The sequence below is a fragment of the Triturus cristatus genome, chromosome 5_2, assembly GCF_964204655.1.
Source record: "Triturus cristatus chromosome 5_2, aTriCri1.1, whole genome shotgun sequence".
Classification (NCBI taxonomy): domain Eukaryota; kingdom Metazoa; phylum Chordata; class Amphibia; order Caudata; family Salamandridae; genus Triturus; species Triturus cristatus.
In genome coordinates, this window is record NC_140588.1 from 1,059,114,920 (window position 1) to 1,059,691,635 (window position 576,716).

The 576,716-nt window shown below is 48.1% G+C and overlaps 1 protein-coding gene across 3 annotated transcripts; it reads right to left on the reverse strand.

The window, feature by feature from the left end:
- Positions 1-35,490: 35,490 nt before the first annotated feature.
- On the reverse strand, positions 35,491-405,558 carry EFNB1 (ephrin B1). Of its 3 annotated transcripts, XM_085608336.1 has the most exons (9): positions 405,431-405,545; positions 395,377-395,467; positions 265,384-265,735; positions 163,834-164,032; positions 161,690-161,747; positions 84,481-84,758; positions 50,649-50,741; positions 44,069-44,194; positions 35,491-40,912 (listed from the first exon to the last, which is right to left on the reverse strand). In XM_085608336.1, exons 3-9 carry the CDS (start codon positions 265,453-265,455, stop codon positions 40,521-40,523), a joined length of 1,218 nt encoding a protein of 405 aa, XP_085464462.1. In that variant the 5' UTR covers positions 265,456-265,735; positions 395,377-395,467; positions 405,431-405,545; the 3' UTR covers positions 35,491-40,520. The 3 variants fall into 3 exon arrangements, with proteins under 3 accessions (XP_085464462.1, XP_085464461.1, XP_085464464.1); XM_085608335.1 differs by lacking the exon at positions 395,377-395,467 and having other exon boundaries at positions 405,431-405,558; XM_085608338.1 differs by lacking the exons at positions 161,690-161,747; positions 163,834-164,032; positions 265,384-265,735; positions 395,377-395,467; positions 405,431-405,545 and adding an exon at positions 145,773-146,747.
- Positions 405,559-576,716: the final 171,158 nt, after the last annotated feature.

The window sequence follows — 576,716 nt, forward strand, 5'->3', positions numbered from 1 at the left end:
CGGCAATTTATGCGTAGTTATTCATTTGCCACATAATCAACTGATGCATAATCTGCCAATGATAACAAAAAAAATTGTTTCTAGCTCAAACCGATCACAAGTTATTAAAAACGCACCAACGAGTTGCTTACCAGAGTAAGGCCCTTCACAAAGGTTGCCCAGCGGCCTTTCTGTTGCTTTCTGATGTTTTACTAGGATTGAGGAGGGGAAACATTTGGCCCAACAGTGTTGACGTGTGTAAAAATGACAAAATAACGAAGTAATACGAATGCAAAAAGTGTTGAATTACGCAACACAATTAGCGACCAGACGCATAACTTACAATCGGTGAATAAACAAAATGTGGAAATGCAAAAGCAGGAAGTGTCTAGGACTTGTCTGGGCCGAAGCAAGAACCTCTTCCCCCAAGACATGGTCTGAATAGAAGCTGTCATTGGTGGAGGCCTCTCTTGCACGTAGCATTGTGTATCCTCACGGCACAAGAAAGCATGTGTAGTTTTTCTGCAGCAAGACCAAAATGTTGTCATTCTCTGAAAAATGACAAAACAATGAAGTAATACTATTACAAAAAGGGTTGCATTACACAGCATAATTAGTCTTTGGTTGGTGCATAATTTAGTCCACCCTGCCACATAATTTGGTCTTCCTCTGCCACATAATTCCAGTAGCCCCGAGTATATTACTGACTATCATCTCTTCAGAATGTTTGTAAAACACCCCAACAACCACCCCCACATCGATTTATAGATTGATCAGTGACAAATAGCAGTGTGACATTCACAATCCACTTCCGGACAGTATGTTAAAAAAAACATGACACCGAAAAATGAACTTCGATCCTCTTACATTCAGCGAGAACAGCACACGAACCCACGTGGGGTGGGGGCTGGGGGTGAGGGTAATATACAATTCACCACGCAATCCAGCGAAATAACACCCCCTTTAGTACACACATTAAACAGGGCGGATTGCTCTGCGTCAACCTGAACCACAGCACATGCAAAACTGCAATTATTTTGTAGAAAAACATTCCGTTTTTCTGTGCTTTCCGGGTGGAGAGGGCGGGGACACATTCGCAGTTGTGCGCATAATTAACGCGTTAACGTGCTCTCTATAAAAACACTACTCCTTGCACGCTTCCCACGCAGGTGCCAGGTGCCGCCCTGGCTGAACCCTCACAGGAGAGAAAGGAAGCTCGCAATACAGGTCTCGCGAGAAGGGAGCAGCTTCCGGGTATGTAATCAGGCCATTGACTGCACATAAGCGCCCAGAGACCCTACCATCTGTCCAGCCCCTTCTGATGTGGGCAAGGGGTGAACTTTTGCCACTTTTTTTGCACCCATGAATAATTACCGACAGATATTCATTCAAGCATGTAACACATCACCTTTCCTGCTCTTCCAAGCGAGACACCGAAAGTGCAACGGGTATCCAAGCCCTGGATCCTGGGCTGACTGTCCCACTCAAGAGGCACCTACCAGTAACGCCCACATAGGCCAAACCAGTCTCTTGTTAAGGGACGTCCCATTTGGAGGTGCCCCTGACTGGCATTTGGGGGGTACTCTTCCTACTGGAGCTGGACCAAGATGGAATTGGCTGCCCTCTGACGGACAGGAACACATCTGGCTCAGACTAACTCGAGCATTCCTCACTTTTCTTTGTCTATGGACGATGCCTTAATCCGAAGGTGCACAAGACATGCATCCCCTGCTGACTGGGCCAAAACACTTCACCTCCCTGACCAGGCCCAAAAGGCAGAAACAGGGCTAGCTTATCTTGTGGCCCCCCCTGTAAGGAACCTGGTCTGGCAGCTTGGATTCAATCAACCAATCAATCAGGGTTTGTATAGTGCGGCTACTCACCCGTGAGGGTCTCAAGGCACTGGGCTGGGGGGGGGGCTTTGCTGATCTGCCAGAGTGCTGGGGTGCAGTCAAAGTGCCTGGTCTTGAGATCCTTCCTGAATTGGGTCAGCGACGGAGCTTGTCTGATGTGGAGAGGTAGGGTGGTCCAGGTAGCGAGGTGGGAGAAGGATCGTCCTCTGGTCCTAGTCTTGTGGATCCGAGGGACAGGGGCTAGGGCAAGTTGGGTGAAGTAAAGGTGTCTGGTAGGTACGTGGAATGAGAGGTGGTGGTTCAGGTACGCTGGTCCTGCATCACAGAGGGCTTTGTAGGGGTGCTTGACTGGACCCTTCTTGTAAGAGAATGGCCAAGATTGATTTGAATATGGTGGGTCTCTGAAGTGGCGTTTTGTTTTTTCGAAGCATGGGTGGGTAACTACACTCCGCCAGCGGAGTTTACGTAGTTTTGCCTACTCCGCTTTCTGTTGTGAACACGGAGTTGAGGAAAAACTACGACTCCGTGGCCGAGCACAGATAGCCAGCCCCTCCACCCTCCCAAAGTAATTAAAAAGGCACTTACCTGCCCTGTGGCTGCTTCCTCCTCGCCATGGCCGCTGTCCTGACTCCCCCTCACCGTCCTTCACCAATAACCCATACGTTGTACGTTTTGTGAGTGCACATGCGCAATACGTACAACATAGGGGTTACTAGTGAAGGACGGTGAGGAGGAGGCAGGTGAGCGGCCATGGCGAGGAGGAGGCAGCCACAGGGCAGGTAAGTGCCTTTTTAATTACTTTTAATTACTTTGGGAGGGGGAGGGCGCGGAGCGAAGTTCCACTGAGTTGCTTTCCAACTCTGTGGAACTTCGTGTAGAGGCACTACGCCTGCCTTGCCCAGGGTTAGTGTTTTTCCTACTGCGTTTTGGATGACTGGTCCCTCATTGGGGTCCACCTACTGAAACATAAAACATGATTATGTGATTGCTCGTGGCACGTTCCTCATATTTACACAGACCCTTATCTGATTTGTACTTAGGGCTCCCGGTTTTATGGCATTTATTTTTTTGCCATTTCCGTCTGTATTTATCCATAATTATTTTTTGGGCATTTTTTCTGTATTTATCTATATTTATTTTTGCCACAAGCAAAAGGCGACGCTACAGCTAGTATTTTTCCACATTTATTTAAATTGACAAGGCACACCTGCGCCCGGTTGTTATTGGTCAACACAATACATTCACCTGAAAACTTTGCCATTTTAGTACAAGCACATGTGCATTTCAAGAGACTTTGAGGACATTGAGGCTCTTTCTGGTTTGTTAATGAAGTGAAAACCACTGAAAACCCGTTCAATATTTGCTGATGATACCGGAATGGCCAAAAGATTCAAACGAAGATTACACAGTGTTGGCTATGCTTGCTTCTGAGGACGCCAGTCGGTCATTGCACTGAAGTCTTTTTGTGGGAAAGGGTGCATTACATATTTCTTGAATTCTTCTTCTACAACATTCATTACATCATCAGAAGCTCCAACCAACATGAATAAATCTTTGTAGCCCTTGAAATCCTGACTAAACTGAACTTTCTTGAATGGGTCCAGGATTGTAACCCGTTTTCCAAAAAGAGCTGCAACTCATTTGCCCAGTTATGTTACGAGCTAGGACAGCATCCCACTTGTTTTTCAGTGCATCTTTAAAAGTAATCATCTCTTTTGTTAGGGCATTTGCTTTTTTGGGTGGTAACATTTGCAATAGACTGGCGATCATTGGGTCTTGCATATAGTCTTGCTCCAATGCCACAGCCATGTCACCCTCTATGGCTGAATATATTTGGTGGGCATGTGTTTCTTCTGACTCGAGCTTCTTCTGAATGTTGATGATACCAGTGAGAGTTTTAACAATGAAATACATCTTCACATAGAAAGATTGGTGGTTTGCCCTGTTGGGGCCCAAGTAGTTCACGTAGGTGATCGATTTTGGATCCAGTGGCTGCTTCATTGTTTACAAAAGCTAGGAAGTAGTGCCATATTTCCAAAAGTCTTACTGCTCCCTCATACCAGCTGAACCATCGGATCACAACAACCGCCCTTGGATATCTCATTCTCCCGTCTACATTTCCTTGAGAATAAATGCGTTTTAAGTTTCGCGCATACTTAAATACTGCTTCAGCCTTTATAACAAAATCATACAGGTCCCGGTTCTCAGGCTGAGACAGAGCATAGGAAACAGCAGCATGTATAAGGTGACATGGACCTTTTACATGGATGGTATTAATCCTCTGAGCAGCGCGCAAATCAGTTACTGCCTTTGTCATATAGGATGCAGAATCAGAACATATTGCAACAAGATCATGGCATGATTTATCCAACTTTTGAAGCACGCTGTATACAATTAAGGCAATTTTAGCAGAATTACACTCATCAGATACAGTGATGTCAACTAAGGCTGAGCGGCGACCCTTTTCTTCATCATCACAGTAATATGTGACCAACGTTCCAATGGCTGGGTCACCATGCACCTCTGTGGTTTCATCAATTGTTAAATAGATAGGGACATTTGCTACAGCTTGACGTGTGTTTCCAAGCCGTGCTTCAAACACTTCGGGGAGATATTTTTCGTACATTTGGCTGGATTTGCATATTGTCCTTGCTGCAGGGCACAGCTGCCTAATCAGCTCTCTGATTGGACCATCAGTCTGGTGAAGTGGAACACCACCTTCACACAGCGCTTTCACAAACTTGTGCGGGATATCCGCAGCCTCTTCCATATTTTGGCGTGCACGAGTTGTGCATTGCTCCATGGTCATTTGCTCCATGCGGGCCTTCTGTACGACCGGAGAAGAAAGTCTCTCGCGGGTTTTGCTGCTCAGATGGGCTTTGATATTATCCGCCGCCCTGTTTTCAATGTCGACAGTTGTTCGGCATGACTTGCAGGTGAATGTTTTCATTCCTTTAAGGGATACGGCTTCAAAATCAGCATACTCCTGTACGTAATCATACATGTCCTTGCGTTTGCGGCCCGTCTCTATAAATGTAAGGATTCAACAATTAAGCAGCCATTGGTTTGAGGTTTGAAATACTGTATGTGACCATGACAAAACACTCAGCCATGATCTGCACTGCGGAATTGGATATGTAGGAATTTTACCCCAAAGACATACAAATCCATCAATGTTTCACGTTGATCTTAGCTTGTACATTTTTAGTTGCAATTAGTTTCTTCTTTGTGCAAATGTGTTCACATATACCAATTGTTTCTTCATTGATATATTCACACACTCACTCAATTAGGTGATTCATAGAGCTCAGCGAATCACCCGAGAGGGTGTGCAGGCACTTCCAGGGTCCGAGAGACTCATTTGAATAGGCAGGTCTTAAGATCATTTTGAAATCCCAGAATAGATGGGGCAGTCTGGAGCTGGAGGGAGAGGTTGGTCCAGGTCTTCGCTGTGAGATAGGAGAAGAAGTATCCTCCGCTCATGCGTCTGCTGATGCAGGAGTGTGGGAGAGCGAGATGGAGGCGATGGGGACGTGTATTCTGACCTCTGCAATCTTTTTTGCTATTGGTAATCTGTCATATCACAAAAAGTAAATGATGCAAAAGGACATCATGGACAAACTATGAAAAAGAATAACTTTCGAAATGGGCACCTTAGGGCAGAAAGACCCACAACAGTGGTTGCCTTATTGTTCCGGATTTCCTCAAAGGTAAAAAAAAGCTTTATTTAAGGTTTCAAAATTGTTTTTCCAGTGGGGAGACAGAGGTAGACAGATGGTGTTTTTGTTGTTGTTTTATGATGTGCCTTTTCTCTGAACAGTTACCCTCACCGTAGGCATACACTATACTGACATAAAACTCTGTGTTGTATCGACCTGATAAGGATGAAAGACCGAGTAGGCCCACCAATTTCAAATTGACAACCTCTTTTAAACGGTGTGATACTAATTACATCGAAGTGCAGAGGTAAATGGGGCACCTCAAGGAAGTATTGAACCCTAAACTTAGCAGGCTTACCTTAATAAGTGTTAAGCAGGAAGTGATGTCAGGACCTTGCAGCAGCAGGCGAGTCAGGAGAGTACAACACACTGAAAGCAAGAAACACAAAGTGAACACAGACCCCTCACATATAGTGCAGAATTACCTCCTACAAACACCATACGTCACATGTTACACCAGTATAAGTTGCAGCATAGTGCTCTGTCCTCCACACACACTACTTTGATAAATGCAAACTTTTCAACACAATGACATAGCACTAACATTTTATATTGGCATGCTTCTTTTTGCTCAGAAGTCCTAAGGCCACCTTCAAAATTCGCTGCTGCTCAAACCAGGGATGGGGTAGAGAAAGTCGTACGAGTTATATAAACTGGCACACATAGATAACAAGCAAACATGAGCCATGAAGATTGCAGCACGATCGCACCCCAGTACAAAAGGAGTATTTTGCTTGTAAAAGAACGCCAATATAGTCAAACAGAGGGAACAACAAATGAAACATGGCAACAAAACACACTGATTTTAATGGTAGCTTTACAAAGTGGCAGCACTGGGGGAAAGAAGGGTGGGCAGAAAGAGAGGAAAACAGGGATAGAAAAAGAAAGGAAGGATGAACAAGAACCTGACAGCGTGAAATACAGAGAGTATCAGGTGTTAAAAGGAAGAAACCAAGATGAGGCACATTTGCTGTTCAGCAACCCCAGAAAATAGAAGCGACTCTAACATAGCACTGGGCTGCTGTTCACTTCACAGAGCATAATATTCGGAAAGTTGTTAAACAGGCAAGCATGTTTTACACATTAACTTAAAGCAAGGGTAGCAAAGCTGTCCTGTACCACTTTTCTTTAGGAACACGTTCATTTTGAAAGACATTGTGCAACAAAAATGTAAAATATGATGATAGATTATTCAAAATGTTTCAAATATATATTTCAGGAACTTTCAGAAGTATTTCACCTTAGTACACAAGATTATATCACTGTATTCAGAAGTATGAATTAGTAGTGATTGTTTTCAAACACGAACTTAGAAACAGTCATGCCTCCTCTGTTCCCTGTCAACAAGACCTTTAGAGAGGCAAGCAGCAAATAATTTCTTATGTGTACCCTGTGGATGGCCTTATATTTATAATTGGAACAATGCAGTTTAGTAAATCAAACCCAAAGAAGGTTGTGTGCAGCACACATCCAGAACGTGCATTTCAAGGTGTTCTTGTATGTGATAAAGAAAGCAAAGGGAAATTTAAAATTGCCGAGGATCACACAATTTGGTCGAGTGTGGAAGCCAGGGTTGATTCCAGGTTTTCTGGTTTCAATTCTGTCACTAGATCGATATCTCTTTCCCTCGCACTTTTTACACCAAACTGTAACGCTTAGCCGTTAATTCTTGGAGGATGAGGTTACTGCATGGGTGACACACAAAAGCGACATGAAGGGCCAGTGTGTTTTGGGTTTGAGTATCCACACGAACCTCAAGCTGAGCCAGAACCAGGCTCCTGACTCACGTCGTGCACCTCTATCACTGAATGGCATTGGCAATTAAGGAGACAAAGCCATAGGAAGGATTTGATTTGCTCCTCAAAATCATACATGCCAACATTTCAGAAGAGCCCTGTCAGCTGAAACCCCCGAGGAATCGGGTTTTTGCTTGCAGGAATCAGGAGGCGGGAGACTGGCCTTGAAATCGGTAGTCTCCCGCCTGAATCGGGAGGGTTGGCATGTCTGCTCAAAATATTGATGATATTTTACCCATTTCTAATAAAACCTGGAAACACAAGAGCTGGTGGTACTTGCAGGGGGGAGAGGGGGCATCACATTGCTGACCCAGACTGGATCACATTGGGACGTTGCGCCTGGGTGTAATAGCCGGTTCTGGGTGAGTTTTACGCCTGATAGTGACTGGGGTTGTCTTGTGTGCCGATCCCGCCGATGGGTAGATCTATCGTTACAGCTTGAATACAGGGAGCCACAGCTGAATACATCTTACATTTGCAGGCCGGTAACCTTTATTAAATGTATATCAGAGCGCCATCTGGGTGAAGATGAGGGAACATCTTGCTGAAAGGCCGAGCGCATGGAAAGGCCATGCTTCTCTCTCATTGTAAGGATGGTGATAATTCCTTGAAATGAGTCCTCAGTGCACGTTTCAAACGGGTTTTATACTCAACCACTTTCTTTTTCACCACAAAAGAAAACAGGCGAGTGGGTGAGACTGACTCTGTGCCCAGCTCTAGCTCTAGCTCTAGGTCCAAATCCTGAATAGGGGAAGACATTTTGCAGGGGCAATGTACGGAAAGCACTTTAAACACGGCACCCAAGCACTGTTTAGCTCGCTACCTCACTGGATTTCACATGAGGCACTCCACAAGTCAAGGCCCACAGCTAGCACTGCCTGGGGCGACATGTGAGATAGGGGGTCAGTGTATTGTCACCTTCAACACAAACAATAATGCACCCCTGACTTTCAGTGTACTCCCACGTCTAACGTTGGGCTCCTAGAGGCCTTCGGCGTCCATGGAAGCACATGTGCCCACCCCCACTGTGATATGCACTCCAGGGTATTTTCTGCAATGTCTACTTTAGGGTGTCTTTGCAAAGTAATATTATGCTCCCCAGTTGTACACTTTAGCCACCAGTTTGCCAGAGATGCACCTCCATTCAGTGACCAAAGTAGCCACGTTTTTTGTACGCATCATTGCACCCCAACACTGTAACAGATTACAAGGGAGAGCACAGCTGAGAACCCTGTGAGAACATGGTCCCTCTGCACTGTAAGGGGCTGTAAAACAGCACTGTATGCAGCCCCCCCCCCACCCCGGTGAGTGGCACTCACCGCCTATTCCTGGAAGAATTAGCACATTACACAATACCAAGCCCTGTCAGCTGAAACCCTGAGGAATCGGTTTTTGCTTGCAGGAATCGGGAGGCGGGAGACTAGCCTTGAAATCGGTAGTCTCCCGCCAGAATCGGAAGGGTTGGCATGTCTGCTCAAAATAACACCACAACTCACTGTCCTCACTTCGCCTCCTCTATGCTCACCTTACCCCTACACGGCATCACCCCCCCAGCACACACACACAACCCCCGGAGTGCACAGGGGGAGAGTGCGCACGGGGCCACATCTAAAATCGATCGCCAAGCAGAGATTACCGAGTGGAATCAGCAGTCTAACAAACTTCATTACCCACAAAAAAACAATCCCGTCGTTGTAATACACTTACCTGGCGAGTGGGAATGGCGGCGGGCTGGCGCAGAGCAAATGCTGATGGTGGCAACAGGAAGGCGCCTGGTGGTCCATAGTGCAGGCAAACAGGATAAATACGCAGGTGAGCCCCCAAATAAAGGATAAAAGTTATGAGGGAGGGGCTGGAAGTGTTGGCACGCCCACACAGTGATGCTTAGATCAGACCAGGATTGGCTGAAGAGCACGGTCGTCACTGCAAGATCCTGAGCCCATAGGCCCACACGAGTGCACCAAAAGACCCTGATTGGAAGATCGGAAGGGATTGGAAGGCATTTCCTGGAAGCAGGGGGCGTGGCAAAGAAACTGCACGGCAGCGTGGCAACATTTACTCGTATTTTGCCATTTATAAATATAAATACAGACAAAGGAAATATCGATTTCCGTCTGTATTTATATGTATAAATCCATAAATACAGAAAACCGGGAGCCCTATTTGTACTCCACCGACCAGGACTACAAACCACGCCCAGTCTCTGGCCTGTCCCGCTCCTCCTTGCTGCAAGCCCTCACAGTTTGGCTAGCACAGCTATGTTATCTGATTACAGCTCCCATTTCTGACTGAATGCTATGCAGGTGTTAGGTTGTGCTGGTCTGGCAGTGACAGTGGGGAGCACTTGTGGGGAAGATGGGGAGGGGGGCAGATGTGCAAGTGACCTGGTTTCTGAATTCAGAGGTCTAAAAAGAGAGTTGCCCAAAACCACAAATTGAGGGGGCAGAGGCAAACTGGCCTGTACAAAAATGAATACCCCCCCCCTCTCATTTTCCTGTAGACAGGGAGGTAGCTCAGCGGGCTGAGAGCAGACTCCAGAGGTTGGTGTACAGTTTGCAACACACATGCATGAGGCCTAGAATTGCACATCAGGCTTTCATCCTTGCATAATTTGTGACATCAAGTCGCAGGTCAAGAACGTCTATCATTTTAACAGACCAGAAGAGATGTAATTTGCACTGTGTGCTGTAAATGGATCTTATTATGACCCCTTTTGACTGCTGAGAGTGTTGGATTGTGCAAACGTGCATGCCGGCTAAACGAAGGCAAAGTTGGTTGCAAAACAGTTTGGGGCTACTAGAATTATTTTTTTTAGGATTTGGGTTAAGACACGGAAATAAACCGGTTTAACGTTTCAGAAAAAAAAAAAAATATATATATATATATATATATATATATATTACAGAAAAACCATAGGTTTCAGGCACGTTATAGTTAGAAATTAGCATTTAAAAAACCTTAGAAATTCACAGAAAAAAACATAGGTTTCAGGGATTTATAGAAAAGCATAGAAATTCCAATGTTCTAGTTAGTTGAGCTAACTATAACTCGTGCCCCCGCAATGCACTGTTGATGACGTCACATATTACATCATTCATGACATGGTCAGTGACATCACTGATGATATCACTGATGACATCTCAAATGACATCACGGATGACATCATCCAGTGAATGTGTGTTTCTATAAAATGTAAATATGTTTTATATATATATATGCCAAGGTGTATTGTAGAATGAATGGGTGTATAAAAGTCAGGATGGATGATTAAGTAGGTGTGTGACTGACTGTATAAGTGAGTGATTAATTGTGTCTTGCTTAATTCATGTGTTAGTGACTGATACAGACATTCACACAGTTTAGGTTGTCAGTTGGTGTGTAAGCAGTTCCATGGTTTGGTTAGCAACTAAATGAGGATCTACATGAGCTATTGATTGCTTGTCTGAGTACCTGTATGGGTGCCTGAGTGTCTGTGTAGGTGGGTGGGGGTGTGCATAGATGTGTGAGTGGATAATTCACTGGGTATATGTGTTCAAGTCTGTATCTGTGAAGGGCTGTATGGCTTGGTGAGTGTGTGTATGAGTGTCTTGGTGAGTGAATGGATGCCTCAGTGGTACATGTGTAAGTAACTCCATATGTGAAAGGCAGTATATATGAGTGTTGGACTGTATAAATGACTATATGTGAGTGAGTGATTGTGAGAGTGTCTGTATGGATCATTGTGTGCTTGTATTAGTTATTGCATTAGAGTGTAAGTATGTGTTAGTACATGTTTAAATAAGTGACGTGGTAGGTGTATAACTGTACAGGTGAGTAAATGAAAGTGTGATTGATTATTTCCATTACTGACTAGGTGTGTGAATAACTATGAATGAGAGGCGGTGTGAGTGTCTGTATAGATATGGGACTGGATATGATAATGCTGTATTGATGGCTGACTGTATGTATGAGTGACTGTATGAGTGAATGAATGGATGTGTGTGTAGACCTAGAAATTACTGAGTGGATATGTACTAACTGGTATTAGTGTGTTCATGGATTCGAATATTATAGTCTGTATTTTAGAGTGGGTGTATCAAGTGTTATATTAGAGTCTGATAAGGCGCATCAGATTTTGACTTGGATGATGTCATCAGTGATGTCATTTGAGATGTCATCAGTGATGTCATCAGTGATGTCACTGACCATGTCACGAATGATGTAATATGTGACGTCATCAGCAGTGCATTGCGGGGGCGCGAGTTATAGTTAGCTCAACTAACTATAACATGGGAATTTCTATGGTTTCCTATGAGTGAAATGTCCAACTAACTAGAACATCCCTGAAACCTATGGCTTTTTCAGTGAATTTCAAAGGTTTTTTAAATGCTAATTTCTAATTATAATGTTCATTAAACCAATCTTTTTTTCTGGTTTTAATTATCAACCCATTCTCAACTTGGTGAAAACTGCAAATCTCACCACTCTTCCATCGATACCTTACGCCAACAAAATCGCCACAAACAAGAGCCACAACTAACGCTAATGAAATGCAAAGTAGGCGTTCCTGTGCAAAAAAAACACACAAAAACACCACTTCCCCATATTTTCAACGACCAGCCAAATTTGAAATGCGATCCAAAATGCAGGCGATAAGCCGAGTTAGCAGTAACAAATTAACATTAACCTTTAACTGGTGTAAGGAGGTCGACTATCTACTCCTTGAATTGGACCCAACTCACAGCCACATCTAAAGACCAACACATGATAGAGCTACTGATCATGCAGCTCCGACACCCAACAAGGCCACAACACCCAGCGCCACCACCACCAGAACCTCCCCCCCGCACCACCCCCCCTACTACCACCAAGGCAGCTCAAAACAGGACAACGGACCTTCCCAAAACACCATGCCCCTCAGCCACACAATAGCTCAATGTTGGGAGATGTGGCAACCAACTATATATGAAGGAGGCAAGTCACCCTTCAACAATAAAGCACACAATGCCAAGTTTAACGCTGATGCGCTGCACAGACCTCACTATGCAAAGCACAGACCTCTCCATGTGGAGATATACTGTTGATACTTGTAGTGTAGTGCACAGTGGACGCAACCATGTTACCTCAGGCAGTGGGGAAGATCTCGGTCATGTAGCTGTGTTGTCCCCCCCCCCCCTAGAACCGGAGTGGGCTGCTCCAACGTACGCCACTCCAGCCTAGCAGTATGAATAAATAGGCCAGGCCCTAGGCGTGGTTCACTTGAGGGAAGACCAATGAGTGTCACAGCGGCAGCCCTCACCCTGGCACATGGCTGCCGCCATAACCGCGGGCCTCCTCGACACAGGTTCCCTGTGAACCCAGCGGCACAGCACAGCAGACTTATGTCTGTACCGACTACTGCCTTCGATCTACACTGCAGACAGCAGTGCTCACAATTCAGATGCAGTGGCGATTGCAGATGTCGCAGTCCAGTTCACAAGACACTTTGCATCCAGTGCAGCCCGCCCAGACCATGCATCATCGCACGGTGTGCTCACGCGGTGTGCTTTAGGTGCTACTAACTCACTGCACCATAAATCATCGCCACGTAGCTGTGCGCCCATCCTGACCACTGCCTCCGCCCTACACTGGGGTTACATGGTTCACAGTTCAAGATTAGTAGCGACGCAAATTGTGTAAGAGACTATAATGGGCTAAGAAGACCACATGCTCCCAATCTGTGCAGCTCAAGTCAACGTCACCTGCCTGTGGGCCTTTGCTGACTGCTGCCCCCGGCCTACACTGTGGAAGACCGAAGACACGTGGCGCCAACTAACCCTGTTCAACACAAGCCGATCCCACATGTGTAACTGTGTCCAGAGTCCTCAATGGCAGCGACCACAGCACCAGACTCCCTTCGATCACCGAGGGGTAATTCCACATGGAAGACCAGCGACACGTGGTGCCACTGAACCTGTACTACACAAGGTTTGTTTGGGTCACCCACGTATGCACGTGGCTGTGGACCCTAGCTCACCGCTACCTCTGCCCTACACTGTGGGCGACCGGCGACAAATGGTACCACTAACAGTCTTCAAAACAAGCCGATCCCACATGTGGAACTGTGTCCTAAGTCCTGAATGGTAGTGACCCTAACTCCATGAGACAACCACAGCACCAGTGAGGCATATTTCCATATGCAACGGCGGCGACACGTGGTGCCAATAACTCTGTTCAACACAAGCCGAACAATCCCACATGTGGATCTGTGTCCTGAGTCCTGAATGGCTGTGACCCCAAGTCCATGGCAGCGACCACAGCACCGGACTCCCTCTCATCAGTGAGGCATACTTCCACATGTAAGTACAACAGCACGTGGTGCCACTAACCCTGTTCAACACAAACCGATCCCACATGTGTTACTGTGTCCTGAGTCCTGAACGTCAGTGACCCGAACTTCGTAACAGCAACCACAGCACCATACTCCCTTTGATTAGTGAGGGGTATTTGCATATGGAAGGCCGGCGACACGTGGTGCCACTGAACCTCCACTACACAGGCCGGTGGGGCCACCAACTTATGCATGTGGCTGTGGGCCCTTGCTCATTGCTACCTCTGGCCTACACTATGGTCAGCACGCCTCAATTCATAGTCCTGATTCCACATGACACAGTCCAGTAGCCAAGACACATTGCTCCCAGTGCGGCCCCGTCCACACCAAGCATCATCACAGGCGCATACAGTCTCAATTCTTCTGGTGCCACTAACCCTCTTTACCACAAGCCGATCCCACATGTGCAACTGCGTCCTGAGTCCTGAATGGCAGTGCCCCCAAGTCCGTGGCACCGACCACAGCACCACACTCCCTTCGATAAATGACACATATTTCGATATGCAAGGCCGGCGACACGTAGCCCCACTAACCCTCTTTAACACAAGCCGATCCCACATGTGTAACTGTGTCCTGAGTCCTGAATGGCAGTGACCCCAAATTGGTGGCAGCGACCACAGCACCAGACTCCCTTCAGTCTTATTTGTTGTTCTTTTCTTTTAATACATTATTTTATATGTAAATCTATACATGACTAAGATTCTTCTTGGTTCAACCGCACAGGGACACTTCCAGGCCCAACAAGGTTGTTGGGGGTATGATGGTAATGTGAGAAGAGGGTACGTTACCTGCTGATGTGGGGAGAGGCAGCGTCAAAGGGGTATCTATCACAGAAAGAACTCCCATATGTTCTCACAAATGCCCCGGACAAATGCCAGCTATACATATATAATATATATATATATATATATATATATAGTTATATTTTAACACAAATGATTTCCTGTTTCTAAAGGCTCTCATTCTCTACATCTGTAGTACCCAGCTACGTTACAGGTGTTTTGCCCAGGGGGACACAGTTAAGCAGGGCAGCCAGGATTAGAAGTTTGAAACGCTCACCTTACCTTGAGCACGTGAATTCGGTTTCACTCTGTTGTTCAGACCAAGTTAATTCAATTGCTTTCCAAAAGTAAAACTTGATTATTAATTTGAGCGTTCTGACAAACCTGATTTTTAGGTGGGCCCAGTCCTCTACAGTACAAACCTGTTGCATGCCAACTTCGATTGTGACACACTGTTATTGCCTTCCCGTAGGCATGGAGTGCCTTGAAGGCAGGTACAAAGACCCTTGCAAAGCATTCTAAACCGCACTTCCACAGCACTGGGTGTTCGTGGGTGCACCGAGATGAGTCCGCGGGCCTGCTTAACATGCTAGGAACAGGCGTGCGCCCAGACGCATAACTTACAATCAGTGTATAAACTCAAATGTGGAAATGCAAAAGCACGAAGTGTCTAGGACTTGACTCTGGCCCGAAGCAAGAACCTCTTCCCCCAAGACATGTTCTGAATAGAAGCCGGTCATTGGTGGAGGCGTCCCTTGCACGTAGCATTGTGTATCCTTCCGGCACAAGAAAGCATGTGCAGATTTTCTGAAGCGAGACCTAAAATGTTGTCATTCACTGAATACGAATGAAGGGAGAGCTGTCATCTGCCTGACTGAGGCCTCCATTTCTGCATTCACAGCCATTCACGGGAGTGGCAAAAGCAATGTGTGGCGGCTGATCCACATTAGATCTTCGCAACGACCTGAGACTATTAATGCACTAAGCATTTCTGCAGCAAGCGCATGCATAACCGTGGGCGGGGAACTATGGCGATGGAGGAGGCCATCATGCCGAGTAGATGCACGTCCAGACTGTTACCGGCTGACCTTGCTGAAAAAGAGGGAGCAACGCATGGAAGGCCTGGACTCTTTCAGGACTGGGATAGGTCCTGCCAATCTCTGCATGGAGGATGGCCCTAAAAAGGGTCGGGGTTGGAGGTGGGACCCGGTTCACAAAGCAGGTTTATAGTCACTTGGGTGTGTACGCAACACTGTTGCTGGATTGCGCTATCAGCCAATTGTCCAGGTATGAGAATACGTGGATGCTTGGTCTTCGCAGGTGCGCACCCACTACTGCACGGCATTTTGCGAAAACTCAAGGGGCGATGGTGACCCCGAAAGACAGCACTTTGAACGGATAGTGTTTTTCATGTACCACAAAATGGAAGTAGCGCAGATGTGCTGGATTAAATCAGGATGTGGGAGTAGGCGTCTTTGAAGTCTAGTGCAGCCATAAGATGCCTTGCTGTAGCAGTGGACTGACATCCCGGATAATGACCATGTGGACGTGTTCCGACAGGATGTACTGGTTGAGGTGACCGAGGTCTAGAATGGGCCTGTCCTTCTTGTGACTGAGGAAGTAGAGGGAATACACCCCTGTGCCCTCTTGGTTTTGTAGCACGGGCTCCATGGCCCTGATGAGGGAGCGCTTGAACCTCTTCCCAGAGTTCATGTTGGTGTCCTGGGGATAGGACTGGTCTACTTGGTGGTATGATGGGCGGGGTGGAAGTGAACTCCAGATAGAAACAGTGCTGAATGAGGTAGAATACCCACTGGTCTTAGGTAACGTGCTGCTAGGTGGGGAAAACATCTGAAGTGTCCCCGATAAGTGTTAAGTGTTTCGGGGGAGGGGAGGAGTGACAAGTCATTGCTTGGCTCAGGCTGCTCCTTTGTGGGAGCCACTTTTGCCTCTACCTTTGGCTTGGTTACCACGGTTGTGGATGTTTGCTGGGCTGGCTGAGAATGAAAGGATGTGGAGGCTTCAGGGGAGGTGGTTTGGAGCCTCCACGATAAGCTGAGTGGTGAAAGGACCCACGAGGGGCAGGCGTTTGAAAGACACCCATGGCCTTCACCCTGTCTATCCTCTCCAACATTTCACCAACCTGGGGCCCAAACAGATGTTCCCCGTCAAAGGGCAGGTTGAGGTGGTATTGTTGTAAGTCTGGATTGAAGCCGGTGACATGGAGCCAGGTGCGTCTCCGGAGGAGCACATTGGAGTTGATGCCCCAAGCGCCAGTGTCGGCGGCATTTAAAGACTGCGAATAGTGATGTTTTAGATGAGCTTGTCCTCCAAGCCCAGCTTCTGCCCTCTCTTACGCTGCTACCCTGGGAAATATTGGAGGAGCCCGTCTTTTTCGTTCCGGTGCACTTGGCTGTATCTGGAAAGCAGTCGATGGAGTTGGTGATGCAACAATGGCTGGCAGACTGCGCTGCGATGTGCTTGCCAGCAGCATCTATGCGCTTGCTTTCTGTATCCGGAAGAGGATCGTCACTGGTATCTTATGTGCCGGCCCTTTTGCGGGCGGTATGCACTACTAGGCAACTGGGAGGGACTCGGCCCCTACTGTAGAAAGGATCTGAACATGAAGCCTGGCACTTTTTATCAACCCGGGGAGTGATTACGCTAGCCTTAACCAGCTCCTTGAAAATGTCAGGAGTGCGTGTGAGCGTTCCCTTCAGCTTGCGCAGGTACTGCAGGGAATGGTGGGCAGAGGAGTTTCGAAGAGGAAGTCGTCTTCAACGGGTTCCTTGTGCATGTCCGCCCTGTGGCGTGATACAGCCCTACCTAGGACCTTGTGGTAAGAGGTTGTGTCGTCAGAAGGGACAGGCAGGGTAGAGGTCAGAATCCGTACCCCCTTGAGGGATGCACATTTTAAGAATACCATGGCTCTCCTTTTGGGGGCATGGCATATGGCTCCCCCCCACACCATGCTCGCCCAAGTTGGAATGGGGTGACCCGAACATGTTCCTTCGACAGCTTTGTTCTGCTGCAGATATTACAATGGGAAGGTATTTACCTGTAACAGATGGTTTGCAGCCTGTAGATTCACATGCCGTGTACACTCCTGACATCTAGTGTTGGCTCAGGTGCTGTGAGTTCCTTTTCAAAGCAGAGGATTTGAGGTGGCTCGTGATGCCTTCCTTGAAATGCAGAATGCACCAGAGCACAGAATCCACATCAGATTTGTTTTTTCCATCAGTGGGTTTGGGCATGTTCGAACATATTTCTGGTACACGTGCAAATAACCCACTAAGCTGGCTACCTTTGGTTACAGGAGTCAAAGACGAAGGCTCCACCCACTTCTGGAATATGCAAGCCATTCACAGATTTGCCTTTCAGTGCAAACTTCATGGATATTCGGCTCAACCTCATAGCCATCCTCATTTATTCCACCATTGTCATGTGTATATGGCCCCGGGCCCGGTGGCGAGAGGAAGCCGCGTCGGTAGTGCCTGTGCAATACGGTTTAGCAGCCCTGTCTTGCAAGGGAATCTGATCCTGTGTTAGTGGACATGGGTCATGGCTTTGCACCCGCTGACTGCCTTGTCCCATGTCAAGCTCAGTGGCCCGGCTTATCATACCACCAATCTAGGAAAATTGATACACAGTGCACAAATGTAAAGTTACAATGGTGCAAGCACGTTTCACAGCTTTCGGTCCACAACAATGCCTGGAGACCCCGATGCAGGTCTCACTTCCATCTCCGCGACTGCAGTCGTTGTCCAGAACTGATGTCTAAGGATTGTCCCTGTTTTTGGCTTAGAAAATCTGGTCGCTTTTGGACAGCAGCCCAAGTGGTCTTTGTTCTAACTACTGGGCAAGCGGGGGGGCGGTGGGAAGAGTCCACGAAGAGCTACTTCTCCATGTCAAGAAGTGTCTGCTTCTGCCCAGGTGTCCTCAGACGAGAAGTCTGGCCCTGTTCAACCATCCAGCTAGCCTCTGCCCCTTTATGGGTTGTTTTGCAAAACTCAGGCAGGGGTTGTCGCTCCCTGTAGGATCCCTTGGTGACTCCTGTGTTTGTTGCAAATCTAAAGGCAATTGTTTGACCTGAGCTGGTCATTGATGTTAATTCATCTGTGTGCAGTCCTGAACAGCCAGCGCATGCAGTTTGGTTCCTGAGTTTGGGGGTCAGTGGAAGCCATTCAAGGACCCGTGAGGGGCGAGGTCATGGACAGCACATTGCTATTGGCTGAGACACAAAAATATTCAAGGAAGAATATTAAAAGGACAGGATCTGGGGTGATGATTACAAAAGAAGCACATTGGCTGCCCTGTGTGTCACGTGGAGAAGTCGGAATCCACTTCTGAACAAAGCGAGATTGCTCGTGGTTCTTAGGACCTGGTCACAGAAGCGCTCATTACCAAGCAGGCACTCACAGTATGCCGGGCATTGTGAGAGCTGCCGGCTGACGAGTGGTTCTGTTTGGTAACAGGGGACTTGGAGCACGTGTCTAAAAGAGTATCAGGGTTTTAGGACTCGAGATCTTGCAACCTCTTCAAGAGGGTTACTGAAAACCAACAGCATTCCGCCAAATCCCTTGTCAAAATAGGTCTTTTGAAGGGAAACTCAGCACCTCAGCACTTCTTTTTAGAGGATGGTTACGAGAAAACGAAAGGGAATAATGGACACCATTTGTGCCAACATTTTTGCGTTCCCTCGAAGAAAAATGCACGTTTTTAATGAAACTTAAAATTGTCACACCACACGTTAACAAGTAAACTTAGCTATTGTGAAAGCACAATCCATGGGGAAATTGGACCCTAGCAGACCAATCGGGCTGCCCATAGACCCCAGTAATGAAGGACTGGGTACCACGCTCATGCAACTGGTAGATGGAAATAAGCAAATTACTGCTTTCACTTCCGGTGCCTTGAAGGGACCTGGAAATCGATAGTAGAGGAGGAGGCCCCAAGGCATTGTTAGTGGGCAATCCGGTATTTCAAGTTTTTTCTTTAGTGAATGATTAGGACTAACCACAAGCCCTTATCATTGGCCTTCATTTCTAAATTGTCTGAATATACAACACTGAGGATCTTTGGTTAGGTTAGGTTTCTGGAAATGGTTACTTACCAGTAAGTATAGTTTTGCAGCTTGAAGAGTTTTCTGGATTCACACATTGTGCATTATTCTGCCATCTAGTGGTTGGGTATGGAATTGTCTTTTTTTTTCTTCTCTTGTTTGGGTCGTTGTCAACCCCCATTTGGTGCTTTGGCCATCCCTTGTGTGAAGGCAGATGGCACCCCAGAAGTTCCTGTGCATGGTAGCCATCTTCAGATTCTATTTTCCCTCCTTCTCTAGGGTATGTCTTAAATCCTGTTGTCTTTAGAAGCTAGTTATTTGGTTTCTGTGATCTTTTTCCCCACCTGTAAGCATTCTACCTGTGAGGGGTGGTGGGTGGGTCACATGTGAATCCAGAAAATTCTTCATGCTGCATAAAACTACTCCTACTGGTAATTAAAAATTTTGTTTTGCAGCATGAATCCTTTTCTGGGTTCACATGCTCTGCATTAGATTATGTAGCGGTTTCTCCCTTCTTGGGTTGGTTGTGGTAAGATCAGGAAGACCTTGCAAACTAGTGCTAAAGTACCTTTTGTCCCACTTGAGCTTCCTTAGTCATCTGTATATCTATGCAGTAATGTTTGATTAATGTGTGTGGGGAGCCCATGTTGCCCCTGCACATATGGTGTCTATTGGCACATTGGCCATTAAATCCAAGGTTTCCCCTTTTTTCCTTCTGGAGTGGACTTTTGGCGGTGTGTTTAGAGTTTTGTCACAGTGCTCCTTTGGTGGACTTGGAGTGAGCGACGAACAATTGTTTCCCTTTACGGAATGGTTTTGTCTCCTGTAGATAGTATAGTAAAGCCCTTCTTACGTCCCGGGTATGAAGGCTTCTTTCTAGTTGTGTTTGTGGGCTTTTGAAGAAGACTGCTAGCTGTATGCTTAGGTTCATGTGGAACTTGCTTACTACTTTAGGTGGGAATTGAGGATTTGTCCTTAGGATGACCTTGTCCTGGTGGATTAGCATATATGGTTCCTCAATAATTAATGCCTGTAGTTCACTTGCTCTCCGTAGAGATGTTATAGCTATTAAGAAGGCAGTCTTTATAGTGATGTATCTTAGTTCTGCTTTGTGCATGGGATCAAATGGTTCTCCAATTAGTTGTGTTAGGACTGTGTTTAAGCTCCACATTGAGGCTGGAGCCTTCCTTGGGGTGCAATCCTCTTGGACCCTTCCAGGAATCAATTGATGGCTGGTGCCGTGAAGAAACTTTTACATGACTCTCCCCTGGTGTAGGCTACAATTGCTGCCAGATACACTTTGAGGCTTGAGTAGTTGATGTTACGGTCAAGCAAGTGTGTAAGATATATGGGCATGGTTTCCTGTGTGGAAATCGAATTTAGGGTATTGTTTTCCATACACCCTATGGTGTACCGTTTCCACTTGGCTGCGTTGCATTGTCTTGTGGTGTGTTACATTTCTCTTTGCGGTTCAAATTTCCAAACTCTATGTATGCAGACACAAGGCTGCATGTTGCTGGTTCTGGGGGCAAAAAAAATGTGACCCCTTTGCATTGTGAGAAGGTCCTCGTCTGCGTTGACTTTGATCATCTGTCCCCTGGACAGTTTGAGTAGGCTCGAGTACCAAGTTTTCCTTGACCATTGGAGGGCTATGAGGATTAGGTTTGTTCCTGATGTCTGGCTTTCTCCAGAACCCTTTTTAGTAGAAGAATTGGGGGGAGGGGGGTGGGGGGGGTGCAAATGTCCCATACCAGTTTAGTGACCTGACATTCCCTCTTGATAGGTGGTGTTGGAACCTGGAGGCGAAATATTGGAATTTTTTTATTTTCCATTGTTGCATATAGGTTTATTTTGGAGTTCCCCAGAGGTTGAAGACCTGTTGCAGGCTTCTTTGTTTTATCTCCCACGCGTGGGCGCTGCTGTTCCGTCTGCTGAGTTGATCTGCTTTGGTGTTGTCCTTTCCTGGCAGGTGAATGGTCTGTAGCCTGTTTTTCCTTGATTTGGCCCATTTCCCTATTTCCGGAGGTAGTTTGCTTAGGAGGATGATTTCGTTCCTCCTGGTTTGTCACGGTAAAACGTTGTGGTATTGTCTGTCTGGATCTTCCCTCCTATGTGGGCTTGGAATGCTTTTAGTGCCAGGAACACCGTCTTTGTATCTAGGAAGTTGATGTGCTTTATGGAGTCTGCGTTATTCCACTGACCCCATATACTCAGGATTCCTGAATGTTCTCCCCAACCCTTTTGGGACGCATCTGTTTTAATGCCCACCATTGTATTTCCGTCTGAACCCTTTCTGTTACAACCACTAGATCCTCTCAACTCCCTGTGGTTTGTGACCAACTGCTGCAAAGCCACTCCTGCACAGGGCGCATGTGGAGGCGTGCATGGGTGATGAGGGGAATGCATGATGCTATCCAGCCCATGAGTTTCATGGCAGTCATCACAGTCAGACTGACCCTTCTGGTAAAGGCAAGTTTCTTGTGTGATAACTTGTACACTCCTCTGGGTCGGGTAGGCCTATGCAACCTTGGAAGGTCTTGTCTTGTTCTGGCTTTGTTCACGACTTTGTGTTTTTTTAAATATAATTAAAAAAAAATAATAATAATAATTTCAGTGTCGTGATCACCTGATGAACGTGTGTGTAACATCTTTGATTTGAGTTTGCCTTCACCACCAGTCAACTTGGTCGGCCTAGATGTGGATTCCTCTCCTCGGGATGCAGCAACCACTGCTAGGCACTTCGTGAAGACTCTTGGTACCAATTCAATCCTGAAGGGCAGGACCTTGAATTGGTGGTGAGTGTTCTCAAGGAAGAATCTGAGGTATTTCTTGTGAGCTTGGTTCATGGGGATGTGCAGATGGGCGTCTTTTAGATCCATTGTTGCCATGAAATCACAGTTTTGTAGCTGTCTGATTACTTTCTGTACGGTTGACATTTCTAAATGCTGCGTGCGAATGAATTTTTTTTATGAATCGGAGGTCTAGGATGAGTCTTAGCTTGAGATCTTGCTTTGGAACCAACAAGTAATGTGAATAGTTCCCTTTGTATTGTTCCTTCCTTGGAACTGTCTCAATCGTTTATTTTTGTAGGAGTTCAATTATTTCCAGTCTTAATTGCAGGGGCGGCTCCTCCACTAGGGCAGAGGAGCATCGTCCCACTGCTTTCTCGCAGTCCGAGAAGCAAAAACATAAAATGGAAAACTAAAACGTTATATTTCTGCTTCTCACACTTGCAGAAGTGTTTGATTGGGGGTAGGCGGGGCTGCTCTAGGGCGGGGGAGGAGTGGCTTGCCCACTGCTGAGGGCATTGACTGTTTGGTCGATCCTCTGGGGCTGACCAAACCAGGAATGCGCACTCTTCCTTTTCTCCATGAAGACTGTATGCAGCCTACATGGAGAAAAGGGCCTCCCAATGGGCGCCTGGCTGGTCGGCGTCCCGACCAATCACAATGCTGCAATTGCAGCACTGTGATTGGGTTACAGGAGGGAGGCTGCCTGCTTTCTGTTCCTTCCAGAGGCAGGAGAGCAGCAGAGGAGCAGAGGAGCAGAGACAACGCGGGACCGGGCCAGCAAAGGCAAGTTAACATTTTAATTTTAAATGAACCCCCTACCCCTGGGCAACCCCGTCCCAACGCGAGCCCCCGCCTGCAAGTCATGCCAGCTGCTTAATTGTGAGAGTTCTGTTCTTTGTAACCTCTTTTTTGTTGGGGGTTAGTTCTATATAATAGCCATGGCGTACCACATTTTACAATCCGACTGTCTGTGGTGATGGTTTCCCTTTGAAGTAGGTGGTGTGCTGTGCTGCCTCCCACTGGTGTTGTGTGATGGTCTTCTGTTGTGGGCAAGTCACCGAGTTTGCTCCTACCCCTCTAGGGTTGTCCCTTGGCTCTTCCTCTGTCCGGAAAGGGCTGACTTGGTTGCTGGTGCCTGGCTTGGTATCGGGGCTGCTGGTTTGAATGCTGTCCGCCGCCCTGTGTTTGCTGTGGTTGACCTGTTGAGAAGACCCCCCCCCCCTTATGGGTTTTCTGAGGTTAAAACCTCGTCTATTGAAGGTGCCCCTCTGTCGCAGGACCCCCATAGCCCTGGCCGTCTCATTGTCCTTTATTTGTTAAAGGGATTCAACTAACTTACTTCAAACAGGGTCTGTCCCGTGAAGGGTTAGGTAATTGAGGTTTGAACCTCTTGAATGAAGCCTGAGATTCAGAGCCAGGCGTGCATTCTTAATGTGCCTGTGCATATTTGTCTCTTGGCTGCGTCTAGGGCGGATTTCAGGCAGGTTTTCACAATGTTTTTTCCCTCCTTTATGATGGATTTGGCTCTCTTCTTGTCCTTTACTGGGAGCTTGTTCATCAGTTCTTCAATGTTATTCCATTGTTGGTGGCCATATTGGTCGAGGGCATTGGAGTTTGAAATGCACCATTGCGTTGCTGCCTCCCTCTTTCTCCCCACCATGTCCAATCTTTTGCTTTCTCCCTCTGGAGGTAGGCCAGTGGAAGAATGAGTGTAGCTCCTTCTTGCCGTGGTGACAATGATTGAGTCTGGCACTGTGTTTCCCTGAATGTATTTAGGGTCCTTTGACAAAGGTTTGAATTTTTTCTAAACCTTGGGGTTGTCTTCTGCTGAGACAGGCTCGTTGAAAGCCTCCTTGCCCTGGTCCAGGATGCTTGGTAGCATTGGGAGGTATTATATCCTCTTGGTGGATGGTGTTAAAGTCTCTAGGAGGAAGCAGGAGACTCCTTTCTCCTCTTCAAAGGGGACCCGAGGGTTTCAGCTGCTCTCATGATGAGGCTGTTGTAGAAGGCTATTTCGTCTGGAGGCAAAGCCTTCGAGGGATAGCTACAGACCATTTCATCTGGGGGTTTCTGTGTCGAGGTGGTTCAATTTTTCCTCAAAAGTCCTGAGGCTTTTTCCTCTTCTGAAGCATTGAACTGCTCTTTAACATCCTCCTAATGAGGTTCGGGGGTTGCCAGAGCTTGAATGGCATCTTCCTCCTCTTCGGCGTTCCTTCAGCACCTAGTCAAAACTTTTTCTTTGAGCGAGTGCTGCCATTTCCGCTTTCAGTAGTCTTTTTTTCCTCCACCTCGAGGGCCCTTTCGGCGCCTGAAACCGGTGAGATCCTCTTCTTGGGTGTTGTGAATTCTGCCTCAGAGGGTGTAGTCTTACCATTCGCAGTCCCTTATTCGGTGCCTGCCTTCATCCCTTTTGACGATTTTCCCACGTTTATATCCCTGGGGTCGGATCCGTGGGTTCCTTTTGGTCACGGTTGACTGTCGGTTATCATTTTCTTCGACACCTGGGCTGACTTTTGTGCCTTCTTTTCGTGGCCCCTGGTTTCCAATGGGTGCAGGTTCCTTGTCTGTCATCTTCTCTGTGTCCTTGGTCGCCTTCTTCGCGGTACGCGTTGGTGTCCCCTTCGAGGATCTCGACATCTGACCCCAGGTGTCAATTCTGTGGCCAATCCCTGGTCATCCTCGTCGCTTTGGAGGCCCAAGTCACTCAACGATGGTTGTTTCTGGCTGTGGAGCAGGACTGTGTAATGGTCCTCCCTCTGCTTTTGACGTGCCTTCAGCGTCTTCAACACGAATAACAGACAGGCCTCGCATTCTTTATGCTTGTGATCCCTCGGCAGGCAGAGGTTACAAATGTCGTATGGATCACGTTGTGCAAACTTGTGGTGGCAATTTGGGCAAAATTTAAAACTGATATTTTCCATGACTCCTACCTTGCAGTCTTTTGATCCATCTGTGTTGTTGCTCAGTCGGAGTCTCCAGATGGGGAAAGGTGTCCAGAGGTTTCTCTCCTGCTCCGGTGTCTTCAGTCTATGACCGATGGTTTCCTCACTCAAATTCCTTGGTTCTTTCAGGGATTTCGTCCAAAACTTTGGAGTGTCTCCCTTTGCTTCCAGAACCAATGGCAGAATAAAGAATCTGGCTATCATGCACAGGAACTTCCGGGGCACTGTCTGACGTCACACAAGGGATGGAGCAAGCACCAAATGGTGGTCGTAGATGCCCCAAATAAGGGGGGGGGAAAAAGGAAAAAAGAAAAGGTTTCATACTACAAAACTTTAGGATAAAATATCCAACTGGTCTGAAAAATCTCCAGGCACACTGTCTGTTCCGTATGCCGAAGGGAAACGAATAGTCTTACCTGTCGGTGTAGTTTTGCAGCTTGAAGATCTTTCTGGATTCACTATGCTGTGCATTATTCCGCGATCTTGTGGTTGGGTCCGGATTCGTAGTCTTTTCTTTCGTTTTTTTTCGTAGCCCAGGTGGGCGTCGAGGTCTCACCATTTGGTGCACTTCTCGTGACGTCGTCGTGCTTCCTGCGGAAGTCCCACCTTTGGGGCGCCATCTTCGGGTTCTTTTTTACTCTTTTTTTTTTTAACCCTAGTCGAATGATTAATTTTTTATGTCCATTTTTCTGTAGTATTTCATTCCTTCTGTTCTTCTTTCTTTTACCTCCTCTTCCTCCAGCCTCATCTTCCTGGTGGAGGTGGGTGGGTTCGCTAGTGAATCCAGAAAGATCTTCAAGCTGCAAAACTACACAGACAGGTAAGATACTATTCGTTTTGCAGCGTGAATCTTTCTGGATTCACTATGCTGTGCATAGACTTTGTAGCGGTTTTGTTAACTTTGTGGCGGCTGGGTGGTAGATGAGCGTTGGTCGTTGAAAATGTGTTGAAGCACCTTCTGTCCTACTTGTGCTTCCTTGTTCATCTGTATGTCCACGCAGTAGTGTTTTGTGAACGTGTGCACTGATGCCCATGTTGCCGCCAGACATATGTCTTGAATGGGCGTGTTCGCCAGAAAGGCAACGGTTGCCCCCTTTTTCCTTGTGGAGTGAGCCTGAGGCCCCTCCGCTAGCTCCTGTCCAGCCTGTTTGTGGCAGAATTGAATAGTGAGAGCAATCCATCTAGCAATGGTGCCCTTAGTCACTGGTCTACCCTTGAAGCTTGTTGCAAAGGACACAAACAACTGCTTAGTTTTTCTGAGTTCCTTGGTCCTCTCAATGTAGTGCATCACCGCTCTTCTCGCGTCAAGAGTGTGCAGAGCCTTTTCTGCGTTTGAAGTCGGGTTTTGAAAGAAACTCGGTATCTGAATACTCTGGTTCATGTGGAACGCCGACACCACCTTGGGCATGAAGGGTGGGTCCGTTCTCAGGACAACCCTGTCCTTGTGAATTTGAATGTAGGGTTCCTGTAGCGTTAGTGCTTGAAGCTCGCTCACCCTGCGCAGCGAGGTTATGGCTACCAGAAAGGCCGTTTTCATAGTCAACATTTGCAGTGAGGCCTTGTGTATCGGTTCAAACGGTGCCTTCATGAGCTCCGTCAGGACCACGTTGAGATTCCATGCCGGCGGCGGCAACCTTTTAGGAGGTGTGATTCTCTTGGCTCCTTCCATGAATCTCTTTACAACCTGCGATGTAAAGAAACTTCCACCCTTCTCTCCTCTAGTGTAGGCTACGATCGCCGCTAGGTGAACCCTTAGGGAGGTCGAGCATAGGTTATTTTAGAAGGTGTGTGAGGTACCTCAGTACTGTTGAGTCCCTTGTCATTGTATTTTGCAGTCCATTCTTCCTGCACCAAATAGTAAATCTCTGCCATTTCGCACTGTAGCATTTGCGTGTAGTCTGTTTCCTTGCCTCCCGCAGCACCCGCATAGTGCTTGGAGGCAATCTTAGGTGAGCGAACTCTAGGTCTTCAGGAGCCAAGCTGCCAGGCTGAGGCTCTCTGGCTCTGGATGTAGGACCTCTCCGTTTTGCATGGAGAGCAGGTCTCTTCTTCTCGTGAACCTGTGGGGATTGCCTTGCGCCATTTCCTGAATTTGGGAGAACCATGTCTGCCTTGCCCACTGCGGTGCCACTAGGATCAGTGTCATGTTGCTGGTTCTGCATTTGTCGAGCACCCTGTGTAACAGTGGTATCGGCGGAAAGGCGTAGGCAAATGTCCTTGACCAGCTTATCCATAGGGCATTCCCCTGGGACTGCTGTTCTGGCCGCCTGGACGCGAAGCTTTGGCATTTTGCATTTTGGCGTGTTGCAAATAGGTCTATTGTGGGAGTTCACCATTTCTGGAAAAGCTTCTGCGTTTCGTGGCCATTGAGCTCCCACTCGTGTGAAGCCGAGGTCTGCCTGCTTAGCCAGTCTGCCTCCACATTGTCCTTCCCTGGAAGGTGAATTGCCAGCAGATCTATCCTGAGAGGTATGGCCCATCTCCAAATCTCATGTGCCAGAGAGGAAAGGGGGTACGACTGAGTCCCCCCCCCTGCTTGTTGATATAGAACATTGTCGTGGTGTTGTCTGTCTGAATCAACACTCTCTGGTTGTACAGGTGCCTCTGGAATGCCTTCAGGGCTAGCAGGACGGTTTTCAATTCGAGGTAATTGATATGGCGTACCGCATCTGATGGAGCCCACAGACCTCTCACTTTGAGTTTGTCCATGTGCGCTCCCCACCCCTTTTGCGATGCGTCCGTGGTAATGGTCATTGTTGGGTTTGGTGGTGTCAGGCTCTTCCCTGCTGTCATGTTGTCTCTGTTCCACCAAGTCATCTCTTCCTGCACTGCGTGCGTAACAACCACTAGATCCTTCCAACTCCCGTTTGCTTGTGACCATTGCTGTTGTAGCCATTCTTGGAATGGTCTCATGTTAAGTCGTACATTTGGGACCAGCTGGATACACGACGCCATCATCCCCATGATCTTGCTCACTGACCTCACTGTCAGAGCTCGCCCCTTCTGGTAGAGACGCGTCTCCTTCAGTAGGGCATCTGTTCTTCTGTCGCTGGGCACCACTGTGCTGTTTACGGTGTTGATTTTTGCTCCCAGGAAAATGTTCACCTGCTCTGGTTCCAGCGATGACTTCCCCCAGTGTATCGAGAACCCCAGGTTCATCAGAGTCTCTGTCACCCGTGCTGCATGTCTCTCGCACTTCTCGCGTGTGTCTGCTTTGACCAGCCAGTCGTCTAGGTAGGGGTAGACATGAATCCCCTCCCTTCGTAGATGGGCTGCGACTGCCGACAAGCATTTCGTAAAAACCCTTGGCGCTGATTTTAGCCCGAAGGCCAGGGTCGTGAATTGGTAATGATCCTGGTTGATGTTGAACCTTAGGAGACCTTTGTGTCTTCTGTTTATTGGAATGTGCAGGTAGGCGTCTTTGAGGTCCACGGTGGCCATGAAGTCCCCGTCCCTTATTTGGGGCAGCACCTCTTGCAGCGAAGTCATTTTGAACTTCTGCGTTCTGATGAATTTGTTTAGGTATCGCAGGTCCAGGATGGGTCTGAGGTTTCCGTCTACTTTCGGTACCACGAAGTAGTTTGAGTAGACCCCTTTGTTCCTTTCTTTGTACGGCACTGTCTCTATGGCTCTCTTTTCTAGTAGTTTCAGCGTTTCTTCTCTAAGCAGGGCAAGCTCTTGGCCCGTGCGCTGCCTTCTTTTTGGTTTTCTGTCTGGAGGCCTTTTCTCCAAATCCACGCAGTATCCGTATTGCATGACGTTCAGTATCCACTTGTCTGTGGTTATACGTTGCCACTCCTGAAGGTAGAGACTCAGTCTTCCGCCTACTGGTGTTGGATGTTCGTAGGCTCTTGAGTCTCTTCTCCCCCCCAATGTTACTGCATTGCGCCTCACCCCTGGGGGTATGTTGTGGGTGGGCGTCCCCCTGCGCGCCGAGTCACTTGGATGGGGGTTGGTCTCCCCCTCTTCTCCTCTGGCCACGTCCATTCCCTCTCCCGCGAAAGGACTGGCCCGAGGTTGGTACTGCCAGTTTTGCTTCTGCTGACCTTGTTGTCCGTGACTATCGCCCTGCTGACCTTGCTGGAAGGTCTGGTGCGACGCTCCCTGCTGGCTTCCTCCCCTACCGTAGGGTCTCCTAGAGGGAGTGCCTCTCCTCTTCCCCCTGAGCTGTAGGGCCCCCATGGACCTCGCCGTCTCGTTTTCCTTCTTCAGCTGGGTGAGTTTCTAGTCTACTGTTGCTCCGAACAGTGTTTCCCCGTTGAAGGGGGTGTTAAGAATGTTGTTCTGCACCTCCTGCTTGAATCCAGAGATTCTTAGCGATGCATGTCTTCGCTCGGTGATCCCTATGGCCATCAGTCTTCCCGAAGTCTCGGCCCCGTCCAACGCTGTCTTAATGTAAGAGTTGGCTATGTTTTTACCTTCTTCCACAAGGTGGGAGGCTCTTTGGTGGTACTCTTCGGGGAGGTGTTTCACTAGCTCCCCATCTCGTCCCAGTGCTGGTACTGGTGTCGATTGAGAAGCGCGTTAGAGTATGCCATGCGCCAGTGCATTGCGGCGTTCCGCTCGACCTTTCTTCCTGTGAGGTCCATCCTCCTGCTCTCTTTGTCAGGTGGTGGCCCCAAAGTCGCTGGCACGTTGGCCCTTCTCCTGGCCGTGGAAGCTATGATGGAGTCAGCCGTGATAGTTCCCTTGATGTAAGGGGGGTCCAGAGAAGAGTGCTTCTACTTCTTCTCCGTCCTGGGCGTGATGGACCGGCAAGTCGCTGGTTCCTTAAAGACCTCTAGTCCCTAATTCATCACACTCTGTAGCATGGTAAGGAATTGGCTCCTCGTCTGGATGGGGAGCAGGGTCTCGAGGAGGAAATCGGCTTTCGGCCTTTCCTCGTCCAGTTTCACGCCGAAGGCAGTTGCAGTGCTCCTGACCACCATATTGTACACCCCGATGTCGTCGGGCGGCGAAGGCCTCGAAGGGTACGTGTCCACGGGCTCTTCGGGGTTTTCTGTGTCGATATCCTGCCATTCCATCTCGTGGCTGGTTGATGGCGCTGAGCCGTAGAACGACTGCTGGTCGTCTTCCTCGACTTCGCCCTCATAATAGGTATCTTCTTCCGCTTCGAGATCTCTCGGCAGCCCCTCGGTGTCGATATCGTCCTGCTCCTCTATTTCGACGACGTCCGTTGACGGAGCCGTCGGAATTTTCTATAGCTTAATTTTGGCGTCGAACTCCTTCTTCCTCTGAAGGATGCTCCCCATTTCGGCCTCGAGCCGTCTCTTCTTTTTCTCCATCTCGGAGATGCTTTCGGCGTCGACCGCCGGCCTTTGACGGAGCTTGCGTCGACGCTGGCTTGTCTTTCTGCGTCAAGCGCCCCGTTTCGTGGGCTGTCTTCGACGAACTGAGCCTTTCAGTGTCTTTCAGCACCAGGGAGTCCTTTTCTAAGGATCCGCTCTGCCTTTTGTCCATGGATCCACCCTTGGTCGTCGAAATCTTCGGCGCCGGTGCTCCCTTTGTGGACTTTGACTCAGATTTCCTAGAGTCACCCTCGGGTTTGAGGCATTTTCAGGGATTTTGAACTCGACGACTTACCTCGTCTGGAGTTTTCTTGTCGGTCTCTACGACCGTGAAGATTTCGGGTCCCTCTGCGACGTTGTCCTCATCAGTGGAGAGGCCCAGATCGTAGAGCGACGGGGCCTTACCCCTGCCTTCCATGCTGACGTTGGCTCTTCTCTGACGTTCTCTCACCCGGAGCGTCTTCGGCGCGAAGGCTGAGCAGGCGTTGCAGTCCTTGCTTAGGTGGTCGATCGGTAGGCAGAGATTGCAGACCGGATGCTGGTCCTTCTGCGCGAACTTGTGGTGGCAGTTAGGGCAGAATTTGAATGGCGTCTTGTCCATTGCGCTCAGGGCCTCTGAGTGCGCATTCTCCAAGGGCGTCGAAGAAAAACAACGTGGAACTCTTCCTTCTTCACGTCCCGGATGCAAGATATTCCTCTCTTGTGATCTTTTTCGTAGTTCTTTATCGACGAAACTCGCTTTTTCTTCCTTCGATCGAAATCCTGGAGCTTCCCGATGACGATCCAGACCCAACGGCGGAAAAAAGAATCTGAAGATGGCGCCCCAAAGGTGACGATGTCACGAGAAGTGCACCAAAAGGTTGAGACGTCGACGCCCACCTGGGCTCCGAAAAAAAAAAAAAAAAAAAAAGCAAAGACTACCAATCCGGATGGCACCTGAAGGTCCTTTTTCTGGTCTATCCTGCAGATACCAATGTAAGTTCCTGAGAAATGAGGTGGTGGCAAAGGACTGCAGTCACTGCCCATTTGCTGACTTTCCCCCTCTGTAATAAGCCTCCATGCACACCCAGTATAAATGTTGAATTGCCATCTGTAAATTCCAACATGGGGTGGAAAGTCATTCTATGTAATGTCCGATCCCTCCCAAAGCATGCAACAGAGATTTGGGATCGGGTATCCTTGGACTCCCCTGAGGTAGGTTCCCTTACAGAAACATGGCTCAAGCCATGTGCCATATTGCTCTCCCAGAAGGCTATAGAATTATTAGACAGGACAGATCACCCAAAGTAGGGGTGGGCTAGCTATTATCTACAAGGAGGGAATTGAAGCCACTATTCTCGAACAACATTGTAAGGCGAATATAGAAATCTTAATCTTTCGCTTAGATTTACACCCTCGGCTGAGTTGGATAGGTGCCCTAGTTTACCGTCCTCCTGGTCCCATAGGGGACTTTTCAATCCAAGTTATGGAACTTATTGCACCCTATGTTATTTCAAACCATCATTTCCTACTGTTGGGGGACTTTAATGTCTATAATAAATGCTCTGCCAAAGAAGAAGTATCATCTTTCTTAGCGGACCTGGCGACATTAGACTTAGTCAAACGCAACAAAGACCCCTCACATATTGCTGGACATACGCTGGACATTATTTTCTCCAACTCCCATGGAATCAGTTGGGAACCACCTCGTCCTTTAACCTGGTCCGATCATTCCCTGATTGAATTTCACATACAAGGTGCAAGAGGGGCAGTCCCCACAATGTTCCCCAGCGGGTCTGTAGACAGTGGTATAAAATCACTCCCGACCCCTTTCAAACCGTCTTCTCAGCTCCCTGGGATGCTGAACCTACAAAGCTAGAGGAGGGGTTAGCCCTGTAAAACTGCGCGGTTAAACAAGCCATTAAATCAACTTGCCTCATTGAAATCCTTCCCCTCCTCAGTCAGGCGCGCACAGATGGCCTGGCACTCTTCTGAGCTGCGCGCCGAAAAAGGGAGATGTAAAAATGTAGAGAGACGCTGGCGTAGAAATCATGAAGATAGGGACAAGGAAAATTTCAAATTAGCTCTTACTCTCTACCATAAAAATATAAAAGTTGCCCAGAAACCTTTTTAGCCTCACAGCTAGCTCAGGCAGGAAATGTGTCCAAAACCTCGTTTCAGATCCTGAAAACCTTCACCAATCCCAAGGCATGCGATTCGGTAGAGGATCCGTCCCAAGCTTTATGCAATGACATTGACAAGTTTTTCACTCAGAAGATAGACTTGATTTCTGATAAATTTATCTCATCAGGGTGCACAACTGCCTCCCCAGCCCTCTTCTCAAGTGTGCCCAGTAGCAGGCAGCTGCTAGATAATTTTCTCCGATAACTCTTGAAGCAGTAGAAGCGGCTTTAGGATCGGCTGAATATGGATCCCCCCCATGACATCATTCCGGCTAAAACTGCTGCTTCATTATCCACTCATTTGGCTCCATATATCACTCCGCTTCTTAATCTCTTTGAAGGATGGTTGGCTCCCACCTGGATGGAAGGCGGATGAGATTATTCCGATTCGAAAAAATACTAAGGCCCCCCATGGAAGATCTCTCGAATCTTCGCCCCATCTTTCTCCCCCCGCTCCTGAGCAAGGTAGTGGAGAAACATATTAATAAGCAGCTGTCCGACTACGTGGAATCCACGGGTGGTCTGGATCCTTCACAATCTGGGTTTAGACCCAATTACAGCACGGAGGCCACCCTTCTAGCAGACACGGATAACATCAGAATGACCCTAGATAGCGGCCACTCCACGATTCTGGTGCTGTTGGACCTCACCGCCGCATTTGATACGGTCTCGCACCGGATCTTGCTGGGGAGACTGGAGGAGATAGGACTGAGAGGTGTAGCGTTGCAGTGGATGTCCAGCTTTCTTTCCTCTAGATCTCAGACCATCAATCTTGGCCCTTACTGTTCACAGGCTAGGAAGATAAAGAGGGGAGTCCCCCAGGGCTCATGTTTGAGCCCCACATTCAACATCTATGTGGCTCCCCTGGCTAATCTCCTGAGGATATCGGGCTTTGTCCCCATATCCTATGCTGATGACACACAACTGCTGTTCTCTTAATAAATTCACCCCCTAAATTCGAGACACCTTTTCTTCAGGGATGAACGCAATATCCATCTGGATGAAGGACAACTTCCTCCAGTTCAATACCGGTAAGACGGAGCTTATGCTCTTTGGTGATACACAGATGGGGTGGACATCCGAGTGGTGGCAAGAAGATGTCGGTGCTCCCCCCCCCCCCGCCCACCTAAGACTTGTGTAAAAAATGTAGCATCCGTCTTGATCAGGCTATGACCTTAAAGGAGCACGCGACTGCTACAGTCGGCTCTTGCTTCCATGTATTGGGATTACTACGGAGAGTCTTTCCACTGCTTCCTGACTCGTCACATAGAACTCTTATGCAGGCGATGGTTCTGAGTCGCCTCGATTATTGTAATGCTCTATTGATCTCGGCGAATGAGTCGTCTCTGCAGCGCTTGCAGGTGGTACAAAATACCGCTGCGCACCTTGTTTTGAACGCCCTCTCCCCCCCCCAGGACTCCATCCCTTCCACTTCTCCGCCAACTCCACTGGCTTCCAGTTCACCAGCAGGTGCGTTTCAAGATCTGTTGCACAGTGTATAAGACTCTTTATAATAAAGGCCCCTCTTACCTTGCCGAAAAACTCACCAGATACTCCCTTATTAGAACCCTCCGCTCTGGCACCAAATATCAAGGTTAGGAGGGAAAGCTTTTTCTCACCTTGCCCAGTCTTATTGGAATAAGCTTCCCATACAACTTCGACAATGCCCCGATTACCTTTGCTTTAGAAAGCGTCTTAAAACCTCTATTTTCTAGCGATTAGTCTTTCAGCCTAGCCTGCCGTGTCCTTTGCGCTGAGATACCCCTTCGGGGGTGATTCAAGCGCATTACAAAACCTACAAATAAATAAACTATCAGCTAAGACCCAGACAAGTGAGTTAGAAAGCCAACTCTTAGTTAGCTTAAGTCTCTTCATCTTGCACCAGGAAAGATGTTTGGAAATATTGTGGATTTGAAGGCAGCAGCTCATGTTTCTAACCCTTGCTTCCGCTGTTGCCCACATTTGTGACCCGAGGAAGATCCATCACCATTCCTCTGAATCATTTAGTGCATCTTTTATTTAAACATCTCCGTTATGTGGTATTAAAAATAAACCAGGTTCTTTTACCAGCTCACTCATGCTTTCCAGCAGATGCATGAATTCAGCATGCTGCAGCCCAAGACTCTTACGACTGGAACAAACAGTAAACACACACTTGAACCCGCTGCTCCAGAGAGCTGTGCACAAGCGAAGCCATTGTTAACAAATCTCAAGCACCTAAACAGTGAGGTATATACTTCGAGGCAGGAACTCGTGCGAATGCGTGAACATGTCAAAGGAATAGGGTAAAAGCACACACAATGGAAGCCAATCACCTCATTTTATCCTTCTTTGTCCGTCACCCTGCCCCATCTTGCTCAGTTTCTTATGCTGCCCCTTCCCCCCCATAAAACTGCATTCCCTGCACTGTTCAGCTTCTCTCAATTCTTCAAAAGTCATTAAGTTCTTTTTCAATCAGCCAGTTTCTTCCAATGTTAATTTTTCGGTGCACCCTTGAGGACTTTTACCTTCTAGTCATTTACTCCAATTCTCTGATATTTCCTACAAGTAGCCACACAATGAACTGTAGCGTCCACACTATTTGCTACCACTTCTTCAATATGTGTAGCACTTCTGCAAAATTGCTTTTCATTAACTAAATGAAATAAACTGCATCCTGTGTCTGTGAAAGTACAAACATTTAGCCTGTTACACAAAGTGTAGTGAGGGTGAAACCAGGGATAGAAGGCACGTGAGGTGAAGAACTATGAAAGCAAGACAGTCTGATTTCCATAGGAAAAAACTCTTTATTTAACAATATAACAGGTTTCCAACATGGGCCAGTGGAATTACAATCCAACTCCACTGGCTGGAGTACTTGTGATATGATGTTGGGGGACAAGTTGCAGCTTAACAGTACAAATAAAACAGGTCAGCCATTGAAATATCATGTGAAACAATGTAAAATAAAACAAAAGTGACCCTTCGCCTCTGCGTTCTTGAAATGTGATTATGTGCTATAAAATACTGAGAACTTTGGACCAAGGTGACAGATGAACAGCCCTGTTGAGGGTTCAGGCGGAGGGGGCTCCAAACCAGATAAACAGCCAGTTAAGGGTAGCGAGGAAGTGTCAATGTTTTAGTGAGTCAAGTGCACCATTCCTGATTTGTGCAAGTCTAGGAAAGCCCGCATGGGCTGCGCATGTGCAGAGATAAGGGGGTGCAGTGTCTAATTAGCTGAAATGTACACAATGAAATAACATTTTGAAGTGCCCATAGATGCTCTGGAACAAGTGCAGTGCAGGAAATATCCTGGGAAAAGTGGGTAGATTTGAAAGGCAATGGAGGATCAGGCATGCTGGGTTAAGTGCAGTATTGTGGGTGTCACAGAGGTGTTAGAAGGTAGTTTGAAGAGCACTAGCCCTAGCAGTGATAGGCAATGTGTGTGTGTGTGTGTGGGGGCGTATAGGAGGTGGGGATAGTGAAGAAGGGGCAGGGCTCTTTCCCTGTGACTTGTACTCCCATTTAGCAGACTTGCTTGCAACAGTGCTGTGAATACAACCCACCACCCAACTGGACTGTGACAAACTGAAGAAGTTGAAAGCATATGCTTCTTTCCAGGCAAAGAGGCTGTGGCATCATTAGTGTTTCAATATACACGTGTTGGCTCCTATGGAGCACAGCCACCTTCCTATGTAGTTGAGATAGCCTGGTCTTTAAAAGAGACCATAAAATGTCCCCACACCGCAGCAAAATGCTTCTTCCTTTTGCACACTACCAGAAACAAATACTGGAAACTTGGATGTAGTGTGCAGCTTCCTCGTGGGGGCAGAAAACTAAGCCTGTCTCTCCACTGACACTCTTGAAGATGTTTGGTAGTCTGATGGAGAGATCAGAAGAGTCCGATGCCTCAAGAGTGGAGGGCTTCTTTGGTGGCCCAAAATATCTCTGGACAATTAAAGTACTTTAGAATTAAACATGATGCGTTTATACAGCATGGAAAAGGTCATGTGTGATGGTGACCCAGCCAGGGCATAAACTACGGTTAAGGCATAGCCCGCCGGTGATTATTGCTATTTAAGTCAAAATGTATGAGGATGGTCCATCTATTCACCAAGGACACGGTAGGGGTCAACACCATTTCTCAGAGCACAGGCCTAGCTAACCAAGTCAGCTGCAGGCATCTTTGCAACCAATAGGTGATTAACAGAGTAAATTAGTTAATGGATAATTACGAGACGTGGTAGAGCTACGGATGAAAACATGAAATATGTAGCATAAGTTTGTCCCATGAGCATTTCTGTGCAACACCACAGCCAGGAGAACTTCTCTGGTAGGATTAGTGTTATGTTTGAGGTATGTCTGAATGGGAGGCGAAAAGGAGAGGAAACTATTACTGCAGGAAATTAGCAGAGTGTATTAACACCTTTTACAAAGATATGACTGAGCCCACACCTAACTTGTATGATGATTAGATGCAGAGACCATTGTAAAATGGCAAGGAGCTTGAAGCAATGCATCCTATGCAATGCCGGCCTTGTGCTGCCTCAAAGGAGGGGGTGGACACATGCTTAGCTTCTCCTTACAGCAGCAGTGTGCAGGGATAGAATATATATATATATATATATATATATATATATATATATATATATATACATACATACACATATCTACACGCACACACACTTTTAATGTGCAACGTTTCGTGGAAATGTTGATTTTAAGCACAGACCATGACTCATGGTATTTTTACTTACGAGAGGCGGGGAACAGATCTAGATTTAATGTATGGGGTATGCTCGTCTAATGAAACGGTATAGGAGTTATCAAACAATTTTCAAATATCCGGGTAGCTACAGGGCATTGAAATGCCCAGAATCCGATGACCCACATTTATTAGTGATGCAACTTTTTTTTGTTTGTCTTAATCTGGTGAGCTTGAACACATTCCAATAAATGGATAGTGAGGGGAGAGCCAGAATAAGTGCCCTTCCCATTTAAGGCAGCATCAAACACCACGATTGCCAATAAGCAGAAGGCACTTGGGCGGGGCTACGCAAGGGCCAATGACAGAACTAAATTAGGCAGGTCAGTGGAAAATAAAACAAGCGGAATGACGCACTCTCATGCAGGTGTGTAAACAGATCGAGAGATGTACAGATTTTTCTCTTTTAGAGTCTTTTCTAAGAAAAAATGCACCAGAAAATAATTTGGCGTCCATACAAAATAGCTTTTTACAATATTAAAAAAATTTCTAGATATTTACAAAGCACACAAATGTAAAATTAAAAGGAGGGTCAGTGGGTAGGGAGAGCAAAGTTGTTTGCTTTGCTTCAATATTTTAGAATGAGAATTGAAGGTATATTAAGTTAGATTTCACTGGTCTATATTTACAGAAGCTTACATTACCTGCGCACCCATAATGGAAATGCAAAGAAAAAAAAAAATTCTCGAATTTAATGGCGGTAAACTAGACAGAGGAAGTTAACTTGGGGGGGAACAGCCTTCATTAGAAATTGTTCGATACAACATGAGCCATGGACCAATAAGGTGGCTGTATTCCTGTATCAGCTGCAGATCCGTACTGGAAGGGCTCATCGACTGACCAAACGTCTTCAGACGGCGGGGAGCATCTATTTTTTGATTGGGGGTAACAGCTACATTTGATGTCTATCAGTTGTGCATAAAGTCACTCATTATTCCATCTTTTCCCTGCTGTGGAAACAGAGGCCATTTGCAAACACCCATGGGTACGGACGGTCATCCGAAGCACCAGTCCGTGCCCGCCCTCACAAATGTGGGCCCATCATGTTGCAGTGCCCTAGCACCTCACTGATGGAAAACAACAGTTCTAACGTTTGGGTTCCTGCAGCACTCGATTAGAAAGGCAACACTCCTACTGGTTCTAACTGAAGACCACTAGACATCGCTACCTGAAAACCAGATTGTCTGACATCTGTCTACCATTCAAAGAAAAAAAGAGGTTCTTCATTGTTTTGAACAATGGTCTGGTTCCTCCATCTAATAACTACACCTGTGTGGATATTTATGGACCCATTGTGCCAACCCTGAGCTGCTCCCACTCTTCTTGGACTGTCGCCTGGGTGCCTCAGCGCAGTGTGCATCAGTGACGCTGTAAGCTCTAGTGATACACCAGAGGCAGCAACACCTGCTTCACAATACAACCCCCGAGAGCCGCATATGTGCAGGTCTCTTCTTGTATAGTGGACATTGGTATTGGCTTTCGAGGGACAGTCTCTGGGGATATTTGGGGGAGAAGAACCCATGTTGAGATGTTTGCAGGAGAAGAAACACAAATGTTCTCCAGAGTGGAGAAATGTCACTGCACATGTAACACGGTCAGCTTCCGACAACTTTGATGGAATCAAAGGCAAGAGAAGGATGATCTAAGGTGGGTGCTCAGGTAGTAGGAGGCGTGGAGGTGATGAGGTGCTAGCTGTGAAGCCTGGAGGAGAGGAGGAGGCTTGTTGTGCAAAAAAGCGCACAGTAGAACATTACCTGTGCACAAGAGGGTGCCTGGGGCCCACCCTAAGGGAGCGGAACAACCCTCCACCCCCTTTCTGACAGACTGTAGGGGAGGAAGAGGAGAACCCTACCCTGGGCAGGAAACAGCACAACTCTGATGTAGTGTAAAAAAAGTTTCCCTTAAAGGCCTGGGCCCTACTTGCATCTGAAAGTGGAAGAACAGCAGCAGACTGTTAATGTACCCAGATTAAAAACAGGTAAGGTTTGTGGCGGGAGAAGGTTAAAGGTTCAATAAGCAGCCCCACGACTTTCAAACATTGATAGCCAGAGACTTGTCTCATCTTTAGTGCTTGAAATACTCAGATCCCTACGCTTCACAGACAACGTTCCATGTTAGTTCCAAGCTCTTTGGCCCCAGGCCCGGTTATGCTCTAGAGAAGGCTGCCACGGTCCAGCTACTGCAGATGGTAATCCAGATGCCCTTGCAAGCTGGGCACCGACGCTGCTGACAAAGGCCATGGTACCTGGTGCCCAACAGCCCCATTATGCCACCAATCAAGCAGATGCCCCGAATATGAGAGACGAGCTCCCTGGTGGAACCCTCCCGCCCCCAAGTCTTAGAGGATTTGGCAATCCACGAAGGGGGTCGGTTACTATTTAGCCCACGGCAAAGCTCAGAAGAACGCAAAAGGAAGTTCAATCAAATGAGAAAATAAGGTGGGTCGTCTGTGATTGGCTCATTGGCCTGGGCATGGGGTGCTGCCTCCGATCGAAGACTTTGCCCCTCGTTTGTCCAATCCTTTACCGCGTTTCCACAGGATGTACCGGCGGACAGCAGAGGATTTTGCGGCACTGGTTTTCTAGGAAGTCTCTTCAGTCTTCTTGAATCCCTGGCTTCGACCACTGTCGGTGAGCCTCAAGCAGGTGTTCTGCCCAGGTCTACGGTTTCTCGAGCCTGGTACAGTCTGCCAGCGCTCTAGTCCCAGCAGTAGTAGGCCAATGGCTGGAGAAGTGGTGAGGCATGGGTGGCCACCAGTGCCGGATTAATGAGGCTACACCTCCAGAACTAAAAACCTAAGTATAAAAGGAGTAGAGAAAGCGGGAGTGGTTGCCTCACTGCAGTCCGCAGCAGTCTGTTGCCCTCACAGCCTCCTTGTTCCCCTGCTTCCCCGTAGGGCGTGCTGCAGAGGAAGGTTAAAGTAGGGGCCAGCGGCTCTCCTTTCCAGGGCCCACCAATATCCCAGCCGCTTGCATGTTGCACTTGACCCTCCCTACCACCACTACGAGGCGGGAGGGTGTGCAGAAATTGGGCAGAAAGGGGGGAGGCGCCCTCAGACCTTGTAGTAGATGTTGGCCGGGCTCTGTGGTGGCATTTCTTGTACAATGTAGACTGGATGCCCGTAGTCGCCGCTCACTTTCTCGTAGTGCGGGCAGTAGTTGTTTTCACTAGTCCGTAGCGGGATGATGATGTCGCTAGGTTCTGAGCCGGCATTGCCACCGCTGCACTTTGGGCTGGCTAGCGTGCTGAGCGAGAGCGCCGTCGCCCGCTGCTGGGTGTGCTTCCGGTGCCGCTTGCGAATCTTCAGCAGAAGGACGATGAGGAATATGATGATGAGGAGGAAGATGATGCAGCCGGCCCCAATGGCCGCAAACACAGCCACCTTGGAACTGAAGAAGCCGTCACCCGCAGATGGAGTGTTCTTTTCTTCTTGGTTGACAGTATCTGGAAAGAAAAAAATAAAAACACTGTCAATGTCATTCTTTCTACCTCAACCAACATTAGAAACTCACATCACGCATCCTGGCTGACCATGTGAAGCTGTGTGCAATGCCATGTTATACCAGGCTTGTGCAACAATCGTAAGCGGGAATCCAGACATGGCACCAAGAATGCATTTGAACCTGGGCTTTCATGCACCAACAACGCGACCCGGTCCAGGGACCTCTGTACGGGCCATCGGACAAGGCTACTGCCTGTGGAAGAGGAAGCTGGCTCCAGGCATTGCATGCGGGCGGCTGGGAAAGAGTTTGTGGCTTTACTCCAGTTTTCATAAACCGCGCAACACTACTGGCTTAGCAATGGTAGGAGGGCCTGTAGGAGCACTGCTTGCTGCAGTAAGACTAAACTACTACTACTAGGCGTAGAAGCAGCAGTATTAATGCTAGAAGGAACCAACGGCACCAGTCAGCACTTAGTGGGAATTGTTTCAGGCTAGTAGTGTTAGAAATGTAGAGGTGTATGATCTAATGCACAGGAAAGAGGACACCCTTTTCGAGAAAGGAGAGGAGAAAAAAAAACTTTGGGGTCAAGAGGTCGACTTTTCATCTCATCGCCCAAAAAACGTGCATCTCGGAAAGCAATATAAACCCACTAACAGATGGTTAGCAGAACCTCTGGGTAACATGGCGACTTTAGAAGTGAGCGACGTCATTACAGCTCTCCATCAATAGCCTCATGCTGTCCTTGCCCCTCGTAGCGCCTAGATGTCAAGGCATTCATTCAGGCACCGTATTTAAATCTGAATCGAATCCACTGTGTTACGAAGTTTATTTTTAATACAAAAAGTGAATAGGACCGCAGGGTATCCAATTGATTCTGCTTGCGAGGGTAGCGCCTCCTGCTGGCTGTCGCTGTTGCCACATTCCTAGGTGTCTAGAGGGATCAGGCGGACCCGTGCTCGGTACAATGCAGCAAAGTGTGAGCCTGGGTGCCCATGGACAACATGGGGTCACTTTACAGCGCCTCCGGCAGGGGGAGCACAGAGCACCACACCGAACATGGGGGATGGGAAGAGCCCCTTAGCTGAGGGAGTGAGGGGGGCAGTTCAGTTGGGGTGGTTCTACAGTGCTCCAGTGGGCAGGGGGGGGGCAAGGATGCGGTGGGGAGAGGCAGGAGGGCGCAGTTACAGACTGCCCCGCCCCCTCCATCAGTGAAGTCTTCCTGACCTAAGACTCAAGCTTCAGCAGCGCACCAGGTGCAGGGAAGACCTTCAAGGCGCGAATGCGCCTCCTCCCCAACACAGCGGCAGAATGGCATTCCTGGGGTCTTTAAAGGCTCAGAATTTAACTTTCCAGGGACCCGGCCTCCCCCGGTAAAGCTCCCGGATTACCAGCTAAGTAGTGTCATTAGAATGTACCTGCAGGCTAAAAATAAGCGCGGGCTCCCGGGGACAAAGAGTGGGCGGGCGTGCGTGCGTGCGTAGGGGCGGGCGGGGACATCCAGCAGGACCAATGGATGCGGAGGGTCATGAGAGGTGAACTCGAGGGTGATGCAGACCCCTGCTCACACCCAAGCCATGGACACAGGTAGTAGTCCTTTCCATGAGCACAGCTCAGTCCTGACATGCACCATTGGCTGAATACGGACACTGCACCTCTATTGCTACCGTAGGACCGAAGCAATAAGGAACTTGGTGTTTTAGATGCCCCAAATTATGGACTACGGAAAATATACCAGTGCACAGCTCTGGCAAGGAACCCCAGTCTGCATCCTCCGCTCCCTACATACGCACTCAATGTGCACAAGGGCGCCCATGCCACACCAGAGGCGTGCCAGGGCGCCCATGCCACACCAGAGGCGTGCCAGGGCGCCCATGCCACACCAGAGGCGTGCAAGGGCACCCATGCCACACCCGAGGCGTGCAAGGGCACCCATGCCACACCCGAGGCGTGCAAGGGCACCCATGCCACACCCGAGGCGTGCAAGGGCACCCATGCCACACCCGAGGCGTGCGAGGGCACCCATGCCACACCCGAGGCGTGCGAGGGCACCCATGCCACACCCGAGGCGTGCGAGGGCACCCATGCCACACCCGAGGCGTGCGAGGGCACCCATGCCACACCCGAGGCGTGCGAGGGCACCCATGCCACACCAGAGGCGTGCGAGGGCACCCATGCCACACCAGAGGCGTGCGAGGGCACCCATGCCACACCAGAGGCGTGCGAGGGCACCCATGCCACACCAGAGGCGTGCGAGGGCACCCACACCAGAGGCGTGCGAGGGCACCCATGCCACACCAGAGGCATGCGAGGGCACCCATGCCACACCAGAGGCATGCGAGGGCACCCACGCCACACCAGAGGCGTGCGAGGGCACCCATGCCACACCAGAGGCGTGCGAGGGCACCCACGCCACACCCGAGGCGTGCGAGGGCGCACATGCCACACCCGAGGCGTGCGAGGGCGCACATGCCACACCCGAGGCGTGCGAGGGCGCACATGCCACACCCGAGGCGTGCGAGGGACACATGCTCTAATCGTCGCCTGTAGAGCTTTGGATAACAAGTGATCTCAGTATAATGAAATGCGGACTCTAGGCCTATCTAAGGAGTAGATACCTCAGGTCTCCTCACCAGAGGTTCCTGCGAATCCCCAGAGTCTACAGGGCTATGCGCGATGGGAGATCCTTTACCTTTGATGGGAAAACTCTGGAATTCGCTTCCCTCCATCCCCAGTTTTGCTCCCCCGGAAAGGATCTTTAGGAAAGGCTTGAAGACCCACCTGTTCAATGTTTAGGTCGGTTGTCTAGTACGCCAATCTGTTTTCTAGGGCGGTCCTGCTGTCAGCACAGGGACGCTCTCTGGAGTAGCCGTGCACTCTATAAATGCCATTGTATTTTATTTTAAATGCCACTCTTGAGGTGTGCAAGGTAGTCCATGTGCCGCTCTCGAGCCGTGCAAAGGTGAAAGTTTCGCCCTCGTTGAGCATTCGTGCAAGGACGCACATGGCGGACTTGAGATGTGCAAGGATGCACATGGCGGACTTGAGATGTACAAGGGCGCACATGGCGGACTTGAGATGTACAAGGACGCACATGGCCCTCTTCAGACAGCCAAGGATGCACACAGCAGAACAGGCGAGCGAGAGCTTTTCAACGTACCAGATTTTCCAGAGTCCTCCACTGGGCCCCGATTCCTGGGGCTCACTGTAGTGATCCTCCCTGGGATGTCCACCGCCTTGAGTGGCCGAAGGGTCGTCGTCTGCTCTGGGATATACGTGCTTGGATCTGTGGAAGACACAAACAAGAGATTGAGGACAGGGTATTAGTGCAGTGAAAGGAAGGAAGCATCATTGTGTATGGGGACAGAAGAGAAGTTTAGTTCACGTCAGTGGCTCAACTAATGGCCTGAAGTCCTTCACTGAACTTGGGGCAGGCTGCACCCACCATGCACCAGTCCCCACTGGAGAAGAATGGAGGAGGGAAGGAACAAAATCAACCTCAGACAAGTTTGGGCCTTCTTTGGCTTCATCGACAAGTTATGCTTGGAGTTCTGTGGCAGACAGCACAGCTTGCACTGCTGCAACCCCGCTGTACCTACTATGTGCATATACAGGCTACGCTTGAACGGTTGCTACCCCGCTGTACCTGCTATGTGCATATACAGGCTAAGCTTGCATGGTTGCTACCCTGCTGTACCTGCTATGCGCATAAACAGGCTAAGCTTGCATGGTTGCTACCCTGCTGTACCTGCTATGCGCATAAACAGGCCAAGCTTGCATGGTTGCTACCCTGCTGTACCTGCTATGCGCATATACAGGCCAAGCTTGCACTGTTGCTACCACGCTGTACCCGCTATGCGCATATACAGGCCAAGCTTGCACTGTTGCTACCCCGCTGTACCTGCTATGCGCATATACAGGCCAAGCTTGCACGGTTGCTACCCTGCTGTACCTGCTATGCGCACATACAGGCCAAGCTTGCACTGTTGCTACCCTGCTGTACCTGCTATGCGCACATACAGGCCAAGCTTGCACGGTTGCTACCCTGCTGTACCTGCTATGCGCATATACAGGCCAAGCTTGCACTGTTGCTACCACGCTGTACCCGCTATGCGCATATACAGGCCAAGCTTGCACTGTTGCTACCCCGCTGTACCTGCTATGCGCATATACAGGCCAAGCTTGCACGGTTGCTACCCTGCTGTACCTGCTATGCGCACATACAGGCCAAGCTTGCACTGTTGCTACCACGCTGTACCCGCTATGCGCATATACAGGCCAAGCTTGCACTGTTGCTACCCCGCTGTACCTGCTATGCGCACATACAGGCCAAGCTTGCACTGTTGCTACCCTGCTGTACCCGCTATGCGCATATACAGGCCAAGCTTGCACGGTTGCTACCCTGCTGTACCTGCTATGCGCACATACAGGCCAAGCTTGCACTGTTGCTACCCCGCTGTACCTGCTATGCGCATATACAGGCCAAGCTTGCACGTTTGCTACCCTGCTATGCGCACATACAGGCCAAGCTTGCACTGTTGCTACCCCGCTGTACCTGCTATGCGCATATACAGGCTAAGCTTCCATGGTTGCTACCCCGCTGTACCTGCATATGGAACTTAAAGCTAAGCTAAGGCTGCTATCCTGCTGTACATATTCAAGCTAAACTTGCACTGCTTCTACCCCACTGTATCTTCTATGCATATGTGATGTAACCTTACACTGCTGCATCATTGGTTTACCTACTATGTGCATATGTATTGAACCTGAGCAACGCTTACACTGCTGCTGCCCTGCTCATCCTGACGGTGCATCAGTGAAGCTTGCACTACTGCTGCTGGTCTGTTATTTAAGTGCACATCTAAGCAACTCTTGCACCGTCGCTGCACTATAGATTCATACACGCGAGTGAGGGCAGTTCAGCTACTGCCCTTCCTCATCCTGACGGTGCATCAGTGAAGCTTGCACTACTGCTGCTGGTCTGTTATTTAAGTGCACATCTAAGCAACTCTTGCACCGTCGCTGCACTATAGCTTCGTACACGTGAGTGAGTGCAGTTCAGCTACTGCCCTTCCTCATCCTGACGGTGCATCAGTGAAGCTTGCACTACTGCTGCTGGTCTGTTATTTATGTGCACAACTAAGCAACCCTTGCACTGTCGCTGCACTATAGCTTTGTACACGTGAATGAAGGCAGTTCAGCTACTTCCCTTCCTCATCCTGACGGTGCACCAGTGAAGCTTGCAGTACTGCTGCTGCTGGTCTGTTATTTATGTGCACATATAAGCAACTCTTGCACTGTCGCTGCACTATAGCTTCGTACACGTGAGTGAAGGTGGTTCTGCTGCTTTTCCTTCGCTCGTTGTGTGAGGGAATCGTGCACTGCTGCCGCCCTGCTGTATCACTTGTGCACAAGAGTGCATTTTCCCATATATAGAAAGCTGTACTGCGATTCCCTTTAGTAAAAGATCGTGCCACCTCCTACACAGTGCCTGCTTATAGCGCCAAGAGACTGCAATGTTGAAATCCATAATGGAAAAACAGCCGAAACGGTCAATTACCGTGGGCCGAAGCTATGTTCTTGGCCGACCCACTCAACCTGCATCGGAGACCTGAAGCGGCCTGAAGCCTCGAGTTTAGGTCGAGGACTAAATGAGAGCGCTGTAAAACACTAACAACGCCGTCCTCGCTGCAGGACTGGGGCAGCCTCGCGAGGGGTCCCCAGTGTCAGCGCTGTAAAACAACAACGCCGTCCTCGCTGCAGGACTGGGGCAGCCCCTCGCGAGGGGTCCCCAGTGTCAGCGCTGTAAAACAACAACGCCGTCCTCGCTTCAGGACTGGGGCAGCCTTGCGAGGGGTCCCCAGTGTCAGCGCTGTAAAACACCAACAACGCCGTCCTCGCTGCAGGACTGGGGCAGCCTCGCGAGCGGTCCCCAGTGTCAGCGCTGTAAAACAACAACGCCGTCCTGGCTTCAGGACTGGGGCAGCCTCGCGAGCGGTCCCCAGTGTCAGCGCTGTAAAACAACAACGCCGTCCTGGCTTCAGGACTGGGGCAGCCTCGCGAGGGGTCCCCAGTGTCAGCGCTGTAAAACAACGCCGTCCTCGCTGCAGGACTGGGGCAGCCTCGTGAGGGGTCCCCAGTGTCAGCGCTGTAAAACACCAACAACGCCGTCCTCGCTGCAGGACTGGGGCAGCCTCGCGAGCGGTCCCCAGTGTCAGCGCTGTAAAACAACAACGCCGTCCTGGCTTCAGGACTGGGGCAGCCTCGCGAGGGGTCCCCAGTGTCAGCGCTGTAAAACAACGCCGTCCTCGCTGCAGGACTGGGGCAGCCTCGTGAGGGGTCCCCAGTGTCAGCGCTGTAAAACACCAACAACGCCGTCCTCGCTGCAGGACTGGGGCAGCCTCGCGAGGGGTCCCCAGTGTCAGCGCTGTAAAACACCAACAACGCCGTCCTCGCTGTAGGACTGGGGCAGCCTCGCGAGCGGTCCCCAGTGTCATCGTGCACCACCAGTGGAAACCCCGGAGGGGGGGGGGGGGGGAGGAGGGGGGGGGTTGAATATGTGGCAAATTGTGGCAGTACTTCACGATCTTGCCACTTTGAGGAAAGGTGAACTATTAATCTTTGCAACGGGTTTCCCACTGTGCGACGCCACACGTGGCAGGTTTTTAAGGTAATGTCGAAACTACGAACAACATTTTTGGTAATGGCGCGGACGGTGGATTATGTGGCAATCACTGTAATTGCACAACTATGAAAAAAACACTGCAGCAAAGCACAACTCCAGTGACCGCGAGGACATCCACAGAACAGGGTTTACAAAGATGCACCAGTGCAAAGTGACCAGTGCACGAGGGCTCCCGCTGCGGTTACAATCTTTTGCGAAAGAACACGCCCACACACCCTAATGCCACATAGAATGTCCGACAGGGGTCTCGGACAGTTGTACAGCAGCAGTTTCCACTACGGCTCGATCCATTCTGCTCACTACACTCACCATGGGTCTCCGCAAACCGAATCAGACGCCGGTGAGGACATAGAGGTCACCGCGGAACTCCTGAAAGCGCTGCGATGACCCACTTGAAAGAGTGCGCTATGCAGCTGGGAAGAGCAAGACGCCGGTCTCCAGTGACGCCACAGGGGGCATCGCACCAGCCCAGCTGCTCCGGGGTGAGCTCCCGTCAATCACGGCGGGCGAGGCCCCTAATCATTAATGGGGCTTAAACAGAAATCAATTGACTCATGTCTGGGTCGATGGAAGCCAGGCAACCACTTTACAAGTTGTGAGACAAATCAAAGCCTGGGAGATAATTAAACGGACCTTGAGGTCCTTGACCCCTCGCCACGGCACTCCCAGGGCCGCTCAGGGGGCTGGAGAGTCTCCAGCCAGCACCGTCGCCTGCCAAGCGCCCATACCGGAAGGAAGGCCTCCAGGGGGAGCTCGTGGGCTGCCAAAGCGGACATACCGGAAGTCCTCCAGGGGGAGCTCGTGGGCTGCCCAAGCGGACATACCGGAAGTAATGGCCCCAGCACACTCCCCAGGTCTGCCAAAGCGGCCATAACGGAAGTAACACCTCCAGCGAGCACCCAAACTCACCGCCAAGAAACAATACCGGAAGTAACTCCCCGACGGGCACCCCTGCCTCAGCCAAACAGCCATACCAGAAGTAATGCCTCCCGCGAGCACCACCAGGTCAGCCCAAGCAGCCATACTGGTAGCAATGGCCCCAGGGTGAACTCGTGGGCTTCCCAACCAGCCATACCAGAAGTAATGCCCCCCACGAGCACCCCCAAGCCAGCCCAAGCAGCCATACTGGTAGCAATGCCCCCAGGGTGAACTCGTGGGCTTCCCAACCAGCCATACCAGAAGTAATGCCCCCCACGAGCACCCCCAAGCTAACCCAAGCAGCCATACTGGTAGCAATGCCTCGAGGGTCTCATGGTCTGTCCAAGTGGCTATACAGGAAGTACCTCCTCTAGGGAGCACCCTGTGACATGTCAAAGGGGTTATGCCACAAGTAATGCCTCCAGCGGGCACTGATGGTCTGGCTCGAAGCTACACCACAAGTAACTCCTCAAGCGAGCACCTCGGTCTGCCCAAGCTGCCCTTCTGGAAGCAACACGTGCTGCAGCTGCAAGAGACCTCGCTAACATTTTACCAGGGGTTGAGAGCGGACCTGGGGGAAGCAAAGCGTGTACATGGAGTTAACAGCGAGTCACGGAGTGCAGGGTATCATCGCAAACTGTCCTCTACATGAAGTCTCCAGGAGGCTCTGCTTTCACAACACAGCTATGCTAAATTCCTCAACCACACCTTGGAGTAACGCTCCTCTGCTTGCTATCGCTACCTTGGGAGAGTCGAGAGCAGGGCCGACCTTAGCTCTGGTGGCGCCCTGTGCGACAATGCTTGTTTGGCGCCCCCCCAATGACCATCTTCACTACGGATTCCTTCACTACCACCCTGTAACCGTGCCCCTCATGTCTCCATAAACACTCACTCGCTGAGATGCATTTAATTAGGTTTATAGTTCCAGTCATACCAGTGTAGGGTGTCAGAGCACTTTAAAACACACACATACAGAGAGATAATCAATAACATGTGTGTAAATCAGTGTATAGGAATGTTACATAACACAGAGGACTACAAGGTGTAGGAGTCGCATGTCATCCCTACTGGTAGACAATAGTCTAAGAGTGCTGGGTCTGGAGAAGCGCAGACTCAGAATTTAAAACATAACACCTTAGTTGGTGGTTACATTTAATAATTTTTGTCTTTCATTCTACAGAAATAAACCTATTTTGCAACGTTAGAATAAAGAAAGGCTGGGGTGGGGGGGGGTGTGGGGGGGGAAGCATAACTAATATATACCTTGCAGTTGCATACAGCGCTTTGATGACAGTTTTATTAGTTCTCTGTTCTATATTAGGATTTTAACTTGTACACTGCAAGGAACAAAAGGATCTCTCTGACAAAAGCACCGACCTCTTTAGATTATATGCACTTTGTGATCTGCACGGTACACGCACTTTGCATCAGGCATATATATATGGACCCTCTGCGCTACTTTTGGTTGAGTCGCAACTTCTACTAAACAAAACTCCGCTCTCACTCCAGGAAGAACGTTCATCACCGGAGTTTTCTAGACATTTTTATTGTATGAAAACTGCTGAACGCCTAGAGGAGGCAGCAGGTTCTTTTAAAACTATAACCTAATTGTTATAATATGTTCTGTTATAATGGATTTATACCGCGCTCAAATACTCAAGAGTGTCCTGGCGCGCACAGTTACCAAGGCCTAGTGGAACGAAGAGTTTAAGTCGGCTTGTAAACGCGGCGCCCCCAGAAGTCAGCATCAGGTGCAATGGCACCGGTCGCACCGCCCTAGAGCCGGCCACGGTCAAGAGTACAAAAGTAGTAACTTGGTTATTTAATTGGAATGAAATCGAATTGCATGCACAATGTTAAACCAGGAAACCTGAGATCAACCCTGGCTTCCCCAATTTGCCAAATTGTGTGATCCTAGGCAATTGTTTTATTTCACTTTGCCTCCTTTTTCTTCATTATCACACAAGTTAAGTGCAGGAGGTCAAGATGATGACTGCACCCAAAACGTTTTAAATACTTCTCAATGCATTGATATACCAAGGTGAAACACTTCTGCATCTTGACGAAATACTTTGAGCTTTGAAGAGACTTGAATACTATTTTAAACATTTATTGCAAAAGGTCTTTAAAAATGTACCTTGACCAACTTTCATTACGATCTTCATAGACCGCGACTGGCAGACGCCCCCTTCTCGGTTCTCGAGTCCTTCGAAGGTGCCATTGGACGTTGCTGCAAAAGAAGCAAAACACAAAAAGCATAGGTTATTGTATAGAAAAATATAGCATCGCTGGCGCGAGAGAAAAAAGGTACAAAGGCGGAGCCTACGATAAGCCCAACCACACTGCAACGTGTCATCAGCACTGTCAGCCACACGTAACTTGCGGTACATAGCTCACGTGCTCCAATGATTTAGACATCGCCAGAGTAGCGAAGCAACAATAGCTACTGAGCTTCCATTCCAGGATAATTTATTTATTTAAAACAATTTGATAGTCTCGTCAATCTTGGTTAAAAGAGGAAGACATTCCTTTCTTCACCAAAATATCACTATAAAACAGTCATAATATTGCCAGAAAAAAAAATGAAAAACGTTACTTTCCTATTTTTGATAGATCTACATGTTTATTTAAGTCCAGCCATGGAGTAAAAAAAAAAATCAGTTCTTAAACGTTGTCTAGGATTTGAGTAGGACTTAAATTTCCACTACTTCTCGTTATGGGGGAAGAGTGAGGAGAAATAAAAAATGTTTCACTTTATTTACAATTTTCGGAATAGTTATGACTGAGAACGTGTCTGCCTCCGCCCATGGGGTGCAAGTCCCAGACTCCACTAAAACATGCCAACCACCACGTCACAAAAACCAAACAAACATAAATAACGTTTTGATTAACCCTCGCAAACAAAAGGTTATTCGCTGAAGTTGTAAAAGACAAACTTTGACCCACACTCCTGTGGGGTGCTCAGGTTAGCCCGGTCTAAAAGACAATCGGCTCAGGGCCTGAACCCGAAATCTTTTTAAGGTACACACCTGTAACCTGGCTGAGTTGCACCAAACTACAGCACACCCCACAGAGAGGCTTGAAGCGCCTACCTGCCCATGAGGGAAGGACCAGCAGAGAGCGCTTTATCTCCCTGAAAATGGCCCCCTAAAAAGCACCCAAGGTGCTAACGCCAGTGGGTTTAGTCAACAGTGGTCTATTAAGCCAACGCGTGTCCGAGGATAAAAATATCAGGACAGAAACTAAGCCATGGTTAGAGCCCCCATAAAACTCAGAACTAGTCACCCACAAAACGCTACGAAGACGCCTACGCAAACCTGTGGCTCGCTTCGTGCTCCGAGCCGCCCTGGGGGTGACTTTGGAGCCTGCTGGAGTCCTATATCTTATTCTTTAAGTTAGTTAAAACCATAAAGGCTGCATTAGAGTACGTTGGTCAAAAGCAGATATTTCAGAGTTTGGGTTAAAGTTCTACAGTGCTCTTAAGAGCATAGACTGAGCCGGACAAGTGTTCGGATCTAGTTCATTTCTCGTAGAAAAGCAAGAGTTACGTCATTTTACAGTTGAGCGGAGGGTCCACTGGATAAAGGCACTTTATTACAGCTGCTCTACAAGTTCAAATACCCCTAATATTGAAAGGTTTTTTTAACAATAAAATCCAATTTGATTTTCAAATTGAGCAAATCTAGATTAAATGTATAAAACCCTTCTTTGCCGCCCCACACACTACATGAGATTTGTCCGCTATATTTCCAGGTTGGTAAATCGGCCAGAGATGGAAACGTCCCGAAGGAGTAGCTAAGCGCTGCCTTTTTAGGCGTGGAGCGTATGTTGTGCTCAAATTTGCAGCAGAGTTAAGTACGGGATGAGATTGCAACAGCATCCATGCAGGAGCAGGTTTAATGTGCAACAGCATCCATGCAGGAGCAGGTTTAATGTGCAACAGCATCCATGCAGGAGCAGGTTTAATGTGCAACAGCGTCCATGCAGGAGCAAGCTTAATGTGTAACACCGTCCATGCAGGAGCAGGTTTAATGTGCAACACCGTCCATGCAGGAGCAGGTTTAATGTGCAACACCGTCCATGCAGGAGCAGGTTTAATGTGCAACACCGTCCATGCAGGAGCAGGCTTAATGTGCAACAGCGTCCATGCAGGAGCAGGTTTAATGTGCAACAGCGTCCATGCAGGAGCAGGTTTAATGTGCAACACCGTCCATGCAGGAGCAGGTTCAATGTGCAACACCGTCCATGCAGGAGCAGGTTCAATGTGCAACACCGTCCATGCAGGAGCAGGTTCAATGTGCAACACCGTCCATGCAGGAGCAGGTTTAATGTGCAACACCGTCCATGCAGGAGCATGTTTAATGTGCAACACCGTCCATGCAGGAGCACGTTTAATGTGCAACACCGTCCATGCAGGAGCAAGTTTAATGTGCAACACCATCCATGCAGGAGCAAGTTTAATGTGCAACACCATCCATGCAGGAGCAGGTTTAATGTGCAATACCAATCATGTAGGAGCAGGTTTAATGTGCAACACCCTCCATGCAGGAGCAGGTTTAATGTGCAACACCATCCATGCAGGAGCAGGTTTAATGTGCAATACCAATCATGTAGGAGCAGGTTTAATGTGCAACACCCTCCATGCAGGAGCAGGTTTAATGTGCAACACCATCCATGCAGGAGCAGGTTTAATGTGCAACACCGTCCATGCAGAAGCAGGTTTAATGTGCAACACCATCCATGCAGGAGCAGGTTTAATGTGCAACACCATCCATGCAGGAGCAGGTTTAAAGCGCTTTTGTCTTCGGTTAACAAGTGCACTTTTGCGACTGGCTCGAGTCAGATTCCGCAGTTGCTGGGGGCTTCCTCAGCTCAAAGAAGCCCTGATCCCACCAGCGCCGCACTAGGGGGCTACATGGTCTCCATCTTCACCGCTGCTGACTCGGCACTACTGTCCCACATGCCTTTTCTATTCACTCCAAATCAACTGAATGCTCCTGTTCACAAGAGCCGGTCCATGGAGTGCTTGATTGAAAAGTTCGCCCCTTTCACACCGATTGTAATGGAATCCATGATGCACGTTTGTATGTGTGACCCACTCCCTCATGGGAGGTTAGGTTAAAAAAAAAAATAAGAATAAAAATGGAAACAAAAACAAACACCCCCCCCCCCCCTCCCCCCCAGGCTGCATGAAATCATCTGGACCAGCCTGGCAGACTTCTGCCCACCTGCACCAGCCTGGGAGGCCACCGCCCCCCTGCACCAGCTTCGGAGGCCACCGCCACCCCCTGCACCAGCCTGGGAGGCCGCCACCACCACCCCCTGCACCAGCCTGGGAGGCCACCGCCCCCCCGCACCAGCCTGGGAGGCCACCGCCCCCCCCCGCACCAGCCTGGGAGGCCACCGGCCCCCCCGCACCAGCCTGGGAGGCCACCGCCCCCACCAGCACCAGCCTGGGAGGCCACCGCCCCCACCAGCACCAGCCTGGGAGGCCACCGCCCCCACCAGCACCAGCCTGGGAGGCCACCGCCCCCACCAGCACCAGCCTGGGAGGCCACCGCCCCCACCAGCACCAGCCTGGGAGGCCACCGCCCCCACCAGCACCAGCCTGGGAGGCCACCGCCCCCACCAGCACCAGCCTGGGAGGCCACCGCCCCCACCAGCACCAGCCTGGGAGGCCACCGCCCCCACCAGCACCAGCCTGGGAGGCCACCGCCCCCACCAGCACCAGCCTGGGAGGCCACCGCCCCCACCAGCACCAGCCTGGGAGGCCACCGCCCCCACCAGCACCAGCCTGGGAGGCCACCGCCCCCACCAGCACCAGCCTGAGAGGCCTCTACCCCCATCTGTACCAGCCCAGGAGCAGTCCTCTCCTCACCCGCTCTCCCAGACTGATCTTCAATAACAATCTTCATCCTTCCAAAGATGTGGTCTTCAGAACCGGACAGAAATGTACAACTGAACACAGCGGATCCGGCCACTGATTGTCATGGTACTCTGTGGGACCGCCACCCCCTTCCCCTACTCCCCCCCCCCCACACACACACATGGGTGATGCTCCCAGAAGTAAATCACACACGGCCTCCTGGCCCACATATGGCATCGGTGAGATCCTATGGGCAACATAGTTCTACTCCTAGTGCAGCCTCCTGGGCTGGACACCAACCTTCGAATGGAAACAGAAGCAAGCCGCAGTGCAAACACACCACTCCCATGAACCCTCTAAAGAGGACAGAATACACCAGATGCAGCCCCCTGAGGGACACCAATGCAAGGAGAGCTTCCTTCAGGGTGAAAACCAAGGCACACCACACAGAATGGCCCAGAATAGACATTTCCTGAAGTGTGATCTCGAAAACTGGACTACACTCCATGGACGGACGAGCCAAAGTTTGGTACAGCTCTAGTCCCTCCTCAGGTCTGGGGTTCTCACCTCAGGCACCCCAACATTCTTCACTGCGTGACGCCTAACAGGCATCTGGGGAGTCGGCCAGAGAGCCCCCAAGATGGCGCAGCCCATATCCACGCGTGATACGGGACCTTTCATGCCCAATCTCCCATCATGCACTACTCTTCAGAAGTGTCTGTACCTTTAAAAGCACGACTTTGAACTTGGTAACACTCAACCCAGCATAACTGAACACATTCCGGAAGTGTCCCCTGGGGAACGTACGGGAGCACTCTCTAAGCGTGCCCAGGGAGCAGAGGCACTTGGCCTCTGACCCCTGGGCTCGTGAAATCCTGTACTCCGCATGTCTCTGCCTGCTACAAAATGCGAGGAGGGGGCGGGTCAACGAAACTTTCAGAGGTTCCCAGTGTGTGCAAGCCCCCCAAAGATGGCAGCTTCGCCACAGACTCGATCCCGACTAGAAACACTGGTCCCAGAACAGCACGAGATTTCACACTTGACAAAATGCAAAGTATTTAAAAAGGCCACTTCCATTTTTGACTGAAATAAATACCTATAATATCAGGATTTAGGTGATAGCGAGAATCTCAAAAACGAAACCTATTTAAAAAAAAAAAATACCTACATTAAAAAAACTAAAAATTACAAATGTTTGCAACTAGGACTTGGTACAAAACCATAAAAAGCATGAACAGAAAACGTGGCGGTAGATAACTCCAGAATGGGGTTTTGATCACTTGAGATATTAGAAAGAATTTTCCATCGCAAAACAGAAGCCGAGCAATTGTGAGAGAATATATGGGGCGATTAGCAAGATATCACTTCTTAAATGAGGAGTCCCTCTCAACGACTCCATGCTTAAATCTACATTACTGTTAGACAATCTTGCATTTACTCCTTTTTATTCAACAGTCTTAATTTAATATTGTAATTTGCTTTTCTAATTAGAATATGTCGCATTAGTTTCCTGCTTATTTGCATTATGTTTTATCATTTGGGGGTTTGATTCATAACCGCACGCTTCACTGACTTCGAGGTATAGCTTACTTTTGTTACTGATTTTATTCGTCAAAGTTTACAATAAATGTATACAACAGAAAAACAAGAACCAGCATTCAAAAAAGCCGGTCACTATAATCTTTGAACTTCAGCTAATAAACTAAATAAAGCCAGGTCCAATGGTGACCCCAAAAGTCACCCCAGCCCTGTGCCGTGAAGACTAGTGTTAACCCCAAACTCAAAACGCAAGACCCACACGCACGCGGAGCTCACGCTGGGCTACGACGCTAGCCACCTCGCCAACTCTTCTGCAAATCTGAAAACCAAGACTAACCGTCCCATGCCTGCACCCCAAGTCAAACAACTTATTTTTCATGTCAATTAAAGAAATAAAAATAAAAAAAACTCAGCATATAAAATCCTTCAAATGTATTTAGTTAAATCTATAAGGGGCTCTTATGTGACCAGACAGATTTATTAGTAAGTTTCATAAAACTACTATTTATGTTGTGCATAAAAATGCTACAACTTTCCATTTTCGATAACTGTTCAAAGGTATGTCCAGGTGTCAATAGAAAGGTCCATATTTTGACTTTTAATTCGCCCCTGTGAATGATGGTAAATGTAGTGTGGAAGGTGTCTCCAGGCATCCCCAATCACTCCGACTATGACACTGCAGCCAGGAGGATGCTGAAACTGAAGTTTTGATCTTAGTTTGGCAGTGAAAGTGTTAAACTAATTTTATCAATAAGTACCCCAGGCAAAGCATTTATCTGAGAATATAAATGAATCTCTCAAGCTTCTCCGAGCTGAGGGTCACCCGAAAGAAGACTGCATGGGAGGAGCCCCCTCCAGGAGCCACCCACCGACAGGGCATTACCACCCAGACCCAAGAGGCAGATGGGAACTTAGTTATTTACCTGTAACAGTTGGGCCTGGCTTCACAATACATCTGCCTGCAAGACTTTGTGATCAGTTCTTTACAACATACATAGTGTAGCGCCACCTAGAGGAGTATTGCCATCCCACATCATGCAACTGGCTTTGTGGTGCATCAGACCTCCTACCAGGAAGTGCTTGGATTAGAATGCATGAGGGAGTACTGAAGATCTGAAAAGTTCAGTCATCATGCCTGCGCTTGCATTCTATTCCCCGCCTTCTAAACGCTTTCTTTACACAACAATTTGTTGCTGCTTTTCCTAAACATTGGCAAAGCCAAATGGGTCTGCTTCAAAGCTAACAGCACTTGTGAATGCCTGTGTTTACAAGACGTGTTACATTAAAGCCTGCACTATTGGATTGCAAATGCTTGTTTGGTTACATGGGGTCATCCTAGCTTCAAATGTGCATTATTCTGCCACCTAGTGGTTGGTTCAGAAACATTCTGGGAGGGGGGGTGGGAGGCAAATACTTTTTGGCATCTACAACAGGAGTCTCAGCAGGGCTTGTGACCCAGCGTATAGGGCCTGGTCGGAAACTGGTCTTGCATTATATAAACCCTTCCAAGCATAAGGTGATAATTTTTGGAGGACACACCGTTTAGATGGAAGGGTCTGAAAGGGGAGACGGTGTATTTGGATTTAAATATTACAGGATTGTAGGGTAATTGAGAATACAGAAACTTTCAAAGGGAAGGTGGCAGACAGCCCAGCGGTTCAGTGGACTAATGCATCCAAGGCAGTGATCTGCATTGGACCCCCGTAGTCACAGGTTCGCCTCATGAGAAGCCTATTCAGGCACTTATCCTTCAGAGGTCGATATAAGGTGCCCACAGGTCTATAACAAACAGCCATGTCTCATGGCATCAAGCAACTGCCTCTGTTAAAGCGCGCTGTACAAATACACCTTTAATGTCATGTTAGTGATGGGTGAAGGGACGCCTTGGGGGCCACGTAGGATCAATAGACAGCATATGGGTGACTATGGGTTACAAGTTAAGGGTACTTCAGGGTTTTGGGCTCAATGACCTCATTTCGTTGTACCTTAATGCAGAGAGCAGATTCATCTAATTTCTCAGGCATGGAACTGGCATAAAGCCAGGGATTTTGCATACATGCATCATGTGGTTTGGTCACAGTGGCATGCACATGGGTGGGGATAGGGCTGTGCTGGCCAGTAAAAGTAGCTTTGTAGAGCAATGCACCTGCTGTACTAATAAGTACACAACTGAACAGGCACAGGACAAACCCAATCCAAATAAATCAGCGGTCAACCACCAGTGGCGGATAAATGGAGTCAACCCAGACAACAGAAAGAGCCATTCCCAAACCTGAAGGCATTCAACATACTGGGCTTGGAAGAATAAAAGACGAGGTCATCTCTGATGGAACTCACAACTTTCAATGCAAAATGCACCCGCTGAACTATTTGCTGGATGCAAACTAGACCAGGGAACAATCGTCAAATTACAAACAAAAAACCCTCCAAACACGAACAGTTGGTAGGACGGGTAGTTTTTCCAAATGCCGGGAGCTGCAGCAAGAAACAGATTGAGGGCGACATCTTGGAATGAGGTCAATTTAAAAGTGCCCGTTTTTTGGACAGACAGCAGCCAGCTGCCCAAAGGCACTTTGTATTTCACGCTGGAAAATGCACACGCTTAAGGGGCAGAATCAATTCATGCACACCTCTGCCCCCCAACCCCAGGAACCTGCACCCTTCTTTCGTCTGCGCTCTTCCTAAAGTTCAGGAAATCATTGGAGACTCCTCTGTTCCAGCAGACAAGTGCTTTAAACTCTTTCTGATATCACAACGTCTTTTTACAGACCGACCCAACAGTTGGTTCACTTTCCTCCCTCATTTAAGCTACATAAGTGATGATACCGCACACTCAAACACAATATACATGATAAGGCACCCCCTACGGTACATTATAAGGATATTCCATGTCACTAAGGACTGGAAGTCATCGGTGACTTGCAATATCCTTATAATGTACAGCAGAGGGTCTTTTATTCTGTATCGTACATGGATACACATCAACTTTCGCACAAACCTCTTGTATCATTTGTGTCTTGCTCCATGAGCTTCAACGCATCCAAGAAATAAAAAAAAAAAAATCTGTAGTACGAAAATAAACTCAGAAAAACCAGCAATTTCGGGGGGAAATATATTTGAATCAGTTTAGTGCAAGTCAGGTGTTAAGAAATATGTTCTTCACAGTGTATAAGAAACAAAGTCTATACATTTCATCATCAAATTTCTTTATTCGGTTTAATATTCAAGAAAACCATAAAAGCACATTGTAAAAACCAAGGTAAAATAGCGTGCTACAATATATACAATCTCAAGGATAAACCTATACAAATTCATATGTCGTTTAATATAAACAACGTGCATCTAAAATACCAGACACCAATATTGTTCAAATAAAACTACTAAAAACAATGCATAAAAGTCAGTAGCCAGATCCACGCCCTATTGGCCATACAATTACAAGTGCGTAAGCCCAAAAGGTCAAGGTAGGGGGCGACCCAACTAATCGCAGGTAGCCATAAGTTTAATGGCGGATTTTAAAAAGCTTAAAACGTGAAATACGGTATTGCCCGTTAACATCTGTAGAAACACATATTTCCTGTAATGTCCTGTGTGAGGAAAAAAACCACGTCGCCATAAATGTGTCCTTTCTGCTGATAACTATTTATCGAAAGAGATCTCAAAGAAGGAAACGCCAGTTCTCATTTTGCTGTATAAACTGAAGGTGTAATTATGCTCCAGGGCATTCCTTTCAGGCCGGCAGCAGGCGTAATGACCTCACAGCTCATCTGTAATAACGTTTTACAGTTGAGCAGCTAGTCACTACTTTATTACAGGTGACTAGCGATGTCACAATTCGCCTGCGAGGCAGTGGGCGCCTCGCGGCCGTCACCATGGGGGTGCAGGGCCCCCCGCGGCCCGGCGGGTCCCCGACAGCTACTCTGAAGTCCCGGGCCAACTGGCCTCTTGTGCGCTCTTAGATCATGGCGCGCCGGGCACGGGTTTAAAGTGACAAGAGGCCCGGCCTTCAGAAGCGATCACTCCAAGCACCAGTGCGCGCATTCCTCGCCCCCCTAATCCCCTCGCGAAGCCCCCTCCCTCCCTCCCCGGCCATTCACTCATCAGCCCTCAGTGCATTATGCCCCGGCTTCAGCCGTTTGCTGGGCCGCTAATTAGATCTCGCATGGCCTGGGAGTCTGGGAGAGGGAGCGGAGAAGGGGTGAGGTGGGGCAGAAAGACGACGTCAGAAAAGAGGGGCGGGGCAGAAGAGAGATGGGTGGGACAGACGAGAGGGGCGGGGCAGAAAAGAAGGGTGGGGCAGACGAGAGAGCGGGCGGGGCAGGACAAAGCCTGGACTTTCCTGACTTCAGCAAGGGGAACCTACAAGTTGGTTAAAGTAGATGACACACAGTAGAGGCGAGAGGAGAGTCCAAGCCTCGACTTGTAGACTGGAGGGATGTTGGGGTACAGTATGGCAGGGGAGCCACCGGCAAGGGCCAGGATGCTGCTGCACGCACAGATACGATCCTGAACAGGAGTTTGTTTAAAGCGACTGAGCCTGTCAATGCCTCACATTTTAACAGCAAGGAGGCCTTGGACGGCGCGAGCAGCTGTGCCGCCTGTCTGGACTGGAACCTGCACCACGTACATCCATAAAGTTCCACACGCCCTTGGTGAGGCAGCGCGGCTGTCAGACCTCTGCGGGGTGGGGCGAGGGAGGCGTCCCAGTGGTAGATCTGAGGCAGCGGTGAGTGGATACGTTAAGTGCAGACAGGGCACAGAGACAAAAGGTGACCGAACAGAGATTGCGCTAATCTGTGAGCCGCCGGTTTTGAGGGTAAAGTTATTATTCCGATTCAAACGTCCACTCAGAAGTAAAGGAAGGGCTCTCGAATATCTGTGAACTTGTGAGGCCAAGATAGCGCTTCCGACACTTTTTAGACCCATAACCCAATGTTTCCAACTGACAAACTTGCCCTACCCACCTAGCTTTAATGGACACGAGGCGGGTGATTTTTTTAATTTAAATAAAGCGGTGTGTGGCAGCGGCCAGTAACCGCATATTTTCCACTAAAACGGCCACTAAATTTGCAGACACGTAGTTCTACTGATGAATCTATATTGCACACAAATTATGCATGGACTCCGGGTTTCAGTAAATATTTATTTGTGCATCAATGTTTTGGTTTGTTTTATCCTATAAAGAATTGTTTCCATCACACTTCATAATTACAAAAAAAAGTACTTAATGTTTCACTTTTCTTACTTCTTAATGTGTATAGATAATTTTTACATAATTAAATGCTGTTGTGGGTTACAAAAAAATGGCCTCCTACAGGGCTTTCTTTCCTTTCACACTCCCTGTACCCAGCAAGATTATCACATAATTCACTTGGTCTTTCTTTGACTGCAAAGTAAAAGGCGTTTGTAAACCCCGCCCCCCCCCACCCCCATCTCCATGTTGAAAAAGCAGGCAGCAACCTGTTGGAAGGCAGAGCCCGACTGGTTTGAGCCCCGTTTGCAGCCCAGCAAAGGTGACAAGATAAATACAGAATTGAATGGCGTCTTTATTGTTAGCAAAAGACACACAATTGATGGACGGAATGCATAACAAATCAAAACATTCACCCCCAGTCAAGAGATCTGGGTTAAATCCATCGTTCTTTTGCCCACTACACCACCCCAGTTTAGACCTGGCCATATGCAAATCAGTCTTGACCCTGTGCCTCATGGGAACAGTCCAGCCCAAACTGCCAAGCCAGGTGCTCCCTAGCATGCTAGGACCGGTTTCACCCCTCTTCAGCCAGGATAGCTTGATTCCTGTGGCAAAGTGAGCCCAGGATCCACGTCTAGGCATACCCGGCGCACTTAGGGCAAGAAAGCAAAAGACACACAATTGATAGACGGAATGCAGAACAAATCAAAAACATCCTCCCCCAACCCACAGATGAAGCATTCCACGCTAAGTAGGGTCGGATTTGTCATCCTAATTGAATTCATGCATTTCTTGTAATTTCAAAAGTGGTTTGGATGTTTATTCCAGGAGTTTTGCATTGGTCACTCAGAGTGGGACGGGTATGCCCAGACGTGGGTCCCGTGCTCTCCATGCCACTGGAATCATGCTATCCTGGCTGAAGAGGGGTGAAACCCCGAAACCGGTCCTAGGATGCTTGTTTCCAGTCCTGGGAGGACCTGGCTTGGCAGTTCGGGCTGGACTGTTCCCATGAGGCACAGGGTCAAGACAGATTTGCATATGGCTGGATCCAAACTGGAGGGGCATGGCGAGCAAAAAAACGATGGATTTAGGCCCAGATCTCTGTCCTGGGGTGAATGTATGACATTGTTCTGCATTCTGTCCATCAATTGTTGTTTTTGCATCTTTATTGCTAGGACATTCCTGGCCCACCAAAAACCGGCTTCACTGCTCACTGAGAGGATTGCAGATCACAACGGCGCGTGCAGTGACCTCAGATCCATCTGAAACTACTCCTAGCGTAATCGGGCCCTCCCGTTTTTTCACCATATGTCCTGACAAACGTCAGTAAATTCACTAATTCAGCAACATATGCCCAGTTTTTTTAGCTGCTCCTATCAATAAGCAGTGAAGATAATGCGGATGATCGTGTGTAAACGTTGCATTGTAACATCCTTTTTGACTCCTGTATCCGTTTTCTAAGTTGGTGAGTGATGTCAGCGCAGTCATTCTGTGGTCTGAGGAACACCCTGTTTTTCGGTTTACATATCTGGTCGCCCTGGACCGCTCAAAACGAGCGACGCACACTAAGCGCTTAGCCGTTAACTCTGACGCAGACATGTTGCGGGGCAGTGCACCTGATCTGAAATGTGTACCGTTGTGCCGGTAAGGCCTCTGCCACCCCAGTCTGTTTCCTCTCCCCTGACCGCCCCTCCCCCATTCACCCCCCACCCCACGCAAACCCTTGCATCTTTGTGCAAGTAACAATTTCTCATTCCTTGCAAAACCTCTAATTGCAAAAACAGAAGCTATTGAAGACTAAACATAAAAGGGTAGGATACCAGCCCCCTCCCTCGCTTCTCCCCGCCACACCCACACCAGCGAGGACACCACGAGCATCTGAAAGGCACCCCCATCTGGCATGTGTCACAGCGCCCCCTGCTCACGGCCCGGCAACAAAAGGCCTGAAATACCTTTAGTCACGGCAGCCCGGCCGTATGGAGTTAGTTTTGGGCACAATGCTCGCCTTTGACTTCAAGTGTATGCCTGGCGCAGCAGGGAGGGGAGCCGAGGTAGCCCCTGCAGAGGGGAAACATGCCCCTTTCTTCTGGAACTTTCTATGCAGCAGACAGGCTGCTCTGGGGCGGGTGGGTTGTTCGTACAAGAGGCGGGTGCATTGAAGTGGCATGGCCAGGCTGGCATAAAAGGGTGGGAAAGCGGGTGACGGTCAAGAGAACGTTCATAAAGCAGAGTTCGGTCAGTTTTATGAGAGGCGCTGTGGCGGCCCCTAGGGTCAGGCAGCAAGAGCCACATGCGGGATGCAATGTCCCCACAGCGGAGCCTGGAGCCGGGGTCACTCACGTGATGGAGGCAGGGCCCGCTCGAGCCGCTGCATCCGGCTCGTGGTCGGCGCCATGACGTCATCACGCCCAGCCACCCGCGCACGTGCTTCCGGGGCCTGCACCTTCCAGCGTTCTTTAAGTTTTTCGCCTTCCTCAGAGCTCCGGCTCCAGTAATAACTTGGTGCCCGAAACCCGGAACCGTGGGAGTCTTCAGACCCGCTTACAAGGAGAGGAGGAAGCGTGTGGTCCGAGGTCAGGAACGGATAGATACCCTTCTGGGTCATTGTGCGCTTTACAAATCCACATAACATGTCCAGACGAGAGTCTGGGCGGGTCTCAGATCCAAGCCAGTTATATGGGAGAAGGGGACAGGGAGCAGGCATGGTAATTTGGGGGAGGAGAAGGCATGGTAACAGGAGCAGGCACAGTGACTGGGAGGGGCGAGGGGCAAGGGGCAGGCACAGTAACGGGGTGGGGGCGCGCAAAGACCAGGCACAGTAAAGGGGGCGGGGGGGGGCTAGGAGCAGGCATAGTAACGGGTGGGCAAAGACCAGGCAAGGTAAGGAGGGGGGGAATGAGCAGGCACAGTAAGAGGGAGGGGGCATGGTGCAGGCTCAGTTAAAGGGAGGGGACAAGGAGCAGGCATGGTAACTGGGGGAAAGGACAGCTGGGTAGAAGCAAAGAGTGGCAATGGAACAGAGGGAAGGCAAAGGAGAGGAGAACAGGGAGGAAGGGCAGAGCCAGAGAGGGGAGGAAATGCCACCCTGCGCTCCAGCTAGGGGTGAAAAGTAGTTTTTCTAACCGAGGAACAGGTGGAAAGGCCGCAGGAGATGCAACACCGAAAAAAGTCTAAAGAGGAACAGTTGAAGGGGAAAAAAAAAAATGAACTGTGTCCAATTCCAGATTAACACTTGTTCACAGGTCCCAACTGTGCCATTCCGGGCTAGTGGCAACACGACCCCTGTGACCTTTACATCTGAGCTGCAAAGCAAACGGCCTGGAGAGGAAGGCAACAGAGGGAGCCCTGGTTCCCTAGAGAGGGCTGTATTTTAGGAGGAAAGGCAGGCTAAGGCTGCTTGGAGCAGGAAGGGCGCGGGTGCTCACACTGTGCAAGACTGTCCAGTCTGAGCTACAGGCAGCGTGCGGAGAAGCCCGGGCCAGAAGCACACAGACCTCTTTGGGTATGTTTAATGCCCTTACTCCATACCCCACCCCCTTAAGCTCGGCGCATGAAGCAAAGCCCTAGTGTCTGAACTAATGGACCTAGTACAGGAAGACAGAGGCTGCCTTACAGGAGCTACAGGAGGTTGCTTTGTGGAGCCTTGTGCTGTATGCAGTGCACAATGAGCACAGGGCAGAGCTCCAGAGTGCAGGACGGACCTTATGATGGCCGCCACCCATGGTACACGTAATGTACAGGGAGCCACATGGTATAGTCATTCAGCACTACAAAGGACATGTAGTCACTGAAGATAGTTTGAGACTTTTTAATTTGTGGAGCAGAGAGCTGCCCGCAGGATACTCTGCATGCACATAAAAACAAGCCTTGGCAGCGACAATTGTTTAGGCTTTTGCATTGTGAAGTGTTTTCACAAGCCATAGTAACTGTTATTAGCGCCTGGGTTTACATTCTACAAGAGGCCAAAGGAAGGCAGTCTGTGTGTGGGTGTGGACTTAAAAAAAAGCCCACACTTCCTGGGTAAAGGGTATGGTAAACAGAAGTTAAGTCACAGCCAAAACAGACCCTCGGCCCCTGTGACTCAGTGTTGGCAACAGACCTGTAGAGCATAGGTGCCTATCATCACAAAGCCGGGTGGGTTAGAGGGTCTGAGGGAGATTTACAGACCAGCGCAGACAAGTCCCCCTACTATATCCACACAGTGTCCGCAGGTCTCTTATAAAGAAAAGTAGAGTGAAAACTGACTAATACTCAACAGGACGTGAAACTAGAGGAGGGGTGGCATGCTTCATCATTTGGGATCTCCTCTTAACTGCAACCTAGTGTAGTTAAGGAGCTGCAACTCCTTGCTAGTGTCAAAGGAGGAGCTCGCAGATGTTTTAAGATGTACACAGAGGACTAGATCTCCTAAAGAGCGATGAAGCTACACATAGTGTGGTGAAAAGTATATGGTGCAGTGTCGGTGAAGTGTATGTTAAAATGGACTACCAGGATAAAAAATATGTTTATTGGATATCTCAAGGTGTCACGGTTAAAAAGCAGTAAAGGCGCGGTCGGAACAAATAAACGAACGCGCTGGTGAAAAAAAAAAATGGAGGTCTACATGTTTCAGCCAAACTAGATCAAGAATGTGATCATGGCTTTCTTCAGGACCATAGTGTGTTACTACTGCAACAATTATTGAATAAGTGAAGATTGTCACAATTGAAATATTATGGAGCGATACAACCAACCGTATACCAGAGTGCTTATTTGTAGGAAAAACTACAGGGATGTTCCAGCTGGAGCAACCAGGAAAGACGCCCGGGGTAACTACGTACAGAGCGTTGCCTCACACCCTAAGTTGTTACCAGGAGCGGTGGGTGGTATCCCCGATTTCATACGGGTCATTTCCAAGTATCCCTGTAGTTTTTCCTACAAATAAGCACACAGGTATATGGTTGGTTGTATCGTTCCATAATATTTCAATTGTGTGGGGGTGCCATAGCTCCAGCAACTTCCTGCCAGGCATCACATTCCCGCTTCTTCCATGCTATGATCACTGAAGCACTACTCAGCCTTGAAGAAGGCACTTGACGGAGGTGGTGTGTTGTATAATTCGGTATAGGCTTACAGAAACCAATGGGGTGTGGATATTAAGCTACATTGTTTATCAAAGGCCTTCTGGTATTTCCCTACCATGCTAAAGGAGCAATAAGAGTTTCCGAATAATTTTTGGGACAACGGATTCACCTTACACTCGGACTTCAATGTAATACTACTGCAAAGAAATACAGTAACCCTGATGAAGTCCTCTCAGAGGACGAAACGCGTTGGCCGGGCTGTTTCATTGATGTATTGAAGATTAACAAAGAGAACTGTTTTTGAGACTTCACACAATGGCTACCATGTCATTTCTGTATTAGAGAACAGTATATTGGGATTGACACCTTTTAACTATGTGCTTATCGTGAAATGAGGAAAGGGGAAAAAAAAAAAAAAGAGCTCAAGCTCTATAATACATTTGTCAGACTCTCGGGGAACTCCCTTTGTGTTTTTTTAAATTCTTTTTTACTGCTCAGCCTAGCTAGACTCCCGAAAGGATTGCCTCTTGTGGGATCTCCCACAGGGTGAAATGCCCATCCTCGATTATGGTGCCGGCTACATTCCCATAATGGCGTGCCTACAGCACTTTCTGCCATGACGCGCAGAAAGCGGACGTTCGTTTTTAATTGCGTGGCACTAGGATAGCAGTTGGAGACTTAGGCTCAACAAAGCAGGCAACATCATAAGTGGCTTTAATTAAGTAAATGTTTGTAATTAAAAGAGAATCACTTGTATCTCAAAGAATGTGACATTAAACTTATGTATTTACAGACATTCTATTGGGCGAGACAAAAAAAAGGATTAAATACGATTTACAATCAGAGAATGTGGATATACATCTTGATGGAGGCTTAAAATAAATTAAAAGAAAAAAAAAACATTGTATGCAAAAACCAATAAAAGAACAGGAGGTGGCTACACGAAGAGGAGAATGCGGGATTAAGACGCAAAAAGTGTAATGAACAAAAGGAACAGTGTCTCATGCTTTATGACTTATAAACCTCGCTTCTCCAGGAAAGGATGATTAGATGGGAATGTGTGCGAGTGCCTGCATAGTAATGTTTTAGGCTCTATAAATCAGTATTTCTAGAGATTCGTTTAGTATGTGTGTATTAATTTGGAAATTATATATTATGTTAAATAAGATGTTATGAGATTGTGATTTTGGAATATGAAATAATTGGTTGTAAAGATCAGCGACCCCTCTTCCGTCCCATGGGGGGTCTCGTGCTCCCCGTGCTCTTCCTGGGTTTACCTTCAGACCTTTCTTGCCTGCCCTACAGAGCGGCACTTCCTTGCCCGGTGCAGTGGTTGCATACCCAGCCTGCCCCGCGGTGCCGGCAGCACTTCCGGCTGCGTGAGCAGCTCCCACTGGCATTTGCTGCGGGACACCTGCAGCAGCAGCTGGCAAGGCCCGCGGAAGAACCGAGGGTGGCGTTTACGGCGTCACCTGGCACAAATGCCAGTCTGGGGGCTGCAGTGAAGGAATGACAACCCCCACCCCCCTCGAAAAGGAAGCAGGGTATACCCAGGAATGCCGGGAATTGGCATGGGAGCACGTCGTATGGTAGGGGGATACTCAAGGCGAGGGAGGGAGCACCAGGCAGGGTCTTGGAGGGGGGTGGGGGGTGGGGGGGGGGAGGCGTTAAGGCGAAGGAAAGACGGCAGCCAGAATGTGGCGTGGTTTATCTTGTGTACATGTACAGTGCGGTGGCAGCAGCTGCTGCCCCTGCACCCTCAAGAACCTCACCCCACCCCGGCAGCCAGGCCCAGCCTCTTCACATCACTACTAGGACTGGGTGAGGGACAGACATCAGGACGGGTCATCTGTGCTCATGTGAGGCCAGGAGACAGAGGACGGCAGTGACCGGGAGACACTGGAACAGGGGTCCTTGTACTGCACACCTTCACCTGCCCGGGAATGCAATACCAGCGGGGACAACTTCACGACTGTGTGCGGGTGCGTCTCGGAGGCCAGTGGTCAGCACAGCTCGCCAGGGTCTGCAGCCCCATAGGCGCACCAGGCCTAACACGGTGGGCTCCCCTGCCCCAGGCTCCACATCAGAACCTGCTCGGTGCGCCCAGCATAATTGGTGAAAAAATGCAGCCACTTCGAAGTAATTGTGGTAAATGCAGTGTAATCCGCAGAAACAAAAGAAAAAAAAAAATCAATTCTTATCTAAACCATGAATTTTATTATGACGAAGTCAGTGTTTTCAGGAAATTGGAACGACCTTTGTGACAGTGTTGTCTGTTTCTGTACATTTTATTTTACATCGTTGTAGTGGAGTAAAATGTCTGGAAATCTGATCTGGTATTTTTTCTTTTTATCCTAGGGAAGTGGTCATCAAAACTGAATATAGATGATGCACGTGCACCGGATGTGCGTGGCAGAATCAGAAGACCGTGAAGGTGCGCTCAACTGTAGAGCCAAGAAGCTTCAGGATGTCTGGTGGGCGCTGTGTCGATAACACCAACAAGCCACACATGCACCAAACCAGATGAACGATTACTGGACATGAAAGGACGAAAACATTTTTAACAAGTTAGAATGGGTTGGGTAGACGTCGCTGTCCTGCAAAGGGCATGGGGAGGGGGCTCTGACCAGCGGTGGACAGACCCTTGAAAGAAGAGAACCACGGCTCGGGCATATGGGGTCACTGGCGCTTTAAACCATAACCCCCCGACCCCGTATGAGCACAGGAGCGGCAGAAACATGCCCCCCAAATCCAGGAGTCTGCCCAGCAATTCACCCCAGTGGGGATGCTGCCAGGCGCCCACTGGTAGCTGCCAGGCACCCTATGGCCTTAAACTGTCACCATGGCGGACTCTGCCCTCCTGACAGTTTCATATGGCGCGAATTGAACCCGAAGGTATGAAGAGAGCTTTACATGAGCACGGGTACATTCGAGACCGACACATTCATTTTTCAGGCAAAGGGGAGATTACGTGATTTGCCCAGAATCACAGGATGTTTGAGGCTCCCGCCAAGACTCAAACCTGGTTCCCCAGCTTCAAGATGGGTCACTCTGGCCGGTACGTCACGTCCTCTCCCCAACAGCTGACCCAATGCGGTCTATTTTTCCAATCTAGAGAGGGCATTTTATAAATAACTGTTCTGAGCTTCTTTAGTCAAATCGGTTTGCCTTCAAGTAAATTAAAACTACCACTCCCAGAATGCAGTAGATTCTCAAGACAGTCCAGAGCTGTAAAGCCGCGTTCCTACGAGAGGAAGCGAGGAGTGCGGCGACAAGGACACTGCTCTGAGAGACTTGACGCCAAGCCTCTTAGTCAAAGCGCCCTCCTCGCCGGCTGCTGAGCCTGCTGGCAGCACCGAGGGGGCTTCCGTCCGCGAGCCGCGCGCCCACTCCGAGCTGGGCACCGTGCCCTCCCATCCAACAGCACAAGAGAAAGGCTCTCATTTTGTTTTGCGCCGGGGACAAGGAGCGGTGCAGGAAAAACAGATGTTTCTGGCAACTGAAACCCAGCCTCCTGGCCAACTCCCCCCCCCCCCCCCCCCCGCACTAATCCAGCCCCCACCCCGCACTAATCTGCCTCGTCCATGCCATCCACGGCCTCAGAGTTTAATGGATACCAAGAGCCGGGCACAAAGCGCGCAGCATCCGTGGGCGCATGGTGGGGGAGGAGGGGACGGGACTAGAAAGATGAGAGAAGAGGGAAGGGTGACCACAAAGAGGAGGAAAGTGACCCGACAAGAAAAGAGTCGAGGAAAGGAGTCGGCAAATATTAAACGCGAGAATAAGCACAGGAAAGCAGGAGGCGAAGTAAAAACATAAATAGAAACTTTTTTTTTAAAGTGCTTAGAGGAGACCATCGGTTGCCGTTATGAGCTATACAATGGGACATGAGGGAAACAAAGCAAGAGTAGGGGAAGAGTGAAATAAAAGTAGGGAGCCAGCATTGGAAGAGGAGAAACTGTATACTATCGAACCCCGGTGGCGCAGTCCCACAGAAGCAGGAACGCCCCACGTGCCGCCAATCACTACGCTCGTCTCCAGCCCAGTCTGGGCGCCAGGCCTTGAGCCCCTCCACGGGACCCTGGATTACCCAAGGCTGAACCTTCAAAGGCATAGCCGGCATTGTACCCTCACACCAGAGGCCGGTGCCAGGCCCAGAAGCCCCGTCCTTTCTAAGATGCCATCGGACTCGAGTCTGACCCCAGTCCACAGCCACACAGGGGCCAAAGGTCACTAGCTATAGTGCTGCGTGCGATGGGTCTAGAGACGAACTCCACGGGAGATTGGGCACAGGATACTCCCTCCCTCCCTCCACTGACCCCGGGGTCAAAGTTGAGTTGAGCTTAGATCTCAGGTTCAGGGACACAGTCAAGCCGATAACGGCAGGGGAGGGAGTCCCCCAGCAATAGGAACCACAAAGGGATGGGCAAAGGGCTACCTGGACCAGTGGGCGGCCATGTACACTGCTGCTTGCCCATGGAGGTGCCCAGAGCGGTCCACGGGGGTCCAAGCTGGCAAGAAGTTCTCCTGGACCCTTACAGCACCTGCTGCAAGTTGTTTACCACAGGACCGGAAGTGTCCGCCTGCGGACAGAGGGGGCTGGCCTCACCCCACGACCAACCCAGCGATCCGAGGCCGCAACAGCGTGCCATGACAGAACTGACACAGGTGCCTTGTGCTGCAGGTAGGCAGTGCCAGATAGGGACCTTGAGTGGCAGGCAGGTTTAACCCGCTGCATCCACCCCATGCCAGTCTAACAGCACACCCACCTCTACCCATCAATGATTCAGTATTTGTGAAAAGCGGATAATCACCTGTGAGGGTATCCAGGGGCTGGGATGGTGGGCTTAGTCGAAAAGCCAGATCTTGAGTCTCTTCCTGAAGTCCACCAGTGATCGTGATGTCCGGAGATGGAAGGGAAAGGCCGTTCCAGGACTGGACGGTGAGGAAGGAGAAGGGACGGCCTCCGCTCGGGCTGAGCCGGGTGCTCCGTGTCTGTGCAAGGGTGAGGGAGGAGGAGCGAAGGTCTCTGGATGTTTGATGGAAGTTTAGGCGGTGGTTCATGTATGATGGTCCCTGGTCATGGAGGGCCTTGTAGGCGTGTGTTGGCACCTTGAATTGGCATCTTTTCTGGATGGGGCGCCAGTGGAGGTTCCCGAGATGCGGGGCGATGTGGGTCCATCTGGGCAAGGTGAGGAGGAGTCTGGACACTCAGTTCTGTATTGTCCATGAGGCCTCAAGCTGTGTTCTCTTCCACACACAGACTGCAAAACCGTTTTGAGACTTACCCCCTCTACCTTATGTCCAGCAACCACATATAGATATTGAACAGCAGGTACCATGTGCTATCAAACCCGGGCACCCTGCACCCCTGGAGCCATGTTACCAAGCTGTGCGGGACTCGAATTGAGATGCAGAGCCCAGGCTTCTAACCCAAGCTGCGAGGAGCCTTGGGGCATGGTCACTGAAGAGAGGTGGATTTATGAGTTAATTGGAGTTGGGGATGCATGCCATTTTTAGTACCCAGTTGCCTGGTGGCTCAGTCATGAGTACCGAGGCATCAGAACACCAACTGCTGGGTCTGGTGGCTCAGTGGACCAATGCATCTACTGTAGGGGCCTGTGTCCGACCTCAGTCACAGGTTCAAATCCTGGTTGGTCTACTCAGCCCTTCATCTTTCGAAAGTCGATAAAATGAGTACCATTAAGAAAAGATCCAGTGTTTAGCTTATAAGAAGCGATTTTATCTTCCAGCTCACATGAGTAACACCCTTAGCGCATAGATTACTTTTCTGCCCAGCTTTCGCACGTGCCCGAACACTGAGACCCCTCTTCTTACAGCACGGAATCTGCTCAGCCAAGGAGGCGGTCTCCCTTCGATACTGCCTGGAAACAGACCGAAATGGCAACATTTGCGAACTTTATAATGCGGATCCATAATTTGTTAATTAATGTGAATAGCCAGCAGTCTCGGCAGCTAAAGTGACCGGCCATTAGGGCAGTACAGCCCGGAGTTAGAGATCCCGTTCACAAACTCACTGGCACTTTAAAAGCCATATACTGGGCGGGTCTCAGCAATGCGCTCAACTCGATGTATTGTAACTCGAACTTCTAGTCTGTGATCTATCCAGGCACTTTATAATAACGGCTTGTTAGCTTGCACATTAAAATCTATTATCTGCCTAAGAGTTAACCATGTCTAACCGGATCCTGCCCCGCCATTGATAGTGTTTACCCTCAATTCATTTTATGGAATAAATGTACATTTATGGGACGGTATCTGTCTACAATGGCATGAATCTGTTGCACTTAAGAACCCATTTTGTACTGTATGTTCAAAACATGTATATACATTGAATTGCACTTTACTGTTTTTATGGTTTTTAAAAAAAGGAGAGATTTGTCTTTTATAGTAAGATACCCCGTTTGATTCATGCACAATATTTTATATACTGCTAGTTGTATGCACTTTTGGAGAAGAACAGTCCTATTAAGGCTCCTTCTTCCCCCACTACGGTGCATTTATACTATTTCATATTATCGGTTTTATCTGTCTTGTAATGGTTTTAAGTAATCATACAATAAACTTTGAATTGAATACCATGGAGTTGGATAACAATAAACATCTGTTATTCAGCGCCAAGATGCCCCTCTGGGTGCGTGCGTGCTTTACAAATACACATGTTAACTGCAGGGCTAGAAACAGAGCCGCACCAGAGTCAGACCAGGCACGGAGAGCCATCGACCAGCAGCGTCACCCCCTAAAGAGCCACCAACAGGGTTTGGAGGAAGAGAAGCCCCAGAGGGAGAATACCGAAAAGGTCACCGGGGAGGAGGCTGGACGCATGCAGCACTAGGTTTTCTAGCGGGGAGTACGCCTTGAACTAATGTGGCCACAAGGATTTCCCCCCTACCCCTCCCATGGGGCAAATAGGTTTTTCCAATAGGGTCTCTCCAAACAGGTGGCAGCTGGCTATAGGCCTACGCCCCCAGTGGTAAGATTGGAGCCCAATATTTAAGGTCCTGACGAATGCCACGTACCCCAGTGGACAATACAGGCAGAAACATGTTGACCCCCTATTAACAATCACTGATTCACAGCGGCGACGGGATGATAAGGTCCCCACTCACCGCACTTATATATTTTAATCCCACATAGTAACCCCATAGAATAAAAATTGTTCAGGTATACTAGGATGGTTTTTAAATTCACTCACTCCTTTTTTTGTTTGGGCCTCCACTTAGTCTAGAAGTGCATCCCTGTCTTCAGGTGTATGCCCGCCCTCTATCAAACGCGGTTTTTAGGGGGCGAGGACTGGCAGATGATGAAGCATGACACCTGGTGGTGTGTGATGCCAGTCCGTCAATTTTTGTGATTTGCCCCCACTAAATTGGGCATCTCTTAAGACACAACTAGGGACGGTCCTTTCTGTGGTTCATAGCTTTGGTTGGAGGCTGACCGTTCTCTAGTGCCCCAACGCCTCAAGTTCCCTCCCCGGGCCAGACCCTGGGTGTAACTGTGGTTCTTTCCCTTTTTTTAGGATACAGAAAAGAACATGGGAGGGAGAGCAGAAGGGAAAGGAGGCAACCCAACCCTATAAATTGTGCAAAGACGGAACGGACTACTAGAAAGCACAGGACCACGCGGTCCCAGTGTCTCCTGACAAGAAACCACTGGTGGTGTAGTGTGTGATAACAAACTCGCTGTGTGTAACAAAATGTTTCCTACCTGCTACATAGAATCTGTTATTCAAGTAACAAAACTAACGAATAAGCTCTTAACAGTTTGTTTCAATACAACTTAAACTGTGTCAATAGTCTTGGGTCTGTGGATGAAGTTGTTTATAGTCCCGATTCCTCAGGCAGGTGGCTGCCTGAAACTCCTCTGACAAGTTATTTCCCCCAAAACTCCCACAGTAAGGGGTGATATTATAGACCATTCCCAAATAAAGCCAATGCCCCTTTCCCTGCCACATGCTCTTTTACTGTGACTACTTGATGTGCTGCATAGACTGAGTGAGATGGGGAGCAACACAGCAGCAGGGGGCGGGTATCTGAAGGTGGTGAGGGAGGAGCGCAGCACACAAGGGAGGGACCTATAATATACAAGCATTCCCATGGAGTGCTGTATGTAAAAGAAAAAAAGTAATGACCAAAATGTTAGCAGGGGAAGGATACAAGTCACCCGTTCAGATGGCTTGTAAAGATGCTATGGTCCAGGGATGGACAAAGACCAGAAGAAGAAGGTAAACCATTGCATAAGAGAGCAAACAAGTGCAGCAATAAAGCTAGCCAATGGGAAGAGGTGGGCGGGCATAAAGCTACACTAGCTTCACTATTGGCCTTTGGCAACAAGAAAGCTTGTGCTCTGATAGGCAGACCAGTGGTTAATTTGTAAAACAGTAAGTGCCAGGGCCCTACTCAGGAGGAAAAGGCAGCTTGCACCACACATTGCCCCTGCCAGCACTGCCAATGACCGTACCAACACCACTGCTAACCATCACACTGCTACAAGTCATACCATGTAAGGCCCCCCAAAGCTAGAAGAATGGCTCAGGCGGCACGAATGAGTGATTAGTAATGTAGAATAAATTAAGAAACAGCTGCTGTTTTGTGCTCAGACCCAAATTTGGCGGACAGCACCACCATGTGGCAGACTGTCACAAGTGCCATGCACTGGAAACGACTAGCTCAATTTAAGCACTGGAAAAGACTTAACAAAAAAAAAATATATATATATATATATATATATATATATATATATATATATATATATATATATATATATATATATATATATATATATATATATATATATATATATATATATATATATATATATATATATATATATATACACACTTTACCAGGCTGCCCCCCACTCTGCTCAGTAGATTGCGACAACCGTGCACAAGGTGGCTGTAGAGTTGATTTGTTGTAGGCTTCCCGTCACCCTGAGATTGTGGGAGCTCAGTTCCAGTTAGACAGTCTGGGCTCTTTTTAAACGTGCAGATATTTGGAATATTTAAAACATATGTGGTTGTGGCTCAGAGCTCCCTCCTCCTTGGAACATGCCCCAGGGCCAGGCTTGTAAGAAGAGTCAGTCCTGATGGGAAGCTGTGTGATCGAGAAGGGGCGAGAGGCCAAACCTGGTGGTGGTGGGAGGGGGGGGGGGGGGGGAGGGATGGTTAGGGGAGGGACTACAAACGAGCCATTCACTCAGCCTGAGCTTGTGCTGCTGTTCAAGGCTGTTGTGGAGAAGGTGAGTTGGAAGTCAGGATAGCTGGAGATGGGTAAGATGCTTAGAGCGACCACTTGACAGTCATGCACTGTTTCAAGTACTGGACTAGAGTGTGTAGCGCAATGCATTCTGGGTGAACCAATTACACTAACACACCGGAAATCAATGATTTGTAGGTGAAAAGTTCAGGACTGGAGACTGCGTCCATCCGTGCTGGCCTGGCGTGAGGCGGTCACCCACTTGACAAGCTTGGACGTCAAAGGCAAGTGTGAGAAAGAGGACATAGCTAAGGTCAAAGGGCACAGCCAGGAAGGGGGGGGGGATCAGCAGGACCACGAACCACTCTCTGGCCTGCGACATGTGCCAGGGTAAACGTGACAGTAAAGCAGAGGGTGGGGATTGAGGGGGGAAACAAACATGTGCTGCTATGTGCCAAACTAAAAGAGGCGTGGAGGTACCAGGGCACACGCGAGAAGGGGGTGGAGCCTACAACACACACACACACTGGCCTCGGACATCCTTTGTTGCTATGTGACCATGACAGGGACAAGGTGGGTGGGCCCGCATGCGTAGCAGCAGGAACCGCATCCCACTGCCTTGGAACTGCCATGTGCTGCTCGGCAGCAGGCATGGCTGCAGGTGGGGTAGCAGAGTAGATGTGGGAGAGGGGGCAGGAACCGCGCCACCTCGCAGTCATACAGCGGCCTTGAGCTAAAGCTAGGGCACTGGATTGGAAGCAGGAGAGTCGGGATTGGCAGCAAAAGAATGATGGATTTAACCCAGATCTCTTTGGGGGTGAATATTTTGAATATTTCTGCATTCAGTCCATCAATTGTGTGTCTTTTGCTTCCTCACCCTAAGTGCGCCGGGTATGCCCAGACATGGGTCCCGGGCTCACTGTGCCACTGGAATCAAGCTATCCTGGCTGATGAGGGGTGAAACCCCGAAACCAGTCCTAGGATGCTCGTTTCCGGTCCAGGGAGGACCTGGCATGGCAGTTCGGGCTGGACTGTTCCCATGAGGCACAGGGTCAAGACTGATTAGCATATGGCCATAGGGTGGCATGGTGGAAAAAAAATGCATTACAGCTGTCGGGGTGGAAGAAACCAGAGTGTGCCCTGGAAGGTAATCTGCCATTACTTCAAGTTACTTAACCGGGCATCTACACCTGTCATTAGCTGCCCTTCTCCTTTACTCCAACTTCGTTTTTTAGATGCACCACCACGCAAGAGACACCCCCACCACACACCACCACCAAGCACCAGACACCACCAAGCACCAGACACCACCACCAGGCCCCACTAAGCAGCAGCCACGACCCACCAGACGTTGGGGGGGGGGGGGGGGGAAGGGGTGTTAGGGGGATTCAATGCCTCAGGCAGGCAAGCGGGAGGATGAGTGTCACAGCGATGGAAAAGCAGGAATAGGGGAGGGGGTGAAGACCCCGCAGTTTATGGCCATTGACGCCACGTGAAAGAGGGGCCTAGTATATTGGCACCGGCCGAGAGGGAGTGAGGGGCGGGGCCTGTGCGCGGACCTGGAGACGAGGCGCGAGGAGGCGCCCCGAGTCTGGGAACAGAGAGGAGGCAGTCATGCGAGCGAGGGATGGGTTTGACGGGCCCGGCCTGCTCTCCCGACGTTGTGCGTTTGGGTTATTGTACTCGGTCCAAGTGAGGCGGAAATGAGAGCTCGGATCCTAGGAAGTGGGGGTGTGGGGGGGCAACGCACATGGCACAGAGGATAGGACAGCATAGAGGGAAAAACACAGCACTGATGAAAAGAACCAGAACTGAAACACGACTGAAGGAAGCATGACAGAGGAACAGACGCGGAGGACCCCCCAGAGGTCTGGGCGGATGGAACGCGCTTCTGCGGTAACACTTGTTTTGGCCATAAAAAAAATCCATCATCCAGGGGGAATCGAAGACCTCAGATGGGGTGCTCGCTGTGTTGGGCGATGCAGGGTTTTAAGTGGGCGGGGTCCTGCCAGGATGTCGCAGTCTCTTTATTTCAGAACTGAAGCATTTTCCATATTCTACATACAAGGAAGCCATAGTCCCGGCTCGTTGTATGTGGAATGTTACTGGTTCCATTATAATATCTGGATACAATGACAGAAACAGCAAAATACCAGCTCAGTACCACGCTAAGCACAGATTTAGCTTTTGTGTTTTTAAGCCATGCCCATAATTACATCTGCCACACCCCTGTGAGAGGGCCCCCTCTCCCCCACTTTTTTCATCCCACTTGAAATCCTGAGGGGACAAGTGGGGGCACAGAGAATGACCCCTTGAAAGGGCATGGTCTTTGGATGCAATGACGCAAAGTTTGATCTGTAGGGTCCAGCTCTGGTATGTGTGCGGAAACCATCATGGATCCCAAGACGGCTCCTGGACCCGCCGTAGATATGGGTGGAATGGAGCACAGGCGCAGCAAATGACGGTGCGAGCAGGAGGAGGCGTTGAAGAGGATCTGTGAGAGCGGATCCCTGGGAAATCCACAGCTGCTGTGGATTAGGGGTGGGCAGAATGTTCAATTCTGCCCAGGGAATTGGCAGAATTTTGCCCACTCCGTGCTACTCTTTAACGCAGAGTTCTACCCAAATTCCGTCAATAGCCACATGAAGGAATTTTTCTCCCGCAAGGCTCCAGAATATGCAAGTGAGATTTGGCTCTTCTAGCATGATTTTCCAACGTGTGGGTCGCGGTCAGAGGCCTGCGGTTCAAGTAGATTTACTTCCGCTCGAGTAGAGCCCCTACAGCGTGGATGTGAGAGGGGTGGAAGCAGCCTTACTGGCATAGAATAGCTGCCGAGGAGCGAGTTTGGCTGTTGAGCAGCAAGTGTTTACAGGCTCAGGAGCGACTGTGGCTGATGAGCGGTGACTTCGTATATCAGCTCAGGTATATTTGTGACTGCTAGGTAGGCCTCAGCAGTGGACTATGCTCCGTTTGCAGAGTTTTCCGCACTCCACAGAGCACACGGAGTTCCAAAACACTTAACTGCGCAGGGTGGAGTTTTTTTCCTCGCGCGCTAGGCCACCTCCCCAGCGAGATTTCTCAACACAGGCAGCCACAACGGCTTGCGTTGAGAAACTATCCACTTGCATTGAGGAAGCCACTGCTTGAGTACAAAATCTACTCGACCTGCAGAAAGCAGCAGCGCCCTCTTGCACTGCACATGGAGCCATTCACGCAGATTTTCCATTGCAGGACAATCACCCGGCGCTAAAAATCTGGGCGAACGGCACAACCTAACACACTCCACTCCACCACTTGCGGAACTCTGCGTAACGCTGCAGTTTTTTGGTCACTTCGTGGAGTTCCACTCCACCCAGGCCTACTGCTTAGCAAGGAGTGTATACCTGCTGAGGAGTGTGCATTTACCTACTTGGAGTAAGTGAGGCTGCCGAGGAGTGAGGGGGTAGATGCTTAAGAATTGTGCACCAGTTCCAAGTCACACCCTACACTGCAGACACACACCACAACCCATTTAGTGGAACTCCGTGACCATGGGAGACGGGCTCCAGAAAGGATGGGACCTATGACGCCATACGCCAAGCCTGCATGCCAGCTGCTGCATCAAGCTTGAGCCCATCACACGTAACCCACAGAATCCCTTTTTCATCAATGCCCAATCCGGATTAATTTGTGCCTCCTGAGAAAGCCCCGCTACCCAACACTTGTGTAACGGACGGACAGCTACATCAAGTCTGCGCTCATAATGTGACAAAAGAGATGGCTGCACTGTCTAATGTCCAAGCCTTGAGCATTTGTTGAACTGGGGGGATAGCTCTGCTATCTAATGTCCAAGCCTTTGGAACATGCGTGATGCCAGGGACAGGCCGGATGTCTAAAATAAAGCAAGACATGATACAGAACACACTTAAAACATCCCAGTCACGAAAACACATCCGCAGAGATTCCATAATGCATTAGGTTAACAACCATGAAACGCCCGGGGTGGTTTAGCTAGTGGGGTGGTAACGGCAGCATGGCGCACTTCTGAAACCAGTTCCCCGCACAAGACTTGAGCTCACAGGAACCAGCATATTGTGGTTCTTAAGAATTCGGCCTCAAGTACCCTCAGGGCCAAACCGGCCTCCACTTCACCCAATGAGAACTGAATCACCAGGAAATTAATTAGTGAAGAAGTTTAACAAGCCCCGTCTACGTTCACTGCCCCCGGCAAGTCAATGTTTTACCCGAGGTATGCCTCCTCCCCCGACACCTCCCAGTGGCTACAAGTAACAAGCGCGGTGTGGTCATTGTACGAAATGGAATAAATACGAACCAGTGCTTCTTTGTGCAGGAGGTTCTAAGTGGGAACCACCGGGACGCTCTCGATCACCTGGTCTACAACTAGGGGTGGGCGGAATTTGCGAAATCCACTTTCGCAAATTATCCCGAAAATGTTAAAAATTATCGCAAACACGCGGAAATATCGCGAAGATGCAGAAGTTTTTTTCCCGCATGTTCGCAAGATTTTCTGCATGGTTGCGGCTCGCCAACTTACCCATGTGGTTGCTCGCGGGCGCGGCCATCTTGTTTTCAGTTGTCTCGCGGTGCATGATCGCGAGAAGAAAGACGTGATCGCGCAACGTCACTGCGGGCTCGAACTGTCGCGAGACAGCGCAAATGGCTAAAAACAATACAACATCTCATGGAGAACGCGACCGGATCAAGAAAACTTGTCGGCGAACGCAGGGATTCAGGTAAGGCGATTGCGCGCGCGAGAATGTATTATTTTACAGCGCGAGCAAGAAACAAATTATCTCCAAGCTGCGGAATGCGGAAATTGACATTTTCGCAATTTCCACAAACGGAACGAAATTTTAGCCCAGGCCTATCTACAACAAGGTCAGCCACTGTCTTAATTCACCGAGCAGAAGGAGGCAGCAGTCCTTTGTCTCATTTCACAGTGGTCAATGGAAATAGGAGGACAGCCAATCCAGTTCATTTGCCTGTTGTAGTATTGGAACCCTTCTATTTCCATAACCATGATGAACATAAAGGAAGGACTGTGGCTCTTACTTGTTGACAGCATCCATGCAATTCTCCAAGCAGATCAAATGTAGGGATGGCGAATAGAGCCAGATAGGGCCTTCCTCCTTCGCCCAAAGCTTCTCCTTGCTCAGCTTAAGCCCTGATAAAACATTTTGAGGACCAGCCTTTATCCTATTACAGATTAAACGCTGTGTGGAGTGACCCAAGAGCTCAGGTTCTTCTGGTCAGCGCCTCCCACCTTCAATGGTGCACATTCTTAGGCCCTGAATCAGACATTTGGCCATGTAGAGCACAAACCCCCCTGTGGAATTAGTGTGCCGGGTATATAACTTTTGCAACTGAAGGGGGCATAAGAACCACTTATTTTCTCTTTTTTAAACACCATTTGTGTACTCTGCCCTACTGTCCGCTTTAAGCAGGTGGTAAATTAGATGGTAAAATCTGATTCAGACAGTGGTATCTGCTAGCAGTTCGCATATACATTTACCAATGCTTCTTGGTATTTAGGAGACTGTCACCAGCTCGGTCTTTGCACCTACTTTTCGGGAAACAAAGCATGAATTGCACATGAGGCATCCGCGTCTCAAGGAACCTATGGCTGTGTTCGACTGCGCACAAGGATGGAAGTTCAGTGTTGGAGGAAGGCCTGCCCGCCATGCACTCTTCTTGTGTGCAAGGTCCACTGTATGACTTTGGCCCGGTGGCCTGGCACCCCATAATACCTTCCTTCCAAAAGTGCTCCCCATAAGAGACAGGGGTACATGCCCACCCCTTAAACCTCCGTCAGGCTGTGAGGAGATGAAGCTCCTGGTAGCCTGGTCATGTCATCTTGAGTGCGGATGGTGGTGTGTTCGGGATAGGTGGTTCCCTGCCACCCTTGCTGCCTCCTAGCCAGGTCAGAGACTCCAGGAAGGGCACCCAGGCTGAAGACAAGCTCACCCACACTGCAAACATGGCCAAGTGTCTTCAACTACAAGTAGGAGGCGGCACCTGCCCCAGACAAACTAGGAAAAAAGCTACTGGGGCCACCAGGGCACAACATTTGGAGTCGTTTTGGTTTACTAGTGCCCGTGAGCATGTTAAAGGAGGCCTGCCACATACCAACCCCCGCAAGGTGCCCGCCTGCCCCAGTAACATCATGGCATCCCACACTCGATCTGAGAAATTCACAGAAACTGTTTAAACCAGTGCAGCCTTCCAAGACACTTTGTTTCCACCAGTGTTGCTTTTGAAACCACTCCTTTTTAAAGCACTTCAATAGCACGGATTTGCAACAATGTAGCTGTCTCTATGTGAACCCGCGCTTCTACGGGAGGCGAGCTCAGGGCTTTACTGCCCTTGGCTCACAGGACTAAACTCTGCCCTTTGGCCATCACTGTGCCACACACTTCAATAGGCAGGAGGGCTCCCCTGTGTAAGACCTATGTGGGGGATAACTCGTGTGCCAGCTGCAGACATCTGGGTTTAAGAGAATGGATTCGTCTGCGATATTCTGAAATAATAAAGGCACATGGTATTTATTAAAAAGCAGTCCAAGTACCGCCACAGTGGCCCTTATGTCCATGGCCAGTGTTACACTACCTGCCACGCTCCTTCACACCACCTCCCATGGGGCCTTGAGGGCTCGGTCACTGCTACCACTGGAGAGGTGGGAGGGCTACAAGTCCTGGCTACTCACTGCAGAGGCGAGAGGGCTTCAAGTCCTGGCTACTCACTGCAGAGGCGAGAGGGCTTCAAGTCCTGGCTACTCACTGCAGAGGCAAGAGGGCTACAAGTCCTGGCTACTCACTGCACAGGCGAGAGGGCTACAAGTCCTGGCTACTCACTGCACAGGCGAGAGGGCTACAAGTCCTGGCTACTCACTGCACAGGCGAGAGGGCTACAAGTCCTGGCTACTCACTGCACAGGCGAGGGGGCTACAAGTCCTGGCTACTCACTGCAGATGCGAGAGGGCTACAAGTCCTGGCTACTCACTGCACAGGCGAGAGGGCTACAAGTCCTGGCTACTCACTGCACAGGCGAGAGGGCTACAAGTCCTGGCTACTCACTGCACAGGCGAGAGGGCACAAGTCCTGGCTACTCACTGCACAGGCGAGAGGGCACAAGTCCTGGCTACTCACTGCACAGGCGAGAGGGCTACAAGTCCTGGCTACTCACTGCACAGGCGAGAGGGCTACAAGTCCTGGCTACTCACTGCACAGGCGAGAGGGCTCCAAGTCCTGGCTACTCACTGCACAGGCGAGAGGGCTCCAAGTCCTGGCTACTCACTGCACAGGCGAGAGGGCTACAAGTCCTGGCTACTCACTGCAGAGTAAGCCCCCCCAATCCTCGGGGGCACAGGCAGTGCCACACCCTCAGAGTAACATGTGGATGAATTGTGCTCTGTGGAAACAAAGCAAATCCGCCTAATTCTCGCTTCTTCCAAACATTTAAATATTGAAGGACTGTCTCCGTCTACCCCCTCACCATGTCCCATGCCAACCAGAAGCCACAGTACACATGAGCTCACTTCTTGAGTATACGAGCGTCATACAAAGCTGTGCCAAATCACCACAGACCTGAGCAAATAAAACGAGAGAGAAAACGAACCCGTATCGTCACTCTACACCGGAAGTGAACTTACCAAAGCAAAGAGAGTTACAGCGCCTGCAGCTGAGCAGGGTGTGCCCTGCAGGTCAAAGATCCCAAGTGGCCTCGTCGCTGTGCCATGTGACAACTTTAGCCGTCCCTGACCTTTAACCCGATTACTCACTTCAGTTTGGGGCTTTGGGTTTCGTTTTACTATAAACCTGGGCTCAGCAGCTCAGGTGCTACGTGGGGTTGGTTAAAGGGACAGGACGGGCTGTAGGTGTCACACACAACTTACTGCACCCTGGCAGCAATTAAAAGGATGGACTCTCGAATACTATGGACTCCACCTTTTATCATCCAAAGATGAGAAAATGTGTTGCACCGAATGACATCTACTTAAGTACAAAGAATCTAAGTACAGAGCGCACTGACAAGAGTGGACGATCGCAGCGGGTAACAAACAAGGCGCCAGTTCAAAAAATTACTTTAGAAGTCCATTTGTCAAACTTACTAACCCAATATTTAGGTTTGACTACTAAAACAATACACTTCTCCACCAAACAGTGGGCAGTTGCGAGCCAGTGTATGAATGAATTATGCAGACTGAGTTCCCCAAAGCTGCAGAAAAAGGGATTGCTGAACACCTTAAATAAACTGCGATTTAAATAAATTAAATTATTGATTTCTGGAAACATAGAAAGAGGTGATATAGTTCTTCTGAAAGCATACGAGACACTAGTTGTTATGTGATAAGAGCAGAAAGTGTTTTTTTTTACCATAGTACTTGTTGCAACACTCTTTCCACTTTGTAGGACTATTAATCCCTTTGAAACTTTCAGCCAATCGACTGGCCCTCATTGTAATGACTTTGGCATGCTAGACAAACCTATCACGTAACATACACTGCCCCAGTCCTAGAGGTCTCCAAAAATGGCTACCAATTTTGGGTACAGCTCTCAGTTTTCCCCTTTCCCCAACTGTTGACCACGATATAGCCAGGGCCACTGGCTACGGCGCCCCCCCCCCCCAAATTCTAGATTTTGCCGCATTTGCAACATCATCCATCATCATCTTCTGCAGATTAACAAAAATAATGTTCATGCTTAAATGGTTCACAAGTTACTAAAAACACAGGAACATGTGTTGCAGAGCGGTGGGAGGCCCTTTGCAAAGCTGGACTGGTCTCCTTTATATAGCTTATTGCTATGTTTGGGTGATAAACGGGTACTAAGGACGTACACCCTATGCCCAGACAGTATTAAACAAGTGTAAAAAGTACTAAATAATGAAGTAATACTGTCAAAAAAGTGCCACATATTTTGCTTTTTCTTGCCGCATAATTTAGCCCTCCCCTGCCGCATAATTCCAGTGGCCCTGGATATAGTGTAGAAAGTAGGAATTAGAGGGGCTCACAGAGTCCTCTAAAACAACCAAAAACATTTTGTAGGGTACTAAAGCTGGGAGCCCACGGGCTCTGGGGCGCTGCGACTTACATGTGATGAAGTAGTCTTGGAAACGCTTGAACTCCAGGCCCATGTAGTTGGGGCTGAACTCCTGGAACTTGATGGTGAAGCGGATCTCCTGCTCGGGGCGGTTGCAGGTGACCAGAACGTTGGGGTCCATGATGGTGCTACAAGAGTCGGCCTGCTCCCGCCGCACCAGGTACAACTTGTAGTACTCGTACGGTCGCGAGGAGTCTCCCTTCGGGCAGATGATGTCCAGTTTGTCCCCGATCTCCGGATAGATGACCAGCCCCTTGCCAGGGAGAAACCTAGAAGAAAGCAGAAGACCAGAGTTACGGAAAGAGGGGCAAACAGTTTGTGAAGCTGCAGGAAGCTGCCACAATCTCAGCACCGTACCTCAATCCTGCCCTGCAGCAGCACTGCCCATGTAGCTTAATTTAGACCCCTTGTCTCCCTCAGGTGTGAGTCAACACCGGTGCTTAATTTGAGCCAGTGGTTTCCGGTGCTCAAAACCAGCACATAATTGTCAACACTGGTGCTTACGACAGTCTGCCACATGGTGGCGCTGTCTAATTTAGAGATGAGCACAAAAACAATGGTTTATAAAATCAATATACATTAAAACTGTTGATTTTTTGCCACCCAAGCCATTCTTACTGCTTTAGAGGCATGGAATAGTTTGTCACATTTGTAGGAGTGTGATGGTTAGTAGTTGTGTTGGAGTTGGTACAGTTATTGGCATCGCTGGCAGGGGCCCTGGGTGGAGCAAGCTGCAGTGACCTGACTAGGACCCTGGCACTTATTTTGTTACAAATAAAGTACTGGCAAACGCAAGGACATTGCAACTCAATACTAACGCAACTTCCTGTGCCACACCCCACCCCCCAAGTCTCGGATAGCTCTGCCCATACACATTAATTTATTAGTCTACCCCAACCATGAATCAGTCCCAGTCCAATGCTATCACTCACACAGTTCTAGACATCATTTTAACCTCCATTTTAGTTCTACCTCTGACCCGATAGAGAGCAAACACCAGTGCATCGCAACCCTCACACAAAGCCCATGAGTGCAGCCAAGTCTGTGCCGATACAGAGGGAGCGCCAGCCCTGCGCAACCCTCACACAAAGCCCACGAGTGCAGACACAATATGCCGATACAGAGGGAGCGCCAGCCCTGCGCAACCCTCACACAAAGCCCATGAGTGCAGACACAATATGCCGATACAGAGGGAGCGCCAGCCCTGCGCAACCCTCACACAAAGCCCATGAGTGCAGCCAAGTCTGTGCCGATACAGAGGGAGCGCCAGCCCTGCGCAACCCTCACACAAAGCCCATGAGTGCAGCCAAGTCTGTGCCGATACAGAGGGAGCGCCAGCCCTGCGCAACCCTCACACAAAGCCCATGAGTGCAGACACAATATGCCGATACAGAGGGAGCGCCAGCCCTGCGCAACCCTCACACAAAGCCCATGAGTGCAGACACAATATGCCGATACAGAGGGAGCGCCAGCCCTGCGCAACCCTCACACAAAGCCCATGAGTGCAGCCAAGTCTGTGCCGATACAGAGGGAGCGCCAGCCCTGCGCAACCCTCACACAAAGCCCATGAGTGCAGACACAATATGCCGATACAGAGGGAGCGCCAGCCCTGCGCAACCCTCACACAAAGCCCATGAGTGCAGACACAATATGCCGATACAGAGGGAGCGCCAGCCCTGCGCAACCTTCACACAAAGCCCATGAGTGCAGCCAAGTCTGTGCCGATACAGAGGGAGCGCCAGCGCACTGCAGCCCTCACAAGGTCCATGAGTGCAGCGAAGTCTGTGCCGATACAGAGGGAGCGCCAGCCCTGCGCAACCCTCACACAAAGCCCATGAGTGCAGCAAAGTGTGTCCCGATACAGAGGGAGCGCCAGTGCACTGCAGCCCTCACAAGGCCCATGAGTGCAGCCAAGTCTGTGCCGATACACAGCAAGCATCAGCCCTGTGCGACCCTCACACAAGGCCTATGAGTGCAGCCAAGTGTACCGATACAGAGCGAGTGCCAGCCCCTCACGACCCTCACACAAGGCGCATGAGTGCAGCCATGTCCTGAACCCGCAGTAGTCTAGAGAGGATTGCTACATGCTGCTGCTAACATACCTCGGCCCTCACCACACACCTCAAAACCGTGTCCCATTTCTTAGACTTGTCTCAACCCTCATACCACTCCCCATACCCATTTAACCCACGCCCCAATCCTGCATGAATCCTCACACCCGCCTCAGCCCTCGCCCCATTCTCCACACTCGCCTCAACCCTCGCGCCCCACTCCCGCCTCAACCATCGCGCCCCACTCCCGCTTCAACCCTCGCACTCCCACCTCAACCCTCGCACTCCCACCTCAACCCTCGCCTCAACCCACTGCTACCTCAACTCACACCCATTTCAATAATTGACCCACTCCCGCCTCAACCATCGTGCCCCACTCCCGCCTCAACCATCGTGCCCCACTCCCGCCTCAACCATCGCGCCCCACTCCCGCCTCAACCATCGCGCCCCACTCCCGCCTCAATCCACTGCTACCTCAACTCTCACACACATTTCAATCATTGACCCACTCCCGCCTCAACCCAGGCCCCACTTCAAACCTAGTCTTATTCCCTATATGCCTCAACCCACACCCCACATGACCTGCCTAGCGCTGGGCAGTGTTGGGGGAGTGGCACTACCTGGAATTCCACGGAGTTGCTTAAAAACTCGTGAATTCTGCTCTGCTCAGCCCTGCCGCCACACCGACCTTACCTCTGCCGGCGGTCCTTCTGGACTCCGGCTGCCTGCTTGCCTCCTCGGTGCAGGAGGATGCTTCTGATCCTCCAGTGGGCTGTAAAATGGAAACCCCTTCCTGCAGGACTCGCTAGGACTGCGCATGGAGCATTCACAGTCCTCGCGAGTCCTGCAGGAAGGGGTTTCCATTTTACAGCCCACTGGAGGATAAGAAGAACCCTCCTGCGCCAAGGAGGCAGCCCGGGCATGGACAACGCCTCACACCGAGATCCAGGTAAGGGGAGGGCTCGGGCAGGGGCGGGTGGCAGGGAGGAAACCTCCCCACGTGGCGAAGTCAGAGTTTTTCTCGCCAACTTCGCACTTCTCGCGGAGTTGGCAGAACTCTGCTAACTCCGCCGTCAGAGCGGAGTTCCCCAACCAGGGTTAGACCTGCCCTCAACCCCCACCTCACTCCTGCCTCAAACCCGCCTCAGTCTGACACACTCCCCCACCCCCGGCTCAGCCCATGCCCCACTCCTGCACGCGCCTCGCCCGCTTCAACCCTGAGACAGCAGAGCAGTGTGCGGACCTCCAGTCTGCTGTCGCCAACATCAGTGCACTCAGAATTAAAGAGCACGAGACTGCTCCACCGGGGCCCTCAGCCATGACAGGGAGTCCATGTCCTGAGCCACGAGGAGGTGGACGTCACACACACCACACATACATGCCAACAACCCGGACACAAAAATGAAGATGGAGGGACACCGGCAGATCACTTGCAACAGAGACAGCTCGGGCTCTCGTAGACATACGAGACGTCTAGCAGAGGCATCCCACGCACCCGTGCAGACAGACGGCTGCCCTACAGAGACACCCAGACAGTGCCACAGCATACCACACTGCTGCGGACCCGGGAGACATTTATTGAAAGCTGCCCATGGGGGCCGGGCTGTCTCTGGAGGGCAGCGCCTGGCTAAAGGTTCAAAGAGGCTCCGTATAAAGCGCTGTCTCCGCAGACTGCCGTCTGTCTGGTGGAGATAGACAGACAGGCTGCCCTCTTACTGTGCAGCCTTACACAAGGACGAGCGTAAATGAACAGTCCCGGGACCGAGCACTGCACTCGTCTCACTGCGGACAGCCCGGAGCGGTGTCGGCACAGCTCCCGCCTCAGCCAGTCAAGCAGGGGAAGCGCCGTGACCCGGAACTAAAAGGAATTCCAGACAAATCAGTGATCTAAAGAGTGCAGCAAAGCAAGCTCTGCGACCACGAAGAGAGAGGGGGCGAGAGAGTGACTGCAGCAAAGCAAACGTTGCAACTTCAAAACACTCCAGCAAGGGCACTGAAGCAAACCTCGAACCACACCAGGTGAGGAGCAGAAAACCAAAACCTTTCAGCCTCAAAACACTCCAGCAAGGGCACTGAAGCAAACCCCGAACCACCCGGAGAGGAGCAAAAACCAAAACCTTTCAGCCTCAAAACACTCCAGCAAGGGCACTGAAGAGAACCCCGAACCACACCAGGAGAGGAGAGAGAAAAACAAAACCTTTCAGCCTCAAAACACTCCAGCAAGGGCACTGAAGCAAACCCCGAACCACCAGGAGAGGAGCGAAAAACAACCTTTCAACCTCAAAACACTCCAGCAAGGGCACTGAAGCAAACCCCGAACAACCAGGAGAGGAGCAGAAAAACAAAACCTTTCAACCTCGAAACACTCCAGCAAGGGCACTGAAGCAAACCCCGAACAACCAGGAGAGGAGCAGAAAAACAAAACCTTTCAACCTCAAAACACTCCAGCAAGTGCACTGAAGCAAACCCCGAACCACCAGGAGAGGAGCGAAAAACAAAACCTTTCAACCTCAAAACACTCCAGCAAGGGCACTGAAGCAAACCCCGAACCACCAGGAGAGGAGCAGAAAAACAAAACCTTTCAACCTCGAAACACTCCAGCAAGGGCACTGAAGCAAACCCCGAACAACCAGGAGAGGAGCAGAAAAACAACCTTTCAACCTCAAAACACTCCAGCAAGGGCACTGAAGCAAACCCCGAACCACCAGGAGAGGAGCAGAAAAACAACCTTTCAACCTCAAAACACTCCAGCAAGGGCACTGAAGCAAACCCCGAACCACCAGGAGAGGAGCAGAAAAACAAAACCTTTCAACCTCGAAACACTCCAGCAAGGGCACTGAAGCAAACCCCGAACAACCAGGAGAGGAGCAGAAAAACAACCTTTCAACCTCAAAACACTCCAGCAAGGGCACTGAAGCAAACCCCGAACCACCAGGAGAGGAGCAGAAAAACAACCTTTCAACCTCAAAACACTCCAGCAAGGGCACTGAAGCAAACCCCGAACCACCAGGAGAGGAGCAGAAAAACAACCTTTCAACCTCAAAACACTCCAGCAAGGGCACTGAAGCAAACCCCGAACCACCAGGAGAGGAGCAGAAAACAGAAAAACAAAGCAGCACACACTACAGCAGTTAGAAGGGTGAAATAGGTAGAACTTCAAAGCACAAAACACCACCAAAGAAAGTGCAACAGAGCAAACATTTAAAACAAACCCCCGAACCAAAGGGAGGAGTGTGGAGGCGCCCAAACGCCCAATAGAGCAAACATTTAAATCCCACAAACACCACCGGGAAAGGAACAAAGCAAACAGCAAAATAAACTACAATCACTTATACCAAGGGAGGAACATGAAGAGGCGGTCACTAATACAAACAGTTACAATCCAAGGTGCAATGGAAAAGCGCATCGAAGCAATTGTTTTAAGTATAAAAGCATTACAGGGGGGGGGAGGGGGGGAACTGGAAGGTGCACCAAAATGTAATCTACAGAAACACCACAGCAAAGGGTGAGGGGGGGGGGGGTGCATACTGCGCCAGAGCAAACGTTTCAACCATAGGGTGGGTACGGCACATCAAAAGTAGCACACGAAAGGAGGGGGGGGGGGCATTGTACGGAGACAAACACCGCAGTCACAAAGCACTACAAAAGGTGAGACAATCAGATGCACGTGCACATAGGACCCCGACCCCCCAGGTTGCTCCCGGCCACGCTCCCATCCATCCCACAAATTAGTGATTCGACAACCACTATTGTGGGTGAAAAAGGCCATGTTTATTACCATAAAACATCCAAATAAACACGACAATTCATAACTAGCAATTCTATCATTCGAAACTTATCAAACTTTATCAAAATGTCGTCATACATTAATATTTACATATCTGCTCAATCTAATATCAAACCATCAGCATGTTGTATAAAAGATGTTATCTATGGCTCCAGCACTAAGTGGCCTTCTGGCTTTCCCCCCCCCCTCCTCCCCCCACCCACAATTGAGAACCACGCAGGCGCAACCCACCTGCATCCTTAAAAAGTGGGCCCCTGCCGTTTGGTCCTTGTCCGCAACCCTAGGGACCCACCAGGCTGCTCAAGGGGGGTTTGTAGGGTATAACCAGGGGCCAGAAGCTCCATGCCCTAGTGTGGAAATTGGCACCCTTGCCCCCCAGCCGGTGTACCCATTCCCTCTGGGGTGAACTTACCATCTCTCCCCCTCAGTGCTGGCCTGGGGAGTATGCCGGAGGACTCCCCTTAACAATGCAAGGCACGCTATGTGGCCTCCGTACCGCCACCGCACCGAGCTAGACCTGCGCCTACCGAAACTATAGCTACGGGATGGGTGGGATTCTTTGTGAGGTCAGTAGACTCTGGGGCTGGAAGGAGGACGACGAGTGCCCGGGCAACTCGCCCTTAATGGGCCCCCCATCTACTCCTCCCCCTCCAGCACCGGTGCTGCCCGGAAGCGATGTCACGACCTGCCTCCTTGCCCCAGAAGCAATCCTCAACGGTCCCAGAGGCCAATCCAGCCAGGAGAAATTACCAGGGGGCGTGGCCGGGACCCCGTGCCCTAATGGCACGCTTCTGAAAGTACGCGCTTTTCCAAATGGAACTTTAGCGGCCATACTAGTAATGCACTCCGGTGGAAGAGGTGGGAAGCCGCAGCCAAGTCTCTGCTCCGTCCCCCATCCCACCACAAGCGACGGTTGAGATGGACAACGCGTGCACCAATATACACCTTCGCACCATGCAAGCACCAGCACCAAAGGTTTACAAAATGGACCACAGAGCAAGGAAGACAATTTAAAATATGCATGAAAGGAAAGTTAGTCAGATAAGTAAAAATGTCAGAAGCTGAAACAGGGCATTGAACCAAACTATCTGTGCACTGGCTGACCCGACACTTGCCTTTCACTCCCTCAGCGCTATGCTGACTTTTGGCTAGGTGGGCGCTATAGAAGGGTCATCCACATGCATACATAGAAAATACTATTTTACGAGGGAATAATGTACGTCCCATTTAAGAGGGACAATAAAGTAAAATAACAAAAAGGTGGAAACATTGTACCTTCACTTAACTGCCTGCTTACAGTTCACAATGGCCTGAACCTAAGATTGAATGGACGGCATGGAATAGAAGTGGAACGCTTTCTGTGCAGCACACAATGGGAGGGCTGCACCGAGGAGGCATCAGCCCAGGGAGGGCACGTGCCATGCACCCTAAAGCACAGCAACATGGCGCATGGACTATGTAATCGTGCATGTACGCGTGTAATTGCTCTTTGTACTGCACTTGAATAGCAGAGAACCAGTAGACGCCAACATGCAATCCCAAGTACTATTGGAATTAGATTTATATAGCGTGGCTTATCACCCGTGAGGGTATCCAGGCGCTATCCATGGGCACTATCCAGGCGCTATCCATTGGCACATGGGAGATTAGGTGATTTGGCCAGAACCACAAGACGTTGATCCGATGCGAACCAGGATCCCAAATCCTGAGTCTGCATCTCTGGCCACTGCACCACATCCTCTTCCCCCTATTAGCCCTTTATATGTCATGCGTCAAGGTGATGCTCGGCAGATGTAACAGGACGATTGCGCTTTATTATGAATGGACAGAACTGCTCCTTACTTGCCCCATGGCGCTTTACCGGCTCAGCTGCATTCTTTTCTTGTATTTTGATAGATGGTGTTTGTTTTTTGCACTGATTCGAACATTACTGCCTAAATCGACTCTCTTGCGTATCAGCACTATTTCAGATCTTGACACCCGATTATTGAGCACTGTATTCAGTATTGAGATTACAGATTTGAACTTAATAAGGGTCTGTATATTGTCTGCGACGGAGCTTTGTCCTCGATTTGTCACTTACAAAAACCCACAGGCATAACTATCAAAAGGTCTGTGTACGTTAATGTTGAATGGATTAAATAATGTATTGTATTATGGTATGAATATACATTTTTTTTTACAGTTTTAAATGATTTTCATGTGAACGCTTTTATTGTCGTTGCATTGAAAATGAATAGCTGTATTCTTTGTGAATATCGGTTGAGTTCCATTAAAATTAAGTAAAAATTGAAGTAGTACGGCTGATGTATAGATGCCTGGAGATGAGCCACTCCTTTAATCAGAGTTGATTTCTCCAATGTGGTCTGTTTGGTGCCTGAACTAGATTCCTTATTCTAGCCTCACATGCTGTGCGTGCTTCTGCCATCTAGTGGCAGAGCTCGGAACAGCACATTGAGTTCCTGCAAGAGCTACATACAAAACGCGTGCAGCCTAGGATGGTGAGCAAAAAAACGATGGATTTAGGCCCAGATCTCTGTACTGGGGTGAATGTATGACATTGTTCTGCATTCTGTCCATCAATTGTTGCTTTTGCATTTGTCACCCCGAGTGGGAAGGGTATGCTCAGACGTGAGTCCCTTCCTCTCCATGCCACTGGAATCAGGCTATCCTGGCTGACTAGGGCTGAAAGCCCGAAACCGGTCCTAGGATGCTTGTTTCCAGTCCAGGGAGGACCTGGCTTGGCAGTTCGGGCTGGACTGTTCCCATGGGGCACAGGGTCAAGACTGATTTGCATATGGCTGGGTTCAAACTGGAATGGCATGGTGAGCAAAAAAACGATGGATTTAGGCCCAGATCTCTGTACTGGGGTGAATGTATGACATTGTTCTGCATTCTGTCCATCAATTGTTGTTTTTGCATTTTCCAACGCCCTCACCCAGAAACCCATAATGTGCCACTCCAGATGGACTCACTGGGCACGGCAGGGGACCAGACCGGAACACTCTGTCCCAGAGAGTCCTGCAGCCTCAAACATGAGCTCTGCATAGGGACCGTAAAGGGCCAAGACCCCCAGCCTGGCTACGGTGAAAGCACGCGCACGTTTGAGGGGTTGTGGCTCATTGGTTAATGGCTCAGACATAGGAATCAATTAACCCAACCAATGTACCTCAGTCATCACCCACCTTAACTTCCTGGTATTTCTGCACAGAGCCCGTAACGAGAAGAGATGGGGTATGCACCCCAGTCCTGACCTATAGCAAACATATCTCTTGTGACGCAGCGCCGGTGTGACTGCACCCCAATCCTGGCCTTCAACAAACCGCATAAAACAGCAGAGCTCAGTCAATGCACCTCAACCCCAAACTATAGTGAGACATGGTGAGCAGCACTCTGGTTCTCAACAGCTCCAATAACACAGAATTAACCCTTGACCCGCTGTTTCCCTCTTGCCCCACAGGCCTGCTCCATGGCGCCATGCAGTTCGAGCAACCTCACAGCTTTGCCGATGCACCCCAACTCTGCCCTGCGGCACATGCTGCTACAGGGCGGAGGCACAGCGTACACAAGCAGTGTACCCCAATCTTCCCTGCAGCGCCCCCTTCTGCGGTAGCCACGCAGCGCTACCAGTACACCGGATATCACTGTGTAATATGCACGCATGCTGTGTGAAGACACCCAACGCCCCAGCCGAGACGGTACTCGTGAGCGACTGGCAGAGTCTGGGCGAGGCCATGTGGGACACTGGAAGCCTGGGGCCAGGAAGTGAGGCAGGAAGCCCCTACACTCACTCACTGCACTGGAAGAGCCGCTGGGCCCTACCCAAGTGAACCAGGCAGTAGGAAGAGGGCGTTGGCATCCGTGGCACTGCGCCACCTGCCCGTGACCAGCTCCCGACAAGCCTGGCCCGCTGCGTGCGAGAGGGGGCCACACCTCGGCGCTCTTGGAATCCGCCATGGGGGTAGCACAGGGCCCAGCCAGCAGCCTCTTCCAACAGGTAGCTCGTAGGGGCCGAGTGATGGAGCGGCGGACCGGGTACCAAATAGGCTGCCGACCCTTCCATCGGCCCACCTCTACATAGCCCGCAAACCGCCCCCTCACTGTGCAATCATGTCTGCCCGAGCACTTCCGGCTATTGTCCCGCCCCTTCCTGTCTCAGGCTACCACTGCTCCTCGGACAGGGCTGGAGGGTCAGAAGGGCCCCTTGCCGTTGTCACTCCATCGCTCTCCTGCTGCCCTAGCACCACCTGGCCCCAGACCCCCCTCCTCCCCCCTCAGCTCGTGCCCCCTGGGGTGCACTCATAGTTAACAGATTACATATAAACAGCGGTTTATCTATTTGCTTAGAGGGGTAATAAATAAAGTCTGTAATTCTTTCTTTGTTCTCGGACTGCTGAGCAAGGGCCGCCGGCAGACTGTTTACCCACAGGTGGGGGCCCTCAGTCTGACAAGGTAACGAGGAGGCCATGCCTCTTGGAGGGTGGGGGCTCCAAGGCCGAAGGCTGGCAGGTGTGTGGAAGGGGCGAGGGTCACTACAAAGCAAACAGAAAACCTGCAACTTCCAGGCACTAGCTGCGAACCTCTCCAGGCGTAAATATGTTAATTTAACATCAACGGATTCCACGCATACATTAAGTTGGACGGCGCGGACTGAGCCTCGGTGCGGGGGGCTCGGACTGGTCGTAGGTCCGGCGGAAATAAAGGATTCCGCTTCTCAAACCTTGTGGGGGGTCGCCCTGGAAGCGCCTTTTTATAGCCCTCGGCCCCGATCTATGCCCGCTGCAGTAAACTGAATAAATACAATTCTAGGCGCTAGCAGCCGCCGTACACCAACAGGGACGTTTTCTCGATCGCAGCTGGGCCTCCAGGGGTTGTACTGTTCAACCAACAGGCCTGGCTTGGAAACAGCGGCTGGTGTCAACCGGTCCATGGTACTTTCCGGATCGTCTTTGAGTGTGAGAAGGAGGAGGTAAAGTCCAACAGAGGCACAGGCGGTACAACAGGGGGGTGGTTAGAGGGCAGTCCAGGGTGAAAACCCCCTTCAAGGGTAAATCTAAGCCCGTCCCTCGAGAAGAGGGGAACCGGCTGGTATGCATCACAAACACAGCACCCTCTCCCGCTCTCCCTTAGCGCCCCCACCCCCACGCAGCCTTCAGCGCTTCCCCCCAGCACTAGATAAGCCCCACCCCACAAGCTCGGCCAGAGCCCCTCCCACAGCACGGGCTGTCTCATCACTCCTGTGACGCGACTCGTGAGCAGATAACATTCCTCTATCACTGCGTTGGAAGAGGAGCTCACGGAGGAAGGCGTGTTTTTTTTTTATTTGTTTAAATGTGAGTCGAATTGCTTTAGTGCAAAAAGCCACGAGAGTGTGCCCTCACCAGGGTCCTTGTGGCCGTCTCAGGGCACTGTCAGGTGACTGCACGTGTGACCTGCGGCACATCACGGTGTTCTGCTAGCTCGATGCAAGTTCATGTAAAATTCGTAAACAGCGATAAAACTATGGATTTACATTTTTCTATTTAGGTCGGCCACTCCCATCCTCGACCAGTTCACCTCTAGTGTATGGAAATGTGCACTATTGTTGTCGTGTCTTGTTACACACGACCTTACACTTCTGACGCTGCTCGGCAGCGATCACGGCTCCCTGCACACCACAGGCTCACGGCTGAACCCGCCACCCGGGCCTCCAGCCTGCAAAACCCGCCTGTCCAGTCACGCAGACCCTGCAGATTTCCATAACAGAGCAGTGTCCAACAGGCTCATGCATCTCATCTGCATACATTAGCATACGCGCCGCCCCAGAGGTCCTCCCCTTCAGAAGTGTCTGGATGGCGCCACACAGTGGGTTGTGGAAAAGGCTCCCGCTAGAAAAGCGTGTCCTTAACTCCGAACATCCTTTTCTGCTAATATCGGGTTTATTGCTATTACAGCTAGTGAGGTAGCTCAGGGAGTTCGTGCACATTCCTAATGCAGCAGGTGCATCAACCCACTGAGTTGTGCTGCTAGCACGGAGCTTGGGAGACTTGCTGGGTGGCTCAGTGTGTTGAACGCTCACTGCTGAACTATGCGGTAATCTGCAGGGCACTAGTTCGGAACAGACTCAATTAGTGTCAGCCTTTCATCCTTCAGAGGTCAGTCAACCGCATGATCATAAAACGAGCAATAATATCACCTGTTGATTGCAGCCACAGCGATGGCAAGTGTGTCCTATGAAATTCTTTAAATACAAAAAAAAAAAATCTTACCAGCCACAGATGCAAAGCACCCTGGCAGCGCGGTGGGTGAATGCACCTGCTCCATTACTGTGAAGGTCAAAATCCCAGCACTTAGGGCATGTGTCTACAAGCGAGGTACCTGTTGTACTTTGTTGCTTTTATAATATACATGTTTGTCCTCGTGTGTCAATATATTTATGTATATGCGTTTATTATTCCAGCCTTGAGAAAGTCTTGGGATAAGACGAAACACGTGTTGGCTATAGTGTGCTGGGAATATTTTATCAAAACAAAGGAATACTTTCATCGACAAGAATAAAGAAACACAGATTTGATCGTCTCGGATTAATGTTTTGGATCCATGTTATTGTGTCTTGTTCATTGTTAAAAGAAGAAAGAAAATCTTTTAGATTTTACTGTATTCACACACTTAATATTTACTGTATGTATATATATAGTAGATCTATAAAGGTGTGCCGTAGGAACCCTAATTCTGTCATAACCATTGTACAAGGTGATGGTGCAACAACCCTCCTCGCTCTCCTTTTCTTGGGGGGGGGGGGGGGGGGGGGGGGAAGAGAAATCTGAGCACACCAGAAGTATGCCAACAAGCAGAGTCAGCACAGGGGCTCATTAGTGCAACAGGATAATTGTACAGTCAAGACTGGACCGGCGGACTCCGGGAACCGCACCTCCCGCACAGTTCCAGTACTGGTGCGCTGCATACTAGGCGTCAGTCGCTGCTCGACCACTGCTGAGCAGAGATACATAAGCAGCAGGATGGCGCGCGCACACAAGAGAGTCCAAAGTGCCTTTTGTACGTTAGTTATTTTCTTTGAGAGTATTATCTTTTCTCAAAACACAGTCCAGGTTGGCCAACGCGTTTCGGTCAGTTAAACTGAACTTCATCAGAGCTTATTTGAGAGTTTATGACGTATAAATCTCTTTTCAGAAACATTTAACAGCAAATTCATTCTGATGTAGTCCACCTCAATAGTTTGTGGCATCATTTTAATCCAAATGGGCTTGGGTGAGACAATTATTTAAATTTTACAGAGCTTTACATAGCGCGAACTTGACCCGAATCGGGTACCAGAGCACTTTACATAGCACCAGCTGCATTACATGAGAAGACATTCATTTTGTTGTTAGGCGCAGGGAGATGAAGTGATTTGCCCAGAATCACAGGATGTTCAGCGTTATTGCCGAGACTCAAACACAGTTCCCCAGATTCAATGTCGACCGCCCTAGCTGTTAGGTCAACTCCTCTCCGCTCTTAACAATTGTTGCCCACTCACCACCTGAATCAGTAACTCCCTTTACAAAGTCTCATCCTCCCTCAAGGGAACAATTGTCTCACCCAAGCCCAAATGGATGAAAATGATGCATATGCTAGTGCCCATGACCCAGGCGGGCATCAGTCGCTCCTGGTGTCACCCTCTGACAGTCCGTTCTGCTGTAGTGCGTAGGCAAGTACAACGCTTCTTTCGCAGGGCATTTTCAGGGCAGAATCAAAAAGCCATCTAAACAATGGGGGCTACCATGTACGGAGGATGTGGGGGGGGGGTGACAAAAAATAAGTCAAATGAAATAAAACAGACTTGTCTCCCAGCGCAATGTCCTCCTTTGGGCTTCTGGTAGGCTCCAACACGGGACCCAGCAGCAAACTCCCTTAACCAATCCCGGCACTGCTCTCACCAGCATGAGAGCAGCGCCAGGATTGGAGGAGGCTGCCTCACTCAGCCCTCCTAAGAACACTGGAGCCTGTGCTTTCTCTAACCCAGCTCTACGTTAGAACAGTTAGAAATGTGCATGTCTGGCTGTCACAAGATGGCCGGCCAAACAGACATGCGCATCGTAAAGAGCACAGCTCCCTGCCACTCAAAAGGCCACACCCCCTCCTGTCATTCAGTTCTAGACAGGTCGCTTTCTGAAAATAAAACGCCAATAAATGAACTTTACTGCAGTTTTATTTTTCAGCTCTGTCCTGGGGGTCTCTTAGTGGGGCAACGCCCCTCCACTCAAACAGTCGCGGCCCTGCTCTGGGATTCCTCCTGTATCTAAAAGTGGGACATTCTCTACACCAGACTACACTTCCCAGATTGCATTATAAACATCGGGGATCCCACGCCAATACTATAGATTTAGACAACATAGACAGATGCACAGCGTGTAATATGCCATTTATTACCATTGTGGTTTTTGGGTGGCGAGGGCATAATTCACACCCTATGAAGCCTGCAGTGCGTGAGGGTGCCCTGAATAGCAGCTCAAAGGAGCTGCAGGCTGGTGTCACCCCAGGATGCTCTCGTGTGCAATAGTTTTATTGAGAATAGTTATAAAGTGCAACAAATGCCCACAGGCTTCTTGGCGCGGATGCCAAAAAGAAACTAATGCGATGGAATGAAATGGAAGGAACTCAGAGAGGGGAGGCAAAGAGACCGGATTTAATAGGTTCCCTAAAATGCTCAAATTCGGCGGATCTCTCAGATGCCAAGGCAGCCGATTCCAAAGTGGGCAAAAGGAATGAACACAACTCGCCCCCCCCCCCCAAAGAGACGCCGATGCACATTCATAGCCAGGGCACGAGGGGTTAAATCCCTGCAGAGACACAATACCCAGGCTGTGCGCGCGATGGCCCAGATATTCCCCTCCGTCAGCTGACTCCAGAGTGGAATCGGAGACAATCAGCATTGTTTTTTGTAAACTGGCCAGACTAACGTGCTGATATGGGGTCTGACCTTTGCACTCTGCCGAAATGGGTGAAAGTGCAACATTTGTTGAAAACAAAAGTGTTGTGGCCGCATAATTCTATACATTTCCCCCAGAAGAAGCGTCTGTCCGGAGAGTGTGCAGAATCTTTGAATAATCACCGACAAGGTTGGTTTAATTAGTGGGATGTGCTTGTGTACTGTGGCTCTCGGGGCTCTGTCAAGGATCGGCCATTCCTGGTGGTTGCAGACCCCGCATTAGGCAGGGATTCCACAGAACTATTCTCAGAGATCCCAACGGGAGTTTTAATATACGGAACCTGCTTTCCTCAGAAGGAATACGTTTCTTTATATGGCAAACTGACCAGCTTCATCTCTCTGCACTTCATAGGTACTCATTTTACCAACAGAAAGATGAAAGGTTGAGTCGGGATTACCCCGTTTCAAACCAAACACCTACAGGTGGGCACAGCTGGCTGCCCACCACGTGCTTGACTGTTCAATAAATGTAACACTTTTTTTTTTAATGCGGCGTACTCGGGCCAAATCTATCCCGCCCATTAAGGCTAATTTTTAAATTAGAGAGGCAAAAAAAAAAAAAAAAAAAATATATTCAAAACACGGAGTGGATTTCACCCTCAAATTCTTCTAGAACTCTGGAGCCTCCCAAATGTCACAGTACTAGTGCAAGGCGGGTGCCACGTTCAGCAGCGTCACCATGGAGGGAAATTTCAAAAGGGGAGGGAGGGGGCAAAGCATTTCCCAGAAGGAAACCTGGAATGCGGTGAAAAAACACACAAAGACAAAAGTGAAAAAGCCCTTGAAGGCCATGAGATCTTCACATGGCGCTCTAATCGAATCAAACGCCAACCCCGAGCCCCCTCAAACGCACGAATCGGATAATTAAATTATGTAAAATCTCACCAGGTGCGGGTGGGGGCCCCGTGAGGAGGGGGCAGGATGCCGAGGAAGAGGAGGGCCGGGGAACAAGCACCCCTGAATTGTGCAGGGTTAAAGGCCTCGTTGAATAAACTGCCCCAGATGAGGGGCGGCTCGAGGGCCCTTTGTGCGCGCCGGCCGAGCTCATTGAGCCCCCCACTCCCCCCTCGCCGGCCCGACCCGCTAGCCGGCCCCCCAGACACACTCTAAGCCCATTTTTTCACATTGCGGCCCTATTGAGGCCTGCTCCGGAGACAAGAGCCCTTTCTGTGGCTAAATAGACTTACAAGATGCGCCAGCCAGGCGGAAAAGGGGGTCTCCATAGAAACCCCCGCACCCCTCTGCTCACACCACACAACCTCGATTTACGTCGCCTCAGCGGGCCTGGGAGCGACCACACGGCCATGCCCGATCCCACTGCAGGCCCGGGGACGTTCCATGCACCCGAAGTCTCGCGAGAACGTGAGCCCAGCGCCATGTTAACTAAAATAAAACTAAAGGGGCAGTGGCACAGGGCGGCGGTGGGCTACAGACCACAGGCGCGAGGGTACAGATGCACGGGACAGGTAGGGATCTGGGGCAGGGTTCAAAGGCACAGGATATGAAGTGGGGCAGTTAAAGGTCGAGGGCAGGATCCCTAAAGGGGAGGGGGAGGGGGAGGGGGGGGGGAGGTTACGTGTCGACGCTATGTCAAACCAGCGCTCAAACAAGAAATACAACGAGGAAGGGACGGAGGACAGGATGTGGGCAGGGGCTGCTAGAGGAGGCAGTGGAGAGAAGGCAGAGGAGAGACAGTAGATCACGGCGAAGTAGTAAGTTGAAAAGAAAAACAGGAGCGACCGGACCCGCGCCTGCACTGGAATCCTCAACAAAAGCCACACTCGGGCCAGAGGACCCCCGAAGCCCACACTCGGGCCAGAGACCCCCTTCCAGCCTCTGCTCTGTCTGCCCTAGAACCCACATTAAGACGGCTGGGAAAGGGGCCCCTACAAGCCCTCGGCGTCCCCGGCCCTGCATGGGCCCTTCAAACCATTCCAGGCAGCAGGGGGCCCTATTGTTCCCGCCATCTCTCAGACCAGAGTGGTGACTACACTGATGAATGAAGGCTTCTCTGAGCACTGGGGCGTGAGAGGGTCAGTCTCGACAGCACGTGCACAAAAGAGAAGGTCGCCCCATCGCTTTAGCGGGGCCCCGGATCGGGGAGATGAAGCCAGGAAGGCTGAGTTGTGAGGGGGCAGACTCGGAGCGGGTTCACGTAGCTTCACATTGCGTGCACACAGTGGCGGTTCACCTGCCAAGGCGTAGGAGCATCGCCCCACTGCTGTGCAGCAGCAAAATAAAGGATACAATAAAATAACTGTTACTCTGACACAGGAGCAGGGGGGAGTGGTGAGCACACTTAGCTAGTGTGCATGAATGTTTAGCCTGCTGTGGGGGGAATAAAAACATTCATGCGCACCCAGTATGTTCTCCACCCAAGCTGCCTTACAGCCCGGGCTGAGAACATGCCCAGGCTCCCGTTCCCTGGCTGCAGCCTTGTGATTGGCCTATAAGAATAGCAGGAAATACTGGATTATACCTATTTGTAGGAATCTTGGGGCCTATAAGAATAGCAGGAAATACTGGATTATACCTATTTGTAGGAATCTTGGACTCATACACTGTAGGGAAGCTTACAGAGTCCTTAAGACTGATTTATCTAGACAAATAGTGTTTGCAGTATCCTCATTTCGTGCATCAATGGAGGATAAGAAGACTAAATGTGCCCGCTATTTGATCCTATTTTGCTGGTCCTATGTTTAATATAATCTATGTGCTATCAGATATCTCTCATCTCCCATTTATGCTTTGGTAATGAAATATCCTTTGCATATGTTTGCCTTTTCATTGTAATATTTTACAATTCGTCTTTTACTGTTTGTTACATGTATGTGCTTTTATGACTATTTTGTCGAAATAAAGCTGAAGATGATGATTGGCTGAAGGAGCCTGGGTGTGCTTCAAGTTCTGATCAGGAGGAGCTGTGGGATGAGGAGGAGAGATGGAGGAAACGCAGCGGTACGATAAGTTTTTAAAGAAAATATTTATTATTTTTATGCTCCCCACCCCGATCAGTGCCAGCCGGGACTGCAGGTCTACCTCTCACTTTACAGGCACCTCGGAGGCTTCGGAAGGCCCGGCTGGCTCTCAGCCGCTGACAGTGGCACTTGGCAGTCGTGTTTCCCAGGACACACCCGGAAACATTGCTTCACACTGGGGGATATAACATTTGGAAATTAGCTTCTAGTTGTAATGTAGAGCCGGCCCCACCCTACGTCAAGTCACCTGGCCTAGCCCCGCCCCAGTCCAGGTGTAATGCAGAGGTGTACAGGAACTGTGCCAGTCACCAGCCCGCCTGAGTCCAGGTGTAATGCAGAGGTGTACAGGAACTGTGCCAGTCACCAGCCTGCCTGAGTCCAGGTGTAATGCAGAGGTGTACAGAGACTGTGCCAGTCACTAGCCCACCCAAGTCCAGGTGTAATGCACACAGGGCTCTTTAACTTTCATGTCACACCTCCTGCAAGTTTGATTAGATCATTAGGGGCCACATGTACGACCATTTTATTTTGCGACTTAAAAACTGATATTTAGCAACTCGCAATTTGCGACTCAAAAAATGAAATGTATAACAGCGTCTCAGACACGGTTTGCGATTTCCGAATGGGTCGAAAGGGACCTGCCTAATTAATATTCATGAGGTGGGCCACAATTTGCGACCCACTGGGAATGGCCAGCACTCACAAGGATGGCAACCTGCTGAGGGCAGCACACCACCAGGTCTGTGATCGCTAATTTAAAGAAAGCAGTTTATTTTAAGCAGCCCGTTTTTCTTAAAGGAAAATGGGATGCATTTAAAAAGAAAAATGAAATTTGTTTCATTTTTTTTATTTTAAGGGTAGGCAGTGGTCTGGCGTTTTCGTTGCCAGTCACAAAGGTGGAAGGGGTGCCCTGGGGATCCGCATCCGTTTACAACTGGCTTACCATCACCATTGGTGGTAAACTGCGATTGTTTAGTGACTGCATTTGGATTGCAAAATAATTGTATATGGCCTTGTGTCTCGTTTTTAAGAAGGGAAGACCGTGGCACACTTCTTACTAATAGCGACACGCAAACCCTATTTAGCGAGTCAGTAAAAGGTTACTGACTCGCAAAATAGGGTCAATACATGCTACAACCCTTTTTAGTGGCAGCTAAAGGCTCAAATCTGCACCTGCTTACAGTGGTTGCACATGTGGCCCCTGGGTTTCTTCCTGGTGTCATATGCCGATGAGTCACAAATAATCATCTCCCGCTCCAGTGAGATGCTGGAAACCACAGCGAGATTTCACAAATGCGTGGAAAAGGAAGGAAGATGGATGAGAAAAGTGCCTGAAGCTAAATTAAGGCAGGACCGAGGTCCTCCTTTTTGGCAACAATCCCACTCTCTGGTCCCATCTTGTGGCCACAATCTGGGGACCCTCCAGACTGCTGTTAAGAAGGTCAGAACCCTGGGCGTCCTAATCGGCGATAAACTGACTTTCGGGGCACAGCTGAACGAATTCACTTCCTCCACATACAACATCCTAAGAACAACTAAAAAATAAATCTTATTTTTATTCCCCATGGACTTCAACTAACTGTGGCCATTGCCTTAGTCCCATCGAAAACCAATGACCGCAACGCCCTTTATCTCAACATGCAGTAAAGACTGCCAAGAACACAGATGCCCAGATGCCACTTGGGATTCCAAAGTTCCAGTCAGCCTCCCCAAACTTCCCTGGCTGCCCGCAAGCAAGCCCATCACCTTCAAGGCCCTATGTATCGCCCATAAAGTCCTACATGGCTCTGAACCAGAGTACTTTAAAAAGAACCTTCAAATGGTATATTCCGGCAGGAGCACTACAACTCATTCCCCCGTGCAAGCTTGCAAATTGTGGGGTGGCAGGAGTTTCACTAGCGGCACCCTCCATCTGGAACAGCCTCCCCCTGTACATAAAATCACAGCCCACCCTGCTCCGCTCAGGAAGGACCGAAAGACATGGCTCTTTAATAGCCATTCTCAGCCCAGATCTCCTTTCTTGTTCCCTATACAACTCCCTAAACTCCACGACTCCTAGCGCCAAGATGCCTTTGGGCGTTCCCGCGCTTTGCAAAACAATAAGAAAATAGATCTTCATCCACCCAACCCACGCATAATGCAGAGTTGTGCAGGGGTCTTGCAGACAAGTCCACTTCAGCCCATGAGTAATAGAGTTCTGACCGGCCAGGGCAACCCAGTGCATGTGTGTAGCAGTAGTGGACCGGCCTGGCACCCATCACCTGTACCAGCCTAGTCCATATGTAATCCACAGGTGGGTCAGCCCTGCACCCAGTTACCTGCACCTGCCAAGGCCATATGTAATGCAAAGATGGTGTGCAGGCGCCCCACATGTGGTAGGTACTTCTAGGCACCCACTGGTCCCCCATGCACCCAGCGTGTGGTAGGTACTTCTAGGCGCCCGCTGGTCCCCTCTGCCCCACATGTGGTAGGGACATAGGCACCCACTGGTCCCTCATGCATCCAGCATGTGGTAGGTACTTCTTAGCGCCGCCGGTACCCTCTGCACCTAGAGTGTGGTAGGTACTTCTAGGCGCCCACTGGTCCCCCATGCACCCAGCGTGTGGTAGGTACTTCTAGGCGCCCACTGGTCCCCTCTGCCCCACGTGTGGTAGGTACTTCTAGGCGCCCACTGGTCCCCTCTGCCCCACGTGTGGTAGGTACTTCTAGGTGCCCAATGGTCCCCCATGCACCCAGCGTGTAGTAGGTACTTCTAGGCGCCCACTGGTCCCCTCTGCCCCACCTGTGGTAGGTACTTCTAGGCGCCCAATGGTCCCCCATGCACCCAGCGTGTAGTAGGTACTTCTAGGCGCCCAAGGGTCCCCTCTGCCCCACGTGTGGTAGGTACTTCTAGGCGCCCAATGGTCCCCCATGCACCCAGCATGTAGTAGGTACTTCTAGGCGCCCACTGGTCCCCTCTGCGCCCAGTGTGTGGCAGGTACTTCTAGGCGCCCACTGGCCCCTCTGCTCCCAGCCCGTGTCACCCCGCTTTTCCCCTTCGGTTGCCAGGCTCCGCGGTTCTGTATTCAGCCCCGCTCCATTCAAGGGCTCGGCTGCTGTTTTTTTCCTCTTTCTTTCTACGCTCCTTTTTGTTTTTTCGCCCTTTTTTTAATGATCACTTTAGTACCGTCCCGGCGTCTATAATTTGCCCTCGCGGTCTCACGGACAGCTTAATCGGCGTTACAATGGCGGGGGCGGTGCCGGTGCTGCGGCTCCGGCGGGGGCGCAGCCTTCCCCGGGCTCCCAGAATCCCAGGATTGTAACGATGAGAATTTGATTAAAATAAAAGCTCTAAGCTCCTGAAAATGGTCGCGGGTTCGGAGCGGCGAACTCCTGAATTCCACCAGGGTTTCCCAGCGCATACAAATACTGGCCTGATGTAGCGAAATGTTTCTAGCGCCCAGAAGGCTGAGTGCAACGCAACAGTCACGCCCCTCAGCTGCTGTTGTCCTGGGGTTCCAACGTCAGGTTCATGCACCACTGTGGTCTGTGGGTGAAACTCTACCTTATGTAGCTCAATCTTTAACCTTTCCTGACAGTTTCCACTTCATGCAGAAAAACTAGATTTAATGGCCCAGATGTGATTGAAACTTCCTGAAATAGGACAGTGTCTCTTCATTGCAAAAAAACTGCACACACTTTGCCATGAGATGTCGAGAGGATCATCAAGAGATATTCGCACCATCACGGAAGATGAGCTACTACACCGCATTTTAATTTTTGGGCTCAAAAAAGTGATATTTTTGAATGGGAAATGAGGAATTCACAGGTTGCAAAACAGCAACGTAGAAAAACCCCAAAAATCAACGATATCGCAAAATACGAAAAACGACTTCATTCAACTGGTAACAAACATTCCACGTTAAGTCTTAATGGAACTTATGTTTTTATTCATCTTGAAGCACCTGGACACCCTTGGGTTAATGTTTTGCGCCCTATAAATCTCCTTTTCATTTGAAGTCATCCATTTGGCCGCAGCAAACAATGCCGAATGATGTGTGGGGGGTCCTCTCAGTACAACACCGAGCAGAGCTGCGTTCTCGCCACGGTCACTTATGGATGACGAAGAGTGACATCACCAAACTGTCAGCCCGCCACACTAGCACCCCGATAGCATTGTGGGCAACAACACGAATTAACTTCTGGGAGAGGGGTTCCACCAAGATCTCTCCCCCTTCCCACAATACTTTAAAAGGACCCAAACTATCCCAAAGCGGAGGGCCTGCATCGGCCTTGGAAGCCGCATGTGCCGCGCGGTACGGAAACAAAGCGGCACCCGAGTCCAGGCTCAGCTCATCCATGCGGCCCGGCCCAGACGCGAGGCATGCTGGGGGATGAGCTCGGGTGGGGCCGCCTCTGCCCCATCACATGCCTTAACAAGCAACAGGGAGCTTTCACTGCCAATCATACAGTGTGATGGGCGGGCCATCTGGAACCGCTCTTCATTGGTTGAAGATCAGAGCTGTTTAACCAGTAACAGACAGGCCTAAAATCGGTTCCATTATCTGCAGGACCCGTCCTTTTACCCCCAAGTGTCCGGGGATAACCCTCGTCGGGAGCCTCACTGAAGATGAAGGAGGGAGGATGACGCCGAGAACCTACTGAGAGAGCGTCAGGGCCCGAGGGTCACAGGAGCCTCGTGCAGACCCGCGGGACGGATGCATCCGGCCAGGAGGCCGCGGTACCCGGATCTGCTACTGTTTACGCACAAACAGGCTGAGCACAGACAGCGCCTGATGGCTTCATTATGGTCTGCGGATGGGGGAGTGTGCGCCCCGCCAGGCCCAGCCCCTGCTGAGACTCCCCCTTCACTCTCCCCTAATCCATGCAGATGAGGCCTGTCGGGGAAGAATGGGGCGCAGCGGGTCGACGTGCATTCATCACAGCTCAGGATGCTGAAGGCGCCTCTGCTGGTGTGGGGGCCGAGGTCTGCACTGCTGTGCACTAGAGCACAGGGGTTGGGCTGCGTGCAAGAGGCACCTGGTGCACAGTAATGTAGAGCCGCCCCCCCCCCCCCCACTCCCCCACTGTTTCACAGTATAGAACACCGAGCAATACTCTACAGTCCAGGAGAGGGGGGCCCCTGCTGAGCCAACCAGGAGAGGGGGGGCCCCTGCTGCACCAACCAGGAGAGGGGGGGGGGCCCCTGCCGCGCCAACCAGGAGAGGGGGGGGCCCTGCCGCGCCAACCAGGAGAGGGGGGGCCCCTGCTGCGCCAACCAGGAGAGGGGGGGGGCCCTGCTGCGCCAACCAGGAGAGGGGGGGGGGCCCTGCTGCGCCAACCAGGAGAGGGGGGGCCCCTGCTGCGCCAACCCGGAGAGGGGACCCTACTGCACAGTGCTGCACATGGAACCAAGCTCTGCGAGCAGGCGAGACCTTGTTGTACAGCACTCTGCATGAAGCCAGGAGTTGGGCCTTTGCTGAACAGCGCTGCACATGGAAGCAGGCTCTCCATACATGAGGCCTCAGTGCGCTATAATCAGGCCCACTGGAATGATGGGATTCTACGGCTGCAGCTCTTTCATATAAGGATTCACCCACTTGCCACACAATCCATCAAATGCTGCATAATTTGTAGATTTTTACAACAAAAAAGTTGTTTAACTCAAACTGTGGAAGTGCCCAGCTCACTGGGCTACCGAACACATGTCTCCCACAGCTGAAGGCGCCGGGCATCCCGCAACCAGGCTGGTACCAAGGTCAGCAAATACAACCCCATCACCTGGGTCTCCTCCATAAATGGCTCCCAAACATGGAAAGAGGCCTTTATAAAACTACCTGTGTATCCTATACGGCTTTACATCCGGCTAAATACCCTTCTTTCACCCGGACTGATCATCTCCCCCATGGTCAGTCTTAAACTATGGACTTCACAACCTACGAATGAACTTAAGCCACTGCGCTGCAGGCTCCTTCTCTGGACACCCGCCAAAGATAGGAATACTGCCTGTCGGACTGGCCACCCCCTTCACCTAGTGCCGGTGCTCCCTCAAGGCCCACCTGCTCCAGAAATTCCTGGATACTGCATATCCCCCTCGCTCTTCAGGTAGCCTTCTTTGGGCCCTCCAGCAGCTTTATCTAGGACAAGGGTTTTTATTTTTTATTTATTTTTTAAGGATACCCTATGATATTTTTGAGCAAATGTCTCGGGACTTGTCCCGGCTAACACCGCTGACACCGCTGCCCATATATTTCACCCTTCTTACAATAGACAATACTGTTATTTTGATATGTTGCATTACTTAATGCATCATAACCTGGATAGACGAGGTACTTCGACACCCCCGGGGCCTTCCTTGGGCTTACACAACATTTGGAAATATAAAATGTCCTCTGAACCAGTAATGCACAGCGGCTCAGGAGTGGACGAGGGACCGCCAGGCTGTGCTTGTGATGCTGTTCCCTTGAGGTCGAAGACACACCAGTACGGGGTTGCTATCATGCACTTCTCTTTATCCTGTTCCCAGCAGAACAGCACTTTCGGATTCTTCTATCCCTTAAGTGCCAGGGACTACTGGAACTCCAAGTGGGGCGCTGCAGACCTTTCCTTGTGGCCTGTAGCTCTTCCTTTTGGTGAAACGAAAGTTACTGCAGCGAAAGCTTTAAATTTCGTAATTTTTTATAGTATTAGATTATGTTGGCCAACAACATAGTTTTATAATTCTGGTCTTTGTTTCTATAGCCAGTTCAGCTGGTTTATGAGCTGCTCACAGAACAAGCTGAAATGACTGTAGAAAAAAGACGGAATGAAGAAAAAAAAAAAAACTGTTGCAAGGGCACCTGTGTTGTGCTATTCTCTACCTCTAACTGAATATAAAATAAGGTAGCAACACCTAATGAAAGATAAATGCAAGATAAACTCGAGTTGTGTTATTTTACAGCGCTCAAACGGCCAGTTGGTCAGTACATCACTAGAGAACTCAGCTGCCTATGTGTGTAAATGGAGGGTCACCGAGTTACATCCGGGTCAGTACACTGGGTGGATAGATGTGTATTTTTAGCGCTAAGAGTTTCCATCCTGTGACAGTAAGCACTGAATAGGCAAGTCATTGGTTTATAAATATGTCACAAGCATAAAAAAAAATGGGCTACACAATTAAAAAAAAATGCATAGGCTAAACAAATAAGATGGGCTGCTGCAAAATGTGCAAAAATATCTGAAGTTATTTTCTAGTCCTATTTTGAAACGGTGTTTTCCCTTCCTACCAAATCTCCTTGGGGATGCCACAGCACAAGTGGGGCCTTCGGGCACACTCCAGACTGTTTGCCCCTGAAAAAATGTTTGGGTGCACCCATGTTTTAGAGTGAGGGCCTCGCCGATTCCCCAACAATGTTTTGCTAAATCCATGGCAAAGCAAAACCAGCATTGTCAAAGTCCACTGTTGGAACAAAAGTACAAGCCTATTGGATTTGCCAATGCTCATTGATTTTCTGCTCTCAAAAAAGGGCCTGGAGCAATGAACGTCAAGGGAGAGTGGCGGAGTGCCTCAAGCTGGAGCCATGCCCTGACGCCCTGCCAGGCCGTACTCATCGCAAAGAGGGGGTGCCATGTGCCGTGGCTGGCTCTGTGCCCCCGGGTGCCTCGATCCAAACGCTGCCACCTTCACAGCATCCCTCGTCCCAAGACAGTAACCAAGGAGCCCCGCGCAGCGCCCAAGCAGCCGCCCCCAGCGCTTTACAAGCCGATAAAAAGTTACAAACTGCCCGGGGGACAAAGAGGCATCCGCCAAGGGCTGGCCTCGTGTATAAAACGAATTTAGTGCCGGCGGAAGGTGACAGCAAAGCCACCGACAGCAGAGATGGGCTCCGAGAGCAACAGTTCCACAGAACTGGCACGCGTACAGCGTGGATCACATGGGCGAAGCTTCAACTGCATACAGCATAGACAATACCAGCTCCCAGGGTGCGGGCACAGAGTCTGTATATACATACAGTGGGCTAGGAGGACACGGAACCCACCCGCTGCCAGGGTGTGGCCACAGAGTCTGTATATACATACAGTGGGTTACGAGGACACGGAGCCCACCCGCTGCCAGGGTGGGGGCACAGAGTCTGTATATACATACAGGAAGTGGGTTACGGGGACACGGAGCCCACCCGCTGCCAGGGTGGGGGCACAGAGTCTGTATATACATACAGGAAGTGGGCTAGGGGGGCATGGAGCCCACCTGCTGCCAGGGTGTGGGCACAGTCTGTTTATACATACAGGAAGTGGGTTAGGGGGACACGGAGCCCACCCGCTGCCAGGGTGGGGGCACAGAGTCTGTATATACATACAGTGGGCTAGGAGGACACGGAGCCCACCCGCTGCCAGGGTGGGGGCACAGAGTCTGTATATACATACAGGAAGTGGGTTAGGGGGACACAGAGCCCACCCACTGCCAGGGTGTGGGCAGAGAGTCTGTATATACATACAGTGGGCTAGGGGGACACTGAGCCCACCCGCTGCCAGGGTGGGGGCACAGAGTCTGTATATACATACAGTGGGCTACGAGGACACGGAGCCCATCCGCTGCCAGGGTGTGGGCACAGAGTCTGTATATACATACAGTGGGTTAGGGGGACACGGAGCCCACCCGCTGCCAGGGTGGGGGCACAGAGTCTGTATATACATACAGTGGGCTACGAGGACACGGAGCCCATCCGCTGCCAGGGTGTGGGCACAGAGTCTGTATATACATACAGTGGGTTAGGGGGACACGGACCCCACCCGCTGCCAGGGTGTGGGCAAAGAGATTCGGAATAGCATAGCCAAGAGGTGTGGGCTTCCTTCACTTGGGCCGGTACAAGGTGGGTACTGACAGGGCACGTTTAATGCAACCAGGGAAGACCCCGCATGGGCCGCAGAACAACCCTCACCCCCGCAGGAAAGGTGCAGCACGGACAAGAGTGGCAGGCCAAGCTTCACCCACGCAGGGCAGGGGCAGCACTGGTAAGGGTGGCAGGGCGAGCCTCACCCACGTAGGGCAGGCCCATCTTGGGTAGCAGAAGCCAGGCAAGTTTCCTAAGCCACCCCTCACCCCCCCTCCCCTACTTTACCCAGCCTCTCCCTAAATGCGTGGCCGAGCACTGCCTCTTCAGGGGGCCTGGAGCAGCCCCTCGCCGAGGCCGGCCGGCGGTTGTTTGTGCAGCCGAGGACAGTTTGCTTTTCCCAGGCCTCGGAAGCATCCTTTCGGCAGAAGGCAGCATGGCAGGGGCGCATGGCCGGCTGAAAGGCACTCACCGCCCCTGGACACGCCATAAATCTGGCAGGCCCGCTGTAGGGCAGCTGAGCAAACAGCGCTCTCGAGATAGCGCAGACTAGCGCGCCGTCGGCGACTTTCGGGCCTCAATGAGCTAACCCTCTGCCAACGCTAACAACGGCCATGTGCCTGCTGTGTAAGGAGCAGGCGTCACCAGCCCTTGCACACAACAAAGCCGTTCACGTTCAAACATTTATGTAAAGGATTTCTACAATAAAACACAGAACACCCACTACAGGTTCTGCGAGATGTACACAAGTTGCCCAGGGTGACACGTGGAATGCGAGGAGCAGCCGGGAGCCCTTTCGATGCAGTCGGTGCACACAGCGTTTGATTTCCTTTGCCGCAGCGCCTTCTCGCCCTACAGCCTTTCGGAAAATGCAGCCAGATGCTGCCCCTGCTGTGCCGCCTCCTTGTAGCCCCCAGAAACCCGCCATGCCAAGGATTGCCAGCCGGAGCCGGGCTCACTGAGCCATGAGCACCCCGCTCCCACACTGCCCCACGTCTATGGTCACTGCGAGCAGACTGCAATGCAGAACTAGTTACATAAAAACTGTCAACAGCGCCGAGGAGACACCGCGAGAATCACAGGAGACTGTCCTAGAAGTCAAAGTTTTAAAAAGAGGAAACTGCAACAAATAAACGAGTGGGCGAGACCGCGCAGGGAATAAACACTCGCTGCTGACATCCGAGGTGATCTGCAAGTCATGTGTGAACCCCAGAAAGGCCAACTAAGCTGCCATGCCTCCAAGGAGGCCAGAGCCGCCCTTTGTTAAGACAGCGCCCTGGGCGGAGATAAACGTGGCGCCCCTGCTAATGCTAGCCAATTGAATGAGGCACCAGGGGCTCCCTCGAGTTCCCTGGCGAGTCCCTGGCTGAGCAGGGGCTGCCCCTGAACACAAAGGTCTCCGGACCCCCTCCAGCTCCTGCACATGATGGCTTTGTTGATGTGCGTCAGCAGGGGAGAGACGCTGAAGGGACGGCAAGGAATGGGGCAACGGGGTGCTAAAAACACTGCCCACGGTATGATAATGAAGGATTAAAAGCACTTACTGGCAAATCCAAACGAAAGTAGCACTCCGGGAGAAAGACAAGACTGGAGCAAGACGACAAGGGCGCAGCTGCCGCCATACCCAAATATACACAGCTCCGTGCGCCCCTCTGCACGTGGGCGCCCTGGGCCCAGCTCGACCATGCTAAAGGCCGGCCCTAGTGAACGTGGTACCAGAAACGGGGAAGAGTCGTATCTGCTTCTAGTGCTTGGAGGCCGCAGAAGTGCAGTATGAAGCACTACCTAAAAGGATAGCTATATTGTGGCTCTGAGGAGAGGAGTGCGCGCAGGTAAAGCCCCCAGCAGCGGAGAGGAGCGGTGGGGAGACCTGAAGCACAGCTCGGGGTAGAGTCTTTAGCCCCCCCCATCACACGGGGGTGGGGGTGACCTTGATGAAGGGTGCTCTGTCAGTGGGTCTTGTTTTCGCCTGTCAGATTCCATCTGACAGCGGAGAGTTTTTGGATACGGAGGCGATAGCCTCATTACTCCACATTCATTTTTGAGTTTTTTAGTCGCTGTTTCGGTTGTCTTATTGATGTGACTCTCTGTAAGTAACGCAGAAGGCCTTGATGCCCTCTGGTCCCCCAAGACAGGTGTGGGCCGGTTCGTACTGGTGCAGGGCGGCACCATCTGTGGTGCGGTAGTTTTTAATTTTCGCGGGAAGGATGCCCGCAATAGGTGATTGGTCGGTAGGCCGGTGGGGGTCAGCCAGTTGAGGATAAAAGGGGAGGTGCATCCACACACAGTTACCTGTTTTTTTCCTCGCCTGGTACCTCGTTGCTGTGCCCACGCACTGGAACGCGGCAGTGAAGCTGCATTTTTTTAAGCACCAGAGTTCTTTTTGCGTGGCTCAATGCTGCATGTGCCAGTCTCACTGCCAGTTGGATTCCTCTATCGGCCTGCTGAAAAAAGCTTCTCTGGTGAGATCCGGCAGCGGCGACTGCCCAAAAAGAAAAACCTTTCACTCCCTCATCGTTTGGAGGCATCTCCGGTGCCGCTAGAGAACTAGTACAGAGGCTGCCGGCACAGGAACAGAGGCGAGGTGAGGAGTGTCTGGGCGGTGGGAGCTGGGCTCTACAGCGGAGTGTGGAATTCAAACTTTACCTCAACACTGATACACTGGTATTTGGGGGTTAACCTGGCCGGTCAGGGAACCACCCAGGCCTGTGGCCGGGAAGGAGTCTTGTTTGGTCACAAAACAGGTGGACAACCTTGGCATAAGTAATTAAAGTGCAGGCAAATTCTGAATTAGGAAGCCTTTGGCTTAAAACCGGGACTGGGGTTGCTGTGGAGGTGTAGGGAAGGGTTGGGACTCTTGCTACAGCGACTGACCCTAGTCTCTCACGGTACTCCATTACATGGCCCCGAAGGATGTCAGGGGAGGACGTCTGTGCCAGGGGTCCAAGGTATGGCCTGGTTGCCCAAGTCCATCCCATTGGGTGCCAGGGGGATCCCTTCTTGGTTTGGCTCTGGCTTGGTACGTTGGGGGTCCAGTTTTCATGCTAGCCCACGCTCCCTCTATTTTGAGGGGGCAAGGGAGTTCGCATTGCGATATGCAACTTGTGATATCGGGACCATGGTCCGGAATCATTTGGAATAGTCCATGCCCTGGTGCCTGCAGGGTGGCAGCCATGACTCCTTTAGAGGATCTGTTGCTAGGAGATGACATGTATTGGATCCTCTAGTCAAAGGATTCTTGATGTCAATATTGTAAATGTGATGAAAGTTTGAATAATTCGGTTCCCCATTTGGGGGAGGGAATGATTTGGGTAGGTCTCGGGCCGGTCCCCTACCTGTCCATACCCAGCCTCCCAGCGAGACCAACAGCTTCCGATGCGCAAACATCTCAAGGATGGAAAGAGGTTCGCGGGGAGGGGACCGGACAGCAAGCCTCGTCCTGCTAGACTCAATAAGCCCTGAAGACTCCCAGGGTCACCCGACACACAACATCCTTTGAGCATGGGTCACAGCGTTGGCCTCAGGGTGCCCATCCAGTGTTTTGTTCGTGGAAAGGTGACCAGATTTTGAAAACCAAAAACCAGGAATTTTCCCCAAAATAGAAGAACTACAACTTTACATCAACCGAAGGGCCGTGCACTCAAACATAAAAACACAAACCAGGCACTAAGGGAAGGCGCGAAATGCAATTCGTACAGCCAGCATCACAGCTGTTAATGAACTTGCTTTAGGTCATCAGGTTATAACCAGGCCCGCTTTGGAACACATTACACGTCCCATTACTTTCAGGTGGCCGCTCTGAAAACCGGGACATGCGCTGAATTGGCCATGATCTGCCGGGACAGCTGGTGACAATCTGGGACTGTCCCGGCAAATCCGGGACGCCTGGTCGCCCCAGTTCCTACACGCTCCGCATTTATCCGGTCCCAGCCCCTTCCCTCCCCAGAGGTTTGAATGATCCCTCCAGGGCAGTAACTGAAGTCGGACACAATATCTGATGCCGTGTGGATTCAACTCTGTCCATAGTCCTGAAGGGATCCGAGTGGACTCTACCCTGGGGCACTCAGGCAGCCCTAGAGGGGCACTAGAGCCGCAGCACAGGAGGCTCTAGGAGCCTAAGTGACCCCCCCCTCAGCCACCCCACCCCTTCAAAGTTCCTGACGACTCCAGCAGTCTGCACCCCACCTCACCCTCACACCCCATAACTTGCCCTCTCCTTCCCCAAGCATGTAAAGGGGCAGGCTCCCCACGCCCCCGGCATAGAGATGCTAATGGGGGGGCACCCCTGCCAGCACCCCGATTGTATGAGAGGAGGCTAGGGGCGGTACGCCTCCGGCCGACCCCACTGCCCCCGTCCTTTCACCCCAGCAGGGAGAGAAGTTTCTATCATTTTTGGTTTTGTGGAGAGAACATGCCGCCTCAATTTATGGAAGATTTTACACTGGGGTCTTTGTACACATTAATAAGGAAGATTTGCCCCCACACTAAGGGGCGACCAGCCCCGAGCACAAAGTGAATTGGTTCTCGGCGCTTAATTAATAATGATGCTTTGCAGGGGGGGGGGGGGGTGGGGGGGCGTTGGTGGTACCCTAACTGCTTTCTGGGGACCACAGCTTTGTTTATTCGTGTGACTTTGCCCAAGCAAAAAAAAAAAAAAAAAGGAAGAAGAGGGAGGAAAGAGGAGAAAGGTGTGGTGACTTGCAAAAATGGGAAAAACTAGAGTATAGGGTGGGAGGAGAAAGATCCTTGGTAATCATGCAATAAAGACACAGGAAGTGTAGGGTGGAGGAAGAAAGAGGCAGGAGGTGCAATCCAGTCTAGGCATCCAAGGGATTCTGCAGCGGCGGACCCTAAGAAAAGGTTGGGCCTCAAACTGGTTTATTTTTTTTACACACCTTACTTTGTCAAGGACTAGTGTGACCCATCTGATTGGCATCCTTTCACCAACCTCGAGAGAGAGCTGGTACTTCAAGGTTAGAACTCATCACCTACAGGTCAGTCAAACAGAACGTTTAATCCTAAATGAAAAGACGCAGAGGGCCACATTACAGGTCCGGGGACCCGGGTGAGAGGGCCACCTTACAAGCACTTCTGCGACATTCGTCTCCGGGAGATGCCATCAAGTACATTTCTCTCCAGTTCAGTCAGAACAATGTCATGGGTGCTGCTCGCCCATCCATCAGCACCTGGAGACAACCTGTAAACCTTAATCCAGTACAGTCAGGACAGCGTCATGGATGCTGCTCGCCTATCCATCAGCGGCGCCTGGAGACAGCCTGTAAACCTTAATCCAGTACAGTCAGGACAGCGTCATGGGTGCTGCTCGCCTATCCATCATCAGCACCTGGAGACAGCCTGTAAACCTTAATCCAGTACAGTCAGGACAGCGTCATGGATGCTGCTCGCCTATCCATCATCAGCACCTGGAGACAGCCTGTAAACCTTAATCCAGTACAGTCAGGACAGCGTCATGGATGCTGCTCGCCTATCCATCAGCGGCGCCTGGAGACAGCCTGTAAACCTTAATCCAGTACAGTCAGGACAGCGTCATGGGTGCTGCTCGCCTATCCATCATCAGCACCTGGAGACAGCCTGTAAACCTTAATCCAGTACAGTCAGGACAGCGTCATGGATGCTGCTCGCCTATCCATCATCAGCACCTGGAGACAGCCTGTAAACCTTAATCCAGTACAGTCAGGACAGCGTCATGGGTGCTTCTCGCCTATCCATCATCAGCACCTGGAGACAGCCTGTAAACCTTAATCCAGTACAGTCAGGACAGCGTCATGGGTGCTTCTCGCCTATCCATCATCAGCACCTGGAGACAGCCTGTAAACCTTAAACCAGTACAGTCAGGACAGCGTCATGGGTGCTGCTCGCCTATCCATCATCAGCACCTGGAGACAGCCTGTAAACCTTAATCCAGTACAGTCAGGTCAGCGTCATGGATGCTGCTCGCCTATCCATCATCAGCACCTGGAGACAGCCTGTAAACCTTAATCCAGTACAGTCAGGACAGCGTCATGGGTGCTGCTCGCCTATCCATCATCAGCACCTGGAGACAGCCTGTAAACCTTAATCCAGTACAGTCAGGACAGCATCGTGGGAGCTGCTCGCCCATCCATCATCAGCGCCTGGAGACAGCCTGTAAACCTTAATCCAGTACAATCAGGACTGAGTCATGGATGCTGCTCGCCTATCCATCATCAGCACCTGGAGACAGCCTGTAAACCTTAATCCAGTACAGTCAAGACAGCGTCATGGGTGCTGCTCGCCTATCCATCATCAGCACCTGGAGACAGCCTGTAAACCATAATCCTGTACAGTCAGGACAGCGTCATGGGTGCTGCTCGCCTATCCATCATCAGCACCTGGAGACAGCCTGTAAACCTTAATCCAGTACAGTCAGGTCAGCGTCATGGGTGCTGCTCGCCTATCCATCATCAGCACCTGGAGACAGCCTGTAAACCTTAATCCAGTACAGTCAGGTCAGCATCATGGATGCTGCTCACCCATCCATCATCAGCGCCTGGAGACAGCCTGTAAACCTTAATCCAGTACAGTCAGGACAGCGTCATGGGTGCTGCTCGCCCATCCATCATCAGTGCCTGGAGACAGCCTGTAAACCTTAATCCAGTACAGTCAGGACAGCATCGTGGGAGCTGCTCGCCCATCCATCATCAGCGCCTGGAGACAGCCTGTAAACCTTAATCCAGTACAGTCAGGACAGCGTCATGGGTGCTGCTCGCCTATCCATCTTCAGCGCCTGGAGACAGCCTGTAAACCTTAATCCAGTAAAGTCAGGACAGCGTCATGGGTGCTGCTCGCCTATCCATCATCAGCACCTGGAGACAGCCTGTAAACCTTAATCCAGTACAGTCAGGTCAGCATCATGGATGCTGCTCACCCATCCATCATCAGCGCCTGGAGACAGCCTGTAAACCTTAATCCAGTACAGTCAGGACAGCGTCATGGGTGCTGCTCGCCTATCCATCTTCAGCGCCTGGAGACAGCCTGTAAACCTTAATCCAGTAAAGTCAGGACAGCGTCATGGGTGCTGCTCGCCTATCCATCATCAGTGCCTGGAGACAGCCTGTAAAATTTAGATGTTCAGACAGCAGAGAATTACACGTCATCTGCTGCGCCATTATCATATAGGTGTGACTAGCTGCTATCAAGAATCCTTTTGTGGTCCAATCAGAAGAGCTGGACGGGGGCTCCTTGCCTCGGTCATCACGGAGTGGGGCTACACAGACCAGACATGAACACAAGCAGAGGCCAGAACAAGAAAGCAGGGCAGATGTGTATGATGTCACCTCTCGGAAGATGGGGACAGCTGGAGAAGGGCCCCCACTTGGAGGGACAAGAGAGCCAATGAGAGCCAAGGGGCCCCAGAACAAGTTGACCAGTGCATTTTAAGGAAACACAATCCAGTGCCCACTTGCATGAGAAGGGAGGGGGGCACGGACTTGAAATTGGGGGCGTTAATTGTGAAAAGCCTTAGCGGGACCAATCCCATTACTGTCCCCTATTGTCAGAGGAGGGGTCTCTGTAACGGGGGCACGGGTATTTCTAAAGCTGTGAGTGACAAGCACATTGCGGAGGGCAGTGGGGGAGGCCATATCAAATCCAATTTCAACATCTTTGTCCCAGATTCTGGGGAAACAGCGGGGTAGGGGGCCAGTGGGGCGGAGGAGGGCTCTTGAACCCAGAGAGGAACAGGTGGCCCACTCACCGTCCGGTCCTAAAACCTGAAAACAATGCCAAAGTCCAAGGTGGAGCCAGGGAGGCAGATTCTCTCTAGCACAAAAACTATTTAACTAGGCCTGGGTGAAATTTTAATAGCGCCAGAGAAATTCACACAATTTCTGCGTTTTGCTCTTTTACTTTGATGCTTGTTCGGGCACAAATTGTGTCAACGAGAGACATTTGCTGCTCGAACCAGTCTCCTGCCAGGATCTCACAAGGCTTCCCGCACAGAGCGCACTCAGGTGAAACGGCACCCAAGATGCCAGCGGACCACATTTTACTCTAAAAGCACATTTTCACAAAGTTTTTATGGTAATTTGCGAAACATGTGAAAAAATACACAATTTGGCACACGCACAAATGTATCTTGCAATCCATAGAGGCCTCATCTTAACTATTGGGAGCGGTTCCAGAGGCCAAATCTTAAATATGGAGGCCAGTTCTGAAGGGGACATCTCATACATGGTGTCCATTACTTCAAGCACATGTGACTTGTCTCCACCTCTGAAGGTCACATCTGGAGCACTGTGTCCTGTTCTGGAAGCCCCCTCTGTCGTATGGTGCCCGCTTCTTATGGGCACAACTTCAGTACTGTGGCCACCAGGGCTGTACACATCTAGGAATCCATCTTCCATCAGATGCCACGAGAAAGATTAAACCAGAACGGGCGCGGCTCCCAGGACTCAAACAGATACACAAATGTATGCGGCAAATTTTACTCTGAGGGGGTTTTGGAGAGGAAAATTCTAAGGAGGCCTCTTGCGCACACTCGAGAGGGAGGGGGGGGGGGGGGGGGAGACCTAAGACTGTCTTGTGCAGTTCATAAGGGCTCATAAACCCCACGGTGATGTACGGGCAATCCACGATTCATGGTCAGGTGGCCCAGTGGCCTGAAACATGCGCTACATGCATTAGTGTTTGACATCTTGTCCAGAGGTTTCAATCCTGGTTGGTCTGCTCAGCCGTTCATGCGTCCTAGGTCGATAAAATAGCCATCATTGAACTGGGTAACAATAAACAAGTTACGCGGTGCCAAGATGCCCCAAGGGCTGAATATGCATTTTTGTTAAATCGGACTAGAGTGAACTTATTTTCTTTGCAGGATTGGCAGTGCCTGCAAGAAGACCCCCAGACTAGGGGAAGGCACTGCAAAGGCTGGCACCACCAGGTCCCAGGATTAAAACAAGGTTCAGGTGAAATACAGGTTTGTGGGGAAGTTTGATCAATTGTTACATTAGAAAGCTGGTCGGATCTGCATGCCCCACTCCCCTTCACCCCCTCCTTCAATCTCTACACGCCTTAAATCCGCAGGGGGGGGGGGGGGAGCTTGGGCAGGTCTGATGCTGGTGGGAGACACGTGGGCCAGGTGTTGCATAAAGGAAGGCTGTGTGTCCAGAGACACCTAGTCTCAGTGCGGCTGTGGGGGGGTGGGGGGCGAGTAAGGAGGGGTGTAGGGCTTGGGCGGCAGATGGCAGCCCTCTAAATCTTCACGGAAAAGAGGGGCTAAAAGCAAAGTATTTTTTTGGTCTCAAGCACATTGCAACGTAGTCCATGGCACTGAAGGGAACTAATGTATGTATGGGCGCGCTCCTTGTCATAGGGTAGAATGCTATCACTCACATTGAAGTCACCCAATGGCTGGAGTGGGCTGTCCACGGCCCCCTGCTGTAGGCTATAATGGGTGAACACAAATAGGAAAGACACCAAGGGACTAAGTGGATATACAAGGACGGACTAAAAGCCCCTATAAGTATAGTATGCATATCATTTTAGAAATGAAAAAAGGTATTGGCCAATACCACGCCTAAATATTACGAAAAGAGGTATTGTACTCCAGCGGAAAGATACACAAGTACTACATAGAAAGCAGGTATTCCTTCCATAACGCGCTGGCTTGTGGCACGATGCCTCTTCGTGGCGCTTAGAAGCCAGCCGGTGCCCCTTCGATCAGAGGCTACCGAACTGGGGCGGCTGAAGCTCCCTTGGCCCTCCTGGGAGTCGGTCAGCTTTTGGCCCTCTTATGGTCGTGCTGGTTCCTGTCCCTTCTGGCGTGGGCTCGGGGTGGGGGAGGGAGGGAGACGCAGTGATTTAAGAAAGGGTCACAGGTGAGCAGTGGGCTGCCTGTCGTCTGACTGTTCAGGGGCATCTTACGTCGACTAGACTGCAGGCACGTTGGGGACTCTGTGCTCGAGGCTCGTGGAAATATTGCAAATTAAGTGGAAAAGAGTTAGAGAGATTCACATTAGCACAGTGCTTAGTTTGTAAAATATTAAGTGCCAGGGCTCTGACCAGGAGCCCACTGCAGCTTGCACCACCCATCGCCCCAGCATCGCTGCCAAAACTACTAACCATCTCTCTCGCATGTACATGCACCAGTTCAGATTATACCCGGTCCCCAAAGCTAAAGGAATGGCGGGGGAGGCAGGTGTTAGTTTTATTTTTTTTAATGTTTATTGTTTTCCTAACCAACTGTTATACTGCTCATCTCTAAATTACATGAGCAGCGCCACCTTGTGGCAGACTGCCCTAAGTGTTGCGTTGACAATTAGGTGCCGGTAACCAATGAAGTGCTGGTGCTCAGCACCTGAAAGCTCCGGCTCAAGTTAAGCACTGCCGGTTATCACCTTGAGCTACACGGCCCATCGACGTGATAACAGGCAGGAGTTAGCAGCCCACGACCAAAAGATCCAATCGGGTTCTTTACAGTCGTGATCGATCAGGACCAAAATGCAGAGACTTCGATAAGCCCACAGACTCTCAGGGCTGTCTCAGACCATCAGCCTACTGGGGACAATACAGGAGAGACATGGAGTTGGGCTTTTATCAGAAGCCACAATTTAAGAACTTGATTAATCTCAATCAATCAGGATTGATAAAGCACAACTAATCACCTGTGAGTCGCTAGCTGCTTCGTGGTGATCTGTTCAATTCAACAGCCAGGTCTGGAGTCCTTTACTGAATTTGTGGGGAGATGCGGTGTTCCTCAGGTGCAGAGTAAGGTCGACCCATGCTTTGGTCACCAGGTGAGAGAAGGAGCGTCCCCTGCTGTTGCTTTGCAGCTCAGAGGGGTGTCTGCGAAGAAGAGGGTGGGGCATCGGAGGTGTCTGGCCGTTTGGTGGAAGGTCATGCGTTTGTTGATGTATTCTGGTTGTTCGTTGTGCAGGGCCTTGTAGGTGCGGGTCGGCATCTTGAACCGGCATCTCAGGGTAGCTTCTTCAGGTGCAGGGTGATGCGAGTCCGTCTCGGAGGTTGAGGAAGAGTTATGCCGCAAAGTTTTGTATTTTCTGTAGTCTCTTCAGGAGAGGTCCATTCCTTCTTAGAAAGTAATCTATGTAAACATGAATTTGGACTGCAGAAAAAGTTGGTCTGCCCAAAAACAGCGAGTGATGCCGGCTGTGCAGGTCCACAGACGTAAAAGAAAATATTCTGTGAACTTTCCAGTCTTGTCGAAAAGGTCCCTAAACAGGTCTATTCAGAACCCCAAGAGAGGCATGGCGACACTGAACCACCCTCTGGAAGGGACCACAGCCTTCGAAGGCTACCAGCAGCAGGTTCTTGCCTGAATGTAACTTGTAGCAGCAGGTCCGATGCAAGACGGGGCCTACTGAGCCCTCATCCTTCAGGAGGCGACAAAACAAGGGCGCCAGAGTACAATGCGGCGCGTGGCCTGCAGTGTACATATGACCAACGTTAGACAAGGATCCTGACCTTCAAATTCTTCCATGATTCGGGCCCTGCTGAGACACCCATGTGTTCTTAGGAGAAGTTCCTGTAAAGTTGAAAGTTTGTAAACGGACGCCATCTTGCAAGGATGCCCTGAAGACTGAGGGCGGGGGCGAGTTCGAGGGTCGCCAGCCTTGCGCCGGGACCACCTCCCAACGGCCGTGGCACGGGAGACGAGGACGTGGCCGGGCCCCTCTGCAGCCACCGCGCTCCCAGAGAGCTCATTAACGCATACCACGCCAAGGCGGTAATGTTACCCCCGTCTCCAGGGCTGGCGGAATGTTTCCACTCGATAAAAGCGGGTGTCGGGGGCGTGAAATAGCTGCGGCCATCGCTCGACAGCACCCACCTGTGTCAGCTGTCAGCGGCTGGCGGGCCGGGAGCCGGGTCAGGTACCGTGGGACGGGCCATCAGACCGGTTCGGTTACACACGGAGGGCGCAGCTGCCACCGCGTCTGGCTCAGGGGGTCCCTTTGCCCCCTGACCTGCATCAGACAGTCAGGACCGCAGTCCACTGGCTGCCTGAGTGTCAGTGGGGAGGTCATAGGTCACTCTTGCACAGTGAGGTATGTATGGGTCAGGGGGGCTGTATGTACAGGAGACGTCTATGGGTCAGAGGGACGCACAGGCCTCTCTCGCACGGAGTCTCCATATGTGCAGGGCTACTGGAATTATGCGGTACTGCAAACCAATGTTTACGCACAACTATGGATTTGCCACCAAATCCATTATCTTCGGTATAATTTGCAGATTTGTAAAAAGCAGTTTTTAACTCATGGGATCAAAAGTTACTAAAAACGCTACTGCGCGAGCTGCTACGCAGTGGAAGGCATTCGTGGCGCAGAGACAGGCCCCCTTCAGTCCCTCATTGCTGTATTTAAGTGCTAAACTGCTGTGAGGCGAAACGTGTGCTTACTGTGTTAATGTGTCAAACCGTGCCATATTACGCGGCGTAACTTGCTTTGTCTTGCCGCAAAATGTAGCCGACCTTGCCACATGGCTTGGGATTCCCATGACGCAGCATTCGGGTGTCGCGGGTTTTGGGTCGGGGCCGGGCTGTTTATGCAGTGAGGGGGGAGGGTGCGGTAGAGCCCAATAGCTGCCAGGGTGTTGGCACCGAGCCTCTGTACATGCTGTGGGACAGACGCAGGGCTCGCTCACCCGCTGCCAGGGTGTGGGCCCTGGGCCTCTGTGGGTCAGAGCCCACAGGCTGCCAGGGTGTGGGCACAGGTTCTCTGTATATACAGTCAGTGGGTTAGGGGGACATTGAGCCCACCAACTGCTCGAGTGTGAACAAAGTCCCTGGGCATGCTTACAGTGGGGTGTGAACTGAGCTCACACACTCCCAGGTTGTTGTCAGTCTCTGCATAAAGTGGGTTGAGGGCACCGAGTCCGCCCGCGGCCAGGGTGCGGGCACAGAGTCGGTGTACAGACAGTGAGTGGGTCGTGGGTGACCAAGAGTCAATGCATGGTCTGCGAGGGAGGGTCTAGCCAGCAGATGCTCATGCAAGTGCCGGAGGTGGGAAGGGAGGGCACCCTTCGCCATACACCCCACCCAACCAGACCCCCTCTTACCACCCCCCACCCCCCTTCCCCAGATGCCCAACCTGACCGCCTATACCTGGCTTCACTCATTTCAGACCACTGAATCGGAATCAGGGATATGCTATTGGTACTGGTTCGTGTAGTGTGCCCCCCACCTGCCCCTGAATCTCGCACAGGCTCATGGGTAAGTAGCACACCGCTGTATGACGCACATGTCTCGTCCCTACTGTGGGCCCAGAAGCGGGCGCCCTGGAGGGCCAGTCCCCAGTCTGTGCCCACAGCGGGGGGGGGGGGGGGGGGGGGGGGGGGGAGGGCAGAAGAAGTTATGTTGCCTTTATAAGCCCCATCTTCACAGAGATCAAAGGGTGGCAGCGCTCCTTTCAGCCAGAGATGCCGCAACTGTTCCCCAGACGTCATTAAAGGGCCGGGAGAGCCGCGCGCATAGCTCAGCGGTCCCAGCTGTGATCTGGGGAGGGGCTGATGTGGTGGGGGCAGCTTCCACCAACCTCTGACCTGGTAAAATGATGCTGACAGGTTGTAGCTGCACCAATTATTTCAGCAATTAGTTCTGGTTAAGCAGGAGTGGGGGGCGCGGGGCCCCTTCCCACATTTGGCACCAAGAGGCAGCGGTGCGCACACAATATGGACGTGCTGGAGTGGGTGGGAACGCGGACCGACTCTTCAATACACCAGCCGGGGAGGGGGGGGGGGGGCTTCTGAAGCCCCGAAAGCACGGAAGGGGGAGTGTTCTTACAAGCCTCGGCGTATGGGACAGCCAGCGAGGGTACCCCAGAACCAGGGAGAGCCAGCGAGGGTACCCCAGAACCAGGCGAGGCCTGGTGTGCGGAAGAGCCAGCGAGGGTACCCCAGAACCAGGCGAGGCCTGGTGTGCGGGAGAGCCAGCGAGGGTACCCCAGAACCGGGTGAGGGCTGGGCATAAGGGAGAGCCAGTGACGGTACCCTAGAACCAGGCGAGGCCTGGTGTGCGGGAGAGCCAGCGAGGGTACCCCAGAACCAGGTGAGGCCTGGGCATAAGGGAGAGCCAGCGAGGGTACCCCAGAACCAGGTGAGACATCTTGTGCAGGAGAGCCAGAGAGCCGTGGAGAACGAGGCAGTCCGGTAATGCACCGGCGGTGTACTACAGGCAAACAAGCAATGGTGTACAACCGGGGTGCACTTCAGAGCCAGATAGAAGATCGTGTCCTGGCTGGAGAACCAGGCAAGCATGGCGTGCAGGAGACACAGGCAGATGACACTGCTGCAGAACTAGGCAGGCGGGTAATGTGCAGTGGGTGTGTTACAGAACCAGACAATCCATTGTGCGCTGCCTGCCTATGTGTTGTGCGGAACCAGAGAAGGAGATGGCAACAGCTTGACATACTGTACAAGCAGCCAGGAACCGTGCACATCTTTGTTGCAAAAACACACGAGAAGCTGTACACAGCCTGCCAGGCAGGTGGCACGGCCTGAGTGTACTGGAGGCCATGTCAACAGGTCAAGCTAAACATTCAATAGAGCAGACCTAAAGATTTGCTTTTCCAGGACACAAACTATGTAGAAGGAAGGACCCTTCACAACAATGAAACTAGTTAAGTGGGAGGAGAGAGCCTTGAGGGACACAGGACATCTCTGACAATCCCTCCGCTAGGAAAGCATGACCTGTGCGGATAGTCAGTTCACCCCCCTCCCCCCCCCCCCCACTCCCGGGTGGGGGCCCCCGCAGCCGCAGCTGTGGAGACAATGACTTTAGCAAGTGTTGGCGGGGAGACAACGAGTTCAGCAGGCCTCGGGAACAAGTCCAGAAGGAGTGTTTTGTCGTGATGGTGGGAGTGCTTACCTGGCTGTCTCGGAAACTGTGCACAACATTAGGTTACCTCTGAACCAATCAGAAGGCTCCTTTCCTGCGCTTCAGGACGTGGCCACCCAAAAAAAGATGCTGCGGTGGCCGCATTGCATGCGTGTGCACAGGGCCGAGGAGAGCTGGGGCTGTGCCCCCTCCGAGCACACGAAACATGTGCACACAGATGTGCGTGCATTCCACGTGCTTGGAGTGTGTACAGTCGCCGAGCCATGGATCCCCCCCCAGCACATCCCTCTGGCAAGGTCCATAGAACGGACTATACTGTGCCCAACCCACAGCATTGCCAGGCGCGCTCCATGCTGTGGTACACACACTGCCCCAGTAACCTTCCCCAGTCCAGGGTACAAGGCCTCCCTGCAGTGCCAGGGCCCTGCACACCAACGAGGGTAACGCTGGCCATGTCTGAACTGGGGTATGGTGAGCAAAATAACGATGGATTAAACCCAGATCTGTGACTGGAGGTGAATGTTTTGCCAATGTGCAACATTCCGATCATCTTGTGTGTTTTGCTGTTCGCCCTATGTGGGAAGGGTATGCCCAGACGTGGGTCCCGGGCTCACTGTGCCACCAGATTCAAGCTATCCTGGCTGAAGAGGGGTGAAACCACGAAACCGGTCCTAGGATGTTTGATTCCAGTCCAGGGAAGACATTGCTTGGCAGTTCGGGCTGGACTGTTCCCAGGAGGCACAGGGTCAAGACTGATTTGCATATAGCTGTGTCTGAACTGGTGGGGCTTGGTGAGCAAAATAACGATGGATTAAACCCAGATTTGTGACTGGGGGTGAATGTTTTGCCAATGTGCAACATTCCGTCCATCATCTTGTGTGTTTTGATAGTTTCCTATATACACACACATAGGGAAGGGTCATTTTCACAATCAAATGGTGCTGTCTTCAATAAAGACCTCCCCGAAGAAGCCCTATGCAGAATTTAGCAGATAAGCCGAAACACGGTTCCGTTTTTATTGCCCTCTGCTCCCACAGCTGTACTTTAGGGTATATTCCTAGTCGAAAAATGTACAAGTTTGTGATGGATTCTGCGGCGCAAAGGTGTGTGGTGCGGGAAAGGGGGTGAATGCCAGTTCTGCTTTACATGGTTGGTGTCCCCTTTAGGAGTTCAATAGCGACCCTACACCATCAACAATTACTTTTAACATATTCGATGACAGTTTATTTAGGATTTTTTTTTCTGAAGAGAATATGCCTACTGTGAAAAATGATTAATTAGTCTTTGCACCAATAAATATTAGACTGCCTTCTGTAAATTTCGGATATGTTCGAGATACGAATGCGAAGATTCGTCTTTCCCTCACAGCCACTTGTATGGCAGGGTCTGAAATTAGATTTGCAGGTTCCCGGGGAAACATTTATTTTGGAGTATAGTTGTTGAGGTTGCAAAAAAGAAAGTTCACACAAAGGTAGAACAGGGGGTGGGGCAGACGGCACCTCCGCCCCAGGGGGAACCACGGTTCAGGAAAGCAGCTAAAATATCGGCAACACAGCCAAAGTCAAATACGTATTTTAGGGACTATGACACGCAGATTATAACAGTTAACAATACAGACTGAGATGAAACAGTCCTTTCCAGATACTGGAATTATAGCAAGCCCTTTCCTACTGGCGCGCTTAAAACTAGAGTCTAATCTGAATTCTGAAGTCCTGCAAAACAGAAGTCTGGGCCCTGGAAACAAGAAGAGCAGAAGGGCAGCACCGCCAGATTTTAAGCTTGCATCTGGAGGGGACGGCTCAGCCCTTCATCCTTCCAAATGCATTTTCAATACGTTTATTTAGCTCACACTGATCTTGGGCAGGCACTGCTATTTGTCGCCTGCAGTGGGTATGAACCACCCCCTCACTGCAGGGCACCTTTGTTTCTCAGGTGGGGGTGGTTAATGAAGACCATTGCATTTGTGAAGCTAATCCCCCAATTATAAAACTAGAGGGTTGAAAGGGGTGGAGGTGTATATGATAATTCCTTTCTACAACATCCCAGAGCTCAGCCACAGACCCCTCCTCTCGTGACGTCAGCCAGGAGCTGGAACATGCGCGCCCTCACACACCTTTCCTTACACCCCCGTGCCCTATTGATACATCTTGCTGCTCCTGCGTCCAGGTGCGGATGGCACGAGGAAGTGGATGCCGGGTGACTTGGGCTGGCACTCACCCTGCAGGTGCCCACCGTCTCTCCACCAGCTCACCAGAGCTGCAATTACAATCCATGAATGGTTCAGTCCATAACAGACCACGTGGATAGCTGATGTGGCCACGCCCCCTCTGGCCCGGGCGTTCCGTCTCCTTTTCAGGCCACATGGACTAGAAATTCACACAAAATCTGCTGTACATCTTCAAAATCTGGATGAAACGTACACAACCGAAGGAACTGAACCACCAGTATTAGCTGCCGGCTGGTCTCCGGGAATCCCCAAGCAGCGCCTAGAGTCGGGAGAGGCTGGGCGCGTCGGTGCGCATGTGGCACGCACCTGCCCCCATGCCAGGCCAGACTCTGCAGGAATCCCCCACCCGAGCACCTGCGGCGGGGCAGCAAGGGCAGAAGAGAGGCCACGTTCTTCCACAGCAGCCTGGCTGCCCCTGGCACGCTGACATCACTGGCACTGAGCCCTGTCCAGGGAGGCAGAGCGGGGTGGCCACAGCGGCCCTTTTCGCCCTACGATGGCGATGGATAAGAACGTTAAAGAGGCGGGAACACCAACAGCTAGCCAATCAACACTGCGTCACGTGCCGCCATCTTCTGCAGCCTCTATAAAGAAGGAGCACCCACAGCGCCCCCTTCAGGACATTGTGCCAAAGTCTGCAGGAACGTTAATCGAACCGGAAGTAGCCAACACTCCCGGCAAGACCGCTGCAATGGGACATTTACACGAGGCATTCCACAGGCCAGTCTAACCTCAGAGTGAGGGCTCTCGCTGGACCCGAGGCCAAACAACTCACTCATGCCTATAGAATAACGCGCAGTGCTTTGGAGGTGCGACCTGCACTCATTTGAGCCGGTGTTTGGAGGTGGTGGACAACGGCACGGGAACTATCTTTCGTCGGCTGACTGACAGAGAAAAGTGACAGACGAAAAGAGAAAGAGGTACATGGGGGTAGGGAGTGAGTGACCAAGGGCGAAAAAAATGGCGAAGGGAAAAAGCAGGGGTGAAAAAACATGCAAGAACGAACTAAAGACGTGTGGTGATGGAAGGGAGAGACGTGATGTGGAGCCGAGCCCACGCAGTCTCGAGATTATGCAAACTCAGCATTTAAGTGCACAACCAATGGGCCCCTGAGTGGAGGGACACAAACCCCCACAGACTTTGGGCCCCTGCAGTTTTCTTCTCGCCAGTCCCCACAGCCAGACTGAAAACTCTGCTTCGCCTCCTCCTCTTCTGGGCGAGAATACTTCCGTCTGCATTAAGTCTGAGGTTTGTCTACAATGCTAATAATATTCCAAAGCTGGGCGACTGTTCGTCCGCCCGAGGCAGCGCCTTGTGGCAGAGGGAATCCGAGGCCTGTATCTAAACACCACAATTTACCAACAGAAAAAGGGATTTGCACAATCCTGTTGGTAAAAATCAAACATGAGAAAAAACAGATGGGAAATGGCCCTCCGCAAACACACCACGCTGTTAGCCAGCCCCATTAAGAAGGGAAAACTCCGAGTTCAGGGGTCAGAAGTGCTCAACAAACAAGGGGTTTACCCAGCAAATAGGAGGTGTCCTTTCATGCGCCGATATGGAACAGGAAACGGGCCCGGAGTTCTTGCTCCAGCGCCTGAATGTCAGCATGATTGCTAATGGCAGCAGAAATGTAGGGCACCGCGGCAGGAGGGCCCCGTGAGGATGCGGCCTACATCGGCGGCAGCGAGCCGCCGGGTCTTAAAGGGGCCGCGTACTGCCACACCAGCCGGCCCCTAGAAAACCTTGAACCCCATGACTGAGGCTCCATCACCAAGGCAGTCAGGCAGGACCACGAAGATTCTGGGGCTGCCTGAGCCCCACATCTAGAGAGAGCCCCCAATCAGAACAGACAAAAAGTTAAATAGACAGACACGCGTGAAAAAGCGGAGTCTGGAGATCGGGTACGCAACTGTTAAAGTGCGCTTTTGCAGGTGGTAGTGAGAGAATCCGATGAAGTGGTCATGGGTTGTGGGGGGTCACCCTTAGAAGTGACAAAGTTAATTCTGCGGCAGGAGTTTAAAACATAAAAAGGAAAACAAATCCAGGGAGATTTGTAAGTGTTTCTATTTTTGGTAAATAGAAACTCATCGGTCATAGGTCATGGCGTAAGAGGGAGCGCTGGAATTAGGGTCGGGTCTGCCAGGGATTAGAAAGATGGGGAGATGGGGGGGGGGGGGGGGGTATAGGTCAGTGTGAAAGATAGAACGGCTATCACAGAGCTGGGATTTGGGGCAGCGCTGAGACTAGAACCAGGACTATCACGCCAGTATGTGAGTGGCACAGCTGGGTTTAGGGGCGGGGCTAACATCGGCCATCGTTTGATTGGCAGGGCATTGAAGCGATTTGCAGAGATCAGTGTGTAAATGGAGGAGGCGCTATTGGGAGCGGGGTAGGCCTCCTTTGAATGGCAGGTCTGTTCCTCAGCAGCATGTCTGGGCATGCGCAAGGGGCTCGCACACGGCCTCCTGACCTCGGCTAGGGGCCTCCTGGTGACTCTTTCTAGGAAAGGCCCATCTTTAGGTCTGGTGACCCCCACAGCCGGTACTAAATTGCTCAGTAGACAGGCACCCTACATCTCGCCTGCCCTTACCGATCATCCCAAACCCAATACAAGATTGGAGGGCGGTCACGTGACTATGGGAGGGAGGTCACGCGACGACGCGAGGGATTTCTTGCATACCCAAACACTGAAATGAGAGTAAAACGGCCTGATTAAAAATGCCAGGAGGGATTAGGGAATACTTATCAGTAATTACGCAGGGTGGGGGGCTGGGGCTACTTTCTAAGGAATATTCCAAAGACTTTTTTTTCTTAAAAGTAAAGACAATCGAGGAATCTCTTTATCCCTTGGGTGCGGGCAGTAAAATCTGTCAGGGAGGCATTTGGCGCCGGGGGCAAAGGGAGAGCCGGGCAGAAGTCCTTCAAAGCGCTAATTCGTCTTTAATCTGAACTTTCACCACCTACTACGACAGCGTCAATGCACCTGCTGCTGAGGGCTCCGTGAAACCAGCAGACCACAGGTTGGTGGAATAGGCCACGCCTTTCATCTGTCTGGAGTGTTTTATTTCACAATGACATTCGCCGATGACGAATGTACATTCATGACAACGCTCTTGTGGGGAGCCCCCAATTAGCCCCATTACTCATTAGAACCTGGGCCGCTGGAATTATGCGGCAGGGAGACGGCCAAACTATGCGATAGAATAAATTATGCCGCAGTAAAAGTCAAATTCTGCAGCATAATGCGCACATTGGGATAGGAGTACTTCATTAATTTGTGATTTTCATACTTTTCAACATTGTCCAGGTTTTGGTTGCACCCCACTGGTACCAGTTGAGCACCCACATGTAATAATAAGCAAAAACAATTTTAGTCAACCTTTGCAAACAAAGCCTTCTGGTCGGCCATGCGTTTTGCTGCATCTTTAGTAACTTTTGAACAGTTATGTTATTTAATTGTGTACCGCGCACAGATACTCCGAGGAGAGTCCCAGCGTGAACCCAAAGAGAGAAAGAATAAACGCAGGGAAGTGGGGGCGAGTTAGTCAAAAAGGTGGGACTTCAGTTTTTTCTTGAATGGGCAGAAGTTCTGAATTCTGCAGAGAGCCAGAGGAAGCGAGTTTCAGGCCCTAGCTGCTCTGACCGCAAGTGAGCTGCCCCCACTTTTGATGCCGGAAGCGAGGGATATGGGCTAAGAGCTGAGAAGAAGATCGAAGGTGTCTGGCGGGGGTGTAAGACTAAAACCTCGTCTGGAGGTAGGAGGGGCCGAGGGCATGCAGAGCGCGCTGGACCAGTCAATGCTTGAAACTGGACTCGATTGGCCACCGGCAGCCAGTGGAGAAGACACAGATGCTGCAGAACACGGCTTCTCATCTGGATGTTGAACACAAGTCGTGCCGCAGCATTCTGGACAGGCTGCAGTTTCCGAAGAAGGTAGCCGGGCACACCGGTATACAGAGCATTAGCATAGTCGAGCCGAGAAAGTACCAGGGCCCGAATCACTGTTTCCTTAGCTGCTCTGGGGAAAAGCGGGAGAAATTTACTAAGAATTTTAAGTAGCCCAAAGCTGGCCCCCAAAGGTTTTTTGCAGGTTGCCCCAATGAGGCAGGCACGGGAAATTCCGCTGGTCAGAGAGATTCTCGAAATTGGGGGATGGGGGGGTCCCATAAAGGAGAATTTCCGACTTCTCATTGCATTGAAGCTGTGCTGAGGAAAGCCATTGAAAAACTGATTTTAGCCATGGAAGTGGAGCACTCAGATTTCCCCCAGGTAAACAGCAACTGGGTATCATCCGCAGAGGCTAGAATTTTGGCTGCAGTGAAAAGAAACCTGGTTGACAGTAAAGAGAGAAATGCCTTTCCGGGACTCTGGGTCTGATGCAGAACATTGGCTGCTGCTACCTACAGAAGTCCCCACAAGAGGGCGCCAGATTGCAGCTGCCTTCAAACAAGCCCTGCTGACAGAGATAGGGGTGCGCACACATAGCATTCGGCCCTGGCAACATAAAACTACTGGGTTGGCATTGGCAGGGCAGGGAGAAGGGTGAGCAGCACCACGTCTAGGTTTACATCTCCCATTTGCCCTTAATCTTTTCATCTTGGTTTCTAGCTTTTTCTTGCAATCTCCCCCGTGAGGGTTTTCTATGGACATTCCAATATTTAATCAGATCAATAAAGTAGGTGTACTACAGTTCAGAACACCTCCAAGGGTCTAACAGACAGTGTTTCTCGAGTAAGGGACAAGAAGAAAAAAAAACTAAACCGGTTTAAAAAAAAAAAAAAAAAAAAAAAAAAAAAAAAATCTGCCCATCAGCAACAGAAAACCCAGAGATGCTGCGAGATTAAGGTCCAGATAACTACAATGCACCACTACAACCACATCTATGCCAGAAATCAGAAACCAACCCACCAGTGCTCAATTTGAGCTGGTGGTTTCCGGTGCTGGGCACCGGCAATTAAATGTCAGCACTGGTTCTAGTGACAGTCCCCACACGGTGGCGCTGTCTGTCTAATTCGGATAGGAGCGTAACAATAAGTCAATATACAATAAAAAAAAAATACCTGCAAGTCAAATATTTATTATAGCTTTACGTGGCCTAGAACAGTGACTTGTCACACTCGAGCGGGATGGTTAGCAGTTGTGTTACCTTCATTTGCAGAGCCAACGGGGGCAATGGGTGGTGAAAGCTGGGAGGCCACCAGATGGGCACCCTGGCAATCACTCCCCCCCACTTACTTTTTTACGAATTAATCATTGCCACCCACCAACACACCGAACTTCACCCCCACCTGTGCAAGGCCTCCACAGAAACCTACGCACGAGTTTATGTGCAGCTTGTGGTAAAAAGGTGTGTGGCACAGAATGAAAAACACCCCCTTACAACAAATATTAATTGTGGGACACTCACCGAAACTAGAAACTATGATTCTGTAAACAGGCCGGCAGGGCAGGGAGTGACCCTTCTACACAGGACCCAACTTGGAAAGGCAGTCTGGGGGTACGGACAGGCAGTCTGGGGGTACGGACAGGCATAATTCACATACCTTACAAGGAAGGATTCCTTGTTTGGTGAGGGGCCGAGAGGAACTCTGAGGGAGTACACCCTCCTGTGGGTTAACACTGTCACTGTGAGTACTCCCTTGATTGACAAGTCTGCCATAAAAAGGTGTGGCTACCTAGAACAGTATGGTAGAACGATGGATGGTGTGCCCTATTTGAAGTATATAACACCACCCAAGTGTGGGGAAGGAGACACGTCCTTTTGTTATATTCCCTCACACACCCTAGTGGTGTCATGCTTCATCATCGGGACACCCCGACGCCTAGAAGTCAGGGTGGGCTCGACCATTATTTCTAGGACCCTATGGTCCTAGGACCATAGTATCCCTAGAAACCCCGAGTTCTTGTTTTTACTATCAGTGCCAGACCCAAGAATGAAGGGAAACTGGGGTCTGACATTGATTTTTAATCTTTAACCCCCTGGCCAAATATCATCTCAGTAAGCGCTCCCTGAAATAACGGTCGAGCCCACCCTGACTTCTAGGCGCCGGGGTGTCCCGATGCTGAAGCATGACACCACCAGGGTGTGTGAGGGGATATAATAACAAAAGGACGCGCCTCCTTCCCCCACACTTAGGTGGCGTTATATACTTCAAATAGGGCACACCATCGTTCCACCATCAACATACTTTTCTAGTTTGACCAATCTGCCATAAAAAGCTGTGGCTATCAAGGGAGTACTCAAAGTGATACTGTATGAAAAGGCAGCCCGGGGGTACGGACAGGCAGCCCCGGGGGTACGGACAGGCAGCCCCGGGGGTACGGACAGGCAGCCCCGGGGGTACGGACAGGCAGCCCCGGGGGTTTTCTGGAGACTGCTGCTCACGGGAGGCCGCTTCCCCCGCTCGCTCGTGCTTTAAATTCACAGATGGGCCTTGGAACCCGTCTTGACTTGAATCCATGCGCGGGCCTCTTTTGCCTGCGGCCTTCGTGCGCGGCTGCTTTCACGCTTGACTAATGCCGGTTAATTTTAGGGTATGTAAATTGATTAACAGTAATAGCTATCAATGGTCCCTAAGTGGGAATGACAAGATCAAACAGCATTTTATTCTCAGCTCGAGGGTCTTCGGCGTGTAAAGAGTGCGGGGGCGTTTATACCACAGAGGGAGCGGCCACGCGGTGGTTTCATCTGGGCCGCCATTGCTCTGCATTGCTCTTCTTATCGACACTTGAAGTGTGAACGTCGGAGACGCGTCCCTACCGGGTTCCACAATTGGAACATGCAGATGTACACGCATGACTGCGGTTTGCACCTACCTCGCGAGGATGAAAGGCTGGGTTGGGCCCAGAGCCCTGTAGGTCGCGCTACATCTGTGCGCAGCCCCCCGTGTTTCAGCCCTTGAGATTCACAAAGACTTCTCGTGTCTGGTCTGTGAGGTCTCGTTAGCTTTCCTCCGTGTTGAAGGGCCAGGCGTTCACTGGTATGTGAAGGGAGGCCTTTTGGTCCTGGCCGTAAAGCGTGCTGAAAAGAACGCAGATTCGTATAAACTTTATATTCTGTAGCACTAGAAGTCGGCAGGGTTATTTAAGCGCTAGGAAAGGAGTGGCTTCTTCTAGGCCCAAACATCTTTTTGCTACGTCTAGAGTCACAACTGCTGTGGCCAACAGGCGCACACAAATCTACCGCCAGCAGCAGGAGTGGATAATAGGCACACTGCAGAACTAGCCAACCCCCGGTGGAGTGGCCAACGCATGCGCACACAGGTCTACACTCACAAGATAGTCACCAACATGCATACAGGCCCCACAGCCACAAGTTACAGTGGCCAACAGGCACAACCATAGGCCCACAGTCAACAGGGACACTGAGTCACAAGCTAGAGAGACAGCAGGCATGCACACAGCCATGTGCTAGAGTGCCCACTGGCAGGCTCACAAGTCAATGCAGCCACAATGCATGTAAACAGTCACAGGATAGAGTGGTAGCAGGCTTGTTCACAGACGTACAGTCACACGCCTTCTGCTCCTGCCAGCAGACGCACAGGTGTCACAAGCCCACTACTCGGGCCAGTAGGTGCACACGTGCGTGCCTCACAAGCCTGCTGCTCGAGCCTACAGGTGGGCGCGTGCGTGTCACAAGCCTGCTGCTCGAGCTAATAGGTACACACGTATGTGTCACAAGCCGTAGATGTGTGCGTGTCAAGCCCGATGCTCGAGCCTGCTGGTGCACACGTGTGTGCGCGCGTGTGTGTGTGTGTGTGTCAGGCCGATGCTCGCGCCGGCAGGCACACAAGTCCCTTGTCGCCCTCACAGGAAAGCAGTAATTTTCTAACCTGCGGGTAATAAAAGTTCTCCGGCGGCCTGTGATGTTTATAGGGTATTAGCCACGGGGACTCCTGGTTTCAGTAAAAGGAAAGTGGCTTGCACTCGCACACCTGTCTAAAAAGAGTTCAAGCGAAAGAGGTGCTTCCCCACAGTTCCCTGCCCACTGAAGTGACCCTGCCCCACATCTGTAAGCTGCAGACGCCACAAATATTTTAAAAACGCAGGTTTAATCGAGCAGCGATCCTCAGTGGGGGTATAATAGGAGCACAACACAGGGCGGGGGTCCCGCCATCCATCAAGGCTGGGTAGGTTATGGACCCCAGAAGGATGGAGTGCGGGGAGGAGTCTATTAAACTGACCCTGGACCAAACCGACCCACTCTCCCCTGGACCAAACCACATTATTTACACAAATTAACTTCTCTCAGGACCCACAAATTACAAGTCAACATTGGGGTGCCTAAAGTGAACTAAATTTAAAAAAATATACGAATGACTAAACTTGCGCCCCCCTCCCATGACGACCTAGTGACATTAACGCCACATATCCAATCTACGTGACGCCCCTGGGTGGAGCTCCTGGTCGGTCAATACAGCAAGAGAGGGCCTCCTGCAGTCAGAGTAAGGACTCCTGGGGTACCAAGGGAGCCCAATAGGGAACGGAGCTGAGGAAGGGAGGGGGCGAGAGATTGGGGAATGGATGGAGAACAGTCATTGGATGGGGAAGGAATGAGGCACGGTAATGGGGAATGGATGGAGAACAGTCATTGGACGGGGAAGGAATGAGGCACGGTAAGGGGCAGAATTGCTGAGTGAAGGGGATGAGGTATCCTGATGTTTTGAGGCTATGCTAAGGTTGTTTGAGGTTGGTTTGTAAACTGGCATTTATGCTTCATGGTGGCATGGTGTGCAGTTATTACACAAGCGGGCGTGAGAGGGAGGGGACTGGCAGAGGTGCACTTTTCTGTTGAATGCAGATTTTCACTAAGTGAAAAGAAGGTCCAGTTTCCTATGGCGCCTGCTTTCTTGTGCCTCTTTTTAGGCGCTTGATTTGGAGGTCTTTGCACCGGCGCTTCCGGATTGTTGCCCTCGGTATGTTATGACTTTCTCTCCCACGAGCAGTAAAGTAAAACGCCGCTCTGTACAGGCAATAAATAAAACATTAAAAGCACGGCAGGACCACTTCCACGAGAGGGTGAAGTCTTTGGGTACAGGCCTCACGAGGGCACGAGAGAGAGCTACCACCAGGTACCCGCTCTCATGGCATAAAATCCAAGCGCATGTATTGTCAGAGGAGAGCACGGCGACGCTTCCTGCCCACATGTGGCACTACTGACACTTGTGACCATCACCGGCGCTCGTGATAAAAGTGCACGCTCACTTAGTGATCCTCGGCACTTGCTGGACAGGCCGATGAAAGGTGGGGGAGGAGTGCGCCCTGCACGGCTCTGCCCGACTGCAGCACTTTCACATGTGAAGTAAAATCGATAGTTCTTAACAAGAAGGTTTTTTAATCCGCGTGTGCCCACAAGGCCCTTATACTTCTATAGAGTATAAGAACCCCAGACATGGGATACATTTAAGAGTGACACACATCTCTATGCACCGCTCCACAATCTTTCCGGTGGAATGCCGTTTTAATATAAACCCTTCAACATGGGTTTATTTGGTGGAGAACTGGCGCTTCTTGCGCGGACGGCCACCCGGCGCACCTCCTTTTAACAGGACAGTCCGGCGCACCTCCTTTTAACAGGACAGTCCGGCCTCTCACCCACTGGAGCACGTGTAACCGGGCAGTACAGCCGGTCCCTGGACTACTGCCCCAGTAGGTGGTAGGAGCAACCGACCACTTGGACGTAGCTGCGGTTTCATGTTTGGACGAAACAGCCTCGTGCAGAGAGCATTTACACCCCTTTCAGAGTGAGGCCGCTCGCGCCCCTCGATTAGTAAAAATAACGTATGTGGAACTTTGGATAACTTCTAGAAGAGTTTTGCACCAACGCTGCCAGCAGGCAGCACGTATTTCAGTGAAAGTACATTATTTAGAATGTGTCCTGAATGTTGTGGAACGTCAACGTTTTGCCCAAGGCCCGTTTTGTTACTCAAAGCATCAAAATAACTAAACGTGAAATAAATGCAGGAGAGAAAACTTTCTTATCAAGACAAAACCTTCAGAGGGAACATTGGTTTCACCGTCCGAGTTGGCATCCCCAAGCGCAGAAGACAAAGGGGAGACTCAAGCACACGGTGTGCGCACAGACATGACCAGATCACCAAATGTGAGGTCTGTCCACTTACACTGTGACGGTGCCCACCCAGGGGCATCAGCCAGTGTGAGGACCGTCTACAGTGTGGGGTGGGGGGGGGGGGGGGGAAGAGAAGAGTGTGTCTTCCCCGTGGTATCGACCAATGTGAGGTCCGTCCACAGTGGGAAAAAGAGAGTGTCTACCCCGTGGTATCAACCAATGTGAGGTCTGTCTACTTACACTGTGGTGGTGCCCACCCTGGGGCATCTGCCAGTGTGAGAACCGTCCACAGTGTAAGTGTGAGTGTCTACCCCGTGGTATCTACCAATGTGAGGTCCGTCCATAGTGGGAGAGAGTGAGCAATGGTGCACCCCATGGCATCAACCGATGCGAGATGTCCATTAGTGAGAGTGGAAGTGAATGGCCCCCCCGTGGCATTAACCAATGTGAGGTCTGTCCACTCGTGTGTATTCCCACCTCGCAGCATCAACCACAGTGAGGTATGTCCACAACATTGTGTGTGCCCCCACCCTGCGGCACCAACAAATGGGAGTTCTGCTCACTACAGTGTGTGCGCCTACCCCACAGCATCAACCAGTGAGGTCTGTTCACTAGTGTGTGAAGCCACCCCGCGTCATCAACCAATGTGATGTCTGTCCACAAACGTGAAGTCTGTGCACCACACTGAATGTGACCCCACCTCGCGCCATGAACCAGTGTGAGGTTTGTCCACTACAGCGGGTTTGTGCCCACCTGTGATATCCCCAAATATCAAGTCTGCCCACTACACTCGGGGTACGTGAACCCCACTATGCCTCCAGACGGAGGACTACTGCCCGCAGCTATTAGGAAATATTGTTCTCCATTTCTGGGAGCAGCAGCACCGCGATTTTAGATGGACTATATCCAACTGGGGGGGGGGGGGGGGGGGGTGTCATGGTCCCTCCTCAAAGCGAAGCCTCTTTCTGAACAAGCCCAGAGCGAAGTCTTCCACCTCGTGCCACCCCCCACAGAACACTTCACCTGCACAAATTGGCTTCGCGTTAGGACGACAGGAGCCAGGGAAAGCCCCCTTCTCAAGTACAGGTCATCCTTAAGAATTCTGCCCCCCCCCCCTACATTAAGTACAAACTTGGAAAGAGATCCAGAATGACAGGCAAACGCACCGTCGGTCCCACGCAAGAAGGGAGGCCTCAGAGACGCTGAACTCGCACCCTCTGGGAAGCACGCTTACCCAGAATGCTTTTAAACTCACAAACAAACAAAGCTATGACCGTGGGCGCCAGACAAGGGACGCTCCCAAAGCGGAAACACCCGAGACTGTGCATCAACTACAAGTCCCAAACTCCACAGAGCTCTCTTCTTGGGTCCATCAAAGATTGCGTAAAATCCAGATTTTTAGCGCTAAGATTTGTCCTCTCATCCACGAAAGATGCGCTGGGCCCGTGGGCCCCAGAACAAAGCTCACCCCATGCACGCGGCGCCAGAAGAATCTATTTTGCTTATAGCCTTATACTGTGCAATGTCCCACTTTGCACCTGCACGCAGAAAGTTCTGTAAGTAAGAGTGGCGCTAACATGCATCACTGCGGAGAAGCCATTTAAAGTCTGTGCGCAACCTGCCCGAACCCCTACCTAAATGGCCCCCTCCTCCATTGCACTTTCTACCCACTGACACTTTTATTCTTGTATGTTTGACACCAATATGGATAATTACTATAGAGTTCTCCTGACTCTCGCGCGCTTTTGTATCTTAACTGTTTGAACACTTGGAACGGGTTATTTTATTCCCCCCCCCCCCCCCCCTCCATTTACACTTACTATGCACTGCCACTTTTATTCTTGCATTTTTCTCCGGAGTGCTTTTGTATCATTTGTTTTTAAATTTGCCACGTGTTCTTTTCATCAGTAAAGGTTTTAATTTACTGCATCGCGATTACTAAAGCTCCTGGGTGCGTGGAAGGCTTCCCACATTACAGATTTACTTCAATTTGGCAGCTCACTCCAGTGCCCCGTTGTAAGCGGAGAGAAAATTTAAGTCAAAGCTACCATTGAAATAAACGTTTTGCAACAAACCATTTGGAGCAGTGAGTGGGACATGGGTGGAATTCGTGCAAGCCCCCCTAATGACCCTGCACTGTAAGGAAGGTCCCCCACGCCTACCACCCCCCTTCACTACACATGAAGAAATATATATTTTTAAAAGACCCCCCTTTTCTCCTGCAATAAGTAGGCCACTGACGCGAGCGAGCGCCGGAAAAGGCACATTTGAATATAAAAAAGGAACTACTTATGCAGTTCAGAAATTCAACCACTAAGTGGATAGAGGGCCGGATTAGAGAGTCCGGGGGGATTCGGGGGAGCCCCCAGCCCACAAAGAGGAAATACAAGGAGGCATTTCATTTAACCTTGACAAGATAATCAGCCTGTCTTGCACGGAGCAGTCTGCTATCAGCGCCCACTTTTCCTCTCTCCGTACAAGGAAACTATTTTAAAGTGACTTCAGGGGCCAGGGGGCTCATGAGGGGCCACCCACCAATTACTGTGACATTAAAGCTAGAACAGCCACGCCCAGGAGCAAGGCTGGGATAGGATATTTGCTTATTCGGTTTGGCATTTTTCCCTGTATGACTTGACTATTTGTACAGCGCTGCGATACCCTGATGGGTCATGTTTGCGCTACAGAAAACTTTCAAATAAATCAAGGCATCTTGCCAACGAACATATCCGAATGTCTATAGGCAGCACAGAAGGCCAGTGTCCTCTCGACCTTTGCCCTCACCCCTATTTTTTAGGTCTGGCTTGACGAAGCAGTTGTCTGCAATACATAGTGTTACCAAATCTTTAATTTATATATAGAGAGGCCATTGGCTCCGCCAGGAGGTGTACTCTCTCTCTACACCCTATTGGCTGTTTAGTCTAGCCTTCCTTTTAAGGGGTGCTACCATTGCAATGCACGAAGAGCTACTCTACACCCCCAAACTACACAAAGTTATCACATGTGCATTCTATACTGAAAGGCCACTTGGTGTTCACTGCAGTGTGTTTTTCCTTTGTCCGAAAGTCAAAAGCATGGCCAGACCCACAGCCTGTCTGATGTCGGTTACTTATATTTAGGCCGCATCGTTTTACGTCATGAAGCCAGACTCACCCCGAACAAACATGGCTGCTAAAAGGAGAGGTTTATTAATTAAGAAAGGGTCGTGGTGGCGAAAGCTTTGGTTATTTACAGACCCACCCAAGGATAATACTTCATGTTTCAAACAATTGCAGAGGACAGAAGGTGGAATCCATTCATTAAAGTTACCAGGCGGCCACAAGCTGACTGGGGGGCTTGGGCAGGCACATCTCGTGAAGGGGGTACCTACATGGGGTACAGACACGCCGCCATCAGTGTGCCTTGAGGGGCCTTTCAGACATTATAAGGGTACGAAACCGCAGCGCTCACGGTGTGGGCGACAGAGAATCCACAGCTCGCTGGGGGGCACTGAACGGCGTGCATTACTGGGTGAAGGCGGTAGGGAGGGCCTTGGCACACATTACACCCATTAGATTCATTGATGGGGCATGACGTCTAGTAACTGTCACATTTCCCCGGAGTGTTGGTCGTAGAGCGGACCTCGCCTCATTGGCCAGAGAGCCCTCCCTCATGACCAGCCCAGTGCAACATTTACGCTCTACAGGGCTTGGGGGCGAAGCGGGACACATTCTGGGCAGTGCATCTTACACGGTTGCCCAAGATCAGACATTCTGAGGGCAAAGTTTGGGGAGTAGTTGCTGCCTTCAATGTGACCTCCGTTCCTCTGACATTTTAATACCCAGAGGCCTTTCTAAGTCTCAATTATCCATCTGTGCTGCGGACAACCTCTGTACTGATCTCTGTACTGGGGTGAATGTATGACATTGTTCTGCATTCTGTCCATCAATTGTTGTTTTGACAACCAGGTGGGCAGGACATATTCCGAGGGACACGAGATTCCATACAGAACACAGCAGATTAAAGTCTCACATAGAAGGCTAAAAAATGAGAAGGAGGGTATATAAAAAGGTGTCCTCCTGTTGGTCTGTAACATGCCAGGCTGGACCGAGGGAGTCCGTGGCGAGCCCACCGGTGCGCAGACGATGCTGGCCAGAAAAGGGGGTCAGGACCGGAATATTTGTATTTTTAGACCGGACTAGCAGAAGCCGAGCCTTTGTTTGCACGAACTCTGCACCAAGAGACGCGGGGGAAAAAGCTACAATTCCTGTTTCTCTTAACTGGTTACAAAAGAACGAAAGCGCAACGGAGACCTCTCTGAAGGGGACGTGGGAAGTCTGTCCTCTGAAAACGTGCGTTTCTGCTCGGGGAATACGGGCTCTTTTAGGAAGAGTGGAGCTTAGAACCCATCCGAGCGCCGCACGTGAGCAGTACATGTATCGATTGAATCTATACAGAGGAAGGCACAGCCAGATTATAAAACAACGGACGAACTTGAAGTACGGGGTGGCAAATGTGGCGGGTCCAAGGGGAGTCTCCCGAGATTGGCACACCTCACCCCCGCAGGGTTCCGGGTCAGACCCTCTAAGGCACGGGGCGGAAGGCTGGCACAGGGAGGGCCGCTTCTGATGGTATAGCTGCGTATGCATTCCGCCATCTCTGAAGGGTGCGCTCTGGTAGGTTCTTTCAATCGGCCACATCCTGCCTCCGGCTGGCATCAAAGTGCCCATGAGAAGTTCTTCTGCGGCCAGGGGGCAGGAGGTTTGCTGTGCCCTGCCCTGTCCAACAAGTTTTGTTTTTCTCCAGACCCCATAAGAGGCCTCACACCTTTGCGGCAGCGGAGTTTCTCTGTGTCTCGCACTGGTACAAGTTCCTCTTGCAGACAGTATCTTTGCTGTGTTATCCCTGGCATGTATGTCCCTCACGCCACAGGAGACCACAGGTCACCGACGCACGCAAGGCGACGAAGATTTGGGGAAGCCTGCTAACTCGCGCAAGACGCACGCAGAGCCGTGGTGTGACCCAGGCTCGGGTGCGGACCGCGGGGGCAACAGGGGGCCATCGCCCGGAGCGTGTCCCTCATGGGCAGTCCCCAAAAGCCAAACACGAGCTCCAGGCGACGGGAAACAGTTGCCAAAACTAATTTAATAAACTAGTTTACTGATATTTAAAAAAAAAAAAACGCTTCAGAGATGAAGACGGTACACTTCTCCTACGGTGCCCCGGCCTCCCTACAGATGGGACGGGGCCTACACCCGTCACCGGGGCATGGAGAAGGCAGCATCTCGACTTGAGAAAAGTACTCACTATAGTTACACACACCCCTTCTTCGGACAGATCTCTGCTGCGCCTTGAAGCAGGATACCCCGGCACTATACAAAGACACCCAATGATGAAACCGGGCGAGGCCGCAGAAATCCGCGGCCTTTCCGCTACATTCCGCTCAAACACAACCACGAGCTTTGCCCTGTGAACGCAGATGCGACCGGGCAGTTTAAACGATTATTGGGGCGGCCAGGAAGGAAAATGGAACCTCTAAAATTGAAAATAGATCCCCATAACGTTTCAAAGACCCCGCACTCTCGGTTCACGTGCTAGTATAACTACAGCGTAAAAGGTTTTGCAGCAGCATCGCAGCACAGCGCGTGAAAGCGCGAGGCGCTACAAAGGCCCGCCACTCACAGGTAACGGTGGAAGAGGTTCGGCCACGACAGCCCAGGTGGACGTGCAGGTGGATTCTAGCGCCCAGCCTCCACATAGCGCTTAGAAACTAAGTGGGCCAAACATCTAGCCCCCCCATTTATAGAGTTGTGTAGTTCTCCACAACTTCCCGAGGTGGCACCGGGGCTGAGGGCACAAAGCCGCACGGCCAAGACAGCCTACGATAATTGACAGCCCGGTATGAAAAACGCACCCAGTGGTAGATGAGATACATCCCTGCAGCCTGACCCGTGCCCAAGAACGGCCTGGAGGCGCCTGGCCCATGCGTGTCACTGACGTGTACCCGGCCCACCTAACAACCAGAGCTGCAGTCCCATCACACAAGCCTGCGGCCTGGAGGGCCGGTGCCATCTCCGGGAGTGCCGCTGCCGGCCCGGCACCTATACACCTATACACCGCCGCTCACCGAAGGCCTCTTTGCCGTGTTACCCTTTCTTGCCCACGCCAATACTCCTCCGCATAACTGCCCAAAGCGTGCCCTGGCATCAGCGCTTAGAAGCATCTCACCGAGGGTTGAGGTGAGAAACAGGGCACGGTACGCCTATGAAAGGGCGCAGCGACACCGATGAGGTAGACATGAGGGCAGAGAGTGGTTCGCCTCTTGGCGCTATCTGACCATCTTAAAGAAGTGGAGCTGCTGATGCAAAGAAGATTACCGTCCAATACTGGGACATTTACTCCCTTCGGACCAAACCCGCGGAAGAGGGCCTCGCTCTCCGCCACCTATTTGCCCCCTTCGCCCCGCGGGTGAGATGTACAAGATAACAGGGCTCGTTTCTAGCGTATGCCAGGAGGCGGTGCTCCAAGGAGCACACACAATGATCCGCATTTTGCTTTCGTGAATATAACAAAAAACTACAAAGGCACGGGAGCGTTTGCATCTCAGCCTGTGGAAACAAGGTGTGGTCCGCGTGACATTCACTAGCGCCTCGTGACTTGTACACGAACCTCGACCCGGTGGGTGACTGCGGGAAGAGCAGGATGGGACCCTGGAGAGGGTATGCAGAGCTCCTTTCTTAGAGAGAAGGTCTCCAGCCAGGCCCTCCATGCCCTAGAAGCGGACTCACAGAAAGAAGCCCCCGCGATGTCTCAGCGAGTTGACACCCGACCTCGGGTACAAAAGCTGCATTACACCCAATAATACAACTGGGACTAGAATGCAGGCCTCCGTCGGCCTTTACTCCGCCCAAACACAACAACGAACTCGCACTTATGGGAGTATAGCGCTGGAAGAGGCCGAACGGAATAGGGCCGCCGAGACAGCTCAGAGGGTGACATTCGACCAAGGGTACATAAGCTGCATTACGCCGGGGTTAGCGCGCTCCGGTTATCAGCTTTCTAAGGCGCATCATCCGGGCGTTACACAATACTGAGGGAGAGTCTGCGTTACGTGAAGGTGTTAAATGAAGGGCTTCGAAGCACTTCCTGGCGTAAGTTATTTTGTGGTAATAGTGGCAAACAGCAATGCTTACAAAGCGCACAACCTAAAGTAACCGATCTCCATGTCTGGACCCCGAGGGCCACCCCGCCGCCCCCACAAGTGTGTGCGCTACTCTATTGTGTGAAAGATGCCACGTTTCCCCCGACTATAAGTGAAGCTTCTGCGTCCCTAGCCTCGGTTCAAATAACCCCCCCTACACACACACACACACACACACCTGAGCTGCAAACACGGCATTGCTCAATTACTTTGCACTCCACCAGTAGGCGCTTTCATTAAGTGGTGAAGTAGGCGCTTTCCAACTAAGAGGTCGAGTGCGCTGAAAACCTTGAGAGGGGTGCACGGACAGACCCCAGAAGCCATGATCACTGTAGTGCCGGGAATATTAGTATGGACAGGGCCGCGGCAGCGCAGCGGACCCTGAGGTGAGGGACAACGTGAAATCTTACTTCTGGTTGCGAGAACTCCAAGACACCGCCTCCAGGTTCTTAGCCAAGGGAAGGGCCACCCTGCACAGCACCAGCACGACCCCAAAGAGATACCTCCAGAGGCAGCAGGACATCCTCCTGCCGGGCATGGTCCAGGCAGCCCCAAAACACAAGCGCACCAAGATCCCAACAATTCCACGGGCTCCTCCGGCGGCGCGGCGAATCCACCACCCGAAAACTTTACACCTGCATCCGGCAGCCAAAGCAAATCGTGGTCGGAGGCCAGCAGCGTCAAACCGCAGCAGACGATAAATGGATGCGAGCAGCGCCCACCTTCAGAATGCCCTGCCTCCGGGCGCTAGATGGGAGCGATGAGCAATGTTCTGGGATGGAGTGGAATGCGAGAGATGGAGACAATGAGTCTGTGGAGTGAGGCCGAATGAATCCGAGGTGTGCAGGGGTATTCCATGTAAATCCACTGCAGGGCGGACCCCCGAGGGTGCCGGGAGCGTCCCGCCTGCCCCACGCGCCTAGACAGATCCTTATTGTACCGCGGGTCTCCGATGCCCCCTCTCAGGGCGGATCCGAGGGGTGGGCGCCATGGGTCACCCCCGTGCCTGATGCACCCAACGTTGTTCGTGGAGATGTGATTGAGGGTGGGCAATCGGCTGCAAGAAACTCCCAATATTCTTCCTGGAGGCGAACTTTCCTTTAGGTCTCACTTTCCCTGGATCCCCTCTGGGCTGCGCAGCGCCTCCTGGAGCTGGCTCTCTGGCGTCGCCCAGCGCTTCCGAATCGTACCAACCCCAGTGATGTACGCGTGCTCCTCCAGAAGCTGCTTCCTTTCTCCCCGACACAGACTCCTCTTCCCCCGCCTGTGCCTGCTTCTTTAACCGTGCGTGATGTCCGCGTAAGCTCGCAGTGCCCTCCTTCCTGCGGCGTACCGTGGCTTTCTGCGGCAGGAGACGCGCTTCTTTCGGGCGCCCAGCTCAGACTGACGCGCCTCCCCCGGCCGCGCGCACACTACCGCCCTCCCCAGGCCACGCCTAACGAGCCTGACAAATCAGCGCGGCGCCTGCTGCCTAGCCGCACCCACCACTGGCCGGGACAGCGCTCGGCTCCGCTGAAACCACGCCCACTTCTTAAAGGGACCGCGTCCTTGTGTAAAAGCAGAGGCTTGGGAGAAGAGCGCGCAGAGTGTGAATGAGCTCCGTGCAGAGCGGGAGCTGAGGAGTTCAGGAGCCTCAAGGCATGGCACTGCTGACTGTAGGCACGGCAGGGCGCGCACTGCACAGTAGAGCCACCACTCACGGCACTCCTAACCTGCAGCTGCACCACAGCAGCAGGCCTCTCCCACTGCACAGTGGCATATCCAGTCCACCACACAAAGATAGGATGGCACTCTACCCCCACTGCACTCTGTCCGAAGGCCTACACCACAGCACGGACACTACACTGGAGCTATGGAAGGTCTCACCTACTCTACCTTGGAACTGGGGTGATCCTTACCTCTTGCACCATGGCAGGCATCACAAGCCTGCTGACACCATCACAGGCCTCACGTGCTGCACCCAGAGCTGCTGCACAGAAGGGTCCACTTATTACCAGTGGAAACCTGTGTGCCCACTGCACCCTGTGGAACTTTGGGAACCCTCACCAGCTGCACAAGCCAAGTCTCACTCATGAATCGTGACACCGTGGCAGGCCTCACCCACTGCACCACAACTATCTTCACTCACGGCACCCTGGGAGGCACCACCACCCGCTTCATCCACCGTGATAGGCCACGGCAGTCTCACCCAACAAGCCCTGGCACCAGGACAGCTCTTTCTAAAGTGCCCCACAGTAGCTTTCACCCATGGTCTACAAGGTAACACACACTGAGGGCACAGGGCAGTCATCACCCCCTCTCCTCATCACCACCCCCTGCCCGCCTGTTCACTGCACCTCTGCCCGTCTCTTCACTGCACTTCGCCTGCCTCTTCGCTTCACCTGTGTTGCTACTGCTTATTTTTCCCTCCAATCCCTCAGCGCTTAAACATTGAATGTATACATCTCTGGTGCTTAGCGGTCCCTGACAACCGGAGACGGCACCAAGCAACTTGTACCTGCAACAGCCACGGCAAACTCAAAAATACCAGATCATACAGTGCTCCGCTTGGTGTGACCTGCATGGAGCATTTGGCACAGAAACAGTTTTTCTATTTCCAATAAAACTTTACATGTGGAGCCCTCCTTCCACGCCCTTGGTGATTTAATCCTTTGTTTACTCTGTGTCATGTGATGCTTGTGTGTGGACAGGTGAGTGGCTCTTATCAGATTCCTTTTCCACCAGAAAAAAACAACACAACTGGATGCATGGAAGAGGTAAGAGAGGGTTGACCAGAAAGGAAACTGCTTATGAATGGACGAATAGATTTATTTTATTGCCATAACACTTACTGTGCAGTGTGACAGGCAGATTTTCCATGTTGTGACCCCGGTCTTACTTCTGCATGCATCCAGATTGTGCAACACACCTCACATTGGCCACTTCTATGCATCTACTGCAGCTCACAGCTTTGAAGGCTAGAAAGGGGGACTCGAGCTTTCATCATTCTGATGTTGATGCAATGAGCTATTTAACGATTTCCGGCACTAAGAGACAATTCAGTTGGTGGTAGACCCAACACAAGCTCCTTCGATTTTCTTTTTACCTCTTTCACCTTTATTTCAGCGAGGCCATCGAAGACTCTATATACCATAGCATATCTCATAGTGCCAAGATTAGCAACTCAGGTAGCAACACAGACAAGAACATAACAAGGAGACATTTTTAAAGAATAGTGTACTGCGTAGGCACCCGCTATCCATGTCTTTTTAGAGGTATATGTAAAACTAGGCGTGCATTGCTGTACATTGGCACACCACACTAACTGCCCTAGGAGGGACGTGCACATTTAATCTTTGCTTTAGAAGTTCTGTGTCTGCCCACATGAAATGTGTGTTCACACTCAAAAAGCAGGTTCAGGGCCCTTAAAAGCCAGAAAAGGTTGTGCTTTCTTAAGACGCTAGGCCGATCACTGGAAACACGAGCCTTGCGTTGACCGTATCCAGCCCACGTCTTCGTACGCCACACAAGATGGATGAAAAGCATCGCTTCTTTTACATCCCTATGTTTTTTTTCTGTACTCAGTTTAACATGCAAGGGTGTGACCAACGTCAACTAACCTAGTCTTCAATATCCGAGTTTACTCCTCTCTTGACATTCAAGGATAGTTGGTGATCGGACTGTGTTAACCACCTTATCTTCCATGCTGTATTTTTTTAATCCCTGGTTTTGCTTCCTTACTGCCTGCCTACTATGTAATGCAATTTCCGTCTGTTTTTCTTCACAGTATGTATGTAAAGCGCTCCGATACCTATGGGTCAAGGTAGCCCTATATAAAACTTTTAAAATTAAAATAAGTGACGGCATAGAGCCAGACACGAGTGACAGAACTCTACACACATCTATCGCCCTCTTAAATTTGTAAGACAAAAAAAGGTATGGTAATAAAATAGGTTTGTTAGGACCATTTTCTATAAAAACAAGCACACCCTTTACAAAATTCCTCTTTTTTCTCATGACCAATTCAAATGAATAAATATTTAAATTAGTCAGTGCTCTTAAAAGCTGTACCAGAGCAATTGTGACATCAAAAACATAACAGACCAAAGATCAGCGGCATCATGCCGTATATACATACACTCAATATTTGGAAAAACTTTTTAAAAATTTACTACGCAGATTTAAAAACTATTGACAAAAATAAATAAAATTCTTGCATTTTCGAAACAGTACACTTCTTTTTCTGCAAACTTTGCACGCTCCGTAGAAGTCATTATTTGTGCCAGTAAAGCTTTACCTCTCTACGAATACACCTTAACATTTAAATTTTGTATTTTGCGCAACAGGGGTTTGACGCGGACAAAGCTATTGTACATTTCCATATAGCTTTTATTTACACTCATTTGGCTCATATATAATGCACGTCAGCAGTAAGTTTAATATTGCGGCCCTTTCAGTAGTCAGGGGCTGACTATCCGAACAGCACTAGGTTCCCGTCACAGATTTTTGGAAATGTGCTGCCAGCAGGGCATTTATTTTCAAGGAGCGTTGACCCTTCCAGAAGGTTTAGTTTGAGGGAAGCTTTGTTAAAAAAAATAGCATCTTGCCTATTAACTAAAGGAGATTTGGCCCACCTGGATGAAATGACCGCTAGAATTGAAAGAGCACCTTATAAGAGATGGGGCATGGCTTGGTCAGTAAGATTGTGGAGCGTGGGGGTAAGTTTCAGGTTTTCCAACAGTCAGGCTGGCACATAATGTTAAAATACATTATAAGACAAGCAGGCTGCATGAGAGGGGCCCATGGGGCAGTGGAAGGGGAGAGGAATTCGGATTGGGAGGGGCACTAGGTGAGAGATAAACACAATATTTTGTAAAAAGCCAACATTTTTGAGGAATTTCAAAACAGAGAGGGAGAGTGTGTGTGTGTGTGAGCATTTGTGTCTGTGTATAGGTAAATATTCCTGGTGAAATCAGACAGACACCTCAACATACCCGGCTGAAAGAACTTGTACTCAACTATTTATTTAAAAATAGATTTATTAAGGGATGTACCACTCCAAACACCCCCTGAAACTACGCCCCTGTATAAGGGCAAACCACTTGTGGGCCGTAGGACACTTTGGAACTTCAGCTTTAGTTATCAAAATGTATCACAAAACTATACTGTACTTTTTATCCTGCCCACTTGAACACTTTGAGTGCATGGGGGGGGGGGGGGAGGGTGGAGAGCGTCATGAGGTCCCCCACCTCTAGATGACATCCATGGAACCCTCTGGTTTCCAGTCCCAGGCCTTTGTCTCAGAGCAGCTTTAGGACACGTGGGCCTAGGACCGAATTAACATGGGATATCTGAGGGGTCGACGGTTTTCAGGCTGGTTTTGAGAGGTTTGCGAACTTTTCCAGAGTTCTGACAACTTCCACGTCACAGGAAGGAGCAGACACAACCAAACTCTCCGTCACCACAAGGGTACCAGGAAATTGTATCCAGTGAAACCGGCAGAACAATAAAATAAATACTTTAAAAAAATGCAGATATACATCAGACTTAAAGTACACTTTGACCCCACCTTCTATCATCTGCCCTGCATCGCAGCCGATTACCCTTCTGCCTGCTTTTTAATACCCCTCTGAGCGCCTTCATGAGACCCCAGGGCTGCCCTGGTAAAACAAATTCAATTTATAAACTAAGCGCACAAATAAACCTCGTAACCAGTACTAGGATTTGTGAAAGGAAACGAGAGCAACTTGTTACCAGTAGAACAATCCTGCATGAAAATGGGACACCCCACACGTTTTCGGGGTGCTATGACAATGTGCTGCAGGTGAAGTGTTCTGAATGTGTCTCACCCGTAAACACAGCTGAGGGCACTGCAGGGGTCACACAGCACACGGGCCCTCCGAGGAAGGGAACGCCGCGCACTGCGCACCCTCAGATCTCTCTGGCAAAGAGTTCTCAGCTAATTGCAATTAAGACGTGTGGGCGGGAGGGCCAGAGCAGGCGCGTCTGCTGGAGGAGTTTCAGAGGGAGTTTCACAAGCAGAGGTGCGGCGGCTGTTCCTCGACGCTCCAGAAGCGCCTCGAAATAATGCTGTTCGAGAGGGGAAACAGCAGCCTTTCTTTTGCGGAGTCTGAGGGGGGGACACTTCCGGAATCATTACGGATACATGTGCGCAATCGTTTCTTTTCTCGATAAGCAGATTCCACACAACGAGGCCTGCTCTGCCAGGACTGCTCCCCCTCCATTTTGTGATTTTCTAAAGTAAAACCATCTGCTTTGCCGTCGGTGGACGTGGTGTGCTCGCCTTCTGTTTCTGATCTCCCCCGTGCAGATACAGTCGGTAATTCCTACCCGGCTTTGAGCCACTGCAAAGCGCAATTAATAAACAGCGTCTGGGTGGGGCCCGAACTCGGACTGCCGTAGAAACCGCCTCACCATCAGATTCGCCATTCGAAGCTTTCGAAACTTATTACATGTGAAAGAAAAACCCAACTGGCAACTTTACATCCGGACTATACACTTTCTCATCCTTGTACTGATATTACATATCAAAATACCTATATATAGGCCCAAGCAACACCTATAATACACCTACAATCCCATCCGTGCACTTTATTAACTCCCCTTAAACTTTGCCCTTCCCCACCCATCATCTTCAAATAGTTAGAAAAAATACTTGCCGACCTCTAAACATTTTGTGAGTTTTGTGAGAATCGGTTATGGCCCCTTAGCTGAAGGCCAGGATTTACGCAATAACCTTAAATTACAATATACATTCATCTATAGATCATATCTAGTTGATAAGTGTGAGACACAGCTAAGGAATTATCAAATCTTCCCAAAACTGCTCAGCACATTACAAACAACCCTGTTTGACTCGACGTTGTTTTTATTCACCACAAAGGGTTAAGGGGGTTCAGAATAAAGTTGCAAGGGTGGTGGATTTTGCTGAAATAGGCCATCGTTGAAATTTCCTCCAAAATTATTTTAGCAGAAACGTTCTCCCACTTACAGTTGGATTTAAAGGGATTGTTCTGCGAAGAAGAATTCACTTTTAAAACAACTTTCATACTTTTTTTTAACTTTAGAAAGTGGTTTTGCTCAACTTTTCACTACACTGAAAACCCACATACATATTACAAATATGTTGTGATTTAGTACCAAACTGTAATATCTTTGCATGCCCCTTTGAGTCCTGCACTGCACATTTTTTTTAAAATATATTTTCTTTTTCCCCACTCTCTTTTTACAGAACGCTGCTTTCCAGTGAAGGGTCTTTCTTCGCTTCAGCGAGGTTCCTATATTCCGTACCTCTGCAGCTGGCCTGGGACGGGTATCTTTTTGCATTTGAAAGTAAAGATTTTCTGCAGAATAGTGAGAGGGGGAGCCTGCCGATGGTGAAACGATGGGGGAGGGGTACGGGGGGCTGGAGCGGTGTTTAGGGAAGGATTGCGTGTCTTTCCTTTGCTTCTTAAAAGTCCCATGTTGCCAGCAACACCTCCGAAGGGGCCTCGGAGATCCTTATCAGCCGCCACGACAGACGCAGCGGCTTGAAGCATCAGATAAGCGCAGGCGGCGCTTCCTTCCACAAACAAAGATTGGATTCCCAGCTGGGAACTCCGAGGTCTGCATTACCAACCTCCCCCGGTAAGGAAGCGACGAAGCTTAGAGGATGACCAGCAATTAAGGGGGGAGGGGTGGGGGTAAATGAATTAGCAAGAAGTCCCACCAGCCTGCTAAAGTGCTCCTTCAAAGTGCTGTCACTTTTATCGCAGGGCCACCAAAAGTGCCCCAGGGCTGTGACTGAGGGGAAGCCAACACCTTCTCCCTTTAATTGGAGCTGCCGAACACAAAGGCAAGCGCTCCGCACACCAGTGGGCGCTATAATATCACACTCCCCTCACCAATGAGCGGGGGAGCCCACAGGAGGCCTCGTGAAAAGAAAAGGTAGTGGTGAGAGTTTGTACAGTACTTGTCGCCCAATAAAACAGGTTATTTGGAGAAAGTGTAGAAATAAACCAGCGTCCACACATTTATTATTACAGTTCAAAGGTCAAATTGCATGTTATTATTGGAGTAGAGCCGGGTTAACAAACCGCGCCTACCCTCACACATTCCTAGTTATTTACGGTACATTCTCTGCAGAAAGACGCACTTAAAGGCTCTTTATCTCAGCCCTCGGATTCGGCCCCTGCTCTCCGGTTTGACTTCAGCACCGGAATAAAAATCGAGGCCTAAACGAGAAATGGTGTTTATTACCATTGTTGAGGGAGTGGAGCGGCATCACCCGCACAAGACATGCTGTAGAGGTGTCCTTACGTTTAAAGTAAGTTTAAAACGAACATTTCACAGTGAATATTTTCATAGTTCATGGGGAAATACTAAGGGGCATATTATCAAGCACCGCGTTAAAATTATCCCCGCTTTAGCTTTTGACACCAGAACATGGGCTTCTATGGGAATTCTCCAGGGCATATTATCACGCCCATTATCGCCGCTTTAGCGACAGTTTTCTACCGCTAAAGCGGCAATAATTTCAACGTCGTTTCTTGATAATATGCCCCAATGTCACTGGGGCTATAAAGAGCGCAGAGTAAAACACTTTATAAAGATGTAGCTTCAAAACTTTTAAAATACTTAATTTAAAGAGATTTTGGGGAAAAAATACATCAAAACCATTCTTCGATAACAATACCCAGTCCACAAGACCACAGCACACAACAGATACAAAGATACACCTTTTGTGCGGTGCTGTGGAGTTAGGACACATTACTTGATGTGCTTCAGTACTTTTGAGATGTTTTTGTAAGTTTTAAATTCCGTATCACGACCACTCCTGGTTGTTTTTAATTATCAATGAAATAAAGAGCTGGTTTTAATGCCACATTCTCAAGTTGTGTGCCGGCATTTTTTTCCCTGTTGACAGGAGGCCGGGGCCTGGTATTTGTGCTTGGGACAGCCTGCCCTGGTCCAGTGCCGACAGCACTGGCATTACCAGGCACCAGTAGGAAAGACACGCACACGCGCTATATAATGGGTAACTGGGTAATATGGTCCAATATTGCCATCGAGGGTCCTGGTGAACCCACAGGACGCACGTGGACACGTTCCTCAAAGCAAGTGGAGGGCTGATGTATCCCCTCGAATGTGTATGTGACTACCACTTTCTGTTATAGATTGTCTTTTTTGAACTCCGTTTCTGTAGCATCCGTATGTAAATATAACAGGCAGGAGAGATTGCTTATGGATATGAATATATATATATATATATATATATATATATATATATATATATTCACTGAAAAAACCATAGGTTTCACACACGTTATAGTTACGAATTAGCATTTAAAAAACCTTGCAAATTCACTTAAAAAACCATAGGTTTCACACATGTTATAGTTAGCTGGACATTTCACTCGTGAAAAACCATTGAAATTCCCCCGTTATAGTTAGTGCAGGCAACTATAACTCACGCGACCGCAATCCTCTGCTGATGACGTCAGATATTACATCACTGTATTTAGACACTTATTTACCCATGTCTTCTTCCATTAATCTTTAGCTATACATGTATTACAAATATTTATTTTTCATAAAGACACATATGTCATCAGTGATGTAATATCTGACGTCATCAGCAGAGGATTGCGGTCGCGTGAGTTATAGTTGCCTGCACTAACTATAACGGGGGAATTTCATTGGTTTTTTACGAGTGAAATGTCCAGCTAACTATAACATGTGTGAAACCTATGGTTTTTTTAAGTGAATTTGCAAGGTTTTTTAAATGCTAATTCGTAACTATAACGTGTGTGAAACCTATGGTTTTTTCAGTGAATTTGTACGTTTTTTTAAATGCTAAGTTATGTATTTATTAAATTTTTTTTTTCAGGTTTTTCACAGAGCACGCACCGTGAATTTTTTTTTTTTTTTTTTTTAAACCGCGAGGTGCTAAAGCGGCGATAATGGGCTTGATAATATGCCCTGGAGAATTCCAAAAGAAGCCCATGTTGACACCAGAACACGGGCTTCTATGGGAATTCTCTGCGGCATATTATCACGCCCATTATCACCGCTTTAGCGGCAGTTTTCTGCCGCAAAACCAGCGATAATTGTAACGCTGTGCTTGATAATATGCCCCTTAGGACTCATATATAGGGACTAATAAATGTTTTCCCTTATATATAACTATTGGTGTGTCTGTTCCACTGCATCGCTGTTCCTCCCCAGAGGGTTGGGTGCAAGCATCATATATCTTATTATGTTACACTGGGAAACTCAATATTTTATTGAATCCGCCTGAAACTGGTGAAGGCAGGTGCTGTGGACAACAGCTTGTGACCGGCTGCTTGTATCTCCAAAGCAGGCCTCATCCATCTGAGGCCCGCCAAACGAGTACTGGTGAGTTGCAGTACTCATGCAACCCGCAAACTGCAGTGCCATGAAGCCGCAAGTCTGTAGCACCAATGGTGCACACACAAAACGTTGAGTCTGAAATAACTCGGTGAGAAGGCGACCCTCCAGGCCCGAGGGAGGAAACAACCGGGACCATTCGTAGAACCAAAGAATTGGATTTATAAATCTTTATTCAAAACCCCACATAATGACAAGTGTATTTTATTTGTAGTCAGACACAAGAGGGGGTTCGGAACCAACTGCTGAGCTGTTTGGGCTCCCTACATCTGACATGTCTGAATCCTAGCGGAGCGGATTTGGCCTTTAATAAATGAGTAGCGTGGGGTTGAATCTCATCTATTCTTTTTTAAGAGACACTTCAGTGTGCACAATTCACTGTAAAATTTGGGAAGGATGCATGTTTCTGTCTGAGCTCTTTCCTGCCAGTGGTCCTAATTTAATATTGTAATCTATGTATTTATTTGCCTTTCTGTAGAACTTACAAAGCTGGCTTTTGCTAAATTGATGTAGTATTTATTAAAGTTTACAAACTGTAGGAAATTGTATACATTTTAAATGATATTCAATAAAAACTAAAAATATAGTTTGATGAATGAAAAACGTGGAAGACAACTTTTTAGCAGGCAAAATTAAACGCTCTCATATAAATGTTATTTTTTCTTTTGCAGCTAAAATGTTATGAATGAGTTGAAAAAAATCACTGGCAATTATAATTTTGCCCAGTCCCGATTTGTACTTTTTTTCAAATAGCTTTTCACTGCACCAGAGAGTGAAAGGAGAAGGTGCACGAGAAGAGAGGTTGAGAAAAAGCCGAGTCTGGAGCTTGACTGACTGTTGTTGCGAGTAGATGAACAGGGCAGGACTGGCGATCGGGGACACTGGGGTAAACCCCGGCAGGCTGGGGGACAGGGCTGGATGGACACAAGCGCGAAAGTAGCCTTCCGGTGCAGCACAGAATGTTCTTCCAGGCACATACCTGCAACGCTTCTACAGAAATACAAAGTTGCTGGGAACTCTGCCAGGCTCTGAATGATTTCAATATTTCACAAGTTTAGCTTCAGAACCCTCTGTAAAATCAATGTGTTTTTTAGCCACATATTTGAAACATTGCACTGTAAAATGAATCCATGATTGGTGCTGGGTGGGGGAGGTGAGTGATGGCTCCTTGAAAGTTCCAGGGTTTTTTTGGTAGGAGGGGGGGTTGGTTTACTGCTTTTCTTACTTGCTCGATGCAATATGGGGCTTACACAGGGCCTCATTTAAGGAAAGATAATCTTACTCCATATTGATGTCACATGAGGTCTGTTCAACGTTGATTACTTAAAACCTGAGCTGAGGTGGTTAAGTACAGGCCGCGAGATGTGCGGTTAAAACGCCCCAGCCTGACAGTAGCACATTTATTTATTTTAGGGTTTTTATATAGGGTGTACCAGGCCCAAGAACACGAGTGGTTTACATAAAATCATGTAATAAAAAAAGGGCAAATACAGTTGGGAGAACAAAGGCTGGGGCATCCCTCTGCCAGGAGGGGGACCAGGGAACCAGGGCCGCTTTTAGAGCCCTGTGGGACCCCCTTAAAATGTATGAAAAGTCCAGGCAAAGGTATGAAAGTCTTGTAGTTGAAGGCTGACTCCAGTTTTTTCTTTGGGGTGAACATTACACAAAGCCCGATGCCAGCGGTTGGTAGCGCGGGTTGATGTAGAGAGTGTGGCGGTCTCGGCTCATATTGTAAATGACAGTTAAGGGGGCAGGAGTTGGTGTTGACGACATTGCCATGCCACAAAATGTGCAGTTTGGGGAAAAGAGTTATGCATCAGCTAGAATGGATGAATAAATGAATGCATGTGGGTGGCACCAAAGTGCAATAAACAGAGAGCAATATGTGACCTAGAAACGTGTGGGCCTTCTGTAAGGTAGTGACAACACAGGAGGGGGGGAAAATACCTTATTCAAAAATATGTATGTCTAATTGAGCTGTCAGAGTGCACAACACATGTCAGGGTAATTGCTGGTTGCAATGGCTTGTCATAGCAGCACCTGAGCATGCTGTAGGTACCTGCTTGTGAACACACAGGGGCTTGGGAGTGTTTCTTCAGGCCCCAGGCAGACTTTGATAGCTCTGGAGCCCGGATTAACCCTAATCCGCCATACATCATCGCGCCATTATCAGCTCGCTTTTAGGGAAACCCTCTGCAAACTCACATTCGAATGAACGGGGTCGCCTGACAAGTTAGACAAGTGTTTCTAAGGTGCGATATGACATTTGGGTTTTTATTAGACATTTATGCATTTTTACATTGCGGAGTTTCACACTGACATAATTCTCCCCTCTCTCTCCATATATATATATATATATATATATATATATATAATATATGAATACAATGTCGTCAAGCAGACACGATTGACGGTTGGCACCTACACTTCTGACACGATGAAACACATCTTGATGGTTTTTCTGCTGTCCCTCTAGGCTCTGAAAATATTGGAAATATGTTTCTTTCTACTCAGTTTGGGAAATATTTGACGTTTTCTTGCTCGACTCTCACATGAAAGGCTGCCACCGCTTCGCTCTAACTCGGGTTACCCTTTATTACTTTCCAACATGTCAAACAAGGTAGGTTTTCATAAATGTTGCCTTTATGCGAGGGGTCAGATTTCGGAGGGGGCGGTGAACAGCGTGACCCGGGCGACTAAAATGGTGGACACGTTTTGTGTTTTGTAAAGGTGGATTAGAACCTGTATTTTCGCTTGTAAAAACCAGCGTAAACACAGAGTGTTTCATGTGGGTCAGAAAATGACCGAAAACAAGAGTTTTCGGGGTCGACTCCACAGAACATACACGAAAAGGGGGGAGGGGCCCCGATGATAGAACATCGGATTGAGGCCGACTCCAGCCAGATGGACTCCAACGTCGCCATTTTAAAACATCTAGACTCTGGCACATCTCTAGTGCTATGGAGTAACACTGGTGCAGAACAGCGCTATATATAAACAAGTTCTTAAATAAATAAAACTGTCTGTCAAGTAATTATTTGTAGGTGGAAAGTCAGCTTCTCAATTCCCATAGACTTCGTCTCCCTTTTCTGTTAAGTCGTGATGTACTGTTTTTAGTTTTTTATAGCACAAACTCGACAGTTACAGATGGAACACATTCATTTTTGGTAGGCAAGGGTAAATTAAGTGATTTCTTTGCCCAGAATCACAGGATGTTGAGCGGACGCGAAGACTCGAACTTGGTTCCCCAGCGCCAAAGTCGGCACCTCTGGCCATTACGCCACAATTCGCGTGTCAAGACTGTCTGGTGTTGCGTTACATTGTTTTGTGTTAGGTTGTTTAGCATTGCACTGTACTGCGTTGTGTCGTGTAAAGCGTATTGTTGTAAGGTGCCAAACGTGGCACTAAATGATCTCCAGGCGCGCCGGTTTTCGAACACACGGAAAGAGCGAGTTTCTTTTCTTTGTTACGTGTCTGGTTGAGATTCCGTTTCTTTCCCTCCCCTCTGAGTCACTCCTACAGCCCGATACTCCGCTGTGTCCCAGCCACACACAGGCCTCATTTTCCAAGCTCGGTTTTCCTAGCAGTGTACTCATTAAGCCATGCGTGAAGGCAGCGCGCTCCCACGGTGGAGCTAGAGCTCCTCCTTGTGGCCGCTGGCGGAACAGCTTCACGACCACATAAAATTCTGAGCGTCGGGAAAAATGTATGACTCACCTGGCCGAGTCCATCTTGTGATGTGCAATTACTGGGCTGCACTGGAGAGCCCCCGCCGCCTCGCCCCCACCTACAGGCTAGAAAGCCAAAGAATGCGGCGAGCTGCCCAGCCCTGTTCGGTGTCGCTCCAGGAACTGCGCTATAAGGAACACGAGCCGTCAGCGGTTAAGCTCGGCCTCAGGACAGCATCACATAGCTGGCTTATGCAGCCGCCCCGCCTGTCCATCACAGATATTCATAAATCATTACATACCCCAGCGTTAATTCTTAACTTCCCTGTGTAAGTGATATTAATTAAAAACACCAGCAGGGTTGTAATGTTAACTCGTTAATTAAGGAATTCGAATATGTGCAGTTAAAGGAATGGCAAGTGAGTTGGCCAAGATAATACAAACTGAATGTGAAGAGCTGGGATTTTTAGCTAAGAAACATAGTTTACTAGCTTAATTAATGGCCTGTTACTTATTGGTACTCTTCAGTAATGCCTAGTGGTGTACGAAATTCATTTAATTAGCTTTCAGGTAATTACGCAAAATTACATAAAAATTACGCAAAATGCAAATCCACCATTTTGTACATATATTTTAGCACGCGATGCATCTTAAAGTTAATTTTTGACGCAAAGATAACGTTTAAAAAAAACAAAGCCACTCAAACAACAGCTGATCGTGTTCTATTGTTCCGCGGCATTCACAGTGAATTGAAGATTACCAGTAATTGGGCCATTACCGATCCATTCCATGTCCTGGTCTTTACGAATGAGGAATACCAAACCCCAAATGGACTTTGCCAATATTCAAAGTCATTCTAGGTTTCATTGCACATCCAGTTATTTATTGAATCCCATTAAAGTATGACATTACAGAACATCTTTTCCCTCTTCATTAGTCCCCTTTTCTGCCCGACTTCCTTTCCTGCCATTCTCCAAGTCTGTTAGTCTTGTAAGTCTGGTTGAATATTTTGTCGATGTATACCATGATCTGTGCAGGCCCAACAACGACAATACCAGTAAAAGCAATGTCAATGTAACCTATGCCAGCATAACAAAGTCAATACTCATAAATGCAATGCCAATGTATGCCATAACCTATGCCCCTGCAACAACATCGATAACAGTAGAAACAATGTTTATGTATGTCATAATCCATGCACGTAAGACAATGTCAATGTATGCCATGATCGAGACACGTAGAACAATGTTAATATCAGTAAAAACAAGATCAATATACGCTATGACAACTATACGCACACTATTGAGGATGTCGGTAAAAATGATAACAATGGCTGACACAATTGTGGGAGTTCTAACTCATATCATTGCTGGCGGATTCACCTACGATGACCTCCCCATCAACCCCAAGTCAGACATCCATGGTCAGACAGGCCCTGCGACTCCAACCCATGATTATCGAGTAACAGGTCCAGGTGGGTCTCGCTTAGCCATGGGATATAAATGCACCCAGGAAAAACCCAGATTCATCCCACAGATAGACAGTTGCACCACAAACAGGTCCGGGGAAATTGGCCCCAATAAAATACGTTTGCCCAGAGGCTCTTGTTCCCCAAAAATAACACAAAGCTAGATGCCATATGTAGATAGAAACATTCAACCAATCAGGATATGACATGCACACCTCACATATTGATCACACGGTCCCCATACTAGACATCTGGACACATACACACTAGCCAACACTAGCTCTTCCAGAGGTAGAGAGCCATCTGTGTCCCTTATCAGATGACCAATCTGGTTATTTATGACTAAGATGCTTATCCAAGAATGCAGAATTTGTTTTATTTACCTCACAGGATGTATATATGTGCGGCTTAAACTTCTGTACTTTGAGACCGTCTTCAGAGGTGCCTCTGTCGATACTCTTCCGGTCGCTGCGTTTAATTAAACTAACTTGTTTCTGTTTTGCCTGCCGCCTCTTGTCTTTTTATTTCTTTAAGCTAAATTCATATCGAGCAACAGTCTGCAAGACTGTACAAGTCTGTTGGTCTTCATTCTGCACAAGCCAGAGGCTTGTTGCCAGCACAAGCCCAATTACAACGGTTTTCAGCCTTTCCTGGACCTCCAATTGCCTATATCAGCCAGGAGGTTTTTTTATGCCCATAGATTTTTCCTCATAAATTGGATTCTTTTTGGGGACACTTTTCAGGTAGTGTTCACATACCTGTGAGGAACCACAGTGGACACCTCTCGGAAACCCCAACTTACCTGCTACTTCTCAACCATGGGGTCCATACGTCCTGGATTCCTGTGCCGACGACGAGCCCTGGAAGAGAATGTCAACATTAATGAAGGACTGTTGTTCTCCTCTACAGGGCGGAGAATCAGCAAGCCTGGGGCAGGGCCAACCCCTGGACAATCATGTGAGCTGCAAGAACCAATCCCTGACGAGAGAAGGAGGAGAAAAGGAGACAGAGAAGAGGGACAATGACAACAATCCGGAAGAGCCTCATGGAAAGAAGGAAGACTCGAGAAAGATTGCAGGGGATATATCGAATTCCTGAGGCTAGAAGGGAAGCAATAGACCAAGAAGTCCAGCATATGTTAGCTTTGGGGGTCATTGAACCCTCCAAAAGTGAATGGTGCTCCAAGATAGTGATGGTACCCAAGCCAGATGGGTCCATCAGATTCTGCATAGACTTTCGCAAAGTGAATAAAATCTCCCAGTTCGATGCATATCCCCTTCCTAGAGTAGATGAAATGATCGAAAGGCTAGGAAAGGCTCAATACGTCAGTATGCTGGATTTGTGTAAGGGCAACTGGGAAGTGTCATTACGAAAACAAGATAGGGAAAAAACAGCATTCTCCACCCCCAAAGGTCTATACCAGTTTAGGGTGTTACCCTTTGGATTACATGGCGCACCAGCCACGATCCAAAGGCTTATAAACATATTATTACAACTCTATACGGCTTTTGCAGCAGCCTACATAAGACGATATAATCATCTATAGTACGTCCTGGGAAGAACACTTACAACATCTGACCCAAGTCATCCAGACCCTGGGTAATAGTGGTTTAACCATCAATCCTGCCAAAAGCCGTTTGGCTGCCAAAACAGTCTAATACTTAGGGTACCTTCGGGGAGAGGGCTATATCAGACCACAGGAGGAAAAAGTCGCTGCCATCACTCAGATACCTTTTCCCCAGTCCAAAAAAGACCATAGAGCCTTCTTGGGATTAGTAGGATATTACAGACGCTTTATCCCATGTTTCTCACAAATTGCCTCTCCTCTAACCGACCTACTAAAAAAAGATGTCCACACTGTCAAACGCTTCCAAAATCCTTCCCAGGAAGAAAAACAGGCTTTCCAGTCCCTGAAACTAGCCATTACGTCAAAACCGATCGTTCTGAGCACTGATTACACCAAAACATTCCTATTACAAACTGATGCCTCAGAGAATGGTCTTAGGGCTCTACTGCCAAAGACCGATGATGAGAATTGCGAGCGGCCAATCATATACATCAGTCGCAAACTCTTTCCAAGGGAAACAAAGTATGCAGTGATAGAGAAAGAAGCCTTAGCGATCAAATGGGCTATTGAGACCCTTCGATATTACCTAGAGCAGGGGTACTCACAAACTTTCTCTTGGGGGCCAAATTTACAGTGTGGTTTGTGGCCGAGGGCCGCACCTTGGGGGCGGGGTAATTGGGGGAGGGGGCGGGGCTAGAGCAACAAAACAAAACTGTGACCATGAGGTGGAACACAGGTCCTGCAGCGGACGCCTTCGTCCACTGAGCCACCGGACCCGGTATACACATCTCCCTCTCTCTATCTTCCCTCCCTGTCTCCCTCCCTCCTCAGTCTCCCTCCGTCTCCCTCCTTCCCTCTCCCTCCGTCTCCCTCCTTCCCTCTCCATCCCTCTCCCTCCGTCTCCCTCCATCCCTCTCCCTCCGTCTCCCTCCGTCTCCCTCCGTCTCCCTCCGTCTCCCTGTCTCTCTCCCTCTGTCTCCCTCCCTCTGTCTCCCTCCCTCTCTGTCTCCCTCCCTCTCCCTCTGTCTCCCTCCCTCCTCCGTCTCCCTCCCTCTCCCTCCCTCCTCCGTCTCCCTCCCTCCTCCGTCTCCCTCCCTCCTCCGTCTCCCTCCCTCCTCTGTCTCCCTCCCTCCTCCGTCTCCCTCCCTCCTCCGTCTCCCTCCCTCCTCCGTCTCCCTCCCTCCTCCGTCTCCGAGAATCAGCAAGCCTGGGGCGGGACCAACCCCTGGACAAACACGTGAGCCGCAAGAACCAATCCCTGATGAGAGAAGGAGGAGAAAAGGAGACAGAGAAGAGGGACAATGACAACAATCCGGAAGAGGCTCTGGGAAAGAAGGAAGGCTCGAGAAAGATTGCAGGGAATAACGAGGAACAAAGACCGGTGACAAGAGGGAGTTGGTGAGAGCTGAGGCAGGACTTCGAGAAGACTGTCAGGGCGCTGCTGCCCAGGACGACGACGAGGAAAGAAAAGCCCCCGTCGTATGGTGGGAAGAGTGGTGGTCCCCGGAGGAAGTGAAGGAGCCACCGCAACTCGGCATAAGGCGCCTCCTGGGATCCCGTCTTCTGGAAACGGCACACCTGAGAAGAAACAGAGGAGAGAAAAAAGTGAAGAAACACCCTTTTCCTTATTGAAGCTGTTGGAAAACGAGGCAGCATCTGTGAGGCCTGCACAAATAACATTACTACATTTGTCCTTCACTGGGAACCAAACACCCAATTGTAGCGCCTGACTCTCAGAGGGTAGCGTTGCAGAGCAGTCTGAGGCTTAATCAAGGGAGGTGGTGTGGGCTAGTAATCGCCATTTGCAGGTGCGCAGAAATAACACTCAATAATTGATTGTCCAGTCTGTACTTTGCTTTATAAAAGTAAGAGTACATTTATTAAACACACACACTACTCAATACTATGCACCAATTTACAAATATACATAAGCTGTTGGAATTACTTTGTGACATTGCATAACATCTCCACCCCTCCCGCGGGGGGGTGGGGTCTAGTGCCACCACTCCCATGTATGCACATCATCTTGCCCCCAATGCAGTTAGTTGAACATAACCTGGAGCGAGGGCCCTGCGCACTGGCACCATCCCAGTGGCGACCCACCCCATTACCTCAACAAGTATTAAAAAGGGGTAAACCTGCCTTGGTGACACATGACCCTGACTAAGCATCTCCTACTGACCATAAAGTATGCACCTCTATATCTTAAGGGCTAGCAGTCTGGGGTCTTCACCTAAGCGCAGCAGCAAGAATCCATGTTTACGCACACTTCACTCACTCCACCTGTTGCCTGTCCCCCTTCAGTCACCGTTCATAACTTACAGTACTTGTCCAGCTCCTTCCTCTCTTTTCTCCCCATACTTCTGGCCTTCCTTGGATCCCCCTCCATCCCCCCCTTGTACAGCACCCTCTCCTCTCTTCTCCACGTACCTTTAGCATTCATCTAACCCCCTGTCCTCCCCTCCCTGTTCAGCCTCTTCTCTTCTCTCCTTACCTTTGGTCTTCATTTGACCCCCTTCCGACTCCTCAACCTTCTCCTTCTGTTTATCATCTCTACCCTTCCCCTCTGTTCTACACCAGTAAAAATATTTCCCTTCCCACCTCTGTTTTATCATCCTCTCCTATCGCCCACCATTTTTCCCCACCTTCTACCCTTGCTCCCCATGATGTTTTGGAAATGAGAAGGATTCTTGAGCAAGTCCGTTTCCTCGCCTTTGAGAAGGAACAGGAATGATTTCCTTTCTGCCTGAATTTTCTGGACTGTCTGAACAAACACTCTTCTCTTTTCTGGATGTCTTGGCTGTGAAGTCTCCTTGACTTCTGAATCCAGGGGAAGTAATTCAAAATCTATGCCACAAAATCTGTTCAGTATCCCTCAACGATTATCCAAATGACCAAAAAGTCTGGGGTGAATTTCTCCCAGGCTTCTTTGGAGAATTCTTTCCATGCTCCAACCAGCCACTCAAAGCCATTTCAGGAGGTGACGCCTTGTCACCTCTATGCTTCTTGTTTTGAAATTCTTTCCTTTTTGATTTGAAACAGGATTGCGGTTGCTGGTGTCTTAAAGGCTGACAAAAGTATTTACCTCTGCCTGAAGCGGAGGTAGAGCTCTGGCCCTCAAAGAGCATGAATGTTTCTTTTCCTTGAAAAACATGCTCATCTTGTCTTAAAGATCTTGACTAAATAGTCTTCAACACAAATATGTAAAACAGATAACCTTTGAGAAGAGTCTGGGAGCCAGTCTTCAAGGCACTGCGTGCATTTAGCCACCACAGACACACCTCCAGCTAAAGCAGATGCTCCAACAATGTCAAAGGAGATGTTGGAGAGATACTCAACCGGAGTCTTCATCTCCTCTCGGAGAGAAGAACATCCCGGTGTCTTCTCCATAGCTTTTAACAGGTTTTTGAAGTCCCGTATCAGAGACTGAGAAGTGTGGGCTGCATAAAATCCAGCTCTTAACAACAAAAGACAACCAGAGTAGACCTTTTCAGGGGAGGAAACTATCTTCTTAACCATTGCAACTTTCAAGCTCAAGGCCTCCATTACTGCAGTTCACCATACTAAACTTGAGCCCCTAAAATCTACTGGCACAGTGCCGGGAAGTTTAGGTTCCATTTCATTCAGAGGCACAATCCAGGTCTCGCTTAGCTCCGGGCCACCATGGGAAGGCCCAACTGAGGTGTGCGCACAGATTGCATCAGAGCAGTCTCTATAGAAGAATCCATTTCTTCGCGAGTTGGGAAAACCATACTCTCCATAACACGAGCAAGAATTCTAAGTAACAGCTGCCTCCCAACCTACTGACACCTCTGTTCTCCTTTGGTAATATCCACCTCCACGGCGTCAGAATCAGAAGCATCAGAATGGGAAGACACGGGAGCCACGTTACCCTGGTCCTCACCGGGATCATCTTCTCCGTTTCAGCGAGGATCTGTGGTATAGTGTACTCTGTCAGCTTTTTATATTATGGTTGTTTAGGTTTGAGTCACCGGCCAGTACCACGTGCCCGCTCTCCCGCTTGTCTTCACGTTCCATATTACTTAGGGCAACATTTAGATCTGGCGGACGGGTTACTCCGTCACAACGGTGACGGATATCCTATCCACCATTGGATATCATGGGATTTTTATTTCAGCAGACTGGGTATCCGTCACAATCTAAATCAGGCCGGTAGTTTTGTTTCCTACAATTTATCTTATCATATAAGCGCTCGTGCACCACAGCGCCCCATAATAAAATGATGTTAGCTCATGAGTTGCGTTTAGCCTTTCCAAAGAGGCACAACGGATCCGCTGCTGGGGCCCCTTCAGAATCAATGCTTCACTTTCTCCTGTGCTTTTCCACAGCATCACTCAATGCTTTCGGCTTGGCGCGCGGACAGTGTTGCAGAATGTATTTTAGCCTTTAGTTACATAATAATTAGTTGATGCCATGAACTTTACAACTCAAGGTCTTGTTTGGTTTGTTTTATGGGTGTAACCAATGTATGGATGATATGATACATATGTGCCGCTCTTTTTTATTTTTATACTTGCAATGGTTTTACTTAATTGTACAATTAAAGATTTGATTTCTGTAACACCGCACCGCTCACCGTAGTCTCCATAGTTATTTTATCCTGGGCACAGCTGAACCATTAGGATCCGGGCTTCGCTTCTTGGCGGGTAGAGAGGGAGGCCTGGAACCAGAAAGATTTAGCAAAAGGAGGGTGACACGTCCCCTCTTGAGGTCATGCTTTCCCATTACAAAAATAGTGAATGACTCCAAACAGCAGAAAACTTTCACCAAATCCCGGATTGAAACCCTTGCCTTCCTCTCAGTGGCACTTAGAAGCAATATGTCCTGTGAAGCTTTCTTCCCAGGAGTTGAAAGTTGCACCATGCGCATGTGCGGTGGTTTCATCCGATTGGTGCATGCAGAACTCAAGTGGTCCAATGTTCCTGCCTCGGTGCTTATTACAGCCACTGGTTGCAGGTGAGCCCCACCAGCGCTCATTTTTGGGGACCGACACACATTTTTCCTCATCAGACTTTAACCTAGATCAAAAAAGAGAAAACTCAAAAGGGGGAAAAAAGAAGGAAGAACAAGAAAGTGGAAAAGAAAGCAGGGCTGTACAAGTACTTGAAAAAGTGAGATAAAGGGGTCAGGAGCGTAAATGCTGTTGGATGAAAGAAGCATTATGTGGAATCAAGACTACAGGAAATCTGCTCCAATGGCTGTGGCTTCTCCTGGAGGGCGGGGAAGCGTCACCTCCCCGCTTGCTTCAAGACAAGGGGAATGCAATGACTTCATTGCCATTGTGACCAGGACCAAAAGGCATGTGGGGCGGGACCTCTGCTGCTGATTGGCAGCCTGTAGGACAGGAGCAGTGGTGAGCTGGATGCTTCAAATTGTGTATGTCAGTTTGGCTGACTGGCTTGCGGCAGTCAGCGTGATACGTACTTTGAAGATCTACATACCGAGCTGTCTAAGACAGCTGGGTGGAGAGCAAGCACAGACCTTCAGGGCCTGAAGAAGTGTCCGGCCAGTCTTATCTAACCAATGCTGGTGCTTTTCTCATGCTAGGTATTAGTATGAGAGCTTAGTCTGGATTGGTTAGGGGAGCTCCACAGCAGGCTGCAGGTTCAGAACACTGAGGAGGACGTGCTGCAGCGGGTAAGAACCCTTTCTTTTAATTTTATTTATTGTAAATGTTAGTATCGTTTTGGAGGGTGGAGGTTGTTTTATTCCGGGCTTTTGGAGGAAGGAGGTATTTTGTTTTGAGGTTTTGGAGGTGGGGGTGTTTTATTTTGTTTTTTGAGAAGCAGTGGGTCACTTCACTTGCCACACCACTTTCTAAAGTTACCAGCCGCCCCTGTGCGCCAATCACACTTATCTCCGTGTCTTAAAATATTTAATTGCCCTAACACACATTGTATATAGTGCACAGTTCTGCACTTTGAAAAGACACCTTCATGTGCAAATGCACTTTATTTTTCCTTTTTTCCTTCTTTCATGGAAAAGTCACCCCCCACCCCTATGAAAAATGCTGCAAGGCACACCCCAGCTGCGGTGTGCCACCCATTATGGAAGGCCACGATGGAACCAGGCTCCTGAACAAGATGGCAGGCACTGGATTTAGTGAAGCCACCCCTCTGTTGGTGTGGGGGGGGGGGTGTAATGGCCCGCCACATTGTTGGGACTTGCCCATGTGCCCAGCAGACCTTGCTGCAAGGAAAAAGGTGAGGCCGCAGTAGATGGCCTTCAAATAGCTGATGAGAGTGAGGCTTGGCCTTTTGCCCACTCACCTTGCCCGAGGTCTGCCCGTTACCGCGCCAAAATGGATGAGCTGCTGTGGCGGGGATCCAGAGTTTTTCACCCACTCACCCAGTCCCTCTTTGGTCGTCCTCTTTTCCTACTTGCTCTGTGTTGTTGCTTGTCTTGTCCTTGACTTTTTTGTGCTTTACAGGCTCTTTCAAGTGTCCCGTTACATTTTGTCGTATTGAGGTGAGCTCCTGGTTGGCAGGTTAGGTGACTCAATGTATAGCTGACTCTGCTAAAAACTGGGGGATCAGAATGTAAAACTCATGTCCATATTTCAGATTGAGTTTGAGTTTGTGTGTGATGATGCATGAAATTTGTTGTGTTTGGAGTTGTTGCAATTTAAATATGGCCGGAGATTGAAAATCTCTAGCCAAAACAAAGTGGTGCGGATTCAAGCTGTCTAAGTTGGGGGGGGGGGGGGGAATCATAGGGACATTGTGTTAGGATGATTGAAGGAGGGGGACAGTCAGGGTGCCTGTTATTGGTGTGGACTGGTGGCTGAGGGCCTCCACATGTCCCCACCCATAACCTGTTCTCCACAGCTCTGCATTATTTTAGTACTGTATGGGGTCATGCGTACAAATCCGCAGTAGTAAAACATTTATGCCTGACATCCCAGTGTGGAGAAGGGTCAGGCTCAAATCCAGCCATTTCTTTATAAACTTAGGATTCGCCTGCAAATGACTTTGTGTATCAGGCCCTGACTATCAACCAGAAACTCATAGTCCCAGCTTAAGTGGACATATGGAATGCCATCAACCTCTTCTTCTTGAAATCGACATAATCCGAATCAACATCATTACCACCTCAAGGACCTCTCACCAGCATCTCACCACCAAGTGGGCCTCCTTCAATCTAGTCTTTCACATGAATCTCACAAAAATCCTCCTCACTCCCAAAGCAAACTCCCATGAAGAGGACGCCCTTCCTTCTTCCATCATCAAACCTCTCAAAGAAGAGGTCTCCACTCCCAAGATACACATTGCCAGTGCCTCACTAGGCCAAGGCACATTCCCAGATGCCCTTAGGACTGGTCTGATCCTTCCACTCCTAAAGAAGCCATTGTTTTGCCCACTTTACCTCACCAACCCCCCACTCCCCTATGAAAATCATTGATGCCATGGCCCAATTGAAGTGAGCGTTGTGAGCTCTTGGGCTTTGGTGCAGCTGTTGGGCTCTCCATTCACTTCCTCGGGTTCAGAATGTGTGGCTGCCACCATTGGCGAGTTGGCTGCCCCCCCCCCCCCCCCCTGGGTTAGTGGGTTGGGGCTGAAGATCCGGCGACACAGCAAGAATGAAAATGGTGTTGACTGCACCTGATCTAATCAAGCCTGGAGTTTAATATAAAAGCCCTGGGGGGGCAGCATTGAAGGTGGGTGTGATCTTGAGGAGGAGAATGGCACACCTTGTTGGGGAATCCCAGCTCCTGGTGCCCTATGTAGGGGGCTGCCCTGCTCTAAGGGTCCGGTGCATTGTCCTCCCTCCCATGCCCTGAGGTGTCTCTGGACCATAGAGGCTGGGAACTCCTAAGCACCAGAGGCATGTGAGGCATTGCTCTACCATCTGTAAGAACGCTTAGAGTGGACTGTTATTCTGCCACCATGGCACACCGCATCTGCAGCAAACTTATTTAATCTGTGAGAAGCACCGCGGTGCAAAGACCTTCAAGTGTCTTCGCAACAGCCTGAGGAGGATACTCTGGACTTTTGAGACTAGAAGCATTATCCACAATGACCTCAGTGAGAAAGAAGAGGTCATCACTTCGGTTATGAATGTGTTGGAGACGAAATGACATGAGATGGACACATTTTAGAGCAGAATCAAGAGAAGATGGACATAACAATTGGCACTACGGGTTCGATATTTCGACTGTAGTAGTCTCATAAACCATGCCTTCCTGAGTACAGGCCCCGAGTTAGAGGTGCTGGAATATCTCTGGTAATGTATGGTGTTGCATATCTTGGGCATCTTTACCCATATGGTCGATATTTACTCTTACAACCTCTTTTCAGAGCCTATGGTGATGGGGCTCTGCGCCTGATATGAAAGTACTATACGATATAAAGAGGCACCCAAGGCCTGGAGAAGTAGCTGGACGCATTGTGATAGTGGTCTTTGGATCTGATGATCTCAAGGAAGTTTTCTGGGTGAGACAAGTAAGTTCACTGAGGTTCTACGTGCCGGGCATCATATCTTCCTATATTCATGAATGACCTTCAAGTGGATCCCCCCCAGACTGCAGAAGGACCGTCACCCATGCACTCATTACTAGCCGACTGGACTACGGCAATGCCCTCTACGCCGGAATCAACAAGACTCTCCTGCACAGGCTCCAGACCATCCAGAACGCCGCAGCCAGACTCCTCCTCGGGACACCGCGCCATGTGCACATGACCCAACACCTACGAGGCCTCCACTGGCTCCCCGTCGAGAAGAGGGTCACCTTCAAACTCACCCACGCCTACAAATCCCTCCACAACATTGGACCCAAATACCTCAATGAGAGAGTATCCTTCCACGTACCCAAGAGGAAGCTCCGCTCCGCCGACCTCCCCCTGGCAGAGGTCCCCTGCATCAGCAGAAACAGAACTGGCGGGAGAGCTTTCTACTACATCGCGGTCAGAGCCTGGACGAGCTCCCTGTGAACATCGGACGCTCCCCGACCCTGCAAAGGTTCAGGAAGGACCTCAAGACCTGGCTCTTCAACTGATCTGGAGCCGCCCCCCCCACCCCTGCACCTTGAGAACCTCACAGGTGAATAGCGCGCTCTACAAACCCCTGATTGATTGATTGAACCACAGCCAAACATGTTTCTTGTAATCAAAAGTACCTTCACCTTTTGGTTTGTGTCCTTACGAACCTAAAGCTACTATGGATATCAGATGTTTTTATTACCCAAGTTTAGTCTCATGGACTGCCTACCTATTGGCTTATCTGTAGCTTGTGGAGTTTACAGCTTTTTATCCACCTGCACACTAGTGAACATTTCTCTCACAAGTGTTTAGTGGTACACTAACTTGTGAGCAGTGTGTGGAAGTTCGTTCCTCGTTTAGCTTCTACGTCAAAGTGCTCTACAATCATGTCCCTCCTGTACCACACTAGCATTTTTCATGCACGTTTATTCGTTGCTTAGTTTTTTCCTGCGAGTACTCAAAAATTATGCAATGCCTGTAACGTGTGAGCATTTTGTATGTCAGTGCACACCTTGCTTAACTTATCCTCATTAGTGGCTTACCTGAAAGAGGCCTCTACCTGATCTTTGCCCTCAATCTGATCACCTCAAACTGACAAAATGTTTTAAAGACATCATTATGATGCCGGGCAAAAGCCTCTGCCTGACAGTCGGAGTTTCCTAGACCGTGTCAGAACACTTCTGACCGACTCGGTCGGTTTACAATTCGTCTGACCGATTACGATGTTCGCGGTCAGAAAGTAAACCATGCGGTTATTCCGAATTGGTCCCGGCTGGCTCTCGGGGTATCTGTGTCGGTCGGAACGCATCATGCACCTCGAAGAACAGTGTTTTTGACTGACCGATTACGATGTCGATTACAAACAGCCTTTCCGAGTCAGATTGTCCGGCACAGAAATGCTGTCAGAAAGTGACTTTGGGGGCCCCTAGCACATCCCCCTACAGCCTTCGGTTCAGGGCTGAAGGGGTACCTAAGTGACCCCCCTGTAAAGCCCTGCACCGTGTGGCTGGCACAATGGGGTGCCTGCGACAGGGCTCATGGTTTTACACACACACACCATTTCCCCTTAGGAGCCTGGGTTGTTTCGCAGAACACGGGCTCCCATAGGGAACAATGGGACTCCAACGGAACAGTGTTGGGTCACATCGTAATCGGGTCGGGCAGAACCACCGACCTCAAGTCGGTCGGTACCCGAATGCCAGACAGCGTCGGGTGGAAAGTTTCCACTCGACATCGTAATCAGGCCCATTGTTCTCTTCTTTCCCGTGCTGCCCTCATGTTTTGTCACCTTTCCCTTTTCCCATTGACCATAGCGCCAATAGACACCTCAAGAGTGAAGTTCAGCTTTATAAATATCAGAAAATAAATACGCAAGTTAAAAAATACTTGTTCATTTCTCAGTTCACATGGACGCACCACTCATGCTTTTTGTGAGAGTTACCCATACTTCAGGAGGAAGTTGACACACCCCTCCTAACTAGCTTGCTACCACTTTTAAATACAAACTCTTCAGATGCTCACATCAGAATACAGAGTCTGGTGGCTAATTGGACTAATGCGCCTACTGTAGGGGCCAGTGTTTGACATCATGGGCACAGGTTCAAATCCCGGCAGGTCCACTCAGCCGGTCATCATTCTGAGGTCGATAAAGTGAGTAGCATGGACTTGAGTAACATAAAACATCTGTTATTCAGCACCCAGAGGCCCTTCTGGATGAACACACACCTTACGAATACACGGTATGTTATACACCTTGACTCTACTTGATGCCCCCTCAGAAACGAGATGTGCTTTCTGTAACACTAGAATTGTCCCGGTCACATCTGACGGACTCAACAGTGTCGCGAATCAGCCAATTGGCCATTCCTCCCTTACCCGGCAATAATGCCGTAAAACGTCAGTGTCGATGAATTTTCTCATCTTTCCCGACAGAAGCACAACCACACCCACAACTTTGTTGCAGGGATTCTGCTTTTGCGGAACAGTGCCTTGGGAAACCAGAACGTCAGAATGGAGGGACTGAGTCACTCTGGTAAATCAGTATCTCCAAAGGCCTGGCTAGCTCACCGCGCCTTACTTTTGCTCCTAGACTCACAGCGCAACAGGTAATCGTGGCAACCCAAAAGCACAACACTCTAGTCCCCTCAGGGCACCGTGGTTACACAGATCACCACCTTTCGTTTGCCGACTCACTCTCACATGTCCATAGCAAAACAGTGAACAAGACACCAAGAAAGTTCACAATATATTTATTGCAACTAACATAGTCTTGCATGAAGTCAGCTTGCTGGGATTATTATACTGATCATAGAAAGCAACACAATTATTACGGAAGTGTACAATACAAATAATGCCACCATGATGTAAATCATGTCGGCTAAGCTATCTTTACACTGTCTGCGCAGGGAAACTATTGTTATTAAGGCTCCCTGCTTTCCGTTTTTACTGATTTTTACAGATACATACAGACAGAAAATCATTTGTTTTCCTGTCTGTATTTATTATTAAATGTGGATAAAAGGGAAATTGGGCTGTTTTTAAGTGATTCTAAATGCTGTCAATTCTGACGGCCAGGGCAAAATCTGTGCAGATTGTCAGGCAACGGGATTATAAAAATAAAGGAATTTTAGTAAAGAGCCTTAAAAGAGCAGTAGATTTGCACAACCTGAATACTAAAATGTGCATGTTTTCTTATAAGTGCCTATTTTATCATCCGAGTGTGTATATATCATGGAAACCTGTCAGTCGACTGGGCACGAGTTTACATTAACTGGTTAAATAAATGCAGAAATATACACATTTCAGCTAAATTTTTCAACAAAACCTACAATAAATATAAATAATTGCAGGTAAAATTAGCACAAAATAAATATGGATATATACAGACTGAAATGACAACAACAACAAAAACCCATAAAACCGGAAGCCCCAATTAATATCAGTGATCTCTGGGAGCAACGAACCCCAGCCCTGGTGGGCATAGTCAAGTGGTCTGCATCTGGAGGGTGTACACAGAGTGTACCCAGGCTGCATGCCCCTCGAGGACCTGGGAGCCCGGCTGGAAATCCCCTCTGAGTTGAACACTACAGGCTCTGGACTATAAAATGAACGTTGTACAGTGGGAAGCTACAAAGATGTGCTATCAGGTTGTGTCTAAGAAAGCCTGGGAGCTGATGCAGAACGAACAAAAATAATATGTGATGTTGTTGGCTAATCAGCCTTGGAGACTGTACAGAAAGAATCCCAGGCAGCAAAGAACAACAATCAACATTGCAATGTGATTTTAAAATAATGGCACAAAACCAAATGTGCAATGTACGACTGTGCAAAGAAGAGACACCCTAATTTCTACAGAGCTGTAAATGAGGGATAACAATAGTGTGTGCACTAAGGGACCTCACGACAACTTCAGACTTCAAACATTCCCTTGAAAAAATATCCTTCGTGTCCTTCATTTGGATAATTGTCCACTTGTGATAAACTTATTAAAAATGTAATTTGAATCCATTTGGGATAATGAACTAAAGCCAAAGCATTTCTCTTGAACAAGTAAATCATACCTGAGCCCTAGATGAGGAGAGAAGCAATTTGTGAGGCACCGATTTAAAGATTGTTTTTGTAAAAAAAAAAAAAAACAGCAAACAAACAAAGAACTAATGTAATTATAAATTGTTAATCCATTTTGCTTCACACGTGTGTTCAGATCCCCTCCCCTTGCAGTGGTAATCGCTTGAAAGTAATGATCCTAGATGGCATGAATGTATGATCCTTTATTTGAGACACAGAAACCGGCAACGAGTCTCTAGTCTGAGGAGTCTCAGCTAAAAAATATTGTTTGCTTATCGTATGTTTACAGTGATGTCTGTGAATTAATGGAAAAACAAAAGCTGAGAAACCACATTGGAGTAAACCAAATCATGAAAACAATATTTTAATGAAATATATTTTTTTTTATATGAAACAAATCATTTTAAAGAAAAGATTATTTTAAGGAATAATCCAAAATGCCATTCAAATTTGATATGGGGGTAGTGAAGGGTTTTTGGGTTCTGGGATGGGTGATGAGGGGTTTTAGGGGTGAGAGATACAAGATCACCCACCGCGACTGCATCAACAAGCTTGGCGGGGGGTCCACCACCATACCCAAGGATCCATCCAATACACCACCACAAATGACAATATCACCCCAGCCATGGAACACTGAAATGTAAACTTCAAACAGACAGCAAAACCACCATCAGGGGCATCCTTGCCTATCATCCTCCAGGACCACGTCCAACCTTCTGCCACTTCGTTGCCTCCCCTCACCATAGACTCCAACAACGACATTTTCCACTGTGACCTCTACTTCCATCTGAACGACCACAATGACATCGACACTCATCAACACTACCAACCTTCTCAACAGCAACAACAACATCGGACTCACCCAACTCATCCATGACCCCATGCACACTGCAGGCCACATGCTAGACCCCATCTTCATCTTCAGCAACCGCATCAGGTACAGCCACGCCACAGAACTCACTCATATATGTGGAGTACCCCAAGGATCCTCACTCAGCCCCACTCTCTTCAAAACTTATATGACAGTTCTGGCAGCATCGACAAAACCACTGGACTCAATATCATATCCTACACCAACGACACACAACTCATCCTTTATCCTCTCCGAAGACACCACCAAGACCAACTTCCACAACTGCATGACAGACATCACCAATTGGATGAAGGTCAACTGCCTGAAACTGAACAAGACAAGACAGAGGTACTGATTTTGGAAACAAAAGCTCCCAGGGGGCCCTCAGAACTCAGACCTACTTCTACCATGACTGACCACACTAGGAAACTAGGTATCATTCTGGAAATCCAGCTAACCATGAATAATTGGGTTAAATCCGTCTCCTTCTCCTACTTATTCATCCTCTGCAAGCTTTGTAAGATATTCAAATGGCTACCCCAAAGATCAAGACACCACATCACCCAGGCCCTCATCACCAGCTGACTGGATTATGGCAACACTCTCTAAGCAGGGATCGGAGCTCACCTTCTCCGATGAGTACCGACCATACAGAACGCCACAGCCAGACTTGTCCTGGATCTCTTTAGACAAACCCACATCACCCCCTAACTCGGGGAACTCCACTGGCTCCTGGTACAGAAAAGAGGCCAGTTCAAGCTCCTGACCAATGCTTACAAGGCCCTACACAACTGCGGACCCGCCTACTTAAACCAACACCTGAATCATCCCACCAGACACCTCTGCTCAGTGTACCTTTCTCTAACCCTCACCCCCGATCTGATATAGCAGACGCGGAGGTCGCTCCTTCTCCTACCTAGCAGCAAAGATATGGAACAAGCTACGCTTTTATCTACAGACCTCCCCATCTCTTCCAGAGTTCTGAAAGTCCCTGAATACCTGGGTATTTGGCTAATCCACTGAACCCTGCCAGCACCTGGATACCCTCAGGGGTGAAAAGTAGCACTCTACAAATCAACTGATTGATTAATTGATTGAACGTGAGCATACACCACCCAGATGGGGAAATACTACTTAAGGTTTGCTACTACTTGCTGACCTATCTCCTACTGCAGGATGAGTGCTAGTGGTCATTGTGGCACGCAGCAGGACCAATTATTGCCCACAGCCTTCATTATATACGTCTAGACGACCCCCGCAGTCTGACCATCTGACCGCATCCAGCACAATCTCGCTCTTTACCATAACCCAAGTGGCGGCTTAGTTCGGGTAAAAACTTTATTCAAAACGTCACACATTACCCCGCTGCTGAGAATTCCCATGCTGTAAGATTGCTGCCCTAAGCGCTTAAACTGCTTAGAAGCAGCCCGGTCTTCAGACAGTGGTGAAAAAGATCAAAGCCAGGCTGTCGGAGAAGAGAGCCGAGACACGTACTACGGTAGCAGATCAGCGCGTGTGTAACAGCTGATGTCCTTCTACACGGAGGGGGCCAACAGGAATAAAGTGTTCATGGAGGAATGGATCGGAGGTGAGGGGGTTCCCCTGAATTTAAAATAAACTGTGTGGGGAGGCGATCCGAAGGAGCCTTGCATGACCCTAAAATGGCAGCTATCTCTTCCTCATGAGGCCACATCATAGGGGTCTTCCCCTAACTACCCTGAAGAGACAGCAGCAGCTCCAGAGTGGTCCCAGGATCTGTCCCATTACAGAGACCATCATTTCATTCTGAGCCTATTTGTTTGAAATAGCAGCAACATTTTAGGCCTCAAAGGAAGTCCTTCTTAGTGTCACAAGCAATCTGAGTGGGATACTAGAGGTCCTCCGCCGGACCCTATTATGGCAGCCATCTCTCCCCATGGCAGCTACAATGCAGAAATACTCTCCTCCTCACAACAGCCCCCCCCCCCGAGCAAAAGTCTAAAATGGGTAGCGGCTGTTTCTAACTCCAAGGTCAGAAACCCTTACCTGACCCCAAGATGGCTGCCACAGTGTTCTCTTCCACGTCGTGCTACTCCTCTGAGAAAACCCCCCGACTTCGACCAGAACTCGAATACATCCCTCATCCGGCCTAAATGGCAGCCCCAGCTCCTTCTCTGGTTTATTTTTTACTCCCCCTCCCTTTCTTTTACCTCTATCCTCTAGTGGGGACATGCTCTTCCACTACTGGACTAGGCAACTGTAGCCTGTGTATCTATTCAAAACTGTTTTTCCTGAACGGTGAGACATGAGCAACATGACTGATGCCCGGTGGAGCTGCCAGACAGCTATAGAGGAGATTGGCCCTGGTTTCCCCCTTGACCGTCACCTACCCAACCGGATATTTGGCACAGTTCTTCCTCGTCTCCCTACTATGGCTCCTTCCTCCCCTCCTTTCCTACAAATTCTCTCAGCTTTGCTTTTTGTTTGCTGTACCTTACTAGGCTATTGTAACTGATGTAACTTGTAATGCAATGTTCCTCTGGTAAAGCACTCGGATACCTCCGGGTCTAGCCAGCGATATATAAACTTCTCAAATCAAAATCAACTCAAAGCTGGTTTTCCTGAACACTGAAACCTGAGCAACATGGCTGATGTCCGGTGGAGCTGCTAGACAGATATTGAGGGGATTGGCCCTGGTTTCCCTCTCAACCGTCACCTACCCAGCCGGAAATTGGGCACAGTTCCTCCTCGTCTCCCCGCTATGACTCCTTCCTCCCCTCCCTTATACAAATTCTCTCAACATTGTTTTTGTGTACTTTACCTTACTATGCTCCTGTAACTGTTGTAACTTTTAATGCAACAATCCTGAATGTAAAGCGCTCCGATACCCTCTTGGGTCAAGTTCGCACTATATAAAACTTTATAAATAAATAAAAATAAGGTTGTATGACCATATCGACCACCAAATTAATGATTTACAACAATATTGCCACAAAATATTGTTCACCAAAATATCGCCACCAAATACACAAGCAAGAAGTACACACATATTGCTAAAAAAAATATCACTGTTAAAAATAACTAACACCCCATTATCTCAAAAACAAGAGAACAAAATATTAACATTAAATATATACAAAATAGTAAAAGTATCGAATACAACTACAAAAAACATCACTTAGATGAATTAAAAAAATATTAAAATAATTGTAATCACAAATAAATGCCATAAATTAACCAAATACAAACATTTTAAAATATTACACATAAATGCTTAACATAAATTATAAATTACATTTAAAACCATATTTACGCACTAAACAGCTACTATAAATATACAATGCAATCTAATTTAACACGTACAAATAAAATAAAACTAATATAAAAACAAAAATAAAGTAAAAAATATAATATAAAATTATATGCACTAGAAATAATTAATATTGGTACATGTAAATATATGTTACAGTTCAACATAATGCTGAATTAGTGTTCACCAAATCAAATAAGGCACAGACTGCAACAAAAAAAAACAATTCCGACTGTACACAAAGTAGCCAATAAAATTAAACCCATTATTGAGAAACAAATAGAACTCAAAGTAATTAAGGTCGAGACGTACGACCATTCCGTTTTGCTGGTCACAAATTGTGATTTTTTGTGAGTAGCAAAATGGAATGCACTAATGTGTCTCAGACACATTTACCGATTCCCAGTGGGGTCGTAAATGACCTGCCTCAACAATATTCATGAGGCAGGTCACAATTTGCGACCCATTGGAAATGGGCTGCAATCACAGGGATGGTGGCCAGCAGACCACCATGTCTGTTTGCTTTTTAAATAAAGCAACGTGTTTTCCTTCAAATGAAGCTGATTTACCTTAAAGAAAAATCGGGATGCGCTAAAAAAAAAAACATTTTACTTTAATTTTTTAAGGGTAGGCAGTGGTCCGTGGGACCAATGGCTGCTCTTAATAAATATGTTTGCTGCCAATCACAATGGGGAAGGGGTCCCACAGGGACCCCTTCCTGTTTGCGATTGGTTAACCACCAATTTGAAATTGGTGGGAACTGTGATTGTTTTGTGGCCACAAATGTGGTCGTAAAACAATTGTACATCCCCCTGCGAATTGCTCTTAGGAAGGGACGCCCATGGCACGCCCCTTCCTAATACCGACTCGCGGACCCTATTATAATAGGTTACCGACTCGCAAAATAGGGTTTGTACATGCTACAACCCTTTTTAGCAGTTGCAACTAGCCCGATTTTCCATTTGCTACGGCTAAAAACGGTTGTACATCTCGCCCTAAATGAATACTATAAAAAGAGCACAACAATTCACCTAAATGTTGCAGCAAAAATGCTACATCCAGACAAGACTGACACTGCCTGATTTTACATTGAATTTCAAGGGACTGCTCTGCACAAAACTGACCATCTACTTCCAAAAGTAAGTAAATTAAACCCATTAACTAAAAATGCACCTTAACTAGTTGCTTAAAGCTTAACTTAAAAAAACTTCTGAAAGAAATCTCTATATCTCCAAAAGGAAGCTGCCATTTCAACATTACAAATAAAAAAGTGGTCCTGCTCAAGGAAAACACTAAGGGCCTCATTATTATGGCGGTCGTCCAGCTGCCATCCTGTCGTAACGGTACCGCCCGACTATCTGTCGGCAGTCCCGCCATCAGTATTGGGATGCGACTGCCTTCAAGGTAGTCGCAATGTGTATTTCTTGTATTGCGGCAGGTGTTGCGGGCTGCAGCACATGCCGCAGTATAAAAAAAACATATATGACATATCCCTGCACTATGCGGCTGGCACCATGCGGTGCCTGCCACATGGTGCAGGGATATGTAGGGGGTCACCATAGGAACCCCCCAGGGCCCATATCGGAGGTCCAGGGGAGAAGAGGGGCCCGCTACAGGCCCCCCAAGTCACTTTTCACCAGCCTTTTTATGGCAGGTTAACTGCCATGAAACAGCCTGTGGAAACTGAGATTGTAATCCCTACGGTGGCGCCACCATTGTAGAGATTACCATCCGTCCGAAGGTCCGATAGGCTCCTTGAGCCCGTCAGATTAGTGTTGGACGGTCTCTCGCCCGCCGACCATCCGCTCGCCATCCTAATGCGGTGGGCGGTATTGCATTGTCTGATGGCGGTGGGACCGCCACCGATGGCCTGACGGTGGCGGTCTCACCACCATCATAATGAGGCACCAACTTCCAAAATGTCTAACACATTGAACAATTAAGTAAATATCATTTTATGTTAATTAACTCTAAACCTCTTAACTTTAAAATAAAACTAATAACCAAACAGCACTAAAGCTAACTCAACTATCAGTGGCGACTGTTGATTATTGAAAGTGGTGAGCGTAATACCTCAAGGGACTTCACTCAGTTTGTTTCAAAATATGCCTCACTCATACTCACTCTCACATCTACTCTCTTCCCCCTCACTCACTGCAACTCACATTCTCTCACTAACTCATTCTCACTCATATTCACTCCCACTCAGTGTTACTCGCATACAAGCGTAGTCATTCTCACTGATGCTCATTCTCACTTACACTTCCTCTCACAATCTCAATCACTCACTCCTAACACACTCACACTCCTTCACTCACTCCTTCGTACTCACTTTCACTTATTTATATACACTCAAACTCAGATTCTCACTCACTTTCAGGCTTATTGACACTCACACACACTTTCACTCAATCTCATTCACTTTCAATTACTCACAACAGATACATACATGAACAGAGAAACAATTTTTATTTATTACCTTGTTTCCTTTGAGCAGAGCAGGAATCTCACGGTAGACATTGGAAAGACCCACATCAATCCCTCTCCCAGCTTCTTTATAGGACTAGAAGCCCCTCCGTATAAGAAGCTGGGACAGTTTTATAGTTTTATATAGCACTTACCTGACTCAAAGGTATTGAAGCCCTTTACATGAGCACCAGTTATGTTACTCAAGGACACATTCATTTATTGTAGGCGCAGGGAGATTAGGTGATTTGTCCAGAATCACAGGGTTTTGAGCCGATGCAGAGACTCAAACCTGGCCCCCCAGTTCTAAAGTTAGCAACTCTGGCTGTTACACCACATCTTTTCTAATGGCCCCAGGGATGCACTAACATGCACCCTGATAGCCACCTTTTAGTAGATACACTGTGCGTCAGGAGGCATGCACAGTATTTTTTTTTGCATCTTTTATATAGCGCAAACTCGACCCGAAGGTATTGGAGCGCTGTACGTGAGCACGGTATTTACATTACATATTCAGGCACGGGGAGATTAAGTGATTTGCCCAGAATCATAGGATGTGGACACGACCCCGAGGCTCGAACCCTGGTTTCCAGCACCAAAGACGGCAGTCTAGCCGACAGACCACATCCTCTCCCCAGTATGTCTTCTGATTAAATGGTTTGTGCCAGTATGAGGGGACCATCGTTGAACTACGCTCCTCTGACATGTGCAATCCAGACATCCACCTACAGACTGTTGTATTTTACCAGCACTCTGGGGCTAGATTATGCCCCAGCCCTCTCAGAGCCACCATCCTCCTGTTATCAGAAGCATGGAGACAAGGACTAGAGGACAGACCTGTGCACTAGTAGTATTCATCAAAAAACAAATGTCGTGTTTTCGTGACAACTGCTAAATTAAATAATGCACAGTGTCGGGATCGGAGAGGCAAAGTGCAGGTTGAGGGGCCTCACAGGATGCAGTGGGGCTGCACCCTGGAGCCCCTGACAAGGAGACCCCTCTGCCAACTATTGTTCAAACACAAAATTAAAACAAACCTCTGTCCAACAGTGAAAGAAGCACAACCTGACCCACATCTCAACAAAATGAACATAAGAAAATAAAATAGTATCTTAAAAGGTCAACAACTATGCAAGTATAAAATGTGATCAGTGAAAACGCAAATACAAATGTTTACTGTATTTAAATATTTTTTAATTGTAAATTAATAGCTATGTAGTTCTAACATTTTCAGATACGTATGTCAGAAACAGCCATGTACAGCATCTCCCGGAACTGAAAAAGATATTCTTGCGCATGGGATATTCATACAGCCAGAAGAGCACAATCACCACAAATATGCATTGGGAATGTACAAAGTATTACTCTGGTGCTTGTTAAGAGAAGGCTACAACAAGAAATAATGTTGTAATTAATCTTAGAGAACACAACCACACCCCCAAAAAAACAGAAATCGAAGTAACAGGTGTTGAAAGACCTGAGAGAAGGAAGCACAAGTTCCCAGCAACCCGCAGTAACAATCTTAAACTTACATCTAAAGTTCCAGAGCACATCACAGACCAAATGTTAGAAATTCCCAGTTTAAAAAGATGAATATCATGCACTAAAAAGCCACAGGAGGAACCCCTGCTGCCTCCAGAAGATACCAAGACAGTCATTCCTTAAACTCTAACCACTACACATACTGAACAACCCTTCCTGCTGTGCTACAATCCAAATAATGACAGCTGAATAATATATGCAACTGAAAATACCCTCCTCAGACTAAGCCAAACCCAAACGTAGATGATGGATGACACTTAAATCATGCCCATCATCATTCAGACAGATGTACACCAACCATGGTGAATATTATAACAGTAACGTACTTCGAATTTACACTTTGCTTCCCTACTTACTGCAAACTACTAAGCCGAATGAAAATAAAAATTTACTACTAGCTGCAAAAAAATCACAATAGACTAAAAAAACGACCCTCACTAAGCCATAAAAGGCTGCTATTACCATTTCAATCAAATCATTTTGCGACACCTCCAAAAATCTGCTTTAAGTGTAAAATTTGCACCAAACAGACAATTCACTTATGGAATTAAAAAAAGTCATTGCGCTACATATTCCAATCGAGAAACTTCCAAAATTGAAGAAGCCACTCACGGCGTGTCACCCATCATTTATTGGCAAGACAGCATTTCCAAAACAACTTCACGGACACAGTTCGGTCTGCCATATATCCTTACGCGTTTCGGGCGCTCTTCTGCCCTTGATCACAGGAAATGGTTCACGAGGAGTTACAGCGGCAGAAGTGTTTTGCACTCATGGTGATCAATAAATGAATGGGTGACACGCAGTGAGTGGCTTCTTCAATTTTGGAAATTTCTCGATTTGAATATATATCACAATATTCCAACTGAAAGTAACATCCAACAAAAACACTACAATAAATGTATAAATATTATGTACATTAGCTTGATCAGCCTCAATACAAACTTTAGATTAAACATTATCCAATAAAAGCAATACATGAAAATAATGTATTACAAAATAAATACATACATAAAATAAAACATAACACAAAATTTAAAACCAACAAACGTAATATAAAAAATACATATAATATACATTTAATGTAAAATAATTTAAAAATAAAAACATAGCAAACATTTCCCACCGAAAATAAAAGATTAAAATGAACTTATGGTTCTGTAGCTGATGTCCATGATACTTCACCAATCCACCAAAAAGCTAATCCACAGAATTAGAGAAAAAATAACCCCCATGCAAATATGAAATAAACAAAACGTAAATTCATAAAACAATTGCCAAAGTCCTAGGAAATCATTTAAAAAAGTTAAAATCACTTCTGGAACAACAAAAAATAAAAATAAAAGGAAATTAAAAAGCAACCTTGGTTAAAATTAGGGCTCCAGGTAATTTGGTATTTTATTTTTTACATTTGTCTGTATTTATCCATATTTATTTTGTGCTTAGTGTAAAAAAATGAAGTTGTAATGAGTATGTTTCCATATTTATTTAACCAATAGATCTTTACCCATGTTTTAATGTCCAATAGGTTCAGCTGAAACCATTAAAAGGCCATACTGCTGCAGTTATTTAAGCTTTATTAGGAAATATTTTTAATTTTTTTTAACTTCCTCCCCAGTCAATCTGCCAAGCTATTGACATAGCACTCATGATTTACCGTAGTGAAAATCGTCTAAAAGAAAAACAATTTTTCGTATTCATCGATATTTAACATTCTTAAAGAGTGGAAAATAGTTGGTTTTCTGGCGGTGTTTTGACTATGAATAAAAAACTGTAAAAGTTGTAAACTGTCTGCCTTAGTTAAAATACAACCATGACCGTTTCCTTTATATATAAACACATCCAAAAATAAAGAAAAGCTTTCACTCAGACCAAAAAAAATGTTTAAAAAAAAAAAAAAATCACATAACCACACTTGCACAACATGCACCTCAAAAATATAACGTACATTATAAAAAATATTTGAAACTCTTCTCACATCATAAACATAACTGATGAAAGTAATTGTGTTCCACATGCTATACTAAGGCCTACCTCACCTTACTATGCAACCACCAAACTGAATCTAAAATTAAACTACACTGCCACTACGAACCACTACACTATTCTACCCACACCTCCCACATCCCTCAAAACATGTAATTTAAAAAAATATATATATTAAATAATATAACTATTAGAACTAATTTTTGTGTATTATAATTATAAATGGGTATTGTAATGAAAATATTTAATCATTGTCTTTTTCAAACAACAATATATATTTTAAAGAAAAAAATATGAGGCCCTCCAATAATAGAACCTTCCCTGTAAAGTGCATGCTCCTGTGATTAGGACAGACGGACTTAGAATAACAAATATTCTGGCATCGCAAGCCCTAAACATAATATAGAGCCTCATTACGATGGCGGTCGGAGAAGCGTCTGACCGCCATCGCGGCGGGATTGAGACAGCCCGACAAGTAGTCGGCATCGCACCTGCCATATTTCGATAATACCACCTTGTAGGCAGTCGGAAACTGCATTTTTCTACTTCAGCTTGTACTGTGGCCCAGAAAAAGGCCACAGCACAAGACATATTAAAAAAGGCATGTTTTCAAACATCCATGCACTGTGTGCCAGGCACCACATGCCTGATGCACGGTGAATGGATGTTTGAGGGGCCACCACATGTGCCCCACGGTCACTTAGCAGTGGCCCCCATAGTCCTTTTCTGAAAGCTTTTTCATGGCGGTGGGACAGCCATGAAAAGGCTGCGGGAAATGGAAATTCGAATCCTACGGCGGTGTCTTGTGCGTCACCTAAATCACACATCCTTTGGATGAGAAGAGGGCCGCCTACACATTGTTTTTCTTTTCAAATGATGTTTTTCAGACTTTTTCAGCTGCTGGTAAATTGTTCTGGTAAATGCCTTTTTTCATGCTGGTTTCTTTTCCAAGGAGTTAAGGTTAGTACATTAGCAGTGTAGGGCGGCCATCTGCATTTGAAAAGCTATCTCTGTCCTTTCACTGGGCTGCTTAACTCTTGGTTGCCTACAAGAAAAAAGGCAGGAAGTCCAGAAGTAGATTTGATTTTGCATTTCACAGATCTGCCAAGTGGCACTCTGACATACGATACAATCAGCAAATCCTTGACTTTTCAGCCGAAAGCATGTTGTATTGTGGGAATTGTAGTTTTGTTTGGATGATGGGACTCAAAACACCAGCATGCAAATACAGTTGGCTAAATCATCAGTATTAGCAGAAGCTGTTGTGTTTGAGAAGGAGCCACTGGTCTGCTGGGATTCTTTCATACACAAAACGAAAAGTGTAGTCACACACATTTTGTGAGCGTTTACTTCGATTTGCATTGTGCCTTAAACAAGCATTTGCAATGCAAATTGTTTAATCTCTGGCACAGTTGAAGTTTAACCCTGAGCTTCACAACAAAGGGTCAACTTGACGGGCAGTGCAACTTTCCCTAACTGAAAGAATAAAGTAAAGGACAGGTGACAGCAGCAAGAGAAACGTCACACGGTTCTCTCAGACAGAGAGCAGGTACAATACAGGCAGCTAGCACACCGAAGAGGGTGTAAGGGAAACTAAAGGACTGTTTTACACTCTCTCTAAACAAATATAAAAATACTAGAAGTACAAAACTACTGGAATAAACATCCAAACCACTTTTGAAATTACAAAAAATGCATGAACTCAATTAGGATGACAAATCCTCCCCGACTTAGCGTGGAATGCTTCATGTGCGGGTTCCACATCTGGCACTGGGAAGCATCGGCGAGTACACCTCGTCACTGGTTGTGCAGTATCCTACTTATGGCTTCCCTCGTGGGGATGAGGCTATGTCCATTATATCAACAGTTATGTTCTCCCTTTGTTACACTGCCAGACTATAGTAAATTGGTGATTGAAAATGTTGAAGGCAGGAAAGTTGCTGCTCCTTTTTTCCTTTCACATGTTTCGGCACCAGAATATTGCCCACCTGGGGGCAGGAGTATTCTTCAGGACTGTAGGTCTTGGTATCCAACATCAAATACTGTGACAAAAGTGCCTGGTTCATGGGGCACGTTAGGCAAGTGCACTAAATATAACCTTCAATTCTGTTCTTAAAATGCGGCAACCGCAATGGAAACCCCCTTCTGCATGGAAACCGTACTTCTGGGACTGAAACAGTGCAAGCTTCCCTCCTTCAGAGGACAGGTGCAGCTAAGGCAGCAAAACACCTTTTCCAATCACAAAACACACACAAATCCTGCAGCAGCAGTGCAAGCTTTGCTTCTTCGCAGAACAGGTACAGCAGAACAGTAGCAAAGCAAGCTTCCCTCTCTCACAGAAGGCAACAAGTGCAATCCTCCATTCCTCAGGGAACAGGTTCAATGGGGCAGAGTAGACAAACTTTCATCACTCAAGCAAAATGTAGAGTTATTACATGAGTGACTCGTAGGTTACAGTCATATCGCTTGAGAGGGAGCTTAATTTACTGAGAGGAATGTGTAGGTGGATGAGTGAGGGAATATGCCAGCTCTGATACCACTCACTCAACATCCTGAAAGTCCTGCTGCTGTCACTCACAGACTTGCTATTTGTGTTGATTTTTGGTTTTCCACATATTCTGAAGTAGCTGATATTTAATATGTCACTGCAATTTACCAGACCCTAAGTAACTGAGCTCTAGACAGGAACTATTGTGCCAGCCCCTTGAAAAAGGTTTTGAATGAGCACGCACCAGGCGCTGTGCAGTCCCAGCCTCAGTGCTGCACCTGTTCAAAATCTTGAGGGTCACCACTGTAGGACACACATGCAGCATATTCCCTCTTAAAACTCCCAAGCTGACCCAGGTACCCACATCAAGGCATTTCATGGATACCACTGAGTGGCACACCCCATAATGCGATTCATTCATCCAGTGAGGTGCTGACAAGAAGTCCTGCCCAAGGGGCGCTCTGACCCATCTCACATACCTCAAGGATATATGGCATGCACAATGCTAGAGACAAGTTTGCCATGATATGCCTAGACCACATGTCTGGACATGATGCAACACACCTGGTGTGGACATAAATGGGTGAGATGTACCCCCTAGAACATCTGCATGACAGCGGCATACAAGGAATGCAATAGTTACCAGTTTTGCGAGTGAATACCAGGTCTGCTTTACCTGGTATTGGGCGACCCCATATAATGCAGGTTTGAGACAACGGGAGCGTTTTAGCAGAGCGCATAGTTACTCACAAAAGACAGGCGGCAGGGTAACTAGCCGTGCTCCTACCCAGACTCTGATTTCCGTGAAACTGGAATTCACTCTCAAAACTGGTAACTATTGCATTCCTTGTACTTTGAGCACCAGTATTGCGGCAGTGTAAGATTGTAGATAATTCCCTGAAAACAATGGTCCTGAATTCCCACAATACCCGTTAAGGGCTACCATAGGCCAGAAACATAATCGAGCTTAAACACCACATATGCCCTTTAGGATCATTGTATCCGGTTAGGGCGTCATTGTTTTTAGTTAGGTTAGTGAGCCCTAGGAATAAAATGTAGGCAATAGGGTCTCCCTAAAACTGTTTTAACACCACATTGCACCCACTACACTACTTATTCCACACACCCACAAGTACCAAATGGCTTCACCAAAAAAAAAAAAGATCTCTGCCAAAGAACCACCTTGCGGGTGCCCGTCGGACATTGTTGCACCAGCCCGACGAGGAGCAGGCCCATATGATGAAGCATGACATCCTGTAAAGGCATGAATGGAAAAGGCTTATGTATTTTAAATGTACTAAGAATTTATATATATATATATATATATATATATATATATATATATATATATATATATAATCTACTGGTGGTCGCCAGTAGAGTTATAGTTAGGACCGAGTTTCCATAGGAAATCTGAAAATTCAATTTTGAATAACTCTGGCGCCGGTTGACGAATCCTCGCGAAATATTCAAAACTAATGGGGCGCTCCGCTCCTACCCTGAAAGTCTCGGGGTGATTCGTCAAGCGGGGGCTGAGAAAAAAGGGGGGTCCCAAAACGCGTTTTCCCAATGCATTTTCCCATAGGACCTTTAGTCGAAGGTACAGCCCGAACGGCTGAACAGAATTACTTGAAATTTGGCAAAGAGGTAGTCCTCAGGTCAGGCATGTGCCTTTTGCATATATGGTGTCAATCTGTTCAGTAGTTCCTGAGAAAATTGCAGTTAAAAGCACATAAATATCTATAAGCGCGCAACGTGCACACACGGTGCGCGCACGGTGCCGTGCAATTCTGATTGGTGGATTCATGTCAGTCAACATTCGAATCGGTCGAAATCAGGAAGTGTCGGCCGCCATTTTGTGTGTTTTGTGTGTGACAGTGAAAAAGAAAGGTGGAGAACGTGAAAAGGGGGCAGGGTAGAGAGTTCCTGACCCCCTAGCCTTTGTCAGGGGGTCCCTGAAGGACCCTGACGGGTGAAAAAAACTTTTTATTTAAATCGCGGGGTGCGCGCACTGCGCACGCACGGCAGAAAAAAATCATTAAAAAAATAGAAATAAAAATCAAGTCTAAGTGTTTAGATGTTAGGTGGCTCTAAAAAGAGCCGTTGTGTTAATTGAGGAACAGAGGAACAAAAAAATGAAAAAATGAAAAAAATTAAGGGGTGGAGCATGTGTGCTGCTGTATCTTCGTCTCTATTAGGTTAATGCTGGTGTCACCATAAGAGAGAAGAGCATTGCACAGATTGCACCGTATATGAACCCTCTTGAACAGAGGGTGCATATCCAGAGGAAGAGAAGCAGGTGAAGCTGCGGCCGCAGATGAAGTGCTCGGCTGAGCTGCCGATTATGTGCTCGGCTGAGCTGCTGCGGATGTGCTCGGCTGAGCTGCTGGAGGGTTGTCTCTAGCAGCTCGAGCAGACTCCCGAGCAAAAGCCATAGGATGTACTCCTTTAACGTGCCTTATCATAGAGAAAATACTAAAAGAGTATTTTTTTTTAGGATCTCCTCTTGATAAGACCACTCCACAAACAGTGCAGGTGACTTTAGGAGCATTCACTTTCTTCTGGCTCTCTGGATAAGTAAAAAATTTCAAAATAAATGAGTCCTTCTGTTTCCTCTGCCTTGGTGGCACAAAGGTCTCCTCCTTACTCCCAGAAGATGAGTGCTGCTCTGCCATTTTCAACTACTGGAGTACTGGAAAAGCTGCTCAGCTCCTTCTCCCAGGAAATCAGAAGAAATAATGAGGGGAGTGGGTGTGGTGTTGGAAGATTCTGGAACTGAAACTACTATGAACCAATGAAAAGTGTAGTTTCGTAATCACATGACTTGCCGTGCGCGCACGGAGCATGCACGGAGCACGCGTGCATGCGCGCACGGAGCACGCGCGTACGGAGCACGCGCACATGCGTGCACGGAGCCCGCGCGCATGAGCGTATGGACACGTGCGCACGGAGCACGCACGCATGTGCATACGGAGCACGTACGCATGCGCACACGGAGCACGGAGCACGTCAGCAGTGGATTGCGGTCGCGCGAGTTATAGTTACCTGAACTAACTATAACGGGGGAATTTCAATGGTTTTTTACGAGTGAAATGTCCAGCTAACTATAAAATGTGTGAAACCTATGGTTTTTTCAGTGAATAAATATATATATATATATATATATATACACACACACACACACACACACACACACACACACACACACTGAATAGTTTTTTTTTTTTTTTTTTTAAAGGGTTTAGGGTGGGTATTTTTAGGATGGATACGGGTTGCGTTTTAAAAGGATGTTTCGAGATATATAGATAGATATATATCTATCTATATATATATATATATATATATATTCTCACTTAAAAAACCATAGGTTTCACACGTTATAGTTAGCTGGACATTTCACTCGTAAAAAACCATTGAAATTCCCCCGTTATAGTTAGTGCAGGCAACTATAACTCACGCGACCGCAATCCTCTGCTGAGGACGTCAGATATTACATCACTGTATTTAGACACTTATTTACCCATGTCTTCTTCCATTAATCTTTAGCTATACATATATTACAAATATCTATTTTTCATAAAGACACATATGTCATCATTGATGTTATATCTGACGTCATCAGCAGAGGATTGCGGTCGCGTGAGTTATAGTTGCCTGCACTAACTATAACGGGGGAATTTCATTGATTTTTTACGAGTGAAATGTCCAGCTAACTATAACATGTGTGAAACCTATGGTTTTTTCAGTGAATTTGTACGGTTTTTTAAATGCTAAGTTATGTATTTATTAATTTATTTTTTTTCCCGGTTTTTCACCCTGCGCGCACCGAGCACCCATGTTTCGCCGTGCGTGCCCTGTGCGCGCACCTCACGATTTTAAAAAAAAAACAAATTTGTTTTTTTCGCCCTTGGGGGTCCTTCTGTGACCCCCTGACCAAGGCTAGGGGGTCAGGAACTGTCCACTCTGCCCCCTTTTCACGTTCTCCACCTTTTTTTTCACCCCCTCAGACTGCGAGAGACAAAATGGCGGCCGACACTTCCTGATTTGGACCGATTCAAATGTTTAAGCAAAGGTTGGTCGCACACTGCTCGTCACACCAGCAAGTTGCCCCAATCCACGCGGCACCCCTCTACACTGACCTGCTCCCTGCTGACGAGAGGCAACTACCTCGAAACACGTGTCCAGGGATGGCTAATGCAACACATACTTTCCTACAAACATCGTTGCATAGGCGTACTCGCCGTCGCCACTATGTCTACCACAGTTCCTTGGAGCAACTTGCTGGTGTGACGAGCAGAGTGCGACCAACCTTTGAATCATTTATTACGGCTCCCTTGAGCCAACGGGCTGACGAGCCTTGGACCTGCACCTGCGCGCCATGAGAGGTACTTTACCTGTTTTAATTACATTTTGGCAGTCCACACGGCACCCCTCTACACGGACCTGCTCCCTGCTGACGAGAGGCAACTACCTCGAAACACGTGTCCAGGGATGGCTAATGCAACACATACTTTCCTACAAACATCGTGGCATAGGCGTACTCGCCGTCGCCACTACGTCTACCACAGTTCCTTGGGGTAACTTGCTGGTGTGACGAGCAGAGTGCGACCAACCTTTGAATCATCGATTCGAATGTTTACCGACATCTAACAACCAATCAGAATTGCGCTTGCGCACGGCAGGGTGCGCGCACCGTGCGCGCACTGTGAGCGCGTATAGATATTGATATGCTTTTATATGCTATTTTCTCACGAAATACTGAACAGATTTACACCAGACCTGCAAAAGGCACTTCCTTGACCTTATGGCTACCTCTCTGCCAAATTTCCCGTAATTCTGTTCAGCCGTTCGGGCAGTAGCTGCGACTAAAGGTCCTATGGAAAAATGCATGGGGAAAACGCGTTTTGGGACCCCCCCTTTTTCTCGGCCCCCGCTTGACGAATCACCCCGAAACTTTCAGGGTAGGAGCTGAACGGAGCGCCCCATTAGTTTTGAAAATTTCACGAAGATTCGTCAACCGGCGCCAAAGTTATTCAAAATAGAATTTTGAGATTTCCTATGGAAACTAGGTTGTAACTATAACTATCTACTGGCGACCGCCAGTAGAGAGATATATATATATATATATATACACACACACACACACACACACACACACACACACACACACATTTATTTTAGGGGAATGTTTATGGTGTAGGGTGGGTATGGGTTTTGGGGTGGTAAGAGTAATTTTAGGGTGGGCATAGGTTGACGGGTTTGAAGGATATATATATATATATATATATATATATATATATATATATATATATATATTCACTGAAAAACCATAGGTTTCAGGCACGTTATAGTTAGGAATTAGAATTTTAAATACCTCCGGCACGATGCCAGTCTTTTATTTATTTTAATTTTTTAAGAAGGGGGGCTGTGTGGTTCCCCTTCTTATTCTAATTTATTGGCCCTGATGACCCCATCCCCCAGGGCCTGTCTCCTAATTATATTTTTTTGACCCCAATCCCCAGGGCCGGCCACTGTTTTTTATTATTTTTAAAAAATATATATTTATAGACACACCTAGGACATGCTGGACAAACCGTACGTACCTATCACCATGACGATTTGCGTGATATTCATTAAAAGGCGACTATGCATGCAATGAATCCACGTGGAATGTATTTACACCACTAGTGAAGCTCTGACATGTCTGATGCCCTACCGTGCCTATTCCCGGTAGACACCCTTGTCGTTTATTTATACAAACATGGGTAGCTATTGACGGGCACATTTAATACACATGCACACCAAGCCATTCAAAGGGGATTCGACAAAAATTCGACCAAAACTATGCAAGAAACCCCCCTCACGGTTAATAAAACACACATCCACTGCCGGATGTGTAATACTTTTTATTTTACTCTCTGGAAAGGGGACGAACATCACTTGAGAGTCACAGCGCGCTCCTGACAGAGCCCAATGCTGTGTTACACCCACCATTGCCTTCCGAGTGCCACACACCTCTGTGTTGTATTCCACTAGCTAGTGCATATGCTATGACACTCTTTAGCCCATGTGCACTGTAACACCACCCAGTGAATATGTCATGCCACACTTGTCTTCGCACGGGTTATATTGCCCCATCTAACGTGCCTTCCTCGATACCTATGTTATAACGCACAGTGCTATGCCATACATATTACAATCTGGGATCCATATCTTTGTCACAGTGCATATGCAACGTTACACTCCCCAGCACATATTTTATATTACAACTTTAGAGACTAGTTAGGTTACACAACACTGCCCTGTGCATATTACACTCCAAGGCGCATATCGCATAGCACGCGCTAGTGCCTGTGCTATCTCGCGCTCTCCAATGAATCTGTCATTGCGCACAATGTATTGCATATTATATTTCACGCCCGGTTCATCTTATATCACGCTTTTTGGTGCATAGTTTATACCATACACTATATCTAGTTTTCATTTTCAATCGTGCTCTTAGGACTATGTTCTATATAACACTGTGTTCACCTACCCTTTTCACGGGCATTACATTTTGCGATACGGGGTGGAGGGTCAGGGGGTGTTTCTGCCAAGTGAGCCCGGAGTCACAGTCACAAACGTCCTCTTCTTCCTGAATAAAAGTGAGATTATGCTGCATACTTGTTCATATTTTAAGTAGTTCGCACAGACACAATGTTTTAAAAACAATAAAGTTCCTAATACCTGCCTTCTCTGAACAGTTAGCTTTCTGCCCCATCCCCCTCCTCCCTATCCTCTGTTGTGTGAATCCATGGACTAGCCTCCTCCCTCCTGCCATGCATGGTCTGATGTGCTGCCACTGCCCTCAATTTAGTATGATGTACCAGTCCACTCCTCCTGCCCTCCATTGCCCAATTCTATGCCCCATCATTGACCTCCTGCTTAAACTCAGTGCTTAGCTTGCTGCCCCTATTCTCCTTCCCCCTGCCCTCCGATGTCTTTGTGCATGCCCCTGCTCCATCCTTTTTGCCCACCATGTCCCATGGACCTGCCACTCCTATCTACTCTGAGTGTTCTGTTGAGCTGCCACTCCCCTCCCACCTGCCTAGCATTGTCAGATGACTGTAACCTGTCCCTGCCACCTCCACCCTGCCTGTCCACATGCCATGCCCCTATCCTCTTCCTCCTGTCCTACATGGTCCATTGTACTGCCACACCCTTCTGCCCTCCCTGGTCTGTTGTGCTGCAACTGCTCCTCCTGCCTGCCCCGTGTGGTCTGTTGTGAGGCCCCTTCCCCTGAACTTTCTTGTCTGTGCACAGGTCCTGACCCTCCCTTCTATCCTCCATCGTCCTTTGTGCATGCCCCTGCACCCTCCTTCTTGCCCATCATAGCCATTGTGCTGCCACTAACCCTCCCACTTGCCATGCATGGTCTTCTGTGCTGTCATGGCCCCTCCCACCTTCCCTGTGTGGTCAGTTAGCTGCCCCTGACCCCCTCCCACCTTCCCTCCATGGTCTGTGTGTATGCCATCACAGTCTCACTGTTGCTCTTCATGGTGAGTCTTGCTTCTAGTGCCCATCCTGCCTGACCTCCATGGCTATCTTGCTGCTCCTGCCCTGCCCCCTTGCCCCCAGCCCTCTGTTTACATGTGCAGACCCCTACTCCCTCCCTCCTGGCTTGTCTGTACCATTGTAATGCCCCGGATCCGTCCCTCCTGCCCTTTATGGTCTGTTATGCAGCAGCTTTCTCTCCTGTCTGTCCATTATGGTCAGCTAGCTACCATTGCCTCTTGCCCCTCTGTTCTCTGTTGTCCATGTGCATGGTCCTGTCCCCTCCCTCTTGCTTTCTATGGATTGTTGTGCTGCACTCCCGTCCTGCATGCCCTGTGTGGTGTATTGTGCTGCTGCAAACCCTGATGTCTGCCCTGCAGGGTCAGTTTGGTACACCTCTCCATGTCCCTCCTGTCCTCTGTTATCCAAGTCCATGTCCCTATCCCATTTCCTTCCATGATCTAATGTACCATACTTGCGAACATTTTGAACTTGGTAAGAGAGATTTTGAAAAAAAACTGGGGTATTGATTTTCCCCTTTGAGTTACATTGAAAAAGAGGAGATTGTAGACAGGAGACAGATCAAATAAAGCCCATTTGAGCTTAAAAACATTGGACGTTTCCTGGCTGAATCGGGTCTGTTGGCATGTATGGTTGTACTACTATTGCCTCTTCCTTCTGCCCACAATGGTCTATTACATTGCCACAGCCTCTCTTGCAAGTCCTGTATTGTTGGTTTGTTGCCCCTGCCCCCCTTTCCACTGCCCTCCATAGTCTGTTGTGCTTCCACGGCCCTTCCTGCCTGCTCAGTGTGGTTAAATTGTTGCCTTTGCACCCTCCTACCTGCCTTCAATTTTCAGAGTCCGTGCCCCTGGCCTCTGCCTCTCAACAGTATCCTAATGAACAACTAGATTGCTAACATTCTATATTTATTACAAAAGTGTGGAACGCCTGACATCATCTTGATGTAATCAAAACTGTAATACCTAGAGCATTTCCTTTAGAACTTACATATATGAGAGGGTCTTATTGGCATCAAAATTATGGTTAGTGCTCTAAAAGACTAAAATAAGGACATATTTTCTGAGTTTTCAAATAGCGACAAAGCACTGTTAAATTATTTGTTATCTTTATGTTTTTTTATCCAGTTGACCACTTGATTAAATGTTGCACTTAGGGGAGAGGATGTGGTGTTACTTCCAGAACTGCAGACTTTGCAACTGGGGAACCAGGTTGAAGTTTCTGCTTCAGCTCGACATTCTGTGATTCTGGTCAAATCACTTAGTCTCCCCATGTCTACAACCAAAATGAATTTGTTCTTGTGTGATGTAACCAATGCTCATGTAAAGCACTCCAATACCTGACAAGTCTGCACTATATAACACTGCAAAAACACAAAATAATAAGTGTTTTGCACACTTCTGTCATTGGGCTATATTTGGGCTACATCTGGGTGATTTTGGGCTACATTTGGGCTCTTTTGTCTCCGGTGGCCATCTTGGGAGATTTATTTGTTATGAAGTTTCCTAATTTCCTCATGTACTGCAGTCTCCTCAGTAGGAAATGCTTTCAGTTTTTTACTTTGATTCCCTCATGAAGGTATTCAGATATGTCACATATTTGCCATAAATTCTGAATGTTAGCACTCTAGTTGCTCATTAGATCACTGTAGTAAAACTACTGTTCCCCATGGAAGTCTGCTCCTGGTATTAAAAGTGCATGTTTCAGTTTGCATGTCAGAATATTTTAATGTAATAGAAGAGGATTTGAGAAGTCACTCAAAATGTGCCCTCATTTTCTTTCTTCAGCATTAATCATAATTTCTATGGCAAAATGAACCCCCTCATTGTGTTCCTTTTTAAATTAAATGTTTTAAGTGTTACCAGTTTATTCCAATCAAGATGGCTTCAGGTGTGCCATACTTTTGTCATACTGAAGACAGTAAGCTCTCTAGTTGTTTTTAAGAACATTCTGGGACATTCTGTCATTGGGCTATACTTGGGCTACACCTGGGTGATATTTGGGCTACATTTGGGCTCTTTTGTCTCTGGTGGCCATCTTGGGAGACTTATTTGTTATGAAGTTTCCTAATTTCCTCATTTACTGCAGTCTCCTCAGTAGGAAATACTTTCAGTTTTTGACTTTGATTCCATCAAGAAGGCATTCAGATGTGTCACATATTTGCCATAAATTCAGAATGTTAGCACTCTTTTTGCTCATTAGATCACTGTAGTAAAGCTACTGCTCACCAGGGAAAACTGCTGCTGGTATTGAAAGTGCATGTTTCAGTCTGCATTTCAGAATTTTTTAATGAAATAGAAGAGGATTTGAGAAGTCACTCAAAATGTGCCCTAATTTTTCTTTCTGCAGCACTAACCATACTTTTTATGGAAAAATGAACCCCCTCATTTTGTTCCTTTTTAAATTAAATGTTTTAAGAGTTACCACTTTAATCCAAGCAAGATGGCTTCAGGTGTGCCATACGTTTATCATAAGTAGGGCTGTTAGCGCTCTAGTAGTTCTTTGGAACACTCTGGGAAGCTGCAGTAGAACACAAAGGAATCAACTGACAGTCTCTGCCCTTGTTGGATGTACATGTTTTACTGAGAATGTCAGACTTCATTCTCACATGACTGAGAAAGATTATGTGAATTTACAGAAAATAAGCTCTCAGTTTAGCTTATAGATCACCTTCCAAACCTCTGTGGTAAAAGCATGAGAAAATATTTTTCTCTCAATCATGATATCCCAGCAGAAGGCTTTTTCACATGGTGAAATCACCTTAGAACATACCACAATTCCTAAAATGAGTATGGTACCATCAACAAATGATTTATAATGTAACTAAAGTCTTAAAACCTTCTATTAACTGCAATGCTTTTTAATGAGGTGCTATCATGTATATTGGTCCCAAGATGGCTGCCAACACTTCTTGGATGAAGTGCTGACAGCCAATCAGATCTCAGGATGAGATGTGTGGTTAGGCTCCGCCCACATATATATATGCTTTTAAATGCTATTTTCTCAGGAAATACTGAACAGATTTACACCAGACCTGCAAAAGGCACTTCCTTGACCTTATGGCTACCTCTCTGCCAAATTTCAAGTAATTCTGTTCAGCCGTTCGGGCTGTAGCTGTGTCTAAAGGTCCTATGGAAAAATGCATGGGAAAAACGCGTTTTGGGACCCCCCTTTTATCTCAGCCCCCGCTTGACGAATCCCCCCGAGACTTTCAGGGTAGGAGCGGAGCGTAGCGCCCCACCTATTTTGAAAAATTCGCGAGGATTCGTCGACCGGCGCCAAAGTTATTCAAAATAGAATGTTGCGGATTTCCTATGGAAACGTGGTCCTAACTATAACTACCTACTGGCGACCGCCAGTAGGTAATATATATATATATATATATATATATATATATATATATAAAAACATACATACATGCATACATACATACATATACACACACACACACACACCTACATACACACACACAAAATAAGTGTTTGTACCTACCAACACTTTTTTAGTAAGCGTATGCCTTTACCATGCATGACAAATTCATATGCGGTAAACGTTATGCGTGGTAATGGCATTCGCGTTGCACAGGCCGACAGAATGCTTGGCGCCGGCATACATCTAATATAAACACAGAAAGGGCGTCATGATTTGGCATCCATTTTGAACAAAATGACTTCGAGGCCTAATGGAGGCCTAGTTACCTAAGCCAGGAAGACTCCATTTAACTCATCATACGAGTTTATTTCAATTCCATCCGCTCAAAGTCAGTATACACGTCTGATGTGAATGGAAAATGTCTAATAACACATTTCAGTTCAAACGCACAGAGGCTCCCTCACAAAATATAACTACACACTCTCCCATGCAAACATACACGCCGCCTGTAAACGCTCCGGACATTTCTAGTGCTACGATGCCAGTTGAGTGCTAGACAAATGCTTAGATAACATAACACAACTTTCCACCGAGGCTGAGATTTTCGCGTGGGGACGTTAGGAGAAGTTCAGGAGGCGCTTCCTGCCACGTCACGTCATCCTTGCACGCGCTCTGGAGTAGCTTCAAGCCGCACGCGGCGCTCGAGCACACTAATGCATGAATGAATAAACATATGTCTCCCGCTTGAAAGGCTATCTGATCAGCCCCCCAGGAGCTCACAGAGCCCTCCCCGGACCAGGATTCTTTTCCAGGGGCAGGCCTCGAAGTGTCTCATTTCTGACATCTGCCTGGTACACGGATGAAGTGAGAAAGGGGACACTTAGCCCTTGTTCAGGGGGGCCGGGGAGCCCCCAGAGGGCCCTGTCTACGGCCTACTTAGCTGAATGATTAAGCAGATGGTACTTGAGAGCCGTGTGAGGGGTGTTGGGAGCAGAGGGCTCTGGCCCTTGTGACAAAATGCCACTTACACGCTATAATGTACTTCGTGTGAAGAGGACGGTGGCCTGCTGGGACCTCTGAACTCGAGCCTGCCTGCTACAGTCAGTCGGGGGTGTGAAGGGAATGTCGGGGGATGGGGCGGTAGAGGTGAGCGATAAGCCTGCTGCCTCGATTTACGTTTTTTAAAAAGGGAACATTTGGAAGTAAGGTCCCATTCGACTACCAGGCTGCATAACAGCACTTCAGAGAGAGAGAAAACACCTCTCCAGACTCCCCACAAATATGAATAAGAAACAGGCGAGGATTCACTGCCACGACATAGAAATTAACAATAAGGAATTCATGTTTAGTGCTTAAACTCTTCCAAGCGCTTTAGTAGCAAATGCCACTATTTCACAGCTGAGTGCATCTCGTATTATCGACCTCGGAGGGATGACGGCGTGAGTCAGCCCCTCCAGGGTTACACCTGTTAAGTATAACCATTCTGCAGGCGGCGTGCCCTCTGAGCTGGACAGAAAGAACACAGAGTGGGGAGAAGAAGGAAAGGAGGAAGAAAAGCAGGAGGGTGGGAGGAATCCAATAATCAGTCAGAGAGCCTGCCCCCCCCCCTGCTCGCCGTGCATTACCCGGCGCTCAGACCCTCAGTAATCGATGCCGGGCTCGGGCCGCTCCCCTCCCCGCGCCGGTCCCTCTGCTGAGCCCTGGTTACCGCGTGATCGATACTCAAGGCCCGGATCGTTACATGTAAGTAACTTAAGTAAAGGATTATCAAAGTGGACTTACATTACAAACACTCACTCCCGCCCGTGCGCCTTGTAGTGCTGCGAAGGGTCAATAAACAGCCAGAAGCGGTCGGGGCGAAGGAGGGGGGAGAAGGAGGGGGTCGGGGGGGAGCTCAAGACCAGGCTGTATAATAGTGATCTCACGCCAGCTTCTTCCAGGGATGCTGACGTACCTTTAATGGATCGATCTCTCGTGCGTGAGTCCTCTGGTTAGAATGACGCTGCCAGGAGCTCCCGGGGCGTTACAAGCATTGGCATCTTAAACTTTTCATGAAATGCGGACTTTGTTTTGTTTTCTTTCGTTGGAACTTTCTTTCACCACAATTTACACCTATTAGGATGAAAGAACAGATGACTGCCGCCCCCTCCCACCCCCCCTGTTTCTTTGCCGCTCCAGATCAGAACTAACCAGCAGGGCTCCATTTCAGCCCTCCCACCCGGCTTTGAAAGCGACCACGCATCCAAAGCTGTCCCTGAAACAAAGATGTCTGAAAATTGGAGAACATCGGAAGCGAAGCAGGAAAGCAGGCAGCGCCCCCCGCCCCCCAGGGCCCCAACTCAAGCACAGCCTAGAACACTGAAGACTACAGGACCCCCCCCCCCCCCCAGTAGACCCCAAGAGCTGCCATCCAGCAGGTTAACCCAGTTATTAACACTTATTTGTGGGGGTGGGTGGTGTCTTTTTAGGTCTTGCCCCCTAGGCAGTGCGCATGCGCTGCCCTAGGAGATGACCTTCAGAAATTGGTCAGCTCTTTAAGAACTCGTGCTTGTGCTGGCATCCACCTTGCGGGAGCGAGCAGCGGCGCGCGCTAATTGAAAACAGATGGTCTGCGCACGCTCCCGCAAGGTGGATGCCAGCACAAGCACGAGTGCTTGAAAAGCTGTAGATTGACTGCGCTTATTCCATTAGCCCACGGTCCTCGCGCTTCTTTATTTATTTACTTTAGAACGCGGTCCGCTAACTTTAGCGGCCGCACTAGGTTTATTTAATTAATTTGACGTGCGGGTATTCTCTGCCATGCAATGCCGACGATCTCTGCTTCTAACACGATCTGCATGACTTCTGGGTAGAAGTCTGATACCCTGCATTACTACTGAGGAGGAGTCCAATACCCTGCTTCACTTCTGAGAAGTATCCAGTGCTGTTGCAGAGGATCTCAACTCACACACTGCATTTCTGCTGTGGGGCTGCATCTGATAAGAACTGCATTTCTGCTGGGGAGGTGGTGTCAGCCAGCATGCATGACTGCTGAGAAGTACCAAATACTACTGGGGAGGAGCACCCAACACATTCTTCAGTACTGTTGAAAAGGATCACTGGAACTCTGAATGCCTGCTGGGGACATCAGGGTCACCTCAACGAGAGCCATTCTACACCAGCCTAGAGTGTGGCAGCATGCCCCGTTTACACACTCCCACTATGTAAATCATGTCCCAGCCCTTGCACTCTGAACAGTTTCACCCTCCATATAACCCAGTCCCTGGTACCGTGCTTGCGGGCCCTAAGTCCAGATAGTCTCCGTTTCTGCAACATCGCTCCTCGGCCGGTACTGTTACACTCCGAATTTTATCTTTCATGCATCTTGCTGTGGCGAATCACACTCTCCTGCCTACCGACCCTTCCCCTCTGTATCCTGTCATTCTCTGATCATCCCCTGACTGCACATCTCACGCCTGCAGGACTGTACTCTCTGGACCCCCTCTCTGCACCACCGACTCCACTTGTGCTCACAGCCCAAGCATCTCCCTCTCCGCGCACATCTCACCTCCTGTAAAATCTCAGCCTCTGCGCCTTCTAACTGACTGCATCTGAGAGCCACATCACCTCTCCCTCCTCAGTCTCTCTCCATCACCTTCACCTCTGCGTCTCCCCCAGTCTCCAGAACACTGAGGACACCCGCACAATCCACCCCTGCATATCCCCACCCCTCCGCCGCCTCACCATGAACCCCTGCATGGGCTCACAGTCCACCCTCACAGCCTCTGTCCCTGCAGCACATCTCGCCTCAGCCTAACCTGAGCCTTGGTGTGGTCTCTCTCCCTTTCTCACCTCACACGCAGGCATTCCTCCATCACCGCTCACCCTCACTGTCCCTCCCCTCCGTCACTGCGCACCCTCACAGTCCCTCCCCTCCATCATCTTGCACCCTCACCCCTCCATCACTTCCACCCCTTTGTCACCGTTCACCCTCACAGTCCCACCCCTCGCACCCTCACAGCCCCACCCCTCCCTGGCCACGCACCCTCACAGCCCCAACCCCTGCATTAAACTACTGCTTTCACTCTGTGGTGTCTCTTCCTATCCTTCTCTCACGCTCTCTTCCTCTCAGCCCCCCCTCACAGTGTCACCCCTGAATCACCACGAACCGTCTGCCCACCGACACTCTCTCCTTGCATTCCACCAGCCTCACAGCCTCACCGTGCGCAGCCTCTCCGCCCCTTCGACCTCACATCTCCCACTCCTCCGTCACTCACCCTCTGCCTCACCCTCTGCCTCACCCACCAGCCTTCTCACCTCACCCTGTCATACCTCCCAGCCTCGCATCACCCCCCTCTCACCTCACCCTCACAGTCTTATCTCTCACCTGTCACGCGCCTGCATGCTTTCACCCACCACTCTCCCCTCATAGTCTCGCTTCCATCCCATTGTATCTCTCACCCCTGCATCACCTTGCCCCCTGCCTCACCCTACCCTCATTTCACCACCCTCAGTGTTACTCTGCATCATCCCTGCCCATCCTATCTCCCCCTTTCTTCATCCCTCCCTGTGTCTCACCCCACCCTCACACCCTGAATCAGCCCCCAGCAGACTTCCAGCACCTGACCCCAATCATGCTGAAAGCTGGCAGTGTTTGCTGCATCTCGTGATTAACCCCTTCGAGCCCTCGTCCTGCCTGTCGGTGCTGCTGGGAGCCATGCCTGCCCTCCTCCGGAGCGGATTCCTCACTCCGCCTTAAACATCTGCCCCTGTACTCGGCACCACTGCTCTGCACCCACCCCCGGGGGTAGGGGTACCCCGACGTCAGAGGAGCCCTGCTCTGCACCTACCCCCGGGGGGGAGGGGGGGGCAGGGGCACCCCGACGTCAGAGGAGCCCTGCTTTTGGGACCTTATAAGTATTTAGCTATGCAGCACAATATCCTTGGTGCACCAACATTAACTGTTGCATGGTTAAACACTTATAAAGTCCCAAAGGCGAGACCTATTGGCTATGCCAATGCTTGTGCCCTTTCTAACTAGGTTAGGTGCGGTTCTCTTATCGCTGTCCTGCCGAACTCTTATAAAGGTTGTATGACAGAGGCACCGGTGGTTAAACCAAGTGTACCTCTACCACGTAGCCCAGACCATGAATGCATCTTAACCACACACTCCTTCACCATGCATGCCTTTACCACGCAATTTTGTTGTAAAGGCATGATTGTTATGGGGGTATGCGTGCCCGCGTTGTTCCGGCCATTTCCCCTTGCAGAACCTATGGAAGCAGCTGCATTAGATAAGGATAGAGCCACAATCTGTGTCCATGTCGTCTAGGTTACCAGAGGACCCCCCCCCATTCACCTTGAAGACCATGTCGAAATCCATGTTTTCCTTTCTATAAACCGCTACAATCTAGAAAGAAAACCCAATTAGATCATTTCAGGTAGACTAGGACTACAACTCCCAGACTGCACTGGCTTATGTCAAATAAAGCCTTGGACCAAACTTGGTGTCCCTGATGGCTTGGACTTCCCTGGTAAAATTAGTAAACAAACCGGGCTCCAGTCCTCAGAATATTCATTTACACTATTCCCTAATGACTGCACTGGTAGACAGCCTCCTAGTGTGGTGTTGCACTGGGGTTCACACAATACCCCTACCCGGATTCTTCTGGAGAGCACCCCGGTAGCCTGGACCAGTGATCCTCGGAGGTGAATGAGGAGTTGTACAGCTGCTACCAGTGGTGGTCCATGTGGGAAGCATCTACGAGATTAGAAACTCTCACCACTCTATAAAATACATGAAGTATTACTAAGCGCTGCGGCACCAGGGCAACCGGTGGAGTCAGTCATTTGGGTAACAGGGCAACTGGACAAACAGGGCAACCAATGGAGCCAGTCATGTGCGTAACAGGGCAACCGGTGGAGCCAGTCATGTGCGTAACAGGGCAACCGGTGGAGCCAGTCATTTGGGCAACAGGGCAACCAATGGAGATAGTAATTTGGGCAACAGGGCAAGCGATGGATTCATTCATATTGGTGACAGGGCAACTAGTGGAGAAAGCCATTGGGGTAACAGGGCAACCGGTGGAGCGAGTCTTTGGGTAACACAACAAGCGATGGAGCCAGTCATCTAGGTAACACGGCAACCAATGGAGCCAGTCATTTAGGTAACACGGCTAGCGATGGAGCCAGTCATATGGGTAACAGAGAAAGCCATGGCGCCAGTCATTTCGGTAAAAGGGTAAGCAATGGAGCCAGTCATTTGGGCACCAGGGCAACCAATGGAACCAGTTATTAGGGTAAGAGGACAAGAAATGGAGCCAGTTATTTGTGTAACAGGACAACCGATGGAACCAGTCATCTGAGTAACAGGGCAACCAATGGAACCAGTCATCTGAGTAACAGGACAACCAATGCATTTGGGTAACAGGGCAACCGGTGGAGCCAGTCATTTGGGTAACAGGGCAACCAGTGGAGCCAGTCATTGCAGCAACCGGACAACCGGTGGAGCCAGTCATTGCGGCAACTGTGCAACTAATGGAGCCAGTCACCTGGGTAACAGGGCAAAAGATGGAGCCAGTCATTGGGGTAACAGAGCAAGCCACGTAGCCAGTCATTTGGGCACCAGGCCTATCAGTTGAGCCCATCCTTGTGGCACCAGGACAACCAATGGAACCAGTCATTAGGGCAACAAAGCAACCAATGGAGCCAGTCACCTGGGTAACAGGGCAAGCAATCGAACCAGTCATTTGTGCACCAGGGCAACCGATGGAACCAGTCATTTGGGAACCAGGGCAATCAGTGGAGCCAGTCATTGTGGCACCATGGCAACCCATGGAACCAGTAATTAGGGCAACAGATCAACCGATTGAGCCAGTCATTTGGGTAACAGGGCAACTGGTGGAGCCAGTTATTTGGGTAACCGGGCAAGTGATGGAGCCAGTCATTTGGGTAACATGGCAACTGCTGGAGGCAGTCACTTGTGTAACAGGGCAAGCAATGGAGCCAGTTATTGGGGTAACCAGGCAAGCAATGGAGCCAGTCATTTGGGTAACAGGGCAGCCAATGGAGCCAGTCACCTGGGTAACTGAGCAACCGAAGGATCCAGTTATTTGGGTAACAGGGCAACCAGTGGAGCCAGTCATTTGGGTAACAAGGCAAGCGATGGAGCAAGTCATTTGGGTAAAATCCCTAACCTATGCACACAAGAAAAACAAGCACTGGCATAGCCAATAGGTCTCGCCTTTGGGACCTTATAAGTGTTTAGCTTTCAATAGTTGATGTTGCACCAAGGATATTGTGCTGCATATTAAATACTACAAAGGCGAGACCTATTGGCTATGCCAATGCTTGTTTAAACAGGCAAGCAGCAACAGAAGATGTAGGAAGTATATTTTGTCCTATTAAAAGGGAAGGTGTTTTTTACTGTTACCATTTCGTGTGCAAGGAATCAATAAAACAATGCAAACAGACAATTCAATTCATGTTGTCTTCCTGAAATAAACGTTCAAAAGTTAATAGTAGCTTTGATAGACTGGAAGCAAGAAGTCCTTAAAGGATTTTGCGATTACCGGTTATAATTTTATATTTTTTTAAAATTGTAGTTGGGCATCCCAAAGGCGGTGTTAAAATCTGGTTTGCGATGTCAACATAATCGGCGCCACCTTGTCCCCTCTCAGGCCCGTACGCTCACTTAAGCAGTAGCCATTTTGAAAGCGCCATGGCCCCTCGCCGATCACCAGCGCGTTCCCTTGGCGCTGCGAACACCCCCCGCTCTCTCGTGCATTGACCATACACCCCTCCCCAGCGCGACCCTACCTCGGAAGAGAAAAAAAAACCTCGGGGCCAGCACCTCCCCGTCCTTTGATGAACCCCCTTCCTCTGCCCTGCCCCGCTCCCAAGCCACCACCTGGTCCTGCAGCTGCCATTTATTGGCCCCCTTCCTGTAAGCAGTTGCCCCGATTCAAAGGATCTCCGACTAATCAAAGGCCTCCCACCCCGTGCGATCCGATCAGATACCCCGTTCCGGGAATCGACAGAGTATCCTGCTGTGGAATAGCCATCACTTACTGTAGATGTGTGTGGGAACGAGCTTGAAGTGGGGATTCCAAGGATGTCTTTCCGTACATCAAAGTCTCAACAAGAATGTGTCACGTGTAATAAAGCAATAAACCTGTGTATAAGAGGCCAGGCCTCAGAGATGTGGTTAGAGCACCTCCCGAAGACATTCTGTGTGCGTGTCCGAAAGGACAGGCTCTCCTCATGAGAAATAAACCCTGTTCTTGCGTTCCAGCTTCCAGCGCCTGTCTCTTTATTTGGTAACTATTTGCTATGGGAAATTAGAGGTGTCCTTGCGCCAACAGCCTGGGCGTTCGACAGTAACTGGCTGCTTTTCCACAATTGGCGTCCCAACGCGGGGCCCATCAGCGACATGTGGGTTCAGTAAGAGAGGTCCTGACGACGGGGTGAACGTCTAAACGATTGGAGTATACCTGCCTGGAGAGGACCCTCGTCTGGCTGCCGATCGAGTGAACTTCACCAATTCTGAACGGACCTCTCTCGAGTGACCCGCTGTCCTGACTGGGACCCCACAGGAGTGCTGTGGTAAAACTGGAGTAAGAGGACGATCGGGCGCTGGAAGGGGAAGGCGAAGAACTGTCCACGTGGTCCGGGTAAGGTTAAGTAGGACGTTTTATACGTCTGATTGGCAGAATGGTTTTATCCATCTGATTTGACTATTTGATTGATTGTTTGTATTGGAATTGTTTGGAAATACTAGTATTTTTCCTTGATTGGTCCATTTAGCTTTGGTTGCTACTTGATACATTGGTTCTCTTTGGAGATTCTCTGTCTGCAAACGGAGAAGAATACGAAGATTCTCTCTTCCTTTGCAGGTAGTGAGGGGTAGGTAACGCGGACTTTTGTCCCCCGTTGTAACCCGTCGTGCCTATCTCTTTCTCACCATTTGATTGTTTGATTGTTCGAACACTGGTTGTTCGATATTGGTTCTTTGGAGGTATTCTCTGCTTACAAATAACGTGGAATAGAGATATTCGGTCTAGTCTTTGCAAGCAGTGAAAAGATACGTAGTGCAGACTTTTGTCCCCGTTGTAACCCGTCATGCCTATCTTCTCCCCACTGATTGGTAATTGGTTCTTTGGTTCTACCCGGACCATTTATTAGAGGTAGCTCGTCCGGCCCCACCGGAGGGCACCCCTAATAAAGAGGACATACATATAAAATACGGATTAGCCGCTGTATGTTTCTATCAAACTATGGCATAAAAATCGCTATAGAAAAACAAAAGGAATCTAGCAAAACCAGTAGGCCACTGATGGGATCCTTTTGACCCTGCAAAAATAAGAAACACTAGGAAATAGCCCTTCGCGAAAAATATGAAACTAGGGGAAGGAGCCAAGCTCACGGTCGAGATGGCCACGAGGTAGCTTGGCTCCGTCGCTCTCGCTGCCTAAGCATGTCTGCCCTACCACCCACCCCGCCCAATAAAACGACAAAACTCTACACAAATGGAAGTCTGCTGATACCCACCATCGGCGTCGCCGAACTGGGCTAGATCACGCACAATTGGGCTATGTCTTTTTCTGGTTATGCAGTAACATCTTTGTGCTCGTTGCCAGATTACAAATATGTACAACACTCCAACAAAGTAGTATGATTAAAACGCTTTAAAAACTTGTAGGTATATGCAACACTCCAACAGGGTAAACACGTTAAAACACTCTTTTTAAACAACTATTTACATGGCAGCCTGCTGCAACATCCATCCAAAAGCATTCACCGTCCGCTTGACACAGTCCCTGTCCCTCCTTCCTCGGAGTAGCAACATTGGGCTGCTTTGGTCTGTCTTTTAGTCGGCTTTGGGCTATAAAAAAGCCTACAAAATCCATCGGCCTGTGAGGCGGCATCAGTGGTGGACTGTTGTGCGAATAGGCCGGAGGCAACACGGCGCGCCGAGATCCGGACGGCACCGAGGTAGTGTCCAGCAAGTTGTTGTGCTGGTCTGGCCATCATACAACGCTGCGCCGAAAGACGGCGTGGGGTGCCCTGGGGGGAGGCGATGCGAACGGGCCTCCCCCGCCTCCCCAGGTGGAGGCTCCTCAGTTGCAGTAGGGCACCCCTTAGCGTTTCACTCGCTGACCAGCTGAGAGAGCGCCCCCTAGCGTTTCACTCTCCGACCAGCTGAGAGAGCGCCCCTTATCGTTTCCATCGCCGGCCAGCTGCAGCAGGACAGCCATTAACGTTTCACCTGCCGGACGACCACCCAGGCGGAGGTTCCTTTCTGCACCAAGTTTCCATTAGCGTTCCACCCAAGAAGTGGGCCCCCGCAGTTGGTTGGTCGGGGGACCCACTCCGGTGGCTGTGGTGGAGAACTGCTGCTGCCACAGGACTCTCAAAATGGCGGCCGGCTCTTCGGATTCGGGCCTGGTCCACTAAGATGGCTCTGGGCTACCTTGGAACTCGGAAGCTTGCCTGTTCGGGCATGGGCCCCACCCTTGAAGACGTCCTCTCAGCTTTGCAGATTCTACGGGAGTCATTGGCCCTCGACTCCCGCGGACTTCCGGTGGGGGCAACCGCCACTATTGCTCGATCATTCCACATTAACTTGTCTTTGCCCCGGGCGGCAGCCACCTTGTCCCCATTTGGTGCCGTGAGAGAGACTGATTCAGGGCGTCGGCAGAGAGACACGCCTGCTGTCCCGCTCTCCGAAAGGACCACGGCGTTGCTGCGAGATGGTGGTGCCCTCATGCTGACGCCAGCTTCTGTTTGAATTACCAGGAGACACTGTAGACTACCAACTCGAATCAGTTCCGGTGGAACCTCAGCATGACCCGGTAGGAGAAAAAAACGTTGCTTTCCCCACCTTCGAGTCACGGTTCATGCTGTCTGTTCTTTCTGTTGGCGTTAATGACATTTTTTTGAACTGCCGAAAGGGATTCTGGTCCGGCCGCTAGTTAGTGGAAACATTTAGACTGTACCCTGGACCCACCCGACCTCGCCCCAAAATGGCGCCGATGTAGGAGGGACCTACAACTCCTTATGGCGTTCCGGTTACTTGGCATTGATGTTAAGGGATATGTATACGGTCTTTTTGCACATGGCGGGCGGGGGACGGGGAGGGTACTGACTGGGCATGCGAACAACCTTATTGATGCTGGTCTTCTCATTATTGATTATTTTTATTTTCGCGTTAAGGTAGTGTTGCTCATGATACTCGCCGCCTCTTGCACCGTGGCCGGCCTATACGGTTGTAGGCCCGTATTTGTATACTGACATTTTCACAATAAAGGGTTTTCGAAGGAATTATGGAATCAGCGTCATAACAATCGCCTAGGTTGGTAAGGTTTTGAATAATGGCTGTCATTCCCAAACAATAGAAGACAGATAATGCAGACCCTTTGCCTGAATTTTGGATTGATGAAAATTTGTATCCATCACACCTGTCTTTTTCCAGAGTTGTTAGAAAATGGTTGACTGTAGCTTAAGGTATCTGCCGAATGTAAGGTATGGTATTTTGTCCCATAATATACGACTAATTGAGAAACAAATGCACGAAGAGGGAACTCGAATTTAGGGACAAATAAAATGAAGCATTTTTAGTATAGTAGAAAGGAAGGATATAGTACACAGAAAAAAAAAAAATGCGAAAAGGATAGTCAAGATCTGTGGTATTATACGTTCCTGCAGCTAGTCTGGTACGTGGTAAGTAGAACTTTTTCGTGTTTATGCGTGCTGATGTGCTTTGAATGCTGCCCCCCCCCCTTCTTTTCTTCTCTGTAGGTTACATCGGAGTTCCGACTGAAGAATGGAGTGGACATAGACCGCACCGTGCTCCATGTAGGGAAAGACATAGACAAGCGCTGTGAGATGGTGCGTGGAGTGCAGACCATCACTGGGAACGTGAAAAACTGTATGGTATGACTGTGCGTACGTGCCCTGATTGTACGGTATGAATGTGTATGTATTGCGTATGCCTGGGTCGCTGGAGAGAACGTCTTTGTATGACTGAAATGCTTGTCTATCGATCAAGGGATGGGAAAATAAGCCAGAATATGGTAACTCCTCGTTTGAAGAAACGACTCTCCCTCTCCCGGAAGCTAGTAAATTGGAGGGTGACTTACACCAGAAACTTGAAGGGTCATTTCAGTACGACGAACCCGACTCCAACTGATAACCCAAATGTACCACCAGTGAGTCGATTCGTGTGCTGACTAAATAAGAGAAGTTAAGAATACCCCAGGTCGGGGTTCATCCAAAACCCCCCCTCAGCCCAGAAGTTAGGGATACTGGCATGTTTTAGATTCACCACTTCTTCTTCCATCCACTTAGAAAATAAGAGTTGTACCATTGAACGTCCAACCGATACCCCTCCTCTACCTCAGTTTGGATCACCGCCTGCCCAGGGGTTGGAAGGCTCCACCGTGAGTATAAACACGACTGGACTAATGTCCGAACGGAAAAAGAGGAGTAAGTATTTTTCAAAAATGAGGCCTCCAACAAAATTGCCGAGAAAGGGAGGGGAGTAAAAAGTCCGACCCCCCCCCCCCAAAATGAATTACGGAAAATACTGAAAATACGCAGCACGCATAGAAAAAGGACAGGTCCCCTTACCCAAAATAGCTCTGTGTCTTCGTCTTAGGTTTCTGTGCTTGATGTATGTACTGTTACACCCTATCCGGTATTTGTGTGTACGTGAACGTTGAATTTATGTTTTCCCCCAGCTTGTGTTTTTGTACGTAAAACTGACCCGTGCTGCTCTATGTCGTAAGTGTACCAAATAGCCTACTTGATGCGCATCTCCCTCTCTCCCTCTCTCCCTCAAGGCTCCCTTGCCCTCTTTTTGAATAGATGACGACACTGTACCTCCTCAGTATATGTATAATTGGCCTAAACACGACAGTGTTCGAACAAATTGACAGAAGCAAAACGACCGTATTTTGCCACACTACTACCTCTCCTTTCTGTAAAATGATGGAACTTAATTGGCTGAGAAAGAAAGGACAGGTAAGACGACTGATGTCTCCCAATCTGGCCCTTATAACGGGAACTATATGTCAGTGGTTTTGGTTGTTTTAGGGCTCTAACGACTCCACCTCCATCGCTCAGAATCGCCCCGCCCATTGCACAGAAATAGAGCGTCTAAGCACCCCGTCCTTCCAGAATAGTCCCAGTTCTGTACTAGCCGTCCCTGGATATTTTAAGCAATACAGCTGATGACCTTGTTTTTAAAGATACATCGCCTAAAACTGATAAAGGTTAACTATTGTCTCCAGCAAGAAAAATGTTTAGCTTGTGTTCCACCCCGAAACAGATATTTGTGAGCCCATGACAGTAGCACCTCGCACTTTTTCATAAACTTAGCAGTCCCTGGAGAAAAATATGAATCAACAGGGCTTGTGTTAGAAAGACGAGTCTCTACCGGAGAAGCCGGTTCGAATTTTGATAGACCAGGAAGTTGATAGATGTCAGACTTCTTGCCACGTTTATAAGGTACAGGAATCAACACCTAGCAGACCTGATGATGCAAATTTGCAGGAACACTCGCAAACCTGCACCACAGCAATGATTAATGAGTTAGTAGCATAAACCGACATAAGAGTTAATAGACATCCACCATAGAGTGACCGATAAATGTTTCCCCGACTACTTGGGGTTGGGAGAGAGAATGAAGTGTGTAAACGTCTTCCCTACCAGTTCTCTAAGATTTTGTTTCTTGTACTCATTCAAAGATAACATGCGGTCATCGGAGGAGAGGGGTCAGACGTGACGCACAGCCTGGCTGCGGATCATGGAACATCTATGGCCTCGACCAAGGGGGAGCCACGGAGCAAAAAGATGCGGGACGAGGCACCATTCTCAGCATGGAAAGCGATAGAAAGAAGGGCTATCCCGAAGCCCCCCTGCTCACTGATCAGCTCGTGCCTGAAGTCCCAGCCCGTCGAGCCCGATTGATGGGCTCAGTGCTGAAAGATTCTGCTCTCCTTGGTCCGCTTTTTGATCCGATCCCACTCCACCCCCTCTTCCCTCGGCCTCCCAAAGCACGCCCCTATCCCCCCCCCCCCTTTTTTTCATATGGGATTTTGAACTTGACTTGACAAAAGAAGAACGAAATGCGGGTACCCCGTCTCAAGGTACCTATGATAAGATCAGTTAGGGAACAGGACAAAACAGGACTGTGATCCGAGAGCAAAGAATGGTCCCACCCAGCAACGTGAAAACCTGGATTTGAGCTGGACCTTAGCTCCACCGCCGGTGCTCAACAGTGCCAACGAAAGAAGAAGAACAATGAGAGCTTACCAGTGATGGCTCGCTGTAATAGGACACTGGAAAGAAGAACTCCCTTTTGGACATTGCTTCCACCCCCCCCTCTGACTGTAACTCATGTTGAGTTGAATTCCTCTCCCAACCACTTTCGTATTGACTATCTTCCAATCGAGTTTAAGATATTACATCGGTCACTTCCAACTGTACACTGATAGTTAAGAAACATTAACTTTGTATAATGACAATTGTATAACATCAGCCGTGCACATGACTATGCTGTCTAGTTTGATCCACACGAAGTCTAGGCCTTAAGTAATGTACGTAATATTCCTTGTTTTGCCAGAACATTTTTTACGGTATCATGTTTGTGTTCAAGCGAGCTTCCCTCCTCCTATCTCCGGGTCTGACATATGACGCAGCTGATGTAATTTTGTATGCGCTACCTCCTCGCCTATCACATCAACTACATGTAATTATGTACAATTGTGTCAGATTATTCCTGTCTGTCCTAAGACTCTGTACTTTGAAAACAGGAACGCTAGCTATGTTGAAAAGGGAGGACTGTTAAAATCTGGTTTGCGATGTCAACATAATCGGCGCCACCTTGTTCCCTCTCAGGCCCGTACGCTCACTTAAGCAGTAGCCATTTTGAAAGCGCCATGGCCCCTCTGTCCCTCGCCGATCACCAGCGCGTTCCCTTGGCGCTGCGAACACCCCCCCGCTCTCTCGTGCATTGACCATACACCCCTCCCCAGCGTGACCCTAGCTCGGAAGCGAAAAAAAAACCCCGGGGCCAGCACCTCCCCGTCCTTTGATGAACCCCCTTCCTCTGCCCTGCCCCGCTCCCAAGCCACCACCTGGTCCTGCAGCTGCCATTTATTGGCCCCCCTTCCTGTAAGCAGTTGCCCCGATTAAAAGGATCTCCGACTAATCAAAGGCCTCCCACCCCGTGCGATCCGATCAGATACCCCGTTCCGGGAATCAACAGAGTATCCTGCTGTGGAATAGCCATCACTTACTGTAGATGTGTGTGGGAACGAGCTTGAAGTGGGGATTCCAAGGATGTCTTTCCGTACATCAAAGTCTCAACAAGAATGTGTCACGTGTAATAAAGCAATAAACCTGTGTATAAGAGGCCAGGCCTCAGAGGTGTGGTTAGAGCACCTCCCGAAGACATTCTGTGTGCGTGTCCGAAATGACAGGCTCTCCTCATGAGAAATAAACCCTGTTCTTGCGTTCCAGCTTCCAGCGCCTGTCTCTTTATTTGGTAACTATTTGCTATGGGAAATTAGAGGCGTCCTTGCGCCAACAGCCTGGGCGTTCAACAGTAACTGGCTGCTTTTCCACAGCTGCTAGAAACGTGTGAACACACTATGACATAGTGATCCGACCCTCACTCATATTTTCCTATTTAAAGAAGCATTGACAGCGCCAATAAGTCAGGCATCAATGTGCTAATGTGTGTAGCATAGACATGCATAGATTCCAATTGCATGCATTAGCAGAGGGATATCAAGTGCTAATACAGCAGTGGTTTTGGTGATTCTAGATTTTTAAGATAACTGCTGACTGTGCAAATAATTTCCATTTAGTTTATATAGTAGTTTATCTAATGTGAATATACAAAGCATCTAACCTGGACCTGTGTTGGCGCATTGGCTCTGCCTATGCTTGTTACATGAAAACACCCCCCACCATGCTCCAGAGGTAAGGTTGCCAATGCGTGATAACGAATAAACACAAGTTAAACCTGATTTTATAAACCAGTGTGAACACAGAAGCAAATGACGTTCACTAGAGGGCATACCACTTTGTGGACCTGCAGGGACAAGATCAAACTAGTCATCAACTAGGTATTAATCCTCATGCAAGAAATGCACATGAGTTCATTGACCAAACATAAGGGTGATGATAAAAAAGGCAACAGAGACAATGGGAATCAGAGGAACCCTTACTGAAATTGGACCTGGTGCTAATGCACATCCTGCACTAAAGCTACGTCCGGTTATCACTAGAACAACAATATCTTCCCAGAAATGATGCACAACTAATAATGCATAACTGGCACCCAAGCAGCCATTGTGCATTACCAGTGTGCAAACGAAATAAAAACATTAATAAAAAGCAGCCTTACTTGTCAGTGGCCTCGCAGGCTGGCAGTGTGGAAATTTAGTTTGTAACTGAACATTATCTGCGCCATCTTGTCTCTCCCCAAGCGCCACTCGGGGAAAATGCGCGACGGCCATTTTAGGCACCCTGACCTCGTTACCGATCACCAGCGCGTCCCTCTGGTGCTGCGAACATCCCCCGCGCGCCTAACCACCCCCGCTCTCTCATACATAGGCCATGAACCCTCTCCTTCTGCGCGACCCTGCCATGAAACCACATCCTGCACCTGGCCAACACCTCCTTTCATCCCTTACATGGTCATACATCCTTTCGGTAACCCCTTCCTCCACGCCTGATCGTCCGAACTGATCCCAGGCCATCACCTAACCCTACGGACACAGTTTTATTGCCCCTACTGTAAAGGAAGCACCTCACATCTAAGGGTTTGCAGTGGATCAAGGCCCCCAACCCCTGTGACCCGACCAGTCGCGCTCACCCCCCGGGGATTGGCGGAATGCCCAGCTGTGTGATAGCCATCTCCTGCTGTGGGTGGGGTGGGGACTTCCACTGTAGATATGTGTGGGAACGAGCTTGAAGTGGGGATTCTGAGGATGTTCTTTCATGTATCAAAGCGATCTCAAGAATGTGCCATGTATGATAAACCTGCAATAAAGTCATAAACCTGTGTATAAGAGGCCAGGCCTCAGAGATGTGGTTAGAGCACCTCGTGACAATACCTTGCTGTCTGATCTGATGTGTTCTCCTCCGGAGAGAATAAACCTTGGTTTCCTGCCTTCCAGTCTCCGGCGCCTGCCTCTTTGTTGGTTAATTATCGAATGGTATAAGAGGCGATTATCGCCGGGCAATACTCGAAAGGTTATCGACTGCAACTGCCGCTACCATTTTCCACAGCAGTATCCGATTTTGCAGCACTGTCGCTCTCTTTGTTTTACATATGTGCTGGAGGTGAAGGGGAGGGAATGGATGGGGGCAAGGGGAGAGGGCTGAAGTGAGGAGAGGCCCCCGAGAGGCCATTGTGGCGAGCCACGCATTTTGTAAACATTATGCCGACCCCCGTTAGTAAAACAAGCAGAAGGTCACCAAATCAGATTGCCTGAAATTAAATAAGCAGCAGGTCCTCATCTTAAACACCAGGAAGTGAGGTGCACTAGAATGCTGACCGCGTTTTGTGCTGCGCGATTGGGTGACATTAAATAAGCAGCAGGACAGCGTGTACAGTACTTCAGATGTTCCAATTAAATCGGTAGCATGGAGTCGGATAAAGTAAATACGTGTGACCGCATTTTGAGCTGCGCAGCCCGACACAACAATGAAGGGATTTTTTTTTTTTTTTTTAACATAAATTCAATGAAAATAAAAAGTGGAGGTGGGGTGGACAAGTTAGAGTCCAAGCACAGCTGGAGAGTGCGGAACAGCGTAAAACGAAGAGTGGATAGCGAGGCACAACGGGCACGTGCAAAAAGGAGATGGTGAAAAAAGGAGACGGAGAGCAAACAAGCATTGGCCGCGCGGCCATGAAAGTGACACGGCCGCGAATGTGATCGCAATCGCGATCAAGCGCGGCGAGCAAAGCGATCTGTGGTGGGGAAGGGTGAGAAGCGGGATTTGTGTGACGGAGGAAAGACAGATGGCGGCTGCGCGCGTGCACGCAAGCTTGAGGTCACCAAAAGCCTGTGGTGGCACTTTCAAAAGCCACTTACTAAATGTCTTGCAGAGCAGCGCATGCGCTGCCTCAGGCGAGACCTAAAAAGGAAGGCTGCAAGACGTGTCCAAAACTAGTCACAAAGTCCAAAAAACGACATGCTGTGGACTAGACTCAAATGGGAGGAGGTGAGGGGTGTGCCCCGCCTGCGTTACATGGCTAGCAGATGTCATCAGCCAAAGATACCTGGTATCATCCCACTAAGACAATGGGGTCAAAAGTGGAGTCTGATGAGAAGCATAGACTGCCCATCGCCTGCCCCACACGTGCCAGCCAGAGCAGTGCTATCTGGGGACAGAGCGCGGATCTATTCTGGAATCACTGATGGACCTTTCTTGAATCCATCCAAGTTTGGCTGGACAAGTTCCTCAGCCCATGTCTTAGACTGGTCTAACAAAATATCAGAAGCTTCAGGAACGATAAGTGGCAGATAAAGATTAAAGTATGCCTTCAATGCAACAGTATTTACACGTGGAGAGGACAGGAGGACCTCAGGCATTCAGATAAATACAAAGTCTAGAATATCTTTAGACCTGCCTCGATGAATGATTCAATGCTTTAGCAGGTCTTGTGGTGGTCTCTGCAGATGATCAGGTTTGTCTTCATTCCTCAGACGCAGACACATGTTGCAACCGAAGATCCATATTTTGTAGATAAACAAAGGCTTCTTTCATCTAAGTTGATGATCCTTAGTTGTACAAAACAAAAAGTCCTTCATAAACCCTAATGCACTAACATCCTGTACTATTGGTCGATATTAACCATGTGAAAAATGCGGTATCTTGGAATAGGAATTTAATCATCTAAATAATTAAATAAATTGTTGATTATTAAAAATGTAAATTTTGAAGAACAAAATGCATTGCAATATTTGATGACCATCTATATAGAGGATTTTGCATACTGTTTATGAACTAAGTCTTCCTACAGAACAGATAACTTGTCAATAGACTCGCAGCCATGATCAGGCTACTCTTAACTCATTCAACTGGACAAATATCCTGTACCGCCCATCCCCTGTATCACGGAGGTCTCGCAGCCAATCAGAGCTGGACAATTACAAAACATAAGTACTGAGGAGTTTGAAGGCAACTTCCCTGAGTGTTCGTTACCCACAAACGTTGATAGATTTTTATTTGCCTCTACATTTCACTGACCCCGCATACATCGGTCCCCCGATGAAGCAGAAAACTTAAGTCCGGAAACACCTCCACAAACAAATGTTTTAACAACAATAATACTTGGATTTGTATTGCATGGCTCATTGCCCTTGAGGGTCTCTAGGTGCTGTCCATAGGCACAGGAAGATTAAGTGATATGCTTAGTCCTCCCGCTATTATGCACTTGGCTGCTAGGAAAATCCGTGACGAACTCACCCCTCTAGTCAATCAAGTTTTGGAATCAGGTAGCTATCCAGTATGCTGGAAAAAAGCAACGATCAGGCCAATTCTGAAAAAGCCGACCCTAGACCCCTCGGAACCTAAGAACTATCGTCAGATTGCTGGCTTACCAATAACAGCTAAAATTTTGGAGAAGTCTGTGAACAAGGTGCTGACTGACTACCTAGACACCAATAACCTGCTGGATTCCACTCAGCTTGGTTTTCGGTCGTATCACTCTACTGAATCAGCCCCGATAGTTGCAGCGGAGGAGGTCCGTAGAATAGTAGACGGGGGTAGAGCAGTCCTTGTACTTTTAGACCTGCCAGCAGCGTTTGACACCGTGAACCACACGATGTTAGTGCAGCGGCTGAAGGAGGTGGGGGTTGAGGGTGCTGCCCTGATCCTCCTCTCATCGTTTTTGGAGGGGAGGGAGCAGAGTCTGTATTGGGAGGGTCTGCAATCAGACAGTTTCTCTCTTCCCTGTGGGGTCCCACAGGGATCGGCCTTATCCCCGACAATGTTCAACATCTATGTCACTCCCCTGGCCAGACTCCTCAGGAAGCACGGATTCGCACTGGTATCCTACGCTGATGATTCTCAGCTTGTAATCTTGATATCTAAGCAACCTGAGAAAAGGGAGAATGCTGGGATTTCAACAGGCAAACTTGCACTATGCAGATTTAAGCACACCTGTTCCTTTTGTGGCCTCTCCTGAAATCCTGAGTCTAAATGCTTTAAAAAGTCATGGGAAAAAGGGGGTAAGAAGCAAGAAAGAGAGCTAATTCCTCACAAAAGCTCCTTCCCCAGTAAGGACAACGGCATTGGTACCATGGCTAAATAGGTACAATTGCCTAAACAGCCCAAATTTTTTGGGAAGGTTTCAGAGAGGGTTTTAGGATTTCAGCACCTGGATATTTAGGGGTTTCACATTGCCACAATCAGCTATCTGTAAGATCCAACAAAGAGATAGCAGCTGCAAAAATTGCAAAGGGGCTGGGGAGGGTAGCTGGCCCATTTGATGCTGTACTGGTAGAAGGTTTTGTTTGGTCACAGCTGAGGGTGGTGCCCAAGAAAGACCCAGGAGAGTTTCACTTAATCCATAACTTGTCCGCTCCCAGGGGGCAATCATTGAACAATGCTATTGATGGGGCCTTAAGCCCCGTGAAATACTCATCTCTGGACCAGGCGATACAAACGCTACAGGGGCTAGGTCCAGGCGCATTGCTAGCAAAATCTAACATTGAATCAGCCTTCCGCTTACTGACGGTGCACCCACACGATTTCCATTTGTTGAGTTTTCAGCTAGAAGGGAAGTACTACATCGACAAGTGCATGCCCATGGGGTGTTCTGTCTCCAGCTCCTATTTCGAGAAATTCAACTCTTTCATAGAGTTGGATTCAGTGAAGGGGGTATCACGATTACCACGAGGTAAAGTGGTGGCTCTCACCTTAGCGTTACAGGAATGCCTTAGCAAAGAAAAAGTCACATTGCACCAGTTACAAAAAATGGTGGGGCAGCTTAACTTTGCGCTGAAAATCATCCCCATGGCCCGCCCATTCTCACGTTCCATTGCGCAGTCAAGGTCAGGCTTAAAGTAAAAGCACCACCAAACTCGGTTGTCCAGCGAGTTCCGGCAGGACATGCGTATTTGGATGGCATTCCTGCGGGTTTTCAACTGCACTGTAGTGTGGCCCAGTCCCCATAGATTCAGCCCGGAGCTGGGCCTAATGATGAGACACGGCAGGAAGTGAGGGGTTTGGTGCCATCCTGGGCCCAGCATGGTCCACGCAACATTGGCCAGTGTGGTGGGTGGTGTCCGGTCTAACAAGCAACATCGGGTTTTTAGAATTATTCCCCATTCTGGTGGCATTAACCATCTGGCCAGAACAGTTTTGCCATCTAGCTGTGGTTTTTTGTTCCAATAACATGTAGGTAATGGAGTGCATTAACCAACAAGCAGCTAATTGTAAGATGATGCTACGGCTGTTAAATGAAATAGTAATCCAATGCATGAGATTGAATGTGCTGTTTAGCACCAAACATGTCCCAGGAGTGTTGAATCATGCTGCCAATGCTTGGCCGCATTTTAAGATGCAGGTATTCGGGTCACACCACCCAGGAGCAGCGGAAAGCCCAACGCCCTTTCCAGACCAGATATGGCAACTTGGTGCCCCGACCTACCGGACCTCGTGGCAGCTAACCTAGCACCCAGGACCAGGCAGGCCTATGAGAGGGCTTTTAGCGCCAACTGCGTTTTCCTTGGGGATGGCTGGGATGAATCATCTGCTGGTGTGTCATTCCTGAGGGCATTGAAAGATTAGGGGCATTCTGCTGCATACCCAAGGCGCCATATGACGGTGGTCTCCTTTTTTGCAAAAATGCGGGGTCACCAGGACCCTACCAGCACTTTCATAGTGCAGAGGGCACTGAAAGAGTGGCAGCGTCTGCAAGGTCCTCAGCCAGATGCCAGGCGCTCAATTAGTATCGACACAGTCAGCGGTGCTGGAAGCACTGAGGAGGGTGTGTAGATCAACTGGGGAGGTTCATCTCTTCATGGCAGCCTTTACGCTGGCATTCTATGGTGCCTTCAGGGTGGGGTAACTTGTAGCGCGTAAAAAGCAGGAGTGGCATGGGGAGCTCCAATTTAGTCATGTCCAAATACAGGGGGGCTCACTGTCTAGATCAAAAACGGACCAAAATGTCAGGGGGAGGGGATCATGTTATATTGCAGAAATCACAAGGAAGCTCTTGCTGCCCGGTAGGCAACCTTGAGTCTTTTCTGGCCTACAGACCACGGGCGCAGGTGGCCCCAATTCATGCAGATGGGACCCCACTTACCAAATTTCAGTTTAGCAGGGTGCATGGCCTAGCGTTTGGGGCAGCAGGGTTGTATACAGCAAAGTTTGGTACCCATTCTTTCAAGATTGGGGCGAGCTGTCCAGTGGATTGGTCGTTAGTCGTCTGATTGTTATAAGCAATATGTGCGTTTACACATTCTTTGAGCTATGATAGATCTAATGCCTTTGGTTTCTCTCAGTTTTCATGTCCTGTGCTGCAGGAATGAAGCTCACCGTCGTGCTTCGGAACATCGCCCAGTCCAGGTCCTCAAGAAATCTGGATCCAGGTAAAGTGGAAGTTTGGATAGTCAGTCACTCGTACGTGACCAGGTTGAAGCACACTTTTTAGGTTGAGCATTCGAGACCTCTTGTATATACTTATATGTGTATGTACTCTGTGGGCCACTGGAGAACAGTCCTTGGACTGGTCTGCTTCCGCTCAGGTACTTTCTTTTCTGTTCAACTGCCTCTTTAAGTGTCTTGATATAAAACAACCAGTAGAGGTCAGTAAAATACCAGAATTGCTTTTTGCTGAGGCACTTTCTTTTTTTTCTGGCAACTGCCTCTATTTAACTTTCTTGATAGAAAACGACCAGCAGAGGTCAGTAAAATACCAGAATCACTTTAGCATTCTCTAGATTCTAGCCCACCGAAATGGTCTTCCACGAGCACCCGTAGACAAAAATATTTTTTTCAAATCTTGTATTTTTAGTGATATGACCACACAAGGCCCTATTAGAATAAAAACAGAGCTTTGGACTATACCATTTCCTGCTGAAAGGCAATATTTCTCTCCATCTGTTCCCATACCTGCCATGTCACGCAGTTTGGTGCTTACTTTCCCTCCATGTTCAAGAACAGTAGATGTTTCAGCGCCCAGGCTAATGTGCCACATGGCTAAATACATATAAGGTCCTAAAGGCGAGACCGATTGCATTGCAATGCTTGTTTCACAGATGGTTATGCTGAGAGGGCCTGTTCAGCAGGTTTCAATGAGTCCTTGCTTGGGCAAGGAGGTTTGCACCTGGGGCATTTGTTGAGTTTGTGGGATGTTTTGATAGCTAAGAATCATACGCCCCCGCAGTGGTAATTTTGCACTAGGGGGGGCAATGATTTGGTGCATTTGGGTAGGAATGGTGTTGTCAAGGCTTTGATCACAGAGATGGGTTGGTTGGCAAGGAAGTGCCCACAGCCAGTCTTGGCATGGTCACACATCATTCCCAGGTTCCAATGGCGGGGGGAGGAGGGGTGAGTCGGTCTGGGCCCTGAACCACTCGGTAAAGAGGATTAATAAACTGATTGACAAGTTGTTTAGGCCTTTTGAAACTGGGCAATGAACTTTTCCTAGAGATCTTGCTGGCATGGTTGGTAGGGACACGAGGCAGGGCATGACCTTAGGATGTCTCTGTGAAGGGAGGGCAGATGTTTATGTTTATCAGCTTATATAGCGCTTGAATCACCCCCTGAGGTGTATGTCGGCGCTTGCGGAGTTGCATAAGCAGTTGTGGCGGTGAACTGATCTAAAAAAGGGTGGTTTTCAGAGCCTTTCTAAATTTCAAGTGGTCGGGGCATTGTCTTAAGGCCAGTGGGAGTTGGTTCCATATAAGAGGAGCCTGGTATGAAAACGACTTTCCTCCTGTTCGTGTTTTTTTAATCCTGGGGATTTTGAGCAGGGATTTCTGCCGTGATTGCAAGTCCCTTTGGGGGATATAATGATGGAGCCGCTCCGATAAATAGGAGGGTCCTTTTCCCCATATTGCCTTGTGTGTCAGACAACAGATCTTAAACTTCACCCGTTTCCGTACAGGTAACCGGTGTAGTTGTTGTAGGAGAGTGAGCGAAGCTGATCTGTTAGGTACATTTGAAACTAAACGTGCTGCAGTGTTTTGTACCACCTGAATGCGATTTAGAGCGGACTCGTTAGCCGCGTTCAGCAGAGCATTGCAGTAATCTAGTTATTCAACACCAGAGTCTGAAGAAGAGTCTTTCGCAGAGGGTCAGGGAGATAGGAGAAAACTCTTCTCAGCAAGCCCAACGTATGAAAGCATGCACCAACAGTGTGGGCTACATGCTCTTTCATTGTTAAAGTCTGGTCAAGACGCACTCCTACAGTTTTTGCTGATATTATTGGGCTTGGAGCAGTTCCCAACTCTTTGGGCCACCAGCTTGGTGCCCATGTTAGCAGGGCCTCTCCAAAGAGCATAATTTCCGTCTTTCTGGCATTCAGCTGTAAAAAGCTATTTCTCATCCATTGTGAGACGGCCAGCATGCTGGAAGAGAAGGAGTCTTGAGCTGTCGGGGATGACTTGTTAAATGAGAAGGTAAGTTGGGTGGCGTCAGCATAGGATATCGGGACAAATCTGTAATTCCTTGGAAGTGCGTCCAAGGGGGCAATGTAGATGTTGAACAAAGATGGGTTTAAGCAGATAGTCAACTATGCTGGCCTGTACGGTCATGATTGGTGGGGCATTTTTTTTACAGTCCTTAGGGGGAACAGAGGACTCTCATGGAACTCCAGGGGGAATCTAAGGCTGGTAGGCTAGAGGGTGCGGGGTGGAGAAGTTCTGCTTCCAGTAGGCCTTTGGGCCAATCCCCGCTCAGACGCATGGGCGCCCAGTTGGCTTAACAGCACAGCCTCTTGGTGGACCTGACACGTAGTTGGACCAGTCATGACTTTGCCCGTATTTCAATTCGGGATACACAGAAAATAAAAGTGTACATAATTCTAATTTTATGTTAGGAATGGCTATGTATTAGACATGATGTTAAGGTTAGTCATCCATCAATAATTGTAAATAGAATGTTTAAGAAAATGGTTGATGTATGAATATTCTGGACTGTTGGATGAGTTTTCTGCGTATTGTAAATTTAAAAGAATTTTAATATGTTTTATCATTTTTAATCAAATATGGCCGGGGTTCTTACGAACCCTAGCCCAAGCCAAGTGTGTTTTGATGTGTATCTATGCCTCGGGGGAGAGTGGAGGAGATTGTGGTACCTAGTCGGGGGGCCATGGTCTTATTGAGGGATGTCAGTTTCGGGGCGGGGACTCTGCAATACCTGGCCATATGCCGTGAGGACTTCTGCCCATCAAGGTAGGCACCCTCAGCTGCTCTTCCTACCCCTTGAAGTGCCAATGTGTGCCTGCAGGGTACAGATCTGTGCCCAGGCCTGCTGCCTGTGCTTACAGGACGTTTCTGCTCCTTCATCGGATTATATTTATTATAACAATAGCTGTGCCAGACGGCAACACCCTGCCCTTTGCATGCCCATCAGCACCTGGTGCTGGCAGAGTTTGCTGGTTTAACTTTGCATGTGGTGAAAGGGTCTTCAGTTTGCAGCTTCCTTCTCTTCCTGGTAGGTACCTGGACTTCCCAGTAGGTTTTCTTCCGCGTGATATGCAACATAAGCAGAAGCTGCGATAAAACGTTCAGTGTAAGCACTATCAAAATGTTGCAATACTAATGCTTAATTTGAGCTGGTAGGGGCCACCTGCACTTATTTTTTGGGGACCACGCTTATTTTTCTGCATCCAACGTGTCCAGAGAGCAAGAGAGGAAAAACACACAAAGGGGAAAGAAGGAGGAAGAGAAAGATGGTAAAAACGCCTCAGAAGAGAAATCAGGAAGCTGTAGGAGTGAGATAAAGGTGGCGGGGGTTGGAGGTTGTCTGTGGTGCATTAATTAGGCCTGAGGTGGATTTAAGACCGCACGGCCTTCGTCGTCGGTATGCTGACATTTAATAGCGCCTGCTACGGGCTTCTGAGCACAGCTTTGGGCAACGACTCTAACTCTTTTTTAAAGTAAGCACTGTGCACTACCACGCATTACACTGTTACATGGAACTCCTAGATAAATACATAAAATACAAAATATGCCCCGCACTGGTTTTCTGCTAAACTCAATTAAATGCTCAATTTATTCCGGCTCAGTTCAGTGGCAAAAACTGAAGTAGCAGCTGCGCAATGAGAGTGCACGCTTATTTTATTATTTTTTTATTTTGCAGTTTTATATAGCGCCGACTCGACCCAAAGGTACTGGAGTGCTTTACATTAGCACCAGTTACATTACACAACGGCAGATTCTTGTTTAGTAGGCACAGGGATATTAAGTGATTTTCCCAGAAGCACAGGATGTTGCGCTGAGGCAGAGACTCAAGCCTCCCCACTTCCAAAGTCCGCAGCTCTGGTTGTTATGCCACATCTTCTCCCTATCTCTTATAGGGGTAATGCATCTGCTGCCGAATGATGGGGGTGTGTGTGTGTGTGTGTGTGTGTGTGTGAGTGCACACGTGTGTGTGCGCGTGTGTGTGCACATGCGTGTGTGTGTGTGTATGTGTGTCCGTCTGGAAGATTCAGAGGTGAATAGAAGTCTTTCAGTTCTATTACGGTTGACAATGCCGTGCCTAAGTCTTTTGCTTAATAAGCCTAAATATTCTAGGACAGTGATACTCAAAGTACGAGCTAGTCAACTTTCCTTAAGAACGTAAACGGACTTTCCACTCACTCACTTGTTAGGTGACTGAAGATCTGGCTCCAGTCCCCTGCAGCTCCACTGACGGCTTTTAGCAGTTGCCCAACTTAAATTACCCCCCAAAGCCCCAGAGATGAAAAATATGGCGATCCCGAGCATCAGAACTGGGGTGGGGCCGCTGATGAGTGATAGCAGCAGGGAGAAGGGTGGGCTGTCAAGGCACCGTTTGAAGTGCACATGTCTTTTTTGGCCGGCCGTCTTGAGACGGACAGCCACACATGCTTACTTTAAACATCTCTAACCCAGCTAGGTTAGAGAAAGCCAAAGCCTCCGCTGTGGAACACTGGGTGAGACCGCTCCCACCAATCCTAGCACAATTCTTGAACCGGTCCTAGGACACTTGTTTGTTCCAGTCCAGGGAGCACCTGGCCCGACATATTGGGCTGGACTGTTCCCATTGGGTGCAGGGTCAAGACTGATTTGCATATGGCTGGATTCAATCTTGAATGGCATGGGAAGCAAAAAAAAAACAACGGATTTAAGGCCAGATCTCTGTACTGGGGTGAATGTATGACACTGTTCTGCATTCTGTCCATCAGTTGTTTATTTTGCACTCATCACCCGGGTCCGGGTATGCCCAGACATGGGTCCCGTGCTCTCCATGCCACTGGAGTCAAGCTATCCTGGCTGATGAGGGGTGAAATCCTAAAATCGGTCCTAGGATCCTTGCTGCCAGTCCAGGGGGGACCTGGCCTGGCAGTTTGGGCTCGACTGTTCCCATTGGGTGTAGGGTCAAGATTGATTTGCATATGGCTGGGTTCAATCTGGAATGGAATGGTGAGCAAAAACACGATGGATTTAAGCCTAGATCTCTGTACTGGGGTGAATGTATGACATTGTTCTGCATTCTGTCCATCAATTGTTCTTTTTGCTCATGCTGGTGAGAGCAGCACTGATTGGTGAAGGGAGTTTCAGCATCCTGTTCCTGTGGGCGTCGGCCAAAGAAGAGCTCCAGAGCAGAGGACGTCATGTTTGTTAAGTCTTAATTTTTAATTTCATTTGGCACCACCCCTTGCCCCGTAGGTGCCAGCCGCCAATGTTCAGCAAACTAACTCTCCAGGGTAAACAAGACAAATCCGCAATAACTTACTTCCTGATGGCGTCGGTTCTCTCATACAATGACACTGCAAGGTATTTCATTTACCCACCACCCCCCATCCCCCGGTTTAATAGTAAAGAAAGTGCCACTAATTGGAGAGAAGATGGCCTGTCACAGCCAGGGCCACGGCGTCACTGCACCTGATGCACTTGATATTTAAGCTGCTGCTCTCATAATGAAGCCAATGTGGCTTAATAGAATATTATTAATTTTGCCTTCTTTTGAGATCCTGGCATTAGCTACTGGATGGTAATACACCAGATTAAAATCCACAAAAAGGTAAACATTCTTATGGCTGTTACTACCATCACACAACTCAGTGAAAACTAACCCTTTTCCCAGATAAGGTGGCAAATTACACCCAATACGAAGCAAAAAAGACCCAAGATCGCTGAAGCTCTCATGGAGGGATGCAAGCATCCACAGGAACTTGAAGCCCTTCCCAGACCATTCCATCCCACCCCATGGACCAGGTTAAAGAGTCCGCCCTAGGAGCGACACCCTCACTCCCTCACATGCAGCAATACTATCCTGCCAACACTCATCACGAAACCTGAAGTCAAAAGTGCTATGAAACAAAAACCCCAGATGCAACTTAACCCCTCACATCTGCCCGTCAGCGACCACCTAGAGAAAGGCCAGGAGTACCAGGAATAGTTGGAGACCTTTGCTCCAGCAGCAGATGTGCGCAGATGCTGGTGGGTCCGAGGATTCTCCGGCTCAGGATGTAATAACGTCAAAAAAGAGCCCACCCCCTGAAGAGAAAACTCATGGGTGATTCCAGTTACCACAGGTTTGTCCTGGTCCTGGACCATCAATGGGCAAACCCTACACCAAAGTTGGTTTCGCTATGGCCCTCCTTACGTCCCCACCAATACCAGCCCTAAAAGACTAGGGTCCCATCTGGAGCAAATGCTCAGTTCTTGTTTTCTTGATGTTGGGGTTGGAACAAATATAGGTTTAAAGATTTAGAACGCCACAGCTGCCCCTAAAGAGATCTCCAGTTTAAACTCTCCTGGATGCGCGTAAACCTTCACTTCACGCTAGATCCGTCCTAGTTTGTCTGCACTGCTCCAAGCTAAGAGCCTTGAGATCCACCCCCTAAGAGCTCTGAGGGCATGTACTGGTGCTCCGTCCTGGGTAGGGGGTGCAAAGACTTCATCACATCAATGGAGTTTTACAAAAGATGTAAAGAACAATGGGAGAGCTAGGGAAAACTAGGGGGGTTGTGTCCGTATCCCCTGGATTTAGATAAGCTTTGTCAAAGGTGGACAAACCCAATGTAGTGTGGTACGGTCAAAATGAAGCAATGTTTGGGAACCCACCAAGTGGGTTAAAAGGCCCCTCACACACCAACCTGGTTGGTGTCATGCTTCATCATTGGGGCCCCAACCGGGTGGCCGAATGCCCCCCGGTTGTGCTGCGACGCCTGACTACAGCGGAGCTGGTGTGGTGCAAAAATGTGATGTGGTGATGATTAAAAAATACCGCTGAGAATCCTTGCCATTAGAAGATTTATTATTGGCGGCTCAGGATATTGATTAAAAAGATATGTGATGCAACTAAATGGAGAAATAATTATCTGTTAGTTGGCTATGTGGTGGGTCTACATGTTTCAGCTCACGAATAAAAGTAGTAAGGAGCTTTCGTCAGGACCAGTGTGAAGTGAGTGGCAAAAGGTGATGTGCCACGTGGTGAAAAAAATTAAAAATATAAGTTACCTACACACTCGCTAAGGTGTGTGGACACAGTGTCAACACAATAGCGGACACTGCGGCGCAAACCTGTGGGAGAAAACAAGACAGCACACAAGACACATAAGAAATTAACATTGGTGCCCTGGATAGCAGGCAACATAAAAATAGATTTTAGGTGCTGTGAATAATCAAACCTGTCTTCAGAGAACGTACCGTAGGTGACACACATACATATGAGGTGTATCATGCTGCTATGCGAAAAGGCGGAGGCAAGACCATTAGAAATGCTAGGTAAGACGCAAAGCGCTATGTGAACTAAGGGTGCCAAGTGGTAAATATTACGGCGCTACAATGGACTAATGGTGAATTACACACGAATAGCGCCAGGTGATTATACTGGCAATGGTCGTGAAACCTCTGCATGAGGTGTGTATAAGGTGAGAGGCCCAATCTGCGCTAGTGGGAAGAGGCTGAATATAGCCTTCAAGCGCTAGAGGTAAGTGGTGGGCACAGGCTCAATGAAAGGAACACAATGCGCGGAACAGCAAGGGGAGGGAAAAGGGAAAAAAGGATAATTACACTATGGCTGAGTGAAGGCGCTATGCAGGAAGCGGGAGGGGGGCGCTTCTTACAACAATTCTGTAGGCAAAAGAAATAATAAGATTAGAATGCGAGGTGGGCAGGAAAGTGACGGTATCCAGCTAGAGCGAGTGGGAGACACCTTACTTGGTTGAGAAGCTACCATCGCCTTGCACCTACTGTGGCCTCCCGAAGTCCCGGATGCTGACGGACCCCGGGGAAGAGGAGAATAAATAGAAAGGAGCGCCATTGTGTACGTGCGTCAGTGCTGGCAAGCTTGGGCGTTGCCGAGTGGACCACGCATGCGTGTCAGTGTATCGCGAGGCTAGCGCACATGCGCGTTAGGTAACCAGCGGTTAGGGGCGCCTGCTCAGAGGAGCAATGGGAGTCCCGCGAGCATGCGTGAAAGAAGAAAACAAGTCGCGATGGGTGTAAATAGAGCCCAGGAATGCGCTGAGGCTAAAGATGCTGAAAACAGCTGATAGGGCGATAAAGTTAAGCAAAAACCATGTGCCCACACCGGAGTGAGAGCCTGGTTGGGATTGAGACAGGACAATTCTATATAATGCCCGAGAATGGTGTAGTGGGAGAGTCACGGGTGGGGACATGGGCATCTGAGGCCAGCTGTGTAGTAGGAGCCAGGGCCTGTGCTAACGTAGAAATGTCAGATGGCAGGATAAGCCGAAACTGGAACGAACGATGGGGGTGCCTATGATGTCAGTACGAGCTAATGATTAGGCGCAACCGAGTGGTATCAGGTTGTCAGGACTTTCTCAGGCAGTTCCAAGGGATATTATCGTTCAAACCAGTGATGTGGCTCGAAAGACGATATATCCATCTTTGTTCCTGTTCCAGGAGGCGAGTCTGGATGTTGGGAATGTTGTTGTCCAGGGCTTCGAGTATGACCCATCTCATATCGTTGGTCGTGTGGCCTTTTTCCAAGAAGTGATTTGTCATTTTTGTGGTGTTTTTCTTGCAGCGTATGGTGCTGCGATGCTCACAGATTCGGGTTTTGACTTTGCGGGTGGTCATACCAATGTAGGTCAGATTGCACGGACATATGATCCGGTATACAACATTCTCTGTGTTGCAATTGGTGTGTTTTCGTAACTCCCATGTCTTCCCAGGTTCCAAGTTCAGATATTTGGTTGTCTCTGTGATATGGCATACGCTGCAGTTACCGCAAGGGTAGTGCCCCTTGATATTGGGGAGGACCCAGGCGTTGAGCACCGTGTTGGAAGGTCTGACGGGGACCCCTGGTCTAGTAGATACTATGGTGTCCTTGATGGATCTAGCTCTTTTAGTTGAGAGAAGGGGAGGTTCCCATTTCAGGTGGCCTGTGTTGAGGATCTTCCAGTTCTTTTTAATGATCTGGGAAACTTTGTTGGTCACTGTGTTGTAAGTGGTGACACATGTGAGTGGAGGGGGGGTAGGTTCTTTGGGGTACGTTGTCAGTAGACCATCTCGGTTTTGATTTCTGGCCCTCTTACTTGCGGTCTTGGTTATGTGTTTCGGGTAGCCGCGTTGGTGCAGTTTATGGCAGAGGTCTTGGGCTTGTATTTTGTAGTCTTTGGGGTCACTGCAGTTTCTGCGAAGTCGCAAAAATTGGCCATACGGGAGGTTTTCACGGAGGGCCCGAGGGTGGAAGCTGGAAAAATGAAGGAGGGAGTTACGTGCAGTGGGTTTGAAATGTGTTTTGCTCATGAGTCCTCCTGCAACTGCATGGATGTCGAGATCTAGAAAGGTGGTCTGGTATCTGTCAGAACTGTGTGTGAAACGTAGGTTAGGGTCACATGTGTTTAGCCAGTCACAGAAGGCGGTGAGTGATTCGCTCGATCCTTCCCAGATGAGGAGGATATCATCAATGTAGCGCTTGTAGAACTTAGTTTGTGGGATACGTGGCTGGTTGTTGCTGAGCAGATGTTTGGTCTCGAAGTTGAAAACATACAGGCCCGCTATGCTGGGAGCGAAAACGCTCCCCATTGATGTACCATACTTCTGTAGGTAGAGCTTACCCTCATATTCGAAGTAATTCTCTTTGAGTGCGAGGGTGGCGCACTTCAGTACAAATGAGGGAGGCGTGTGGTATTGCCAATCAGTCTCATTGAGGGCCTCTTCTAGAACGCGTAGGGTGTCATCTTGGGGGAGGCTGGTGTACAGACTTTCCACATCCAGCGACACCAAAAAAGAGCTGTTAGGGTCATAGTGAATGTTAGCTAAGAGTCCTAGTAGATCTTTAGTATCTTTGAGATACGTGCTTGTGGACTGGACCAGGGGTTGTAAGAAGTGGTCACAGAAGCGTGAGAGGGGTTCCAAAAGGGACCCAATGCCTGAAACGATTGGGCGACCTGGGGGGGGGGATCCTGTTCTTATGGATTTTGGGAACAGTATAAAAGTATGGTATTTTCCCTTGGGTGGTGGTGAGGAATTTGGCCTCACTTTTTGAAATGTGCCCACTCTGTTCAGCTTCTCCTACTAGGGTTTGAATGTTCGCTTTGAGTGAGATGCTGGGATCATGAGTGAGCAGTTCGTAGTTCTTAGTGTCATTGAGTAGGCGCTGACATTCGTGGTGGTAGTCCTCTCTGTTGAGGATTACTGTGCCTCCCCCTTTGTCGGCGGGTTTGATGATTATATCAGGGTTGTTCTTCAATGATTGTAGGGCCAGCCGTTCTTGTTTACTAGTGTTTTGGAATGTGTGGGGTTCTTTGAGGGCTTCGATTTCCTTGAACACTGCTTGTTCATAGACCAAGATTTCTGGTGGGATAGAGCTGGGGGGGGGGGCATGAATGTAGATTTTACCCGGAGGGTGGTGTCCCCCTGGTCACTAGGGTCAGGGAGAATCGGAGTGTTCTCGAAGAATGCCTTAAGTTTTAGTTTGCGAAAGAATTCAGCTAGTTCGCAATGTAGTTTGAATTTGTCCAACTTGGTCGTGGGTGCATAGCCTAGGCCTTTTTCAAGGATGGCTTCCTCTGTGGGTGTTAGAATGTATTGGGAGAGGTTGGTGATGAGACTTAGCGTGTGCTCGGGCCTGGTTGTTGGTCTCTGGTTTGGCTCCTCGTCTGTGCTCCCTGTGGAGGGTCGTCTTGCCAGTGTACTGTGTTCCCTCTGCGTCTCCTTCCGCGACCTCTTCGGCCTCTTTCTAAAAAAGGCTGTGGTTGGTTTTGGTTCATGTATGGTGGTGGTGGACCAAATGGTGGGTTCCAGCCATATCCGAATTGTGGGTGTATTGGGGGATACATGGGTGGGTATAGTACGTTGGGTCCCCGGGGCCCCGGGGTCCATGGTAGTTGCCATCCTATGGAGCCCCCTCTGCTTTGCTGGCGTCGGCGATAGCTGCTATTGCTGGAGCTGCTGCTTCCGGATGAGTCTTCATCTGATGTTGTCCCTGACATGTCCGCCCGATTGGGTGGTTGGAAGTCCGCTGCGGCGTAGGGATAGGTCTTCGTATAGGAGAATCTTTTGAGATCCTTTTGAAATTTGGTAATTTTGCTTTGGGTGAGGCCTTCTTTGTATTCGTTTATTTCTTTGTTGGTTTCCTCTAGTTTTTTCTTGAAGGAGGAGAGAGTGGCTTTGAAATGCGATTCCGTGGTTTGTATTTCTATGAGGAATGCATCGGAGAGGTGTTTAGATGTTTGGATGATAAGAATCATCCAGTCACGGGTGCATCTCCACGCTATTTGGGCCCAATCCTTCCGAAAGATGGGATCCTCTAGAAAGATACGAGGGGCATTCGTGACTATCAGGCCTCTTGGCGCGGTGTTGTTCCTCAGATATTCAGTGAGAATTACCCCGTGGAGTATGGTTCTTATCCGGTTGCGCTTTTTCTCATTTAGGTTATCCCAATCAGCTGTTTGTGCGATCGAGGTTGCTAAGTTGAAGTCAGCCAGTAATGGGGGGTTGTCAAGAATATTGTTGACATCATCCAGGGTGAACCCTAAGCCAGGGTTCTCAGCCATAGTGAAAAAAAGGGGGGTTGGTGTTTGCGCAAGGTAAGGAAAAAACTGCTCTCACAGCTGTGCGCTGCGAATAACTGTAAAGAACAATGGGAGAGCTAGGGAAAACTAGGGGGGTTGTGTCCGTATCCCCTGGATTTAGATAAGCTTTGTCAAAGGTGGACAAACCCAATGTAGTGTGGTACGGTCAAAATGAAGCAATGTTTGGGAACCCACCAAGTGATCCCAAAAGATCCCAACTGTTGGTTTTTGCGTACTTTCAAAGCTCCCTTTTTTAGGTCTCGTCGGAGACCGCGAATGTCACTTACAAGCACATTTAGTTATTACCTACAAAGTGCTTGGAGCTAGCCACGCGCTAACCATTCATTGGCTTGATTGTCACACTTATCGCTAGCTCCCGGTTAATCAGCGCATAACCGTTTCACTTTGTCTTTGTTTCTCCCTCCCGTGAAGCATGGGCCAAGAAAGGATTGCTTCTCTTTGCTGAATGTCCTCCTGCTGTTCGCGTTGAGATTTAGGTACTTTTTCTCCTTTCTTCTTTTCCGATCATCCTTGTTGTTGCTTCTTCCCCCATCCCACTTCTCACATCAATATGTGTACCACCACTCTACCACCATCAGTCTAGCACAACCCTCCTACCACATCACCACCACCCTAACCCCCACCAGCACCACCCTGCTGCCCCACTACCCTCCCTACTACCCCCTGCCACCACCCTCACCACCACTATCCCCAACCTCTACCACCATCCTACTAGACACCACCACTATCCCCAACCTCTACCACCATCCTACTAGACACCACCACCACACCCTGACCTCCACCACTCTAAACACTGTTACCCTAATCACCACCACCCTAACCACCCTACTGTAACTCCCACCACCCTAAAAACCACCATCCTATTAACCACTACCCTACTAACCACCACCCGACTTATAATTACAACCATCTTGCCCACAGCCACCAGAATCTTACTTAACACCACCATCCCAACCACACCATCACCCTGACCAACACTAACACCTTCACCACTAATACCTTCACCACCACCTTCATACCCCCACCACCATCCTACTCTAAACACCACAGAAATGACCAAAACACCCAAACCACCATCACCACTACCCTAACCAGGACCACCTTAACCAACTCCATCAGCCTCCTAACCACTATCCTTCCCTAACCACCACCATGCCCTGATCACTGCCCTAAACACCAGCACCCTAATCATCACCCTAACCACCACCACCCTACTACCCCCTCCTACCAACCACCATCCTACCCTAGCCACCACTACCCCTTCACCCCCACATCCCTTACCTAATCACTGCAATTCCACCCTAACCACCACCCTATTCTTCACCACTTTACTCACCACCATGACAATATCATAAACACCACACTGATGCCCACCACCACCCTCACTACCACCACCATAGCCATCACCACCACCACCACCCTAACCAGCCTGTCCCCTACACACCATCACCATCCTACCCAAACATCCACCAACCCAACCACACCACAACCACCATCATACGACTAAACACCGCCCTAACCTAACGACCACATTAGTAACCACCTCCACCACTCTAATCATCACCACCCTAAACACAACTACCCTAAATACCACAGACCTATCAACCACCAACACCCAAACCACCACCCTCCCTAACACCACCCTATTAACCACCATAACCACAACCACCACCATCATCCCTAACCACCACCATTCTCACCCTAATGACCAACCTCACCCTAGTCACCAGCATCCTTCCATAACCACCACCTGACCCTAACTACAATCATCCTAATCACACCCTAACCACCATCTACACCACCCTAACCACCAAACCCACCATCACCACACCCTAACTACCATCACCACACCCTAACCACCACCACAACTACCATCACCACACCCTAACCACCACCAAAACTACCACCACCACCCTCACCAACACTATATTAACCACAAACACCACCACCACACTGCTCTAACCACTATCACCCTAACCCCCACCTTCACCTCTACTCTCACCCTACCCCCCTCCCCACCACCACCCCCCTCCCCACCACCACCCAACTCTAACCACCCAGGACTAAGCACTAACACCCTACCTTCACCCTACCTTCACCCTACCACCACCACCCACCATCAAACTAACTACCACTGCCCAAACCACAACCCTAACCACTGTCACCCTAACCAGCCTACCACCCCTATTACTACCACACCTGCCACCACCACAACCACTGCTACCACCACCCTAGCCTAACCAATACCAACACCCTACTAAACACCATCACCACCCTAACCACAACAACCACTTGACCATTACCACCACCCTAGCCATAACTGCCCTAATTATCACCCTAACCACTGCCACCTCCCTAATCACCACCATCCTAATCACCACTCGAATGCTGACCACCACCATACTCACCAACACCATCTCAACCACCACCCTAACCATTACCACCACCCCGCCCTTACCAACATGACCCTAAACACCTCCACTCTAAGCAGGACCACACTAACAGCCACCACCACTCATCACAACCTGACTACCCTAAGCATAGTCAACACTGAACCCCTCACCCTTACCACCACCATTACCACCCTATTTCCTCCCTCCCTCACCTACTCTACACTAACCACTGCATACTGACCATAACCAACACAACTACCACCACTCTAATCTCAACCCTAACCAACACCAAACTAACCACCACTAACTTAACCACCAGCACAACCACCACTCTAAAACCACCCTACCCTTAACACCCACCACCAAACCACAACCTCTGTACCCTAACCACCACCACCTCTAACACCCTCACCTCCCTACCCTAACCATCACCACCCTTTGACTCAACATAGCTCTCTTTCTGTAGAAGCTCTTCATGTTTTAACAACCATTTTCAACTCAATAATTGATTGTTGTTGCCATGGAAAGTTGTGCACAGTGTTTGCATTTGTTTAGTCTCGAGTAACTTGTTCTGGCCTAAAACCTTTCCTCTAGTAACGTTAATATCAAAGATTAAGAAACATTTACACATCATGTATAGAAACCTATTGACCTATAGAAGATCTATTGAAATCCATACGTGAACGTTGGGATGGAACTCTATGCTAGAATGTTGCTGTCAATCTGCATAAACTTCATATTTAATTGCCTTGTACATTTTAATTGTTGTGCAGGTTTGGGGGGAAAATAAGAAAACAGTGCTCATTCATTGCGTGCCCTGCTTTTAAAAAAGCAACCTATCCACGCAGTCAATCTTGCTTCAAAGACTGGTTGTGTGGACTTGACTTTCCCTTCTTACGTTTGTCCCTCACCTACGTTTGTGCCTCACCTGGCGCATATCCCAATTACTTGTGTTCTTACCAGGGCTTTAAGTGGAATGAAATAATGTGTGGGGGGGGTCCCCTAATAGGGGCGAGGCCTATGCAATTAAGGGTGTGGCCTAAACACGTAAATCACATTACTGTGATTCTCAGTACAATATATTGCTGCACAGCAGGAATCCAGTAGCTTGGGTCCATGCCGTACTTTGTTATTGCATCCAGATATATAGCACAACAACAGACATACACCTAGAACCAGCCAGAACTACTGGCTTTGCCAATGGTTCTTATCTGCTTAAGCTACATGAGTAACAACGATTTTGTTTTAAAAAACTCCTATTGGAAAGGTTTCAATTCTGAAAGGTGAGACTGAAGTAAATATTACTGAGCCTATGGAAGGGCTCTTGGTCCAGAGTGTCTCAATGACTCCTGATAGGTTCCCTCCAAGTTAGACACGCCCCCCCTTCCCCCCCTTCTCTGCACATCGCCTCCATCTGCATATCGCACACCTCATCCCTCCTCTTCAGCACCATCTTTTCACTGTCCCAGTAATGCTCTTCCTGGTGTCTCCTTCACTTTGCCACCCCCTCAAACGCTCAACAACCCCCTCACCTGTAGGCACTGCCTTCTCTTTTACTTTAGGCGTGTCAATAATGTCACAGTTGTGTACCTCCTTCACACACATCTGCATAGAATCACAATTACTAAAATGCGTGACCGTTGCTCGGAGGTGAAGGATTGGATGACCGTCTGTTCCGAACACCTTTCTGACCCCCCCCTCCCCCCCTCAGAAACTCGCGCAGTCTTGAGCCTCCCTCAACCCCAGAGCGCTCAGCTGTTGCGCTCTCTCGCCGGTGGGCTTCGGTTCCCCCACACTCCACACTGCTCTTTCACCCATTTGGTGCACCACTTCTGCCACCTCTGTATTGCTTCCAACCCCATTTTTAGACATACTTAGTCTCCACCCATACCCTCTGTGTTGCCCCCACCCTAGTTCTCCGTACTGTTTCTCGTACCTCCATTTTTTTCCCTTTCTTCAAAAAACGCTTTGGCGCTACCTTTTTTGATTTACCAATCCAACTTGAATGAGTAACTGAAATGAACCACCCCTGGTGCATTATGTAAGCGCATGGTGCACGCACCAACAAAAGGAGACGGCCACTGCGGCTGCATCATAGGATTTTTAGGTCTCGCCTGACCCAGCGCATGCGCTGGTCTGGCGAGACTTATTGAGAGGGCTCCAAAAAGTGCTACCAGGCCAGCCTAGAGCTACAGTGCATGTGCGCGGGCGCGCGCGCCGTGCTTTGCCGCGATTACTTTGACTTTCGGCCGCTTTGATGTTTGATCGCTTCGCGATCACTTTCCCGGCCTCGCGGCCGCTTGGCATACCCAATAGCTCTCGCGTTTGGGACTTTATAAGTATTTAGTTATGCAACTGTTGCATGGCTAAACACTTATAAGGTCCCAAAGGCGAGACCTATTGGCTATGCCAATGCTTGTTTTTTTCGTCTTTAGCCATGCTGCACAGCATCACTAAAAACATTTTCAAAGACCATAGTTCCCACTGGTGAGTCCTATTGACTTTGTCAATAGGACTCACAGTTGTGAAATTATTGACACACCTAAAGTAAAAGAGAAGGCAGTGCTTACAGGTGAGTGGATATCTTGTGCGTTTGATGGGGTGGCAAAGTAAAGAAGACACAATGAAGAACATTCATTTTTGCTTGTGCAAAAATGTTATGCACCCAGTGAGATGATGGTCACCCCATTGTGGAATACATGCAGACTTTCTCTGAAAGTTCACCTTTAGCAACAGGAACTGTTCACAAGTGCTGGTTTTCAAACTGAGCAGGTTCTCAAACTTGGAAGGTTTTGAACAGACCTTTGCAAAGATGCAAAAAACAAACATTCGAAAGTTCAGGAAGGAAAGAGGGGCACTGTGCTGTGGGGTAGCATTATTATAGCGCTATCCTACCACTTCAAGGACCCAGAATACAGAAGGTGCTGTAGGTATATATTTGGTATTTGTAAAGCGCAAACCTAGCCCGATGGCAGCGGAAACTGTCTAGGATGAAAGACGAGTGTAACGTCATTGTGGACGTGATGCAGTATTCTATGAAGAGTGCGTCATCAACTCTTTACTACATTGGAACAGTGTTCCTGTATGTATGTATGTATGTATATGACATTTCTATAGTGTGAACCTGGCGCAGAGGCAGCGGAGCGCCGTACAGGGTCATCGTCACCCATAGAGTCAACGGTGATCGGAGGGGCAGCTGGTTAGTGACCGTTACTGCGTCGGCATGTTATGTTCTTTGCAGAGGTGAGACTTGAACTCTTTCCTACATTGGACAGTACTGCCGCGGGCCTGTATGTATGTATGTATATGGTATTTCTATAGCATGAACCTGGCGCAGAGGCAGCGGAGCGCCGTACAGGGTCATCGTCACCATAGAGTCGACGAGTGATCGGAGGGGCAGCTGGCTAGTGACCGTTACTGCATCATCATGTACTGTCCTTCACAGAGGTGAGTCATGAACTCTCTCCCACATTGGAGCAGCGTTGGGGAGGTCCCGATGGATACAGGGGTGCGGTTCCTCATCCTGAGGCATAGACCGCGTCCTGCTCTTCCCGGTAAAGACTCTGCTCGTATCGACCATTCACCTGCGTTCTCCGCTCACGCCTGGCCGTGGGAGATGAGTGTAGGAAGCACCGAAGCTCAGACTTTGCCCCCTGAGAGCAGGGTTAGCAGACGCCTCCCGGGGTGCCCAGACAGCCCTGCGCCGCCTGTTTGCACATTGGCTTATGTCAAACACCTGCGGCAGGAAGGACACTGTGCCAGGTCATGCCCGCTGCTCAGCCGGGTGTGGCTGCCCATACTTTGCCCAGACTCGAAGCCCCAAACTTTGCATAGAGTGGTAGCGCTGCCTGACCTGCTACGGGGCAGTCTGTCGTTCATAATCGATAACTTCTTTATCAGATAACTGTCCTACAGGTTTCATCCTGCCCTCGTCGGTGAAGGCTGTGCGATCACAAACACGCACGCGCTCCCGGCTGAAGGAAAGAACTGTTACAGCACCAGTACTGAGCAAGCAGCGGCACCTTCTCACCGGTAGCTTGGTGGGTTTCACGCCTGCCGCTAAGGTCTGTAAGCAACCTGCAGGTCTTATGTTCTAAAGACAGCAGACCAATGCTTGGATGGCGATGAAGTGACCGACAATGAATTGGGCGACGGTGCAAGCTAGGGTACAGGCTCCCAGAGACCCTGCTTCTGTGCGCTTTCACAAATGGCTGCTATTATTACTACCGTGATATATTATGTGCTCCCCTCCATTTCCCAGATTCTGTTCATTGAACTTGAAGGTATTTTCGACCAATTGAACATTCACATTACTGGTTCAGTCTCTTAGCACCGGATAAGTTCTTAATTCTAAAAGCCCATGTATATATTTTTTGCACCCCTCCTCTTTCGACTCTACAGATCTGTTCTATGAGTGGTGCCCCCCAATAAGTGGGGTTATGAACCGCTACCAACCTGTCTTCTGCAGAGTCGCACCCTTGGGCTTTTAGTCAAGCTTGCCAGGAGAGTCCACTGTCCCTGTGGGGTTCGCTGGCATAGAAGAAGGTGATGTCTGGGTGGGTCTACAATGCCCAGACGCATGCCGACAACGCTGGTGACGCAGTCAGCCCATAGGTGGGCGGGCAGCGGAAAGAGGCTTCCCTGTGCCGGACACACCTGGAGAGTTGGGGTCACTGCCAAGCACTTAACTCACTGCGCTAAACCAACAACTCCATGGATTTTATGAACTATTCCAAGATGACGGTTACAAAGTTGTCACTGATGCAGGGATTGGCTAAAGCGGCTTCCTGAGATGCTCCAACATCAGACCATAGACAGGTTGGCCACACCCTTGAATGTGTGGCAAGCAAAAGGGGCCGGTGTTTGACACATGCTGGTTTCATTTATGCTCCTGACATCATCCCAATATTCCTCGTGGGAAAGACTGTCCCTGAAGGGAGCTTGGTGCCAGCTGCCCCTCTTTGTCAGCGATTGGCTGTGACCCTCGTACAGTCTTTCCATGGAGAGCAGATTCCTGGAATTGGATTCCTAGAAGGTGAGGCTGCTGCAGGTGATCTAATATCTGGTAGGGCCAAGGCCTACCCTTCTCCCCGATACCAGATGCCTGACCGGTCCCCTAGTTCCATCTTGCTGAAGTCTTCATCCTTTGCCCCTAAACCTTTCACCTCGTCCACTTGGTTGGACAGGAGCTGCTCTGCTCTTCCACCCTCCTCCAGCCAGCCGACCTTCTTACTGTGACTCGCCGAGGGTGCCAAGCCACGTTCAATCACTACCAGGGAAAGACCCCCCAGGTCACCACATTCATGAACATCTTTCATCCACCTGTGTAATCCTCCTGGAGACGTCCCCCAGGCGCCTTCCACTCACTGGTTCAGATCCCCAGTGAGAAGTGGGAACACTGTTCTCACTTATCGGAGGCATCGGATGGGTACTCCAAGCTCTGATAGTAATGCATTCATAGACTAAAAACACCTTGTTGTGCAGATCAGGATATAAAGGAAGTACACAACCGAGCACAACATTGTGTGAGGTGCTTACTACTCCAAGGTTGACGAGCCCTAACTTGGAGTTTGGAAGGCTTAAAGCTCCTGTTCAGCTATCAAGGCAGCTCAAGTGCCCGATGTCATGGCATCTTCACCAGTAAAGAAGCTGTGGATGCCGCTAGCTGACAATTTCACATCGGGTTGGTGGCTTTGACCATCCATGGGTTCTAGAGCCGGCTCAAAGTGCCAACCAGTGCAGTCACACCAGGCTTAATAATGGGTAAGCTTGAGCCAGGGCACACAGAAGGTCTCAACTTGGAGGTAGGCCGCCTCCAAGTTTTCAGGTAGGCCGCTCCCCACACCGCACAGCACCACCTGTGTGTCCATGCCCTCCAGCCTGCTGCTGCTGTAATTTCGCTGCCCCTCTTCTCTTAACTGCGTTTTGCCCCATTGTAACTTTGTGCGTTGTGCCTTATTGTTATTTTGTGCCTCTGCTCCTTTATTGTGTTCTTGCCTTAAGTCTGTTGTCTGCACCGCTTTATTGTTGTCCCCCTTTCTTTTGCCTCATGTATCCCTCACCCGCTTGTTTTCCTGCTGCTGCGTCCCCTGTGGCCCCACCCCCCTGCTCGCCCATTCACCACCCCGCTCCTGCCTCCAGCTGCTCCTCCCTCCCACCTCCCCTTATATGGCAGCCGCTGCGCGGCCACGTGCAGCGGGTGTGCCAAAGGCGTGCCTAAGGGAAGCCCGTCTGTGCCCGTCCATGCCTGGACCGGGCCCAGTGCCAGACCCCCTGGCCCCCGCGAACCCCACAACGACCGTCACTGCTACGATGCCAGCACCCTCAACGCACTTAACACCGGACGATCTCAGACCTGCTTCCCGGCCACCCCGAAACGCACCCAAGGACCCTACTCCTGCCTGAGTTGCAGCTTCACCAGCCTCCAAATCGCCAAACCACCCGCCGAGAAAGGACGCAACCACCTCAGATGCATCTTACTCAACACCCGCTCCGCCCACAAACACTCCATCGAACTCTGGGACCTACTCGACTCCACCTTTCTAGACGTCGCCTTCCTGATGGAGACCTGGATGAACCCCTCCTCGGCACCTGACATCGCTATAGCCATCCCTGACGGCTACAAGATCATCCGCAGGGACCGCACCAATGGACCTGGAGGAGGAATCGCCATCATCCACAGGAACACCCTCAGAGTCTCGACCAGCACCGACGACACCCTCAGCACCGCCGAACACCTGCACTTCCAGATCCATACCGATCCCAACACCACCCTCAGAGGAACCCTCGTCTACAGATCCCCCGGACCACGGCCATAGTTCAGCGACTCCATTGCCGACAGTCAGTATGCACGTGCTTGCCTCCACAGACTACATCCTCCTCGGGGACCTGAACTTCCACCTCGATAACAACAACACCAATTTCACCACCCTTATTGACAACCTCGCCATCCTCTGACTCAGACAGCTCGTCACAACAGCCACCCACTCCGCCTGCCACACGCTTGACCCCATCTTCTCCGCAAGCCCCCACATCTCCTTCAGCCACACCACCGAACTCCACTGGACCGACCATCGCTGCATCCACTTCACCTTCCGGAAACCCACTATGCACCACCGCACCCAACAGATCACCCGCCACTGCTGGAGCAAAGTCACCGAAGACCAGCTAAACACCACCCTTGACCAAAGCCCACCCGCCAACCCCACCGCAACCGCCGCCCGCAACCTCAGACAGTGAATCGACGACTGCACCAACACTCTCTCACCAATCAAGAAACCCTCAGACACACCAACAAGAAAGCCAGCTGGTTCACTGCAGACCTCCAGGCCTCCAAGCAAACCTGCCAAAAACTAGAGAAGAAATGGCACTGCAAACAGACACCGGACAGTCACGCAGCCCACAACACCGCCATCCGCAGACACCATCACTTCATCAGATCCGCCAAAAGGGCCTCCTTCAAAGACCGCCTAGACAACAACACGCTCAGCAGCAAAGAGCTCTTCAACATCGTGAAGGAACTCTCCAACCCCAGCTCCAACACCAACGACATCCCACCATCGCAAGACCTGTGTGACTCCCTTGCCACCTTCTTCCATCGCAAGATCGCAGACATCCACAACAGCTTCAGCAACCTGATGGCCCCGACAGCCACCGAGACCGCCGACCTCACGGCCACCACCCACATCGATCCCCTGCTCACCTGGACCAACAAACGACACCGACAACCATCAAGATCATGAACACCATCCACTCCGGCTCTCTGTCAGACCCATGCCCACACCCCAACCCCGCAAGGCCATCAACATCTCCTTCGAGACCACGACCTTCCCGGAGAGCTGGAAGCACGCCGAGATCAACGCCTTACTCAAAAAACCCAAGGCTGACCCAAAGGACCTCGAGAACTTTCAACCCATCGCCCTGCTCCCGTTTCCGGCGAAGGTCATCGAGAAAACCATCAGACAACTGACCCACTACCTCAAGGAGAACAGCATCCTTGACCCGTCCCAGTCCGGGTTCCACAGCAACCACAGTACCGAAACTGCCCTCATCGCCGCCACCGACAACATCAGTGCCCTGCTGGACAACGGCAAAACCGCGACCCTCATCCTTCTGGACCTATCAGCCACTTTTGACACGGTCTGCCACCGCACCCTATGCACACGCCTCCACGATACAGGGATCAGAGACAAGGCCCTGGAATGAACCACCTCCTTCCTCTCCGGCAGAACCCAGAGCGTCCGCCTCCCCCCTTTCCCATCCGAAGCCACCGAGATCATCTGCGGCGTACCCCAAGGATCATCCCTCGGACCGACATTGTTCAACGTCTACATGGCACCGCTCGCTCACGTCACCCGACTTCACAACCTCAACATCATCTCTTATGCCGATGACACCCAGCTGATCCTCTCCCTCACCAAGGACTCCCTCACCGCCAAAACCAACCTCCACGAAGGAATGAAAGCCGTCGCTGAATGGATGAAGAACAGCCGTCTGAAGCTGAACTCGGACAAGACGGAAGTCCTCATCCTCGGCTCTACCCCCTCGGCCTGGGACAACTCCTGGTGACCGACCGCACTGGGAGCATCACCGACACCCACCGACCACGCACGCAACCTGGGGTTCATCCTCGACTCACTCTGCATGACCAAGTAAGTCAACGCTGTCTCGTCCTCCTGCTTCAACACCCTCCGCATGCTCCTCAAGATCTACAAGTGGATCCCAACCGAAACCAGAAGAACGGTCACCCAGGCCCTCGTCAGCAGCAGGCTGGACTATGGAAACGCCCTCAAAGCAGGAGCCTCGGCCAAACTCCTGAAACGACTACAACGCATACAGAACGCCTCTGCACGCCTGATCCTCGACAGCCCTCGCCACAGCCACATCACACCCACCTGATAGACCTGCACTGGCTTCCCGTCAACAAGAGGATCACCTTCACGCTCCTCACCCACACACACAAGGCACTCCACAACACTGGACCAGCATACCTCAGACGACTCACCTTCTACACCCCGAACCGCCAGCTCCGCTCCACCAACCTCGCCCTCGCCCCCCGCATCCGAAGAATGACCACCGGCGGCAGATCGTTCGCCCACCTCCCTGCCAAAACCTGGAACACCCTCCCCATCCTCCTACGGCAGACCCAGAACCTACTATCCTTCAGAAGGCTACTCAAGACCTGGCTATTCGAGCAGTAGCAGCACCCCTTCCCCACCCCCGCGCCTTGAGACCCTCACGGGTGAGTGGTGCGCTTTACAAATGTTCTGATTGATTGATTGATTGCCTAGTTGGACAGAGCCCACTCCAGGAAGAGGGGATGAAGCTGCTCAGTACAAGCAAAAACCACCAAATATCTGAATTGAAAATCCACAAAACTCCAGAAGAATCGGAATACATTAACTCTAGGTGACCGCAGAGACACGTAGGGGTTGTACGGTGTCACCATATCATGCTAATAAGAAACCCTGCTAAGCTTCATGACCAGTGGAGTGAAGCGATGCTGTCGAACTCATGATTTACATTGAAAAAATCCTGTGACTGGCACAGAGTAGAGCAGGCGGTGCCATGTCCTAAGTGTGACATCATGTGTGTGGATCCGTTGGTCCATTAGTCAAACGATTCTCAGAGTACAGGTTGAGGGAAGGAAAAATGATCTTCTCTGCATTTCTGAGCAAGTCAAGGAGATGTAGGTAAGAGCTCCCCCGAGAATCACTCAATTCACCTGCTCTGGGCATTACCAGTCAAGGAGATCCTTCGGGACCTCAGCCAGTCTTCAGCATACCTACCAGTCCAGGAGATATGGGCAAAGAGCCCCTTCCATCACAATCCTTCGGGACCTCAGCCAGTCTTCAGCATACCTACCAGTCAAGGAGATGCGTCAAAGGTCCCCTCCACGCATCCCACAATCCACCAGGAGCTCACTCAGCCGGCGGTCTAGACCTTGATCGTCTTGAGTCAATGCTCTTCGCAGATAAGAAGAAAAACATCAACAGCAGAAGAAATCTCCGACCGCCACCACTCAGGGTTTCTTTCATTTATTTTATTTCGTTACGTGCTGTGGAATAAAACTGGCTGAAAAGCGCTCGAGAGAGCAGCATGTCAAACCTGAGGTGCTACAGGTAGAGTAGTGACTGTGAATGGGCTGAAGCAACTGGCGTGGGATGGTGGGGAAGTGGACACCACTCATTTACACATATTTGCACAACGCACATTTACACGTTGAGACACAAGAAGGTTTAGTGATTTTCCAAACATAACATTATTTATTTGACCAAAACGGTAAATATCACTTGGGAATTTGGCTTTCCAAGTTGGCAATTGAGCCCTTGGATCAGGTCTCCAATCTTCTGCCAAAGGCACACAGACACCAAGAGCGGGGACCACCAAACTGAGCCCGAGAGGCAGAGAAGCACCTGCTTGACGAAGAGGTCAGGCCACAGAGTCAGCCGGTGGACCAGCGCAGGGTCTGCCACACGTGCCTTATGTGGGCAGTACAGTAGCATGTGTTTCAACTCTGAAAATCAGAGACAAGTGAACAAAAGACCCAACATTTAGTCCTCTTTGCATCTGCAGGTAGACAACAATGTGTCCCACACCTGCAGTTGCAGTCCACACAAAGGAAGGAAGGCATCAAAAGTAAAGGCAGAGGCCCAGTCTCAGATACTGTGATGGTTAAGTAAAGGTAGTCAAGACTCAACCTATCGTAGGTCATAATGACCCATTTAAACAGCTGCGAGTGGGAGCCATTTTAAGTCCTTGAGTTTCGAGGAGATATGGTCACATGTTTTATTCCAGAAAGGATACTTGTGAGAAGTTGGCCTGGTATATGATGTCCACTAGTTAAAGTGGACACCTTGCACCAGTCCAAACGACCCTTGTTGATGATTAGGTTAAAGACAACCTTTATAGAAAGCTATCCTAGTGGTAGCTATGGAGAGCAGCCTTCAGGGTAAGTCTGGAAGGAATGTAAAACAGCTTGGTTTACCAGATTATAACCTCCTGAATGACCAAATGAAAGGAGAACCACACAAGGAATATATAAAATGTATGTATTTATTACTAAACACTCTCTACTAACCTCTTTATGAGATTAGAGAACAAAGCACACAATATTAAAGCACTAGAACAACAGTAAATAGCACAATACACAGCGGGCTCCAGGGGGAGACCAAGCCATATACTAAGAAAGTGGTATAACAACCACGACTTGACTAGACAGTGGCTAGAGCATGTAGAATCGCTGGGAACCCAAGGAACCACCCAAGGTAGAGACACAGGGGACCCACGGAGGACGGATGCAGTGTGTAAACACAGGCACGAGCTCCGTACAACTCCATGGGAAAGTCGCGGTTGTAATTATAGAGATTAAGGACACTTAGGAGATGACTGCAAGCAAACCCTTTGGAACATAGAAGGTTCCAATGCCAGCACCCTTGAGAGTACCGAGGTACCAGTGTTACCTATTCCAGAGGAGCCGGGTGCATAGGGGTCAAGTGGTGTCGGAAATGCTTGTTGATTTCAATGGCGTGATGCGAAGAAGTGCTGCTGCCGGGATGATGAAGTGTCCGGTGTGATTCAAGCCTGGATCGGAGCTGAGAAGAACCTGAAAGCAGAGGGGACAGAGTCTGGGTCACTTCACAGTGACCTGGGGCACGATAGACGAATGCCCACCGATGTCGGGTGCTTCAGGTGAGAAGAGGTAAAGCTTGACTCTGCAGTCACGGGGACCCAGAGATCTCGATGATGACCAAAGTCTGGAGGTGAGCTGTCCCACAAAGGATGTTGAGTGCTGGGGGGGGAACAGGGGGGGGGGGGGGAGGGGGAGGGAGGTCGGGGGGGGGGGGCAGTGTCTGGATTGAACACCAACAAACCTTGGCAACTGCAACCCACGCGAGCAGAGGAAAGATGCTTCAGTGAGGACCAGCAAGGTCCTAGGGACTCTCCAAGCTATGGAGAGTCAGGGCACATTTGGAGCAACCAGATAAGCCCAATTAAAGTTAGAGTTGCCTTCACAGGGACCCACAGGTCAATGGACCAGGGATCGCGAAGGGACCTCAAGCTGAATTACTAAATACCAGCCACTGAACACTTGTGGCGTGTATGCGGTAAATCTTCAGTGGAAATGCTGCTCGGGGTCAGGACTACAAGTAGCCCAAAGCATAGCCTCAGGGGTCGCCAAAAAGCATATGCTGCTGCAAATGTATGCGGTGCACAGGGGTTCAGGTTGCACGGTCCACACGAGGGATACGGGCTTCAGAATTGCTGAGAGCACAGATCAACCTCAGACATTGGGAACCCACCTCCTGTTTTGCAGAAATCTTCGGAGTCCTCAAGAGCTTCGGAAATGCAAACCAGTCAGATGCGTTTAGGTGCCTGCTTAGCAGGGAAGTAACTCCTTTACTCCAAGGGAGATTCTTCAGTCATCCAGCGTTGTGCAGATTGTCGAAGTACTTGGTTTCTGTAGCAGAGTTTAGTCCAGGTAAAATCTAAAGTCCTGTAGTCAGGGGTTCCTACTTTATACCCAAGGAAGGAGTGGGAAAAACTCTGGGGACCCACCTATGGGAGGGTCAGGACAGAGGGGTGGCTACACCCATGTCCTTTGTCCAGTTTTGGATTCAAGCAAGCCTGGCTGAAGACGGCTGAAATGCCAGAAACCGGTCCTAGGAAGCTTGTTTCCGGTCCAGGGAAGGCATGGCTTGGCAGTTCGGGCTGGACTGTTCCCATGAGGCACAGGGTCAGACTGATTTGCATATGGCCATGTCTGAACTGGGGTGGCAGAGTGGGCTAAAGAACGGTGATGGATCAAACCCAGATCTCTTGACTGGGTGTGAGTGTTTGATTGGTTCTGATGCCCTGTCCATCACCACCCCCTTTTGTACAGTTTTGCACCAGAGCAGGAGCAAATGACTCCTGCAACCGATTTGAGCTGGACTATGCACAGGGACACCAAATTTGCCCCCAGTGCAGACATCAAAGCACTCAGAGAAATATGACAGTTCTGGATGACCCAAAAGCAGTACAAATAGGACTTTGGACTCTGCAGAATACTTCTCTTCACCTCCAATACAATGGACTTTAGTGCGTGTCTGGAAACTGTAGGCCTTGTGGAAGTTAATCTAGCCATGGGCCCCACATTCCCTTAGTGTGTTTTACTGTGTTTTCACTTCATTATTCCCCTGACTTTCCCTGGCATGTTTCTTTCCAGCGTATAAAGCCTATTCCATGTCACCACCCAATACTGCATAAGTCCTGCCACACCATTCACTTTGTAGCTGCTCCTGGACTGCACACGCTAGAAATCTCCCCTGCGCAGCCCGTACACGTGTGCACACGCATGTACACGTGTCTGCATGTAACCAGCCCGGTGTCCCTTATTCCAGCTGCTGCACAGTGGCCTGGTCAAGCCAGGGGAACACCAGTAAAATCCCCATGCAGTCTCTTACATCCTGAGTTCACTGTGGGTGAGTCCCAACTTATTAGGCTTCCCCACAGTAAAAGCTCAACAATTAGGTGCTCAAAAAGCGAAAAATCCGGGCGGCCCATAGTGTCAGAACCACCTTCTAACAATGTATGACATTGTTCTGCATTCTGTCCATCAATTGTCCTTTTTACGTCTCGCCTAGCGAAAGCAGCGCATGCGCTGCCCTCGCTATTGCGAGTACCTTTTGGAATCGATTCTCCGAAAGCCTAACATGCACGTGCAGGGATGGCCAAAGATGGCTGCTCTCGCCATTTGCCCAGACCTAACAGCATGTGCGTTCATATAAGGACAGTGGACAGTCTGCCGCCATCTTGTTGAACACGCATGCTTTCACTTTAAACACAGATTAAAGTGAAAGCACGTCGTCATGTGTGCGCGCGTGCACTGCACACCGGCCCGGCCGGCCTCTCTTGTTCCTGGCATGCCAGCCGTACACAGACCGTTGCTAAACACAGACCGTTCCAAAACACTGGCTCACACCACGGGAAATGTCACCTTTCTTCTTTACGGGAAGGCCGCCATGGCTTTACTGGAAGGGAGCCGGGCCCCTTTGATCAAGGCGTGACAGGGCGGGCAGATTTCATAACGCCACTGTGTCACCCAGCTCGTCTTGCATCACGGGGCAGAGGGGACAGCGCTCGGCTCCTATCCAGTCCCATTGTGAGAAGAATGGGACAGACAATTTTCTAATTAAAAGCTTGAGGCATACGCGGCTATGCGGATCCAAGGCGGAATGGAGGAATAACGTAAATCTGCTTCCACTCATGATTTAATGCTGTACATCGTACAAAGAGGGCCAGTGAAAACCAATCAGACACCATTGCTGCCAACTGGCACCCATGCCATGAGGGAGACTTCCAACAAGGCCTGCTGTGAACACCAGGTGCAAAACATTGTCCTTTGTACATCCTTGAGGCGAACATCTTATATTAGAAGTTAAGCTCACCAAAGCTTTACAAGGGGAGCACATGTTTTTGCGGATTATACCACTGATAGATAACCAGCAAGATTGCTGGGTCTAGCAGGCCTGTACTTATAATGGGAAACTAAAACTACGGGTCCTTACATGCTTAGTGCTGCATGTATCTGGTATCTGTGTGGTGCAATCATAAACACAGCGGAGAGTTGTACAGGGTCAAAGACAAGCATCTACGTCAATGAGTGATTGGAGAGGTAGCCGGTTAGTGGATTGTTACTGCTCACTCTTCTACTCACTCTCTATTCTCTACTACTCACTCTCTTCTACTCACTCTCTTCTACCTACTACTCCCTCTACTACTCTCTACCTCTCTATGCGTATATATATATATATATATATATATATATACACATACACACACAAACATATATATATATATATATATATATATATATATATATATACACATACACACACACACATATGCATATCTATATAAATATAAATGCATGCATACATATACATATATACACAGTACTTCACACCACACGTAACTCTTCCAAAGACGAGAAGGCAGACCCAGATTCAGTGCATAGAACGGGTTTATTCAAAGAACGCCCGCCCCTCTACCATAACGCGTTTCAGCCTCCTCCCAGGCCTTGCTCACATGACGCATTTCAGAACCATTTTTTCATTTTTAAAGTGACAGTGCAAAGCAATCTCACGTGCATCATAGACATAGAAGGTACAATTCATGTAAGAATGATGATGAACCAGGTAACAGAGCATTCATAAAAATCATGCCACCTGTGGGACTACAATAAATATGTGCAAAATAGGCAACAAATTAAAATAAATATTCATGAAGTCATAAATATTTAAAGAAGCATGACAGAAATAAATAAATAAGTTATTAGATTAAGATGTTGTTACACAGACAGTACTAAAAAACATTGGTTAAAAAATGACAATTTTTTTGTATATAAATATATAAAATTTCTTATTAATTAGAGGCCATCAAGACCCTTCTAAAGAAATCTGTCATAAAACCTGTTAAATGATAATAGTACATCTGTTCATGCTTACTACACTTCAGTTTGAGAGCTGGATTGCACATATGCTCTATTGGTCAAATACCATAGATTCAGAAAATACTGCCCCAGTGGGCCTATGAGCATGAATAACCATTCTGATATACAATGCTAGTGCTAAAAAGATATTTAAAAAACCATGCTCTAACCCTCTTTGATTATTTTAAAGAACAAAGGTCCTTAGCATAGGAGGAAATAATGAAAGCATTGCTACATAGACTACAATGAGCACTATGAGTAGTCTTCCAATATCCAGCCGGACAAAGATACGTTTATTCAAACAAAATAAAAAAGGGAATGAACGGAATAAGGGAAACAACAAGGGTGGGAAAGGCACAATCCTGTACCGAGCTTAGAAGTAAAGGGATAGAGAGAATAGAAAATAACAGGCAAAGAAATTAGTTAAAAGAAGAGCAAAAGGTGGCTTACATTACACGATAATCTTACGTAAGCTCATACCAGCAAACAACACAATAGAATTTACACAGTGGTTAAATTGTGGTGTTTTGCTAAACAATTCGACGTTTCGATCCCTAGCTCTTAATACTGTGGGATCATCATCAGGACTAGAATGTGAACTGTTGCCTGATAAGTTGTTTGAAACAGCCTGTAAAGTTATGAGACCGGAAAAAAGGAAAAAAGAAAATATACAAGAGTCAAACAGTAATTGTGGTCCACCAAACTTTAAGCATATCTAGTCGACAACCGTTTGGATAACGTAGAACATATATACATATGAATAAGAAAAAAGTGGGGTGAGCGTGATGCTCAACATGCGGACAAGAATGACAACGTTGCTGTGTGCTGTAGCACACAGTATGAGTGAAAGACCCATATGGTCAACGGCGGTGAAGGAGGTCCTTAGGCTACCAGATCGGGTCCCCTTGTTATTTCTCCTCACACTTAGCGCAATCGCTGGATTGCAAGGGTACATTACCCCTCCCTACCAATCTCTTGGTTCGGCCAGCCTAGTTTTTAGAGTGTTTTCAATCCAACTTTTGGAACTTTCTTCTTCAGTCCCCATCTTTACACCACAGCATGTCAGCTTTTGCACCGTTGTATACGGATGATTACATTAAACAACTTTGTTCAGGTCCATCATTACTCTCAGATACCCCTGAAATACCCACCTCCTCCAACACCTCAGTCCCAGACCAACTGGATAAACTCAGGAAAAAGCAGGTTCGTCTACAGTTAATGATCCTTATGCTCACAGATTACCTCAAAGCAGAAGTCATTCCCTTAGGTCTCCAAGTACGCAATATTCCCGGGATCTTCACTGACAATCCAAAATATATCTCCAATTTTAGTTACATCGGAACTACGTGTTCCCGCCACTGGCTAGTACTTGGAATAGATATTGCTACAGAAACTCTCAAAGAGCTTGAGACTGAGATCTCAGATATACTCAAACAAATTCAAGATTCCAATCCTACCACTGATGCAAAGAAATTGTTGGAACAGATTGAGAAAACTGTTGCAGACTTCCATAGAATCGAACAGAACAAGAAAGCTAACAAAATAAAGAAAGATATAAAAACCTACAACATAGAGACCACCTCCCCGTATTTACAAAAAGATTTTTATACTAACAGGTCCTACTCCACACATCAAAACAACCGTCGTGGGGTCGTTACAACAGACGCCACAATTTGGTAGGCTTTTCAGACACCTCAGCTGACTCATCCGACAACTCTGACCCAGGAGAGGGTAGTAGCACCACAAGACGTGGAGGCTTAAATCAGAACACTTTTTTTAGTCAGGGGCCAACAAGATCCACCCCAACGAGGCAGAGTGAAGAAAACCCAGCGGTGGTACAACCCACCGGGAGAGAGAAGGACACGCAACAATTTTTACAAATGGTAATGACAGATACTCCTACCAACCAACACACTGACGTGATTCCCATCTTTAATCTCTCTTCCCACTCACTGTCCTCAGACGAACTCTCTCTCCTCAAGAAAGGATTATCCTTTGTTCCAACAATCCCACCTAATTTCATGGATCTACAAACTGAGCTTCTCAGATTTTTCCGCCGTATCCTCCTACAAGCGTTTTTTCAATTGCATCTAATGCCAGAACAAACGACCAATACTCCCTTTCGGCCCCCATCCACTTTTCTCCCATCTGCTGGTATGGTACCCCCAGAGGTAATCACTTTAGAGAAAATGATACTGAAGGACCTCTCTAGCCTACAGAGTAGTAAAAGGTTCATTCCATTTAACATTACACTCAAAGAGAAACAAGCTATCACTCAGCTAAAAAATACCGATTCATTGGTAATCAAAAGTGCAGATAAAGGTGGTGGAATAGTGCTCCAAGAAAAAACAGCGTACATATCAGAAATCGAACGCCAACTTAACAACAAAGAACACTATATGAGGTTAGCATCGAACCCCACTAAAGAGATTCAGGGATTAATCCTCAGCACGACCACAGAGGGACTCCGTGCCGGCTTCCTCTCTAAAAAGGAATTTAATTTTCCGAATGTAAAATCAGCACGCACTCCTGTCATATATACGCTCCCCAAAGTCCACAAAAATATTTCAAACCCTCCAGGCCGCCCCATTGTTTCTGCGTGTGGTTCAATCCTAGAACCACTTGGGACTTATGTAGATTTCTTCATTAAAGACTTCATTCCCACTACTCAATGCTTTGTTAGAGACTCAATGGCAATGATTAACATGATTGAGCATCATCCATTTGATCCCTTGTCAGAGACTCTATGTACCATGGACGTGGAGTCGTTATACACCAATATCCCTCAGACAGCTGCCCTTTTAGTAATACAAAGAATATTGGAGTCACGCCCACGCCCACACGCTGTCCCCAGTAATTTCATACTACAGCTTTTAGAACTCTGCCTTACCCGCAATTTCTTCAGCATCAACAACACCTTCTACCAGCAAATCAAAGGCACCTCGATGGGTGCGATTTTTGCCCCAAATCTGGCAGTGCTCTTTATGGACCAACTGGAAACTAATGTCATTCTGACAGCTTCAAATCCCTTTTTTCCAGGCATCGTCTTTTGGCGTAGATACATCGACGACATCTTCATCATTTGGAGACAAAATGTTGATGTTCTACGCCAATTCCTACACTGTATGAACAACAACTGCTTTGGGCTATCCTTTACCATTACTTCTGACACTGACTCCGTAGCATTTTTAGATCTCACCATTTTTCACAACGATGGCGAACTACTTACACGCCTTTATCGCAAACCCACTGAACGCAACACCCTCCTTAACTATGCCAGCAATCACCCTAGGGCTCTAAGGGACTCATTGCCGTATTCTCAATTTTTGAGAATTAGGAGAAATTGCTCATGTAAGGCTGATTACTTTAGAGAATCATCTGTTCTGGCCTCTAAACTAAAAGACAGAGGCTACCCAAAAAGAATTGTAAAAAATGCTTCTAAAAGAGCTTGGTATTGTCCCCGAGAAGTCCTTCTGACCCCCAAACCCAAAAGAGAACTGCAGAGAATTGCGTGTATGACCACTTTTTCCCTGGTATCTAACAAATTGAGAAAAACGATACTGCACCATTGGCCTATTCTAAATGCAGGGAACCTCACCATTGAAAAACCCCTATTCGCTTTCAAAAAAAGCAAAAATTTGAAGGATCACCTTGTCAGGGCTGCATTACCTGTCGCTCCCAACACCACTCTTCCTGCTAGTTGGGGTCTGTCCCCCATCATTGGTCATTCGAAATGTGGTTCGTGTAATGTTTGTGTGTTCACCATTGAGGGCAAAAGCTTCACATTTAAGAACATCACAGTGCACTGTCAAGCTTTCACCAATTGTAACTCTTGCAACGTTATCTACCTTATCCAATGTCCCTGTTTGAAAATATACATTGGACAAACTACGCAAAGAGTCAAGACCAGAATTTGTCAGCACAGAAGTCGCATCCGATGCAAGACACTGAACGCTCCTCTTGTTGAACATTTTACTGACGCCAATCACAACGAAGATGATTTGCGCTGGACAGTCCTCAAATCGCTGAAGCTACCCCAAAGGGGTGGCAATAGGGCCCAACTTCTAAACAGAGAGGAATTGAAGGCAATCATCCTCTTTGATTCCATCAATAATGGGCTCAATAGGACAGAAGACTGGGCATCCTTACTGTAAACAAGTGTAACCCTGCATTTTTTCACCCCAGTCACTCTCAGCTATCTTGACTGTCACTACTAGACTAAACTGTTCGAGTTTGAAACAAACAAAGTAAATGTTTGAACATTATGGTTACAATTTATGTCAATTCTCTCCCCCTTTAACTGTATTGCATCACTTTGAAGACATGTCTGTTACTTTTCCCAACCCTCAAACAAACTGTGATTACCTAGTATATGCTTCTATTCATCATGGTCAGAAATGCATTACTTCAATTGCTAATATGTATTGAACAATTCTTTATTTTCCAAGCATGTGCACAAAGCATCATACCACACGGCTGTCTATAGCCATCACCATAAGAAACTCACTTCACTCCAGTTTCACCGTTACAAGATGTCTGCCAATGCGGTACTCCACTCCATCATGGCCACTGTCTTTTGCCGACTTGATCCTTTCCACAGTCCTCCTTCTATGTCTCTCCCCCTTGTCCCTCGCCATGCCGCCTACTTAACACACCTGCCACCCCGCAGTTGCCTTGCTATTACGCCTCTAGGAACAGCAGATTCTTGCTCCCTCCGGCCTCCCGCGACTCTCTCTGAGGTAAGCCTATGCCAGAAACCCCACCAGCTAGAGCCAATCCTTGCTCCAGTCCCCTCCCCACTAACTACCCTTTTACGATCCTCCAGATCCGGTCCCGAACCGGTTTGCAGCCAATTTTCGCTGCCCGAACTTCTCCCAAAGCCCATCCTTCATTCAGGCTCAAAGGACAACTCGCTCCGGCCTCCCGCGCTTTTATTCTTTTCTCCAAGGTAAGCCCATGTTCAACATTGCTTCTGCGTTCGGCAGCCATACGCTCCTAGAATCCCCCTCTTAACCTCTGTTGCCTCCCTCAGCTCCAGCACCTCACAGCGCCTGCTGGATCCCCCCTGCGTCATCATCGCACTGCCTTCGCCCACCCTGGCTGCCAGTCCGGCAATTTACAGACCTTTTCTCTCCTCGCCCAAGGTAAACACACGTCCAGCCACCAGAGTCCCCCGTTTTCACTCCTTGTTGCCAGGTTATCTCATACCCCCTTCCTCCCTTAGGTCCATCTTGAGACAGCCGCGGGCTTCCCTCCTTGCATCAGGCACCCGCAGAGCTGCTCGCCAGGTCAGCGCTCTTTGGTTGCTTACGACTTTTTAATGCTATCACTGCGCCGTGTCTGGTCAGCATTCATCAACGGTTTACACTCCGAACGCACTAATTTTGCCAGCGAGCATGTACCGCCAACACCGCGCCGCTGCTTGCCTTACCACCACAATGGTCATCGTCCACAACGTTTTATCTCGGCATGGCACTAAGCACTCTCCTGCCTCTTCTCCAGGCATGCTTGACACCGTCCTCCGCCACCCGCATACGCCCTCTTGACATCCTTCCCACTGCCAACACTGGGCATTTTCACAACCAATGTTGCTCCTTCACCGCCGTTGACCATATGGGTCTTTCACTCGTACTGTGTGCTACAGCACACAGCAACGTTGTCATTCTTGTCCGCAGGTTGAGCATCACGCTCACCCCACTTTTTTCTTATTCATATGTATATATGTTCTACATTATCCAAACGGTTGTCGACTAGATATGCTTAAAGTTTGGTGGACCACAATTACTGTTTAAATCTTGTATATTTTCTTTTTTCCTGTCTCATAACTTTACAGGCTGTTTCAAACAACTTATCAGGCAACAGTTCACATTCTAGTCCTGATGATGATCCCACAGTATTAAGAGCTAGGGATCGAAACGTCGACTTGTTTAGCAAAACACCACAATTTAACCACTGTGTAAATTCTATTGTGTTGTTTGCTGGTTTGAGCTTACGTAAGATTGTGTAATGTAAGCCACCTTTTGCTCTTCTTTTAACTAATTTCTTTGCCTGTTATTTTCTATTCTCTCCATCCCTTTACTTCTAAGCTCGGTACAGGATTGTGCCTTTCCCACCCTTGTTGTTTCCCTTATTCCGTTCCTTCCCTTTTTTATTTTGTTTGAATAAACGTATCTTTGTCCGGCTGGATATTGGAAGACTACTCATAGTGCTCATTGTAGTCTATGTAGCAATGCTTTCATTATTTCCTCCTATGCTAAGGACCTTTGTTCTTTAAATAAGCTACTACCCGGAGGTCCTTAGGCTACCAGATCGGGTCCCCTTGTTATTTCTCCTCTAACCCTCTTTGAATCACGGCCGTCATTCAAAGATGTGAGATGAAATAAAAATATTGTTAAAAGATAAAGATTTTCATTATAGTGTCAGTGAAGCGGTACTGATGCCAGCTAAAAGATACTGGATGTAAGAACAGGGTTATAGGCAGGTGAAAAAATCCTCACTGATATTCAGACCATGGGGTGTTTTGCTGTTAAACACCAAGATATATTTGGTTTCAAGTTTCCTAAGCAGATATTCGCGGTTGCCACCCCTTCTAAGGGGCAAGACAGTGTCCACAGCAAAGTACTTCATAAGTTGCACGTTGCTGTTGTGATGTTCCTGGAAATGTCTTGCCACTGGATAAGTGGCATCTTTGTTGTGTATGGCCCTCACGTGCTGGAGTATCCGTTTGTGGACCTGCAGTTTCGTACTTCCCATATAGCGCAGGCCACACGAAAACTCCAGCATGTATACTGCAAATTCAGTTTTGCAGTTGAGGGACTTGGTGATGGCAACAGGTTTTGGTTTGAAAGGAGTGGTATACATTTTGGTGTTAAAACCCTGTTTACAGGCTTTGCAAGTGGCACACTTATAAAAGCCAGTCCTGCTGCTCAACCAATTCTTTGAGAAAGTCACATCTGGACTGCTTTTTACCAGAGCATTGCTCATGGAGCGGGCTTTCCTATAGGAAATACTTGGAGTAGCTGTCAAACAACTGCCTAGAACTGGGTCATTAAGCACCTGTGGCCAATTTTTATTCACTATTTTGCGCAAGGTTTGATGTTGGCGGTTAAATGTTAACACTAATCTAGTTGGTTGTGGCAGTTTCATTAGTCTGAGACACCTCGGTTGCTTTAGATGTTAGTGCAGCTGAACGCTTTGTTAGCTTTGTTCATGGCCGTCTTAACCACCTCCTCTGAATACCCCCTGGCCAAGAACCTTTTCTTACTCTCCTTCTGTGCCTGCCTACAATCATTATCTGTGCTGCATATTCTTCTGATCCGCAACATCTCCCCATAGGAACATATACATGTTATGTACATGAATGTTTGAAAAACACTAATAAAAGCAACGCTAAAAAGCTACCTAATTACAAACAGAATTGCTTTAACTTAAACGAGGGCGAGACCTATTGCATTTTCAATGCTTGTTGCATTTGTCACCCAGAGTGTGACGGGAATGCCCAGACGTGGACCCCTGGAGTGAAGCTATCTTGGCTGATGAGGGGTGAAACCCCGAAACTGGTCCTAGGATGCTGGTTTCCAGTCCAGGGAAGACCTAGCCTGGCAGTTCGGGCTGGACTGTTCCCATTGGGCGCAGGGTCAAGACTGATTTGCATATGGCTTGGTCCGAACTGGAATGGCATGGGGAGCATAAAAACGATGGATTTAGGCCCAGATCTCTGTACTGGGGTGAATGTATGACATTGTTCTGCATTCTGTCCATCAGTTGTTGTTTTTTAGAGTTATAGAGCGCATCTATTCCTGGAATGCACTCCTAATGGTCATTGGCTGGCGTGGAAGCATCTGGAGTCGCCATCAGCTCTTCTGCGGATTTTGATGACCAAAGAGCTCTTTTTATGTTGGTGTTTGGTTTCTTGTTGTACTTGGTGCCTTGACACAGAGCTCTGGCGGCCAGTAACAGAGGCGTGATTGGAATCTAGCAGCAGAATACAAGGTGCATGAAGCAGTTCTGCCGACGCCCCATCCCTTGCCGCCCTAATGCTCACACAACGGCAATCCACGGCAGTTCGTGGAAATGCAAACAGGCAGCACTTTAGCTGCTCAGGCAGAACAGGCAGGAGAATCAACAGACTGACAAATGAAGCGAGCGCACTGTGTGAACTTGTTCACAGCTACCGAGCATGAAGTATGCCTTTGTGTTACCTGTGCAGCCGGGGCAAGAAGCGCGCCGTGCCCCCGACACCTGTGTCGCGGCTTCAGTTTGTAAAACCTGTCTGGAACCAGCTTTTCATTTCTGGGCAGAGAACAGACTCTGACGTGTTAAACCAGGATTAAAATGCCACCCGTGGGTGGCAAGAGTTGGACTTGCCTTACACTGGTATGGACACTAAACCTCTGACAATTGAAACCTGTGTATCTGTTTCTGTCGAAGAAAACACATTCCTAAAGAACAGCTCAGTGACTAGTACACAGGGTTAAATAAGGACTTTAATCCGCCCTCTCTGAACGGGCAAGACATGAATTCTAACTCAGAAGACATTTTGGAACAGACTTACAAAGTAATTGCACAGGGATCAGATTCCCTTGTTCTGATGAGTGCACAAATGTATACTTTGTGCAATAAGGCCTTTCCAGCCCGACTGAGCAGCACAGTGTGTTAACCAGATGTTGATATGTTGCTATAGAGTTATGCGTGTGCAGTTCATGGTCTTTGCCACAGTGGGTTGCTTTGGCTTCACCAGCTGACAACACTGTGATCTTGGTCAAGTCACGTTAAACTCGAGAATCCCATTTCTCTCACTTTCTAAAATTAGGAGTGCTCAAAGCAGTGTAATACCACGTATTTCAAGCTCCACAAAATGGGGGATAAGTTTGGGCATTTACATCTGTATGAGTTTCATAAACCTGCCAGTGACCCTTCTCTTGGCACATAGTTCAAAGAGAGGTGAGATCTTTAAAGAAAAGCTTGTTATGCCAGTTTGCCATCTGGGTCTCAAGCGCACGCTGACCTCTGATGAACGTTTCCCCTTTCCTGGGCTTGGCTTGTGAAGTGCTTGTTGCAGGGCGCACCTGTTCACGGCGGCCATTTTACCCCAGGCAGCAGGCTCTCAATGGCTTAGGTAGGCCAGGAACCTCGGAGCCGTGATCCTACCAGGTTTTAAGTTCCCAAAGTAGGCAGAAACGTGCCTTCCCTACTCAGATGAAAGGCGCAGCCTGGGATCTACAAAGACCCTGTTCTTTTTCCAGGGGTGTAGCTTGGTCAGTAAGATTGGGGTGTGTAAGCTTCACATTTTCCAACAATCATGCTGGCACCTAATGTTTAAATACATTATACCACAAGCAGGGGGCGTGAGAGCTGCTTAAGAAAGAGGCAGTGGGGAGGGAGAGGAATGCAGATTGATAGGAGTACTAAGTGAGAGAAACAATATTTTGTAAAATAACCAACATTTTGAGGACGTTCAGAGCAGAGATGAGAGACTGTGTGTGTTTTTGCCAGTGTGTGCATGCAAAAATCCCAGGTGAAATCCGACAGGCACCTCACCATACCGGACTGAAAGCATCTGTACCCAACTATTTATCGGAAAATGCATTCATCAGGGGGGTGTAACACCCCAAATACCCTCCTGAAGCTACGACCCTGTCTTTTTCAACCGTGGACCTCATCAGTGTAGGGTATTCAGTACCGCTGAGCTCTACTGAAAGCGCAAAGTGTTGCGCCATCAGAACACGTTCTGGCGGAGGTCTGAAGTTTCCTTTCTCAGAGCAGATGTAGGGCCTACAGAAGCCTTTAGCACAGCCTTTCAAGACCCTTCTTTACAGGCTCACACTCGCTCATGGAAACAGAAGGAGGAGCTTCAGCAGAGGAAGGCTGACGTACAAGGAAGATGAGAATACTTTGGACAGTCCTGTCAGGCTGAGCAAGCAGCTGGGATGCCCCTTCTATCGATACATTATTTAGAGATATATATATATATATATACCGTCATGAACGTTCCGAATCCAATCCAGAACTTCACACATATCCCTTCTTCCACAAAAAGGAAATAACCTATGCAACAAAAAGAAATCACAAAAGTAATAATGCAACAAGAACAAAATATACAAGATATATGCATGTAAGATTATAATGATGATATAAACGGAATCACAGTAACACACCAATCAATGCAGAGGATAATCACTATAACCCGTGGGAGGTCTTCTGATCCCAACGGTACCCTCATCCAAAACATCACTGCATTTGCTCCAGAAACTGTGGAATCCAACTGGGAACTGCCATGCTTGAACATAGTATCATGACGACCGCCCAAACAGTCACGCACCACAGAAGTTTTATTCTTAGGAATAACAGAAACCATACTCTTACTCCACACAACTTTTCTCCCGCCACCACAATCACAGAGTCACGAACACCAACCACTCTTTTGGTAGAAGAAAATTTGGAGCAACCCTTCCTCACAAAACCAGGTTTCTTGATGCAGACCCAATCACCAGGCTTGACTGATAAAGTTCTGCTAGAAGTTTTCACACAGGCTCTGTCAGCCAATGCCTTTCCCACATCCAAAACTTTTCCTAGAACATCATTATTCATCATCTTACGATCCATCCAACTCCTATTCAAACTAGTTCCAGCCACTCTTCTTCTCATAAGGGTGAAAGGAGACACACCAGTGACACTATACGGGGTAGTTCTGTACGTCCACAACATGTCCTTCATGACCTTCTTCCAACCCAAGTTATTCACCAAAGCTAACTGCAACTGATCTTTCACCACACGATTAAATCTCTCCACCAAACCTTTACTCCTGGGGTGGTACAGGGACGTCCTAGTGTGGCGAATACTATGCTTTTGAAGAAATTCACACATTTCAACAGACATTAACTGGGTACCATTATCGGTGACCAGTTCCTCAGGATAACCTTCTTTGGCAAAAACTTCACTAAGGAATCCAACACGACAGACGAGGAAATTCGTTCAACAACCTTAATGTCAGGCCGCCTGGATAAATAATCAATAAATACCAAAGCAAATTTAGGTGTACCTCTAAACACTGCAAAAGATCCAGAAATATCCAAGGCCAATTTGTTCCAAGGCACGGACGGTGGCTCAACAGATACCACAGGAGATGGTACAGTAACTTGGTACTTGTCACTAATGACAAAATGTTCCACCATTCTGTCAACACCAGGCCACCAGAAATCTTCCCTAATTCTACATTTAAGCGCCCTAATGCCACCATGACCATTATGGGCAAGATGTAAAATCTTCCTTCGAAGACCTTCAGGAACAACCGGTAAACCCCCTCTGCGCAAAATACCATTTACTACAGATAATTCATCACTCACTCTTGTAAACGCATCAAAATTATCATCTGAATCCTTACCTTAATCTTGGGCCAACCCTAAACCATAAACTTTTGGACCCTTGCCAAAATATCATCCTTTCCCAAAGATTCTAACCTCTTCTTTTCGCATAATGCCCCTTCCAATGCATTGTCCAGGGAACTCCTCACACAAACCATAAGCAACTCATCATCATCAAAATTCAAATCCAAACCACCATCATCTTGCACGGGTAGTCTAGATAAACAGTCCGCAGCAACATTCCTTTTTCCAGAAACATGTTCTAACTTGTAATGAAACTCTTGCATGCGATACTGCCACTTGGCAATGCGGGGAGTAGCTCTTCCACCAACACGGGTACAAAATAAATCCACCAAGGGTTTGTGGTCAGTTCGTAGAACAAATTCTCTCCCCCATAGGTAGGTTTTGAAATACTCAGTACCCCAACACATGGCTAAGGCTTACCATTGAATGGGCGAATATGTAGCCTCAGCTCCATGTAAAGCCCGGGATGCAAAACTATAATCTCCTCACTGCCATTTGTGCGCTTCTGTAACAATACTGCCCCAAACCAACGCTGCTAGCATCAATCATCAAGATACTTAAATCCTCAGTGTTGAAGGACTTCAAAAGGATGTGCAGAAACTATGCATCTTTTAATTTCTTTAAAAACAAGCTCACACTCACTTGTCCAATCATATCATGCAGTCTTGCTATTAAATTGTGTAACAAATTTGGCGTAAAACTCAACTAATCCTAAAAAGGACCCGAGTTGATCTTTATCTCTAGGTGTCGGTGCATCCTCTATGTCTTTCAAGATTTTCAATTTAGGTTTGATCCCATTGGCAGATCCATGGTGCCCCAAATAATCTACACCAGACTGAGAAAATCTGCATTTCTCTTCTCAATGTCATGCCGTTTACTCTTTAAATTTCCAAATCTTTTCACCCTAGCATCATGTTTCTTGTCATCTTTACCATATAATAAAATGTAATCTTGAAAACAGGTGACCCCACTCATACCTTTAAACAAAATGGCCATGACTCTTTGAAACACAGAGGATGCGGATGCCAATCCGAAAAGGCATGCAGATATAACGGAAAGCACCCTCTGGTGTGACAAATGAGGTTAAATGTCTAAAATCATGATCCAGCTCAATTTGGTGATCTGCTGCTGAAATGCCCAAGGATGTGAACACAGCAGCAGGATCTAAAGTAGCCAACATTTAATTGATATTGGGCAAAGGTTGGTGATCCACCCAAATGTTGCGATTAAGATCGCGGAGGTCCACACAAACGCAAAGATTTGTCCGCCTTGCGAGCTAAAACGATTGGGGATAACCATTCAGAACCTTCTATGGGTGCTATGTGACATGGCATACGATTGATCAAGCTCTTTTTTAAGTTCTTGTCTAAGACATAAAGGTACTTTCCTTAACTTGTGAACTATGGGAATGGCATTGCTTTTTAACACTATGCAATGTTTAAAACCACGCAGCTTGCCCAAGCGTCACCAAATACTTCTTTGAATTTGTTGACCCAATGTGAAGCATCAACGTCTTGTTCACTACCAACCACATTCAGACTTGGATTTATTAAACGATCTCTAGTTATCACTAACTCAGGATGGTTGGGATCCAAGATTATATTGAGATCACCCTGGTCATTCCAACCTAACAAATTTGACCCATTCTTTACTACAAATACATCAGTGTTAGTGGAACTGTCACTAAACTTTAAGTCGGCCTTAAACTTGCCAACAACATCCACTTTTTTTCCACCATACACAAATAACTTAATATCAGTTGACTCTAATACAACATCATGAAATTTTACGAATTCATCTTCACATAAGAGGGTAACAGGAGAACCTGAATCCGCCATAATATTTACACTACGGCCATTAACTGAGAGATTACAAAACGGAGGTTTCCTTTTACCAATATGTTTGATGAATACACAACTGTCAAACTGACTGGACTCCTCTCCACTAATCATTAAAAAAGATAACCATCGCTCTCCACATTTTTGTTACCATCATCGTCTTCACACATAGCACTAACAGCTTGCTTTGACTACTTGCTCTACAAATAAGAGAAAAATGACCTTTGCGGCCACACTTGAAACAAGTTTGATTCAAAGCAGGACAATGTTTAAAATTTCCCACATGTGACCTACTACCACACCTGTAACAAACAAAATCCTTATCGGAACTTAATGAGGCCCCGCTAGGTACTTTTACAACTTAGAAATTTTGATTCTTAGGTTTATCACCCCCACTTTTTTGTACAACATTCACTTCCTTCGATTCAAACTTGGGGCAACTTGTAGCTAACTCTTTCATACAAATTTCAGATTGTTCAATGCTTCTTGCCAATTTCAATGCCAGTTCCAAATTAGGATCCCCACTAGCTAAAAGACGTTCTTGGATCCTTCTATTGCAAGTTTTTTCAATGGGTTCATCACATATTATTTCTCCTTCAAATCCCGATAATTACAGTTCAAAGACAAAGTGCGTAAGGCTGAAACAAAATAGTCTTGATTCTGCAGGAAGTTGTGCCTGTTGTAAAAATCTATATCTCTCTAGTACTACATTCTTTTTAGGGGAGAATCTTTTGCCTAGAGTTTGAATTAAAGATGCATATTCATCGACAATGGGTTCAGCTTTTCCATCACCACTGGGAAGAACATGTACCATTTCAATCTGTAAAGTTTTTTAAATGGATCTACCCTCGTGACCCAAATTATACACCAATAACGCTTTTTTCTTTTTTGACGTGAATGTGTCACCATCTATTGCATCAAGATAAGCTTCACGCCACTGTGTTCAGTTTAACGGTGGAGAACCAGGGTCTGCTAAAAAGGGAGGTGGCGGAGATATTCCTTGCATAACTAAACGTGCATGCAAAGATAGTTGCTGCCAACAATAAAATGTAAAACGGTTTGTGTTACATTTATGAAGAGAAAACACAATCAAATATGTACTGGTCACCACAAATAAAATACTAAGTTGATAAATAGTGTCCGCAAACGAAATGTGTAAAGATGACAGGCAATAGTTAAAGGTGTGCCTATTACCGAATGCAAAGTAATACACAAACGTTGATCACCCAAATACAGCGATGGCGTAATGTGGATAACTTGAAGGCTGACAGGCAATTATTAAATGTGTGCCTGTCACCGTATATAAAGTAACATATAAACGTTGGTCATCAAAATGCAGCGATTATGTAATGTGGATACAATGAAAGTTAACAGGCAATGGTGTACCTATCAGTGTGAGCACAATCTACCGTAAAGATAGCTGCCAACTTATGACGGCGACGTCTTGACATCAGAAAGTTGAGGATTAACAGGCAATGGTGTGTCTGTCACCGTGAGCAAAATCTACCTTAAAGATGGACGCCGACATATGACAGCGACGTCTTAGCATCAGACGTAGATCTTCGTGGATAAAAGACATGTGCACAGCCGCGTGGTCACTCACTGCAGAACGAGATTAATGGCGTGTCATCCGCACGAGCTCCAACACGCGCACCAAAGTCCCGCAAAAGTCACGGTGGCGATTTGGCTTTCCCACAGCCAGAAGACCCCAGGGACGCCGCATGAACAGAAATGGGAACCTCAACGGGAGGACGGGACACCGGAAACCAGGAACGCCAGTACAGCAACGCAACACACCAGGACAGAAGGACCAGCACTCCAGAGAAGGCAGGAAACAGGCTCCAGGAGGGTCTCAGGCACTACAGAGGAAGTGAACAGACTGACGGTCACTCGTCGCCACTGAAAAGATGTACAAAGACCTACACAAGGTAAGAAGGAACGTTATTGACTGTCAGCTATCCACCTCAGGCAGCAACTGCCACCCACAGAAACCCTGTCATGAACATTCCCATTCCAATTCAGAACCCCACAATATATATTTTATATACAAAACCTTGGCAAAAACTCTTAACAACTAAATATCTAAAGACGCCCACTCACTGTCTATCTTCTCATTCTTCTGTAGTACATCACAGCCTAAACATCTGAACTTGTCTTGTTTAGAAAGGAATTTCTTCTCGTTCACCTTTGACCATTGTCCAGTCCACTTAGCGAACCCCAAACTTCCAACCCAAACTTCAGGGCTGGATTGGGAACAGCAACCAGCCCTGGCAGAAAGCGGCTTGACCGGTCCTGGGAGTGTGGGGGGGGGGGGGGGGGGGGGAAGCGGGAGGAGGTTGCTAGCAAGAAGCATTGCTCCCGCTTTTGTTACAGGGGGCTGATATTGCAGCACTGCTGCAAAATCAAACCCCCAGAAACAAAACCAGCCCCCACAGGCACAAAACCGTCTCCCACCCCTCCGGCCACCGGGGAAATGCCCGGTACATGCTACAGCCAGTCCGGCCCTGCCATCCTTCTATACACACAGAATTCTCATTAACTGCTCTTCACTTGCATCAGGCCCAATTATTTAAAAACCCTTAACAATTCCATTACTAAGCTAATTTCCACCTTGAGCCCTTTCACCTGAATGACCTCGGTCCAGCGTATGACCCTCCATTTCCTGGATTGTCCCAACGAAACATCCCAGTGAGTGTGATCCTCCACGACACCACATCTGACCTACATACTTCACAGAACAAAGATCCTTCAGGATATCCTGGGCAGAAGACTGCAATTTAGGTAAGAGACGAAGATGCACCTCTTTACAGCACATGGACAGTCCACCAAACAGCTGCCTCTCCCATCACGCATGGACTTTTGTTTGCCAGCACACTGCGCAGCACTCCACTGCCTTTTGGTTAGGTTTGCGCTGGAGTAATACCACAGACGTACATGCATGGTTATTTATCCTTAACGTAGACAGATTCTAGATACACTCAACCTCCTCCTCGAATTCAATAATTGAATTAAAGACTTTTGTATAGGCATTCAAGGCCAAAGTATTGGCAAGAGAGCACTGTGGGAGAATCATGGCAAGCTACATCATACCAAAGACTGCAGGCAGCTAAAGTTCAAAATATCAGAGTCGTTAGGTCTACCTGCAAGGTTAATGTCCATCGGTGCATCCTAGCTCAGAGGGTAGTACATTCCAGACCTGTTCATGCTATATAACACAGGAGGAGCTGGCAGTCACCTTGTTCCACCCCATCTTTCTCCATACTCTTAAAGGAACAAGATGTCAGACCTCCTTTTAGAGGGCCATGGAAGGGCTAGTGGGCTGAAACCATGGTGGTTGAGCCCTTTTACTGTTGTCCCGGGGCCCAACCTACCGTGGATCCTGGGCAACTAGGCCAAGTAACCCTCTGCAATCGACTGTCAGTGGTAGCTGTGGATGAGCAGACAAAGGCTCCCTCGGGCGGGGTGGTGTAAATACAGGCAGGTGAGCACAGCTCATAACTCAAAGTGCGCACAGTACGAGCAATAAGTACATTTCCAGTCTAAAGCTTACTTTTATTAAAAAAATTATTTTATTTCTAACGCTACATATTAAAAGGAATAATGACATTCATGAGCAGTAACACAATCCCCTGTAGGCAGGAGTTCCAGTAGTTGTCAGGCCCTCTTTCTAATAACGTGGTGGGGTTGTTCCCAATTCACTGGTGGCTACGTCCAGGGAATGCTTACTAGTAGGCCATACTCAAGAGTTCCCCTTTGACTCTCTTCTAATTAGTCAAAAGTGTCTATGATGCCACAGTACCATCCTTCCTGATGCAGCGGAGCGGGTAGGTGAGCCGGACTGCTCTGAGCGGGAGCAGCGACACTACGTTGAGTGCCCATATACTCCGCTGCGGTCTGATGAAGCCGCACTTGAATCCTTAAGAGGTTGGCTGCTTTTCTCCGGGGGAACATCCTACCGAGAGAAGAAGTGGTATGTAGAACATCACCACACACTGTAGATAGTTTTCATTTAGTCACTAGGTCCTGAGGAATCGCCAACTGAACTATTAGAGACATTTTATAGGCGAGAAACATGTTGACCACTAAGGGGTAGAGCGTAATTTTTGTCAGATTAAAACAAAATAGTCGCCCTACTTCTTCTTTTTAATCAGGTTGTGACCTCTCCAGAATAAAAATAATTATAGAGGATTCCCTTACCTGTTTTAACCCACACACCACATCTACATCTTACCAGGTCCCTCACATCCACGGCACCTATATGGCAAGGAACAAAAGATCTCCGATAAAGATCCCCTTTATGGGTGCCCGTCGAGCATTGCAGCGCCGGCTCGACGAGGTGCAGACCCAAATGATGAAGCATGACACCTAGCTTGCTGGGTGTGTGAGGGTCCTAGTTCCGAAAGGAGATATTTTCCACCTCCCCACCACTCCGAGTACTCACCAGGTGGCCAACTTGCCACCCAGGAACACCGTACCTCTTTTGTCTTCTAGTTCTACCCAGGGCAAGTACGGTGGACCTTTATCAAGCCCTCATTGTCCCCCTTGTTGTTTACTAACCACTGCCACAGTACCAGTAGCAGCTGGTCCCCTCGCACCCCCACCGGCCCAGTTCCAGTCTTAACCACTCAGGCTGTATAGAAGCGTTCAGTGGTGCAGTGAGTGCCCCCTCTGCGGGGGCTACGGATTCCTTGTCCAGTTTGGTGAATTTGGGCTGCTTGTTGTTTATGTGGCAGCACCCGGTAGGTGCATGTTCCCACCCTCGAGCAGTGCTGGGGGTTCGTTGCAGCAGTCAGAACAGCTCCCGCTCAGAAAACATGAGCTAAGTCACTCTTGCCCTCAAGGAGGTGGGGCTGGGGAGAGGATCCGATCTTCTGGCTCCTGACTGGTGCCCAATGAGCATGCAACGTCTGTTGGCATCCTTGCGGTCCTCAGGGAATCAGTCAGGTGCAGATCTCAGTTTGCTGGCTCGACTCGCCAGTCACAGCCGCAATCTTTCCGTGTGGGCAACGACCTGAACTCTTGGCCCCAGGAGAGCATTGTGGCACATGGGGTTGCCACAATGCTCTCCTTCTTGGCGCAGACTCTTCCAGTGCAATTGCCCTCAACACAGCAGCTCCTGCTGGCATACGGGGGTCACCGATAGAGGCAGACCGAAGTCTGGATGCTTGTGGCCCAATAAGATCAACGGTGGCCCGCTCTCGCATTCGGGGTCATACTTCCCACACGGTGCCCCTTACACGGCTCAGATCATGGCAGCCCGCTCCTAGCATATGGGGGGGTGGGGGGGGGGGGGGAGGGGGTCACTGGACTATTCCTGTACATGGGCAATGACCCAATTAGTGTAGAGCCAATCTCCTCACAACTCGCTCAAGGAGACTTCTCGGTAGGGCTCTCCACTGGAGCTCACTCTCTCCAACGCTCTGCTCTTACTCACAGGGCACACTGTGAGTAGGCAGGTAGGCAATGGTACTCTAGGGCAGGTCATCTGGGTGATGTCCCCCTCACTCAGCAGGGAGTCCAGCATGCCTTGTCCCCAGTCCTGGTCACTGGCAGAGGTCTTCCAGAGCTTCCCCTTCTCACATAGCCCGTTGGGCTGCTTGGCAGATGAAAATGTTTGGGGTCTCAATGTCCCCTTCTTGTAGTCCATTTCCAGACATCGAAATATGACTTAAGGTCTTAGTCTTTGAAATGTTATGTTGGGATTCTGCTGCTTTTGAAGTTTACGCTTCTCTTTTCATTCTTTCCTCATGAAAGGATGCTGTCACAGTAAGCAAGACTGCAAAGCTGATTGGCCCACCACGTAATTCATCGGAGAAACCAGCGGTCACACCTAAAGGTCAGCCACAGCGATGAGTCAAAAAGTTTAACCCCGGACTTCATGTCCTACTCTTCAGGATTCTCTTGTCAGACCAAACAGGCCCCTTCTTGATTATCTATCACTGAATCAAAGAGCATCCTTTTCAAGTGTAGAGGGGGGGAATCTCTTCCTCCCTTTCTCCGGCGTGTGTCCCACCCAGCTCACGGGAATTCAGCAATACACAAATCTGACCGGGGAGATTACTGTACTCTTGATTTCTTTGCCAGGTAGGCCTGGGCTTCCCAAAATGGAACCCAGGGTCCTCCTTGTAATGTACCATTGCAGGCACACTTGCGCTCCGTGTACTTCTACAGCGCACATACTCTCCAGCACTGTTTCCTTTATGTATTGTGCCATTACAGACACACATACATTCAGAAGACACGTTATGTCTGTGTAAACTGTTCAGTACTGAAGCCGTCATGCATTTTATCAGGACGAGCTATTTGCAAACATACACAATACCAGCACACACGTACCATGTCAGTGCTGCATAACACTTCACCCGTCATGAATTGTATTTCATGCAAGCACACACATCCAAGTACATGCTTTCATTGCGCATGCACTGCACTGCATCCAAATTGGAATGTATTTCTTCTAGGCATACACACATCCGGTAAATGCACTAACCACACATACTGCACAGTCCTGCTCTATCCCTGTACTGTACCCATCGCATGCAAACATACATCAAGCGCAAAGTCACTATTCCCGCGCAGCACTTTCCATCTACCTGATGTAGGCCAAGGGTGAGTGAAGCACACAGCAGCACAACTTTAAAAAAGGTGAGTGAGCCTGTAGGCCTCACTCCAGTGGCACAGCGTAAAAAGATCCTATTCACGACTACGAATCACTATACGGTATGCTGACACCACCGTGCAGGTGTAATTTAATACTTGTTAAAGGCAATAGCCTTCCATCACTATTAGGATAGCAACTTGGGTGCCCCTCCTGATCCCAAAAAACAACAATACGTGGGACAGGCCTATGGCATGGCGCACATGCATGATCCGTGTTTACCTTTGATAAAACCTCAGCATTAGGGATCCATAAAACAGTACAGCTGAGCACTCACGCAGGGGTGCACATCTTTAACCACGCGGAGGACTTTTCGACCCCATCATGAGATCCAAGTCTCAGATCAAGACCAGCAGCATTTCAGATATCTCAATAAATGATTCAAAGGGATCTGTTGACTCGCGTTATACCTCAATGATCTGCATCATAGTGACGGCCAGTCATGTCACCGAGCACAGAGAGAACGCATACAGTCCATGGAGATCAAGTGTAGAGATGCCGCATGACAGACAGCCGACCGCTGGATCCCGACCCAACAATAGATTTATGTCAATTGGATCAACTTAAATGATAACAAATCATTTTGTCTGATTGGCCATGAAGTCATATATGGCAAGGTCCCTCGTCATTAAGTTCTTCCATCTGTCCTACTCTTCAACAATTGTGCCGCAGCAAAGGCGTTTGAGGCACTTTCCTCAGCGCTCCCTCCTCTCGCACTTAAAAAATGTCAGTTCTCACGTTAAGGCTTCCTAGGACTACTCACCAAACGCTCTCTCACTCCTGCAAGTGCTTCAAACAGCCATCCTGGCTCGTATACGCCCTCCCGGCTGCTTAAGTACAACTTCGTCCCTATAGGGCCATGAAGAGCTGAGCTCCATTCCTTGTGACTACCCTAGAATGCGGGTGCTAGACCAGAAGACAAGCAGCGATACTGGAACGGTCTCACCCCAAGTGGGTGTTCCAGCTGAGTTCTGAGCTTTCAGTCATAGACGCTTCAGTGGATGACAATTTGCACGAGTTTTGATTTTCATAGGCATTTTGTCGTCTCACAAGTCTAGATCCAAATAGCCACAGAGAACACTACAAAGCAGGTTATTATTGTTGCATGAGAACGGCATCTCTAGCAGGAGGAACTGTACAGAGAAGAGGCGTGAGGGAAGTAAAGAGCCAGACACATCCAGGAAACTGACTGAAGATTTAACAGCCAGAAACAGGACTAGATGAAGTAAGTGGCCTGCGGCCACTCATACAACCTCCACTGACGGGTAATTCAAACAAAGCACGGGGCAATCACTAGAATGCAACTACACATTCAGCGACACCATAAAAGAAAGTGCACGGGTCGTGAAAGATAACAGATCACCAAACACCGTCTCTCTAAAACAAACAACACAAAGAAATCAGACACCAACAGTGAGAGACAAAATATACAACAGAGACACACTCTACAGCTAACCTACAACCAGCAACATCCACACACTAGGACATCACACACCACATGCCTAAAATAAAAAATTACCAAATTTAAAAGGTAAACATTTAACATGAGTGCTATGTCGCGCAGCACCTAAAAGTGGCGCGGGAGAGTGCAAAACAGAGCTTGTACTCGGCATCAGTGGTAGCACCGGGCCTCCCTCAGGCTCGTGGGTTGCAAAAACATCAACAGTAGCATGATCCTTACTTTTGTAGTTTATAGCGTGAACTCGACCCAAAGGTATTGAAGTGCTTTATATGAGCACCAGTTACGGTACACAAGGATACATTATTTTTTTTAGCAGGCACGGGAAGATTAAGGTGGCACTCACAAGGTCAAAAGGCATACATTTGAAGGGACACATGAACTCTGACATCACGATAGCAGTGTGGTGTCTAGAGTAGGGGAGGGTGGAATTTGCATAATCTCGCTCCGCAAAGCTCCGCGAAACAGTAAAAAAGCTCCGCGAGCACGCACAGTTCCGCAAACATGTGGAATTGCTTGCTCTGCCCATTTGCGATTCTTTTTTCTTGTTTGCGAACGCTGTTTGCGTGCTCGGGGGGTAACATCTCGCGAACACGCATTTTGAAAGCGCAAACTAGCAAAAAATTCCACTAAGCCGAGGATCGTGGAATTTTTGGCAATTCCGCGGAATGCGAAATTACCCAAATTCCGAGAGCGGAACGGAATTTACCGCCCAAGCCTAGTCTAGAGGTCTCTTTTAAGACTACCTGGTGATAGGCACAGACAACATCTACGGTTGTAAATACAGTTGTTCCACCCACGGTCAAATTGGGTAAAGGATGGCTACCAATCCATATTGCATTGTTATGTTTGTATAGGTTTACACAGAAACAAATCTCTCCAGAAATCTTAAGGGAAAGTACAATAGGAGTCATTCAAGGTGAGAATTTGATAGACTTTATGACAACTCCCTCATCGGACAAAATGTCTCTCAACTCCCCTCTTCCCCCCCCCCCCCCCATAGGACAGTGGAACATTACGAACATTGTTTTAGGTATAACTCCTCTTTCTGCATCAGTCAGTGCTCAAATCTCTTATATTGATCTACTGTTCAATTATATAAATTGGTGAGTCAGCTCTGGGATCCAGCCTACTGCCCATCTCGTCCTGATGTGGCCACTTATCCTGATGCATCACCTTTATCTGCCACATACACTTTACCTCTGGTCCTGCAACCCTTGAAATTGCTTTGAAATTCTATGGAGTGCCCAGGGTACCTCCCTCACATGTGTATATTGGTGGGCAGCAATTTCCTCCCTTTACACAGTTTACAAACAAGATACATGCCAAGAATAGTTTACCACCTGCAAGAGTCCGCCATCATCAGCACCTGCGCAGCATTAAGTGAGATCAGGCAGTTGGGAAGACCCCGGTACCACCTCTCTGCTGCCCCTTTCATCACGACATTGGGATCTAAATTAACTTCCTCATTAGTCTCATTCTCGCCAAATTATTTCTTCCTCCCGAGCACACTTGTCCAAAATCCCACTCCTTCCTACATCGATTACAAAATGTGTCAGCAGCCAAATACCTCTTTGAATTTCTCTCATATTTGACTGACACTTTTATAGCACTCCACATTAGCATTTAGTTTTTCTGAATTCCCTTTGTCTTTTTTTCACCATTCTATCCAGGTCGACCTTTCTGGTGATATTAACTAACTCCTGAATAGGGAGGAACTCTGATTTCCTTACAAATTTCTGGGAATGTTAAATACTCTAGACCAGCTCTTGAGCATCAGAGATTGTCAAACCTGGGGTAGCCCATCAGTTCTCTTTTTACTGTCAGTTCTCATCAATATTTGTTCATAGATAATTTGATCGAAGCGATTGTTTCGAACTCGCAGCTGATGTTGTAAGGGTAGCATTATAGACTTTGATGCCCACTCCCATATTCCCCTTGCTTGAGTAGAATTTAAAACATTCCATCACTGTACTTAATTTTTGACCACACCTAATTCCTATTTTTGTTTAGCTGTATATTCAAAAGTGTTCACATTGACATCGTTAGGTATTGGAGGCATCTACTTATATTGTTTCAATCCTACGCCCCGGAAACAGTTCGAGTATGTAGAGCTTTGTGATAAGTGCGCTCTTCCCACTCAAGAACTTCATCATGAGCGAGACATCTCGTACAATATATGCCCCACTCCATGGGGGGGTTCCCCGGGAGAAGGTAAGAAAAGAAGGTGGCAATGCCGGAAGAGGTAAGGAAATAAACAAACTACAATAAAAGAAGTAGTGATTATGGTTGACACAGGGTGGTAGCTTGGATACAAGATGATATGTAGGATGCAGGTTGAGCAGACACTCTTGATCTTGAACAGGAGAACTCAAAAGAGCCGGTCACAATCGTCTCTGTAGTATTGATGAATGATTACTTGTGTACACCACTGGTAGTAATGCAGTAATAATTAGTAACGTCAACTCATCTTAATGGTATTAATCGAACACGGACAGCTTTCCACTTTGCAAGCCATCATCGGCTCATCGTATGAGTTGCCTTCATGATGGCGCCCGTTGCAGTGAAACATACAATGAATGATTATTGGAACACATACATGCATGTTCTGAGAGATACATTAAACTTTAAAACGGTGCTCGTTGCTAAGAAGCATAGATGGGCGCTCTGTGGATGGCATAAGACAGCAGAGGTGTGACGTCTAACCAGATACCTTCATGAGTGTCACACACATGTATGCATCTCAGACCGCACACACGTGCGGACAGCAGGGCCTGGACGAAAACACAAAGGCTCCTACTTCTAACCTGCACAAACTCCTCCGAGCCGTCGCCTCACCGCCAGACACTGTCACTGCTCCAGCGCCGGACATGTCTTGCCAGAGACTCTATGTCACTGCTCCAACGCCGGACATGTCTTGCCAGAGAGTGACTCACTGTCACTGATCCAACGCCGGACATGTCTTGCCAGAGATTCTATGTCACTGCTCCAGCGCCGGACATGTCTTGCCAGAGACTCTATGTCACTGCTCCAACGCCGGACATGTCCTCACAATACACGTGGACAGCGATTCTAGCTGCTGGATTTACTCGCCGTCTTCAGTGTTGGAAAGCAGGACTGCAGGACACTTCTCCCAGAAGGAAACTTTATTTAGCAATGATTTTCACACACAGGTCAGGAGTAGCAAGCAGCGACAGCAGCAACCACTGCACCACCAAAGGCCCCCCAAGATTCCGCAATTGTTAGGAACTCTGAGACAGAACATAGACCGGAGCCCACCGTCAGCCGCTCGAAAGGGTACGGTCTGGCTCTAGTGGTGCCAGATGAGCCACTGGGTGAGCACTAGCAGGACAAGGAAGCAGGAGGGGTGCAGGGGAGGACTATGAAGGTTCAAGTTCAGAAGGTAAGGGTATAAGGTGAAAGGTCAGAGGTCCTCCAGAGCTTTGAAGTTTGATTAACGCCATTTTATAGGGCCCGTGTATATGGCCATCACTCATCTGTAGGGACATGAACTACCAGGCTTATAAGAGTCTAGGACCGCTTTTTTACCAGCCACCGATTCAGGTGCCTCAATGTATGAGGTTTACTCAGATCAAAATGCGCAAATAAATCTGTAATATTTATACATTTAAATTTGCAGCTTTTAGAAACTGCACAAACTGTGGTATGAAATCAGCTGGAAGAAAAAAAGTTGTGTAATTTTCCTTCCTTGTCTCAAACTGATCCGAAGCACACCCACATATCAATAAAATGGATTTTAATTTCATTGGGCAAAGTAGTAGGAATTACAACAACTTTGTGAACTTGCACAGACTGAGCACTACTTCCCTGGGGGAAATCTTCTTCTCAATCAATCAATCACTCAGAAGTTTAAGGGCGACTACTCACCCTTAAAAGGTCTCAAGGCACTGTGGTGCAGGTTCCAGTCCATCAAGGAGGGGGTCTGTCGAAGAGCCAAGTTTTGAGGCGTCTCGTGAAGATGGGGAGTGATGTGGTCTGTCTGAGGTGAAGCGGTAGGGCGTTGCAGGCTCTGGCCGCGAAGAAGGAGAATAAGCAGCCACCCGATCTGGTCTTTCTGGCAAGGGGGACCACGGCTTAGGAGAGCTGGGCTGATCGTTGGGTCCTTTGGGGTGCGTGGAAGTCGAGTCATTCAGGTATGCTGGTCCGGTGTTGTGGAGGGCTGTGTGTGCGTGGGTGAAAATCTTGAAGGAGATTCTAGCCTCGATAGGGAGCCAGTGGAGTGTGCGTAGGTGGTGGGAGATATGGCAGTGTCTTATCAGGTTGAGGACCAGTCTTGCAGCGGCGTTCTGGATGTTTTGTAGCTTGCGGTGTGGTTTTTGTTTATTCCGACGTAGAGTGTGTTGCCGTTGTCGAGTCTGCTGGTGACGAGGGTGTGAGTGACGGTCTTTCTGTGCTCGAGGGGGATCCATTTGAAGGTCTTGCATAGGAGGTGGAGGGTGTGGAAGCAGGAGGATGCAACGGAGTTGATCTGGCGGTCCATTTTGAGCTCGGAGTCCAGGATGATTCCAAGGTTGCGTGCGTAGTCCGTGGGGATGGGTGGGCTTACAAGGGCGGGGGGGGGCCACCAGGTGTCGTTCCAGGCGTCAGGGTTTAAGCCCATGATGAGTACTTCTGTTTTGTCAGTGTGGAGTTGTAGGCAGCTGCTTTTCATCCACTTGGCGGCAGCTTCCATGCCTTCTTGAAAGTTGTGTTTGGTTGCGTTGGGTTTGTTGGATAGGGAGAGGATGATTTGGGTGTTGTCTGCGTATGACACAATGTTGAGTACGTGGGTTCTGTTGCTGGGGGCGAGCGGAGCCGTGTAGACGTTGAAGAGCATGGGGCTGAGGGAGGACCCCCTGGGGGACTCTGCTGGTGGTTGGTGTAGGGTCCGAGAGGAAAGGAGGGTGTCTGACCTGCTGCATTCTGCCGGAGAGGAAAGTGGATCCAGTCGAGGGCCTTGTCTCGGATCCCTGTGTCGTGGAGTCTGCGTGTTAGGGTTAGTTGGGAGACTGTGCCGAAGGCTGCTGAGAGGTCGAGGAGGATGAGGGTTACCATTTCTCCTTTGTCCAGTAGGGAGCGGATGTCGTCTGTTGCGGCGAGGAGGGTGGTTTCTGTGCTGTGTTTTTTTCTGAACCCGGATTGGGAGGAGTTGAGGATGTTGTACTCTTCAATGAAGGTGGCAAGTTGGCTGTTGATGGCTTTCTCGATGACTTTCGCTGGGAACGGGAGCAAAGAGATATGTCTGTAGTTTTTGAGTTCGATGGGGTCCGCAGAGGGCTTCTTCACGAGTGGCTTGATCTCGGCGGGTTTCCAGTCATCAGGGAAGGAAGCGTTCACCAGGGAGCGGTTGATAGTGTGGCGGAGCATGGGTGCGATGGTGTCGGCGGCTCTGTCGAAGATGTAGTGGGGGAAGGGGTCCGTGGAGGCCCCGAAGTGGATTGACTTAGTCTTCAGTGTATCTTCGGTGGTGAGGGCTGTCCAGTTATCAATCGTTGGCTTCAGGGTGTGGGGGGGGCTGGTGAGGGTTCAGTGTGTTGGTTGTCTTCGTCGAAGTTGTCGTAAACATTCTTGATTTTGTGGTGGAAGAAGGTGCTGAGTTTGTTGCAGAGGTCTTGTGAGGGAGGAATGTCAGTAGACACGCTGGTTGGTTGGGCGAACTCCTTGATGATGCTAAAAAGAGTTCTTTGCTGTTGTGTGCATGTGGAGATTCTGTCTTCGATCACTTTTTTCCTCGTTTTTCTGGTGAGGTGGTGGGCGTTGGTGGCGACTCTGAAGTTGTTGTGGGCTTCTGTGGATTTGGAGTTCCTCCAGTCCTTTTCGATGCGGCGGCACGTGTCTGGACTCTTGAAGGTCGGTGGTAAACCATCTGGCTTTCTTGGCATATGTGTTGTTGTTCTTCTTGAGGGGGGCTATAGTGTTGGCGCAATCGGAGATCCAGCTGTGATGAGTTCGGGCTGCGGTGTTGGGGTCGTCGTCTTCCGCGGTGGTTGGGGTGGAGTTGCTGAGTAAGCAGGTGAGCTGGTAGTCGGTGATTTTGGTCCTGTTTCTTCGTGGGAGCAGGTGCTGGTGTCTCTGGATGTTCTGAAGGTGAAGTGGGCGCATCGATTTTCTCCTTTTCTCCTTCTGTCCCTGTATAAATCTGACTCCTGTCTTTGCCCTCTTGTAACCCTTTGGTCTGAGGCTCACCATTTACTGCCAGTACTTCAAGGATTTGCTATTTTGGCAGTTTTTGAGCCGAAGACCCGACATAAAGGTAAACTTTAATCACAAATCTCATCCTCCAAAAGAATTCTGCAGAATATCTACACATTTTTTTAAAACTTTGTGAAGTTCACAAAGTTGTTGCTGAATGGTTTAATAATATCATGAAGGGGGCAGAAGCAAAGAAGGACAACTCGGTATAAACTTAATTACTGCACCAAATAAATTTAAAAACGTTATCAGGATTTTAACAATTGAGCATGATTGCGTTACATAATGATACCCTAGACAATCTAAGCGTCAAAACACAAACTTGATTTGTGGCCGGTTCCACTTTCTTGGTTTGTTCACAATGCACTAATTTAGTGATGAATATTATTAAAGTAATTTTTTTTGGTTTGAGACACAATCTTAGTGCTTGGCCTTATTCAAGTGTGACATTTCCAGGTTACTTAGTGATCCTTAATATAAGATCTCGATCTATAGAACAGGATATGTGAGCTGTTAAGTTTGCCAATATGGCAGCATTTACGCTGTTTTAACTTTATCGCTAGTTTAGGGATTATGGGTGTTTTTAGAGAAGGCGCGATTGAGAATGTGGTAAACACAAAGGTGGAACTTTTTAGTTCACAAAAGATTCCTTCACTTTTTGTATTCAAGTTACAAAATTACTTAATTGCTGATAAACTCAGAAGAACGATTTGTAAACAAGAGACGGTGTGGGGAAAATGGATTCCTGAACATAGAAAACCATATTATCAAAATGAAGACCAAAAGGAGAAAAAAGTTATTGTGCATTTGTACCTTGGTGCTAGCTATAAAACAAACATGTTTGTGAATTCAAAACTAAAAAACTGACATCTTCCAAAAAATTGGGAGCGAAAGCGCCCGAGTTAATTTACTATTTTATTTGTGAATCCGTTTGTATTGGGATTGGGCAGAGTACAGAATCTGATGAGTCACACGGATTTATTCTAGATTTCCCTGGTTTAAGACGCTATTAAATCGGTCTTCAGCAAAGAAAAATACAAAATGGCCCCGATTTGGGAAGGATGCTCTGCTAGCGTGAAACAGTGATTTCTGTTCTGTTTGGGTGAAGATGGTTTTAAAATTGATTCATGCCATTAACAACTATAATTCAGTCCTGTTTTAAGGCAAACTTGAAAATGTATTTCTGGCTATAAAATAATCTTAAATAGGAGAACATTTTAGTACCTCAGGTCCATTATTCATAAAAAAAAAAAGAGCAGAAACAGTTGGAATGCCACATTCTCTGCTTGGGCGTCGCACCACATGGCGCCAATTCATGTTCGATATTAAACATTTGAATAAACATGTAGATATTACACGCTGATACAATTCTCATGCAGGAAATGATATTGGTGTACCAGGAAAAGTGCAAATATTAATGTAGGAAATGAAAGAAGAGCGCCCGGGAGCGCCGCCTGCATTAAAATTGATTTGTGGAAATATCGCGTCAGACTTAATCACACGCCCTTTGTTCACAAATTCTAAGGATGGGCGACGAGCAGATTCAGGTGACAACATCCACCGCCCACAGCAAATAGTGGAGTCAGTACCACGTGACCACCCAATCAATAAAGTGTTAAAAATTAGCCGTGACGGGTTACCGTGCTATGGATCTAAGATTGGACGAGGTCGGAGGGTCCCCTGCGAGGGAGGCGACGGCAGCGGGCAGCACCACAGACAGAACTGCCTCTAGGCGCTTTCAATTCCAGGAGAAGGGCCTTCTGATGAAAGAAGCGCCTACTACTGATGTTCCTCCGGTTTCTAAGCACTGCTAGTTTTTGGCGTAAGCCAAGAGAATTTTCAAATGGAGATTAAATATCAGGTATTCAGCTCAAAAGTTTGCAAACAGAGCAAATCTCTCTGAAGCAGCCTCAGAAAATGGCGAGTCTCAGACCAGAGGTTTGCAAAATTGCATGGAGGGAGTTTCTGTATTTAATGTGCAACGTAAGTGCCGATGCCAAAGTTTTGCTTACAGGCCTACGGCAGGCACTATGGCAGAGATGCTAAATACAAAGCTTACGTAGTCTTTATCCCACCTCGGACACCCCCCCTTTATTCCACCTCTTCCACCACCAGACACTCCGGGCCTCTTTATCTCACCCCTGCGGGTCCTTTTTCATCTCTACTAACTCCTCTTGTCATTCTGTCTTTCTCTTCCTCTTTCGTTCCCCGTTTTGTGTCGTTCTCTCTCTTGTTCTGGATCAAAGTCTGTTGAGGAAAAAACAGTTTCTAAAAAGGAGAGTCCAGGGGCCCCACCAGCTCAAACGAAGCAATGGGCAGCTCCCTTCTGACAGGTGCAAAAAGTACTAAACACTGGCATTAAAAGGGAGGCGGAGCACTGGCTGTTCTTGGGCCCTTCGGGGTGTAATATGTGAAACTCTTCTGCACTACATCTACCATGATGCACTTGGGAGGACTCTTTAAGGAGTGGGTAAGCAGTGTGGGACCCTTCTGTTGAATCCTGATGTATAAGACCGTCAGCAACAATAACTGAGAAACAGGTACAAGAAAGGCTTTCAGAAAGTCAGGTCCTCTGCATCAGAAATCCAAATCAGGATTCTGGATCAGGATTGGGAGACTGCTCTCCCAGCGCGCAGCTCCACCGTGATTGCCTCTGCCCCCAGTGCCCATTGCCGATTGCAGTTCAAAGCCTTGTGCCTCGCTCTGCTCCTGTCTTTGTTTAGCCTGCCCCCTCTTGCTTCTCTTTTGCCTGCTTTCTCTGCCCACTCTGCTCCTGCCCTTTTCTTTTCCTCCTTTTTTCCTCCCCCCGTATTAGCTTCTACGTTTCTCTTTCCTCTTCTGCGCCGTCGTTTTTCCTGCCGCTGATGCCTCCGCGGCCTCTGCCCCTCCAGCGTGCTCCTGCCTCCCAGCTCTCCCACCTGACCCCTACTTAATGGCAGCCGCTGCGCGGCCGTGCAGTGGGAGCATAGCTGGCACGCCAAAGGCAAGCCCGTCCGTGACACAACTGGGACCAGCGCAAGAGGACCCTGGTCCTCCGACCCTCCAGCGTTACAGGCCCTTGGCTCTCTATGCACTCAACATTAGCAAGAACAACAACTACAAGCTTTCTTCACCTATCGACACCCACGGACCCTTCACCTGCAGACTAACTGCCGCCACTCCTTTCCCTCCACCCTCCAACATCAACTCCATCGCATCCCAAACCCTGCATTGCATCCTCCCCAACATCCACTCCCTCCACCGACATGCCACGGAAATCTGGGACCTCCTCGACAGCACCACCCCAGAGGTCTCCTTCCTCACTGAGACCTGGACAAAGGCTGCCTCAGTACAGGACATTGCGATCACCATCCCCGAAGCTACAAAATCACCCGGAAGGACCGTCCCAGAGGAGGCATCACCATCGCCTACAAGTCGAACCTCCGACTGAGTACCTACACGGATGGGCCCACAGACCTGATGGAACACCTCCACTTCAAGATACAGACCAACCCGACCACCACCCTCCACTCCAAGGCACCCTCATCTACACATCGCCAGACCCGGTGCACCTTTCTCCGACTCCATCACAGATATTGTGAGAAGTTGGCCTGGCATATGCTGGTCACTAGTTATAGTGGCCACCTTGCACCAGTCCAATTCGACTCTTATGGCGATAGGTTAAAAGACAACCTTTAAAGAAAGCTATCCTAGTGGTAGCTGTGGAGAGCAACCTTCAGGCTAAGTCTTGAAGGAGTGTTAAGCTTATTGTTTTACCATAGATAACCTCTTGAATGACCAAATGAAAGAGTAGTCCACACAGGTATATATATAAAATATATGTATTTATTCTAAACAGAATCCCACAAGTCTCTTTATGAGACTAGAGGTAAAGTTACAATTCAAACAAGCATTTATAGATGCAATAAATAGCACTGGAATCACAGGGCCCCAGGGGGGGACCAAACCATACATTAAAAAAGTGGTATAAGAACCACGACAATTCTACAGACAATGCCTAGGGCATTTAGGATCGCTGGCCCCTTAAGAATCCACCCCAGGTTATGAGGAAGGGGACCCACGGGAGGCGCGTGCAGTGGAAATAGCTGCTATCGGGATCTACATTAAAGCCTATGGAGAATGTCGCGGTTTGATTTAAACAGATTAAAGACACTTCTAGCAGGAGTTCAAAGTTAAAAACTTAGATTTAAGCTTTTGAGGAGCCCACTACCATGGGACTACCGAGGTACCACTGTTACCTGCCCCAGGGAAGCCGGATGCATGGGTCGTTTTCGATGTCGGGTCGCGGGCTGATTTTCAATGGGAAAATGTAAAAAACTGCTGCTAGCCAAAAGAGTCGATGATGCCGTGAAGATTGAAGTTGTAGATCTTGTAGAGGAGAACCTGAAAGCAGAGGGGACAGAGTCTGGGTCACGGCATAGTGACCAGGGAGCTCAAGGAAAAGAGCCCTTCAATGTTGGCTGCTTCAAGTGGAAAAGGTGTAGATTGGATCTGCAGCCACGGGCTCCGGGAGGCTTCAAGGAAGGCCAGCTTCTGGAGGGCAACTTTCCCACAAAGGATGAGGGTCACTGCGGTGTTAGTGTCCGGATTGGATCCACTAAGCCTTGGCAACCGCAACCCACGCAAGATAAACAAATCAGCTACTGGTGCAGACCCACGAGGTTTGTGAGAGGTCTCCTTCAAGGAGACTGTAGAGCAGGCCTGGAGCAACCAGGGGAACTCTTAAAAGTAAAGATTGTCCTCCGCCAGGGCCCACAAGTCAAGAGACAAGGGACTGCGGAAGGCAGCAATTTGGGGTGTGTAAAAGGGGGCCCACGGGCCACCGGAGTGAGCTAGGACGCTGAACTTTGACACAGTTACTGCTGAGAGGTTGGCTCAATATTGAGCCAAAACACAACTTCCCCACTGGTCAGGGTCGTGTGCTACGCAAGAGGTGGCTGGTGTCCTGGGGTATCCGGGATCTCGGCACCCACACAGTCCACAGTGCCCAGACTCGCTGGGCACGCTCACTGGCCTCTGGGATGCGCTGGAAACCCACCTCACGGTTGAGAGGAGTCGTCGATGTCCAAAGGAGCAGTGAAGTTCCAACCGGGTCACTTGCAGTGTTGCAGGTGCCTGCCAAGCAGAGGGGTAACTCCTTTACCCCACGAGAGATTTCTTCAGTCAGCTGGGCAGCAGCTCGTCGAAGGTCAAGTCTGTGAAGTCCAAGATTAATCTGATTCTCCGGGGACACGTTATTCACCTTTATCCACAAGATTAGGGGAGTGTCCAGATCAGTGTCCACCAATGGTAGTTGAGGCGGGAAAGGGTGGCTACACCCTCTCCCCTTTGTGTGTTTCCCGCCTGGGCGAGGAGCAGGATGCCCCTGAACTGGTGTATGCAGAATGTAGGCGCTGTAGCAGCCTACGTGTAACTCTGAAAGGCATCCTATGGTGCACCCACCCAGTTCCAATCCACATAGTCTGTCTGGGAAGGTGCTGGCACCTCCCTGCAACAGGATCCCTATTGTCCAGCTGCAGAGGCTGGGGTTTTGCCCAGCAACAGGCAGCCAGAGTCGTGTGGGTTGCGAGTAGCATCCATTTTGTGATACGTGTGCACTTTTAAATTGGTGTCTAAATTCTGCTGCTTTTCCCATATCGCCCCTCTAGCAGGGGGGAATCATGCCCTCATGCCCATGACCGGACTGGGGGTATGATTCCTACATGTTTGACACCAAACATGATATGGTTCTGTGTAGCCATTCTCAAGTTATCACGCTATTGCGATATACCTATAATGCGGTTAAGAGTATATGGTATGGCTACACTACAAACAACCCAGCAGTGGTTTTACGAGGGTTGCAGAGGGGCCATACTCAGGTAGGGGTCCCCCCTCACACATATCTCAGCACCCTGCCTTGTAGGATTAGCAAGGCCTGCTTGAGGGGTGACCAATGAGAATACATGTGTTGTACATTAGGTGGGATACAGGGTACCTGTATCCCTGTAAGGGGGTGCAAGCACCACCTTACCCAGACTACAGTAGTGGTCTGGTGGTGTCATTTGGTATGGCTGTCCCAGGGTGGCACAATAAGTGCTGCATCCCTGGTAGGCCTCTGAGGGACCCATGCCCTGGGTACCTAGGGTACCATCTACAAGGGCTGACAGGGTATCCTCAGTATCCAATTGGGTTGTCCCTAGGGTACTCACATCAGTTTAGAGAATAAGCAGATAGGCTGGGGTCCTGGATAGCAGGGCCACAGCCTGGCTGGAGTACTGAATACTGAAATATTTATAAAGCGCTCGAATGCCGAGGCGTCTTGGCGCTGAGATGACGTTGAGAACGGTGAGAGTAGGTCTTAATGAGGAGAGAAAAGCCAGGTTTTTAATGTCTTCCTAAAACATTGTTTAGATTTTTGTGAGCGCAAATGGGAGGGCAGAGAATTCCACAGTCTGGAGGCCTGGTACGAGAAAGACCTGCCACCCCATCGCATTCTTCTTATTCTTGGGTGGCATATTAGATCAAGGTTGGCTGACCTTAGTGTACGCGATGGCACATAGCGAGGGAGAAGTTTAGACAAGTCATCAGGAGTCATAAAACAGTCAAAACATCAGCAAAAAGTTGGGGGCAACTATGCAGTCGATGCCACTCTCCTACAGATATCATCACCCCGCAAGCCATCACCTCCACCGACTGACTACACTTTGCTGGGAGACCTCAACTTCCACCTCGACAACCACCAAGACCCCAACTCCACCTCCACCTCCCTCCTGGACAACCTCCTCAACATCGGACTCAAACAGATCTTTCTAGAACCCACGCACTCAGCAGGACACACCCACAACCCCATCTTCACAGCAGTAAACTCCATCACCTTCAGCCACACTGCCGAACTCCCATGAGCGGACCATCACTGCATCATATTCACCTTCAAAACTACCACCAGTCGCAAACGTCCAGACCTGCTCCAGGGCAGGAATTGGAACAAGATCTCTGACTAACAGCTCACAACCTCCCTCAGCATCTCTGTTTCCACCACCTCAGATGACGACCCAACCACCGCCGCCCGTACCCTACACAATTGGATCACCGACTGCACCAACACCATTGCCCCCCTCAAGAAAACTTCCAACCCACGCACTAAGAAATCCAGCTGGTTCTCCACCAAACTCTGAGAATCTAGACAAACCTGCAGACACCTGTGTAAGTTATGGAGGAACTCCAAAACCACAGCAGACCTCAACAACTTCAAAGCAGCCTCCGCCGCCCACCACAAGCTCATCAGATACTCAAGAAAGAAAGCACTCCAGGACAGAATCTCCACCCACGCACAGCAAGGAACTCTTCGGCCCAACCAAACAGTGTGACAACGGACATCCCACCCTCCCAGGACCTCTGCGACAGACTCCGCACCTTCTTCCACCACAAAATCAAGATCATCTATGATAACTTCGAGGACGACAACATACACGCAGAAACAACCACCGTTCCCTACACCATGCAGCCGACACTTGACAGCTGGACTGCCCTCACCATTGAATACATCCTGAAGACTATGAAGTCAACCCATCCCGGGGCCCCCACAGAACCCTGCCCCCACCGCATCTACCACAGAGCCGCAGATATCATTGCCCGAGCTTCAACGAATAATCAACCGGTCCTATGAGACTGTCTCCTTTCCCAATGACTGGAAACATGCCGAGATCACCACTCTCCTGAAAAAACCCCTCGGCGGACCCCACCGACCTCAAGGACTTCAGACCGATCGCCTTACTCCCGTACCCAGCGAAAGTCTTTGAAAAAGCTGTCAACAGTCACTTTGCCTCCTTCATAGAAGAAAACAACATCCTCAACTCTTCCCAATCAGGCTTCAGAAAGAAACACAGCACCAAAATCACCCTCCTCGCTGCAACAGACTACATCCGCTCACTCCTAGACAGAGGAGAGACTGTGGCCCTCATCCTCCTCAACCTCTGCAGCCTTCAACACAGTCTCACACCGCACAATAGCCCGCAGAATCCACGACGCAGGAGTCTGGAACAAAGCCCTCGGATGGATCTGCTCATTCCTCTCCGGCAGAACACAGCAGGTCAGACTTTCTCGGACCCCACACCGACCACATGCGGGGTCCCCCAAGGATCCTCCATCAGCCCCACCCTCTTCAACGTCTACTTGGCCCCGCTTGCATCCATCGTCAGAGCACATGGACTTACCATCGTATCATATGCAGACAACACCCAGCTGATCCTCTCCCTATCCAATGAACCCAACATCTCCAAACATAACTTTCAAGAAGGAATGGAAGCAGTCACCAGGTGGATAAAGAACAGCTGCCTACAACTAAACATGGACAAAACCGAAGTGCTCATCATTGGCCCACAACCCAATGCCTGGAACGACACCTGGTGGCCCCTTGCTCTCGGGAACCCACCCTCCCCCACGGACGCAACCTCGGAATCATCCTGGACTCCGAACTCAAAATCAATGTTTATTTGAACAAAAGGAGAGGATTTGGGGCAAAGCACAACCGCACCTATCCCTAGTCAAATTATATAAAAAGTCAAAATCAATGTTGTCACCTCTTCCTGTTTCCACACCCTCCATCTCCTATGAAAGACCTTCAAATGGATTTCCCTTGAACACAGGAAAACCATCACCCACGCCCTCATCAGCAGCAGACTGGACTATGGCAATGCACTCCACACCGGGATCAACAAGAACCTCACCCGAAACAGGTGCTGTAGAGGGCTTCCACAAACTGTGCATAGGGTTAATCTTGTAATTGCATTCAACTCCGATTAACTCATTATCGGCTGAGATCTATAGTCATCTTTAACCATAGTGCAACCAAGACTACAAGTCCCAGAATACAAAGAAAATGTATGTACTGAACAAGCAACTCAAGCATGGAACTGAACAATTGCGAGCTCTGCTAATGGACTCAATGGTAACTGAGCAGCCTCCTGCATTGAGTGATTGTTGGATCACGCACCCTGTGATATGACTCAATGTGAGCAGCCGAGGACCAGAGTAGGAGCCTGAGCGACCGAACATCCAAAACTGCTTCCACCACCCAAAACGCCCAAAATGCCAAAACATCGAAAACCTCCAAAACTGACCGCGGCTGAAGTACTGTAGCAGGCGGTCAGCGGTGGTTGTATGCTGAGAAGTCTTAAGCCCACACCACGGGAGACTGTAGGAACCAGTGCTTGTGCCTGTGCAGTGTTGGTGCCGTGGAAAACCGAAAACCAGCCGCTGTGCCGAGAGTTGAGGGTGAGCAGGGTGTGCAGGAGAAACCAGTTGAACCCCTGCCCCAGCCCCTCAGCTCAATTTAGGACAGGGTGAGGAGAGCTCTAGAAAGCAGGTGGGTTCAGAGGTTCGCGGAGGTGGATGGTATTAGGCCGGTGCAGCTTGTGTTCGCTGGGCTACTCGCCCCCCCTGTACCTGTCCAGTTGGATGGGCTCCTTCGCACCCGCAATGTTTGTAATTGGCCTTAAGAGGTGACCCTGGAGGAATCGGGTCCCTCCTGCCGCCAAGAGAAGAGCTAAATCTGTAACAACCTGTGTGGTGTACTGTACAAAAACTACAAACAAGTATATCTTACAGAGGAGGAGGAACGTGCCGGTGGGTCGTAGGTAATTGGAGGATCATAAGCTGGCCAGGCAAAGGGGACTGTGTGAATGTGTGATTAAGTCCCAGAGTGGCCGGCAGGAGGCAACAGTCTGTCTTGGTCGGCCCCGGCCCCCTGGTATCCCAGCACATTCCGGGCGCAGTGGGGCCCCTCCTCTTGATTGACCCCTCCCCCCAGAGACCTCAAGTTCTTCTTTGTGAAGCAGAGAAAATATCAACGAGTTGGAAAGCAGTGAATCTCCCACCTATGGGTGGCGAAGAGACGCAAAATTAAGGAATAAATACGCCATCATACAAGAGCGAGTGCGCTGGTGTCCCTCCCAGCGGTGTATAGTGCAGAGCATTAAATCAGAGGGAGAAGAGGTGGCACAAGTACTGCATTTTATCCTATAATGAGGTCAAGGAGACCAAGGAATGAAACAGTCCAGAGTCGCAAGAAGAACAACAAGGAAGACATCAAAGTGCCTGAGGAATAGGTATCAACTATCCCAAAACTCGAGCAATGGAGCCTTTTTTCAGTTACTCCAGCTATCCGAGCCTCGTTCACAGAGCAAGTCTTATAAACCTCTAGTCATATAACAGAGGAATAAACTCCAATAGCACAAGATCAGCCGCCTGCACCCTTTCTAGATGATAAGCAGCAAGCTTAGTGAGTGTCCGTAAGGCGAGACTTGGAGATCATTTCAAGAAAACCCACATAACGGTGACAAACTGCTCTGCTAAAAAGATGGTCCCAACTATACAACTTAGCCTTGAGCCACCAGCAAGAAAACCTGTGCAATTAATAGCCCAAGATACGATCCATGCTCAACCGCCCACACAGGGTGACCACACATACCATGGTAGTTCAACCAAGGTGGATGAGCCATTGAAATCAGCAAACCCCTTGTTGAGGACAGTATCCCAGACCGAAGACTAGGCCAAGCGGTAGCTACCTGTTTGAGATGGCCTCCCCGCACACAATTCATCACCAATCATCATATCAAGTAATAAATCCCCCATTCATCAGAGTTCTTCCCCGCATCAGGAAGTGAACAATTTTCAGCTAACCAACACTCAACTTCCTGGTAATAGCAACATTCCCAGTCCCCCAGCAGCACAATGGACTCGGTATCCAACTAGAAATATAAAACCCCTCACGCCAAAGACACCGCTTGACTTGGATAACCATGATCACCCTGGTAGTGCACTAGGAGAGCCACGTGACCAATCACTACTGGAAACCGGAGTACACATGAAGCTACTGAAATGGTGGCAGAAGCTTCAAGCATAATTTGGCCTCAACTCCTACAAACTTTACAATTTACAGTCTCTGCACTAAATTATCATTCTGACAAACTAGATCTCCAAGTTGACCTCATAAATGCACTTGAGGTGTACACAGCAAACTGGAAACTCTAAATACATGGATAACAAGAGCCCTATCAAAGACCAACTAGGTACAATCAGTATGCTGCTGCTCGCCAATAAGGGATAGGTTGTCCTCACTTCCATCGTTTCTTACTACAGCCCTGACAGAAATCAAGAAACTACCTACAGGACCGACAACATCCACAACAAACTGATTCAGTCACTCAGCAAGATTTCAAAGTATATAACAACATAAAACCAAGCATTTACACAGGAAATGATGCTCTTAGTTCAAGGGCCAATATAGCTGCTGAAGAAGAAACGGTACTCGTACCGTCACCAGATGATCATCCTGCAAGCCCCAAGAGCAGAAAATTCCAGCAATCTGAGATAATTAATCCAGACTGATCAGGGCAGAGGATTGAACCTTTGTCCATGACAAAGACAAAGACAGCATTGGCCAACGGGGACGCTGGACCAAGCAACTTAGTCACCGAAGAGGCGAAGACCCACTGCAACAAAGGTAGGAGGGAAAAGAAAAGACTCAGAAAACAGCTCAATAAGGTCAACTATACCACTCAAAAAACAACGCGTGACCCCTTTCCCATCTTCAAAGGCAAAACAGGATCTTACTCAACTAGCAGTGAAAGTAGCACTTCACCGTTGCAACCAACACAGCTGTCGCCCTGGAAGGTGGACGTTGATGCTACAGATCTCAAGTCGCAGGGCCAAAAGCCGCAGGAATCAAGTCTCAACAATGACTTAAAGCAGACCCCAGTCTATAAAGGGGGAGACTTAGGGGAGAAAGAACATTACCTGATTTTAGTAGAGTCTACCAAAGAAGTCGTGACACCGTCATCCCCGACGTCCATCCCTAGTGGAACAGGAGCAATAACAAGCAACGCCGACAAAGGGAATGAGAGCACATCGGACTCGAGGCCCGTCAGATAAGTCATCACAGAGGAACATAACCCTAATAAAGCACTCAGCAATCATCCAACATGATGCCACAATAACAGCATCTGGATTACAGTTACAAAAGATCTGGTCACTCCCAAAGTGCACAAGGAAGCTCTGCACAAAACGAATCATTTACACGATAACCAACAAGAGGAACACAAGCAAGGAGCAACAACAGACTCGAGAAGGGATGAACAGGTCCCTAAAGGGACTAGGGGCAACAATCCAGATTTCTGCCAGAGCTGATCTCCACAAATCAAAGAGCTCGGCTATTGTTCATTCTGCAGTACCCCACTCAAGGCTCCCATGACATCATATATAGTGGGACTATCCTTAGGCTCTTTAGATCTATCCCTTATTTGGGCAAACTGGAGTCCAGTGACATTGTAGCAATAAAATTTCTACCCCCTCTCCCCCCAAAGGTCAACTACAGAGTCCACGTTGATCACACCAGCATCGGTAACCATTAGAGAGCAAATTCTACTTAGAACCGAGCAATTCAAGAGGTGGGGCATTAAAGTAACTGCTCAGAAAGATCCAGACTATCTCACGGTACTTGCAAAGCCATTGGTTATTACAAATATTGCCAGGAACAACCCATTCTCAATATTAAAAACGCCCACGGTCGCACAGTCACAGAAAGGCTCAAAGAGTGCAGGATTCAGACCACATGAGAGGCGACTGGGCTTGGCTGTCTGCAGCGTTACCTAGAGAGGAAGACCAGACTGAATTAGTACTTAAACAGCTGCTGAAGCCAGTACACCTCGATTATCCATGTGCTTCTGGAACATGAGTGGCCTCTCTCAGAAATCCCAGTTCCCGGATGGGATTACATTTTGAAAGAGCCACGAAGTGATACTCCTTCAGGAAACTTGGGCCAAGACAAGCCTACCACTGGAAGGCTACCTAGAATATAGGACCCGTGTCACAAGAACCCATACGTTTGGTAGATGAAGATGTGGGCTATGAATGTCTCTCTCAGTCAAGTTAAAAGTAACAACTGACCAGTTATCATTTGAGGAGGTTTGGCAACTGGCATAAGGATTAGATGCTCAAAATTACAGAAACAAATACTTCTGATGTGTACATCAGTTCAAGTGCCAGGGGAAAAAGATCTAAGTTCAATCATTTATTTCAAATCATGTGTGCCCTAGTAAACAACCCCTCTAACGCAGCTTGCTTAATCACAGGGGACTATAATACAAATCTCTTCCAAGACCTCAGGCAAGACTATGAAGAAATGTTCCCAGGTAGAGCCCAAACTACCATGGATCAGATAAAACCTAGTGGCTGGAAGTTCAGCAAGCTCTGCAGATGTATGGTTTTACAACTTACCAGCATGGGTTACGCAATTTTGAATCCTTGATTTCCACTGGATAAGCCAACTAATTGGACAAGAACAAATGGGCAAACCCACTCCTACCTCGATGACAACATCTGCAATGGAGAAATGCTCCTCTTGATTGAGAATTTCTGTATTGCTGCACGGAGGGAGAGCGACCACTGTCCACAGATTAGAACCTTGTCATTTAACCTACCATATTATGCTAGGACAAGACCAACAACCTGTGGAATCTGCATGGAGAATCTCAAAAGCTTAACCTGACCAATTCTGCCATAACTACCATCATGATTGTAAATAGAACCCGATAGAGACCAGTTTCGAGACCCCCTGAAGATAACTGCTGGTGCTCAGACCCGGACCAACCTGGCCCACTTAAAGCCCTGCCACCGCCAGTTACTGCCCCACCTCAAGAGTTACTAGCAACGGGTATTTGTTGCCTCCACCCTAGAGTCATACTATCCCTGATACGGAGTCCTCCTGAAACACTACTTCAGGCACTGATTGCTCTCCATTAGGTACTCACCCACTTCTTCCCTGAACCTTTACTGACCTCATGTACTTACCCCCCCAACCGCTATCGCCCCCACGAGCATCTACCACTTGGTCCCTTTCCAGAATATCGCCGTTAACGCATTCTTCATCTGCCATTATCCCACCCGATCCCCAGTTACTGTGGGTTCTCACACCTCTTCATTTAACTCGAGCATTTATCAAACCCTTGGACCTTTCTTGATGCTCAGTTACTTTTTGCCATAGTGGATGTTGAATCCTTGCAGGGAGCGACCTTCTAAAGTAAAGTAAACGACGAGTTAATTTATCATGGTGGCGGTAACGCCCCCTGGCTCCAGTTTTGGGCGGTCAGTGCCTGATACAGTGTGTTGGCAACAAGAATTGCAGCAGAGAAATGGTTGAATGTCCAGTACTGAGATCCAATGGAGAATGCCCGACGCAAACTTGGGTCTTTGATAGAGCATCCCTTTACACTGGCAGATAACTGGGCCGAGTATGTTATTGTTACCTCGACGTATGTCATGGCTTGTTTATTAAAGCCAGCCGGTGGTGTGGACCCGTTGCGCTGTTTTTACCCTTAGTACAGCATCTATATTTAGTATGACTCGGTAGAGTAAGGAATCTTGTAGATCCTGGAGCGGGGAGCCTCAAGCGTTGCACTGTTTTTAGCTCCTCGTTTGGCCTTCAGGCGCTTTCGAACAGGCCTTCTCACATATATTTTCTCTAACACATTTTATCTGCGGCCTGCGTTGGCTGAGGTTCTGGGTGAGCTCACCAGGGCAGTGCAATAAAGCGCTGTACCCCAAACTGAAGTACCTGTGATGCAGGGCTGTATTTTAATCGGTATGAATCTTTTTGCTTGCTGGTTTGTCTGTTCTTTGTTACACCTTGGTACATTGGCGTGGTGCTTTTCACACAAAGGAGTCATTCAGTATAGATTGCATGGCACCTGGTGGCCCCTGAGGACACAGTATTGTGGTGGACACATTGCTATTCTAAATGAGATGTATAGAATCTTTATTAATTGTGTTTAACAACGAGAAGCAAAGGGTTGTTGTCCAGCTGGTCTCGTTCATGTCGTCTGAAAGCCACAATTATTCCTTAGCAACGCGTAAAATTGCCTGAAAGGATTTCATATTCCACTTGTAACTTGCCCGGATTATCCGTGTTCACCATTACCTAGTACCGGCTGAGCTGCCATACTCGCTTGGACGGTTTGAATAATTCATGGCATTAAGTCAGCGGGGTTCGGAGAAGTCATGAGACAGACAATCGCAATGGCAGATTGTACACATGACTACCAGTATTAATTTTGGGCCACCTCTTCTGTGTGTATACTTCCAAAGCTGAGCCTTTTCGCTTTATAGTGTCATTTCTTCTAGTAATCCTGCGGTTAAGCATTACAAAAATCAAGACAAAGTGTTGAACAATACCTCATTGGGTGCCATAAAGTGAGCAAAGTGAGCATGCGCACTTAGTTTTGCATGCTCTCACTACACTCCCAGACTACCTCTGCGAGGCCTGAAAATAGAGACCCGTTTCGAGGCCCCCTGAAAATAACTGCCGGTGCTCAGACCCGGCCCACTTAAAGCCCTGGCTGAGGTGAGTCCAGAGGTGCTCGAGGTCTGAGCTGCTGCTTAATATCTATAAGCAAGGCCATAGGCAAGCAGTCTCTGTAGAGAAACGCAAACGCTCAGATCAATTTTGGCTAAAACTACTTCATGCTAGTAAGAACCCCAATTCAAAGGGTTTCTGGTCACTCATGAATAGACAAATGAACGGTCATAGGGGACAAGGTAGTGCCAACATCTCGGAAGAAGAATGGGCATCCTTTTTAGCCATCCATTGAGAAGCCACGGATAAGTAAGTCACTTCTGCTGTTAACCTGACACAAATGGCATCTTCGACCGAAACAGGTTCCCTGCACCAATTACAGCCCACCATAGCTGTGATTGCGCCCAAGGAAGGTGACCCAACACATGGCAGCGCTTACAGGACATTACCCACAACAGACATTAACGTTTCTCCCCAACAACGGGACCTACAGTATCTGGACAATGTCACAGAATTCTTGGCATCACTCATAGCACAAATTATAACTAACGGACGATTGGATGGAGTGCCCGGGCCAAATGGGCTACCACAGGCTCTATACAAACAGGACACGCAGTTTTGGGTGGAACGGGTTGCAATGCTATTCAACTATTGTCAGACCAAGTCATTGATACCACACTCATGGCGCAGGCTATAAACATGCAATCTATAAAGGAGTCACAAAATCAGACCCCAAAAACTATTGGCTGATAGCCCTTCTTGACATTGATGCCAAATACTATGCCAGTCTGTTGTTAGAAGGTCTTGAGCTGTCGGCTGAAAAAAACAGTTGCTCCCCTTTAACCAGACAGGATTCGTGGCCAAATCAGGAACCCTACCCAATTTACGTGCAAGATCCGTCCTGATGGCAGCAGCTTCAAAATCCCTAATACACTGCTGCTCTGTTGACCTTAAGGCGGTGTTTGACCGAGTAACAGAGGGGCTACTGTGGTCCAAGCTACAGAAAAGGGGGATACCTCGTCCCCTATTGGAGGCCCTCATTCAGCTTCACACTAGCACATGGATCCGCATAAAATTGGGCGAAGGATGGTCATACAACGGCCAAAGCATTCTAACGGAACACTCCTGAAAATATTTAGGGGTCTATATCAGTACAAAATGAGGTTGGAGCCAAATGCCCTGATATTACAAGTGATGATCACAAAACTAGCTAAATGGCTGCTGGGCCAAAGTCTGTCCCCATTAATAACAATCACGTGGACACAAATTCCCCCTTCTCTAACCCATGGCCAGGAAATAATGCTAGGAAAAGACTCTAGCCTGTCGAACTAACTCTTCGTAAGAATTTACAAGCAAGCGCTCAGACTACCGAAAAATCTTCATCTCCCGCCCAGGCCAGACTTGAGTTTGGCCTCTTAGATCAGCGGGCGGTCGGGGCGCGTGCTTACCTTAAACTGGGTACTAAGTTATTAAAGTCCAGAGGGGGAAGCCTGGAGGCGATGCTGTGGCTGAAAATAACGGAGCCAACAAACAAGGGAACCCTACTCACATGGAGCCTGGGCAATTCATCTAGAGAGGAAACAATGGCTCCTGTGGAATAATAAACAACGATATGATAAAAAAAAGCACAATGGCAATATATAGGGTTTGAGACGGAGTCAGAAAGAAAGTTGGCTATACACATCAGAAAATCAATACATAATAATATTGTTTGTATTTTTGATAGGCAACAAATAAACAGTGTATAAATACACTATAGAATTAAATACAATAAGAGAATTAGCAGACAATCATAAAAAGTGTCCCAGTGAAAAAGTGATTGAACCTAAACTAAAAGTGACATATCATGTGACACATGTACAAGGTTTCAATTATTAAACATAAGGGCGAACATAAGGAATAAAGCAATACATTTCACAACACTTTTTAATCGTAAGTGTTGAATAATGATTACGTAAACAAGGGCGAATATAGTTGTTTATTATTCTACAGGAGCCATTGTTTCCTCTCTAGAGTGGCTGAAAATAAGCCATGGCCAACCAGGTCAGTCACACCACCGACTCCCAGAAGACGGCCTGCAGCTCTTACAAGCAAAATACTTTTGGGACACCGATTCAACTCAGCAATATTTTAAAACATATGTAAGAAGGAGCCGACGTCTCTGGCCATTTCACTCGGACAGAGCACAATTGGCAAAACACCAACATGCCTGGTCAGTCATAGCCGGGTACCAGCCGGGTACCAGCCAGGTACCGCAGCAGCCTATTCTCCATGTACATACGCAATTTACTGGAAAAAAAAAATAAGAATTATGGCCGTCAGGTTGGGTAAGTGGGTTTTCCTTAACCATCTAGCCATCTGGCATCACCCCAGTGACAGTATAACCTGCAGGGGCTGTGGAACCAGTAAGGAATCTCTTGAACACGTAGTGCGCCTTTGTCCAGCACAGCTTAAAGAACGCAGGGTCAATCTACGAGGCAAATGGAACAAACTCAGCGTTCGCACCCGTCGATAGGCGATCATTGTGTCCTTGAATCCAGACCATATGGTGCCCAATATTTTGTTCAGTAAGTTCGTTACGACAGCAGCCAAAGGGTTTATTTGGCTGGAGGACTTTTGCAAGCCGACCAAGCACCTGTACAAATAAGCAGTTTCACAGTATTTCGCACTTGATTGTCTCTTTATGCTGCTATAGCCAAACACACTTTCTAGTTTGCATTCATAAGTGCCGACTAATTTTAGGAACTAGCAGTTTTTCTATTATCCAGCACCCTAGTGTCTCTTTTACGTGGCTCTTGAAGAACTGACCAATTCTAGCAATCCGTAGCTTCATTGCACTCTGCACTTTACTGTCATTCCATGCTGCTATAACAAAAGGGGAGGCGGGAGGAGCGCTCGTGCACTCCCTAAGTACGCATCTGTGTTTGGCCGGCTGCCTTAGGCTGACCAAAACACACGTGGGCACTTGGGTTTCTCCAACGGGGCTGCATTCTGCAGCCGGATTGGAGAAACCCCACAGACTCCGTCACCTGAACAGAGTCTCTTTCCTGCCTGCTCAGGCCAATCCCCGCGCGGCTCTGCTGCATGGGGATTGGATGGGACTCTGTTGCAGGGGGTGCTGGGACCAGTAAGAGGCCAGCAAGAGCGACGCAACGCGGGAGGCGGCCTGCGGCATCAGTTACATTTTTTTATTTATTATTTTTAACATGCCCACCACCCTTTGTTAATAGCGGCCACCACTGAAAAGACCGCCAGTTATAGCTATAGACACCTTTTTAACTAGCTCTTTTGAGAGCTGACCACCCCTAGAAAACAGGGGCGGACATTAGTTAGCACTTTATTGCTATTCTAAGTTGTTCTTGGAGAGTGGACCAATCGTAGAGACTATTAACCTCACAGCACCTGCTCTTTCCTGTTATTTTATGCTGCTATCATCAAAGACTCACTGCCCTTTTTCTTCGAGACGGGGATACCAATGGTTGCATCTTAGTAGCCACGGCCGAGGCCTCCTCTCTGCTGGAAAGTGATCACCTGTAAAAATCAGCTGCTGCACAGCACTTGCACTTTATTTGAAATGACATGTTGCTATAATTAAAGGTTACACCGCTGTGTTTGCGTACTACCGAAGCGCAGAACAGATCAGAGCCACTGCATCTGCTGTTATTCAAAACCTTACATGGATCACGATTAGTTGTTTCATTGGAGACCCCAAAAATAGGAGTCTTATTTTTAACTTAAAATCTAATATTCTTGAAGGTTTTATTTTTTTTACTCATTTATCAGTATTTACAGCAAAAATTTGTCATTTTATTTGTACCTTCTGTTTGAGCATTCTAAAGGTTGACGAAACCATTAACAATAAATTATTTTATTATATAGACACCTACATACATCCAACAAATCCCGTAGCAGATGCAGGCAGCAAGAAGCACACGGGCACAGACCACAGCAGCAGGTACAATTGTAGGTTTATTTAATGCATAAACAGGTCCACATTATGCGTTTCGGCCGCCGACCTGCGGCCTTGATCACAAGACCGCAGGTCAATCCTCATGACAAGCCGGATGTGCGAGTGGAGGCCCATTGGTGGGCTTGAAACGTCTCAGACAGTGGCACACAACTGAGGCACACACTACAAGACCCACAAACCAACGTGGACTCATTCGAGTCACCCATTGGAGGGCTCATATTTTTAAGTGGGAGGTGTGGCCTCTATGCCAAAATGAAAGTCGCTCCTCTGAAGAGTGCAACGAGCATGAAACGCGTCAGGCGTGAATCGACAGGCATACTGTAACCTGTATCCGCCCGACAATCCGGCTTTTACCTCATGAAGGTTGCTGCAGTGGATGTCGGAGTGCGTCTCCACAGGTGGGAACCTTGGAGCTTTGATTTTTACGTGGCCTCCCAGCCGTGGGAGATGCACCACCCGGAAATTTGGGGCCACGGAGCTCCGAATTACGGAGTCTCAATGTGGAGGCATCCATGGAGGACTGACAAGCCGGATGTGCGAGTGAAGGCCCATTGGTGGGCTTGAAACGTCTCAGACAGTGGCACACAACTGAGGCACACACTACAAGACCCACAAACCAACGCAGAATCATTCGAGTCACCCATTGGAGGGCTCATATTTTTAAGTGGGAGGTGTGGCCTCTATGCCAAAATGAAAGTCGCTCCTCTGAAGAGTGCAACGAGCATGAAACGCGTCAGGCGTGAATCGACAGGCATACTGTAACCTGTATCCGCCCGACAATCCGGCTTTTACCTCATGAAGGTTGCTGCAGTGGATGTCGGAGTGCGTCTCCACAGGTGGGAACCTTGGAGCTTTGATTTTTACGTGGCCTCCCAGCCGTGGGAGATGCACCACCCGGAAATTTGGGGCCACGGAGCTCCGAATTACGGAGTCTCAATGTGGAGGCATCCATGGAGGACTGACAAGCCGGATGTGCGAGTGAAGGCCCATTGGTGGGCTTGAAACGTCTCAGACAGTGGCACACAACTGAGGCACACACTACAAGACCCACAAACCAACGCAGAATCATTCGAGTCACCCATTGGAGGGCTCATATGACTGTTGCGCCTCTGAAGAGTGCAAGGAGCATGAAACGCGTCAGGCGTGAATCGACAGGCATAATGGAACCTGGATCCGCCCGACGATCCGGCTTTTACCTCATGAAGGTTGCTGCAGTGGATGTCAGAGTGCGTCTCCTTGGGTGGGAACGAGAGAGAGAAAAAGAGAGAGAAAAAGAGAGAGAAAAAGAGAGAGAAAAAGAGAGAGAAAGAGAGAGAGAAAGAGAGAGAGAAGAGGAAGAGAGAAAGAGAGAGAGAAAGAGAGAGAGAAAGAGAGAGAGAGAGAGAGAGAAAGAGAGAGAGAAAGAGAGAGAGAAAGAGAAAGAGAGAAAAAGAGATAGAGAGAGATAGAGAGAGAGAGAGAGAGAGAGATAGAGATAGAGAGAGAGAGAGAGAGAGAGAGAGAGAGAGAGAGAGAGAGAGAGAGAGAGAGAGAGAGAGAGAGAGATTAGCAACTCCGACTGGACTATGCATCCTGGAGGGCAGCCAGCAGTTATGTGCAGACTGGTAGTGAATGTTTTTGCTGCCACACTGGGCACAAAAAAAAAAACACAAAAAAACGGTGGACTGGAATGTAGCCCAGAGTAATTACCAGTGGTTGACATTAATTGAAGCATTCCACCCATCGCCTTTTGCTCCAAGATAGAGGTAAGTCCTTTAGCGACGAATATATGTGCACATGGCCCTTCATATTCCATCAGGAGCCCGGGAGTAGCTGCTCCCTTCACAAATACAGCCCACTCGAGTTTCCTAGGTCCATCCTTGAGTAGCTCATTCAATCCAGCCTTTTCTTTGCATTCTGGGATTTGTAGTGCTTGTTTTAATCTCATTTGACCATCAGGACCTCAGGTCCCAGAATGCCAACACCAACCAGAGCTGGAGAAGCTACTCACACATGAACTCGGGAAACCTACGAGCTCTGGAAGCTGTACTACTCGGTAGTAGGGAGATGTAGTAACATCTGGGTAGTATTAGTTTCGTGATCGAACTTTCCTGCATTAGCTACAAATCCAAATAGGAATGGTGGAAATGCTTCTCCTGTATAGAGTCCCTTGCGAAAATATACACATCTTCGCTTAAATCTGGAATTTTTCCTCGCAGACGTATTTTTGGCCACAGTTTAAAAGCATTTTCCACTTTACGCCACTCACCGCGGCTCTTATACCAGGGGCTCCCACTCCCGCTACCCCCACGATCAAAGGGGGCTTTTCTCACACCAGGTCCTTTTAAGTTGACTCGACCCCTCCCTTCGCTTCACCTACGATTAAAGCCGCGTTACCTCATCCTCCCGCGCTCAGGCCTGGTCCACGCGCAGCTGCTTCTCGCTGCACGGTTCATAATCTCGTAAAATCCAGAGGATTTTTCTCCCTTTTCTCCGAAAGCTGGACCTGTTTTCAAACATAGTCGTGTTTTGTGGAAAACACACGTGTACGTACAGATATATGTACACATTTTTGGGGCCATCCATGTTTGCTTATTTTTCAAAGTACAACCTAGTCCTACCTGTCAAGTGACCCCGTTACCAAAGATGCCTGTCAGCTGAGGTCCAATCCCAGGCTCTCGTTTAACTGCCCGGGGCATTCTAGACACTGTATTCCCGGTGCGCCGCCATGCACTAGAAAGAAGACTGGACCTCGGTGCCCCCCACCGGACAACCACACTTGCAGCTGTTTCTGGACCCAGAATGAAATATCAACGGTTTGACCGGCTCAGCAGCTGGGATTTCTGGTAAAAGGCAGATTTAAAACGTCTTTTACGCAGTGCTTCATTTGTAAGCAAAGAAGTGCCGGAGCTCTCGTCACGAGGCCACTGCAGCGTTCACCACACATTGCCCCTGATATGCCGCCAATGAAAATAACAGTCCACCTACTAATCGTCATCTCACTCCTACAGGTGTGACAGTTCGGACTATTTCAGGCCCCCAAAACTATAAGATTGGCTTGGGCGGCTGGTAATAGACAGTTTTAATGTATGTTTAATGAATAATTGACTGTTTTTGTGGTCATCGCAGACAGCGCCACATTGTGGCATACTGTCGCAAGCCACCAGTGTTGACAAGTGGGTTCCGAGCACCCGAAAACACCGGTTCAAATTAAGCACTGCTTTTACTTATACTGGGCTCTTACAGCCCTAGCCGACAAAGGACTGCACACCCTCACTAAAAGATGTCTCTTGTGCACAGCTCTGCAAACAGCATGGCCAGCATTCTAAGACTGGATACACGGTCCAAGGAGTGATGCGAACGCTATTCAGTGCTCATCATCGACCCCAATCCATGGAGACCCACAGCTGCAACATGCTCTCATGTCGTATGTGACAACCTCGTCCAGACATATGTTTTAACAGCACTTTGCATGCTGGGACTTGTGGTTTGTTTTTCTCATTGGAAATATGGTTATGGAGGTCCCAGCATACAAAGTAGTCATGTCTTGAAAGACGGCGTCCCACTTAGCACATCCCTATTCCACCCCTGCAGTATCATAGTTCCATCTGCAAAGGTGCACAACAACACTGAGGGAAAGACAGAGTCAGACAGAAAACTGACCAACAGGGAAAAGGCTCCTGAGACATCATTCCTGGTGGGGAGCTTGTAGGGGGCAGTAGAGCTGCCAGCGTGTCATGCTCCCCACTGCACAGAAGGGAATAGGCCCCTTGTCTGCGGTTTGAATGATAAATACGGCAATAATCAGGGCCCCGGTGCCACTGCACCTGCTGCACAAATGGAAGGCACACTCCTGGTTGGGAGGGGGGGCAGGATGGGGTTAGGAGGCAATCACCCTGCCTGGGTTACTAGTCCCTCCCTTCATGAATAAATCACTCTGATCCGGACCCCTTAGAAGCCACTGATGCAGGGATTCTGTTTTGGAACAGACCGATGCCTGAGATCACAGAACGTCAGTAAGTAGGGACGGAGTCCCCATAGCACATCAGTACCCTTGAACCCCAATCCAGACTACCTCATAGCGCCTCACCTGTACTCCTAACCTTCCCAGAGTAACAGGTAATGTTGCTCCCCAGAGCACAACACTCTATTCCCATCTGGGAACCGTGGTAACCGGTCATCACCTTTCATTCGATCACTGGTGCATGTCCATAGTAAACAGAAAATAGACATAAAAACAGTTTACAATATTTATTAAAATTATTGTGCTCTATTATGAAGCAACTGCACTGCAATTAGAAAACAAACTAAACGTAGTAATGTGATTAGCACCACCAATAAACCGCACACAATGAAAAAGCCCCATCATAGTTATTGGGGTATCTGCCCAAGCCTAGCCTCACAATAAGATACTAAAGATCTCTGCGGGGGCGACGGGCCCCATACAGGGCACTTGCTATTAGCTGGTCTGCAGCTCCGTTTGCGCAAGGCTTGCGCTCTGGTTCCGGGACCTCCTCTCCACTACAAATCCTCTGGTCTATTTTCAAAACGGCAAGTCTGGGCTTATAGAATAAGAAATGCCCAGCTCGTAAACAGCAGCTGGGCCTCTTCGATTGTGTCTAGGTGTTATTGTCCGACCGCAGAGAATAATAGGGCGCACTGTTGTTTGACCTTGTGCTAAATGTTTAGACTGAATCTCATCAAAAAGACAGAATAATGAAACATCTGCAGCCTGTTTCTACAATAACAATGTGACACAAAAACCAGCATGTCACTTATGCACGTGCGCAAAGCAACAGCAGCCTACAACGTGCACAGTTGGGCTAACATCAGGGAAAATGACAGTGGGCCCTAGAGGGGACACCCCAAAGCATTTTAGGGTGCTGTCAGAATGGCAATGGTGCAGCTGTCCGCAAAGCGTGAAGCAGGTGCGCAACGCCAATTGGGCTAAAGGAGCAACCCTCCCCCCCCCCTCCCCTCCCCTCCCGTCCCCTTCCTTTGTCCTGGCCTGGGCTGCTGCTGCTTCCAGGGCCCATACAGGTCTTTGGCGGATGTGTCTGGAGTCAGTGCTTAATTTGTAAAACATTAAGTTCCAGGGCCCCAGGTACTTTATAGGAGTCCACTCAAGCTGGTACTACCAGCACCCCTGCCGCTGCTGCCTAATGGCAGCATTACCGTGTGCTAAATTTATCAAGTTTAAATAAACATGGCACTGATAAATTCAGCACAAAATGGGCACACAGTGCCACCATGTTGTGTAATCCCACGATAGGTGCAGGAGTTTAGAATTTGTGTTGCATGGAGCACCGGAAAACACCAGCACAAATTAATAACTCTGGAGCTACCCCGGAAATGGGGCCTCAATTTCAGCCTTACACAAAGTATTTTGTAGGTCTTCCAAAACTTGACATGGATAAAAATTATGGGAACTGTGAGCCTGAGTGCAGAAAGGGCGGTGTGAGACACGGCTTAAAGAGCATGCACTATACTGAAACTATTTTGGTCTTTCACCGGAGGTAAATACCTATAAAATACAACACAGAGTTTAAATGGAAAATGAGTGCAAGAAATACTCTACTTTGTGCCACAACAGCTCAAGTGGTTAATGTAATCATGGCCGAGGTCCATGTGTGTATCGGTACACTGGGGAATAGAGTCACATGTAGTTATAGTGCTACGAGGTGCAAGCCGGACACTGAAAGCACTGCCACTATGGAAGTCATTACATTGTTTTTATTAAACTAGAGGTGGGCGAGCCACTGAGAATGCGAGCCAGGCTCAAGCCAGATGCTGGTCTCTGGCTTACTCGAGGTCCTCTTGGCCCTTGGAGCCCAAAATGAGGCGAGCTTTTCCACGCATTTAAACCTCATGTGCCAAGAATCAATGACAAAGCGTTAACCTTTGATGTAAAACAGAAGAGAGAAACAGATACCCATCTAGGGACTCAAATGCACAGTTAGAAACCTTGGTCCCAGCTTCCCCGCATGCCCAAATTGTGTGAGCCTATGCATATATTTTATGGCACAGTACCTCCTTTTGCTTCCTTTTTATTCACGAGTTCATGATGTGGGCTGAACAAAAACTGATTTAATAGCCTATATCGTTTTTCCATGTGTGATAAAAATCTAGGCCACATTTAGGGTGCACATGACAACTGACTTGCCTCTTAGTTCACTAATGGCGTTGTCATCAGGCGGGGGGGCATAAATATTTCTAAGTTCTGCTTTAACACTATCGCTTAAAATAAATGTATCTCAATGCAGCTATACTAAGATGAAATACTTCTGCATGTTAAAAAATATATTTGTTTAATCTCGAAGAGACTATCACATGTTCACCTGATGTTTGTTTTACGATTTAGATGCCAAACCTTTTCAGGTCTCGACTCATGCACAGGCTCTTACAGCCAAGCCAGACTCTTGGCTTGGTGTCAATTTGTTTGCTCGCACACCTCCGTATTAAACAGTCAACGATAGTCTGCCGCATCCAAAATGTATTTACAAGAAGAGGAAGCTTTGTTTGTTTTTTGATTGCTTCTTATGCCTCATAAGTTGCTCTATTTCTGCCAAATCAGCCCACTTGCAAGGTGCCCATAAAAGACATAGGCCCCGATTGGGAAGTCGGCAGAGTGGAATTCCATTCTGCGCCAACACGAGAGGTCCAGTTTTTCGGCACACAAATTTATTGGGTGCAGAAACAGCAAACCAGATTTTACCGGCTGCAAAATCCAGCAGGTAAAATCACTGTGGGAAAAGCCTGTATGCAGCCAGGACCCCTTCTCTTACCCCTGCTAAAACTTCAAGCAAGGCACGGGGGTATTACATGCCCTCCCTTGGCAGTCTACAAGGTCCAAAAGCAAAAGTGGTGACCCAGGGAGGGGCGCTGTTTTTTTATAAATGAAATTTATGCAATGTCTTTTTAAAAATCCACTATGACTATTGCACACCACGCTTTCTTTTACTTATTATGTGAGCACCCTAAAATGTTTTTTCTCAAATAAAACTCATCTCTTGACCTACATGACCCTTGACAGATTCTGTTTCTTGCTCCCTTTTGAATTAATTTCATTTATAAAAAACAGTGCCCCTCTCTGGGTCACCCCTTTTGCTTTTGGACCTTGTAGGCTACACTTTAACCATTGTTCTTTAAAGATTCTTTACCACTCCAGGTTCACATATCGGGGTACCCTTGTCTCCCAAAACCTCCCTTGGCAATCAGCATCTTCCACTCCTTCCTTCACCCTCCTCACCAGGTCCCTTCAACCGTGTGTTACAATACACTTGTAACACACCACCCTGCATATGTTTTCCGCTTGCTCTAAGCAGATGCTACATGTGTACATTAAACCCCACAGAAAAGGGATTACTCTGCAGAATACCACCTTGTACATCCAGGTCCGCACAGTAATTCCCCAATCTTTAGCAGGGCTTAATTTGAGCCGGTGGTTTCTGGTGCTCACCACTTAATTGTGAACAGTGGTGCTTGTGACAGTCTGCCTCAAGGTGGAGCTGTCTGGCTAATTTAGAGATGACTACAACAGCAGTCAATTATTAATTTAATAAACATTAAAATGACCATTGACTGCCACCCAAGCCATTCTTATTGCTTTGGGGGCCTGGAATAGTCCGAATGGTCACACTTGTAAGAGGGTGATTGTTAGTTGTGTTGTTACTATCATTTGCAGCGCTGTCAGGGGCAATGTGTGGTGCAAGCTGCAGCGGCCTCCTGACGAGAGCCCTAGTCTTTTTTTTTGTGTTTTTACAAATTAAGCACTGTGCTTGGGATTTAACTCGTAATTGCACTGTGCTGGTTGGTTGTTACCGCACAGTACTGATCATTACTGGCGTGGAGTTTGCACCCTGCCAGTACTGTACACATTGTAATCGGGCCATGGTAGGTACTTCAATTGTCTGGGAATGGATCAACAGGGCTGAAAGGCATATCACATGGACACAACCTTTCTATTCTGAGCAACTTGGACGCTTGCGTGGTTGACGCTATCATCTTTTTGAGATTGAACTGTGCCAATACTTGCTTGCTTTGGTCTTCCAGAGTCAGCCATTTACAGGCTTCAAGATGCTCAGAATGCGGCAGTATGACTTGTCCTGAAGTTCAGGAACTCTCGCGGGTTCTGCGAGGCTCGAAGCAAGCTGCACGGGTTGTCAGTTTCTAGAGGGATTCAGCTTTGCCCACCGAGCCTTTTATGTAAGCCTGGGCAAAGCACTACGCTACGCTCGCGTAGTTTGCAAAGTTTGCGCTACTTCACACTATGTGAATTGCACGTAGCACAGTGCAAACATGCGTAGCATTGCGTGGTGCAGCGGTCATTTTTTGCTTGCTCGCGGTCCTCAACATCAAGTTGCCGATCGCGAGCATGGAAATTGAACATACCGGCGAGATTCTCAACGCGAGGAGGTCAGGTTTCTCATTGCTAGTGGTCGCGTATGCTCACGACCGCTCGCGATGAGAAACTACCAGTCCGCGTTGAGAAATATGCCGCTCGAGTAAAAATCTACTCGAGCAGCAGAAAACTACAGCTCGCACTGTGCAAGATGCCGTTTTCAATGATTGCACAGTGCCGGATGCTTGTCCGCACTGTGCAATCATTGAAAACGACATCTTGCACAGTGCGAACAGGGTACTACGCAGTTCGCGAAGTGCTACGCGTAGCTCGCGTAGTGCGAAGTGCACTTTGCGTAGCTTCGCGTAGTGCAACTTCGTGAACTACATCCAGGGTTACTTTTATGCATCAAGCCACATGCTGCGGATGATGTTTACTTCCAAATATAAGCGATTGCTTCATGTTGCACCTCTCCTCCTGCTAGCCCCCCCCCCCCCATTTAGAAAGGTTTGCCGGGAGGGTGTGGGCAGGGATGTTCCTTCTTGCTTCTGCCTTTGGAATGCCCTCTTCTTGGCCTGCACCAAATAGCGAACCCTCCTGTGCCGAGGAAAGCTCTTGAAATGGGTGCGTTTCATTGATTGTCTTCGCATCTCTTCAGAGGTCAGTCACTCCAGCCTCAGGGTGTTCACTCCTTGCGCCCCATGAGTCACAGCCCAGCTCATTCCTTGCATAGGGTTTAATGTATTTAGTAGACGCCCTCAAGCACGAGACACAGGGCCAGGTTCACTTTGAGATGATATCGAGGAGAAATGATTGTGATGGAGCGCTGCCACCCCAGGGAAAGCTCGTGTTTGGCAGCCGACCTAGTCGTAGACTGAGAGATAGCTCAGCTGTGCGACGCCTGAACAGATCATGTATGCCCAACCAAACACATAACTCTGCTCCTCGAAGCCAACGCCTCCATAGGCAGCTCCTCCGAGTGCTTCGTAAGACCGGTGTAGAAGCCGCTTTGATGTATACCGTGTGTGGGTTTTCTGTGATATGGAGTCCATCAGGAGGGTGTACACCAGCATCCCTCGTATGTAAGCATTGCAGGACTGTCTGCCTCTTACAACAAGTGTAGTGCGGAAGCAAAATGCTTGTAAACCTTATTCTGCTGTGAAACTCAGCCCGGGTCTGTCAAAAGCAGCAGAACGTTGATATTGTGAATAAGAAGTTGCCAAAAGCATCGCACAAAGAAAACACTACTGTGTGCGCTTCTCATGCCAGTGTCACAATGACGAACTGGGACCCATGTTGCCGCTCTAGTGTCTCTCTTGTGCCTTCTGCAGCCAAGCCAGGCTTCCTGCTATAATCAGTGTAGACATTTAGGAGAAAATGGTCATTCTTCTCAAAGGAGTCGGAGACCTTTGTAACGTTGCATTTTAGAATACACAGTGCCCCTACAGGATTTAAGCACAACATTGACATTTGAGTCGATGTAGCGGGCTTCAGAACAGAATTAAAGCATGCTTGTTTTTATTATAAAGTTTGCTATTAAGAGGCATGATTCCCGTTCGAGTGACCTCTTGGCTGGACATTGCCCATCGGCCACACATTCTTAGTGTTCTGAAGCTCACAGGAATACTTGTGTTTATTGCATCCTAAAACACCATGGGTTGCAAAGTTATTTGAAGGCAACTGCCTTGTATGCCTTTTCTGTAGGCCTTGTGGCTGTAGCTCCATCAGATCATAGAGACCTGCTCAACGCCGGCATTCGCAACAACGATTTTAATTTGGAATAGTGCAGCTTCCAGGAAGAGTAATTACCAGATGCTAATGCTGCCCTCTGATTGGCCCCCACGGATTCAGTTTCAGGAGGAATGGAGGATGACTTGGGAACTGGACCCGAGACTGGCCATTCACGCATCCCCAAGTCAAGGGAAGGCCCCAAGCTCCGTACACGCGTGCGGGCTCAAGCAATCCTGGTGCAACGTCCCAACGACCAGAGTGAACAAGCACCCTTGGTCCGCAGTGAGACAGAAGGGTCTTACTGAAGATCCAATTAAAAATATTTCATGAGCTCTTTGCTATTTTACAGAAGGGATTTTGAGGGCCTTCATCTTGTAATAATTTGGCAAAAACTGGCTCTAAAGTGCTTTGTGTTGAAATCTACAGAAACTGCTTTTTAGTTGTCAAATCACTCATTCGCTTTTCAAAGATATTGGTCAGTAGACTATAAACATTGTCAAATCCACTTAAGCAAGTTTGTTATCCAATCAGGTCCGTTCAATACGTTTCCAATGTGCAGGTTATGACTCAGCTGTCTTGTCTCCGAGGATAGCTCCGTCCCCGATTCTTCAGAGGGTTAGCCCCCACCCGAGGCTCAAAGCTAGTTGTGGCCCTGCTGTGAGGACTTTCACCCCTACAGTTGGACTATGGACCTAGGGTGACCAACTGGCATTGGTGCAAATTCAGGACGGTGAGTGTAAAAATTCAGGAGAAAGGTGCAAAATGCAGGACACAAATTCAGGACAGGAGGTCAAAATTCAGGACAAAGCTTCAGGACAATAGATAAGTTTTACAGACTCATCAGAGGAAGTCGCGCAATAGTATACAAGTAAGCCCACATATTTAACCATTTGCAAACCTATCCATCATGTATCCTTACATCTATCATTTCACTCATCCATCCTTTCACTCCTCCATCCACTCTTCTACCCATCCATCTACCCTTTCAGCCATCCAGCCATCCTTTCACTTACTCATCCATCCACCCAGTCACTCATCCTTCCACCCATCCACCCTTTCAGTCATCCATCCATCCTCCCTTTCTCTCTCCATCGACCCTTTCACTTAGCCATCATTCCTTCCATCCATCCACCCACCCATCCATCCATCTACTCATCCACTCATGAATCCATCCATTGACCCTATCACTCATCCATCCTTTCTCTCATCCATCTATCCTTTCACTCATCTATTCATCCTTTTGTCCATCTACCCTCCCTTTCACTCACCCATCCATCCTTACATCCACCCTTTCACTCATCCGTCTATCCATTCACCCTCGCACTCATCAATTCATCAATCCATTATTTCACTCATCCATCCACTCACTCACCCATCATCCACCTTTTCACTCATCCATCCTTTCACTCATCCATCCACCCTTTTACCCATCCAGCTACCCTTCCACCCATACATCCAGCTATTTACCTTTTCTCTCATCCATCCTTCCACTCACCCATCAATCCATCCATCCATCCATCCATCCATCCTCTCATTCTCCATCTATTCAATCTTTCATTCACTAATTCATCCTGCTATCCACCCATCCCTTCACTTTCTCACTCGCCCACCTTTTCATATTAATTTTGAGCTGAGACTTTTTGAGAAGAGGCCCATCAAGAACTTCACCCTCGCTGCAGGAGCCATTCCAGGACTGGGGCAGAAGCCACCCAGGGCGGAGACAGGATCCACCACAGGGAGGACAGGAGCCATCACAGGCGGGGGAGGGGCAGGAGCCACCACATGGGGGGACAGGAGCCAACACTGGGGAAGGGGGGGAAGGAGCCATCACAGGAGGGGGAACAGGATCCACCAGGGTGGGCACAGCACAGGGGTGGGCATGCAGTATTCAAGTATCATCTTGGCCCCTCCAGGGTGGGGTAGGGCTCCTCACCCCCTCCTGGACAAGACAAGGAGAAGACAGGCTCTCTTTCCAAAATGTTAGTTTTGCCATCCCCCACTGTGATGTACAGAACTTAAAGGAGGTACTCAAAGAGAACTGGATTTAACTGATTGTCCTCCATACTTTGTTAATCAGTGTGGGTGCGATTGCGCCAGTTCTTTATTTTATTACATTATAGACTGCATGTTTGCAGAACCGAGGTTTGCTTACAATTTAGTGACAGTAATTAAGCTCTGAAGAGAACCACGTGCTGCCTTGGTGTAATCACCGCGGTTCTAGGATGTTTGGGGCCCTGGGCAGAAAGGGAATGTGTGAGGCGCCTCTAATTTGCAGAGACATGACGCATTCAGGGCTGTTTGAATCTGAATAGATGCCCCTGTGCCTGAAGCTGCAGCCCCTCCTTCTCAGTCACCTTCAAGCACCTCTTAACAGCTCATCAAGGGCTGAAGGTGTGAGGGTTGCCATCCCACTGTGCCTCTCCAATGCTGCTGGGTATCTGAGCTTTGGTGCTGCATCGAGTCTGTTACACCCGACTTCAACAGCATCGGAGTCAAGAAGGGGTGGGTGGAAGCTGTGCCGGTTTTAGGGTGGTGCGACCGGTGCCCGGTTAAAATTACGGACAAATGGCGTCCGTTAAAGAATCCTTCACGGACAGACGGCCGAAATTACGGACTGTCCGTGAAATTTACGGACGGTTGGTCACCCTATCCATTATGGACCTGAAGCCACCAGTACAACTATGACACGTGCTAGGAAGGTTATGAGATTCGATCATGAGAAGTTGGTTCCCGATAGGTCATTGTGACCGAAGGTCACGGGATTACAATTCTTCTGAGGTCACGTAGTGTGACGTGATGTCACGTTCATGAACCTGTCATTTGATGAATCGATGTCCAAGAACCGGCCTGGAAAGGCAAGTCACGCATTGTGCTTTATTTATTATATTATGTACGCACTCGGGGTAGGTCGGGGTGGGGGGGAGGGGGGGGGGGGGGGGGGGGGGGTCGGGGGGGGGGGGGGGGGGGCATCGCGAGAGCTGTCCTCCTACGACGCCCTGCCAAACAACATTCGAGGGGAAACGTATTTTCGGAGCCAGCCGAATTGTCGCGGACTACCAGTTACGCATGGCCCAGACAGAGATTTAAATGCACATTTAATAAAGGAAACAACTTTAAATTCAGATTTTAATCCTTAGAACACCATCCCACTAATGGATTTCCAGCCTTAAGGGACCCCAAGCGGACTGATCCACCCGATTGTAAATCAAGGTGTGCCCTCCCACCCCTCAGAAGGTCAGGCCGGGCCTACAGAGGTCATCCGGATGGAATGCCAGCCATCTGTAACCTACAGGTGGGGGCCGAAGCAGCCCCGACTGTGCCCCTTCTTTCTTATGGTGCGTTCAGCGCACATGTGGCCCTCATTGGATAAACAGGTGCAGCAGCAGGGCCCCGACCTGCCCTGCTAACCCTACAGCCACCTGCAGGGTCTTAGCTGCCAAGGGCTTCTGCCATAAACCTCTAGAGGAGATTCTTGCTCTCATCCTCAGGGGGCCATAACTCTGCCTTAGTGCCCTTTTCAAAATAATGTGTAGGGAGCGAGATCTTGAAAACAGGGGACCGGATTCAGAAAAGTTAATTTATGCCTTTGTGCGAGTTTATGAGTTTATGATTTTTTTCCTATTCACAAAGGTATTTTACGAGTAGTAACTTTACGACTGCGGAATCTACGCACTTATGGCGGAGAACCCACCAATAAAAAGTTAGAACTGCGTGATCATTCAATGTGCGGAATCTCTGCCGTGCGTGCGAAGACTCCGTAGTCGTAAAGTTACTACTCGTAAAATACCTTTGTGAATAGACAAAAGTGTAAGTTTACCATTGGGAATAAGGCCCTGTGTCTCTCTCATAGCATGTACACGTATAGTTATAGCAGGTTTTTGGGATTTAATTACTCAAAATGTAATGGTATGAGACCCGTATTTCACAGGGAGCCCTGCTGATGGCATGTGTTTTCCAGGTGGCGTGGGGAGGTGACAGAAAGGCAGGTATGTTTTGTGTATTTAGCAGAAGGGGTTATTACCAACAAAGGTGGTGCAAGACCCTGACAGGACATTGGGGGAGGGGGTATTAGCAATTCAGGGGCCCCAGGGCAGTGTGGAAGTGGATTTTCCAGCAGCCTGGCACTGCCCGATGGGCCAGCTTGAAAGGCCCAGAGTGTGAGCTGGTTTTTTGGTCTCATCACAGCCTATGGGACCAAAATATGTTGAGTACGGTTAGAGTGATGGGGCTGAAGATGATGAGGCCATGTTGTGCATGGTTCCTCCATGTGACCTACGCTCCTACAGTGAAGGAGAAGAAGATTTGAGATGATACATTACAAAATTAGAGAGGGGCAAATGCCCATAACTGGGCGGTTTTCCACCTCAGAGTTCCAAGTGAGATTGTAGAAAACATGAGCTTTGCACTTGCTATTGACTAGATAGCACTTAGAATCAACCCCGTTATCAATCAGTCAATCAAGGGGTTTGTAAAGCGTGCTACTCACCCGTGAAGGTCTCAAGGTGCTGGAGGGGGGGGGGGCAGCTCCGGATCAGTCTAAGAGCCAGGTCTTGAGGTCCTTCCTGAAAGTGTGCAGGGCCGGGGAGCGTCTGATGTTCACCGGGAGCTCGTTCCAGGTCTTGGCTGTGATGTAGAAGGCTCTCCTGCCCGTTCTGTTTCTGCGGATGCAGGGGACCTCCGCCAGGGCGAGGTCGGCGGAGCGGAGGTTCCTATTGGGCACGTGGAAAGATACTCTCTCGTTGAGGTATTTGGGTCCTATGTCATTGATGGATTTGTAGGCGTGGGTGAGGAGTTTGAAGGTGACCCTCTTCTCGACGGGGAGACAGTGGAGGCTTCGTAGGTGTTGGATCATGTGTTTGTGACGCGGTGTACCAAGTACGAGTCTGGCTTCGGTGTTCTGGATGGTTTGGAGTTTGTTTAGAAGAGTTCTGTTGATTCTAGCGTAGAGGGCGTTGCCGCTGTCCAGTCTGCTTGTTATGAGCGCATGGGTGACGGTCCTTCGGCAGTCGGGAGGGGAATCCATTTGAAGGTCTTGGGGAGGATGCGCAGGCAGTTGAAGCTAGTGGAGGCCAGTACTTTGATCTGGCGGTTCATGGAGAGGGAGGAGTCTAGGATGATGCCGAGGTTTTGTGCGTGGTCTGTGGGAGTGGGTGGGTTCCCGAGGGCGGAGGGCCACCAGATATTGTCCCAGGCAGATGTTCAGGGTCCGAGGATGAGGACCTCGGTCTTCTCGGAGTTGTGCTTCAAACAGCTGTCTTTCATCCAGGCTGCCACGTTCTTCTTTCCTTCCTGGAAGCAGAGTTTGGTGTCTTCGGGTTTCTTCGTGAGTGAGAGGATGAGCTGGGTGTCATCGGCGTAGGATTCAATACTGAGCCCATGCTGTCTGACAATGGCAGCGAGGGGGGCCATGTAGATGTTGAAAAGCATGGGGCTGAGTGATGATCCCTGGGGTACTCCTCAGTTAATATCGGTGAGTTTGGAGAGGAAGGGAGGGAGTCTGATCCTCTGGGTTCTGCCAGAGAGGAAGGATTGGATTCAGTCGAGGGCGGTTCCTTGTATCCCCGCATCATGGAGTCTGGCTGCAAGTGTGCGATGTGAGACGGTGTCGAAGACTGCGGAGAGGTGTAGAAGGATGAGGGCCGCAGTGTGTCCCTGGTCGAGTATGATGCGGATGTCGTCAGTGGCGGTGAGGAGGGCGGTCTTGGTGCTGTGGTTGCTGCGGAATCCAGACTGGGAGGCATCTAGGATGGAGTTCTCTTCGATGAAGGCAGTCAGCTGGGCGTTTACGAGTCTCTCGGTGACTTTGGCCGTGAAGGGGAGGAGAGAGATGGACCGGTAGTTCTTCAGGTCCGTAGGGTCGGCTGTAGGTTTCTTGTGGAGGGGTTTAACCTCTGCCAGCTTCCAGTCATCTGGGCAGATTCCGGACCTGAAGGAGGCGTTTATGGTCCGTCCTAGTTCAGGTGCGATGGCGGCAGAGGTCCTGTGGAATATGTGCTGTGGGCAAGGGTCATTTGGGGCTCCTGAGTGGGTTTTCTTCATGGTTGTGGTGAGGTCTTCGACGGTGGTGTGATCCCAGGTCATGATGGTTGGCTTATTGGTGGTGGTGGGAGGGAGGGGAGGTGGTGTCCGGTGCTGGTTCGCTGAAATTGTCATAGAGGGCCTTGATAATCAGATGGAAGTAGGAGCTGCGTTTGTCGCAGAGCTCCTGGGAAGGTGCGATGTCCATGGCTTCGCTGGCGGGCTTTGCAAACTGCTTTATGACGTTGAACAGTTCCTTGGCGTTGGCCGCGTTGGTCTGGACTTTGTCTCTTATGAAGGTCCGTTTGGTGTCTCTTATGCGCTGGTGGTATTCCTTCAGGGCACTCCTGTGGTTGTTCTGTGCTTCCGTGGTTTTCTGGTTTCGCCAGATTTTCTCTTGGCGTCGGCAGGCGCATCTGGCTTCTTGTAGTTCTGTGGTGAACCAGAGGGCATTGTTTGGTGGGGTGGCGGCGGGGAGGGAGCTTGTCGGCGCAGCAGGAGAACCATCGGTGAAATCCTATGGCAGCGGTGTTGGTGTCAGTAGTGGCGCGGGGGTGGGGGGGGGGGTTTGGAGGAGGGTGGTGTTGAGGTGTTCCTCTGTGACCTTGCTCCAGTTCCGTTGAGGCGGGCATGGGGTGGGCTTGGGTGCGGTGGTGGTGTTGAAGGTGAAATGGACGCAGTGGTGGTCCGTCCAGGGGGGCTCGGAGGTTATGGCATCCAACCTTCTTGAAGTCTGTAAATATCACAATATTCTATCATGTACTCTTACTTACGGTTAGAAAACACCACCTTTGTTTTAGCCCAACACTGGGCGAACTCACAGTGTGGACATAAGCCACTGCATGTACCCCACTTCCATGGCCAGTGGAGGGTGGATGCTGCACCAGACCTGTGGAAAGACCCTGCTCCAGTCCCCTTGGCTCAGAGTATGCCGCACACAGCCTTCAGCTGGGCACTTTAGAAACTGTGGGACTGGAGGAGGACCTTCCCTGGAGGTTAGGCACCTGGACTCAACCTCAGTATGGACAAACCCCAGGATAAAGACTTTTGGCCAAGCAGAGCATGGTTTGAGCAGACCTGGGTACCCTCTGTACCATGGCCCAATGACCGCCATTAGCCCCTACACCTGCATCAATACCTCCCTGGTTCAGCAGTAAGCCTGGGCAGAGTTTGCAGAGTTCCGCTATGCAGAACTCTGTAAAGTGACAAAAGAACTCCGCCAAGTTATATGGAGTTCCATGAATGGCGGAGTGAGTTACCTCGCGCCATTTGCACTGATTGTTAGTGCCAGGTGTTTGTCCCTTGATGTAAAATCAGAGCGATCTGCATCACGCGCAGTGCAAGAGGGCTCCGTTTCTTTCTGCTGTTAGAGTAGAAGTTCAACTTGAGCGGCAGCTTCCTCACCGTAAACGGAGGGTTTCTCAACGCAAGCGGTAGCAACCAGCAGTGACAGCCCATGTTGAGAAATCTTGCTCGGAAGTGGCCTAGCGTTGGATTTTTGTCGCTCGCACACTTACTGTTGGCGAGTAAGGAAAAAAACTCCGCTAAAAGGAGGTTTACAGAGCTCCGCGAGCTCGAAGTACGAAAAACTCCATGAATGGAGCGGCGTTCACTGCCCAGATTTAGTCAGCGGTAGGATGAGCATTTTTATCCATAAAGCAATAACAAAACACAACACACCACACCACCTCCCTCTCCGTGTACAGCTGTTAGGTGCTTTGCTTGTACAAAGCACCTCCCATAGTAATGTCATGGATGATTTATTTGGCGAGGTCATCAGTGATCTCATTTGTGATGCTTTCGGTGACATCATGTGTCACGTCATGGTGAGCAGTGCACAGAGGGTGAAGGGGTAGTTATGGTAAACCACAAGTAGCACATTCCACCAGTTGCTTGACTGAAGACCAGAAGCATAACGTCACCAACAGTGGGTTTTCCTGTGAATTTGTGTTTTTTATATAACAGATAAAAATTTCTAATCAGCAACATTAACCATAACTTGTCTTCCGCAAAGTTAGCTTATAATTAATGTCCTGCACCCATCATCCATACCGATATACTGCGGGGTGCATGCACTTCAGCCTTCGAGTAGACGTCTCTGGTGTTCGCTCCCATGTCACCAAACAGGTTGCAACAGCCTTCAGCCATTCACACACGCTCTGGATGCAGGCTCCGCACTGTGCATGGATTTTGGCTATGCACACTGGGCTGTGTGTGCAGTTACAGCCAGGTCCTGCACCAGCTTCTGGTAATTCGGGTCTGGTGGCTCAGTGGGCTAATGTGTCCACTCTAGGAATCTGTGTTTGCCCTCAAGGGCACAGGTTGAAATTAGGGCAGTCCATTCAGCCTTTCATCCTTCTGAGGTTGATAAAATGAGTACCATTGAATTAGGTAACAATGAACATCTGTTATTCAGTGCCAGGATGCCCACGGGTGAACATGCACTTTACAAATACAGGTTATGCTAATTTCAGCCCACTGCACGCATGCTGCACTAGCCCGGTCCTGCACAAACTTCGGCCTGCACGGCCGGCTTCTGGTGCTGGGCCTGGCCTTTTACTAGGACCGGTGCCAGTCCTAGTGCCACCAGGCCTGCTGAATATGGCCAAAGGAGGTGCTCCGCTGGTTCTTGGTGCAGGGTTCTCTCCCACCCTGTGCCCTGACCCTTTTGTGCACCGCCTTTAGACCTGCAGAGCAGCTCTGGGTGCAGGGCCTGGCCTGTACCATGCCCTGCAACAGCCCCGGTGTACCAGCGACCAGAAGCACACAGACTTTAGTCATGTGTTGTGGGTTTCAGCTGATGTGCAATGCGTGCTACCAAGCCCTCGTATGACTGAGTGAGCCATCCAGGCAGGGCTTTGGGCTCAGGCCCAGACTGAGGCCGAGCTCTGCTCCAGACCCCGTGTCCACAGTACTCCCTCCGCATGCTGTTTAGCACTCTGAAATGACCTTCTTTTATATTTTCTAAGGGTTTGCAGAAAAATAATAAAATGCAAATGTTTATTTTATTTTTTATGTGACCACAAAACGATATTTGGGACCTTCGGTTTATTTTATTGGTGATATATACCCTTCTCTGACCCCTGGGTGAGGGGAGGCTTCATTTGTCCTTCATACCACCTTTCACACCTTTAAGCACACAGGCTTCGGGTCTAGCATCCTGCCCCTCCTGCAGAACAGATTGTCTCGATTCGATAAGCCTCCAAGTGCCTGAAGTAACTGCCAAGTTATACAATTAAGCAACCCTGGGAAGACTTTTAGACGCATTGTTGTAACACAAGTATCTCAAGAACCACTGAATGGATTTATAGCAAAACACAACAAGCATTGGCATAGCCAATAGGTCTCCCTTATAAGTATTTAGTTATGCAGCACAATATCCTTGGTGCAACAACATCAACTGTTGCATGGCTAAACACTTATAAGGTCCCAAAGGCGAGACCTATTGGCTATGCCAATGCTTGTTGAAGGATGCTTTGTGTCCACCAATCGTTACATAATCCCCTTAAGTCAGAATTTGTTTTTACAAATAAAGATCAGATGACACAAAATGGACTCACATCCATGGGTTGGGTTTTGAAAAAATAACAATTGCATTACTTTTGTTTCAAAACTGAAACTCACCCATTTCAACTCTGACTCTGTGACCTCTGCCAGTAGCAGACCCATCTATCTACTGTCCTTTAATCATGATGCAACAATAAAATCAAATCAAGGAGGCTATAAAATTTGACCTACTCTGCCTGGAATTTGCGCCGATTTTTTTGGAATGCACCCTCCAACACTGTGCTGTCCTTTTGCCTCACCTACAGTGCCCTCGTACAAAGATCTTATTGCTAGAATAACCTTTACAAAAGAAGGAGGAAAGGAAAAAGAGAAAGAACATCCTCAGACACACACACAATTTGGTATCTTAGGCTAGTACACAGTGGTATGTAGAAGCAGTGTTATTAGCTTGGGTATAATCCACCCAATGATTCCCAAAGAATTGTAGGGTGAATTGGAGGTAGATTTTCCTGGGACTCGGATTGGAGGCCAAAGGATACTAGATTGTGAATACAGAGAGTGTAGACACAGCAGCAGGTGAAATGGAGACAGTCTTGTGTTTCCTGACATGTAACTGACTGTGCAACGGCCATTTTGACATTCCCAGTCCATTGGCTGCTCAGAAAATCTGTGTTAGGATTTCTCCCATGCGTTTCTACTTTTTGGGAGGGGTTCCAAATGGCCGAGCCAATCACAGAGTGCGAACTGCCTTCTCAGCTATCTTCAGGAGGCAACTGAGTGAATGGCATTGGTCAATATTTTTGAAAGAGCTGACCAGTCAGATGTGGTTAATATATGTCCCAGAAACAACACCACTTCTGCCATCACGTGGCTTTCAATCTTATTAAGTCCTTGCGATTACTTCTTCCAAATTTAGATGCAGACGATGGAGAATCTCTTGTGGCCCCTCATTAATTCGAAGTTGTAAAAAAGAACACCCTTAAGGGATGCATGCGCCAATTGTTACTATTTTATCACTAGTGAAACTGCGAGATTGAAGAATGGTGACCAAATATCTGAATTGCTCTTTCCCTAGCTGCCAATTATGTCCGTGCACTGTGACTTGTACTGAAAAAGTAGTAGGGTAACACTAAATAATGGGCCTCCGCCCTCCTTGCGAAATCACGAGGGCCTATCATATTCCAGCATCCTGCATCTACACATAGGTTATATACTGAAGGGGGTGAGGACCCCCTCTGAAGGGTGACTAGACTACACAGCTGAAATACAGGGACTGCAGGGTCCTATGCTGTGCTTCTGTTACAAGAGGAGAAGCAAAACTGCAAGTCCCAGAACCCAATGTGTGGTTGGCACTCATACCGTGACCTTTATAACATGGGGACAGTTGTCAGCCATCTTCTACTTCAGGGGCTCACTTTTGAGGCTTCGAATGGTCCTTCCAGATTCCATGATGTGATTTTCATTTGCTTGTAAGACCTCCAGCCTCCCTTCAATTTTGAGGTGCTGGCTGCATGTTGTCGCAGTTGGAGCACTTTCAGCGCCACCTTTGATTTAGTTTCTTTTTCATTCATGCATTCCTTCATTTATTCATTCACCCACTGATTCACGCATAATAAACGAGAAGACCACGGTGCCTTAGAAAGCTATAAGTGGGATCATGCTTTTACTTTTCTGTTGTTCAAGAGGATCACACAGTCGGTGAAAAATATTGGGAAGACTTTACCTCGCAGGAGGAATATGCACCGAAAGTCTGACTCATACTGAACAAAAACTTTAAAATGAAACCTAAAAAATATGCGAACTAAGGACTTTCACAGGGGTGACTTTAGCTTCCTTAATATATGTGACGTGGCGAATTTTTCAACATGTTGATGTTATGTAAATAGGAGCAATCCTCAAATGTGCATAGAATGTGGATTAAAAATCGATAAATGTAAATGCAAAAGCTGATCTGGCGTTAAACAAGCGGCTGCCTTTTGTTTTTGTGAGAGTCTGCACGCGTTTGTCGGAGAGTGAGTGGTGGTGGTGGTTATGGGAGTCTTTGTGAGCAAGACTCAAATCAGAGGAGGGGGCACGGGCAGGCGGTCGGGGGGTGGAGGAGAGGTGGGGCATGTCTGCATGTTGGAAAGAAGCCACGAAACAGACACATCTGTGTGGTGGAGGCTGAGCCCATTAATGTTTTATCACTAATTGGAACAATGATCAAGGGACCAGCTAGAAAGACAGCAAAAGTGAAAGGAGAGGTGCGCGAGTGACGGCAAGTACGTGAGTGGTGTGGCAAAGTGAAAGTAATAACGCTAAAAGCTGGCGGCTGCACGTGCGTGCTAGGCCAGCAACACCCTGTGGTAGCACTTCGAAAACCCTGCTTACTATAGGTCTCAACAGAGCAGCGCATGCGCAGGCTCAGGCGAGACCTAAAAAGCGCTCAGTCTCTGCACAGCTCTAGTTTCAGGTCATTGTAATTTCAATTGATAGTTCTTGCTGTAGTAGAGACAAGAAATTCAAATAGAAAGCAATTTTTGACTTTCCTTCAACTTACAGATGTGCTTGCACGTTATTATTTGACTGGAATTGTGGGGATGCTCTATGAATCTGGTGCCGGTCTGGTTTATAAATCTGGTGCTCGTCTCTGAATACTCCGGCACTTCTGTGCATGAACCAAGGCTAGGAGCGGTAGCTTTCTGGATAGGGGTCCATCACCCAGAGTGTGCGTCACATGGCCCATGGCTGGATGCAGCGGTCTGAACAGTTATGGGGCCAAAGACCACCTTCCGCACCTTATCTCCCCTTGGTAAGGCAGAAGGCCGTGCACAATGGGCTCTCTGTACTCACAATGTTGGGTTCTGTGAAAAAGTCAACACCCCACATGTGCTACTGCTCCGCACATTTTATTTCTCAGACCAGCAGAGCGTGGCCTCTGCGAAGTGTAAATGATTTGATAGGTTGGGCAGGGATCTGGGTGCACAGAGGTTTCTGTGTGTTTCCGTTTTTGGGACTAATGGAAACAAAAGTTGGGGCAAAGTTGCACATCCTAAAGCTATGGCCAGCTAACTCAGCATTCATAACTTACACACTGGCTGCTCATGGCTGGAGGTGGGGGGGGGGTAGATACAGGGAGGGGATGAGTGTGTGCGTGCTTGTATAATTCTGAAATACCGTCTATGGCCCTTTGAAAGACTAATACTGAGAATACTGGAGGCTATTTTTGGCATATAGTGCACATCCAGGACATGATGGTGGCCTGCCTACTCTTGCTGTAGACTAACCCCAGCCTAACTGTGGTATTTGTTGAACTATTGGGGGCATTCATGGCACATGATGTACACCGCTGGAGTAACAGACTTTGGCAGAATGGTGGTAATCCTCACCCTTGATATTAAGATGGGCCAAACATAATGGTGGCAGTTGTTGGCATGAGAGGGTATTGCATGAGCATGTATGGCAGAATCCATCCTTATCGGAAAGGAATACATCTGAGAACTTCATGAAATGAACATCTGATGATTGGGCATAAATGGTGCATTTGCTAAAAGTGAAAGCGTAATTCATTTCATTGCATGAAAAAATAAGTTTGTTGGAATTTGGTATATTTTTTTCTAGTATGAAAACCTTCCGTTGCATGCAAAATACATGAATAACAATAATTCTGTGATCACATTCATTTGAAGCGGATATCAGAGTGATAATCCCCACGGTTTTAGAAGTTCCTGGTCTAAAAGGGAGAGGAAATGTGTCTTCTGTTCAGCGGGAAGGACTCTGTAGTGTGAGCGATAGCACTGCTGAAAGCGCTTGAAAGAGCTGCCTAGTTCTGGTGTTCACTTCCCGAGTTTGAGAGATGTGTGTGGGTGCTTTGCCTTTATTGGTTAGGGTACTTAAACCCTTCTTCTGTTTTGAAGAATATTCTGGCCCTTGTGCCTGGTTTCCATGATTTTTTTAATGTGTGTTCCCCTCAGCGATATCCCCTCCCCGTTGCACTGTGTTTGGAGGAGTGAAGATGGAGGACCCGGTCTTCCAGGGCAGACACAAGATAAACACGGCACATCGAGAAGAACATTGCAGTTCCAAATTCATCACTACACAGCTGTGGACATCTTCATAACCACAGGGTCTGCAGTGTCATTCCCTCATCACTGCAGTTGGGAACCAGGAACAATTTTCTTTCTCCTGATTGAAAGCATTTTACAGCACCTAACAAAAACACTGCAGATGTTCATCACAAGCTCAGCAGCAAAGTTTGTTGGTCCTGAAACATCACTTAGTTGAGGAGACCCTCTGTACAGTTGATGTCCCACAGACATCTGATCACATTTAGTTGAGGAGCCCCCTCTGTGCAGTTGATGTCCCACAAACAACTGGTCTTACTGGGTCTATCCAGAGTGTGTGCTTAATGCTACCGATTTGTTGATGAGTAAACCATTTACATGAGAAACCATGCTTGGAATCTACAGTTCACCCAAAGCACCAGATTGGCAAACCCCAGCTTTTTAGACTGAAGGTTGAAATACACCAATGCCAAGCTTCCGTCCCCTCAGCGCTGCGCAGTATGAGGGTCCTTCTGAAGGAGGCGTAGACAGACTCCTCAGCAAGACACAGCTAAATGGCTAAGAGTACAGCTGGATGAGAAGCTGTCTTTACTTTCTGGCTTGTTCTCAGTACTTGGCCTGCTCCCATCATGGCAGCAGGTGCCACCTCCTACCCAAAAACTTTGGAAGAACTGAAATATTTCATCAGGTCCCTTTCAGAACCTGAAACATTTGCAAATCTATGGAAGGTCTATCGTAAAGAAATGCGATATCTGTTTTTGATTTTTCCAAGCTGCGGACCGACCCGAAGAAGCCAGATTTGATTGGAGAGGTGTGGTGCAGCAGCCAGAGCGGGTGACTATGGAGCACGGCCGGGGCTCACGGTTCGATCCCCGGCGGCAGCTCAGCATCACGTTACTCTGGGCAGCAGCTCACTTAATCTCCCCGATGGCCCAGAGTGCCTCGAGACCCCCAGGGGTGATTAGTTTTTGCTTTCCAAATATCAGATTCATACAGGTTTTACTTTGAGGCGGGCATTTATACCACACTCCTTTGAAAGATTACCAACCACTCCATATGATGTGCTTTGCCCTGGCCATCATATCCCACACATGGTCTCCATATGAGGATTCAGTATCCATCCTTGCAGATGGCTGAAGGTGCTTCATGCATCAAGATCTAGACGCTTCCACACACGCGGACATGTGCTCACCACTAACAGCCAATGAGCTGGGATCTGACTTAGAGTCGCCTTTACTCAGTGTTTACTTTGTGAAGGTGGCGGCAGGTGACTGGGACACTCACTTTTGATGACCGGGGTTTATTTTCTTCACCAGACTTTTACTAAGAGCAAGCGGCAGAAATTCAAGAAACTACAGAAAGAAAAACACTGAAAGATGTGGGATGAATAAGAACCTTCAAGAGTGAGATAAAAAGACAGGAGGTGTAGGGTGCTGGAAGGAAGAGGCAGGAAATGGCATCACGACCAGGCAGCTTTGGTATTCACGAAGAGACAGGAAGTGTACGGTGGTGGAAGAAAGACAGGAGGTGGCATCACCACCAGGCAGCTTTGATATTCACGAGGTGAAGAGACAGGAAGTGTAGGGTGGTGAATGGAAGTGTACGGTGGTGGAAGAAGTGTAGGGTGGTGGCATCAAGACCAGGCAGCTTTGATATTCACGAAGTGAAGAGACAGGAAGTGTAGGGTGGTGGAAGAAAGAGGCAGGAGGTGGCATTAAGAACAGGCAGCTTTGATATTCACAAGGTGAAGAGGCGGGAAGTGTAGGTTGGGGAAGGAAGTGGAGGGTGCTAGAAGGAAGGGTAGGGTGGTGAAAGGAAGTGGCAGGATGTGGCATTGGGACCAGGCAACTTTGATATTCACGAAGTGAAGAGACAGGAAGTGTAGGGTGGTGGATGGAAGAGGAGGGAGATGGAAGTAAGAGGCAGGAAGTGACATCAGGACCAGGCAGCTTCGATTTTTATTAAGTAAAGAGACAGGAAGTGGAAGGTGATGGAAGATAGAAGCAGGAGGGGGCATCATGACCAGGCAGCTTTGATATTCATGAAGAGACAGGAAGTGTAGGGTGGTGGAAGTAAGTGCAGGGTGGTGGAAGGAAGAGGCGGGGGGGGGGGGGGGGGGCAATCAGGAGGACCAGGCAGCCTGGACATTTGTTAATCCCGCCATTTGCCAGGGGCAGGCTTATAAAACACGTTGGGCCCCTGCTCTTACTTTCTCACAAGTGAAGCTCTTCCCTCACTTTCCTTCTCGGCGCCTTTGCTCGGAGCCCAGCAGGGCTCCACACCTCCTCGACAGATGGCACCACCCTGGCACTTACCAAAGGCGGGATAATCCGATTACTATGTCCCATCCATCACCCTCCCTAACAAAGAGGCCTGGACATGAAGGCAGCCATCACGGATGTAATGACATCAACAGATAAGAGCACTTGAAGTGCCTCTCGGCAGTAGGCACCCGCCCCACCCTTCGCCGCGTCACTCGGTAACGGATGACACATGATTCTGCATCCGGAATGACCGGACACGGCGCCATCTCCCTGCCATAGCAGCGCCACTCGGAGTTAATGACCCAGTCATAAAGACAAGGGCCGGGCACGGACGTGCCAAGAATGATATCCAGATCTTACCCTCTTACCGGTCCATTGCGCGGGCATTAATTCTGCCAGCACCAGTGTAACTGGACCGGAGTATTCTGGGGCTTAATAATTAAGGATGTCAGATTTGGGAGGGGCGAGAGCTTCTACGGGGGTACCACCCACCCTACCCACGAGCGGTCCCTGTGTGTCGTATCCCTCACACATTGCACATCCTAGACAGCAGGCACCCTAGTCTGTCCCCGACACCCCAACACATTCGAGACACTACCCCGTGTTCTATCTCTGGGCCCTATCTGTGACACCCCTACATATCCCAAACACCCCGCCTTCAATTTGGGTGCCCGATCTCTGAAACTACTACACATCCTAGACACCGCCCCGCCTTCCCTCTGTGTCCTCTCCCACACACATACATATCCTAGCCACCCTCCTCCTGCTCTGTGCCCTGACACTACTACACATTATAGACACCACCCTGCCTTCCCTCTCTCTGCCCTATCTCTGGCACTACTACACATCCTAGACACCGCCCCGCCTTCCTACTCTGTGCCCCGACACCACACATTATAGACACCACCCTGCCTTCCCTCTCTCTGCACTATCTCTGGCACTACTACCCATCGTAGACACCAACCGCCTTCCCTCTCTCTGCCCTATCTCTGGCACTACTACACATCCTAGACACCGCCCCGCCTTCCTACTCTGTGCCCTGACACTACACATCGTAGACACCACCTGCCTTCCCTCTCTCTGCACTATCTCTGGCACTACTACCCATCCTAGACACCACCCGCCTACCCTCTCTCTGCCCTATCTCTGGCACTACTACACATCGTAGACACCACCCGCCTTCCCTCCCTCTGCCCCATCTCTGGCACTACTACACATCCTAGACACCACCCGCCTACCCTCTCTCTGCCCTATCTCTGGCACTACTACACATCGTAGACACCACCCGCCTTCCCTCCCTCTGCCCTATCTCTGGCACTACTACCCATCGTAGACACCAACCGCCTTCCCTCTCTCTGCCCTATCTCTGGCACTACTACACATCCTAGACACCGCCCCGCCTTCCTACTCTGTGCCCTGACACTACACATCGTAGACACCACCTGCCTTCCCTCTCTCTGCACTATCTCTGGCACTACTACCCATCCTAGACACCACCCGCCTACCCTCTCTCTGCCCTATCTCTGGCACTACTACACATCGTAGACACCACCCGCCTTCCCTCCCTCTGCCCCATCTCTGGCACTACTACACATCCTAGACACCACCCGCCTACCCTCTCTCTGCCCTATCTCTGGCACTACTACACATCGTAGACACCACCCGCCTTCCCTCCCTCTGCCCCATCTCTGGCACTACTACCCATCCTAGACTGCAAGTACAGCACTAACCTTCCTCTGTATCCTACCTTTGATATTACAGCAAAAACAAAAAAAAGGTCCCCCCACCTCACCCTACAATCGGAGTAGAGAACCGGTCTTAGATAAGCGGGGCTTCTGAATGCCACAGACCAATCGCCCTGGTCAATGCCCCATTATCAGACACTCGGGGCCCTGAAGCAGTCAATGAGGCGCTAGAACCGCCAGGCAGCAGCTATACCAGAGGGTGCCCCACTTCCACCAACCATCAAATGACCCCAAGTGTAACGCAGGGAAGCCGTTTGAATGGATTAAATTACAGTTTGATTTCTATCAATTAAAGTGGCTATTGTTCAAATTCAATTAAAAAAAACCCACATTATTGGTGCAATTACAGCTCGAGCGCAAAGTCTGAAAGTATCCCCGCACCTAGAGTTGTGCTCTCAAAGAATTACGCGTAAAAACTCCTGAACGACAAAGCGCAGAACTCCGAGCACAACCACGAGGCCCCTTTCAATGCAGCACTTCGAGTTTAGCAAGTTTTTTTTATTCAGAAGAACTTCCTGGGCCTTCGTTCTGATGAACGAGCCAGTGTACTGCATGATCTGCCTGAACCTTCCTGGTCTGCCTGTACCTGCCTGGTCTGCCTGTACCTGCCTGGTCTGCCTGTACCTGCCTGGTCTGCCTGTACCTGCCTGTACCTGCCTGGTCTGCCTGTACCTGGACAGGGTGTTTTCATACTACTTCCGGCCTGGTGTAGTGTCTGACTGAGCAGGTGTAAAGTCCGTCAACCCCAGGCCATTCAGTGTTAAATGAAGTCCTAGTAGTCTTAAAACAGGATGCTGTGCAATGCTCGTCCAATCTAGGGCTGCCCCTGCTCTCCAAATTGTATCAAGTCTTGTGTGTTTTTTAATCCAATTTAGTGTAGGCCTGAGTCCTTGGAAACTAAGCATCAGAAGCAATATTTCCTCAGGGAGCCAGTGGGAAGAGAAGGAAGACAGCCCCTTTTTAGGTCTCAGCTAGCGAAGGCTGCGCTTGCGCATTCTCGCTCGCGAGATTTAACGTTTTTCAGAAGAGGGGCTTGAAACCGCCCCTCTTCATCATTGGCTGGCCTCTTAAATGCTGGTCAGCCATTGGAGAAGAGCTTTGTCTCTCCAAACAAGCCCTGTCTTTTTCGGATTCGGGGGCGTGTTTTTTACTTTCTTTCTCTCCTCTGGAATGTAAACATTCCAGCCAATGGCAAGAGGAGAGAAAGAAACACACGCCCCCGAATCTGAAAATGCAGCTGCGTTTCTCCGAGGCATTTCTGCTTGACCTCAGAGAAAGGCGGCGGTGTTCATGGCTCTCGCCAGGTAAGGCGCTGGGACTGATTTTAGGTTTTAATTGTTTTCTTTAAACAGTCCTAGAGGCCCCCAAGGTTATCGCGGTATAAATGTCAAAACTTACAACCTCCAAACCTAACATTTGCAAGGGTCCACTGCCCCCGACGAAGGTGAGCTTTTAATACGAAACCGAGGTAGGAGGGCAGCATCTTCCTTGAATGTATTAAACCGATGGCACCATTGCTAAGCAACTGCTCCAGATAATAATACAGTAGACCCCACACCAAAACGGCCAACCAGTGCCCTGCCAAAACAGAGGGACTACTTCCTCGTAGATGCAGAAATCTGGGAATAATGAAGTGGGGATTTATTGAAGAGAAAAAAAACCCAGGAAAAATGTATTTGCTCATTACCTATCACACCAGCTGCCTTGGCTATATTCTACGCATGAGCTGCCGACTAGGAAGTGTATTTGGCAATCCATTGACTTCCGTCCTCTGAACACAGTTCCAATAAACAACTAGAATGCTAAATGGGCTTTTGGTAAACGAGTAGCGGCCGCCATGCTGCAGGACAAAACAGATTTCCCAATTCCTTCGATTCAAGACAGTGGAGGAGGCTGAGTTAGTCTTTATAAAAAAAAAAAATAAATAAAAAAAAAAAAAAAAACAAACAAACAAACAAACAAAAAAATCGCTCGTCACTAGTCCTGTCAGAAACAGAAGCTGGGGAGACAAGAAGCGTTTTGTCATGCGTCGTACATTTTAAAATAGATTTTAGTTTCCAGTTTCCTCGCATTTTCAAACTGAGGATCTCATTAGTCTTTTCTTTCAAGTTTACAGTTTGATATGGCGCGAACTTGGCCCAAAAACACCACATCGATTTACATGAGCATCTAATTACATTACACAATCAACCGACATTGGAAGATGTGATTTGCCCCAAATCACATGGGTTGAACCGACGCCATGACTTGAATCTGAATCACTAGCCCCAAAGTTGGCAGCTGTGGTCATTAGGTCCAGGGGTTTAAGTGGGATGAAAAAACTGGGGTGTCTCTCATAGCGGCGTGGCCAATGTAATTAAGGGCGTGGCTTAACCCCTTCAGTGCCCCGCCCTTTCCCCGCCCTGTGCCGGGCGTTGCATTAGCGGGCGGGGTTCATGACGAGATAGTCTCGTCATGGGCACAGCGCAACCGTGCTCCATGACGAGACTATCTCGTCATGGGCACTGAAGAGGTTAAAACACAAACTAAAAATCTTTGCTTAGCATAGTGTGCCGCCCCATTGGAATTTTGCTTCTTCGGTCATTGCATCCACAGATATACTACTACTCTCGTTTTATGGAGAATGTCCGAACTTACCTACACGCCGCCACCGCCAAGAGTCCGTGCAGTCCACGCTTCTGTGCTGCCATCGCCAAGAGTCTCTTCCAGCTAGATTCCGCGCCGCCGCTCGGGACTACGAATCCCGGCAGCACTTGCGGCGGCGCACAACAACGCACGCACCAACAGCGCCAGGCGGCGCATAAATTCAGCGTCAGGCCGGCGGAGCGGGGGAACCGAACTTACCTACACGCCGCCACCGCCAAGAGTCCGTGCAGTCCACGCTTCTGTGCCGCCATCGCCAAGAGTCTCTTCCAGCTAGATTCCGCGCCGCCGCTCGGGACTACGAATCCCGGCAGCACTTGCGGCGGCGCACAACAACGCACGCACCAACAGCGCCAGGAGGCGCATAAATTCAGCGTCAGGCCGGCGGAGCGGGGGAACCGAACTTACCTACACGCCGCCACCGCCAAGAGTCCGTGCAGTCCACGCTTCTGTGCCGCCATCGCCAAGAGTCTCTTCCAGCTAGATTCCGCGCCGCCGCTCGGGACTACGAATCCCGGCAGCACTTGCGGCGGCGCACAACAACGCACGCACCAACAGCGCCAGGAGGCGCATAAATTCAGCGTCAGGCCCGCTTCGCGGGACGCCCGGAGCGAAGCCCGGGCAAAGGGCGGGCCCTCTACGGCCCTCATCGGCAGGAAAAGGCAGGGGCAGGGCCACATATGCTGCCGGAGTCACATTGGACATCATTGTGCAAGTAAGTCGAGCATTAAGAAGCCCCTACATTTATATTCGTGAAAGTTTTGCGGTTGCAGTTTAAGTCATGCCTAAAAAAGCTGCAACAGTTCAAAATAATAAGATGAACAATTATCTGGTACAGACTGTCCAGAAAATCAATACGCAAAGGAGGGAGTCATTGGGGTTGAGCCAATCACCGGACCTACTTTGTTTGTCCCCACCCTCTTTTGCTATCCCTTCGTCTGACGAAATTAACACACAAAATGTCTTCAGCGCCACCACGTTAGTGGACACTGCCTTACAAGCCACACCTGATATCCCGGTCAATGCAACTCCGGCCTTTGAAGATTCTTTAACTGAGGGTGATATAAATGATGTGAATGATATTAATTCTGACCAAGATACACAGTCTCAGACATCCGAGGTGTCCATCCTTGATGCAACACCTACAGTCCATGAAGTTAGAACCAAACGTCAATGTGCAAAGATTCCCCTTAAACGGGGTGGTCTACGCTCTGGGGCTAAATGGAAGAGGGCTAATACCTCAAAATCTACACAAATGAACCACGCTGAGGTTTCTCCTATTTGTCCTATTGAAGAAGCTCTCTTAGAAAAAATTGCGGATTTCATCGAGACTAAAATTAATTCCATCATTAAACCCCTCATCTCCAAGATAGACAAATTACAAGCTGAGGTCAAGAAGCTGGGTGGGCAGCAAAATATAGCTGCAAGTGGCATTGAAAATTTAACCACGTTAGTGACTTCTTTGAGCAATAATCATGGGGAAGCAGCTGATGGAATGACTTTGGGGGTTGGAAAGGGAACAGAGCCATCTGGGGGCAAACCAGTGACACTGATTCCCAATGTTGTCGCTGGGACTTCTACGCTTCAACGCCTCCCAGTAAATTCAAATTCTGTGGCAAATGTTACCCATATGCAAGCATTACAACCCCACACCTCTACATCGGACCCCCTGCAATTTATTGTTGAAGCCACACCTGTGGTGTTAGTCCTTGCAAATGTTCCTCTTCTAGAAAGTGGCACGGTGGAAAGTTCTAACTCACTGTGTAGCAAAGCTTTACATTGGTTAAGCAGCAACGTGCGGTTAGCTCCAGGAGGTCAGCAACATCTTGCAAGTGTAATTAAATCAGCATTTAGGGTTCCTTGGCTGGGAAATCGCCCTAAAAAATTTAAAGGCGATTGCGTGGCTGTGAGCTTTGCAAATCAAAATGTTCTTCCTAATATTCTTGTAAATATCCTTCCCCCCTCAACGTAGACAAGGTACTGTCGTTCCCCTAACTTTGAAATTCTTTTATGGGGAACAACAAAATGTATCAATCCCAAGGACTCCTTTTCCAGAACGAACCACAAATTGGGATTTTCAATCCAGATGGGGCCAAGATATAAGGAATAACGCACCAGCCTATCGACAACAACCTTTCGTATTCAACCCTGTTACACAACCTTTGGAATTGCTTAACCGTTTTGCGCCACTTTCTTTTCTGGATCAAAATGATTGACTTTTGCCAAGCCCATTTGATAATGCTGAGGAACCACAGCAGACTCTTGTTTTACCTCTTCAGTTTTCTGCAGACAATAGAGCCTGTAGAATTTTGAGCTGGAACATTGCTGGCCTTAGATCCAAATTTAAAGATAAAATATGGTTGGATAAAATCAGGAGTTACGACATTCTTGCTTTCCAAGAAACTTGGGACCCGTTAGAGTGTTTGCCCTTAGACGGCTACTCTAATTTTTCAGTACCTGCAGTCCCCAGTAAAGCAGGAAGAGCTAGGGGCGGGCTAGTTGTGTATATTTCTCTTGACGTTAAAGGAAAACCTAAATACATTCAGTCTAAATCCAAAAATTGCTTAATAGTTGAACTGACTTTATCTAACTGTAACCCTATTTTACTTGTGAATTTTTATAACTCTATGACCAGTCAATTTCCAAACGAGCATTTGTTAGCCTTACAGGACCTCTTATCCACTCATATTGAGAATAGTAGTTGTGAATTTGAGGTTATCCTAATGGGGGATTTTAATATCCACCTCTGCTTGGCAGGTTGTCAGAGGGAAACTGAGATACTTCCTTTTTATCCTTTACCTCCGCATTTTGAACACACTTCAAGCGGAGAGATCTTGGAATTATTTCTGGCTACCCTCAACCTCTATGAATTTTGCACCTGCTCAAATGACTTGAGGCTACCAACATACGTGGGTCATGAATCTGGTACAATTATAGATTATATTTTTGTTTCCTTGAGTATTTTATCTAAAATATTAACATATGGAGTAGAAACGTCTGTTTTTAGTGATCACAATCCTGTGATTTTAGAGGTTTTAGCATTCGGAGTCCTTGAAAATAGGAAGATTGACACATTGTGTGCGACAGGCCTTGAGCTTAAAGATCAAGATCGCAGGTTAAAATGGGACCAAGTTATCCCAATGTCTTTTTTACAGGAGACACTGGCAAAAGTTCCTGATGAAATTGCTATTTGTCTCGATAATAAAAATTCGAGTGTCAAAGTGGTTGATACCTTTGGTGCCATATGTCATCAAGTTAACTTAGATCTGACCGTAAAGGCAAAGCAGAATAAATCATTTGGACCTAGATGGTTTGATTCAAACTGTTCTAGGGCCCATTCAGCCCTTCTAAAGGCGTTAAAGTGTAAACCTAGAAATAGAGTCCTGATAGCATCATTGAGGAAACAATACAATCTTGCTATTAGGAAGAGGAAGTCTGAGATTAAAAATGAGGCTTGGAATGATTTGTTACTGCCCGAGACACAGAAAGATAGTGCGAAATTTTGGGCAGTCATAAACCATCCATATTTTGTGGGATTAGATAATCAGAGAGCTGACTATTATCCCAGACGAACAGTGGGTTTCACATTTTAGTAATATTTATAGTCAAACTCATACCACAATAGACTGTAAATCAACAGCGTTAAAACCATTGTCTCAGATTCCCCCTTTTACCCAAGAAGAGGTGATACTTGCCCTAAAAGACACACTCTGTAAAAAGGCACCGGGGCCAGACGGGGTCCCAGCAGACTTCTTTAAGACCGCCCCTCAATTTAGCTCAAAAATTTTAACCAATATTTTTAACGCCACTAGGGAATTTATTTTCCCTTCCAGCTGGTTAATTTCAACTATTGTGCCTATCTTCAAAAAGGGACAGCGGACAGATCCGGCCTGTTATAGGCCTATCTCCCTTATTGACTCAAGTGTCAAAATTTTGGGGAGAGTCCTGTTAGGTAGACTGTCCACGATTTTAGAAAGTAAGGGCATTTTATCTAATGCACAATATGGCTTTAGAGCCAAAAGAGGAACCCTAGATCAATGCCTAAACCTGGAGCTTGTTATAAACAAATATGTGGTCGCTAGGGGTGGTTCACTGTACATGGCCTTTATGGACCTCTCCTCAGCTTTTGACCTGGTTAACAGGTCGAAGCTCTGGGGGATCCTGTTGACCATGGGCCTTGATCCGCCCCTAGTCGATTATTTAGCGGAGCTACATAAGGATCTCATGACTTCTGTCAGAGTCACTAGGGAAGGAAGATGCACCTGTCTCTTTAAGTCTGAGAGAGGGGTCAGACAAGGGTGTATACTCGCCCCCCTTCTCTTTACTTTATATATTAATGACCTTGAGACAGTAATGCAAACATCACACAGCGATATTCCGCGTGCAGGGGAGACAAAGATACCCGTCCTACTGTACGCGGATGACGCCGTTCTTCTCGCACGTTCTGGAGTTGCACTGAATAAACTCCTCTCATCTTTTGGAGCTTTTATGGTATCTTTGGATATGAAAATTAATACGGATAAATCTCATGTAATGATCTCTGGACATGCAGGTAGAAAAAAAAAGATGATAACATTTCACTGCGCAGGGAAGGAGGTAAAAAGAGTTCCTTCTTTCCCATACTTAGGTGTGATTTTTGATGAAAGGGGCTCCTGGGGCCCCCAGCTTCTGGTTAAAAGTAATGCTGTCACCAGAGCTACTGCAGGACTGATGGGTTTTGCCAAAAAACTGGGCGCTCGCCCCATGGAAAGTATAATCAAAGTTTACAAAGCAAAATGCCTGTCAATCGCCCAGTATGGCTCCACTATTTGGGGCTATACTAACCCCATTAAAATACAGAACGCAGAAAATAAATTTTTAAGATCACTTCTGTCTGTTCCCCAATCAACCCCGACATTGGCTTTACATAAAGAGTTAGGATTGGGTTACATATCTGACATCTTGAAATTAGCACCAGTGACTGGGTGGCTAAAAATTTGGCTTAATCCGGAGCTTACTTTAAATCACACCATTTTAAAAGATTGTTTAGCCCTGGACAACGCACTCAAAATCCCATGGGTAAGATATGTGAGAACTCAGCTGTCCTTAGCAGGTCGATTGGAGCTCTTCTCATTTCCAGACGAAATAATTTATGAAGATTTAAAATTAGTTAAACACACCCTGTTAAATCTATATGCTCTGGAAAGGGAAGCACACGAGTCAAAAAAACCCATGGTAAGGAATTACTTTTTGCTCACCTCTGTTCCTGGAATGGAACCATATCTTCTGTGGGTAACAAATCCCTACCATCGCTTTCTTTTAACGAGATTTCGCTTCAATTTAATTCACTTTATCCTAGGTAACTTTGGAACCTGGGCTAGTCCTGATGACGCTGAACCCTGTGACTGCGATTGTTTTTCGGTACAGGACACGATGCATTTTATTATGTTTTGTGGCCATTACACTGAGATTAGAAAAAGGTACCTGCTCCCTATCTTACGCACCCAGGGCTTTATTCAGGTAAAACCAGCCCTGCTATTTTTGCAACTCCTTCCTAATATAAATGTAGCCTTCGCTGTCGCTAGTTTTCTAGTGGCAGGAGTACGCGTGAAGAGGCACCAAATAAGGCATAGGCATTCTATCTGCGAGAAATGAATTTCCTCTTTTATATAATGTACCCTTCTTTTTATTCTTTGTTTTTTAACATATTTATGAATGTTTTAGATGTATAAATTTTAACTGTTTCTTTTTCCTTCTACTGATAATTGTATGCAAATGTTATGATCTGATGTAATCATGTTATGTATTTTCTTGCTCGATCTTTTATGATTTTTATTAATCGAATAAAGAAAATTGACTGACTGACTGGAGAATGTCCTTGACATTTTCTTACTACTAAGTACATATCTGATGACAGCAGCTAACAGACCTCCGTGTGGTTAACATTACAATATATCCAACCCCAGGTTCTGCTTGCACAGATGTATGTCTCAGAGACATTGAAAGACACTCTTTTGAATTGTAAGGATGCCACTCCTCTGAAATCAACAGGATATACTGCATCCCTCCCTCACTCACCAAGTGGACAGGCCTGGGCCAGATGAAGTGTCTTTGAACTAGCTGAACAACGTCAGAACTGTCAGTGTCTCTCACAACAGACTTGTGCACAATGTTTCAGTTGTTTTCGCGTGGCCTTTATTATCTAGGAGGATCACTAAGTGTATTTTTCTAAAACTGTATACTTATGATTGATGTTTAATGTTCTTCCTAGAGAGATCGGAGTTTTGTCGAGTGGAAGTTGTGACTCCTGGAAAGGTAGCACATAGGGTTAATGTGCCTGCAGCAAAGAACATATATCATGCAGATCACAAAGTGCACATAATGTAAATAGGTCAGTGGGCTACTGCGCGTGTGTGTAGGCGGCTCTATTTGTGTGTGGGTTGCTCTATGCGAGTGGCTCTGTGGGTGGCTCTGTGTGTGTGGGTGCAAATGCAATAGGTCTCACATTTGAGAGTGATTAAGCTATTGACATTGTAAATAACAATGCCGTTTCTTTAAATGTTTTAAAAACAAACAAAAATAATGTCATGAGCAATGCCAATAGCTCTAACTTTAACAATGCCAAGACCGTTGCATTGTAAATGCTGGTTTGTGTAATCAGGCACACTGTTCGGGTCTGCACCGGGCACATTGAGTTAAGGATGCACCTTGGCATAAACCAAGAAAGTGGGGCAGATGCAAGATGGAGGCCCTGGTGTCTGCCTAGGTATGAAGATAGAGATACCACTGCATGGGCCCAGGGCATTTCAGGACTAGACAAGTGGAAGTCTGTTGGGATATATGGCCGATTGGTGAATGAGGTCCTGAGCCCCTATTAATGTGAAGGAAAACAAGCATTGAACAGCGGGGCCTAGAGGCAGGCAGAGGCTTCTCCATTGCAGTGGAACAGCATTACGAACATCATCAAAGCAGCCGAAAGGTCCAACAGGACCGGGATTCAGACATCTTTGACCTCAGACAGAAGACGGCTGTAGTCCAGTACATGTATTATAAGATTAGGTGGCTGCACTGGGACGGCGGTCCACCGAGAGTCCATCCCACAAACCTAGCGGGATTTGAAATGTTGCCGGTGTTGATACGTCATAAGACCCGGACCCGGATACCCAAATCTGAACCGTAAGCCCCCAAACGAGACACTGACAGTGTTTTGTGGGTAAAATCCTATTAATTACAAGTGAGTGAAGCACAACAAATTACATTAACATTGTAATGTTCAATGCACCCGAGAGATATCATACAAGAAGCGATGATGTACATCTTTACAAATGAAGCGAGAAACATGACTGAATCATAAGAGATCCTAAGATTCAAGGGCAAGAATACAGTTGACATAAACAAGGCCTCCGCCATGAACATTCCAGCACCGAGGTCTTCGGCAATCCTTTACACCCATGGAGCAGATAGGTGGAACCACCTGCAACAATGAGGGGCGGTCCCAACTCCCTGGACCCATGTCAGCATCCCAGGGTCCCGCCCCTCCCCACCAGGCTGCCTGAGGAGCTGCAATTAGTGGGATCAGGAGCTACAGCCCTACGTTCAACACAGGGACACCGTGAGCCCAACCCCTAAGCCGGTGGTCCACCCTGTAGATGAATCAGGAGTTCAGTGCTGGTCTGGGAAGTATCAATTGGAGGACCCCTCTGCAGATCAGAAGTGAACTTTGTAGTCGAGTTCCTGTCACAAGGGCGACCAGGGCAGTGAGGTCTTTCACACTTCCAACTACAGAAAAGAGGCTGAGTAAACGCCCTCATGTCCTCTATTAACAGATCCGTTCCCGCATCAGGGAGACGCGCATCATCCCAGTGAAACAGAACATCGCCCCTCAGAAATCTGCGCGGGATATTCCATAGACGCCAGGGGCCTTGGCTCAGCTTGGAGAACTCAGAGATTAGCCGCCTGACGGACACGCTAATCATTCTAGACCTAATGTCCGTACCCAAATTGTGACGCGGTATCATCCGAGTGCAGGTGATGACAGCATCGGGGAAGACCCTACTATGGTGCACAAACTCTTTCAGAATTGCTTCCCGGAGGGCCTTATGGCCCAATTATACCAAGTCATTACCACCAAGATGCACAATGACAAGGTCCGGGAACTGGTGTCCCTCACAACCTATCGTCGGTTCAACCAACTGTTGCAGAAGTCACGCTTGCGCAAATTGACCTAGAATGTGCAAAACATTTTTATATGACACTCATGTGCGCTTCTCTAGGGAGGAGGCCGCCACCAGATCTGGAAGGGTGGGACTCTAATCTTTCACAGATATGATGGGAACTTTGTCATCCTCCCTGCTGCCTGCGGGTGAAAATTCAATATGGCCGGGTATTGCAGAGTCCCCTCTCATGTGTTGATATTTTTGACCCCCCCCCCGACCCCCCCCCCCGACACTACCCTCTGGACAGGGATCCCGCTTGCTTGCAACCCCCCCTCTTTCCCCCGAGGCACCGATAATAATTCATCCAAACACAGAAATTGGATTAGGGGGTCGGATAACCCCGGCCGTATTTTATTACAAGTAATAAAGCATAATTAAAATTATTAGCACAATTTTTTATACGCAGAAAACCCAAACATATTCATTAACATTTGAAATACACATATTTACATATCTTTGATGGCTAACCTTAACATGAGTCTAATACATAACCATACCTAACCTAAAACTGGAATATGTACACTTAGTTTTCTGCGTATCCCAGGTGAGCCTACTTGTTTAATTTTCATGTTTCTTTCATGGAGATTGTATCAGCCTCTTTAGTGTACAGCTTAATTTGTAAAGGAAAAAGTGCCAGGGTTCATTGGTTTTCTCAGAAGCCTGCCACAGGGCTGCCAAATGTCGGGGTTGAGGGACACCAAGGCTGCGTAGACTGGGTTCCACCTCATGCCTCTGTAATACACCACAGACACGCCCTGCCCCTTTATCTCTAAAATTCGGGTTCTTTTTCAGCCCTGCTTCCTCCCTGTGCCGCTGGTTTTCTGTCGCTCTCCCACCCTCTATCCTCCTTTTCTGCCTTTAGGTCTCTTGTTCTGAGCCAAAGTCTGATGATGAAAAATCACTGCTAGTGCGCAAAACTTCGACCCTGTCAGCCCCCAAAGCACCCACAGCTCAGTGCAAAAACTTCTTCAGTCTACCATTAATGGAAAACAGCCAGCGCGTGATCAGGCCAGTGGATGAAAGACTTCTAGGAGCACGACCAGATGTTTTGTGAAATGGATTAAATTCCATTTGTTCAATGTCAGTGATCCCATTGTCAACCTAGAGCGGTAGAGGGCTCAGAGGGAGGACTCCGGGTATCAGCGGATGGTCTTTTCCAAATCAAATGGAACATGGATTCCTACTTTAGCAGTAGAGTTGGAATTGAAGATAGGATGCAAAGGAGGACTGGGTGTGGAGGTAGTAAGGCTGGATTCCAGCATTGGTCTGGCACTTCCATTGTTGGGCAGTAGTCTGGTACGACCTGCCGGATTCACGCGACGCTACTGATCGTACACTGAAGGGGGACCTCTGAAAGGGGTGCGTGACCGGCAGATTGGACCGGCTTCATTCTAGGGCACCTTTGGGACTTGTATTATAGAGGCGGTGAGTGGGTTCCACCCAGTGTGATTGAGGTTCGTCCTGGTCATGCTCTATGGGCAGGACTTGGGAAGACCCCAGTTGAGGCTCATTTCAGAACCCGTCGCTTGATGGACAACCTGCTGCCGGCTGTAGTGTGTAAGAAGATCAGGGAACACTGGCAGACCGCGTCCACGTATCCTGAAAGGAGCATCTATATACATGTGCATTACAACAATATTTAGTTATATATTCATTGCAATCTGCTCCAAAACAAGTGGTTTCCCAAGGGTGAGAACTTCAGATCTGTTGAGCTGGGGATCTACCAAATGTCATAGGTGGCACAAAAACTACATTTAAACTTTTCCATCTTGGAATTATCAATGGCTGGAGAAATACTGAGACATGTTCTAATGAACTGAACTGAACCAGGACAGTCCCACGCAGGGTTTGGGAAACGGATGCAATGACTCCAGTCTGGTGGTATCCGGCTACTGAAGGCGATGCTGGTCTCGCAAGCCAAAATCCCTACTATGACCAGCGTAGAGGTCTTTAGATTAGACTGTAGGAACGACACACGGCAATCAAAACCTGGAACACAACAGCACACCAGGAAATAAACGCCACAAAAAGAAATAAACTACTTTCTCTTCATCAATGGAGCAAGAATTCAGTCTGACACTGGTTCCTTTGGAAGCCACCTCTGGTAAAAAAAATATATATATATTTAAATGCACCTCATGGGGTTGGGGTCACACTAGTGGAAAATAATCTCGAGTTATCTTATTCAGGAAGATGTAAATGCACTCAGTTGAATCACTGAGGTTTGTTGAAGATGGAGATATGGGAAGGTATAAACCAGAGTTCCCCAACAAGGTCTCATCTACTTCTGAAAGAAGGGAAGATTAAGCAATCTCAGAAGCAGGATCAAAATATGTACAATTCAAAACCCTACATTCCCGACGATGGTTCCCAGTCCAGCGAAAAAAAAACTAATTTATTGAAGAAAGCGAAATGCAGGAGATGCGCTTCAGAACAGATTGAGCGCGTCCTGTGCGATCCAATCAAGAATTAAATCTGGAAAAGCTCGAATCCATCACTAACAGACCAGTGTCCAGATGTGCACCAGTGCCCTCTCGGCAGGACCACTCTCCAGAAACTTGCAAATACGAATACAGATGACTCATCTCAGCTTTTATTTCATCACCAAACCAATACACACTGCGCCTAAGGGAACCCCTAGAAATGTCCAGGTGAACAGCCTGCAAAAAGGAAATGTACAGATTAGAACAGAGCAGGTTGTTTCGGAAACACTCGAGGTATCTTATTAGGAGGTGACTGATGCCCCACAAAGGGGAACTCCCCCGGGCTAAGCAATGCTCCCCCTGGCCCCCCTTGATTTATGTCCAGTGAGAAGGCTTCTGGTGTGGGTTCATCAACCTCTGGATTATTATATCAGATCTCGTTACTTTTCAGAATGTCAAATGGATACATTCCTGTGGAGTTGAATCACAGAATCCCGCAAGATGGACATTACACGGTCTTTCAGAACTGTTGATGCAACAAACATATCGCGCTCACGTGCATCACTCTATATTCCTTCACCCTATATTCCTTCACCCTATATTCCTTCACCCTATATTCCTTCACCCTATATTCCTTCACCCTATATTCCTTCACCCTATATTCCTTCACCCTATATTCCTTCACCCTATATTCCTTCACCCTATATTCCTTCACCCTATATTCCTTCACCCTATATTCCTTCACCCTATATTCCTTCACCCTATATTCCTTCACTCTATATTCCATCACTCTATATTCCTTCACTCTATATTCCTTCACTCTATATTCCTTCACTCTATATTCCTTCACTCTATATTCCTTCACTCTATATTCCTTCACTCTATATTCCTTCACTCTATATTCCTTCACTCTATATTCCTTCACTCTATATTCCTTCACTTCCATTTCTGTCGGATCCATGGAGACATCACCCTCTCGCTACAACAGTGGCCCCCGAGGCAGTCCTCTACCCATGGTCCAGGTTTGTCACAGATTAACGCTGCGCTTGAAAAGATCGGCGAGTATAGAATATTTCTGACATCTTATCTGAGCTGGGACTGCAGCAGAAATGTACGTATTGCTACAACTCTGGGTGTGTAGAGCCTCCCCCTCCCTCTCACACACTTCCATGAATCTCTAAAGACCCCAACCGCTCGTTCTACACCTCACACTCCTCCACATGCGGGTTTGCACGCGATTATAGAGTTTAAAGCCCATTTTAAATGTTTGCGAGAGAAACAAGATCACCATCGTCCATTGAATTTTCAACCCCATTTTCAGTGTCAATTTTCAGTTTTAAAGAAATATTTCCAGCATGCATGGGAACACCAAGGAAGCGCATAGATGTAAGTAAAGCAGGGATTCCATGAACCAGGAGTACAAAAATGATCTAAAGATAAATATGTATGTGTGCCATGGCAGTGGAAATAAATGCAGCCCAATAGCAGGTTTAGAGCAACTGCATTAATAAATCTACATTTGCTCCTTCCTATAGCGGGAGGCGCACTGCAGCTCATTCGCACAGCAGCATTGACCCGAGGAGCCCCCGACTGCCCCACACGTCACTTCACACAGGCAAACAACTCTCCGACAAGTCGCGTGGGGTCTTCAATGCGATGATACCACAATGTGTACATTTAATCCCTTGCATTCTGGTTGAGCAGCTTTTGTTCAAACGGGTACATATGACCAACATACCACCAGGGCATGAACCATACATGCACATGTGCAGACTAGAATGTTCGTTTGATTACCATTGCTGAGCGACTGGACAACAACGCCCACAACAGCAAGAAACTCTTCAGCATCGTCAAAGATCTCTCCAACCCCAGCGCCGGAAACGACATCACACCCTCGCAAGACCTCTGCGACTCACTCACCTCGTTCTTCCACCGCAAGATCGCTGACATACACAACAGCTTCGACGCACAGACAACGCACCCAACCAGTGAACCAACGCCCCCCACCACCACCCTCTGCGCCTGGACCCCGGTCAGCACCGGAGACATCACCCGCACGATGAACACCATCCACTCCGGATCCCCGACCGACCCCTGCCCCCACCAAGTCTTCAACAAGGCCGACTCCATCATCGCACCCCAACTCCGGGACATCATCAACACCTCCTTCAACACCGCCACCTTCCCGGAGAGCTGGAAGCACGCCGAGCTCAGCGCCCTCCTGAAGAAACAAACAGCGGACCCCACCGACCTCAAGAACTTCCGCCCCATCTCGCTCCTCCCAATTCCTGCCAAAGTCATCGAGAAGACCGTCAACAGACAGCTTGCCACCTTCCTCGAGACGAACGGATCCCTCGACCACTCGCATTCCGGCTTCCGAGCCAACCACAGCACCGAGACCGCCCTCATCGCAGCCACTGACGACATCAGATCCCTGCTCGACAACGGGGAAACAGCGGCCCTCATTCTCCTGGACCTCTCCGCAGCATTCGATACAGTCTGCCACCACACCCTAGTGCAACGCCTCAGCAACATCGGAATCCAAGAGAAGGCACTGGATTGGATCATCTCGTTCCTCGCCGGATGAACCCAGAGAGTCCGCCTCCCCCCGTTCAGATCCGAGGCCACCGAAGTCATCTGCGGCGTACCACAAGGATCATCGCTCAGCCCCACCCTCTTCAACGTCTACATGAGCCCCCTCGCGGCCATCGCACGCCAACACAACCTCAACATCATCTCCTACGCCGACGACACCCAGCTGATCCTCTCCCTCACCAACGACCCCGCCACCACCAGAACCAGCCTACACGAAGGGATGAAAGACGTCGCCGAGTGGATGAAGGACAGCCGCCTGAAACTGAACTCAGACAAGACGGAAGTCCTCATCCTGGGATCATCGCCCACCGCCTGGGACGACTCCTGGTGGCCACCTGCCCTGGGCACCACTCCAAAGCCAACGGACCACGCACCTAACCTGGGCTTCATCCTGGACTCCTCTCTTTCGATGACCAGACAAGTCAACGCCGTCTCATCATCATGCTTCAACACCCTCCGCATGCTCCGTAAGATCTTCCGATGGATCCCCACCGAAACCAGGAAGACGGTCACCCATGCCCTCGTCACCAGCCGACTGGACTCTGGAAACACCCTCTACGCCGGAACCACAGCCAAACTTCAGAAAAGACTCCAGCGCATCCAGAACGCCTCCGCACGACTCATCCTGGACATCCCCCGACACAGCCACATCTCCGGCCACCTGAGAAACCTGCACTGGCTCCCCGTCAGCAAGAGGATCACGTTCAGACTCCTCATCCACGCACACAAAGCCCTCCACGACCTGGGCCCCAAGTACCTCAACAACCGCCTGACCTTCTACACGCAAACCTGCCAGCTACGATCGACCAGCCACGCCCTCGCCGCCGTTCCACGCATCCACAGAGCCACCGCCGGAGGAAGATCCTTCTCCTACCTGGCGGCCAAGACATGGAACTCCCTCCCCCTTCGGCTAACCCAGGACCATCTCTCCTTCAGGAAGCAACTCAAGACCTGGCTCTTCGAGCAGTAGACGGACCCCTCTCCCCCAGCGCCTTGAGACCCTTCCGGGTGAGTAGCGCACTTTACAAATGTTATGATTGATGGATTGAGGGAGGAGGGGGTGGGGGGCTCATGATTCACCCCCAGAAGCCACGTGCTGTTCGGCAGTTTGTGGGCCCCCTGCACTCGGCACTGCCCTACCAGGAGTCGCGTGGGCTTGAGTTTTACCCACAACCATCCTCAGAGCAAGGTTTGGGTGATGAAGAGTTGGATTTAATGATAACACTGCAAGTCTTGTGCTAGTGCTGGATGAGGACTCAAGTGTGGTATCTAATCAGGTTGTTTTGTTCTCTTGGTTTGGTTTAACAGTCGCTGTATTTTGCTTCTCTTCAATGGTAGTATTTAACTTGGTGGTTGATGTCCAGATTGGGGGGGGGGGGGCACTTGGGGTCCTTAGCTGCGTCCTGTTGACCAAATTTAACATCTGCGTCCCTGGACCCTCCAAGGAGTGCTGCCACCGGGTTGAAAGGAGGTGGCAGGGGCGCGAGGGTTCTGGGCAGTCGCTGACACACGGTCCTTACCCATCAACCACCCACGCAGTCGCATTTGGGCACAACCTAGCACCGGCCCTTAGGGGGGGGCGACAAACCTGGGTGTGGGGGGTGCCTGCGGTAGGTACCCTAAGGGCAGCCGGGCCCCCTGCACAAGTATTTCAGAGGTTGGAGACCTCCCTGTAGGGAGGGGAGAGGGAAGGTGGGCCCTTCCCATAAGGAGGCCCCCGGCCTTTTGGGACTGAGGAAGGGGTAAAAGAAGGAACAGAGCCTGGCTTGAACTCACTCCGAGCGGTTATGCAATATGTTTCTGTTGGTTGCACAGGAACAGACTAGCTATGGTTAGATGATTCCCATGTACTAGAGTCTCTGTTAAGACCACGTCTCACTTGTAAACAAGGATGTCAATGTGGGAACTGTGTAAAAAGGTTATAAATTGTGCTTTATATTGTGTGCGAAATGATCAGAAATACGACCAGGGTCTTACAACCCCGATCCCAAAGCAATAAGAAACGGGCTAGTTGTGTCGGGTGTGTTTGGGGGTGTTTGGGTGGTGGTAATCTCAGTACTTTGGCTCTCGTAGGTCGCCCCCCCCCTACAATTACCAATAGTGATAGATAGCAAATTACACTCTGCACACTTGCGTGTATGAACACACACACACACACACACACACAGCACTCTTCATCCATTGGTCTCCTCACCATGCTTCCGTCCATCAATGCAAAAGGAACAATTGATGGACGGAATGCTGGACAATGCAAACATTCACCCCAGTCACAAGGATCTGGGTTTGATCCATCATTCTTTTGCTCACCACACCACCCCAGTTTGGACCCTGCCATACGCAAATCAGTCTTGACCCTGTGCCTCATGGGAACAGTCCAGCCTGAACTGCCAAGCCAGGCCCTCCCTGGACCGGAAACAAGCTTCCTGGGACCGGTTTCAGGGCATCACCTTTCATCAGCCACGCTAGCTTGAATCCAGTGGTGTAGTGGGCACGGGACCCACGTCTGGGCATACCCTTCCCACTTAGGGGGACATATGCAAAAGAAACAATTGATGGACGGAATGCAGGACAATGCAAACATTTCCCCCCCTCCCCCGTCACGGGGATCTGGGTTTAATCCATCATTCTTTTGCTCACCAAGTCCACGTCATACATTTGCTCCCTTCACTGTGAGGGCTGGCATTCTGCTTCTGCACCTTCGCTAAAAAGGTAGTCTAGTTCATTGCTGACGGCCCAAACTCTTCTTTAATATCCCTTTCATTTTTTTGTACTTTATTTTTGTGAGGTGTTATTTTTTATATAAGTTTTTCCTGACTTGCACACCACCTTTTTTTTTTTCTTTTTTAAACACCTTTAATGTCTAGTCTATAAAAACATGGTTTTGCTACGCCAGACCTCTTGGCTTTGCCAATGCTGGTTTTTAAGAGGGAGGTACTTTATTCGTCAGTGCTCTGGACTTTGCCTCCTGAGCACACATTGAGAGGCGGGGGATGGTGCACGATTGCTCACTGCACACAGTGAAAGTGTTTTGTGCATTCCCAAGTGTGGCGCTTTGAATAGAAAGTGCGCTCGGTGGAGGCGCTAGTCCTCCATCAACCCCAGCCCCTCATGCCAGGTCCTGGGGGGCTTTTGTCCATTTCCTCCTTTCTCCTGCTGGAGCCCAGTCTGCCCACCTTTCTCCAGTGGCTCCATCCGTCAGTGTCACCCGGTGCCCCCGGTCCTTCGGCCATTAATCACAGCCCATTAGCGTGGCCCAGATGGCCGGAGGGGACTCGGGCAGGAGATGGTCTAAGAGCACACGTGGCGCAGGGAGGAGCGGAATGTAGAGTGAGGGTTCCAGTGGGGGGCGGAGGGTGAAAGGGGGGGTCCCGTCATGAGACCAAGGGCAAGCGACGGGCCCGCTGTACGAACCGTTTCTGGACTTGCTGCACTCGCTTGTCACTGTGGGCGCGTGCCCAAGAGCCTCCTGGTAGCACTCACTGGTGGTCTGTAGTGCAAACTGCGCTGTGTAAGAACGAATACCTGGGAGCGCAGGGCAGAGAGCAACCCCGAGTGTAGCCTGTAAAGAAGGAATACCCGGGCGCGCTGGGCAGAGTGCAGCACCGAGTGTAGGCTGTAAAGAAAGAATACCTGGGCGCACAGGGCAGAGTGCAGCACCGAGTGTAGCCTGTAAAGAAGGAATACCTGGGCGCACAGGGCAGAGTGTAGCACCAAGTGTAGGCTGTAAAGAAAGAATACCGGGGCGCACAGGGCAGAGTGCAGCACAGAGTGTAGGCTGTAAAGAAAGAATACCTGGGCGCACAGGGCAGAGTGCAGCACCGAGTGTAGCCTGTAAAGAAGGAATACCTGGGCACACAGGGCAGAGTGCAGCACAGAGTGTAGGCTGTAAAGAAAGAATACCGGGGCGCAGAGTGCAGCGTCGAGTGTAGCCTGTAAAGAAGGAATACCGGGGCGCACAGGGCAGAGTGCAGCGCCGAGTGTAGCCTGTAAAGAAGGAATACCTGGGCGCACAGGGCAGAGTGCAGCACCGAGTGTAGCCTGTAAAGAAGGAATACCTGGGGCACAGGGCAGAGTGCAGCACCAAGTGTAGGCTGTAAAGAAGGAACACCTGGGCGCACAGGGCAGAGTGCAGCACCGAGTGTAGCCTGTAAAGAAAGAACACCTGGGCGCACGGGGCAGAGTGCAGCACCGAGTGTAGGCTGTAAAGAAGGAATACCGGGCGCACAGGGCAGAGTGCAGCACCGAGTGTAGGCTGTAAAGAAGGAATACTGGGGCGCACAGGGCAGAGTGCAGCACCGAGTGTAGGCTGTAAAGAAAGAATACCTGGGCGCACAGGGCAGAGTGCAGCACCGAGTGTAGCCTGTAAAGAAGGAATACCTGGGCGCACAGGGCAGAGTGTAGCACCAAGTGTAGGCTGTAAAGAAAGAATACCGGGGCGCACAGGGCAGAGTGCAGCACCGAGTGTAGGCTGTAAAGAAAGAATACCTGGGCGCACAGGGCAGAGTGCAGCACCGAGTGTAGCCTGTAAAGAAGGAATACCTGGGCGCACAGGGCAAAGTGCAGCACCAAGTGTATGCTGTAAAGAAGGAATACCGGGGCGCACAGGGCAGAGTGCAGCACAGAGTGTAGCCTGTAAAGAAGGAATACCTGGGCACACAGGGCAGAGTGCAGCACAGAGTGTAGGCTGTAAAGAAGGAATACCGGGGCGCAGAGTGCAGCGTCGAGTGTAGCCTGTAAAGAAGGAATACCGGGGCGCACAGAGCAGAGTGCAGCGCCGAGTGTAGCCTGTAAAGAAGGAATACCTGGGCGCACAGGGCAGAGTGCAGCACCGAGTGTAGCCTGTAAAGAAGGAATACCTGGGGCACAGGGCAGAGTGCAGCACCGAGTGTAGGCTGTAAAGCAAGAATACCTGGGCGCACAGGGCAGAGTGCAGCACCGAGTGTAGCCTGTAAATAAGGAATACCTGGGCGCACATGGCAGAGTGCAGCACCGAGTGTAGCCTGTAAAGAAAGAATAACTGGGCGCACAGGGCAGAGTGCAGCACAGAGTGTAGCCTGTAAAGAAAGAATACCTGGGCGCACAGGGCAGAGTGCAGCACCGAGTGTAGCCTGTAAAGAAAGAATACCTGGGCGCACAGGGCAGAGTGCAGCACCAAGTGTAGCCTGTAAAGAAAGAATACCTGGGCGCACAGGGCAGAGTGCAGCACCAAGTGTAGCCTGTAAAGAAAGAATACCTGGGCGCACAGGGCAGAGAGTAGCACCAGGCGTAGTCTGTAAATAATAAATATCTGGGTGTGCAGGGCAGAGTGCAGCACCCAGCAAAGCCTGTAAATAATAAACACCTGGGCATGAAGCTCAGAGTGCAGCACTGAGCATAGCCTGTAATCAATGAAGACCTGGGCACACAGTGCAGAGCGAGCGTAGCCTGTAATGGATACATGCCTGCAATACTGGCAACGCTCGATGCAGTGCCCTGTGTCCAGGTAGTCATTGTTTACTGACTATTCTTAGGGCAATAGAAATTATTAGGCACAGGAGGACGAACATATGGGGCAGTGTTGACTACATTATGCGACAATAAAAGGCAAATTATGTGGTGTAATGGAGCACATTTTGTAATTGTATTAGTTGACTATTTTGTCATTTTTACATACGGTTAACACAGTCTGGGAAACAATTTCACCGTTCCAGTTTAACATTCTAATACAGTAAGTAACTGTAAGAGGACTAGTCAACCTTTGAGAAGGGCCTTTCCTTGTGCAGGAACCAGTGTTGTTGTACAAAAGGGGGTGGTGATGGACGGAGCATCAGAACCAATCAAACACTCACACCCAGTCAACAGATCTGGGTTTCATCAACCAGTGTCGCCAGGTTTTTAGTGAATTTTGTATCTGTTTAGGCTAGAAACAAACTTTTTTTTGTAAAATCTGTAGATTATTCGGCAAATGATGGATTATGTGGCAAATGCGTCAATTCCATATTAATGCAAACACACTGTGGCTGCAGAATGACAATTCCAGTGGCCCGGACTAGGTCAATGCTGTGCTCAGGTTTTCATTCTTCGTATTAGTTTAGAATATGTACAGTATTGTGGTTGATAATTTGAAAGAACTAATACATGGAAATCTACCCCCACATTCTCACATTTCTTAAAAACTGTTGCAGTCGTGGTAATCACTTCTCAGGCCCCCCCGGCATCACCCAATCAGCTTGGGCCTAGGAGACAACTGTACCCCGTGGATCTCAATGTAATTGGTCCTTTATAACGTGAACCCTCCTTCTCCCTCAAGATACAGGAAGCTTGGGCCAGCATGAACGTTAGTCCCCCCCCAAAACTACAACACCAGAACACTCAATAGTGGGACCCTTGGCACACACACAGGAGACAGGCCTGGGTAACTGTGCCATACCTTGGTCCCCTGAAGCACCCTGCCAGGCTATGGACAAACTCAGCAGCGGACATCACTAGCCCCTCTCCACAGGCTGTGTTCGTCTGCACTTAATATTCCTGATGCCAAGGTTGCCCATCTGTTTTGTGGCCAAACACGACTCCTCAGATACAGGCCTGTGAGTTTCCCTGATCAGACAGGACCCCCCCATCCCCTCCCTCACCCCCATGCTCCTCTGCTGGTGTTGTGAGAAACGTTGTATTCTGAAAGCCAACAAGTACTATACAAATAGCTTATTGCCTCACGCCAACATTTAAACCCCATCTTTATGAAAGAATGACCCCACGGAGGCACCCATGGCAAAGTGTCTTAAGCCAAGCTGTGTTACGCAATCTTCTCACCTTGCTATGTAAATGCCTGACCAATTCGCTGAGGCCCTTGGAGGACCGGCCCAACTTCCAAACACTCCTTCGGACAATGTGTGACCATGTAGTGACCACACCTGGATGCACCCTAGCCAATCAAGAGATTTCAACAATCAAGTTCTCATATATGGTCCATCTGCCCATGGCTGCCAAGTTGTTGCTGCTGATGTGGGGCGGATGATGAGTGCAGGCAGCGAGAGCTCCGGTGCTTAATTTGTAAAAATAAAAAAAATAAAGATGCCAGGGCTCAGGTCAGGAGGCCACTGGAGCTAGCATCACAGATTCTCCATGCCATGCTGCCAATTATAGGAACGCAAAAAGAACAAAATTGATGGACAGAACGCTGGACAGTTTCAAACATGCAGCCCAGTACACAGATCTGGGGCGAACTACATTGTTATTTTGCTCCCCATGCCTTTCCAGTTCAGACCCAGCCATATGCGAATCAGTCTGGACCCTTTTCCACATGGGAACAGTCCAGCCCGAACTGCCAGGCCAGGTGCTCCCTGGACTGGAAACAAGCATCCTGGGACCGGTTTCTGGGCATTAGCCATCATCAGCCAGGCTAGCTTGACTCCAGTGGCATGGACAGGCTGGGACTCAGGACTCTGCCATCTTTGAATTCTACCCTGCCAAGCGGTGCCATTCCACTCCTGGGCTGTTGGAAGTGGGGTTTATGTGCTGAACCAGTAAAATCCACGCATCACTGCCATTACACCGGTCGTAACCAATGTATCCCCTTCGATGCCGAAGCATCGGGGCTCAAGGACATCGTATCTCCGGCTGTGCAGCTCGACGACGCATCGCCTTCATCGTAAGGGGTACACTGTGGAAATCTCAGACTCCATGGATCAGACCCAATGCATCGCCTGAATCCAAAAGGTATCAACGCCGACGCATCACCTCCTCTGCTCCCGCATTGTGTCTTTGACATTGGTGCAGCCTCCATCCAAGGTACTTTTCAGGAGGATAAGGTTGGTCTCTCTATCCAACCAGCGCTCCATTGCGGTCGACTTGAACTTTTGGATTTACCCTGGTCAAGCAAGACTGGGCAGCCCAGGTTGGCACTTTATGCATTTAAGCACTATGTTTGCAGACATTATTTAAAAATTCATAACTCAGTTTCTACTTATTGAAGTTTTGTTGTTTTGGTCTTGTTTTGTTCATTAAATTAATTTCTATTATTCTAACCTGATGTGGATTCTTCTTTTTGTGTGGTGTTTTCACTGTTTTAAGTGTTGCACAATACATTACACAATGCCTCTCAAGTTAATCCTGCGTGCTCTGTGCCAAGCTACCAGAGGGTGAGCCTTGACCCCGTTTTCAGGCAGGTCGCTCCCCACACCGCACAGCTCCATCAGTTTGTGCCCGTGCTCCCGACCTCACTGCTGCCGCGAGTTCATGCCAGCCCTCTGATCTGTTTTTCCCCTTCCGCCTGCCTACCGCTTTTCTCTTCACTTTTTATCACTGCATTTCACCTCTTTTGCGTTTATTTTCTCCTATTTTTCTCTCTTGCTTTTTCTCCTATATCTCTTGTTCTTGCTGTTCTGCATTTCTCCCCTTCCCGCCTCTGCGTCCCTGACCCCCTCGCTCCCCGCACCAGCCTCCAGCTGCTCCTCCCTCCCACCTCCCCTTCTTAATGGTGGCCGGCGCCACTTGCGCGCCTAAGGCTAGCCCATCTGCGCCCATCGGCACCTGGACCGTGCCCAGTGCCAGAGACCATGGCCCCCCGTGAGCGCCACAACACCCGACGCCACTATGTCAACCTCCTCCACGCACTCAACGCCGGCCGATCCACCACCTGCTTACAGGCCTCCCCGAAGCTCACTCACAGACCCTTCACCTGCCGAAACTGCATCTTCACCAGCCAGCGAACATCTGCACGTCCTGCCCCTCCTACCAGGGCAGGTCACAACCATTTCAGATGCATACTACTCAACACCCGCTCAGTCCACAAGCACGCCGTCGAACTCTGGGACCCTCGACTCATCCTCCCCGGACGTCGCCTTCTTGACGGAGACCTGGAAGAACCCCTCCTCGGCGCCCAACATTGCAATAGCCATCCCGGACAGCTACAAGATCACCCGCTGGGACCGCACCAACGAACCAGGAGGAGGAATCGCCATCATCCACAGGAATACCTTCGGAAATTCGACCAGCACCAAAGACACCCTCAGCACGGCCGAACACCTGCACTTCCAGATCCACATCGATCACAACACCACCCCCAGAGGAACTCTGGTCTACAGACCCCCCCGAACCCCGACCACAGTTCAGCGACTCTATCACCGACTTAGTCAGCACGCACTCCCTTGCCTCCACAGACTACATTCTCCTCGGAGACCTGAACTTCCACCTTGAGAATTCCAACAGCAACTCCACCACCCTAATCGACAACCTCGCCAAACTCGGACTCAAACAGCTCGTCACGACACCCACCCACTCCGCCGGACACACACTCAACCCCATCTCCTCCGCCAGCAACCACGTCACCTTCAGCCGCACCACTGAACTCCACTGGACCGACCACCGCTGCATCCACTTCTCCTTCAAGAAACACACCACGCACAACCAGCCGCAACGAAACCCACACCGCAGCTGGAACAAGGTCACCGAAGACCAGCTTATCACCACCCTCGCCCGAGGCCCACAGACCGACCCCACCAACATGTCACAGCCGCCTGCAACTTCAGGCAATGGATCGACGACTGCGCCAACACTCTCGCCCCGATCAGGAAACCCTCAAACAGACGCACCAACAGGATGGCCATCTGGTTCACCACCGACCTCCAGGCTTCCAAGCAGACAGGCCAAAGACTCGAAAAGAAGTGGCGCCACGAACAGACACCAGACAACCACGCAGCCCTCAAGAACGCCAGCCGCAAGCACCACCAACTCATTCAAACTGCCAAAAGGACCTCCTTCAAGGAACGCATCAACAACAATGCACACAACAGCAAGGAGCTCTTCAACATTGTGAAAGAACTCACCAACCCCAGCACCAGCTCCAATGACATCCCGCCGTTGCACGACCTGTGTGACTCCCTAGCCACCTTCTTCCACCGCAAGATCGCAGACATCCACAACAGCTTCAACACCCAGATGCCTCTGACAGACGCCTTAACTTCAGACTCCGTGCCCCCAAAGCACACCAACCTCCTGCTCTCCTGGAGCCACGTCAACGACAACACCACCATCAAAATCATGAACACCATCCACTCCGGCTCACCATCCGACCCCTGCCCCCATCACATCTTCAACAAAGCGAGCTCCATCATCGCACCCGAACTCCAGAAGATCATCAACAGCTCCTTCGAGACCACCACCTTCCTGGAGAGCAGGAAACACACAGAGATCAATGGCCAAGTCAAGAAACCCAAGGCGGACCCAAAGAACCTCAAGAACTTTCGGCCCATCTCCCTGCTCCCGTTCCCGGCAAAAGTCACTGAGAAGACTGTCAGACAACTGACTCACTTCATGTTATGTTAAATGTTATGTTAAAATATTTGTACTGCGCACTTTCACCTTCGGTTTCTTGGCGCTGAATGACAAGTGACAGTGAGCCAGGATGAGAGAGTTAGTCGTATGCAGATTGGAAAAGCAGGGTCTTTAGAAGTCTGCGGAAACAGTCGTACTTAGGGCAGATGCGAAGTGCAGATGGCAGAGAGTTCCAGGTGAAGGGAGCCAAGACAGAAAAGGATAGGCCACCGTGTTTTTTCCTTTTATACTTAGGGATCTCAAGGAGGTTGAGAGATGAAGATCGGAGAGTTCTAGGAGGGATGTAACGGGACAGGCTTGAGGAAATAAAGGCCGGGGCTGCGTCTGAAAGGGCCTTAAAGGTAGAACATGCCAATTTGAAAATGCAGCGTTTGGAAATAGGAAGCCAATGCAGACTGTGAAGGAGGGGAGTGACATGCCGATATTTAGGCTGGTGGAAAATCAGGCGGGCGGCTTGATTCTGCACCAGCTGTAATCGGTGAAGATGACAGGCAGGAATGCCCGCGTACAGCATGTTGGCGTAGTCGAGCCTGGAGGTGATGAGTGCCATAACAACTAAGGTCAGGGCTTCTTTGGTGAGAAACCTACTGATCTTACGAATCCGCCTGAGATGGAAAAAACAGGCTGAGGTGACCGAGTTGATTTGTGGCTTCATCGAAAGGTCATCAGAGATGATCACCCCCAGGCTTTTGACTGAGCGCACAGGAGCCGGTGCGGTCCCCAAAGATGAAGGCCAGAATGAGGAGTTCCATGGATGATTGGGGCCGCCTACCAAGACAAGCTCAGTCTTGGTAGGGTTCAACTTCAGGTGACTGTGATACATCCATTCCGCAATGGACATCATAGTAGACTGGAAATTAAGACGGGAGGAAGGGGAAGAATCGATAGAAAAGATTAACTGAAGGTCGTCAGCATAGTTAAAAATTGTGACTGGCGAGTTGCGGAGGGAGGCTAGGAGGGGTTGGAGGTACAAATTAAAAAGAAGAGGAGATAATGCAGAGCCCTGTGGGACGCCGCAAGGGAGGGAAGTGTAAGGTGCGGAAAAAGAGGAGAGATGGACGGACTGTGATCGCTGGTGAAGGAAGGATCTGAGCCAGTCAAGGGCCACTCCCTGGATTCCGGCATTGTGGACACGGTCGATCAAGATGGTATGATCGACCGTGTCGAAAGCCGCCGAGAGATCCAGAAGGACGAGGGCCTGAGAGGTGTTATTGTCGGCACCCTTCCTAAGGGTGTCCATGACTGCTACTATGACCGCCTCAGTGGAGTGGAGGGGTCTGAAACCCGCCTGCTGAGAGTCCAAAAAGGAAGATTCCTCTATGAATGAACTCAGGCAGCGTGTGACATAGGTCTCCAAAATTTTTCCCAAGTAAGGGAGAAGGGAAATAGGTCTGTAGTTACTGAGTGTTAAGGGATCAGTGTTGGGTTTTTTTAAGATAGGAACGATGGCTGCTTGCTTAAAGGAGAGAGGGACCTCCCCTGTGGCAAGAGAGTTGTTAAGAAGAGCAAGGGGGGGGCCTGGACATGTAAGGAAGGCTTCTCTCAGGATCTGCGGGGGCAGCAGTCATTAGAGGAACCCGATCTGACTTTAAGAAGGAGTGAGACGAATTCTTGTGGAGAGATAGGGGGAAACTTGAACAAGGAGCTGGTGTTTTTGGGGGGAAGGGGAGGGGGAATAGGAGATGCCGGGGTCGGGATGTTGTTTTTTATTGTAGTAATTTTCTCTATGAAATAAGAGTTGAGTGAATCACAGAGGGATTGAGTCGGCAGAGGCTGGGGGGTAACCCTATCCGGCAGGGATAGCTCATTTACGATAGAAAAGATGGTTTTAGAATTGTTGTTAGAGTCCAAGATTAGTTTAGAAAAATATGCCGTTTTGGCTGCCAGGATCGATAGTTTGTAAGATTTCAGAGCCTCAGTGTAAACTAGTTTGAGCTGAGGGTCGTAGTGGCGACGCCAGCGGCGTTCAATTTGCCGCAGGGCGAGTTTGTCCACTTTAAGTTGGTCCGTGAACCAGCGTTGAGCGTCATGAGGGCGCTTAGCTTTGATCTTCTTAAAAGGGGCTACTTTGTCACTAGCCTGGCATAACCAAGTATCGAGATTGTCAGCCTGAACCTTAAGTGTGGTCGGGGAGGTGGGTGCGGTAGAGGCTAGTGAGGCGTAAAATTCAGACAAATTTGCTCTTTTCCAGTTTCGAGCCATAAAATTCTTAATACGGGGGGGGGGGGGGGGAGACACAAAGTGTGCAAGTGAAGGAAAAAGGAGATGAAGTAATGGTCAGACCAAGAACAAGGAAAAACTGAAGGAGGTGAGATGTCGAGGTCGGACGTCCAGACCTGGTCTAGAATGTGGCCTTTCTGGTGGGTGGGAGTGTGAATGTGTTGGGAAAGATTCATGCCTTTTAAAAGGTCTGTAAATTCCAGCGATAGTTGGCTTTCATGGATATCCGAAGGTCAATAGTTAAAATCGCCAATTACCATAATATTAGCATGGCTAATTGCTAATTGGGCGATAGAGTCGCTGAAAAGTTTAGGAAAGAGGGGCATATGGTCGGGAGGTCTATAAACAAGAAGGCAAATAAAAGACGACTTAGGGGAGGTAAATTTTAGAACTAAGTAGTCAGTTTTGGGGATCGGGGTTGCCGTAATCTCGGAAAAGATGTGAACCGAGCGGATAATCGCCGCCACTCCACCACCGGACTTCCCTGCAGGCCGGTTGGCGTGTATGATGTAGTATCCCGTAGGGATTGCTGCAAGAATATCAGGAGCCGAAATTTCTGAGATCCAGGTTTCTGCTAAAAGAAGGATATCAATAGAGCTCTGATGCAGTAACTGGAAGATCTCGAGCTGGTTGCGGATGAGCGACCGGGTGTTAAGGTAGTAAATCAGTAAAGAGGTGGTGGTCTGCTGTGTTGGGAGAGAGGGATTGAGGGGAGAATCAAGTGCCGGACAGCCAGAGGGAACAAGAATGTCACATGCCTGGGCCACACTTGCAGCGCGGGCGGGAATGGGTCCTGAGGATTTGAATCTCAGGAGATCAGAGGAGGAATATGAGTAGAATTGGGCATTATAGCAGGGCCCTGGGCCTGGTCGGCCGCGGACGGGCGCAGACGGGCTTGACTTGTGCGCGACTTCGGCACGAAGTCGGCGCTCCCGCTGCGCTCGTCCGCTGCGCTTCCTCCATACTGCCATTAAATACTAGGAGGCGAGGGAGCACTAGACCGCTAACCTGCGAAGGTTTCGTGCAGGGCGGAAGTGGTGTCACGAGCAGGAAGTGACGCTCCTCGAGCTGACCCTCCGCACAAACGGCACAAGCCGGGGCGGAACGGGGTCACGAGGTGGTGAAAATACAGGTCAGTGCAATGTAATTTTTAAAATGCTTTTCAGCGTGCTCATTAAAAAAAACAGCAACAAAAGACACGATTGAGAGACAGCATCTACAACAGCACACTAACACGCAGCCTAGCTCGCCGCGATTGTCAAAGGGCCTGGGAGCTAGAATCTCACTTTAAATACTCAGCGAGCTCAGCAGCACTAGACCGCTAACCTGCGAAGGTTTCGTGCAGGGCGGAAGTGGTGTCACGAGCAGGAAGTGACGCTCCTCGAGCTGACCCTCCGCACAAACGGCACAAGCCGGGGCGGAACGGGGTCACGAGGTGGTGAAAATACAGGTCAGTGCAATGTAATTTTTAAAATGCTTTTCAGCGTGCTCATTAAAAAAAACAGCAACAAAAGACACGATTGAGAGACAGCATCCACAACAGCACACTAACACGCAGCCTAGCTCGCCGCGATTGTCATAGAGGAGAACAACATCCTGGACTCATCCCAATCCGGATTCCGCAACAACCACAGCACCGAAACCGCCCTCATCGCCACCACCGACGACATAAGGGCCCTGCTGGACAACAGCAAAACCGCGGCCCTCATCCTCCTGGACCTCTCGGCCGCCTTCGACACCGTCTGCCACCATACCCTACGCACACGCCTACTCGACGCAGGGACCGCAACAAAATCCTGGACTGGATCACCTCCTTCCTCACCAGCAGAATCCAGAGACTCCGCCTCCCCCCATTCCGATCTGAAGCCACCAAGATCCCCTGCGGCGTACCCCAAGGATCATCCCTCAGCCTGACCCTTTTCAACATCGTCCGAACGCACGACCTCAACATCGTCTCGTATGCAGACAACACCCAGCTGATCCTCTCCCTCACCAAGGACTCAGCCACCGCCAAAACCAACCTCCATGAAGGAATGAAGACCGTCGCAGAATGGATGAAAACCAGTCATCTGAAACTCCGCTCTAACAAGACGGGGGTCCTCATCCTCGGCTTCACCCACTCTGCTTGGGACGACTCCTGGTGGCCAGCCACGCTGGGAGCTGCATCAACACCCACCAACCACGCACGCAACCTGGGGTTCATCCTGGACTCAACACTATCTATGACCCAGCAAGTCAAATCGGTTTCATCCTCCTGCTGCTTTAACATCCTCCGCATGCTTCGCAAGATCTACAGATGGATCCCCACTGAAACCAGAAGGACGGTCACCCAAGCCCTCGTCAGCAGCAAGTGGACTATGGCAATGCCCTCTACGCGGGAACCACGGCCAAACTCCAGAAAAGACTTCAACGCATACAGAATGCCTCCGCATGCCTCAGCCTAGGGTGCTGGATTGTCTGCTATAGTGCATTGGACTTACACCTTTAAGCCCTACGCTGGATGTTATTCTTGTTTTTGGTTTCCCCTTCTCGAATCATTTGTTCCCCTCCTAGTTCGCTATGTACCAGTTGTCATCTTACTCTCTCGACCCCTTCATTTGTATCCGTTCTTGTGCAGCGAGTTCTATTTTGATATGTGCTCTGTTTGGTATCCCAAGTTTAACCTTCCTCTCCCTCGAATTGTAAAGCGCTCCGATATCCCTCGGGATCATGTTCGCGCTATATAAAACTTTATAAATAAAATAAATAAATAAAATCCTCGACATCCCCCACCGCAGCCACATCACTGCCCACCTGAGAGACCTGCACTTGCTCCCCGTCAACAAGAGGATCACCTTCAAGATCCTTACCCATGCTCACAACGCCGGACCGAACACCATACCACAACAAACGACTCATCTTCTACACCCCAAACCGCCAGCTTCGCTCGCTGACCTCGCCCTCACCACCATCCCACGCATCCACCGAACGACCCTCGGCGACAGATCATTCTCCCACCTCGCCGCCAAGACATGGAACACCCTCCCCACCCACTTGCGACAGACCCAGGACCTGCTGACCTTCAGAACACCTCAAGACCTGGCTGTTCGATCAGTAGCAGCACCCCCCCACCCACCCTTTAGCGCCTTGAGACCCTTCATGGGTGAGTAGTGTGCTCTACACATGCAATCATTGATTGAGCACAGGTTACTTTAGAGTGTGTATCGGACTTACTCTGACTAGGATTGTGGTCCCTACTTGGACAGGGTGCATACCGCTGCCAAGTAGAGGCCTAGTTTCTAACAGTAGTGTGCCCAGGCATTAATTATTTTTATTTATAAAGCCTTTGCTTGACTTCACTTTGTACTTTCTGAACATTTTTACTGTAACTGTACTATGATGAACTCTGTGCCACCATATGCATTGCTTGTGAGTCATCTTTTGTGTAATCTATACCATGGTTGTCAATTTTACACCACACGTGCTGTTAAACACGAACTCCACAGCACCATAATGGCAACACTGAAGACTGAGAAGTTTGGTATCAAACTGCGCAGCACATTAAACCCACGCTGATGTCAGTGTGGGATTTAATGTACCAAGCGCCACAGAGGGCATCTTAGAGATGCCCCCTGAAACCTAACCTACAATCCACGTCTGGTCTGAGAGGTTGCCTAGGCTGCCACACAGCAGACCTGTTGCTGGCCCCCTGGGTAGGAGAGCCCCTGCTCTCCTGGGCCTGCAACAATACACATCCTGGGCAAGGTGCTAGATCTCCTCCCCCAGGATGGGCAGGGGGAAGCTTCAAAGGCATGCCGCCTCTGAGTTTCCCCAGGCCACTTGCAACCCCCACTCCGGCAGGAAGCTTGGCCGGAAACCCCAAATAAGGAGAGGGGATGTGCCAACCCCAACCCTCAGGTGGGGGAGGCGAGGTGAAGCACATCTCCGGGCGCTCGCCCTCTTGAAGATGGGAGGCCCTGCCCAATCAGGACTAGGCTACTGCCCCCCTCCCACAGGAGAGTGGCAGAATAGGGGGTGTACCCACCCCAGGACAGGGACCCATTGGTCCCTGCCCTTTACCTACCTGCAACACCCCTAAATCTAGTATTTAGGGGCACCCTGAACCTTCCTTCCCCAGATTCCAGATTCCGAAATACAAAGAAGAGCAAAAAGAAAGAAGACCTGCCCTGCAGCTGCTAAGAAGAGGAAGACACCAACTACTTTGGCCCCAGCCCTACCAGCCTGTCGACCCTCGAACCTGCTCCTGCTCCAACCCAGCATCTCTTGTGGCCAGCAACCTCACAAACCCCGGAAGACCTGGCTACCTTTTGGCTCTAAGCCCCTGGGACTCCCATGAGTAGAGGGTCTACTCAAAATCTGCTTCTAATCCCTGGCATCAGCCTGGAACCGCGAACCCTTCACACTCTGCACCCGCCAATGCTGGCCTGTGCCGGAGTGAACAAAGACCACGAGGACGACCCCACGGCGACTGTGACCCCGAGTCTGGCACCCAAGGACTTCCCTCGACACTCCTGACGACGCCTGCAGCCTCAGAACCAGGTGCCCCCCCCCCAACTGCACTCAACTGAGGGTAAGATTTCACGACACCAAAAGGCACCCCTGTACCCGGTGCCCCGCGGCCTCCTGTGCCCAACTCCGGGGTAACTACCTATCCTCCAACTACCCAACTTACCTCTCGAAGTGGTGGTGGCACCTGAAGAATCTTCGTCCCCGAGCTTGCAGTCTTTTTCTAAACCGGAGCTTTCCCATTGAAATCAATTGAGCGCCCGAAGGCTCAAAAGCACCCTGCACCCAGCCGCCCGAGTGACCCTGGCAGTGTAACCTCTACACTCATCTACTTCCCCATTTTCCCTGAGCAAGTGACCAGGAGCCCAGCTCCCACAGCCGCGTGGCTTGCTAGTCAGCAGCCACCAACCAAGGCCCAACTGCCTCCCATAGGATAACATTGGGCCTAACTCTCTCTGCACCCGGCTGCCCCTGTGCAGCTGAGGGTGTAACTACTGTAATTATTTCAAACAACAAGAGAGAGAGGGTCAAGACACACTCTTAGTCCCCCTAAGTCTATCAGAAGAAAACAACAAAAGAGTGTGATCATCACACTCTTTTGTTGTTTTCTTCTGGTGTAACTACTGTACCTACCTGACCCTCGGAGACCCGAGTCTATGCCCAGAACCTTAACTCTGCCAGTCGAGTACTTACCTTAAAGCCGATAACTCAATTTTCTCCGTAGGGTAACATTGACTGGTTTTTCCTGAAATTTCTTCTAAGTGTGGACTTTTCAAAACTTAAAATATTCACCAAAAAATCAGCCAAGTAATGAAAACGAAAATACTCACCTGCTATTAGGTGAGCTCCCAGTGCTGGACCTTGGTACCCAGCACTGACTCTGAAAAATATTCACAACCGAACTTACCAGTAATCCAATTTTCTTCCATAGGAAACCATTGACTGTTTTTCTGTGAAATTTCTTCTAAGTGTCGATTTCTGCAAACTTTAAATATTCTTTAAAAATCGTATAAATTGTGAAAACGTAATTACTTACCTGTTTTGGATAAAGGTCCCAGAACTGAGCCTAGGCACCCAGTACTGGATTACAAAAGTAACGAGTACATACTATACCTGCAACTTGAATTTTCTTCCATAGGGAATCATTGACTGTTTTCTATGAAATATTTTGTAAGTGTCAACTTTTAAAATCGCAAAAATCGCAAAATAGTGTCTAAAAATCATAACAGCAACTAAGTCGACTTTTATCCCGTGTTTCTAAGTACTGTCCCAGGACTGTACATAGGATCCAGTCCTGGAATCACAAAAGTAATCCTAAAAGTAATCTATTGCAAATAACTTGAAACTTCCATTGAACTCAATGTATTATTGTGTTTAGAATTGTGTTGCCTATTGCAACCACTTGTAATTATTTACAAAAGACAATTGCATATTGCAAAAGTATTTACCTAAACTATCTCATTCTGAGAAAGTATATTTTAATACCCATTATTGGTTCTAAAATAAAACAAGCATATTTTTTATATATAAACCATTGGCCTAGAGTTCAGTTATTGAGTGCGTGAAACCATTTGCTGACTGAGTGTGTACAACAAAATGCTTTACACTGTCCTCTGATACTGCCTTACTGCTCGACCAAGCTACCACTTTAGAGAGTATGGTTAAATCTAACTTTAGCCTCTGCCAAACCTCTGGGGACTGTGGCCTCTGTACACCCTGTACCTATTTGGGTACAGTATATACAGAGCCACTTTCTCACATTCCCATGTACCCTCAGTTCATAAGCCACCTCCCAATATGCGCTCAGCCCCTGTGTAAGATATACCTGCTATGCCGTGCTCTGCGCCCACCTTCCCCCTGTGTAAAATACACCTGCCATGCTGCGCTCTGCACCCACCTGCCCCCTGTGTAAGATACACCTGCCATGCTGCGCTCTGCACCCACCTGCCCCCTGTGTAAGATACACCTGCTATGCTGCGCACTGCACCCACCTGCCACCTGTGTAAGATACACCTGCTATGCTGCGCTCTGCACCCACCTGCCCCCTGTATAAGATACACCTGCTATGCTGCGCTCTGCGCCCAGCTGCCCCCTGTGTAAGATATACCTGCTATGCTGCGCTCTGCACCCGGCTGCCCCTGTGCAAGATACACCTGCTATGCTGCGCTCGGCACCCACCTGCCCCCTGTGTAAGATACACCTGCCATGCTGCGCTCTGCACCCACCTGCCCCCTGTGTAAGATACACCTGCTATGCTGCGCTCTGCACCCACCTTCCCCCTGTGTAAGATACACCTTGTTAGAAATGGCGATTTCTGGTTGGCTGAGGCTTGCGCCAAAGCCAGGCAGAAACCACCACTCTAGTCAGGTCAAGGAAGTTACACGCCAAAGATAACCCCTGCTCACCCCCTTGGTAGCTTGGCACGAGCAGTCAGGCTTATCTCTGAGGCGATGTGTAAAGCGTTTGCGCGCGCACCCAGCAACAACACCCAAGGCCCACCACAAAGGAAACTCCACACAAGGTATTCTATAAAAATAGCCTTTGTATTATACACAACACATTAGATAAAAACACACACTCTACAATGTGCCAACAGGCACGGGCAGAATTTACAAGGGATTATATATACAGGGGACAGGGCCACATGGACCACTGTCAGGAATTAGCACTTAGAACATAGCACAAATCACCAATAGTAAACGTAGAACATAACACAAAGTAACTGTAGAGCACAACCAGTCTCTACTGGCGCAATAATGACCTCAGCGTCATCACACTAGCATCAGGTATAAAACCTATCCTGCACCTATCACAGGGGCATAAATCACATTATGCAATTCTCATTGGTCTAACTCATTAGACCTAACCACCTAGGTATAACTATACTAGGGGCGCACATCGCACAGGGAAGTACATTCTCCCTACCATCAACCTAAGCAGGTAAAACAGCCTCCTAGGCAGAACTAACCACATTTAGAGGTGTCAGACACAGGGTGCGCAAAACATGCTATACACAATACATTTCCTAGCACCCAAAAGCACATTAGCATGAATCGCAATAACACCTCAATCACATTAGAGTCCAGGACGCACCAGAACCTAAACGTAGCAGCTGCCCACTACTTGCTGGGCAGCTGGGGACAAAGCAGGGCCTAAACGCTGCAGCTGGCACTAAGTGCTGCGCAGCTGTGGTAGGCAAATAAGGCATGGGCTCTCACTAGCCCTGGGAACAATATCCACAACGTTGGAGCCACCTAGGCTCGACACACACCATGTCCCCAAGTTGGAGCCTCTCTGGGCTCTAGAATAATCATGTTCCCACACGAGGAACTGGCACCCAGCGTTGGAGCCACGTAGGCTCTGTAAAACGACATACATGCGCCCTCCGTTGGAGCCTTCTAGGCTCTAGGACAATGTGCCCCCGTCGTTGGAGCGCAGGAGCGCTCTAAAATAGACATGCCCCCTTGTTGGGTACACTGGCGCTTTGAACACGCATGCCCCCGTGGTTGGAGCGCAGGAGCGCTCTACAATAAACATGCCCCCGTGGTTGGAGCGCAGGAGCGCTCTAAAATAAACATGCCCCTTTGTTGGGGCGGCCCGCTGCTCGACGGGGCCGCCCAGGTTGTCGGCACCGGCACTGGTGCCTCTCTCTCGCCCCCCCTTCAGCCCTCACTCACCGGGCCTCTGGGCGGGAACTCTCTTTTTCTCTGTACTGGCGGGGCTCTCTCACCTCATGAGAGCCCCGTCCCTGGATGCGCCGGCCTTCGCCCGGTCCCCCATCTCGGGACCGGGACTTCACTGGTGGAGCCTGCGAGGCTCCGGGGCAAATGGCGGCACTTCCGCTTCCGTCCCGCGGCCCCGCCCACAACCAGGCGGGCCGCGGGCTCGGCGAGGGTTTTTAAATGCAGCTCGGGCCGCGGCGGTGATTTTCTTCTGGCAATTAAGTCGCGGGGTGGGCACCCGCGCATCAAAGGCATAGAAATTAGCAGAAATAAGCGGGGTGGGCACCCGCTTATTAATAAAAGCAGATGGCGGCATATTTAGCGGGGTGGGCACCCGCAAAGACACAAATTAACGCCGCAATGCGGGGTGGGCACCCGCGCCTAATTACAATAAGCCGACAGGCGGCGGGGTAGGCTCCCACACGGAACAGCCATTACGGGGGGATCCCTACGCTGGGGATTCCCTCTGGGGGCCAGGATGGCAGCTGAGCGCTGCAGAGCATGCACGCTCTCCTTCCTGGCGAAAATAGCGATAAAGCGCTCCCAGAGCGCTAGCAGGCTGTTGCAGAGGTCCTGGGGCAAGGGAAATAAAGCAAGTCGCCCTCAAAGTCCTGGAGGCATCAAGGGGGCAAGGCAGGGCCCAGGGGCCAGCACACAGGGCCCTCCAGCAGGGAGGCAACCCTCATGGCGGTCCCTCCTGGGCCCCACCAGCAGCGAGCCCCCTCCTGTCAGGATCCAAAGCAAAACCAGGCGCTAGAAGTAACAAGTCCCTGAAGTCCATCAGGCATCCAGGGGCTGGGCAGGGCCCAGGGAGGCAAGCCTTCCCCTGGGCCCCAGCAGCAGCACGCCCCTGGCAGATTCAAGTCAGAACAAGAACATTTTGTAAGGGGACACAGCCCCTTTTTATACACCAAATCCCTTTGTCTGGGTTCAGGGTGAGGGGGAAAACCAGTCGCAGCTGGTTGGGGAGCACCCTTGATGTGCTCAGCCCCTCACTCTATTCATTGGCAGGGCTAGGGTCGTCAGTCGCACCACAGGGGGCGGAGCCAGCAGTGTGTGGGGAAAACCCTGCCCTATTCAGGTCCAGGGTGCACTCCTCCCCAGCCATCAGCATGCTAATCTCACACTCACCACTGGGGCAGACCCAACCAGACTCCTGGAGCCAGGCTCACCAGCCAGCTCCAGCCAATCACACGCCAGACGCACTGCACACAGAAGTGCCCACTTCTAGAAGTAGCACTTCCACACTAGGTACATGCACGCCGCACACATCATCGCGCAGCATTCACTCCCACGAGTCCGCACATACCAAACTCGGGCCTGCACACCCCACGCATCAGGAACTACTAGGGACACATACATTCCCCATGCATTCCTATGGGAGGGCAGGCCTATCTCACCACATGCACTCAGAGCACGCACGCACTTTACCCTGGGACACAGGGAAAGTGCGCAGGAACCAAACAAATCACCACACCAAGTCACCAATAAAAAGCAAAAAGTTCAGGGGTGAACCTGCCAGAAGGGCCAAGTCCAACACACCTGCTATGCTGCGCTCTGCACCCACCTGCCCCCTGTGTAAGATACACCTGCCATGCTGCGCTCTGCACCCACCTGCCCCCTGTGTAAGATACACCTGCTATGCTGCGCTCTGCACCCACCTGCCCCCTGTGTAAGATACACCTGCTATGCTGCGCTCTGCACCCACCTGCCCCCTGTGTAAGATACACCTGCTCTGCTGCGCTCTGCACCCACCTGCCCCCTGTGTAAGATACACCTGCTCTGCTGCGCTCTGCACCCACCTGCCCCCTGTGTAAGATACACCTGCTATGCTGCGCTCTGCACCCACCTGCCCCCTGTGTAAGATACACCTGCTCTGCTGCGCTCTTCGCCCAGCTGCCCCGTGTTAGATGCCTATGCTATGCCTCGTTCTGCGCCCAGCTGCCCCTTGTGTAAGATACACATGCTATGCCGCGTTCTGCGCCCAGCTGCCCCTTGTGTGAGATACACATGCTATGCCGCGCTCTGCGCCCGGCTGCCCCTTGTGTAAGATACACATGCTATGCCGCGCTCTGCGCCTGGCTGCCCCTTGTGTAAGATACACATACTATGCCGCGCTCTGCGCCCAGCTGCCTGTGTAAGATACACCTGCTATGCCGCGCTCTGCACCCACCTGCCCCCTGTGTAAGATACACCAGATACACCTGCTATGCTGCTCTCTGCGCCCGGCTGCCCCCTGTGTAAGGTACACCTCCCAACTGCACCTGCACCCAGCTGCCCCCCGTGCAAGATACACCTCCCATGCTGCGCCTGCGCCAAGCTGCCCCCTGTGTAAGATACACCTGCTATGCTGCTCTCTGTGCCCGGCTGCTCCCTGTGTAAGGTACAACTCCCATGCTGCGCCTGCGCCCAGCTGCCCCCTGTGTAAGATACACCTGCTATGCCGTGCCCAGCTGCCCCCTGTGTAAGATACACCTGCTATGCTGCTCTCTGCACCTGGCTGCCCCTGTGTAAGATACACCTTCTATGCCGTGCTACGTTCCTGGCTGCTCCTTGTGTAAGATACACCTGCTATGCTGCGCTCTGTGCCCGGCTGCCCCCCTGTGTAAGATACACCTGCTATGCTGCACTCTGTGCCCGGCTGCCCCCCTGTGTAAGATACACCTGCTATGCTGCGCTCTGCGCCCGGCTGCCCCCTGTGTAAGATACACCTGCTATGCTGCGCTCTGTGCCCGGCTGCCCCCTGTGTAAGATACACCTGCTATGCTGCGCTCTGTGCCCAGCTGCCCCCTGTGTAAGATACACCTCCCATGCTGCGCCTGCGCCCGGCTGCCCCCTGTGTAAGATACACCTGCTACGCTGCGCTCTGCACCAGGCTGCCCCCTGTGTAAGATACACCTGCTCTGCTGCGCTCTTCGCCCAGCTGCCCCGTGTTAGATGCCTATGCTATGCCTCGTTCTGCGCCCAGCTGCCCCTTGTGTAAGATACACATGCTATGCCGCGTTCTGCGCCCAGCTGCCCCTTGTGTGAGATACACATGCTACGCCGCGCTCTGCGCCCGGCTGCCCCTTGTGTAAGATACACATGCTATGCCGCGCTCTGCGCCTGGCTGCCCCTTGTGTAAGATACACATACTATGCCGCGCTCTGCGCCCACCTGCCTGTGTAAGATACACCTGCTATGCCGCGCTCTGCGCCCACCTGCCTGTGTATGATACACCTGCTATGCTGCGCTCTTCACTCGGTAGACCCCAGTTTAAGATACACCTCCTATGCTGCTCTCTGCACTCGGCTGCCCCCGTGTAAGATACACCTTCTATGCCGTGCTCCGTTCCTGGCTGCTCCTTGTGTAAGATACACCTGCTATGCTGCACTCTGCACCCGGCTGCCCCTGTGTAAGATACACCTGCTATGCTGCGCTCTTCGCCCAGCTGCCCCCTGTGTAAGATACACCTGCTATGCTGCACTCTGTGCCCGGCTGCTCCCTGTGTAAGGTACAACTCCCATGCTGCACTCTGTGCCCGGCTACCCCCTGTGTATGATACACCTGCTATGCTGCGCTCTTCACTCGGTAGACCCCAGTTTAAGATACACCTCCTATGCTGCTCTCTGCACCCGGCTGCCCCCGTGTAAGATACACCTTCTATGCCGTGCTCCGTTCCTGGCTGCTCCTTGTGTAAGATACACCTGCTATGCTGCACTCTGCACCCGGCTGCCCCTGTGTAAGATACACCTGCTATGCTGCACTCTGTGCCCGGCTGCCCCCTGTGTAAGATACACCTGCTATGCTGCGCTCTTCGCCCAGCTGCCCCCTGTGTAAGATACACCAGATATGCTGCGCTCTGCACCCACCTGCCCTCTGTGCTCGTACGCCCATCCTGTACAATCTGGTGCTGTCAGCATTACCATCAGATATACCGATTGTTTACAACACACCGGAAGGAACTTTCTAACATTCCAACAGACATAAATGGGGCAGGGAGACATTGTCTACCTGTAAAATGTGTTAGAGGTAGAGAAACAGCTGTAACAACACGAGGAGTACGATAGTGAGGGAGGTGGGATACAGGGAACTGAGGTACAAAGAGAGGGGAGGTGGACAGGTGAGGTAGCGTATGAATGGGAAGGGGAATACAGAGGTTAGGTGAGGAGTGGGGTAGAGAGATGAGGAACGAGATGAGAGTTGGAAAAATGATTATGATAGGTGAAGAGAAGTGAAGAGGTAAAGAAAGGGAGGAGGCAAAGGTAAAAAGATTAAAAGATGGACAAGTGAGGTAAAAAAAAAAAAATGAAAAGAGACGAGGTCTGAAAAGGTAAAGGCGAGAGACTGGTGGAGGAGATGGAAGCAGATCAGCGAGTGAGGTGCAGATAAAAACGGCAAGGTGAGAGACAGAGAGAGAGAGACCGGCTGATGAGATGGAAGCAAAGCAGTGAGGTGCAGACAAATGGGCGAGAGAGAGGGGCGAGTTACAGAGGAGTTGAGATATGTAGGGCCCAAGTTCATCGTTGGGGCTGCTTGACTCTTGTGCTGCCGCTGCCCCAGGTGAGGCTGAGCCCGTTGTTGTGCCCTGAGTTGCTGCTGTGGTGAGGAAAGTCGCTACACGGGACTCCAGTTACCAGGAGTCCGTGCGTGCCATCAGCTGTGCTGCGTCCCGCCCACCCGCCTATTGGTTAACGCCCCTTTATAACATCATCGTTAACCGCTGCGCGGGACGTACCGGACGAAGCCCGAACAAAGGGCGGGCCGTCTGTGGCCGTCCGGGGCTGGACAAGGCAGGGCTGGGCCACCCCCCTAACAAACAGTGATTCAGTAAGACGTTGTGGCACTTCTTGTTCATTGCTCTTGGTTCAGTCCAACATTCCAGTCTGTTATTTATCGTGTAAACCCGTGCATCGTGGTAAATGGCAGGGAAAGGGAAGCGAACAGTGGGGTCTGCAACAGTGTCTGGTACTTTGGACCAATTCATTACCAGAGCCGTCTTGGTACTAGAACACGAGATCGCTATTACCGAGCGGCGCCGCTCAACAGAACCAATGTATGCCAGACGTTCATCTATTGGCACACTGGCTCTGGTTAAATCTCCAAACAGGATAGGGGGGCATGGCTGCGGTGATCTGCCCCAGCTTGGAGACATTGAGACAAACCCCAATATGTCACCAGCTAGTACGAGGTCTAAGGAGGACAATGGTGTTACTAATGGTGCCCCTGCCGTGGTAGTCACGGGTTCATTAAATTCTAAAGCTACCTTCCCCCAGACAAGGGCTGGTAATAAAATATCCAGACCTGTTAACCCTAAGAGGAAATGTGGGGGGGATGCTCAAGGCGCTAGGCAGGCGAAAATGTCCAAAATAACAAAAAGCGCGGCTAAGCCCGACGCCCCATCTCCCGATGACTGCCTGATCATGGACGAAGTTAGCAAAGGTATCCCTGCTCTGTCTCACAGTGGTGACATGATTCCTCAGATCGAGCAGGTGGTCCGATCATTAATACTCCCTCTCTTAGAAAGGGTAAAATTAGTCAGTGAAAAAATTGAACGTTTGGAACAAACGATTCTTAACAATTTTTGTTCATTAAAAAATGTTGTTAAATTGTCTACAAAGGATATCGTTAAACCCAATTGTCTACCCCCTGAAAAGCCTTTGACCTCTGTACCGGTCCCTATCGACAAACCTCCTGCGACAACAAACACAGGCCAAGGTTCTGGTTCTTTAAAGACCCAGGCGAACACTCATCAAACTTTCAGGAGGGTGGGAGGGACAAGCAATGTATCCAGGGGTAATCCCACCAATGAAGGCATGGGAGAGAGAGAAGTCGTAAATCTAGATACTCACGAAAATCCCCCTAAACTCCCCCTGGCCCACATCCATCTTCCACCTGAATCCCTTCCTTATGTAGTAGTATTAACTGGTGTTCCTGAATTATTAGGTAGTAAACCTGAATCCTTCCAAGAACTTAAAAACAAAGTGAGCCATTGGTTAAACAAGAACAGACCAATCCCCAACAATATGAACGGGAGGATCTTATTTGTTAGAAGGGTCAGCTGGGTGGGTTCTAGACCTAAAGATGCTTTGGGTGATTCCATTATTGTAAATTTTGTGGACAGGCGTATACAGAGGTTCATTTGTGACCACGCATTCCTTGGGTCCCGATCGGGGATCGAGGTGCATGATTTACACCATTTTTACAACCTGTCCCCTAATTATGAGGGTACAACTAGACAGGACTGGGTGACAAGTGGATTGAACCCTGGGCCTGTCATCTTACCCCCTGATTATGTTGATCAATGCAATGGTCTGAGTAACCTAGTCGCCAAGTATTGACCGGCGAAGAGAGAGTTGAAACCACTAATTCTCAAGTACGTCACGGTAGCTGAAAGTGAGCTCTTTGGTGGACCTGATGTTGTTTCCCTGGTTCCATCCGGGACGCCCACCCCGTATAGGGACTCAACACCGGGTTCGCATAGGGCGAACGAGAGGCCATGCGAGGAAAGTTCTATTGCTGCTCATCAAGGCACCCCGACAGGTCAAGGGCCAGGTACATTGATTTCTTGGAATCTAGCTGGTCTGAAGGCAAAGATGGACTCCCCTGAATGGGTTGAATTCACCAGTAATTATGATGTTTGCCTTTTCCAGGAAACTTGGTCTAGTGAGCCCCAGTTCCTGCTGGGATATTTGAATTTTTACGTCCCAGCTATTAAGGGTCCCAAAGGCCGCCCCATGGGTGGCCTAACCATCTGGGCCCGGCAGGATCTATTTTCCAGGATTAGCGAGATACCCATGGGGTCTCCTGACATCCAATTAGTTAGGCTAACCATGGGGAAACTAGACATTTACAATTTATACCTTAGAGGGACTAAGGGGAAAAGGTCGCGGGTTTTGGACATTCTGGTCAGCCTTATAGAAGCAAACTCGAGTGAGAGGGATGTGATCATTGCGGGTGACCTTAACGTTACGTTTGAACCCCTCTTAGATCCAGACTCCGAATGGGGCCTTGACCCCGAGGAGGACCGGCTGTGGGGAATACCTGGCCTGGCGCTTGCCCCAATTAAAAGATGGTCTGAGGTGGTAGTGCAGGTAAATGTCCTCTGTTATGAGAAAGGACTAAGGGCCTTGAACGGTAGGACTCCAGGGGATAGGAAGGGTGCTAGTACTTTTGATAATGGCCGCTCTAAATGCAGGATTGATTATGTACTCTGCTGTATGAGGCTATGGCAACACATCAAAGACATGGTGGTTGAACCAAGAGCCGAGAGCGACCATAACCCTATTTGTGTAACACACTGGTGGTGGGGGGATAACCACATAGTAGGTGAGGCATTGCAATTAGTGCCTCCTGAAAGCGTCCCCACTAATGATATGCGTAGACTTAAGTGGTCCCAGGTCAAGACCAATGCCAAGGTCATCGCTAATATTGACATTGAGCTTGCCCAAGCTATGCTGAAAATAGACAGTGCGCCGGTTACCAAAGAAGGTAGAGTTCAAGTTACTAGACTACATGAGTCCTGTTTTGAGGGATTACGTGTTTTTTTTTTTTAAGCCAATGAGTAAGGGTAACAAGCCCCCACCCAAGCGACTACGTTGGTATGACGGTGATTGCAGACGAGCCAGAGGTAATCTGGCTCAAGCCCTTTCTAGTGGACACAAGATTTGTATCCAAAAGGCCAGACAGCTCTACAAGAAATGTCTCGACCAGGCAAAAAAGAAATGGGATGATCTGTACTGGCAAGATTTGAAGGAAGCATGCTACGCCAGGGATTCTAGATTGTTCTGGAATGTTATCAAGTGGAACAGAGGTGGCTTGCCGGATAGACCGTCAAACCATGTTACGCAAGAGGAGTGGCTAAGGTATTTTAAACCTCAATATACATGTAATTTTTCATATAATCCCCTGGGGGTGATATCCCATGTTTTTTACTCACATGGTCCTTTTAGTCCCAAGGATGCCTTAACAGCTCTGGGATCTGTAGCTACAGGGCGTGCCCCAGGATTAGATGGGGTTCCATCCGATCTCTTTCTCCACAATAAAACCTGTTGGAGTAAGTACATTGCATTGGTGGCCAACGCCGTGGCTGAAGGCGCCCCAGTGCCTAAATCATGGGGGGGTGCAGTTATAATCCCAATTTTCAACAAGCAATTGCAATGCAATAGGTCTCGCATTTGCAAGAGTTTAAGCTATTAGCATTGTAAATGACAATGCCTTTTATCTATGTAAATAAAAGGCAATGACATTTACAATGCCAATAGCTCAAACTTGCGTAAATGCGAGACCTATTTCATTGCAAATGCTTGTTTTAGTTTACTGTCATTGCGATGGCTACTCCTGCCTCAAGTGTGCTGGGGGATGTAGAGATATAAAACAGTGTTGCTACCCCTGTCTCGGACCCCACAGCCACAGCACACTAGTTTACTTTCTAACACCTAAAACAGGAGAACTACGTGGGCAAAAAAAAAAACATAAATCCGGACTTAGCTGAAAGAAAAAAAAAATCTGAAGTAATGGCTAACTCAAACTCATTGACTCATCGACGTAATCATTACTTGAGATCCCAGTAGTGAATTGTCAGATCCCTTAAAAAAAAAAAAAAAAAAAAAAAAAAAAAAAAACACAGGCTCACCAAGACACAATGCAGAAAGATTTAACACCACAATAATATGCTATCAAGCTCGGCATGCAGGGAAACCTTCCGCAGGCCACAGGAAAACTACATCATGTTTATTTCCAAGCCCTGGCAGACCGAGAGCCAGCCCTGCGAAGTGTTGAGCCAGATATCCATCGCAGCCCGCACAGGAGCAGCCGAACACTAAAGGCCTCTGGGAATTCTGCTGCTGCCATAGTTTAAGTCAAGAGATGCAGTCACTCTGGTTCAGAAGAGAACTTAGATAAAACATCTTCTCTCAAATACTGCGCCCGCCTCCATTCCAGTCCCATCTCCGCACCTTTGACCTTTCCCATGTGCCGCTCTGTAAGCATATTACACTTGCACTCACATAAATCGGATATTTTGTTAATAATTGTCTGTGCTTCTGTAACCTGTACCAAACAAGAAATTGCTGAACTTCTTCCGCTTCACCATCAAGGCTACTCCAGTGCTTAAGATGGAAACATGAAACTGAGATGGAAACGACGGAATACCGGTACTCGCCCTCTCAAAATAACAAGCAAAACAGAAAGCAGCTCCGGGCTGGGGAGGAGACCTGGGAGGGCTGCCCGCGCATGCGCAGTACCTGTCACTTTCGCGTGCAGCCGGTGTGGGAGCTGAAGTCCCGGGTCCCAGGAGGGGGCCCGGGTGAAGAGCGGCAGATAGCAGTGCGGGGCTCCCATGCATAAGGAGAGAGCCCTGCGTCGTGCTGGCAGTAGTGGAGCTGGAGTGCTCCGGAAGCCGCCGTTCAGAAGGATTCCCCCCGCAGACCGGGTGAGTTCTCCATATGTCGAAAGTGAAACTAAATGCTGGCTTGCGAGGGAAGAGGGACAGGAGATGTGCACGCCGCGTGGCTGTAGGCGCGTACACCAACTCAAATCCGCCAAAAGCCTGCGCGTGCACATCTCCTGTCCCCCTTCCGAGGCAAGTCAGCAACAATAGATCTCGCTGGCGACAGCAGCGTTTCGCGCTGCGTTCGCCAGGCGAGACCTAAAAAGGGAGATAAGACACTCCCAGGTAACTACAGACCTATCAGCCTAAATTTAGATACAATCCAGAAGATAATCGGGAGGATGGTCTTGAACTTGATATTGGACTGGATTGAAGACAATAGGATTTTGTCCCTTTTTCAAGCTGGTTTCCGTAAATTTACCAGTACAGTGGACCAGGTTTATTGGTTTCGTCCAACTATACTGGAAGGTAGTAACCCTGGGAAAAGGCAGTCTCTAAATCGCTTTCGTGGACTTAAGAGCTGCCTTTGATCTTGTGCCCAGTTCACGGTTGTGGTTAGTCCTCGAAAAGCTGGGGCTTCCTTTAGAAATGTTGACTTTGGTTATGCGGCTCCACGAGTCTAATTTTGCTAAAATACAGTGGGGAGGACCTGGCAAAGTTACCCCCGAGTTTCCGGTAGAGCGTGGTGTGCGCCAAGGCTGCACTATGGCCCCCACGCTCTTTGCACTGTATATTAACGGAGTAGTAGACCGCATGCTTAGTGTTAATACTGACGCCCCAAAGCTGGCTGGGGTTATTACCCCGATACTGATGTTTGCGGACGACACTCTTATTGCATCTAAAACTCCGAGTGGCCTGCAAAGGGCTTTGTCAGTGTTCGAAGACTTTTGCCATGAATACGGTCTGGAGGTAAACGTGACCAAGACCAAACTTATGGTTTTTAACCCACACTAAAGCTATAAAGCGAGAAAGCTCCTTATGAATGGGCAGCCGCTTGAAGAGGTTAATACCTAGGTATGCATGTGACAAATGACAGCAAGTGGAGCAGGCACATTGAGATGTCCACCATGAAATTTAGACAGATATCGGAAGCCTTGATCAGTGAGCACAAAAAATCTTTTACCAAGCCAATTAAACCTGTGCTCCAAGTTTATGAGGCCAAGGCCCTAAGCTCTGTGTTGGATGGGGCTGAGCTATGGGGTTTCGACGCGTTAATTTCTTTAACAGTAGTCAAAAATAAATTCTTCCGTAGCATAACTGGCCTCCCACAGAGCACGCCCCTGGTACCATTGCGCTATGATCTAGGCAGGAAGGCTATCAAGGACTTAGCCAAACTTCGCCCGGTCTTATACTGGCGGAGGCTTTGGACCACCCCGGAGCTATCTTCATATGCAGCGGGTCTTATGGACGTAATAAAATCTGATATGTTCCACAAGATCGGGTGGCTGAGGAGCCTCCGCGAGTCTCTGATAGATCTGGGATTGGAGGGGCTGTGGAGTGACCCAGTGGCTGCTTTGTTTCCTCCTAAGAGATTCCTGAAAATGATCTACTGGGAACAGGTTGATTATCGAGCCTGGAGCGATACCAACTGCTCTAGAATGACCAGTCGGTATCTGGAGGCTAAGGTTACACCTGCTCTAGAACCCTACTGGGACTTGATTACTAAACCTAGTGATAGGAAACTCCACTTTCAGTTTAGAGCAGGTTCTCTTCCACTCAGGTCCCTTACAAGTGGGTGGTTTGGTGTAAGCGTAGAAATATGTCCTGCTTGCGGCTTCCAAGATGAATCAATTGCCCACTTTTTGTTTGTTTGTCCTGTATATGCTATCCCTAGACGAGTTTGGTTGTCTCCTATGTGCAAAACTCTGGGCACAAGGAGTTGTGCAGTTGCTCTAAGAATTTTATGCACAAGCACTTTATCGATTGTTTCAATCGCTTTAGCTAAATACTTGGGTTGGGCTTGGTCTCTAAGGAATAAGGCTTCTAAGAAAACACCGGGAGTACCTCCGTGAGGTTACATGTCGATGGGATGTCGGCTGATTTAATCTTTGTCCTAATGGATATATTATTCTTTTCTATTGAATTTTTATACATACCAATTCATCTCCAGTCTATTGACATGTTTAATGCTTTTCTTAAACTTAATTTTTAAGTATTTATTGAACGATTTTATGTACTGTATAGGGAATGTTAATAGTTGTTTTATTTTGTATTTGTTTGTGTCTTGTATGAATTTTAAATTCGAATAAAGACTATGATGATGATAGCGATGCAAACAGCATGAAAGGGAAAGAGTTGTCCGGGGTGAAACAGGGACAGATATGCGAGGCAGTGAGAGGTAGATCGTGGAAGAAAGATGTGACCGAGTTATAAAGAAATGAGGTAAAGAAAAGGGTAGTGATATTGTGATTGTTTGTCCTGTATATGCTATCCCTAGACGAGTTTGGTTGTCTCCTATGTGCAAAACTCTGGGCACAAGGAGTTGTGCAGTTGCTCTAAGAATTTTATGCACAAGCACTTTATCGATTGTTTCAATCGCTTTAGCTAAATACTTGGGTTGGGCTTGGTCTCTAAGGAATAAGGCTTCTAAGAAAACACCGGGAGTACCTCCGTGAGGTTACATGTCGATGGGATGTCGGCTGATTTAATCTTTGTCCTAATGGATATATTATTCTTTTCTATTGAATTTTTATACATACCAATTCATCTCCAGTCTATTGACATGTTTAATGCTTTTCTTAAACTTAATTTTTAAGTATTTATTGAACGATTTTATGTACTGTATAGGGAATGTTAATAGTTGTTTTATTTTGTATTTGTTTGTTTCTTGTATGAATTTTAAATTCGAATAAAGACTATGATGATGATAGCGATGCAAACAGCATGAAAGGGAAAGAGTTGTCCGGGGTGAAACAGGGACAGATATGCGAGGCAGTGAGAGGTAGATCGTGGAAGAAAGATGTGACCGAGTTATAAAGAAATGAGGTAAAGAAAAGGGTAGTGATATTGTGATTGTTGCAGAAGAGAAAAGAGGTACAACTAGTTAAGTAGAGAGAAGGAGGAAGTATAGAAAAGTGAAGTAGAAAGAAAAAGTGAGAGAGCGAGAGGCAAGGCAGTCTCTACTTCACCTTCGTAGACAGAGTAATAGAGAGACTTAAAAATGGATGTGATCTGGTAGAGCTAGTTATAGGTAGACTGATAAAGTCAGATGTAGAGGTAGAGAGAGAGAGAGAGAGAGAGGTAGAGAGAGAGAGAGAGGTAGAGAGAGAGAGAGAGAGGTGGAGAGAGAGAGAGGTGGAGAGAGAGAGAGAGAGAGGTGGAGAGAGAGAGAGAGGTAGAGGTAGAGGTAGAGAGAGAGAGAGGTAGAGGTAGAGGTAGAGAGAGGTGGAGAGAGAGAGAGGTGGAGAGAGAGAGAGGTGGAGAGAGAGAGAGGTGGAGAGAGAGAGAGGTGGAGAGAGAGAGAGGTGGAGAGAGAGAGAGGTGGAGAGAGAGAGAGAGGTGGAGAGAGAGAGAGAGGTAGAGGTAGAGGTAGAGAGAGAGAGAGGTAGAGGTAGAGGTAGAGAGAGAGAGAGGTAGAGAGAGAGAGAGGTGGAGAGAGAGAGAGGTGGAGAGAGAGAGAGGTGGAGAGAGAGAGAGAGAGAGGTGGAGAGAGAGAGGTGGAGAGAGAGAGGTGGAGAGAGAGAGAGAGAGGTGGAGAGAGAGAGAGAGAGGTGGAGAGAGAGAGAGAGGTGGAGAGAGAGAGAGAGGTGGAGAGAGAGAGAGAGGTGGAGAGAGAGAGAGAGGTGGAGAGAGAGAGAGAGGTGGAGAGAGAGAGAGAGGTGGAGAGAGAGAGAGGTGGAGAGAGAGAGAGGTGGAGAGAGAGAGAGATGGAGAGAGAGAGAGGTGGAGAGAGAGAGAGAGATGGAGAGAGAGAGAGGGAGAGAGAGAGAGTGGAGAGAGAGAGGGAGAGAGAGAGAGAGAGGAGAGAGAGAGAGAGAGATGGAGAAGAGAGGTGGAGAGGGGAGAGAGAGAGAGGAGAGAGAGGAGAGAGAGAGAGAGAGAGAGAGAGAGAACTACCAGGAGGCCCCTCGGATATCGCCCACTTGTCCATGCTGTAGAATGGCTCGGCCTTGGAAGAATGGAAGTCTTTACTGGCCTCAAGTGGACTCGGACTAGTGGTCCACAGATCAGTGTGTATTTCAGCAGGTAGCCTCCAGCCTGGGGGGCCTCCCTTCTGGCACGCGGGTGGGGGGCTTCCAGGAGTGGGGCGTGTGTACCCGAGGACAGCTTTTATCAGGCGCCAATCCCTCGTCTGCCTGGGTCCCAAAAAGAATCTTCCCGCCATTCTTCCGCCTTTCATATGCAGGATCTCGGTGATTCATAAATATGAAGTTCTTTTTTATTGGTAATAAACACATTTGTGAGGGCCTCATCACATTTTGTAAAATAAAACTATGAATTTACACCGGAGTCAAGCTCCCTGCACACCTAAGAAAACTTTATTCAACCAATGGCTTTGTGAATGGGCTTGTGAACCCGCCCACGTGTGCTGCACGTGGAGTAGTGCGGCAGCTAACACCAGTGATTGGGGAGGAGTTGTAAAAAAGTAATTAGGACAAAACGATTTTATTTTCCCTGCACACGTTTACATTCTTAACTTTGTTTGATGACAGGGACGTGTCTTAGTCAGTGAGATTCGGAGGCGGGGGGAGGGCGATGGGAGGGAGGGGGGGGGGGGGGGGGGCGATCCCAACGTTCCCAGATGACCAAGGTTTGGGACGGGCTGTTCCCATGAGGAGCAGGTCACTCCTGATCCGCATAGGTGGGCCTCGGGGGCCGATTTAGAGTTTGGGGGGACAGTACTCTGTAGCATGCAGTGCTGGGTCTTCCTGCCTGATTTTGAGTGGGGCAGACAGCAGGTTTTATGGCGACAGAGTAAAGAGCCAGTGTGCAACGTTCTTCAACGGCCTGACTGAGTTCGGCCAATGGAGATAAGCCATCCGACTGTCCGGCAAATTTAGAGGGGACGGTTGGATGGGTTTTCTTTTACTACCCCTCAACTCCATGTATATATTTAAATTTTTCTAGAACAATGTATTAAAATTACAGTTTGTTTTTGAAAAATAAAAAAACCCTTGAAACGTTTGTCGGCTGTCTGAAACGTTTCCTACATGGACAGGAACCATCATGGCTGCGGTACTTGGAAATGTATAGAGACCTCCACTGAGCCTACGGGGGCAGAGTAAAGATAGCGTGGAGGAAATAAAGTCCTCTGCCACCCTGTCGGTTTTAGTTTGTCCGCCAAATTGGGCACAGTGGACAAACAATGAGGAGTCGGAGTGCTTTGTATTGGTCGTCGTGCTATGCACGGCAACGGAGTAATGCAAAACGATGGGGGCTTCTCCCAAAATGTGATGAGGGGCCCCTGAGACTCCCATATCCCATCAATATTCATAGACTTTAGACTGTAAGTGGGGGGGGGGGGGGGGGCTTAAGTGTGGTCCTTATCTGCTCAGTATGGGCTGACGGCACTGTAGAGGCCCACACTGCCTCTACGCTCCCAAGCGTAAGCACGCACCCCTCGTGACCGGGCTCGGTTACGGGAGTATAAAATAAACGGGCCAAGGTCGCACGTGACCTTACGGCCGGAGTACAACAAGAGTGGTCGCATGTATTATTTATCCTGCCCAATAGTAATAGGCAGCCTGCCCCGTCCCAGCTCCTGCTACAGGCACCTGGCCCTGATCAGCGCGTGCAGTACCTCAGGGGCATCTTAAGGATTTTGGGGGCCCTGGGCCGAACGGATTTTGGGGGCCCCCTGTTCACAACAACTTTGAATTTAATATTCAATTTCAGATATTTCATGACCTCTTTGGCCAGGTCACTGACAGCACACAGGTACACTCGCCCAAATTTGGAATGTGTTTCCATCTAATACTAAGGGATGGTGATGTGTGCTTTCAATATTTAACACGTCAGCAGCTCACTAATATTACTGCATATAATCTCTGTGACACCCTCTCATTTCTCATAGGTAAGGTCCTGTTTTGATCTAAAATAAACTTTTTTATGGATGTTGCATGAAACAAACACAGCATTTCCCTTCAAAATGCCCCTAAAAACTCACACATCACCCACATTAAAAATAAATGAAAGGAAAAGGGTATTTAAAACAATTGATTTGAGAATTACCCTCATTAGGGCATGACTCTGCAGAACATGGCTGGCTCTATAAGGGGCCCCCTGAAAGTCTGGGGCCCTGGGCCAGATCCCACTTTGCCCATGCCTTAAAACGTCTCTGCAGTACCTACCCTTCTATCCATCCTCTACGCTCCCACCAGAACAGTCAGCTCCTCCAGGACTTCTGTGCGCTTATAAACTCAGCGCTGCTCGAGAGGGAGGCGAGGCTCTTTCGGTTTTAGCCCCCACAATGCAGAACTTTTTGCTTTTTAAAATTAGGTATATTACCTCTCACCATCGATTAAAGAATAAATAAATAAAGATGGTTGTTATTCAATAAAAACTTCACACGAGGCTGACATTTTTTCTGGTCCTTCATGGGACATGGTCATAGCGCCCAGAGGCCGTTCCAGTGTCAATGCGTTGTTCTGTAAATCCTCAATATCGTGCAATAACAGAATCTGAATCGAAGGGCCTAGTCCGTAAAAAAGGTGCAGAGAAGCATCCGCGAATGTACGCGTGGGCGCTTATTTATGAATGTCCCCAATTGCCGAAGCTTCCGTGTGCAACGCCCAGAAGGCTGCAACAGTTACAGGTTTCCACGCATGCTCAACAAAAATGTATTTCATTCTTTCGCCCGTGAATTTGTATATAGCGCCTTCAGTCAACGGCACTTTTTTCTCCAGAAGGAAAACAGGATTCCCCAAGGAGTCTCTGCTGGGCCGGACGGGCCTTTTATTCCACTGGGCATTTCCCCGGTGGGCCGGAGCCCTTGGAGGACCGGTTTGAAAACCCAGGCCTGCATAACCTTCCACAGCTCCCCGGGTTTAATCGCAGCAGACATGGGGGGGACTTTAACAATAGGAGAGAAAGAACTGACGGAAAGCAGGAGAGAAAGGAAGCGGAGCTGGCTCAAGCATTCTTGCCAGGGCTGTTTTTGGGTCCCCAGTCCACCCATGAGAACCATGCACTTCACTTACAAGCCAGTTTCGGGTGTGTGCCCGTCCCATTAACACACAACGACTCTTGCTAGGAGTAAATCTCACCACTGCCAGGGTGGAAAGGGAGAGGCAGAAGTTTGTGAATGGCCACAAATAGTGTGTTGGTGAGTGTCCACAAACGTTCGAGGCATTCCACGCCTGGCGTGTGTGCGCCAATGATGGTTTGACTTCAAAATCTACATCAATTCAACCTCAGAGCTTGCGACAGGGTTACCGTGGCGTTTCATGTCAGGACACCATGTATTGGTTTCTGGTGTTGGTTTTAGAAATCATTACCAGGATACAAACTAGGGCATGGGGCTGTTGCCCCTGGTTATACCCTATGAGTCACCCCCCCTTGGGACAGCCTGGTGGTGGAGGGGTGGGGCCCCCTAGGGATGCAGACAAGGAGCAGATGGCAGGGGCTCACCTCTCAAGGACACAGGTGGGTTGCACCTGCGTGTTTCTCATTTGGGGGGCACGAGCCAGAAGGCCCCTTGGTGCTGGAGTGATAACATGTCTTCTGTAGAAAATTAGATTCTGCCATTTATTAGTTTGATCAGGACGCGACAAAGAACTTGCTTGTAAATATTAATTTGATAAAGTGTTTAAGGTCAATTTCATATGGGAATTTGAATATGCAAAGATATGTATGGTCATGTTTATTGGTGAAGGTTATTTGTAATAAACATGGCCTCTTTTGACCCACAATGCTTGATGGCATATCATTGATTTGTAGGATTTATGGAGGTGGGCCAGGGACAACCTGGGGGGGTCCGGGTCCTATGGCAAAGCGCGTACTTTTGGAAAGCGTGCTATTAGGACACAGCACCCCAGGTCCTGGCCACGCCTCCATGACTCTCGGAACATGGATTGGGTGCGGCGCCCAGCGAGGGATCCCTTCTGGGGGAAGGGCAATGTCACTTCCGCCGGTGCCGATGGGGGAGGGGAGGGTGGAGGTCATGGTGGAGGCCTATTTAGAGGGATGTGCCTAGGCCCACGTCCTCTTTTCTTCGGCGCCAGCACCGCGTCCAGGCGAGTGTCGTCATTTCTCCCACCCGCCCATCCCTTCGAGTAGAGGTTAGGATTGCGTGGCCTTAAGAAGGCCTCATAGATTGACTTATATCGTTAAGGGGAGTCCTCCTGTATAGCAAGGCAGGGGCCGGCATCGGACACGCCGCATGTATGGCGGTTGTGCCGGCCCCCGATGACGAGACAGGGAAGCGGGCCAGTCGCGCGCAATCGTGACGCGGTGGGCACGCCTCATTGGGGATTGGTTTGTCCGGCTCGTGCCCCAGAAGTGAGAAAGATCACTTCCGGGGCGCGCGTCGCTCAAACACCGTGGGCCGGCTAGAACCGGCTCCTGGCTGGATCTTAAGGCAGAATAAAAGGCTGGGGAGCTGTAGTTCAAATTTCTTCTTTGTGTTTTACAGATCGGCGCACTTCGTTTTTTTCGAAGACGGAGTCAAGCGGTCCCTATGGAGACACGGGAGATCCATAGCCTCGCGGGGAGGTTTGACGACATTTGTGCTTTGTTTTTTTCAAGTCGGCGGCGGGTCACAGGTGCCGCGGCATGTCAACAGGGAAATCCAGGCACGTTAAAACGCCCAACTGTGTGGGAAAAAATGGTGAAACGGAAGCGGCGGTGGAGCTTTGAGTCACACACATTGCTGGGGGTGGGGGGGGGGGGTCAGTGAGCGATTGCAAAGAGGCATTGCATTGAGCTGCGAGTAGCCAGCAGTGGGTGGTTATTTGAGCTGTGTGCGATTTTGAACCCGGGAGTTTCGGCGGGAACAGCGTGTTAGAAGCGCGGTTGGGGCCATTTTGCCATTGGCAGATTTGGGGGGCCAGGAACAGAGAGACCAGCGTGCCGCAAGTGTACAGAGACCTCCTCAGCCTCGCTAAGAGGCTTCACCTGCTTCTTCCTTTTTGTTTTACAGATTGGGAGCCTCGGCGGGACTAGGGGGCATTTAAATCGACTAAGGCAGCTGCCTCGGACTCGGCAGGCACAGCAGCTCCTCAGCCTCGCTTGGAGGCTTCACTTGATCTGTTCTTGTGTTTTTAAGGCAAACAATCAGCGAGTGGGACGGCGCTGAGCACGTGGTTGCAGCATGCAGCAGACAAGAGCAGCTGGTGTACTGGGGTTGGAGTTAATTAACAGCTGATCAGCAGCGTGGTTTTTTGGACGGCTTCTTCTTGGATCAGCACCACGATGGGGACCTTAAGGGGACATGGACAGGCCTGCATTCCAGCACTTCCCGGAGCTACGCGGGTTCGAGTAATACTCTCCTGACCCATTGGATTAGCTGGTGGGCGTGGCTCTGGTTGCGTGGGTGCTTGTGCCCGGTCGTGTACCTCCAACGAATTGCAAGATAAGTGTCTGGGCAGTGTCCCAGGCCACGGTGTGCTGTGGGGTGTGTTAGTGTAGGCTGCTCCAAGGGTGCCTTTTAGCTTGTGGGGAGCACTGTTAAGTTGGGGTAGTTGGTCGCACATTCCTGCATAAGTGTTTTTCAAGCAATTTCGCTGTTTTTTAAGGTGCAATGGCCAGTAAAGCAAAGCGGGGCGAACAGTGCTCTTGCATGGAGAATTTGATGGAGGCCATGATGCGTAAAATGGGTGATATGGAGTATAGGTGAAGAAGGTTGAAGAAATGGGGGAGGCCATTGCGGACCTTGGAGAGAAAGTAGATGGGCACGAAGAGGTTGAAGACAGGTCCAGACGGTCCAATGTGGCTCCCAAGGCAGCATTCCCTCCCCTTCTTAAAAAGAGTAGCGCTTAAAAAAAGGGGGGGCATCGAGGGATGAGGGAGCAAAAGGCCCCATTGAGCAAGTGGCCCCTGGGCAGTCCCACAGACAAGCGGGAATGGGGGTGATCCAGGGTCATCTGGGAGTAATGACGCACCAAGCAGTGGTGGGGTGTTCCTCCAGCAGGTACAGGAGGGCAGCCGGGAACGACAGGCAGTAGCCCGCAGGCCCCAGTTGCCCCTATGGGGGAGGCCCGCGGTGGTCCCCCCAATTCCTCAAGATTTGGTATCCAGCTTAGCAGCGGTTCTACCTTGGTTGGGAACTGGTCCCTGGCAGCTGGGATGTCTGGCAGCGGGGAGGACTTACTTGATAAAGCTAGGCAAATAGTGGCTCAGTTGGGCGGGCACCGGGGGAGTACACCAGGGGAAGGGCAGGGTGCTCCAACCCCTGTCACTCCAGTGGGTGAGGCAACCCCTAGTGGGGCCAGTAAAGAATTGCCAGCAAGCAGCTCAGGTGTGGACCCAGCAAAGGAGAAGCCAGCAGAACCAGCGGGGGCAGCCGCACCAGGTAAGCAGCAGACTCTGCCCGTGCTAGGTGTGGGGGAAGCATGCACCCCTAGAGAACAGCTGGCAAGACATGTCACACAGGAAGTGAAAGAGAAGATTTGGAAGTGGAGCTATATCAGTATATTCTCCTTGCTGCTTGATGAAACTGAAAGGGAGGAGGCGAAGAAAAAGAAAGATTGGATGCTCTCGAGGGAGTGGGCAAGTGAATTGCAGGAATATAGGATTGAGGAATCTTTGATTAACTGGGTAAGGAGCTTCTCAGTTTACATGGCTGTTATGGCAGAGCGTTTCCCAAATTTAGCGGCAGAAATGACATGCTACCAGAGCAGGATCACTGGGGCACATGACAAATATGGTGGGGTAGGATGGAAGGAATACGATAAGAACTGTGAAGGAGAAGACGACAAGATGGGCTGATTAAGAGGACGAGAGGACGAGAGAACGAGAGAAAGCGATGATGTAGTAAGGATTATGACCTTCAACAGACCTTCAACGGACGACTTGCAAAACTGTTAGCAGCGAAATTTACTTGCGAGTATTACTTGCGCTCCTGAGCCTGTCTCTGTGCTGAGTCCTTATCTAACTACCCGCTCGTCTGTCAGTCCGATAGCCATTTGCAGGTCGCCGGTCATCGTCTCTTTTCCCATTTACCCATTTACTGCCTGCTCTTGCTGTCTATCTACTATCTGCTGTCTACATACTGCATACTGTCTACTGCCTGCCTGCCTGTACTGGGTTCTCGAAATCTCGGGAGGTCGGGAGAAGATGTTAAAGACGGCGTGCCTATAAAGCAAGATAATCTGTGCTCGTCTCTAAAAAAAAAAAAAGATAAAGACAATAACACAGCTGAGCTACGGGACACGATTCACGTAATCAAAACCACAGTGAAGTTACGTGCAACTGATTAATGGTAACCCAATGGTAACTCACATTTTTTTGGCTGCTTTAAAGGCTTGCGAAAGCTCCTGTGTGGGATCTCTGTGGAATCTGTGGTTTTTAGAATCTCCCGGTGTAGAACGCGAGCAGCAGTTGGTTAGTGGCGGTGTGCCGCTTGTATACGTGTTGTGTTCACTCTCTTAGCGTCATCGGCAGACTTGGAGCGTCCGCACTTATTCTCGCACAGGCTGCGTACGTCCTACGCGTCACGCACACCTACGAATTTCCTATTGTATTGAGCGTTGTCAAGGAAACTCCTCAGCCTTCGAGTGCTTCTGAATGCTCTTGACAAAACCAAGGAGTGGGGGAGAGATAACAAGGAAAAGCGTGGGTTCGAGACTGCAACCCTATGAACTCTATGAACCTTTAAGGAGAAGGAAGAAGAAAGTCTGGCTAAACTGGGCAATCGAGCAGATAACCCCTAAGTCTTTCTTATCCATTGTGGAAGGGACTGACTCACTTATATTATCTTTAGCAAAAGCGAGAAAAGTTAGGACAAAGAAGACAAAGGGGGCTGATGAAATCACAGTACCAATAAACCGTGCCAGGAAGGTACAGAACAGCAGCTCCATTCGGATTCAGTTTAAGTTACAATTACAGGTAAAGACACGGTTAATACGAGATATGGCATCAGCAGCAGTAGAGGATGACACGAGCACTCTGACACAATGTGAACTTATAGAATCTGCTGAGAAATCTGCTGAGAAACACGTCCCTGTAACACTTACTCAAATGATGGGCAGCGAGCAAAACTCACAAAAGAAACCAAGAGTGTTGGACACACATCTGCAAATACTAAAAAAAATTTGGATAACGTAGAAGATGTACATGATGTACATGAGGCACATGATGCACTGGACGCAGGGAATTCTATGATTATTCAACCGATGTCAATATTGCCAATATCGCAAAAAAACAATGGGCGGTCAAAGGGACCGGAAACAAGAGGGTCTAAGGCTAAAGAGAATTATGCTGAAAGAAACATAAGACATAAGGTCCAAGAAACCCAAGAGCGAAATAAAAAGATAGAGAAAAGTAAAGAAAAAGAAACAAACCTACAAAAAGAAAAAGAAAATGAAAAGGTAAAAGTGAAAAGTAGACAAAAAGAATGTATGGATGAGAAAAGGAAAGAGGCTAATTCCGACACGGAATTGTCGATTATGAAAGCACAAAGACTCCAAGCAATTAAAAACCTAAAAGCTGCAGCTAAAATTACTGGGCAACCGATAACTTCTCAACCGAGAATATTTACTATCTTTAACCCCCTACCAAAGGATTGTCTTACTAAATCCGGAGATAACGATAAACATGATAAAAATTCTAACGATCAAAATAGCGATACGAACAGTCTCAGAGATGATTATATGGGATCTGTCGACACGGTGGGTCTTGGACCCCTAAACCCTGAGAAAGACACTGATCAACACCCCGCTTCGGGCAGATCAACTCCAGTACCCATTCAGAAAAAAGAAGGGGCAAAGATTTCAACAACGGCAAACAAAACAAGAACTAAGCATCTAGTACCAAACAATAGCAATAAGGATCAGCCAACAGGATTAACAATACAGGAACTTGCCCCCGATCCTTCCTGAACTGAGACTCAATACCTGTTAACAAATAAAGCAACCACTGAGGAAGATTCGGATTCCGATATATACGAAACTGGATTGTCTATTTCAAGCGAATCTAGTGCTATTACCGATACAAGCGATTTGAGTTCTGGACAAATTGACGATGATTTAAACTCCCTTGATTCTCGTAAATCTGGCTAAATCAATTTAGATACAACCCCTAGGAAAAGATTAGGGAAAAAAAGGTCCAAACATCAAAGACATAACAAAGCAAACCACCATGAAAGTAACGACCCCGGCATTGATATTGATATTGTTAAAGGAAAAATAGGCTCCACACGGAAAAATCCCTCTTCACAGAGTATGGATGAAAGGAAACAACAATATTCAGGCTTGGAAGAGATAAAAGGGGGGGGGGAACTCTAATCTGCAAAATTCTGGTCCAACAGCAGAACCATCGCTTGGTGAAATTTTGAGCTCAATTAATCATTTCCATAAAGATCTTAAGGAAGACAACCAAAGAAATCATGCTGCTATCGAAAAACTGCAAGGTGCAATTAAGAAAGTTGGTAATACATGCACTGAGATCTCAGACAGCTTGGTTTCTGTAGAAACACGTACAGAAACCTGGAAACCGATGTTATTGATCTTCGCAAAAGGGAAAAAGAACATGACGGGATTATAAAAGACCTTATGCTTAAAATCGAGGATCATGAAAATAGATCAAGAAGAAACAATCTGCGGTTTCTTGGAATCCCCGAAGGAAACGAAGTACGAGACTTCATGATCAAACTTCTTAAATCTACCTTCCCGGAACTAGAAGGTTGGGATATGGACAAGGAAATACAGAGAGCTCATCGATTCCCCTTGATGCCCTCTAAATATTCTCAGAAACCTCAACAATACCCTAGAGCGATTCTAATTAACTTTGGGAACTTCCTTCTTCGTGAATCCATTTATAAATTGGCCAGACCAACATCCCAAAGGGAATACAAAGGGTTTAAATTCTTTGTTCGACCAGATTTTGCGCATTCCACCATAGAGAGACGATGGAAGATGCGACAATTATTTACACCCTTTGAAAAAATCGGCACGACGGTTTACCTTCAAAACCCAGCGAGACTAAAAATAATTTATAAAGGCACTACGAGAAGCTTTATAAATGATATCCAAGCACAAGAATATTTAAAGGAAATATCGGAGTCCGGACCAAGAAATTCTGATAATCCAACCAAGGGGGAAAAAAAAATACAGACAGAAAATGACATTTATGTAATAATGCACCCTTAATTTGATTGCTCGAAATACAGGAGGGACAATATGCAGGGGGTCTGCTATTGTAACATTCTATGAATCTATAGTACAATAGAGTATATTTAGTTAGTAGATAGAGATGAGCTATTAAACTTTGTCATTCGCTTTTCTAGGGGATGCAGGAGTGGGCCACTTGGGGGCTGAATCGGGTGAAACACTCAGACGCCTACACTTGGGTACCTCGGCACCTAGGATGCCTCATTTGTTGGTGTGGGGGGTGGGCTGGGGAGAAGGAGTAAGAATGAGGGGGGAGGAACAGGCACTCACTTAAAAGGAAGGAGAGCAGGAATCAATACTATCACAAACTATATAGTCAGCATTTAGAGATTATTAAAAAAGAAAAACTCAGTAAATTTGAACGTGTCAGGAGAATAAAAAACTATATAGTGGCTAGACTTAACATATTATCAATGAATGTTTGTGGTCTTAACGATATAAAGAAAAGACAGGAAGTTTCAGAGGGTCTTAAAGCTACTGGGGCTGCTATTGTTTGTCTTCAAGAGACACATATTGAGGGGGCTCAACATTATCTACTCAAAACGTTAGGATACCGAATTATTGCTGCCACAACTCCGGGGACACGTACTAAGGGGGGTCACTATCTTAGCAAAGGGTGGGGGAGTGCAATTCCCGCGAGCTGTAGCCGACACACTAGGACGATTTGCAATTGCCGAATGTCATATTAACAATGGGGAAGAAAAATTAACTATATGCACAATATATGGTAATACTAGTGACGATCCAGAGGTATTGATCCAGATTTCTAATGAGTTACCGCATTGGCCGCTACCTATGATTATTTGTGGAGATCTAAACATCCATTTATCTAATGAATGGCTTACGGACCAAAGGTTTATCTATCAGGGTAGGAAACGTAAAGTTTTTAATGCTCTAAAAGAAATGTGCATGCTCCATGGTTTAATCGATGGGTGGTCAGCAAAATATCCTACAGATCCTGGATATACTTTTTTTTCATTCCCCTCATTCAACACAAGTACGTCTCGATTATATGCTTATATCCAACTCTTTGAGATCCAATTATCAAATTGACAAATTACCTAGAGTACTGTCGGATCATCATCCTCTAATGTTCAGCCTCACGATTTTTCCAATGAGATCTAAAATTAATACATGGACATTTGAAAGAGCGTTACTTTATAATGATGCATATTGTCAACAAATGAGTACATGGATCCCGGTTTTTTTAGAGGATAATATTGGATCTACTTCAATTGACGTAGTATGGGATACTTTGAAGGCCTGTGTCAGGGGCGAAACTTTGAAATTCTCCGTAAAAAATAATAAAAGGGAAAACCAAAATATGGCATTACTAGAGCAAGATCTACGAAGAGCTGAAGAGGATCTAACTAAAGCAATACAGGAAGGCAGGGCGATAGATAATGAGATGGGAAAAGTGACAATAGCCAAAAATCATATCCTCAATATTAGTTGGAAAAGCCATCGTTAGGGCTAACACTAATTTGAAAAAAATATATGAGTTCAATGAAACAGTGGGGCATCAGCTAGCCGTTAGAACTCGGGAAGATATCTCATCCGCATTAATCAAAGAAATTAGAGATCCAGATATGGGCCTAAGATCTAAACCCGCAGAAATAAGAATGGCTTTTCAGAAGTTTTATAGGAAATTATACCAAGAAGATGATAACTATTGCGGGGACCCCAAAATATATTTAGATCTGTCAACCCCAGAATGCTTGCAATCAGAGGACCAGGAATTTCTAGATAGTCCAATGTCTTGGGAAGAAATATTAAATGGCTATAACCGGCCTATCCAAGGGAAAAGCATCGGGCACGGATGGAATCCCTACCGAATTTTATGCTAAATTTGCCCCACAATTAAAGAGTATTTTAACATTACTTTTCCAACATATTTTTCAGGGAGGGAACCCACCGAAATCCTGGTCAAATTCCAAAATTATTGTCTTCCCGAAGAAAAATAAAGACGCTAAAGAAATGGGCTCTTATTGCCCGATCACTTTGATTAATGGGGATTCAAAAGTTTACTCTAAAATCTTAGCAGCTCGATTGGCACCCATTATCCATAAAATTGTATTGGAAGAACAACACGGTTTTATTCCCGGGAGATCCACAACCGATCACATACAAAGAGTGATCTCCCTTTTAGACTACACAGATGTGACAGGAGACCCTATGTCGCTTATACTGCTGGATGCAGAAAAAGCTTTTGACAGGGTCTCCTGGAAATTTCTATGGGCTGCCATGGCAAACCGTGGGATTGGAGAAATATTTATACAAGCATTAAAACAACTCTATAAAAACCCCACCGCCCGTGTTTTGATCAATGGGACTTTGTCTGATAGCTTCACCATCCATAGGGGTACAAGACAGGGATGCCCCTGTTCACCCCTTTTGTTTGCCATCTATATTGATGTATTTATACAAAGACTAAAATTCAAAACTTCAATACCTCCCATTAAAATACGAGATCTAGAAGTAAAATGCTTGTGCTATGCAGAGGACATAGCTATTGTCACAAGCGATCCCACCAAAGCAATGAAATATATAGAGCAAGAAGCATTTGACTTCGGCCAAATTTCTGGATATAAATTGAACTCCAGCAAAACCCAGATAGTAGTAAATAATAAAATCATTATGAATGATATGAGGATTGTTGATAAGGCAATATATCTCGGTGTAAGCATTAGTGCTAAAATCGAAAATATTGTGGATGATAATATTCAGCCCCTAATAATCCAAACTAAAAAAGAACTCTCGGCTGCACAATTTACATTTAACTATTGGTGGAAGATCCAATGTGGTTAAAATGTTATTCTTTCCTAAATTCTTATATTTTTTTTAGAACCATTTGTCTTGAATTTTCCCCATTAATTTTCAAAAACATCGACTATGTTTTCACATTTTATTTGGGGATACAACAAATCACGTAGAGCACTTAGATGGATCACTTTACCTAGAGATCGTGGGGGATGGTCATTACCTAACTTTAAATTATATTATTGGGCCACTGTACTAAAATACAGCAACAGCGTCCTAATGGAGAATTCAATGGGTCACAATACACCCACCCCGCAATACCTTATTCTGGGCGATGACAGTATCGGTTGCCTGTGGCGACATATGAATGATGATTACTTCAAAAAAGTAAAATTTAAAACTCTCTTGCATTTTTAAAGTATGGTGTAATATAAAAAAACTGATCGGGATCGGTCGATATTCATACTACTCCCCCGTATTTCAGAATGCGGATCTTCCCGAAATATTTCATGACATATATATATACAACGATGGACTGTGTTAGGTGTTAAACGACTTGGATGTTTTTTTTTCTGATAGGGGAATAAAATCATTTGATGAATTAAAAATTGAGTTCCATCTGACAAATCAGGATTTTTTTACATTTCTTCAAGTGAGATTTTTTGTGTAGGAAAATGGGTGGCAGTATCAAATTTCATCGGTGTGATATTATAGAAAAATTGAGATTAGTCAAGACCCCGAGAATTGGGGAGATATATGCAGGACTAAACGCTTTATTACCCGACGATATGAACAAACATCTGACGATATGGCAGACCAGACTGGGGGTCACATCTCAAATCCCCTGCGACGCCTACGATAGGTCGTTATCTTATTTAATGTCTATGAAACTTCATGCGCAATTTTTCAAAACATTTTTTTCACTCTATTACACTCCTGAAAAAATAGCAAAATGGGGGACTGGGATTGGAACGTTTTGTCCGCGATGTGCCCTTCCAGCGGCAGATATAACACATATGTTTGCTTCATGCCCCGCTTTAACCAAAGTCCTCTCTGAAATCTCTGACTTTCTATCAAGGATTCTACACTGTAAGATTAACATTGCGAATATAGAAGTAATGTTGGGTGTTTCTAATAACACTCGCTCTAGTGAACAACAGGGACTGATTTTTGTTGGCATGGCCATCTTCAGGATGTGCGTCGCCTCAGCCTGGATAGATCCAATACCCCCTTCATTCTTTGAATGGAGAGCTCGGTTACTGGCGACCTGCAGTTTGGAGGTTGCCATTTATAAGAATAAAGGGAGGGATAAGAGGAAGAGGGGTATGAAGATCTGGGCACCATTGATTACTTGGTCACAAAAAAATTGATTGTGGAAACAGGATGTTGATTTGTGGTACACCGCAAAATTTTGTTTGCCTTTCATGATATGCTCTCTGCTGGTAAAACTTTTTTTGATGTACCTGTTCCTGTTGCCCGGGTGAGGGGGAGGGGGGTGTGGGGGGCTAATGTGATGTTTTTGGAAAAATAATAAAAATCTATTTAAAAAAAACAAAAACAAAAAAAAAAAAACTTCAGAAGAGCTAAGGCTTCAGATTCTGCCCTCACTTCAGGCCAATATGGCATGATTTCATGGTTAGACCAATGTGGTTGTGTGTCACAAGACAGTGCCAAGGGCCAGTCCTTTCAGTCTTTCGGTCATTTCCCCTGCTAGTTCCAGCAGGGGGGGGGGAGGGGAGGGGGGGGGGGGGGGAGGAAGGTAAAAAAGGGGCGTGTTGAGACATCAACAGGCGCACATGCACTAGGGCTGCAGGCACGTGTAAGTTCAAACACCCATGCTGGTTCTGTGGCAATACAGCACACCCCGAATCCAAGTGTTTTAAGAAATCAAAGGACAGAGGGAGAAAGAAGCAGGATTGATGATATTTCACTGACTAAAACACGCTCTCCCATTATAACAAATGCATTGATCTCATGGTTAAATAGATACACTTACCCTTCATCTGCCAGGTTGTTACTAGACGCTTTCAGATATGGTTTTAGGATTCCCGCCCCAGATTATGTAGGGACGCCCGAGTGCAGGAACCAGCTCTTGGTGAAGGCCAACCCAAGTGTGGCTGCAACAAAAATAGAGTAGCAGGGCCATTTGACAGCATCCCAGTAAAGAATTTTGTCTGTTCTCCTCTGGGGGTGGTCCCTAAAAAAGAATCTGGGGAGTTTAGGTTGATTCATAACCTGTCTGCACCTAGGGGGAAATCCTTGAATGATGCTATTAACAATGAGCTGTGCATTGTCAAGTACTCATCCTTTGATCAGGCTGTTGAAATCCTCAGGGGTTTCGGCCCTAGCGCACTGCTGGCAAAGTCAGACATTGAGTCAGCTTTCCGCTTGTTGCCAGTCCATCCTTTAGACTTCCATCTTCTGGGCTTCTAGTTCCAGGGGAAGTTCTACATGGATATGTGATTGCCTATGGGTTGCTCGGTCTCCTGCGCCTATTTTGAAAAGTCCAGTTCATTTTTGGAATGGGTTTTTAGACAGGTGACGAGGCACCAGTATGTCTTGCACTACCTCGACGACTTCCTCTTCTTGGGGTTTGCAGGCTCCCAGGATTGTGGGTGGGCACTGCATGAATTTTGCATGCTCATGCAGAGTTTTGGGGTCCCATTAGCACCATGGATCATCCACAATGATTGAGTTCTTGGGGATAGAGTTAGACTCGACCCGGGGTTGTTCTCGGCTGCCCAAAGAAAGGATCACTAAGTTCAGGTCAGCTTTGCAGCAGTGCTTGGCTAAAGAGAAGAAGGTTACCTTGCATCAGCTGCAGCAGACAGTGGGTCAGTTAAACTTGCGGGTCATCCCTATGGCACGACCATTCTCTCGATCCATCTCACAAGCCATGTCAGGTCTCAAAGAGAAACACCACCACACCAGGCTGTCAGCTGAGGTTAGGCAGGATATGCGGATTTGGATGGCATTCCTGCGTGACTTCAACGGCACCGTAATAGGGCCCGGTCCGCTCACTCCTTCTGCTGAGTTAGGTTTAATGAATGACACTGCGGGTAGTGAAGGATTTGACGCTATACTGGGTACTGAGTGGGTGGCACTGCGGTGGTTGGCATGGTGGGTGCACAACGGTTTGACAGACAACATTGGGTTTTTAGAGCGGTTTCCCATCTTTGTGGCATTGACGGTGTGGCCAGAGCAATTACGGAATCAATCAGTGGTTTTCTGGTCAGACAACATGACAGTAGTGGAATGCATGAATCAGCAAGCAGCACGGTGTAAGATGATCCTACGCCTGTTGAAAGAAATTATTTTGTTATGCATGAAATTAAATATGCAATTTAGGGCAAAGCATGTCCCAGGAGTGTTGAATCACGCTGCTGATGCACTCTCTCACTTCAAGATGTAGGTATTCAGGGCACATCTCCCGGCTGCGGCAGAGAACCCGACACCCTTCACAGAAGAACTTTGGCAGATTGGTGCCCCCAACTACCGGACCTCGTGGCAGCTAGCCTAGCACCCAGGACCAGAAGGGCATACGACGGGGCGTTTTGGGCATACAGTACCTTTTTGGGGAAGGAGTGGGTGGAGAGGTGGCATGACAAGGGGGCTGTTCTCTATTACCTGGGGGCATTGAAGGATGAAGGGAGCTCAGTGGCAACAGCCAGGCGGCATGTAGCAGCAATCTCTTTCTTTGCGCAAGCAAGGGGTAGAGGGGACCACACTAATATATTCACAGTCAGGAAAGCTCTGAAGGCGTGGCAGTGCCTCCAAGTGTTGCAACCGGACCCAAGGTGGCCTATAGGGGTTGATCTCCTGGCATCAATACTTGGGGCTCTTAGTCAGATTTGCAACACCGAGGCGGAAGCTCTTTTGTTCAGTGCCGCCTTTTCACTGGCATTTTACGGTGCATTTAGAGTTGGAGAGCTGGTGTCCAAAAACAAACAAGATGAGCAGCGTGGTCTGCAGTTTAGCCATGTTAGGATCCAAGGTGACTCTTTGTTCAGATCTATTCAGAGATCTAAAACTGACCAGGAGGCCCGCGGGGATGGGGTGGTGCTGCGCAGGGGAACCTCTGCTGCCCTATCACCAACCTAGAGGCCTTTTTGAGGCAAAGTCCCAGGAGGGCAGGCCGGTTTCAGGTTAACAGTCCTTGGACAGGGGGGACTGCAATTTGGTCAATTCAGGGGATCAGTGTTAGATCTACTTGACAAGGAAAGGGCTCGCCCCAGCATTATTATCCTGCATTTGGAGGGAACGATCTGGTATACCTGGGAAGAAGGGGGCTGGTTGAAACAATCACCAAAGTGGGTTGGTTGGCACGGCTATGTCCGGGGTCCATCCTGGTTTGGTCACAGATGGTGCCGAGATTCCAATTGCAGGTGGGGGGGGGGGGGGGGGGTTGGGGAGAGGAGAGTCTGTGAGGGCATTGACCCACTCGGTGAAAATAATAACAGAATGGCAAGGTTATTCAGGGCCCCACATTTGCAGATGATCACCCATGGGTGCATCAGGGGGGAAAAATGCTTCTTAAAAGACAGCGTCCATTTGTCCAAATTGGGTAATGAAATCTTCATGGAGAATCTGCTGGCTTGGTTAGTTGGGTATAGGGACAGGGCATGACCTTTCAGTGAGTAATTGGGGGGAGGGGGGGCCTGATAGTAGGCCTGGGCGGTAAATTCCGTTCCGCTCTCGTAATTTGCGTAATTACGCGTTCCGCGGAGAACGCGAAATTGCTCAAAAGTCTGCTTTCCGCGATTTCGCGAAATTTTTGCTTGTTCGCGTTCTCAAAATGCGTGTTCGCGAGATATTTCTCCCCGAGCACGCAAACAGCAATTGTGAACAGGAAAAAAGCATTGCGAACAAGCAATTCCGCGTGTTCGCGGAATTTCTGCGTGTTCGCGGAGATTTTTTACCGTTTCGCAGAGTTTTGCGTAACGCAATTCCGCAAATTCCGCCCACCCCTACCTGATAGTCGGTCAACTATGCAGGCCTGTGGCGGTAAGGTCATGATTGGTGAGAATTAAATTTAAGGTTCTTAGAGGGGGACGCCATTCTTGAATGGGGTCGCCCAAGGGGGAGGGACACGTGAACTCTCACGGAACTCCAGGGGCAGTTACAGCCAGTTGGCTGGAAGGGTGCAGGGGGAGGGGAGCCACACTTTCCAGTGGGCTGGTTGGCCACCCCGCACGCGCACAGGGCGCATAACTGCAAGGGCCTGTTATGGAGATAAGTGGCGGGGCGTAGGGGTTGCTCAGGGGGTGGGAGAATGAAGTACCCTCCCGGTGAACGGGCCTCCTGCGCATGCGAACTCCGGTTGGAGTGCGGGCATAGTTTTGATCAGGATCTGGCGCCAGTCATTGACCTTGCCGTAGGCTCAAAATAGGGACACGCAGAAAGATAAAACGTTATTTGATTATGGAATGTTTAGATTCGGATAGGAATTCTATGTGTTAGAGATATTCTAAGGTTAGCAAACATGACATATGTACCTATCAATATAATCAATGTAATTTAATGCAATGGACTGTGTATTATTGAAAAAATGTATATACAAATTGTTTTGATTATTAATTTGTAATAAATACGGCAGGGGTTTAACGACCCCTAATCCAAATATCCCTTGTGATAAATGATTTGCCGCCCTAGGAGGCAGGCAATTTTGGGCACCGGTAAGAGGGGCCCTCTAGTAGGGGTTGCAGTCATAGGAAGAGGGGGTCTAGGCCGTACCTGGCCATATAGCAAGGCAGGGGCCGGCATCGGACATGCCGCATGTATGGCAGTCGTGCTGGCCACCGATGACGAGATAGGGAGGCAGGCCCGTCGCGCGCAATTGTGACGCGGTGGGTGCGCCTCATTGGGGATTGGTTTGTCCGGCTCGTGCCCCGTAAATGATAATGATCACTTCCGGGGCACGCGTTGCCCAAATGCCGGGTGGCGGTTAGAACCGGCTCCTGGCTGGATCTTAAGGCAGAATAAAAGGCTGGGGGGTGGCGAAGATGGCCTCTTTGCTCGCCGCTCCCACAGCCTACACAGGGATCCTCCTGGCCTCACTAGGAAGCTGTAGTTAAAATTTCACCCCCCACCATCCCCTAAAAGCAGGGTTTCCAAGGATTGTATTGTTGTGGTTTTTCCCCTTTTCAGGTTGATTTGGTTATGTTCATCATGAGTATTGTTGTTTTCTTTTCCCTTGTTTCAGGTGGTCATTGTTTCTTTTACCGGAGATGTTTATTGTCGTATTTATAGTGCTATTCCTTGGTCAGCGGTAAGGTCATGATTGGTGAGCATTAAATTTAAGGTCCTTAGAGGGCGGCGATGTTCTTTAATGGGGTCGCCCAAGGGGGAGGGACAAGCGGTCTCTCATGGAACTCCAGGGGAAGTTACAGCCGGTTGGCTGGAAGGGTGCGGGGGAGGGGTGCAGGGGGGGGAGGGGAGCTACGCTTTCCAGTAGGCTGGTTGACCACCCCGCATGAGCACAAGGGCACAAGTAAACGGCGCATAACTGCAAGGGCCCCTTATGGAGATAATCTGCAGGGCGTAGGGGGTGCTCAAGGGGGGAGTGGGGAAGGAGTACCCTCCCGGTGAACGGGCCTCCTGTGCATGTGCACTTCGGTTGGAGTGCAGGCATAGTTTTGATCAGGATCTGGCGCCAGTCATTGACCTTGCCGTAGGCTCAAAATAGGGATACCCAGAAAGATAAAACGTTATTTGATTATGGTATTTTTAGATTCGGATAGGAATTCTATGTATTAGAGATATGTTAAGGTTAACAAACATGACATATGTACCCATCAATGTAATGCAATGGACTTTCTGCGTATTATTGAAAAATATATATACAAATTGTTTTGATTATTAATTTTTAATAAATACGGCCGGGGGTTAACGAACCCCAATCCAAAAATTCCTTGCGATAAATGATTTGCCGCCCTAGGAGTAAATGGGAGGCGGGCAATTTTGGGCACCAGAAAAGGGGCCCTCTAGTAGGGGTTGTAGTCATAGGAAGAGGGGGTCTAGGCTGTACCTGGCCATATAATCCCTAGGCCAGCACTGAGGGGGAGAGACGGTAAGCTCACCCCAGAGAGAATGGGTACACCGGCTGGGGGGCAGAGGGCGCCAGGATACAAACTAAGACATGGAGCTGTTGCCCCTGGTTATACCCTACCAGCCCCCCCCCCCTTGGGGCAGCCTGGTGGAGGAGGGGTGAGCCCCTAGGGTTGCAGACAAGGAGCAGATGGCAGGGGGCTCACCTCTGAAGGATGCAGGTGGTTTGCACCTGCGTGGTTCTCATTTGGGGGGCGCCAGCCAGAAGGCCCCTTGGTGCTGGAGTGACAACGTCTTCTGTAGAAAATCAGATTTTGCCATTTATTAGTTTGATCATGATGCGAAGAAGAACTTGCTTGTAAATATTAATTTGATAAAGTGTTATTTAATGTCAATTTCATTTTATTTCAAAATCTTTATTCGGATATAAAATATCCATAAAAGCACATAACATAATAAAAGGGGAATATAACAATCCATTAACATAGACATAATAAAACAAAATCATACATGACAATCAATTTAGCATAAAAACATATTTACTAAAGGCCCCATAAATCAATTAAATATTATAAGCCAATTAACTACATAAAAACGGATTCCATCAAATTCATATTGAGCCTAAACCACAACATCTACTAGGGATTCAATAAAAACAGAACGTCATAACGTGCACATTGAATTTCAGGCGCGCACTGACAATTTTAACAAGCATTTGCAATGCAATAGGTCTCACATTTATGCGAGTTTGAGCTATTGACATTGCAAGTAATGCCTTTTATTTTTGTTTTTATATATAAATAAAAGTCATTGTCATTTACAATGCCAATAGCTTAAACTCGCGTAAATGCGAGACCTATTGCATTGCAAATGCTTGTTCTAGCCAGTCACTCAAGAGCTTAAGAGCGTGATGAGGCTGAAAGTATGTCACCTGTATACTGTGACGTGTCCCAAACAGGGAAGAACATGGCCATGATTATTGAACATCTCCGAGAGATGTTTGTCTTCGGTTGAGAAAATATATTTAATGCATTGTTCCTCATCACGTCCACAGACATGGAAAGCAGTGCACTTTGGTGCTAGGCTGGTGTGTTTGGGCTGCTTCGGGACTCCTTTCAACTTTTCCAATGTTTTCCAGTGTTTTTATTATTCATTGTGTATTGCATATGTTTGCAAAAATAAAAATAAAAAACACAATACTGTACACTTGCCAAGGACAGACTTCTTGGCTTTGCCACTTTTTAGGTCTCGGCTAGCGATGGCTGCGCTTGCGCAGTCTCGCTCGCGAGAGATAATGACTTGGGAGAAGAGGGGCTTGAACCCGCCCCTCTTCTACCCTGTTCTCCATTGGCTGGCCTAGTAAATGCTGGCCAGCCATTGGAGAAGAGGTCCCGTCACTCCAATCATGCCCCGTCCTTTTCGGATCGGGGGGCGTGTTTTTTGCGAAAAGTCTCAGGGAGGAGACAACAGCAAAACACGCCCCCGAATCCGAAAAGGACGCTGCGTTTCTCCGAGGCAGTTCTTCTCAGCCTCAGAGAAAGGCGGTGGTGTCTTCCGGTGCCCTAGCTTGAAAACAGACTCCGTGTCACTGAAAGCCTGTAGTGTTCTGTCCTTTTTTTTTTTTTTTTAAAGATTCTACATTATATATATCCCTTTTTGAAACCCAGGAGTTTACTTTAGTGAGCCCTTACTGTCATTGTATTGGTTTTACGTTACATTTGATGGTTTTATCCATTTACTGAACACTGAAATATCACTTTCTTTGTTGAAGATTTATATCGCGCTAGCTCGACCCGAAGGTTTTGGAGCCCTTTACATGAGCACCAGTTATGTCACACAGAAACGAATACATTTTTGGTAGGCACAGGGAGGAGATTAAGTGACTTGCCCAGAATGCTGAGCCGACGCCGAGAATGGAAACCGACCCCCCAGCACCAAAATCAACAGCGCTGATCGTCACGCCACATCCTCTCCCCATTTCACACCAGTGTTGGGCAGAGGCACTGCAGGGAAACGAAACTCTGCTGATGCTTAACGCTGCTGCCTGCCATAGGCTAAGAAGCCTGGATTCCATGAACAGATGCAGCCATTGAGGTGCGAGGAGCGGTGCTTTCCCTAACCACAGTGACTGCACCGGTATGCTGGGATTTCCCCTGGTTGGCTGAGGCCAGCTTTTGGTTGTTTACAGCCTACAGTGTCCTCGAGCAAGTCGAACAAAAATCAAACCCCCTCCCGCCCTCCCCTTGGATGTGCTTGAAGGAAATGGTTTTTTTTTTTTTTCTACAGGGCGAGCGAGTCTGTGCTGGAAAACAACGTGCCACGGTATTTTTTCTGACCGGTACTTTTGATTCAGTGATTAACCGCATGATTCATAAATAATTACGAGTTGTTGCAAGCACCCTCCCTGCCCTCCCCACTCCCTGTGAAACCCAGGAGTTTACTTTGGTGAGCCCTTAGTGTCATTGTATTGGTTTTACGTTAAATTTGATGGTTTTATCCATTTACTGAACACTGAAATATCACTTTTTTTGTTGAAGATTTATATCGCGCTAGCTCGACCCGAAGGTTTTGGAGCCCTTTACATGAGCACCAGTTATGTCACACAAAAACGAATACATTTTTGGTAGGCACAGGGAGGAGATTAAGTGATTTGCCCAGAATGCTGAGCCGACGCCGAGAATGGAAACCGACCCCCCAGCACCAAAATCAACAGCGCTGATCGTCACGCCACATCCTCTCCCCATTTCACACCAGTGTTGGGCAGAGGCACTACAGGGAAACGAAACTCTGCCTACGATCACACGTTTTCAGGCATGTCCTCTGACCTGGCACGCGTGTTCTCTAAATACAGCTGACTGGCTCTCACGCATGCCTTTATAGAGCACCTAAGCCTTTCAGAATAAAAGCGATGTAAATGCAGGTTTATTATTCATGCAATATAATTAGTGCTAATTCTTCCCATTTCGGAGGATTACATACTTTGAAATCCAACGTGCAGATGTGCGGCCCCGCATTTTACAAATGTTGACACCTTAAGCCACCCAGGTTTGGAGGGGGGGGGGCATTCTGAAGCTCGTAGTATCTTTGAGTAAAGGCTAAAAGAATTCGATCTAAGAATTTCATTGGTTTTTGGCTAAAAAACCAAACCTTACGAAACGTTTCACTTATGACGTGGAGTCAATTGGCAGCTGTGGTTGAGGTGACTCCTACCACAATTTAAATGGGGTTCTCCCACGGGCTGGGTGGAAGGGTTAGGCATAAACACATTTCCTTTCCGTTCACTGCAGAGCTCTTGTTTACTGACCTCCGCTTCTTTCGAAAGGGGGCTGGCGCTTGCACCCGTCGCATCTTGTAAACAATGCAGGGAGGAGCATAGAAGGGGCCGATTTTCTGCAGATGTGGTGGGACAGCGGCAGTGATATCCTCACGTTATCGTAACTCTTCGCTTTTGTAACAGATGTGGCACGATGTATTGAGGGGGCCTGAGACCAGCGAGTCACCTCCTAGCTGGTAAGATAGTACAAAGTGGTAAAATGCCCGGCGCTGGCTTCCTTTGCTATTTGACGACTTGCTAGTTAATGTTCCCCCATGACCCTTCAGCTGGTCCGACATAATTGCCAGGCCTACTTTGGGGTTCCAGTTCGGCCCTGTTGTGGAGTATCCTACCCAGGGCTTTAAGTGGGATAAAAAAACATGGGTGGGGGTGGGGGACGGTGTTGCGCCGGGTCGATACGAATTGTATTTTGCTGTCTCTTTTGTCATTGCAACCAGGCATATTGATACAGCAAGTAACATGCTACCTACAACAAGTTAGTACTATTGGCTTTGTCAATCGTTGTTAGTTGCATAAGATAAATTAGCAGTAACTGTGGCTTGTATATAATATTGAGAAAGCATCCACTTGAAGCCCTAGTGACACCACGACAATGTTAATGCTCCTCAGTTTCAAAAAGAGACAACAATATAATCATGCAGTGGCTGAACTCGACAGATTAAGAAATATATCCCAAATTATATATAACAGTCGGTAGACGCATGCCTCTACAGTGTTCTATTGTATTTTGAAACCAGAATTGCTCAAGTTTGTATCCTTTCAAAGTTCCCTTTTCAAACAATCATTATCAACGCCAAGTCTGGCCCTGGCACGGTAGTGCGATTTTTGTTTAGTATTAATAAAATTTGACACTTCAGAGAGCAGTTTCAGCAGAGAGGACAAAGAAGGAATGGGCATGGGATCCAAATACTCATCATGCATATTAGTCTGGGCCACGGGCATTTTGCGATGCTGCAGCGTTTTCCTCATAATTATGGGTTTGCCAAACTTCCCAAATAATGCTCGCATAATAAATCTCGCTTTTGAGAGTGATTAAGCTATTGACATTGTAAATAACAATGGCGTTTCTTTAAATGCAACGGTCTCGGCATTGTTAAAGTTAGAGCTATTGGCTCATTGCTCATGACAATGCCGTTTCTTTAAATGTTTTAAAAACAAACACATAAACAAAAATAATGTCATGAGCAATGCCAATAGCTCTAACTTTACCAAGGCCGAGACCATTGCATTGTAAATGCTTGTTGTTTCAAGTTGTCCTACCAGCACAGCTGCTACGCTGTTGCTTGCCATTTACAAGGTAAGAAAGGGTACCCACTGGTACTTGGGGGCGGGGGGCTGGGGTGGGGCTTGTAGGGCTGAAAGGCGAGGAGACAGGCAGTCCTGAGGAGGCCCTATATGAAGACGCAATGTTTACGGGATAGAAATGGACAGGAATAAGAGGGTGAGATTTAGGGAGATAGAGGGGTTACCTCGTGCCACGACAGAATAAACCAATTTGCACTGGGGGAGCAGTGCTAAACTTGTAGTGGCATCTGATGGAAGAGGGCCAAGAGCGGAGGAGAGCTACACCCTGTGGTGGAGGTCCGAAGACACCTGGCCTGAGAGAGGGAACAGTACCGGGGTCAGGGAGATCCTAAAAAAAAGACTGAAGGAGTGAACAGTAGGGAGAGACTGCGAAGAGACCTGTACGGGGCAGCAGTGGAGTGTAAACAGGGGTCCCCTGCTAAGGGCATGTAATCGGCGCTCTAAGCGCAGTCCCTGCGGGTGGGAAGAGCAGTCTAGAGATTGGGAAAGTGCTGCCAGGTGACACCACACCTTCCGTCAGTCTAGATCTGGGCTTTAGGTGGCTATTATTTTGTATTTTAGCTTCCCTGTAAGTCCCTGCATGCTAAGAATGAGCAGTTGACTAGGAATCCGATATTGGCTGAAGAAGTCCGACCTGACAAGATGCTCAGCAGCTTCGAATCTCGGCATCGGCTCAACATCCTGTGATTCTGGGCAGATCACTTATTCTCTCTGTGCCTCTAAAAAATGTACGTGTCCATGTGTGATGTAACTGGTGCTCATGTAAAGCACTCCAGTACCTTCGGTTCGCTTTTGCAAAAAGATTTTTTTTTTTAAATGGGAGCCTATGGCCGCTAACTTTTTGTCCCAAGGCAACGTAGGGTTGTAGTGCTTTTGAGGAAATCCTATCATGTTGCTTCAATCAAAACTACAAAAATGCGGAGTTGGACTCACTTCCAAAGCGCTCTCCTCTCCGTCTTTTTTTTTTCCCAAGAATAGACAACGTGCACGATGGAAACTCAACGGTCAAGCTAATGTACGTTTACAAATGCAGTACGCGCTGCTGTGTAACACGATGCCGCCAGCCTGCTCCCAGGTCTGACCTGTCCTCAGACTTGCACAGACACAGTCGGGGCCCTCCCTGCTGTTTCCGATAGCCTGGAGTGAGTCACTTTTCAATTTTATTTCGGCAGGAAGTCATCTTCGTCATTGAATGTGACGAAGTGAAATTAATTTTTGCCCTTTCGCTGTGCACGCGACAGGGAGGGAGGGAAAGTGAAAGCGCGCCATGCACGCGTTGTGCTGAACGCGCCATGAGCGTGCACATCTGCTGTCCCCCTTCGGCAAGCAAGTTGACGACAATAGATCTTGCAAGGTGAGCAATGCATGCGCTGCATCGCTAGGCGAGACCTAAAAAGGTGCCTACACGATCAGTTAGCTCATCTTCTAACTTACGGATTGTTAAGTAAGCTTCCTCTAGGTGTATAGGTCGAGTTCTCTTAAAAATTGGAATCAAGAACTGGTTAGTGTATAGGCTATAAAATTTGCAAAAAAATAAAAAGTGGAGTGTTGTCAGCCCACTCCTATCATCAAATGGGCAAGGTAATTGATCCAGATTAGCAATATACCCCAAAGGAAAACACAGTAAAACGGTTACTGTGCCAGCCCTTAAACGAAACAATAATCCTCTCTCCCAACATCCAATTGGCTTTAAGAGGTAACTAGATGGGGTATTTGATTAGTCCGCAATGGGCAAATAACTTTCTACTGACTTTTTCTGGATCTCCCTTTCAAATCTTAGTGTTCTGTAGTGATCATATAAAGCACCCCCCCCCCCCCCGAATCACTTTTTTATTCGTATCAACAGATTCATCAGGGTTTGTAAAAATCACTGCATGGTCGATACTACTCAAACTATCCCTTACTGCAGCAAGCCATGGTATTCCTTTCCCTTATCGCACTTAAGGCAGTCTTCATTAATCTCTCTGGTCAGTGACGCTGCAGGATTCCTCCAGATCGCAAGCCATAAAAGAGTGTGTCGTGCCTTTATGTAGTCTTCAACATAGTGTAATTTTAGTTTAGCGTGGGAAATATACTGTTAGGTGGAAATCGGGGCTCCCAGTACTTTCCGACAGAATCTGTTTTCTTCAAGTTGGATACTATTGCACTTTGAGTGTCCCCATATTTCCACGCCATAGGTCGCCGTTGGAATGCACTGTGTTTTGTAAATTTTCAAGAGCGCTAGTATTATCCCTGTCTTTTTAGGCTGCGGTAAACTAATGATTGAATTAATAACTTTGGAAAACTTGTTCCTGCTGTATGTCACATGGTCTACCCAAGAACCATTGGCAGAGAAAACAAGCCCAAGGTAGGGAAAAGTGCTGGTGCAATAAGGTTTTTGATCATCTACAATAATAGAGTTTAAAAGATACTTTTTTGGCCCAAAAGACAAAATGATTTTTTTAAAATTGGTACACAGATCTAGACTACCCATAAAATCCACAAAATCCTTACTAAAATTCGTAGAGCATTCGGTGTTCGTCCCATTAAAACAGCGTAATCAGCATACCATAACACGGGGACTAATTTGCCGTTAATTTTGGGGACATCATTAGTAAGTACGATCAGAGATTTATGCAAATTTTTTATATATAAACTAAAAAGCAGGGGGGGCAATACACACCCCTGCCTTACACCTGTCGATTCTGATGCCCCCTGAAACTTCCCCACTCTTATTGATCCTTACACGAGTCCCTGTGCAAGTATGCTAAAAATGGACTAAAACCTCATCTAAGCTGTATTCTAAAAGGATGGAGTATTAACAAAATCAAAAGCAGAGGTAAGATCCATAAAAGCCAAATATACAGGGGTTTGCTGGGCTACGGTATATTTCCCGATGATTCATTTAAGGTTCAAACATTGTTCGATAGTGCCCACTTTACTTCAAAATCCCAATTGCCACGATTGTAAAATACAGTCATCCTCGGCCCATGTCCTTATTCTTATACAAAATCCACCCTAAAACTTTCATTGTATTGTCTGTTCGGGAGATTGGCCTATAACAATTAGGTGGAGATGGATCACCCTTTGGCATAGTAATGCTTGTAGACGAGGTACTTGGGAGTGGGGCATTAATTAGGTTATTAAAAACATTTAATAAAAGGGGCGCCCAGAACTCCGGTTTAGACTTAAATCAATAGGCAGCCCATCAGGGCCTGGAGCTTTATTACTCAAACTTTGCTTAACAGCATCTTCAACTTCCTGCAAAGATATTACAATCGCGGAAGGATCTTCAAGCTCTGAAAATGCTTCACTCTGTGACGGCAGTGAATAAATCACCGAGAAGTGGGCTTCCCACGCCTCGCTTGTTACATTACAGCTTATAGAAGATACTGGTTGAGTGAGAGCGCTCATATTTTTACCTGCAGCCCAGAAAGTGTTCCCATTATTTAAGAGAGTGGCCTCTGCTAGGGCATCCCAGCGCTCGTTCATAAGCTCTTCTTTCCTTCGTGAGACGGCTACCGTATACTTTTGCCGTAAGGATTTAACCAAGGAAAAGTCTCTTGAGGTTTTTGATAATGCTCCACACAGCGGTCTATTAATTAATGAGCTTTCACCATTAAATCACCTTGACATGAATTCTGCTCTCGACATTGGTTTTGATAATATAGATTTAATCCCCCCACATGATTTTGCAAAGTCACGGACTACCACCAAATTAGGATCCTGTAATGACAGACATGAATCGATGAGAATCGGACAGTCCCTAATCATCTTGGAGAAAAGATCTGTATAATTAACTCCTCGCCCAACCAATCTTAAGTTATCGGTAGAAGGTGTCACATTCCTTGCACCCCACTCATTATAGTTTGGTTTTGGGGGGATTCTTAGTTCTATCATAATCGGATTGTGGCCGCCATGAACAGCAGGGACAACCATAGCTTTGATTAAACAATCATCGAAAGTGTCAATTTCATATGGGGATTGGACTATGCAAAGATATGTATGGTCATGTATGGTCATGTATGGTCATGTATGGTCATGTATGGTCATGTATGGTCATGTATGGTCATGTTTACTGGTGAAGATTAGTTGTAATAAACATGGCCTCTTTTCACCCACAATGCTTGATGGAATATCATTGATTTGCGGGATTTATGGAGGTGGGGCAGGGACAACCTGGGGGGGGGGGGGGGGGGGGGGGGGCTGGGTACTATAAAGACTGCAAGCCCCAGATTACACCGGTTTGTAAACAAAAAGCCCTAACAAGCCCGATCTCCTGACATGGAACATCATATTTGCTCTCAATTAGAAGTGCCCGATCAATGAACCTTCTGGCCTCACGAAATACACTGAAGTTTCCCAAAAAATATCTCCTCACACTGGGCCCTGCACAAACTAACACACTTATGCAAGACCGTGCATCTCCGTGCTCTTCAATGGCAGACACATTGCACGGGCTAAGCGTCTGCCCCTACCCTCTCTTTTAATCAGTGTTCGAAGTGGGCGGCATCTCAGGGGCACGACGTGGCCATACTTTTTAAATGTAAGAAAAACAGTCCATATACTTTTTGTGAAAAGAAACGTCCCAGTATGGATAATTCCCACATTTGAAATGCTTAAGTATCTCCTGTGCTGCGAACCCGGGGAGGGGCAGACAGCTAAACAAGCCTTCTTACCAGGGTGCCCTCCTCCCTGTGCTCAACTTGTTAATCTGCAAATTTAAAGGGAGCCTGGAAGCCGTATGAGCTTCAATTGATGGGTTCACTGAAACCTTCCCGCTTATTCTTTTGAAGTGGTATTGGAAGGGAGTTTCAAGCTGAGCTGGGGTGTGCGCTTTTAAAAGACCTTTATAAAAAAAAAATGCTTTCACTGTATACAGGCTGGGTATTACTAAAACCTACAATTCGGAAGCACTTTTTTTTAATCAAACCTTGTTGCTCATTTTGTAGCAGCCTCTCTGATACTGTGTGTAAGGCAAGTTTAAAGAGACGACTTGCATACGCACAGTGCTTAGTGTCAGGCTGGGACCTCGTGGCAGGAAACACAAGTCCAACCCTCAATTCTGTGGCCCTCTGGTCACACACACACAGACCCCTGCAGAGCATGAACAGAGGTTCATGATGCATAACGGTGCATTTCCCACTGATTAACTTAAATTGCATTTATTTTTTATTTATGCCCTGCGTTACTTTATACGTAGCAACGTGACTGAAAAAGTTACTGATTTTTCCTTAAGCTATGCCTTGCCTTTGATCCCGCCCAAATCAGCCCGCCCCCATTGCGCGCAACACCACAGTTACCATACTTTTTAAAACACCCTTTGCCTGCTTCACTCATGCTGACACCCTAAATTAGTGACACAGCTCAAGGGGTTAATGTCCTGTTGCAAGCCCCGTATATGTAATCTGCGGACGCTGATAAACCTCAACGGTGTTAACTCAGACCTTCATCCTTCGGAGGCCATTACAAGGAAAGGAAAACTGTGAAAACATTAGCACTTGTTCCTTTTCAACCCAAGAGGCAGCGCGCTGTGGTGCGCAGTGAATTAGGGCTAAAGGTTGCATTCGAACACCGCAGGTCACACGAGAAGCGTGTTCTCTGGGTGAGAGGCACCATGACAACACCACACAAACACCCACCTTCGTCCCTCAGTGCACCCCCATGCACGGATCGCAGCCGTGCGGGCGCTGACCTGCGCCACCCAAGCAGAAAATGGGCTTCGGCCCAAACGAGCACAGAAAACAAGTTCCAAAGCGGCTGGGCGTGTCCCCCGCTGAGAACCTGCGGGCGCCTTTGTCTCACCTGAAACTGATTTCCACGCTCCAGTGGCTGCCCGTGACCCCTGCAGGCACCCGTACTCCCTCACACGGCTGCCTAGCAACCCTGGCAGTGCTGTGCTCGCAGTCAGGCTGGCTGTCAGGTGTGGGAGCTGTCCTCGGTTTGGGGAGATGGATTGTAAAAGTTATACCTGAGAAGGCACATGTCCCAGACTGCCGTGTCATCAGTATCACGGGGGGAGCCTGTCGTGAAGCCCTTACGGAGGATGTGGTCAGGCGGGGAGGGGTCGGCCTCCCTACACAGGTGGTGCTGCTACAAAGACCTCCAAGGCTCGGTGGCATTGTTTCACCCCCCCCTCCTCCTTGGGAGATCGAGGGTTTTCTCTTTTAAGATCATGCCTGGTTCTTGTTTTTTTTTTTTTCACTGTCAGTAACCATGCCTTTAGTATGCTGCAAATAGAAAGTTGTAAGTACAAACTAAGATATAGTTACTGATTTTTTTACACATGGCATTTTTAATAATGCTCTTCACTCACTTATTAGATCCTGTCCCGTTTCTAAGGTTCAAATAATCTTTTTATTTTTATTATTCAATATACTTTTATTGATTTTTACACATATAGTTATCAACGCTTTTTCGTTACAGGTTGGCAGCCCCACTGGCTGTCTTTGTCAAAAGTACAGGTGCATGGTATCTATGTTTGGCTGTCCCCCTATCCACTGTCTTGTTGATAGCATAAGAGTGCGTGTAAAGGGAAATGCTAGAGAATAAAGAAGAGAGAAGAAGTAGTAGTGTACAAGAAGGGCAAGAATGTTATTACCTGCGTGTGTCAGTTTTGGTCCTGTGGGGGTGTATCTGGGGCTTTTTGGGCCCTCTCCAGTTCTGTTCACAGGGGTTCGTAGGGGACCAGGAACTCGTCCAGTGAAGCCCACATACCCCTGGAAGCTGGCCTCCATGGTGAGTTCCGCAGGGCCGTGCTGTCGGCGCCTCTGAGGTACGTCACCCAGTGGAGCCATCCTTTAAAAGTCGCCTTGGCTGAATCTTTCCAATTGGAGAGTGCTATTTTTACAGCCGTTGTCAGTAGGAGATCTAACAGGTCCCTGTCATGTTGTGAGTCTAACTCTGCGGTAATGTACGCGGTGGTGAGGGTAGAGAATTGTGGCTTTAGTGTGCATCCCAGTGCCCTATTTATAAAGGTAAATATTTTCTCCCAGAATCTTTTGACTTTGGGGCAGTAGTAGATCAGGTGTGCCAGGTCTCCCTTTTCCTTGTCGCAGTTCCAGCACAGGTCATTTTCCCTGAGGCCCAGCGCCGCCAGGCGAGCCGGGGTCCAGTAGGTCTTGTGAAGTAACCAGAATTTTGTCTCTGCTAAAACTGGGGAGATTTTGTTTCGTGAGGCCCAGAGGAGGCGCAGTTCTCTTTCACTGAGTGTGGCGTCAAGTTGTTTTTCCCAGTATGAGGCCGCTTTACAGTTGATTTTGGTTGTGCTGGGGCGAAGTAGCTTGTAGAGATGTGATACCTGGTGACCTATTGTGTTGAGATTCGTCATGTATTGAGTGATTGATGGCTTGTGCTTTGCTAGTTTTGCTTTTGTTAGGGCTGTTCTAATTTTCAGGAAGTTGTATAGCTCTATGTCTGGTAAATTGTGAGTCATTTTTAATGTGGTGAAAGTGATGGGCTTTTCTCCTTCTTCCAGTTGCGCTGGAAAGGAGAATCCTTACTTCTTCCATGTCTCTATGGAAAGGGGTTTCCCCCTGTACTTAAATTTGGTGTTTGCCCACAGCGATTCCCATTTGGAGTTTTTTATGCTGGTCTCCATTTTTCTGTCTATTTTGAGCAGGGCATTTTGTTGTGTTTTTGAGTATTGGGTTGGAAGCGTATATGTGTTTATTGGCTGCTAGGAGTGTCATTGGTTGTAGGTTGTTTAGGATGGCTCGGTCAATTGCTAGCCATACTGGCATGTACCCCTGACTAGGCAAGAGCCAGTAGGACCCCTGTTTTGCCAGAAATGCGGTCTGGAAGGTTTTGAAGTCTGCTAAGTTTAGGCCGCCCAGTTTTTTGTCTTAGTTTTTTTTTTTAGCTTATTCTCGTTTTTTTGTCCCGCCATAGAAATTTGTTAATCATCTATTTTGCAGTAGAAGTCATCGGTGAGAATGAGAGGGAGCATTCCCAGCAGGTAGTTGATCATTGGTGTGATCATCATCTTGACTGTTTCAATCCTTCCCCACCATGATATAAATTTGGGGGACCAGGACTCTAGCAGTGTCTTTGTCTTCTCTAAGAGTAGCTTCTCGTTCTGGTCAAGTGTGGATTTGAGGTCATTGCCGAAGTGTACCCCTAGATATTTGATGAAGCCCGTTTGCCTTGCTAGGCCCGATTTCCCCAGTGTGTCTCCAGTGGCGTGGACGTTGAGTGGTTTGCACTCCGACTTGTCCTTGTTAAGTTTGTATCCTGAGTGTATTGAGTATGTTCCTATGGTATCTATGAGGGCCGTGATGGAGGTCGCGGGTCGTTCTGTCACTATGAGGATATCATCTGCGTATGCGGATATTTTGACTGTGACTTCGTTGATCGTGATCCCACACACTTCCTCGTTAGCCTTGATATCGCTGATCAGGGGTTCCAAGGCCAACAGGAATAACGAGGGGGACAAGGGGCATCCCTGTCTTGTTCCGTGCTGTAGGGGGAAGGGGTCAGAGACTGACCCATTAACTACAATGTGGGCTCTGGGATCCCCGTATAGTGCCATTACTTTCCGTGTATATGTTCCCCAAGGTTAAATGCCCGCATGCATTGTTCTAGGAAGTCCCATGATACCCTGTCAAAAGCTTTCTCGGCGTCTAGTGTAACAGTCAACGCAGGTTCGTCTATTTTGGCGGCGCGTTCTAGTAGGTGGCATAAGAGTCTGGTGTTGTCGTGTGACATGCGAGTCTTTAGGAACCCTACCTGTGAGTTGCTTATTAGTCTTGGGACCACAGTGTTTAGTCTTGAGGCCAGGATTTTAGCATACAATTTGCAGTCTACATTGATTAGTGATATGGGTACAAAGTTTTGGGGTAGTTGTCCGTCTTTGCCTTCCTTCGGGATAACAATTATGTTCGCCTCTGACATGGATTGGGAAACTACTCCTTCCCCCGCGCAGTGGTTGAACAGTTTTTTCATGGTTGGTTGCAAGTGTGTTAGGTAGGTTTTGTAGAACGTGGCCGTGTACCCGTCTGGGCCTGGTGCTTTGTTTTCTTTTAGGGACTTGACCGCCATCTCTAGCTCTGCAGTGCTTATTTCCCTACCTAGCACCTGTGCTTCTTCATTCGTTATCTTTGGGAGGTCTAGTCTGTTTAGATAACTTGCGCAACCTTCCTGATCTAAGGCCTGGTCTTTTTTGTAGAGTTCTTTATAGAACTCCTGGAAATTTCTTAGGATTTCTTTATGCCTTGTGTGTGTGTTGTTATGTGAGTCAGTGATTGATGAGATGGTAAATTGTCTTTGTTTGTGCTTTAGGTAGGAGGCTAGGAGCTTTCCCGCCTTATTCGCCTCGCATAGATTGATGGCCTTATATTTGTTCACCCAAAACCCGGCCCTCTCGCTCAAGATTCTGTTGTATTCGTATTTTTTCTTAGTGAGTTCAGTTAGGGTGCTAGTGCTCTTTGTGTCTGTGATGTGGTTCGACTCCAGCCTTTTGATGTCATGTTCAAGTTGGGTCAGGTGTTGGTTAGCACTTCTGTTAATTTTGGCTTTTATTTCTATTATCGTGCCTCTGACTGTGGCCTTAAGTGCATCCCATATGATCTTGGGGTCAGTGCCCTGTGTGCCATTGTGTAGCAGATACTCTGTTATGGCCTCTTCGATTTTGGTTTTGTTGCCTTGGTCTGCCAGGATGTCGCTATTAAACCTCCATCTACGGGGAATGTCTTCGTTATGGCGCCTGCTTAGCTGTAGGCTGATGCATGAGTGGTCTGAGAGCAATCTAGGTGCAATGTCAGTGTGCTCTATTAGGTGAGTGTGTGTACCTGTGATTAATATGTAGTCTATCCTGCTGTATGAGTTGTGCGGGTTGGAATAGAAGGTGTAGCCCCTAGTGTCCGGGTGTTGTAGTCGCCATGGGTCTTTGAGGTTGAATCGGGTGCAGATGTACTTTAGTACGGTGTGTGCATTTGGGGGATGGGAATGGCACTGTGATTGTCTGTCTAGTGTGTGGTCTAGTGCTATGTTGAAGTCCCCTGCCACCATGTGAGGTCGTTGTGGTGAATAAGTTCCAGTTTCTTGGAGACTCCCTCCCAGAAATCGGTGTCGTCTGTGTTGGGGCCGTAGATATTCGCGACATGGATATTCTCCTCTCCCCTTTTCAGGCACGTAATGAGTAATCTCCCTGCTTCATCGTGATCGTGATCTTCTATTGTTAGTTTGGAGTTCTTATTTATCAGGGTGATCACCCCCTGTTTCTTGCCTATTGCCGGTGCGCAGGCTACCCGTCCTATCCATCTGGCCTTAATTCGTTTGGAGTCCTCGAGAGAGAGCTTGCTTTCCTGCAGCAGGAACACGTCCCCCTTGGTCTTAGCTAGGTAGTCTAGTATTTTCTTTCTCTTGACTGGGTGGTTGAGGCCTTTTACATTGAGGGAGACTATCTTCAGGTTACTTGCCAGGGAGTTAGTGATATTTTGTGTAATTGGATGTAGAGTGTGATCGCCATTTGGCCCTCGCCCTTTATCCTCCCTGCGATCTGTATGAGCCCTCCCTTCCTAGCTGGTTGGCCTACCTAAAGTGGCGGATGGTACCTGTGCTCCCCCACTTTGGGTCTGTTGCTCCCCCCCCCAGCTCTTGACGACCTTTTACGTCTTGTATGTACGTGTATAGATAGAAGGATAGATAGGAGGATGTGTAGAAGACAGTGGATAGATTCCAAGAATACAAGTAAGACAGACGAGACAGACAAACCCTCCCACCCTTCCCCCCTCCCCTCCCACCCCCCCTGTTACAAAACCTCGTATGCTGAACGTGCGATGGCAAGATCTCCATTCCGTCTCACTGGGAGTCGTTATTTTAGTATGCTAGTGTTATTATATGTTCGTATTAATTGAAATTTGTGTAAATGCGTTCCCCCTAATCTCTTCTTCCAGCATAGGACTCTACATATATCACCTATCCATATAGACAAAAAGGATATACGGATATATATAGTTCGTGTTTCTCCCTGTGTCGTGGCGTTCCGCTTGGTCATGGTCAGGCTCTTCCAACAGCGCCTTGAGGTAGGTATCAATACTTGAGTCCAAGTCAGTTGATCTGAGGCAGGTACATTGGTTGCTGAGTGTTCCTCTTGTCCCTTGTCCCTTGGTCTTACTCTTGTTCGATCCTGTACCTGCCCTGAGTAAGACGATCTCTGTGTTCTATTAGCTCCTTTTAGTCTTGAGGTAGTCGTGGTTGATCTGAGGTAGGTACAAGTTCCTGAGTATTCCCCTTGTCGATAGTTTTCCCTCCTGCTTACTCCACTCTTAGCTCCGGCGAGGCTCTTCTCATGCTCGTTCCTGTTTGGGATGTTTCCATCTCTTGTTGTGTTGGACCATCAAGGTATCTGCGTAAACTCTCTTGGCTCCTCGAAGATATGCGTTCTGCCTTTGTCGCTTATTCTGAATCTTGTGGGGCCTACAAACGAGAATATGATGTTCTCCTTCCTCAATTTATCTCGCATTACCAGGAATCCTTTTCTTATGTCCACTGTGGGTTTGGAGTAGTCCTGTGCTAGGATTATCCTCTGCCCATTCCACTGCATGTTTTGATTTTTCCTCGCAACACCAATTATTGCCTCTGCATGTTGTGAGCGTAGTGGCTTGTATATTATTGGCCGAGGGCCCGCTCTAGTGGCAGCTTTGTAGGCTGGGACTCTGTATGCTCTGTCCTGCTCGAAGGGGTGGTCGAATTTAATGTTTGTAATTTTGGGGATCATTTCCTCGATGAAAGTCATGGAGGACCCCGCCTTATCTTCTTCACCCTCCAGCACTCCTAAGATTCTTATGTTCCCCCTTCTGTTCCGGTCTTCCAATTCCGCCGTCTGACACTGGAGGGCTGCTGTGGTCTTCGTTAGGGCTTTAAGGTCTTTATTTAGTTGTTGGTCCCCGTCCTCTATGTCGCTTACTCTCTGTTCTACCACCGTCAGTCTGTTGTTAGCCACGTGAATGTCCGCCCTAACAGCTGCCAGTTCCAGTTGGATTGCATCCGTAGTCTGTTTCGTGGTTTTGGCTAGGTCATGGACCTCAGCTAGCTTTTTCAGAATCATGGCGAGAGTGCTGTTGATATCCCGTCTGTGCTTGATGGGTGAGTCTGTTAGTGTGTCTCCCTTGTTTTTTTTCGTCTGTGGTTAAATTTTCCCATCATTCCCCGCCATGACTGACAGCCCTCTCTTTTCTTGCTGTATTTCGAATCTTCCGCCTCTGTTTTGCGCAGTGAGTTGTTATCTCTGCTGCTGTGCGTGACCACGTTTGGTGAGTTTGGGTGTCTCTTTTAGGCCAGCTTGTTGTGTACTCTCGCGGGGCTGGGTGGAGCTGCTCTCTGACGTGCTTCTACTTTGTGTGGTAGCCGGTGTTGGTAGGCCTTCCACTTGGTTGGCGTGTCTTCACGATGACCGTGTTGGCGCCACTCCTCCTGTTGGTGCTTCCATTTTTGGTGGCCGTGCTACTCCTTGCCTCCATAGCGGTGTCTATCTATATCTGCCTCTTGTTCATTGCACCCGTTGCCACCCAGCGCTTTCTCCTCAGCCCTCTCTGCCTACGATGGGTACCGGTTGATGCACCCGTATGGAGGAGCATTGGTGGGTTTTGTGCGTGATTTGCCTCCCCTTCGCACTGTCCCTCGCTTCAGTTCTTGCTTGCTTTGACCTTTGTGCAGGAGCCTGAGATCCAGGTATGTGGCGAGATTTGCTATATGCCCTTTGCCTTTGCGGTGAAGAAAACACCACCGTTATTGACCTCTCACTGCTCTTCCTGTTTTGCCCCCCCTGCCTTTCTCGTTCTTCATGGCAGCGTTTGTTCTTACGTGCGAGGTGGTGGCTGCAGTTCTGATCAGCTCGCTTCTTCCCCCTGCCCTTTGGGCACCCGTTACTCCCCTCCCGTTATCCTTCTCGCCTCTGTTGCGCCGTTGGAGACATTTGCTTCCTCGCGTGCTGTTTTGGGAGCCGTTCGGGCTCACCAAACCAAGATGGCTGCCTCCTCTGGGTGTTTCCAGTTTCGATTTTGCTTCGTCCGGTTCGAGTGCTCCGCACCTGTTGATTGTGGCTTATTTCAGGTGCTTTCGGGCTTTTGCAGCTTTTTTGCTTCACTGGGCTAGCGGCGCTGTCCCCCCCGTTGCCTGTATCGTCGCAGCCACTGCTGTTGTTACCTGAAAGTGCGCTTGCACTAACATTGCGGGCTGCTTCTCAGTGGGTGACCTGTTCGTTGTTGGGGTGTCACGGGGGGATCCGCTTGGACTGCCCTTATTTGTTGGTGAGTCACGGCCGGTATGGGCACCGTAGCTCTTTAGTTCTTTCCAGGGTTTTGTGTTGGTGGTTTCACTTTCGAGGCGCCATCTTGTGCCCAGCTTCCGTACCTTAGGAGTTTGGAAAATTCTCGCTTCTGCTCCTTTGTGGGGCCTTGCTTCAGAATCCCTCTTCTCCTTGAGCCTTTCCGACGCACGGGGAAATCATTTTTCTTCTTTTTGCGTGGTTTGGGGTCCCGATATCGTCTGGTTGCTCCCAGGGGTTAACGGAGCGGCAGACTCAGGCAACTTCCCTCATTGCCGTCCAAGCCACGCCTGGTACTTGTGCCTGTTGAGTTGGGGGTTTAGAATGTTTGGGCGGCAGAATGGTGTTCAGTCGTGGGCAGAGCTTCAGGGGGTGTTTGGAGTGTTACACCCCCTAATAAATGCATTTTCAGATTAATAGTTGGGTAAAGGGGCTTTCAGTCGGGTATGGTGAGGTGTCTGTTGGATTTCACCTGTTTGTTTTGCTTTTTCACAAACTGACAAAGACACACACACAAACACACTCTCTCATCTTTTTTGAAAGCCCTAAAAATGTTGATTATTTTACAGAATATTGTGTTTCTCTCACTTAGTGCTTCTACTAATCCGCATTCTCCTTTTCACGTGCCTCTTAAGCCCCAATTATGCACCCCTGCTTGTCGTATAATGTCTTTTAGCTTTACATACCAGTGTGATTGTCGGGAAATCTGAAGCTCGCCCCCCATTGCCCCACCAATTTTACTGACCAAGCTACGCCCTTGTGTTCAGTATACCCCTATTTTGGACTATTGGTGATAGATGAGCCCATGACGTACCTTATAGAATACATAAAACGTGTGGGCTGATGGGAGGGGCAATAAATAAAGAACCAAAGTGCTTTAATAATCACATACATGTCCTGCTCATCACTGGCCCCTCAGGGAATTTGTCACATTCCCTTAGTTCTTCTCAAACACGTTCATTCCCACTCTCCCAAAATCTCTTCTCTCCACAAGGCTTAACACAACCCCCAACTCCTACCTGGGACTACTTGACCTTCTCTTTTGTGAGAAAATCTTCTGCAACTCGTTACTGGACTCCAGCACTCTATTCTCTCGTTTCTTCTGCCAGCATGCATCCCTGTCTGAGCTCGGTGCATACATTCCTGTCTCTGCTTGGTTCATGCTTCTCTGTCTGAGGTCAGTCCATGCTTCCTTGTCTCAGCTCAGTGCATGCATCCCTGTCTCAGCTGGGTGCATGCATCCCTATCTCAGCTGGGTGCATGCATCCCTATCTCAGCTGGGTGCATGCATCCCTATCTCAGCTCGGCGCATGCATCCCTATCTCCGCTCGGTGCATGCATCCCTATCTCAGCTCGGTGCATGCATCCCTGTCTCAGCTCGGTGCATGCATTCTTGTCTCACCTTAGTGCATGCATAGGTGTCTCTGCTTGGTGCATGCTTCCCTGTCTCAGCTCGGTGCATGCAGCCCTGTCTCAGCTCAGTTCATGTTTCCTTGTCTCAGCTTAGTGCATGTTTCCCTGTCTCAGCTTGGTGCATGTTTCCCTGTCTCAGCTCGGTGCATGTATCCCTATCTCAGCTCGGTGTATGCATCCCTATCTCAGCTCGGTGCATGCATGCCTGTCTCAGCTCCATGCATGCTTCCCTGTCTCAGCTCAGTGCATTCAACCCTGTCTCAGCTCGGTGCATGCATTCCTGTCTCTGCTCGGTTCATGTTTCTCTGTCTGAGGTCAGTGCATGCTTCCCTGTCTGAGCTGGGTGCATGGATCCCTGTCTCAGCTTGGTGCAAGCATTCATGTCTCACATCAGTGCATGCATCCCTGTCTCAGCTTGGTGCATGCATTACTGTCTCACCTCAGTGCATGCATAGGTGTCTCTGCTCGGTGCATGCATTCCTGTCTCACCTCAGTGCATGCATAGGTGTCTCAGCTTGGTGCATGCTTCCCTGCCTCATCTCAGTGCATGCATAGGTGTCTTAGGTCTGTGCATGCATCCCTGTCTCACCTCAGTGCATTCATAGGTGTCTCAGCTCGGTGCATGCATCCCTGTCTCCACTCAGTGTATGCATCCCTGTCTCAGCTCGCTGCATGCATAGGTGTCTCAGTTCGGTGCATGCTTCCCTGCCTCACCTCAATGCATGCATAGGTGTCTCAGCTCTGTGCATGCACCCTTGTCTCAGCTCGGTGCATACATTCCTGTCTCACCTCAGTGCATGCATAGGTGTCTCAGCTCAGTGCATGCATCCCTGTCTCCACTCAGTGTTTGCATTCCTGTCTGACATCAGTGCATGCACAGGCGTCTCAGCTCTGTGCATTCTTCCCTGCTTCACCGCAGTGCATGCATAGGTGTCTCAGCTTGGTGCATGCATTCCTGTCTGAGCTCAGTTCATGCTTCTTTGTCAGGGAAGCATGCACCAAGCTTGGAACAGGAATGCATGCACTGACCTCAGACAAGGAAGAATACACCAAGCTCAATCAGGGAAGCATACACCGAGCTGGGACAGGAATTCATGCACCGACCTCAGACAAGGAAGAATACACCAAGCTCAGTCAGGGAAGCATACACCGAGCTGGGACAGGAATGCATGCACCGACCTCAGACAAGGAAGAATACACCAAGCTCAATCAAGGAAGCATACACCGAGCTGGGACAGGAATTCATGCACCGACCTCAGACAAGGAAGAATACACCAAGCTCAGTCAGGGAAGCATACACCGAGCTGGGACAGGAATGCATGCACCGACCTCAGACAAGGAAGAATACACCAAGCTCAGTCAGGGAAGCATACACCGAGCTGGGACAGGAATTCATGCACCGACCTCAGACAAGGAAGAATACACCAAGCTCAGTCAGGGAAGCATACACCGAGCTGGGACAGGAATGCATGCACTGACCTCAGACAAGGAAGAATACACCAAGCTCAGTCAGGGAAGCATACACCGAGCTGGGACAGGAATGCATGCACCGACCTCAGACAAGGAAGAATACACCAAGCTCAGTCAGGGAAGCATACACCGAGCTGGGACAGGAATGCATGCACCGACCTCAGACAAGGAAGAATACACCAAGCTCAGTCAGGGAAGCATACACCGAGCTGGGACAGGAATTCATGCACCGACCTCAGACAAGGAAGAATACACCAAGCTCAGTCAGGGAAGCATACACCGAGCTGGGACAGGAATGCATGCACCGACCTCAGACAAGGAGGAATACACCAAGCTCAGTCAGGGAAGCATACACCGAGCTGGGACAGGAATTCATGCACCGACCTCAGACAAGGAAGAATACACCAAGCTCAGTCAGGGAAGCATACACCGAGCTGGGACAGGAATTCATGCACCGACCTCAGACAAGGAAGAATACACCAAGCTCAGTCAGGGAAGCATACACCGAGCTGGGACAGGAATGCATGCACCGACCTCAGACAAGGAAGAATACACCAAGCTCAGTCAGGGAAGCATACACCGAGCTGGGACAGGAATGCATGCACCGACCTCAGACAAGGAAGAATACACCAAGCTCAGTCAGGGAAGCATACACCGAGCTGGGACAGGAATTCATGCACCGACCTCAGACAAGGAAGAATACACCAAGCTCAGTCAGGGAAGCATACTCCGAGCTGGGACAGGAATGCATGCACCGACCTCAGACAAGGAAGAATACACCAAGCTCAGTCAGGGAAGCATACACCGAGCTGGGACAGGAATTCATGCACCGACCTCAGACAAGGAAGAATACACCAAGCTCAGTTAGGGATGCATACACCGAGCTGGGACAGGAATGCATGCACCGACCTCAGACAAGGAAGAATACACCAAGCTCAGTCAGGGAAGCATACACCAAGCTGGGACAGGAATTCATGCACCGACCTCAGACAAGGAAGAATACACCAAGCTCAGTTAGGGATGCATACACCGAGCTGGGACAGGGATGCATACACAGAGCTGGGACAGGGATGCATTCACCGAGCCGGGACAGAGATGCAGGCATCAAGCTGGGACAGGAATTCATGAACCGACCTCAGACAAGGAAGAATACACCAAGCTCAGTCAGGGAAGCATACAGCGAGCTGGGACAGGAATGCATGCACCGACCTCAGACAAGGAAGAATACACCAAGCTCAGTCAGGGAAGCATACACCGAGCTGGGACAGGAATGCATGCACCGACCTCAGACAAGGAAGAATACACCAAGCTCAGTTAGGGATGCATACACCGAGCTGGGACAGGGATGCATACACAGAGCTGGGACAGGGATGCATTCACCGAGCCGGGACAGAGATGCATGCATCAAGCTGGGACAGGAATTCATGAACCGACCTCAGACAAGGAAGAATACACCAAGCTCAGTCAGGGAAGCATACACCGAGCTGGGACAGGAATGCATGCTCCGACCTCAGACAAGGAAGAATACACCAAGCTCAGTCAGGGAAGCATACACCGAGCTGGGACAGGAATTCATGCACCGACCTCAGACAAGGAAGAATACACCAAGCTCAGTCAGGGAAGCATACACCGAGCTGGGACAGGAATGCATGCACCGACCTCAGACAAGGAAGAATACACCAAGCTCAGTCAGGGAAGCATACACCGAGCTGGGACAGGGATGCATGCACCGACCTCAGACAAGGAAGAATACACCAAGCTCAGTCAGGGAAGCATACACCGAGCTGGGACAGGAATTCATGCACCGACCTCAGACAAGGAAGAATACACCAAGCTCAGTCAGGGAAGCATACACCGAGCTGGGACAGGAATGCATGCACCGACCTCAGACAAGGAAGAATACACCAAGCTCAGTCAGGGAAGCATACACCGAGCTGGGACAGGAATTCATGCACCGACCTCAGACAAGGAAGAATACACCAAGCTCAGTCAGGGAAGCATACACCGAGCTGGGACAGGAATGCATGCACTGACCTCAGACAAGGAAGAATACACCAAGCTCAGTCAGGGAAGCATACACCGAGCTGGGACAGGAATGCATGCACCGACCTCAGACAAGGAAGAATACACCAAGCTCAGTCAGGGAAGCATACACCGAGCTGGGACAGGAATGCATGCACCGACCTCAGACAAGGAAGAATACACCAAGCTCAGTCAGGGAAGCATACACCGAGCTGGGACAGGAATTCATGCACCGACCTCAGACAAGGAAGAATACACCAAGCTCAGTCAGGGAAGCATACACCGAGCTGGGACAGGAATGCATGCACCGACCTCAGACAAGGAGGAATACACCAAGCTCAGTCAGGGAAGCATACACCGAGCTGGGACAGGAATTCATGCACCGACCTCAGACAAGGAAGAATACACCAAGCTCAGTCAGGAAGCATACACCGAGCTGGGACAGGAATTCATGCACCGACCTCAGACAAGGAAGAATACACCAAGCTCAGTCAGGGAAGCATACACCGAGCTGGGACAGGAATTCATGCACCGACCTCAGACAAGGAAGAATACACCAAGCTCAGTCAGGGAAGCATACTCCGAGCTGGGACAGGAATGCATGCACCGACCTCAGACAAGGAAGAATACACCAAGCTCAGTCAGGGAAGCATACACCGAGCTGGGACAGGAATTCATGCACCGACCTCAGACAAGGAAGAATACACCAAGCTCAGTCAGGGAAGCATACACCGAGCTGGGACAGGAATTCATGCACCGACCTCAGACAAGGAAGAATACACCAAGCTCAGTCAGGGAAGCATACACCGAGCTGGGACAGGAATGCATGCACCGACCTCAGACAAGGAAGAATACACCAAGCTCAGTCAGGGAAGCATACACCGAGCTGGGACAGAAATTCATGCACCGACCTCAGACAAGGAAGAATACACCAAGCTCAGTCAGGGAAGCATACACCGAGCTGGGACAGGAATGCATGCACCGACCTCAGACAAGGAAGAATACACCAAGCTCAGTCAGGGAAGCATACACCGAGCTGGGACAGGAATTCATGCACCGACCTCAGACAAGGAAGAATACACCAAGCTCAGTTAGGGATGCATACACCGAGCTGGGACAGGAATGCATGCACCGACCTCAGACAAGGAAGAATACACCAAGCTCAGTCAGGGAAGCAGACACCGAGCTGGGACAGGAATTCATGCACCGACCTCAGACAAGGAAGAATACACCAAGCTCAGTCAGGGAAGCATACACCGAGCTGGGACAGGAATGCATGCACCGACCTCAGACAAGGAAGAATACACCAAGCTCAGTCAGGGAAGCATACACCGAGCTGGGACAGGAATGCATGCACCGACCTCAGACAAGGAAGAATACACCAAGCTCAGTCAGGGAAGCATACACCGAGCTGGGACAGGAATTCATGCACCGACCTCAGACAAGGAAGAATACACCAAGCTCAGTCAGGGAAGCATACACCGAGCTGGGACAGGAATGCATGCACCGACCTCAGACAAGGAGGAATACACCAAGCTCAGTCAGGGAAGCATACACCGAGCTGGGACAGGAATTCATGCACCGACCTCAGACAAGGAAGAATACACCAAGCTCAGTCAGGAAGCATACACCGAGCTGGGACAGGAATTCATGCACCGACCTCAGACAAGGAAGAATACACCAAGCTCAGTCAGGGAAGCATACACCGAGCTGGGACAGGAATTCATGCACCGACCTCAGACAAGGAAGAATACACCAAGCTCAGTCAGGGAAGCATACTCCGAGCTGGGACAGGAATGCATGCACCGACCTCAGACAAGGAAGAATACACCAAGCTCAGTCAGGGAAGCATACACCGAGCTGGGACAGGAATTCATGCACCGACCTCAGACAAGGAAGAATACACCAAGCTCAGTTAGGGATGCATACACCGAGCTGGGACAGGGATGCATACACAGAGCTGGGACAGGGATGCATTCACCGAGCCGGGACAGAGATGCATGCATCAAGCTGGGACAGGAATTCATGAACCGACCTCAGACAAGGAAGAATACACCAAGCTCAGTCAGGGAAGCATACACCGAGCTGGGACAGGAATGCATGCACCGACCTCAGAAAAGGAAGAATACACCAAGCTCAGTCAGGGAAGCATACACCGAGCTGGGACAGGAATGCATGCACCGACCTCAGACAAGGAAGAATACACCAAGCTCAGTTAGGGATGCATACACCGAGCTGGGACAGGGATGCATACACAGAGCTGGGACAGGGATGCATTCACCGAGCCGGGACAGAGATGCATGCATCAAGCTGGGACAGGAATTCATGAACCGACCTCAGACAAGGAAGAATACACCAAGCTCAGTCAGGGAAGCATACACCGAGCTGGGACAGGAATGCATGCTCCGACCTCAGACAAGGAAGAATACACCAAGCTCAGTCAGGGAAGCATACACCGAGCTGGGACAGGAATTCATGCACCGACCTCAGACAAGGAAGAATACACCAAGCTCAGTCAGGGAAGCATACACTGAGCTGGGACAGGAATGCATGCACCGACCTCAGACAAGGAAGAATACACCAAGCTCAGTCAGGGAAGCATACACCGAGCTGGGACAGAAATTCATGCACCGACCTCAGACAAGGAAGAATACACCAAGCTCAGTCAGGTAAGCATACACCGAGCTGGGACAGGAATTCATGCACCGACCTCAGACAAGGAAGAATACACCAAGCTCAGTCAGGGAAGCATACACCGAGCTGGGACAGGAATGCATGCACCGACCTCAGACAAGGAAGAATACACCAAGCTCAGTCAGGGAAGCATACACCGAGCTGGGACAGGAATGCATGCACCGACCTCAGACAAGGAAGAATACACCAAGCTCAGTCAGGGAAGCATACACCGGGCTGGGACAGGAATTCATGCACCGACCTCAGACAAGGAAGAATACACCAAGCTCAGTTAGGGATGCATACACCGAGCTGGGACAGGAATTCATGCACCGACCTCAGACAAGGAAGAATACACCAAGCTCAGTCAGGGAAGCATACACCGAGCTGGGACAGGAATTCATGCACCGACCTCAGACAAGGAAGAATACACCAAGCTCAGTCAGGGAAGCATACTCCGAGCTGGGACAGGAATGCATGCACCGACCTCAGACAAGGAAGAATACACCAAGCTCAGTCAGGGAAGCATACACCGAGCTGGGACAGGAATTCATGCACCGACCTCAGACAAGGAAGAATACACCAAGCTCAGTTAGGGATGCATACACCGAGCTGGGACAGGAATGCATGCACCGACCTCAGACAAGGAAGAATACACCAAGCTCAGTCAGGGAAGCATACACCGAGCTGGGACAGGAATTCATGCACCGACCTCAGACAAGGAAGAATACACCAAGCTCAGTTAGGGATGCATACACCGAGCTGGGACAGGGATGCATACACAGAGCTGGGACAGGGATGCATTCACCGAGCCGGGACAGAGATGCATGCATCAAGCTGGGACAGGAATTCATGAACCGACCTCAGACAAGGAAGAATACACCAAGCTCAGTCAGGGAAGCATACACCGAGCTGGGACAGGAATGCATGCACCGACCTCAGACAAGGAAGAATACACCAAGCTCAGTCAGGGAAGCATACACCGAGCTGGGACAGGAATTCATGCACCGACCTCAGACAAGGAAGAATACACCAAGCTCAGTCAGGGAAGCATACACTGAGCTGGGACAGGAATGCATGCACCGACCTCAGACAAGGAAGAATACACCAAGCTCAGTCAGGGAAGCATACACCGAGCTGGGACAGGAATTCATGCACCGACCTCAGACAAGGAAGAATACACCAAGCTCAGTCAGGGAAGCATACACCGAGCTGGGACAGAAATTCATGCACCGACCTCAGACAAGGAAGAATACACCAAGCTCAGTCAGGGAAGCATACACCGAGCTGGGACAGGAATTCATGCACCGACCTCAGACAAGGAAGAATACACCAAGCTCAGTTAGGGATGCATACACCGAGCTGGGACAGGAATGCATGCACCGACCTCAGACAAGGAAGAATACACCAAGCTCAGTCAGGGAAGCATACACTGAGCTGGGACAGGAATGCATGCACCGACCTCAGACAAGGAAGAATACACCAAGCTCAGTTAGGGATGCATACACCGAGCTGGGACAGGAATGCATGCACCGACCTCAGACAAGGAAGAATACACCAAGCTCAGTCAGGGAAGCATACACCGAGCTGGGACAGGAATTCATGCACCGACCTCAGACAAGGAAGAATACACCAAGCTCAGTCAGGGAAGCATACACCGAGCTGGGACAGGAATGCATGCACCGACCTCAGACAAGGAAGAATACACCAAGCTCAGTCAGGGAAGCATACACCGAGCTGGGACAGAAATTCATGCACCGACCTCAGACAAGGAAGAATACACCAAGCTCAGTCAGGGAAGCATACACCGAGCTGGGACAGGAATGCATGCACCGACCTCAGACAAGGAAGAATACACCAAGCTCAGTCAGGGAAGCATACACCGAGCTGGGACAGGAATTCATGCACCGACCTCAGACAAGGAAGAATACACCAAGCTCAGTTAGGGATGCATACACCGAGCTGGGACAGGAATGCATGCACCGACCTCAGACAAGGAAGAATACACCAAGCTCAGTCAGGGAAGCAGACACCGAGCTGGGACAGGAATTCATGCACCGACCTCAGACAAGGAAGAATACACCAAGCTCAGTTAGGGATGCATACACCGAGCTGGGACAGGAATGCATGCACCGACCTCAGACAAGGAAGAATACACCAAGCTCAGTCAGGGAAGCATACACCGAGCTGGGACAGGGATGCATACACCGAGCTGGGACAGGGATGCATGCACCGACCTCAGACAAGGAAGAATACACCAAGCTCAGTTAGGGATGCATACACCGAGCTGGGACAGGGATGCATACACAGAGCTAAGACAGGGATGCATACACAGAGCTGGGACAGGGATGCATTCACCGAGCCGGGACAGGGATGCATGCATCAAGCTGGGACAGGAATTCATGCACCGACCTCAGACAAGGTAGAATACACCAAGCTCAGTCAGGGAAGCATACACCGAGCTGGGACAGGAATGCATGCACCGACCTCAGACAAGGAAGAATACACCAAGCTCAGTTAGGGATGCATACACCGAGCTGGGACAGGGATGCATACACAGAGCTGGGACAGGGATGCATTCACCGAGCCGGGACAGGGATGCATGCATCAAGCTGGGACAGGAATTCATGCACCGACCTCAGACAAGGAAGAATACACCAAGCTCAGTTAGGGATGCATACACCGAGCTGGGACAGGAATGCATGCACCGACCTCAGACAAGGAAGAATACACCAAGCTCAGTCAGGGAAGCATACACCGAGCTGGGACAGGAATTCATGCACCGACCTCAGACAAGGAAGAATACACCAAGCTCAGTCAGGGAAGCATACACTGAGCTGGGACAGGAATGCATGCACCGACCTCAGACAAGGAAGAATACACCAAGCTCAGTCAGGGAAGCATACACCGAGCTGGGACAGAAATTCATGCACCGACCTCAGACAAGGAAGAATACACCAAGCTCAGTCAGGGAAGCATACACCGAGCTGGGACAGGAATTCATGCACCGACCTCAGACAAGGAAGAATACACCAAGCTCAGTTAGGGATGCATACACCGAGCTGGGACAGGAATGCATGCACCGACCTCAGACAAGGAAGAATACACCAAGCTCAGTCAGGGAAGCATACATTGAGCTGGGACAGGAATGCATGCACTGACCTCAGACAAGGAAGAATACACCAAGCTCAGTCAGGGAAGCATACACCGAGCTGGGACAGGAATGCATGCACCGACCTCAGACAAGGAAGAATACACCAAGCTCAGTTAGGGATGCATACACCGAGCTGGGACAGGAATGCATGCACCGACCTCAGACAAGGAAGAATACACCAAGCTCAGTCAGGGAAGCATACACCGAGCTGGGACAGGAATTCATGCACCGACCTCAGACAAGGAAGAATACACCAAGCTCAGTCAGGGAAGCATACACCGAGCTGGGACAGGAATGCATGCACCGACCTCAGACAAGGAAGAATACACCAAGCTCAGTCAGGGAAGCATACACCGAGCTGGGACAGAAATTCATGCACCGACCTCAGACAAGGAAGAATACACCAAGCTCAGTCAGGGAAGCATACACCGAGCTGGGACAGGAATTCATGCACCGACCTCAGACAAGGAAGAATACACCAAGCTCAGTTAGGGATGCATACACCGAGCTGGGACAGGAATGCATGCACCGACCTCAGACAAGGAAGAATACACCAAGCTCAGTCAGGGATCAGACACCGAGCTGGGACAGGAATTCATGCACCGACCTCAGACAAGGAAGAATACACCAAGCTCAGTTAGGGATGCATACACCGAGCTGGGACAGGAATGCATGCACCGACCTCAGACAAGGAAGAATACACCAAGCTCAGTCAGGGAAGCATACACCGAGCTGGGACAGGGATGCATACACCGAGCTGGGACAGGGATGCATGCACCGACCTCAGACAAGGAAGAATACACCAAGCTCAGTTAGGGATGCATACACCGAGCTGGGACAGGGATGCATACACAGAGCTAAGACAGGGATGCATACACAGAGCTGGGACAGGGATGCATTCACCGAGCCGGGACAGGGATGCATGCATCAAGCTGGGACAGGAATTCATGCACCGACCTCAGACAAGGTAGAATACACCAAGCTCAGTCAGGGAAGCATACACCGAGCTGGGACAGGAATGCATGCACCGACCTCAGACAAGGAAGAATACACCAAGCTCAGTTAGGGATGCATACACCGAGCTGGGACAGGGATGCATACACAGAGCTGGGACAGGGATGCATTCACCGAGCCGGGACAGGGATGCATGCATCAAGCTGGGACAGGAATTCATGCACCGACCTCAGACAAGGAAGAATACACCAAGCTCAGTTAGGGATGCATACACCGAGCTGGGACAGGGATGCATACACAGAGCGGGGACAGGGATGCATACACAGAGCTGGGACAGGGATGCATTCACCGAGCCGGGACAGGGATGCATGCATCAAGCTGGGACAGGAATTCATGCACCGACCTCAGACAAGGAAGAATACACCAAGCTCAGTTAGGGATGCATACACCGAGCTGGGACAGGGATGCATACACAGAGCTGGGACAGGGATGCATTCACCGAGCCGGGACAGGGATGCATGCATCAAGCTGGGACAGGAATTCATGCACCGACCTCAGACAAGGAAGAATACACCAAGCTCAGTCAGGGAAGCATACACCGAGCTGGGACAGGAATGCATGCACCGACCTCAGACAAGGAAGAATACACCAAGCTCAGTCAGGGAAGCATACACCGAGCTGGGACAGGAATTCATGCACCGACCTCAGACAAGGAAGAATACACCAAGCTCAGTCAGGGAAGCATACACCGAGCTGGGACAGGAATGCATGCACCGACCTCAGACAAGGAAGAATACACCAAGCTCAGTCAGGGAAGCATACACCGAGCTGGGACAGGAATGCATGCACCGACCTCAGACAAGGAAGAATACACCAAGCTCAGTCAGGGAAGCATACACCGAGCTGGGACAGGAATGCATTCACCGACCTCAGACAAGGAAGAATACACCAAGCTCAGTCAGGGAAGCATACACCGAGCTGGGACAGGGATGCATACACCGAGCTGGGACAGGGATGCATACACAGAGCTGGGACAGGGATGCATTCACGGAGCTGGGACATGGATGCATGCACCAAGCTGGGACAGGAATGTATGCACCAAGCTGGGACAAGGATGCATGCACTTTTGTCACATGGTCAGGTTCCCTAGACGTGCATTGAGAGAACGCATATATAAACTTGTCTAAAATTCTGTATAGTTTAGCATTATGCTCCAAATGTCATTTTTTTGCGAGCTCTCTGGTCAGTTGAAATGACAATTGTCTTTAATTCTTTTGCTGTGCCTCTCTCTATTTTGCATTTAAAGCTAGTGGGACTTTAGGCTTTCCGCGGTGATGTGCTAACTTTTTCCAGATTTACCAATACTTTGCGGATATGTCCAAACTAATTTCGCTACAGCCCTATCCCTCACACAAAGTCAGCTAAAACCCTCTTTCTGCGCCCTCGCCGTCTTTCCACAAATCTATTTCCTTAAGGATTTCAAATACAAATACTACATGCTTTCAGCCATGCTTCACCAAATGCTTGTCCATCCCTTTAATCCTGTTCGCTCACCGTTACCACTTACCTACGGCGACGGATAAGCCTCGTGAATAAACAATTCCTTCAACAACTCCACTGCCGCTCTTCCATTCACGTGATTAACAAATTGTACTTGTGGCCAATGGGAGGGATTGATCACAGCTACAAGGGCGGGCCTGGGACCAACACTCAGCAAGGCGTAGGGCACGGAATTCTCAAGGGTAATCTATCCACGGTTGAGAGGACTCTACACCTTCTGCTCCAGGATCTCCACACTCCTCAGTGAAGTCTTAGTTCTTGTGCATGCAGCACATCTGTAAATATTACCACCCACGGTCCTGCCTAACTCTGGACATCAGGAGTCCGCCACAACTTGAAGTTTCATGACATGTGTCCTCAAGTGCTCATGGTAAGTAACTCTAGAACCTCGTATCTAAGGAAAAGACGCAGCCTCTCACCATAGCACCATTCATGTATAATCCAACGCTCGATTATATTGGAGCCCTACCTCCACCGCCAGCACGGTCCTAAGTGGCCATCCGGACTTGACACAACACCGCATCCTACTTCATGCGTGATCCCTTCTCTTCCTTGAGATGCCGCGGTCGAATCCACCGCTCACACTTGCGGCAGCACAATCTTCCTCAACCGCGCGGTCACCCAAAGACACCACCGGAAGCCAAACAGATAATCTGACCAATACCCCGGTGATGTCAATTGCTACTTTGCAATTCTTTGCATGACACTTCCGGATTTCTTGGCAGTGCACACATTTGTTAAAGTTTTATGATCTGTGCTATCACAAACTGGTACCCCACACCTGCCTCTAGAAATAACAAACAGCGCAGTGACACCTTTTCCGCCACCAAATAATTCAACTCCACCATTTGCCATAACCTCACAGCGTAGGCAGTCGGTTCCTATATTGCCACCGCCTCAGTCTGTAGCGATTGGTGTCAGTTACAATGTGTCAGATTGTTTCTCTTTTGTTGCAATGACAGTTTCCTTTTTAACCTGTTGAAGTCTCCCTCACAGTTATTGCCTTGCAGTCAGTTATGCACACCTGTGCTACTATGCACAGAATGAGAAGTGTCTGTGTGCGGTGTTTAGTCTCAGATGACTTCACAAAGGATGTTATATGGACAAGCCAGTGCCATGCCATGGAATCCACCGCTCCCGGGAACAACAGAACAAGCAAGAAAATAGAATTCAACAGCTGGCCACGCCCTCTGGATCCAGTTGCTAATGTAGAGGATTTGCAGTCGTAAAGAACTCTTTCATGAAACAAAATTCATTTGATTCAGTGTCTTTCTCTTTGTATCGTCCCCTGTTACATAGTAGGAGCATACCATGTCGTCCGAGTGGATTCATGCATCCACCCGGTGTTTTAAGTAAATGGTTTAGGTCCAGGGAAGTCATGTGATGGAGGTAATAAATAAAAGGTAGGATCCGGGTTTGGGGTCTTCAGCCACCAGCAACACCTGTGTTTGTGTGTTTCACTCATAACACCACGTCCCCGTCTTACAGACCTACCACACAACACTCTGGACCGTGTAAAGCAGGGGTTCTCAACCTTTTGACTTCTGTGGAGTGTGGACCAATCACTGCTGGAACCCATGTACCCCCGTGAATCATTTGAATCTGGGCACCCCTGCCCCCCATTACTAGACCCCGGGGACCCCGCCCTAAGCAATGACGATGATTTGAACCACAAAACAATACACACAAAAATGCAGAAAAAAACATTCATCAAACAAATACACTAGTGATAACACATTTTATTTAATTAGCAAATGCATATAAATTAAAAAAATCAAAATGTTGATTTTAATTGAAAGGTTGGAGCTTTTCCAAATTTAATTGAGGCCACTCGTCGTCCATACTATATTCGGTTTCGTGCTCCTGCACTGCTCCCACGAATCAATCTGCGGATACTAATTTAATCTTTAGCCTCCAATTTCAAATTCCTTCACATTTACAGTATGTTTAAAAATGTTCAATAGTACATTTAGTTTCTTTATTCATATACACTTTTCTATGCTGTTAATATGATAAAATGTTCTAAGTAGTCGCGGACCCCCTGAGGAGACTTCGAGGACCCCCAGGGGTCCCCGAACCACAGGTTGAGAACCACTGATTCAAAGTCCTGTAAAATTACAGTCACAGCCCGCTAATACACAGGCTTACATGCTCACGTGGAGCGCTAGGCCTCACCTGAAACAACGAGAGGAACCCGCACACCATGGGCCATGGTCATACCAAGACCCTGCCAAAATGGCACTTCATGCATGTGCAGTTGTGCATGGCACATGTACTAATCCAAGACATCAGAAGGAGGAGAGCGCTCGCCCTTGGGATGAAAATGACTCTGCGACTGCAAGGACTGGGAATGGCTACACAGAGCACGCCTTGGGAAGGACAGCATCTCTAACCCTACTATGCACAGCGACAGCCCACATCACACACAAGAGCACGCTGCTCACCACATCTGCAGACGCGCAGCGTTGTGATACTAGACCACCAGTGGGCTTTGCAGTTTGCCAGTGCTGTCTCCTAAACTGTTCTAGTAGGAAGGTACAACAAAGTAAAACCAATCAACTCTTACGCTGTATTGAATATTTTTACTAGGTGGGGAAGAAGACGCTCATTGTTCACAAGGGAGTGGAAAGTTCACAGGTAGGACAAAAGTAGAAGACACAGAAAAAATACCCTTAATGTTATCCCGCCAAGCTTCAGAACACCCTTGAGCCGGGACCATGATCACTGAAAATCATCCCGAGCTGCTAATATTATTAGTGTTACCATAGTGACCACATCAGACGAGGTTCTGTTAGTAGTCTCCCTAGGCAAGATTATCAGCCGTGATCACCTCACTGCATCAGGCAGGGGCTGCAGCAGTAATGTAAGAAAGGCTTTGTCACTTTGGACTGCCTTCACACCGGTAATACAGAACAGCTATTTCTGCAATGCATGTGGCACCAAGGTATTGATACTGGCAATAAGTCTCCCCAATGCCATATTTTTTATCACTCAAATATCAGCATATTTTTGGGAAATTTAACCTTTTTGCTCCAAACATCATCCTATGTCCATCAGGTACCTCCAGTAAGTGCCACAGAGCTGCGTTGCAGAGTGTTATAAAAAGGCGCGCGGCCTCTGTACACCTCTCTGCAGCGCAGCTCTCTGGCACATACTGGAGGTACTTGGTGGCCTAGTTGGCCCCCAGGGACTCGCAGGATTGAGGAGGAATTATATCTCCAACTTAAAACGCGCCACAGGGCGTGTTTGCAGACATGTCAACTCAGGACACACCCCCTTCCATCACCATTGTGCAAACGTGCCCCATGGCGCGTTTTAAGTTGGGAAATTCATTCTCTTTCAATACTGAGGGTCCCTGAGGGCCAACTAGCCACAGAGGTATCTCCAGTATGCGCCAGGGAGCTGCGGTGCAGACAGGTGTTCATAGGCCACGCCCCATTTTACACCTCTCTGCAACGCAGTTCTGTGGCGCTTACTGGAGGTAACTAGTGGGCTAGTTTGACTCTAGGGACCCTTAGGATTCAAGGGGACTTAATCTCTCAACTTAGAACGGCCACAGGGCATGTTTAAACAGTGGTGAAGGGAGGGGACGGGGCCTGAGGTGACGTCTGCAAACACGCCCTGTGGCGCGTTTTGAGTTGGGGAAATAATTCCCCTTCAACCCTGAGGGCCCTGGGGGCCAACTAGCTCACCAGTTGCTGCCAGTAAGCGCCACTGTGCTGCGTTGCAGAGAGGTGGTGCAGGCTGTGCCCCTTTTTACACCTCTCTGCAATGGCGCTTACTGAACGTAGCGAGTGGGCTAATTTCCCCCTAGGGACACTCAGGATTCAAGGGGACTTATTCTCCCAACTTAAAATGGCCACCGGGCGTGTTTACACAGTGGCGAAGGGAGGGGACGGGGCCTGAGGTGACATGTGCAAACATGCCCTATGGCGCGTTTTCTGTTCGGGAAATAATTCCCCTTCAATCCTGAGGGCCCCTGGGGGCTAACTAGCCCACCAGGTACTTGAGGTAAGTGCCACTGCGCTGCGTTGCAGAGAGGTGGTCCAGGCCATTATACTTTTTACACCTCTCTGCAACGCAGCTCTGTGGTGCTTATTGGAGGTACCTAGTGGGCTAGTTGGACTTTAGGTACCCTCAGGATTCAAATGAACTTAATCTCCCAAGTTAAAATGGCCACAGGACGTGTTTACACAGTGGTGAAGGGAGGGGACGGGGCCTGAGGTGACGTGTGCAAACACGCCCTGTGGCGTGTTTTAAGTTGGGGAAATAATTCCCCTTCAATCGTGAAGGCTCCGGGGGTCCAACTAGCCCACCAGGTACTTCCAGTAAGCACCACGGAGCTGCGTTGCAGAGAGGTGGACTGGGCCATGCCCCTTTTTACACCTCTCAGCAGCGCAGCTATGTGGCGCTTACTGGAGGTACCTAGTGGGCTAGTTGGACCCCAGGGACCCTCCGGATTCAAGGGGACTTTATCTCCAAATTAAAACAGCTACAGGGTGACTTTGTACACGTCAGCTCAGTCCCCCCCTCACTTCACCAGTGTGCAAACACACCCTGTGGCACGTTTTAAGATGTAGTTTTATTCCCCCTGCCCTATTATATACTAGGGGCTTACAGAGGAGGTCATTCTAATCACAGGGGGACCCCAACGCATAGTGTTACCTAGTGTATGTAGGTGTTTTCACTGTATTCTAAGTGTCTTTTAACATAGCACTGGCTCTAGGACTGGTTAGTCAGACTCCGTTACCACCAGTATCCGTCTGAAAAAAGTTGAGGGTACAGGATGATTCTGCAACAAGGCTTCTTTCTGCTCCTCTGTTTGTTCTTTCTGCATGTTTTCCTTCTTCCTGTACTTTTCTTCAACTTTGAGAACTTCTGTTGCTTCTTTCTGCATTTCTTTTTTTTCTTACTGTGCCTTTTCTCTTCTTTCTTCATATGTCCTATCTCTGTAGGCATATTTAGAAATTATCATTTAAAAAACCATTGAAATTCACTGAAAAAACCATAGGTTTCAGGGGCGTTATAGTTAGCTGGACATTGCACTCGTACAAAACCTGTGAAATTCCCCCGTTATAGTTAGTTCAGCTAACTATAACTCACGCGCCCGCAATGCACTGCTGATGACGTCACATATTACATCACTCGTGACATGGTCAGTGACATCACTCATTACATCACTGATGACATCTCAAATGACATCACTCATGACATCATCCTTGCGATAGAGTGGCAGACCTCCTCTCACCCTAATATAACCTTTGATACACACACTCAAAAATAGAAACTAACATTTTCTAAACAATGGTCATACCAATACCAGTTACAACAACCGATTCAGTAATTCTAAGATCTAAATACACATCCACTCATACACCAACAGTCCTATATAGTCACTCATACATGTACTCACTCATCATATGTACTCATACACCTATACATCCTGTTACCAACCGCCACTCATCCATAGAGTTACTCACACACAGTCACTCATGCTAATAAAGAATCAAACATCCATTTACTTGCATATACAGTTATACACACACCAGCACACTTACTTCTACAGAAAGTTACACATACTTCCTCTTAAAAAATCACTTAAAGAAACACATACTTATTCATACAGGAACTCTTCCAATCTCTCACTCTCACATATACTCACTTATATACAGCAATACTCACATATACTAGTTTAAAACATATGTAGTTACTTATAAAGACACTATTGAGACAGTCATTCACTCACTAACACACCCATACACACACTCATCCACCCATACAGTCCTGCACACATACTGTCTTCAACACATACAAACAGTGACGCACTCATTCATGCATCTATGCACTAAGTAATACCCTCCACTGAACCATACAGACACTCAGACACTCATACTGATACTCGAAAAACCAAGTAATAACCCATATAGACACTCATGTAGCTACTCACCAACCCATGCAGTCACTTATACACAAAGTGAGAGACTGATACAGATATTTACATATTTAAACATTACTTAGTAACCCATGTATTCACTGAGATACACTTAATCAGTCCGTTATACAATCAATTTTACAAAAAACAAAATCATCCATTTAGACTTATATGCCCATTTATTCTTCCATCGACCTTGAGATATACATATATAAAAAATATTTAATTTTCAGAAAGACACATATTCACTGGATGATGTCATCAGTGATGTCATTTGAGATGTCATCAGTGATGTCATGAGTGATGTCACTGACCATGTCATTAATGATGTCATATGTGATGTCATCAGCAGTGCATTGCGGGCGCGCGAGTTATGATTAGCTGAACTAACTATAACGGGGGAATTTCACGTGTTTTGTACGAGTGCAATGTCCAGCTAACTATAACGCCCCTGAAACCTATGTTTTTTTCAGTGAATTTCTAAGGTTTTTTAAATGCTAATTTCTAACTATAACGTGCCTGAAACCTATGTTTTTTTCAGTGAATTTCTAAGGTTTTTTAAATGCTAATTTCTAACTATAACGTGCCTGAAACCTATGGTTTTTTCAGTGAATTTCAATGTTTTGTTAAATGCTAATTTCTAACTATAACATGCCTGAAACCTATGGTTTTTTCAGTGAATTTCAATGTTTTTTTAAATGCTAATTTCCAACTATAGCTTCCCTGAAACCTATGGTTTTTTCAGTGAATATATTCCAGCTAACTATAATACCATATATTCACTGGAAAAGGCTCAGAGAAAGGTGGGGATAAATCTAAAGATCAGAAGTCTTCACAAGGGCCCCAAAAATCTGCAACTGGTGGGGAGTCACAATCTGCAAAGGGAAAAGGCCAAAAGAAGCCCTGGTGCAAATTCTGTAAACAGAAAGGGCACTGGACTTCTGACTGTACAAAGTCCAAAGACCAAACCACCACCACTCCAGCCCCTAAGGCAACTGTGCCCCCTAGTGCAGTCATTGGTGGAGGTAATACTCAGAATAAGGGTGTAGTAGGGTTGCCCCTGGGTTCTGATGTGGACTCTGGCCTAGTCAGAGTACCAACACAGGCATTGCTAGTTTGTTAGGGAGACCTTGATATGTCCTTCCTAGTGAGCCGCAGTAATCTGGGCAAATACAAACAGCAGCCTATCATAAATGGCAAACAGGCTTTGGCATTTAGGGACATAGGTGCTAGTGTCACCATGGTGGCAGATGACCTAGTGGACCCTACACAGATCATCCTGGGTGAAATGTACCAGGTAACCAATGCAAGCAACACCAGGACCAACCATAGCCTGGCAGTTGTGAATTTCTCCTGGGGAGGGGTAACTGGCCTCAAAAAGGTAGTAGTCAGTGCAGACCTCCCTGTCGAATGTTTGTTGGGCAATGATCTGGAGACTTCAACCTGGTCTGAAGTAGAATTATGGACTCATGCTGAGATGTTGGGCATACCTGCAGAGGTATTTGCTGTGACCAGGTCACAAGCCAAAATGCATAAAGCTGAACCAGCTCTGGATCCTGAAACTATGGACCAGGTGCTACCCAAGAGGAGGAGCAGTAGGGTTAAGGCTGGGCCTTCCCCTCTGTCTCAGATCTCAGATTCCCCTCCTGAGGGAGGAGAAGCAGAGCCTGAAGAAGGAACTGCCCCAGAGGAACTTGAGCCTGGTCAGGTTGAGTTCTTGGGGGCAGGGGGACCTTCCAGGGAAGATCTGAGCAAAGAGCAACAGTGCTGCCCTACTCTTGAACCCCTCAGACAGCTGGCTGCTGCTGAGGCTGCTGGCAGTGCTAGTGGGTCCCATAAGGTTTATTGGGATGAGGGGCTCCTATATTCTGAGGCTAGAGATCCTACCCCTGGAGCCACCAGGAGGTTGGTAATTCCTCAGAAGTTTAGGGGGTTCCTCTTGACCCTAGCACATGATATCCCATTGGCAGGACACTTGGGCCAAAACAAGACCTGGGACAGGCTTGTACCACATTTTCATTGGCCACACATGTCTGAAGACACAAAGGAGTTTTGTCGTTCCTGTGTCACTTGTCAAGCCAGTGGCAAGACAGGTGGCACCACAAAGGCTCCCCTGATACCACTACCTGTGGTGGGGGTTCCCTTTGAAAGGGTAGGGATTGACATTGTTGGTCCCCTTGACCCACCAACAGCATCTGGGCACAGATTTATACTGGTGGTAGTGGATCATGCCACCAGGTATCCAGAAGCTATATCCCTAAGGACTACCACAGCTCCTGTGGTAGCAAGAGCCCTCATTGGAGTTTTCTCCAGAGTGGGTTTCCCAAAGGAGGTCATCTCTGACAGAGGTTCTAACTTTATGTCAGGATATCTAACTGCAATGTGGAAGGAGTGTGGTGTAAACTACAAATTCACTACTCCCTATCACCCACAATGCAATGGGTTAGTTGAGAGATTCAACAAAACCCTAAAGGGAATGATTAAAGGACTCCCAGAGAAGCTGAGGCGAAAATGGGACCTTTTACTTCCCTGCCTTCTGTTTGCATATAGGGAGGTTCCTCAGAAGGGGGTTGGCTACAGCCCTTTTGAACTTCTGTTTGGGCACCCTGTTAGAGGACCATTATGTCTGGTTAAGGAGGGATGGGAGTTACCTCTCAAACCTCCCAAACAAGATGTAGTGGACTATGTACTTGGTCTCCGCTCCAGGATGGCAGAGTACATGAAGAAGGCCAGTAAAAACCTTGAGGCAAGCCAAGAACTCCAAAATGCTTGGCATGACCAAAAGGCTGTCTTGACTGTTTACCAGCCAGGCCCAGCAGCTCTCCAGGACAAATGGCGTGGCCCCCATACAATTGTTGAAAAGAAGGGAGAGGTCACCTACTTGGTAGATATTGGCACTCCCAGGAGCCCCCTTAGGGTGCTCCATGTCAACAGACTTAAGGCATATGTGGACAGGGCTGACATGAGCTTGCTCATGGCAACTGATGAGGACCAGGAGGAGGAGAGTGACCCTCTCCCTGACCTGCTCTCACAGAACCCTGATGATGGGTCAGTTGATGGTGTTGCTTTGGCAAGCAGCCTCACTGAGCATCAACAAACTTAATGTAGACAAGTGCTACATCAGTTTAGACATATGTTTAGCCTGACCCCAAGTCAGACTTCCTGGTGCACCCATGAGGTGGACACTGGAGACAGTCTGCCTGTAAAGAGTAAAATCTACAGGCAACCTGACCATGTCAGGGACTGTATCAGGACTGAAGTCCAGAAAATTTTGGAGCTAGGTGTTATTGAGCCCTCAGATAGCCCTTGGGCTATCCCAGTAGTCCTTGTCCCAAAACCTCACACCCAGGGTGGTAAGAAAGATATGAGGTTTTGTGTTGACTACAGGGGCCTCAATGCAGTCACCAGGACTGATGCCTACCCAATACCAAGGGCAGATGAACTAATAGACACTTTGGCCTCAGCCAAGTATCTCAGTACATTTGACCTTACAGCAGGCTATTGGCAAATCAAGTTAGCTGATGATGCCAAGGCTAAAACAGCATTTTCGACCCCTGGTGGGCACTACCACTTTGTGGTAATGCCCTTTGGTTTGAAGAATGCACCTGTCACATTTCAGAGGTTGGTGAATAAAGTTCTGACTGGTATGGAAACCTATTGCTCAGCTTATCTTGATGATATTGCTGTCTTTAGTTCCACCTGGCAGGATCACCTGGTCCACCTCAGGAATGTACTGGAGTCCCTGCAGAAAGCAGGTCTCACTATCAAGGCCACTAAGTGCCAGATAGGGCAAATTCAGGTTGTGTACCTGGGCCACCTTGTAGGTGGAGGCCAGGTTCAACCATTGCAGAGCAAGATACAGACCATAATGGACTGGGTAGCTCTAACCACCCAGACACAGGTGAGAGCCTTCTTGGGCCTGACTGGGTATTACAGGAGGTTTGTTAAGGGATATGGATCTATAGTGACCCCCTTAAATGATCTGACCTCCAAGAAGATGCCAAAAAAGGTTCAGTGGACAGCTAGCTATCAAAAGGCATTTGATGACCTCAAGCAGGCAATGTGCACTGCCCCCATCTTACAGAGTCCAGATTACAAAAAGAAGTTCATTTTCCAAACAGATGCTTCAGAGCTGGGTGTGGGAGCTGTACTGTCTCAACTTAATGATGAAGGTCAAGACCAGCCAGTAGCTTTCATAAGCAGAAGGCTGACCCCTAGAGAGAAACGTTGGTCATCTATTGAGAGGGAGGCCTTTGCTGTGGTGTGGGCCCTGAAGAAGCTGAGGCCATACTTGTTTGGCACTCACTTCATAGTTCAGACTGACCATAAGCCCCTCCTATGGCTCAAACAGATGAAAGGTGAAAATCCTAAACTGCTCAGGTGGTCCATTTCCCTACAGGGGATGGACTATACAGTTGAACATAGACCTGGGACCCAACATGCCAATGCAGATGGACTCTCGAGGTATTTCCACTTAGAACATGAAGACTCAACTGGTCAAGGTTAGTTTAATGTCCCTGCGTTGGGGGGGGGGGGGTTGTGTAGGAGAGTAGGATCTGCACTTATGTTGCCCCCACTTTTTTTCTGATGTATACACTGGTTTCTGACTATATTCTGGCTGGGTCCCTGCTAATCAGGGCCCCAGTCTCACTGATCTCTCTAAAACAACTTGGTGTGCATATAAGATGCACTAGTAAGTGGATACTGTGGTACCTTATGAGCCCCTAGTATATGGTACCTTAGGTACCTAGGGCATTTGTACTTCACAGGCCTACCAGGGGCTGCAGCATGTATTATGCCACCCCTGGGAAGCATTCACAATCTGACACCACAGGCCTGCTACTGCAGCCTGTGTGAGGTAGTGTTAGCACTCCTCACTGAGGTATAGGTTCCTATATCTCACCATACACACACATATAAACCTATCAGTCACCCCTCTAGCAGGCCCTAACAATCCTGAGGGCAGGGTGCTTGGTTTACTATGTGAGGGGGTGCTTCTGCCTGAGCAGGACCCCTCTGCAGCTAGCAGAGTCTATTCTCTACTGCTGTTTGTGGATGCGGTTAAACCATATACTCTTAAGTGCATTATAACCTCGCGGTAAATGCTAACTTTGGAATGACTGCATCAAAACATGTCGTGTTTGGTGTCAAGCAACTTGGAATCCTACCCCCACACCAGTAACTGGTGTGGGAATAGGATCCCCCCCTTCTAGAGGGGACGACATGTACCCACTGTACTACACGGTAGAAATCTTCTAGAGCCCTGGCATCACAAAATGGATGCCACCAGCACAGACACCGGGCTGCCCTCCTGCTGCTGACCGAAACTCGCAGTGGAGGAAGCCCAACAAAAGGCATCCTGTCACAGGGAGGTGTCACCACCTCCCAGACAGGATTTAGTGTATTGGAGCTGGGTGGGTGCACTCTTAGAGCGCTTTGAAGTCCTGCACTGGGGGAGCAGTAGGCTCCTCTGTGCATATGGCAGCTCAAACCGGTTCAGGGGCTACCTGCCCCTGCTCTGGCGTGAAACTGGACAACGGTAAGTGGGTGTAACCACCCACTTCCCTGACCCTCCTAGAGGAGTGAAAACAATCAAACAATCAAAAACCTCTATCAGGACCTATATTGCTTTTAACTAGTGTTGCCATTTTCCCTCTCAGTCAGTCTCAACAGAATTCTAAATCACCATAATTATTGTTCTACAGAGTGTTTTAATACTAACAGTAATGAACTGACTACAGGCTTCTTGCTTTGCAGTCGTCTAGCAGTGGCGAGATTTAACTGCTTCACATACAGCTAAACAGCCAACTCCGTGGAATTTGAAAGAGGCTGGCGCATATGCCATTCGCAGATTGATTAGTATAATTCATTGTCCTCTCAAACATAATAGGGTAAGCATGTCTTCGTGTTTTTCAGCTCAAACATAGTCTGCAAAAATAAAAATAATTTCCTTCTTTAATTAGATGTTTTCCAATTATACGTTGCTTTTTCATTCAGGCGCAGACTGACCTATTTGTGAACCGGATAAACAGGAGTGCTCCTGACATTACCAATACGACTAGTTTTCATAGTCGATTTAATCTGTTGTTTGCACATCAGGTAGTTCTTTTAGGCATGTTTCATATAACAGCCTTTCAATCTATTCCCTTATCTCCTATGACTTAATTCTATGTTAGCTTACAGGTGAAGGTCTTACCTTTTTACTTTACCCTATAAACACTTGTCTAACTCTTTCTAACACGCTGGGTTTGTAGCATCTTATAGGTGACATTAAATAATGTGACTGTGGATTTACCTTGGATCATTGAAGTCCAATTTATTATTCAAATTGTCTTCCTGCCCAATTTAAAATTGTTGCATTTAATTTTCTACAGATACCCCCTTCAATTCTAGGGCTTTCGCCCCTCTTATTGGTGGCCCTGAGGAAGGTGGCTCTCCACCGAAACGCGCGTAGGCCAATCCTACCAGTCTAGAGGAGAGGTCCCAAGAGATCCAGCACCATCAGAAAACAACTGTTCTAGTGTCCGTTTCTCTCCCTATACAACTTTGTGGGACCTTGTATAGCTTCTGAATGTTTTCGTTATTTTAATAGTATGAGTATGACTGATGTATGTTTGAGAATGAGAGCATGATGAGAGTATTCGTGTCATCTCAGTGGTGGGGGTATTTACACTTATGAATACGTTTTTTTTTGTCTTAGATGGTCTAAGTAATATGTATGTCTATTGTATATAAACTATCTGATGTTATCATTGAAGTAGAATTTAAAAATTGAAAAAAGTGAAAAAAATGAAATGACTGTTAAATAATACTCTGTATTGGATGTATTTTTAATCAATTAATTATGGTTGGCAGGATAGAACCTGTAGAGGTCTCTGTTAAAAGCAATATAGGTCCTGATAGAGGTTTTTGATTGCTTTCTCTTGCCCTCTTACCCCCTTCTCTTGGACCTCAAGTAACTTTAGGGGGGGCCTTTTTCCTTGATATATCCCTCCTAGAGGAGTGGTCATAGAGCTAGTCCCTCCCATATCTTCACTATAAGATACCAAGCATTGCCAATGCAATTCACATTACACCTGGACGACGCTCTACAAAGAAGAATCCTGGCCCTTCAACGTTCCACTATCTCTGGAAGACTGAAGAATCTCCCTTGGAGTCAAGGAGTGACTCCCCTGCTTGGCAGGCACCAGTAACTTGATCAACGGTTGCAAACTTCACCGCTCCCGCCGGAGTCCAAAGTCCCTGCGTCCCCTGAAGTGGATTTCCTGACCTCTCAACAGCCATTTTGAGTCCCCAGTGAAGCTGTGGCATCTGGACCCCACGAGTGATGAGGAACAGCAATACCAGGGAACCGTGCACTGATTTCGAGTGCAAACCCTAAACAACATTCTACGAACTTATGCTTTGAACCATCTGTAGTCCAAGTCCCTAGCAGGTCTGGTACCGAAAATCAGCAGCCTACCCCATCCCGAGTGACCGTGGGCTCCTGTGAAACTTTTCCTGCAAAGGCGTCTTTGCGGTTGCTTGCCCGTTGGCTAGTGACTCACCCAAAGACTTTCTCATCAACTTCAAGGGCTCTCCTGGTTGCTCCGAGCCTGCCCTCACTTACCCTCGCTGGGTAAGTCCATCAGACCTTGCTGGTCTTCACCATCTTCAATCTTCACTCCACACGAGACTTGCAGTTGCCAAGGCTTGTTGGCTCCAATCCGGCTGCCACCACCGTCATCAGCTGCAGACGTTGTGGGACCCTCCAAATCCAGCTGCTGGTCATTGTCAATCTCTCCTGGACCTCGTGAGCGAAGAGACAAATCACCATCGACGACCTGAAGCGACGCGACAACAGTGATCATCCATCCTGCTGGCCACCGGTCACTGGCAAGTGACTTTGAACTCTGTCCCCTCAATTTTCAGGTCCTCTTCAACTTCAATCCATCTTCGGATTCCAGCGGACACCTCTCCAGTCGTCACAAGCAGCAAGTCTTCAGTGATCTCCATTGAAAACAGCATCGCTACCCGACACCAAAAGACACCTATGCACCCGGCTTCCGTGGGTGAGGTAACTCGTGCACTCCGGTGCCCAAGTGTGTGTTGGCCCTCGAAATACTTACCCTGTAAGTGGCTTGCTTGTTGACTTCTCCGAAGTGCCCTAAAACTTTAAATTACAAACCGCGACTTGTGCCATTGAAACCAATAGGAAACCCGCGGCTGTGTTTAGACACTGCACGCGTCTCCCGTGGGCTGATTACTTACCTGCTAACACTGCAGAAGTGAAGCTCCAGCAATTCCCAAGGCCCTAGGCCTTTTCATTTTGCAAGTCGAGTTTGTTAAACCATTTTCTTAGTATATGGTCTGGTACGCACCTAGAGCTACAGCCATATTTGTGCTTAATTTATTGAGAAGTGTTGACATTTGAATGTGTATCTGGGTTCTAATCTCATAAAGAGATTAGTAGAGTGTATCTAAGAATAAATACATATATATTTGATATATATACCTGTGTGGTGTCCTTTTCATTTGGTAATTCAAGAGATTATAAGGTAAAACAAGCTGCTTTACATTCCTCAGAGACTTAGCCTAAAGGCTGCTCTCCACAGCTACCACTAGGATAGCTTTCTATAAAAGGTTGTCTTAAACCTATCAACCAAGAGTCGAATTGGACTGGTGAAAGGTGGCCACTATAACTAGTGACCAGCATATGCCAGGCCAACTTCTCACAGTGAGTAACTATGGATGAGTGGCGATTTGTGTGAGTGTCTGTATGAGTGTATGACTGCATGTGATAGTGGCTGTATTGATCAGTGACTGCATGTATGAGTGATTGTATGGGTGAATGAGTGGAAGTGTGTGTAGACCTAGGAATCAGTGAGTGCGTATGTAATAACTGGTATTGGTGTGTCGATGGTTTCGAAAATGGTAGTCTGTATTTTACAGTGGGTGTATCAAAGGTTATGTTAGGGTGTGAGGCGGTGCATCAGATTTTCACGTGGGTGATGGCATCAGTGATGTAATCAGTGATGTCATTTGAGATGTCATCAGTGATGTCACTGACCATGTCATGAATGATGTAATATGTGATGTCATCAGCAGTGCATTGTGGGGGCGCGAGTTATAGTTAGCTGAACTAACCAAAACGGCAGAATTTCTCTGGTTTTGTACGAGTGAAATGTCCAACTAACTATAATGTCCCTGAAACCTACGGCTTTTTCAGTGAATTTCTAAGGTTTTTTAAATGTTAATTTCTAACTATAAGATAGCGGTCTCGTTTTCAGAGTGGTGGAGAAAGGTGAGCGTGGCCTCCAAACACCTTTTAGCAATCCCACTGTGTGGGATTTACTAGAGGTAACAGGAGGGGTAGTTAGCCCCCAACGTCAACCTTGGGGGCCAACTACCCCTTTTATTACCTCCAGTAAGTCCCACACAGCAAGGTTGCTAACTTGTTATATCAGGCCCCGCCCCCTCCCTGCACCACAGTGCAAACGCGCCCCCTGGCACGTTGTAAGTTAAGGGATTAAGTCCCCTTGAATCCTGAGGGTCCCTGGGGGCCAACTAGCCCAGCAGGTACCTCCAGTAAGCGCCACAGAGCTGCGTTGTAGAGAGGTGTTCCGAGGCCACGCCCCTTTTACACCACGCTGCAAACGCAGCTTCTAGCGCACTGCTGCTCGAAGGATGAAGTCCACTTGTGTCCTGATGTCCTCAGGACGAAAGAGGACGTCATCACCCCACCAGCAGTGCACCAGAAGCCGCGTTTCCAGAGTGTTGTAAAAAGGGGGCATGGCCTCGCACCACCTCTCTGCAATGCAGCCCTGTGGCACTTACTGGAGGTACCTGGTGGGCTAGTTGGCACTCACGGACCCTCAGGATTGAAGGGACTTAATCCCCCAATTTACAAATTGCCAGGGGGCACATTTGCACACTGGTTTTGTTAGGCCTCGCCCCCTCCCTGCACCACTGTGCAATCGCGCCCCCTTGCACATTGTAAATTGGGGGATTTATTCTCCTTGAGTCCTGAGGGTCCCTGGGGGCCAACTAGCCCACCAGGTACCTCCGGTAAGCGCCACAGAGCTGCGTTGCAGAGAGGTGTAAAAAGGGGCATGGCCTAGGAACACTTCTCTGCAACGCAGCTCTGTGGTGCATACTGGAGGTACCTGGTGGGCTAGTTGGCCCCAAAGGGACCCTCAGTAGTCAAGGTGAATTAATTCCCCAACTTACAGCGCGCCAGGGGGCGCGTTTGTTGAGTGCTGCAGGGAGGGGGCGGGGCCGCCGGCGCAATGCCGGCTTTCTTTAAAATGTATTTTTTGTAGAAGGGGGGCTGTGTGGCCCCCCCTTCTTTTACAATATTTGGGGCCCTGGGATCGCCATACCCCATGGCCTGACCCGTTTTACTTTAAAAAAATAAATAGAAGGGAATGGGGCCCCCTCCTCCTGAGGCCAATTTCAGCCCGGGGACCACATGGCAACGTTTAAAGCTCCGGGGAGGTGGTGGTCCCCAGGACTTGGGGGTCCATAACAGACCCCCGCATTTAAATAAAGATTGCCCTGGGGAGTTGTTGGTTTTTGGGCCGTGTGGGGGGGCTCTTGCCCCCCCACACTTCTTTTTTTTTTTTTCTAAAACAAACACAGCCCCGGGAAGGTGGCGGTCTCCGGGGCTGCTGGGGGGTCACATGCCCCCCACATACAATTGATAAAGCCCCGTGGAGTTGGCGGTCCCTGGGGCTGCAGGGGCCCCCACAGGCCCCCTGCTATTATTTTTTTGACAATGCCCCAGGGACCTGACCCACCCGGGGGCCTCATTAAAATGAAGCGCGGGAGTCTGCGCTTCATTTTTTAAAAAAATGTTGGGGGGATTTGCAACCCCAGCGCAAATTCTGCCGAAATTATTTTAATAAATGCTTTTTTTGGCCCTGGGGGTCCTTGTGGGACGCCCTGAGCAGGCCTAGGGGGTCACGGTGTTTCAACCCTGCCTCCTTTTCTTCTTTTTTTAACCTCCTTTTCACTGTTATCTTGTGACTCGGTTTTACCGAGTCACAAGATGGCTGCCACCACTTCCTGGTTTGGAGTGTTAGCAGCCAATCAGAGTGAAGCTTGCGCCCAGTAGGGTTCGCGAACCCTCCTCGGTGCTCAGATATATAAATGTTTTCTGTTTTTAATTTCTCAGCAACTACTGAACGGATTTACACCATTTAACAAAAAGGACTCTTTCTGAACCAAGGGCTACATTTTTGCCAAATTTGGTGTAATTCCGTTTAGCGGTTCGGGCTGTAGCACTTGATGAATCACCCCGAAACTTTCAAGACAGAAGCTGACCGGAGTGAGCCACTAGCTTTGAAAATTTCGCGAAGATTCGTCAAACAACACCAAAGTTATTGGGAAAACAAAAAACGCTTTTTGAATAGAAAGGACGTCCTAACTATAGCTACCTACTGGCGACTGCCAGTAGGTAATATATATGCTATATCTACCTCAAAATTGTATTGGCAACTTCTTTTAATGTCCCTTGTATATATTGTTTATGTACTGTCACTATGTCTTTATACTTACTCCACATGTAACTCATGTAATTGCTGATATGCAAACTCTGTGAAGCGCTCTGATGCCTCAGGGTCAAATTTGCACTATACAATAATCAAAAAATGAATAAATATATTATGGGAAAATAAGTGATGTTGACAATCATTGTGTCATCAATTCCCCCCTCTAACGGCTCTGGGAGCTTTGACAAAAAACATCCCCCATTTTACTGCTTGACATTTCTGTAATCCACTCCAGACATTCCCTGTTAACATCTAGTTTCCTCCAACTCCTTCAACTCAGTATAGACAAAGCACTGTATAGCCTCCAATTCTACTTTTTCACTTTTTCTCTACAATCCTCTGCTGATTTTCATCTCCCTTTCTGTCCTGTATTATTTTCTCCTTTGATCAACTTAAATCCTTTTATCATCAAAAACAAACAAATCACACAAACACAAATAATCAATATGGGTCTTAATATTACCGGTGGGCAGAGTTGGCGTAGTGGCACTAAGCAGAATTCCGCGGAGTTGTCTAAAAACTCAGTGGAATTCCTCTACGCCCCACCCTAGTTAGACAACTTACCTCTGTGGTGGCTGCATTCCTTCAACTCTGAGTGTCCTTCCTGACTCCGGTGCAGGATTCTTCATCCAGTCCTCCTGGCCGGCTGTAAAATGGGAACCCCTTCCTGCAGGCCTCGCAAGAACTGTGCATACACGTGCATGGAGAGTGGAGACGCATGAGCGCGCATGCGCAGTCCTTGCGAGTCCCACAGGAAGGGGTTTCATTTTCAAAGCCCACTGGAGGACAAGAAGACTCCCTCTGCGATGAGGAGGCAGCAACAATGCCTCACCGAGATCCAGGTAGGAGGACTTGGGCAGGGGGCACATGCTGAAGTGTCACTCCGTACCCGCGGCCCGCATGAAGAGCTCCAGTGAAAGGCAGCAGGATGTGTGCAAGAATAGGGGTGGGTGGGGGGAAACTCCACTCCGTGGCAGAGTCTGAGCTATTTTTCTAACTTCGCACTCCCAGCAGAGTGCGTAGCTGGCAAAACTCCGCTGCCGCAGCAGAGTTGCCCACCCACCTTTACTAAACATAGCACCGAAAAGCTTGCTACCTGAACAACTAAGCCAACTATCTCTACCGGAAAAGCCTTTCCCGAATGCTTCCCAAGCACCTGTCTCTTCCAACTACTTAATGTCTTTGGGCAGGTCTGTAATATTATTCACATATTTCTAGATCTCCTTGCTCCCCCACCCTCTTTTGCAAGCAAAATATCTAAAACAGGCCAGTTCTGAAGGACCATGGCTCTCATTGCTACTAAATCGAAATGTAATGTTATCGAATGCACCTGCGGTGTCAGCTGCCAGCCTTCAACTAAAGTGGAGAACTTTCTATTTTACACATCATTCAAAATCCTACCTACAGAAGGAAACATAGCACCAAAAATATCCCCCACTACTTGTGATGCAATAGGAACAGATCTCCCATGTGTACATCTACTCTTGTCTTCTAATTCTTCTATGTGATATACCTTTGAAAACACTAACCCCATGTAACAACTGCCTGCCCAGTTATATGGAAGCAGAACATAACCATTAGTCCCACATATATAATACACTCCAGCGACTGCAGGTTCTCTTCTAGCTAAAATATATTCACTTTTAAATGCTACTCCCTGTACACACTTACTGCAGAATACTTATGGTGGACTATTAACCCATCATTTTGCTCTTATAAAACACAAAATCCTTTTCCTCTCTGTTCATCTTACAAGGAATGTTCCCTTTATTGTACGACAGGGAGGTCATACCATCCAAAAAGTATCTGCATTCCTGAACACGCCCAACTGCAGCATACTGAATCAATGCTCTAAACACAGGTATTTTGGGTATGGGTTTGTCAACATTCGAAAAATGATAACCTGAACCATCTTATCTATAAACCAAACTAGTAATAATGCTACAAGTCAGGGATTACGTTAGTGAAATATGGTGATGAGAAATTCCACCAGCAACCGACATTAACACATAAGTTCATTCCTAACATCATTTAATATCTATTAACTGGGAATAACCATGCAGCGGCCTGAAGAAAACATTATTGGAAAGATTACTCTCAGACCCATTGTGGGATCTTCAACCTATGCGGCTCTACTTCATCGTTAAGATTGGGCTCTGATCTAGATAGCTCTATGAGAAGAATAAGGGTAGATGAAGCAGTTAGCTATGCAGGGGAACTCAAGCTAATTATCAAGCATCTCATTAAAATGATAGAAGAACTGACACTCTGACCAATACTGCTCAGAGCTGGTTCTGCGAAAGGGTCAACATGAAGGGAAAAATGCAAACTCAAAAATAACACAAACAAACAGTCTGCAAATGTCATTGTATCTTGTGCAAAACTCTGCAGAACTGTTAACTTCTTCATGGTAATATCAAGTTCAGTTGCTTCTAAATCAATCCCGAGCCCTACGTCAATCTTCTACTAAGATGATATCCCTACTAACTTACAGGATGCTGGGCCATGTAGGTCATTACAAAGTTTAATCAAAAGGATCAGTTATTCAGAAGTGTTAGTTGACTTCAGTTCAATAAGAATCAAAATCCAGCTTTGATCATGGAGGTTTCTCAACAGCAGCCTTTTGGTCATCAGTGACGTGTATTCTCAAGTCAACTTCACTTTCAGCAATTTATTTCCATTCAGGAGCGGGGTACCTCCGACTAGGCACCCGTGTTCTCCTTAATCCTCTGACAACTGGCTGATCAATGTCACTGTCTCTTTGCTCATTGGCCTCTGTCTCCTCGTTGACGCCGTTTGGAATTCATTCTTAAGACACAAAGGGGCATATGTACAAGGAGTTAACGCCGTGTCAGCTTCATTTTTCTGCCGCTAATGCGCGATATTTTTATCGCTGTATTCACAAGCTGTCACTAAAAGCCGTTAGCGACAGATTTCAGGCAAAACCGTCCATTATAAAGATCGCCACTTCTGTTAGCGATAATAACATGCAAGGGAGGCGTTTCCGTGCAAAAACAGCCGCTAACCTGTAATATGTGGTAATGTAGTCTTTAGTTATGTATATTGCTTTAAGGAATCTTGGGTAGGAATGTTTATGTTGTAGTGTTCTTTTCCACTGAATGTTGATGTGGCATTATTTGAAGACCAGCTGTTGTGCTAGAAGCGGATGGACAATTCAATCAGAAGCAGTTCAAGAGTGAGATCTGCTCCCATTCACTCTAGAGACTATGTGTACTATTGATCAAGTGTTTGTATTTTATTTTATTAAGGAAAGGGGGGTGTGTAATATGTGGTAATGTAGACGGTTGTCTTGTTACAGGACAGGGGATGGTGGAATAGTAATGCTTTGGTGAAAGTGAACAAGCAAAAATCATTTTATAAAGAACGGATTTTTCTAAAAAAGGGGAAAGACAAGATTGGTTTGATTTGGATGCTTTAACGTACATTAATAGGAGTTGTGATAACTTTGACAGAGGTGATATTCAAAACAATGCGGAAAGTGTTATACCATCATCTAGTACAAATCTTGGGGGGGGTGGAGACAATTCAATCAGAAGCAGTTCAAGAGTGAGATCTGCTCCCATTCACTCTAGAGACTATGTGTACTATTGATCAAGTGTTTGTATTTTATTTTATTAAGGAAAGGTGGGGGTGTAATATGTGGTAATGTAGTCTTTAGTTATGTATATTGCTTTAAGGAATCTTGGGTAGGAATGTTTATGTTGTAGTGTTCTTTTCCACTGAATGTTGATGTGGCATTATTTGAAGACCAGCTGTTGTGCTAGAAGCGGATGGTCGTGAGTCCTGTTGTTGAAATAAACTTCTTTCTGACTTTTTAATACTCTTCGTGGGAATTCCTTTTTAAGAGTATACTACATAACCCCACTTTGCGATATTTACAAGGGGATTCTTTAAGTGTGGAAGACCAAAAAAACTGCCTCTAACTGCAGTTAGAAGAAGTTTTTTAAGACCAGAAAATAGCTGGTCTTAAAAATGGAGATAACCCTTGGGGCCTCATTTCAGCAGGTTTTGTTGCTGGACCGCGCTGCAAGCAATGTTGCTGCGCTGCCCTGCGACAAAATTACAGGGCAGGACTGCGCACTATCAATAAGATAGTGCGCATTCCTAGGCCTCACTCATGAAAAGTGTTGCAGCACTGTGACAAGACAGCGCTGTAACACTTTTCAATTCCCTCCTTCTTGCGACACCACGTATGCGCTGTATTCACTGGACAGCGCTCCTTGACGCAAGTAATGACAGATACGCCTGGAATCCTGACTTATCTGTCTGTGCTAAAGTCATGCATTGCTGCAGTCGTGTCACAACCATGACGCAACTCCAGCAATGCATGTGGCTAGCCTATCCCTGTGGCACTGCGTCACCCAAGGTACTGATGCAGTGCCGTTCTTGAGGGGTGCCAGAGTGTCGGCACAGTTGGAGATCCATTGGTGGCGTTTGTGCGCTGCAGTGTCGTCTGTAAGCGTTGGCAAAGTGGTGATGCTTAGGGAGTTGACGAGACGTACTTCGGTGGCCTGCGAGGGGGACGATGACGGCGGTTGTGTACGATGGGCATGGTGAAGCCGTGATGTATACAATGATGGTCGGGCCAGGAGAGTCCGGTGGTGTGGCTGTAGTTGAAGGTCCCGATGGCGGAGGAGACGTGCTCGACCGTGTGTCCTGCTATTTGGCTTGCTGCTGTAAATTGCTGCTTGAGTCTGATGTTGGGGAGCTACTCCAGGAGGGTGTAGTGTTCTGGTCACTGGGATAGTCCATGTTGAACTTGAGTTCGCCGAGTAGGATGTCGTCGGTGGATGGGAGAGCCTGGTGTGCAATGAGGTCTACAATGGTACCAGGGAATGGGTGTCCATGGTCCGGGAGGCCTGCAGATGAGGTTGCCGCAGAGAATGGGGTTGGGGTTGGTGCGGATCTGGAAGTTGAGGTGTTCCATGCTCACTGTTGGGTCATTAGAGTGCGTGGTCAGTCAGAGTGTGCTTCTGTAGGTGATGGCAATGCCTCCTCCTGGACGGTCGGGGTGATCCTTGCATGTGATTTAGTAGCCGTCAGTGATGGCGATAGCGATGTCCGGTCCGGAGCAGATGTTGGTCCTGGCAGGCGATTTGGCATCCAGGGTTGATGGCTAGAAGGGTGCTGGCGCTGTAGGGGTGGAGTGTCCAAGAGGAAGGGTCCTTGGTGCTGAGCACCGTCCAGGGGCAGACGGATGCAGACGGGCTTGCCCATGGCTTGCCTTTGGCACAGGAGACGTCCATTACAACGCAGGCATTACATCGTAAGGACATTAGAACGCAAATCCAACAACGCAGGTGCCTTTACATCACATTCTATTACAACGCATTGTGAGGTCAGTAATGGGGTATTTTTAATTTTTAGGGTGGGTATGGGTTTCGGGTGTCGGAGATGAGTTGTGGGGTGTATTATGGGGAAATTTTTGAAATTTGGGGTGTGTCTTGGGGTCAATCATGAAAATTGTGGTGTGCATTTAGGTCAAATATGAAATTTGGGGTATGCATTTGGGTCAAATATGATTTTTAGGGTGTGTTTTGGGGGCTCAAAGATGAATTTTAGATATCAGGGTTGTTTTTGGGTGCAAGGGTCAGTTTTAGGGTTGCACCCACTGAAGTGGGAATAGTAATGTTTACATCTCCGCAATCCAACACCTTCCCTACTGTTGCAATATGCCTAGTATTAGTAAGCATTGTAATGGAATGCAATATAATGGTATGCGTCGTAACTCCATATATACCTTTGGCACACCATTAGTACGCCCACTGTGCATGTCCGCACAGTGGCCGCCATTGACAAGTGCTGAGGGTGGGACTGGACAGCTGGGAGGTGGGAAACACTGGAAAGAACACTGGATGGGGCGTGGACGCGAGTTGTGTGTGTGAGCGGGTGTTGTAAATATTTAAATGAGAGAAATCTTACTTCGAGGCCGGGTCCAGTGTCTTCATTGCTCCTGCTCTCCTGAGTCTGCTTCCAGGAACAGGAAGTAGGCAGCCAGGCTCCCTCCGCTGCAATGTGGTGTTGGGATTGGTCATTGGCGCCGGGACGAGGCGTTCAGCCAGGGACTGGAGGTGTGGGCATGTTCTCCATGCAGGCTGTAATGCAGCCTACATTGTGAACAGGACAGTGCGCATGACTGCTTTGTGCGGCTTGAGCTCGCCGATCAAACAGTCACTGCGCACTTGAGTGGGCATGTGCTCCAGCGTGGAGTGCAAAATCCCTCCCTCCGTCACAGACCAAAGATCTCACATACACACACTATCCATACATTCGCTGGTGGGGCCCATAACACCAACATTCACTCACCATCAATCTGTGTTTCTTAGGAGGCGAGTATCTTCCAACCGCTGGCATGAAAGGAAATACCACTTTTACCCTAATGAGTGACACATCTACACAACCTTCTGATACTCAAGTCATTAGGCCCTGAACTTCACCTTTAGTATTCCTCTCATAAATCGGGATGGATCAGTTAGTTGCTGGTTTATATTGATTTCTAATTCTCTAATTAACCTGTTCATTAACACATTTTCAATGAATAAACAACCCAACTCATTTCTGTAGTTATTCAATTTCAATCTTTATCTAAATAATGCAAATTAAATCATTCATTAAATCAAGTCGCCATTCATATTTACCTATTCTGGCTAATTGTCGTCCTCTATGTCAAATCTTGCAGTCTCGTAAATCTATGCCCATCAAATTTAGTAAATTCAGTTCATCAGGAGTTTGGGCATTAATTCAGTCCGTCAAAGATTCAGGGAAACAGCTGTCCTGCAGTGTCACCGTCCTCTCCGTCAGCATCATGGCAGGAAATCGAGAAAGGCCAGAAACGAACCCGCACCAACCTCTCTATTCTACCATAATTTATAGTAAAAATCATTGATAAATTGTAGCAAAAACGGGTCTTCAAATCTTCTGATTGGTCAATCGAAATCGTCTGACAGGATTCCCACCAAAATAATGTCTCTGAGGTCATTATTCTTGCTTGTTCCGGTTTTTAGAAGCACATTATTGTTCTTTCTGAAAAGCTGGCTTGTTTCCCAGGATAACCTTGAGGGGTACAGTCTGGTTAGGGTCATGACGAGGCCACTGTAGCTGGCGTCAGCGCAGGCGCACTTCACCCAAGCCTCATACAGCGTCGACAGTCGGGTTAGATACCAGAGGCAGCCATTTTGTGGCAGGCCCAAATGGTCAACTTAAGCAAAAGAAAAACAAAACATAACTAAATAAATGTTATTCCCTCACTAATACCCATATGTGTGTGTATTTATCTAGCAATAAGCAACACTCAAGGGGGTTTATACTTACAAAATAAAGCACAAATCACGAATACATCACAAAAGCGACATATATCATGCAATATTCTAATTGTCTATCATTAGTATGCGTACATAATTTAGTATACGATTTAATAAAGTCATGCAAAGCAATCCCACGTGTATTTTCATCATTAATAAGGTTGATTAATTATTACCACTTCAATTCATTAGTTCGATTATAATTAATCAATTAATCTAATTAGTAAACGTGCAAAATGGGGTGGGTATACAACATTTTTGCATTACCCGCTCCAGCACATGCCGCTCTGCCCCTGCCCTGCTCTGTGAGTGGAGCAGCCCTACCCACCCTCCCACCCGTAAAGGAAACATGGCAGGATAACATCAGGAAGTTATCATGTGATGATTGTTCCTCTTCTTGCACTGCTTGGAAGCAGTGGGACGACGCTCTTCCGCCATAGCGGATGAGCCGACACTGGGGGTGCGTCATCTACTGGTGCTTAGCCTGCGCGACTCGACCCCCGGGTCTCCGCCGCTATATGTCCCACCTTTTCCTTACCTGGACATTGACACTGTGGCGCAATCCGCTGCACTCTCTGCAAATCTGTGACTCACACAGCAGGAGCCTCAGCCAGGTGGGATTTCACTAGTGTGGGTACAGCAGTCGCCGCCAACTCCGCTGGTGAACCTCCCGATGCAGTTGATGCAGCAGGGCCCCCTTAGACGTGAACTTGCAGGGCTCCTGCAACACAAGTTTGGCACAGGTCAGGGGCCTCACCGTCCACAGCGTCCGGCCAACGCAATTTTATCCGGCCTGTGATGCAGAGAGGTGTCCACCGTTAGTAATCCTCCTTGTGCACCCCGGTGTAGTGGTGGATCGTAGTATGCAATGCAGACCTCCCTACGCTGGTGCTAAGGAGCGCCTCTACCATTCACAGCTCCAAGGGGCACCAGGCGGTCTTCTCACACAGGTCAGCAACGTGTGTCTCCATGCGATCGTCCAGACTTCACCACCAGGTATGGGCGATCGCCGCGCCTCAATGTCTACCACCATGGTTCATCGACTCCACAGCTCCTCCCCATACCACTCCAGGCTCCAGACGCAGGTCCAGCAACGCATCCAGGCTCCAGACGCAGGTCCAGCGGTGCATTCAGGGTCCAGATGCAGGTCTAGCGACGCATCCAGGCTCCAGACGCAGGTCCAGCGATGCAACGCAGGTCTAGCGACGCATCCAGGCTCTAGACGCAGGTCCAGCGATGCATCCAGGCTTCAGACGCAGATCCAGCGATGCATCCAGGCTCCAGACGCAGGTCCAGCGACGCATCCAGGCTCCAGACGCAGGTCCAGCGACGCATCCAGGCTCCAGACGCAGGTCCAGCGACGCATGCAGGCTCCAGGCACAGGTCCAGCAACGTATCCAGGCTCTCATCCTGGTCATCCTGGATGTTGGGTGGCTTGAGGGGGTTGTTAATGTCTTCTGCACTTGGCCCTGGCTGCTCCATTCAGCATTTCATTTTTTTGGGCCTATTTTCTATTGAAGGTCGACTGATAGGCTATTTTTTCCATTGGAGGCAAAAGAAATTCACGTTGAACTGACTAACGTGTGTTTTTTGCCGCTAATGGGCCTTTCGTTGGTTTTCACACGCTAACGCCGGAACTCCTATTGCCATCACGCTAATGTTAGCTGCAGTTTTCAACGCTGATCCCTGAAGCTATCGCCATGTAGTGACATCTTGTACATACGTCGCTAACAAAGTGATAGTTTTCAGCGCTACACAGCGGTAAGAAAACTGCAACTAACTAGCGTTAGCGGTAGTTTTCGCAAGTCCATATGCCCCAGAAACTCTGAGAAATGATTGTGACCAGAATCATCTCGTGTGGGGTCGAACCATTGGGGATCCAGGCACCACTCTGACACTCCACTCTACACTGGAGACATTATTTGTACACTAATGACCCGCCCAGTAGAGATACCACACAGTGTAGCCCCCTGAGGTAAAATCTATAGTTAAAATCCTATTAATAGTGAAAACCATATTGTGACCCGAAAAAAGCAGTGGGTTAATAATCGTACAGACTCCATGTCAAATTCCTGTTATTGGGAAAAGCCTGGATTAAATGCATTGTGTTTTTCCCATGTCAATGTATCTTTTCGTGTGTATAGAATGAATTTAAACAAATAATTCCTTTTCTTTTTAAAGTAAAAACACTAGCTGGATTAGTATCGCGGTTGACTGCTATCGCCACGGATGATTTCTGAGTTCTAGGCCATACCACCTCTCTGAGTAAGCCCTAGAGTGTTCTGATCAGGTTTTTAAGGTTTAAGTGGTAAAGGGGTACCCTTGGTGATCGGTTTTGGGTTCATTATTAGTGCAGGCTCATGGCACCAAAGATAAAATGCTCCAATGACACAATTACAGCAGAGCAACCCCCGATTGCCAAGGGGCCACCCCAACCAGCCCCACCCTCTCAAGTGTGGCCTGTTCATAGGTAGCTTGGTGCCCTTCCCTTCACATCTTTTCTTTAAAAAGAAGGTCAAATTATCCATTTTAAAGCAAGTTTGACAACTATATGCACTGTTGAAAAAAAATGATTTACCAAGTTCTAAAGGGTACTTTCAGAAAAGGTATAAGGAAATTTTACATTATGCTCATGAATCATTTGTGCAGTTTTTTACTATGCAAATTACGTGAAATGCCGGCAATTATGCAAGCGTGAAATTCTGCACACTCCTTGGCTGCATAGAGCTGGATGGAGCATAAGGTGTGCTGCAGAAGACATTTCCCGCAGGAACCCGTGCCCCTGCCAGTATCTTGAGTACCTTTTGTGGATGAGGTACGCCCAGGCATGACATTTTTATTTGAGATACCCTGAAGTGCATTTTGCATCCTTTACGCATCATTTTGTATCATTGTCTCGACATTTCACAGAATTTGAAGATAGAAATGAGGCGATTTTACACATTCCTACTTTCGGACTCCCTCTCTCGTTTTATTAGTTTGAAGTCATCCACAGAATCTATGTGCACTGTCATGATATGTGGATGCGGAGACAGAACATTATTTGGCGAAAGGTCCCATTTAGTGGCTGGTCAAAGTTCTGCCATAAAATGTTGCTATTGTGAGGGAGAGGGGGATAGGCATAAGGACCTAGTAGTGTGGCCTCCACCCCTCTGCCACCCCATTTACCATCAGGGATTGGTGTTGGACCTCATACCGATCTGTCAACAATTTCAGTGACACCACATCTGTGGAGGCCTCCGCTGGGACCTACACCAGTGTACATGAGGTTTTGGGATGTCTGGACATTTATAACGCGGTACTGGAAATGGCCTCCACATCTTCAGAACCAAAATTTCTTGTGAATAATTAGGTCTGGCAGAATTGCTGTCACAGCGTTTACCCCTAAGGTGGTTCCCACTAACCCTTGGCAGACAACTACGCTACGCTCGCGAAGTTTGAGTAGTTTGTGCTACTTCGCGCCACGTGAATTGCACGTAGCACAGTGCAAAATCGCGTAGCATAGTTGTCATTTTTTGCTTGCTCGCGGTCCTCAAAGTCAAGTTGGCGACCGCGAGCGAGCAAAATTACATCCCGGCAAGACTTTTTCCTTGTTCGTGATCAGCAACATCAAGTTGGCAATTGCGAGCGTGGAAAATAAACCTCCCAGCGAGATTCTCAACGCGGGGAGGTCAGGTTTCTCATTGCGAGTGGTCGCGTAGGCTCGCGACCGCTCGCGATGAGAAACTACCAGTTCGTGTTGAGAAAGCTGCCGCTCGAGTAAAAATCTACTCGAGCGGCAGAAAACGAAAGCTCGCACTGTGCAAGATGCCGTTTTCAATGATTGCACAGTGCGGGCAAGCATCCAGCACTGTGAAATCATCGCAAACAGCGCACTATGCAATTCGCGTAGTGCTACGCGTATCTCGGGTAGTGCAAAGTGCACTTCAAGTAGCTACGCTTGGCGCAACTATGCCCAGGGTTAGTTCCCACTACTGTGTGTGGAGACCGCCTCTTAGAAAAGAGCCCCGCCTTCATGGCCGGAATGGAAAAATATGGAGTTCTTCAGTCACCGGAGTGGGGGAGGCCACTTCCACTCTACCTGGGTCCATGCCTGATCGTTTTTTCAAGATTTTGTCGTAAACAAATAAAGGGATGTGAGAAGACGGGCAATGGGATTGGATGTGATCCAGTGGTTTTATTGCAGACTGCACCATCTGTGGACATATTTTTGAATTATTATTATTATTAGCAACTCATAACGTGCACAGCTACCCCGAAGGATTTCCCGGCGCAAGGCAGATACAGATCAAATGTCCCAGACCAATGACTTAGAGTAGCCACGTCTTCAGATTTTTGTGAAAGGTGAAAAAAGACTTACAATTTCTGAGAGCGTCCGGCTAAAATTTCCAAGCTGAATCACCAGCTTCCCCATTAAAACTAACTGTACTGGCCTCGGCGCTGCCCCTTGGGGCTGACTTCGATGTGCGCAGTAATAAAAATGTTGGTGTATGGGGTAAACCCTCCGCCAGGGGCGGGTCTTCTGGTGGAATTACTTGCCGCATACTATTACTAAAGTTGAGGTACTTTTTCTGGTGTGTTTTTTTCCAATGGAAGTTTTCCCACTTTCACCACAGCCTGGATGACTCTCCATTCCTACCCAACTCTGACGCCGGCGCTTGCTCCCATGTTGCCTCTTTTCCCTCATCTAACAGGGATCACCTTTCAGTGATTCACTCCATAGGGCGCTTGTGCAAGAAAATGTAGAGTGAATCCCTGTCATCAAAGCAGCAGGTATATGACACAAGAGCTCATGCACCAGGGACGCCAGTGGGGGGCGCTAGTGAAAGGAGTGCACGGTTTCTCCACGATGATGGCCGTTGTTTGAATGTTGCAATTATCTATTGGGTATTTACTCCCTCTCTTATCAAATGCAGACCCGCACTGATTCTCTACTATTTCATCAACATTGATGTATGTTTTGCTGTTGGGTATTTCTTAAAGTCTGCTCTTGCCATTTCTTTTTTTTTTTTTTATCTTATACAGCAATTTTTTGCCATTTTATATATGATGACGATATTTGCTTATACTCATGTAATTGTGATATATGTCGTGGCAGAGTAGTTTTTTTGTGATTCTGTGCTTTTATGTTTAAATTGTTTTAGAGGAATAAAGATTTTTTGATTGATTTATTGACTGTTGTGTTGTAAATCTGATGGAAGTTTTAAGATGTTGTCACTTGACACATAAAATACAGAGAGCATGAATGGAGATTAGGGATTGTAGCTTCAGTGGCATAATTGAGCAGTTACTTTTTGTTTTCGCATTCCAGGGGCCATTTTGGGGTTTAAAGTGGGTTCTGTTTGGGCGAGGGTTTTTGTATTTATACTCCTTAATGATGTGTAAGAGAATGGAACATTTACTTGTAGATAAAAGCAACAGGCATGGAAATGAGACAGGGCACGTTCCCTGGTTGACTCCTGATGTCACGTGGTCCCTGAAGTTAGACCCTTGAACTCACAAGAAGGCTCCAGACGCACCATCCCTGAGTGAGCTTCGTGAACGCTGACCCAGACAGTCCATCTCCCTGGGAATCGTTTGTTCTTCCTGAGCAACACTTTAAGGTGGGAGGGCAAATAGCCCCTTCTGGCAGGGGTAGCCTCATCTGGCAGGGGCTATTGCTCTTCTCGAGGTAGAAACTGTGATGCTATTCTGTTCCTAGGTGACCATGACGACCCACGTCACGGTCCCACCCAGACGCAGTAGGGTGTCTATAGAAGACATGGAAATGTGGTGGGACCCCTGTCTCTCCAGTTCCTTCAGCCTGGAACCATCATCTTCTCGACACTTTACTTGGAAGGGACACACACACACAAACACACTTACACACACAGATTCACACAAATTGCAATTGCATGAGGAAGTAAGCTCTTGAGGGCCACGTCGTAGGCCCCACACTGTGAACATAGGTCGCTGTGTTGGCTGTCTGGCTGCCATTCCAGATATGTGCGTGCCCAGACTGAGGTAATCTGGAGGGAAGGCTACATTTGTAGACACTTCTTGCCATCAACATTCTTCCGGCTCATTCACTCTGTCACTGGCCAGAATGACCCTGCTCGTCCGTCTGTCCAAGGCTTCAGATGTGAAGGCGCTTCAGATCGAAGGCAGAAGAGGAAGCCCCCCACCGCGAACATCTCTAACCCCAACCCTGGCTGCGTGCATCCACACCGGAGGCAGGACACATCACAGTCACTGGCAACCGACACTAGCCAATGCAGTGACAGGATGCTTCTCACTTACAATCACCCTGTGCATCAGTGCTCACTGAAGTGTGCAAGCACAAGCTTCATTCACAAACAAACCGTCCTGCACATCAATGAAGCCTTCGACCTTAGTGCAAGTAGACACACATCAAGTGTGTCACACCCCGGATGGCAGCAAACGTCAGTCACTAACAAACCATCCCCAGCTCTAGAGCTTAAAGCAGTGTGTCTGCACACCACAGAGGACGGAGCTTCTCTCACTAACAAACCATCTCCAGAGCCTAGGCAGTGTGTCTGCACCCCTCAGGGGTGGGAGCTTCTCTCACTAATAAACCATCTCCAGACCCTGGTGCAGTGTGTCTGCACACCTCAGGGGTGGGAGCTTCTCTCACTAATAAACCATCTCCAGACCCTGGTGCAGTGTGTCTGCACCCCTCAGGGGTGGGAGCTTCTCTCACTAACAAACCATCTCCAGCACCAGAGCCTGGTGCAGTGTGTCTACACACCTCAGGGGCAGGAGCTTCTCTCACTTAACAAACCATCTCCAGCGCAAGAGCCTGGCGCAGAGTGTCTGCACACTTCAGAGGTGAGAGCTTCTCTCACTAACAAACCATCTCCAGCGCCAGAGCCTGGTGCAGTGTGTCTGCACCCCTCAGGGGCAGGAGCTTCTCTCACTAACAAACCATCTCCAGAACCAGAGCCCTGTGCAATATGTCTGCGCACCTCAGAAGGAGGGAGCTTCTCTCACTAACAAACCATTCCTAGCACCAGAGCCTGGTTCAGTGTGTCTACACACCTCATAGGCAGGAGCTTCTGTCTCTAACAAACAATCTCCAGTTCCAGAGCCTGGTGCAGTGTGTCTGCACACCTAAGAGGAACAGAGCTTCTCTCACTAAGAAACCATCTCCAGCACTAGAGCCTGGTGCAGTGTGTCTGCACACCTCAGAGGCAGGAGCTTCTCTCACTAACAAACCATCTCCAGACCCTGGTGCAGTGTGTCTGCACACCTCAGAGGCAGGAGCTTCTCTAACTAACAAACCATCTCCAGCGCCAGAGCCTGGTGCAGTGTGTCTGCGCGCCTCGGAGCCTGGAGCTTCTCTCACTAACAAACCATCTCCAGAACCAGAGCCCTGTGCAATATGTCTGCGCACCTCAGAAGGAGGGAGCTTCTCTCACTAACAAACCATTCCTAGCACCAGACATTATAGCAGTGTGTCTGCACACCTCAGAGGCAGGAGCTACTCTCATTAACAAACCATCTACAGCACCTTAGCCTGGTGCAGTGTGTCTGCACACCTCGGAGGCAGGAGCATCTCTCACTAACAAACCATCCCCAGCACCAGAGCCTTGTGCAGTGTGTCTGCACACCTCAGAGGCAGGAGCTTCTCTCACTAACAAACCATCCCCAGCACCAGAGCCTGGTTCAGTGTGTCTACACACCTCATAGGCAGGAGCTTCTGTCTCTAACAAACAATCTCCAGTTCCAGAGCCTGGTGCAGTGTGTCTGCACACCTAAGAGGAACAGAGCTTCTCTCACTAAGAAACCATCTCCAGCACTAGAGCCTGGTGCAGTGTGTCTGCACACCTAAGAGGCACGGAGCTTCTCTCACTAACTAACCATCTCCAGCACTAGAGCCTGGTGCAGTGTGCACACCTCAGGGCAGGAGCTTCTTTCACTAACAAACCATCTCCAGCACCAGAACCTGGTGCAGTGTGTCTTCTGCACACCTCAGGGAGAGGAGTTTCTCTCACTAACAAACCATCTCCAGTGCCAGAGCCTGGTGCTGTGTGTCTGCACAACTCAGAGGCAGGAGCTTCTGTCTCTAACAAACAATCTCCAGCACCAGAGCCCGGTGCAGTGTGTCTGCACGCGTCAGAGGCGAGAGCTTCTTTCTCTAACAAACCACCTCCAGCACCTGGTGCAGTGTGTCTGCACATCACAGAGGCAGGAGCCTCTCTCACGTACAAACCATCCCCAGCACCAGAGCCTGGTGCAGTGTGTCTGTACACCTCAGAGGCAGGAGCTTTTCTCACTAACAAACCATCTCCAGCGCCAGAGTCTGGCGCAGAGTGTCTGCACACCTCAGAGGCGAGAGCTTCTCTCACTAAAAAACCATCTCCAGAGCCTGGTGCAGTGTGTCTGCATGCCTCAGAGGCAGGAGTTTCTCTAACTAACAAACCATCGCCAGCGCCTGGTGCAGTATGTCTGCACATCTCAGAGGCAGGAGCTTCTCTCACTGACAGACCCTCTCCAGAACCAGAGCCTGGTGCAGTGTGTCTGCACACCTCAAAGGCAGGAGCTTCTCTCACTCACAAACCATCTCCAGAACCAGAGCCCTGTGCAGTGTGTCTGCACATCTCAGAAGCAGGGAGCTTCTCTCACTAACAAACCATCTCCAGCACCAGAGCCTGGTGCAGTGTGTCTGCGCACCTCAGAAGGAGGGAGCTTCTCTCACTAACAAACCATTCCTAGCACCAGACATTATAGCAGTGTGTCTGCACACCTCAGAGGCAGGAGCTACTCTCACTAACAAACCATCTACAGCACCTTAGCCTGGTGCAGTGTGTCTGCACACCTCGGAGGCAGGAGCATCTCTCACTAACAAACCATCTCCAGTTCCAGAGCCTTGTGCAGTGTGTCTGCACACCTCAGAGGCAGGAGCTTCTCTCACTAACAAACCATCTCCAGACCCTGGTGCAGTGTGTCTGCGCGCCTCGGAGCCTGGAGCTTCTCTCACTAACAAACCATCTCCAGAACCAGAGCCCTGTGCAATATGTCTGCGCACCTCAGAAGGAGGGAGCTTCTCTCACTAACAAACCATTCCTAGCACCAGACATTATAGCAGTGTGTCTGCACACCTCAGAGGCAGGAGCTACTCTCACTAACAAACCATCTACAGCACCTTAGCCTGGTGCAGTGTGTCTGCACACCTCGGAGGCAGGAGCATCTCTCACTAACAAACCATCTCCAGTTCCAGAGCCTTGTGCAGTGTGTCTGCACACCTCAGAGGCAGGAGCTTCTCTCACTAACAAACCATCTCCAGTTCCAGAGCCTTGTGCAGTGTGTCTGCACACCTAAGAGGAACAGAGCTTCTCTCACTAAGAAACCATCTCCAGCACTAGAGCCTGGTGCAGTGCGTCTGCACACCTCAGAGGCAGGAGCTTCTCTCACTAACAAACCATCTCCAGAGCCTGGTGCAGTGTGTCTGCATGCCTGAGAGGCAAGAGCTTCTCTAACTAACAAACCATCTCCAGCGCCAGAGCCTGGTGCAGTGTGTCTGCGCGCCTCGGAGCCTGGAGCTTCTCTTACTCACAAACCATCTCCAGCGCCAGAGCCTGGTGCAGTGTGTCTGCACACCTCGGAGCCTGGAGCTTCTCTTACTCACAAACCATCTCCAGAACCAGAGCCCTGTGCAATATGTCTGCGCACCTCAGAAGGAGGGAGCTTCTCTCACTAACAAACCATTCCTAGCACCAGACATTATAGCAGTGTGTCTGCACACCTCAGAGGCAGGAGCTACTCTCACTAACAAACCATCTACAGCACCTTAGCCTGGTGCAGTGTGTCTGCACACCTCGGAGGCAGGAGCATCTCTCACTAACAAACCATCCCCAGCACCAGAGCCTGGTTCAGTGTGTCTACACACCTCATAGGCAGGAGCTTCTGTCTCTAACAAACAATCTCCAGTTCCAGAGCCTGGTGCAGTGTGTCTGCACACCTAAGAGGAACAGAGCTTCTCTCACTAAGAAACCATCTCCAGCACTAGAGCCTGGTGCAGTGTGTCATGATCCGACGCCGGCAGAACCCCGCCTCCAGGGTACGGACTCCAAGTCCCAGGATCCCACGCGCTCACCCACGGCGCGGGACTTCCGGAAGCCGATATAGCGCGGGACAGCCCGGGAGGCGGGGCCAATGATTCCTATCGTCGGACTCGAGAGAGGCGTCCTGGAAGCAACCTCCGTGTTGCTTCGGTCCTGCTTGGCTTCTTGTGTTCGTGTCTGGAGCTGAACCCTCGTTTCGAGAGCTGAGACGACGTTAACAGCAGCAAGGCGCAGGTGAGAGCTATCCCTCCGCTGGCCGCTCATACCACCCGCAGTAACGGCTGCTCTCCCCTGGTTGACCTTCCCGGCTCCCGGCGACCCCGCTGGCCTCCCTGTCCGGTACCTCACCCCCAGTCGGGGGGCACTACCAACGGCTCCGGCGCTCCTCCGCCCAAGGATTCCGGGCGTGACGTTGCAGCGCCGGCTGCACTCGAGAGGCGGACCTCCCGTCTCTCCGTGACCAGACACTCCGGCTGTCCCCTGGCGCTCCTCCGCCCAAGGATTCCGGGCGTGACGTTGAAGCGCCCACGGCAGTCGCTCTACAAACTTCAGGTCTCTCCGTGATTGAAACGGAGGAGACCCCTTTGGACTACAGGCGCTCCTCCGCCCCAGGAGGTGAAAGGGCGTTGAGTGGTAGCGCCGCCCTGACAGGACTCTGCCTCTTGCAGTGCCCTCGCTCCTTTTTTTTGCCCTTACCCGTGACCGAACGGGATAGACTAGGACGAAGACACCCGAGCTTCTACCCGCTCTGGAACTCACCCTCAACCTTGCCCAGTGACGCAACTTGGGCCAAGGTGCCTCGAGGAACCGAGCGAAAGGGAGAAAGGGACCACAGGTACTTTACGAGCCAGGCCCGGGGTGGTGGCGGGGTCAAGAGGGTACGCCTAGGTTAATCCCTCTCTTTCTCTCTTGCAGGTCTCTCTCCCCGCTGTTCCTACCCTTCCTTCCCTCACCCACCTGTCTTCTGAGTCCGTGAGTGTTATACATACGCCGGACTGGGGACGGATGGGGGGTGGACCCATACATAGCATCGGCGTCATCCCGAGGAGAGGATCCCTGGGGACCGTGACAGAATCATTGGCCCACGAATTGTCCTCCTCCTGATCACGTCGGTGCGGAAACATGGCCACCTTGGACGACGTATTAGCCGCGTTGGCCCAGGTACAGTTGGAATTGGCGGCTTCCAGGGCGGATTCCGCAGCGTTGCATACACGCTTGGACCGCATGCAGCGCAATCCCTTCGACGCGGGGGCTGTATCCTCTGCCCCTACACCGCAGGTCGTGGTTGAGATGCCGACACAGATACCCTTGGCCCCCCCGGAGAGGTTCCACGGGGACATACAAAAGGTGCAGGTCTTCCTGACTCAGATACAGCTGCACTTCCACTGCAAGCCGAAGCTCTTCCACACCAACCAGGCAAGGGTGGCGTTTCTAATCTCCTACTTGACAGGAGAAGCAGCACAGTGGGCGGTCCCTCTGGTACGGAGAGACGATGCCCTCCTATACGATTGGGATGCCTTCCGGCGGGAGTTCGAAAAGACTTTCGACCGTCGGGCCGACACCTTCTCCGCCGATCGCGATCTCCTGGATCTCCGCCAAACCAGTTCCGATTACTTGGGGTATGTGAATAGCTTTCGCCGGTTGGTGGCCGAAACCGACTGGCCTGAGTCGAAGCAAGCCGCGATCTTCTATCGAGGTCTGACGGATGAGCTCAAGGACGTCATCGCTCAGATAGACCCGCAACCCGTCACCTGTACCGCTATGATCGAGCTGGCTTCCAGGCTCGAGTACCGGCTCAGAGAGAGAAAAGGAGACCACAAAAGGAAGGACAAGACCCCTTCTCTGTATGAGACCCCTCGGCTGCCGGAGCAGACTTCGCCGCGAGGCGATCCCATGGAAGTTGGGACGGTGAGAGCCTCCCTGACCCTGACCGAACGGGACCACCGACGAAGACAGGGTCTCTGTCTCTATTGCGGCAAGAAAGGCCATTTCTTGCGCGAATGCCCGGTGCGCCCGAAGACTAGTCGGCCCCGAACCAGTCAGACCGCCGCCGGCCTCGGTGTAGAGGCGTCGGGAAACCAACACGCTTGAAGGAACCGGAAGGGAAGCCTTCAAGCTGTCATTTCATCGCTTCCCTGGAAGCTGACGGCTCCAAAGAACCCGACCATCTGTTTCTCACCGTGCAGGTGACTCTTGATGGGGGCCCCACGGACGTCAGGGCCATGATCGACTCCGGAGCCACGGGCTGCTTTATGGACGTCAATGAGGCAACCCGGTTGAAGATCCCCCTTCGCCGCAAAGCCACTCCCGAGCTGGTATACGCAGTCGATGGCAAGGAACTGGAATCCGGTCCCATTCGGCATGTCACCCCATCCCTGTGGATCACCATAGGAAAGGACCACGGCGAATGGCTCGCTCTGAACATCATACAAGCCCCACGATGTAATCTCATCCTTGGATTACCGTGGTTGCGGCGACATGAACCCACCATTCACTGGACGACCAACTCGATCTCGTTCAGCTCCCCCTTTTGTCAAACCCAGTGCCGTCTCAAGGGGGCCCCTCTGGATACGGGCGAAACGGTCTTGCATCACGTGGCCACCGCCGCAGAGAAGGAAGTAACCCTCCCCGACTGTTATGCACAGTATGCGGAGGTCTTCGATAAACAGAAAGCCGAAGAACTGCCACCACATCGCGACTACGACTGTCGTATCGAGCTGATTCCAGGGGCCGTCATCCCGTGCAGCAGGGTGTATGCCCTTACGGGTCCCGAAACCAGCCACCTAAGAGAGTACTTGGACAAGTACTTAAAACTGGGGTTTATCCGCTCCTCCAGTTCCCCAGCGGCGTCACCCCTTTTTTTTATACCCAAGGCGAACGGCGAGCTCCGCTGCTGCATAGACTACCGCTCCCTCAACGCGCAGACCATCAAGAACCAATACCCCCTGCCGCTCATCCCAGTACTGTTGGAGCAGGTCCAAGGAGCGCGGATCTACACCCGATTGGACCTCCGAGGGGCGTACCATCTGGTCCGAATCCGCGCGGGCGACGAGTGGAAGACCGCGTTCAAGACGAGATTCGGCTTGTACGAATACTTGGTGATGCCCTTCGGGCTTTGCAACGCCCCGGCAGCGTTTCAGTACTTCCTCAACGAAGTGTTGAGAGAGTTCCTGGACCGATATGTCGTAGTGTATATCGACGACATCCTGATCTTTTCATCCGATCCTGCAGAACATGTCGGTCACGTCCGGAATGTGCTGGCGGCCCTTGAAAGAAACCGGTTGTTCTGCAAACTCACTAAATGTGAGTTCCACGTTTCCACGGTGGAATTCCTTGGTGTCCTGCTCACCCCAGAGGGACAAATCATGACCGCCCGGAAGGTGCAAGCCGTCGCCAAGTGGCCTCAACCAACAACCGTGAAGGAAGTCCAGAGTTTCCTGGGCTTCTCCAACTTTTACCGGAGGTTCATCCGTCATTTTTCGCACATGGTAACGCCGCTCACCAAGCTGACGCGAAAAGGGACCCCCTTTCTATGGTCGGCGGAAGCACAGTCCGCGTTCGACCAACTCAAGAGAGCCTTCACCAGTGCTCCCATCTTACGACATGCCGATCCTGATCTTCCGTTCCTGGTCGAAGCAGACGCTTCAGACGAAGCCGTGGGCGCGATACTGTCCCAGCGCCAACCAGACACCGGAGTGCTCCACCCGGTGGCCTACATGTCTAAGAAATTAAGCCCGGCCGAGCTCAACTACACCATCTCGGAGAAGGAACTGCTCGCCATCCGTGAGGCGTTCCTGGAATGGCGGCATTGGTTGATGGGGGCTCGGCACCAGGTAACGGTGTACACGGACCACCGGAACCTCCAGTTCCTGCGGTCCGCCCGCCATCTCTCACCCAGACAGAAGAGGTGGATGCTCTTCTTCGCGGAGTACCATTTCCTAGTTACCTATCGACCCGGGACATTGAACCGAAAAGCCGATGCCCTGTCGCGCCAGACTTACCCGTGCCTTCCGGCCGGGACCCCGGAACAGTCCATCGTCCCGCCTGGACAGGTCATTGGCAGAGTGAAGACCGACTCGTTTCTACAGAAGGTGAAACAAGGACTCCGGACCTTCGCCTGGACTACATGGCTGAAGAGCCACAAGGAATGGCGCCTCCACCAGGGTCTTCCCTTGTGTGGTTCCCGGCTCTTGATACCTACGCCCCGGCTCCGGAAGCTCGTTTTCTCCTGGTGTCATGATCTGCCCTGTGCGGGGCACACGGGAGGGACCAAAACACTGGAAAGGGTGCTGAGACAATTCTGGTGGCCCTCTGTCCGACCGGACGTTTTACTGTGGGTAAAACAGTGTGCGATCTGTGCGCAAATGAAATCCGACCATCAAAGAAAACAGGGGCTCCTGATGCCGCTCCCTACCCCTATGAACCCCTGGGAAAGGATATCCATAGACTTTGTGGTAGGACTCCCGAAAGACCAGGGATGCACCGCCATACTCGTCGTGGTGGATTACCTCACCAAGATGGGGCACTTCATCGCCTGTAAGCAAGTCCCCACTGCCGGGGTTTTGGCATCGCTCCTGTTGAAACACGTGGTGCGGCTTCATGGACTTCCATTGGGGATCGTGTCGGACCGGGGGGCGCAGTTTACAGCCCGGTTTTGGAAGGTGTGGTGCGAACAGCTCGGTATCCGCTCCTCCCTCTCCACGAGCTTCCACCCCCAGACCGATGGCCAGACAGAGCGGCTCAACCAAACGCTCAAACAATACCTGCGCTGTTACACCAATCAGGCAGCGGACTCGTGGGTTGACTTGCTCTGGGTGGCCGAAGTGGCCTACAACAACGCACAGCACTCTGCCACACACCACACCCCCTTCTTTCTCGCTTCTGGGTTCCACCCGCGCTTTGTCCCCTTTGTCCTTCCGCGAGAAACCACATCCCTTCCCACTCTTCAGACAAGGCTCAGCACTATACGCTCCGCGTTGAGGCAAGCCCGGACTAACCTTCGGGTGGCCAAGGGGAAATACAAGGACCAGGCCGACAAACTTCGCAGGCCCGCTCCGGTCTATCACGAAGGGGACAGGGTGTGGTTGTCCACTAGGAATATCAGATTCAAAAAACCCAGTGCCTTCAACCCCAAATTCATAGGACCCTACCCCGTGGTGCGACACGTGAACCCCGTGGCGGTGCAGCTGCGGTTGCCCCCTCACCTGCGGATTCACCCGGTGTTCCACGTGTCGCTGCTCAAACCTTCCTTGTGCCCGGTAAAGAAAGTCCCGGCCCCCGTGTGGGTGCAACAGGATCAGGAGTACATCGTGCGGCGGGTGCTGGATTCCAAGCTGGTGCGGGGGAGGCTTTGGTACCTCTTGGCCTGGAAAGGCTATGGGCCGGAGGAGGACTCCTGGGAACCTGCTTCGGCGGTGCACGCGGCTCGCCTGGTGGCGGCCTTCCACCGCCGCTCTCCCTCCAAGCCCGGGAACCCCGGCGGCCGGGGTGCCGGGGTAAAGGGGGGTATGCTGTCATGATCCGACGCCGGCAGAACCCCGCCTCCAGGGTACGGACTCCAAGTCCCAGGATCCCACGCGCTCACCCACGGCGCGGGACTTCCGGAAGCCGATATAGCGCGGGACAGCCCGGGAGGCGGGGCCAATGATTCCTATCGTCGGACTCGAGAGAGGCGTCCTGGAAGCAACCTCCGTGTTGCTTCGGTCCTGCTTGGCTTCTTGTGTTCGTGTCTGGAGCTGAACCCTCGTTTCGAGAGCTGAGACGACGTTAACAGCAGCAAGGCGCAGGTGAGAGCTATCCCTCCGCTGGCCGCTCATACCACCCGCAGTAACGGCTGCTCTCCCCTGGTTGACCTTCCCGGCTCCCGGCGACCCCGCTGGCCTCCCTGTCCGGTACCTCACCCCCAGTCGGGGGGCACTACCAACGGCTCCGGCGCTCCTCCGCCCAAGGATTCCGGGCGTGACGTTGCAGCGCCGGCTGCACTCGAGAGGCGGACCTCCCGTCTCTCCGTGACCAGACACTCCGGCTGTCCCCTGGCGCTCCTCCGCCCAAGGATTCCGGGCGTGACGTTGAAGCGCCCACGGCAGTCGCTCTACAAACTTCAGGTCTCTCCGTGATTGAAACGGAGGAGACCCCTTTGGACTACAGGCGCTCCTCCGCCCCAGGAGGTGAAAGGGCGTTGAGTGGTAGCGCCGCCCTGACAGGACTCTGCCTCTTGCAGTGCCCTCGCTCCTTTTTTTTGCCCTTACCCGTGACCGAACGGGATAGACTAGGACGAAGACACCCGAGCTTCTACCCGCTCTGGAACTCACCCTCAACCTTGCCCAGTGACGCAACTTGGGCCAAGGTGCCCCGAGGAACCGAGCGAAAGGGAGAAAGGGACCACAGGTACTTTACGAGCCAGGCCCGGGGTGGTGGCGGGGTCAAGAGGGTACGCCTAGGTTAATCCCTCTCTTTCTCTCTTGCAGGTCTCTCTCCCCGCTGTTCCTACCCTTCCTTCCCTCACCCACCTGTCTTCTGAGTCCGTGAGTGTTATACATACGCCGGACTGGGGACGGATGGGGGGTGGACCCATACATAGCATCAGCGTCATCCCGAGGAGAGGATCCCTGGGGACCGTGACACAGTGTGTCTGCACACCTAAGAGGCACGGAGCTTCTCTCACTAACTAACCATCTCCAGCACTAGAGCCTGGTGCAGTGTGTCTGCACACCTCAGGGCAGGAGCTTCTTTCACTAACAAACCATCTCCAGCACCAGAACCTGGTGCAGTGTGTCTTCTGCACACCTCAGGGAGAGGAGTTTCTCTCACTAACAAACCATCTCCAGTGCCAGAGCCTGGTGCTGTGTGTCTGCACAACTCAGAGGCAGGAGCTTCTGTCTCTAACAAACAATCTCCAGCACCAGAGCCCGGTGCAGTGTGTCTGCACGCGTCAGAGGCGAGAGCTTCTTTCTCTAACAAACCACCTCCAGCACCTGGTGCAGTGTGTCTGCACACCACAGAGGCAGGAGCCTCTCTCACGTACAAACCATCCCCAGCACCAGAGCCTGGTGCAGTGTGTCTGTACACCTCAGAGGCAGGAGCTTTTCTCACTAACAAACCATCTCCAGCGCCAGAGTCTGGCGCAGAGTGTCTGCACACCTCAGAGGCGAGAGCTTCTCTCACTAAAAAACCATCTCCAGAGCCTGGTGCAGTGTGTCTGCATGCCTCAGAGGCAGGAGTTTCTCTAACTAACAAACCATCGCCAGCGCCTGGTGCAGTATGTCTGCACATCTCAGAGGCAGGAGCTTCTCTCACTGACAGACCCTCTCCAGAACCAGAGCCTGGTGCAGTGTGTCTGCACACCTCAAAGGCAGGAGCTTCTCTCACTCACAAACCATCTCCAGAACCAGAGCCCTGTGCAGTGTGTCTGCACATCTCAGAAGCAGGGAGCTTCTCTCTCTAACAAACCATCTCCAGAGCCTGGTGCAGTGTGTCTGCACACCCCAGGGAGAGGAGTTTCTCTCACTAGCAAACCATCTCCAGCACCAGAGCCTGGTGCAGTGTGTCTGCACACCACAGGGGCAGGAATTTCTCTCACTAACAAACTATCTCCAGCACCAGAGCTTGGTGCAGTGTGTCTGCACACCTTAGTGGCAGGGAGTTTTACTTTTGCTGACAATCTCTCCACCCCTCGCCCAGAATAGAGCCTGGTGCAGTGTCTGCACATGTCAGAGGCAGAGTCTTTTCTCACTAAGAAGCCATTTCCAGAGCCTGGTGCAGTGTGTATGCACTCCTCAAAAACAGGTAGCTTCTCTATCACTAACAAACCAGCACCAGCACCAACCCTAATGCAGTGCGTCTACACACCTCAGAAGCAGGAAGCTTCCGTTTCACTAACAACAGGCTGTCATTCACTAACAGCAGAGAAGATGGCAGCAAGTGAGGAAGCTCTCTGTCGAGCTGCCCAGGGCAGAGCATCACAATCTGTGCAAACCCCTGTGATGCCCTGCCATCTGCACACGCACGCAGTGCCGAGGCCGACGAAGGGCAATAGGTGAGAGGATTAAACCTGCTGCCAAAGACAATGCTGAGGAGAACCAGGGTCGGCCAGTGCAGTGACCCCGCGGTGGCATCTGCCCACCATAGCTGAACACCCCTGATACCTACCCACTGCATGTGGGGTTGCGGCTGGCTTGACCTGAATGCGAGTACAGTGCAGCGGGTGGTCAGAAGGAATCACAGCGCTCCTTTGGCACTACCCAGATGGCCGCTGACTCCCCGGCCACAGCCCTTCTGCACCCTGGGCAGTCTGGTGCAGCCACTGACCTCTGCCCGTGCTCTCCTGATGGTGGTGTCCCTGGGAGAGGTTATTGGAGATGCTGTGCACATAGGGGCGGCTCCTCTGCTAAGCCGGAAGAGCGTCATCCCACTACTCTCAGAGCTAGAAAAAGGAAAAATAAAATGATAATAACATTGTTATTATTATATTTTTCTGAGCTACAGGGCTGGGTTAGGGCGTGGCTGGTGCCACAGGGAGAGGAGAAGTTCATGCACTTAAGTGAAAATGACGGTTTGCCGGGCGTCTTTGGCCGGCCAAACAGTCTTGCGCACTTAGCGTGTTGTCCACCAGGCTGTAATATACAGCCTGTGTGGAGAACATGGCCATGCTCCCAGTTCCCGTCTGAGCGCCGAACACAGTCGCTCAGACCAATCACAACACTGCATTGCATCATTGTGATTGGCTTAGGGGAGCCTGTGTGCTTCCAGGACTCATCAGCGAAGCAACGACGGAGGCAGCCGAGAGGAGGTAAGTGTTTTTAATAAAAATATTTTGTCATCCCCGCCCTGCCACCCCATTTACTGCCAGCCGCCACTGTGTGTATGTTTATTTTTAAAGATTTGATGATTTTGCTACATCTCTGCTCACTGGCCTCTTAGGTCATTGAAATGGGAGATTGCCTCCAAGGGAGTCATTTTGATTTGTTTGTTGTGCTTGCAAGATGCTCACCATAGACTTTGAAAGTGGATTAAAAACAGATGGGGGGGCTGCCTTCAGGCTCCATATCATAGATACTGAAAGAGGACTGGAGCAGATGGATGCAGAAAATAGAAATAAATAAAGGACAGTCGACCCCATTTATACTTATACTGTACACTCAATGTATGATGACTGGCTGATTGACTTGTAGAGGAAAAGAGCTCACTACTTGAAATATGTGAGTTGCTTAGATTAGTGTCCTCAGCTCCAGGCATTATCCCCACATCATTCCCACAGTGGCCTCACTGTCTCTATCTACTTCCCACATACTGTGTTTAGAATCAACCCACTCAATCTTTGATTGAGGTGTTTAAGAAATCACTGTTATACATCCAGAGGCCTTCAGTTTTTCATATGAGATGATTAAGAAATTACTCTGGGATGATTAAGAAATGTCTCTCTACTGCGCGCCTACGGTCTTTATGGTCCGAACCACTGATAGACCCTCACCACTGTCTATGGTTGCCTTTCTACGTGCACATCACAAACTCTCCCAAAAGTCTAAAGTCAAGAAGTTTAGCACCTAAACTAACTTAATGTCACCTTCCTTCTGTGGTAATTGTTATTACACTTCACACACCCTGATGGTGCAAGTCATCAACTCTACTCACCCACTGAGTACTGTGTTAATATTGATATTGAATTTAAAGATACATTCATGCATAAAAACGAAATTGCATCTTTATTGACAAATTTGTCCATTGTGAACCCCACGTCGACGCCGACTCAGAAATGCGTAGTTAGGCATGCCATGAGACCCAGGCCCAAGGTCACTGATTGACTAATCACAGGTGGGGTGGCACGTAGCCAGCAGACAAACGCATGAACAGGAATTTCCAGATCGATCCTACAGATCACAGCGACACCACAATGGTCCAGGGAGAATGGCCTCAGCAAAGCACCATGGTCGGAGGGATGCGCATGTTCGCAAAATACTATAAAATCAGATGCCACATTAAGTTAGGAACACTTAGCGCCAATCAAGACACAGCACATACAGTACACGCAGTGATCACGTGCTCCCCATGCCGGACATCTGGACGCGTTACCAACTGGCCGCATTGTGTCCACGCAAGGTCGAGGTCCACCTGGATACTTCATCGAATACCTTATTTTATGGCTCCAAAGGCAGAGGTGAACATTCCTTACCCAATAAGCTTCCCCAGAACCATGTTATTGCATTCATTTAACTGTATAAAAGTCTATGTTAGATTGATTGCAATTTGAGACAGTCCTCACTCCCCATGCCAGTGACTGTACTCCTGGCCGCATTGTTTAATTAAGCGTACTGTTCCTGTTTGGCCAAACGCCCTGTCTCTTGTTTTTTTCAAAGTATTTCATGTTCAAGCAACGGAAGCAAACCCCGGCCTGATGCAAACTTGTAATCTCTCAACACTTCCCACTCTTCCACAACCCCATCAAATTCCCCCATCCACCAACCATGTCCTCTTGAAATCACCCACAATGTCTATTAAGATGGATAAAGTGGAAGTCAACTCATTTACGAATATATAACCTCTGAATATCTCCAACACATTGAAAAAAAGATGTAAAGTAAAAATAAGATTGTGGAAGAATTTCCAGAAACCCTCTTTGCTGATCAATACCATAGTTGCCGATGTGGGAACTTTAAACAGTCCTCATCTTCTTCACCCGTTGGTCCTGGACCAACATTTTCCACATCGAACTTCATGTTACAATATCTACTAAAATTCCTCATGGCTGCAAGCTTCGAATTGCTCACTCACCACTATTCAATGGAACCATCACCATCTCCCTCTACAAGAATGGTAAGACACTGATTCAGCCCACAGATGGATGCCTTTTGACATTTGACCACCTTTTCCCATTCCTGCTCAAAGCCCTATTGCAAGCTCCTTCTGACTCTCCCCTTAACTCATTACCCGACCCCACACACTCTGCTCAACCCCCACTTCAAGACCACCAGGCCCTACTAACCCGCGCTCACTCTCCCAAACATACTTCCAATTATCTACTCCACCCTCCCAAACATACCTCCTATCCTCTACTCCATCTTTCTTGCACAACAACTTTTCGCCACGATTAGCTAGCACTGATATCCCACCCTCCCATGTACAGGTACCATTCAGGAACATCTTTGAAACAGCCATCCCCCAAACAGGCCCCACTGTTACACCTCCATCCTGCCAGATCACACACAGAGCAACGCATCCTACCATACCACAACAACTCACACCTCTTTTCACCTTGCTGACACACACATGGAGTACTCCCCCACACAATGACAACTCTGTGTAACATTCTACTCCCCTCCCACATTACAAAAACCTACATGCATCTCCGGCCTACTGTAGGTTAGTCCCTTCAACACCATCACCCTTCTCAACGACGCCTTCCACCCCCTACCATCCCACTGATCTCTCACATTACACACCACCTCATGCGATGACTGACATGGTGACTCCTGCCGCACCACCTTGCACCTTTCCCTCCTTGATCTACTACACAAGGACTCTCTCCGCACACCGAATCCCAACTTGTGCCATCATACCCCCACATCACTACCATCTGCACAACTGAACGATCCATCCCACTCACCTAAAGCTACTGAGCTCCGACTATGCAGGCATCCCCTCATTCCCCCAGACTGCACTTCCTTGTCTATCGATCAATCTCCTCTTCTCCCCACATGACATTGACGCACAGCAACTGGCATTCGTCCCTACTTTCTTTAACTACCACCACTAGGCCACCTCCGGACACCTCACTTAAGACAGTCGTCACACATCACCTCACTTTTTCTCTTACACTGCACCTTTCACTCCTCTCTGCCTCGCTCACCCGCACAACATAATCTCCACTCACACACCAACACCACACACCATGCAGCTTCCCATCACACCCTTTGAACTCCACTCGCCCATACAATCATCTCTGTAACTCACCCCCTAGAACACAAACTAGATCTCCTCAACACAGATTTCTCCGTGCTAGATGGCATTGATGATGATGATGATAGAGAATTTATATTGCGCAAGACAATAACCCGCAGGTATCAAGGCGCCTAACAAAACAGAGATAAAAAGAATGGAAAACCTTACACATAGGCTTGCAAGAAGAGGCGAGTTTTAAGGGCACTTCGGAATATCTGTAGGGAGGGTAGGGACCTAAGATCCAAAGGAAGATCATTCCACCACTTAGGCGCCAAAGTGGAGAAAGCCCTACCCCCCCACTTGGCTCTTCGTACACGGGGGACTGTCAGGAGCAATTTCCTGGAGGAACGCAGGTCCCTTCCAGGTATATAGTGGGAAATGATAGAACCAACTCCCATGTCGCTATTCCTTGCTATGGCTGTGTAAGTCATACATAAGACTTTGAACCGTACTCGGTGCTCTACCGGTAGCCAATGCAGTGTTTTCCTGGCCAACGTGGCCGAGAAGCGTCTCGGAGCATCCAGAACAAATCTGGCTGCGGCATTCTGGACTACTTGCAGGCGCTGCAGTAGGCTCCTATTTAGCCCCGCATACAGCGCATTACAGTAGTCCAGTCGCGAGCCGATAAGAGCGATAACTACCTGCTTTCTGGACTGCATGGAAAGGTATTTCCTGATCCTTCGCAGGGTATGGATTAAGCCCCAACAGGTAGAGAGGGTTCTACTAACCTGACCGCCCATGTCCAGGGCAGGGTCTATCATCACCCCTAGATTCCTAGCAGATGTCGTGGGGGAAGGGCACACTCCGAGCGAGTCAGGCCACCAGCTGGCTGACCAGATGTTCTCATTCCCTCCAAACACCATCACCTCAGTCTTCTCCCCATTCAGTTTAAGTGAGTTCTGAACCATCCACTGACCAACTGTCTCCATACAAGATCTAAAATTGGAGGCAGTAGGTACGTCTGAATGGGAAAGAGAGACGAGGATTTGGGTGTCATCTGCATAGGAGACTGCCTCCATCCCGAAAGATCTAATTAATCTGGCCAGTGGGGTCATATAGATGTTAAATAGGGTCGGGCTGAGAGCCGACCCCTGCAGGACCCCACATAGCACCGGTCGGGATGGAGATAGGAACTCCCCCAGCTTGACTCTTTGTTCCCTTCCTTCAAGGAAGGAGGTTAGTAGATCCAAAGCTGCGTCCCTCACCCCCACTTCCCTCAGACGATATGTAAGTACTGAGGGGGAGAGGGTATCAAAGGCCGCAGTTAGATCTAACAGGACCAGGAGGGTGGTCTGGCCCCCATCCACTCTAGTGCGGATCCTATCAAGCACAATAGTGAGGGCCGACTCAGTACTGAATTCCGTCCTGAATCCATGCTGGGAGAAGTCCAAGCAGCCCGAGCCTTCCACAAAGGCGGCGAGATGCTTGTTAAGATGTGCCTCAAGCATCTTCGAAGGGGCTGGAAGCAGTGAGATAGGACGGAAGTTTTTTAGAACCTCTGGATCAAGGGAAGGCTTCTTTAGCAAGGGTTTGACTACTGCACTCTTCCATTCCAGGGGGAAGACACCGTCCCTCATAGCTAGATTCATAATTTCTAGTAGGGGCGGTAAGAGGGTTTCCCTACACTGCTTAATAATCTTCAAAGGACAGGTGTCTAGGGGGGAGCCAGATTTGCTTTTATTAAGCAAGATCTCCAGATCTTGTAAGGCCAGCGGGGGAAAGGAATTCAAAGTGCTCGATGGGGAGCTGTCTGAGGTGGTCCTATTCATCTCAGCCGGAGCAGAGGACCCACTGATCTTGGCTCTTTGTATCTCAAGAGCCCGGTAGATATCCTGTATTTTGGTGTGAAAAAAGAAAGCGATTTAATCACACAGATCTTGTGAGGGTACAACAGGGTCAGGTGTTTGTAGGTTGACTAAAGAGTCAACGATTCTAAAAAGCTCCTTCGACGAGGAGAGCGAAGTTGTCGTGGCCACAAAGTAATCTTGTTTGGCCTGCACAATCTCAGCCTTATATTTCCTGACCAAGAGTTTGTGAGCTTCCTTGTTCTTGAGATCCCAACTTGCATGCCAGAGCCTCTCCATCCTCCTCACTTCTTGCATTAAATCACATCTAAGCGCTAGACTGTCTTCTCCCTAAGACTCTCCACTCCGTCAGCTGAAGACAAACTAACCCTGGCACTCAATACCTAGAAGTAGTCGTCTACGTCGCCCCAAATGATCCTCACCCATTCTCTCTCAAGCTGATACTGTCGACCTACTTGCAAGTTACAGCACTCGATACCCTCAGCTTCCTCTACTTCATGTACTTGCACCACCACCACCACCCTAGACCACTCCAACCAACACTGAACTCTATTTCTTTGATTCGTCCCAAGCACCAGACCTGCCCGAAGCAGACACCGGCGAACAGGAACATTATTCCGATCATAACTAAAACCCCTGACACCCTCACACTAGATGCGTTACCTCTGCTTTATGCTGTGTTCTCCACTACTTTAGATTTGCAGTTAAATGGACACTTATCTTTGTAAGTAACTTGTGTTATTATATAATTTTAAGCTTAAAAGTCTCTTACCTACATCAATGTCAATTATTATGATGCCATTGGGATTAAGGTCATGTGACATCACTTCAGTGTCAAAGATCATCTGATGTCACTTCCTGTGATGTCATTGGGCAAGGGGAGGTTATGTGATGTCACTTCTGAAACCCCTGCCATTTTGGTGAATTGACGCCCATGAGGTGCTTCTCTCTAACCCTTCTCGGCATCACCCCTAGTGAATGCCCCCGCCCTGCGGGTTAGGCACTGCCTACAGTGCGCTGTGAGTGTGGCAAACACCACAAGTTACAGTAAGGACTTCTTTTTTCTTGTTACAGTTTTCTACAGCGCAAACTCAGCATGAAGGTATTGGAGCACTTTACATGAGCACCAGTTGAGTTACACAGGGACACATCCATGTTTGGTAGGCACAGGAAGCAGGGGCGGCTCCTCCGCTAAGGTGAAGACGCGCCTCCCCACTGCTCTCGGAGCAGAAAAAATTTAAAATAAAATGATAACAACCTCGTTATTTCATATTTTTTCTCTATGGGGCTGGGTTAGGGCGGGGAGTGGCTGGTGTCGGAGCCTGGGAGGAGCGGTTCATGCACACCCTAAGTGCGCATGACAGTTTGGCTGCCATCTTGGCCCGGCCATACAGTCAAGCGCACTGTGCATGTTCTCCACCAGACTACATAACACAGCCTGGTGGGGAACATGCAAAGGCTACCTGTCCCCATCTGAGTGCTGAACCATCATGTTCAGACCAATCACAACACTTCATTGCAATGTTGTAATTGGCTTAGGGGAGCCTGTGTGTTTCTGGGTCTCATCAGTAACGACGGAGGAGAGATGAAGACGGCCGCGAGGAGGTAAGTGATTTTTATAATGTTTTGTTCCCCCCTCCCCCAAACCAGCACCCCCATTCCCTGTCAGCGGCCACTGACGGGGAGGTTATGTGATTTGCCCAGAATTACAGGATGTTAAGCCGAAGCTGAGACTCAAACCAGTTGCGTACGACTATCTGCGCTCCCTTAGCCAATGAAGGGTGATTTCTTATGATGCCCCACTGTAATCTGACATGACGCCCCGTCGCCTCATGACTCTCTGGGCTTTGATGCAGGTCTCTGTTGTGAGTCATTTCACAGCCTGGCCCTGGCATGCCCCAGATGCAAACGAGGTAAGAAGTTGAGCTGGCTGTTTGCACTTCTTATCACCTCCATGCACTGTGTGTGCTTCCAGATAGGCTGTGTGTGCCTTTGTGTGGGTGTGTGCCGAAGAAAGCACTGTTTATTTTGGCCGTCGAGGCTGAGGATGCAGAATGACACCATTGTCCACATGCATTTTTCTCCTAATTTGGTTTTTATCACACCTCCAGGCAGGGTTTACAGATCATCGATCAGAGAACTCTGGTGAAAACAATAAAGCAAGCTGTGCAATGCCAATAGCGCTGGCCTTTGTAAAGTGAAGAGTCGATGAGATCCACAGAATAGGTACTACATGGGCAGCTGTGGGGCACTTTCTTCACACACTATGCATCGGCAATGCAAGCTTCACTTTCAAGCACAACGTGGACAGTAGCAGTGCCAGAGGTCAAGTTTCTCTTTCTCACTCTATTCGCATCAACAGCACGGGGACCAGGTTTCCCTCCATACACCGGAGGTGCAGCATGACCTGCAGCAGTGCAAGCTTCTCTCTCTCTCACTCTTTTTGCATGACAACCTGGAGGGACAGGTTTCCCTCCACGCACTGCATGTGCAGCATGACCTGCAGCAATGCAAGCTCCTCTCTCTTTCTCTCTCACTCTTTTTGCATTACCAGCAGGAGGGACAGGTTTCACTCCACGCACTGCATGTGCAGCATGACCTGCAGCAGTGCAAGCTTCTTTCACACACACTGATCAGGTATCACACAAAGGCACAGCTTGCAAAACTGCAATAATCAACAATAGAAATCCTTCACCCAACTCAATACTTTGAAATTTGGTAATATATCCAGAATAACATGCCCTACAGACTTATAGTTTAACCTCTTCAATGCCCGTGACGAGCTGGTCTCGTCATGGGCCGCGGTCGCGCTGTGCCCATGACGAGACCAGCTCGTCATAAACCCCGCCCGCTAATACAACGGCCGGCACAGGGCGGGGAAAGGGGCGGGCACTGAAGGGGTTAAATCATTTATTATCAAAACATATATATAATTTTTTTTCTATAAAATAATTTTTCTGTAGTGTCACACGTACATGTTCAAATATTATACATACAGATAAAAACAATCATCAATATTGTACATAGATTAAAGCAGTGCCCCAAAGACATAATGAAGAACCATACATGCTCTGTACATGTCTCCAAAGTTAACAAACACAAAAACCACAACCATATAGTGAGAGAACAAAACAGGTATACATACAACAGCAATGAACATACATATAAAAGTGCATACAACGTATAAGGACAAAAGGAATGTCCGACGCGCGTTTCGGAAGTAACATGTACTCAAACCATCCTTCATCAGGGCGCTGCATTCACAATTTGTTCAGTGGTCAAAAAACCATCTGTTACTCGAACATCTGTTACTGACCTTTTTATGTAGTGCAGCGGGCTCTATACAATACAATGTCTGTAGGGACAAATAAACTTAATGAATGTTCGCATAATCTCTGAATTCATCATAACTTAAAAAATGGAGCAAGATAACCAAGCCACAGGCCCCAAAAACCGAGATAGTGCAATATTAAGTAAAGCTATCACCATGCATGCCTTTATTAAAAAAAATGCAACCAAAACCTAGTGATAAAGCATATGCAAAAGAAAGAAAAAGAAAAGAGTAAAAGTATATAGCACAGAACAAATTAAAAGAAATAACATACTTCCCGAAGAAGCTCTAATTCAGCAAAGATATGGCACAAGTGAATGATGACGATGCCAGAGCACAGGAACTGATTTGCCACTAAGGATAGAATACAGAAAACAAAGCATAAAGTCTACTCTAGATGGAAACAACATTATCTAAACTGACACAGAAGGCCATGATGAGCCTACATTCCAAAACTATCTTACCTAGTGGTCCAATGTGGCTAGAAGGTGACTGAAGACTGAGATGACTAACTTGTGTGGAGTCGTCAATTCTAAAAAGATAGATAGTAAGATAAGGCATCTCTCCTGTATATAAAATCAGAGAATGTAGGGGTAGTAGTATACAATGCCATACAAACTTTAACAGTTGAAAAGCCCCGGGTCCCTGCAAGGGCTGCCATGGGTTTCGTCTTAAAAAGTGACCCGATCAATGCTAGAGCACAAGGATAGAATAGGCGTAAATATGTAGTACCATTACGTTCAACTACAAGAGATGTACAGAAGATAATCCGAAATACCATACATACATTTAGTTAGAGGAGGTCGCTCCGGGTCGCGTTAAGTACACTGCAGTGGAATCTGGAGTAGCCAACAGCAAAATGGATACTACAAAAATTACTAAAATAGAAGGAATAGATATAAATATAAGCCAGCCGCCCCCAATGCTAAAATTGAGATCAAGATGTGATTAATACAGGCTGACTTACAATTATAGTTACGTAGGACCACAAGTATCGAGTGCTTTCCTAGGAAGCTTCACTACTGCAGCCAATAATACTGAAGCTTGGAATCCAAACAAATAGAACGAATCTGCAAGAAACAGGATATCGACCGAATTGGTCAATCACATGTTAGATATTGTGAATCCCTAACTAATGAAGTTAGCGCCCTCCCTTCCCACTCAAATTCTGGGGCATAGAGTATTTACAAGAATCAAATAAGCAATTCCGAAAAAAGCCTGAACACGCCGTCTGGGTCGCCAATCCTCCGTGAGGGCAAGTATTGTAGGTCTACAAAATCTGCCCTTATATCCAGTTAACCGCCATAGTAACGTGATTAAATTAGATCTAATAATACACACATGCCACAAAAATAGCATGGAACGATAACAACGCATAGTTCCCAACTATAAATGGGAGCCATATTGGTATTGCACCTACGTGAGCCAGAAACAGCATGGTACGTCGAATAGTATAATTCCTAAGTGGCGGTGGCCATATTGAAGTGAGGTTGAGATCATACAGCCTATATACGTCTATTTGATGTATACAAATGCAGGCCATGTCGGAGTCAGGCAACCAGGCACAAAATTGAATGGTTCCGGTGTCCGTAAATTTGAAAGGGACCTATTGAAATATGATTACCGTAAAGCTGACAAAACTCCACGTCTACAATAAAAATAAGATCTAAAATAAACACAGAGAGTAAGTGAATAAGAACCCTCAATGGGGATCAAACAGAAAATACAGAACATCTATAACTTCCCAGGAATGGAAACAGGTAGTCATGAGAAGACAACCTAATGGTGACTATGACTCGTGCCAAGAAGCAGACCATTTAAATATGTTACAGTGCTCAATGTACGGACTACAGGAGTAAGTAAGCCAGGCACTCTCAATGAACTCCTGAGATCCACTCTCAGAAACCAACAACAGTCATGAGTATGGGGCCCAAGGGCGAATGCTCACATTATGGCATTCTCCCAAGAAAGGGATTCATTAAGGCCAATATTGGCCATCTGTAGAGTATAAATCCAGAATACTTCCCACTTGCGACTCAATGCATCAATGTTCCCATCCTTGGGAGAATGTATTCGTTCAAGTATGGTCCATTTAAGATCCTTTACTGAATGTTGTTTGTCAAGCCAATGTGTGACCATAGGAGCACCTATCCATTTGTTGTGGATGGCAGATTTATGCTCACTAAAACTCACTCTAAATTCCCTGCTTGTTTCACCAACATAGCCCTTTTTGCAGGGACATAAGATGAGGTACACCACGTTAGCGGTTCTGCAATTAGTCATTTCGTTGGATAGGAATTTTTTATTTCCCCATTCAAGTGCTGGAGAAACAATAGCAAAGTCACAAGCATGGCAATTACCACATTTAAGAGTACCAAGGATGGGACTCGTCCCGGTGATAGATCGCTGGACTAATTTACTCCTGTCAGGCACCACAGATTTAACCAATGAATTCCTTAGGTTTTTATACTGTCGGAATGCAAAGATGGGTCTGGGTAAGACTTTAGTATAGTTGCCTGAATTCAGGAAATGCCATTGTGAATTGATGATCTGACGTAGATTGTTATTAAAATAGGAGTGTCAAGTGACACATACGAACTTGTTGTAATTCTTATTGTTTTTGTTTTGAAAAAATGCCTCCCTGTTGTAATATTTTTCCCTCTTGTAGGACTCCTTAATGAGTCTATGCGGATATCCTCTATTGAGTAATTTGGTCTTCAGTTGTTCCGCATGAAAATCATCTGAATAGTAGTGCAATATCTGTGTTCCTTGGTTACTTCCCCCCGTAAGTACATTTTTCAAGGACCCTCTTATGTGTTTTATAGCTTGCAAAATTGCACATTTTCCTCATAAATAGACTATTACCGTACAGTGGACAGCAGTGCACATTTCCCTCGCAAAAAGCACGGATACAGTAAAATGGGCAGCCGACCAAATCTATCTGGTGAAGTGGTGCTGGTTCAAGCTTCTCAGGAGAGGTGAGTTCCAGAAGGATTCTACTCTGCTACAAAATGGTACTGGGAGTGCCCAATTACTGCCAGTAATGCTGCCACTGCACGGCTTCATATTGTCTTGAATGTTACTCGCAGTCCATAGACCTGGAACTGGAAGTCCACCAACCTCAACCAGGACATTTGTCCTACGCCAATGACATTTTAGCGCTAGACTTCTCCTTTGTAATGCATACTTCTGCTTCCAGGCCATCGAATCACAAATTTATTAAAAAGTATGAGTTCACTGTAAATGCATGCATAGCTTGACATGTCTTAATATGAGTTAAGCTCAGAACAGGAAGTCCCTGAGATCAGAACAGGAATTTCCGTCCAACCAGCAAAGTTTTAAGGTGGATCTACCCATTTGTAACACACAGGCGTCCTTTTACTGACCTAAAAAAACCCATAGAGTCCAAAACCCTTGAGTATACTCTAGCCCTGTAATTCCCAATGTCACGGTTGGCTTCACTCAGCCATCAATAATAAGGACCAATGGTCATGTTTACACTGACCTGGTAATCGGAATCCAACAAGAGTGAGGCTGATATCCACACCTCCCTGAACCCCCTGACAACCAGGCAAAGAATACTGCAGAAAGGCAGAGGAAAGGGGAATGGATCTGGCTAAGTAACCAATCTCTCAGCAGAGGCACAAAAGGCAAATATAGTTCTGGCGCCTCCGTATTGATCCAGAGCCTCGACGCTGAGCAAGAAGATGCTCTTCATGCCAAGAAAAGGAAAAGTCGTCATGGAGACTAAAAGCATGTGAAGAAGACGACAAGATTCCTGGTAATGGGTTCTCCTAGGAAGAGCAAAACACGGACAAATGTTTCCAGGACTTGGCCATGCAGTGCAAGCTTTGTAAAGATCTCATGTACCCAAAAATGTATGACCATAACAGGAAGTGTGATTAAGCTCTATTTTTCTAACCTGGCTTGAAAACGTTTTGTGTGGGGTTTTCATTGTTTTACTATGTGAAGTATTGCACAAATACTTTACACACGGCCTCTAAGTTAAGCCTGGCTGCTCTGTGCCAAGCTACCAGGAGGTGAGCACAGGATAATTTGGGGTTTGCTGGTGCTTTACCCTGACTAGGATTATGGTTGTTGCTTGACCAGTAACCCAATTTCTAACACCTTCTGACATGAAATAAGACCACATCCTTGACTTGACTCTTGTATCTGTGATTTGGAGTTCTACTCTCTGCAGGAGTGCCCTTCACTTAATTAAACCATTCTCAATGAAGTATTGAGGTGCATGCTGCCACCAGAAGAACCTTCCACCCAACCATAATAGGCGCGCACACTATTTGTTATCAGGATATAGATAAGGTTATTGATCCACCGTATCAACACAACATCTTTCATCACATATCTACTGAAAGAGGAGATCCAGGTGGAAACAATGACGACATATTGCAGCCTGTGGAGATAGACTGTGTGAAATAATGAATAAATGTTTATTTGCATGAGTCATCAAAATTTTGCGAAACATAGCAAGAATGAAAACTTCTCTACGCCGTATACTGTCATAAAATCGCAATTAGCTGCAAAGTACATATAAGAAAGTGCTGTAAAACTATGTGCCATTAAAATGATTGTATACATAAATTTTGACCAATAAAAATAATTTCAAACAATAGTACGCTGCATATGACTCAGACCTTTCCCTTGAACTTGGATAGAAACTTTAGCAGTTTAATATTCAAGTGGGTATTGGCAGGGTTAAGCGCCGCCATAATGCTGTGTGCATGTCCGCGCGCTGAGGGCATTATAAGATCTGTACACGTTCTCTGTAAAGGGCTGGGCACAAACATACTACATGCAGGAGGGCTTCTTTTCCAGTACTGCAGAGTGTGCAGGCAGTGGCTATAGTCCGTATGTGCCACTTAGGCAGAAGGTCCAAGGATGTTAAACCCCAAACCGCTTGTGCAGAAACTTGAGTTTGATGTGCTTTGAATCATTTGTACCCTGATACCCCTGGTGGCCTGTTTATCACCATCCAGGCGTGCCTTCGCCCTGCTAACATGCTTTTCTCCTCTAATTTGCTAACCTTGTGTGCACAGAGGGACACAGACTTTTTAAACACTGCCTGAGCCCCTTGCTGATTCCACAGCTCCCTTGCCTGGAAAGTCTCCAAGGACTTTTCCAGAAATCGAAGATGCAATGAGCTGCTCGGGCTGCTTCTAATTCTCGCCAGGTAAAGTTATCCAGGCTGCCAGGCCTAGAAGCTCTTAGTTTATGACGCAATATAATAAATGCTGCTGGCTGGCTATATCTTGATTGAACATGCCAAACGCTAGGAGCACTTCTGCTGGGTAGGCCGACCTTTGTAGGTGAAAAACAGAGATATATTTTGGCCACCAGACCATTCAAACGCTTGCTTCCTTCCCCAACAAGGTTTCACTCCAAAATGTTATTGATGGCGACAGCTTCGCCTTTATGACCTGAAGGGTTGGATCCAGGCTGGAGCCCCATAGATGTTTTGAGGCCGTTGTAAAGGCGCATTGTAGGGCCTGGGCTTAATTTCTAATTGATTATTGTTGTCATGTCAGATTTCCTCTTGCATCAGTCCAATCTCTTATACTCCGTCGCGTCATCGCGGCTCTCCCTTTTCCAGTGCCAGGATCCGCTTTTATTGACTCTCTTGCCATAGATGACCGCTTTGGTTTTTGCCAAGTTCACTTCCGGTCCGTATGACCGACTATATTCATCTAACTTATTAATTAATAATCATTGAAGGCCCATTTTTGTTTTCCTGAACATGACCAAATCACCCGTGTGCAGGACATTAGACAATGGTGTTTCTCCCAGTGTTGGCGGATGTGAATTGGACGCAGCCTTGTTTAAGCTCACCTGTGGTATGGATGTTCCTGGTTACAAAGCTACCGTCACCTAATGTTATCCTTGTTCTTCTCCAGGTATTGGAGTATAAGAGTTCCACTGCCCTTAAGAATCTCACTGCTATAGACCAAGATTGCAATTTTCTCCATAATTGACTTCAACGGACCCAGTCAAGAGCTGCCTTCAAATTAGCAAAGCAAATATAATGAGGTGTCTGGGTGAGATCAGCTTGAGACAAAAGCAGAGAGAGAACGAGCAAGCTCGAGATGCGGCCTCGTTTTTGTTAAAATCCTGCCTGATTCTTAGGAATTAACTCCTTTTCTTCTACCCAAGATTTGAGGTCTGCCAACAGCAGTCCTGCAAAGTATTTTGCTTCTACGTCTAAAAGTGATATCAGACGGTAATTGACTGGGTCAGTCCTCTTCCCGCCCTTAAAAATGGGATGCATTATTGATCTCCCTCCAGGAATCTGGAACTTCTTCCTTCTGTAGGACCTCAAGGATGAGGGGGGACTAATTTATCTGACCAGAACTGGGGGGACTATTTAAAGACTGCTTGAGGAATCCCATTTGGCCCGGAGTGCAGTCAGCTCGTGAATACTCAATGAGTCTGTGCAGTTGCCTGCTAACTACTTCTAACGTTACCAGCAGGCTTGCTTTTGACTCAGCCGGCCTCAGCTCCGCCCCATAAGCTTCTTTTGTCCACTGCCTAGTCCCAGTTCATGTTCCGCAGCTTCCAGATGAGTTGTTAATTACTTTATCCAATCTTGCTCACTGAATGTTTGCATTATTTGCCCTTTGCAGTCTTCGTTCCTTCTGATTTACCATCTGCAGGAACTTTCCAAAATTCTTTGACTTGCTAGCATACACTAGCTTGGCCCGGTATTCTTCGGAGTTGGCCTCATTGTATAGTCAAATCTCCGTTTTAAGCTTTTTCCTGCCCAAATTCACAGCTACTATTAGTTCATTATTACGTGGGCTGGCTCGCAATAAGTGGAGATGCCCGCTTAGCAGCTTTTTAGTGCATTTCATTCCTGAGGGGAGTCTATTCTGGGGTTTTGCTTCCAGAGGGTAGCCAGCAGCACTACCCTTTCATGGGAATTATGATGTTCTACGTTCAGTCAATATTTCCCAGTTAGCAATCTGATCCACTCCTTCTGTGTTTGCTCGGCCTGATACTAGCTGGCAGGCCCGCTTCGTGCCACCATAGCCTTTTTATGTCTCGCCTAGCGTTGCAGCGCACATGCGTTGCTCGCTCTGCGAGGCATATTATATTATTATTATTATTTTATTATTATTATTATTATTTTTATTTGTATGGCGCATGAATCATCCCCAAGGGGATCTCTCGGCGCCTGAGAGGTGGGCTTCTACAAGCAGAGTGTATCAGTTGAATAGCCAGGTGTTTAGGTGCTTCTTAAAAATAGTTAGCGAGGGGCAGGAGCGCAGCTCTAGAGGCAGCGCATTCCAGTATTTAGGAGCCAGATAGGAAAAGGCACAGCCCCCCATCTTCACTTTTTTAATTCTCGGCACTAGGAGAAGCTTTAGGCTGCTAGACCTTAAGAGTCGCGTTGGAGTATACCATTCCAACCTCTTCAAGAGGTATTTAGGTCCCTGTTCAGAGAGTGCCTTAAAAACTAGGCACAAAAGTTTGAAAAGTGCCCTCTTTCTTATGGGCAGCCAATGTAGATCTCTTAATAGTGGCAAGGATGCCGTACGCGGAGGTTTATTTAAGGCTAAGCGGGTAGCCGTGTTTTGAACGACTTGTAGCCTAGAAAGCAGGTCTTCCCTCAACCCCACCAGGAGAGCATTCCCATAATCCAGTCTGCTAACTAGCAGTGCCTGGATCAGAACCCTTCTAGCGGAGAGAGGAATCCACGGGAAGACCTTCCTTAACATACGTATCAGTCCAAAACATTTACCCGATAGGGTTTTAATCTGTTCTTCCATGGATAAATTATTATCCATTAAGATGCCTATGTTTTTTACCCCTTTTTTGGGTAGGGGAGATGATCCTAATTCCTCCGGCCACCACTCGTCTGTCCATATCTCTGCTGCTTTACCAAACAATAAGATCTCTGATTTGTTGGAATTCAGCTGCAGGTAGTTGTTTTTTATCCATGTGGATATTTTCATCATACAGCTCTTAAATCTGGCTCTGGTCACCTTGGGGTCCTTCTCTATGGGAATTATCACCTGAGTGTCATCTGCATAGGAGATGGTTTGGAACCCACAAGATTTTATAATGGTAACCAGAGACGACACATAGATGTTGAACAGGGTGGGGCTTAAAATAGAGCCCTGAGGAACCCCCTTATCTACAGCCGAGGTCTGCAAGACAAATGAGTCCAGTTGAACACATTGCGATCTGTCCGATAGGAAACTCTGCAGCCACTCTAATGCCCTTCCAGTGACACCAATCTCTCGCAGTCTATCCAACAGAATTCTGTGAGAGATGGTGTCAAAGGCTGCTGACGGATCAAGAATATTAGGGTAGGTTTTAGAAGTGGAGTTCAATCCCCACCCATCTTTTTTATTGGCTGGCATCATCGTTTATGGTAAACGCTGGCTTCTGATTGAAAATGAGGCTTCTTTATTACCGCCCTGTCTTCTTTTGGGTCCTCCCATCCAGACTGGATTGTTTACTTGCGGCGTTACACGGTGGGCTTTATCTGGTGGGTGAGCACTATTTTTAAAATGGACACTGATGGGGACAATGGCGGCTGCAGCGCTATGCGCTCAAAAATGTATGCTTTTTATTCCTTTAATGAGTGCGGCATCCTCGTCAGGGACACTGCGCTCTGTTTGGTATTTTTTTTTTACTTTAAAACTGAGCGTGGCGCCGCTTCAAGGACACCACACTCAGTTTCTATATATATTTTTTTACTTTAACACTGAGCACAGTGCTCGCTTCAAGGACTACGCGCTCAGTATTAAAGTTTTAAAAAAAAGAAACCGGGCGCGGTGTCCTTGAAGCGGCGCCGCGCTTAGTTTTAAACTTACCCATTTGCATTGCAATTGGACCTATTGCTTTGCAAGTGCTTGTTTTGTTGTTGTATGTGCATGCTGAGCGTGGCGCCCCTTCAGCGATACCGCGCTCTGTTTGTTTATTTTGTTTTTTTACTTTAATTCGGAGCTCGGAGCACCATGCTCCTTTTTAGGTCTCGGGACCATCCGGTCTGCCGAAGGCAGAACCAGAAGTCCGGAGATTTAATGTTTTGGAGAAGAGGGGCTTGAACCCGCCTCTCTTCTCCCCTCTTCTCCATTGGCTGGCCTCTTGAATGCTGGCCAGCCATTGGAGAAGAGGATTGTCTCTCCGAACAGGCCCCGACCTTTTCGGATTCGGGGCCGTGTTTTTTGCTACTTTTCTGATTATCTCCTCCAGCCAATGGCAAGAGGAGAGAACAGAAAAACACGCCCCCGAATCCGGAAATGACGCTGACTTTCTCCGAGGCATTTCTGCTTCGCCTCGGAGAAAGGCGGTGGTGTGCTTGCTTTACAGGTGAGCCAGCCAATCCTCCGGGATAAGAATACATTTTGAAAAACATACGACGACCATTACATGGTTAGACAAGTTAAAAAAAACACTCCTCTTCTATATGTACGGTAAAAGAACCAGTAGTCTTAACTACCTTAAGTACGCAAGTACTGCGGCCACACTCACGCGGCATTCTGATTGGTCTATGATTTCGGCAAACAACGTGCAAGTCTTAGTATATCTTTTATGTCTATCGCCTTCCAAGTTGTACCATCCTCCTTCGGCGTGGTTCCACAGCTCGTGTGGTGACATCACAGCAGACCCGCCTCCCTTGACCACGCCCCCTCCCGCGGCTCCATGCCGGGGTCCAGTAGAGCGAATGTAAACCTTGGCCGAAAAAATGGCGGCCGCGGCCGGGAACAGGAGTGCGTCCTCTGGGTTGCAAGCGTCTGGCGGGTCAGGCTCCGGGAATGCTAGTGGTGCCGAGCCTGGAGGTCATGCTGGCCTCCGGGATCCTGGCGGTGGTGTCAGGGAGCTGCCCAGAGCTGACTGGAGGGGCAAGCAGCTGCATAAAGTGCGGAGCGTGGACTTGGATAAGCCCGAGGGCACCCCGGGGCTGGACCCTACGGATGCCCCTCTGTTCTTCCTGTCCGGTGGAGGCAGATTCCAGCCTGTGCTCCCGCAAGTCGGACGTGGAGCTCAGGAACCCGACACTGAGGACTGCGCCGGGGGTCCTACTCTCGTGGGAAGGTAAGAAACTAGCGGCGCAAACGTGTCTGCATTGGACAGGGGGACCGTGTGGCTACGGGGAGCGGACAGTGTAAAGTACTAAAGAAATCTCTGTGAGGGACCCTGGTGTGGCATCGGACAGTGTGAGGGACTCATGGAGGCTCGCATAGATTGCGATTGGGGTCGCACATTGTGAGGTACTGGGTCGTAGTTGGAGAGTGATGGGTGCTGGAGGGGAGAGCAGACAGTGGAGACTATTTCGGGGTACCGGACAGGAATACGGAAGAATGGTCGAACAGTGAGGGGTGCTGAAGTATGTACGGACAGGATGATATAGGGCAAGGGATGAGCGTGAGGGAAGGTACCGCGGATCAGCTGTCAAATGTTACTTTGAGTGGAGCCGCAGGATGTCTGCGATTGAATATATGTAAAACAATAAAGTGCTAGCAATTATATGTCGGAGAGAGTAAGAGAGAAAAAGAACAAGCTGGAGAGAGAAAGAGGGTATGAGAAAGAAGAACAGAGAGAGAGAGAGGAGAGAGAGAGAGAGGGGAGAGGGAGATAGGATCTGAAGAAACAAAGTGAACATTAACAGAGGAGAGAAGGAGGGCAGCTACCTTGTATTACACAGAGAACAACCAATTTACAGGTATGAGCACAATGGTGGTGGCAACAACCGAAAGTGGACTTAAACATGTGAGTGGGCTAAAGGAGAACATGATGTATAAGGAGTGAGAAACAGGCAAGATTTGGTGTGTGTGTGTGTGTAGGTAGCTCTGTGAGTGGCTCTATTGTGTGTGGGTTGCTCTATGTGAGTGGCTTTGTGTGGGTGGCTCTGTGTGTGTGGGTGGCTTTGTGTGTGTGGCTCTGTGTGTGGCTGCAAATGCAATGGGTCTCGCATTTCAGAGTGATTAAGCTATTGACATTGTAAATAACAATGCCATTTCTTTAAATGTTTTAAAAACAAAAACATAAACAAAAATAATGTCATGAGCAATGCCAATAGCTCTAACTTTAACAATGCCGAGACCGTTGCATTGTAAATGCTTGTTTAAACTTTTACAATGCATTGGGGAGAAAGGATGGATACAAAATGTTGTATTTATAAATCTTTTCAGTGAAAGGGCAGATGAATCCCTCCTTATGAATGGAGGGCAATGGCCTTGAACAGATGCGCCCCCCCCAGAGATTCCCACACACCCCCAGGGGCTGTGAGGTGGGAGGGTGCGAGTAACAGGCAATCAGTGGGCGAGGGAGGTTGGGCAGAGGCTCACACTCGCTGTAACCTGTTGTTTGATCTCTTCTGCATAAACATGGGGGGAGAGGGGCGGGGTGTGTTGCAGTTTCCCGCTCAGCTGCTTCTATCCTGGGAGGAAAACCTGTCATTTTGGAAATTAAAAAACCTTTTCGCATTTCCTTCCTCGCATTGAAAGGCATTACCCATGTCCTCTCCTGTGGCCCTCGAAATTCTACTTTGAATGTGTTGTATCTCATTGGAAATGGGAGTTCGATTCACCTTTTACTCAATGGTCCACCACATACAACTCCCCCCACCCGCTGCTAGAGGTGCCAGGGTAACAGTGCACACAGCAGTGAGTTTTATGGGGGTTGAAATAAAGTTCATATTTGTCAGAACCCGATGATTCATGGGCTAGCGAATACATTAAATCCATAGCCGCGGAGACATGCCAAGTGTGAGAAGTGAGACAACACTCCAGTGTGAGACCGCAGCCCCAGGGGTGAGAATGCACCCAAGAGCCGAGCCCACGCTCCCAAATGGGTGACGCCACTCTCAGGTGTGAGACAGCACTCCTTCTGTGAGACTGCTTTTGTAAGCGTGAGAGAGAGCACTCGTGCTTTGAGACTGTGCCACCAAATGGCAAACCGCACTCCAAGTGTGAGACAGCACTCCAGGCTGAGATTGTACTCCCATATGTTAACAAGCATTTGCAATGCATTAGGTCTCGCATTTACGCGAGTTTGAGCTATTGACATTGCAAATACCAATGCCTATTGGCATTGTCATTTACAATGCCAATAGCTTTAACTCGTGTAACTGCGAGACCTATTGCATTGCAAATGCTTGTTTAAAGCTGCAAGAGCAAATGCAGTAGCAAGCTGGTTGAAGTGCACTCTGCTAAACTCACGAGGGAATGACTGACCGTGGTAGGGTATGTGCGTGTGTGAAAGTAATCTCGATCGCGATCACATCAAAGCGGCCGTGCGGCCCGCGAAAGTGAAAGCAAACGAGTGCTTTCTGGCCTCCAAATGGTGCGCGCGCCCGGCCGACGCACATGCACTGTATTTGGAGGTCTGAAAAGCCACTGTTTGCACTTCCAAAACTCGCTTACTATAAGTCTCGCCAGAGCAGCGCTAAAGCGCTGTCTCAGGCGAGACCTAAAGAAGTCAGAAGTGAAAATCCCTGGGGTGAGACAGCACTGCAAGCGAGATAGTATACCACCAGGCATGACAGCACTCCAGGAGTGACACTACGTTTACTGGCGTCAGACCATATTCTCAGGTGAAGGGAGACACTCGGCCGTGAGGCTGTACTATCCGATGAGAGACAGCACCCTAGTTGCATGGTGTGAGACTGCACTCCAACGTGTGAGATTGCCCTCAGAGATATGCCATAGTTCGCCCGGTGTCAGATTGCATTCCCACGCGTGAGGCAGCTCTCCGGCTACGAGACTGATCACTGGTGTTAGAACCACTCCCGGTGTGAATCTGTGTTCCGAGGAGTGAGACTCACGGCCAGTGAGTGACACTTAGTTGCACCGTGTGTAACACATGTCGAGAGCAGCACTCGTGTTCCCTTTGGTCCGTGCTGGGGTCCCTCATCTGCCGGGTGGGTGCAGGGTGAGGGGTGCGCTTCACACAGCATGCTACAGCCAGAGGCCCCAGGGCTCGCGGAGCGCCGAGCGGTGCGTCCGGGCTGCAGGGCAGCGCTGGACACCACAGTGCTTTTCAGCTGCTTGATGACGGCGAAGAGCAGGAGTAGGAGCAGCGCCAGCAGCGCCACGAATAGCGCCAAGTACAGCAGCAGGTCTAGCGGAGGGGCCAGCGGGCGGAGACGTTTTAAGGCAAAGTGGGCTCTGGCTCAGGGCCCCAGCCTTTCAAGGGGCCCCCTGATAGATTTGGCTCTGATTTCCACTCAGTCCTGCCCTGATGACCTTGAATAATTTGCAAACATACATTATTCTAAATACCATTTTCCTTTAATTTGTTTTTAATGCAGGTAACGGGTGGGAGTCTATTACATTTTCTAGAGAAATGTTGCGTTTATGTTTTTTAACACCATGCAACATCTATAAACAAGTATTTGCAATGCAATAGGTCTCGCATTTACGCAAGTTTAAGCTATTGGCATTGTAAATGACAATGCCTTTTTTATGTTTTAAAAATGAAAACAAAAATAAAAGGAATTGTCATTTGCAATGTCAATTGCTCAAACTCGCGTAAATATGAGACCTATTGCATTGCAAAGGCTTGGTAAGTTTGTAGTGTGCACATCTACCAGTAGTACCTTAGATATCTGGGGTGCTGATATTGTTGCAGATAAGGTGACAACCTGGGGGTGATGATCACTTTCAGATAGATGCTCAGTTCTATATCGCAGGATAAAGAAATATATGCCATTGTGTAATCCAAATGTGAGGCTTCTCAGCAGCCCGTGTCCAGTATGGGCTAGTGTTGTCTGTAAACCTGCCATTTAACACTGTCAATCCTGCTATCGTGCAGAAAGAAGGGAGAACGCTTCTCGACACTTTATCCGGCCCTGAATTGGTACTTGCCCGCCTGCCTCATATTGACTGAGTTCATTATCTTGGCTAATGAATAAATTGGCATTAAAATCTCCTGCCATCAATATTTCTGAATTTGTATGCTCTGTTTTGATATCCATTATTACTTCCCTTCACCTTTCCAGCATTATTCTTTTCTTCCACCTTTTAGGATGGATGAATATATTAATAAATATCGAATGAGACTCCGCAGTCCACCCTTCAATGATTACTGCAGGATCCCTGGCTCAGACTCCACAGCTTGTGGGGGGGATGCAAGTTTAACCACAACTTATATATGTTGCAAGACTGCCTTTTGGGCGCCCTGATCATGAAGCCTTTGCCGCGGGCTCTTATATTCCACCAATCCAATTAAAGGCACGGAGGTCTGTGCCGAAGCCTCCTGCAGCCTCAGAGCTTGAAATGTTTACTTGTAACAGATCAGATCATGGTCATTGAGCTTTTGATTCAAGCCACCCAGATTCCAGGAACATAAGTTTAACACGATCCCCTTTTCAGATTGGGACCTTATGATCGCAGTATTTCAATCCACTGGATCCTTCATGGAAGCCAGCCCCAATCCTCTGGGGGCCACTATCTTTGCATCGATGTATCCTGGTTCATCCGTTGGTCAGTTATGACACTCAGTCTCGTGCTCATTCTTCGTGAGTGATGTGTCCTCGCTTGTGGGCCGACTGCGCCTTGTAATACAGATGTTGACTTTGGTGGAATCCTGTTGGCTGGTAAGTAAGCGGTAACGGGTGGACATCTGCGGCGTAATGTGTGATTTTTATGCCCCAGGTTCTTAACGTTGTTTTAGTTTGGTAGCCAAGACCAGCATATTCTTCTGAGGCAAAGGATACAATGTGAGATCAGTGAGTTATGATCCACGCCATGGGATGAACTCAATAGAGACTCCGTCTTCTGACTTGATCCAACTCGGAGCAGGTCATTCTGCTATAAATCCAAGGATATTTCCACGGTGTAACCCATCCTGCCTTCCCCTGGTTGGTATTCTTGACACCATAGGAGCTTATTCGTGGTGGAATGACCGCTCGATTTTTATTTCCTCTTTGCAATAATAGTTTAACTTTTCCTCGCTCCTACAGACCTTTACCTCCAGATTCGGGCTTGCGTCTGACTATTAGTCGCTTGTCGTGGAATTCCTGCTTGTGTGTTTGCTGGATCCAACATCGCTTGGGGGCCCTGGCCCTCCTGCGTCTCGTTTCTTCCTTCCTGGGTATTGTTAAGATCTTGGGAGATGCTCTGAGCCTTTGGTTCTAACAGGGTTTGCACTAAGTTTGATGGATACTGCTGGGTTTCACTTCCCTCAACAGGTTTGGTAATTGATCCAGTAGCTTTGATGCTGTTTGGTACTTTGTTTACATTGTTGGATGTGTACTACTTTGTAGTCTTTGTAGCTGTATAGATTCCCACTCTGTTTGCGCTGCAATAGTGACTATTTCTACTCTAGATGTTTTATCCTTGCCTCCTATTGTTTGTAGTTTTTGGAGAACTTCTTGATGATGGTTTTATAACTCCTGATAATTATCACTTGAGGGCTGCATTTCCTTCTCTCATGTCTTCATTGTAACTAATTTTGTTGGTGCTATGCTTGTTTTATTTATTCCTATAATCTTGCCCTTTCCAAGCAACTCTTGCTCTGGCATTTTGTTGAGCCAATAGTTTTCCTGCTGACCACCACTAGTAAAAGGCTTGACACCACTTGTGAAAGACACCTGAGACTTGGTAGATGACCCGCCTGTTGGTTGCTTGCCACTTCCTTACTATGTCAGCATGATTAAAGATCGGATAAGGTTTTTTGCTATGATGTGCATTCAGTTTTGCTCTGCGCGGCCTCTTCCTCTTGTGTTTATTGAGGCGAGGCTGCCCCTTTCTGGAGGCCCCATTTATTTCTTGACCGAGAACTCGTCCCTCCTGTGAATGTCGAGAAGACTTGTCAATGAGCGTTCGAGGGCCCACTGGTACATTTTGCTCACAACAGATGCTTGTTCTCCCCTCGTGTTTATCTTGCTTCAAAAGTGATGCCGCTCGATCTTCAATACACACTCAGGGCCTCATTTATGAGGAATTGGTGTGAGGTCTTCTTGCTGCGCTGCCCTACGCCAATGCGAAAGGACAGGAATGCATTGTATTCATGAAACATGGCGCATTCCTGTCCTTTTTGCCTGTCCTTGTGCCGTTTTGGCAGCCTAGCGCCAATGTAGGCAGCCTGGTGCCAGGGAGCCTCCATTGCAGCCAGGATTGTTTTTGTGCAGGATGGGACACCTTCCATGTGTGCTGCAGAAAACGGGAGAAAACGAGGTGAAATAAAAATATCTCTCCTCGTTACGCCTGCTCTTGGGAGGCGTAAGTTTTTGGCGCTGCCCCAGGTTTACATGATTAAGAAAATGTGCAGCAGCAACAAAATCCCTGGGTGCAGAGTGGGAAAACCCACAGCAACGTACATTGAACGCCTCCTTGACGCAGAACAACGCTGCTTTGTCTTACTCCATATCTATGAGGCCGCGCAAAGTAGCTTTGCGTCCTCTCACAGACATCATTGAGAGGCTCACGCCACCGGAGCATCAAAACAAGCGACACTCCTGTGGCGAAGCCTCTCATAAACAATCCCTAACTCTGAAAATTCAGAGAGAAATCAAACATTCTGGTTGCCCCTATTCTTAGGCTGATCGATCTGCGACCACCACAAAACCCTTCCCACGTGTTTTAGAGAGGCAGGGGTTGCATTGTTCTTCCATATTAGCCTCCTCAGTAACAGGTGTTTTTTCCACCGCGTGCATTGCCTGCTGGCCCGCCTTCTGTGCCATGGACATTGACTTCTCTTCCCGACAGCAGGCCACTTATGATTTCCAGAAGAGAGTTCATATTGTCCAATATCCGTGATGAGGGGCAGTGGGATAACTCGCTAACGTTGTCAGATTACGCCTGTAATATGAGATTGTTAAATTGAGTGAGTCTTTTATGTATTCCCGACACGTATGCTGCAAGATTATTCAGCAGATCAACCTGTATATCTAGTTTATCCGAATAATAATCGAGCGCATTGACTATGATGCATTTAGGAGTGGGGGTCGTTCCACATCTATATGCAGCGGGCTAGGCGGTCTGGACCCCTTGGGTCTCATGAAACAACTTGCCAGTACCTGCTAGGGTGATTCTCAATCGCGATTCACTCGCTGGTGGTTTTTCTACTTTAATCCTGTTTTTGGATTCCATTACGATGTCACTGCCCCAGCCAGTTCATTTTTGCACATGTTATATACATAGTCATCTTTTATGTAATGCTTGGGGCCAAACTATCCAAGGTGGGCTCCATCAGTGATGCAACATTGTCTATTCTACCCGTCATATGCTCTATCAGGGTAGACGACCATGTGCGGCTGCTGGGTGCCACCTCGATTCCTGGGGGGTGACCTGCGCAGCCAGTACTTCTGTCCTAACTACGTAATCTAAGTTTATTGAAACAGTAGGGCTGACAGCTGGTGTATGCCCAGATCCATAACCCCCACACTGTTACTAGGTCCTGGGACACTTTTACTGGCTGCGTCAATGCCGAAGTTGTTACTAGACCCCTAGTGGTATTCAGGTTTCTGTGCTTTACTCTCCTGAGGGCTGCGCGTATTGAAGAAGTTGCAAAGCTTGGGTTAATGTTGATTTACTTTTTGCTCAATTCTTAGAGGTATTTCCCCTAGTGTAACACTACTAGTGCTACTACTCCCCTTCATATTGGTCACTTGGCATTGTAGCTCCCTGCGCTTGGGCCCCAGTAGGGAGCTTGACCTGGTTGTGCCAGGTCTCATTCCTGCTAAAAGTCACTGAGTATATAAATCTGTGTTATTGATTGTAATGCAGCTGTACCCCTTGACTCTCTGGTTCTTGTCTCCCACATAAGGGGAAATCCCTGCAGCAGAAATGGCTCCCAGGGCATGGTAGAAGGGCGCCTTTAGGGATCCTTTAGGCACTTCCAAAAAGTTTGTCACTTACTTGTAGCTTGTATAGGTGGCCCAAATGTCTAGTAGCTTAAATTCCCATATAGTAATCGGTCACAGTTAGAGTGATGTGTCGGCTGGTGCAGCGGTGGGTGGGGGTCACATACTTGGGCAAGCAAGAGCAGAGCAAGTTGGCCTCCCACAGCTACAAGCCACACCGAGACATAGCCGGTTCTCTCTCCTCTCCTTCACCTCCTCCTCTCCTGAGAATCTGCTGGTATCTGCTGCCAGAGAGTACTGCTAAGGTATTCCAAGCTCCGGCTCATGAAGCAGACTCCGACACGTCTTTAGTGGGTTTAATGTTTCATTGGGAGCAACACCGTGTCTCTCCTACAGGGGCCCAGAGATATCTGCCCGTCCTGGAATCCCAGAGGATCTGGAGTTCTATGACGGCACAGCGCTCCAGACTCACATCACCACACTTCTCCCCCTTTACAAAGAAGAACATATAATAAAAGAACATTGAAGATCATAGTAACTATTCAATTGAAGGAAATGAGATTTCCAAACAGAAATGTAAATAACATGTGAGAGAAAAATCTAAACCAAGATAAAAATGTTACAAGTACACAAGTAGAATGTATAAACAGGTACAAAGTGGTACCCCTTCCTACCCTTCCAAAAATTAAGCAGGAACTTAGTCACAGATAAAGTCTTGCCTCTTGCTTGGTGTAAATTTAGTGTGAACGCTCCTCCTCAAAACTCCATGCATGTCCCCCCCATCAATTTGGTTGGGTGATTGATTATATCTGCCTTAGACATCATTGCAAACACTCGGGCCAAGTGCTTTGCGAGAAGTGTTCCACCAATTTCCGTCAGACAACTTAGCAGCATTTCTTCTAAGTTCATACATTTGTATTGGTTTTTTGAATTTGGAACAACCTTTCCCAACTAAACAAGGATTCTTGACACATCGCCTACTCTCAGCCTGCTTATACCCTTTTCACCAATATTTAACCTCTTTGCGCTAGAAAAATCAGAATTGTATCTTGCCACATCACACGATTCACTCACATTAGTGTTTTTTGGAAAAAGCTTAGTCATCCAAAAAGGAAACAGCTCTGTGGTTGCTTTAATGCCACGCCTAAGTTCAAATGGAGTCTTTGTCATGACACAGTGAGGAGTCGTTCTGTAGCACCAAATCAATTCTTTGATTGCTTTCTCGACATCAATGCTACATCTCAAAGTGGATTGTATACATTCAACTAGGACTCTATTAAAGCGTTCCACTTTTCCATTACTTAGGGAATGATATAACGGTGTTCTTATGTGTTTGATATTACACTTTTCCATAAAAGACTTCATTTCTAGGGAAGTAAACTGAACACCGTTATCAGTTAGGATTTCTCCAGGAATACCTTCCCTTGCAAACACATCTTGAAAGAATTTGATCACACTTTTAGTTGTAGGTTCCATTACACCTCAAACCTCCACCCACCTGGACTGGTGATCTACCATAACAATGAAGTATTTCATGCAGTTGGGAAGGATATGATAAGGTCCCAAGAAGTCCACACCTACACATTGCCATACTCTCCCTGGACAAGTAGTGAAGGATTCAACTGTTCCTTCAGTTTTCAATACCTTGTCACTTACTTTGCATTTTTCACAATTCTGTACAAAATTATCAATTTCATTATCCATCTTTGGCCACCAAAAGTCTTCCCTTACTCTTCTTTTGGTGGCTGTTGAGCCTCAGTGACCTGAATGAGCCAATTTAATTATGCGTTTGTGAAAACAAGAAGGTGGAATTAATTTATCACCACGCACTAACTTGCCCCTCTCTATTGACAATTCATCAGAAACCTTCCAGAATATCTGTAATTTATCAGACAGATTCCTTTCTTTCGGCCAACCTGATTCAATCATCCACAAGACATCTTTCAGTACAACATCATTGTTCACTTCTTGTATCCATTCATTCTTTTCCTTGCATATGCTGATATCGCCAATGTGGGCGACAAAGCATTCTTCAATTTCTGACTCCCAATCGTATTCACTGGGGTCCTCAATCGGAAGTCTAGAGAGGCAGTCTGCCCTGGTGTTTTTCACCCCAGGTATGTATTCCACAGAGAATGTGAACTCTAATAATCTAGCAGAAAGTTTGGCAATACGTGCAGTAGTGCGTTTCAATTTCCTCCCAGATAAAATGTCTACTAAAGGGCGATGATCAGTTCTCAAGATAAATGGTCTTCCCCACAGGTAAGCTCTGAATTTTTCTACACTCCACACACACTCCAAAAGTTCCTTTTTTATGACAGAATACTTGCGTTAGGGTGAACGCAATATTCTGGTTGCAAAACCCACAGTCATTTCACCTGGTCATTCAGCTGAGTTAGTACTGCCCCTAAACCATACTCAGATGATTCTACAGTGACAACAGACTTTCTTCCTTCTACAAAGGACTGTAGAGCCAGTGCAGAAGTAATGTCCTTTTTTAACTCTCTCAACGGTGCTTTGACAAAGTTCTGACCAAACAAATTCTTCTCCTTTTTTTAAGCAAGACCTTAAAACATTCAGTGATGGTGGCAAAATTCTGCATGAATTTTGAATAAAATTCACATAAACCTAAGAATGACAATAATTGCTCTCTATTTTGTGAAGCAGGGGCATCTACAATGCTTTTCACTAAGCTAGGTTTTGGTTTCACCCCCTGTTCTGAAAATACATGTCCTAGATATTCGATTTCTCTTGTTTTGAATATGCATTTGTCCTTTCGTAATGTGGCACCTATTTTCTCCAACACTTCCAAAACATTATTTAACCCCTTCGATGCGTGCGTCGGCCAACGGCCGTCGAGAGCACTACCTCCATAGTGCTGCGCACGTCCGTTAGCCGACACGGCCCCGCCCGTGCAAGATTTTGCCTGCACCGCGGCGGATTTTACGCCGCGGTTAACAGGTTAATGCATAATCATGTTCATGTTCTGTGACAGCAAATATTAAAATATCATCTTGAAAGATGACAACATGTTCCATGCCATTAAACATTTCTGTCATAAGCCTCTGAAATACTGCCGCAGCAGAAGCAATACCGAACGGCATTCGGCAAAATTAGAAAACTCCATTGGGGGTTACAAAAGCTATTAGATGGCGGTAACTCTCAGTTAGTTCGACTTGGGGATAGGCCGCTCTTAAGTCTAATTTGATAAACCAACTAGACTGACCAACCTTGGTTATTAGATCTTCTATTCTGGGTAGAGGGTAGTTGTCGACCCATATGGCTTCATTTACACTCCTCATATCAACACACATGCGAAGTTCACTAGTTTTTATCTGTACTAAGACTATGGGAGACAACCACTAGGTTGCTTCTGTTCTCTTGTGCACACATATCCTTAAGCATCGTAGAGATATCTCCCCTTATGCTCAATGGAATTTTACGCAGTTTGTGTTTGACTTGTGAAACATCGTGTTTAACTTTGATGGAATATACAAAATCTGAAGTTTTACCTAATTTGTCTTGAAAAACATTACAGAATTTTCCATCCCATACATTTTTGCTGTCACACACTGATCCTAATCTCTTTTTCTCAAATGAAGTAGGTTAAACCAGACCTGGTCGTATTGTAATGCCAAACTCAGCTTGGTGAATTAAACCTAAAACATTGATTCCCCTTCTAGCAATGTATACTTTGCCTTTAATTTATTCATCTGAAATTTTGATATCAGCCCAAAAGAAACCAATGAGATCTACTCTACTTCCTTCTAATGCTACAGTTAGAATGTCTGGTGGAATTAGGGCTTTACCATGCCAATATTTCTCAAAAAGATCGTAAGAGATAAATGGTTATGCGTGCGCCAGTGTCAACTAATAGTTGGATTGTGTGACCTTCGATAGAAATATTGCGATTTGGGTAAACAATTAGTTTTTTAACATTAGAGTTAACACATCTTACACCTAAAACTAATTCCCTACTCTCTTTGTAGTTTTCTTCTTCGATTTAAGAAGTAGAACTGCTGAGAAGAATTTTGCTTCGTTCCAGGCTGTGACGGCTTTGATTTCTGACACAACAAGTAGCAGCAAGGGCCTCCCAGCTCGAGGACATTCTATGGTTCCCACCTCTCACACAGCTTTATACCAAGCTAAGATAATTAACAGCCATAATTGCTGAAATGGCTCAGGGAATATTGTGAATAATGTTAAAGACCTGTGCACTAAAGACAATAGGGCTTATTTAAAAACAGCATTTTGTGGTACTTGAGTGGTGCTATGATAATACTACTAAAATTTTACCAAATGCTATTAATGAAAACTGTAAGTGTAAATCTCCACCTCTCCTATCTTTTCTGTCGGATGATACTCACCCATATAACTCTACTTGGGGCCTCATTACGATGTCGGTCGGAAAGCATTCTGACCGACTCCTTTTCGGAATCGGTTCTGACTGACTCGGGTTGGGTGAGTCGACAGACCGATTATGATTTTTTCGAACACTGTTCAGTCGGACTTCGATTGACTTCAATGGGAGCCTGTGTTGCAACTGACAAAAAACATTGAAAAAAGGGGTGATTATGGAAAACCTTGCACCCTGTCGCAGGCACCCCATGGTGCATGACACATTGTGCTTGGTTGTAAAGAGGGGTCCCATGGGTACATCCACGGGCCCCAACCGGAGGCCTCCGGGTGAAGGGGGGTCTGCTACAGACCCCCAAAGTCAGTTTCCGACAGCCATTTCTTGTTGCACAGACCGGTTCGGAAAGGTTGTCCAAATCCAACATCATAATATGTCCTTCGGAAACTCGGTCATAGACCTGTCTGATTCAGCTCCAAATGACTCGGAGTCTCCGAATGCCAGTCGGAACCGAGTCGGAAAGACCGAAGAGTTACCTTCTATCGTAATTGGTCGGTCGGAAATGTTTCCAAGTCAGTCGGAAACATGGGTTCCGGCACAGGTTAGGAAAATCCAAACGCCCATGGTAGTAAATGTAGAGTGACATGGGGAAATGGCTGGAAAAAGGGCATGCTTATTTACTAAGGCCCTAATTACGATCCCGAACATACGAGCGTCCGACCGGCATCATGTCGGAATGAAAACCGACTAACTAGTAGTTGGCATTTCCATCCTATGAATTTGGGGGCGACCGCCCATTAGGTGGTCAGAAACATCAATTTTTCCATTGCGGCTTGTGCAGTGGCCAGAAAAGGGCCGCAGCACTAGCTGCATTTAGAAAATGGATGTTTCCATACATCCATGCACCATGTGCCAGGCAGCACTGGGTATGGATGTTTGGAGGGGCACCACAGGTTCCCCCCAGGCCTCATAGAGAAGGCTGTGGAGGGACGGGGGACCTGCTAGGGGCCCCCCAAAGTATGTTTCCGACAGCTTTTCAATGGCGGTCGGACCATCATTGAAAGGAACATCGTAATCCCTACAGTGGTGCCTGAGCAGGCACCGTCCCATTGTAGAAGACAACATTCCGACCAGCGGTCTGACGGGCTCCTTGAGCACGTCAGAAAAGTCAATTCAGTCCCTCCGCATGCTGCTACCGACTACCACGTATCATAATGCGGCGGTCGGACTGCAGCACTAGATGTCGGTCAGATCACAACTGACAGGCCGTCGGTTGCGGTTTGACCGGCGGCCCTAAATGAGAATAGTTTGCAGAGGGTTATGGCTTGGTTTAAAGAGGGACATGCACCCACCCACATGTCAAGGCTTCTCACAAACTGCAATTCTAAAGCTACTACAGCCAAATAGGGACCCAAAAGAGTAATAAATCTCTCTAGCTCAGAGCTGGAGCAAGTCCAGCACCACACATGGCCAACCACTGGTACTGCAACTCCCTCTTATAGGAAATAATGGAGGAAGGGACTTAAAATCAAACACCACAGAAATCAATGTTAAACTAAATCAAATTATTTTAAATTGTTAACAATATAAATAAATATAATTTAATGTTAAAAAATATATAAAAACCAAACAAATGTATTATTTAATTCTAAAATAGTTTACCATTCTTTTTTTAAATGTATACATTAATGTAACTACTTTATTCAAATATAATTCAATTACTTTTAATGAATTCTATAACTCACTTTAAATAATTAGTTATATGTAATATATAATAAATAAATATTTTTACTGTAGATGTGAATGTATTTTTTAATGTAAACTTCAGAAAATATTTATATTTAATTTAAAATATTTAAAGAATTAAAGATTTAATTCAAAATGAAATTATTAGTGCTGTAGAATTTTGTATTTTTTTCTACATTTAAAATAAATATATACAATTAATTTACATTAATATTTACCATAAAATAAGTGTTGTTAGTTAAATAAACTTTTTTACTTGTTTCTATACCCTCCTATAGGGAGAGTTTACAGTTGGGATTGAAATCTCCCCATCGTAAAGCATAGGGACAATGTAAAAAAAGTTTTAAATATAAATAAATTATTAAATATATTATATGTTAAGTATTATTCAATATATATGAATGTTATATATTAATTTTAAATGTTGAACAAAATTTTAAAAATGCTAAAGAAGTATTAACTGAATTTTTAATTAAAGTAATTAATTTACATTTATGATATTAAATGAAAAAATCTGAAGTTTAAGTTCAAAAACAAATTCCCACCTATAGCAAAAAAAATATTTTAACTGTGCATTGATAATTAATAAAAGTGATGTATAGAATTAATTTAAAGTAACTTAATTGTATTATTAATACAAAGTTACATTTCTTTCTAAATTCTAAAAGGTTATTGCTATATTTTATAATTAACTAATTATTATGTAGTGTTTTTATATATGTTCACCATTAAATTGTATTTATTCATTTTAATTTATTTAACCCCTTCCCTGCTCATGACGGAACCACTTCGTCATGAGCCATGGTTGCGCTGTGCTCATGACGGAGTGGTTCCGTCATGCTGCGGCCGTTGGCCGCCGCTCTGCCCACGCGGCGCTAATTCCCCGCCTGTGCGGCCGATTAGCGCAGTGGGCGGAGACGTGACGGAACCACTCCGTCATGAGCACAGCTCAACTGTGGCTCGTGACGGAGCGGTTCCGTCACAAGCACAGCGCCACCGCGCTGCCCCCAAACCCCCCCCCAGCGCCGCGGCAGAATTCCTGCCGCGGCCAAGGGGTTAACATGACTTTCTATAGGGTTTTATTTAAAGTCTAAATCTCCATTGTTTTTTTATAGGAGGGCTTAGCAGTATCAGTGGTTGGCCATGTGTGGGGCTGAACTTAATACTGTTTCTTTTTGGCAGTAGTAATTTACACTTGTAAATTTGGCTGCACCCACTTTTTCAAGGGGTGGAGATATGTAAGTCTTCACTTTTTGTTGTTGTTGTTGTTGTTGTTGTCCTCATTAAAGAAATAAAGTGAGTGGGCTTAAAGCGGTAACATGGCACCCTCCTGAGCCCGACCGAGGGGATACACGGCCCTGTAGATCTCTTTCCACCTCAAGGGTTTCTAGGGTCGCCAACCGCATGACACTTGGGAAATTACAGAGGATAGGTTCGAGCCCAAGGTTTATATATCAACCATTTTCCCATAAACTCACTTGTTTCATAATCATTGGACTTCTGTGCATACTAGGAAGTTGCAGGACCCAAATTGTTAGCCCAGTTGTCCCAAAGCCCCCAAAATCTAGTTCTTTTCTGTGCCTTACAAGCCATATCTAACTTGTGGATTCTTTTGACAGAGGAGACCATATCTAAAAACTTTGGGGAATTAGGTGAAATCCAGTTTAGACAGATTTCCCTTCTGCCAGAAGAATTAGAACAAACAATAGTGAAACTTGGAGATTTGACAGTTTGGTATTATTACTGTCTTCAGGTAGAATTCCAAACATAATTAGTACCAGGCTTACCTTAACTTCTTGTCCCATTACATCTGATATAGTCTTACAAACTTGCCTCCAGAAGCCCTGGATCTGAGGACACTGCATGAACATGTGCACATCATCTGCACTTCTCAGATTGCATTTCACACAGGACTTCTCTCCGCCTCCCAGCTTGGAAAGCCTCTTCGAGGTCCAATAAGCTCTGTAGAGTGTGAACAGATGATTTCTCCTCAATGATGCAGCCTTGAAAGCCTTCCACAAAGGGCATGTAGATACTTGCCAGAAAGATGAGATGTCGCTGGAGTCTTCTCCAGGACTCCTCCATAGGCATCGATGGCAGATCTCCTTTAATCAAAATCCAGTACCATTTCGCTACTTCTTTACTTTGGTGACACGGGACTAAAAACCTGCTCTCCAGTTCCTTATTTATAACTCCATTTTTGCCCTGATTTATAGCCCAGCGGGAGAGTTGATAAAATTTTAATCTAGATAACCTTTGATTTGTTTGAAATTTGAGTTCATCCCATGGCAAAAGTTTATTATCTCGCAGTAATTGGCCCCATTTCTGATATCCATTTTCCCATAAAGGGGCTGATAAACTGTCATTTAGGCATTCTGGAGTGCCTGGAGAGTTCCATATAGGGGCACTGGAACAGTAATATGGAATTTTAGGCAGCTTCCTAATCTGAAACCATAATTCGCAGTTTAATTTTTTTAAAGTGTTGAGGATGTCCGAATTTAATAAGAAACCCAGCACCCCCCTGCGGTACACTTTTGGACACAGCTAAGAGGTAAGGCGGCAAACAGGTGGGCTCAAGGAGAAGGGATCTCATGTTCTTAACAAGCATTGGCATAGCCAATAGGTCTCGCCTTTGGGACCTTATATGTGTTTAGCCATGCAACAGTCGATGTTGTTGCGCCAAGCATATTGTGCTGCATAACTAAATACTTATAAGGTCCCAAAAGGCTAAAATCAAAATTAACTATTCCAATCGCTATGCACGGTTTATCTTTTTTCAGTATTAAGCTTAAACTACCCGTCCTACATCAGTCGCATGGTGGCAGAAGGCCAGCAGCGTGACTCTACATTACGTTAAATCTATAGTCCCCCTGTACAATGACAACACAGCCACAATATTTAAGCCTGAAAAGTAAAGGAAATTTTCAAGCCGAGTACAATGTCCTGTCGGTGAAAGGTGGGAGCTTGCTTTCTGTCTCCTGCGCACTCACTACTACACTTTCTTCCGTTGTAAACAAACTTCACAAAACCACCATGAAACAAGGTGTCTGCAAAACACACCCGGCTCACCCCCCAGAACAGCAGTCGCAAAAGGAGGCCCTGGATAACATTCACTAAAAAGAATGTGCTCCGTGGGTGATTTATAGATCACACAGCACCGCCCTGCTAAACAGCAGCAGGCAGGATAAGGGGCGGGAAGGGATGTGTGGAGATATTCACAGGAGATACAAACAGCCATTGATGTAGAGGCCAGTGTTTGCAGCATGTGTTTTCTATTGTACACATCGGCATGCAGGCGCTGTGCACTACATTTATCTACATACACTCTTAAGCTTCAGTGGAAAGCCAGACACACACTGCATGCCCCTACAGACGCAGACGGCACCAGAGACCCTCCCTGAACACCAGTACCTGGTACGAGCTGGTGACTGTCTGGAAGCAGCAGCAGTAACTATTCACCATTTTAACAAGGGGGCGGGGCATATATATATTGCGTGATTTCGGGCTTGGAGTGGGCATAATTTTGTAGTGGGAAGTGAACAAGAGGGGTATTGATTGATGTGTGGCGTCACACAATCCATTCACTAACCCCTTGAGTGTGTGCACGTTTGAAATACATAACGCGACAAAAGTGTGCACTTTTTAAATACATACCACAACGAAGCTGAGCAATTAACTAAAAGAAAAAACTTAGTTGCCCTACTTAGTTGCGGTATGTATTTTAAACGTGCACACTTTTGTATCGGTATATATTTGAAATGTGCACACACTTTATTTTCTTTTAAAGCATAACTGCTGATGCGATCGCTAACCCCACCTACTACGCCCTGATTCGAGCTGCGATTGGATTACCTAAATTAATAGGGAAGTGCATCAAAAGAAATTAAAAAGTGTGTGCAAATTTGAAATACATAACGCTACAAAAGTGTGCGCGTTTTAACCTCTTGAGTGCCCATGACGAGCTGGACTCGTCATGGGCCGCGGTTGCGCTGTGCCCATGACGAGTCCAGCTCGTCATAAACCCCGCCCGCTAATGAAACGCCCGGCACAGGGCGGGGAAAGGGCGGGGCACTCAAGGGGTTAAATACATACCACAACGAAGCAGAGCAACTAAAAGAAAATTCTAGTTGCACTAAGTTGCGGTATGTATTTTAAAAGTGCACACTTTTTATTGGTATGTATTTGAAACGTGCACACACTTTATTTTTTTTTAAAGCATGACTGCTGATGCGTCTGCGCATGGTGCCATCTTGTCGGGTGCGCTTGGGGTCCTCCGGTATGTGGCCAGCGGCTAAGCCCTTAGAAGCAAGAGGGTGAGCGCCAGATAAGTGGAGCAGCGGGCAAACAGCGAGGTGCCGAGCAACTAAAAGAAACAAGCGCAATAAAAAAATTGGACGCGAGTGGTGCACGCGCAACTAAAAGAAACAAGTGCAAGCAAAAAGTGCACGCGAGTGGTGCGCGCGTGCAGATCGGGCGGCTGCACGCGTGCGCGCTCGCGGGAGCGCAAGCGCTAGGCCACCAGGCAGCACTTTGAAAGCCCGCTTACTAAAGGTATCGCCTGAGCTAGCGCATGCGCTAGCGCTCAGGCGAGACCTAAAAAGGAAAGCCCAGCTGTAAAACCCGAGATCAGGGCTGGCTATTTCCCCGGCTGCTTTCTCACATCTCAATTTCTTCCATGCAATCCTAACCCCTTTATCAGCCCAGAAGAAACTATTTATTTCCGACTGCAAGTTTTTTAAAGCTGCTGAACTAAATAGTAAAGGGATTGCATCAAAGATGAATGTCATTTTGGGCAGAACAGACATTTTGTCAAGATTGGAACAACCAAGAATTGATAATGGGAGATTGCACGAAGATTTCAATAAAGCTCTGATCTCCTTCCTTTTAACCTCTAAATTAACCTGGGCCAATTCGTCAATGTTCTGAGTGATTTGAATACCTAAGTATCTTATTTGATGATGTGCTAAAGGTGAGCTAGATTGCCAATTCCATGACATAATCTCATTTTTTGTGAGTTAATTAGATAACCAGATATCTTCCCGAAATCTGTCAGGAGTTGTTCCAACTTTGGCAAAATCGCTGGTGATTCTTTTGTAAAAATCATCAGGTCATCGGCAGAGAGGGACAGCTTTTTTGACCATCCCCTATATTCAAAGAGAGCAAAGAACTCACTGGACCTGATGATTTGTGCCAGTAGTTCTATTTACAGATCGAAAAGGAGAGGGGAGAGAGGACAACCCTGCCTAGTGCCTCGCTCTAGAAAACTGAATTAGTTAGATTTCCATTAACTATAATCCTAGCTGTGGAAGTTTTATAGATGTTCCTAATAGTTCTTGAGATATTTTGTCCTGAGCCAAACGCTTGAACTAAGTGATGTAAGCAGGACCAATTCACCCGGTCAAAAGCTTTGGCCGCGTCAAATGCAAAATCGTAAGTGCCAAATTATTGGTTGAAGCAATGTCGATAGCTCCTATCAGCTCATGAGTTAAATCATGCAGTTGACGCCTTCTAATAAACCCCTTTTGATCCGGATGAATTACATTTCCCATTATATTATTCAATCTCCCTGCTATAATTTGTGCAAAGATTTTATATTCACAATTAAGCAGGGAGATGGGTCCGTAAGATTCAATTTTTTTTTAATCTTTATTGGGTTTTAGGATCAAAGTAACGGCTGCCTAGTTCCAGGAAATAGGGATTGGTGAATTAGTTGAAAAAATGCTATCAAATAATTTCTCCATGACCGGGCCGAGCGTCTCATTAAGGGCAATATAAAACTAATTGGGGATAGCATCTAGACCTGCAGCACTGCCTCTCTTTGAATTTTGTATCGCAGTTCTGATTTCAGGTAGTGAGAGCTTCCTATTAAGTTGTTGAGTCTGGTCTTCAGATAATGACAGTATGGAAGCTTTATCTAGGTAATTTTTAATTTAGGAGTCAGAGACTACTAGGACATCGGTATACAGAGCTTTAAAAAATAATTTGAATGCGTTTTCCATATTGGCCCTATCTGAAAATATCTCCTCTGTTTCTATATTGCAGATCTCTTTAATCAAATCTCTAGTTAGATTGACTCGCGATTTCCAGGCCAGGAGCTTCCCTCTGCCTTCTCCATATTCATAATTAGCAAGTTTGCTAACTTCCCATCTTCTTCTAATAATACTGTCGAGATAGTCTGCCATATCTTGTCGCTTAGCTAGTAGCTTGGAACTTTCCTCCCTCTGTCCTGCCTTACTCTGATTGATTGATTAAGCGAAGCTCTGAGAATTTCGGCTTCCAATATCTTAAATCTTTCTTTATTTTCCTTATTGATTTTAGCAGAGATACCAATGATTCTGCCTCTAATAAAAGCCTTATAGGCATCCCATATTACCTCCAAAGTGGCAGACCGATCGTTTATTTCAAAGAAAAACAAAGTGTCAGTTTTTAACTGTTCAACCACTGGAGGATCTTTAAGGATAGCTTTATCGAACGTACATCCTTTTGTTTCTGATTGACTAGAAAATTTTAGATTTATCTGGACCGCTGAGTGATCTGATAGATGTTCTGGGATGTGAGAAACTACGCTGACCTGTTCTATCAACCTAGAATCTATCAAGAAGTAGTCAGTTCTGGAATGATATTTGTGTTTTTATTATGAAAAGTGAAATTCTGGGGGCCAGTTATGGTCCTGTTTTTTACTCTCCAAATATCTACAAGATTCAGATCACCCATAAGGACTTTAATCAGGGAGCCTATTTTCGTAGGCATCAGTCTCTTCCCCTTGGACCTGTCAAGAGAGGGGTTCAAAAGAATATTAAAATCTCCCCCTATAATAATGGGGAAATTGGTCTCAAGTAAGTGATTACATATAGTTCTAAGGGTTGACTCATCGTCTATGTTTGGGCCATAGCATCCCACCAAAACCACCCACTCATTTCATATTTTAATATCCGTTATAATCCAACGCCCCCTGTTGTCTATCTTAGAGGTACCCAAGATTGCTTTGGCAGATTTTTTAACAAAGCCACGCCTTTGGTACAGAAGCGATGTGTGGTGTGAAGTGAACAGTCAATCCATCTTTGCTTTGCGACCGCCATCTCTCATTCCTCAACTGTAAGGTGAGTTTCTTATAAAATCATAATATCAAAGTCTGCTTGCCTTAGGTATTGACAGATCCTCCTTTCGTCTACTTGGGACCCTTAAGCCATTAATGTTCCAAGTACAAATTCTGGTTTCAGCCATTTGTGCCAAGCCAACGCGTCCTATCTCTCTACCAGGGGAACGTGCCCTGGTTGCAGGCTATTCCTGTCTGGTTAGCAACTTCCTTAAGAAAATTATATAGTTGAGGGCTTTTTCTTTATTTCCCCCTACTTTGCTCCCCACCCAGTGAAAAAATAACATTGATTTCTTCTCGTGTGTCTCCCCTCCCCCTAGGAACCTCCTATACCACATGGGGTATGATATAGATTAACCCCTATGAACTCACTGAGCACCCATCCGGCAACCAATACTTATAATGCAACTTCTGTACAAGATTATCCCTGAGCTTTAATTTGATCAATAAAGGTCCCTACCTCCTTAGGGTCCCTAAAATTAGACATTTTATTTTTCCACATCACCCTAAGTAAGGCAGGGAACCTCAACTGTACCGTGGCTCCCAATGATTTTAGGATTGACATGAATTTTCCCAATTCCCATTGTCTGTCCTGCGTAATTCTTGAAAGATCCGATCTTATCCGGAAAGCCCAGTCCCCTTTCATGAAAGTACCCATTTTTAAGGCTTCCGATAGTACACGCTCTTTTAGAACATACATTTTAAATGTAACCAGAATTCGCCGAGGATTTTTTCTATTTGGGTTTTTGGAAAAAGGATCTCTGTGGATTTTCTGGATGTCTATTTCTAGTTCCTTAACATCTACCACGGGGATAAAGTCTTTTAACAGATTTATAACATATGTTTTAATGTCCTCCCCCCCTCTGAACCCTCCGGAATGTTCATGATTTTAATGTTATTGCGTCAGGCATTATTTTCTAGTGTCTCCGGTTTATCTACTATGTCCCTTTCTCCCTTTTTAGTGCCTGAATCTCAGTACAGTTCAGCTCCACTTGTTTATTCAAAGCTTCTTTTGAGGCTTCCATTACACATATTTTTTCGGTAATTGACGACATTTTGGCTTCTAGGGATTCACATGAATCTTGAATTTTGGCCTGATTTGTCTCTGAGATGGCAAACTTACTCCGTATTTCTGATGAAAGGGTATCTAACATCTGTGCCAAATTTGGCTGGTCGGGAGCAGTTGACATTGATGATATGGCCAGAGATGCTGACATGGAGTTTGAAGTATCAGAACCAGAGGCAGATCCCAGGCCGTTTTCACCTAATACCTCAAACATATTACCTGTTGTAATGTTGGCAAATTTCGCTCCGCCAGGAACTGGGATGGTATTCCTTATATCCCTTGCGTCCATTTTAGCCTCTATTACCTAGAGTACCTTAGTTGGTAAAATCTTTCCCTTGCCCTTGCTTATGGAAGACTGGGGCTCCTCCAGTGGCAGAGGAGGGATTAGTTGCGTTTTTTCCTGTACTTTGAAGTAAGATCTTAAGGACTGCGTAACCTTAAGTATAGAAGTTTCCTTTAGATGTCGCGACGACAGGGCTGAGATAATTTGTTGATTCCCTTTTGAGTTCTTGCCTGATTTTTTAATAGGTTTTTCAGTAGCGAGGTACCCTGCTGTAGGAACCAGAAGGGGGGAAATAGAGGAAGATTCCAGAAGCTCCAACTGGTTGTAGATTTTATTGCGTAAAGTGTATCTATTATGGTGCACTGAGGTTGTAGATCTCTCCTCTGCAACCGCTTGAGAATGCTGTCTATCCGGTAATTTAGAAGAGTCAGAGGGCTCAAGTGGGTTAGCGTCTTCAGATAAAACCTCTTTATTTACGCTGTCAGCTGTGTGTACTGGGGGAGGTATTGGGGCAGGTAATCTAGTTTTTACTCTTCTTCCTCTCTTAGGCGGCAGAATTGAGGGGGAGATCACATTACAGTCCCCTTTATTTCGAATTTTGGCCCGTCTGGGGGTCATAGGCTGGATCAAGTTAAAGCACCCCCGTGATTCCGTATGTCTACACTGGAAATTACTAGAAATCGGGAGTGTTTGAAAGACAGTTCTGTGCCCTTGTAAATATTGTAAATATTGTAAGTGTTGTAAATGCTGTAAATCCGTCAGAAATTTGCCCAACGAAAAGCTTCTGCTTGAATTATTAAATTCAGCCTCTGACTTGACCTCACTAACACATCGACACCCGCATCCACTAGTAGCAATCTTTTGACATAGGGGATCCTACCTGGCGTTCCTCGCAGCGAAATTCTTGCGGCTGCACGCCTGTTGGAACGGATCCCAGACGCTGCCTGGAATAACCTTCCCCCACTGTAAGCAGCCGCGGACCCCCCACTCTGCTGAGCCGGATCCAGATCCACGACGTTCAGGTCTACCCAGCTACTGCACCCGGATTGGACGTCGCCCCCACCGCACCAAGCAGCGAGGGACAGAAGGATAGGGAGGACGAGATCACCAAAGACGCTACGATCGGCCAACAAACAAACCGCAAAGGAAAAATGTGGAATGTTGTAGTCCTTCTTTTGTTAAAGTTAGTTGACGCCAAGTTTGGTTGCACAACGCAAGCAACCTAGCTGTTACCTGTGACGTGGTAATAGAATCCCCATATGGTATTTAACTGACGTCATGAAATGCCTCGCATTCCTTCGCCAGCTTTCCGTGCGTCAGCACACGCTTTCCTACTGCCGCTGTGGGCCTTGTTATTGGTAAATTAAATAAATACAATTTAATTACTAATCTGTTGTTGCAAGTTATATATTGTATTCCACTACAATTTGGCGACAAGCGTTTTTCGGAAAAAGGAATTCGGGCCCACATCGGACTTCAAAGAATTCTACATGCGGTGAATTTCAACGAGGATTACTTTATTCTACAAGGCAAGTTGCTACATTCATGCTAATATTTCTCACTTGCCAGTTTTCTAACCTAAGAATGCATTTTGCTTTCAATGTTCTTTATCGTAGTGTTCGTGAGAAGCTTGAGACGGTTGAAGTTTGACAGTTGAAGTCTGTCGACGTAACGGCGTGCTCAGCTGTAACTGTCAACGGCTGATTCTAGTGTTTGACAACGGTATTTCGTGACGCGCATCACGTGATTTGACGCAACGTGCGTGACTCCATTTTAGATTTGGCAAAATGCATGTAAGTTAACCGTATTTCGGTTATTACTACCAGTATATTACACGCGAATGGATTTTCATGCGTATTCAAGGTATTGAAAATATTTTACATTTAAAAACAGTTTGTGCTTTAATTAATTCGTTCGTTTTTGGAATTCTGAAGAATTTATTTAAAACTTATTCAAAAGTTAGCATCTATATTTTGAAACACAGTTCATCTTTGACGATTTCTAATCTATTTTAAAGCTGCAAATTATTTTTATTCCATCAGCCAACTTCAAGAATTGCGTTAAAAATAAAAATTGAGGAAGACTTGTGTGAAAGTGACAGCACTCAAAAATATTTTGGTGGATTGCCATCCGTTACCGAAAATTCAGGAAATATTGGCATCCACATCTGGATCTACATATTTTTCATTAATTGATCTCAAATCGGCCTATCATCAGGTGAAGCTTGCTGATGACTCTAAAGATTACACTACATTTGTTACCCCTTTGGGAGCTTTCAGATTTATTAGACTTCCTTTTGGTTTAGCGTCATCTGCAAGTGTTTTCCAGAAACTTATGGAAAGTATTCTCAAAGATGTTAAGGGAGTTGAAAAGTTTCAAGATGATGTTTTGATTCATGCCGCTACTGTGGAAGAGCATAACAGCATTCTTGACACAGTTCTGCACAAGTTTAAAGAAAGAGGTATGACTGTCTCTAAAGATAAGTGTAAATTTTTTCAGAAAGAAATTGAATATTTAGGCCATTTTATCAGTGGTAATGGTATTAGACCAAAATTGGATCTTGTGAAAGCCATTTCTGAGGCACCTAGACCGGAAGATAAAGATGCTCTACGGTCCTTCTTGGGTCTCAGTGAATATTATTCACGGTTCATAGAAAGCTATGCGGAGAAAGTAGAACCTTTACGTAGCCTTCTTCGTAAAGGAGAAAAATTTGTTTGGTCAAGCAACCAAGATTCAGCGTTTTCAGTAATCAAACATGCTATTGTTAATGCACCAACTCTACATCCTTATGATTCGGAAGGTAAAAATATAATAACTGTTGATGCTAGCTCAGTAGGCATTGGTGCAATTTTTACTCAAAAAATTAAGAATGCTGTTCACACTGTAGCTTTCATTTCCAGGCGATTGCTTGATTCCGAGCTTCATTACAGCACTATTGAAAGAGAAACTCTAGCTTGTGTTTGGGCAGTAGAAAAACTGAAAATGTATCTTTGGGGCAAAGAGTTTGAATTGGTCACCGACCACAAACCATTAACTTATATGTTTGATGGTTATGGCAGGGGTAATGGTAAGGCCTCTGCCAGACTGGTTAGACTTATTGCAAGATTACAAGAGTACACCTTTACCATTAAACACATTCCAGGCAAGGAAAATATCCGTGCAGATTTTTTATCCAGGTTACCTTTAGAATCTTCAGAACCACAAATGGAAGAAGACACTGAATGTGTAGTGGCTTCGGTAGATATTCTTTTGAACTCTGAACAGTCTTGCACTGAGACTGAATGGTTAGAGCTCAGCAGCAGTGATTATATTTTGAAAAAAGTTATGGAATTTGTTAAAGGAAACTGGCCACCTATGAGAAATTTGACATCAGAGTTTAAAACTTATTGTCAAGTGGAAAATGAACTAAGCATTGTAAATAATTTACTTTTTCGTGGTGATCTGTTGATTCCTCCTACAAAATTGAGGAAAAGGTTAATTGATATAGCACATAGGAGCCATCCTGGCTCAACACTAACTAAGAAAATGTTGAAAATGCATTATTGGTGGCCAGGAATGGATGCAGATGTGGATTTATTGATTGATACTTGTGTAGTTTGCTTGAAATCTGATAAGCACTGGAAGACAAGAGTAAATGAAATGCAATTGGTGTCCATTCCCAACACATCTTGGAGCAAAATAGCAATTGATTTTGCAGGTCCTTTTAATCTTTTTGAACCTGACTGCAGATTCATGATAGTGGTTACTGACTACTACAGCAAGTGGATTTATGTTGAATTTGTTACAGTGATAGACACTAATGCGGTAATCGCATTTCTTGAAAAATGTTTTGTTGTTGAAGGACTACCTTGTATTTTGGTGTCTGACAATGGCACGCAATTTATCTCAGAAAAGATGTTGTCATTTTTGCAGCACTATAGTACTGAACAGGAAAAGACTCCTTTTTATTCACCAAAATTCAATGGGCAAGTAGAAAGAGTCAATAGATTCTTGAAAGAAGGCATTCAACTTGCCATTGCATCCAAATTTCCAGTGAAAGAATTCATTCAAGAGAAGGTGAATGCGTACAACAACACAACTAATTCGGTTACTGGTTTTTCCCCGTTTTTTCTTATGAGAGGCAGAAAAGGTAAAACATTGCTGACGCCTATGTTTATTGAACTTAGGAAAAATCCTACAAGCTTTAAAGAAGTCAATGATGGTCTTATAAAAGTCAAAGAAAGAATCCAAGAGCATCAAATCAAATCTAAAGCTTACCATGATAAAATACATAGAGCTATCAACAAAAACTTTGCAAAAGGAGATTGGGTTATTCTTCAAAAACCATCCAAGGTACAAAAAGGAGAATCCAAGTTCACAGCTCCATCTGAAGTTATTGAAGTTACTCATAGTTCGGTTCTATTGAACAAATTTGGATGGAGAAGCAAGAGTGATGTGGTTAAACTCAAACCTGGGTACCAAAGGAGAGGGATCAGGGGGGCGTTTTCCGCTCACAAAGAGTGAGTGGGAGGTCCAAACTGGTAAGGTGCCCCGGCAATGAAGTTGTGAGAAAGAAGACTACCAGTAGTTCCTCAGGGAGAGGAAAGAAGTGGAGATGAATCAGTAAATTAAGCCTGGAAGGACTACATATATACTATGTGTAAAGTGGGTAATCCTTTTGTTGGATTTTAATGCCCTCACACACCCTTTCAGGTGTCATGCTTCATCATCTGGGCTGCTCCTCGTCGGGCCGGCGGTGCAATGCCTAACGGGCTCCCTAAAAAGGGGCACTTTATCGGAGTTCTTTTAATCCAACAGCCGTCAGGTGAAGTGCGGGTGTGTGGGCCTAAGTGTTGTAGATATAAAAGTGAATTAAAACAGGGTCGAAAGTACCAGTGTGAACAAACTATTTATTTTAACGGTCTCCTTCCCTGGTTAAAAAGGTGTGTGTAGCACTGAGTAGTGTAATGTCTCTAGTTGTAGTGCATGGGATTGGTGGTCAACATGTTTCTCGCAGTGAGCACGTGCGCTCGCGATTCGTCAGGACCTATCAAAAATATATCTACGATGGTAACAGGGGACTATCTAAGGTTTAGTGGTCTCCTAATCATAGTTGGTCATGTGAACAACAAACTTAATCCTAAAATACCTGTTGAGGTCTGGTGCTACCTGCAGAAAAAACAGTACATTAAATTGGTCAGTGTGGGGACACAAAGCCACAGGTATCAGGGATTATAAAACAAACAAAAAGGCTTACAAAGTGATTCATTCTCCAACATCGTTAAAAATGTAACAGTGGTGACTGCTGGTGCTCGAGCGTCAACAACTGCTCCTAAAAAGTGGTGTACCAACATGGTGAACTAAAGTGACTAAACACCTATGTGGAACAAGTAAAAACAATCAAGGTTGCAGAAACCAGCGTTGGACTCACCCTAATCAGTAGGACTGCATGCCACAACAGTTCTGGGTGGACTCAGCGTGCGGCGAAGGACCTCTAAAAGTAGGTCTAAACTAAAGAGTGACAACGGGCTTACATAATGCAGTAATCACAGCTGGCACATGTGGGGACATAAAGCGCTATGAAACTTAGCAGAAACAAGGATACGCTGATAGATTAGCCCCATGGACAGACTGCGTTCCCAAAGGATGTGCGACGATGTCAGAGTAGGGGAAATAACATGTTGCTTGGAACTAACTATTCATGAAGATGTTGTAGCAACTAGAACAATGAGGTCCCACTTCTATAGCAATAATACTCAAAGCGCTCCTGAATTAGGGGGAAATAATAGTAAGCAATAGTGAATTTTGGCCAGAGCCTAGTTGTAGCAACCGTTGCTGACAGCCAAATGGCAGCGCTTTAAGGTAACAAACTAGTGCGTGCCTCACGAGTGTAATACAAACGCTTAGGGAACAGGACGAGTGGTTGCTAATTGTAAAAGAGAGAGAAAACACGGGTTCCGTGTATGTACTTACATCTGCCCCGCATACGCTCTGTGATATGACCTACCCGGTCCACCAAGTCTGGGAGGTGGCGACCTAAGCGCTCGCTTGAGATTAAATACTTCCGGTCACGTCATGTGACGGGGTCACGTGATCGCGATTCGCGCGAGTAGCTAGGATTCTGTAATTACGGGCTGGGTAAACGTATAAGCACTGTGTGTGTGCGCAGTGTATTATATTTCACAAAATGGACAGAATGCTCCTAATAAGTCGAACTCTACAATAGTGAGTGAATTTGTAAAGAGCAAAGAAGGACAATATCGTCAGCCATCTTGGTTTGGGAAGCAAGGTGTCAATAAAGTTTTAATATCGATTGGGTACAAAGTAAAGGCAGGGTGCCAAGAAAACTTTGATAAAATACAACAAAAGGGTTGTGGATTGAAGTGTGAGCCTTGGTGTATACTGGAACTCATACTTAAATGTAAATGCATACAGAACGTAAGAGAAAAATGAACCAGTTGCCAGGAGTATGTCATGTTATAGTTTAAGGGCTCCCCAGGGGATATCATCATTAAGCCCAGTGACATTAGAAGACAGACGGTGTATCCATCTTTGTTCCTTCTTAAAAAGACTGTGCTGTGACAATTGAGGGTGGGTTTCTAGAACCAGCCATTTGACAGAGTCTGGGGAATGTTGTTTCTCGAGAAAGTGGGCACTGATTTTGGTGTTCTGTTTTTTACACCGAAAATTGCTGCGATGTTCAGAGATTCGCAACTTGATTGGTCTGGTTGTCATCCCCACGTAGTACAGATCACAGGGACATGTAAGGAGATAAATGCAATTACTAGTATTGCAGTTAGTATGTGACCTCAGTTCCCAAGTAAAAGTAGTGTTAAGGGTGATGGTTTTGTGTACAGATGTGAATGTACAGGCAGTGCACATGCCACATGGGAAATGTCCCTTCACTGCAGGCAGTTGCCAGAGTGTGTTCTGTGTTGATTTGGTTTTGGGTCTCGGTCTGGTTTGTATTACCAAGTCTTTAATGTTTTTAGTGCGTCTGTATGCAAATCTTGGTAGTTCGAGATTCATTTGCCCAGTATTAAGGATATTCCAGTGCTTTTTAAGGACCTTTACGACCTGGTTGGTGTTGGGTGAGAAGGTTGTCACGCAGGTAAGGGTGTCGGACACAGAGATGGTGTTCTCTCTGGGTTCTAGAAGGGCTTCTCTGTTGTTATTTCGTGCCCGTTTTTTGGACTTAGTAATACTTTTCAGCGGGTATTGTCTTTCTCTTAATTTATTGGAAAGAATTTCGGCCTCGCTCTTGAAAGTATCAATGGTGCTGCAGTTCCGTCGTAATCTTAGAAACTGCCCGAAGGGTAAGTTCTCCTTGAGAGCTCTCGGGTGGTGACTGGTAAAGTGAAGCAGGCTATTACGATCAGTGCTCTTTTTGTAAAGAGTTGTGGAAAGAATACCCTCGCTCAACATAATAGTTAGGTCGAGGAATGCGATCTGTGAGGGGGATACTGTGATGGTGAAGTTGAGGTGAGGGTTCAACTGGTTGAGCCATGTATAGAATGCTTCGTAGCTCCCAGAGTCTCCAGACCAAAAAATCAAAATATCATCTATGAATCGTCTCCATAGTAGAATGTTGTGACGGTATGGATTCGTATCACAAAAGATGTATAACCCCTCAAACCAAGCCATATACAAACAGGCTAGACTCGGAGCAAAGGTACTCCCCATGGAAGTACCTTGAGTCTGGTGGAATAATTGGCCTTTAAACTCGAAGAAATTTTCTGTCAAGGCTATGGTGGCGCATTCAATGATGAAGGATACTGGAGTCGGTGATTCCCAAGGTTCACCTCCAAGTACCTCCTCGATCACTTCGAGAGTTGCTCTTTGTGGAATATTAGTATACAAAGCTTCCACGTCTAGAGTGATGAGGAAGTTGATGTTATTAATGTCATCTGTCTGATCCAGTAAACGTAGAACATCTGTCGTGTCCTGTATGTAAGAGGGTGTGCGTTTCACTAATGGTTGCAGAAAGTGATCGCAGAACTTAGACAATGGTTCTAGAATTGAGTCAATGCCCGATACTATGGGGCGTCCAGGTACTGGTGTGACCCCCTTATGAATCTTTGGTAGAACATAGAAATAGGGGGTCTTAGGTTCTTTTTGGATCAAGAAGGAAGCCTCCTTCTCGCTTAACCAGCCATTGCTCTCAGCGGAGTCAACCAAACCAGTAATGGTAGTTTTGAGACGTGGAGTGGGGTTGTTTGGGATCGGTGTATAGTACTTTCTGTTTCCCAATTGACGCAGACACTCGTTGTCATAATCAGTCGTTGCCATTATAACAGTGGCCCCACCTTTGTCAGCCTGTTTGATGGTAATAGATGGATCGTCCGCCAGTGTTGTAATAGCAAGCCTCTCTGCTCTGCTGAGGTTATTGAATTGCTTCTGTATAGGAATGGATTTTATATCTTTAAGTACTGCCTGTTCATAGGTGAGTACTTCGTTTGGTATCATCCCTGAGTGGGGAGTGAAGGTGGAAGGGTTACGTAAACCTGAGTCATTGTCTGATATGTCGTCTTTGCCCTCAAAGAAAAATCTCAACCGGATCTTGCGGAAGAATTGGTGTAATTCGCAGATCTGGTTGAAGGGGTCAACCTTAGGGGTGGGGACAAAACCAAGTCCTTTCTGTAGGACGTTGTCCTCTATGGCTGTCAACTGTCTGGACGACAAATTGACAACTAAGTTTGTTTCCTGGTGTGGCTCCTGGTTTCCACTCCCCGTTGTGGTGGTTCCTCCCATTGTACTCTTTTCTCTTGTGGTGCCCCTCTTCTTCGCCCTCGCCCTCTGCCCCAACCTCTGCCTAAAAAAGGTGAGGGCTGGATCATACCCTGAGGTGCAAATTGGGGTAGACCTTGAGGGCCAAATTGAGGGGGGCCCTGTGGGTACATAGGGTATTGCCAGAAAGCTGGTCCCTGGTATGGCGTTGGTGGAAAATAGTTGTATCCACGTCTCCCTTTCTTTCCTCTAGCCTGATTGGGTCTCATATTCTCATTGCTAGAGTCACTGTTGGTAGAGGATCCTCTCCTTGAGGAATCCGAATCGATGTCTGATGAGTAATTAGTGTTGGGCGGGACATAATCTGCTTTAAGATAAGGGTAGACCTTTTCCTTATCAAAGCGTTTGATGTCTTTCTGGAGCTTTGTTACTTTCTGTTTCATCAGGTATTCTCGATGTTCGGCTATCTCATTGTTGATCTCAGTTAGTTTTGATTTATACTGGGAGCCGGGATTGTTCTGTTTGAGATTACTTTCCAACGCCTGAATGCGTGTAAGTAACTCGTCTGCCAATCTCTTTGCAGTGTTGACTATCAGAATGAGAAGGTCCCTGGTACACTTCCACGATATCTGAGACCATTCAACTTTAAATTGCCCATCTTCCCAGAAAATTCTTGGAAAATTCTTTACTACGAGGCCATTTGGAGAGATATTGGCCCTGAAGTACTCTGTCATAAGGGCACCATGTAATGTTATGCGTACCCATTCTCTTTTCATATCCGAGAGTGTTTGCCATTCAGCTGATTGGCTGCCAGTGGCCAGTTCTTGATCGAGACCCAAAATGGAAGGGGTCCGTAGGATTTCTGCTGCTTGATCGTCCCCATAACTCAAGCCCTGTCCCTCCATGGATGGAAGGGTGAATGAGAGAATGGGGTGTAAAAACTGTTACAATGTGGGTAACTGTACTGCTTTCCCAAGGGAAAGGAGAATATTCAGGTAAGTTGGGGGATAGAACAAATCTCACCCACCAATAAGAGGATCCCACGGGGGTTTAAGCCGTGCAGAACATAGGTACCAAAGGAGAGGGATCAGGGGGGCGTTTTCCGCTCACAAAGAGTGAGTGGGAGGTCCAAACTGGTAAGGTGCCCCGGCAATGAAGTTGTGAGAAAGAAGACTACCAGTAGTTCCTCAGGGAGAGGAAAGAAGTGGAGATGAATCAGTAAATTAAGCCTGGAAGGACTACATATATACTATGTGTAAAGTGGGTAATCCTTTTGTTGGATTTTAATGCCCTCACACACCCTTTCAGGTGTCATGCTTCATCATCTGGGCTGCTCCTCGTCGGGCCGGCGGTGCAATGCCTAACGGGCTCCCTAAAAAGGGGCACTTTATCGGAGTTCTTTTAATCCAACAGCCGTCAGGTGAAGTGCGGGTGTGTGGGCCTAAGTGTTGTAGATATAAAAGTGAATTAAAACAGGGTCGAAAGTACCAGTGTGAACAAACTATTTATTTTAACGGTCTCCTTCCCTGGTTAAAAAGGTGTGTGTAGCACTGAGTAGAGTGTAATGTCTCTAGTTGTAGTGCATGGGATTGGTGGTCAACATGTTTCTCGCAGTGAGCACGTGCGCTCGCGATTCGTCAGGACCTATCAAAAATATATCTACGATGGTAACAGGGGACTATCTAAGGTTTAGTGGTCTCCTAATCATAGTTGGTCATGTGAACAACAAACTTAATCCTAAAATACCTGTTGAGGTCTGGTGCTACCTGCAGAAAAAACAGTACATTAAATTGGTCAGTGTGGGGACACAAAGCCACAGGTATCAGGGATTATAAAACAAACAAAAAGGCTTACAAAGTGATTCATTCTCCAACATCGTTAAAAATGTAACAGTGGTGACTGCTGGTGCTCGAGCGTCAACAACTGCTCCTAAAAAGTGGTGTACCAACATGGTGAACTAAAGTGACTAAACACCTATGTGGAACAAGTAAAAACAATCAAGGTTGCAGAAACCAGCGTTGGACTCACCCTAATCAGTAGGACTGCATGCCACAACAGTTCTGGGTGGACTCAGCGTGCGGCGAAGGACCTCTAAAAGTAGGTCTAAACTAAAGAGTGACAACGGGCTTACATAATGCAGTAATCACAGCTGGCACATGTGGGGACATAAAGCGCTATGAAACTTAGCAGAAACAAGGATACGCTGATAGATTAGCCCCATGGACAGACTGCGTTCCCAAAGGATGTGCGACGATGTCAGAGTAGGGGAAATAACATGTTGCTTGGAACTAACTATTCATGAAGATGTTGTAGCAACTAGAACAATGAGGTCCCACTTCTATAGCAATAATACTCAAAGCGCTCCTGAATTAGGGGGAAATAATAGTAAGCAATAGTGAATTTTGGCCAGAGCCTAGTTGTAGCAACCGTTGCTGACAGCCAAATGGCAGCGCTTTAAGGTAACAAACTAGTGCGTGCCTCACGAGTGTAATACAAACGCTTAGGGAACAGGACGAGTGGTTGCTAATTGTAAAAGAGAGAGAAAACACGGGTTCCGTGTATGTACTTACATCTGCCCCGCATACGCTCTGTGATATGACCTACCCGGTCCACCAAGTCTGGGAGGTGGCGACCTAAGCGCTCGCTTGAGATTAAATACTTCCGGTCACGTCATGTGACGGGGTCACGTGATCGCGATTCGCGCGAGTAGCTAGGATTCTGTAATTACGGGCTGGGTAAACGTATAAGCACTGTGTGTGTGCGCAGTGTATTATATTTCACAAAATGGACAGAATGCTCCTAATAAGTCGAACTCTACAATAGTGAGTGAATTTGTAAAGAGCAAAGAAGGACAATATCGTCAGCCATCTTGGTTTGGGAAGCAAGGTGTCAATAAAGTTTTAATATCGATTGGGTACAAAGTAAAGGCAGGGTGCCAAGAAAACTTTGATAAAATACAACAAAAGGGTTGTGGATTGAAGTGTGAGCCTTGGTGTATACTGGAACTCATACTTAAATGTAAATGCATATAGAACGTAAGAGAAAAATGAACCAGTTGCCAGGAGTATGTCATGTTATAGTTTAAGGGCTCCCCAGGGGATATCATCATTAAGCCCAGTGACATTAGAAGACAGACGGTGTATCCATCTTTGTTCCTTCTTAAAAAGACTGTGCTGTGACAATTGAGGGTGGGTTTCTAGAACCAGCCATTTGACAGAGTCTGGGGAATGTTGTTTCTCGAGAAAGTGGGCACTGATTTTGGTGTTCTGTTTTTTACACCGAAAATTGCTGCGATGTTCAGAGATTCGCAACTTGATTGGTCTGGTTGTCATCCCCACGTAGTACAGATCACAGGGACATGTAAGGAGATAAATGCAATTACTAGTATTGCAGTTAGTATGTGACCTCAGTTCCCAAGTAAAAGTAGTGTTAAGGGTGATGGTTTTGTGTACAGATGTGAATGTACAGGCAGTGCACATGCCACATGGGAAATGTCCCTTCACTGCAGGCAGTTGCCAGAGTGTGTTCTGTGTTGATTTGGTTTTGGGTCTCGGTCTGGTTTGTATTACCAAGTCTTTAATGTTTTTAGTGCGTCTGTATGCAAATCTTGGTAGTTCGAGATTCATTTGCCCAGTATTAAGGATATTCCAGTGTTTTTTAAGGACCTTTACGACCTGGTTGGTGTTGGGTGAGAAGGTTGTCACGCAGGTAAGGGTGTCGGACACAGAGATGGTGTTCTCTCTGGGTTCTAGAAGGGCTTCTCTGTTGTTATTTCGTGCCCGTTTTTTGGACTTAGTAATACTTTTCAGCGGGTATTGTCTTTCTCTTAATTTATTGGAAAGAATTTCGGCCTCGCTCTTGAAAGTATCAATGGTGCTGCAGTTCCGTCGTAATCTTAGAAACTGCCCGAAGGGTAAGTTCTCCTTGAGAGCTCTCGGGTGGTGACTGGTAAAGTGAAGCAGGCTATTACGATCAGTGCTCTTTTTGTAAAGAGTTGTGGAAAGAATACCCTCGCTCAACATAATAGTTAGGTCGAGGAATGCGATCTGTGAGGGGGATACTGTGATGGTGAAGTTGAGGTGAGGGTTCAACTGGTTGAGCCATGTATAGAATGCTTCGTAGCTCCCAGAGTCTCCAGACCAAAAAATCAAAATATCATCTATGAATCGTCTCCATAGTAGAATGTTGTGACGGTATGGATTCTTATCACAAAAGATGTATAACCCCTCAAACCAAGCCATATACAAACAGGCTAGACTCGGAGCAAAGGTACTCCCCATGGAAGTACCTTGAGTCTGGTGGAATAATTGGCCTTTAAACTCGAAGAAATTTTCTGTCAAGGCTATGGTGGCGCATTCAATGATGAAGGATACTGGAGTCGGTGATTCCCAAGGTTCACCTCCAAGTACCTCCTCGATCACTTCGAGAGTTGCTCTTTGTGGAATATTAGTATACAAAGCTTCCACGTCTAGAGTGATGAGGAAGTTGATGTTATTAATGTCATCTGTCTGATCCAGTAAACGTAGAACATCTGTCGTGTCCTGTATGTAAGAGGGTGTGCGTTTCACTAATGGTTGCAGAAAGTGATCGCAGAACTTAGACAATGGTTCTAGAATTGAGTCAATGCCCGATACTATGGGGCGTCCAGGTACTGGTGTGACCCCCTTATGAATCTTTGGTAGAACATAGAAATAGGGGGTCTTAGGTTCTTTTTGGATCAAGAAGGAAGCCTCCTTCTCGCTTAACCAGCCATTGCTCTCAGCGGAGTCAACCAAACCAGTAATGGTAGTTTTGAGACGTGGAGTGGGGTTGTTTGGGATCGGTGTATAGTACTTTCTGTTTCCCAATTGACGCAGACACTCGTTGTCATAATCAGTCGTTGCCATTATAACAGTGGCCCCACCTTTGTCAGCCTGTTTGATGGTAATAGATGGATCGTCCGCCAGTGTTGTAATAGCAAGCCTCTCTGCTCTGCTGAGGTTATTGAATTGCTTCTGTATAGGAATGGATTTTATATCTTTAAGTACTGCCTGTTCATAGGTGAGTACTTCGTTTGGTATCATCCCTGAGTGGGGAGTGAAGGTGGAAGGGTTACGTAAACCTGAGTCATTGTCTGATATGTCGTCTTTGCCCTCAAAGAAAAATCTCAACCGGATCTTGCGGAAGAATTGGTGTAATTCGCAGATCTGGTTGAAGGGGTCAACCTTAGGGGTGGGGACAAAACCAAGTCCTTTCTGTAGGACGTTGTCCTCTATGGCTGTCAACTGTCTGGACGACAAATTGACAACTAAGTTTGTTTCCTGGTGTGGCTCCTGGTTTCCACTCCCCGTTGTGGTGGTTCCTCCCATTGTACTCTTTTCTCTTGTGGTGCCCCTCTTCTTCGCCCTCGCCCTCTGCCCCAACCTCTGCCTAAAAAAGGTGAGGGCTGGATCATACCCTGAGGTGCAAATTGGGGTAGACCTTGAGGGCCAAATTGAGGGGGGCCCTGTGGGTACATAGGGTATTGCCAGAAAGCTGGTCCCTGGTATGGCGTTGGTGGAAAATAGTTGTATCCACGTCTCCCTTTCTTTCCTCTAGCCTGATTGGGTCTCATATTCTCATTGCTAGAGTCACTGTTGGTAGAGGATCCTCTCCTTGAGGAATCCGAATCGATGTCTGATGAGTAATTAGTGTTGGGCGGGACATAATCTGCTTTAAGATAAGGGTAGACCTTTTCCTTATCAAAGCGTTTGATGTCTTTCTGGAGCTTTGTTACTTTCTGTTTCATCAGGTATTCTCGATGTTCGGCTATCTCATTGTTGATCTCAGTTAGTTTTGATTTATACTGGGAGCCGGGATTGTTCTGTTTGAGATTACTTTCCAACGCCTGAATGCGTGTAAGTAACTCGTCTGCCAATCTCTTTGCAGTGTTGACTATCAGAATGAGAAGGTCCCTGGTACACTTCCACGATATCTGAGACCATTCAACTTTAAATTGCCCATCTTCCCAGAAAATTCTTGGAAAATTCTTTACTACGAGGCCATTTGGAGAGATATTGGCCCTGAAGTACTCTGTCATAAGGGCACCATGTAATGTTATGCGTACCCATTCTCTTTTCATATCCGAGAGTGTTTGCCATTCAGCTGATTGGCTGCCAGTGGCCAGTTCTTGATCGAGACCCAAAATGGAAGGGGTCCGTAGGATTTCTGCTGCTTGATCGTCCCCATAACTCAAGCCCTGTCCCTCCATGGATGGAAGGGTGAATGAGAGAATGGGGTGTAAAAACTGTTACAATGTGGGTAACTGTACTGCTTTCCCAAGGGAAAGGAGAATATTCAGGTAAGTTGGGGGATAGAACAAATCTCACCCACCAATAAGAGGATCCCACGGGGGTTTAAGCCGTGCAGAACATAGGTACCAAAGGAGAGGGATCAGGGGGGCGTTTTCCGCTCACAAAGAGTGAGTGGGAGGTCCAAACTGGTAAGGTGCCCCGGCAATGAAGTTGTGAGAAAGAAGACTACCAGTAGTTCCTCAGGGAGAGGAAAGAAGTGGAGATGAATCAGTAAATTAAGCCTGGAAGGACTACATATATACTATGTGTAAAGTGGGTAATCCTTTTGTTGGATTTTAATGCCCTCACACACCCTTTCAGGTGTCATGCTTCATCATCTGGGCTGCTCCTCGTCGGGCCGGCGGTGCAATGCCTAACGGGCTCCCTAAAAAGGGGCACTTTATCGGAGTTCTTTTAATCCAACAGCCGTCAGGTGAAGTGCGGGTGTGTGGGCCTAAGTGTTGTAGATATAAAAGTGAATTAAAACAGGGTCGAAAGTACCAGTGTGAACAAACTATTTATTTTAACGGTCTCCTTCCCTGGTTAAAAAGGTGTGTGTAGCACTGAGTAGAGTGTAATGTCTCTAGTTGTAGTGCATGGGATTGGTGGTCAACATGTTTCTCGCAGTGAGCACGTGCGCTCGCGATTCGTCAGGACCTATCAAAAATATATCTACGATGGTAACAGGGGACTATCTAAGGTTTAGTGGTCTCCTAATCATAGTTGGTCATGTGAACAACAAACTTAATCCTAAAATACCTGTTGAGGTCTGGTGCTACCTGCAGAAAAAACAGTACATTAAATTGGTCAGTGTGGGGACACAAAGCCACAGGTATCAGGGATTATAAAACAAACAAAAAGGCTTACAAAGTGATTCATTCTCCAACATCGTTAAAAATGTAACAGTGGTGACTGCTGGTGCTCGAGCGTCAACAACTGCTCCTAAAAAGTGGTGTACCAACATGGTGAACTAAAGTGACTAAACACCTATGTGGAACAAGTAAAAACAATCAAGGTTGCAGAAACCAGCGTTGGACTCACCCTAATCAGTAGGACTGCATGCCACAACAGTTCTGGGTGGACTCAGCGTGCGGCGAAGGACCTCTAAAAGTAGGTCTAAACTAAAGAGTGACAACGGGCTTACATAATGCAGTAATCACAGCTGGCACATGTGGGGACATAAAGCGCTATGAAACTTAGCAGAAACAAGGATACGCTGATAGATTAGCCCCATGGACAGACTGCGTTCCCAAAGGATGTGCGACGATGTCAGAGTAGGGGAAATAACATGTTGCTTGGAACTAACTATTCATGAAGATGTTGTAGCAACTAGAACAATGAGGTCCCACTTCTATAGCAATAATACTCAAAGCGCTCCTGAATTAGGGGGAAATAATAGTAAGCAATAGTGAATTTTGGCCAGAGCCTAGTTGTAGCAACCGTTGCTGACAGCCAAATGGCAGCGCTTTAAGGTAACAAACTAGTGCGTGCCTCACGAGTGTAATACAAACGCTTAGGGAACAGGACGAGTGGTTGCTAATTGTAAAAGAGAGAGAAAACACGGGTTCCGTGTATGTACTTACATCTGCCCCGCATACGCTCTGTGATATGACCTACCCGGTCCACCAAGTCTGGGAGGTGGCGACCTAAGCGCTCGCTTGAGATTAAATACTTCCGGTCACGTCATGTGACGGGGTCACGTGATCGCGATTCGCGCGAGTAGCTAGGATTCTGTAATTACGGGCTGGGTAAACGTATAAGCACTGTGTGTGTGCGCAGTGTATTATATTTCACAAAATGGACAGAATGCTCCTAATAAGTCGAACTCTACAATAGTGAGTGAATTTGTAAAGAGCAAAGAAGGACAATATCGTCAGCCATCTTGGTTTGGGAAGCAAGGTGTCAATAAAGTTTTAATATCGATTGGGTACAAAGTAAAGGCAGGGTGCCAAGAAAACTTTGATAAAATACAACAAAAGGGTTGTGGATTGAAGTGTGAGCCTTGGTGTATACTGGAACTCATACTTAAATGTAAATGCATACAGAACGTAAGAGAAAAATGAACCAGTTGCCAGGAGTATGTCATGTTATAGTTTAAGGGCTCCCCAGGGGATATCATCATTAAGCCCAGTGACATTAGAAGACAGACGGTGTATCCATCTTTGTTCCTTCTTAAAAAGACTGTGCTGTGACAATTGAGGGTGGGTTTCTAGAACCAGCCATTTGACAGAGTCTGGGGAATGTTGTTTCTCGAGAAAGTGGGCACTGATTTTGGTGTTCTGTTTTTTACACCGAAAATTGCTGCGATGTTCAGAGATTCGCAACTTGATTGGTCTGGTTGTCATCCCCACGTAGTACAGATCACAGGGACATGTAAGGAGATAAATGCAATTACTAGTATTGCAGTTAGTATGTGACCTCAGTTCCCAAGTAAAAGTAGTGTTAAGGGTGATGGTTTTGTGTACAGATGTGAATGTACAGGCAGTGCACATGCCACATGGGAAATGTCCCTTCACTGCAGGCAGTTGCCAGAGTGTGTTCTGTGTTGATTTGGTTTTGGGTCTCGGTCTGGTTTGTATTACCAAGTCTTTAATGTTTTTAGTGCGTCTGTATGCAAATCTTGGTAGTTCGAGATTCATTTGCCCAGTATTAAGGATATTCCAGTGTTTTTTAAGGACCTTTACGACCTGGTTGGTGTTGGGTGAGAAGGTTGTCACGCAGGTAAGGGTGTCGGACACAGAGATGGTGTTCTCTCTGGGTTCTAGAAGGGCTTCTCTGTTGTTATTTCGTGCCCGTTTTTTGGACTTAGTAATACTTTTCAGCGGGTATTGTCTTTCTCTTAATTTATTGGAAAGAATTTCGGCCTCGCTCTTGAAAGTATCAATGGTGCTGCAGTTCCGTCGTAATCTTAGAAACTGCCCGAAGGGTAAGTTCTCCTTGAGAGCTCTCGGGTGGTGACTGGTAAAGTGAAGCAGGCTATTACGATCAGTGCTCTTTTTGTAAAGAGTTGTGGAAAGAATACCCTCGCTCAACATAATAGTTAGGTCGAGGAATGCGATCTGTGAGGGGGATACTGTGATGGTGAAGTTGAGGTGAGGGTTCAACTGGTTGAGCCATGTATAGAATGCTTCGTAGCTCCCAGAGTCTCCAGACCAAAAAATCAAAATATCATCTATGAATCGTCTCCATAGTAGAATGTTGTGACGGTATGGATTCGTATCACAAAAGATGTATAACCCCTCAAACCAAGCCATATACAAACAGGCTAGACTCGGAGCAAAGGTACTCCCCATGGAAGTACCTTGAGTCTGGTGGAATAATTGGCCTTTAAACTCGAAGAAATTTTCTGTCAAGGCTATGGTGGCGCATTCAATGATGAAGGATACTGGAGTCGGTGATTCCCAAGGTTCACCTCCAAGTACCTCCTCGATCACTTCGAGAGTTGCTCTTTGTGGAATATTAGTATACAAAGCTTCCACGTCTAGAGTGATGAGGAAGTTGATGTTATTAATGTCATCTGTCTGATCCAGTAAACGTAGAACATCTGTCATGTCCTGTATGTAAGAGGGTGTGCGTTTCACTAATGGTTGCAGAAAGTGATCGCAGAACTTAGACAATGGTTCTAGAATTGAGTCAATGCCCGATACTATGGGGCGTCCAGGTACTGGTGTGACCCCCTTATGAATCTTTGGTAGAACATAGAAATAGGGGGTCTTAGGTTCTTTTTGGATCAAGAAGGAAGCCTCCTTCTCGCTTAACCAGCCATTGCTCTCAGCGGAGTCAACCAAACCAGTAATGGTAGTTTTGAGACGTGGAGTGGGGTTGTTTGGGATCGGTGTATAGTACTTTCTGTTTCCCAATTGACGCAGACACTCGTTGTCATAATCAGTCGTTGCCATTATAACAGTGGCCCCACCTTTGTCAGCCTGTTTGATGGTAATAGATGGATCGTCCGCCAGTGTTGTAATAGCAAGCCTCTCTGCTCTGCTGAGGTTATTGAATTGCTTCTGTATAGGAATGGATTTTATATCTTTAAGTACTGCCTGTTCATAGGTGAGTACTTCGTTTGGTATCATCCCTGAGTGGGGAGTGAAGGTGGAAGGGTTACGTAAACCTGAGTCATTGTCTGATATGTCGTCTTTGCCCTCAAAGAAAAATCTCAACCGGATCTTGCGGAAGAATTGGTGTAATTCGCAGATCTGGTTGAAGGGGTCAACCTTAGGGGTGGGGACAAAACCAAGTCCTTTCTGTAGGACGTTGTCCTCTATGGCTGTCAACTGTCTGGACGACAAATTGACAACTAAGTTTGTTTCCTGGTGTGGCTCCTGGTTTCCACTCCCCGTTGTGGTGGTTCCTCCCATTGTACTCTTTTCTCTTGTGGTGCCCCTCTTCTTCGCCCTCGCCCTCTGCCCCAACCTCTGCCTAAAAAAGGTGAGGGCTGGATCATACCCTGAGGTGCAAATTGGGGTAGACCTTGAGGGCCAAATTGAGGGGGGCCCTGTGGGTACATAGGGTATTGCCAGAAAGCTGGTCCCTGGTATGGCGTTGGTGGAAAATAGTTGTATCCACGTCTCCCTTTCTTTCCTCTAGCCTGATTGGGTCTCATATTCTCATTGCTAGAGTCACTGTTGGTAGAGGATCCTCTCCTTGAGGAATCCGAATCGATGTCTGATGAGTAATTAGTGTTGGGCGGGACATAATCTGCTTTAAGATAAGGGTAGACCTTTTCCTTATCAAAGCGTTTGATGTCTTTCTGGAGCTTTGTTACTTTCTGTTTCATCAGGTATTCTCGATGTTCGGCTATCTCATTGTTGATCTCAGTTAGTTTTGATTTATACTGGGAGCCGGGATTGTTCTGTTTGAGATTACTTTCCAACGCCTGAATGCGTGTAAGTAACTCGTCTGCCAATCTCTTTGCAGTGTTGACTATCAGAATGAGAAGGTCCCTGGTACACTTCCACGATATCTGAGACCATTCAACTTTAAATTGCCCATCTTCCCAGAAAATTCTTGGAAAATTCTTTACTACGAGGCCATTTGGAGAGATATTGGCCCTGAAGTACTCTGTCATAAGGGCACCATGTAATGTTATGCGTACCCATTCTCTTTTCATATACGAGAGTGTTTGCCATTCAGCTGATTGGCTGCCAGTGGCCAGTTCTTGATCGAGACCCAAAATGGAAGGGGTCCGTAGGATTTCTGCTGCTTGATCGTCCCCATAACTCAAGCCCTGTCCCTCCATGGATGGAAGGGTTGAATGAGAGAATGGGGTGTAAAAACTGTTACAATGTGGGTAACTGTACTGCTTTCCCAAGGGAAAGGAGAATATTCAGGTAAGTTGGGGGATAGAACAAATCTCACCCACCAATAAGAGGATCCCACGGGGGTTTAAGCCGTGCAGAACATAGGTACCAAAGGAGAGGGATCAGGGGGGCGTTTTCCGCTCACAAAGAGTGAGTGGGAGGTCCAAACTGGTAAGGTGCCCCGGCAATGAAGTTGTGAGAAAGAAGACTACCAGTAGTTCCTCAGGGAGAGGAAAGAAGTGGAGATGAATCAGTAAATTAAGCCTGGAAGGACTACATATATACTATGTGTAAAGTGGGTAATCCTTTTGTTGGATTTTAATGCCCTCACACACCCTTTCAGGTGTCATGCTTCATCATCTGGGCTGCTCCTCGTCGGGCCGGCGGTGCAATGCCTAACGGGCTCCCTAAAAAGGGGCACTTTATCGGAGTTCTTTTAATCCAACAGCCGTCAGGTGAAGTGCGGGTGTGTGGGCCTAAGTGTTGTAGATATAAAAGTGAATTAAAACAGGGTCGAAAGTACCAGTGTGAACAAACTATTTATTTTAACGGTCTCCTTCCCTGGTTAAAAAGGTGTGTGTAGCACTGAGTAGAGTGTAATGTCTCTAGTTGTAGTGCATGGGATTGGTGGTCAACATGTTTCTCGCAGTGAGCACGTGCGCTCGCGATTCGTCAGGACCTATCAAAAATATATCTACGATGGTAACAGGGGACTATCTAAGGTTTAGTGGTCTCCTAATCATAGTTGGTCATGTGAACAACAAACTTAATCCTAAAATACCTGTTGAGGTCTGGTGCTACCTGCAGAAAAAACAGTACATTAAATTGGTCAGTGTGGGGACACAAAGCCACAGGTATCAGGGATTATAAAACAAACAAAAAGGCTTACAAAGTGATTCATTCTCCAACATCGTTAAAAATGTAACAGTGGTGACTGCTGGTGCTCGAGCGTCAACAACTGCTCCTAAAAAGTGGTGTACCAACATGGTGAACTAAAGTGACTAAACACCTATGTGGAACAAGTAAAAACAATCAAGGTTGCAGAAACCAGCGTTGGACTCACCCTAATCAGTAGGACTGCATGCCACAACAGTTCTGGGTGGACTCAGCGTGCGGCGAAGGACCTCTAAAAGTAGGTCTAAACTAAAGAGTGACAACGGGCTTACATAATGCAGTAATCACAGCTGGCACATGTGGGGACATAAAGCGCTATGAAACTTAGCAGAAACAAGGATACGCTGATAGATTAGCCCCATGGACAGACTGCGTTCCCAAAGGATGTGCGACGATGTCAGAGTAGGGGAAATAACATGTTGCTTGGAACTAACTATTCATGAAGATGTTGTAGCAACTAGAACAATGAGGTCCCACTTCTATAGCAATAATACTCAAAGCGCTCCTGAATTAGGGGGAAATAATAGTAAGCAATAGTGAATTTTGGCCAGAGCCTAGTTGTAGCAACCGTTGCTGACAGCCAAATGGCAGCGCTTTAAGGTAACAAACTAGTGCGTGCCTCACGAGTGTAATACAAACGCTTAGGGAACAGGACGAGTGGTTGCTAATTGTAAAAGAGAGAGAAAACACGGGTTCCGTGTATGTACTTACATCTGCCCCGCATACGCTCTGTGATATGACCTACCCGGTCCACCAAGTCTGGGAGGTGGCGACCTAAGCGCTCGCTTGAGATTAAATACTTCCGGTCACGTCATGTGACGGGGTCACGTGATCGCGATTCGCGCGAGTAGCTAGGATTCTGTAATTACGGGCTGGGTAAACGTATAAGCACTGTGTGTGTGCGCAGTGTATTATATTTCACAAAATGGACAGAATGCTCCTAATAAGTCGAACTCTACAATAGTGAGTGAATTTGTAAAGAGCAAAGAAGGACAATATCGTCAGCCATCTTGGTTTGGGAAGCAAGGTGTCAATAAAGTTTTAATATCGATTGGGTACAAAGTAAAGGCAGGGTGCCAAGAAAACTTTGATAAAATACAACAAAAGGGTTGTGGATTGAAGTGTGAGCCTTGGTGTATACTGGAACTCATACTTAAATGTAAATGCATACAGAACGTAAGAGAAAAATGAACCAGTTGCCAGGAGTATGTCATGTTATAGTTTAAGGGCTCCCCAGGGGATATCATCATTAAGCCCAGTGACATTAGAAGACAGACGGTGTATCCATCTTTGTTCCTTCTTAAAAAGACTGTGCTGTGACAATTGAGGGTGGGTTTCTAGAACCAGCCATTTGACAGAGTCTGGGGAATGTTGTTTCTCGAGAAAGTGGGCACTGATTTTGGTGTTCTGTTTTTTACACCGAAAATTGCTGCGATGTTCAGAGATTCGCAACTTGATTGGTCTGGTTGTCATCCCCACGTAGTACAGATCACAGGGACATGTAAGGAGATAAATGCAATTACTAGTATTGCAGTTAGTATGTGACCTCAGTTCCCAAGTAAAAGTAGTGTTAAGGGTGATGGTTTTGTGTACAGATGTGAATGTACAGGCAGTGCACATGCCACATGGGAAATGTCCCTTCACTGCAGGCAGTTGCCAGAGTGTGTTCTGTGTTGATTTGGTTTTGGGTCTCGGTCTGGTTTGTATTACCAAGTCTTTAATGTTTTTAGTGCGTCTGTATGCAAATCTTGGTAGTTCGAGATTCATTTGCCCAGTATTAAGGATATTCCAGTGCTTTTTAAGGACCTTTACGACCTGGTTGGTGTTGGGTGAGAAGGTTGTCACGCAGGTAAGGGTGTCGGACACAGAGATGGTGTTCTCTCTGGGTTCTAGAAGGGCTTCTCTGTTGTTATTTCGTGCCCGTTTTTTGGACTTAGTAATACTTTTCAGCGGGTATTGTCTTTCTCTTAATTTATTGGAAAGAATTTCGGCCTCGCTCTTGAAAGTATCAATGGTGCTGCAGTTCCGTCGTAATCTTAGAAACTGCCCGAAGGGTAAGTTCTCCTTGAGAGCTCTCGGGTGGTGACTGGTAAAGTGAAGCAGGCTATTACGATCAGTGCTCTTTTTGTAAAGAGTTGTGGAAAGAATACCCTCGCTCAACATAATAGTTAGGTCGAGGAATGCGATCTGTGAGGGGGATACTGTGATGGTGAAGTTGAGGTGAGGGTTCAACTGGTTGAGCCATGTATAGAATGCTTCGTAGCTCCCAGAGTCTCCAGACCAAAAAATCAAAATATCATCTATGAATCGTCTCCATAGTAGAATGTTGTGACGGTATGGATTCGTATCACAAAAGATGTATAACCCCTCAAACCAAGCCATATACAAACAGGCTAGACTCGGAGCAAAGGTACTCCCCATGGAAGTACCTTGAGTCTGGTGGAATAATTGGCCTTTAAACTCGAAGAAATTTTCTGTCAAGGCTATGGTGGCGCATTCAATGATGAAGGATACTGGAGTCGGTGATTCCCAAGGTTCACCTCCAAGTACCTCCTCGATCACTTCGAGAGTTGCTCTTTGTGGAATATTAGTATACAAAGCTTCCACGTCTAGAGTGATGAGGAAGTTGATGTTATTAATGTCATCTGTCTGATCCAGTAAACGTAGAACATCTGTCGTGTCCTGTATGTAAGAGGGTGTGCGTTTCACTAATGGTTGCAGAAAGTGATCGCAGAACTTAGACAATGGTTCTAGAATTGAGTCAATGCCCGATACTATGGGGCGTCCAGGTACTGGTGTGACCCCCTTATGAATCTTTGGTAGAACATAGAAATAGGGGGTCTTAGGTTCTTTTTGGATCAAGAAGGAAGCCTCCTTCTCGCTTAACCAGCCATTGCTCTCAGCGGAGTCAACCAAACCAGTAATGGTAGTTTTGAGACGTGGAGTGGGGTTGTTTGGGATCGGTGTATAGTACTTTCTGTTTCCCAATTGACGCAGACACTCGTTGTCATAATCAGTCGTTGCCATTATAACAGTGGCCCCACCTTTGTCAGCCTGTTTGATGGTAATAGATGGATCGTCCGCCAGTGTTGTAATAGCAAGCCTCTCTGCTCTGCTGAGGTTATTGAATTGCTTCTGTATAGGAATGGATTTTATATCTTTAAGTACTGCCTGTTCATAGGTGAGTACTTCGTTTGGTATCATCCCTGAGTGGGGAGTGAAGGTGGAAGGGTTACGTAAACCTGAGTCATTGTCTGATATGTCGTCTTTGCCCTCAAAGAAAAATCTCAACCGGATCTTGCGGAAGAATTGGTGTAATTCGCAGATCTGGTTGAAGGGGTCAACCTTAGGGGTGGGGACAAAACCAAGTCCTTTCTGTAGGACGTTGTCCTCTATGGCTGTCAACTGTCTGGACGACAAATTGACAACTAAGTTTGTTTCCTGGTGTGGCTCCTGGTTTCCACTCCCCGTTGTGGTGGTTCCTCCCATTGTACTCTTTTCTCTTGTGGTGCCCCTCTTCTTCGCCCTCGCCCTCTGCCCCAACCTCTGCCTAAAAAAGGTGAGGGCTGGATCATACCCTGAGGTGCAAATTGGGGTAGACCTTGAGGGCCAAATTGAGGGGGGCCCTGTGGGTACATAGGGTATTGCCAGAAAGCTGGTCCCTGGTATGGCGTTGGTGGAAAATAGTTGTATCCACGTCTCCCTTTCTTTCCTCTAGCCTGATTGGGTCTCATATTCTCATTGCTAGAGTCACTGTTGGTAGAGGATCCTCTCCTTGAGGAATCCGAATCGATGTCTGATGAGTAATTAGTGTTGGGCGGGACATAATCTGCTTTAAGATAAGGGTAGACCTTTTCCTTATCAAAGCGTTTGATGTCTTTCTGGAGCTTTGTTACTTTCTGTTTCATCAGGTATTCTCGATGTTCGGCTATCTCATTGTTGATCTCAGTTAGTTTTGATTTATACTGGGAGCCGGGATTGTTCTGTTTGAGATTACTTTCCAACGCCTGAATGCGTGTAAGTAACTCGTCTGCCAATCTCTTTGCAGTGTTGACTATCAGAATGAGAAGGTCCCTGGTACACTTCCACGATATCTGAGACCATTCAACTTTAAATTGCCCATCTTCCCAGAAAATTCTTGGAAAATTCTTTACTACGAGGCCATTTGGAGAGATATTGGCCCTGAAGTACTCTGTCATAAGGGCACCATGTAATGTTATGCGTACCCATTCTCTTTTCATATCCGAGAGTGTTTGCCATTCAGCTGATTGGCTGCCAGTGGCCAGTTCTTGATCGAGACCCAAAATGGAAGGGGTCCGTAGGATTTCTGCTGCTTGATCGTCCCCATAACTCAAGCCCTGTCCCTCCATGGATGGAAGGGTGAATGAGAGAATGGGGTGTAAAAACTGTTACAATGTGGGTAACTGTACTGCTTTCCCAAGGGAAAGGAGAATATTCAGGTAAGTTGGGGGATAGAACAAATCTCACCCACCAATAAGAGGATCCCACGGGGGTTTAAGCCGTGCAGAACATAGGTACCAAAGGAGAGGGATCAGGGGGGCGTTTTCCGCTCACAAAGAGTGAGTGGGAGGTCCAAACTGGTAAGGTGCCCCGGCAATGAAGTTGTGAGAAAGAAGACTACCAGTAGTTCCTCAGGGAGAGGAAAGAAGTGGAGATGAATCAGTAAATTAAGCCTGGAAGGACTACATATATACTATGTGTAAAGTGGGTAATCCTTTTGTTGGATTTTAATGCCCTCACACACCCTTTCAGGTGTCATGCTTCATCATCTGGGCTGCTCCTCGTCGGGCCGGCGGTGCAATGCCTAACGGGCTCCCTAAAAAGGGGCACTTTATCGGAGTTCTTTTAATCCAACAGCCGTCAGGTGAAGTGCGGGTGTGTGGGCCTAAGTGTTGTAGATATAAAAGTGAATTAAAACAGGGTCGAAAGTACCAGTGTGAACAAACTATTTATTTTAACGGTCTCCTTCCCTGGTTAAAAAGGTGTGTGTAGCACTGAGTAGAGTGTAATGTCTCTAGTTGTAGTGCATGGGATTGGTGGTCAACATGTTTCTCGCAGTGAGCACGTGCGCTCGCGATTCGTCAGGACCTATCAAAAATATATCTACGATGGTAACAGGGGACTATCTAAGGTTTAGTGGTCTCCTAATCATAGTTGGTCATGTGAACAACAAACTTAATCCTAAAATACCTGTTGAGGTCTGGTGCTACCTGCAGAAAAAACAGTACATTAAATTGGTCAGTGTGGGGACACAAAGCCACAGGTATCAGGGATTATAAAACAAACAAAAAGGCTTACAAAGTGATTCATTCTCCAACATCGTTAAAAATGTAACAGTGGTGACTGCTGGTGCTCGAGCGTCAACAACTGCTCCTAAAAAGTGGTGTACCAACATGGTGAACTAAAGTGACTAAACACCTATGTGGAACAAGTAAAAACAATCAAGGTTGCAGAAACCAGCGTTGGACTCACCCTAATCAGTAGGACTGCATGCCACAACAGTTCTGGGTGGACTCAGCGTGCGGCGAAGGACCTCTAAAAGTAGGTCTAAACTAAAGAGTGACAACGGGCTTACATAATGCAGTAATCACAGCTGGCACATGTGGGGACATAAAGCGCTATGAAACTTAGCAGAAACAAGGATACGCTGATAGATTAGCCCCATGGACAGACTGCGTTCCCAAAGGATGTGCGACGATGTCAGAGTAGGGGAAATAACATGTTGCTTGGAACTAACTATTCATGAAGATGTTGTAGCAACTAGAACAATGAGGTCCCACTTCTATAGCAATAATACTCAAAGCGCTCCTGAATTAGGGGGAAATAATAGTAAGCAATAGTGAATTTTGGCCAGAGCCTAGTTGTAGCAACCGTTGCTGACAGCCAAATGGCAGCGCTTTAAGGTAACAAACTAGTGCGTGCCTCACGAGTGTAATACAAACGCTTAGGGAACAGGACGAGTGGTTGCTAATTGTAAAAGAGAGAGAAAACACGGGTTCCGTGTATGTACTTACATCTGCCCCGCATACGCTCTGTGATATGACCTACCCGGTCCACCAAGTCTGGGAGGTGGCGACCTAAGCGCTCGCTTGAGATTAAATACTTCCGGTCACGTCATGTGACGGGGTCACGTGATCGCGATTCGCGCGAGTAGCTAGGATTCTGTAATTACGGGCTGGGTAAACGTATAAGCACTGTGTGTGTGCGCAGTGTATTATATTTCACAAAATGGACAGAATGCTCCTAATAAGTCGAACTCTACAATAGTGAGTGAATTTGTAAAGAGCAAAGAAGGACAATATCGTCAGCCATCTTGGTTTGGGAAGCAAGGTGTCAATAAAGTTTTAATATCGATTGGGTACAAAGTAAAGGCAGGGTGCCAAGAAAACTTTGATAAAATACAACAAAAGGGTTGTGGATTGAAGTGTGAGCCTTGGTGTATACTGGAACTCATACTTAAATGTAAATGCATACAGAACGTAAGAGAAAAATGAACCAGTTGCCAGGAGTATGTCATGTTATAGTTTAAGGGCTCCCCAGGGGATATCATCATTAAGCCCAGTGACATTAGAAGACAGACGGTGTATCCATCTTTGTTCCTTCTTAAAAAGACTGTGCTGTGACAATTGAGGGTGGGTTTCTAGAACCAGCCATTTGACAGAGTCTGGGGAATGTTGTTTCTCGAGAAAGTGGGCACTGATTTTGGTGTTCTGTTTTTTACACCGAAAATTGCTGCGATGTTCAGAGATTCGCAACTTGATTGGTCTGGTTGTCATCCCCACGTAGTACAGATCACAGGGACATGTAAGGAGATAAATGCAATTACTAGTATTGCAGTTAGTATGTGACCTCAGTTCCCAAGTAAAAGTAGTGTTAAGGGTGATGGTTTTGTGTACAGATGTGAATGTACAGGCAGTGCACATGCCACATGGGAAATGTCCCTTCACTGCAGGCAGTTGCCAGAGTGTGTTCTGTGTTGATTTGGTTTTGGGTCTCGGTCTGGTTTGTATTACCAAGTCTTTAATGTTTTTAGTGCGTCTGTATGCAAATCTTGGTAGTTCGAGATTCATTTGCCCAGTATTAAGGATATTCCAGTGTTTTTTAAGGACCTTTACGACCTGGTTGGTGTTGGGTGAGAAGGTTGTCACGCAGGTAAGGGTGTCGGACACAGAGATGGTGTTCTCTCTGGGTTCTAGAAGGGCTTCTCTGTTGTTATTTCGTGCCCGTTTTTTGGACTTAGTAATACTTTTCAGCGGGTATTGTCTTTCTCTTAATTTATTGGAAAGAATTTCGGCCTCGCTCTTGAAAGTATCAATGGTGCTGCAGTTCCGTCGTAATCTTAGAAACTGCCCGAAGGGTAAGTTCTCCTTGAGAGCTCTCGGGTGGTGACTGGTAAAGTGAAGCAGGCTATTACGATCAGTGCTCTTTTTGTAAAGAGTTGTGGAAAGAATACCCTCGCTCAACATAATAGTTAGGTCGAGGAATGCGATCTGTGAGGGGGATACTGTGATGGTGAAGTTGAGGTGAGGGTTCAACTGGTTGAGCCATGTATAGAATGCTTCGTAGCTCCCAGAGTCTCCAGACCAAAAAATCAAAATATCATCTATGAATCGTCTCCATAGTAGAATGTTGTGACGGTATGGATTCTTATCACAAAAGATGTATAACCCCTCAAACCAAGCCATATACAAACAGGCTAGACTCGGAGCAAAGGTACTCCCCATGGAAGTACCTTGAGTCTGGTGGAATAATTGGCCTTTAAACTCGAAGAAATTTTCTGTCAAGGCTATGGTGGCGCATTCAATGATGAAGGATACTGGAGTCGGTGATTCCCAAGGTTCACCTCCAAGTACCTCCTCGATCACTTCGAGAGTTGCTCTTTGTGGAATATTAGTATACAAAGCTTCCACGTCTAGAGTGATGAGGAAGTTGATGTTATTAATGTCATCTGTCTGATCCAGTAAACGTAGAACATCTGTCGTGTCCTGTATGTAAGAGGGTGTGCGTTTCACTAATGGTTGCAGAAAGTGATCGCAGAACTTAGACAATGGTTCTAGAATTGAGTCAATGCCCGATACTATGGGGCGTCCAGGTACTGGTGTGACCCCCTTATGAATCTTTGGTAGAACATAGAAATAGGGGGTCTTAGGTTCTTTTTGGATCAAGAAGGAAGCCTCCTTCTCGCTTAACCAGCCATTGCTCTCAGCGGAGTCAACCAAACCAGTAATGGTAGTTTTGAGACGTGGAGTGGGGTTGTTTGGGATCGGTGTATAGTACTTTCTGTTTCCCAATTGACGCAGACACTCGTTGTCATAATCAGTCGTTGCCATTATAACAGTGGCCCCACCTTTGTCAGCCTGTTTGATGGTAATAGATGGATCGTCCGCCAGTGTTGTAATAGCAAGCCTCTCTGCTCTGCTGAGGTTATTGAATTGCTTCTGTATAGGAATGGATTTTATATCTTTAAGTACTGCCTGTTCATAGGTGAGTACTTCGTTTGGTATCATCCCTGAGTGGGGAGTGAAGGTGGAAGGGTTACGTAAACCTGAGTCATTGTCTGATATGTCGTCTTTGCCCTCAAAGAAAAATCTCAACCGGATCTTGCGGAAGAATTGGTGTAATTCGCAGATCTGGTTGAAGGGGTCAACCTTAGGGGTGGGGACAAAACCAAGTCCTTTCTGTAGGACGTTGTCCTCTATGGCTGTCAACTGTCTGGACGACAAATTGACAACTAAGTTTGTTTCCTGGTGTGGCTCCTGGTTTCCACTCCCCGTTGTGGTGGTTCCTCCCATTGTACTCTTTTCTCTTGTGGTGCCCCTCTTCTTCGCCCTCGCCCTCTGCCCCAACCTCTGCCTAAAAAAGGTGAGGGCTGGATCATACCCTGAGGTGCAAATTGGGGTAGACCTTGAGGGCCAAATTGAGGGGGGCCCTGTGGGTACATAGGGTATTGCCAGAAAGCTGGTCCCTGGTATGGCGTTGGTGGAAAATAGTTGTATCCACGTCTCCCTTTCTTTCCTCTAGCCTGATTGGGTCTCATATTCTCATTGCTAGAGTCACTGTTGGTAGAGGATCCTCTCCTTGAGGAATCCGAATCGATGTCTGATGAGTAATTAGTGTTGGGCGGGACATAATCTGCTTTAAGATAAGGGTAGACCTTTTCCTTATCAAAGCGTTTGATGTCTTTCTGGAGCTTTGTTACTTTCTGTTTCATCAGGTATTCTCGATGTTCGGCTATCTCATTGTTGATCTCAGTTAGTTTTGATTTATACTGGGAGCCGGGATTGTTCTGTTTGAGATTACTTTCCAACGCCTGAATGCGTGTAAGTAACTCGTCTGCCAATCTCTTTGCAGTGTTGACTATCAGAATGAGAAGGTCCCTGGTACACTTCCACGATATCTGAGACCATTCAACTTTAAATTGCCCATCTTCCCAGAAAATTCTTGGAAAATTCTTTACTACGAGGCCATTTGGAGAGATATTGGCCCTGAAGTACTCTGTCATAAGGGCACCATGTAATGTTATGCGTACCCATTCTCTTTTCATATACGAGAGTGTTTGCCATTCAGCTGATTGGCTGCCAGTGGCCAGTTCTTGATCGAGACCCAAAATGGAAGGGGTCCGTAGGATTTCTGCTGCTTGATCGTCCCCATAACTCAAGCCCTGTCCCTCCATGGATGGAAGGGTTGAATGAGAGAATGGGGTGTAAAAACTGTTACAATGTGGGTAACTGTACTGCTTTCCCAAGGGAAAGGAGAATATTCAGGTAAGTTGGGGGATAGAACAAATCTCACCCACCAATAAGAGGATCCCACGGGGGTTTAAGCCGTGCAGAACATAGGTACCAAAGGAGAGGGATCAGGGGGGCGTTTTCCGCTCACAAAGAGTGAGTGGGAGGTCCAAACTGGTAAGGTGCCCCGGCAATGAAGTTGTGAGAAAGAAGACTACCAGTAGTTCCTCAGGGAGAGGAAAGAAGTGGAGATGAATCAGTAAATTAAGCCTGGAAGGACTACATATATACTATGTGTAAAGTGGGTAATCCTTTTGTTGGATTTTAATGCCCTCACACACCCTTTCAGGTGTCATGCTTCATCATCTGGGCTGCTCCTCGTCGGGCCGGCGGTGCAATGCCTAACGGGCTCCCTAAAAAGGGGCACTTTATCGGAGTTCTTTTAATCCAACAGCCGTCAGGTGAAGTGCGGGTGTGTGGGCCTAAGTGTTGTAGATATAAAAGTGAATTAAAACAGGGTCGAAAGTACCAGTGTGAACAAACTATTTATTTTAACGGTCTCCTTCCCTGGTTAAAAAGGTGTGTGTAGCACTGAGTAGAGTGTAATGTCTCTAGTTGTAGTGCATGGGATTGGTGGTCAACATGTTTCTCGCAGTGAGCACGTGCGCTCGCGATTCGTCAGGACCTATCAAAAATATATCTACGATGGTAACAGGGGACTATCTAAGGTTTAGTGGTCTCCTAATCATAGTTGGTCATGTGAACAACAAACTTAATCCTAAAATACCTGTTGAGGTCTGGTGCTACCTGCAGAAAAAACAGTACATTAAATTGGTCAGTGTGGGGACACAAAGCCACAGGTATCAGGGATTATAAAACAAACAAAAAGGCTTACAAAGTGATTCATTCTCCAACATCGTTAAAAATGTAACAGTGGTGACTGCTGGTGCTCGAGCGTCAACAACTGCTCCTAAAAAGTGGTGTACCAACATGGTGAACTAAAGTGACTAAACACCTATGTGGAACAAGTAAAAACAATCAAGGTTGCAGAAACCAGCGTTGGACTCACCCTAATCAGTAGGACTGCATGCCACAACAGTTCTGGGTGGACTCAGCGTGCGGCGAAGGACCTCTAAAAGTAGGTCTAAACTAAAGAGTGACAACGGGCTTACATAATGCAGTAATCACAGCTGGCACATGTGGGGACATAAAGCGCTATGAAACTTAGCAGAAACAAGGATACGCTGATAGATTAGCCCCATGGACAGACTGCGTTCCAAAAGGATGTGCGACGATGTCAGAGTAGGGGAAATAACATGTTGCTTGGAACTAACTATTCATGAAGATGTTGTAGCAACTAGAACAATGAGGTCCCACTTCTATAGCAATAATACTCAAAGCGCTCCTGAATTAGGGGGAAATAATAGTAAGCAATAGTGAATTTTGGCCAGAGCCTAGATGTAGCAACCGTTGCTGACAGCCAAATGGCAGCGCTTTAAGGTAACAAACTAGTGCGTGCCTCACGAGTGTAATACAAACGCTTAGGGAACAGGACGAGTGGTTGCTAATTGTAAAAGAGAGAGAAAACACGGGTTCCGTGTATGTACTTACATCTGCCCCGCATACGCTCTGTGATATGACCTACCCGGTCCACCAAGTCTGGGAGGTGGCGACCTAAGCGCTCGCTTGAGATTAAATACTTCCGGTCACGTCATGTGACGGGGTCACGTGATCGCGATTCGCGCGAGTAGCTAGGATTCTGTAATTACGGGCTGGGTAAACGTATAAGCACTGTGTGTGTGCGCAGTGTATTATATTTCACAAAATGGACAGAATGCTCCTAATAAGTCGAACTCTACAATAGTGAGTGAATTTGTAAAGAGCAAAGAAGGACAATATCGTCAGCCATCTTGGTTTGGGAAGCAAGGTGTCAATAAAGTTTTAATATCGATTGGGTACAAAGTAAAGGCAGGGTGCCAAGAAAACTTTGATAAAATACAACAAAAGGGTTGTGGATTGAAGTGTGAGCCTTGGTGTATACTGGAACTCATACTTAAATGTAAATGCATACAGAACGTAAGAGAAAAATGAACCAGTTGCCAGGAGTATGTCATGTTATAGTTTAAGGGCTCCCCAGAGGATATCATCATTAAGCCCAGTGACATTAGAAGACAGACGGTGTATCCATCTTTGTTCCTTCTTAAAAAGACTGTGCTGTGACAATTGAGGGTGGGTTTCTAGAACCAGCCATTTGACAGAGTCTGGGGAATGTTGTTTCTCGAGAAAGTGGGCACTGATTTTGGTGTTCTGTTTTTTACACCGAAAATTGCTGCGATGTTCAGAGATTCGCAACTTGATTGGTCTGGTTGTCATCCCCACGTAGTACAGATCACAGGGACATGTAAGGAGATAAATGCAATTACTAGTATTGCAGTTAGTATGTGACCTCAGTTCCCAAGTAAAAGTAGTGTTAAGGGTGATGGTTTTGTGTACAGATGTGAATGTACAGGCAGTGCACATGCCACATGGGAAATGTCCCTTCACTGCAGGCAGTTGCCAGAGTGTGTTCTGTGTTGATTTGGTTTTGGGTCTCGGTCTGGTTTGTATTACCAAGTCTTTAATGTTTTTAGTGCGTCTGTATGCAAATCTTGGTAGTTCGAGATTCATTTGCCCAGTATTAAGGATATTCCAGTGTTTTTTAAGGACCTTTACGACCTGGTCGCCACCTCCCAGACTTGGTGGACCGGGTAGGTCATATCACAGAGCGTATGCGGGGCAAATGTAAGTACATACACGGAACCCGTGTTTTCTCTCTCTTTTACAATTAGCAACCACTCGTCCTGTTCCCTAAGCGTTTGTATTACACTCGTGAGGCACGCACTAGTTTGTTACCTTAAAGCGCTGCCATTTGGCTGTCAGCAACGGTTGCTACAACTAGGCTCTGGCCAAAATTCACTATTGCTTACTATTATTTCCCCCTAATTCAGGAGCGCTTTGAGTATTATTGCTATAGAAGTGGGACCTCATTGTTCTAGTTGCTACAACATCTTCATGAATAGTTAGTTCCAAGCAACATGTTATTTCCCCTACTCTGACATCGTCGCACATCCTTTGGGAACGCAGTCTGTCCATGGGGCTAATCTATCAGCGTATCCTTGTTTCTGCTAAGTTTCATAGCGCTTTATGTCCCCACATGTGCCAGCTGTGATTACTGCATTATGTAAGCCCGTTGTCACTCTTTAGTTTAGACCTACTTTTAGAGGTCCTTCGCCGCACGCTGAGTCCACCCAGAACTGTTGTGGCATGCAGTCCTACTGATTAGGGTGAGTCCAACGCTGGTTTCTGCAACCTTGATTGTTTTTACTTGTTCCACATAGGTGTTTAGTCACTTTAGTTCACCATGTTGGTACACCACTTTTTAGGAGCAGTTGTTGACGCTCGAGCACCAGCAGTCACCACTGTTACATTTTTAACGATGTTGGAGAATGAATCACTTTGTAAGCCTTTTTGTTTGTTTTATAATCCCTGATACCTGTGGCTTTGTGTCCCCACACTGACCAATTTAATGTACTGTTTTTTCTGCAGGTAGCACCAGACCTCAACAGGTATTTTAGGATTAAGTTTGTTGTTCACATGACCAACTATGATTAGGAGACCACTAAACCTTAGATAGTCCCCTGTTACCATCGTAGATATATTTTTGATAGGTCCTGACGAATCGCGAGCGCACGTGCTCACTGCGAGAAACATGTTGACCACCAATCCCATGCACTACAACTAGAGACATTACACTCTACTCAGTGCTACACACACCTTTTTAACCAGGGAAGGAGACCGTTAAAATAAATAGTTTGTTCACACTGGTACTTTCGACCCTGTTTTAATTCACTTTTATATCTACAACACTTAGGCCCACACACCCGCACTTCACCTGACGGCTGTTGGATTAAAAGAACTCCGATAAAGTGCCCCTTTTTAGGGAGCCCGTTAGGCATTGCACCGCCGGCCCGACGAGGAGCAGCCCAGATGATGAAGCATGACACCTGAAAGGGTGTGTGAGGGCATTAAAATCCAACAAAAGGATTACCCACTTTACACATAGTATATATGTAGTCCTTCCAGGCTTAATTTACTGATTCATCTCCACTTCTTTCCTAAACTCAAACCTGGTCAAAGAGAACTCATTGAAGAGTCTATCAAAAATAACGTAGAATCAGAGAACGATTATCTATGGTTACCTTCAGAGTCATGTATTGATAATCATAATGTGACGACAAATGCAACATGTGTTAATAATTCATCTGATGCAAATGAGTTTGATAGCAGTGGTCCTTCCTTACCTGTTCACCGTTCAGCTGAGAAACATCAGAAATCTGAGTGTGGAATAGGTAGGCAAAGTCCACAGATTACAGATGAAGTTATTTCAGAAACTAATGAGCCATCAGATGTTGCAAGTTCTAGTCAAAATGTATTTGAAGGTACATGTACCACCTCTGGTAGAATGTCATGCATTCCCAACAAGTATAAGGACTATGTTTTGTTTTAACTTAGTCATTTATCTCTTTTATTGGAAAAGGGAGATGTTGTAGTCCTTCTTTTGTTAAAGTTAGTTGACGCCAAGTTTGGTTGCACAACGCAAGCAACCTAGCTGTTACCTGTGACGTGGTAATAGAATCCCCATATGGTATTTAACTGACGTCATGAAATGCCTCGCATTCCTTCGCCAGCTTTCCGTGCGTCAGCACACGCTTTCCTACTGCCACTGTGGGCCTTGTTATTGGTAAATTAAATAAATACAATTTAATTACTAATCTGTTGTTGCAAGTTATATATTGTATTCCACTACACGCAGGCAGCCCTCAACGAACCACCGCTTTCCCGTGAGTGATTTCAGCGTCATTTCAGCATATCCCTGACTCATGAAGCTCAGGAATCTTTCAAGTGGTGCCGGGAGGTGGAGAGGAGTTTGCGGCGTAGACTAACCCGCCGCCATATTCCCTGTCCGTAAGTCTTCACTTTTGCGTAACTTTACTCTCGATTTTCTTAATTAGCCAAAGGCAGTAAAATTACTCAAAAATGTAATAGTAAGAGTAAATTACACAAGTAAATTATTCACAGGTGTAAGTTACCTTCGTGTTTAAACTTGGTTTTCCACATTTAAATGTTCAAAGTGAGCACTTGCTTTTTGCTGGTGTTAATGGGTCTGGATTTCTCGTGCAGAGAAAGGTATCTCTATGTGTATTGGAGCAGGAATCCCACCTTACTCTAAATTCAACTGTTGTGCTACATCCATGGAAAATCACTTTCCGCCCTTTTAACACTTTTCCCGCCTCCTGATGACCTCAAATTAAACCGAGGGCCCAATGGGAGGTGACAGGGTTGTTTCTTCAGTCCCACCAGTGCCAGAAACCCTTGAATCAGTGCAGCACTGACACTCAAGTGACAAAAGCATATACACACTAGCATCACACGCACACTTGTGGATTTAAAGTGTCTAGACTCCGTACCGCACAGGAGGGGTTATCTGCATAACCCTGCTGCTGAGTGTGAGTGCATTAATGCATATCACAAAATATGCATGAGGTGCTCACAAGCTTGTTGCACGCAGTGTAATATAAGGCCGAATGATGAAGGCTGAGGCCAGGGCAGTGAAGGGTGCACGAGCGAGGAATAATTCAGTCACAAACTTTTCACGTGAAGGTGAAATCCTTCAACAACCACATCACCAAATCAGGAACAGTGGAGCCATGGGACCTTGTACCCATGGAAGGGGGCAGCGAATATTGTGAGCGCTCATTGAAACGGATTTGGTCAGTGACCGGCAGGAAAGCGCCGTCCCCTGGTTCAACGTACGCGGAGCCGGCATGAGAAAGCAGAAAATGAGCAAGGCGTGCTGTTGAGGATAGCGGAGCAGACCTCAAAATGTGTGCTGTTTAACTCGTGGTCGCTGAACTGACCACACCCATTTTCACGGGTTACTTACACGCCTATGTTATATCCTGACTTTAGTAAATGCAATGCTATTTACCACCAATTAAATGTTACTTTGATGATGCTGTTTAGAATGTTATGATTCAGTCAGAGAAGACACATTTGAGTGGGCTGGGCAACTTGATGGCTGCTCCTGGTGGGGTCTCATTGGGATCTTGTAACTATCTTGAATAAGACTTCTCTGATCTACATCTACCTGCGTGGACTTGATCACTACAACTTTTTGGCGACGAGGATTGGATTAAGGCCCATAACGTACACACTGTGTGGAGTAAACTAGACTGTGACTGTATACTAGATGTGGGTGGGAACCCGAACCAATGGGTAGGAACCCAAAACACATCTCTAGTGACAGTAAAGCACATAAGATGCAAAGGGACAATAACCTATGCATAGTCGCCCTGAGTGTAAAGAGATGCAAAAGGACTAAAAACTAATGCATGATACCCTTGAGCATAGCAACACAACTTAAGACATAGAACAGAAGCTGTAAAATGAGCAGATTGGACTTAAACCCACTGCTAGCAAATGGGATTACAAACCTATTACAATCCCAGTGTAGGGGAACAAGAAACAAGCAAACAGATCAGCAAACAAATGGTAAAACATTTGTAACAGAAGCAGAAATGTAATGACACTTGGCACCATATTCTCTCACATAGTCACATGTTTGTTGGCAGCAAAGTTGTCTCCTATACTTGCAGTTTTTAGCGTTTGCATCATCTCAAAGTCCTCATGCATATTTGTAATAGTTTTGCACCGAACTATGTTCTCTAATGTTTCTGTACAAATGCTTATATGCACTACATAGATACGGTGACATGTTAGGCATGTTTACGTCTTGTCCCTTATGCTAGGGTGTCTTGTACTTTCTAAAGCTCGGGTGAGTAGTCGCTCACCGGCGTGGATCACCGGTCTGCCTTCAACACTATTGTCCATGGACCCTAGGTATACGCCAAGTTGGTAAACGCCGTCAAGAGTCCATTACATTATTCTGTTTTCCATGGACCCTAGGTATACACCAAGTTGGTAAACGCCGTCAAGAGTCCATTACATTATTCTGTTTTCCATGGACCCTAGGTATACACCAAGTTGGTAAACGCCGTCAAGAGTCCATTACATTATTCTGTTTTCCCTCTCACACAGGATCTATGCAAGGGTTCGCTGTCAAGAGTCAATTTTGCATGCTTTTTGCTTTACATTGTCGTGCAAGGACCCGAAGTTCTCATTTTTGGAGTCCATTGTTTCATTTGTCATATTTATTTTCACAAAAGAGAGTGAGAGAAAAAAGCAACACAGTTGCAATCTCCCAAATACTATATTGTCACTAAAGGCAACTGCTGTTTACTGTTATCCCTCGTGGGCATACAGTTTTTTTAGAAACCAGATATAATATCAAGTAATCCTTGGACAATTCGTATGTCCTGTTAGCCACTTGGTATGGTGGAATATCCAAAGATATTGAAGAAGACGCCTCACTCACTAATAGTGACATGCTTCATCATAAGCGTCTTTCCACACCCAGGTAAGATGGTACTACCTGGGCGGACTCAACCAAAGATGTTCTGGGAGTTCTTATATAAGATAACAACTGGTTAAGCAGGGAACCAGATAGGTGATATATTAAAAATACCTACAGGTATACCCAAATGTAATACTTTATTTTTTAGGGTACCCGTGGTATATTTTAAAATCGTGAAATGGGGTTCTTTTGAAAACAATTTTTTCAAATATACCCTCTCTTTAATGCCAACACTATTTATCACCGGCCATCTCTGGAATTTATCGCCCGGTTAGCGCGTTATCAACAACGCGCATCGCCGAGGCGATAAAAATTCCAGAGATAGTGTGGATATCGCCGTTTTCCGTGGTGTAAAACGGCGATATCCTAGATGATAGGGCCTGTGGTCTTAGCCACAGAATCCACCCCCCATGTTAAGTATGCCTTAGTCAGGAATTTAACAGACGTTAAATTCCTGCGTTAAGGCATACTTAACGCGATTTAAAAATTTGCTACCCTTCCTTGTTAATATCGCGAAGCTGCCTTCGCGATATTTTCCCTGGTTGGTTTCACAGCCACGCCTACTTTGCATCTCATTAGCGATGCAAAGTTAAGCGTGCTGAAAACGGGCGCTAAGTCAGCAAAACACGCGATAGCGTGTCTTTGCTGATAAGGCGATAAAATTATCGCCGCTTTTCGGCCGATAAAGGCCACAAAAGCTGCGATAATTTTAAAGCGCTGCCTTGTTAATATGCCCCTCAGTTTGGTTTAACTTATGCACACACGAGTTCTGAAGATATACACAGATGCACCACTTCCTATGACATTTGTGGAATATTAAACCTTCCATTTCCACAGTGTCACCAACGTGGGGCCAAATTAAAGGAAATTAATTGGTTCAGTATTCTTGGGGTGTCAACCGCAGAAGCCCTTACAGTTAAATGGCAGGAGGTTACATGGCCCGCCGTCACCAACCTCAAAATTATGGCTCCTATGTAGACCATGTGCTCGGGACTCGAAGCCCCATCTGACCCTTATACCGACCACGCATTCACCAAAGGACTCCTACTGAACAGCGAAGCACTAACATCCATCCTCAACACCTCATTCAACTCAGCCACGTTACTGGACATCTGGAAACATACCATCACCATGTCCCTGCTCAGGAAACCATCCGCGGATCCAGGCAAGCTTTCCAACTACAAACCCATCTCCCGCCTACCAATAAGGGCAAAAGTCTCAGAGAAACTAATAAATCGACGCCTCACTGACCACCTCAGCAACGGCCTGCTTCTGGACGCCATGCAGTACAGATTCAAGTCCAAGCACAGTGTAGAAACAGCACGTATCACCACCAGAGACGACAACCATGTGATCCTTGACACAGAAGCCCTCATTCTCATGGACCGCTCTGCAGCATTTGACAAAGTCTTACACTCCATCCTCATCAGGTGCCTGCAGGAGATTGGCATCCAAGGACCCGCTGGATTGGCTACTTCTTAATGGATAGAACACAAGCTGTCAGCCTGGCATCTTAGTCCTCGGAAGTCTGCATGATCCTTATGGCATCATCCGTGCACATGACATCAGCATCCTCTCCTATGCTGATGACACGCAACTAATACTCTCCCTCTCAGACAAGACCCCAAACACAAAAAACAAGTTCATCATTTGCATGACCTAAGTCGCTAACTGGAAAAAAGCCAACTGTCTCACGCTCAACACCCACAGACAGAAGTAGTGATATTCAGCAAGAACACCGCATCATGGGACTCTGGATGGACCCACAGCCATCACCCCTGCCAGGAACCTCGGAATAATCAACAGCAAACTGGAATTGACCGATCAAGTCAACGCTATCACTGCGTCCTGCTTCCACACCCTAAAAATCCTGAGGAAGATCTGCAAATGGCTCTCAAGAAACACTAGAAAAACTATCACTCACACCCTAGTCACCAGCAAGTTGGACTAGGAGAACACCCTGTGAGCTGGGATCACCAAGAAACTCACGAGAAGACAACAAACCATCCAGAAGTCGGCAGCCAGACTCATCCTCAACCTTCCACATCACACCTCACCTCAGGGAACTACACTGGCTCCCAATAGACAAACGCGCTCATTGCAAACCCCTAACACACACATTCAAGGCACTACACAACTTAGGCCCCACCTACCTGAACAGTCGCATCTCCATCCACCAACCACCCACGCACGCCCACTCCACAGGACAAGAACCAGATCAGGTGGACGGGCGTTCCTTTACATCGCTACAAGAGTGTGGAACGGCCTCTCGCTCCACACCAGAGCCTCCTCCTCTCTTCTTGAAGATCTGTCTTTTCACTATAGGCAGGACTCGTTCTCACACACACCCCACGCATACAAGAACCAGATCAGGAGGACGGGCGTTCCTTTACATCGCTACAAGAGTGTGGAACGGCCTCTCGCTCCACACCAGAGCCTCCTCCTCTCTTCTTGAAGATCTGTCTTTTCACTATAGGCAGGACTCGTTCTCACACACACCCCACGCATACAAGAACCAGATCAGGAGGACGGGCGTTCCTTTACATCGCTACAAGAGTGTGGAACGGCCTCTCGCTCCACACCAGAGCCTCCTCCTCTCTTCTTGAAGATCTGGCTTTTCACTGTAGGCAGGGCTCGGCACACACACCTGCTCAGCGGTAGGATGCTTCTGCGGGTGACAGAGCGCCTTACAAATACACATAACGTAACAAGTTGAGCATGCAGTTGGAGAACGATGAGTGAGTTGAATTGCTGGAGGAACACGACCAGGGCATGTGGGAGGCAAGGTTAAAATGTAGCTACTGCAAGTTTTTATAAGAATATCTGGTTGCAGGTTACACATTTGTGTCAGTTTTAGAAATGTTGGAGGTGGTCAGATGGAGAGTGACGTCCTTTACATTCTGTGGACGTGCGCTGGTCTCACTCGGTATTGAGAAAAGGTGTGGGACACTTTAAAAGATGCAGGCCACCCTTCACTTGAGTCTACAGCCTCTTTGGTCATTTTGGACATTACCTCAGCGACTGCCAGTATGGCCTCATATATGAATGAAGGCCCACCATGGCATGGTCAGTGGCCAAGTTATGCATGATACGCCTACGGAGGTCACTGGTGGCACCCACACATGTCGACTAGTGCATGCCACTGGTTCAGGTGACTGAATACAAGAAGGGCAGACACGCACTTAAGGCTCAGCCAGGGGTTTTTATGAGACTCTGGGGGCATAATGTGGCAGACTCTGTACCCTGACGGTCATCCGCCACTTATTGGAAGGGAGTGAGGGCACTGTTGTAAGTCAAGGGTGGCGCGCGTTGTGTGGGAGGAGGGAGTGGACATTGGTGTTGTTAAATGCAGAATAGTTGGTTCCATCGTGCTCGGCTGGTCTTGTGAAACCGGACCATGACATTTCCCACTTATGCCCGAGGTGTATTGAATGAATGTGGCCAGGGCCCTGGATGGTTGGAGAGGGACCTTTACATCCTATACATTCCTGCAGAGGAGAATGGGATCAGGGATGTGTTGTGGTATTTGCTTTTATGGGATTCCAATGGACATGTTCTGTGATATATTTAAAATGTCTAATAAAGACTTGCAATACAAAAGACGTGGAATAAAGGTCTCTCAAGATGGAATCCCCTCACATTCACATGAAACAGCACTTTTAGAGAGGTCTTAAAAGGTACCGTGGCTGGTGTGAGAAGCATACCCCCTCCTGTAGAGGGTACAGTATGATGGGTTGCGTTAGACACCCCGCCGTGGGAGCTGAGGTCAGAGACATGTCGGGGTGTGGGGCTCCCCTTACAGAAGCTGCCGGCCTTCCTTAGCTGTGATGGTGATCCCCCCTCTCTGGCACATGCTGTCTCTTTTAGTTAAGGGGTACCACTCAACTCATCCTCCGAATGAGGGTGTCACCCCCCCTGGCATTTAGCCTACCCCAGAAGATGCCCCCCCTCTGCTTGAATGGTATCGCCCTGCCTCTCTTCCAGCCCTCCTCGCGACCCATAAATGGTTTTAGCTGATGATGGGAGGTGGTGAGTCTTGTGCCGCTTCACCTACAGTTGCCCCCCAGCGATACCTCCATTCATCTCTGTTTACCCCGGGGGCAGAAACAGAGACCCGACACCTCCGGAGACGCTGGGCCGTGAAGATACCGCCATCACCGGGGATTATACTGACACTGACCCGCCTAATCCGGATTATCCTCACCGGGAGATTCCGAAATGGCCGCGCGCCGTGTTTACCAAATCCTGTCATGAGAAGGGTGTGTGGGGCCGAGGCTGTGAGCCGGTGACACCAGGTGCTCACCTCGGAGGGGCCAGGAAGGGAATGCATCAATGCAGGGCATCTGAAAGGTGATACCACGCGAGTGGGAAGCAACCCGGGCAGGAACCGAGGGATTACGGCGATATTTGGACTAATGAGGTTCTAATTGAGCCCTGGAGGTTTCCCCGTAGGAAGGCTGATGTAAGACAATTTGTAAAGCGCCCACAATGTGCTGTGCGGGTTTATTGATCTTAATTACAGTAGCTATTGATCGACTTTAAAAGGATAAACGGCTGAGCCTTTTTACAGCAGTTTTATACAGCGCAAATTTAGCCCATGGGCACTATAGCGCTTTACATGCGAACCAGGCGCTTTGAGAACCACGGGCGTCCCTTTTTATAGGCACGCGGAGAAGTAGTGATTCGTCCAGATTCAAAGGATGTTCAGCCGAGGCCTGGATTCCTCCTTCCCCCTTGAGGCGAAACTGTAGCCTATAGTTTACCCACGGGCCTCGACAGTGTCCTCAGCCCACCGAGCTATTTCAACAGCTTATATTTTTATTAAATACTGATTTATGCACAACTTGCCTCAAGCATTGCTCTGTGCCATCTCTAGGGTACTGCGCTCTCGACCTCAAGAGGCAGGAACCTTGTATCTGGCACGGACCCTCAGCGCCGAGAAGCTCGAATCGTGTATTAGGGCAAGTAAAACCGGTAATGCAGTACTTCACTCTAGAAGTGGCATTCGAAGTATCGGGTAGCACGGACACCTGTACCCCAATGTGTGCCATTAAAGCGGGCACCTATCCACTTCCAATCTGTGCCACAGAAAAGGTACCCACTCACTTCTAATCTGTGCCCCAGAGAGAGGGCATTACCCACTTCTAATCTGTGCCACAGAGAGAAGACACCACCCACTTCCAATCTGTGCCACCGAGAGAGTGCACCACCCACTTCCAATGTGTGGCACAAAAGAGAGGGCACCGCCAACTTCCAATCTGTGGCACAGAGATAGGTCCCCCACCCGCCCCAATCTGTGCCACAGAGAGAGGGCCCCAACCCGCCCCAATCTGTGTGCCAGAGAGAGAGAGGACAACCACCCACTTCCAATCAGTGCCACAGAGAGAAGACACTCACCCACTTCCAATATGTGCCACGGAGAAGGACACCCACCCACCTTTAATCTGTGCCACAGATAGAAGGCACCCACACACTTCCAATCTGTGCCACAGAAAGGACACCCACCCACTTCCAATCTGTGCCACAGAGAGGACACACACCCACTTCCAATCTGTGCCACAGAGAGAGGGCACCCACCCATTTCCAATATGTGCGATGGAGAGAGGGCACCCACCCACTTCCAATCTGTGCCACAGAGAGAGGGCACCCACCCACTTCCAATCTATGCCACAGAGGGAGGGCACTCACCCACTTCCAATCTGTGCCATAGAGAGAGGGCACCCACTCACTTCCAAACTGTGCCGTGGAGAGAGGACACCCACCCACTTCCAATCTGTGCCACAGAGAGGGCACCCACCCACTTCCAATCTGTGCCACAGAGAGAGGACACCACCCACTTCCAAGCTGTGCCACACAGAGTGCACCCTCCCACTTCCAATCTGCGCCGTGGAGAGAGGACACCACCCACTTCCAATCTGTGCCACAGAGAGAGGGCACCCACACACTTCCAATCTGTGCCACAGAAAGGACACCCACCTACTTCCAATCTGTGCCACAGAGAGGACACCCACCCACTTCCAATCTGTGCCACAGAGAGAGTGCACCCAACCACTTCCAATATGTGCGATGGAGAGAGGGTACCCACCCACCTCCAATCTGTGCCACAGAGAGAGGGCACCTACCCACTTCCAATCTATGCCACAGAGGGAGGGCACCCACCCACTTCCAATCTGTGCCATAGAGAGAGGGCACCCACTCACTTCCAAACTGTGCCGTGGAGAGAGGACACCCACCCACTTCCAATCTGTGCCACAGAGAGGGCACCCACCCACTTCCAATCTGTGCCACAGAGAGAGGGAACCACTCACTTCCAATCTGTGCTACAGAGAGGGAACCCACCCACTTCCACTCTGTACCATGGAGAGAGGACACCACCCACTTCCAATCTGTGCCACAGAGAGAGGGCACCCACCCACTTCCAATCTGTGCCACAGAGAGAGGACACCACCCACTTCCAAGCTGTGCCACACAGAGGGCACCCACCCACTTCCAATCTGCGCCGTGGAGAGAGGACACCACCCACTTCCAATCTGTGCCGCAGAGAGAGGGAACCACTCACTTCCAATATGTGTCACAGAGAGAGGACATCCACCCACTTCCAATCTGTGCAACAGAGAGAGGGCACCCACCCACTTCCAATCTGTACCACAGAGAGATAGGGCACCTACCCACTTCCAATCTGTGCCACAGAGAAAGAGGGCACCACCCACTTCCAATCTGTTCCATGGAGAAAGGGCACCCCCCACTTCCAATTTGTGCCATGGAGAGAGGACAGCCACCCACTTCCAATCTGTGGCACAGTGGCACAGAGAGAGAGGGCACCACCCACTTCCAATATGTGACACAGAGAGAGGGCACCACCCACTTCAAAACTGTGGAACAGAGAGAGGGTACCCACCCATCTCCAATCTGGGCCAGAGAGGGCGTGCACCTACCCTTTTCCAATCTGTGCCACAGAGAGAGAACACCCTTCCATTTCCAATCTGTGTCACGGAGAGAGGGCACCGCCCACTTCCAATCTGTGCCAGAGAGGGAGTGCACCCACTCACCTCCAATCTGTGCCACAGAGAGAGGAAACCACCCACTTCCAATCTGTGCCACAGAGTGAGGATACCCACCCACTTCCAATCTATGTCATGGAGAGAGGGCACCCACCCACTTCCAATCTGTGCCACAGAGAGAGGGCACTGTAGTGTCCACCCTAGCCTGGGTAAATATACATGATCATACCACACACAGAGCTTTGTCATACATGTCTTTATTCTGCACCGTTAAGTGAACTTTCTATGTCATACATTTCTTTTAACCAAACCCAATCACTTACAACACTGTTCTATTGTTCTACGGAGTCTATCAGGGACCAAAGCAGTCCTGTCATCGCTAATTTACAAGACACTACATCTCCCTCTTTATTAAAAAAAAGTGCAAACAATACAATATATACATTACAACTCTTCAATAAGTTGTTGTTGAGTTCGAACCAATCATACGAATCATGTCATGTGAGGCTGCGGAGATACCGGAGAAGTGTCCCCAGCTGGCACAGGTGCATAGGTGCCAGATACAAGCTGTGGACTCTCAGGACTCCTAGGTTGAGAAGTGCCGCTCCTGACGTCTAGAGATGATGACCATCGAGGGGCATGCCTGAAATGCGAAGAATCACGTGCAATAGACTTTCCAGGAAGGGGAGCAGATACCATGGGTCCTTTAGTAGTCACAACTTGCATCAGGTCAGCATCAAATGGAGCATCAGACTTTCACTTCTTTGCCGTACGATCATTCGATCTCCCTTCTGGAAAGTGGTGTCCCGAGCACTTCGGCATCTGTCTGCATAATTCTTCATTTTGCACTTATGACAGGAATAAGCTCAGCGAAGCTCATTGTCATACATTTCTCTCTCAATGGTCCATTGTTGCCATTTGGTTTGCACGGCTCTCCTAAACATCAGGGTAGTAGGACTCTTACCTGTAGTTTAATGGAGAGTCGACCTGTAGCCACGAAGAGCAGAATGAAGAGCTGACTTGAGGTCAAGCTTGTTAGAAATGGGATTTTTGGTCGGCTAGGGCATGTGCCAAAGTCGGGCAGAAACCACCACTCTAGTCAGGATAAGGGAGTTACACTCCTAAAGTAACCCCTGCTCACGCCCTTGGTAGCTTGGCACGAGCAGTCAGGCTTATCTTAGAGGCAGTGTATAAAGCATTTGCACATAACCAACAATAATTCAGTTTGAGGACACCACACCAGTTTAGAAAAATATCCAATATTTTTATAAATTTAAGACAAGACCAAAAACGATAAAAATCCACAATACAGTACTTAAAAATCTTCAATTATCAAAATATGCTTGAAATATAGTCCCTGGATGTCGATAGCTCCGTCCGGGTCTATCACAGCATCATGAGCGAACAAATCCAAACAGTTCTGGCTGACCGCGGCGTCGTGGGCAGCTACGTTGTCGGGAAGACCCGCAAACAATACCTTTTAGAAATGCAGGGCATCGGCAACCTCTCGTTGAGCTTCCAAAAGGGCAGAGTCCGCAGGCGTCGGTTCCGGAGGTCGGTGCAGGAGTCATGGGGGCCCTCACAGTCACACGCGTTGCAGATCGATCTCCTCTCTGTTGAAGTCAGGAGCGTTGGCGTCTGCAGGTGTTGGGTGCTGCGGTGAAAAGTGCAGTGGTGCGAAGTGCGTTGCCCTCAGGTCGCGGTGCAGGCAGTGACTCGATGGCGGCGTCAGATGGTGTCGTCGATGAGACCAGGGTCGCAGAGCGAAGTGAACGCGGTGCTCGTCACAGTGCTGGCAGGTCGCGGGGCAAGCAGCGGCGTCGCCGTTGCTGAAGCGCTGTCATCAGCTGACGAACTAGAGTCGATGGTGCCAGCATCGGTAGGCCAAGGCTGCAGTGCGGTATGAAGGCAGTGCGTCGTGTAACTTTACGAGTGGTGCTCACGAACCATGGTGCAAGCAGCGGCATAGATCTTGGCATGGAGCGGCGTCATCGGGGATACCAAGGCGTCATCGTGAAGTGAGACGGTGCGGAATGCGGTGCCCACAGGTCGGGGTGCGAGCAGCGGCTCGGTGGCGGAGTCAACATGCGTCGTCGGTGAGACCAGGGTCTCGTTGCGGCGGTGCCCTCTGCAGTGCTTTCAGGACACAGAGTCGGCAGTGGCGTTGTAGACGGCGTCGGGTTGCTCTTTCCTCAGTTGCAGCACAAAACACACATTCCCCAGTGCTGAGGGCAGGAGAGCTTGAAGTCTTTGCTGTTCCTGGAACTTCTTGAACAGAGGGCAAGCTCTACCTCAAGCCACTGGAGAAACTCACAAAAGTAGATTGCAGACAATTCAGTCCAGTCCCTTCACTGCCCAAGACAGAAGCAGCCACTGCAGGCCAACACATCAGAGCACACAGCAATGTGGTAGTCCCTCCTCGCAGCTTCTCCAGCTCCTCTTCTTGGTAGCCTTCTTGGTCCAAAAGAGGTCTGAAGTTCAGGGGTCTGGGCCCCACAATTTATATCCCAAAATCCTTTGATTTCTTAGGCAGAGAGTGTCTGTGCCCAACCAGAACCAGTTCTACCTTCTCTGGTGTGACTTCCTGACAGGAGGTGGAGACGGCATTGTCAGAGGCAGACCAGGCCCTTTGAGGTGCAAGGAAATCTCCTCTCCCTTCCCCAATTGCAGCCCAGGTCTATTCAGCCCTTTCCAGACTCACATAGACTATCTGGAGTCACTCCTGCTCCCCAGCCTTCTGTCGTCCAAAACCCAGACAGGCAATCCACATTCCAGCAGAGGCACACGGGGTGACTGAGCAAGAAAATACCTACTTTCTAAAAGTGGTATTTTCAAACACAGAATGTAAAAATCACCTTCACTAAAAGATGCATCTTTAGATTCTGAGTTCAGCCATACTAAACTTTATTTATTATACTAGGGGATGGACATTGTCAAGGGGTCCAAAGAAGTAACCCTGGGCAGGTAACTACGCTTCACCAGCGGAGTTTGCGTATTTTTGCCTACTACGCGTTCCGCTGCGAATGCAGAGTTCAGGCAAAACTATGACTCTGTGGCGGAGTGTGGTTAGCTGGCCCCTCCACCCTCCCTAAGTTATTAAAAAAGCACTTACCTGCCGCAGCTCCCTCCTCCTCGCAATGGCTTCTCTCTCCTGCCTCCTCCTCAGACTGAATAACCCCTACATTGTACGTCTTACAAATGCGCATGTGCACACGCAAGACGTACAACGTAGGGTTTATTCAGTGCGAGGAGGATACAGGAGAGAGCAGCCATTGCTAGGAGGAGGCAGCCGAGGCAGACACGTCAGGTAAGTGCCTTTTAAAATATTTTTTATAACTTTGGGAGGGGGAGGGCGTGGAGCGGAGCGTAGTTCCACAGAGTTTTTTAAAAACTCCATTAAACTACACAGAGCACCACTCAGCATACTCTGCCCAGAGCTACAAAGAAGTCAATAGTGATTCTCTCCCACACGTTTTTGAAGATCAGTCATGTTCAATGGATTCAGAGTCGTCTTGGGAGATTCACAATTGCACAAGTAACAGGCCTTCAATTCCCTTTCAACTCTTTCATCAAGACGATCCCCGAGAGCTCGTTTGGCAGCAATGATTCCATGATGTCCTTCTTGTGTCACTTCCATGACTTGCTCTCTCAAAATTTCTGGTATAACAATTCTTGAAGCTTGCAAGACAATTCCTTCTTTTTTAACAATGAGCTTGTCTCTGACATTCTTGAACTTCTGATATTCACTGTCATTTGTAAGAGGTCGAGTATGATGTTTCCAGGATCGATGTGTAATAATGACTTTGAGTATTAGCGTGTCTCTAGCTATGCTCGTGGCAGCAATGATTTGGTTTACTGCAAGCGTGCTTGACTTCACAATGAATTAATCACAGGCCTCAGCTGCATTGGAAGTGATACCATGACTCTGCACTGGCTCTCGTGAACAGTAGTCAGCGGGGTTTTGGTCTTTCCCCGGCCGGTGCACGATAGTGTAATCATATTCCTGCAGTCGAAATCCTCACCTCTCGATGTGAGGAGCGTCTTGGCTTTCAGATTGCCAAAGATAGTGAGTAAATAGTGGTGGTTGGTAACCAGAGTAAAATGTTTGCAATTTAGGAACACATGGACATGTCCACAAGCCCAAACCGCAGGTTGGCTTACTTTTTTCCGGTTGGGGAGTAGGCACGTTTAGTTTGTGACAAACTTCTCTGCTAGAATAAACCACAACATGCCTTTGGGCATTTGGATGTCCATTATGTTGGGCAAGGATCGCACCCAAACCCACTGGACTTGCATCAACATCAACTTCCGTATGTAGCTTTGGATCAAAGTAGGCCATTTTAGTGGCGTTCACAATTGCATGCTTGATTTTCTTGAAACTCTATTCACACTCATGTGACCATTGAAATGTAACATTTTGTTTTGTTAAGTCTCTCAACGGGGCACTTAATTTGGCAAAATCACACATGAATCTGGAGCAGTAGCTGGCCACTCCAAGAAAAGAGCATAGCATAGTTACATCTAGCAGGGGGCAGATAGCCAACAAAGCCTGTACTTTAGCGGCATCTGGTTTTGGGGTGGGCAGTAAACTCTGCCCCACCAGTGGAGTTCACAGAGTTTTGCCACTCCGCGCTCTGCTTGGAGCACAGACTTTGGCAAAAACTCTGCTAACCGATGCGTGGCGGAGTTTACCAGCACCAACCCCTACTTTTTAACCCAAGCTGATGTTAGACTGCATTGACTCGGTCTCTCTGAACCATGGGTGCCCTTGCTACTCCTGCAGAAAACCAGCTATTGCTCTGCCTCTCCCGGCTTTCTGGTTCAGAGAGTTTTGTCTGGCCATTATATACAATGTATTAAACTCGCATGCATTTCCAGGGCAACGGACCACCCCTTCAAGCAGCGCTGGGACAAAATCTCCACATTTTCCCTTCAACTTCTTCACATCAGTCAGGTGGTTGAACAGCTGAACAATTATGCACATGGGTAGAAACAAGAGCGAGAATCCATAACAGTGGATGCCCAACAGATAAAGCAGCCAAGAAAAAACACATTCAGGAAATCATTTACAGCAGGTATGATAAATTCGTGCTCCCTTCCCACTTACTCCAATATTGTAGAAGACCCACCCCTGGAATGTACCACCGTACACCGGTTGACAGAGGCAGGACCATAGCAGAATTAGATGTCCTGGGCACCAAGGAGCCACACGATCTGTTTTGTTCCCTCAGTAAAATATTCATGACTTGCACCCCAAGCTGGACACTAGCCAGGGGCCCCGCAGGCAGGAAGGACAGCACCTTGCATTGCAGCACACCCCTTATTCTGTGCTGGTATCGACGGAGGGAGCAGTATGCTAGTGCGTGCTTGGAGAGGGGAGCTTTTGTGAATGGAAGCCCCTACAACAATGGAGTATGAAGGCTGTCCCGCCCAGTTTGGACATCATGCAAATGATTCGGGGAAGTTCAGTGGGTTGGGTCCCAGCTGCAGACGTCTGGGTGATGCCAGGAGGTCATATCGTAGCTTTCAAACCCAGCGAGGGACCACAAGCGATTAACGCACTTGTCACGGGCATCAGGGTGTTAAGCTTAAGGGTTAGAGCAATCCATGTCAGTGCCAATGTTCCCTATGCTTGTTTGCTAAAACGTAGAAGGTAATGCTGGTCTATTGAAAGTTTTCTAAAATAATAAATGAAGCAATGTTTTCCTATTGGATTTCCAGGGACGTTCAACTGAGCGCTTGGATGATGGTTTGTAATTTCCATCACAGACGGTGTGGCAAAAAATTAAATCAGGGCGATTCATTGAGAAAAGAAAACCAGGTCACGCTGCTGTGTCATTTTGCTTGAGTGAAAGCGCTGTATAGAAAAGGCTGGCGGATAATTTTCTGTCAGTTTAATTTGTTTCAGAGTTTTGCCATATGCTTTCCAGAAAAAGCATTCTGATTTAGGGATTGTCAGGAATTTTGTTGTTTTGAAATACTGTTTATTTTAGAAAAGGGTCCGCATGTCTGTTTGCTAAGAGGAGAGGTTGCAGATTGGGCTGCTTCCACAGATATGTGAGGGGGAATGTTTAACCCCATTGTACGGGCACAAAGCCTGTGCTGATCACACACTGATGCCTTGGAGGTCCAGCGTGCTTTTGATTGGCTGCTGGAAACAAACCCTTTTTGACGCGGTATCGCACACAGCCAGGGAATAGGAGTGGGTGGAAGTCAGCAGAATGTCACAGAATTTTTATGTAACTCCGTGAAATTATGTGAGTTCAGTGAGTTCCGCCCATTCCTAATCTGGAGCCATTCCCCCATAAGAGAAAATATGGCCAAAGAATTTGAGTTTGTTTCATGAAATTCACACTTCTTTGCATTTAGAGTGAAACCCACATCAGTAAGCAGACGGCACACTTAAAAGAGCTTTAACGGGTTCTTTCTGTGTGGCTCCAAAGACTAGTATATCGTCACTGTAATTGAATGCATTCATGACAGACTGTATTATGCGTCTAATGATGTCTTGGAACAGTTCAGCAGCTGATGACACTGAAACTGAATTGTTTATATCTGAATCAACCAACATGTGTAGAAAAGGTAGCAATATACCTGCAATTCTCCTCCAATTCCAGTTCCAATTGATGATTTTCTTTTGTTCAGATCAAGTCAAGAAAATACTTTGGCACCATCAAGCAGTGCGATCATATCAGCAATGTGTGACCCAGGATGTCGTTCCCGTTCAATCGCCTTATTATCTTGGTGCATGTCCACACAGAACTGTATGGCACCTCTACTGTACTTTTCGGGCATGGCCACTATGGGAGAAACCCACAGCGTAAGACCAGTCGAACACTCAATAATGTTGTGTTTTAGAAGTTAGAAGAATTCTTTCTCAACAGCTTCCCGTAAGTGAAATGTAATTCGACGTTGTCTCTTAGCAATAGGACGAATGTCCTCATTGATCTGCAGTTGCGCTTGTTCTCAGCTTTCCTAAACCATTAAATACTGATGGGAACTGATTCACTATCTCGTGATGTGCATTCATGTTGTAGTTCACTGATATCGGTCCCATATTAGCAGCAGTATTGAAACTAAGTAGACAGGTACTTGATGACTTGCCCTGCAATACATGAGCTGGTGCTTGTACTTGTGTTTCCTTCAGTTTCATGGTCGCTAGAACTGAACCTTGGCTTTTCAATGGCATTTATACAGACCATGTGTAAACTTTAGACTTCGACGGCATGAGACGTGGCACAGGAGACATTTTGTAATTTTTCGCCTCAGGCATAAAGTTTATTGAAGCATCACTATTGACAATAAAAAGGTATTGAGCAAACATTCACCTTTAGTGTAATTTTAGAACAATGTTTGAATGACTGTTGTGATTTTTCATGTCAACTTTTCTTTGACTCGCATTCTTCTTTGCATGCAGCCAGACCAACATGTGCACGTTTCTCTGAGATAAACATTGACATCGCGCAACCATCTTCTTCCCTGTTGCTTGACAATGATAAGGAAGAACTTTTAGAGAAAGATATAGATGATGATTGACTTTGTTAAGTGTCAATTTGCCTCAGCTGATGTTGTCACTTGGCATTGTGGGCGTGTGTAGAACATTGCATCCAAAATGTTCTGGCGGCCATTTTGTCTTCACGTCGTGACGCACTTAGCTTTTCCTCTCCTTTACAGACCGTCACAAATTGGTTCTTTTTCCACAGCCTTTGCATACATGTCCAATGGCTGGACACTTGCCATTATATGGACAGGAAAACCCACATCTGAAGCACAGCTTTTTCTTCTTTGGAGACATCATTTTGTGTTCTTCTGCTTAGTGTCTTTGCGTGCTTTTCACATCCATGACTGACTTGCTTTGTCTCCTCCCGCCTCAATGTCAGCAGGTTGATTGTCAGCACATTCCTCAGCTCTGGCAGCCACGAGGACTTGCTCGAAGCTCAATGTTTCTCTCAGCATTCGTCATCTGAAGGAATCAGAAAGACAACCCTCTATGACTCTTAATCGAACTTTGAACTCGTTGAATCGACAATGTTTGCTAAGCATATCAAGTGTTTCTACAAATTTGTTGGTTGTTTCACCAACCTTTAGTTTTCCTTGACTGAAAATATATCTTTCCTAATTGAAATTTGGCATTGGATAGATCTTGATATTGTGCGCCTCCTTGATTTGAGGGTAAGAGATTTATACTTGTGGTATTTTCTTCAAAACTTGCTTTACTCCTTCATCTGCAAGATTCTCGAGGGTATTTGATTATGTTTTTGTTATCTATGTCTTCAAGTGCATCAATGAAATCATCAAACGTTTCAACCCAGGCAGTCTATTTAGCCCCAATATTTTGTTTCTTGGCTGTATAGAATGGAAGTGGTGGTTTTAGGAATGCAGCAGCATCATAACCAGATGTGGCTCCTACTGACGAGAGCATATGCTGTTCAAGCAGAGTTTGACATGTTCTTGACTCTGCCCTTTCTGCCAATACTGGCTCAGTCATCAGAAGCAAAGAATCTTGTTCGTCTCTTACATTGAGTACCTGTTTTGTCTTTTGCATGGGGTCATCACCATTCCTAGTCTTCTATATGGTACTTGGTTTCCACTGCCTTTAGCGTTCTCAGTATCTGGCTACGCTCTCTGTTAGCACTTCCTTGCACCTGTTTGTTGCTAGGCCTGGGCTAAAATTTCGTTCCGGTCGCGGAAATTGCGATAATTTGACATTTTCGCGTTCCGCGGAATGCGCGAAAATGTCAAAATTTCCGCATTCCGCAGCTTAGTGATAATTTGTTTCTTGCTCGCGCTGTAAAATAATACATTCTCGCGTGCGCGCGATCGCCTTACCTGAATCCCCGCGTTCGCCGACAAGTTTTCTCGATCCGGTCACGTTCTCCATGAGATGTTAGATTGTTGGTAGCCATTTGCGCTGTCTCGCGACAGTTCGCGTCCGCCGTGACGTCATGCGTCGCGCGATCACGTCTTTCTTCTCGCGATCATGCACCGCGAGACAACTGAAAACAAGATGGCCGCACAGGGGTAAGTTGGCGAGCCGCGACCATGCAGAAAATACCGAAACGGGCGGGAAAAAAACTTCCGCATCTTCGCGATATTTCCGCGTGTTTGCAGAGATTTTTTACATTTTCGCGATAATTTGCGAAAGTGGATTTCGCAAATTCCGCCCACCCCTATTTGTTGCTACCTTTGGCGCTCTTCTGTATTTGGCTATTCTCGCTGCTAGTGTTTTCTCGCACTTGACTGTTGCTCCTTCTAGCGCTTCTTTGTACCTGGTTGTAGCGGTCTTTAGCGTTAACGTTCTGTATGAGTTATAGCTCTGTGTTGCATTGTGGCGTAGTACCTATTTCATAGTCTTATCATCAGGATTCTGGCCTAGAATAAGCAAGGTTCCCTGGGAAGCCTTTGTTTCCTTCAATAGCTTCACTCTGGCTGGAGTGGCGCTTTGACTCAACATACGCTGATCATCGACCTTCTCTTCGACAGAGGCACGTGTGAACCTCAGCACACTCTCTGGGAGTGCTCTCTTATTCTTCAGGTTGCAGGGTTTACGGGATCCCCTACTTATCCTCAGTTGTAGCGTCCTCCCCAGTCTGGGTACATATAAATGATCATGCCACACACGGAGCTCGGTGATACACATCTTTATTCTGCACTATGTACACAGTTAACTGAGCGTTCTATGTCATGCATTTCTATTACCCACACCCAATCACTTACGTCACTGTTCTATTGTTCTACGGAGTCCATCATGGACCAAAGCAGTCCCGTCATTGCTAACTCACAAGAGACTACAGGCACCATCCACTTCCAATCCGTGCCACAGGGAGAGGACACCCATCCACTTCCAATATGTGTCACAGAGAGACAGCACCCACACACTTTCAATCTGTGCCACAGAGAGAAGGCACCACCCACTCCAATCTGTGCCACAGAGAGAGGAAACTCATTCACTTCTAATCTTTGCCACAGAGAGGACACCCATCCACTTCCAATCTGTGCCACAGAGAGAGGGCATCCACCCACATCCAATCTGTGTCACAGAGAGAGGAAACCCATCGACTTCCAAACTGTATCACAGAGATAGGGCACCCACACACTTCCAATCTGTGCCACAGAGAAAGGGCACCACACACTCCAATCTGTGCCACAGAGAGAGGAAACTCAACCACTTTCAATCTGTGCCACAGAGAGAGGGCATCCACCCACATCCAATCTGTGTCACAGTGAGGGCAACACCCACTTCCAATCTGTGCCAGAAAGGGAGGACACCCAACCACTTCCAATCTGTCCCACAGAGATAGGGCCCACACCCACTCTAATCTGTCCCACAGAGAGAGGGCACCACCCACTTCCAATCCATGCCACAGCAAGAGAGCACCACCCACTTCCAATCTGTGCCACAGAGAGGACTCCCACCCACTTCCAATCTGCCACAGAGTGGACACCCATCCACTTCCAATCTGTGCCACAGAGAAAGGGCACCACCCACTCTAATCTGTGCCAGAGAGATAGGGCACCCACCCACTTCCAATCAGTCCCACAGAGATAGGTCAACCAACCACTTCCAATCTGTGCCAGAGAGAGCAGACAACCTTCCACCTCCAATCTGTGCCACAGAGAGAAGGCACCACCCACTTTAATCTGTGCCACAGAGAGAGGAAACTCACCCACTTCCAATCTGTGCCACAGAGAGGACACCCATCCACTTTCAATCTGTGCCACGGAGAGAGGGCACCCACCCACATCCAATCTAGAGAGAGGACACCCACAAACCTCCAACCTGTGCCAGAGAGGGGGGATACCCACCCACTTCCAATCTGTGCCACAGAGAGAGGGCACCACCCACTTCCAATCTGTGATACAGAAAGAGGACACCCACCCACTTCCAATCTGTGTCACACAGAGAGGGCACCAACCCACTTCCAGTTTGTGCCACAGAGAGAGGACACCCATCACTTCCAATCTGTGTCACAGAGTGAGGGCACCCACCCACTTCCAATCTGTGCCACAGAGAGGGCACCACCCACTTCCAATCTGTGCAGGGGAGGACACCCACCCACTTCCAATCTGTCCCACAGAGATAGGGCCCACACCCACTCTAATCTGTGCCACAGAGAGAGGGCACCACCCACTTCCCAATCATGCCACAGAAAGAGGGCACCACCCACTTTCAATCTGTGACACAGAAAGAGGGCATCACCCACTCCAATTTGTGCCACAGCGAGAGGGCACCACCCACTCCAATCTGTGCCACAAAGAGAAGGCACCACCCACTTCCAATCTGTTCCACAGAGACAGCGCACCCACCAACTTCTTATATCTGTGCTAGAGAGATAGATGGTATAACCTAGGGGAAGCATCCAGCTCAAGTGCCCGGTGTTAACATGTGTTTTAGCCTTCATCTTTCGATGGAATACTTAGCGGTGCAAGTGCGTGCAGTACAATGTACCGTTGAGTTTATTTATTTTTTTGCAGTTTAATATAGCGTAGACTTTGCCCAGGGTAGGGTGCTTTACATTAGTACTAAGTTACATTACAGAAATTCAGATTCAGTTTTTCTTTTTTAGGTATATTCAGATCAAGTGATTCGCCTAAAATCACAGGATGTTGAGCCGACGCCGGGACTCTAATCTGGTTCCCACATTCCAAAGTGGGCATCTCTCGTCTCGCCCACTCGAAGACGCTGCTCTGCAGGCGACCAGTCTCAGTACAAGTGCGTCTCTGTACCACTGGTGAGGCTCCAAGTGTCAGATGCAACGTTTCTTCTCTTAAAACTTTTAGGGCTGCATGCATCAAAATTGTGAATTGCGAATACCTAATTGCGAATTCCCGAGATTCGCAATTAGGATATCGCAATTTACAATGCATGAAACTCAAAGAGTTTAAGATTGCGATTCCTAGGGGGTCGCAAATCGCTCTACCTCATTGATAATAATGAGGTAGATGACAATTTGTAACCCCTTAGGAATCACAAAAATCACGGGGATGGTGGTCTGCCGAGGTCAGAATACCACAATGTCTGTGATTGCTTTTAATTAAAGCAATTCTTTTTTGTAAAGCATCTCGTTTTCCTTAAAGATAAACAAGATGCTTTACAAAGAGTAAAATGAAATGTTTTCTTTTCATTTTTTAAGACCAGGCAGTGGTCCACGAGACCATTCACAAAGGGGAATGGGTCTCTTGGGGACCCCTTCCCATTTGCGAATGGGTTACCCCCTACTTGAAGTAGGTGGTAATATGCGAATGTTTTGAGACCGCATTCACGATCACAAAACGTTCATGCATACCGTTAGGATTTGTTATTTGGAAGGAATGCCCTAAACAAGCCCCTTTCAAATGCCGAATCGCAAACCCACTTTGCGATTCAGTGACCGGTTACCGAATCGCAAATTGGGGTTTGCTGCATCTGAAAAGCATTTTTTGCGTTCGCAAATGGGCCAATTCTGCAAATCGGCCTGTTTGCGAAGGCAAACATGCTTGATGCATGTGCCCGTTAAGGTTTTATTTGGAAAAATAGCACTTCTATGTTATTGAGCATGAAAATAACAGCACTTCAACGCAATCCTGTAGTGCTTTATTTTAATAGTACCTACACTTCCCTCTAGGAATCATGAACTGTTAATAGACAAGCATTACTGGCACTGGTCTGTAAGAGTGATGAGCTTTAAAGGCGCACTTCTCTGTACGACTTGTGAGCTTTTAATACACGGGCCATTATTGGCACTTATCTGTAAGAGCGTTGAGCTTTTAAGGGGACAGTACTGGCAGTTCTTTGTAGGATTCGTGAGCTTTTAATGGGGAGGTACTGGCACCTCTGTGAAGGATTTGTGAGCTTTAAACAGGGCATTATTAGCACTTGTTTCAAAGAGTGGTGAGCTTTTAATTGGGCAGTGCAGGCACTTCTCTGTAAAAGTGGCGATATTTTAATGGGGCAGCACTTGCACTTTTCTGTAAGGGTGGTGATCTTTTAATGGGGCAATGCTGGCACTTTTCTGTAAAATGGCTACCTTTTAATGGGGCAATGCTGGCACTTTTCTGTAAAATGGCTACCTTTTAATGGAGCAATGCTGGCACTTTTCTGTAAAAGTGGTGATCTTTTAATGGAGCTGAGCTGGCACGTTTCTGTAAAAGTGGTGATCTTTGAATGGGGCAATGCTGGCACTTTTCTGTAAAAGTGGTGATCTTTTAATGGGCCAGCGCTGGCATTTTTCTATAACATTGATGATCTTTTAATGGGACAATACTGGCACTTTTCTGTAAAAGTGGTGATCTTTTAATGGGGCAATGCTGGCACTTTTCTGTAAGAGTGGTGATCTTTTAATGGGGCAGCGCTAGCACTTTTCTGTAGGAGTGGAGTGATTATTATGGGGCAATGCTGGTGCTTTTCTGTAAAAGTGGTGATCTTTTAATGGAGCAGAGCTAGCACTTTTCTATAAAAGTGGTCATCTTTTAATGGGGCAATGCTGGCACTTTTCTGTAACAGTTGTGATCTTTTAATGGGGCAGCTCTGGCACTTTTCTGTAAGAATGGTGATCTTTTAATGGGGCAGTGCTGGCTCTTTTCTATAAAAAGTGGTGATCTTTTAATGGGGCAACGCTGGCACTTTTCTGTAAGAGTGGAGTGATTATTATGGGGCAATACTGGCACTTTTCTATAAAAGTGGTGATCTTGTAATGAAGCAATGCTGGCACTTTTCTGTAAAAGTGGTGATCTTTTAATGGGGCAGTGCTAGCACTTTTCTGTAAGAGTCGAGTAATTTTAATTGGGCAGTACTGGACATTTTGTATTAAAGTTGTGTTCCTTTTTTAGTGCAATGCTGACACTTTTCTGTAAAAGTGGTGATCTTTTAATGGGGCAGTGCTAGCACTTTTCTGTAAGAGTCGAGTAATTTTAATTGGGCAGTACTGGACATTTTCTATAAAAGTGGTGTTCCTTTAATAGTGCAATGCTGACACTTTTCTGTAAAAGTGGTGATATTTTAATGGGGCAGTGCTAGCACTTTTCTGTAAGACTGGAGTGATTTGGGGCACTTTTCTGTGAAAGTGTTGATCTTTTAATGGAGCTGAGCTGGCACTTTTCTGTAAAAGTGGTGATCTATGAATGGGGCAATGCTGGCACTTTTCTGTAAGAGTGGTGATTTTTTAATGGGGCAGCGCTGGCACTTTTCTGTAAAAGTGGTGATATTGTAATGGGGCAGCGCTGGCACTTTTCTGTAAAAGTGGTGATCTTTTAATGGGGCAGCGCTGGCACTTTTCTGTAAGAGTGGTGATCTTTTAATGGGGCAGCGCTAGCACTTTTCTGTAAGAGTGGAGTGATTATTATGGGGCAATGCTGGTGCTTTTCTGTAAAATTGGTGATCTTTTAATGGAGCAGAGCTAGCACTTTTCTATAAAAGTTGTCATCTTTTAATGGGGCAATGCTGGCACTTTTCTGTAACAGTTGTGATCTTTTAATGGGGCAGCTCTGGCACTTTTCTGTAAGAATGGTGATCTTTTAATGGGGCAACGCTGGCACTTTTCTATAAAAGTGGTGATCTTGTAATGAAGCAATGCTGGCACTTTTCTGTAAAAGTGGTGATCTTTTAATGGGGCAGTGCTAGCACTTTTCTGTAAGAGTCGAGTAATTTTAATTGGGCAGTACTGGACATTTTCTATAAAAGTGGTGTTCCTTTAATAGTGCAATGCTGACACTTTTCTGTAAAAGTGGTGATATTTTAATGGGGCAGTGCTAGCACTTTTCTGTAAGACTGGAGTGATTTGGGGCACTTTTCTGTAAAAGTGGTGATCTTTTAATGGAGCTGAGCTGGCACTTTTCTGTAAAAGTGGTGATCTTTGAATGGGGCAATGCTGGCACTTTTCTGTAAGAGTGGTGATCTTTTAATGGGGCAGCGCTGGCACTTTTCTGTAAACGTGGTGATCTTTTAATGGGGCAGCGCTGGCACTTTTCTATAAGAGTGGTGATCTTTTATTGGGGCAGCGCTGGCACTTTTCTGTAAAAGTGGTGATCTTTTAATGGGGCAGCGCTGGCACTTTTCTGTAAGAGTGGTGATCTTTTAATGGGGCAGCGCTGGCACTTTTCTGTAAAAGTGGTGATCTTTTAATGGGGCAGCGCTGGCACTTTTCTGTAAGAGTGGTGATCTTTTATTGGGGCAGCGCTGGCATTTTTCTGTAAAAGTGGTGATCTTTTAATGGGGCAGCGCTGGCACTTTTCTGTAAGAGTGGTGATCTTTTATTGGGGCAGCGCTGGCACTTTTCTGTAAGAGTGGTGATCTTTTATTGGGGCAGCGCTGGCACTTTTCTGTAAAAGTGGTGATCTTTTAATGAGGCAGTGCTGGCATTTGCCTTTTTTTCATTTCAGCACAGTAGCGAGACAGTACTAGGTCATATGAATACCAGGATGATATCCGTGCAGTACACATCTCATTTCACAGGCTCTACACCCAACAGGACTGCAGCCCAAGCATTATAAGAGATAATCTACCCCAGCTGGACATCATAAGGAAATCACTGAGTAGTTCCCCGACAAGGTAGAGGCCCCATGCCATGGGCTGAGAGGGCATGAACTCTGAATTGAGTTGCCACACCTTACAATCTGGCCAGATGGGGGTACACTATGCCATTTAATAACGGGGCCCATGCGTCCGCAGGTCTCTCCGGCCATAACTGGCCAGGCCTGCCCATCATTCGTGGAATCTCCAGTCTGTAATAAAAAAGTTCCTTCCTCACTGGTACATGGAGTTTGCTGCCTTCCTCTTATGAAATGGCACCTGACCCAAGTCCTGTGCTTGAAATGGATATACAGAAGTGTGCACATACTAGGCCTGGGTGGTAAAATCCGTTCCGCTCGCGGAATTTGCGGAATTTGGGTAATTTCGCGTTCCGCGGAGAACGTGAAATTGCCCAAAAATCTGCGTTCCGCAACTTCGCGTAATTTTTGGCTTGTTCGCGCTCTCAATATGCGTGTTCGCGAGATATTTCACCCCGAGCACGCAAACAGCGATCGCGAACAGGAAAAAAGTATCGCGAACAAGCAATTCCGCGTGTTCGCGGAATTTCTGCGTGTTCGCGGAGATTTTTACCGTTTCGCGGAGATTTGCGTAACGCGATTACGCAAATTCCGCCCATCCCTAGCACATACCCACTACCCCCGAGGACCTGGTGGCCCCTGAGAAGTGCCAGTACTCTGCCATTAAAGGTACAGCACCCCGCTGAGAAGTGTACGTACTCTACCTTTTAGAGAAGGGTAGGGGTCAGCACCTGACATCGCCTGGCCATCTGAATCACTGCACAGGACACAGTGCATGCGCCGTGTGCAGGATACAATATATAGAGGCAAGGATCACAGGTTCACTGAAGGGCACCCAGGATCACACGAACACAGCTTTTGACAGATGACATTTCCACAACAGAGACAATGATGGGGTTCGGACAGTGGCGTGGCTAGCCACTTCGCCGCCTGTGACCGTTCCTACCTTTGCCGCCCTGGGAGCACACCGTATGCGCCCCATCTTGCTACACCACTGGGTTCGATCAAAACACTTAGGGAGCAGAAGGATGCGGGTCTGGGGTGAGGTGTCAGAAGATAAAGAGGGTTCTATGTTATTTTGTTAATGCCAGGAGTATGAGGACAACACCAGATCTCCTTTGGAGTACCTCTATGTTTTTATTTATTTATTTATGCGTACATTTTCGAAAGGGGCTGGAGCGCTTTTGCAGGAGCAATATTTTGTTACATGGAAGTCACAGACGATTTAAGATAGATACTATAGCCATAAGAAATTACAAAGGTCGAAAATACAAGAAGGTAGATAGTTACGTAAAACAGAGTCTACAGGCTGTAAAAAGGTTGAGGTAGTGTACAAAGTGTACAAAAGGTGTATATGGACATAAAATAGTTGAGGTTGTAGACAGCCATAAAGGCCATTGAGGTGGTATAGAGGTCTGTGCCAAGAGTCGCTTGTCGTGTGTTAGCTGAAATCCTGTTGGAAGAAAAGGGCTTTCACGTCTGTCGTCAGCAAGGTCGTTGTGTGTAGATTGGGAGGTCGTGAATCCCAGATTCTGGCTGTGCATCCCAAGAGGGTTTATGCCATCAGTGGTTGCTTTTTAAATTATTGGGATGAAAGGAGCATTGTTTCAGTGTTACACGGTGTTCTGGAGCTGTCCGAAAGCTTTAATTTGTCCGCAAGGTAAAGTGGAATGGATGTGTGCGGGGCTGTATGGGTCATGCAGTCAGTCTTGTAGATTGACCATGCTTCAAATGGCAACCAACCGAGTGTGATCAGCATGGGGTTAATGTGGTAATATCTTTTGGCCCCATAGACAAACTGCGCTGCCGAGTCTAGAATCGTTATTAGGGGGGTGAGATAGGTTTTGGGGAGACCGGTCAGAATAGTCCATTCTGTGGAGCACTAGGGTATGGACAAGAGAGTTAAGATCTTGTTCTGGGATGTAACGGAGGATTCCCCGTAGCCAGCGTTTTTGGCCGTGGTGCTGATTTGAGAATGTAGGTTGAGTCTTTTGTCTAGGATGACTCCCAGAGACTTGGCACTGTCAACAATGGTGGGATTACTGTTTAGGATATTGTATTTGTCTACACAGTATTGCAGCGGAAGTGTTGACTTTGAAGGAGAGATAAGGCGAAATCCAGTTTAATAAGAGTTTATTGTAGGTAATGATGGAAGGTCATTCAGTCGTAATCAGAGTTGACGGTGGTGGCGAGCAGCAAGATATCGTTTTGTGAGGAGACCTTTAGATGCAACTATGTGTATTGGTGATAGAAGATCCCGGACTGCTTATGGACTCTGAGTGGCTCGTGTATAGCTTGAACAGGTTTGGGACACGGAAAGACCACTAGGGGACCAATTGGCCTACCACAATCAGTGAGAAGAGATGGTCATTCATTTTAACTCTCTGTGACCTGCCCAGGAAGAATGGAGCGAACCGTGCCCTCAATGCCCATTCGATTTGTGAGCGTGTCTAGGAGCGTGTAGTGGTTGATTGTGTAGAAGGCTGATGATAGGTCTGGAAGAATCAGGAGGCAAGGGTTGTCTGTGTCTAGAATTCGGAGAGTATCATCGACCAAAATAATAGAATGTTTTAATGTTGTCCAATCAGCACCAGCACCTCTCTGTGGCACCTCGGTGCCTTTAATGTGGCAGCGCCAACACCTCTCTGTGGTACTTCGGTGCCTTTAATGTGGCAGCACCAGCACCTCTCTGAGGTACTTCGGTGCCTTTAATGTGGCAGCACCAGCACCTCTCTGTGGCACCTCGGTGCCTTTAATGTGGCAGCGCCAACACCTCTCTGTGGTACTTCGGTGCCTTTAATGTGGCAGCACCAGCACCTCTCTGAGGTACTTCGGTGCCTTTAATGTGGCAGCCCCAGCACCTCTCTGTAGCACCTCGGTGCCTTTAATGTGGCAGCACCAGCACCTCTCCGTGGTACTTCGGTGCCTTTAATGTGGCAGCACCAGCACCTCTCTGTGGTACTTCGGTGCCTTTAATGTGGCAGCACCAGCACCTCTCTGTGGCACCTCGGTGCCTTTAATGTGGCAGCGCCAACACCTCTCTGTGGTACTTCAGTGCCTTTAATGTGGCAGCACCAGCACCTCTCTGAGGTACTTCGGTGCCTTTAATGTGGCAGCACCAGCACCTCTCTGTAGCACCTCGGTGCCTTTAATGTGGCAGCACCAGCACCTCTCTGTGGTACTTCGGTACCTTTAATGTGGCAGCACCAACACCTCTCTGTGGTACTTCGGTGCCTTTAATGTGGCAGCACCAGCACCTCTCTGAGGTACTTCGGTGCCTTTAATGTGGCAGCACCAGCACCTCTCTGTGGTACTTCGGTGCCTTTAATGTGGCAGCACCAGCACCTCTCTGAGGTACTTCGGTGCCTTTAATGTGGCAGCACCAGCACCTCTCTGAGGTACTTCGGTGCCTTTAATGTGGCAGCACCAGCACCTCTCTGTGGTACTTCGGTGCCTTTAATGTGGCAGCACCAGCACCTCTCTGAGGTACTTCGGTGCCTTTAATGTGGCAGCACCAGCACCTCTCTGAGGTACTTCGGTGCCTTTAATGTGGCAGCACCAGCACCTCTCTGTGGCACCTCGGTGCCTTTAATGTGGCAGCACCAGCACCTCTATGTGGCACCTCAGTGCCTTTAATGTGGCATCACCAGCACCTCTCTGAGGCACTTTAGTGCCTTTAATGTGGCAGCACCAGCACCTCTCTGAGGCACTTCAGTGCCTTTAATGTGGCAGCACCAGCACCTCTCTGAGGCACTTCAGTGCCTTTAATGTGGCAGCACCAGTGCCTTTAATGTGGCAGCACCAGCACCTCTCTGAGGAACTTCAGTGCCTTTAATGTGGCAGCACCAGCACCTCTCTGTGGTACTTCAGTGCCTTTAATGTGGCAGCACCAGCACCTCTCTGAGGTACTTCAGTGCCTTTAATGTGGCAGCACCAGCACCTCTCTGAGGTACTTCAGTGCCTTTAATGTGGCAGCACCAGCACCTCTCTGTGGTACTTCAGTGCCTTTAATGTGGCAGCACCAGCACCTCTCTGTGGTACTTCGGTGCCTTTAATGTGGCAGCACCAGCACCTCTCTGTGGTACTTCGGTGCCTTTAATGTGGCAGCACCAGCACCTCTCTGTGGCACTTCAGTGCATTTAATGTGGCAGCACCAGCACCTCTCTGTAGCACCTCGGTGCCTTTAATGTGGCAGCACCAGCACCTCTCTGAGGTACTTCGGTGCATTTAATGTGGCAGCACCAGCACCTCTCTGTGGTACTTCAGTGCCTTTAATGTGGCAGCACCAGCAACTCTCTGTGGTACTTCGGTGCCTTTAATGTGGCAGCACCAGCACCTCTCTGTGGTACTTCGGTGCCTTTAATGTGGCAGCACCAGCACCTCTCTGTGGTACTTCGGTGCCTTTAATGTGGCAGCACCAGCACCTCTCTGTGGTACTTCGGTGCCTTTAATGTGGCAGCACCAGCACCTCTCTGAGGTACTTCGGTGCCTTTAATGTGGCAGCACCAGCACCTCTCTGAGGTACTTCGGTGCCTTTAATGTGGGAGCATCAGCACCTCTCTGTGGCACCTCGGTGCCTTTAACGTGGCATCACCAGCACCTCTCTGTGGCACCTCAGTGCCTTTAATGTGGCATCACCAGCACCTCTCTGAGGCACTTTAGTGCCTTTAATGTGGCAGCACCAGCACCTCTCGGAGGTACTTCAGTGCCTTTAATGTGGCAGCATCTCAGCTCTCTGTCACTTGCTTGTCACAATAACCACCTCATACCTACGGTATTGTGCTTAAGCTTTCCCACAAGGCAACTATCAGTTACACAGTCCTAAAATTACAACCATGTACAAAATTAAAGTTGGCAAGCAATATACAACCCCTCCTTAACGGTGGTCCTTGCACTTTCATTGTTCTCAGCTTCCCTAAACCATGAAATACTGATGGGAACTGATTCACTATCTCGTGATGTGCATTCATGTTGTAGTTCACTGATATCGATCCCAAATCAGCAGCAGTATTGAAACTAAGTAGACAGGTACTTGATGACTTGCCCTGCAATACATGAGCTGGTGCTTGTACTTGTGTTTCCTTCAGTTTCATGGTCGCTAGAACTGAACCTTGGCTTTTCAATGGCATTTATACAGACCATGTGTAAACTTTAGACTTCGACGGCATGAGAC

Excerpts from the sequence above, each read along its gene's own strand:
- EFNB1 (XM_085608335.1), bottom strand. The coding sequence starts at position 265,455 with ATGTCTTTTATCCACGAAGATCTACGTCTGATGCTAAGACGTCGCTGT. Across the intron at positions 84,759-161,689 it reads CCATGGTTGAGAAGTAGCAG|GTTTCTCCCTGGCAAGGGGC; the intron begins GTAAGTTGGGGT and ends GCTTTCTTCTAG. Across the intron at positions 50,742-84,480 it reads CCAAGACTACTTCATCACAT|CAACGTCCAATGGCACCTTC; the intron begins GTAAGTCGCAGC and ends CTTCTTTTGCAG.